Below are 576,716 nucleotides of genomic sequence, written 5' to 3' on the forward strand. Positions count from 1 at the left end.
TTTTGGTAAAAGCCACCTATCCTTGTTTCAAGTTATTTCATCATTCTAGTTAGGAAAAGCAATGGCTATTCTTTGTAGAGCCAAACTTTTTATCTCTGCTCATATTTTAGTAAGTAGCTCTATCAGAGATTTTAGGGATATTTGGATGGGAGAGCATAAGTGCCAGTGCCCATCGCTCCATAAAACGTAAATGCCTAAACCACCTTTCTCCTGTTTTAAGTGACTTACCCAGGGCCGATAGGCTGATTTTCCTCCAAGACACAGAGCCATGGTCTGGACTGAGAATTTTCTTTCAACTTTCAGAGTGACTCTCATTTCACTTCGATGACAGGGAAACATTGAAGCCATCAGAGACAGTGCATTTTACATTTATTTATTCACCTTGTGTTCATTGAGCACCAAATTGTGTCAGACCCTGGGGATATGGCAATGAAGGAAACAGACAAAGCCCTGCTCTCCAGGAGATTACATTTTAGAAGCGGGAGACTGAGAAAACAAATATACAAACACATGTATAATATAATGTCATGTATTGATGCATTTTATGCAGAGAAGACAAACAAGGTAAGGGAATAGATGGTGATAGCAGAATGGTGGGGACAGGGGTACCATTTTAGATAGGAGAATCAAGGATAATCCTTCTGATATGGTGAAATTTAAAGAGAGAATAGAGCCAAGTGAGGTGAATAAATATTTAGAGGAAAAACATCCCATTCAGAGGCACCAACAGGTACTAAGACACTGGACAAGAGCTTCTCAGCAGGTTCAAGACACAGCAGAGGCCAGCCTAAAGGAAATCAAGTGAGCTGTGGGGAAGTGGTGAGAAGTGAGGCCAAGAAAGGGAGGCCCAGCACTGAAGGGTCTAGTAGCCCATGATGAGGATAATAGTTTTTTATTTAAATATAATTCTCAGTGATCTTAGAAACCCTTGGATAGCTTTAAAGAGAGAAATATCATGATGTAACTTTTTAAAAAAGAATCAGTATGGACACTATAATAGTGAATAGACTGTAGGGTAAAGTGTAAAAACATTGTCTTTAATGAGCGTGTTGGTTATAAGAATTCCAGACTTTTCAAGGAGCTTTTAGGCCCACAGAGACCTTATCTCATTTACTTCCTCAAAAGAAATTTCAGGGCATATCAGGAAGGAGTCTGTTCACATACTTTCCTTTAATAAAGGGAGAATGGGAAGAAGGTATAAAGAAGTCCACTAGGCTTTGAAGCTTTGAAGTGGTGATGAGGAAAGATTGAAAAGGAAATTTGATGCTTCTATTTCCCAAAAGAGAATAAAAATCTAATTTCAAAAAGGTAATGAATGTGTGTAGAATCATTTCTACTGTAAAATTTGAAATGAGGCTTGGTTTTGATTAATGTTTTATTGGTGCTTTAAAGGCCCCAGAAAAACTACAATACCACTGGGCCTATGCAAGTTTAAAACTGGCAAAGGCAAAGAACAATCTGGAACACAAATATTTTTCTTCTTTTTCTATAAAAATATCATTGAAGCATGTAAATACTTTTATTCATATACCTACTCACTTAATTTTTGAAAAGAACTGTCCAACATCTACTTGGATAATAGCCTACCATACATCTTACTGAAATTATTATGGTTGCAAGTTGGGGTAAATAAACTGATGTTTTCACAAATGTTATTCATTACCTATTAAGATAAATAGTAAAAAGCAACCTGGAAAATAATTTACACAAGAAAGGTAAAAGATATAATTACATTCTTATAAAATTCTTAGGAAACAAACAGAATGGCAGTTGTATCATGGAGTAATTAGTATTTCATTCTGCAAGTTACAGACATACATTTAATTGTGTTTTACCCATATTTCAAATTAAACACATAGATAACAAAGTAACAATTCATCACTTTACTTAAAGAGAGAGAGAGAAAAAGACAAACCTAAGCAAAGTATTTCCTCATAATAAACAGACACTGGTTTAAAAAAGTGTAGTGATTTCAAAGTAATCCACACCTGGAAACTTTTACACCAAATGCCTGTCATATGCATATCCTCTCATTAACATTTGAGATAAAAGAAACACCTCCCTTTCCTTGATCTTATGATTTCATCTTATTTCTCTAACAGTGTAGTGTACCTATGCTCTAGTACAGTCAGGGCATGTGGTATAATTAATAGTATAATTACTCGCCTTCTTTTCCTCAAATAAAAAATACTTTGGTTAATATAAGGACAGTTGGTAGATTTTTTTTGAGGCTTCATACATAGGAAACCATGCTGAAAGAAATTCCCCTTTTTAGACCATCCAGTGAATAACTCCAAATGTAATTCCCTACTCTAGGTCTAACTATAGACAAATGAAAAGACATAAAGAGGTACATGAGGCAAGCCTTTGTATTTGAGGGATGGGAATGATTGTCCATATCAAATGGCTGATTTGAGATGCTGATTTGGTGTGTCCATTTGCACAACCTAGATCAGCACAGTTGTGCTTATTGCAACTGCACTGGACATTCACTTTACTATACATACATGCATCAAGGCATGTATGTACATGAATAGAGATGTAAACATATGAAGGTATTCATAAACTAAATTTATGCATCCACAAATTAAAATGTTCACAAGTGCCAGAAAACACAAATATATATAGAAACTACCATATTAATGCCTACAATGAGCAAATGCAGACAGGAGCATGCACAAATGCATACAGTGAACGTACATGTGTTCATGTACGCAACTGTTCACGTACGCAACTGTTAGGGTTCAGTTAATGATGAATAAAACAAATGCATCCTAGAAATATCTAAAATTTATTTGTGAACTCCAGTACCCCAAAACCTTAAATGTGTAACCCCCAAATACGATGATCATGAAAGGGGAAATAGAAAGTGAGATTAACATTGCAAAGGAGAAAAATCTGCCCTAAATTTTCATTCAAAAAACTAGTCTGTCTCCATTATGAGATGAATGAGGATATTTTTTCAAGGATTCATATTTCTCCACCTTTTTATCTCTTTAATTATGACCAGGAGGATAAAATGTGAGAAGGTGTTTTCTTTTTCAAAGATCATAGAGTTCATTTCATCAACTTGGTACTATCTAATTTACTTTTTCGAACATACCTACCTGGTCCACCATTCTCCTGATTCAGAGAAAGCTTGTTCTCTATCTCACACCTTTCCAAAGTTGCAAACATTAAGTGGGCTAATACACAATTAAGCATCTACATATTCACTGTGTAACAAATGACTGGAAACACATCTAGTAAATACAGTCAATTTTACTTATGCCGCATCTATGCAACTACTTCAGAGGGATTTATTTCACAGATTAAATGAGTGGACTTAAAACATGCTCTAAATTACCTGTTCCTCTTACCCACAATGTCCCTATCTCTTACCCATATTGTACTGCTCCTCTTTCACTATGTCAAAATCTCCTGGTGAAGTCATTGTCAGTGGATTTCATGAGCGAAGTGTCAGCCGCACATTTTACTCATGTTGGAAACTTGAGCATTTAAATATGTAGACTCTCTGCTCAGTGTACACTAAGATTTACATACTTAGTGTGTTATTCCAAAGAAAGGCATGAAGGGTAGTTTTGGGGATTTCCAGCCCAGATGATCTTTAAGTTTTGGGACCAAGATTGAAGAAACCTAAAGGGGTCAAACTGAAACTTGCAGGGGAAAAATAACCAATATGTCACCGTGAGTATGCTGCTACTTTAACAGGAACTTATCAGGGATGTTCATCTTCTGCTCCATTGTGCTGCATCCACCAAACTTGAGCTGGAAGCTTCTGCTCAGTATCTATCTCTTGATTTACTTTTACTGGGCACTTTATCATAAAAAAAAGTGGTAAAGATGAGCCATAGTCAGAGAGAGGACAAGACCCACCACAGGATGCTCTCTCTTTTTCTCACTCTTGGTAGAGATGCTGCCCAAAGAAGGATGCCTATTCAGCAGTTAATCAGGTGCAGAGGTCAACTGCTTCTTCCAGGAGCCTCAAATAGTGCCTGATTTTCTGGGAACAAATATATTGCATTATACGACCTTCCCAAGATGCCACTGTGTCTACATGATATGAGGTGAAATGGTGTTCTCAAAGGAATTAAAGAATTTAGGAGTGGGAGGTACCAAGAAGGGGGGAAAGGGGGACACACACAGCACATTTGCTTTATTTCTGATGCAAATGCTGTAATGGTACAAGCTAATCCTGGTCAATCATCATGACATTGAATGCATGGCTTTTCTGAGAGAAAGAGAGACAGAGAAATAAAATTTCTATTTTTATGAAAGAAACCTACATTTCGCTGTCATCTATACCTCATAGACTCATATATCCTAGCATTCAGGGAATAGAAAGCAATGGCACGTTTTCCATATGATGCTTTCTTTTTTTGAACAGCACTAATTCACAACCATTTATTTGAATTCAAGCATTCAGTTTCAAATATTGTTAGCTAATATCTGAAAGTACTACAAAATTTAGTTTTGAAGATTTGGACAGTCATGCAAAATATATTCATTAATATTAGTTTAATACCATTTTCTAAGTGAGAACTTCACACAGGTATGGTACATTCACACCCCCACCCCTGCCCCATGGTATGCTGTAAAGAGAACCCTGTGTAGCAGTCATACACTTTTCTTCCCTCATTAATGGTTGTCTCTTTCTCTAAACTGTAAGCTCCATGAAAGCAGGACTCTGGCATTCACAGGAGAGACAGTGTGGTGAAATGGTTAAGCACACAGATTCAAGAAACTCATTGCCAGATCTATATCCTACTTCTTCCTCTTACAGGCTGTATGATCTTGGGCAATTCAATTAACATTTTCTACCTCAATTGCCTCATCTGTGAAAGGAGGATAACTGTAATATCTATCTTAAATAATCCTCAGACTATTTAATAATAAAAAATTAAAACAGTGGCTGGTATATATTAAGCACAACATTAATATTCATAATTACTATTTTTGTTTACTATTGGATCTTCAAAAGAAGTGGAATGGCAGGCACATTGTAGGATCTCAAAGAATATTTATTGAATGACTGAATGACTGGCTGCCTGAATGAACAAAGGGAGAAAGGAGCTCATCAAGATTATGTTATTCAGTGATTTTCAAATCACTTTAGATTTGGACTTCCTTTCACCACTAAAAGTATATGCAGAATGTGTAAGCCCCACAAATAAATTATATAAAAGTATAGATCCTCTAGTAGTGAGCCCCATCCTCTAGATATTCATTTACCTTCTCAGCAGCCCTTGGCTTATGTCTGCTAAAGAACTAGGGCTCAACAGAATGGAGAGTAAAATCTTAGCCCAACCACTTAAGGTCTAAGAGCTTAGAAACTTATACTAAAAGAAATCGAGTGACTTGTACAGGTTCAGGCGAATGTCCAATCTGGGTTCCAATTAAAGTCACATACGTGCCATGTGAATTATGTCTATGACATTGAGCTGCATTCCAAAATCATCCAGGAGTGCCATATCTACTCTGTTTAGTCACAGACACAACCCCAACAGCAAAATGCAAAGGAAAAATAACCTAAAATCAAAACAAACAAGAACAAGATATTTACTTCCTTTTCCTAAAAGACTATGTCTTATGATTTCCTGTTATCATACCAGAATGTGTTACCTTGTTGCTTTCTTTACTTCTTCCATTGATGCTTCAGGTTCTGAATTCATTCGACACATATTTAAGCACCTACTATGGGGCAGCTGGTTTTAAGCACTTGAGACTCATTTGCAAACAAATAGACTGGAACTCTATTAAAAAAAAAAAAAACACTGAATAAAATAAGGGTTTTCTGGGACAGTGGCAAAGAGAGATTGAAGAAATTTCCAGGATGACATTTCAAAAAAGTTCTTAGATCATGAAACACAGAAGCAAGTACTATTTTAAAAGTTAATGTGTGTTTTTCAATTAGTTTAGGTAGATCATATACATAGTACTCTTGGAAACAAACCTTTATTGAGCAAAAATAGGCCATTTTTCAGTACCTTTTATTCTTCACCACTTGACCATCGATATTATATAATGTAACCAAGATGAACAAATAGTTTGGGGAAATTTAAGACTGTATACATGACTAAGAAAATGTCCCCTAAGTAAACAAGTGTATGTTGTCATTACTCTCTATGTCTGACCAGTTTACCCTACTCTCTGGTGTCACTGATAAATTTCAACCTCTACTTCAAGTAGCACTAATTACAGTACCTGAGCTGCAAAAATAAAAGATTCCATTATAGCGAAGTTCACAAATATTATTTTAATCCAGCTATCCACACTGTACATCTAAAGCAGTAAATGTCTCCTTCACATACAGCTGTCTCAGACTTCTAATCCAGTATACTGTATGAAACAGAAATGCCTCTCAAATAGCACTTCAATGCTAAATATACGACTAAAGAATGAAAAACAAATTAGTTAGCCATAGATATTCAGTATTCAGAGATTTGAGATCACACAGAAAAACACATCCAGCTGAGTTACTCAGTTTTTCACTTTTCATCTGAGAATGTTGGCATGGGATAGACACAGTCAGCTTTAAATTAATTTAGGTCTTACACATTTTAGGCACTAGTTTACATAGTTAATGCATATTAATGCATATAAAAGAAAACACAAAGTCCAAAACCAATTCCCAACTTAGAATGAATATATCAGTACTTCAAAATAATAGAGAGAAATCAATTGTTAGTTCTGGTAGTACTCATATTAAAATAAGTTATTCCACTGGAAAGTGTGTTTGTTTCTCAGTAGGAATCGTTCGTATTCTACAAAGCATAAGTAATTCTTCACTGCTTACTGTTACAAGTACATAATAGAACTGTACTATCTACATTCAACATTTTGCTTAATTTTTTTTTTCCACATGAGGATAGTTAGGCTATGAATGTTAACTCCTCAAAAACAACATCTATTTATATAGGAGCTAATTAAAAGAAATAATAAGAAATGGCACCTTTCTTACGGACAAAAGCCACACGTTTGTAAAGCATTTTAAACCTCAGCAATTAATGGATTGAGAGAAATAAAATGCATTCATTAAACTCAAGTCATAGTACATACTAAAAAGAATTCTGTGATTAACTGTTAAAAGGAACTCCCAGAATATTTCTTAAAAATATTTATAAAGCTCTTCTATTACAAATTATTTTTGTTTTTAAACAAATAATGCAGTGAATATACCATGGTAAACTCTGCAGGATGCATAATGCTATCTATTGTTAAAGAAAAATGTGTACATTATATTCATTCAAAGCCCACTTGATCATGCCAGTATTTAAGAGAAGAAAATTGATTATATTATCATGTAGTAGAATAGGAATTTAGAGCATAGAAAAAATAATTTACAGATGAAGCTGTTCAAATTTGATTAAGATTAAGCCAAATTCTCTTTCATCATTTCATCTAAAATTTTTGGAAAAATATCAGCCTGACTCTATTTTTATTATTTCAAAAGATTCCTCAAGACATACTTTGCTAAGGTGAAATGGTGATTAACTTTCCATAGGCTCCATATGGTCTGGGAGGGAAGTTGGAGCCATGGGTGGAGGTAGGAGAGTAAACCTAAATTAAACTAAATTATCTGCTTCCCTTTCATAAATCTTTAGAGTTGGTTAGGGTTTCTGGGTACAATATGGAAATTACAAGGAATAGGACCTGGGAAATTAGCAATATTCCATCTCATCGAATTAAATGAGTTTTAGAGATGAGGAGTCAGCAGGAGCTTCAGACCTTGATCTTTTCTTTTGTCCTGGTCATTTCACCCGAAAACCCTCTAAACCATCTATAAAACTAGTTCTCTTTCTTAGGTAGCCTGTAATCTGAAAAATACTGGTAAGTGACACAGAATTACTCAGCAAGTACAATTGCTACATGAATATATCACAGTATCACTTTTACTGTTAATGATAGTTTGGCATTTCTCCAGATCACTAAATTTCTTTGAATATGTCATTGTGGTCAAAGTTGTGCCACCATATCCCAGAATTTAAGTTCATCTATTAATTACAGATCATGCCAGGATACTGTGCTCCAAATTAATTGTGGCTTGGCAGATCTAGTCTATAAAAACAATGGTTTTATATGCTTTCTACAAAATGGGTCTAACCAGCAGAAGTGAATAGATTTGGTGCAGACAAACTAACTGCATCATTTAACCAATTAATTTTAGTCTATAAGTTTGATGCTATACCCATCGTGTCAATTACTCTTGCTTATGAGGTATGTTCAGAGTATCCAAGAGTGAATTTATTTGATCAGTGGTATTCCTATGTACAGTCCCAATGTCAAAGGTTCCCACAGCCACTGATTTGTTTTAATAATACATTTGTTTTCAAAATATACAAATTGGGGTTCATTAGTTCTACATGGCTATTTTACTTTCATCAAATCCTCATTTTAAAATGTATATTATCTGCTTGCATATTTGTATTTTGGACCTCTCTTCCCATCCCACATCCCATTACCCAATTTCATACCAAAAATCACACTGAGCATTTCAAACAGCTTGATTTATAGCTTGAAGTAATTCCAGCTGACAACCATAGGGGTGTGTCTATAGAATGCCAAAAATCTAATTGTGTCAGAAATTTAGTCATTCTTCCTTGATATTTTGTCTACATCATACTAAACATATTTAAAGAATTTTGTTAATTGACTAAACCCCTGACGGAATTGCCTTGATATTATTTAGACATGGTTCTAAATAGTAATGAGAATAGCAATGAACACACTCAAATAAATAATATATTCGGATCAGTACAGATTCCAACCTTGAGGAGAGTGGCTCCAATTAACCAGCATGGACCAAAATCTTTATGATATGGTTTCAATTTGGATTCTAAGAATGCTGAGGATCCACATTTAATCATTCTCCAGCTGATTTAAAAAACAAGATCATGGAAGTACTGGATACCCAAATGAACCAGAAGAATTAAATGTTATATTGCATTTGAGTTCAAAAAAGACCAATTTAGACTGGGCAATTTACTGATGACAATGATGATGTATGACTGTGGATATCCTTTTTTTTTTTTTTTGCGGTATGCGGGCCGCTCACTGTTGTGGCCTCTCCCGTTGCGGAGCACAGGCTCCGGACGTGCAGGCTCAGCGGCCATGGCTCACGGGCCTAGCCACTCCGCAGCATGTGGGATCTTCCCGGACCGGGGCACGAACCCGCGTCCCCTGCATCGGCAGGCAGACTCTCAACCACTGTGCCACCAGGGAAGCCTGGATATCCATTTTAATTAGGTTATTGCTTAAGGATCATAATTGGCCTGGAATCTTTTGGAAAATTTGTAGACTACTATATAAAGGTACATAAAATTGTGAAAAAGTTGCATGCTTTAAAAACTTAGTATTTCCATCAAGCTTGTGGTCTAAAAAGAGTATGAAGACAATAGCAAATGGATGTTTTTTTAACACAGTTTCTTGGTATTTACAGTCATTTTTTTTCTCTATTTGCCTTCCCTTCAGTGCTGGTCAATTGTTTTCCCGGGTTTTTTTCCTCTTCGCATTCAGTACAAGGAGGCACCATCACATTCTGTCAAACAATATGGAAAAGACAATCAGGAGAGTCAAAATAAAAATGTTGAATGTAAAAATTAACATCCTAACAGAATAACTCGTGTACCTCAACAAATATCTTACAGAAGACCATGCCAGGCAGAAAATAAGTGTAAATATGTTAACACTTCTACTTCTTGAAAGCACATAAAATATTTTCCACAAAAGGCAATATTTCAAAAACTATTTTGAGAAAACTTTGGTCAAACCATTCAACTCTGATGAATCTAACCCCCAAATTAAAAATGTGTTAAGTAAAATGAATCCTAATAATTGCTATGATGTAATACGTTTGGTCAAATATAGAACAGTCCAGATAGAAGTTCAGAATTAAGCTCCTGAGTTGTTTCTTTGTTACTTGTTTTTGTGGGGGATATGTACTTCTTTCTTCTCTGCTTTCTCAAGTCTTCTTTTTATCTTCTTTGTCCTATAAAGAATATATGTATAATTTTTGTTCTCTGTTTACTTTTGTTTTGCTTCTTGGTTGCTGGGGAGGGGTGAGAACCCTCCCTTGCCCTTGTTCTTCTAGGACCTCAGCAAATCAAACCAAAAGCTTAGTGGCAGGCACAGTGGTCATGGAAAGGTCCAGAGGCAATAGGTGAAAGATGTGTCTTGTATTAGGTAATACAGCATCCCTGCTTTAGCTAAAGCAAGAGAGAAAATCATGGAACTCAATAGCTTCAAAAAGTGCTTTCTGACAATCAAAACAAACAAACAAACCAAACCAAATACCTGTGGGACAGGTTCTGATTCTGCAGTGTCATTGCTTGCAGGATTTTCTTTGTGCTTCATTGAACAGGTCGTGCTCCCCTGTAAAAGCTGCGATTGAAAATAGGTCAATGAAGTTAAATTACATGAAGGGAGGGAATAGAAAATCTCCTTTGAAATCTTCCCATTGAAAACTTCCTTCACTTTGAGACAAACTGAAAGGTCAAGCTAGGGACAAATTTATCACAACATTAGTGGGATCCCAGGGAATGGGCAAGCATTCATAGTCCATTTGGGAATCTCAGTGATGCTTATGACAGTCGGCTGCTACAACAAAGGCTCAATTACAATGGAAAGTTCTTTCTTTGCAAAAATTTTTAAAAAGGAAAGAGTTACAAAACTACTATATTCTATATCCGTGATGTGTCTAGACTCTAGGATCTAAATATGTCCATGGTCTTTATGCCTGCCGGACATCAATATTGCAAGCCAGGAAACAACTTAAACAATATGATCGTTGTAAAAAATTAATAAACTGGAATCACAATTAAATAGAGTCAGGAGACCAGAAGGGGGCACTCTCACACCTTGCAGCAATAGCAGAGACCAACAAGACAAAGAAAGACCCCTCTTCTTTCCTGGCAACAACTCAGCCCATGCAAAGCCATGAACTCTTTGTTTACTGTAGCCCTTCCAACTTTCTTTTCCCCTCTAGGAAAGAATTCTTTTTCCTTTGCCTTGTGGGCACTTGTACCTTGCTCACCATGGTTGCAGACCCAAAATTGTTAATTCTCTGCTGATCCCAAAACAAACCCATCATTGCTGAAGAAATGTCTGCCAGTCTATTTGTTTTCGGTCAACATCATCAATCTATCTAGCAAAAAACTTCAACATCTTAAAAAAGATATTTCTGGGAAGAAGATCATATATTTTACTAACCAGAAAATCTCATCTTATTAGCCTCAATCGTCTTTAAGAAAATGAATTACTGGCAGCATATTCCAGTTGCCCTTCATTTTTCATTTTAACCAAGGTTAAAATATTGAATTTTCCTTCCCGCCATCCCTCCCTTTCTTTCTTCCTTCTTCCTTAGTCTGCCTTGCCTCCCTCCTCCTTGCCTTACTGCCTCTCATTCTCCCTTCATCTCTTCCTTTTATTTTCATCTTTTTTATTTTCAACACATTTTAAAGTAACTAAAAATTGTTTAATGTAAGAATATGTACTTTTTTTAGTGATTTTTCTGTAATCCTTTCCCTGTATAAAACGTATAAAATGGAGACTGGGAGTTTAAGAGTTCATGGCCACTGTGTAGCTCTAACCTTGAACAAGTCAGTTTCTTTCTTTGAGGTCAAACAAGGAGGATACCTAAGCTGGCTTTGAACTCTAACTTTCCATAAATTCTAGGAGTGGATGATAACTAAAGAAGTTGCATATGAGATTTAACCTACTCCAATTCAAATCTGAGAGCAAAGTCATTTGCACATGCTCCCGATTCTTGCTCTACATGGCTCTTAATTGAACACTCATGTTACTTTACCCTTCTGTGTCTGTGTAATATGCTCTTTCCCTCCACCTTCATAAAAGTCTCTCTTCACTGGGAGATCCTGAAGACCAGCTACTTGTTCCCTCCCTAGCACATTTTCACCACTAGGTAGGCTCATTACACTCTCCTGCTCTAAAGGTACAATGCATTAGAAACATTAGCACACTTAATGTTTTTATATATATATGCATGTCTGGCTCTTTGATATATTGTAAGTGACTCTTTGATATATTGTAAGTTCCTTGAAGATAGAGGCTACATGTATCAGACCTAGGTCCCAGCTAGATGCTTATTAGATAGCAAGTGGTCAATATCTAATCACTTAATAAATGAATAAAACAAACATTGGCTATGAAAATATTTCAGTCCTTTAGAATTTTCATAAATGCCTGAGTTTTTCATATGAGATTTATATTTGATAAAAGCTCCAAAATGGTTGCACATAGCCCCTTCTTCAAAATAAGCCTATAGTATAGTGGAAAAGTAAGATTATAACTATAATAATAGAAATCAGTAGTGAAAACCTTGAGTGCCTTAGTCCAGAGAATTTTAGGCATCTACACAGAGGAATCTTCTATACTACCTAAGAATTTTTTTTCTTTTTATGTTGTACGGGTTTGAGTTAGGCCTAGAAACTAAAATTTCCCTGGAATATTATAATTGTTTTGTTTTTACTGTAATAATACAACTGACCTTTGTTTTTGTTATACTTGCTTTTGGCCTTGGGGAAAAAAACCTAAAATAAATGTACTAAATCAAGCTCAGAATGCAGAAAGTAACCTGCAGAGTGTAAGGTTTCCCAATATATATTTTGGAATAATGGAGTTCATAAATCACATAAGTTTGGAGAAAAAGTTTATTTGAACATTAAACAGTGGTATTTAAGGTAGTTCTTCTCAGAGCCTTTAACACACAATTTCTTAAAGCTTTCCTCTTGAATGATCTGCTCGCATAATCATATAAGGTGCTTGTTAAAAAATAATACTCCTGGGTGATAATTCAGTCCTACGAATATAGGGCTTGCATTTTTAATCAGCAATCCAGCAATTCAAATGCACAGTGAAATTTGAAATCCACTTCTTTGTAGTGTACAAATGCATTATAAATCTCTTAGGAGATATGATATAACCATTTGCCAAATCTATTTGACCCCCAAACCGTTTTTTGTGTATGAATTATTACTTGAGGTCATTGTCATGAGAAAGATACCATGGGATTTATGGTGGAGTATGTTCTTTCATTAATGGAAGCACAGCTGACTATTTGAGACAAGTCTTTGATCATGTGAACAATGAATACTTATTAAATTTCAACAATAAAGAAAATATTACATGGCTGGAAGACAGCTCCAACCTTTTTTGATATTTTGATCTTATAATGAACACAACCTTTAAATTTATTTTTTGTGTGCCTCACAGGCATTGTGGAAACTTCATGAGATGGGGTTCATAAAATTCCTAGTGTTTCTCAGAAAGGCAACAGATATAAGCACTCCTGAAGGTACACGCCTTCAAAACACTCTCTCAATTAGATAAAATTCAACCTGATGAGTATAGTGCCTATTTCTAGAAACTCAAGTAATAAAATATGAAGAATGATCAGGAAAGTCTGCACAGATTCAGCTACTTCAGTATGCAGCTCACCTATTAATTATACAGGTGACCTACAGAGGACCACAGCTGGGTCTGTAAATTATGAAATGGGATGAGCCATGAACGTATCTTTATTAAAGTGATTACATGCTCTTTCTCACATATACATCTTCCCCAGCACCACCAGAATAACCAGTTTGTTTCTGTGCTTTGGGCAACAAACTACCATCTGACAAAATGTTATATTATGGCCACAAAGGTAGGCAAAGTAACAAAAATTTAGATGAGACAAGCCCTTTTAATTATTTACCCCTGTAGGAAAAAATACATAATCCTACCATGGTGGGGCAGACTCTAATACTGGGGTTTCCTTGATAATTATCAGGAGTCACGTGCAAATGAATTTGAGTCCCAACTCCATCTCCCACTATCTCTAATAATGAACATTGAGGTTCCAAACTTTGGTATTTTACAGAAGAATAAAATTAAACACCAGTGACAAACAAATTTCGACATTAGAACAAATAAACCAACAAGCAAAACACACTGCTATTTTTCAACAATATTTCAGAAAAGAAATAACATTTTAATACTAAAATTATATAAAGGATCCAATGTCAAAAGAAATTGTTTTTGAGAGGCAGAGAGAGAGAGAGAGAAAGAGAGATTGGTTCATGGAAAATCTGCTAATATTTTGTTATTTTAATATTAAATGTCTATTTTCTACATTCCTATACTGTTGAAAACTTCATGACAGGGCAGTACTTGCCCTGCTTGGAATGATGGTAGGAAATACCAATTTAACCTCAATTTTCCCTCATTTGTAAAATGGGGATAATTCAAAATTTTGACATCAAGTGACATGATACAATGTAGGTAACTCAGCTAGGTAAATGGAGGAAAGAGCCCATCTCAGGTTAGAATTGCTTTAGCCCTTATTTGCTGTATACACTTGGGAAAGTTACTTCATCTTAAGGAGGTTCTGACTCCTTATCTGTAGGGTAGGCAAAATGATCCCTACCTGACAGGATTTTTGGAAGATTTAGATTAAATAAAACTATAGAATGGTTCCTAAAGGACTATTTTGCACATATTAGGTGCTCCTCTTATGACCTTTCTCTAAAACTTTAAAACTCAAAATACTTAATGCATAACTGGGCAACCTGAACTTTTACCAAGAAAAAATATCTCTGACAGTTAAAAAGTCCAACTCATTCTTCATATTTAATTAATATCTGGGACAAGCTGGAGGCTAAAAACAAGCATGATTTTCAGAATACTGTAAAGGAGAAAAAATGGAATTAAGTACCAAGATTTTTTGAAACATAAACACATTTTGGCTAAATTTTTCTCTCATGTTAGTCTTGTGTATGAAATGAGTTTTTTAATATTTATTACAGAATGATACTTTAGTACTGTTTTTTTGTTGTTTGTTTGTTTTTTTTGCTGTATGTGGGCCTCTCACTGTTGTGGCCTCTCCTGTTTCGGAGCACAGGCTCCGGACACGCAGGCTCAGCGGCCATGGCTCACAGGCTCAGCCGCTCCACGGCACGTGGGATCCTCCCGGACCAGGGCAGGAACCCGTGTCCCCTGCGTCGTCAGGCGGACTCTCAACCACTGCGCCACCAGGGAAGCCCTTTAGTACTGTTTTAATATTAAAAAGGGCAGAAACTAGAAAAGAAGTTCAACGATTAAAAATCTAATGCTGAATCAAAGTGATGGCTCTGAATTCAGTTAACAGAGGAATAGAGGAGTGGGAGGGAGACAGGGTCTGACACTGATGCTCCCTAACCAGGCTCCTCTAGGCAAGTCACATTACCTCTGAACCATAATTCTTCATCCTTCACACAAAATAGTTAAAATTTTGAAACATGAAGCCCTGTCTAACTTCATAGTTTTATTCATTTATTTAGTTTTAATTAATTAATGTATTTATTTATTTATTTTTGGCTGCGTTGGGTCTTTGTTGCTGAGTGCAGGCTTTCTCTAGTCGCAGTGAGCTGGGGGCTACACATCGTTGCACTGCATGGGCTTCTCATAGCGGTTGCTTCTCTTGTTACGGAGCACTGGCTCTAGGTACGCAGGCTTCAGTAGCTGTGACACGTGGGCTCAGTAGTTGTGGCTCACAGGTTCTAGAGCAACAGGCTCAGTAGTTGTGGTGCACGGGCTTAGTTGCTCCGCGGCATGTGGGATCTTCCCAGACCAGGGCTTGAACCCGTGTCCCCTGCATTGGCAGGCAGATTCTTAACCACTGTGCCACTGTGGCACATAATTTTAGATATTCATAATTTCATAATTTTAGATATTTTGGAAAAAGTAACTTCATAATTTCATAACTTATGAAACTTCATAATTTTAGATATTTTGGAAAAATATTTACAAGCATCTGTTAAGATGAGTATTTTGTTTGGTGCTGAAGGAAATGTCAATACTTTCATAGTCTCTGTCCTCAAATTGCTTATCATCTAATGCAGAATGAGAACTTTATACAAATAATCAACATGCAAGATGGACTGTGATACAGGATAAAATATGTGTATAAACCAAGTACTATGGGGACCCAGAGGTGAAAATCATTATGTCTCAGGGAAGGTAGGAGGGGTCAAAGAGTTATTGACCAATTTAACCTTTGTATTTGCACATCACTGTTTGGCAAATTTCCTTATAATAATTATTAACATGCTTACTGGGTTATTTGTATTTTCCAAATTATAAGTTAATCATTATTCTTATGGTTTCTATATGATTCCTGATAAGAAATAATAATTAAGTTAACATTTTGCATGCTTTAAATTAAGATGTTATAGGGCTTCCCTGGTGGCACAGTGGTTGAGAGTCCGCCTGCCGATGCAGGGGACACGGGTTTGTGCCCCAGTCTGGGAAGATTCCACATGCCGCGGAGCGACTAGGCCCGTGAGCCATGGCCTCTGAGCCTGTGCGTCCGGAGCCTGTGCTCCGTAACGGAAGAGGCCACAACAGTGAGAGGCCCCGTGAACCGCAAAAAAAAAAAAAAAAAAAAAAAAGAAAATTAAGATGTTATAGGAGGGTAAACATGGAAATTTATTATCTAATGTAAAAAGCAGAAATTTATTCTAAAGCCCTTATGAAACTATCTATACTTCCCATGTAATCTGGAGGCATGCCTTTTCCTTCTTAAAAAAAAACAAAACCACAGTAGCACAATGAAGAATGCCTTGTATGAAGCCAACCTTTTCAGATGGTCTGATGGAATGTAGCCCAGAATGACAATGGTATATGGTCTCTCAGCCCAATTACAGCAGGGCATGACTTGCCTAGGAAATTTTGTTAAGCTAATGTCTTCCAATGGCTCATCAGGGCATCAAGTGCCACAGAGTGAATATTGGATATAATTGCAAACTAGGACTTTTTAAATCTCTGCCAAAATTGTTTTAGCATGAAAATGGTGGCATAATTTTCTACTCACAGCTCTAGATTTACTTCCTGCACATTTTCTCCTCTCATTTCCCTGGACAGTGCTTTGCTGTTGAATAAACTCCCTTTGGTCAGGGACTTGTAAGCAGGTGTGATGGCAAGAATCTGAGCGAGGAGTGCTTCCAATGCTAAACATAAGCCGTTGCTGCCTTTCGGTTCCTCAGCACATTAAGAAAAGTTAGGTGTGTGCTACCTAGAGGAGTCAGAAACGCTGTAAAGCACATCTACATTGAATAGTAAGTCTCAATCCCTATGTGGAAATTAAAATAAAATGTTCAATGTCTTTAATTCTTGATATGCTATTAAACAATATGAGGCACGTTTGCAAACTGCAGGAAAATGGGATGAAGCAGGTACATCCTTTGCTTTCTCCCTGTGACTCCAAAATTACCATTGACGCAAAGCTGCTTTCAAAGGTTTTTTGTTTTTTTGTTTTTTTTTTTTTGCGGTACACGGGCCTCTCACTGTTGTGGCCTATCCCATCGCGGAGCACAGGCTCCGGACGCGCAGGCTCAGGGGCTATGGTTCACGGGCCCAGCCACTCCGCAGCATGTGGGATCTTCCCGGACCGGGGCACGAACCCATGTCCCCTGCATCGGCAGGCGGACTCTCAACCACTGCGCCACCAAGGAAGCCCTCAAAGGAATTTAAACATTTCCAAAACCGATAGTCCAATACGCTGTTAAGCTTTTGGTAATCCATTTCAAGTTTTCTATGTCTACTAAGAAAAGGGTCAAGAAATCCAGTGGCGATTTTCCTAGGTGACCCTGCCTGGCTGCATAGGGCAGGAAGTGGAACAAACCCACAAAGCTATCTAAGAATATGCATGGTCTCTAATTCCAAGTTTAGGACCTTGTGCATACAAGATATTGAGACCTTGAGTATGAAAATTGCAGAGCAGCTTTTTTAGACTGAACTAATAAGGACATCCATGATAAAACTGAACACTGTATTTATTATCTATGATATACAATCATCATGATAAACCTGTAAGAAATCAACATTAAAGTTTCTCAAAATATTTAACAGGAAATATTGACGGAAGAAAATCTAGCTGGGTTTATTCAAATGATACACATTCTTGGGCTCTGTCCCAGATCTACTGACGAATAATTGGTGGGAGTGGAGCCTTACCACAAGCAGTTTTACAGGCTAACCTGATGAGTCATAGGCAGGCAAAAGTTTGAAAATCACTGACGTCTATTTTATAGAAAAGGGATCTGAATAACAAAAGCACTTGCCATACTGACGTGTTAGGAAACAGCAAAGTGGTAAATTCCAGGCTTTCTCTACCATGTTCTTTAGTCTAGGGTATGATCAACAGGAATGAAAATGAATCACCTTTGCTATTTATTTACTAAGCGATTGCATGTGTTCCCATCAGCACTCAGTGAGGTTGCTGATGATTATAGAATCCTGCAATACAATGGGATGATCCCATGATAGTTCTTTTCCTCTACTCTAATGCTTCATTTCCTGACTACGTTCCAGAATGGTTGTTTTTCATTATTCAGTCATATAATATACTATATTCTCTATTCTAGGCTAATTCTATTTTCAGATGCTTTTCACTGAGTTCACTTTTATTTTTGACTGAAATATTCTTCTCCTTATAGTTGTTTCCACCAGCTGCATCTGTTTCTGTCCTGGACAGTAAAAGTGAATAAGACTAGATTTTTTTAATGATGGCCGTTCTAACTGGTATGAGGTGATACCTCATTGTAGTTTTGATTTGCATTTCTCTAATAATTAGCTGTGTTGAGCATTTTTCATGTGTCCGTTGGCCATCTGTATGTCTTCTTTGGAGAAATGTCTACTTAGGTCTTCTGCCCATTTTTCAATTGGGATGTTCGTTTGTTTGTTTTTGTTATTGAGTTATATGACTTGTTGGTACACTTTGGAAAATAAGCCCCTGTTGATTGCATCATTTGCAAATGTTTTCTCCCAGTCAGGAGGTTGTCTTTTTGTTTTGTTTATGATTTCCTTTGCTGTACAAAAGCCTGTAAGTTTGATTAGGTCACATTTGTTTATTTTTACTTTTATTTCTATTGTCTTGGGAGACTGACCTAAGAAAATATTGGTACAATTTATGTCAGAGAATGTTTTGCCTATGTTCTCTTCTAAGAGTTTTATGGTGTCATGTTTTGTATGTAAGTCTTTAAGCCATTTTTGAGTTTATTTTTGCATGTGGTGTGAGGGTGTGTTCTAACTTCATTGATTTACATGCAGCTGTCCAGCTTTCCCAGCACCACTTGTTGAAGAGACTATCTTTTCTCCTGTATTTTCTTGCCTCCTTTGTAGAAGATTAATTGACTGTAGGTGTGTGGGTTTATTTCTGAGCTCTCTATTCTGTTCCATTGATCCAAATGTCTGTTTTTGTGCCAATGCCATGCTGTTTTGATTACAGTACCTTTGTAGCATTGTCTGAAGTCTGGGAGGGTTATACAGCCTTATTTATAATATCCAAGACATGGAAACAACCTAAGTTTCTAGGTGAATAAAGTATTATATATAGAGGAATATATATGTATATGAATATTATTCAGACATAAAAAAGGAAGGAAATCCTGCCATTTGTTACAACATGGATAAACACTGAGGGGATTATGCTAAGTGAAATAAATCAGGAAAAAAAGACAAATAACATTATCTCACTTACATATATGAAATCAAACAAAATAAAATAAACCCATAGAAACAGAGCAGATGGGTAGTTGTCGGGGGCATGTGGGGGGATTGGGAAAGTAGGTGAAGGTGGTCAAAGGGTATAAACTTCCAATTATAAGATGGATAAGTTCTGGGAATATAAGGTACACCTTAGTGACTATAGTTAACAATACTGTATTGTATATTTGAAAGTTGCTGAGAGAGTAGATTTTAAATGTTCTCACCACACACACACAAATTAACTGTGTAAGAAGATGGATGTGTTAACTAACCTTATTATGGTTATCATTTCACAATATATAGATATAGAATATCACTACTTTGTGTACCTTAACCTTACATAGTGTAATGTGTCAATTATATTTTAATAAACTGGGAAAGAATTAGAAGTATTATAAAAGCAAGAAAAATACACAGTCTGAGGAGATAAAAAAGCAATAAAGCCAGATTCAGAAATGGCAAATGTTTTGGAAGTATCAGACTGGGAGTTTAAAAATAACTGTGGCTGATATGCTAAGGGCTCTAAGGGGAAAAGTGGACAAAATGCATGAACAAATGGGTAATATAAGCAGAAGATGGAAAAAATCTAAGGATCAAATGGAAATGCTAAAAATAAAGCAAAAAAAACACTAACAGAAATGAAGACTGCCTTTGATGAGCTCATCAATATTCTGGACATTGCCCACTGAAAAAATTCAGTGAACTTGAAGACAGGTTGATAGAAAGGTACCAAACAGATGCAAAGATAAAAGGGTTTAAACAATGGACAGAATGTCCAGAATTGTAAAACAATTAGAAAACCTGCAATGTAGAGGTAATGGAAATACTAGAAGGATAAGAAAATAACAGAGGACATATTTGAAGTAAGAATGGTGAGAGTTCCCCAAAGGTAATGACAGAACTCAATCACAAATCCTGGAAGATTAGAAAAACAAAATTACATCTAGGCATGTCATCAAACTGCAGAAAACCACAGAGACATATTGAAAGAATCAAAAAGTGAAAACTTAACTACAGAGAAATAAGGATAGGAATTACTTCAGACTTCTACTTAAAAACAATTTAAGCAAGAAAAGATTGAAGTGAAATATTTAGTGTTAAAAAATTGAAATATTATCCAGTAAAATTATCCTTCAAAAGTGAAGAAAAAATAAAGATCTCAGAAAAACAAAAACTGAGGGAATTTGTCACCAGTATACCTGCCTTTCAAGAAAAGTTCTTCAGACAGGAGGAAATGATATAGTTCAGAAACCCTGATCTACAAAAAGAGAGGAAGAGTGTTCTAGAAGGAATAAGTGGACGTAAAATAATGTTTTTATTTATCTTGTTCTTAACTGATGAAATGAATAACAGTCTGTTCAAAATGACAATAGCAACAATGTATTTGGTAATTACAGCTTATGGTTAAGTGAAATGAATGACAGCAATGTTATAATAGAGGAACTGGAAATACTCTCTATATACTCTCTGTATAAGGTTCTTTCACAACCCATGAAAGATGTGATAAATCCAAAACAGTTACAAATTATGACAGACATCAATCCAACTATATAAATATTCACTTTAAATATGAAGGGTCTAAATATATCAATAAAAGACAGGGATTGTAAGAGGGGATAAGAGAAGAGCACACAACTAGATGTTGTATATAAGAAATCAACTTTAAATATAAGGACACAGATTGATTAAAAGTTAAGGGACTCAGAAAGATATTCCATGCTAATATTAATCAAAAGAAAGTTGGAGTAGCCATATTAATTTAGGCAAAGCCAACTTCAGACCAAGAAAAATATCAGGGATAAAGAGGGACATTTGTATAATAATACAGGGGCCAATTCTACAAAAAATATAACAATTCTTAACATGATTGCACCTAACAACAGAATGTCAAGATACATGAGTCAAAAACTGATAGAACGGCAAGGAGAAATAGACCAAACAACTATTACAGATTAAGGCTTCAACACTCTCTGTCAATAGTGGACATATCAAGCAGGGAGAAAACCTCTAAGAATATAGTTGATCTGAACAACACTGCAGATAAAGTGGATCTAATTGACATTTATGGAATACTTCATCAGACAAGAGGGGAATACACATTCTTCTCAAAGTCACATGGAACATTTACCAAGATAGACTGCATTCTGGGCCATAAAATACATTTGAAAAAATGTAGAGTATGCCATCAGACTGCAATGGAACTAAACTAGAAATAAATTACAGAAAGACGGCTGATTGCTATATGGAACTCTCTGAGCTATTGCTCAATTACTCTGTAAATCTAAAACTGTACTAAAAAAACTTAATTACTTTTTAAAAGACACCATTAAGAAAATGAAAAGATAAGAAACATATGGAGAGAAATGTTTTCAAATCATATATTTGGTAAAGGATTTATATCCAGAATATATAAGGAATCTTACTACTCAACACTGAGAAGACAAACAACCCAGCAGAGCATGGGGAAACTATTTGAATAGAAATTTCACCAAAGAAAATATGTGACTTGCTAATAAGTATATACAAATATGCTCAAATTATTAACCATTGGGGAATTAACAATTAAGCCTGCATGAACTCTCAATTATTAGTTATTGGCTTTATTCAGGTCCCTATTTTATCTTACTTTTATTATTTAAAAAATTTTCTCATTTAGTAGTTTCTACATTTTTGAATTTCATAGAGCAGAAAAAGACATTTAAAAAAAAAGAAATGGGAATAAATTTGCCAACTATTAATTTTGTCAAGTAAGGGCACTAAAGTAAAAATTTAACTCAACAACTACCGTCTACTTTCTCTCTGTAAAAAACTAAGTAACACTGATTGATCTCTGATTAAAGAAAAAAGTCTTTTATAAAAAACCTGATGTCAATATTTCAAAACACACAAAATATAAATATGGAAAAATGATTGTATTAGGTTATCCAGGGAAACAGAACTAATAGAATATATACATAGATATTTAAGAGGAGATTTTTTTATGGGAATTTGCTCATGTGATTATGGAAGATGAGACATGCCATGATATGCCCTCTGTAAGCTGGAGAACCAGGAAAGCTGGTGGCATAATTCAGTCCAAATCCAAAGGGCTGCGAATCAGGGGAGCTGATGGTGTAACTCCCAACCCGAGGCCAAAGGCCTGAGAACGGGGGTGGGTGGCCTGCTGGTGTTAAGTCCCGGAGTTGGAAGGCCCCAGAAGCAAGAGTTCTGATATCTGAGGGCAGAAGAAGGTATACATCCCAGCTCAAAGAGAGAGAGAATTTGTACTTCCTCAATCTTTTCATTCTATTTGGGCCTTCATGGGATTAGATGACGCCTGCCATATTTATGAGGGAAGATCTTTTCTTAGTCAACTGATTCAAATGCTAATCTCTTCTGGAAACACCCTGTCAGACATACTCAGAAAAAATGTTTTACCAGCTCTCTGGGCATCCCTTAGCTCAGTCATTTTGACACATGAAGTTAATCATCACAAATCTACCTCTTATCAACTTGGCACATTTATGCATCTTTTAACCATACTCAATCTCCAAATAAAGACGATAAGACTATACTTCTGCCTAACATGATAAAACTATCCTTCCTACAACAGAAAATGCACCAATCCCTTTATCAGAAGAGGAGGTAAATTTACTTTGGTTTTTCTTTATGAAATTATGTTTTGATATCTTATTTGGATACTCGATTAAAGCAACCCAAACTGGAGCTTGAGTCTCCAGTTCGTTAGAGTCAAGTTGAAGCTATTTTCACATTGCTGTATTGAAATGGAAGCAATGCATTTCATGCTATTTAACACAAATCAGAATATTTTGGGTGAATTTAGACAAGCTGAGTAACAGCAGTTCTCATAGATCCAAAGATCCTCCCACATTTTCCTGTAAGGTGGAGGAAGTCATCAGAATTATTCTCTTATTATTGGGGAATGCTAGAAAGGAACTATAGACCTCTCCATGCTTAAGGTTAATTACACTCTGAGAACTATAGCTTGGGGAGATAATGGTCCACTAGCTCTCTCAAGGGAAGGCCTAGTTATGGATAAAATCACACATCAGCTTCCTGATCAATTTCACAGTCCTACATCAGTGCTTCTCTTATATATGGGTGCACAATAAACAAAGGGTTCTGGGATGGACCCCCCTCTACCTACTAGCAAAAGTCACATCATACTACCATTACAGAGCCTTATTTAGGCATTGATGTCTTTAAATGCAAATATAACAGAGTCTGAGAAGCAGAAACTCTATTACTAAACAACACTCTAAAGGGATTATATCTTATCTAAACCAATGTTTTTCAAATTAAGAATCACCTGGGTTGGGAAGAGTGTTGTCAAATCCACGTTAAAAAATGTTTACCCTTAGTCCTATTTATTTAGAACTTACTGAAGAATTTCTCAAAATCTTAATTTTTAAAAACTCCTCACATGATTTTAATAAACGTGTACATATGAAACACATTTTTTAGTAAAACTGGCCTGCATATTAGAATCACCTGGAGAAGTTAAAAAAATAAATACAACTAATGTCTAGACTCCACATACCAAGATGCTGAGTCAATTTTTTTTTTTTAATTTATTTTTATTGGATTATAGTTGCTTTACAATGTTGTGTTAGTTTCTACTGTAGAGCAAAGTGAATCAGCTATACGTATACATATATCCTCTCTTTTTTGGATTTCCTTCCCATTCAGGTCAGCACAGAGCACTGAGTATAGAGTTCCCTGGGCTATATGGTAGGTTCTCAATAGTTCTCTATTTTATACATAGTATTAATAGTTTATATATGTCAACCCCAATCTCCCAATTCATCCCAACCCCCTTCCCCCCTTGGTAACCATACGTTTGTTCTCTACTTCTGTGTCTCTATTTCTGCTTTGCAAATAAGATCATCTTTATCATTTTTCTACATTCTACATATGTGTGTTAACATGCGATATTTGTTTTTCTCTTTCTGACTTAACTTCACTCTGTATGACATTGTCTAGGTCCATCCACGTCTCTACAAAGAACCTAATTTTGTTCCTTTTTATGGCTGAGTAATATTCCACTGTATATATGTACCACATTTTCCTTATCTGTTCCTCTCCTGATGGACATTTAAGTTGCTTCCATGTCCTGGCTATTGTAAACAGTGCTGCAATGAACACTGAGGTGCATGTGTCTTTTTGAATTATGGTTTTCTCTGGCTATATGCCCAGTAGTGGGATTGCTGGGTCATATGGTAGTTCTATTTTTAGTTTTTTTTTTAGAAGATGTTGTGGGTAGGAGATTATTAATTAATTAATTTATTTTTGCTGTGTTGCGTCTTCATTTCTGTGCGAGGGCTTTCTCTAGTTGTGGCAAGTGGGGGCCACTCTTCATCGCGGTGTGTGGGCCTCTCACTATCGCGGCCTCTCTTGTTGTGGAGCACAGGCTCCAGACACGCAGGCTCAGTAGTTGTGGCTCACGGGCCTAGTTGCTCCGCGGCATGTGGGATCTTCCCGGACCAGGGCTCAAACCCATGTACCCTGCATTAGCAGGCGGATTCTCAACCACTGCACCACCAGGGAAGCCCTATTTTTAGTTTTTTAAGGAACCTCTGTACTGTTCTCTATAGTGGCTGTATCAATTTACATTCCCACCAACAGTGCAAGAGGGTTCCTTTTTCTCCACACCCTCTCCAGCATTTACTGTTTGTAGATTTTTTGATGATGGCCATTCTAACCAGTGTGAGGTGATACCTCATTGTAGTTTCGATTTGCATTTCTCTAATTAGTGATGTTGGCATCCTTTCATGTGTTTGTTGGCAATCTGTATATCTTCTTTGGAGAAATGTCTATTTAGGTCTTCTGCCCATTTTTTGATTGGGTCATTTGTTTTTTTGATGTTGAGCTACATGAGCTGTTTGTATATTTTGGAGATTAATCCTTTGTCAGTTGCTTCGTTTGCAAATATTTTCTCCCATTCTGAGGGTTGTCTTTTCCTCTTGTTTATGGTTTCCTTTGCTGTGCAAAGGCTTTTAAGTTTAATTAGGTTCCATTTGTTTATTTTTGTTTTTATTTTCATTTCTCTAGGAGGAGGGTCAAAAAAGATCTTGCTGTGATTTATGTCAAGGAGTGTTCTATGTTTTCCTCTAAGAGTTTTATAGTGTCTGGTCTTACATTTAGGTCTTTAATCCATTTTTAGTTTATTTTTGTGTGTGGTGTTAGGGAGTGTTCTAATTTCTTTCTTTTTGAGTCAGTTTTTCTGAGATTGGTCCTGGTCATCAGTATTTTATAAAAACCCTCCATGTGATACTACAGTGAGGACAGGGATAACAACTACTGATGTAGAATTGGAAAACTGATGTTCACAGCAACCTCATTAATTCCTAATGCTTACACCTGGTTTATCTCATTCACTTATATTACTCTCTTGGCCTTTAAATGTAACTGAGTCTACAGGCTATAAATACTGAGCACTCTCTGCACTAGAAAGTGTAGCTGCTTGGAAGTAGAGATTTCAAAGACTAAAATCTAGGGAACTGAAATCAGGTTAGAGAGAGAGTGTTCATGCTGGTACAGGTGGAAGCTGCTTTTTGAAGGGACCCAGATTGGGGCCTCCACCAAGGTAGTAGATGCTTATGGGACTTACTGAAGGGAGAGGAGCAGCTAGTGACAAGGAAGGACAACAAAAGTCGAAAGAGAGTGGAACAAACAAACAACAAAAAAAGAATTTATGCCTCTCTCTTTTTTTGCGATACGCGGGCCTCTCACTGTTGTGGCCTCTCCCGTTGTGGAGCACAGGCTCCGGACGCGCAGGTTCAGCGGCCATGGCTCACGGGCCCAGCCGCTCCGCGGCATGTGGGATCTTCCCAGACCGGGGCACGAACCCGTGTCCCTTGCATCGGCAGGCATACTCTTAACCACTGTGCCACCAGGGAAGCCCTATGCCTCTCTCTTGACAAGAAAAGTAGACCAAAATATTGCTTTGGGAAATCTTAGCAAAACGTATAGAACTTTTCAGGTTTGCCTTCAGTGGGACTATTTTGTTTGTTTGTTAAGTTTGATGAAGTCCTGGTTCTTTGTCCTTTCGTATGTTTTGGCCACCTCATGGCGTGAATGATTTGCTCAAGGCACTGATACACCAGTAAGGGCAGGAAAAAAGCAACTGAATTCCTCCTAATCCAAGGGCTCAAAGCAGGACATTGAAGGATCAAGCCTGAGCATTACCCGTAAGGGTGCAGGCCAGAAGCTTCCAAAATTCTTCTTTATTTTTAATATTTTAAAATTGAGATATAATTGACATGTAACATTGTATTAGTTTTAGGTATACAACGTAATGATTTGATATACGTATATACTGCAAAATGATTTTTTGGTAGTTTTAGGAAAGTATATCAAGAAACAAGGGCACTCTCCTTAAAATTAACCCAATGGTCTTATCATTTAACTGGACATAAACATTTGAAAATCTTAACTATATCCCTAATTCAAACCAAACTCCTTAGCTTGGGAATCCAGTGCCCCTCCCACTTAAGTCCCAAATTATCTTCTTAGGCAACATCCCACCATTTTCTGTATGCTACTCTCTCCTCATATTATTCAGATTTTTTTTCTTTTTTTTTTTTTGCGGTACACGGGCCTCTCACTGTTGTGGTCTCTCCCGTTGAAGAGCACAGGCTCCGGACGCGCAGGCCCAGCGGCCATGGCTCATGGGCCCAGCCGCTCCGCGGCATGTGGGATCCTCCCGGACCAGGGCACGAACCTGCGTCCCAGGTGGACGCAGGTGGACTCTCAACCACTGAGCCACCAGGGAAGCCCCCTCTATTTAGATGTTTTCTTGTCTCTGCACATTCACTCACACTGTCAGAGACCTATCTGTTCTTCAAACTACAGCAAAAATGTTCCTTCCTGCCCCAAACCTTCTTGACTTCTTCCTTCCTTGGAAGTAAATTGCAGAATATTTTATTTCTACTTGTCACTAACCTTATATTCTAAATTGTATGGTTTTGGAACATGTTTCAATATACAAAGATGTGAAGGCCAAATTGTTGAGAAATTTATATTTCTAAATTTACTTTGGCAGTCAATAGAGGAAAAAGAGATAGACTTGTTTAACGTATGTTTCTATTCTGCCTTATTTCCTTTGCTGTCACCTGATATCTTTTCCATCATGAAGAGTTTCAGCAGATACTTTCCATTTTGTCAACTAGATTGAAGCCTAGCTTTGAATCTATTAAATACAGCTGTTGTCATTTGCTGTTCCTCAAGCCCAGACATGATAGATCTGTTATCACGTCAAAGTTCCAGAACTAAAATTTCATTTCACTTATTACAAGTGAAAGCACAGAGTACAAGTTCCATATTTCCTATTGTCATTTGAAGGGTAAAAATCTCCCTTCCTCTAATGTAATGTCTCTATAATGCAAGGTTGATTTGCTTTTTGGGAAGAATATTATTGAATCACATTCTTTGTTTGGAATTCTGTTTGTTTGTGTTTGTTTTTAATATTTTAATAGCTTTCTGTCATGTGATTGTGGGAATGACCCCCTTACCCCTCTAGCAATTCAAGTTCATAGTACCCCTAATTGTCTGATTACATTTCCTAGTGGAACACCTACATGATTCATATCTATCTGCATTTCAAATTTAAAAGTACACTGTTTAGATAGTAGATATTACATATAAATAGAAAGTTTCATGGTGGCATAAACTAGGGTTGTTAAAACGCTTATGTCCTTGTTTTCATGTTGAATGTTTTTAAAAACATTTTAAATAAATCTTACAATTTGAGTATCGCATTCAGGGGTACTCAGATATTCTTCCTTTGTAGTCTCAACTTGAGAGCTCTCATGGGCTTCAGAAGTGGTTTGTTGATCCTTGAGAGAGAAAGAGAGAGAACATTTAAAAAAGAGAGAAATAGATTCAACAGAGAGATCCTAGGACTATTGTAAAACATGATACAATGGCAACATCACACTCAAAGAAAAAGAATAAAATGAAAATTTATATATATCAGAGACCTTAAACACTGCACCTTAAATATTAACTGTGAAATTAAATAATTTCTATTCAATTTTATATTAGTGCTGTCCAATGGGATTATTTTCCCACTGGAAATATTTATTTCTTACATAATAAGCTTTTATTTTAAGGATCCTGGTTCCTCAAAAACACAGGAATCCTATCGTTTCTCTTTATTTTAAACCCCAGTATATCTGGGAAATAATAAGCACACATCTTGTTTTTTTAATAGGAAATAAGATGTTTTCTAACATCTCACTGTAATTTACAAAAGAGAATTATATTCACTCCAATGCTTCACTAACCAAGTACTGTTTTATATCTCCAGAAACCCTAAATATTATTATAAATTTCTCTGTGCTACTTTCTACACAGAAATGCCAATGCACACGATCCAAGTTAGGTCTTTGGAACCTTCATTCTTGAAATTAAATACTGACTAGATTAAAAAGAGGCCTTAAATAGGTACATTAGTTCCAGTAGGGTGACTTGTCCAAGTTGTTTCCACAATGAGACACTTCTTATGGTTCACATTCCCAGTCTTCTGAAGCACCCTCTGGTTCTGCCCATTCCCAGCATTGTTACTTCTGTCTTCTCCTGGATAGTATGAGCTCCTGATGTTCTATCATTAAAGCTCCTTCATTTAATTTGGTAAGGGTCAATGTTGATAGCTTGTAATCACAGAGACTTGAATGATACTAGGAGTCAATCAATAAAATAAAACTGACAGGGCTTCCTTGGTGGCACAGTGGTTGAAGGTCCACCTGCCAATGCAGGGGATGCGGGTTCGTGTCCTGGTCCGGGAGGATCCCGCATGCAGCGGAGTGGCTAGGCCAGTGAGCCATGGCCGCTGGGCCTGCACGTCTGGAGCCTGTGCTCCACAACGGGAGAGGCCACAACAGTGAGAGAGGCCCGCGTACCACAAAAAAATAAAAATAAAAAAATAAAACTGACAGTACAAAATAAGGGCTGAGATAGAGGTTTGCCATTGAAACCAACAGGAGGGAAACCTAACCCAGCTAGGTAAGCTGTAAAAAATAACACCAGGTTCACCAATGATGGAGATTACATTTTAGAGTAGGTATTCAATATTTTCCTTAAAATATAAATATGCCCATATTGATAAATGTTAATGTGTGCTTAATTATATTTTCTTATGCAAATATTGTGTATTTATGAAAATGCTCCCAGATTTTGGTGGTGAGACTTAGGTAAGAAATATGTGCAGAATAAAAGGTTTTATCTGTTTATCTATCATCTATCTGTCTATCTATCTATCTATCTATCTATCTATCTATCTATCATCTATCTACCTATCATCTATCTATTTTTGTAGGCCTTTGCTATTTTGGACAAAATATAAAAGGGACTTCATTTACAATTAAGTTCAGAAAGAGCAGGGGGAAAAGAATGACAGTGCAACTTTACTCCTCCATAAGTTTCCCAAAGGCTACCCTAGTGCTCATATATTAAAAAACTGGGGTGCCTGGTTTGTCAATTTCTACATCTATTTATGAAAGTTATCTCAACTCTGCTTCAGGAAAAAAAATTACATATATTAATTACTTTTAACAACTGGAGGAAATTATACATCACTTCACCAATGTGAGCAACAATGCATGAAAAGTTAAATTACTTTAAATACAAAACCTTAGTATTTAATTGCAGAACTGGTTGCATTAAGCGTAATACATGCAATCCTTAATGTAGGCATTTGCTATCAGTGAAATGGCTCCTTTTATTTTATTTTATTTTTAATTTATTTATTTTTGGCTGCGTTGGGTCTTCATTGCTGGGTGTGGGCTTTCGCTAGTTGTGGCGAGCGGGGGCTACTCTTCCTTGCAGTGTGCGGGCTTCGCCTTGCGGTGGCTTCTCTTGCTGCTGAGCACAGGCTCCAAGCACACGGGCTTCAGCAGTTGTGACTCTCGGGTTCTAGAGTAAAGGCTCAGTAGTTGTGGCACATGGGCTTAGCTGCTCTATGGCATGTGGGATCTTCTCAGATCAGGACTTGAACCCGTGTCCCCTGCATTGGCAGGTGGATTGTTAACCACTGGGCCACCAGGGAAGCCCCAATGGCTCCTTTTAGAAAGAAGCCTTATTGAGTCTGATGAATTAACAAAGAATGGGAACTGATTTTGGGAACGATAATATTTTGGAGTTAAAGAAATGTGAATTCTAGTTCTGGATTAGCACATAAATAAATAAGAGCCTTAGACAACGTATACAATTTTGAAGGGCCTCAGTTTTCTGCTGCCCTGCTAAATTAGGTCAAGAACACCTAAATTGCAGTATGTTTTTTGTTGTTTTTTTTTATTTGTTTGTTTGTTGTTTAGGTAAAGGTAAAACGGAGAGAGTTCTAAAACAAAATGTGGTTTGTGAGAATTAAAAATAGTACATGAACATGCTTCAAGGAGAAACTTTCAAAAGTGGAAAAATAAGTTATGTCAAGTAGTTGATGGATTTGACCTCCAGATTGAGGAGTTTAGACTCTATCCACTAAGGAACGGAGAATTTAGGTGGTATATAAACAATAATACTTAACACCTTGACAACCTTAGACAGAATTACTTATAGGGTTGGTGCTTGTTAACTTCAGTCATTGCCACACAATTCAGTTAACTTTGTGTACATACATACACACACATTTTTATGTACTATAAAATAACACCTATGGAGATTGAGAAGAAAAAGTTTTCATGGGTATTTCTAAACTTAATTTCTAAATAACACAGTTGGTAATGAATTATGAAGTAAATGTAATGTAAATAATAGCAAATATTGTTTATTCAAGAGAATTATTCTAAATTAATCATGAGAAATAGAATAGTGTTTCCAAAGTGTTTTGAATATGAATACTGCTCTACTAAACTGAATTACTGATTACTTGACAAGTAATAAATGTCTATTAATATTTCAAAATGACACAAATCTTTGTTTATATCAGAAAGAATCATTTAACAATAATTTATTTTCTGAATAATTTCCAAAGAATAATCAGTAAATATGTTGCTTATGCCCTGTGGTATTGCTGACAACTTTCAAATCCTAGAATAAGTCAGGAACCTGGTTATCACATATATGGATGTATGTGGCCCATATGCACAAGGAGGACAATTTGAAAATGGGTTGGAAGAGTGCATGGATATGGTATGATTAAAATTTGGAAAAAGGAAGTTAATTTAGGTGGGAGTAAATGAGTAAAGTGACCCTTCAAAAGGGTCTGGAGCCTTGATCACATGCTTGCTGCAGTTCACAGATGGCTGCTAACACAGGTGGAAGCTACAAATACCCTCAAACCTTATGAGGCTATAAATATTATTCTACAAAACCACATTCCAAGATGTGAAACTCTGAAGTCATTTTTAAGAAGGTAAAGTATGTGACACCAAAATATACCATTCTGCTCACATTTCTTCCTCTGACAGTAGCCTCAAGAAACCTCAGAAATCAGGCCTCCTTAATGTCAGCTTCAAAGGTACGCCTGATAAAACTTTAAGCTCAATAACTTGTTGGGTAATCATTTGCTCCACAGTCATTTATCACCTACTCTATCGGTTAGTGGAAGGCGTGAATGAGGAAGGAAGGAGGACATAAAAATGAACAAACAGGATCTCTGTCTTTACAGAATCTATTATTATGGTGGAGTATAAAACAGATTTTTATCTAAATGTCACTTGTATGTTGAAAAAAATGGAAAAATTCAGAAATAAGGAGATACATGGATCAACTGCAGTATATATCTACAAGGAAATAATGTATAAAATAATTCAAATGAATTTTGCAATGAATTTTAAAGAAATGCATTACATCACTCATAAAATGTTAACCAACTGTGTCACCTTCCCTGAACAACTTAATATCTCTGTTCTTCAGTTTATTCATATGAAAAATGAGGCTAATCCTGTATGATGGTGGATCCATGTCATGATACAACTTTCAGAACAAACAGAATTTATAATACCAAGACTAAACCCTAATGAACACTGTGGACTTTGGGTGATTAAGATGTATTAATGTAGGTTCATCAGCTGTAACAAATGCACCACTCTGGTGAGGGATGTTAATAATGGAGGAGGCTGTGGGTGTTAGGAGAGGGGATATGTGGGGACTTATACTTTCTGCTTAAATTTGCTGTGAACCTAAAACTGCTCTGAAAAACAAAGTCTATTTAAAATCAAAAAAAAAAAAATATAGTATTGAATTATAACCTAAAATCTAAAATAAATACCCACGAGTCCATGCTGATATAAATAAATGATTGAATCAATAAATAGAAGGACAAATAAATAGAAAGGACAAATATTTTATTACAGAAGAATTCTCAGTAACATATTAGACACTCTCCTCTTCAGTAGGTGGAGAATAGGCTTCCCTTGAGAATAGGCTGAAATTAGTGATTCACTTCCAAAGAATAAGGTATGGAAAAGGACAAATACTAGCATTGTGGAGAAATCTGGCAGGCACCATCTTAACCAAGTGATGAGGGTTAACATCACCAATAATGTCATATATCCCTGGTATGATGATAAGAACACCGTGCCTCTGTGGTATTATTCACAAAAATCCATAACCCCCGTCTAAGTACAAAAACACATCAGACAGACACACACTGGGGGACATTCTATAAAATATCTGACCACTAGTCCTCAAAAGTGTCAAGGACATGAAATACAAGGAATGAAAAGCTGTCAGACAAGAGGAGACTGAGACGTGATGACTGAATGCAATGTGTTGCCCTGAATTGGATCCTGAAACAGAACAAGACGTTAGTAGAAAAGCTGGTGAAACCCAAGTTAGGTCTGTAGTTTGGTAACAGTATTATACCATTGCCAGTTTCTTAGTTTTGATAAATACGTCACAGCTGTGTTTAGATGTTAACATTAAGGGATGTAAAGGATATACAGGAACTCTCTGTACTATTTTCTTAATGTTTTTCTAAGTTTATAGTTATTTCAAAAGAAAAAAAATATTTTAATGAGGATAATAAAAAGTCTTCCTTCTAGAGACCTGTGAGGATTAAATAAGTTCATATGGGTATAGCACAACTCAATAAAAATGCCAGCTACTATTAGTATTATTACTATTAACATTATTTGCTAAAATTGTCCATGACAAATATGCATTAATTTCATAATAAAATAATATATTATTATGAATGATTATTGTTGGGTGACCTTATGTCTATGAGCATATAAATACGCCAAAGTATTGATACCATACATATGTTCAAAATAGGAGTTTATCTCAAAGCACACGCAAATGGCTAAAAGTGAAAGAAAATAAAAACCTAGGAAATCAGGCATAGTCTTATTGAATGTTTTTTCACATATTTTAAAGTGGAAAATTAAAACATTTTATCTATTTTGTGCCAAAGAAATATTAAGCATGTGGAGAAGCTAGAGGAGGTCCGTTTTGAACATCGTGGCAGTAAAAACTTAATGAAACTAAGGTCATGTTTCTGATTGTCTCAGTAGTGACGTAATACAAGTTGGAATTTTACTGGGCCGTTGCTGGCCTTCAGCAGCATCAGCAGGAGGGATGAGGAAGAAGTGGGGGCTGACACTTCAGGGAGATACAGGGGCACCTTCTCAGTTGTGAAGAATGGCTCTAGGGCTTCCCTGGTGGCGCAGTGGTTGAGAGTCCGCCTGCCGATGAGGGGGACACGGGTTCGTGCCCCGGTCTGGGAAGATCCCACATGCCGCGGAGCGGCTGGGCCCGTGAGCCATGGCCGCTGAGCCTGCGCGTCCGGAGCCTGTGCTCCACAACGGGAGAGGCCGCAACAGTGAGAGGCCCGCGTATCACAAAAAAAAAAAAAAAAAAGAATGGCTCTAGATGGGGGTCCAATGTTTATAATGTCAGATTTGTGTGACAATTTTAGGCATCGCTGGGTAACTGTGTGGGGAGGTTGGTAGGAAGGGGTTTACATCAGTCAGATGAAACAGTATTACTGGGAGCAGGTAATAATGAAAGCACCATTATCATTACACAGTCTTATTCAGGTCAGGGACTCAAGGAGACGTAGGGAATAGGAGGATATTGTTTTTTGCCCAAGTGAGAGACCTGGGAAACGTCCATCAGGATTTCTTAAATGCTCAGCAAAGCAGGTTGGCATTCATGGAAGGATCCCGATTCTAGTATTAATGGGAAACTGAATTCCTAATCTATAAAAATAAGGTGAATACCGGTTTTAGAAATGGTCAATTTTGTAGAGAGGGAGTAGGGAATGTTGCCCCTTGTGTCTTTATAAAAGCAACCAGGGAACATCTCTGTTATCTACATCCATTGATAACATGGTGCCACAGGTGATATAGAGGATTCTCCTACATATGTTTTACCTGTATCAGGAATGATTCTGGAATAGATTAGAATCCAGTAGTAAATTTAGCCATGGAGAATGAGCAGTGGCAAAATTAAAGGTTCCCAGGGATTCAGTGGACTCACTAGCCACATTCTGTATTTTAATCAAGGTCTGGACAATAAGGTTATTTTTTTAAAAAAATTAAAAACTGTTTTATAAAAACAAAAACAAAAACTATTTGGTGTGTCTCAGATAACTTAAATATGGCAGTTGTATCACCATCCATGAAAAGGACATTCATAGGCATTCACAGCTTTTATGTTTTATTTAAAAATAAAATTAGAATATCTTACAAAGTCTATTGGAAACTAAATGACTGGAACCCCATGCTCACTTTTCAATTGATTCTAGTGTAACCTCAAATGGGATAACTAACAAAAGTAGGAGGATGAATTAAGGCAAAGCTGTTTTCTTCCATCATGGGTACTGAAATTCATGGCATACTCATGACTAATGATGAAATATGAAAAGCACATGTGTCTAACATGAAAATTCACAGCCGCTGCTGTCATTAAAATGAATATGTTTACTCTCCATGATAGAATTATTTTATGGATGTGAACAGCCTTAGAGACAGATATGGTTGCTCATGAACACATTGTAATTTGGCTAATGTGGGATCATTCTCTCTCCCAGATTCTTCATTTATTAATTTATTCATTTGTTTGTTCATTCATCTAACATTTGCTATTAGTCACAATGTATTATGATGAGCATTAGAGGAACTCTAATAATGAAGATATGCCCCAGCACCCCCTAGGAGTTTGCTGTTCTGAATTAAAACATCAACCATTATGTGACATTTAGTGGCATCATTAGTAAATTGCCAGAAGCATCGGTGATTTTAATTTTTTTTATATAATGGAAATATAGGCTCAGCTGATAATCTCTTACCTACCATAAGAAGCTAACACTAACTGAGCACTTGTGAGTGTGCTGTACATGCATTACCATATATCATATAAGAGGTTAGTATCCAAAATATATAAAGGCCTCAAACAACTCAGTAGCAAGAAAACCCAACAATTCAATACAAAAAAAAAAATGTTCAGAGGTTCAAAACAGACATTCCTCCAAAGAAGACATACTGATGGGCAACAGGCACACGAGAAGATGTTCAGCATAACTATAAGGGAAATGCAAATCAAAACCATGATAAGACATCACCTCACAAGTATTAGAAAGGCTATTAACAAAAAGCCAAGGAATGTTGGAGAGCACATGGGCAAAAGGGAACCCTCATACACTGTTGGTGGGAATATAAAGTGGTGCAACCATTATGAAAATGGTATGGAAATTCCTCAGAATATTAAGAATAGAACTATCATATGTTGCAGTGATTCCACTTTTGGCTATTAATCCAAAAAAATTTTAAAAACCCACTAATTTGAAAAGATATATAGATATATACACCCCTATATTTGTTAACAGCAGTATTTATTTACAATAGACAAGATATGGAAACTACCTAAGTGACCACTGACAGATGAATTGATAAAGAAAATGTGGTACATGTATAGTGGAATTTTATTTGGCCATAAAAAACAAATAAACTCTTGCCATTTGAAACAACATGGATGGACCTTGAGGACAATATACTAAGTGAAATAAGTCAGACAAAGAAAGACAAATACCACATGATCTCTCTTATATGTGGAGTCTAAAAACAAAGAAGCAAACAAAATAAAAACAAACACGCTTATAGATACAGAGAACAGACTGGTGGTTGCCAGTGGAAGGGGGTGGGATAGGAGAACTGGGTATAGGAAGTTAATTGCAAGGTAACAAATGGTAACTAGATTTATGGTACTGATCATTTTGTAGTATATACACTACATACACTATATACAAAGTATTATGTTTACACCTGAAACTAATATGTTATATACTAATTTTACCTCAATTAACTAAAAGCAAACCAAAAAACCTCTGTTGCCAATGACCTAGTTTTGAGACCTAAGATGGGTTACTAGCCTCCATGAGCCTTAGTTTTCTCACTTAAAACATCAGAATGCTGTACCACCTTACAATGTTCATCTTTACTTTAACTGAGAAAACTTACGCAAAGCCCTTAGCAGTAAATCAGTCACAGAATGAGTGCTCTATAAACTTTGTGTTGTGGTAACATAAGAAGCAGTGCATATTTAAATGTTCATCCACTTTTGTTGGCATATCTCTAAGATTCTAAGTAGTATGTTTTGAGAGAGCGGTTTGGTGCAGTAGACTTGGCATAAGAAACCTGGGTTCATGTTTAAGATCCTTTTTAAGTAAAATGGTTATAGTAAGATCTGCTCTACATATTGTGATGATCTAATAAAACATCTTATGGCAATAGCCATAAAAAACCTTGCAAATTATATTTCTCACTATCATCATTATTATTATTGAACAATTGGAAACATAAATTGAAATCTGTGCAATAGCCTACAAAAGGGAAAAGTTTGCTCTTAGAGTATAATTGATGTGAATAACTTCCTAGGTTAGGTAGCTGCAAACACTCAGGAAATAGTCTTGCTTTCATAAAGAGGAGACCAAAGAGGGCCATAGATGCCATGGGAAAGCCTAACATCAGCACTCCAGGGGACTCAAAAACACTGTCTATGATCTCGCGAAATCCTGAATATCAATATGTTTCATACAGTAATGAAAAGCAAGGCTCCTACTTCTAATTTTCTTTGAAACATGTAAATCTAATTCACAGTGCACTGAGGGTAGATCAAGATGAAAAATAATTCTCTGCTCTTTCATCAGTTCTGGCACAAAGAATATAATCACTTTTAGCAAAAATAAAGACAGTATGTTTCCTGTTGCTTTTGGAAATTCTTTTGTGGGAATTCTTTTGATGAATGCTCAAATTATTTTCTGATTGTCAAACTCCATGTGGAATTGTGTGATAGACACTTCTGCAGACATGGACAACAACAATATCTTTTTATACCAAATAAGTCTGAAAATAATAATATTTAGCTTATTCTTATAACAAGCTTTTGAAGAAAATGGTATAATTATTCCCATGTTACTGGTGACAAGTTGGTCTAAAAAGTTGCATCTGTTACACAGCTGATTAGTGGCAGAGTACAAATTCAAATCCAGGCAATTTGCCTTTAATGTCTTTGTTCTTAAACACTAGATATACTACTTGCTATAAATTCAGCATTTAAGTTTATTAGGCTCATTGCTTTATAATGTTAGCTCTGTTTCACAAAAGACTAATCATAGTCTTTGGTTCAATTTCTCAACATCTCACAAATAATTGGCAAAAGCCAGGATTTACAATTGGCCTGTTGAATTCCAAATTCTGTGCATTGGTCTATTGAATTCCAAATTCTGTGCTCTCACACACATGATTCTTGGCACTGGGTATCTGACATTTAGCCACAGATTGCAACACAGGTTTCCAGGACAGTGATGTTAAAGAGAGAAGCTAGCAAATTCAGGGTGCCCACCTAATAGAGCTTGTTAGTGCCTGAAAAGGACCATTGGAAAGAAGCATAAGCCTGCCTCTGAAAAAGCTTGCTTAGCTTCTCTCTACATGCACTATGATGCTATTTAGACAGAACAGATTAGAATGTAACCCTAGTTAGCTTTAGCACACTGGAAATTAGTAAATTCTAGGTGAGTTTAATCCTATAGTAAATTAAATTGACTTGAATACACATAAATTTACTACCCTTCTTTAGAGTTTATTTTTAATTTTACTCTATCATTTTCAGTATAATGATTACTTTTATTTTGCTATATTTTGTTTAAAGCAGCACTTTGTTTCATTGGCTCTCCTGTTTTCTAACTTCATCTCTCTTAAGGAAGTCCTCCTCTGCCCACCAAGACTGGAAAACATTGCAGGACACTCACAGGAGTGTTACAGAGGGAATTTAGAAATTGGAGCTAGCGTGCACGTGAGAGGAGGCGGATAAGGTTTTCCAAGGCATTTGGGACAAAAGCCTTCTCCAGAGTCAGTAAGGACCTAATTTTCACTGGTAAACTGCAGGCCATGGGGTATATCACCGTTTTTGAACTCCCCTCCATAAATCAAAATTTATCCACACCTTCATTCATCGTCACCAACTTATGTCCCCACTCAGAAGTTGGTATGTCCCTACTCCTCTCCATGTCCAACTCTTCACCTTGTGATCATATTTATACTCCTTGATGCTTCTTCTGGAATTTTAAATCCTTATTACATATCTCTAACTTTTGTCTTCATTACCTTTTTTCATTCTTCCCTTTCTCTCTTACTAAAAAAGTACACAATGCCTTGTCATCCTACTAAGGAGCCCCCCATCCATTTGTCCACTCTCCTCTTCTTCTCAGCTAAGTTCCTTAACAAAATCATCTAGTCTTCCCACCTTCACTTCTTCACAAATTCCTTCAAATTTCATGTCCTTCGCATTTCTCAAATCCACCCCTACCTGCTTTCCCACTGCTACTGTCTCATGGCTCTTACCAAGAATATTATTCTCCCAATAATTTTGTTTGCTTCTATTAGCTTGTCCTCCTAATCTTTCTCTCTGTTACTACTGGAATTATCTTCTTAAAATTGTAACCTCATCAGGTTTCCCTTGTTAAAAATCTTCTAGTAGATTCCCAGTTACTGAAAGATATATAATTAAATGAATGAATAACTTCCAGAGAGGAAAAAAGTATTGTCAACAAAATGATCATAGCAAGTTGATTAAATTCCATATAGATGTCCTTTTCTTCTGCAAGAGTTATAAGGAAATATCTCTTATAGATAGTTTTTCTTTTTTTTTTTTAGGATTAAGGTTTTAGTGCATCTAAGGAGACAAAAGAAAGGTTAGATGAGAATATCTAGTGTTAAAGAAAAACTGTCCCTTGGATTGATAATCAGTGGAGGGGATACTGGGATCTGTCTTACTTATGAACAGCCAACTGGTGATGAGTTGTTGGGTTGAAGGCACCACGAAAGTCATTACTATTTGATGAGCATTCAAGAAATTGTAATGAAAATATAGGAAAAGAAAATGGAACAAGTCATCCGTTGGTTCTTCTACCATTTCTGCCGTGGAACCCAGCCACTCAGGCAGCCAGAGGAGTGCCAGTGGTCCAGCCACCCAGCACACGAAGGCCCCCAGTGCATCCAGCAGGAGCCCTCTTCACCAGGAAGCCCAAGAGGAAGGTCTGGTCTGTCAAAGGGAGTGGTGATCAAGCATCGCAAGAGGAGAGTGTTGATGGTGTCATTTAACCTTCTAATGCAAAAGTGTAGATGCAGCCAAAAAAGGTGGCTGGAACGGATGAATCGTCACCAAAAAAAAAGTGCAAAAAAAAGGTAAAGAGGCTCAAGTGGCTAATCATGATAATAAAGAATATTTAGCTGCAGAAAACGGAGAAACTAAATAGGAGAGTCCATCTCCTCTGATGAAGCAGGGAGAAAGATGCCAAGTCTGATTAATAGCATGTATACCATATCATGCCAGTGGTTCCTGTCTCCCTTCTTGTACCAATCCAAGAGACTATTTTTATCAATTATTTTTTAAATGCAAGTTTTTTAGTAGCTCTAGAAACATTTTTAAGAAGGAGGGAATCTCACCTTATCACATTTTTTTAAGTGTAAATGCTTTGTTTTTAAGAGGTGAAATTATTTGCTGGTGATGGTGTTGTTGGTGGCGGTGGTGATGTTTTTATTTGTTTGTTTTGGTACAACCAGAAAAGAGCAGCATATCGAATACGGGAGGTTTTGATTGTCTTGAGTATTAGTTTAACATCCATAGGTGGGGCAGTAGTTTTTATATCCTATGATACTCAGCATACTAAATGACAATTTGGAGTCACAGTTGTGCATTGAATATGTTTTGAACATTTTAAATTACTTCTATTCTTATGTTTTTTAGTATAGTTGTTTCCTAAAGAAAACCGCTCTTTGATCTTGGCTCTTCCTGTCAGACTTACATGTACTCTGTAACATCTTTGGTAGTGGTAGTCCAATTTCCCTAGTAACTTTGTTAATGTGCTATGAAAGATTGAAAATTTGAGTCTGTAGTGTATATTATATTAAACTGTAAATTAGTGAGAGTTACGATATAACAGTGTATCAACATTTGAAGATATTGGTACTTGATATACTCTTTAAGAAAAATTTGCATACACATTTCAGGCCAGAAAGTCACTGGAATAACTGTTTAAAAAAGGATTACAACTACATGCCTTTTAAAATTTTGTTACAAACATTAAGAAATATGTATAACCGTTAAAATCTCAATTATAAAAGAAAAAAAGGAAAATGGAAACTGGTGGTCATTCTTAACATAAAAGATATTCAGTAGTGTTTTCTCTGAATATCAATATGTCTTCCTAGACTTATGTAAATTAACATTTCTACCAAAAATGTTTTATTCTCATTTTATTTTAATTTCAGAAGGATTAAATGAATTATATCATTTGCTAACATATGTCTTTAAAAGAAGTTCATAAAGGTATCCAACTAATCAATTTCTATAAGTAATATTCTTATTATACATGTACCAAGCATGAAGAATAAATGAAAATCTGGTTTCAGACCATTGCAGCGTGCAAATATGCACACCAATAATAGAAAGAAAGCATCAAAGGGCCCTTGTTGCTTCAATTTTTATATTTACTAGATTAACTATATATCATAATTTACAATGTTAGCTGAAAATATTTATATGCATATATAATATGTATGTTTATATAGTAACATGTGAAATATTATATAATTTTAACTTAGACTTAACTTCCTTGCCACATATATGCCATATCTGATGGGAAGTAATTAAGCAAGCAATTATGACCTCCTAGGACCAAAAATGAAACCCAAACAAAATTTCTTAGATGTAATGTTACATTTTATACAAATGTTTTAGACTCGTGTTTTCATCTTTATTCTCACAATAATCCTGGACATACAAAGATATAAAACATATTTTTAGTATGGAAAGAACACAAACTGGTTGGTGTTATAGATAACTAAATGGTTAGCTAAGGACAGAGAGCTGATAGAGAAACAGATCTGTCAAAAATTGAAAACCTTTAGGCTCGTTGGGAAATCTCTTCTAGAAGCAGGAAAGTGGAGGAAAAGGGCAGCCTTACTTCTTCGATTCCTTTCCTACTCCTAGAGTAAGGATTTTAATAGTTTCCAACTTTGGCTGTAAATATAAATAATCTGGGAGCTTTAAGTAATCCCCCAAACTAGCCTGTACTTCTGCTGAATTATATTAAAATGTAAGTATTGACATCAGATGTAAATGATGCTTCCAGTGATTAAAAAAAATGCAGCCTAGGTTGAGACCCTTTGGTCTATGATGATTTCAGGTGCACTGTTCTGAGAGTCCTTAGAAATTACTTTGCAACAGATTTTTGGCAGAAAAAGTGAAATACAAATCCACCTTGCTCTAAACCTCCGGGAACCAAGCAGAATGCAATTTTCACTTGGATGCCTTCAAGCTCCTGAATAGGGCCACTGTTGCCTGCTGCCCTAAAATGACTTTGGCATTTCTACCAAACTGGAAAAAAAAAAAATTAGCAAATCATCCTTGTCCAATTAAATTGATGCCATGGTCGTGACCTTTACCAATGTCAACTGCAGCTAAATCCAAGGCAGTGAGTTGCATGGAAAGAAAAACAAAGATAGAAGATGGTGACTGCCTGGGGTGGGAATGAAATAATGAGCTTTCGTAACACAATTTCATCATTTTTTAAATCTACAGTACTTTTCTGAATTGCTTCTCATTTCTGCTCTCTTTCAATTTTCTCCTTTCTTTACAGCATTTACAATTGTGATCACTGACATTAAATGTATTGTGAGGATTCATCCATACTTTTATGCTAAAAAAGCTGTAGTTGTACTTATTTGAATAAATGTGTTCTTACATCTGCACAATAGTTTTTGTTTTAATTAATATCCTACCAGAAACCTTCTTTAAATCTTCTCAAAGTGTTATCCTCATCTCCAGATACAGTACTTATGAATTCATATACTTATTGACTGTTTCTTAGTGTCAGACACTACTACATATGCTAAATGCTGTATGTTAATTTTCTTATTTAATCTTCCCAACAGTTCTGTAAGGTTGGTGCTGTTATTGTCTTCATTTTATACATATGGAAGCTTAGTCTCAGAGAAGTTGAGTTGATCAAGATTTCAAAATTAGAAAGTTGTAGAAAAAATATGTTTACTTAGTCTGACTAGTGAATCTTATCTCTCTAGTGAATCTTATCTCTCTCTCTAAATTATTTTTCCTTGTATTTATATTCATTATACACAATTTCTTGGATGTAAATGAAAAGCACAGCCTAATTACATAGGCAGAAGTCCCTCTGGGCCCTCAAGAGTCTTGGCTGGAACACTTGGGACAGAAACACAAGCCTTTTCTATTTTTATAGTTCCCTGCCCTGATGTGGTGACTGGTGAGTTTCAGCCCAGGAAGCAGATGACCCCGTGGTGGGAGGGGAGAACAACTCAGCCATCTCCCTAAGCCATAAGACCTGTGGGAGCCTGGTGCAGGCAGCAGCCACATCCTCTCTCCTGAGGCCCCTGTCCCAGTAGAGGGACCAAGGCAGGGAGGAGCAGAGACCCAGCCAGCTGAGCTTAGGTTCCTCTGCATCCTGTCCTGCAGAGATACCAGCCCTGAGGGGGAAGAGGAGAGAGGAAGGGAGGAGCCTGGCAACTGGCTTTGTCCAGCATTTTTCTCATCTTGTTTAATCCTCCCAGTAAATATGAGCAGTAAATATCATCACACTGGTGTATAGAGTGAATCCCAGCTCTTAAACCCTCTATCATGCAGCTGTAAACACCAACAACATTGCTGTATTAATAATTCATAGTTTTCACCTAAAAGGGTAGACCTCTCAGTAATACATTTCCTGTTCTTCCTCTTACATTTATATAATTTCTGAGTTATATAAAGTCACATTTAATATTTTATAATAAAGTGAATATAATTAAGTAAAACAGTACAATGGATATATAAAAATTATTAGTTTTCCAGAATGTGCCATTAATTGAACAAGATTTTTTAATTAGTTTCCCTTTTCTGGACACTTACTATGCATTTAGCTCTACTACACAAACAGTACAAGTCAAAGATAAATTAATATGTTGATCAAGTATTATTTGTATATTATCAATGATGCCCAGTAGGCCCATCTTAAAGGCTTAACACACACACACACACACACACACACACACACACACACACACACACACACAGGAGCATGTCATTCACTAACTCTGGGGGTTAGGAGGACCTTGATTTGTAGTGTTTGCCAATTTCTATAGTATAAATACTACCAACTTCAATCTACCAAGGTGATATCAATGAACATGAAGGTAGACAGAGATACCAGTAGAATACCATTATATGGTATTTCCACTACATGGATCCCAAAGACATAATATCTTCAAGACATAGAATCTTCAGAGATAATAGCATGATATAGTATATTTGATATTTACATTTGCTTTTAGTATGATTTCCTTAATTTTAAGTGTATATAATTAATATTTAATAGTAACTTTAAGAGCTGACTAGTAAATTCCGAAAATGTAACAGCTAGCTTTTATAAGTGTGTATGAGCCATCTCCAGCAGACCACTGGAGTATTCACCATTCTAAATATATACAATGACATGCATATTCTGCTTTTTCGTACTGGTAAAACAAGCAGGGAAAAGTCATGGTTCTCAGCTCAAATATACAATAAAGAGTAACTCAAAAAAAGATAACGGGAAGGGGTACACTTTTACCATAAGCATTTCATCTATTATACTATACATAAAACCATTTAAATTATTCCTCTTGTCTGGTGTCCTTTGTGATCCTCATATCTTTTTATTCTACATTGTCTCATCAGGAAATTTAATCTATTTCCAACATTTAGTTGCTGTCTATGGTGATGATGCCAAATCCTTTACCTCCACTCAGATATTGTCCCTCAGTTCCAGATTTAAATGTATAAACACCTATTGGATATGGACACTTGATTGTGTGAAAGGTGTCTAATACTTAGCGTGTTGTAAAACAAACCAGTTTGGGTTCTGCCTAAAAAAGCTCCTCTTGTCTTTTGTATTCACGGCGAACGAATGTAAACACTGAGAATTATTCTTGATTTTCTCTCTTCATGCATCTCACTTAATCACTAGGTCACTGCAGTTCTATGCCTCAATTACATTTGGAATCCCATTTCCACTTCTGCACCATAGATCAGGTCACTGTCATCTGCCTGGATCAGTGAAATTGTCAGTGGTTTGCTTGTTTCTACTCCAGTTAGAGTCATTTTATACAAAATAATTAAATCAGATCTCCTAGCTCATATCTTTGCTCTTTACCTCTCCGTTGGAACAGTATTTTATACATAATAAAATATATAATCTTATAACAAAGACATCATCTCATGTGCATTTGGATCCAGGTATCTCCTTAGTCTTTATCTTTAATCAAAGCTATTTGGAATATGGAAATCCGAATACAAACTATGTGACAGACAAGGGATTAGTCTTCAACATTTACAAACAGCTTTTGCAGCTTAATATCACTAAAACAAACAACCCAATCAAAAAAAAAGACCTAAATAGACATTTCTCCAAAGAAGACATACAGATGGCCAAGAGGCACATGAAAAGATGTTCAACATTGCTAATTATTAGAGAAATGCAAATGAAAACTATTGATACAATGAGATATCACCTTACACCAGTCAGAATGGCTATCGTCAAAAAATCCACACTGGAGAGGGTGTGGAGAGAAGGGAACCCTCCTACACTGTTGGTGGGAATGTAAATTGGTGCAGCCACCATGGAGAACAGTATGGAGGGTCCTTAAGAAACTAAAAATAGCACTACCATAAGATCCTACAATCCCACTCCTGGGCATATACCTGGAGAAAAACATGGTCTGAAACGATACACGCACCCCAATGTTCATTGCAGTGCTGTTACAATAGCAAAGACATGGAAGAAACCTAAATGTCCATCAATAGAAGAATGGATAAAGAAGATGTGGTACATATATATAATAGAATATTACTCAGCCATTAAAAAGAATGAAATAATGCCATTTGCAGCAACATGGATGGACCTAGAAATCGTCATACTGAGTGAAGTAAGTCAGACAGTGAAAGAGAAATAGCATATGATACTGCTAATATGCAGAATCTTTAAAAAATGATACAAATTAACTTATTTACAAAATAGAAACAGACTCACAGACTTAGAGAATGAACTTATGGTTACTGGGGGGAAGCATGGTGGGGGAGGGATAGTTATGGAGTTTGGGATTGAGATGTACACACTGCTATGTTTAAAATGGATAACCAACAAGGACCTACTGTATAGCACAGGGAACTCTGCTCAATATTAACATTGTTAATCAACCGTACACCATATAAAAATGAAAATTAAAATAAAAAGTTAAAAAAAAAAACAAATACAAAAAAATGTCCTGATCTACTACATACCCTTTGCATAGTTTCCTTGTTTTCTCTTTACAGAAAATTAGGCTACAATTTCCAAGAGGTCAGGGTTGTGTCCTTTCAAGTTTGTGTCTACAGTGATGAGCATAGTCCTTACATACAGATGGAAAACAATTTAGCTGAATACTTGGCACTTAATGAGCAATCTATATTTATTTTCTAACTTCTAAGGAAAATGTCCAATGAGAAGAGGGACACTGATGTGGATTGAATGTGTCCTCCAAAATCTTATGTTGAAGCCCTGACCTCCAGTGTAATGGTATTGGGAGATGGGGCCTTCTGGAGGTAATTAGATTAAGTCATGAAGGTAGGGCCCTCATGGTGGGATTAGTTCCCTTATAAAGAAGAGAGAGACAGAGATCCATCTTTCTTTCTGTGCAAACACTCCTAGAGAAGACCATATGAGCACACAGCTAGAAGGCAGCTGTTTACAATCCAGGAAGAGGGCCCTCATAAAGAAATGAACAAGGCAGCACCCTGATCTTGGGCTTCACAGCCTCCAAAACTGTAAGAAATGAAGGTATGTTGTTGAAGTCACCTAGTCCATCACATTTTGTTATAGCAACCTGAGCTGACTAAAACAGAAATGCAGCAAGTGACGTTTCAAATGAATTCTCTGGCAACGTTGCTTTGGATACTCAATAACGTAGAGCAAATCCATGAGCTAAGCACCGCCATCTCCCTTAAGGGGAGAGAAGTATGCAGCCATCACTGTATTCAAGGTATGACCAAGAGCCACGCAGAATAAACACTGTGCTCTTAGAACACTGAGAATAGAAAAAATAATTCTAACTCGGAGGGCAAGAAAAAATTCACTTGAATCATAGAGTAGGCATGACAGCAATGGAGAATGCAGTGAAGGAAAGGAGGCTGAAAAACCTGATTGAGTTTCCTCAGCAGAAACTTAAGCTGTAGGACTAAAAGATTATGTAGCAGACATGCTCTAGAATTTAAAAAAAATTACCAACATGTAAATTATTTTTTAAATTTTCATCAATAAATTCTCATAATATTGAACTGCCTACCTAATGAAATTTGTGACTTTTAAAATCCACAGTGAATATATATATAATTTATATGTATACATGTGTATGTACATATGTATTCATATACACACACATGCATGATGCAATAAAAAAATCTGTCTGCATTATCCAATCTTCTGGAAGAGAAAATCAAAATAAAATGACATTTTGGGGGCTATATTGCTTTTTTCCAAATGTAGGTTGAAAATTGCTTACTTGGATGTGTTTCACAGATTTCAGGAAAAACCATTCAAATACCCCTCTCCTTTCAAAGAAGAGGTGAAGATTTTAAAGAAATGTAGATGAGAATAGCCATATATCATGGAAAATAAGAAAAACTATGATTTGTAATGCTCATGTCACAATGCTCTGAAATAGGCATTGAGGAAACTGAGTCACAGAGAGGTTAAGTGATGTACTCACACACACTCCCAGTCAGCTCCCAGTTAGGTACATAATATCACTGTGGCTATAATTAGCCAACTCTGAAGACTTAGCAGTTAAATGTCCTCATTTAAAAGTTATGTTTTTGGTATTCAGAGAAAAATTGTTTCATGACTGAAAAGTTTGCTTCTTTTACATACACCCTTATCACATTTTATTATTCAGGATTTTTCAAATATTATCTGTGAGGTGCCTGCATAGAGATTCAAAACCCAAGTATACATAAAATATAATTTCCACCACTATCGAAAAGATAAAGACTATGAGCAAAACATAAATGCCAGAGAAGCTTTTAATGCTAATCTGTAAAATGAAATGCTCTGCAGTACATCAACTTAGATTTATTGAACTTTATCTTAAACATTTTGGATTTCTGTTATTATTTTTTGAAAAATGAGCAGTCTCTAAGACACGTGCATCTAAATGCTTCCTGTGTTTTCCTGTGATAAGCCAAGAGAAATAATAATATTTATTATTTATCTCAATGACAGGACATATGTTTATTAGTAGTAAATCAGTTAAAGTAACAATCAGTAATTTCCTCTACACATTCAGGGGCATAAAGAGCCCAGTTTTACTAATGGGCTTAAATAAATGTATTTTGAGCTGGAGACAAGTGTAATGTGCCCATAAAATGACAAAGCTGCTTTTCCCAAAGTCACTGGACTTAATAAGGGTGAATCTTTGCTCCTCCCTTAGACTAACATGAAGTGGAGGCAGTATGTGGCTTCCTGGCAGGTGGGGGAGATTGTGTGGGTAGCTGTGCATTCAACCAATGACCCGTTTCAATAAATTTACCCAGGATTTTTCCTAAACATAAATAAAATACATTATTAATGCAACTTTCTTCCCTGAGTTTTGTTGAATTAAAAAAATACTGTAGACCTAGAGTTTTCAAAGGAGGTTCAGAAAGATATAAAGGAGAAAATATTGGCCTAAAATTTTTTGAGATCCTTCAGGATGAAATAAAAACCATGAGAATAATATGAAATGGAAATACATATTTTAAAATGATTTTGACAGAAAAATGAGATTATACAGATTAATGTGTCATTGAGAAATCGACCAGTTACAGACAAAAACAGAGCATTAGAAAATGTATTTTGTTTTACTTAACTTTGACTCTTCATCCTGAAAATAGTATTTCCCTAATCTACAATTTGTCCATATCCCCTTTCATCCAAATGTAAGGAATCACAGAAACAAGCAGTAAGAAAGCCCCAGATGTAATGCATCATTAGGTACTTGTAACAGTGGTTCTCAGGGTTTTTTGCCCACCCTCCCCCAGTCCACTGGAGATTTGCTTTAGAAGTTGGACTGGTATCTATAACATTTATTTTAATAGCAAGTGATCCTGAGGCACGTAATAAGAGAACCATCACTTTCAAGTATACTGCCTGAAACTAACTCCTTTCTGCAATAACTATTTCAGTTTACCAAGATTTATTTAAATGTAGAGCCTGCAGATTGAAGGTTCTGATGATTGAAACAAAAGCAGAACTGAAGGCTTCCCTGGTGGCGCAGTGCTTGAGAGTCCGCCTGCCCATGCAGGGGACACGGGTTCGTGCCCCGGTCCAGGAAGATCCCACACGCAGCGGAGCGTGCTGGGCCCGTGAGCCATGGCCGCTGAGCCTGCGTGTCCGGAGCCTGTGCTCCACAACGGGAGAAGCCACAGCAGTGAGAGGCCCGCATACCGCAAACAAACAAACAAACAAAAAAACAAAAGCAGAACTGAAAGGCCTCCTTTGTCCTGTCTAAAGTAGGGTGGTGGTAGGGATTTGCAAGGAAGATTTGCTTAAGTCAGTTGATCTCAAAATCCCCTAAGGAGCTCTTAAAAACTAATGATGACTGGAACCAAACCAGAAAGAAGTTGTTTTAACAGGTCCAGGGTGAGTCCCAAGTATTAGGATTTTTTTTAAAGACACATCCCAAGTGATTCTAATGTACAGGCAATGTTGAGAACTACAGACTTAATTTCTGAAAAACGTATCCACTTTTGTAAGGATTGTGGTTATACCTTAGGAGAAAGTATTTTCCATATTAGACCTCTGGTGTATACTGTAATGTAATACAAGATATTTTCTTTTAACTATTGTAAAATAATAATAATAATAATCCTGCCTAAGAAACAGCTGGCTTTCTACTAAAGAAAAGTTGTTTTCCAACATTCTCCAAGTGACTATGAAGACTTTACAAACTGGGTTACTATCTCCCATTTACTTCCTGATTTTTCAATGAATCTGATATCTTACTTGGATTCACTTTGATGATAATACAGAATGAAGTAAAGTGAGTACCTTACTCGATTTTACTTTTCAAAGCACAAATAAAGTGTACCTTGCTTCTTGTCCTTGCATCTGCAATCTTAGTGTCATTTGGCATGGATGGAATTGATATCCGAGTTGGACTAGGCTTGAAGAGATTCAAAGGGGGAGGAGGTTGATCATGGAAAACAGCTGAGAGGCAGAGTTGTACCGTCTCTTTCATTGCTTTCAGCTGCGACGCCTATGAAAACAAGAGAGATCACAACACAATGTTTTCATGTGGTTCTGGTCATCATTTACCTGATTAGATTCTCCCTTTCTTCCTAGCCTACACTTGTTCCCTACACAAACACGTATTAATTTTCAAACGCAATTGCCTAACATAAATTCCATTATGATGTGCCGTTTAATACACACTCAGTCTGTTTTTTAGGAGCTAATGTGTTTCATGATATATTTTGAACACCGGAATTCAGAGACATATCTTACATTTTCCCCTTGAATTGACATGATTTCAATCATGATACTTTGCTGGCAAGGAAATATACTCTAGGGTCACTTTAAAGTGGAACATGTCCTTCTTAGAAACCTGCCATCTTTCTATTAGCAACAACCTTTTTTATTACAAATCACTCCTCTTGTGATGTAGGCTTCTGTGTTTCTCAGATAGGCCTGTACCTCCACTCAATTTCTGATACAACTCTTATTTCCTCTGGGCCCTGTTAAGTGGTAGGAGTTATTTGGATGTGATTGTAAGTGACAATATCAACATTTTCTGTTAACATAGTATATCATAATATTCTAAGCACTTTCACAAAATATAACTTTATGCTTTCAAACATCTGTGAAACTGGCATTATTATTTCTCTTTCACTATAAAGGAAACTTTTCTTAATTTTTTAAAAAATTTTATATTGGAGTATAGTTGACTTACAATGTTTTAGTTTCAGGTGTACAGCAAAGTGATTCAGTTATACATATACATATATCCATTCTTTTTTAGATTCTTTCCCCATATAGGTCATTACAGAGTATTGAGTAGTGTTCCCTGTGCTATACAGGAGATCCTTGCTGATTGTCTACTTTATATACAGTAGTGTATATATGTTAATTCCAACCTCCTAATTTATCCCTTCCCCCACCGTTCCCCTTTGGTAACCATAAGTTTGTTTTCTAAGTTTGTGAGTCTGTTTTTATTTTGTAAATAAGTTCATTTTATCATTTTTTTAGATTTCACATATAAGTAATATCATATGGTATTTGTCTTTCTCTCTCTGATTTACTTCACTTAGCATGATAATCTCTAGGTCCATCCACGTTGCTGCAAATGGCATCATTTCATTCTTTCTTTGGCCGAGTAACATTTCATTGTATATATGTACCACATCTCTTTATCCATTCCTCTGTCAATGGACTTTTAGGTTGCTTCCATGTCTTGGCTATTGTAAATAGTGCTGCAATGAACACTGGGGTGCATGCAACTTTTCGAATTATGGTTTTCTCCAGATATATGCCCAGGAGTGGGATTGCAGGATATGGTAGTTCTATGTTTAGTTTTTAAAGGAACCTCCATACTGTTCTCCATAGTGTTTGTACCAATTTACATTCCCACCAACAGTGTAGGGGGGTTCCCTTTTCTCCACACCCTCTCCAGCATTTATTGCAGACTATTTTTTCTTTAGGTTTACATCCCAAGGCAGACAACCATCTCTAACGTCCATCTAACCCCCAAATCCCACTGCTAAAAATATTTTTAATTGTTAACGAGGTTTAAAAATGATACAAAATTGAGTAAAAATGACAGAGACATCCCCAGATGCAAAAATGAAGAGAGACATACAACCTTGGGAAAATCTCATGGTAACTCAGTGGTAACTGGGGACATGCATAGACTCTAGTAAGACAATAACACATAAACATCCACTTGAAGATATGAAATATGGTCTTTGGGGTGAGAGAGATGAAGACAGAGATTAGGTGCTAAAGCCATATCCCTGGACAAACTGGCATATGTGGAGTTTACCCTTTCACTGTACCCATGGATCAATGAAGCAGCAAAGTCTGTTGTCTCTTCCTGTGAAAGTAATATACTCCCAACAAAACTACTGCCTTTTATATATGATATCAGGAATACACCTGCATATTGCATCCCATCCTATTTCTTGTCTCCTATAAAGCCCTTGTGGTCAATTTCTTGAGAGTAGTGACTATGACTTTGATCCTTACCAATGCCCACCTCTGTGTTTTCTACTCATGAGTGGTATAAAATTTATCCTTAAGATGAGATTGTCTATTGCTAGAATAGCAGTTAAAGAAATCTCTCTCTGGTCATATCAAGAGATTTTTTAAAAGGCAACAGTAAGAGCAGCACCTGGCAATATATAAGCAATAGGACAAACAAGTACCTCCTTCTCATTAATCTTGCCCTGTCAAGTTGTCCAAGACAAAATAAAAATCTGATAAGAACTATAATGGAGGGGCTTTGTTAAGTGGACGAGAAGGAGCTAAGCTGAATGGTAACCTTATATTCAAAATGGTCCCTTTTATTTGCTTGCCTGAGTCGCTAGATTCTTGCCCTTTCCCCACTTAATTACTTTCTATGATTGATCCTGTTTGTTTCCTTCATACAATTTATCATTAATTTTAATTTATATGTATACACATATGTATAAGTTGCCTATTTTGTTCAGAACTGTATAGCTAACACATAACACAATCCCTGACACATTAGAAGGAACACACACAAAAAAGTTTTTTGAATAAATGACTTAGGTGAAAATGTTGTTTCTCTTTTATCAGGGAAAGAAATTGACAGGCTATATCAGTAAAAAGAAATGAAGTAATGGCTCAGATTTCCCTTCCTATTGATTCTTTGTTATAATCTTGGGTGACCCTTCCCTTCTCTCACTACAGAATAAGAGATCATGGCATTGGGTACTGTGTCAGGAGTGAAATATTCCAGATGGCATTGAACAATTTAAATATATTTCGTTTTCTTATATTATCGTTAGACAATGGAAATAGAGCTAACGTGACGAGGTCAGGCAGGTCTTGGCCAGCACTCAAAGCTAATATGGCTTTGAAATGTAGCTTTTCAATGCTTAGATAATGCAGGAAGTAATGGTAGTTATTTTTCACTGCATTCTTATCATGGCTTCTCTTACAGTATATATGTAAAAGTTGGATCTATAACAGTCACAAAGTATATGTTGACATAATATACAAATTCCTGAGTAATGGCTGAACTTGGATGCCGAAAATAAATAATGAACAGCATCAAGCTAATAGTTCATTTTCAGTAAATATTGTTTAGGCAAGACAAATTTTCCAATGGAACAGTCAATGGGATAGGCATATATGCTACAATTTTAATCATCTGAACTTGGTGCAATCATCTCTTCTGCTCCTACAGGTCTCCTGACATTCTCAGGGTCACTGCAGTGTAGTAAGTTATCTTTGCTCTTATGTTTCAACCTATTATTAATCTCTTAGCTTTTGATTTCATTTCTTTTTTTTGGATCACAAGCCTATGACTTGGCCTCCTATATTAGATTCTGGCTCCTCTCCTTCATTATACTGTAGATTTTTCCTACTAGAGACCACAGGTTTCTGTGAGCAATGCTGTCCCAGTTTGGTCATCTTTCTACCAAAAAAAAAAAAAAAGTCCATGTCTTTCTAGTTAGTCTGTTCCTGACACTACTCAGGTTTGGCTTGACCCATCCCATGAGCAGGACCCAGATAACGATTTTTCCACCAAAATGGCCATTACATTTTAATTTGTATTGCTAGCTGTAGTCTGTTTTAAAATTGCAGGTAAGGTCACTGTTCACTTTGAAGTTCACCGGAACAAGATGTCACCTAATGAAATACAATGTAAACCATATAAAGTATACTTTGCTCTAGATCTTACAACCTATTCCCTCTTAAGATCAGCCTTACTTTTGCCCTTGATCTTCTCCCCACACCAAAACACTTTTCCCACTTCCTTTGCCGCATGTTAGTAAAATGCAAAGTCTTTATGAAGATCCTGCTTGTCACAATGTCCTTTATTTATAGCCCACTGAACATTCCAAGTTCATTCCCATCTTAGGGCCTTTACCCTTGCGGTTTCTTCTGCCTGCAGAACCCACTTTCCAAACATCTACATAGGAAATTTCCACTTGAAATATATGTTTCAGCTCACATATTATCTTCTTCAAAGTCTCTATCACATTTCTTAAATTATGTCCTATGAAGCCCTTGTCATAAATGCATATCATCTTATCGTTATATCTATTTCTGTTACCATGTAATTTCTTTGAGGGATGGTATTTTTAAAAAAAATTATTTTATATTGGAGTATAGTTGATTTACAATATTGTGTTAGTTTCATGTGTACTGCAAAGTGATTCAGTTAGATATATACATGTATCTATTCTTTATCAAATTCTTTTTCCATTTAGGTTATTACACAATATTGAGCAGCATTCCCTGTGCTACACAGTAGGGCCGGTATTTTTTTGGAGAATCACTGGTTTCTAACTCAACAGATATTTGTTAAATGAATAAATAAAGCAAACCCTCCAGAGGATATGTTTTATGTGAGAAAATAATGAAATATTTCTCATTTTATCCTGTATATTATATAACACAAAAAAGTATTATTTTAGACATTAAAATACTACTGCTTATCTGTATAATATGTAAAGCTTATAAGAAATTTTTGTTTATATGATCTTGAGATGGTGGGAGATTTAGAAGGCAATTTTGTGTGTGTGTCTGTATGTGAGTACTTTTCTCAGAAAAATGCATTTTTGGGGGAACAAGAAGATATATATTGCAAAGACAACAGTGTCCCTAATTTCTCACCTCCTGACAAATAAAAGTTCACAAGGTAATATTCACGTCTACCTTCATTTATTTACATGAAGATGTGACGTCCTCAGAGAGATCTGGGTGCATCAATGACAGCTGGCTTTGGAAAGATCGTGAAGGACTGTGAATCCAAAGCTTTTCCCCTTACCTTTATTTCACCATGAAATTAGCTCTATGAATCCTATAAAGTCATTCAGCAGTTTTATTTTTTCTGCTCTAGGTGATCTCTATGTCCCTTGTATGTAGGATGAATAAATAGCATGTGTGTTAACTTATGAAGTTATATTACCTTCATTTATCTATTCAATCAATAACTATTTATTATGCTCTTGCTGTGTGCCAGACACACTGTGGCAAGAACAGTTCTTGTTCTTTTACTACTTCGTCCTGGGAGTCTGTGCAGATCAGTGCAAGTCAGTCTGTGCAGACTAACTTGTGTCATCTGTAATACAATGTAATAATGCATGCTGTCCTGGGTGAAATTTTGTGAGGGTCATATGCAATAGAAACTTTTAACATAAGAATTTGAGAGATAGTTTCCAAACCATAAAGTTGTTTTTACATTCCAGTAGCTGAAGCTAACTATAATTCATAAGATATTGACAAATAAATAATTGATTGTTTGGAAAACCAAGATTGATTCTTAGATCTTGAGATTATTATTGCTTTTATTGGGAGAGTAAACTGAGACTTCTATCACGAGAAATATGAAATGAGAACCAAGTTAGAGTGTGAAGATATAGTTTTCATAATATTTATTAAGTACTTAAGGCTATTTGAAGCCCAGATATAACATTCTTTGGAGCTAGACACCTGAAAAGAATTAAAAAGTCTCATAAAAAAGTGATGGGGCGAGGTGAAGAGCAATTTCATTAGGCTGTAGTTTTTATCGATTTTGAAGTGAGCTAGCGTTTCTACCTGACTTTATGATTGTAGTTTACGAGCCTCAAACATACCTTACGTGAGATTTGTTGAAATCAACCTCCAGTCATATGCAATGCTTTTATAGTTCACTGTAGCAAAAGGAGTGACAAGATCCTGAAGGTTAAAGAGAAAAATTATCACAGAGAGGCAGTCTCTCTATGATCTCATTCACTAATAATAATAATTACTATGCTTCCTGAGTGTTTTTCATGTGCCAAGAATTCCCAGTACTTTACTTTTTTTGATGAATATCATTTTCTCATCACCCTTATGAAGTGAATTTTTATTATTGTTCCATTTTACAGTGAAGTATAAAGAGTTTGAGCAATTTGAATATGGTCATTCAGTGACAGAGTTATGATCTGAACAGACAGACTGACTGCGGGGACCTTTATTTAAACACTACAACATATAATCTCTCATCCTGAATCCAGTCTGGCATTGTGAGGGCTAAGCACATAGTGCTCTTGGTAGAAGTGGGGAGGAAGAAGGCATAGGATGGATAAGACAAAGGAGAAAAAACTATATTATCTTCAAGTTCTGTGACTCAGGACAAACTACAATTTGCCCATGAAACGTCATGTGACAAAACCGGTTTTTATAACTCGCATGTACTTAAAATACACGTATTCACTTTTTGTGTTTCTCTGAACTCCTGGTTCAATGTCTAATTATTTCCTAATTTTTGGTGCCCAACAAAATTGTGAGAGATGTGGGACCCAAGATTGTGTATCGTAAGTGTTTTCTGTTTCTCATAGCACCTGGCACACAGTGGTCACACAAACAGCATTTCAAACCCATATAGTCATTCACTGACTAAATGGATTATCTGAAGTTAAGTAAGGGAAAAAAATTAATGTAAGGAAGAACATTCCAACAGTCATAGTTGTCAAAAACTCAGAGTGGGAGGGCCTGCCTCAGAATCTTGGAAATTCAACGTCTTTCTAGAACTTAAAACAGGGATAGCAAAGAAAGGAAAAATAAAAACATGATCTAATTGAACTTCAGGATTATACGTACCTCTGATTGTCTGATTCTACCTGCCAATTCTATAAAGAGTCGTTTCCTTTTTAAAAACTAATTGGTATAAACTTCTTTTATAAATGAAAGAAATCTCATAAAGTGGAATCTTGGTAAGATGAATTATATTTGACCTAGTCTAGAAAAAAGCAGGCAGGTTTCCCTAAAATACTTAAATATTATATTAATTACTTGGATAAATATAAAATGAGACAATCACAAAGGAGTGAAGTTGTTAAGATATCTTATTCATTCAAAAGCCATATTTATCCCAAAGATGTAAACCTTAAGAAGGAAAATATTTATAATTCACAAAATGTGCTTACAGTTCCCCTACTGCAACACTTTCTAGACATCCTGCTTGAAATGTTAGTTATGCTAGCTATGAAGAGGTTTCAGCCGCATATAAATGAAGAAAATGCCTATGTGAGATCCAAGTCTTAAGGAAGTTGTGGTCTTTCACAACCACTGCACAGTGAGAAGGAGGCAACGAGACCTCCAAAATTAATCCACCTTAAATGTTCCATCTCTTCTATTCTGTAGGTTCTAACTGGTGATTAGAAGGCAACCTCCTTTCTTTACAAAGTTGCTAAATGTATACAGATATTATTGCAAAATAAGTTATGAATGTAATCATCTTACTTGCTTATTATTCCAAATAAAATGTTTGCTAAGTTTTGATCACAAAAATGGAAAGCCCTTGACAGCAGACAGAACCTTTCATTTTTTAAAACTGCTTATTTTGAAAAATATAGGAGCATACAGAGAAAGACATAACGAACATCAGGTGAACAGCAACCTGAATTAAATGTTAAAAAGCATCATTTTAATTATATAATATGTTATATATAATACTTACATAATTATATTAAATACATTTATATGATAATGTATGCATATGGATATTTTAATATGCATGTACACATTTATTACATGTAACTAATGTATATATACAAAACATATGCAATATAATGTATGTATATAATGCATGAAATATACATATGCATATGTGTAAATTAAAGACTGTGTCTATACAGCTTTAAAAGGATAGAACATTTGAGAAACAGTAGATGTATCTGTAAGCATCCTTAGTGTTATTTCACTCCATCTTTCCCCAAAGGCGATTGCGTCCATAAATTTGATATGAGTATCTTTCTACTCTATTTATGATATGTAATCAAAACAAAATATGTTTCATGTATTTGAACAATTGTTAAATACTGTACATAATAATTCTGACATTTTTCATTCCACAGTGTATGTTATAGATATATCAATATTGATACAGGTATCTTTATATTTATCAATATTAAATTTTGATTACCATTTGAAAATGAGTATAGTAAATATATGGATTATATATATTAATTTTAACAGCAAATATTTAAATTATTTCCTTTTATTATTAATACAAACACTGCTGTATTTAATGTCCTTATGCACGTTTCCAGGTACATATGGATAAGTGAAAATTCTAAGGTACACACTTTTAAAAACTGATTTTAATAATTACTCCCATTACTAATGTATCAGAATTTGGTATCACCAGACTTTAAAATTTTTATCAATTTGATAATGTTGAGATGCTATCTCATTGTTTTTATTCTCGTTTCCACTTTTCTGGTGAGGTTAAGTATTTTTTTTAAATAAACTATTGAAATATAGCAGATAATGAAAAAATATATGGGTCTTAAGTGTACTTTTAAAAATTTATGTACATTTTAAAGAAATATTGCTGTATGCATACCGATTTAGGATTGCAATGTTCTTCTCCTGGACTGATCCATATGAGACTCTCTTCTTATCACTAAAAAGCCTTTACTTCAAGTCTACTTTTAATGATGTTCATGTTGATACACAAGCTTTCTTTGTATTACTGTATACAGAGTTCATCTTTTTTTCCCTATTCTCCTACTTATAGATCTTTTGTTTCTTTATATTTAAAGGTGTCTTTTGTATAAATCATAAAGTTTTTGTTTAATGTAGCCTTATAATTTTAGCCTTGTACTTGGAATATGTTAACCATTTAAAAATTTAATTACTAACATACTTAAGTTGGTATCTACCATTTTACTATTCACTTTCTATTTTAGCTCATCTTTTTATATCCAACAATTTGACTATGAAGTGCGTTATCTTTGTGTTTAATCTGACCGTGCATTATTTATATTTTTGAATCTGTGGTTGATATCTTTCAAAGTTATTGAAAATATTTAGCCATTATGTCTGAATATTGCTCTGTTTGTCACTTCTTCTGGCACAACAATTATATAATTTAGAAATTTTGAAATTGTCTTATACATTTCTTATACTTTTTCTGCTTACTTTCCATTTATTTGTACTTTCTATACATTAGTATAGGTATTTGATATTAATTTTCCTTTCATTTCACTAGTTTTCAGTTCTACTATGTCCAATCATCCATTCTGCTATTAAATACATGAGTTAAATTCTTAATTACATGAATTATACTGTTCTAATTCTAGAATAGCTAGTTGATTTTTTTATAGATTCCAAGTCTAGTGAAAAGTTTTGTCTTTTTACCTGTTTTATATTTCTTCTATTGTAATATACGTAATGCTATATACATGCCCATAGAAATATTATGCATATATATGTATATATGTATATAATAGTTATTAAATTTTTGAGTACTTATTTTCTTATTCCAATATCTGAATCAGTTCCAGGTGTACATCTCTTGTCTTCTTTATTTATATTGGCCAGATTGTATTCTCTCTTTACATGTCTAGAATTTTTTTTTTTTTTCGGTACGCGGGCCTCTCACTGTTGTGGCCTCTCCCGTTGCGGAGCACAGGCTCCTGACGCGCAGGCTCAGCAGCCATGGCTCACGGGCCCAGCCACTCCGTGGCATGTGGGATCTTCCCGGACCGGGGCACGAACCCGTGTCCCCTGCATCGGCAGGTGGACTCTCAACCACTGCGCCACCAGGGAAGCCCTAGAAATATTTTTATTACATGCCAAATATTGTGTATAAATGAACCAAAAATTCTCCAGATGATATATAGAGAAGGTTTATTTTTCCATTGTTAGACCGAATGATGGCTAACTCCAATCTAATCAAGAATTAATCTCAGGCAGGGGATGCATTGAATGTTTGTTAAAATGCAGATTACTCTTGGATTGGCCCTGTTGCTACATCATAGACTTTTCATGTTTCTGACTGAGAGCAATGTGGGTGTTTTTTGTCTTCTTAAGTCTGAAATACTATGATTTCATTTTCAGATTTAGAGTTTTTTGTATTAATATTTTCTAGATATATGTTCTAGGAATTAGAGAAAACTACATTGGATTCAGTAAATGCGTTGCTGAGTGAACAAAGAAATAATTTTAAAATCATTTTACCCTTTTGTTCTGAGTGAACTAAAGAAAAAAGGAATATTTACTTCCCACAATTTTATATAGTTGATTTAAAAATGAAAGGAGGCATTAAGAAATTTTGCCAAATACTGTAACTATAAAGAAGCAGAACCATAATTCTAAATTTTAGGACTAATTCCTTCCTCCATATTATATTTCCCTTTCCAAATACCAACTCCTTATTCTCCATGCATGTCTCATATGAAGAGTATCGATAGGCAAAGGTAGGCATCAGATGGGAGTTGTGGTTTATTCTGAGCATGTACAACTGTAACACAATGAGGCATTAACAAAAATAAAATGAAGTAGATGAAATGAGGTAAAAAGAGGCAAAGAAAACCTTTTGGAATTAATGTTGATGATAGTACAACTTTGTGAACTTTAAAAGTGTGACTTTTATGGCATGTGAATTTTATTTCAATAAGGCTGTTATAAAGATGGAATGTCAGCCACTCTTGCATTATCTTTGTATAAACAGAGTTGCTTAAGAGAGCTACTTTCTTCTTTTAATGCCTCTTCCTCCAGGACTTTAAGATTTCCAAAATAAAAAGTGTCAATGACTACTTCCGTTTGCTTTACAACTCATTCATACAAAGTTAATACATGACATCTTTGTTGATGCTTTAAAGTATGTTTATTCACTGTATTACAGAGCAAGTGTACCAGTAAAGTGAAAAATAAAGCCATGCAATCACAGAGCCTCAACCTTGAGTAGATTTACTATAGCAGCAAAAACAAGAAAAGAATTGGGTTCCAAAGAAAGTATCAAACACTCATGAATTCTATCACCATATTACATGCACAGCATCTGGAATTGCATTGATAAATCAAGAGCAGCAATGAGTACACCTAGCTTCATCTTCTGCAACCAAAGTCTGATGGCTCATGGATGTCAACTTACCCGGTCAAGAGCTGCTTTCTCCAGTTCATTTTTCGCCACAGCTAATTTTCGTTCCAGATCAGTAAGCTGTTGCGCCTGTAAAATGAAAGAGAGGTACATCTTTTTAGTAAATTCTATAACCTTTCCCCTCCACTTTAAGTATCTGTCATTCATTGCCAAAGAATTAGAAAAACAAAGACACAAAAACCTTGTGAAATTCATTTAGAATGCAAGTTAAAAATACTCTATTACATGGTCATTTGGTTAAGCTGCAGAAAATGTTGTTCTGGATGAATATACACTAAATGTTTCACTGGGTCAAAATGTCTAGTTGCAAAGTTCCAGCTCATGTCCCAGAAAATATTTGTGGTATAAATCCATCAGTCATGTTTCTAGTTGCTATGGACTAAATTTTGTCCCCCCCTAAAACTCATATGTTGAAGCTCTACACTCCTCCCACACACCATGTAACTGTGTTTGGGGATAAGGCCTTTAGGGAGGTAATTAAGGTTAAATGAGGTCATAAAGGTGAGGCCCTGATCCCACAGAATTGGTGTCCTTATAAGAAGAGGAAGAGACACCTCTCTCCACCTTCACACAGAGGGAAGATAGTGAGAAGGCACCATCTGCAAGCCAGAAAGAGCTCTCATTAGAAAATGAATCTGCCAGCACCTTGATCCCAGAACGATGAGAAAACAGATTCTGTTTTTTAAGCCACCCATTCTGTTGTATTTTGTTAAGGCACCCTGAGAAGCCCAATACAATAGTATTCACTCTTTTTCTATTTTTATTTTTAAACCAGTATAACTCTATCCCACCGTATCTCTGTATCTTTGCAAATGTCACAACTGTACTGCTAAAAGAAAAGAGCCTCAGATTTGGAAGATGTGTTTTAAAGTCCTGCCTCCACCAATGCCTAGCTACTGTATATACTATAGTTATATACTGACAAAGAGATGCTCTGCAGGCTCACACAGGATCTGCAGAAGGGCCAGCCTCCCCTCATGCCTCAGAGCCTCGCTACACCTCTGGCTTTTGTCAGTCTCCTACATTTAGCCAACGAAAAGAATTTAAGTCTGGAAGGAACAGAGGGTCGTTCTGATGGTCTTATGAGGCAAGGGGATTGAGTTCGCCTTCGCCTGGGAGAAGTCAGCAGAGGGGCTCATCACTTCTGCAGTGACCAGGACGTCCCCATTCTGGATCTCCATCCTGGGTGTTACAATGCTGTGGGCTTGTAGCAAGGCTGTAGCCAACCACCAAAGTGCCTACTTGTCTTTTGCTCTTCCCTTCTCTCCCTCACGGTCTGGAAAATAGCGCCCTGCACCATTGTCCTTGAATAACCTTTTTTTTTCCTTTCCTTATGGTAAGCACCTAGGCAGGAGGAGAAGGTGAGGATATTTTTCTTGATTATGAAAACCTATATCCATTCTTTGTGTCCATGCATAGTTTCCATCCCCTAAATCGATCTGTGCTACTTTCCACACTTGACTCTTGTGGACAATAATTGTCCAGTAGGCAATTGTTGCCCTTAAACAGTAACCGAATCATGTACATGAAATATATATGTGCACTTCTAAATATACAATAATGTTTGAAAATAAAATCATTGTGAATGAGGGAGAGAGAGAGAGACGACTGATGAAGAGGGTTGTTTGCAATTTGAGGGCACCTCCAAGTGAGTGGACTCTCATAAGCTCTGAACCGTGGGCCCCCCTTGGCCTGTCTGTCTCTGTCTTTCTGGCCACCTGCCCGCACATCAGGAGGGCTTCAGGACCATAGGCCTCAGTCTTGCATTCCTGGCCCAGGCTTGGGCCACTCTGCTGGCCCTGCATTGCGGCTGCCCTGGGTCCAGCTGCATTCCTCAACCTCGGAGCACTCTACTTCCCCTGTGACAATCCCTGCTACCGCAGGCCCTGCCAGAGCCAGCTTCTGTCCACAGGACTGAGGCCCAAAAGAAGGAAGAAGAGTGGTCCTTCTGTCTGTCCCCAGCCTCTAGGCCTAGGACAGGAGTTAGGGAAGACAGGGAGGGGCAGCGCGTGGGCCTTAGTGGGATAGTGGCCATCCCCACAGCCCTGGTGGCTGTAGGCAAGTTCCTGGGAACTCCTGTGGGAAGAGGGCAAGAGTGTCAGCACGAGCCTCAGTGCCAATCAACATTCTCAGTCACCAGCTGGAAGGGCGTTAGTGCTGCCCCGAAATCGCCTATGTCTTGAACACCTTTCTACCCCCACAAAGCATGTCACGATATCTTCATCTTCAGGGTCCTTTAGGTGGGCAGCCTCTCTCCTCAAGATGCTGTCATTCATTATCTGCAGTCCAGAGCGGGGGGTCCACATAGTTACAAGTCCTCCTGCCTCCATCCCTCTCCCTCCTTGTGTGGGTTTCAGCCTAAATCCTGTCATCCACACCAAGGGACTCCCACAAAACGATGACTTCAGGGTGTGCAGCCATCCAGGAAGCCTGTATCAGGACAGGTAGAATGAATTCCAACAGAAATAGCGTATATGCCTTTGAAAGCTCATTGCCATTAGTTCCCAGGATTTCAAGTATTTACCGCTTCTAAGAACTCATTGAACTTGGTAAAATCTAGCCAAGAGATCTTGGGATACAAAAGGTTACAAAAACAGTAAGAAAAGTAACCACAGGAATTGCAGATTTGGACTCATATTATCATACTTCAGTCTTAGTTTTGAAAGGATCAGTTACTGGATTAAATCATATATCGGGGCTTCCCTGGTGGCTTAGTGGTTGAGAGTCCGCCTGCCGATGCAGGGGACACGGGTTTGTGCCCCGGTCCGAGAAGATCCCACATGCCGTGGAGCGGCTGGGCCCATGAGCCATGGCCGCTGAGCCTGCGCGTCCGGAGCCTGTGCTCCACAACGGGAGAGGCCACAACAGTGACAGGCCCGCATACCACAAAAAAAAAGAAATGTAAACATTCCAGTCCCATTCCAGAGCTAATAAGTCAGAAGCTACATTAAAAAAAAATCATATATCGTATTTATAAAATTATAGAAAATAAAAACAGGTCTGTGGGTTTTAAAGCATGAGAAAACCTATGAAAGACAGGAGGGTTTACTGGATTGTGAATTTTGTCTGTTTTAAGTCATTTATGTGCTTTGTCAATTTAATTCACATGAAAAAAAGGATAGGGTTATTTCAGGGGAGGTAGTCGTGAATCTAGAGTAGCTTTCACTTACATCCAATCTTTGAATAAGTATCTATAAAGTGATTAGTTTTGTTCAGACTAAGAAGGAAACATCATCTGTGTACATAGGTTGAAAATACACACAAGGCAGCAAGCACGTAAAGTGAAAATCTCAATATGAGACTCTAACTGCTAAGCTGAGAGTGTGTTAAGCTGCAATAGAGAACACAGGGGGCCTGAGAAGTCAGAGTATTCTTCCTAATAAGAATAACACCAAAAAACCCTAACATTTAATCTTTATGTAAGTATATTTTCTCATTTGAGATTGATAACATGAGAGGCTAGAGTCCATATGATAATTTTTAATTTACTCAAAAAATTGTGAAGCTCCACAGCTCCAAGTTTTTATAGACCACAAAACACTGGAGCCTAGCTCGGCTCTGCCGTCCGGTCTATCAATTCTGGAGCTGTTCCTTGCTGTTTTTCTCGAGGATCCACCTTAAATTGGGCTAGATTATGAAGGATGAAATCAATGCTGTATTTAATGCAAAAACTGTGTTTTTTTCCTAAGCAACCTAAATGTATAGTCGTAGCATGAAGCAAACAGAAAGGACATAATGTAGACAGTTAAATTTTATCTGAAATTTTAATGAACCATTTTACAAAATTTTGGCAAATGCATACATCTGCAAGGTTCTAATTCATTATTTATACATTAGGTGTGTAATTCAATATTTCTGAAAACTCACTGGGACAAGGATTATCTTAATCCTTTTCTACTTCCCCTCTAGGTGAGAATATCCAGGTATCTTCTTTCTAATTTTCTGGTGAATTTCCCTGAGATTTGTAGCATATGAAAACATTTATACCTAAAAAGGACCTGAAATGAGTTTAACACTAAATGTATTAGAATATCAAACATAAATTAAACACATGAGATCTACGGAAAGCATATATGTCTTGTGAATGGGATGTGAAAGTAGATTATGGGTAGCGACAGAAGAAGGAGGCACTGATGATGAGGCCATGAAGTTCTATCCATTTGTTTTGACTGTGCTGCAAATTTGTTCCAAGACTTCCGGCAGCCAGGTATTAAAAAAAAAAAAAGTTGGCTCCAAAACTATCATCACCAAAGAGAGTAAACACACCAGAGACACACATGCGGCAGGGTTTTTCCAAGCAACAGGTTCTAATATAAAATTATAACAAAAAGATTTTATAATTCAACTCGGAGAATCAATTTGTTTTTCAGGAGCCAAGAAAATGTGGCACAAAATCACAGTTCATTTTAAACTAAGTATAACACCTAGGCTACATTGATGTGTGTGCGTGTGTGTGTTTTTCCACCGAGACACAGAAAGCAGTAGGAGCAAGTCAAAATATTGGCTTTCCCAGAAAGAGAAAGACAAACGCCACATGATATCACTTATGTATGAGTCTAAAACATGACCCAGATGAACTTATCTACGAAACAGAAACAGACTCCATGACATAGAAAACAGATTTGTGGTTGCCAAGGGGGAAGGTGGGTGGGGGGAGGGATGGATTGGGAATTTAGGGTTAGCAGATGTAAATTATTACATAGAGAATAGATAAACAATAAGGTCCTACTGTATAGCACAGGGAACTATAGTCAGTATCCTGTGATAAACCATAATGGAAAAGAATATGAAAAATAACATATATATGTGTGTATTACTGAATCACTTTGCTGTACAGCAGAAATTAACAGGACATTATAAATGAACTATACTTGAATAAAATAAATTTAAAAAAAGAAAAAATATATTGACTTTCCTCTAAGGATATGCACAATAATTCTTCTCTTTCTCACATACTCTATAAGAGTGATTGAAATACAATTGGCTGATAAATAGCTTAGATGCCAAGATAAAGAAATTAAACTTTTTTTTTTTTTGTCACCATGGAGTCTTATCAGTTAGCAGTGCCGTAGACATAATGAGTCAACATTTAAAGAAATTAAATCCCTGACTATATTGGGTTAAATTGAGAAGAGATGAGGGACAGTACAGACTTCTGAATGCTAATTAAGGTCTCAGCTCTTTAATCTTCTGATAAAACATAGGAAGAAGCACCACAGGGGTATCAGCATAATGATGTCTAGCCACACTCGTCTCTGGCATGGGCTTCTTGCTTGGAAAGACTAACCTGGACATGGTCCCAGCTAGGGCCAGATCAGGGAAGCGTTTATACAGACTCTGAATACGGAATTCAGAACAGAGCCATCTCCTAGTGTTTTAGCCACTACAGAATTATAATAAGCAATCTTACAAGACTGCTGTGACTCATTTGTTGAGGATATAACTCAGTAGAGAACTAGATTGGGAGGGGGGGGTCACTGAGGGGCCTAGAAGTAACAGCCAACATTACAATAAGCTTTTAGGTGGCATCAGCAAAACAAGGTCAGAAATCTTTAAAGTTTTCTAACAATATGTTTGCTACTTTGTTATTAATAAGATGATACTTGCTGTACATTTTGGTACCAATAAGAACCCTCAATCAGGCTTGTTGAAGCAAGTTTTGCAGAAATAGGGATAGTGAGTACAAGTTCCATTGGAGTGTGGGAAGAAAACGTTAGAAATTCTAAATTTTAATTTAGATTTAAAAAATGTAAAATAGGTAGCATTATAAAATACTCTGTAGTCTACATTTTTATTCTAAAATATTCCGTGGTTGTTCTAATATAAAAATATTAGAACTTATTTTTACGTATTTTCTGTTTCACCACTGCTTTCCTTTCATTTTGTTTATGTTTATAATGTACATAATATAGAAGTAAAATAATAAGATGATAATAAAAGATAACAACAGCCTAAACTTGTGAGAGAGATATATATTCCTCATAACAACTCTATTTGGTACATAGTATGTCTTTCATCCTTTTTAAATGAGGAAGCTGAGACACAGATTTATTAAATATCTTGCTCAAGGTCACACAGCTGGGGAATGACGGATCTGGAACTCAAACCTAGGCAGTTTGGATCCAAAGCTGGTCCTCCTAACCACTAAAGATGTGAGTGTATATAATTTATAACCAATACATATGTCGGATTATATGTGTTTAAAGTTTATTAATATGCTTTATGGTTAGAAATGTTTGGAGACCACTTAGAAGACTGGTGGAATTTTGTGTGTTTAAGATTATTCATCCAACGAGGATAATAAATTCATAACAGAGATGTTTTCAAATACTCAGTAGGGTGTACTAGGTATTTGGTGAAAGGATAATAATAGGATTGCTTTTTTGAAATGCATGATTCAATGCATCTGTTAGTATTTATGAAGCACATGCTCCCTGATTGGCAGCACTAACCTAGAAGCTGTGGATAATATTCAAGAGATATAACACAGAACAAAACACCACCACCGTCATCTCTACGTTACACTTTACCACTCAGTAAAGGAGGCAGAAAGTCAAAAACTCCTGCCTGCTTCTACTCACTCCCATAAAAGTATAAAGTTTAGCACCAAGATTATATTAGGCCATCGGATTGTTTGATGCAGCACCTGTTCATTTCAACATTAATAACTTGGTTATAATTCTGAGAGACTTGGAATTGAATGACTAATATATGTAAAAGGAACAAAGATCTCAAATTGCACAGGAATAGTTTACATAACGTCTGGTTATAAGTGCTATTAAAAGTCAATGCTAGGGCTTCTCTGGTGGCGCAGTGGTTGAGAGTCCACCTGCTGATGCTGGGGACACGGGTTCGTGCCCCGGTCCAGGAAGATCCCACATGCCGTGGAGCGGCTGGGCCCATGAGCCATGGCCGCTGAGCCTGCGCGTTCGGAGCCTGTGCTCCGCAACAGGAGAGGCCACACAGTGAGAGGCCCGCGTACCGCAATAAAAAAAAAAAAAAAAAGTCAATGCTAATATGTAAAAATTATAAAGTTCAGCAAGGCTTTTCATTGGGAAATAAGAGCAGATATACATATTTTTTCTCAAAGTTAAATTCTTATAAATATCTTATTGCCATTATGTGTACATGCATTGTAGTGATTATGGTCACTAAAGAAAACTTATCGTGAATAAGTTTTTATTATGTTCTCGATATCGATTCCCTTTCTCCCCTCAAAAATGCCTAGACTTTGGAGGTGACTGCTTCACACTCTTTCTCAGCCATATTATTTTAGGAGAAAATATCTCAACACTCAGTTCCAGAGATGAGGATGCAATTTCTTAAAGCAATTACTCTATATCAACTTCCTAGTCAAACAATTGTATTGGGTTTGGACATCTAATTAATGTCAGGCCAGAGACAAGAAGATATTTACTGGTGGCTTCTGCAGTGAAAGATGCCTCTCTTCATCTGAGTGAATAAGAAGTATATTCTCTTTTTCTTGGTAGTACAGTATGAGGATGTTTAAGTCTAAGCTCTAATAGGCATTATTTATAAAATAAAAGAGGACAACATGAGGTTAAACTTGTCCTGTAGACGAAAGCAAAGCATATAAAATAGACAGGATAGGATCTGGTGACTTAGAAAACTTCACAGTCAAACCACATCTGAAGTCAAATGAATTTGTATTTTTGGTTATTTGTATTTTTGGTTATTGTGAGTAAATAAAATTCATTTTTATTAATTAAATTATTGTTAGATATTTATATTTTTGTTATTTAAGAATAAAAAGATTAAAGATTCTTGACATGACACAGTAACTGGTTTTGGACTAGTCCTCCTCTCATAAACAATTATGAGCTAATCATACCCAGCTGTGAACCTTGAAATAGTGGAACCTCACTAGGTAAGACTCATGACTACTCCAGCTTTCTACTTGAGGACAATTTCCTGACCTAAGTGCAAAGGGCTGTGGTCCAAGCAGATCACTGTAGTTGGACTGAACTGTGGAGGCAGAGATCAGAGTTTGGGGCAGATTAAATGGCTGGAGTATATGGGGCAGAGCAGCAGAGAAAAGTGAGGTGAGCAGGGCAGGGCCTCCAAAAGTCCGGTTGTTGGGAGATGTTCCTGCAAGTCCTTGGCTGAGAGTTGGACTGCACATACACAGAGCAATACATGACACAAGGCTAATCACAAAGAAACTGTTGTATGACTCACAGCAGAACAGAAACCCTAGAGGTTGAGCACTGCAAAAGGATGCCAGCATTCCACATTCATAAACGTTATCAACACCACAGGCATCAAAGCGACAGCCTTTAGGTTAACAGCCTTGCACAGGAGCAGTGGTTGGCAAACTACAGCCCAAATTCCAAATCTGGCTTACTGCCTTTTTTTTTTTTTTTTTTAACATGTGCATTTTTTTTTTTTAATTAATTAATTAATTTTTTTTTTTGGCTGGGTTGGGTCTTCGTTGCTGCACGAGGGCTTTCTCTAGTTGCAGCGAGCGGGGCTACTCTTTGTTGTGGTGCACGGGCTTCTCATTGAGGTGGCTTCTCTTGTTGCGGAGCACGGGCTCTAGGCATGCGGGCTTCAGTAGTTGTGGCATGCAGGCTCAGTAGTTGTGGCTTGCAGGCTCTAGAGCACAGGCTCAGTAGTTGTGGTGCACGGGCTTAGTTGCTCTGCAGCATGTGGGGTCTTCCCGGACCAGGACTTGAGCCTGTGTCCCCTGCATTGGCAGGCAGATTCTTAACCACTAGGCCACCAGGGAAGTCCCTGCCTGTTTTCATAAATAGAATTTTATTGGAACACAGCCCCCTTTATTTATTTATGTATTGTCTAGTTGTTTTTGTGCTACCATGGTGGAATTGAGTAGTTGAGATAGAGACCATATAAGTTTGCAAAGACTAAAATATTTACTGTGTGATAATTTACAGAAAAAGTTTGCTGCGTCTTGCCCTAGTATAAAGTCCACTTTTAGGCTTGCCTTAAGAAAGTCTAAATCAAAACCTAGATACGATTCTGGGAGGTGGGGCTGGGGGAAGATTTTTGGAGATTCAGCTCAGTTAAGTGAGAGAAGCTTAAGCTTTATCACGGACTTTTCACATATCTGCAATGACAAAATATAAAGTCAACTCTACATCGAGGTAAATATCAGTGTTTAACTGTATTATTGGACAAAAATTAATTATCTTCTTCTGAAGATAAAATCCAGAATCTCTGTGATATATAAGTGACAGTGTCTAGCACAAAATAAAATCTTACTGGTATGCAAAGAAATGAAATGTATGACCCGAAGTTAAAAGAGTAGACAATGGTAGCCAATATCTAGATGACTCATATGTTGGATATAATATTGTAAGGCAGCTATTAAAAATACTATCAAAAAATTAAAGGTAACATGTTCTTAATTAGTGATGAGATAGGTAATTTTAGCAGAAAAACTGTATTATAAAAAAGAACCAGGGCTTCCCTGGTGGCGCAGTGGTTAAGAATCTGCCTGCCGATGCAGGGAACATGGGTTCAAGCCCTGGTCCAGGAAGATCCCACATGCTGCGGAGCAAGTAAGCCCCTGCGTCACAACTACTGAGCCTCCACTCTAGAGCCTGTGAGCCACAACTACCGAAGCCTGTGAACCTAGAGCCCATGCTCCATAACAAGAGAAGCCACTGCAATGAGAAGCCCACACACCACAACGAAGAGCAGCCCCGCTCGCCGCAACTAGAGAAAGCCCGTGTGCGGCAACTAAGACCCAATACAGCCAAAAATAAAAAAAAAATAAAAAAAAAAAAAAATAACCAAATGGAAATTCTAGAAAGAAAAATTTCACTGGATAGACTTATCAAAAAACTGCGGATGAGAAGAAAGAGTTACTAAATATGAAATGATATCAAGAGAAATTATTCATTCTGAAAAGCTGTAAGGAAAAAAAAGCTTGAAAAAACATGAATGGTGGGGGTCTCAGAGATCTTTAGAACAATATTAAAAACACTAATATGTGTATTGGAATAATGGAAGAAGAGTGTGAAAAAAATGGAAAAAAATTTAAAATTATTAGAAAAAATTTAATGAAAGATGTGAAAAACCTGTATGTTGTAAATTATGCAACATTACTGACAGAAATGGCAGAAATTCTAAATTAGTGGAAAGATACCATGTCTATGAATTGAAACATTAAATCCTGTTGAACTGAAATATTCAATATTCTTATGATACCTGTTCTCCCCATATTAAACTATAGGTAAAATGCAAACCAGGTTAGCATTCCCATAGGATTTCTTTTTTTTTTTCTGTAAATTTACTAAACTGGTCCTAAAACTTGTATCTAAAATAATATTTTAAAGAACACTGGAGTGTAGGACTTAACGCTGTCTGATTTCAAGACTAATTCTGAAGCTACATTAATAAGAACAGTGTAGTATTAGCATAAGAATAGACATACACTGAAATAAATTAAAAGAGAATCCAGAAATCTACTCAAACAAATACAGTCAATTGAAAACATACATAGCCATTTGACTTTTGAAAAAGATAAAAATGTAAATAATTCAATGTGTAAAAAACAATAACTTCAATAAATGGTGATAAAGGAATTGAAGATTCTATATATGTGTGTGTGTAAAATCAAACTTGACCTTTTTTTTTTTTTTTTGCGATACGCGGGGCCTCTCACTGTTGCGGCCTCTCCCGTTGCGGAGCACAGGCTCCGGACGCGCAGGCTCAGCGGCCATGGCTCACGGGCCTAGCCGCTCCGCGGCATGTGGGATCTTCCCGGACCGGAGCACGAACCCGTGTCCCCTGCATCGGCAGGCGGACTCTCAACCACTGAGCCACCAGGGAAGCCTAATAATCTTTATACCCCTCTAAGTAGAGGACCTCTCACCCTTCCTCCTTTCCTCCCCACCTTCACTCCTTCCTTCCTTCCCTTTCTCACATTTTCATTTACCAGATATTATTTTCTGTGCTCTGATATGAGATCAGTTACAAACACAACACAAGGCAACATCTCTAACTTTATGAAGCTCATAGTCTAAAGGGCTTCTTAAACATTTCTGTATTCACCACTAAATCTATCAATGTGCCTTCCACATAGTGAGACAACAAAATTATACTGGCATTTATGCAGTGTCTCAGGAACTCCAACTTTACTAGTAGAATTGCATGCATTTTACTAGGCTGTCAGAAGAGAAGAGATACCTTGACCTAATGGACTATATAATGTCTCACTGGCCTTCTTTATAGTTCACTGAATGAAGCATATTCTTATACACCTCAGGGTCATCACGTGTACCTGTTCTTTTTGCCTGGAATCATGGAAAATTTCCCACTACTTTGTTTCCCCTGGTCAGTTATTACTCACCCCTTAGATTACAGTTGAAATGCTAATTCTCACCAAGATCCAGTTCTGAATTGCAAACATAATTTTAGCATCTTTTTTATATTCTCTTGTGAGATACTATATTTTCCTTTCTAGTACTTTCACCAGTTGTGATATTCAAAATATAAAATGATATGGTACAGATATGAACCAATAAATGTGACTCTACTCTCAATGCTGGAGCAGCGTCCTGGGAATTTTCTGCTTGACGGGTGTCAAGCAGTCACGTAGTCTCTAAGCAGCAGCACTGTGACAGCTCCTAAGAGACTTGCCACAGTCTCATAGATTCAGCCAGGAAAGAGACATGAGCCAAAATCAATTTGGACAGTTTATTACGCATACTTAAAGCATAAGGAAGATCAGCATGGCATTGGCAATCCACATCTGTAGTATCAGTGGATGACATCAAACATGGGTTGCCACATGACAGACAACACAGGTGGTCGTTCTCTCTGCCACTGTGATTCAACTCTAAACTACAGGACAGCAGTTTCATAGCTTACAGTTTTACCCAGAGAAGGGGGAGTGGTGTGATATGGAAAGTCCCATGCCTCACTGGCATTAGGAAGACAGGAAGTTGCTCCATCACAGCCTCCTGCAAGGTACAGAGGGAAATGAGAAGCAGTCTTTCAACAGCTTCTAACAAGACTACCTATACTTCTGTGTCCCACGGAGGATCACAGGGCATTCCACCAAGACTTGGGTTACACTTCACATTAGCCTTGCTTTTGTGACTTATGTGGAGATATGCAAGGCTATCAGGTGGTCATGGCAGAGCCATTTTGCTACAATAAGTGTTAGCCATTTATCGATGAATGACAGCTTAGTGTGTGTGGGGGGGGAGGTACAGGATTCCAGGAGAAGGACCAGGATGAAGGAGACAAAGGTTATTTTCCAGCTGGTACATAAGTGCTTTAATATTTAAACAATTTACACACCTATATTAATGTATACCAGTTAAATTTAATCCCTACTTATTATAGTTGTCACCCATCCATTTATCTGATTGTTAATGTCTCATACCCTCACTAGACAACAGTCTTGTTCACAACAGGGACTGCTTCCATTTTGCCAACCACTGAAGAGATAATTGTTAAAATCGTGCTAGGTACCTGGGGGATGTGTAATAAATATTGGATCGACACATGGGCAAATGAGTAAATTTGATGCTAACACCACATACTGTACTAAAATAACAGGTTTCTTATCTTTCTCCAAGCACTTTTATTTTTTTTTCCTGATGTGTGTCTGAAGAGCCTCCGTGTTTACAAAAACTCACTATCTAGTTGAACATTTTGAGGATTTCTAGTCCTCACTTTAACAGTCCAAAGAATGCTCCTCCAGGAGCCCATTCAGGCCATCACGTAAATCTCTTCTCTCTGGCAGTTAATGGACATGACAGACAATGGCTGCACTTCCTTCTAACAGGCACAGGAATTGATGGTTTATTAACATTACTGACAGGAGTGCTGAAGGGACAGTGGATTAAATCCAGCACAAAATTTTGTAGGTGTCAGGATTAAGTCCGAGGTAAATATTCTGAATAGTTTTTTTTTTTTTTTTCTACGTGAATCTGCCTGAATGTCATAGTCCCCTCTATTTGTGTAAATCTTCCTGCCATTTGAAAGCTGGATGAAGTCAGTTGTTTAATGTTGTCACTGCCGAAGTACAGCAGCTGCTCTGGATACATGTTCCAAACATCCTTTCAAAATTTTTATTCTACTAAGTGAATTTTGTTGAAAGCAGCAGGTATTGAAATGCCTACATACCAGCTTGTCAAATTCCCTGCTATTCTAGATGTGTACTTTTTTTTTCCCCTTTAAACTCATTTTAATGCATTTTAGTAGGGAGTTTTAATATATTTCCAAGGCCTCTTTCCCAACAGACCTATTTTGTTCTTTTCACTTGAATTTAAAAGTGGAACAAAAGACACAGGATTTGGCATTTACAGGGTAAGCTACACTCTAGGGAATACCCAAAGTCCTAGAAGTGTGGTATTCATCCAGAAAGGGAACAAAGAGCTTCGCAACCTATGGCAATATCTCAGCCCTCATGCAATTATATATAACATGATCCACATTTTTTAAGCACCTTCTGTTTTTAAAACATACATTAAATAGTGCTTATACATGCAGGTCAAGTTCTAAGCAATTTATACCTATATTTAATAGGTAAAAAGCTAAACAAAGTAAGTGTTCTTTACTGGTTTTACTAGATGTGCAAACAAGTTTGTGGAGGTCCAGCAAACTATATAGATAATATGTAGAAGAAATAAATTCAAACTCATATTTTGATGATTCCAAAGCCCACTCTTATCTCTCTCAAATTCTTCACCTCTTTTAATTCTTGGCTCAAGTGTCATCTGCTTAAAGAGTTTTTCTAGACTTTTAGCATTGCAAACTACCTTACTTCCTGCCTGAAATTGCCCATCCTCTATTTCTCTCTACTTTTCATTTTTCCTCTAGCACTTAACTTTCCAATATACTACATAAATTATTTTTCTATTTATTGAGTATTGCCTGTCACACCTACTTGAACATAAACTCTAACCAAGTAGGAAACTTCTGTTCACTGATGAATCTCATAAGCACCTGGAAAAGTGCCTGGTAATATTAACCTCTCAAAAAAAGTTGTTAATCGAATGCATTATCTTTATACTACAACATGACTTAGAAGGTCTTTGTAAGGATTGGAAACACTTTTAAATGTGATCAAGGCACATAGTTGGTGTCCAACAAAAGAGAAAGATAATGATGATAACAATAATAATTTATATTATGATTAAAGAGAGATATTATCATTTTTTAGTCAAGCTACTGCTGCATTATTTAATATTTAGTTTTCTTATTAGCAGATCTAAAATTCTCCCCAGTCTCAGTTGCCAGTACAAATGCCAAATTGTTAACAAAATGATGACTTTTATTCAAATCAATTCAATTTGATTCCACAAATATTTATCATTCATCCTGTAGTAGTCAATATGCAAATTATGAGGATTATGAAGATGCATAAGATACAGACTCTGCCCTCCAAGAATAGGTACTGTAGGGGGGATATCATGCATAAACTAGCAATTACTTCCCATGTGAATAGGGTATGCGCTACAGTGGAGGATGGCATAAGGTTCTGGCGGCGGTTTTCAATTTTGAATTACTTTTATTATGAATGGCAAGAAGGATGTAGAGTTTCTTTCCATGCTACAAAAAAACTGGCTTCCAAACTGTACTACTGGGTGAAAAAAGGAGACTGAAAATTTTCTGTAATCTAACAACACAAATTTTATTTTCCTAATGTTTAAATATATTTTACTGAGCTAATTAGGATAATGACTAAAATCACCAGTGAGGATCAAATACAGTTGGCTCCGAAGCACAAATCTACAGGAACAGTCACATAAACTCCTTTATCCAATCTTTACTATTAAATGTTTATAATTAAGGGTATTGATAAGCGTTCTGAAATATAATTTAAAATACTTGTGTTTCGTTTTTCCTTTTCTATTTACTAGCTCTAAGATTATCACCAATTCCCTTATTTTCTCAAATCTTCAGTTTTTTCATCTGTAAAACGGGAATAATAGTAACAGTGAAAATTTATGGAATATTTACCATGTGCTAAGAATTGTGCTGATACTCACATGTTATTTTGTTAAACTTTGCAAAGCTCTTTAAGTATTATTGTTACTACCACTCAGCAAAGGAGGCAAGAAAACCTTAAAAAGGCTTTACCTTTATGGCCCAAAGTTACCTTACTAGAATCTGGCAGTAGGTACTCATATGCCTGATTCCAAAACCTTCATCTAATTAAGACTATTGATCTGAGGTTATATAAGAAGATAATGCACAGCTTTTCCCCCATTAATTACGCTGTTCGGGGCTTCATTGTATCCCAAATGATAGTAAACTGTAATGGGACATTAAACTTGTTCCTTCCCTCTATATGACTAAGAACAAAAATGCTGAAATGCAAACTGGATTTTTCATGTGAGAAATGTTTCACGAAACCACAACATATAACACAGAAAGAAAACAAGAAACTTTCAAATCAATGTCTTGATTAATCAAATTTTCTTGTGAGGATAGCATAGTCTTAAAAATTTTGAGCTACAAAGAACCTGACAAAAATAATTAACTTAATCCCTCTGTGGGATTTCCTTTCTAGTAAAATAGTACTAGGATGTTTAACAACGTCAAAGTGTTCTTCTAAAGTTTACATGAGGTAATGAATGCAAAAAATTGATGCACAACTTTTTTGAGGGGTCTTTGGAATAATTATCTTGTAGAGCTGTCACTTTGGTTTCAGCAGAATTGGGCTTTGTAGCCCAATTCATTAGCTATACAGCTTCTCTAAACACAATAAAAAAAACCTCAAATTTTCTGTTGGCCTTCTTAATATGTCACTGGTCTATCCTTACAGTTAGAGAGGTTACATGACTTGTAATTGTAGCTGTCAAAATGGGGGTCAAAATGTGTATTTCACATGTCTTGAAGCTATCACTTAGCTTTATCTGCTTAGCCTCCAGAGGGCTTAGTGTATTCCTCTGTCAGTGATCACCATCTAATTCTGAGAAACTCATATCTGGATAATGAATGAATGAATAAATGTCTTCTAAATAACACGTTTTATGGAACATGGGAAAATTTTTTTTCTGGGCAATTTGGTAAATTAAACTTTGCAAGGAGTTGTTTTAAGGTTTACTGTTCCTCTTCCTCAGGTGTCCCCTTATGTGGCATTCATTCACTCATCTCATTCATCAATTCAGCTACTAGTCACCCCATCCACTCATCATTTATCCTTCCACTTGCATACCCCCTATCCTATTATCCATGCATTCCTCCATTTACCTACTCATCCATCCATCCACTTATCTATCTCCCAAATCATCCATGTCTCCGCTCATCTATCCACCCATTATGCATCCACCCATTCACTTACTCAATCCAGTAATCTATCCAAACGGCTCAGGGTGGCATTTGAGACACAAAGAAGAGTTACATTAAGCTCATCTCAGAGAAGGAAAGAAGAGAAACTTAACCTCTTTCAGTTAGAGAATTGAAAAGGATATTCAGATTATTTCCAAAGATCTAATCATTTCTTATTCCTACACATTTAAATCAGGAATCCTTAGAGTAATGTGACTGTGTATGAAAATAACTGCACTCCAGCCCCAATCATCTGAGGCAGAATCTCAAGTAGCTTAGCATGGGCTTCAGTGTTTTGAATATCTACACATAAATTTCAATTCAAATCCATCGTTAAGAAGCACTGCCTCTGAGGCGGTACAGTGAGGCTTTCACTGAGGATCATGATTCCCTTGGCACATGCCCCAGTAGGACACACACATTCTTACTCATGCTTAACAGTAGTATAAATCCCATACGTTCCCAAGACAGAGGTCATCTCAACATCAGTACACTCAAAATGTTTCATAAATGTAGCTGCTTAAATTAAACCAGTAAACAGCTGGTGTCAGTGAAGAGAAAAACAATATATTTTGGAACTGCCTCACTCTGTGTTCGTCAATTGAAAATAAACCAAATCTGCATGTGTGCGTGCATGTGGGTGTGGGTGTGGTTTCAGAAGGAAGCTTCCCCTTTAGTCTCCAAGAGTCAGGAACACAGAGGGAGTAGTTGCCTGGATTTTCTCTCCACTGCTTTTCATTCAAGGAGTGGGGGAGGTGTGGATTTTATGAGTGGTGAACTGCGAAACTTCTAAAAATTCACTTTTCTATACTCAGCAGGATTAAGATCTGCTTCCTGTTGTCCTGTTATAGCCTTTTATAAACCTTTCTACCCTGTGACTGCTATGCTTTAGGAAATGTAAGGCCCAGGGCCTGGTTTTCGTAACCAATTGTGGAGCCAACCCAGCCCTGCTCTTGAGATTTTATACATGAAGATGTGGTTTGCGTTGTAGCTAGCCTAATATCTGCCTCACACGCCAATTTCTCTTATGCAAGTGTAACTTTAGGGAGTGGCCTGGGGTGAGGACAGTATTAAAGGTCTCATATTTGGCTATTGGTAATCATAATCCCACCCTCCAATCCTGGAATAAGCATGCTATTAGATTTCCATTCTTCTGATAGCTGTGCTGTTTTTCAACTTGTTCAGAACATAAAAATGAAAAGTATTATTTTAATATTATCTTCAGGGAAACCTCCAAGTTATATTTGTATACATACACATAGGTATATGTGTGTATATATATATATATATGCATATCCAAACTAAATATATATTCATATACATATATAAAATTTCAGCACTTCTTGAAATGTGACATGACCAAATTGATCATGAGATACTTGCTCCATCATCTGTTTATTCTTCAGCTGGAATTACTATGGAACTGTAGAAGAGATCAGTTTACCAACATCTACTCATAAGCCAGATTCCTGCATAATCCTTGGTATCTTCTTACCCTTCACCTATCATATCCAGGTCATGGCTAAATCATCTATATGTTACCTTCTAGGTATCTTTCAACTCTGCCCATTCTCTCCATTTACACTTCAGAAACTCCGTCCAAGTTACTACCATCTATAGTAATGATGGTAGATGGTCCAAGTTACTACCATCTGTAATGATGAAAGGAAGACTAAAATGGAAGGCAAAAAATCACATAGGTGTTGCTTTATCTACAGAAAAGCCGCCTCAGATCCATTCGACAAGAGTAGTGCCAAGGTATGGGATTGCTGAAAGCAGGCTGTAATATCTGTTGCTCCTCAAAATGATATTTATCCTCCTGGTAACACATAGCCTATGAATGCAGTGGCTATAACTGCTAGAAAGGTGTAGGATCCATAATATAGGCCACGTCCTACGTGAATGTAAAGGCAGATAAAGAATATGGAAGCTCCATTTGCATGTATGTATCGAATGATTCATCCGTAGTTAACATCACGGCAGATGAGTGTTACTGATGAGAAGGCAGTTATTGTGCCTGGTGTGTAATGTATTGCTAGGAACAAGCCTGTTAGGATTTGTAGAATTAAACAAATACCTAATAGAGAACCAAAATTTCATCATGACGAGATATTTGATGGGGCTGGGAGGTCAATAAATGCATTGTTGATGATTTTTATTAGTGGGTGTGATTTTCTGATGTTGGTCATAGGTGTTCTTACAGTTGAATGACAACGATGATTTTTCATGCCATTAGTCATGGTTAGAATCCATGTGGGAATGATGATGACATGTATGTATTTTAAGTGTTATTTTTGTGATTAGTTTTGTGGGGTTTTCTTCAAAACCTTCACCTATTTATGGGGGCTTTGGGTTGACTGTGGGTAGTGGTGTTGGGTGCGGGACTGTTGAATTTTGGTGGCTCATTTTTAGTCTTGATGGTGTTTTTGATTTATTTAGGGGGGATACTGGTTGCATTTGATTGCACGACAGCTATGGCTACTGAGCAGTATACTGAAGTTTGGGTTTCTAATAAGACTGTTTTGGGGGCATTTCTTTCAGGATTGATAATAGAGAGTTTTTTGTTGTTGTTGTTGTTTGTTTGTTTGCCGTACGCGGGCCTCTCACTGTTGTGGCCTCTCTCGTTGCGGAGCACAGGCTCCGGATGCGCAGGCTCAGCGGCCATGGCTCACGGGCCCATCCACTCCGCGGCATGTGGGATCTTCCCGGACCAGGGCACGAACCCGTGTCCCCTGCATCAGCAGGCGGACTCTCAACCACTGCGCCAGCAGGGAAGCCCGATAACAGAGTTTTTAATGGTGCTGTATGTTTTAAAGGATGAAGAGGTGGAAGTCGTGTTTACGTTTAATGGGCTGGGGGACTGGGTTATTTATGACACCGGTCATCCTGTTTTTTTAAGGGAGGAAGCTATGGGGACTGCAGCATTATATAGTTATGGTACTTGGTTGGTAACTGTTACTGGCTGATCGCTGTTTATTGGTGCTGTGGTTATCATTGAGATTACTCATGGTAATTAAATAAAAGCATGCTAAGGATAAGGATAATAAGGAACGACAGGAAATATAGTTTGATAAGGCCTTTTTGGCCTGAGACTAGCGTAGAGAGCTTTAATTGAATAAGGGATGTGGTTTTTGGTAAAATATTTTCTAGCCAGATTAAGTCTAAGAGGGAGGATGCTGAGTTTTGGCTTATTGATAGATTTAAGTAGGGAGGTAAGCGGTGCATGATAGTGGGGAAATATCCTAAAAGACTAGAAAACTTGAGGGTATTTGAGGGGCAAATAAACTTTAAGTTTTCTGCGTTAAGAAATTTAACCTGCGTTAAGGTTAATTTCAAGTGCTGGTACAAAGGGCACTGTACCAGCACTTGAAATTAAGGGCAGTTAATTTTAGGTATGGGGGCACAGTTACTAGGGGGACTGTTGTCGGGCGGATGTTGTTGGAGATAATGAATCCGGCAAAAACACTTCCAATTAGTAGGCATTTGATGGAGTTAACTAAGAATGGGTTGTTTTCATTGATTGAGGTTAAGGGAGAGAAACGAGGCTGTCCTAGTAGTGGGAAGAAGATAACGCCAGCACCATAGACAGCTGTGAGGGTGGTGGCAGCTAGCGTTATTAGCAGGGCTCAGGTGTTGGTATAAGACGTGTTAGCAGCTGGTGAGGAAAGGCATTCCTGTCAGTGCTAAACTTCCAATAATAAGGGCTGTTGTGGTGAAAGGTATAGCTTTAAATTGGCCTCCTATTTTTTGAATATCTTGTTTGTCGTTCAGGCTGTGGATAATAGATCTGGAGTATATGAATAGTATGGCCTTTAAAAAAGCATGTGTGCAGATGTGCAAGAATGCTAGATAGGGTTGGTGGATGTCAACTGTTACTATTATTAGGTCTAACTGGCTTGAAGTGGAGAAAGCGACAATTTTTTTAATGTCATTTTGGGTGAGGGTACCTATTGCTGCGAATAGGGTGGTGAGGGCTCCTAAGCATAGTGCTATTGTTTGAATGTTTGTTGTTTCCTGTTAAGGGTAAAATCGAAAAAGCAAGAAGATTCCTGCCACGACTAATGTGCCTGAGTGGAGTAAGGCTGATACAGGAGTAGGGCCTTCTATTGCTGAGGGGAGTCAAGGGTGAAGTCCAAATTGAGCTATTTCCTGCCTACAGCTAGTACAAGCCCTATGAGGGGGAGATTTGAGTGATGTTAGTACAAGCCCTATGAGGGGGAGATTTGAGTGATGTAAGTCGAATGTAAAAATTTGTTGCAGGGGGCTTGTGGCGCAGGGGTTGAGAGTCTGCCTGCCAATGCAGGGGACACGGGTTCGAGCCCTGGTCTAGGAGGATCCCACATGCCGCGGAGCGACTAGGCCCGTGAGCCACAATTACTGAGCCTGCACATCTGGAGCCTGTGCTCCACAGCAAGAGAGGCTGCAATAGTGAGAGGCCCGCGCACTGCGATGAAGAGTGGCCCCCGCTTGCCACAGCTGGAGAAAGCCCTCGCACAGAAAAACGAAGACCCAACACAGCCATAAATAGATAAATAAATAAAAAATAAAAAGGGAGATGGGTCTAAGAAAAAAAAATTTTGTTGCAGGTCTCATGTGTTTAGGTTAAATAGGAATCATGCTATTGACATAACAAATCCAATATCCCTGATGAGGTTATATAGGATTGCCTGGAGAACGGCTGTGTTTGCGTCTGTTTGCCGGTATTACCACCACCCAAGGAGCAGGAAAGATATAATTCCGACCCCCACTCACCCAATAAAAAGTTGGAAGAGGTTGTTGGCGGTAACAAGAATTAACATGGTGATAAGGAAGAGGAGTAGATATTTGAAGAACCGATTAATATAGGGATCCGAGTGCATGTATCATAGTGAGAACTCCATAGCAGACCATGTGACAAACAATGCTACGGGTACAAATTTTATTGAGAAGTAATCTATTTTGAAGCTAAGTGTTAATTTAAGAGTTTGAACAGTGATCCAATGTCAGTTTGAAATAATTATTTCTTGGCCTGTGTGAACAAATATTGTGGTTGGAATTAGGCTGGTAATGAAAGCACAGGAAACAGTGTTTTCTTACATATGATGGATTTTTATCACTTTTGTAAAGATTGGTGTTAATTATTATAATTGGGATTGTTAATATAAGTAGTGTGACTAGAGCGAAAGAGGATAATAGGTTTATTACTTTTATTTGGAGTTGCACCAATTTTTTGGTTCCTAAGACCAACGGATAACTACTATCCTTTAAAAGCTTGAAAAAGCCACACTGTTAGGCATGGGAGCATGAATTAGCAGTTCTTGTATACTTTCTCGGTAAATAAGTTTCAACCTTCTGTTACTAGATTCACAATCTAGTGGGGTTTTTTTAAAACTATATTTACAATACAGGGGGCCTAGGATGATTTGGGGATTTAGTGACAATAGTAGGAGGGGTAAGATGTGAACGGTTATAAGGGCATTTTCTCGTGTGAAGGAGGGTGTAATGTTATTAATATGGTGTGTGTATTTACCGCGTTGTGTTGTAATTAGTATATGTAGAGAGTATAAGGCTGTAATTACAATGTTGGCTCCTATTAAGATAATGGTAATATTTGATTATGAGAAGGACGATGTAACTACAAACAACTCTCCAACCAGATTAATGGTTGGGGGTAAGGCCAAGTTTCTTAGGCTTGCTAGCAGTCATCAAGCGGCTATTAGTGGGAGGAAGGTCTGTAAGCCTCAGGCTAAGATTATTGTTAGGCTATGGACTCACTCATAATTTGAGTTTGCTAGGCAGAATAGTATGGATGATGTGAGGCCATGGGCAATTATTAAAGCGGAGGCTCCTATATAACGTCAAGGTGTTTGGATAAGAATAGCGACAATGACAAGTGCTATATGACTAATGCAAGAATATGCGATAGGTGATTTTAGGTCTGTTTGGCGCAGACAGATTGAACTGGTTATGATTATTCCTCATAGGAAAAGCATAAGAAAGGGGTATGCTATGAATTCTTTTAGTGGGTTAAGTATCGCTGTGATTCGTAGTATGCCGTAGCCTCCAAGTTTTAGTAATATGGCTGCAAGGACTATAGAGCCTGCGATGGGGGTTTCTACATGTGCTTTGGGTAATCAAAGGTGGAGATGAAACGTCATATGAAAACGTTGGATCAAGAATTGGGTAATGCTTTGGTTCAACACTGCAGTGTTAAGAAATGTAGAGAGCCCGTAGCGTTTTTTGGGGTTTTTTTTGCAGTATGCGGGCTTCTCACTGTTGTGGCCTCTCCCGTTGCGGAGCACAGGCTCCGGACACGCAGGCTCAGTGGCCATGGCTCACGGGCCCAGCCGCTCCGTGGCATGTGGGATCTTCCTGGACCGGGGCACGAACCCGTGTCCCCTGCATCGGCAGGTGGACTCTCAACCACTGCGCCACCAGGGAAGCCCCAACCCGTAGTGTTTTGAATATGTACTAGTGCTACTAGAAGTGGGTGACCCGACAGGTGTGTAGAATAAAAAATAGAGTCCTGCATTAAGGTGTTCTGTCTGGTTAACTCATCAAGTGATGATAATGAGTGTAGGAACTAGTGTGGCCTCGAATATAATGTAAAATAAAATTAGTTCTGTGACACTAAATGTTATAATTACAAATGTCTGTAATATGATTAGTATAGTGATGTATAGTTTTTTTCGGGTCAGTGACTCTTTGAGCAGGTGAGATTGGCTGGCCATTAATAGAGTCATATTGTTAAGATCAATAGCAGTGTAAATAAGGAGTCGGAAAAGAAAATTAATAAGAAATTAAGGCTATTATCATTAAACTGATTAAGAAGAAGCAGGCTTGTGAGGCTAATTAGCAGGCTATGGGCTGTAGCATTAATTCAAGCCATATTATTTTTTGATAAACAAGTCAGGGGTATTAATATAATCGCAGGGACAATAAATTTTAGCATTGGAGGAGGTTACGATTTTGTACGTAGTTGGTGCCATGTGTGTTCGATACTATCACTAGTAAGGATAATCCGAGTGCGGCCCCCCAGGCTACGAACACTAATAGGACGATTGGTATTATGCTGGCTAAAGTGAAGTGTGAATTTAGGATCATTAGGGTTGCCATTACGAATAGTGATAATGTTATCCCTTCTAGAAATAACAGTTAGGATATTAAGTGGGATCGACACATTAGCAGCCCTACAAGAGATACTGTAAAAGCTATAATAATATTTATATATACTAAAGGCACTTGGTAATTATGAATTTAGTCATAATCTAATGAGTTGAAATCATTTGTTTTGTTTTAAACTAAATACCATATTCAGTTCATTCTAGTCCTTTTTGGGTTCATTCATAGGCCAGGCTAATTGCCAATAATGAGAGTAAGAGCAGGGCTATGGTGAGTATTGTTTTTAGACTATTTGTTTGAGTTGCTCAGGGGAGGGGCAGTAGAAGGGCAATTTCTACTGCAATAGAAATTTCTACTTCAATTGCTGCAATAACCTCACGTGCAGAAAAATAGTTACAATGGCAGGACTGAAACTGCTACACTTACAAACGCTGGCTGGCTAGGTTGGCTCTTGACTTCCATCTGGGAACTTGGATTTTGGTAAGCTTCCCACCACTCCCTGATAAGAGTGGCTCAGAGTTACTAAACTCTTTGTGCAAACAATATGGATTATGCTGAAAACCCGCTTTCCTTCTGGGAGTTTGGAATTACTATATGAACTAGGCAGAGGTGCACATGCCTATGTGTCCAGCCCCCAATAAAAACCTAGGACTCCCAGGCTCAGGCAAGCATTTCTAATAGAAGACATTTCACATGTATTGTCACACCTGTTGATACAGGAATTAAAGCATGTCTATGTGACTTCACTGAAAGAGGACTCTTGGAATCCAGTGCTTTGTATCCTCTAGGTTTTGCCTCATGCCTTTTCCCCCTTTGCTTATTTTGCTCTGTATCTTTTGGCTGTAATAAAACCATAGTCATGAGTATGACTAGATGCTGAGTCTCATGAGTCTTCCTAGCAAATCATGCAACCCTGGGATGGTCCTGGGGACTCCTGACTCATCTTTGAACTGGTCTTCCTTCCTCTAAGTTGTCCTCCCTCCAAAAACAAAACATGGCTATGTGATTACATGCCCTTTAAATGTTTTGATACAAACATTTCAGTATATGCTACTACTATAGGGCCAGGGTTGACAAACTTATTTTTGTAAAGGGCCAGATTGTTTGGAGGGCCATATGGTCTCTATCATGACTACTTAACTCTGTCCTGGTAGCAAAAGCAGCCATAGGTAGTACATAAACAAATGAGTATAGCTGTATTCTAATACCAGGGTTTTTTTTGAACACTGGAATTGAATTTCATATAATTTTTACCCATCCTGAAATATTATGCATTTGATTTTTAAAAAGTCATTTAAAAACGTGAATTCCATTTCTAACACACAGGCTATACAAAAATATGTAATGGTTTAGAATTGGCTAGGGAATTCCCTGGCGGTCCAATGGTTAGAACTCCGCACTTCCACTACAGGGGACCTGGGTTCGATCCTTGGTCGGTGTACTAGAATCCCACAAGCTGCGAGTGCTGCAGCCAAAAATGAAAGAAAACAAAACAAAAAAATATTCTCGAATTTTTTCAATCAATACGTACTACAGAACTACAGGGTCTGCACTTGACTGAATCAGCGAATATAGAAATGCGGATGTGGAGGGCTGACTATAAAGCTACAGGTGGAGTTTTGACTGTGCAGGGTTGACACCCCCAAGGCCCATGCTGTTCAAGGGTCAACTGTACTACCTATCACTCTATCTCCCGCTCTATCCCTCCTTCACAATGCCTGTTCCAGCCACTGTAAACTCTCATATCCTAGAGTTCTGTGTTCACTCTACCACTGGGTGGTTGACTTGTGCAACTCTCTGCTTTGAACTCTTCCCCCATTCATCCTATTTCCCTAGTAAAATAGCATTTGCTTTTTTATTTCATGTCAGTCATCACTTCCTCATCACAACTCCAAGGACATCAGATGATATTATTAACTCTCCGAACATTGGGTGCAGGTTCACCTCAGTACTTCTCATTTTTAAAATTCATTTGTTTAACTGTTTACTCAATACCTGTTTCATCTGTTAGGTCATATGCTACATGAAGGTCGGTATAGCATCTGTTAGTGTATACCTTTGTCTTTCCAATACTTTGTACAGTATTTGGCACATAGTTTTCTCTTAAAAGGCATGTGTTGAATTAATTCATCAGTATTTACTATGTGTCTGGTGCTTGCCTAGATACTAGAGACACAAAGAAAATAAAATGTAATTGAAAAGCTTACAGACACTAGTGAGGTGAAAGAAATGTATAATTTCAATGTAATGTAGTAAGCACTGAAATATACATATGTGTATATATTTATATTTATATGGCTTATGGAAAATAGAGGATTATCTCCAGACTGGAGAGCCAAGAAAGAGGAGAGAGTGCTGATGAGTATGGAACTTGATTGCATTTGGAAGGCTAAGTAAGGGTTGGTGAGCTAGATGACTAGGAAAAATATTGAGGAACTTAGAACTTGAGAATAGAAACATTAAAAACAAACAAACAAACAAACAAAACGCATTCAGTATAACGTAGGAAGGGAGAATGGCCCCATACCTCAACCTAGGGAATAAAGAAAGGTTTCTGGGAAAAGATAACACCTGAGTTCTAGTTTTAACAATGAGTAAGAATTGAGCAAATTTTCCAGAATACTGGCATGATGAGTTCTGTGACATCTTCAATGAAGTAGTTATCTGACAGGTGAAAATTATTTTTAAAAGAGCCATTTAAAGTCACTGGAGGGCTTCCCTGGTGGCGCAGTGGTTGAGAGTCCGCCTGCCGATGCAGGGGACACAGGTTTGTGCCCCGGTCCGGGAAGATCCCACATGCCGCGGAGCAGCTGGGCCCGTGAGCCATGGCTACTGAGCCTGCGTGTCCGGAGCCTGTGCTCCGCAACGGGAGAGGCCACAGCAGTGAAAGGCCCGCGTACGCAAAAATAATATAAAAAAATAAAATAAAATAAAGTCACTGGAAGTCATCCTAAGGGCATATAGAAAATTAATAAACATATATATTTTAAAAATGACTAAATCTTGTTCAGAATAGCTAGGTCTGTGGCAGTTGAACCACCCTCTTCTAATCCTCCCCAGCTCTGTGTAATGGAAACTCTAAGTGTGCTAATTCAGAAGAGTAAAGCCAAGAAGACAGAGTTCCCTCTCCTCTAAGTTTCCAGTCTATGACAATGGTGTCACCCCATCAGGGGCAGGCAAGCAGTGTTTCTCATTACCCTGTAGGACTGTGTGGTAAAAGCTCTATTTTGAGTATGACAAAGCAAGAATGCTGGGGCTTGATCTTCCCCAGCCCCTCCACCTTAGCTCATTTGTAACACAGAGGTTCTATCCAGGGAGAGACAAGCCAAGAGGACCAAATGCTACTACTCTCAGTCACACCCACTTGTAGAGCTAGGATGTCACTCAGGGAGAAAAGGGCAGTTGTCTTCACCTCCAGCCCAGGTGTAGTGGTACACAGCTTCTGCCCAAGGGGAAAGGCAGGCCTTAAGGATCATGAGCTCTGCAAATATACCTGAAAGTGCTGATTTCAGAAGGGAGCTAAAATAATTTCATGCCCAAAGCCATTGTAGAAAATAATGAAGAGGTTTAAAAAGGAATTTGTAGCCTCCTGATACTCCTAAGAAAAAGGGAAACAGCAGAGCAGCCAGAGGTTTCACAAAGAAAACCAGGGAAAAGACAGTCTGAAAGAGTCCTTCCTGGGATTACAAACAAATCTGGATGTCAAGGCTATATATGCATGTATTAGGCTACACTGACTCAGGAACAATTAGCGTGGGATATAGAAGATTGGAAGCATTCCCTAAGCCACAAGCAGATTCCTCAGCCAAAAGCAGAATCCTCAACGGCACAAAGGACTTAGGTACAACTTCTGACCAAACACTAAAAAAAAATGACAAGCTACTCTGACCCGGGGACAACTCCTAGGAAGCAAGGTTTATGAATAAATCATAATCATCACTGATCATCTGGAACGATGGAAGACTGTCCATGCTAAAGGCTATACCCTCTCCAGATGAAGTAAAAAGGAAACTTCCAAGGTACTAGTTTTTGGATGAACATGAGACAAACTTTGAAATTCCTTGAATTATGAACACAGTTTACAAGTTACACATTTTACAGGTTCAACAGTAAAGGGTGAACATCTTTAACCAGCAAGTTCATTATGCTAAACCAGGAGTGGCCCCTGGGTAATCAATCTAAAAGAAAAATCTGAGCAGGAACATCCAAGGCTGCACAGTGAGGGAGGAAATAGGCTTCATAGATTTAGTTTAGCAAAATCACTAAACAAGGAAGTAAATGAACAAGTAAACAATAGCAGCAAGCCTCAGGAGAGGAAGGGAATCAATACTGAGCTTTGGTACAATATATTATCTAAAATGTCTAATTTTCAACAATAAAATTGTAAGACATTCAAAGAAACAGGAATGTATAACTCATACATAGGTTAAAAAAAAAGGCAATAGGAATTGCCTTTGAGGCAGCCCAGACAGTGGACATAGCAAACAAAGAATTCAGAAGAGGGATTATAAATATGTGAAAAGAACTAAAGGAAACAATGCTTAAATAATTAAATGAAAGTATGATGACAATGCCTTATCAAATAGAGAATAGCAATAATAAGATTGGAATTATTCAAAAGAACAAGATGAAAATTATGGAGTCAAAAGTACAATAACAAAATGGAAAAAAGAAAATCACTAACAGGCCCAATATTGTATTTGACCTGGAGGAAGAAAATAATCAGAAAAATTGATGGTAGATTGATAGCAGTTCTACAATTTAAGAACACAGAGAAAAAAATGAATAAAAATGAACAGAGCCTTAAAGAAATGTGGGAAATAATTAGGCACACTGGCATATATATAAATGAAATACTGTAAGGAGAGAAAGGAGAAGAAAAAATATTCAAAGAAATGGTAGTTGAAAATCCCCCAAATTGGAAGATAAAATTAATCAACACATCCATAAGCTCAACAAACTTCACATACAATAAACTCAAAGAGATCTAAGTTCAGACATATCACTGTCAAAATCTAGAGAGGCAAACATAACAAGAACTTATCAAAAGTACCAAGAGGAGAACAACTCATCAAGTACCAGAGACCACCCCAATAAGACTAACCACTGAGATGCAAGAGGGAGGAGATTGAGGATATATGTATATGTATAGCTGATTCACTTTGTTATAAAGAAGAAACTAACACACCATTGTAAAGCAATTATACTCCAATAAAGGTGTTAAAAAAAAAATAAAAGGAAATAATGAAGGCCAGAAGGTAGTGTGATGACATATCCAAAGGAGTGAAGGAGAAAAAGTCACCCAGAAATCTTATACACAGTAAACCTATCTTTCAAAAATGAAGGCAAAATATGCACATTCCTGGATAAAGGGAAAACAAAGAATTTGAAGAATTTGAGCTGGCACGTCTGCCTTATAAGAAACACTAACGGTAGAGTTTTAGACTGAAAGCAAGTGATGGAAGATTTAAATACACATGGGGAAAAAAAAGAGCACTGGTAAAGGTAATTAGTGATTATAAAAGAATATATTTGCATCTCTCTCTTTTCTTCTTTTAACTAATTATAAACAATTGCTTAAACTATACAGGTATCCCTCACTTTTCAAAAGTTCACTTTATGCTACTTCACTTTTACAAAAGACCTGCATTAGTACCTGCTTTTCCTAAATGAAAGAAATGTGAATGCTTTATCTCAATTAATTTTGTGCATCCACTGGCAAGATGTGTCCTAAGGTAATTGTTTCTTTGCTCAGAACAGGTTTCATAGGAATGCTCTACTTTCAAATAGCAGAGGAAACCTGTATACACACACACAAACATATATACATTATATATATATGTATATTTGTAAGATTTGTAAGATTTTCCATATATACATATTATATCTATAAATTGTATTGTTGCTCCTGTAACATATAGAAATATAATACATTTGACAATAATAGCATACAAGAAGAGTGGAAACAAAACTGAATTTTAGTAATAAAATGACAACTTTGGTAACTTGAATTCACAGGAAGAAATAATGAGAATAAAGAGAAGCAGAAATCTCATATAAGAAGGCTAATAAAATACATTCTAAAATTCTTTAATTGCTCTACTTTCTCCTCTCAACTTCTTTGAAAGACAAAAAGATAACATGTATAGTCATGATATGAATAAAAATAATAGAAAAGAAAAGAGTGTTTGTGGAGGGAGTGAAGCTGTGTAGGTATAAGATTTCTATCCCTCACTGGAAATAAGTTAATATAAATCTAAAGTAGATACTGATAATTTGATGTATATTGTAAGCCCTAGAAGAAGCTTTAGAAACATAGATCAAAATATAGTTAAATAATAAAAAGGAATTAAAATGTTACATTAGAAGACATTGCATTATATAAAAGAAGGCAATAAAATAGTATCAAAATAGTCAAAAGAGTAACAAAAGAGTAACAAAGTAGTCATGAGACATACAGAAAACAAAAAGAAAGGTGACACACACTTAAATTCAACCATATAAATAATAATACTAAATGTGAATGGATAAAACAATTCAATCAGAGTGCAGAGATTGTCAGACTGGATAAAAAGGAAGAACGAAATCTGTTGTGTCTCAGCATTATTCATAATATCAAAAAAGGGGAAGCAACATAATGTCTACAATTTGATGAATAGGTGTGCAGCTAATGCCTATTAACATGAATGAACCTTGAAAACATTATGCTAAGTCAAAGAAGCCAGGCACAAAATACCAAGCATTATATGATTCTATTTATATGAAGTGTTCAAAATGTGAAAATCAACAGAGACAAAAATTAGACTAGCAGTTGCCATGGGCTGGGGGGAAGGGGAATATACAGTGACTATTAATGAGCATAAGTATATTTTGTAGTGATGAAAATGTTTTAAAATTGGAGAGTTGCAGAAGTATGTGAATATATTATAAAAACCACTGAATTTTTCAATTCAAATAGATGAATTTTATGCTATATGAAGTATATCTCAATAAAACTTTTACAAATTGTTAAGAAAAACAGAGGTAAGAAATGGAAAACTACAAGAAATGCAAGACTTTCATGATTCAGGGTTTGATGTTGATGAGACTGAAGAGATAGATAGGTAGAGATGAGCCTTGCAAACCATCTAAGGAGGTTGGACTTAATCCTATAATGACTAGACAGACAATGATGGATTTAGAAGTGGAATAATAGGAAAATTTAAACTTTAAACAGACAACCCTTCTTTTGACAGTGTGGAAGATAGATTGAAAGAGTAAAATGTTGAAGTCAGGGAACTCTGCCAGTGATTCTAGAGAGGTGAAGAAAGTCTGAACCAACACAAAGAATGTGAAAATGAAGAAAAATATTTAGAAGGAAAATTTTACCGTTACTTTTCTGTGTGGTTATAAGTAAATGTGTAGTCATGCTGGAAACATCTCTCTGCCTATTCTTGTAGGATTCTGAGTTCCAGAATTAGGCAAGCAAGATCACCTGCTTCATTCCTTTTAGGTTTTCCTATTATAAAAACAGCAATGAGGAGTGGAGAAAGATGTGGAAAGGATGCATTTTGACATCCAATTATATTGTTAATCTCTGGAACTGGCAAATAGGAGTCTATTCAGGGAAATGTGTTTCTTGCCAGTGGCATCTGGCAATTAATGCTAAAATGTGCTTTCCAGCCTGCAAAGAACTTAGGATTTCACTGCAAGATTTAAAGAGAAGTATTGGTACTCACGCCTGTCTATAGCAATGTACTCAAAATCAAAACTGCATAAATGTAGATATGAGCATATGATGTGCATTAATGATGACCCTACCCATATTAATCTTCAATTAAATTCAGCAAAGCTAATAAATGGTAAAGTTTAAAGCCCTTAACCTGCAATACAAGACACTCCAATACCTGACTTAGGTACCTCTTTCAGCTCTGACTCCATGTCTCAGCTTTTCCCAGGTCATTTCTAGCTTCTTTTACTATTTGCCAATTTCAAACTTCCCATGCTCTCTCATACCTCAGGCCATTTAGCCAAGTCGCTCCATACGCCCTCAAAGGAACTTCTCTAATTTTATACCTGTATAACTACTTCTCTTTCCAAACTCAGATGAAACTTCAACTTTGTCTTCAAAATGCTTCTCAAATGCTCCAACCGCAACAGGACTAACCATCGCCGAAAGCGATATTAGGTTTTCCAATTTTCCTATTCTCCACTCTATATCAATTGTCATATACTTCTAATCTGTTTTTATATTTGCACATATACGTACTTTATAAGTATATTTCTGTGAATATATGATCTTACATATGCATAAATCATATGTATATATCTAGACTTTTTAACTAAATTGCAATTTATGTAATATAATGTTTGAGTGCATGGGGTCCTGGAGTCAGAATGCCTTAATCTCTTAGAGACACACAATTACCTCATCTAAAATCTGTGGTTGATAATAGCAGGACTAACCTTAAAGCAGTGGTTCCCAAACTTGTCTGCTCATTGAAGGTAACTGGGAAGCTTCAAAAAGTTCTTATGTCTCTGTTCCATCTCCAGACATTTTATTTAATTGGTATGGAGTGATGCCTGGACTTTAGAATTTTTTTTAAAATTTTCATCTGATTCTAATGGGCATATAAGTTTGGAAACTACTGCTTTAAAGGGAGGATTATATACAGTCATGTATGTGTGTTAGCAGCATATTGGTCAATATTCGACATTTAAAATAGTAATTGCTATTATTATTTGTGGAATTTTTGATTGAAAGCCATATCTTATTTTTTTGCCCATGGCACATAGGTGAAGTACTTAGTACAGGGATAGTGGCACTCAATTTCTTTACTAGGTAAGTTAGAATACATCAATATTAGATGAATTCCCCTCACAAAAACAAAGGAGCTTTCAGTTCTATAAAGAAAGGTGGCAGACACACAGGTAACTACAGTAAAACCCAGCATGGGACAACTGAGCTCAGAGCACTACATTGTAGTAGTGTAGAGGAAAATTGGGCAAATAAATTTTCCCTGATTTAAACAAGATGCTAATGAAAAAGATGAAGGAGGAAGACGAGGCGGAGAAGAGGAACTTACATTTATTCGGCATTGCACAAAACTATGAACTTTCCCAGTTTTACAGATGAAGAAATTAAGACCCAGAAGTTGAAATAATTTGACTAAAATCACTCTGGTCAGCGACTCCCTAGCTTCAGAGTACTTAAGCGTTGTGCTGCAGTGTAAGAGCAAGGAGTCACCACATACCTCTAATCAACAAGTTGTATATGGACTTCCTATGTAGGAACCCATGGATTAAGTGGTGTTAAGAGTTTGTGCACGACTCTGAGCATGCTTCTATACAATCAGTTGGTCAATTCTCAGCTCAGTCATTACTATGTTAAAAATAAATTAGGGTGGGGCTTCCCTGGTGGCGCAGTGGTTGAGAGTCCACCAGCCGATGCAGGGGACACGGGTTTGTGCCCTGGTCCGGGAAGATCCCACATGCTGCGGAGCGGCTGGGACCGTGAGCCATGGCCGCTGAGCCTGCGTGCCCGGAGCCTGTGCTCCGCAACGGGAGAGGCCACAACACTGAGAGGCCCGCGTACCGCAAAAAAATAAATAAATTAGGGTGAAACTGAAACGACTGAATATCAACAAAGAAAAAAAAATCTTCCCAATCCACTAATTCATACTTTATACAAAGCTTAATGAGGTGGACCATAGATATAATTATAAGGGCCAGAAAATATAAAACATCTAAAAGAAAACACAAACCTTGTCAAAAGAGGCAACACTTTAGGACCTTAGATCAGGCAAGTATTTCTTAGATAGACATAAAAAGTTCTAATATCAAGGAAACACTTATAACTCTGATTTAATTAAAAAAGAATATTTTTTCCTCTATGAAAGTCACAGCTAAGAAAATGAAAACCAAACCACATAGTGGGAGACATCATTTGCAAAATATACATCTAATAAAGAACTTATACCAAGAATATATAAATAACCATTATGATTCAATTATTAGATAACAATCCAATACAAAAATAAAATACTTTTTTAAAAAGAATAAAACATTTAAATAGACATTTCAACCACGAAGATATATAAATGTAAAGTAAGCGTATGAAAAGTATTCAGCATCATTAACCTTAGGGGAATGCAAACTATAAATACATGCTTGACCATTATACATGATTAGAAAAGGTAAAATTTAAAAGACTGACCCAGCCAAGTACTGGCAGGAAAGTAGAGTGCATTGATATCTTATACTTTGCTGGTGGGAATGCAACTGTACATTCAATTTAGAAACAATATGGCAGTTTCTTACAAAATTAAACATACCATGTGACCTAACTATTCTACCTCAAAATTTACCCATGAACAGTGAAAATATATGTGCACTCAAAGAGTTCCGTTTGAGTGTTCATAGCAGCATTATTCACAATAGTCCAAAACTGGAAACAACCAAAGTAATAATTAGCTGGTGATTTTTTTTAAAATGTGGTGTGTCCATCTAGGAAAAATAAATTAGATGAAATGAAACTAAAAAAGAACAAATGATTGACTGATGCAACAACATGGATAAATTCAAAAGCATTATACTATTTTTATTTCTATGACATGTTAGAAAAGGCACAAACAATAGTTTGGAGGTGAGGGAGAGGACTGACACTAAAGGGGCCTAAGGTAACTTTTATTTTTGAGATTATGGCAATGGAATATGTCTTGATTATGTTGACAGTTACACAGTATATATTTCAAAAGTCAATGAATTGTCCAATAAAAATGATGAATTTTGTTGAATGCAAGTTATACTTCAATAGACCTAATTATGAATACATAAATAAATAATAAGAAATTTTGTTTTTCGTGGGAATTCACGGTTAGAGGTGTGAGGTTCTATCACAAAAACAGAGTACAAATGATGTTGCTTTGGAATGCCAGCCATTACCCAAAGCCTCTACTTATCTGACATAAACCCCCTGTAGAAAGTATTATATTTGGATTGTTTCCTGCTACATAAACTGCATCTAATATAATGTCTGACACATAGATTTTATTTGAGAAACATCTGTTGAATTCTTTAATTTCTGCTTGGCTCTAGTCGATTAGCTCTAATTTAGAGACTGGTTTTTCTTTGTCATACCTGTGCAATTAGCAATTGAGATTAATATACTTTTTGCTCAACAGAGAGATTAAAGAGGTAAACTTCAAAATAAGAACTATTATAATTTACTGTATAAAATTTTGAATGAAAATCTTAGCGCTCTTTTGGAAAATCATAATTAGCAAAGTAAAACCCAAATGTGATATGAGAAAAAGCTTGGTAGAATTAGGAAGTATGATGCATTGATTGCTGACACCTCAGGGTGCCACAGCACTGTCATACATGAATACTGGGGGAAAAAAATTGACTTTCCACATTTCCCTTGAGGTAACGAGAGAATTCATGATGCTGTGCCCAGTGTGATACCCTGAGGATTCCATTTATGTCCCTCCCACCTAAACACAACGGTACCTCTCAATCTTCTCTCAGGCTTGCTTATGAGCAACATCAAAAACGGGGACAAAAAGTTTATCTTTATATTTCTGTCTGCATATATTAAAAGAAAATACTGGAAGGGAAGATGAAGGCAATCAGCACTTGCTGATTCACATACACTATCTATACAACCACCACTTCTATAGTGTAGTAATGATTACCATTTTGCAGCTGGGAAAATAGCTCAAAGAGTTTATTCAACTCAAGACTAGAAAGAGCCTGGATTCTATCCAAGTTAGTGTTAGAACTACAAACACTTGGTTATCAATATTATGCTCAAAAAGAATGATCCTTTTTTTTAAACAGTAATAGATAATACTTATTGTGAATTTAATATGTGCCAGACACTATTGTAAGTTGATAATTTACTTGTATCAGTTCACTAGGTTCTCAAAATAACTGTATTATACAGAAGCTATCTCATTAATCTCATTTTACAGGTGAGAAAAGAAGAGACATATGTTTCTTCTCTTGTCCAAATCCATACTGAAATTGACAGTATTAAACACAGAGGCCTGGATCCAGAGTCTCTGCTTTTAATTGATGCACAATCCTTCCTCTTATATGGGTTGGAAATGAAGATATAAGAACAGTTGTGAATAAAATACAGGCTTAATAAATGCCTAAAATAGGTAAGACCAATCCAAGTGCTCCCATTTTTTCCCATTACTCAGAATATTTGATTGTGCTTCTCTTTTCACAGCCTAGTAGATAATTTTAAATGAGAAAATGTTTATGCCCCATTAAGTAGCAATACAGTTTCCATTTTCATTAAATTGCTTATTAAAAAGAAATATGAAAATTTTAGATTGTAATGTGAGTTTTTTTTTTTTTGGTGTACTGTCTGAGAATAATGCTTCTATATCACCAGCCTCCTTTCCTCTCTCCTTTTGTCCTATATTCACTTTAAAGTCAAAAGACATTTAAGTTGGTAACTAGTAAAAGAAAAAAACAAAAATGAAAACAAAAACAGAACCAGAACCTGTGGGCCTGCTGATCAGTCAGAAGCACCTACATGGTGCCGAGTAGTTACTGACATATACCTTGCTGACTGGAAAGATAAGCCATGCCCAGGCCCCATGGAGGAAAAGAACGAATCAGAGTGGGAAGCTGATTTCCAAACACAAGTCAGCAGGAACTTGAACATATTTCCCACTAACAAAGAGAAGAAACTATTCATAAAATTATTGACACTTTTCTCTCAAAATTATTAACATCACCGTTAATGCCCCTCATGATTTGGCACCACTTTTTCTTTCCCCAGTATCTTCTGGCCTCTTTCCACATTTACCATACATTTCAGCAAGTTCCTCTGACAACTTATTAAACAGTAATGCATGTTAGACTGTTTTCTCAAGAAAGATAGCATTCCTCACTTACTCACTGACTCTTCCCTTCCTCCCTTCTTTCCTTCATTTCTACAAATATTTACTAACTACCAAGTGTAGACTTTGACGCAATGCCCTCAAGATCTAACCCAGTGTCACTCTTGCATGAAGCTGGTCCCAATGTAGTAATTATTCTATTGATCTTTGGCCCTCCTTCACGACCCCTCCCCCAAGAGTGGTAGATAAAGTGCTTATACAACACTTACCATAATGTATTAAAATTAATTGTAAACTATCCTATCACTGTTACTGACAGGGCATGGCAACTTACCATCCAATTTTTTTTCCCTGTGCCTGCTACAAAATATCAGCTGTGATGAGTGAAAAAGAGGGCGGGGTGGGGGGGGGCCGGAGATGTTAAATAACAGATGCAAATACCCTCTTTCAGAGGTCCATATACAAAAGAAACATTAGTAAGTTAAGTGAAAAGTCTGAAAGGGAACTCAAATCACCTTATTTCAAATGCTGCTTTTCACAACACCAATGTCTATAGAATTTTTAAATTGAGAAAAAGAAAAGTTTCACATCATTAATTAAATGCCCTAGGGCCTTGTAATTTAAAGTGTGGCGCATAGACCAATACAGTCAGCACTGCCTAGGGTCTTGTCTGAAATGCGGAATCTCAAGCCCCATCCCAGACTTACTGAATCAGAATATCCTTTTAACAAGACACACAGGTGATCCCTACACATGTTAAAATGTATGAAACACCAACAGACCATCCTCATTCAGTAAAGCTGGGTATTATTATTAAAACAGCCAAAATTGAATAGGCAGTCTATAAGACTGTTCTTGATTGCTACCAAACTCTTACACGTTAAGATAACATTAAAATCTAAGCAGTATGCAAATAAAAGGGCTCAAGTGAAAACATTAAATATAAGGTAGCTGTTATCCACAATGTATCTAAAGTAAAAACAAATTCAATACCTGAAGAAAGGGGGAGAATTGTAATATTAAGTTAACATAGGTTCTGCCCAGCTTGAAACAAAAAAATCCAGAGGGCTATTTTCAATATAATTATTTTAGAAGATTTTACAGATTTTAATGAATAAATTATCAGTATATCAGCATATCAAATTTGTCCAAGATAAACCCAAGCACGAAACCAAATTATTATAGCAAAGGCTTCTTACACAACTAATTAGATTAGATTAGAGACAATTTCCATTTATTATTCCTGCAAACAATATGTTAAAGGCAGTTGGAAAAGAGAATGTAATCTTTCATCTCTCTGACACCAGACAATGGTCAACTGCAATTATATTAAGAAATTGCATCTAGCTCTTGGCCTCTATATCCATCTTTAATAAAAAGACTCATGTAAAACTTTATTAGGAAAAAATATATATATACCCCAACAATTTCATTTCTGAAAAGCTGTTATGCCTTTAGTCCTTGATTGCTATATAAATACTAAAAAGCATGAGCTGTTTTCTCTGTAGAATGTTCTGAAGATCCTTTTGCCTTTGTTTATAAATAAAATTTTAAAATATATATTTGCCTAAAATGAAGGAGATGAACTGATCTGCGCCAGGCTTCCAAGTCAACTCTGTATCTTAAAGGAGAAATAAAAGGGCCTGGAATACAGTTTTATATATCTCAGAGACTGCAAAGTATGAAGGCCTGAGTTGAAAAGATGTGACACATTTCTTGAATGACACTAAGAAAAATATTTGTTTAGACTCTGAAAAAGTGACCTGGTATTATCCTAAGAAGCATACTTCCCTCTGGAAAAACAAAAACAAAAACAAAATAAATTCATTGATAATGGAATGTGTGTAAAATATTTCGCAGAATTCATTTGCATATATAATCTCATTTGATTCTGTTAAATAACTTTGAAGTGTGTGTACTGATATTATCCATAGTTTACTAAAAGAGGAATTGATAACCAACAAGGCTAAGTGACTACTTAACCTCAGTTTGCAGGTAAGAGAAAGATAATAAAGAACCCAATTCCCTGACTGCAACCACACATTCTTTTTCCCACATCAAGCTACTTTCACTAAGGAAGAAGAAATGGACAAAATATTCAGTAGATGATAGCTTAGGGTTGATATAAGTAAGACTTTTTACATATAGATTAGGCAAAGCTGTGAAATAGAAGTGCCTTTCCCTTTCTCTTGCAGCATGCAAAGCACTCTTAGGTCCCATAGTAGGTGCTTCGTAATTGTGCTATAAGTTTTATCTGACTTGCTGCAAGAAGCAATGATAACGCTAAAAGATTTTACCCGAAATATGATCATAGAGTTTCCGCACATCATATAATATATCCCATATGGATTTTCCCAGCCTTGGGGAATTTTCATACTTCTGCTTCTAGAGGAGTTGGAGTAGCAATGGTTGGAGCAGGGTGGGAGGATATGCTAGTTGTGACTTTCACAAAAGAAAAGATTATTGCTGGTTGCCCGAGGCAGTGGGTGGGAGGTGGATGAAATAGGTAAAGGGGGCCAAATGATACAAACTCCCAGTTATAAAATAAATAAGTCATGGGGATGTAATGTACATCATGGTGATTATACTTAGTAATACTGTATTGCACATTTGAAAGTTATTAAGAGAATAATCTTTCTTAAAAGATCTTATCACACACATCCAATTGTAAATATTTATGGTGATGGATATAACTAGACTTACTCTGGTGATCAATCTGCAACATATACAAATATCAAATCATTATGCTGTACACCTAAAACCAATGTAATGTTATTTGTCAATTACACCTTAATTTAAAAAAAAGAAGAGATTATGCGATTGGGAAGAAAACTGAAAAATGTGTGCTGGTGACTGTAAATTTTGGTATCTGGCTAAGTAGCATGAATTGCAAGCATTGAAATGATTTTCATTGCCTACTCAAATAATGCACCCCACTTTGCCTTCCCAGGTTATTTCATCATTAGGAGTAAACTGAGTTCTACTCTTGGCTAAGAAACCACAAATGTTCCTGGGACTGAAAAACAATTACATCATGTTAAATTCTCTTTCTGAAAGGGTCTCATTGGTGTGGGCATGAAGAATAGAAAGGGCAAAGAATACAGAGACAAAGAATAAAGAGGGAACCAAAAGAAGAGACTGTGGGGAAAAACACATTACTTTATAGAATGAGCTTGGAATCTCTATGGGAATCAGATAGATATACAAAAAATCAACTATAATTGAGCGTGAGAAGGGGATTCTTCATCAGAATTTTGTAAGAAGGAAAAAACCCTGCTTTAGAATATTGTGAATCTTAATCACTGAACATTTACAATCAGAGACAATGTGGTCAGGGAGATTAGCCAATATTGTGCAAGAGACTAGAGTTGGAGGTATTACAAGATCCTTCTAATGTGAAGGTTCTACATTGTTGAAAACTTATGTAACAAGTTGATCTGACTTGTTTCTCAAATGGGGTTTGTTAAATTCAAATTATAATGGTAGGGAAGAAGATAAAGAAGAAATCTTTAGAGACATATCAGGGTCAATGATTGAAGTGATAGTGTTGCCATGGTAAAACACTCCCAGTGTATACTACTTATGGATTCTGCTCTTGCCATCATAAGCTGTACATTCCTTTCTATAAACTATGAAATTTATGGAGAACTGTTCTATTTAAAATTCCTCTAAACTGTATCGGTTGCAGCAGCTTTCCATGCAATTACCTTCAGTGGTAATTGCTTTCTTCTCTTTTATTATGGGTAGGTCAACAAACACGCTTGTAACTGAGTAAAAGCAATGAAATGAAATGAAGAGTAAAGTAAATTCACAAATATGCTTCTCAAATGTCTCCTGCCAAGACAAAGGAGAACATCTAAATGTGTTACCAAAAGAAGAAGTACTCAAAGGAGAAAAATAACTTGCCCTTGTTTTCTGAAATTATGGTTGGCATCACCACTAAGATAAAGGATATAGAAAACAAAGCATTTAAAAAATGTATGAGTGAAATTGCTGTGTGTTTTCTTCACTGTTCTTTCTTTTAATTTTATATTCAAAATAAAGAATTATGCTTAGAATAGAGATCTTACTGTAATTGCTTTCTATTTTAATTAGAGATGAAAAGCTATCTGAGGATGTAATATGTCCCTGAGCAGTGCTTCTAGGTGCTCAAATTTGACTCTACAAAAGGTCATAATTTCTCATCTATAATTTCAGAACCGAAGACAATTTCTGCTCAGAAGCACATGTTGAACTTTTAGTGTGCCCAGAAGAAACATGTTTCTCACTGAAAAAAAAAAAAAAAATGTTTTAATGTACTAAAAAATAGAAGCATTTAGGACCTAAAGAAACCAGTGCATCAATTAGTGGCTGTTGTGCCTGGAACTGAAATAGCAGTATACCAGGCAAGTCCCACGAAAAGAGTGACTTTCCCCAAAGGTCTCACGATGGCACCACTGCTCTATATATGCTCCAAGCAAGGACCTGTGCAAAGTCAGCTGAACTTAGTAAAGGCTGAGGGCCCCTCAGAATGGGAGGACAGCTGGCTAAGCCAAGACATACATGCAACATGATGGACAGGAGAAGAATAGGTAGAAAAGGTCAGCAACACAAGGCTCATCCCAGCATCTCAGACACAAGGAGAAACATTCTAGGGCTCGTCTAAAGTTAATTGTCGAGCTGTTTGGAAGATGGCGGAGGAGTAAGACATGGAGATCACCTCCCTCCCAACAAGTACATTAGGAATACATCTACATGTGGAACAACTCCTACAGAACACCTACTGAATGCTGGCAGAAGACCTCAGACCTCCCAAAAGGCAAGAAACTCCCCAGGTACTTGGGTAGGGCAAAAGAAAAATGAAAAAAAAAAGACAGAGACAAAAGAATAGGGACAGGACCTGCAACTCTGGGAGGGAGCTGTGAAGAAGGAAAAGTTTCCACACACTAGGAAGCCCCTTCGCGGGCGGAGACTGCGGGTGGCAGAGGGCGGAAGCTTCGGAGCCAGAGGAGAGCGCAGCAACAGGGGTGCGGAGGGCAAAGCGGAGAGATTCCCGCACAGAGGATCGGTGCCGACCAGCACTTACCAGCCTGAGAAGCTTGTCAGCTCACGCACTGTGGTGGGAGGGGGCTGGGAGCTGAGGCTCGGGCTTTGGAGGTCAGATCCCAGGGAGAGGACTGGGGTTGGCTGCAGGAACACAGCCTGAAGGGGGCTAGTGCACCACAAGTAGCCGAAGGGAGTCAGGGAAAAAGTCTGGACCTGCCGAAGAGGCAAGAGGCCATTGTTTCGGGGTGCGTGAGGAGAGGGTATTCCTTCCCTGTGTGCCCACAGAAGGCAGAGCACCGCCTAAGTGAGCTTCAGAAACGGGCGTGAGCCGCAGAAATCAGCTTGGACCCCAGAGATGGGCATGAAACGATAACGCTGCTCCTGCAGCCACCAAGAATCCTGTGTGCAAGCACAGGTCACTATCCACACCCCCCAGGAGCCTGTGCGGCCCACCACTGCTAGGGTCTTGTGATCCAGGGACAACTTCCCTGGGAGAACACACGGCGTGCCTCAGGCTGTTGCAATGTCACGTTGGCCTCTGCTGCCGCAGGCTTGCCCCGCATTCCAATTGTGACTACCGTACCCCTCCCTCCCCCCAGCCTGAGAGAGCAAGAGAGCCCTAATCAGCCGCTGCTTTAACCCTCTCCTGTCTGGGCAGGAACAGGTGCCTGAGGGCAACCTACATGCAGAGGCAGGGCCAAAACCAAAGCTGAACCCCAGGAGCTGTGCAAACAAAGAAGAGAAAGGGAAATCTTTCCGTGCAGCCTCGGGAGCTGCAGATTAAATCCCCATAATCAACTTGATGTACCCTGCATCTGTGGAATACCTGAATAGAGACAACGAATGTTCCCAAAATTGAGGCAGTGGACTTTGGGAGCAAAAGTAGACTTGGGATTAGCTGTCTGAGACTGATTTGTTTCTGATTTTTATATTTATCCTAGTTTAGTTTTTAGTTCTTGTTATCATTGGTGGATTTGTTTATTGGTTTGGTTGCTCTCTTCTTTTATTTTTTTATCTTTAAAAAAATTATTATTTTTATTTTATTATTATTTTATTTTACTTTATTTTATTTTTTTTCTTCATTTTTTTCCTTCCTTTTATTCCTAGCTGTGTGGTTGGCAGGGTCTTGGTGCTCCAGCTGGGTGTCAGGCCTGAGCCTCCAAGGTGGGAGAGCCCAGTCCAGGGCTGGACCACCAGAGACCTCCCAGCCCCATGTAATATCAATTGCTGAGAGCTCTCCCAGAGATCTCCATCTCAACACTAACACCCAGCTCCACCCAACGGCCAGCAAGCTCCAGTGCTGGACTCCCTATGCCAAACAACTAGCAAGACAGGAACACAACCCAACGCATTATCAGAGAGACTGCCTAAAATCATTCTAAGTTCACAGACACCCCAAAACACACCACCAGACATGGTCCTGCCCACCAGAAAGAAAAGATCCATTCTCACCCCAGAACACAGGTGCAAGTCCCCTCCACCAGGAAGTCTACACAAGCCATGGAACCAACCTCACCAACTGGGGGTAGACACCAAAAACAACGGGAGCTATGAACATTCACACTGTGAAAACAAGACCCCGAACACAGTAAGTTAAACAAAAGAGAAATATGCAGCAGATGAAGGAGCAAGGTAAAAACCCACCAGACCAAACAAATGAAGAGGAAATAGGCAGTCTATCTGAAAAAGAATTCAAAGTAATGATAGTAAAGATGATCCAAAATCTTGGAAATAGAATGGAGAAAATACAAGAAACGTTTAACAAGGGGCTAGAAGAACTAAAGAGCAAACAAACAATGATGAACAACACAAATACATGAAATTAAAAATTCTCTAGAAGGAGTCATTAGCAGAATAACTGAGGCAGAAGAACGGAAAAGTGACCTGGAAGATAAAACAGTGGAAATAACTGCCGCAGAGCAGAATAAAGAAAAAAGAATGAAAAGAATTGAGGGCAGTCTCAGAGACCTCTGGGACAACATTAAACGCACCAACATTCGAATTATAGGGGTCCCAGAAGAAGAAGGGAGAAAGGAAGGGTCTAAGAAAATATTTGAAGAGATTATAGTTGAAAACTTCCCTAATATGGGAAAGGAAATAGTCAATCAAGTCTAGGAAGCACAGAGAATCCCATACAGGAAAAATCCAAGGAGAAACACGCCAAGACACATATTAATCAAACTATCAAAAATTAAATACAAAGAAAAACTATTACAAGCAGCAAGGGAAAAACAACAAATAGAGTCTGTCATACAGAGTGAAGTAAGTCAGAAAGAGAAAAACAAATACCATATGCTAACACATATATATGGAATCTAAAAAAAAAAAAAAAAGTGGTTCTGAAGAACCTAAGGTCAGGACAGGAATAAAGATGCAGAGGTAGAGAATGGACTTGAGGACACGGGGAGGGGGAAGGGCAAGCTGGGACAAAGTGAGAGAGTGGCATGGACATATATACACTACCAAATGTAAAATAGATAGCTAGTGGGAAGCAGCTGCATAGCACAGGGAGATCAGCTCGGTGCTTTATGACCACCTAGAGGGGTGGGACAGGGAGGGTGGGAGGGAGGCGCCAGAGGGAGGGGATATGGGGATATATGTATACGTATAGCTGATTCACTTTATTATACAGCAGAAACCAACACAATATTGTAAAGCAATTATGCTCCAATAAAGACATTAAAAAAAATAAAGTTAATTGTCTTCATTTTGATTCTCTGCAGAAAAATTCACACTTATGCCTTATTTCCTAACATTTCTTAGCCTTTAGACCATTTCTCTACAAAGACTTTGCAAATATATAACATTTATCATTTGCTACAATGGTAAGACGCTGGTGAGCAAATACTGCAGAGTGTCCTTCTAGAGACTGAAGGCTGGCTATAGGCAAAATATTTAGAGCTCATTCAGGGATGGCAGATAGGTACCAACCATGACTGACTTTTAGGAGCTGCTTGGAATGAGGATGATGTCAAGCCTAGACCCAAGCTCAGTGGAAAATAACCCCATGACCCTTTAGCAAGGTATTGGATAGGCAGGCACAGGGTATGGGGTAGGGACACACAAAGATATTCACTTTTTAAAATGTATTTACAATATCTGGCTTAAATCACTTAACATGTTTTATTTTCCTATGGGAAAAGTCATAACTTTTTTTTCAAATCTCAAATTAATGATAAAATTTCATTAAAATGGTAAAATTTAAAAACATATTTAAAGTTATAAACATTTTCTAAAAATAATTTCTAACATAATCATCAGCCTGGCAGTTATAGAATACACCTCAGTTTTCTAATAAGTGAACAGAGTAGGAAAGAAAAAGACAGAAACTTGAAACAAGCACAGTATTCTCAATAACAACCAGAGAAAACTCTGCTTACCATTGCCTAAAAGTGCTTAGCATGGTAGAAGGTGAGGGCCAATATGTAAAGCAATGATTCCTAAACTGTTAAACTTTGGATAGGTATAGACCATTTGATAATCTGATAAATTATATAAGCTCCTCTCCAAGAAAAATGCCATATGTAAACCTATAAAAATATGAAAATATTCTGAGGAGTCAATATCTTCCTGAAATTCATCCATTGACTTCAAATCCCTTGCTAAAGTGTGAAGAAATCCTGGTGAAATGGGAAAAAAAAAAAAAAAACAAAAACAAATAAAACAACACTTTGCTCAGTGCCTGACAGATAACACGTGCTCAATCAATAATTTTTGAGAAATGAACAAACATGAAGTCAGGAAGCTTAGACTGAAGTTGTGTTATCATAGATAAGTCACTTTAAAGCTCTAGGCTTGGTTTCTTAAGAAATCTTGTACTTTTAGTGATTTTCAGTATTTGGAATATTCTCAACATTTTCAGAGAAAAATTAATGTTTAATAAATTTATATTTGCTATGACTTCTGATAAGAAGCATGTCCTTTTAAAACGTGCATATATACTCCATTATCTGGTGAATAATAAGAAAATAAGTGAGGCTAGTTGGCTTTTGTGCTTTAAAACAAGGAAGGAGCAAGCCTGAAAAGTTGGGTTGATTTGGAGAAGGTCAGTTAAATTTCTCCTGTTTCTTACCACAGAACATACCTCTATACTATAGTTTTAAAAACGAGTAGGTTAGATAATAATAATAATATAGGGAGTCAGAAAAAAAAAAAACTGTTTCAAGCAGTTGCAAATTCTAAACTGAAAACAGCCTATTTTTGTACTGAAAATGCTTGTTTTTTAAGCAAATGCATTGAATATTAGTTACCAACAGATTATTTTTTACATCAACAAGTTATATTTCCAGCTAAGCATATTTGCCCTTTTAATCTTTGAATTAGTACAGTAGAAAATATTTCTGAAAAGTATAATCCATAGATTCCCCCTAAGAAGCAAAGTAGAAATATAACTGAAAAATGTGATATAGTGGAGTCACAGGACTTAGATTAGAATAAAACTCTGCCACTTACTAGTTCTATGATTTCAGATAAGTCTTTTACCTTCTCTAGGCCTTGTTTTTCTTATACACGCTAAGGTGACAGTATCAGCTGCCCTGACTGACTCATAAAATTATTTTGAGGCACAAATGAATGTGTTTTGAAAATTAAAGTTTGTTAAATCATGGAAGAAAATAAAATCAGTACCCCCTTTAACCTCTCCTGTAAGGTGTCTATATTTTTAAGGCCAAAACTCACTTAACTGGAGATAAATTGACACATACCAAATGAGTGGCACTGAAAATGCTTTTGCTCATTAAAAAAAATGGTTTAACACGTGGATGAGATAAATGTAAGTTAATGAAAGACAGATGCACAAAAATTATCTTAATTTATACAAGGGTTTAAAAATTAAGTGACAACTGCTTCACAAAATTCCTTTATAGAAGACTCAAATCATCAGAAAATAATCTGACACTTGTTGGATCCATACTTGGGAATTCATGTGGCAATATTCCTGTTTTCAGAAGCAGATACCAGTTGAACACATCTGGTTTCTAGAGAAAATACCAATGAGAACACATGCCATTTTGATGTCAGAGTTTCAAAATGAGTGTTATCTGGTCTATCACCAAACGCGGCAGAATAATTGTCAGAATTTTGATACAGTGGTATAACTATGCTATAGAAATAGTTATCAAAGGAATAACTATAAATTTCTGTCAAATATACTTGAGCCAAGAAACTCTAAGTCAGTTCAATTTTAAATAAATAACTAAATAAATATTAAAATAAATAAAATAGTGATGGTTTCAATCTGTTAATAAATTAGCTTCGCAAATAAATATTTTGGTGGCCTGGAGTAATTTCAAACTTCTCAAGGCCTCAATACCCTTATGGTAAAATGGATTCTACAACTTCTCCTCTCTGTCTCATGGAGATTGTAGTGAGGATCAAATGAAATAATGTACATCACAGCACTGGGTACAGTATAAAATGCTAAATACATATAAGGCTTTATTTTTATTGATAGGCTATAAACTTCATGTAGGCAGTAATTTAAATAATTCATTATTGTATTTGAAACACTGAATAACATATAGTTTTTATGAAGTTGGTTTTATTGAATAACTAATAGAAATAGTTGCAATATCGGTATCCCTCACTGGAAATCTAATATGTCATAGTTCTTTTCATAAAACAGCTAGATGCATCCAAATAGAATGTCTCAGAAGATTGGAACGCAGGGAAAAAGATGGATACTGGGACCAAAAACGTCTATGCATTTGAAGGTCAGGACATCGGCAAAGATTTTGCAAGTACCAGAGGACAAAGCAAGATGGATTATTCAATATGTGCTACAACTAGTAAGCAATAGAAAGATGGTCAGGAGTTTAGAGAGTGAAGAACAGACAAATAACAAAATGAAGAGCCAGTCACCAGGGAGACCACAGGAAGTAAGAGAAAGAAAGATAAAGAAAGAAAAAAAAAAAGGCAGGGGAGAGGATTAGACCCAGACTGTGAACATGAATGTATATGATAGATGTAAATCCTTTCTCAGTTATACACAATATCTACTCTATTGATGACCTTGGACCATTAACTTTTTGGCCTCACTTTACACACACACACGTCCCCCCCAATACACACATCATGTGTGTATATACATATACGCACACAAATACTCAATGCATCATACGTATATACCTAAGTTGTTTTGAGGAGTAAGAATGTTTAGTGCTCAATATATATCAGTTGTTATCATTACTAGAGATTTTTTAATTCTACAGATTCAAGGTTACATATCTAGAATGAAGCAATAAAAATTTTTTAAAGAAACACATTCTTTGGGCATATTTACCATCAACATATCATGTATCATTTTCTGTATATGTACTATAAACACAATATTAAATGAGGATTGACGTGATACTTATGATGCTCTTTAAAGAGACCAAATGTTAGCAACATGACATGTGGAACAGAACCTTCAGCAAAGGCATAAATATATTGGTCTCCACACAGGAAAAGTCAGTCCAGGAAGCTGTCATGGCCAAAATATACGTTCAAAAGGCTTCCCACCCAGAATGTATCTAATCTTTAGCCTATAGAACATGAAAGTGAGTCCAGAGATAATTTCCATTTAAACTCAGTAACGTCTCCTTCTGAAAATCTGGTATCAAAACTCAAACAGTCTCACATTCCCTACCTCAATAGGCAAGTTGATAAATTTAATTTTTGGTGACTAGGGAGCATTACGTAAATTGTTTTGAAGTGACCAAAACAACAACAAAAAAGTACGTAAGTGAAATTGAGTGACTTACAATTTAAAATAAATGTTTAAGCTGCCCAGTAATCATATTTAGGGCAAAATTAAAACAGTAATTTTCATTTTATGATTTCTCAAACAACAAAGTTTGTTACTGCTTTACTGCATGTATTATTTAGTTAATTACTGTGATGAACTGAATTGTGTCTCTCCCCAAACTCATATGTTGAAAGCCTACCCCCTAATGTGACTTTACTAGAAGATGGGGCCTATAAGGAGGTAATTAAGGTTAAATGAGGTCCTAAGGGTGGGACCCTGATATTGTAGGATTAGTGTCCTTATAAGGAGAGACATAAGTGAGCTCACTAGTTCTCCTCCGTGTGAGGACACAGTGGGAAGGTGGCTGCTGCTAACCAGGAAGAGGGCTCTCACTAGAAACCAAACCCTGCCAGACTTGATCTCAGACTTTCCAGCCTCCAGACTGTGAGAAAATAAATTTCTGTTGTTTAAGCCACTGGGTCCATGGTATTTTTTTATGTCAGCCTGAGCAGACTAACATATTTATTTACCTATTCATTTATTCTTGTTTCTTTAATGAGAATACCCAGTTCTCTGGGTATTCCTAAAGTCTTAATTAAACACAACATTTTTTTTTTCTTACTACACTGATGGGTAGTCAACTGTTATAATTTTCTTAAGAAAGTTTACCTCAGCAAGATGAAGGGCTAGGAGATCCCAACACTTTTCTCCTCCTCTCAAAAAACCCAGCAAAAATAGTAAAGGAACTATAAACTGATGAAAATATCTCAGGAAAAGCTCTAGACTACAATGAGGAAGTAGCAAAAACACTGTAGAGCTCAAAAACTGATGATGGTTGCATAGAAAAGCATAGGAAGCATTTTACCTTCAGCACTCCATCTCCCAGTCTAGAGCAGCTTAGTGCCAGGAGGGGTCCCCACAGAAGAACTTCACCGCATAGGTAAAAGGAGAGCAGGAGAACCCCTGCAAGCCTCACCACTGTGGATTCGTATCATTTTCACCAACACTGATCCTGATGATGGAGCATCTCAGAGTCTGCTGCTGAATCTCCTCCCCAGGGCTGGGGCTATTGTTGCATGAGACCTGCCCTCAAAGGCCCCCAGTAGCCATTCTCTGGGATTGCGATGCCCCAGCATGTTGCCTCATATGACACCAGAGCTTCTATACTGCTCTGAGATCTGCCTCGCTGGGTTCTCAGTTCCCAGCTCTGACTCATCATTTCTGGGGACCGGCTGACTGATGCTCTGAGTCCCACCCCAGGGTCCCAGGTCATAGCTCTGACCTGTTAGTGCCAGGGCTATGCTGCTGCTGGTCTGAGCCCCATCCTCTAGGTCCAACACAGATTTAATGGACCACCACCAGGGATATGTTACTGCTCTTCTGTGACTGCCCCCTGGGGCCAAAGTTGGGACTTTGTTCCATCATCCCAAGACTGTGCTGCTACTGTACCCTGACCCCAAGCCATTGCATACCCTACCACCCCAGGGTCCATGCTGCTGCTGTATCCTCCCTGCCTACCCCCAATCTGAGTCACTGTGGAGAGTCCCAGAGACTCAGACTACAGTTCCCCAGAGATCTGCAGATACTTACACAATGGACACCAAGGCCATTGCTGCACAAGTGTACCTGTGCCTCAGGATCCTGGTACTGTTGTAGTTCCACATACATCTGATCCTAGGACTCTGGCTCCACTACTTCTCTGAGTACCAGCACACCAGACCAGCCAATAAGAGGGATCAGCTTGGCTAGAACGTGTTCTCACAAGTGAAAAAGGAGAATAGGAGAATCTCAGCAGTCTTTGCCACTCAGGAAGTCAATAACCTTAGCCGCCACCACCAACCACAGGACCTCGGCCGTCTTGAGCACAGTGGACCCCTATGGTCTGTGCTAACATTGACCTCAGCTGATGGAGCTGCATGGAGACTATTCTGCTGTGCTCTTTCAGGAATAAAAGGTACCCTCACAACCACATTTGGGGAAAGTCTTTCCTTACCAAAGCCAGGCCATTTGTGACAACCTAAGTGAAATAAGCCAGACAGAGAAAGAAAATACTGTATGTTGTCACTTATATGTGGAATCTTCAAAAAAATAAAAGGCTGATTTTATACGAACAAAGAATTGAATGGTGGCTGCAAAGAGCAGAGAGGAGGGAAATGATGTGATGGATGTCAAAGTGTACAAATTTGCATTTATAAGAAGAATAAGTTCTGAGGATCAAATGTATAGCAGGTGACTGTGGTTAATAACGGGGTATTTATCATTCAAAATTGCTGAGAGTAGATCTAAATCTTTCTCACTACACACACAAATAGTTAACTACGTGAGGTGGGGGATGTGTTCATTATTTTGATCTTGGTAATCGTTCCACAATGTATTTGTACATCAAATCGTCATGCTGTACACTTTAAATATATATGATTATATTTGTCAGTTATTCCTCATTCAAGTTAAAAAATCCAAACTCCAAAAATAATGTCTATTAGGTTTCAATAACATTAAAATTTTTCAATAATTTTAGTGAATTACTTTATAGTTACATACACATTCAATAAAAAACTACACTTTGAGATAAAAATAAGAACACATTTTTCATCAGAGCGTTAATTAGAATCATCATACACACACTTTTTTAACTTTTTATTTTATATTGGAGTATAGTTGATTAAAAATGGTGTGCTAGTTTCAGGTGTACAGCAAAGCGATACAGTTATACATATACGTGGATCTATTCTTTTTCAAGTTCTTTTCCCATTTAGGTTGTTACATAATATTGAGCAGCATTCCCTGTGCTATACAGTAGGTCCTTGTTGGTTATGCATTTTTAAATACAGCAGTGTGTACATGTCAATCTCAAACTCCCTAACTATCTCTCCCCTGCCACCCTTGCCCCTGGTAATCATACGTTTGTCCTCTAAGTCTATGAGTCTTTTTCTGTTTTGTAAATAAGTTCATTTGTATCACTTTTTTTAGAGTCCACATATAAGCGATAACATACAATATTTGTCTTTCTCTATCTGACTTACTTCACTCAGTATGACAATCTCTAGGTCCATCCATGTTGCTGCAAATGGCATTATTTCATTCTTTTTAATGGCTGAGTAATATTCCATTGTATATATGTGCCACATCTTCTCTATCCACATATATTCATGAGGAAAAAATTCACTTTTGGCACACATATCATAAAATTACACTTTAAAATTTTTATGAAGAAATTATAACTAAAGGATACTTTTATGTTTTAAAAAAGCAGAATATGTATAATATATAATCTATATTAACATACATATGTTAATCACAAAGCAGATTATGCCTAATACAAAAGGAACTAAACAGAAATACAAAATATTTCAAAACATTGAGTGTGCTCCAAGTGATGGGATTTTAAGTGTTTTTTTTTTTTTTGGCCCTATACATTTAGACATGTTTTGAAATTGTTCTATACTGAAAAAATAATTCTTCTGAAATTAAAAAAATAAGTATATGTAAAAGTAAAATAGAGGAGCAAAATGGAGGGTAGGTATTTCACAGAATATCAACTCCAAATTGAATCAAGGAGGATAAAAAGTAACTCAAGTCCTGGGCAAATAACAATCTGCAGGGCCTCAATTCTTTCCTTAGTACAGAAAGTTTACTGCGGCTGGCAGCCTTCCCTAATCAAAAGCCAGCTCTCAAACATTAATAAGGACACTGAATTTATCAGTATGTCTTGCAATTGTCAGCACATGCCATTATTTTTAAGATAAATTCACGTGATTTAGCGGCAGGCATTGCTCCTTCAAAGATTATCTTCACTAAAAACCATCAAATCTATTCAAAACTGAATAGATTCTCAGGAAACTACTTTCAGGGAAATAAAATATTTTGCTACTTATCTCAGGATTCAGCAAGTTATTGCCAAAAATATTTGTGGACTCATTTTAATAGGTGCATGGATGGATTCCTGTGGTCACAGACATTAGCTTCTACTCTTTACTGCCCTGACCTATCTATTTATGTATCCATGTACATACGTATGTATGCATGTATGTATTCATTCATTTATTTAACATATGTTTATACAATACCTAAAATGGGCACTGTTGATATAAAACTAAGCAAATGAGATGATATAAATGTAAGTTGTCATCAAGATGAGTGGATGAGTACATTATAGCAGAAATTTTTGGTTGCCTCTCCATTAACAATTAGATTTCTTTACTTCTAAAAAGAAGCAACCTTTCACAGTAGAAGCTGAAAACACTAAAGTCTCACTTTTGCATAGGGTCATGCCCAAGTTTGGGGAGACTTCTCAAAAAATGTTCCTCCTTTACAAAAATTATGACACTCAAGGACAAGCGTCTCCCCCCGCACCCTTTTCTTTGACTTTGTACACAGGTATATAGCTCTTTAGACACTATCACTATATAATGAGGAATCAAAGCTTAGAACAAGTCAGTTATGTGAGGATCATGATATGAAAAAGTCTGAAACACAAACAAACAAAAAACTCTGGGTCCTTGTTGACATTGTTTAGCTACTGAATAAGTTAATTTAATTACTAAAATTGCCATGCTTCTAGATCTCATGTTATTGGAGTTAATAAAAATTAAACAGTGTTTTGGGGAGAGAATATGGGAAGACATCCTAATTTGTGCAACTTCATGGTCTATTCATACACAATTCACTTGATTTCATATAAAAGTGCTCTTCTCAAAGTGGCCTAAAATAACAAGGCTTACGAATAATGTCTCATTTTTTCAAATAATACAGATATGCAACAAATTTTAATTTTGGTAATTTCTGAAAGTTAATAAATTACTAATCTATATTTAACAACTGTCATATTACAAAGAAGTAAATCATGGAAAATTATTGGATCTCATTCTTTTCTCCCAACTTTTCTTTCTATAACTCTTCAATTTGAGAAATGAAATTCAAAAAATTTAAAAAGCCTCATATGATCTTCTATCTTTACATAAATCTCCCAGCCTAATACCTAAAAGTTATCAGCTCTAGGGAGCTTGGAATTCTCTTATTATATTCCTGATCTTATTAAGTTAACCAAATCAGAGAACTAGACATTTCTTTGCAAATATGAACACACACACACACACTAGGTTTTTGGGGTGTTTTTTTTGCCAATTTCAATTATTTGTTATTGATGACTGCAAAAAGCTAAGGCCAAGCTGAATGTAAAAGTTAAGATACCCTGAGCTTAAGAGTCTCAGTATGAAAGATTGAAGGTACACAGGCAAATATCTTGGATTTTATACTTTTATCTTATCTATTTATCACATGCAATGAGCAGTGCTGAGAGTCAGTAAGCATTAATGAGAATAAATTCAAAGTTTTCTTGGTGTGCTGGAGAATATCTTGTTATAGATGAGATTAAAGGAATGGTAGGAAGCATATTTATGAAAGAATAAATGGCAAAATGTGCCCAGATTCATGACTTGCATGGAATAAGGATTTAATAGATATTGGTTTACATAACAGGAACACCTTCCCATGATTCTAAGCCAAAAATAAATGTGTCAAAGAAGAGAAGTCATTTCTTACTGTTTTAATCAGAAAAATTAAAGGATTTTCCAACCATTAGATAACACGAAGAATTTTCTGTACTTTAAACCTGATATTCATAGATTGGGATGATCATTGTAGTGAACACATTTTTGAAAAATAGATATTATGCACAAAGTAATTTGCACTTATTTATTAAACAAATTATTATTCCTACTACTAAGAGCCTCATACTCTATCACTCTACTGCATTTGGGAACGCAGATGGCACAATTAAAGGCACCTGCTTCTATCTCCTTTGCTCAACGGAGATAAAAGGAAATATCTCTATTAGTTTCTTCTTGCTACTATAACAAACTACCATGAACTAAGTGGCTTAAACAACAATACAATTTATTCTCTTTTTGTTCTGAAAGTCAGAAGTTTGAAATGAATTTTATGGAGCAAAATCAAGGTGTTGAAAGGGCTGTTTTTTCTGGAGGCTATAGGGGAAAAATCCTTTACATTGTCTTTCCGCCCCCAGCTTCCGTGGTTACATAATCTTCTTTTTACTTAGGCAGTTCTGTCTTACTCCTATTAAAAACTTGTGTGATTATACTAGATAACTTGGGATAATCTCCCCATCTTAAGATCCTTAACTGAATCACCTCTGCAAATATAACATTCACAGGTTCCAGGGATTAGCAAGTGGATATATTTGGGAGGCCATTAGTCAGTCAACCATAACCATAGTCTGTGATAGATGTCTACCTATACATAGGCATTGATAGTCTTATAAAGTATCAATAACCAAAATCAATCAACCATGATTAAACATGAAGACTATAATAAGAAGATTTATATAGGCATCTCTGGAAGTCAAGAATGTAAGTCACCAGTGGACCTCATCTGTGGAAACTTGTTCAGTATATGCTCTCCTTAATGTAAATATTCTGAAAGACATGCCTCAATGTTGAATTAAAGTAATTGAAGCTTTTACAAAGGGACTTTAAACACTTTGGAATGAAGCCTGCCTTTGATTAAGAATATACCTAGGAAACCATAACTGTATTTATCTCCACTAATTAAGTAGGCAATAAAATGAACAAACCTTCAATTCAGTCAAATACAACTTTAATTCTTGCGAAAATCTGGAAATTAAATTTAAGCTAAATGATATTTTAGATAGTTTAGGTATTGAGCTAGCCAGTTGGAGGGGGTAGGGAGGAAGATGCTTACCTTAAATAATAAATCCTTCTTCCCATAACGAAGCTCCTTCAGCTGGGCTTGGATTTTTTTTGACTGTAAAAAAAAAAAAAAAAAGGATTAGTGACTTAATTTCATTTATATTTTCAAACTTGGAGATTAAAATTCTTTTAAACTGCATAAGAATGAATTTTGCAGCCAAAGTAAAAAGAGCTCAACTAGTTTGGAAATGGTTTAGTCAGTTTGGGAAACTGTTTGGCAGTTTCTTATAAATATAAATTATACAGAAATTCTTTCTAGGTATTTACCTAAGAGAAATTATAATATATACATAAATGTTTACAGTATATTTATTCATAATAGTCAAAAGCTGGAAATATCCCACATGTCCATTAACTGATGAATAGTAAACAAATTATGGTACATCCATGAAATGAAATACCAAAATACGGTTAGGCATTTCTCAAAATAAATTAAGTCTGAAACGTAACAATATAGATGTATTTCAAATGTATTAGAGTATGTGAAAGAATCCAGTCACAAAAAGCTATATTTTGTATAATACCATATATATGATATTCTAGAAAAGACAAAAGACTAGGGACATAAATCAGGTTGGTAGTTGACGTGGACTGGGGGTTGGTGGTAGAGATTATAAAATATCAAGTGGGAACTTTGTAGGTGATGAAAATATCCTCTATCCTGAATACTGATCAAACCCATTAAAGTATATATGATGAATTCTATGTAAATTACATCTCAATAAAATTCTATGTAAATTATATCTCAATAAAATTTAATTTTAAAAGTTGCTGGCCATAACAGTTACATGTAAAAAATGAAACTGAACATTCTCTAGCACCATATACAAAAGTAAACTCAAGATGGATTAAAGACATAAATGTAAGATTGGATACTATAAAACTCCTAGAGCAAAACATAGGCAGGACATAAATCATTGTAATAATTTTTTGGATCCGTCTCCTAAAGTAAAGGTAACAAAAGCAGAAATAAACAAATGAGACCTAATTAAACTTAAAAGCTTTTGCACAGCAAAGGAAACCAACCACAAAACGATAAGACAACCTATTGAATGGAAGAAGATATTTGCGAACGATATGACTGATAAGGGGTTAATATCCAACATATACAAATAGCTCATACAACTCAACATCAAACAACAAAAACAACAACCTTGTTAAAAAAATGGGCAGAAGACTAATGAGAACCTACTGTATAGCACAGGGAACTCTACTCAATGCTGTGTGGTGACCTAATGGGAAGGAAATCTAAAAAAGCAGGGGTATGTGTATAACTGATTCACTTTGCTGTAGAGCAGAAAATAACACAACATTGTAAAGCAACTATACTCCAATAAAAAGTTTTTAAATAAAGGGCAGAAGAATTGAATAGACTCTTTTCCAAAGAGGAAATGCAGATGGCCAACAGGCACGTGAAAAGATGCTCAACACTGCTAATCATCAAGGACATGCAAATCAAAACCAGAAAGAGATATCACCTCACACCTGTCTGAATGGCCATCATCAAAAAGTCTACAAATAACAAATGTTGGCAAGGATGTGGAGAAAAGAGAACCCTAGTACACTGTTGCTGGTATTTTAAGTTGGTGCAGCTACTATGGAAAACAATGTGGCGCTTACTCAAACAACTAAAAATAGAACTACCATATGACCCAGCAATCCCACTGTTGGGTATATATTTGAAGAAAATAAAAACACTAATTCAAAAAGATATATGCACTCCAATGTTCATAGCAGCATTACTTCAATAGCCAAGATATGGAAGCAACTTAAGTGTCCATCAACAGATGAATGGATAAAAAGAATGTGGTATAAATATATATAATGAAACATTATTCGGCCATAAAAAAGAATTAAATTTTGCCATTGGCAATATGGTGGATGGACCTAGAGGGTATTATGCTTAGTGAAATAAGTCAGACAGAGAAAGACAAATACTCTATGTTATCACGTATGTGGAATCTAAAAAACAAAACAAATCTAAATAAAAAACAGAAACAGACTCATAGATATAGAGAACAAACTAGCAGTTACCAATGGGGAGGAGGAGGTAGGGAAGGGCAAGACAGGTGTATGGGATTAAGAGTTACCAAATACCATGCATAAAATAAATAAGCAAAAAGGATACATTGTACAGAACAGGCAAATATAGCCATATTTTGTAATAATTTTAAATGAAGTATAATCTATAAAAATATTGAATCCCTATGTTGCACACCTGAAACTAATATAATATTGGAAATCAACTATACCTCAATAAAAAACAAAAGAGGAGACTAGGATAAATCAAGTACACCTTCAGTTTAGATGTAGGATTTAATACAGTATTAATTTCTTGGCTAATTTTTGAACTTAGCTTTAAAAACATGTATCCTGTAATAAAATGGTTGCCAGACTTTAATGTGCACAAGAATCACCTGGAGGGCTTCTTTTTTGGCTCAGCAGCCATGGCTCACCGGCCTAGCCGCTCTGCAGCATGTGGGATCTTCCCAGACCAGGGCACGAACCCGTGTCCCCTGCACTGGCAGGTGGACTCTCAACCACTGCACCACCAGGAAAGCCCCTGGAAGGCTTCCTAAAACACAGAATAAGTCAGTGAAACTATTCTATACGATACTGTAAGGGTGGTTATATATTATACGTTTGTCAAACTCTATAGAATGTAAACAACTAAGAATGAAACCTAAACTCAACTAGGGACTCTGGGTGATGATGATGTGTCAATGCAGTTTCATCGATTATAGCAGATTTACTGCTCTGGTGTAGGATGCTGCTAATGGGGGGCTGTGTGGAGACAGGGAGTACCTGGGAGCTCTCCGAACTTTCAGCTCAATTTTGCTGTGAACCTAAAGCTTCTCTAAAAACAGAAAATCTATTTAAAAAACAAAAAATAGAGGAGGAGCTTCAAGATGGCGGAAGAGTAAGACACGGAGATCACCTTCTTCCCCACAAATACATCAGAAATACGTCTACATATGGAACTGATCCTATAAAACACCTACTGGCAGAAGACCTCAGACCTCCCAAAAGGCAAGAAACTCCCCACGTACCTGAGGAGGGCAAAAGAAAAATGAAAAAACACAGACAAAAGAATAGGGACAGGACCTGCACCAGTGGGAGGGAGCTGTGAAGGAGGAAAGGTTTCCACACACTAGGAAGCCCCTTCGCGGGCGGAGACTGCGGGTGGCGGGGGGCGGGGGGAAGCTTCGGAGCCACGGAGGAGAGCACAGCGACAGGGGTGCGGAGGGCAAAGCGGGAAGATTCCCGCACAGAGGATCAGTGCTGACCAGCACTCACCAGCCCGAGAGGCTTGTCTGCACACCCACAGGGACATGCGGGGGCTGGGAGCTGAGGCTCGGGCTTCAGTCGGATCCCAGGGAGAGGACTGGGGTTGGCGGCGTGAACACAGCCTGAAGGGGTTAGTGCGCCACGGCTAGCCGGGAGTGTGCCCGAGAAAAGGTCTGGACCTGCCGAAGAGGCAAGAGACTTTTTCTTCCCTCTTTGTTTCCTGATGCGTGAGGAGAGGGGATTAAGACCGCTGCTTAAAGGAGCTCCAGAGACGGGCGTGAGCTGCAGCTAACAGCGCGGACCCCAGAGATGGGCATGAGATGCTAAGGCTGCTGCTGCCGCCACCAAGAAGCCTTGTGCGAGCACAGGTCACTATCCACACCTCCCCTCCCGGGAGCCTGTGCAGCTCGCCACTGCCAGGGTCACGTGATCCAGGGACAATGTCCCGGGAGAACGCACGGTGCGCCTCAGGCTGGTGCAACGTCACGCCGGCCTCTGCCGCCACAGGCTCGCCCCGCATCCGCACCCCTCCCTCCCCCCGGCCTGAGTGAGCCAGAGACCCCGAATCAGCTGCTCCTTTTTAACCCCGTCCTGTCTGAGCAAAGAACACACGCCCTCAGGTGACCTACATGCAGAGGCGGGTCCAAATCCAAAGCTGAACCCAGGGAGCTGTGTGAACAAAGAAGAGAAAGGGAAATTTCTCCCAGCAGCCTCAGGAGCAGCAGATTAAATCTCCCCAATCAACTTGAGGTAACCTGCATTTGTGGAATACCTGAATAGACAACAAATTATCCCAAATTGAGGAGGTGGACTTTGGGAGCAACTATATATATATATATTTTTTTGTTGTTTGTTTGTTTGTTTTTCCCTTTTTCTCTTTTTGGGAGTGTGTATGTGTAGGTTTCTGTTTCTGATTTTGTCTGTATAATTTCACTTTTACCATTTTTCCTAGGGTTCTGTCTGTCTGGTTTTATTTTCGTAGTTTTTTTTTTTTTTTTCTTTTTTTTTTTTGCGGTACACAGGCTTTTGCGGAACACAGGCTCCGGACGGGCAGGCTCAGCCGCCATGGCTCAAGGGCCTAGCCACTCCACAGCATGTGGGATCATCCCGGACTGGGACACAAACCTGTGTCCCCTGCATCAGCAGGTGGACTCTCAACCACTGTGCCACCAGGGAAGCCCCTTTCTTTTTTAGTATAGATTTTAGTACTTGTTATCATCGGTGGATTTATTTTTTGGTTTGGTTGCTCTCTTCTTTCTTTCATTCTTTTTTTTTTATTAGTTAAAAAACATTTTTTTAATAATTAGTTTTTATTTTACCTTCTTCTTTCTTTCTTTCTTTTTTTTCTCCCTTTTATTCTGAGCTATGTGGATGACAGGCTCTTGGTGCTCCAGCCAGGCATAAGGGCTGTGCCTCAGAGGTGGGAGAGCTAAGTTCAGGACACTGGTCCACAAGGGACCTCCCAGCTCCATGTAATATCAAACAGCGAAAATTTCCCCGAGATCTCCATCTCGATGCCAAGACCCAGCTCCAATCAATGACAAGCAAGCTACGGTGCTGGACACCCTATGCCAAACAACTAGCAAGACAGGAGTACAACCCCATCCACTAGCAGAGAGGCTGCCTAAAATCATAATAAGGCCACAGACACCCCAAAACACACGACCAAACGTGGACCTGCCCACCAGAAAGACAACATCTAGCCTCATCCACCAGGACACAGGCACTAGTCTCCTTCACCAGAAAGCCTACACAACCCACTGAACCAACCTTAGCCACTGGGGACAGACACCAAAAACAACAGGAACTACGAACGTGCACCCTGCGAAAAGGAGACCCCCAAAACAGTAAGTTAAGCAAAATGAGAAGACAGAGAAATACACAGCAGATGAAGGAGCAAGGTAAAAACCCACCAGACCAAACAAATGAAGAGGAAATAGGCAGTCTATCCGAAAAAGAATTCAGAATAATGATAGTAAAGATGATCCAAAATCTTGGAAATAGAATTGAGAAAATACAAGAAACGTTTAACAAGGATCTAGACGAACTAAAGACCAAACAAACAATGATGAACAACACAATAAATGAAATTTAAAATTCTCTAGAAGGGATTAAAAGAAGAATAACTGAGGCATAAGAAAGGATGAGTGGCCTTGAAGATAAAATAGTGGAAAAAACTATCACAGAGCAGAATAAAGAATAAAAGAATGAAAAGAATTGAGGACAGTCTCAGAGACACCTGGGAAAACATTATACACATGAACATTCAAATTATAGGGGTCCCAGAAGAAGAAGAGAAAGAGAAAGGGACTGAGAAAATATTGAAAAGATTATAGTGGAAAACTTCCGTAATATGGGAAAGGAAATAGCTAATCAATCCAGGAAGCACAGGGAGTCCCATTAAGGATAAATACAAGGAGAAACACACCAAGACACATATTAATCAAACTATCAAAAATTAAATACAGAGAAAAAGTATTAAAAACAGCAAGGAAAAAACAACAAACACACAAAGGAATCCCCATAAGGTTAACAGCTGATTTTTCAGCAGAAACTCTGGAAGGCAGAAGGGAGTGACAGGACATATTTAAAGGGATGAAGGAGAAAAATCTACAACCAAGATTACTCTAACCACCAAAGATCTCATTCAGACTTGATGGAGAAATTAAAAACTTACAGACAAGCAAAAGCTAAGAGAATTCAGCACCACCAAACCACCTTTACAACAAATGCTAAAGGAACTTCTCTAGGCAGGAAACACAAGACAAGGAAAAGACCTACAATAACAAACCCAGAAAAATTAAGAAAATGATAATAGGAACATACATATTGATAACTACATTAAATGTAAATGGATTAAATGCTCCAAACAAAAGACATAGACTGGCTGAATGGATACAAAAACAAGACCCATATATATGCTGTCTACAAGAGACCCACTTCAGACCTAAGGACACATACAGACTGAAAGTAAGGGGATGGAAAAAGATATTCCATGTAAATGGAAATCAAAAGAAAGCTGGAGTAGCAATTCTCATATCAGACAAATTAGACTTTAAAATAAAGACTACTACAAGAGACAAAGGAGGACACTACATAATGATCAAGAGGTCAATCCAAGAAGAAGATATAACAATTGTAAATATTTATGCACCCAACATAGGAGCACCTCAATACATAAGGCAAATACTAACAGCCATAAAAGCATAAATCGACAGTAACACATTCACAGTAGGGGACTTTAACACCCCACTTTCACCAATGGACAGATCATCCAAAATGAAAATAAATAAGGAAACACAAGCTTTAAATGATACATTAAACAAGATGGACTTAATTGATATTCGTAGGACATTCCATCCAAAAACAACAGAATACACATTTTTCTCAAGTGCTCATGCAACATTTTCCAGGATAGATCATATCTTGGGTCACAAATCAAGCCTTGGTAAATTTAAGAAAATTGAAATTGTATCAAGTATCTTTTCTGACCACAATGCTATGAGACTAGATATCAATTACAGGAAAACACCTGTAAAAAATATAAACACGTGGAGGCTGAACCATACATTACTAAATAACGAAGAGATCAGTGAAGAAATCAAAGATGCAATCAAAAAATACCTAGAAACCAATGACAATGAAAACACGACAACCCAAAACCTATGGGATGCAGCAAAAGCAGTTCTAAGAGGGAAGTTTATAGCAATACAATCCTACCTTAAGAAACAAGAAACATCTCAAATAAACACCCTAACCTTACACCTAAAGGAATTAGAGAAAGAGGAACAAGAAAACCCCAAAGTTTGCAGAAGGAAAGAAATCATAAAGATCAGATCAGAAATAAATGAAAAAGAAATGAAGGAAACAATAGCAAAGATGAATAAAACTAAAAGCTGGTTCTTTGAGAAGAGAAACAAAATTGATAAACCATTAGCCAGACTCATCAAGAAAAAAAGGGAGAAAATTCAAATCAATGGAATTAGAAATGAAAAAGGAGAAGGAACAACTGACTCTGCAGAAATACAAAGGATCATAAGAGATTACTACAAGCAACTATATACCAATAAAAAGGACAACCTGGAAGAATTGAACAAATTCTTTCAAATGCACAACCTTCCAAGACTGAACAAGGAAGTAATAGGAAATATGAACAGACAAATCACAGGAACTGAAATTGAAACTGTGATTAAAAATGTTCCAAAAAACAAAAGCCCAGGACCAGATGGCTTCACAGGCGAATTCTATCAAATATTTAGAGAAGAGCTAACACCTATCCTTCTCAAACTCTTCCAAAATATAGCAGAGGGTGGAACACTCCCAAACTCATTCTAGGAGGCCACCATCACCCTGATACCAAAACCAGACAAAGATGCCACAAAGAAAGAAAACTACAGGCCAATATCACTGATCAACATAGATGCAAAAATCCTCAACAAAATCCTAACAAACAGAATCCAACAGCAGATTAACAGGATCATACATCATGGTCAAGTGGGTTTTATTCCAGGAATGCAAGGATTCTTCAATATATGCAAATCAATCAATGTGACACACCATATTAAAAAACTGAAGTAGAAAAACCATATGATCATCTCAATAGATGCAGAGAAAGCTTTAACAGAATTCAACACCCATTTATGATAAAAACCCTCCAGAAAGTAGGCATAGAGGGAACTTTCCTCAACATAATAAAGGCAATAAATGACAAACCCACAGCCAACATCATACTCAATGGTGAAAAACTGAAACCATTTCCAGTAAGATCAGGAACAAGACAAGGTTGCCCACTCTCACCACTATTATTCAACATACTTTTGGAATTTTATACCACAGCAGTCAGAGAAGAAAAAGAAATAAAAGGAATCCAAAGCAGAAAAGAAGAAGTAATGCTGTCACTGTTTGCAGATGACATGATACTATACATAGAGAATCCTAAAGATGCTACCGGAAAACTACTAGAGCTAATCAATGAAATTGGTAAAGTAGCAGGATACAAAATTAATGCACAGAAATCTCTGGCATTCCTATACACTAATGATGAAAAATCTGAAAGTGAAATTAAGAAAACACTCCCATTTACCATTGCAACAAAAAGAATAAAATATCTAGGAATAAACCTACCTAAGGAGACAAAAGACCTGTATGCAGAAAATTATAAGACACTGATGAAATAAATTAAAGATGATGCAAATAGATGGAGAGACGTACCAATGTCTTGGATTGGAAGAATCAACATTGTGAAAATGACTATACTACCCAAGGCAATCTACTGATTCAATGCAATCCCTATCAAACTACCACTGGCATTTTTCACAGAACTAGAACAAAAAATTTTTAAATTTGTAAGGAAACACAAAAGGCCCGTAATAGCCAAAAGAATCTTGAGAACAAAAAACGGAGCTGGAGGAATCAGGCTCCCTGACTTCAGAGTTTACTACAAAGCTACAGTAATCAAGACAGTATGGTACTGGCATAAAACAGAAAGAAAGATCAATGGAACAGGAGAGAAAGCCCAGAGATAAATGCAGGCCCATATGGTCATCTTATCTTTGATAAAGGAGGCATGAATATGCAGTGGAGAAAAGACCTCCTCTTCAATAAATGGTGCTGGGAAAACTGGACAGCTAAATGTGAAGGAATGAAATTAGAACACTCCCTAACACCATACACAAAAATAAACTGAAAATGGATTAGAGAGCTAAATGTAAGGCCAGACACTATCAAACTCTTAGAGGAAAACATAGGCAGAACACTCTATGACATAAATCACAGCAAGATTCTTTTTGACCCACCTCCTATAGAAATGGAAATAAAAACAAAAAGAAACAAATGGGACCTAATGAAACTTCAAAGCTTTTGCACAGCAAAGGAAACCATAAACAAGACCAAAAGACAACCCTCAGAATGGGAGAAAATATTTGCAAATGAAGCAACTGACAAAGGTTTAATCTCCAAAATTTACAAGCGGCACAGGCGGCTCAATATCAAAATAGGAAACAACCCAAGCCAAAAATGAGCAGAAGACCTAAATAGACATTTCTCCAAAGAAGATATACAGACTGCCAACAAACACATGAAAGAATGCTCAAGATCATTAATCATTAGAGAAATGCAAATCAAAGCTACAATGCAATATCATCTCACACCAGTCAGAATGGCCATGATCAAAAAATCTAGAGACTATAAATGCTGGAGAGTGTGTGGAGAAAAGGGAACCCTCTTGCACTGTTGGTGGGAATGTAGATTGATAAAGCCACTATGGAGAACAGTATGGAGGTTCCTTAAAAAACTACAAATAGAAGTACCATATGACCCAGCAATCCCACTACTGGGCATATACCCTGAGAAAACCAAAATTCAAAGAGTCATGTACCAAAATGTTCATTGTAGCTCTGTTTACAATAGCCAGGACATGGAAGCAATCTATGTGTCCATTGGCAGATGAATGGATAAAGAAGAGGTGGCACATATATATGATGGAATATTACTCAGCCATAAAAGGAAACGAAATTGAGTTATTTGTAGTGAGGTGGATGGACCTAGAGTATGTCATACAGAGTGAAGTAAGTCAGAAAGAGAAAAACAAAAACCGTGTGCTAACACATACATATATAGAATCTAAAAAAAAAAAAAAAAAAGGTCATGAAGAACCTAGGGGCAGGACAGCAATAAAGACGCAGACATAGAGAATGGACTTGAGGACACAGGGAGGGGGAAGGGTAAGCTGGGACTGAGTGAGAGAGTGGCATGGACATATATACACTACCAAATGTAAAATAGATAGCTAGTGGGAAGCAGCTGCATAGCACAGGGAGACCAGCTCGGTGCTTTGTGACCACCTAGAGGGGTGGGATAGGGAGGGTAGGAGGGAGGGAGATGCAAGAGGGAAGAAGTATGGGGACATATGTATGTGTATAACTGATTCACTTTGTTATAAAGCAAAAACTAACACACCATTGTAAAGCAGTTATACTCCAATAAAGATGTTAAATAAATAAATAAATGAAGTAGCTGGCCATAGTATCTAATAAACTACAGGATCCTCATGGGATTATTATATCCTAGTAAACAGTACTGGTACAAAACTCCTCTTTGATATGTAAAGCCCTCTCATATGTTTAAAATATTGTACTTTTCCAAGACTACATGGAATGTTTATGAGTCTTCCAGTGAATAAACTGCAACTGTGATTCAGTTTCTTATTACATTCAAAATGTTTCCAACTATGCAACGTAGTGGATTTTGCAAAGTGGGGGACTGTGTTATGATGGTGTTATAATTACTAAATCATCATCTAATGCTGGAACCATCATCAATTAGAGTATACTCTTGTAAGTGTTGTAAATGATACACCCCTGAGAGGTTCAAACATTAGAAACACAGTTTTTCACAGATATTCCTGTCAGGAGCCAACTACATTGGCCTATTAAATCAAGAAGTTGAAATAAATAAATAAGGAAATAGAGCAAATGAATAAATTATAATGAACATATTTCAATTTATTTTAACGTTATACATTACTGATCTATGAAAAGTCTAGGAATTCATAAATAAGAATGCAGAAATAATATGTCCTCTGAGGAACTGAGATGAGAAATATGAATCTTTTTGAATTAAGGGGCTAAAAAATATAGGTAGCTCCAGGTTGTTGTTGCTGTTTGTTTTTTCATTCTTCTGTTTGTTTATAAACACCACAGACACCTTCTCCTAGGAGACACCTCTTTTTCCTGTACATGGGTGCTGTGGGGATCTGGGAACATGTCAACCATCTCAGAATACAGCTTCAATCCAGGTGGTTTCAAAACTCATAGCCACTTGCTTACGCTCTTACAAGTAACATTCAGAAACTGCATGCTACATACGCAGTATTTCTAGAAACCTAGCAAATAGCAACAATATAAAGAGTTTATTTATATCCAAATAGGAAAATACAATGGAAAAACAACACTGCATAGGCTCATATCTATATGCCATTCAGTTTGATTATTCATTTATGGGGCATCAACATTTAGTTTCCATGTATTAAAAAGTTCTATTCATTTCATGTATAATATTATTGTAAAGACATTATAAATGGATTATTATATTGCATGTTGACTCTAACTCCAGCACTCATAATAATTTTTTTTTTTTTTTTTTTTTTTTTTTTTGCGGTACGCGGGCCTCTCACCGCCGTGGCCTCTCCCGTTGCGGAACACAGGCTCCGGACGCGCAGGCTCAGCGGCCATGGCTCATGGGCCCAGCCGCTCCGCCGGCATGTGGGATCTTCCCGGACTGGGACACGAACCCATGTCCCCTACATCAGCAGGTGGACTCCCAACCACTGCGCCACCAGGGAAGCCCAATAATGACTTTTATATGTCCACCAAGCAAGTATCGTCACCTTCTTTAACAGAAACAAACAAATTCTGGATGAGCACATGGCCACCAACCTAAATGGCCTTTTCCTGCCTCCCTACAACTTAGCTAGGCATGTGACCTAGTTCTGGCAAATAGAATACAATGACACAGCTGCCATTACTTCCTAGATAAACTCCTAAAGAGCAATGCCTGTGAGTCACTGGGTAATCTTCCCTGTTCCTCCTGCTGGAAGGTGGTAATAACAGGAAAAGGCTGTTTTGTTTTGTTTTTTTTGCGGTACGCGGGCCTCTCACTGTTGTGGCCTCTCCCGTTGCGGAGCACAGGCTCCGGACGCGCAGGCTCAGCGGCCATGGCTCACGGGCCTAGCCACTCCGCGGCATGTGGGATCTTCCTGGACCGGGGCACAAACCCGTGTCCCCTGCATCGGCAGGTGGACTCTCAACCACTGAGCCACCAGGGAAGCCCAGGAAAAGGCTTTTTGAAAGAGAGGCGGCTCCATATTTAGGAGATGGTAGAAGTAGTTCACCAGCACTGTACCTTGCTTCTAGTCTGCTATGGGAAAAGGGGTAAACTTGTGTAAGACACTGTTCTTGTTCTAACTAAACCTCTTTCCTTTCCCCTTCCTTCACAGGCATCAGGTCTGCATTGAAGTCTGAAGGCTAACACGCCTGTTCCTTATCATTCACAGGCTTTTCTACTAAAAAAAATTTGCACGACTAATCTTTTCTTTGTGTATGCTTCTTTGAGGCTCCAGCTGATACATTGAATGCTGTCTCCTTTCCTTGAGGTATAAAGAATCACTTACTATGGCACTATTTCTACTATGTCTTTACTATTACTAAGAATTGTTGACTATGAGCTATATTTCTACAACATTAAATAAAGTACAGATTGATTTGGAAGATCAAGAGGACAAAAAATTGATTTTAATTAAACCTGGACTAAACAGAATGACTTTTTTTCCCCCTGAGAAATGTATGAGATGATATTCTTGTCCAGCAAATAGAACCAATGACTCTATTTGTTTCTTAAGTTTTATGGTCAGTCCTAGATCCTCATTTTGACACTTGATTGTCACTGCAAAACTGTGTAGACATCACATAGAAGGTACCAAAAGTGAAAATTTCATGGCCTTCCAGGTGTTTGCTAGTGAGGAAATCCTGATAATCCAGTTAAGGAAGGAATCCAGAATATCATTTAGGAAAGTGACACTTAACTGGCTTAAAATTTTTCTTTTTCGTTTTGGAGATGAACTGTCAAAACATCCAAAAATACCTAGAAGTTTAAAATGTGTTTTTATTTTCTTATTCCAATGTTTGCATTTATGTTTTAGGGGAAAACCGTCACCAGATGTCTGGGTTTAACAAAAAAAATTGGCACTAATATTGTTTCTATTCAGCTGAAACTATAAGAAGTGAAAACTTACCTCTTCTGCATGTATTCCACATAGCTTGTTTCCTGACAAGAGTTTGTGTTTCAAGCTTTTATTCTGAAGAAAGAAACATAGTTTTATTGCTAAGAAGTTATAAAATATTAAAAATTTCCTTAAATATGTCAGCAGTATTTCTCTATGTCTTGTTCACAGATAAGTCCTTCATGATATGAGATGTAGTGGATTTGCAATAAATTGAGTTGAATCTGTAATGTAAAAGAATGTTTCCTTTATTTAATAAAAAATCTGATGTATTAGCATTAACACATTTATTAGAAAATATGGAACTTTCTTTGGTCTTACATTTAACTCTGTTTTATTATATTCATGTATGTTGTCTTATAAAATAATTTTAGTTTCAAATGTGTAGTTGGTACTAGTTTCTTAAAGCACCCCTCTAAACAGCAAACATTTATTTCTACCATCATCTGGATGCTGGTCACCTTGGAATCTAGTCTAATATAGTCACAGACACTCTAGGGTCTGAATTTCCTTTAAATGTTATGGGTTTAGAGTCCACTTATATTCCTGACACCTGTGCATTGCACTCAAAGTGCTTCTTGATGCTCAGAAACTATTTCTTCTTCCAGGCCTCAAAAGTGTACTCTATTTGCTGGACTTTCATAGAAAGAATGTTACTTATTACTTTAGAAATGGAAGCAAAGTGTTAGCCATCTGAATCTAAACTCTTACAGTGAGTCAATTATATATCCCTCATTACACTCAGGCTTTTCTTTGTCCCATAACTGAGTACCTACTCTTCTTTTAGACAGGCAGGCTAAAGGAGAGCAGAAAACTTTGTAAAACCCACAGGATTTAGACTTTGTACTGTCTCTACAGGAGCAAACAATGTAATGGAAAGTACATCTCATATATAATGGCTCTAAAGAGAGTCAATTTGATGAGCATCATAAGCAAATTGAATTAAATTTATGCAGCGTGAATGAATAACTGAATGAATGAATACATCAAATTTAAGACTTCTTCTTCATCAGTACCTTTTTTTTTTTTTTTTTTTTTAGGTTCCGTATACATGCGTTAGCATACGGTATTTGTTGATCTCTTTCTGACTTACTGCACTGTTACTGATGAACCTATTGGCAGGACAGGAGTAAAGACATAGACATAGATAATGGACTTGAGGACACAGAGGGGAGGGAGAAGCTGGGGCGAAGTGAGAGTAGCATCGACATATATACACTACCAAATGTAAAATAGCTAATGGGAAGCAGCAGCATAGCACAGGGAGATCAGCTCAGTGCTTTGCAACGACTTAGAGGGGTGGGATAGGGAGGGTGGGAGGGAGGCTCAAGAGGGAGGGGTTATGGGATGTATGTATGCATATGGCTGATTCACTTTGTTGTGTGGCAGAGGCTAGTGTAGTATTGTGAAGCAGTTATACTTCAATAAAGATACATTAAAAATAAATACATAAAATGTACAAAAAAAAAAAAGACTTCTTCACACACAATTCTCACCTGATTATGCACACCATTTCCTATTTTATTTTCCTGTCATGCAGATAGTGGGTACAGCTGCCTCAGTTTGAAAGAATCCTTTGTCTAACTTTTCCTCCTTAGCTAAGAGTTGAAATTGTAAAAAACTTACTTAGAATTTTAATACCTTGAAATGTTTTACACAAATGAGGAGTTATCTTGATTCACTTAGTAATGTTTTTTTTGCAAATATTTGTACTCATTATACAACAAAACACAAGATTAAGGTTTTTAAAGAGTATTTAATGTACAGTATTCCTGTATTTAAAAGCTCATAAACTATAATAACGAGATACATATTGATGTTCTAACTCTGCAGTGTTGCTCAGTCTGTAGGTTAAAAAAAATACCCTAAGTTTCCTTCTGTACATTTCTATTTATGATATTTTTGACATGTGTAATCTTAATATTTTTTTATTAAAATTGTCTATTTTTCTTTTTTGATTTCTCTTATTGTTTTTGTACATAAGGGATATATCTTTACTATCTCTAGAGATTTGTTATTCACTTTGATTTTCATCATTTTTATGGCTATAGTTTTTTAGTGGAAAGATGGGTGAAATTCAAATAAGGTCTATAGTTTGTTTACTAATATTGTATTAATGTTAATTTTCTGGCTTAATAATTGTAGTATCATTGTATGATGTTACATTAGAGGTTTGGGGTAAAGGTACATGAGAACATTCTGTATTAATTTGCTACTCCAATGTTTGTAATGTCTTTTTGGATCTGACAGTTAAAGCACAAGCAAAAAAATAGCAAGTGGGACTGCATCAAACTAAATAACTTCTGCATAGCAAAAGAAACCATCAACAAGTAAAAAGAAAACCTACGAAATGGTGGGAAAAAAAAAGTTGCAAACCATATATTTGATGATAAGGGGTTAATATCTAAAACATGTAAAGAACTCATATAACTCAATAGCAAAAAAAAAAAATAATAATAATAACCTAATTAAAAAATGGACAAAGGACCTGAATAGACATTTCTCCAAAGAAGATATAGAAAAGGTCAACAGGTACATGAAAAAATCCTCAACATCACTAGTCATTAGGGAAAAGCAGATTGAAATGATAAAATATCACTTCATGCCTGTTAGAATGGCCATCACCAAAAAGACAAGAGATAAATGCTGGCATGAATGCAGAGAAAAGGGAATCTTTGTGCACTTCTGGTGGAATTGTAAATTGCTACAGCCACTATGAAAACAGTATGGAGGATAGTCAAAAAATTAAAAATAGAACTACCATAAGATCCAGCAATTCCACTTCTTGGAATATAACCAAAGAAAAAGAAAACATTAACTTGAAAAGATATCTGTACACACACACCCCCACCCCACCCCATGTTCATAGCAGCAATATTTACAGTAGCCAAGACATGGAAACAACCTAAGTGTCCACTGATGGATGAATGAACAGAGACGCTGTGATATATATGTATGTAAAACAGCCATTAAAATGAGGAAATACTACCATTAGTAACAACATGGATGAAATCTGAAGGAAGATAAGTCAGATAGAGAAACTAAATAAAAAGAACCAAACTCACAGATTTATGATTACCAAGGTGAAGGGTACAAGGAGGGGTAATTGGAGGAAGGTGGTCAAGAGGTACAAATTTCCAGTTATAAAATAAATATGTTCTAGGGACATAATGTCCAGCATGATAACTATAGCTAACACTGATGTATGATATATAGAAAAATTGTTAAGAGAGAAAATCCTAAGAGCTCTGATCACAAGGAAAATATTTTTCCTTCTTTCTTTCTTTGCTTTTTACTGTATCTATATGAGAAGATGGATGGGCTAAACCTACCATGGTCATCATTTCACAATATATGTAAATCAAACCATCATGATATACGCCTTAAATTATACAGTGATGTATGTCAATTATTTCGCAATAAAACTGGGAGCAGTTATCTCAAAATAGAAAGTTAAAATAGCTAAAAAATGAAATTAAGATAAATAAAATTGAGACAAGATTAGTGAAGTACATCTAATATGAGGCCTTATGTGTTAACACAAACCATCCATACATGAGTAAATTTATTAGAAATGATAATAAAGTTAATAACATATCTCAGAATTGATGTATGTAATCTATACTACTTAAAATTTGCATCTTCAGTTAAAAGTTTTTATTCCCTTTTTTCTTTTTTCCTTCTTTCTTCCTTCCTTTCTTTAATTTATTTTTCTTTCTTTCTTTTCCTTTTGTTCATTCTGTTCAATGCTGAAGTGATAGATAAAGCAGTGAATATTTCTCTTCAAATATGTGTGATAGACTTGGACCATGCAACTGGATTAGCACAAGGAAGATTGTCCTACATGGATATCCTGTGGCCACAACAAAAATGAGCAGTGATTATGTTGTGTGTCCACAGTCTGCTGTGGCAGTTGATAATTCTGGGCAACTGTGTAAACAATATGTTTCCATTAAGATAAATGTCATTTCCAGAGCTTAAGAATTAGACTATTTCACTATTTTGAAATAAATCCAGAAATGAGGATAATTAATTAACTATAATCACCCATAATGGGGCCAATTGTCGGATACAAGGAAGACTTATCAAGGCCCTTATTGAGATAGTTCTTAGCTGGCATGTTTTTCAGAAACATGGATGGCACAGAACATTGGAGAGGGAATGCTGATTCTCAGACAATTCACTGATTTAACCTTTCTACTCAACGTTAGTGATCACATTCTTCTTTAATCCCAGAAAGAATTGACTTGTTATCATTTAGGCATTAAGATCATAGTCTTGGGCTTCCCTGGTGGCGCAGTTGTTGGGAGTCCGCCTGCCGATGCAGGGGACGCGAGTTCGTGCCCCAGTCCGGGAAGATCCCACATGCCGCGGAGTGGCTGGGCCCGTGAGCCATGGCCGCTGAGCCTGCGCATCCGGAGCCTGTGCTCCGCAACGGGAGAGGCCACGGCAGTGAGAGGCCCACGTACCACAAAAAAAAAAAAAAAGAAAAAAAAAAGAACATAGCCTTTACAGTTTAATCAGACTTGTATCATTTTATCTACCTTCTAAACAATGGATCTCATCCCTATCAAACTTAATGGTACTTTTACAAGGTCTAAAATAACAATGTACACATGTAATTATGCCCCAAATGCTAGGATCCAATAATGATTATGCCTCGCTTGAGGGGACATAAGAAAAAGTAGATTAAAAGAATTATAAAATGTTTAGATGTCTGTTTTTCTTGCCTGTCATACTTCTACTATCCCTTCTTCTAATAACTGTACCTTGCTTTTTCTTGTGAAAAATATTTTTCCATGCTAATTCCGCGTGGCTTGTGTGACACTAACTTTACCCACTCTATCAAGGCAAAGGATGAAACTCAAGCTCAGCCAATCAGAGGCTTGATCCAGAGTTGGTAAAGTTAACATAAAAGTTGCTGGTGAGACTCAAATAAAAAACTCTCATTTTCAAGAATCATTGAGGAAAATGTGCCGAGGGTCATCACTATGTCAGAACTCACCTGAGACTGAATATAACATAGAAAAAGAACACACGAGTATAGAGAAATACTGAATTCTACTGATGTTCTTGGTCCTTCTCCCCTGTTCTACACTTGCCTGAAGCTAGTGTGTATACGCCTGGATTTTTCAGCTACATGCTTCTAGCACCAGCTGCTCTGTTCTCTTGACACCATACTTAAATCTTTTTTTCCACCTATCCCTACATAATCGTTAATTCTGTCACTGCCCTAAGATTCAGAGTAGCCACTCCCTCCAACAAAAAAGCAAACATCCAAGCTTATATCTAATGCTCATGCTTATCAGGATATGAGCAGAGAATATATCCACCTATTTTGGCTTCTCTAAATAAAAGGCAGGCTCTGCTTACTACCCACTAAAGGAATGTCTCTCAGTTGGATTCTGTACAAATTTGGGGTGGCTTAAAACAAATGTCCCTACAGCCTTCTTAGGAACCCAGCTTCTTGGGAATCTACCTAAAATGCCATTTAATATCTCCCCTTATCTCTATGATAAAACTCAAACTCAAATCTGATAGTAACAAAATATTTTTAATAGTTAGATCTGCTAATCTAGCTTTGATTTTTGCCTGGGAACTTAAAACATCACATTTTCAGTATAGCTTACTTGGTAGCTCAAACCCAACAGACATTCTGGGTTACAAAACAGAAAGAGATATAAATCTCTATAATCTTGCAATACGTAAATGTAAAAATTCCAAAATTACGAGGAGTTTCCATTTTACATTGTTCTTTCAAATGAAATTAGGTATTAATCAGGATTTTTGCTTGCAAATAATAGAAACCAATAATGGCTAAATCAAGCAAAGCATGAATTTATTGTGAAGATTTCATGTAGGATAAAGAGAAAACTTGGGGAATAAGGTTCAGAAAATAGGCAAGAACCAAGTAGGAGGAGGTATCCATAATTATAAGACAGGAATAGTTACTGTGACAGTTGAATGAGAGGCTGTAAATCAGTGTACTTAATTACAAGGTGGGTTGATGAGGTCTCAATGAATTTTCATGGTAAAAGTCAAAATCTGGGGATACTTAGGATTGTCAAATATAATAAATAATGTAAATGTGTTTGTCACATTATTTTCTGGACTTAAATAAAATATACGACTGCTGCCAGGCAGCTGAAAACATGTGTTAATGTCTCCAAAGTGCAATTAAGTATAAACCAAAAGTAAAAACACCTGCAAGTGGTATTCAAAATAAAACCAGAGATTTCTGCGTCTCACTGCAGGAAGCATCTCCTATTTTAAAACGTCCTAAAACTGTGCATAAACCACTATATATGAATGCTTCAGAGCCACATTTGTTTCAATTTAAATGTGTTTTTAAAATGCCTGAAAAATGGACATGTCCTTTCAAATACGGTTGCAACTGGAAAACTTATAACCCATATAAAGAAAAGCAATAGAGTTTAGGGGTAAGATGTGACTTAAATACTTTGCTTCTAAAATATTGGCAGATGTTATAATATTTTATAAATTCCCTAACAGTCTCCTTCTGAGAACAGCTCAGGAAATGGATGAGTTACTGGACTGAAATCTAAACAACGAATGCGTATTTCATCAATTCTTGGGATGCACAATTTTTTCTCTTTTTAATGTTTCTAAAATCAGGACGTGATCTACAACATTATGCACTTTTCATTTAGTATTTATGGTTCCCTCTACCCCAAGAAGTTGTTAAGTCACAATCCACTTTAACGATTGATGACTCCTTAAAATTTAAAGATTATTTCTGTTTTAAAATAAGGGGTGAAGAGATCAATAAAGGGGAGAAACACTCAGCTGCATAGGAACTAGGGAAAATAAGAAATTTGTATAAGGTCTTTTTATTTATTCTAAGCCACACAGAAGGAAAAAGTAGAATTTCAAAATGGATAAAGATAAAATTGTCTATAAAATAGTTTCAAGTCGATAATGGAGAAAAAGGCCAAAGGGAATCAGCCACCTATATATATTAAAATAAAAATACAGAGCTTTAGGCCTTTGGTCAAAAAAAAACCCTTAGATATTCTCTTTTAAATTATAGTAAAATATAATATAGGCAGCAAGAAAGATACTTCGTTGAAAACCAAATATTTACACTACTTTTTAAAAATCATTCCTTTGTTTAAATATAATGTTATGATTTAAAATCTATATGTGGACTCGTTTCTACTTTAATTAAGATTTACATTTTTACAGAAAGATTTAGAATTGAGTAGACATGAGTGATAGGATCATCCTATAAACACTTAAAACCACCCTACAGCCATGAAATTATCCAAGTGATGGCAGATACCCCAGATGAGTGTTGGCCTTGCCAACGTGAATTCTAAATTTGTTGCAGGTGTAACAAAAGTTTTACAAGTGCTCAAAGATTTCCTCATTGAGGTTATCTCAGGAACAGGTTGAGATACTGAACTTGGCTCTAATTCATTAGAAAATTTAAGAGTGATTCATGAGAGTTTTATTCTTAGCACAAAACTAGCTCTAATATCTAGTGTAAGTCCTTTAACCCCTAGACACTCAGTGTCAACATGTGTGAAATAATGAAGAATATCTCAGATTTCTTGCAGCTTCAGGACTATTGAGAGGGGACATGAGGGACGTGAGATGATGATTTTTTCTGATGTCAGTTAAAATATAGTTATAATACAGTCCAATTTACCAAGTATAGTAATTATTCTCTGTGCCAGTCAGCACAGAGAATATCCCATACCTACAAGAGCCCTTTTAAAATAGTATGGATATAATATGGCACAGTGGCTGGGCTCTTAGGACAGAACAACTGTATTTAAATCCCACTTTTTCACAAGCTCTGTGCTTTTTGATGCATCTCGTAACCTCTGGTGCCTCTGTTTTTCCACTCATAAAATGAGGTAACTATCATGACAAATGGGGTGGTTGTATTAAGTGAGACGATATAAACAAAACATTTATAACATGACTGTCACATGGTAAGTGCTCAATAAATATTATTATTTATATAGATATTATTATTATTATTTCAATAAAATTCAGTTAGCCTTGCAAAAATAGAGAATACTCTTTTTGATGATTATGACAGCATTCTAAGAAGATTCAGAGTTTTGGCATCTCAATTTTTATATATACTATTATTTTAGAAGATGACAGATAAGATTCTAGCTCTTGAGCCCTCTAATTTCTCATACAGATAAAAGTTTATTGTGGAAGTCACTGCTCTCAGTAGTATTTCTCTTTATGTCTGATTTGGTCTTCCTTTAAAATAGACAATTCTCTTGGAAATAGAACCTGCTTCTGCTGTCATTAAAACCCCCTTCCCTTATCAGAGAGCTCTCATTCTAACGGGTTAAAAATTTTTGCTCAATATATGAAATGCCATTCATTCCAGAAATAACTTCATGAAAGAAAGCATTAATATTCTTTTTTTGTTTTTAATAAATGTATTTATTTTTGGCTGCATTGGGTCTTCGTTGCTGCACACGGGCTTTCTCTAGTTGTGGCGAGCGGGGGCTACTCTTTGCTGTGGTGCACAGGCTTCTCATTGTGGTGGCTTCTCCTGCTGCGGAGCACAGGCTCTAGGCATGGGCTTCAGTAGCTGTGGCATGCGGGCTAAGTACTTGTGGCTCACGGGCTCTAGAGTGCAGGCTCAGTAGTTGTGGCGCACTGGCTCTGTGACACGTGGGATCTTCCCGGACCAGGGCTAGAACCCATGTCCCCTGCATTGGCAGGCGGATTCTTAACCACTGCACCACCAGGGAAGCCCAGCATTAATATTCTTGTCAAGTTATACAAACTTTTTATGTACTAGTAATGGAGCTAAAACAATCCCTCTCTTCAAGGAGTTCACAATCCATGAAGGAGTCTGGCAGTGGCACTCAAAGTCTCTGGAGAGGCACCTACTCAGGGAATGATATTGAACTATCTTTAGAAGTGTAAAGGAGCAGCCAAATAATAAGAAATGGCAAAAGAGAGAGAATAGTATGCGTGCTAGACCACAGGATGCTCAAAAGAGTTGAGAGATAAGATGGGAGAGGAGCTTTGGGGTTAGTCAAACAGGGCCCTGTATGCCATTGAAGCCATGGCACTGAATGTTTAGCATGAAAGTCACATGATCAGATTTACTCTTTAGAAAAATAAAGTAGGAAGAATTTGGGATTTCAAATTCAGTAACATCTAAAGATTGTCACCATATAGGTTTACTTAGCAGTTAAGTTTTAGGCAATATTTTGTACAGAGAATTAAAAACTCATACAACTCAGTAACAAAAGAAAAAATCTGATTAAAAATGAGTGAGTTCTGATATGGTTAACTAATCTATGACAAAGGAAGCAAGAACATACAATGGAGAAAAGACAGTCTCTTCAATAAGTGGTGCTGGGAAAACTGGACAGCTACAAGTAAAAGAATGAAATTAGAACACTCCCTAACACCATACACAAAAATAAACTCAAAATGGATTAAAGACCTAAATGTAAGGCTGGACACTATAAAACTCTTAGAGGAAAACATAGCCAGAACACTCTTTGACATAAATCACAGCAAGATCTTTTTTAACCCACCTCCTACAGTAATGAGAATAAAAACAAAAATAAACAAATGGGACTTAAAAGCTTTTGCACAGCAAAGGAAAGCATAAACCATAAACAAGACAAAAAGACAACCCTCAGAATGGCAAAACATATTCGCAAATGAAGCAACTGACAAAGGATTAATCTCCAAAACTTACAGGCAGCTCATGCAGCTCAATATTAAAAAAACAAACAACCCAATCCAAAAATGGGCAGAAGACCTAAATACACATTTCTCCAAAGAAGATATACAGATGGCCAACAAACACATGAAAGAATGCTCAACATCACTAATCATTAGAGAAATACAAATCAAAACTACAATGAGATATCATCTCACACCAGTCAGAATGGCCATCATCAAAAAATCTACAAACAATAAATGCTGGAGAGGGTGTGGAGAAAAGGAAACCCTCTTGCACTGCTAGTGTGAATGTGAATTGGTTCAGCTACTATGGAGAACAGTATGGAAGTTCCTTAAAAAACTAAAACTAGAACTACCATACTACCCAGCAATCCCATTACTGGGTATATACCCTGAGAAAACCATAATTCAAAAAGAGTCATGTACCAAAATGTTCATTGCAGCTCTATTTACAATATCCAGGACATGGAAGCAACCTAAATGTCCATCAATAGAGGAATGGATAAAGAAGATGTGGTACATATATACAATGGAATATTACTCAGCCATAAAAAGGAATGAAATTGGGTCATTTGTAGAGACATGGATGGACCTAGATAGTGTTATACAAAGTGAAGTAAGTCAGAAAGAGAAAAACAAATATTGTATATTAATGCATATATGTGGAATCTGAAAAAATTGGTATAGATGATCTTATTTATAAAGCAGAAATAGAGACACAGATGTAGAAAACAAATGTATGGATACCAAGGGGGAAAGGAGGGGGTAGAATGAATTAGGAGATTGGGATTGACATATATCCACTATTGATACTACGTATAAAATAGATAACTAGTGAGAACGTACTGTATAGCACAGGGAACTCTATTCAGTGCTCTGTGGTGACGTAAATGAGAAGCAAATCCCCAAAAGAGGGGATATATATATATATATATATATATATATATGTATAGCTGATTCACTTTGCTGTACAGTATAAACTAACACAATATTGTAAAGCAACTACATTCCAATAAAAATCTTAAAAAAAGAATTAAGAAAAAAAGACTTGGGGAACTGAATAGACATTTTTCCAAAGAAACATATAAATGGCCAACAGGTGCATGAAAAGGTGCTCAACATTACTAATTATCAGGGAAATGCAAAACAAAACCACAAACCACAATGAGATATCACTTCACACCTGTTAGAATGGCCATTATCAAAAAGATAAGAGATAGCAAGTGTTTTTGAGGATGTGGAGAAAAGGGAATACTAGTGCACTAAAGCTGGGAATGGAAATTAGTGCAGCCACTATGGAAAACAGTATGGAGTTTAAATAGAATTACCCTACGATCCAGCAATCCCATTTCTGGTATATATCCAAAGGAAATGAAAACAGGAGATAGAGAAGATATTCCCAGGTTTACTGCAGCATTATTTACAATAGCCAAGATATGGAAACAACCTAAGTGTCTGTCAATGGATGAATGGATAAAGAATGTATTATATTGAGTATAGATCTAGATGTTGGGTTGGCCAAAAGGTTCATTTGGGTTTTTTCCATTAGACCTTACAGAAAAAAACAAACAAACTTTCTGGCCAAACCATATATACACACATACATTTTGGAATATTATTCATTCATGAGAAAGAAGGAAATCCTGCCTTTTGCAACAACATAGATGGACCTTGAAGGCATTATGCTAAGTAAGGTAAGTTAGATAGAGTAAGACAAATACTGCATAATATCTCATATGTGGAATCTAAAAAAGCTAAACTTGTAGGAAAAGAGAGTAGAATAGTGATTACCAGGAACTGGACAGTTGGGAAAATGGAGATATTGGTCAAAAGATACAAACTTCTAGTTAGAAGATGAATAAGTTCTGGGGATCTAATGCACAATATTGTTGTCTATAGTTAATGATACTGTATTATATAATTGAAAGTTGCTAAGAGAGTAGATCTTAAATGTTCTCACGACAAAAAAAAGAAATGGTAATTATGTGAGGTGATGGGGGTGTTAGCTAATGCTATGGTAGTAATTATAATGCAATATATAAATGTATCAAGTCAACATGCTGTACACCTTAAACTTAGACAATGTTACAATTATTACTCAATAAAACTGGAAAAAATCACTGAGTGTTGAGTGTGTGTATTTAAACTAGCATTTGTTAAATGCTTATTTTGTGCCAGGTATTGTACAACATGCTTTACATATATTATTTCATTGAATCTTTGCAGCAGCCCTACAGGCAAAACATTCTTAATCATTTCCATGTTAGAAATGACCAACCTGAGGCTTAATGACGTTATTTAACCTGCCCATGTTCAAGCACCTACTAAGTGGTAGAGCTGGGATTTGTCCAGGTTTAACCTCTACCAGAACCCATGATCTTCTGGTAGAAGTTTTTACTAATTCTCTGCTTGTGGAAAAACAAACAAACAAGCAAAAAACAATAAAGACAAGTCCTGGATTTCTACTGAATAATGCATGGGCAATAACCAAAATGTACATAAACATGGAATTAGTCTTTGAGTTTTTAATTCCAGACACATGCACTTTCACCAGCCAGTAAAACCCCTCCAGGCAATAAAATAAATTATGGTTTATAAACTAGCTTTGCCCCTAGAGCAGTAACAAGGCAAGGTAAATTTGTTGTGAAATCATTAGGAAAGATCAGCTAATTCACTTGTAATTACTCCTGAGAATATTCTCTTCCTGATTTGCCCAGTTAAGACTTGAACACCTGCCACCCTCTCTTTGCAATTCTGGGAATTCCCAGCCCAAAAAAGCCAGTTTGTCCTAGGAATCCACCTGAGAGACTTATAGCAATTGAGTAAAACTCTGTTTTTGGAGTTTTACAAAAATTTATGTTACCATTTCCTCAGCCTCGGGATTTAAAAAAAAAAAGTGTTGGAACGTATTTCCACATTCAAATACAAGTGGTACAACTGCATAAGACATATCAACACTATGACATTTAAAGCTAATGTCATTAACTTTAAAAATTGTTTTGTTCCATCTTTGCTAATCAGTCACCATTGCATTTGTAATGACTAAAGGTCATCAAATCTTACTTACAAGAATAAATTTGGACCCAGTTTATTATTTATGATTTAATTGAAGCTTGCCAAATATTGACTGTTGTAAGCAATTCCTTTTAAAGTTAGTACTAACAAAGATCTGATATTATAGTTCAAGCCAGACAATAAAGTTTAACTGTTAAAATTTCAAAGGAAGATAATTTATTTAATACTTGGGGTTTCTGTTTTCCTCCCAGGATCACTGGAAAATTCCTGTGAGGTGTGGCAGGAAGAATAGGATTACCATTTGCTTTTATGCTCCAAGCAGACATAAATTAGTCCTGTTGATGGTTTTACACATTGAAGTGATAGGGGCATTGACAGAATAATTATTTTGTTTTAGTATTACCATAAATCTGACTCCACTAATAAGGGATGTGTCTTATTAAAGTGAAAAAGAGACCAAGTTTTTTTCATATATTTTAGCCTGAATTTGGTATACAATTCAATATGTATATATATCCATAAGCAATATTTGCACTTTTTAAAAATGTTTGATCTCACTGCTGCTAAATTCATGGGGCAATTCCTGGTTTTTGTCTTTTTTGTTTTATTATCAGGATCTAGAGAATGTCATACAGAGTGAGGTAAGTTAGAAAGAGTAAAACAAATATCATATATTAACATATACATGTGGAATCTAGAAAAATGGTACAAGCAGAAATTTCTGAGACACAGACATAGAGAACAAATGCATGAATACCAAGGGGGAAAGGGGTGGGGTGGGAGTAAATGGGAGATTGGGATTGACACATATACGCTATTGATACTATGTATAAAATAGACAACTGATGGGAACATACTGTATAGCACAGGGAACTCTACTTAATGCACTGTGGTATCCTAAATGGGAGGAAAATCCAAAAGGGAGGGGTTATACATATAGGTATGGCTGATTCATTTTGCTGTGCAGTAGAAGCTAACACAACATTGTAAAGCTACTAAACTCCAATAGAAAATAATTTTTTAAAAAAAGGATTTGACACGTTCCCCCTCCTTGAAATATTCTTTTTTCAACTTGTCTTATGGAATGCCTCATTCTTTGTTTTGTGTTCTTTCTTTCTTTTTAAGATTCTCAATGGTCTTTTGTCAATCTCCAACACTTCTCACACATCTCAACTCTGGAGTAACTCATGGCTGAGTACTAGGACATTTTCTTTCTTTATCCTCACTACCTCATTGATTTCATCCACGATCATGGTTTTAAATACAATCTCTTCTCAAATCAAATGGCTAACTCATCCATCATATGTAGTCATCTCAAATTTGAGGTATCCAAAATTAGTGTCATCTTTTCCCCAAGCCTTCTTCAACTAGTCTTCTCTCTCTCAGTTAAGGATGGTACCAACTTTCTGATTTTTCCTGCTAAAAATCTTGACTCTTCCCATTTTGTCACTACATAAGTTACTCAACACATATAATTGGCTTCATGATAAGATACACATACAGAATTAAATATTGCATCTGCATCATTCTCTCCAGTCTCTTTTTCAAGAACTCCTGTTAGAGACATATTACAGACTCTCAATCTTTTATCCATGTCACTTATACACAGACACACACACACACACGCGCGCGCGCACAAACATACCTTTTTATTTGTGTGAAATTCTAATTCCTCAAATTATGCTATGAGTTACTATTTCTCTTTTCAAACTTGTCCAGACAAGAGTATTTGTTTCTAAAATAGTTTTTTTTATTTAAAAGTATTCCAATGTTTATAAGCATAGTTTTTTCAAGGTTAATAACTTTTAAATTTTATATCCACCCCCTCCTTTATTTTCTCTTTTAACATTTTTACAAAGAATTGATATTTTTCATATTCTTGCATTTATCGTTTAGATTTACCTGAAACACTTATTTTAGCATTTTTATCTGCACAGCCAATTAAGGCAATTGTACTTTTTTCCCCTTAGAGACCTGGGTGCAAAGGCTACAAATAGTAGTGTATGTAGCCTGTTGCTTATACAGGTTGCCCTAAGGGACAATGGAAATAGCTCTTTCCAGTGGACATCCATATGTGACCTCATGCTGTTCCCAATCTAGGCTTTAGACAGGTATGCAGGATGCCTTTGGAAACCACCAGGGCACAGTGGCTAGGATTCACATTGACTAAGACATCATGTCCATCCACACCAACGTGCATAATGAGAACAATGTGACTGAGGCTCTATGCAGGGCTAACTTCAAGTCCCCTGGCTGCCATAAATTCCACATCATCAAGAAGCAGGGCTTTACCAGTTTAATGTGAATGCATTTGAAGAGATGGTGTCTGAAAAGTGGCTCTTCCAGGAAGGACCTCGAGTCACACATATCCCCAGTTGTGACCCCTTGGACAAATGGCAAGCTCTGCACTAGTAAGGGCTTTGACACTGCCCCCTCCTTACTCACAGCCACCAATAAATCCTCTTCATGTAAAATAAAATGAAATAAAATTTTTGTCAGATTCTTCTATAAAATTATCTACACTGAATTCTATTTGTTAATTTTTTTTACTGTCTTTCTTAGCACTAGGATTTTTATGTATTTTGGAATTTGGTATGCAGATTCATTTTGTGATGGAGTATTTATTTATTTATGTTTTAATTTTATTTCTGCTCATCAGTACTTGCCTAGTAGTTGTCCAGTTGGCTCTACCTGTTTTTCAGGTTCTCTAATATTTATAATACTAAAAGAAAGTATGCTTTGAACTCATGATCTTGTGGCTTAGATCAAACATGTTAAGGGTGTTCACAGAAGGACAGTTCACAGAGGGACAGCTCCCCTACTTATGATTATCAAAACTATTTAGAGTGCAGGTGAATAAGTATTCTGCTCTTGGAGGAAACGTCTGTGTTCAGAGTGCACTCTGAATGCTGTGGACAAGGCAGCTGCTCACATGATGCTGCTGAAGGATTTCATGTCAAATTTACTTCTCTCCGTCTCAGTTTTGGCCTCTAGTGGTGTCAGAAATTTCACCACTAAAGTCAGAACCTTGGTTTTGATTTTATTAATTTAATCATTCATCTATTTATTCTTTAAATATTAAATAAGTGCTCCTGTAACCCATGTATGGTAGGTAAAAAAAGGCATTAATATATGTATCGATGTTCTACGTCATATATCATTAGGGAATTGCAAATGAAAACAGCAGTGAAATTCCACCGCATATCTATTAGAATGGCAAAAATTCAAAACACTGAGAACACCAAATGCTGCCAAGGATTTGGAACAGCAGGAACTCTCATTCACTGTTGTCAGAATATAAAATGATACAATGACTTTGGAAGACAGTTGGCAGTTTCTTATAAAACTATATATATTCTCTAACATATGATCCAGCAATTGTGCTTCGCAATGTTACACAAAGGAGTTAAAAACTTAGGTCCACATAAAACCTTCGCAAGGATGTTTATAGCAGCTTTATTCATAATTTCCAAAATTAGAAGCAACCGAGATATTTTTCAGTAGATGAAAGAATAAATAAACTGTGGTATATCCAGACAATGGAATATTATTCAGCACTAAAAAGAAATGAGCTGTCAAACCATGAAAAGACATGGAGTAAACTTAAATGAACATTACATGTCAATCTGAAAAGTATACACTCTATAATATTCCAACAATATGACATTCTGAAAAGGTAAAATTATGGAGACAGTGAAAAGATTTTTATTTGCTAAGGGTTTGAGGGAGGGAGGGATGAATAGGCAGAACACAGAAAATTTTTAGGGGAGTGAAATTATTCTCTATGAGACTGCAGGGATAGATTATGTAATTATACATTTGTCAACACCCATAGAATATACAACTCCATGAGTAAACCCTAATGTAAGCTTTGAACTTCGGGCGACAATGAGGTTTCAACGTGGGTTCATTGATTATAACAAATGTGCCACTCTTGTGTGGGATGTTGATAGCGGAGGAGGCCTCAGGTGTATGGAGGTATAGGGTATATATGGGTATCTGTACTTTCCGCTCAATTTTGCTGTGAAACTGAAACTACTATAAAATATAAAATCTATGAAAATGAGGAAACAAATCTGTTCAACTTTATTAAAAACAAAACAATATCTAACCTCACAATCAACAAAGCAACAGACAAATAATCGGTATATTCACCACTTAAACCAAGTATATTGGATATTCCATATAAAATATATATTCCTTGAGGAATATCAGCATGATTGTGTAACTGGATGGTTATTAATAAAAATATTTTTAAAACTTTATAATAAAACTACCTTAATATTCATAAAGTGGTCTTATACCATAGAGAGCTCTTTGAAAGTTCCTAAAGTAGCAGATTAATCGTTAAGAACTTAAGAACTATTGAAATAATGGACAGTATAACAGAGATCACAAATTAAACTATAAATATCATTTTTGTTGTTTATTAAAAATAATGAATAAGCACACTAAAGAAAATATTAATAGTTTTTCAAATTGAGATATTTTTACAAATGTACAATTTTTTTTTTTTTTTTTTTTTTTTTGCGGTACGCGGGCCTCTCACTGTTGTGGCCTCTCCCGTTGCGGAGCACAGGCTCCGGGCACGCAGGCTCAGCGGCCATGGCTCAGGGGCCCAGCCGCTCCGCGGCATGTGGGATCTTCCCGGACCGGGGCACGAACCCGTGCCCCCTGCATTGGCAGGCGGACTCTCAACCACTGCGCCACCAGGGAAGGCCCCCAAATGTACAATTTTAAGCAAGTAAAATTTTACAATCGATTGTATTTATCTTCTCTGGTCGTTATGCACATACCAACAGCCCCCCTACACATTACTCACTCATCCTGCCCACCTTATAGACACAGAAAGATAGTCAGATCTAGCTTCATCTCTGTTCCATTGTACAAACATATCTTGATAAGACATAAGTTCCACCTCTATTTTTTTTTGCAAGTAGCCAGTCATTCCTTTTCATTATTGCTAAATATCTTTACCAAGAATAACTTTTATTTCCCTTAAACTAGAACTAAAAATCTTTCAGCTGAATGAAAATATAGTTGAACTTTAAATGCATTAAGTATTGATGTATCATTCATAAGGTAAGTTATGAATATTCCAAATAATAAAACCCATGTAACAGTGAAGTAAGGAGACATAGAATAAGTGAATCTCTTAACTCACAGGGCAAATAAAAAACAAAGCCAAGATTCAAACCCAGGTTTTGACCTCCATCAGATCCCCTGTCTCCATGGCCCAGGGTCATAAAAGCCTTACCCCTGCCTCTGACCCCAAAATGCAGCTATGAACATAGCGTGAGGAATTCTCTCCTGTGAAGCAATTACTGTCATGCTATACAGAGCACTTTCCACAATGCAGACATGTTTGAAAGAACGTACTGCTGCCTGGAGGGTTGCCACGGTAAAGGAGAAGAAAGAAGGCAAAAAAAGAAAAAAAAGAAAAAATCCCAAAGTAGCTAAGAAATGTCCAGTGCTAGGCAAAGGCTGAGTTACGATAACAAACAAGATGCAGTCTTCACCATCTAGGATTTTACAATCTAACCCCTACGTGGGTAGAGAATGAGGGGAACCTTACGACCTTGAAAGATATCATCACCTACTTGCTTACCTACCAAACCTTACTAGGGACTTCCTATAAGCCAGTGGGTCTCAAAATATGTTTTCACCGGCAGCAGCATCACCTGGATACTTACTGGGCCCAAACTGACCCAAACTCACAGAATCAGAAACAGAAACTCTGAGAGTGGGGCTTGGCTATCTGCATGTTAACAAGCACTTCAGGTGATTCTGCTGCTCACGCAAGTTTGAGAAGCACTGCTGAAAGCAAATGTAATAACTCACCCCCGATTTATACAGACACAATCTAGCGGGCATTCCATTTCTGGGTTTGTGCTCACAGCTAAATGTCTCTCGTTCACATCATGTAGAAATATTTTAAGTTGACTACTCCCATTCTTTCACCTTCACCACCCCACCTTGAATGATTTTAAATAATACAGATTATCTGAGTGACACGTGGCTACCTTCAAATGCTACCCTAGCATTGTTACTAAGCAGCCTGCTCAAATATGGTAAAAGCACACACGTAAATCTTTCTGGCTGCAGTACTGTGATGGGGTTATTTTTCACGATGACGGGAATATGATTCAAAAAGCCTTTAACATAAACCTTGCACTGTATACTCTCCATGAATAGTAAACCAGCCAGCCAAATAACCTTTCTAGTGTCCACTTTCACAGACATTCCCTTTGTATTTTGTAAGGGTCTTGAACCTCAACATGGCCCCTGCTTGACTTGCAGTTATGTTTTCCAGCAAACTCATCAGGGGTCTGATGTCAAATGTAGACTGGGCTAGTGTTTCCCACTCAAGGTGTTTTGGCTTGGAGTTCACTCAAGTCTCAAAGCTTAGAGTTGAAGGTAGTTTTTTTTCTATCTCAGTTACTCTACTAACCATAGTATAGTATCTTTATTATAGAGTCGATGACTTATAGTCATAAATAATGATTTATAAATTACTCGGTAGTAATAAAAATCAATATAAGACTGTTCATTTATAAAGTCATAGGCATTTTATTATGCAATTTGCACGCATATTTTTATCTTGTGGTTCTTCTAATAGCCTTAGGAGGTGCTAGAATATTCATTTTGCAACTTAGATAACTAAGACTGTGCATTTCACACTGTGATGTTGCATTGCCCTAATCCTGCGTGCTTATTTGATGCATTTATTAGAATAAACTGGGTTTAGCTCTGTGTGATAGAGACTCATAATAGCAGAATCTTAAACAAGATAGAAGTTTCTCTTCTCTGCCTTTCTGACGCATAAGTCAAAGCCATGTGATTCTATCCCTTGAAGGTGTTAAGGGCTAGACTCCTCTCACTTGATGTGTTGCCACTTCTCTGATGGTGCCCTTGACTGTTTGGTCCATGATGTCTTCACCTCTATATTTACATTTTACCATCAAAGGAGGGGGAAAAAAGAGAAGAGTAAACTCATTTCCTTTATGGATACAACCTGGAAGCTATCATATATCTCCTTTGTTTATAGAACAGTGGCCAGAACATGGGGCTGGGACATGGCCCAGACAGTTGAAAAGGAGGTTAGGAAATGTTTATTCTGGGTGTCAATTTGCTCAGATTAAAGTAGAGTATCTTTTAGACAGAGAGAACAGCTTTGGGGAAGAACTATCAATATTTGCCACATTTAATCACCCTCTCTCACCTTAATTTAGAACCTGGATCTTAACTCTTAAAATAGGAAGTGAAACTGGTAAATAACAAATCTTTAGTACTAAAGTTATTCAGCAGAACACATGAGAAGCACTTTTTTCAGCTGAAAACATTAGTCCACCTACTGCCTCATGCTCTATGAGTCTGCAAAAATCAATTAATTATGAATTTTTCTCCTAAGCCACTTATTATCCATCTGGTGAGAAAGCATCATAGGTGAAGGCTTTAGTCAATATTCCTCACATTAGGGTCCTCAAGTCACCTTCAGAACCACATAGGGTATTTAATGATAAATCAATCCTGGTTCCTGCCTAAACTGGGTGAATCAGAATCTCTGGTAATGTGGCCCAGGAACTTACATTTTAGCATTACTCCCAGGAGAGTCTTATGCACACTAAACTTTAAAACCACTGCAGAGTGAGAGGAAGAAATAGATAGATTTAAAAAATATTTTTATTGGTGTATAGTTGATTTACAATATTGTGTTAGTTTCAGATGTACAGCAAAGTGAATCTGTTATACATATTCATATATCCACTCTTTTTCAGATTCTTTTTCCATATAGGCCATTACAGAGTATTGAGTAGAGTTCCCTGTGCTAAACAGTAGGTCCTTGTTAGTAGAAATAGATAAATTTAAATTCTTTTCTGGCTCTGTCTTATGACCTCCTATTACTGTCCTTCTGCAGTATCTCCGGGTTGGTCTTCCTATGCTTATTAATTCCTGGCAGGTGTTAGAGCTCAAACATTATGGTAGGAAATTATATAGACTCACTAAAAACAGTCAGACCTTCACAGTTATTAACTTATACAAGCTTCTTAATGATGTGAGGTAGCTAGCAAAATGCAGTATTACTATTCACCAGACAAGTCAACTAAACTGACATTCAGAGAGGTCAAGAGATTTGTACAATGACACACAGAGGTGGATGGAGATCTTTATATGACTGTAGGTTCTTGCTATTCTGCACCTTCTTACAGCTGTCTCCCAAGTAATAAGAAGGTTGAGGGCATAGCCTCAAGCATAACCACCAGTTGGCTTCAGCTTTGACACGCTAGACCCATGAAGATGTTCATCTTGACACCTCTTTCCTCAGTGCCTGTACTTTATCCCAACCAGAAGTCCTACGTAGCAATTTTTTTTTCTACGTAGCAATTTTTAATGTTGAAAATAATATCTAAGGTCTAATGGTTTTCCTGAGGGAAGATGGAATAAAGTAATACTGAATGCCTGCCCCAGGCACTAATCTAGGCTCTTCACATAATATAGATATAACAGCTAGCACTCTAAAGACCAAGGCTTTTGTCATGCTACCATTCTGACTTATCTCATGCAGGGCTTATAGTAGAAAAATAATCAATGAGCCTGCATTTACCTTTATTTTTAAAAATTATATTCAACAATGTAAAAAATATTCACTACTTAAGGAAGTTATGAATAGATGTAGAATTTCAAAATCACTAAATGCCGCTTCACTTTCAAAATTTGGAAAGACCTACAGCTTGTACAAATCTTGTGCCCACATTTGATTCTTCTTGTAGTATGCCTGCTGTGCTCCGTGCTTTTAGACCAGCACTGGGGTTTTAAAGCATTAGAGTCTGTGAATAAACTGTCATCACATCTGTTTTAATTGCATTTCCATCTGCTCATGCAGTGTGCACCTGTGCTTGGCTGATTAGACTAGAACAAGGGAAAAAAGTCTTCTAATATGGTTTGCCTTAGAGTCGAAACCAAGATTTTTCACTTCTTATTTGATGGAGTGTCGGAGAGGAAAAAAGAACATGGAATGCAATTCACAAGGCATGTGTTTTAGTCCTGGGTCTCCCGTTTGTAAGCTGTCACTGTGGACATATCTGTACTGTGACATTTCTGAACCTCTGTTTCTCCATCTGCAATTATGTCTGCCTCGTCACTATGTTAGTGTGAGAATAAAAGGAAATAATAAAGGTACAAGTGCTTTGTAAATATAAAAAATGCAATTTTGCATATGCCATATAGTCATATGTCATTGAGACTGAAGCAGAAACTAAAACAAGGTGTAAGATTCTTCTCAAATACAGAGTTTGCTGGTTAATTAAAAAAATCCATATGTTCTTCTACTGCTTCCTAATGCTGAAATTACTTTCCATTTTCGTGAGTATAAAATGGGAGATCAGAGCAGGAAGAGAGGAGTGTTGAAGAATTGATATGTAATTAACATTTTAAATATGCCTTTTAATCCTCCAAAATGTTTTAATATCCTTAAATAGTTTAATAGGTGCGCTACTGAGCTGCTGCAGCCAGGGCAGGGAACAAAGTGCTTAGATTAGGGAATACAGCTGAGACTGAAGCAAATAGAGCAAGCAAATACAGTGTGAAATCATTCCAGATGGAAATAAGTACCTATAATTAGTACCAACATTGTGCAAGGCATGTTAGAGGGAACAAACCTCCTTCAGAATGCTACTGAATCAGACTAGCACTGGTATGTAAGGTGAATTTTCAGTAATTTTAAGTAAAGACTGAGAAAAGTCTGCAAACAATAATACTCAGAGATAAGAAATCAATAGCCCAGTTCAGAGTGATGTGGGGAAAAACAGTGTCTGGACACATGAAAGGGAATCAGAACATCTTTGATATTTATTATAACAAGGAGGAAGAAGGTAGAAGAGGGGGAAGAGGGGACAGGAAGGGGGGAGGAAGTGGAAGGGGAAGGTAAGCAGGAAGAGGAGGAAACCGTAGAACACCAGAATCAGATGTAACTAATGGAAGTCCAGGTTTCCATCACTTCCTTAGCAAAGTAGGATAAGGAATGAAGAGATAATTGTACAAGTACCCGTGTATCATTACAGTTTGGGAAAATTACTTCCTAAAGTAATTACACATTACAAAGTTCACTCAAAATGTGGGTCAGTCATTCTCAAACAAACGTTTACATTGACTTCATAAAGTTCTGAATTAGTCTTTCCAGACGCTATTAAACAATTCTTAATGTGGGTTCTATAGAATACTGGCCCTATGGAATAATAACTGTGATAATATCACTAACAATTCTATGATGAAATAAATTTGAGAAATATTTCTCTTTACTGAAGGACAGCCCAGAATCTGATTTAAAGAGAGTCTGGTGAGTCTTCAGGGGCAGTGTAGAGGTCATGATACTTCTAGTGGAACTCAGGCCTTTCTGGTAATTAAATTAAAGAATGATGTGTCCAGAGGGCACAAATTCAGGTTGACAGCGCAACTTAAAGAATGAGTGCTTCCTGGAACAAAGTATACATGACAACTGGTTGATGGTAGCAGACTGATGAGAGAGATGACTAAATTTCAAGAGACTAATTATAGCCGATAAAAAAGAACACTGTCTTAGTGGTTTAAGGTCATTAATCAACCATTTCCACAGAGGAGACTGTGGTGGTTGACAACCTCACTAATAATCAACGTAATTCAAATTCCCAGGATAGCACTTTTATGCATCAAATTTGTTTTATAAAAATTGAAGAGAATATGAAACACTTAGAAAAAGTGAAAGTATAATGAAAAGGTAGTTTTAAAAACTACTAAAGAGATAATAAATTTGTATAACCCTTTTGCAAAATAATTTGACAATATATTTAACTGTCTTACGATTCTTATTACACTGTAACTCAGTATTACCATGTTTTAAAGAATGAGCCTAAAAATAGTATAGGGAAAAAGAAGCAAAAGGCAAAAAGTTGTTCATTACCCAATATTTTATAACAATATAAAACCTAGAGGTAACAAAAATGTTTTCCAGAAGAGATGGTTAACTGAATAAACAGACATTCATCCCATGGCCAATTTATCTCCTTACTGTTTCCCTTACATTTAGATTGTAATCTGTGACACGAATGGAGAACAACAGCTATTGGATGTCTTACCAAGAAAATGATCAGGATAAAGACTCCGATCACATGAAGCTTTGTTTTCAATAAAATATATTATCTAACAGAAATCCCCTTAAGGCTTTTATATAAATGATAGTCTGTGACAGAGATTAACACAGACCAAATTTATTGGGTAATTTTTCAGCCAGCAGCATCAAAAACACAGAAAATTTAGAATAATTTTGGGACATTTATTGTAAGTTTCTTCACTCAAATCCTTACTCAAAAACCAGGAAATTCTACCTTTGATAGACAGGTTTCTGGGTTGCAAGTAACAGAAACAGATGCTTGCTACCCTACAAAAAATGTTTGTATGTGTGCATATATACGTATATTGATACATATATATAGGGAGAGCTATACTCAAAGATTTTGATAGGTACAGGATGGTTGCAGGATGAGGGTTAGAAATCAGGCACCAAGATTACATTACAGCTACTCTTAAGGGATCCTCCAAAATATTCTCTAAGTATTCAAAATTCTGGCAGAACAGGTATGATCAGGAGGTTTAGGTAATGTGATTGTTCAAGAGACAAATAGCAGAAGGGTATGGCCTACCTCAGCCCCTGTAAACAGAAGGCAGCAGAGGAGGCAGTAAGACTACAACCAAAGGAAAATTCCTCCAGATGGGAGAATAAAAGGCAAGTGAGATAATGAGAGACAGATTAAATGTTCTAAAGCCAAAAATTGACAAAGTTTACTACAATAATCTCCAGGGCTGCTTTGTACTCACCAAGGGCAATCATCAAAGCCATAAAATATGCTATTCACAGGATAATGTTCTTTGTAACAATAAAACAAGCTCTCCTCCCCTTTATTGGGTGTCCCTGGTCACTTCTACCCCAGATTCATATCCACTGGATCATGCTTACATGACTTGCGGGATAATTCTACTTAGGCTGCTTCTGTTTTACCAGGTTTTACCAGGTTTTACCAGCTTATACTTAATTATACTTAATTTATCATTCCACTCCCCATTTGGATTATTCTTTCTGGTTTCTGCTAAGCTGTCTCACTATGAATGACAGTCATTGAGTCCAGGGTGGTATTATCCTTTAAGAGGAGACACAATTCTCTCACTCTCCTTTTTCTAGTCAACTAGCAAATTCTCAATATTATTTTCTACTTATTTAAGATATCCAATGTCTCTTCTTATCACTGATGACTATTAATAATTCTGAAAATGTCTGTAAAGAAAATTTCCCTAAAGAGATGACATATCTGGAATACTAGATAGATGGACTGTGTCACAATCTGCCTTTAGTCCCCTCTAATTCCAATAACATTTACTGTGATTCTGCTATATACCTGATTGGAGCTACATTGTGAAGATGAATGAGGCCTGCCATCTGCCTTCAACATGCAATACACTGAGAAATACAGACATAGATTGAACATGCTATACTACTGACACGGTAAATGCTAGTTATTGATATCAGCTAGGTTTTGTGGAACCCAGGGGAGGGAAAATTGGCATTTCTGGGAGGCTGGGAAGGCTTCTCAGAAAAATTAATATTTATATTTTACTTTGAAAGTCACAGTAGGCCTCTCTCTCTCACATACACACACACACACACACACACACACACAGGGCCATAATCTAAGTATAACCTAACTGGTGTTTAGCCTCTCCTTCAGCCAGAAAAAGGTCTTGAACTTTAACTCAGGCTAGCGCTGAAGCTGAAATTAAGCATGGATTAGAGAGGACTAGAGAGAAATTTAGAAAAATTTGCAACCTGGGCAAAAGTGGCTCAGGGATTAAGAAATTATCTGATATGTAAGGCTTGATGAGGCAACAATAAGAGAAAACAACAGCTTTTGGTAATGACACACAGCCTTGTCCATGGGCAAGGAGGGAGATTTAAATATGCCAGGTTAGTTTGGGGAAAAAGTATGGGAGGGGCTGTACTTAGAGCATAAAATATTAAAACAGACAGGGTGGGAATGTTTTCTTAAACAAACAAACAAAAAAAGAAACTTCAGTTTCACATAACAGATCAATGAAATAAATACCCTTCTGTTTAAAAGACTCTAATGTAATATTTGCTCCCATCCAGAACTGATGCAATTTTACCCTCTGCAATCTCTGCTGTCCTCTCATTTGCTTTGCCAGTATGTGTGGGGCTGAGTGCTTTCAATTCTACATCTGCTCGCATTACCTGACCAGCTCTCAAAACTCCCAAAGGTAGACTTTGTCATAGGGTGGAAAATCTTCCATTTGTGGAGTAGGTACTCAAAGATGATTTGGGAAAGGTCCCAAAGATGCTTGGCAAATATGCAAAAAACACATGGCCAAATCAGTGGTATCTGTTATGTGGACAAGTTCTTGGATGGCTGTTGGCTCTTTTTTATAATTCCCTCTATTTTGCTGCTCTTCCATTCTCCCGATTACATCTGGGAGAAATCTTCAGTTAGGTAGCCATGATCTTTAATACCCACCGGACGCCTTTGACAAGGGTAGTGAGATGAGTCCATGGGAGCAAGAGTTGGAGGCAGAAAGGTTCAAAAGAGCTATAGCAACAGCTACAGATAACAAGTGGTACTAGAGCTTAAGAGCACGTTGGGGCAGGCTTTTAATTCACCCTAAAATTGCTACACTTAGGTCCAATCATGGCAAAATATTTGTAGCATTACATTTTAGATTTTGTTTAAATTATGATGGTGGTCCCACAGGTGTAGGAGGAGTACAACTAGAAACACTTTGTTTTTGAGATGGCTGGACAAGGTTTAATCAGAACTGTGAGGATCCTTGCCTTGCATCTGAACAGGAAGATTTAGATTATAAATACAATATATAATGTGATAAAATATATATATTTCTCAGAGGGTGGTATCATCTTTGAAGGAATGCCCTGAGGTTCTTGTTTACACTGATATTCAACTGAGTTCCCACATCAGAACTGGTTACTTGTAATGTTGGGGAATATGGAACCAAATTTACATTTTAAAGAGAATTCCCAGGTGGTTCATTGTGCCATGGTTTGAGAACCACTGATATAGATATGTAGAAGGTAAGATGTTGGCCTTCCTCTCTGTGTGTGTATATGTGGAAGGAAATTCTGAGGTAAGAAAACATCAGATCTCCTGGAAACTTTCAGTCCTGAGAATTTGCCCCAAGTCCCCTAACCAACAAGTATCACAAGGAGAGCAGTGAGACTATGTCTCACAGGGTACCTAAAGATAACAGGAGGCTTTCAAGTCTCCATGAGAGTAAAGCAGTCTTGTCAAAGGAAATCCGAGGAGCTTGCAGTCTATAGCCACACCTAAAGTAAGTTTAAACCTCAGTAGAAAGGGTAGGTGAACCCGTGAACTGTTACAGTTTCTGATTAATACCAGGGGCAGGTGAGAGAACACTAAAACTTGAATGGCACGGCTAAGAGAGAGAGAGAAAAAGAGAGAGAGAGAGAGAACAGCTTCAGATACATATATATATATATATAATCTATATAATATATTATATATTAATTATATAGATAATAATTATGTATATAACATATTATATGTATAATATATTTTATATATATATATATATATATATGTAAAACCCAGTGCTTCTTTGAAATGTTGCCAAAAGGAAGAATATAGCAAAACCTAAGAATAGCCAGTAACCCAGACAATCATGAAAGTTATACCTGAGACATTCCTGGGAACTTCAAATCTAAGTTCTCCCCCTGTCTGGAGCCTTGTTTTATCATAAGAGGAGAATGCAAGTGGTTTCTATTGGCTAATAAAAGGAATCCTTCCTCCTTTCTTTGGTGGAAATGTACTATTTTATTCATTTATCCTCTTAAAGGAAAAGAAGAAGTATGGTCCATAGTTTATACTCTCTTAACTGAGTTGCCTACTAACTCTTCAAAAGAATTTTTGAAGCCAAGAGATGTTACTCAGCTTCTGTTGGTGTGCTGCTTTCCTGGGAAATAGGTTTTAAGATGAATTAATACCATTAGCAGCAACTGTCCACCTCAGCATGACCTCAATCTAGCTCCAGGCTCATCTCTCCCCAAACTCCTGGGAGTTTTGAGAATCTCATCTTCTAATTAATCTGAGTATTTCTCAGGCATTGTGGTTGTATTTCTGCCATTTCCTCACGTTCTACACTTCTGCACTGATTGAAATCCTAGGAAGTCCCCCAAGCTTAGCAAAAATATCACCATTTCTATGAAGCCTTGCTAGATTTCCAAAGACCCCCAAACAACTTCTCCCTTTTTTCACCTTACACATCATGTTGACATATGCACCTAGCTTCCCAACTGCACAGCTATAAGTGGGATACTAGATTCCTTTTGCTCTATTCCTCGCTGCATGTAGCACAGTGCTTTGCACACAGTAGTGTTTGATAAACATTATCTACTACATCTCCTCTTTCCAATGGGTTTGTTACAGAAAAATGCGGTTGTATGTACGTTACTAAATGGATCATTAAATCTGGCAGATGTCACTTTGCTTCTAAAAGAAACTTTTGAACAGTTTCCCCTCAGAACATCTTGTTCCAGGCTGGTTGTCATGCCCAACAGAATAGTCACTGCAGGGTTCAGCAAGAAATATGTCTAATTCCCTTCCCTGATAGGGAGGTTATACAGAGAATTACCTTCATGGGATTATTTCAGTTCTTCTTGTGAGCCAGGAATTGAGAGGAGCTCTTTAGTTATAGCCTTATGAGAACACTAGGGGAGAAAAAAGAACTCAGGAAGGTTCATGACAATTTGTGAAGAATAATAAAAGGGACACTAAAAATAAATCAGTATCTGATTTGAGCACTGATAAGGATTAGACGAGAAAATGGATAACAAGGGTCTAGCCCACGGCCAAAAATAAATCTAAAAAATATGTCATTCCACAGGGCTAAAGGAATTACTAGAAATGTATGGTAAAGACATTTAGTGTGAATGAGGGGGAAATAAGAGAGTGCTGGTGGCAGCGAAGGGCGGGGTTGGCTTTGGATAATCCCAGAGCCTGAATGTCGAACTAGGCTACACTTGCTGTGCCCCACAGCCTGTGCTGGATGGGCAAGCCAGGGACATTCAAAGGGACTAGGAAAGAAGCAGCAAAATGTTTGGACCTTTAGATTATAATCTTTAAAAATTATTATTTACTCAATATTTGTCATGGGCAAACTGACCAGGCCAAGTGTTTACATGTACACTATTATCAAAACTTCTCAACAAATATTTTAAGGTAGATTAAATTATTCTACTTTGGAAATGAGAACAATGTTAAGCATTAACAAAAACAGTAGTTAACATTTAGTAAGAACTTTCTAAGTTCTTGAAATTCTGCTGAACATCAAACAGCGATTTTCAGGTGAGATTATCTTAGAGCACCTAACCCACAGTTTTTAGGTCACAGAAGTGGTATGTGCCAAAGCTATTGGTCAAACTCAACTTGTTCTTGTTCCTTTTACCCTCTTCAGTGTGTCCCATCTCTGACATGTTTGCTCCAATTTTGTGCTAGCATTTCTCTGCTGGACTCCTGGACTTTCACAAAGAATCTTTCATCCATGGGTGATTGTTTAAATTCACATTCTTCTGGGAGAAGATGATAGAAAACTTATTCCACAATAACAATATTATTCTCCTCCTCAGTGTGTGTGGTTTTTTAAAATTTGTTTTATTTACTTATGGATGCATCGGGTCTTCATTGCTGCACACAGGCTTTCTCTAGTTGCAGCGACTGGGGGCTACTCTTCGTTGCGGTGTGCGGGCTTCTCACTGCAGTGGCTTCTCCTGTTCTGGAGCATGGGCTCTAGGCACGAGGGCTTCAGTAGTTGTGACACACGGGCTTAGTTGCCCTGCAGCATGTGGGATCTTGCCAGACCAGGGCTTGAACCCGTGTCCCCTGTGTTGGCTGGTGGATTCTTAACCACTGTGCCACCAGGGAAGTCCCCTCAATGTGGTTTTTATTTATACTTCCTTAATGCAAATTTTTAATGTCCTTGTTTGTAATTTGCTTATTTTCTTTGAGGAAATGCCTATTCTTTGCCCATTTCAAATTGAGTTATTTGTATTTTTATTATTGAAGAAGATTTATTTATATATTCTGGATACAAATCCTTTATTTGATATGATTTAAAACAGTTTATCTCATTCTGTAGCTTGTCTTCTTACTCTATTGTGTTTTCTGAGGAAAAACATTTTCAATTTTGATGAAGTACAATTTATTTTTCTTTTTTTACTTATTCTTTGTACTATATCTAAGAAACTATTAGCTAAACCATGGTCACAGGTATCTACTCACAGGTTTTCTACTAATTTTTTTTAGTTTTAGCTCATATACACATCTACGATCCATTTTGACATAATTTGTGTATATGATATCTAGCCACAAGGAATGGGGTAGTTCTTTTCAGTGTGGGATGAATGCCAAATCAGAGTTTTAATGAATAATGATGTGCTACTATACTAAGTCAGAAGACATGCTTCCGATGGACCCACTGTGCGAAGTCCTCCAAGTTTCATTTAGATCCAGTGCAAACATGGTACACTTAACAAGTGTCTTCCTGTGACTGCACAAATCTTAGAACATGGAAAACCATTAAAATCCATACTAAAATTACTTTCTTTAAAATCATTTAGTTATGGAATATAATTAATACCTTTTAAAAATCACATTATTTAATCTCAAGTGACCCTTTCTCCCAATGTTTCCAATCAAAACCTGCCCTTTATTCACTTTCAAAAATGTCTTAGACACCTACTCTGTGGCAAAGCACTATGTTAGCTGAATGGGGTGAGAGGTAGGACACTGAGTGAGATAAGCAGGGGAGACAAGAGGTTCAGGAAAAGTAATATGTATAGTCAGATGTGGTAACCTCTAAAGTGAAGGTGCATACACATAGAAGGTGATCTGGAACAAAGAGTAATTCTTTCTGTTTAACTCCGTTTCCTCCTCTTCCAATATTATTTTAGGCCTCTATGAACTTTGTTTTATTTGAATTATAATTATGTAATTATAATCAATTATAATCTCTTAGAATAGATTTTGATCAACTCTGCACTATGTACTTATGAAGATTATTAGCTGGAAGTAAGGAAGCAATGCGATAACAGTAAGAGTTAAAGTAAGCCATGGTAGACGTGGGATGATAGGGCGCACAGACAGGTGTCTACGTGTAACAGGACCGCAACACATGGAGCTCATTTGTACTGACTGGGTTCCTGGCTAATTAGTGGGCTGAGAGTGGAGGTAGATACAATATATCTCAATAGACTATAACAAGCCACATAAATGTGATTGAGTTCAGTATTATGATTGATGAGTGATAAATGTGCTATATCTCCCAAGAACATTGCATTTCAAAATGGATGTGAGATAAGCCAAAGAGTAAAGCCCTGAATATGGACGTGCAGACATGGACTTGAGGCCATCATAGAAGATTTTGCTTCTTTTTTATATTTCTTGTTGCTGTTGCTGGTTGTCTCCTCCCCTCAAATAGTGCAAGCTCAGCAACACTCAAACTACACCTCATCCTACTTTGCATCGGAACATCCCTATGGATTATATTATTCACAGCCTTATTATCATTCAAAAGGAAAGGGTGCAGCAATATTTTCTCACTTTATATGGATCATTAAAGTTCTTCGCATTTCGCAACAGCTCTTTAGTTTTTCCAAATGCCCCTGGTGAGACAGTCAAGACAGGCAGAAATACAGAGCAATGAGACATTATCTTAAATTCCAATTTCTCTAGATGTGATAACAACAACTTCTTAGAAACTTTCTCCCCCAGTGAGAAATGAGAATAACTTTGTCCTAGTAAGTTACTTGAGTTGCCTTGGAAACCATTGAGCTGTCTGAAAAGAATAGTTTTATCTTTAAAGAGAGCATCTCTCAATATAGTGGTTATAATTTTTCAGGAAAAAAAGTAAGATAAAATGGAAAATTATATTTTCCATTCTGGGGAGGGAACAAGGCTTGGATGACAAAATTCAGTTTCAGAAGGACAGAGAAAGGCTGCTTCTCTAAGCATAGGCTCCTAAAAGTATACTCAACAACTGTCACTTAAAAATGGGTCCTCAGAGGATTTACTGAAGACAATTTAGATATAGGGTATGTGGAAGGTTGTGCTTCATTCAAGGCACGATTCTAGACATTGTATGCCAGAGACAACCTCCTAGATGGAATGAAAACTCTGGATCTTCTCTCTGAAAAAAAAAAGTGTATGCATACTTCTGGACAGACTACCTGAATCCCATGCATGAATCTTGGATTCAAAATACTTGAACTAGGCTATGCCCCAATGAAGACAAGCATAAGATTGCTGGGTCTAAACAAGGTTATATGAAGGTCCGATAAAGGTATTAAGGGTTTTAACTTTAAAATACAAGATATATATTGAAGGGGTGAGAAAGAGGAGGTGGTGGCTGGGAACATGCTAAATGACTTTAAACTAGAAGAGAACTATCTCATGGAATTTACATGAGTTCACCCCTGAACGCAGCTCAAGACAGCAAAATAATCATAGTTTACATTTATCAAGTGCTTATATTAATACTTTGCCAGGTACCATACTAAGTGTTCTACATATATTAACATTGTTTTACATTACAACAATTCTACAAGGTTCTGTGTCATAAGGCACAGAAAGAAAAATAACATTTTCAAGAATTTACATCCGTAAAGGTACAATGGCAGGATTCTACCAAGAAAATTTGGCTTAGAAAGACCGAGATTTCACCTCCTTCTGCTGTGTAGTCTCAATAGTAAAATGCATGGGAAACAAGATTTTGACTCAATATAGAGAAATGTTTGATTATAATTAAGCTGTCTCGCCGTAATTTTCTTTTCAAACACTGTCATGTTTTTCATACTAATATTATGCTAAAATTGTTGGGAAGAATTCACTCTTATCTATCTTCTGAATAATTGTACAAGATTAAGGAAACTTGTTCTAATAAGTTTTGTTAAAACTTATTTCTAAAACCAAATGGGCCTTTTTTTTTTTTTTTTTTTTTTTTGCTTCTTTTTGCTTTGGGAAGAATTCTAACAAGTCAGCTTCTTTAGTGGTTATGTCAATTCCCTGTATTTTTTGAGTTAGTTCTGATAATTATATACATCTGCACATGTTTGTGTAAGTGTTGAAATATACTGTCAATATACAATTTTTTTCAGAGCATTCTCTTGTTTTATATTTTTAATATCTTTTGGCATTTGTAGTTACATTATAAGGTAATTTATTGTAGTCCTCTTCTTGACCAAAGCTTTAGAAGCTATTTTATTAGATTTTTAAATTTATCATTGTTTATTTTCCACTAGTGTCTTCTTTTTGTCTTTTATTTATTTGCTTTGGTTTCATTTATTTTTTTCTTTTCTAACTTTTCAAGTTGGATGCTTGGCTCATTATTATTTTATCTAATCTTTTTAATATAAAAATCTATTTAAAATTTTTAAATTGAAGTATAGTGGGCTTACAATATTATATTAGTTTCAGGTGTACAACATAGTAATTTGATATTTTTATTGAATATACTTCATACAAAGTTATTATAAAATATTGACTATATTCCCTGTGCTGTACATTACATCATTGTAACTTATTTATTTTATGACTAGTAGTTTGTAACTCTTAACTCTTGCCCTTCACCTATTTTGCCCCTCTTCCACCCCGTTTTATACTCTGTATCTGTGAGTCTGTTTCTATTTTGTTATATTTGTTCATTTGTTTTATTTTTAGGTTCCACATATAAGTGAAAACATGTAGTATTTGCCTTTCTGTGTCTGACTTATTTTACTAGGCATAACATCCTCCAGAACCATCCATGTTGTTGCAAATGGCAAATTTTCATTCATTTTTATGGCTAATATTCCATTGTATATACATACCACATCTTTACCAATTCGTCTGCTGATGGAAATTTAGGTCATTTCCACATTTTGCCTATTGTAAATAATGCTGTTATGTCCAATAAGGGTTTAGTATTCAAAATATATAAAGAACTCATATAACTCAGTATCAAAAAATAAAAAAGCCAAACAACCCAGTTACAGAATGAGCAGAGGACCTAAATAGGCATTTTTCAAGGAAGACATACAGATGACTAACAGGCACAGGAAAAGATGCTCAACTTCACTAATCACCAGGGAAATGAAAATCAAAACCACAATGATATATCACCTCACATCTGTCAGAATGGCTATCATCAAAAAGACAAGAAATAACAAGTGAGGATGTGAAGAAAAGGGAACCCTCATGTACTGCGGGTGGGAAGTTAATTAATATAAAAATTTAAATGTACCTATCTCTTAGACTATTATTATAGCTAAATTATACCCATATTAATATTGTATTTTAATTATACTTCCGTTTAAATATTTTTAAAAATGTCACCATTGTTTCTTCTCTGACCAATGAGTGTTTTAAAAGTATTTATTTATCAACAAAAATATGTATTTTTGTTATTGATTTGTAGCATAAGGGTAGAGACTATAGTTGCCAGGTTACCAGTTTAAATTTATAGTTGAAAATAGTGTGTATTCTCTAACTGTTGGGTGAAGAAGTCAACGTTTGCTTATTGAATTAATCTTGTTGACTGTGTTTTTTATTTGTTTTTGTTTGTTTTTGTTTTTTTTTGTGTGGCACGCAGGCCTCTCACTGTTGTGGCCTCTCCCGTTGAGGAGCACAGGCTCCAGACGTGCAGGCTCAGTGGCCATGGCTCACGGGCCCAGCCGATCCGCGGCATGTGGGATCCTCCCGGATCAGGGCATGAACCCGTGTCCCCTGCATCGGCAGGCGGACTCTCAACCACTGCGCCACCAGGGAAGCCCTTCACTGTGTTTTTTAAATAGCATACATCTTTATTGACTCTTTTCTCTGATTGACCTATCAGATACTTAATTCATGAGTAGTATCTTAAACTCTAATAGCCATTCTGCTTTATAATTTATAAAGGTATTATTAGATTCATATATATCTGGAATTATTACATCATCCTTGGAATATATATTTCACATTAAATAAGGATTCTCTCTGTTAATAATGATCTCTGTCTTAAATATAATTTTGTCTGGTATTAATTTATTTGCCACAACCTTATTTTAGTTGGTGCTTTTCTGGTATATTTATATTTTTTTCTATCTTTTTACTTTAAATATTTTGAGTACTTACAGCATATATTAGTACTTTTAAATATAATTGACATTATTCTAGATGTTTTAGTCTATTTGCATTCATTGTATAATGTGTTTGGATTTACTTATACTATGCTAGTATTTACTTTATGGGCTTCGAAGTCTCAGGAGAGATATTATTGTTATTATCATCATTGTCATTACATTTTTGTAACCCAGAGACACTGCAGAGGCAGAAAGTTTTCCTTAGATGTCCCTTTTACTTACCCTCAGCCTACACACTGACTGTGGCTATAGCCCCTTTGAGTATCCCAGCTTTATTCAACAGCTTAAGTTTAGCTGCTGGGCTCAAGGCCTAGAACGTCTATGTGCCACTTAATTTTGTATGTGGCATTTGGCCCTAGGATACACTTGACTTCAGGTTCATTTAATAATTTTGTTTCAATTGTTTACCTGCACTTGGGAATTGATTTTTCTCTCTTGAGAGTTTGAAAAGCATCTACAATAATACATGTTTTAATTTTGGAAAAATTTAAATGTACTGAGCAGAAGAATTTTACTGAATATATAATTTGTCACATGGTCAGAAGCAGAATTCCTCCTGCTACTGCTTCACTTCTCTTTGAATTCTTCTTACCCCTCATATCTGCCCCATACAAAGGCCCTTCCCAACTCAAAGTCATTACCTTACTGCATGCTGCATTGTTCTCAAAGGAATTAAGGATACGCAATGGCATATTAAACCCAGTGACAAATTCTGCAATAAATAACTGGTATAACTGTATTTGTTATCAAGGTGCAGAAGCATTGAGACTAAATTCCTAAAACTGTAGTTACCCTTTTTGAATGTATACATTTTTTTCCAGGAGAGAGTCCAAATCTTTTCTTATTCATTAAGTGTTAGTGGTCCTAAATATTTTTTAAAAATCCCTGATGTACTGTATATCTCATGATGCTATATGAATGCAAAGTGGAAAATAAACATACATTTACGCTGCTTAACTTAATAACCTGGGGAGGAAACTACTTTGAAAAAAACTGAATGGTCATACAAAATCAAAATTATCAGCCACAAAAGTGGATTGAAATGCTCTTAGCTTGTTTCCGAGGGACAACAGCCAAATGCTTTTCTACTACTCCCACAAACTATACAATGAGGTCTTAGTAATAAAGACATTAATATGCAGAGAAAAGAATGCATGGGAAAGAGTCGGAAGGTCAGAGTCAGAAGACCTGAACTGTGTCTCCGCTAATCTACAATCTTGGACAAGTGAGTGATTCAATTTATCTGAGTCTCAATTCATCTCTAAAAAACAAAAAAATAGGATAAACTGAGCCACCTCTCCCTCGCAAGGTTGTAAGAATACAATAACTTAGAATATATATGAACATTTCATGAAATATTAAATATTGAAAATTAGGATTATTGCTATAAATAGTAGTGGCAACATATACCCATTTCTCACAATAAGGCAGTAGAGTATAGTAATTCCTTGAATTCTGGGCATCAGATAGATGTAGTTTTATCTTGCTCTACTACATATTAGCAATGTGATCTTGGGAAAATTACTTAAATTTTCTTCCAAGCCTTAGATCACATGTTAAATGACAAAAATAATAACATATAATAAAGACGGTTGTGGTATACAAGGTGATTACAGTAGTGCCTGATACATACATGCTCAATATATATGACCTGTTATTATCTTTATTGCCCTTTTACATAATTATCTTGCAACTGTATCTACAGTCTACTTTCTTCATCTGGAAGAGATTCAATTACTACTCACAGGGGTGTTATAAAGATCAAGTACCCTGATAAGGAGAAAGCACAGTAAGATACGGAGCAGTGCGAGGAATTGCCACACATTGAGCACATAGGAGTCAAAATTCCAAGCAGATCATTTCAATCTCCAAGTCATTTAGCTTCAAAACAACCCACAAGTTATATCCATTTCACAGATAAAGACACCAATGTAATGATAATTGAAACAATTTGGCAAATCTGGAGTTCAAAATGGTATCTCTGTCCTCAAGGCCTGAATCTACTCACGGCAAAATAAGCCACTGTGTTTTTCCAGGCACCTGGATTCCCCTGTTTGAGCCATTGTTTTCCCACAAGTCATTCTAAAAATGTAGAGCAGTTGTCATCCTGATACATTTTATCCACAGCCCAGATCATTATCTCATAACATTCCTACTTTTGTCCCCATTCCACATGTCTTTGGTTAATAATGGCCTCCTTTCAACAGCTTCTCAGGTCTCAGACAATCCGTAAATACCAATTTGAAGGTGTATGTTCTATGCTTCCTGTTCGGAAGCCTTAGCCACCACTCTGCATCCTGAGTAACACCTCTTGTCCAAAACCTACAAACCTCCTTTCCTGTATATTCAGACAAATATCTCTTATTTAATATAGTTTAATAAGTCAATTAACTAGAATTTTGTATATTTATGCCCATAAAGAAAAGCACAAAAACATAAATATGGTACATTTAAAGAGCTCTGCTGTATGTCAGAAATGGCAGGGGACAGGGAGAGAAGGGTAGGACACAGAGGCAAACTAGATGGAATGGACATTGAAGGATTTAAATTCTACCCACCATTCTTGATCAGTTGAAAGGCTGCCAATAGTTGGTGTTTTTGTTAATGTTGATGCTGTCATTATTTTTATTATTATTAATTTTATATTTTTAGACTCTGAAAGTAACACAAATTCCAAGCAGAGTTAAAGAAAAGTTGATTTTTCTTGAACAATTTGAGAGTCGGTTGCCAACATAATGCTCACAGATATATTTGTGTGCATTATCTACTAACAAGGATATCCTCATATAACATAAGCATCAAAAAAAAAAAAATCAGCACTCATACATTGCTACCATCTAACCTTAGATTCCATTCAACTTCTTCCATTTGTCCCAATAATGTCCTTTATTATAAAAACTTTCAGTCCAGAAGTACATTTCGCATTTGGTTGTCAGGTTCCTTTAGTGTCCTTCAATCATCCTAAGCCTTTTTTGTCAATTTCATGACCTCTATATGTTTGAAGATTATAAACTAGTTATTTTGTAGAATGTCCCTTATCTTGGGCTTGTTCGATATTTCCTCTTGATAAGATTAAAGCTATGTAATTTTGGGAGAAATATCACAGAGACAACGGTATTTTTCTCATTGCATCCTATCAAACGGCACATAAATTTGACATGCCCTTTTACTGGTGATGTTAGTTTTGATTTAGGTGGTATCTGCCAGACTTCACTGCTATAAAATTATTCTTTTTCCTTTTGTAATCAATAGGTATTCTGGGGAGAAGTATTTCAGGACTGTGTTAAGCATCCTAATTCTCAAACTTCCTATTGGGTTTTTCCTTCCTTCCTTCCTTCCCTCCTTCCTTCCTTCCTCCCTCCCTTCTTTCCTTCCTTCCCTCCTTCTATCCTTCTACACCAGTATGGTTTCATGGTGGTACGGTTTCTATACCAGTACGGTTTTGTACTATCTTAATGGTTTATAATCCATTACTATCACTCTTTATTTTGTTGCTAGATTTTCCCCAATTTTGGCCAGCTGACCTATTCACACTGGCTTCTGTGTCCTCTTCTACGCCCCAATTATTATTTGAGCAATTTCTTGTTTTCTAATACAATGAGATTTTCTAGGTTCTTCTTGTACTTCCCCTAACACCAGCACTGAAATTAGTTACTTCTCCAAGCAATGTTAGTTCTTTATAGTGGAAAATACTATTTGAAACTGAGATCTGGGTTCTAGATGGGCTCATAGAGGTGATCATCTATTAAGGATACCAACAGAGGGACTGAGGTGACCCCAGGCCCTTTTGATGGTAGAGCTAGGGGATATATGGATATGTACGCTTATTTATATACATTATATATAACATCTTTGAAAACACACATTTTATACATATGCATTTACACATGGTTATACTCCAATAATAATCTTACCTCACAAGTTTTCTCCTTTTCCATCTGTATAACCTCCTTCTCAGATAGTAAGAAACCTGCCTCCCTTTAACTTACATATTTAACTGTTTGAGTAACGCCCTGTATATAAGACATCTCCTGTTATTGCTATTGCCTGTCTACAGGTAAACCCTCTTCACCCCATGCAAGCTCCAACTCCCTACACTTTCTCCCCTCCTATGTTTTTACTCTTTTTTCTTGGCTCAGGCTCCAATCCCCTATGCTCCCTACTTTAGGATAACCCACTTCAACCTCCTTGGTCTCTACCAAGCTTGAAATAATTCCAACATCACTAGTTGGGAAATCAGTATTTTTAAATACTACATTTTCAATCTGTTTAATTCTCCTTTAAATACTATTTGGTATAAAAAACTTTAAGGTCTTGATAATTATTGATAATGCAAACAACAGTGACTACTTAATGAGTGCTTACTCTATGCTTGACAATGGACTAAACCTTCGTATACATTTTCTCATCTAATCCTCACCAGTCCTCAAATCAGATACTGCCATTGTTGTTGACATCATCATTGTTCATATGCTAATGAGAATATTCAGGCCACATAACTCATACATGATCACCTTTTTAGGAAAAGGTAGAAAATAAGTATCTAGAAGGTTGTTGTGAATGGCAGTGTGCTGACAAAAATGCTTGAAACCTCCGTATTCATTTTTATAAGAAGTAAAGTTCAAGTGCTTCAGCAAAGGTTTTCTAATAGCAGAAGCATGCAGTTTCAAAGTTAGGACCACAGTCCTAACTTTGAAAGTTGAACAGCCAGCATTTGAACCAACTCTGACTGCAAAGCCCATGTTATCAGCTACTGCAATACTGAGTGCCTCATGACATCTGCATACTTATCTGCAGGGTACTACGTCCTGATTAAGATTTCTTTTTTATCTTTCTTCAGAATTTCAAAGTGAAATTTTATGAATCGCTTCTTGATAATTCATGAAAGTGTTTGACAGACATAAAGTAGTAAAATTTATAATAGGTTAACATTCACTTAGGAGATTAATAAATGTCAATAAAATACACACTACTTTGGTATCAAATATGCAAAAACACATTCTGTATTAAGGAATTTAAAACACTGAGGCTGCTAATGTCAAACTTCCTAACAGTTACATTTCTCAGTTCTTTCTGTGGTAGGAAGATGAAATGCCAGGGGGCAACAGGGTTTAATGTGTAATGAAATGAGCATCTGGAAACTTGGACCCTGATCTAGCTCTGCAAATTTTTGGTTCTGTTACCGTGAGCAAGCCATTTTCACTCTCTAAGCCTTAATTTTCTTTTCTGCGAACTGCAAGGTTTGAAGTAGATTATGAAAGTATACGTAGCTTTAAAAATTCAACATTTAATAAAATGTAAAACTTTACTAAGTATAAAAGTGGTGGCACTTTTAAGAACTGTAAATGCATGTGATGAATGCAAATAATTTGCTTTCCTTTCTTATGGAATAGTAACTCAAGGAAAATGTTAAGGTAGAGCACAATAGCTGTCTCCACACTATTAGGGTTAGTGATAAGTATGAGCACGGTCAGTCTAAGCCTGAATTTAATCTTCTCCTCTGAATGAATTAAATGACTATATGAGGGGGACAGTGAGGTTTCAGTGGTTCTTCTATTTGCACAATGGAATCAAGTGGGGGGAACTTTAAAAAATATCAGTATCTGAGTCCCATCATCCACAAAATCTGACTTAGTTGGTCCAGAGTAGAGGCCAGAAATAAGTTTTTGTTTTGTTTTGTATGCTTGTTTGTTTCCATAGAAGAGTCCCAGTGATTCTGATTGATAGCCAAGTTTGAGTACCTCTGTGCGAGAAGGAAAGGATCTCTGCTTGGAAATACCTAAGTAGGAAACCAGATTATGAGACTCAAGCTTTGTAGAACTCTTAAGACTGAATAGCCTTAAGGGTGAAATGCAGAATATTTTTCTCAACAAACTAAATATCACTTACTGGAAACGAACTTTGTTCAGCAAAATTAGTAACAGTGATGTTTTGATTTTAGCAATTTTCATTGGCTGATAAATAATATCTTTCAGAATATATTAAATTCTCTCTCTTGTTATCCCATTAGTGTGGCTTTTTCCCCAGTTCTCTGATTTGCAAATATGATACCAAAGGGAGAGAGAGAGCAGTTTACAACAAAGTGTTCAGTTATTATCATTCCAAGACACCTTTATATTTTTTTTTTCCTGTTTTGTGTTTATCTATGCTATTGCATTCATTCTTTTCTTGCTAATAATGGTTGTACCCAGAAGATCACAGAATATTGCTACAGTATATCACTCAGGATTCCCCCGGCTCAACTGCTTCATTTTACAGTAAGGTCACTGAAGCCCAAGGAGGTGAATTTATTAGTCCAAAAATCACCCAAGGAGTTCGTCAGAACTAAAGATGAAATTGGAATCCAGATCTCTGGCCTCCAAGTTGAGTGTTCTTTCCATTAAGCCATGGTCATTACACAAAGTACGAAAGTACAACGGCTTCACACTATTTTATTTATTTATATTTAATAGAAATATATGGTAAGGCATACTTCCAATTAAACAGTGTCTTCTTTCTACTCCGACAATATCTTTGAAACTTCTTTTTTAGAATTTACTGTAAGGCACTTTATAAAATGCAAACATATTCTAACTTCATTACTTTTTTTTTTAATAGATCTTTACTGGAGTATAATTGTTTTACAATACTGTGTTAGTTTCTGTTGTACAACAAAGTGAATCAGCCATATGCATACATATATCCCCATATCCCCTCCCTCTTGAGTCTAACTCCCACCCTCCCTATCCCACCTCTCTAGGTCATCTCAAAGCACTGAGCTGATGTACCTGTGCTATGCTGCTGCTTCCCACTAGCTAACTATTTTACATTCGGTAGTGTATATATGTCAATGCTGCTCTCACTTCCCCCCATCCCACACACCCCGAGTCCTCAAGTCCTTTCTCTATGTTTACGTCTTTATTCCTGCCCTGCAGGAATAAAGCCCCATGTAGATTCCATGTATATGTGTTAGCATATGGTATTTGTTTTTCTCTTTCTGACTTACTTCACTCTGTATAACAGACTCTACGTCCATCCACCTCACTACATTACTTTCTAATTATATAATTTTGTTTAAACCAAAGTATTTCTCAACCCTCAGTTGCTATGGATACTAATGACTTTGCATCATATGCCACTTTTGCATATTTTCCAAGTTATGTTTCACTTTTTCTGAATGAAAATAGAATGGATCATTAACAATATATTATAGAAAACTAAGTTCTGGTATATAGTATTCTATTCTGCATTTCCAAAGCAAATTTTTTTGAAAGGGAAAACACCCACTTGGAAAAATAAGAGCTGTTTTATTTATCATTTATAAAGCCTGTTCCATTACCTTAATGACATGTTTCCCTGTGAATAGCAGGATAATGTTATTTATTATTTCATTTTACTTTCGGTTGAGGGTCAGGGCTATTACAGAGGATAATACGATCATTTAATAAATCTACACCAAGTCAAATGATAACAATAAAATTTTCTAGTGTGAAATTTCCTCTCATATTTTGTTCTATTCATTACTCAAGGTTCATTTTCTCAATAATGACTTTCATTACCCCATAGATAGATTTGATTTATCTTTTCTTCTATTACATATAGCAAGTGCTCTGCTGTATTGCATCCAATTCTATTAAAGCAAAGCTCCTAGGAAATGCATACATTCATATTTTACTCATACATTAATTTATTAATTCTACACATATTTATTTTGCATCTAATATATAACTTCTAATACTCTAGGCACTAGAGATGTATCGGTAAGTATAGTGCCATGTCCTCATTGAGACTACCTTCTACTGGACATCTATCTTTGTCTCTTCCCAGAATCCTAAGTGCCAGCACACACACAATACACACACTATTACACAGCAGAGATTTATGCATTACAAACACTTCTTCAGCAAACAGAAAAAAGAGAAAAGAAACTGGCTTTTACTTTGGCTTTTCCAGCAGTTTTAAAGACTTTCTCTTCTCACTACAACTGGTTTATTCCCTTAGTTTTAAAGATAATAGGTACAAGCAACAGAAATGCATTTATATATTATTAAATGGAATGCTACAGTACGCGGGCCTCTCACTGTTGTGGCCTCTCCCGTTGTGGAGCACAGGCTCTGGACGTGCAGGCTCAGTGGCCATGGCTCACGGGCCCAGCCGCTCCGCGGCATGTGGGATCTTCCCAGACCGGGGCACGAACCCGTGTCCCCTGCATTGGCAGGTGGACTCTCAACCACTGCACCACCAGGGAAGCCCTAAACTCTTCTTTATGTCTAATCTTATGAGATAGTCAATTGCAATCTGTACAAGTTTCTGGAATATTTAAGATCATCCACAATATATTTCCAAATTTTCTTTTGTTGTTTTTTTTTCAAGGATATGTACTATAGTGCCTGTCCTTTCTTTCAAAGTTCCCTGAAAATTATCTTGTTCCGATTTTACTAAAGCAAGCTTCTGACTTTTTCCAAACTTCCTTCTTCAGAGATGTTAGTCTCATTCAAGATCCTAATTATTATCAAGAACGATGCTTACAGAAGTGACTCCATAATGATCACATGAATTCACTGAACTTTTCTGCACCAAACCTCTACAAAGTTTACAGAATTGTTCTACCTTTTGAGTTCAAGAGCCAAACATTGTGCCACTTGATTAAGATATTGTTTTGCTCCTGAGTAGTTTCCACCACTAGAGATGATATATAAAGAAATATTGTCAATATGACATGGTAAGTGCTAGATAGTCAGCCCTTTGACTGACTATCAGTCTATTTGAAAGGAAGTACAACATAATGGCTAAGAGTCTGGGTCTGGAAATAGACCACTTGAGTCTGACTTGCAGCTTTCTTACGACAAGACTTTGAAGAGGTCACAAAATCCCAGTTTATTCATTTCTAAAATGAGGATAAATATAGTACTCAATTTTTAGAGTTCTACACATTTGAAGTATTTAAACCTCATAACAATATCTGGCATGTAATAAGCTTTCTATTAATATTAGCTATTGCCATTTATTAAGTATTTTCTGTGTCTGTTATATGTCATTCACTGTACCAAATCCTATAACCAGAGCAGATAGGTAAACTTGGCTTTGACCCTCAGTCAAACTGTTATTATAGCAAATAAATGGTCAATTACAATCCAGTGTTATTTTGTTTTTAATTAGGAAAGTTCGTTTTTATGTTAAATGACATGATGGATGAATCCATGTTTCCATGATAAAATTTTCTCTCCATGAGCTTCAGTGCTTGCCTTCAACATTGACACCAAATGCTCTGGGAATGGAAATCAATGAAATCCAAAGTACCATTCCCGGTAACAATAATAAACACAAGTAACAATGAGTAAGTGCTAACATTGCACTAGGCTTTGTGCTAAGAATTGCATAGGATGATCTCAGTTAATATCCACAGGAGAGAGGTCTTATGATGAATCTGTTATTACATAAACGAACAGGCAAAGAACTAAAATATACCCAAGATCACAAAGGGTTGGAGCCAAAATTTGGACCCAGTTTTTCTGATTCCATTGCCCAGAGTCTTAACTGTAGGAGTCTGTAGTCTCCCCGTGATTCAAATTCATGCAGGATTGGAGGAATGGACGTCTATGAGAATCGTTACAAGTTCAAAAGATGATCAGAACTTAGTGAAATGAAATGTAACATGGTTAACTTTTTAACGAAGATGCACTCATGTCCTAAAACTCCCTGTGCAAATACGGAAAGGGAAGATGGTGTTTACTATCCACAACCACAAAAAAGACCAGAGGTTCTAATTATTAGCATTTTTGAAGTGAGTCTACTGTGTTGATTTGGCTATAAATGCAAGATAGCATATGGGAAAATGTTTTTTAAACCACAAATCACTACACAATGTCTTGTGTACATACAAGTTGTGTTGTAGATATTGATTCTGCTATAAAAGCTGGAGACAACATATGGGAAAGTGTCTGTAAATCACAAATCTCTCTACTATATCAATTTGTACATATCTGTTCCATTGATAGATACTGACTTTTTTTTTATTGGAGTATAATTACTTTACAATGTTTTGTTAGTTCCTGCTGTACAGTGAAGTGAATCAGCTATATGTATACATATATCCCCTCCCTCGTGGACCTCCCTCCACCCCATCCTACCCATCTGGGGCTTCAGAGAGCACTGAGCTGAGCTACCTGTGCTATACAGCAGGTTCCCCCTAGCTACGGTAGGGTATTTATGTCAAACCTAATCTCCCAATTCATCTTACCCACCCCTTCCCCCCCAGTGTGCACACCTCCTTTCTCTATGTTTGCCTTTCTATTCCTGCCCTGCAAGTAGGTTTATCTGTACCATCTTTCTAGATTCCACATATATGCGTTAATATATGATATTTGTTTTTCTCTTTCTGACTTACTTCACTCTGTATGACAGACTCTAGGTCCATCCACATCTTTACAAATAACCCAGTTTCATTTCTGTTTATGGCTGAGTAAATTTTCATTTTTGCACGCAAATGTAAAACACTATAATTTATTTTGCTAATATTATAATTCATAATTGAAAAGGATTTATTGTTCAATATCATGGTACTGTGCATGAACACAAAATGAGATTTTTGAAAGCATATAACTCATATTGTAATATCATAGAATGCATTTTCTAAAATTTCTAAGAGTCAGATAATTATGTAAAATAAATATATTTAGAGCATTTGAAGGGGAAAGCTACTGGAGTTTGTAATTTATTTAATTTCATCATATTATAAGACTTTAGAGTTGGAAGTAAACTTTACAACCACCTAAATGAATTTACATGATTAAGATCAGTGTGATTTTGTGACTTATTTCTTAGTACACTATTTATTAAGAAAAAGTAACAACCGTAACTCAGGTCGTCCGAGCTGTCTTCCAGGGCTCTTTCTCAAATATTACATGTCTTTTCTAAGAAAAGTACCTCCAAGTTTTCCCTGTCACAGTAAATGATACCATTCATTTGCTCAGTCCCCAAACTTAGGAAAAAATCATTAATTTATATCTGTATGTAAACCTCTCCCCTGTGCCTTCACTGCATACTATAGATTCTTTCTCCAGAATATGGTCAATTCTCTTAATCTTCACTGTTGCTAGCATAGCCTAGGTTATTGACCTCCTCACCTGGAATACTGCAGAGGTCATTGAATTGGACCTATTGCTTCTGCTACTATCCCATGGTAAACTATACTTCACAAATAGGCATCATCATTTTGTTAATGCATATCTGGCTATAATAAATGCCTGCTTAAAATTATACTCAATACAAGTCAAAATGTTTAGTTTTCTATGTCCTCTAAGGTCCCGTATGATGCAAATCTTTCCCACCTCTCTGAACTCATCTTTCAATTATCTTTTTGTCAACTACTCTTCCATTATTAAGGTATTCCTAAAACACACCAAGACTTGCAATCTCAGTGCCTTTGAATTTGCTTTCAATTCTTCCTGACACTCATGCCCCACCCAAATTGTCATATGTCTGCCTCCTCTTCGTTGTTTAGGATTCAGTTAAAATCTTGTTGCTTGTTACAGAAACCTACTATGACAACTTGTCCCACTGATTATCCTGTATCCTGTAACCTGGCTGTATTAACTTCATAGCATTTATCTCTACTTGACTGTCTTGTTCCAACATAAGCCCCAGGAGAACAGAAATATTATCTGGCTAGTTCTTCACTGTATTACCAACTCTAGAAGAGTTCCTGACATGTATTGAAAAGGTATTAAAAAAAAAGTTTGCTGAATAAAAAATGATTGTGACCATATCTGTACAGCCAATAAAGAATATTTAATATTGACTTTTCTTCACTTAAAGGAAATAGGAGGAAACAAAAGGATTTTACAATACAAATTTTAAAGCTAACACACAAGCAAATAATAATTTTAGGATATATCAACAATCATTAAAACTACTGGAAACCCCATTCACCTAAATATAGGGATTTATGTTTTAAATCATGCTTATAGATTTATTTCTCAAAAGGGATAAGAAGTAATATGGAGAAGTACTGTCCTAGATTTAAATCAATCACTAGGTTATAATGAGCCAGAGAGGTGGACATGCTGAGACCCGTGACAAAAAGTGTCATCCATTGAATAACAGTCATTAGTGAAGAGAAGGCAACACTGCAGCATTAGCCACTTCCTGGGACTTAGGATCCTAAGAGAACAATAACCAACACAAAGCATGGGGAATGTGTAAAGAGCTACTTTGGTAATAATACTTAAAGCTAATACTCGAGTAAAATGATTTCCATTTAGAAAAACAAAAAACAAAAACCTTTCACTATGACATAGTCCCACTTGTCTATTTTACGATTTCACGTTGACATAGTCCAGCTTGTCCATTTTGCTTCAGTGACTTGTGCTTTTGATGTAATTTCCAAGAAATCATATTCAAGACCAATGTCAAGAAGCTTTTCCCCTATGATTTATTTAAGGAGTTTTATGGTTTCACATCTTATGTTTAAGTCTTTAATCTATTTCAAATTTATTGGTGTATGGTTCGGATATGGATCCACTTTCATTCTTTTGCCTGTGGACATCTAGTTTCTCCAACATCATTTGTTGAAGATACTATCTTTTCCCCATTGTGTATTCTTGTGTCCCTTGTCAAATATCAATTGATAGTATGTATGTGGCTTTAATTCTGGGCCCTCTATTCTATTCCCTTGGTTTATACTTCTGTCTTCATGCCAGTACCATACTGTTTTAATCACTGTAGCTTCTACACAGAAAATAAAATAATCAACAGAATGAGAAAGCAATGTAAGGAATAGAAAAAAGAAATTGCAAACCATGTCTGACAAGGGGTTAATATCCAAAATACATAAAGAATTCGTACAGCTCAACATCAGAAAGCAAATTATCCAATTTAAAAACTGACAAAGGACCTTAATAGACATTTTTTTCTAAACAAGACATTCAAATGGCCAATGGGTACATGAAAAGTTGCTCAGCATCATTAATCATTAGGGAAATGCAAATCAAAGCCACCATGAGATAACAAGGATAAAAAGATAAAAAGACAAAAAAAAGGATAACAAATGTTGGCAAGAATGTGGCAAATTTCGGGCTTCCCTGGTGGCGCAGTGGTTGGGAGTCCGCCTGCTGACGCAGGGGACGCGGGTTGGTGCCCCGGTGCGGGAAGATCCCACATGCCGTGGAGCGGCTGGGCCCGTGAGCCATGGCCTCTGAGCCTGCGCGTCTGGAGCCTGTGCTCCGCAACGGGAGAGGCCACAGCAGTGAGAGGCCAGCATACCGCAAAAAAAAAAAAAAAAAAAAAAAAAAGAATGTGGCAAATTTGGAACTCTTCAACACTGTTGGTGGGGATGACATAGCTGCTATGAAAAATAGTATGGATGTTGCTCAAATAATTAAAAGTAAAACTACCATATGATCCAACAACTCCACTTCTGGATACACATCCAGAAGAATTAAAATAAAGATCTCAAACAGATAATTGCATTCCCATATATCAATACATGCCAACATCATTCATGATTGCCAAGTTGTAGAAACAACACAAATTCCATGGATAGATGAATGGATAAAGAAAAAGTGTTATATACACATAATAGAATATTACTTAGACTTAAAAAAGAAGGTAATCCTGCCATTTTCAACAACATGGGTGAATCCTGAGAGCATTATGCTAACTGAAATAAGCTGGTCACAGAGGACAAATACTGGATGATTCCACTTATATGAGGAATCCAAAATACTCAAACTCATAGATGCAGAGACTAGAACAGTGGTTACCAGTTACCAGGCACTTGGGGAAGGGAGGGAGAAATAAGTTGTTGTTCAATGGGTGAATATAAAGTTTCAGTTAGGCAAGAAGAATTAGTTCTAGGAATCTGCTTTACAGTGTCATCTTATAATCAACAGTATTTTACAATGCACTTAAAAATTTTAGAGAGTGGACCTCATGTTAAATGTTTCTACCATAAAAAAAGGGGAAGCAGCACTTGGAAATTTTGGAAGGTGGTATAACCTTGACTGTGGAGATGGTTTCATGAGTGTATGTGTACGTTCAAACTCATCAAATTGTATTTAATACATATGTGCAGTTCTTTGTAGATCATTTATACCTCAATAAAGCTCTTTAAAAAGCAGAAAAAAAAGAAAGCCTTTCACCTAATATGCACACACGTACACACACACATGCTCCTATGATAAGATTGTGCCATAAAAGGATACGTACAAAAACATAAAAGAAAGGAAACCTAAGTAAGAATGGTACACAAATGTGTGCCATGTTTGTAGCTGAGAAGGCTAAAAACAGCAAAAAATGCCTCTTAGGCTCCATTCAGATTAGGACAGGAGGAAAATGGAGGCTAGTTTTAAATATTATGAGATCACAGAAATATTATATAAAAGAAAGAAAAAAAATCATAATTTGACTTCTGTAGTAGAGGAAGTCATTTTCAAGAGAGAAATAATATCCATTGAGGATTTGCTCTATTCCACATTGTGTGAGGCACTCCACACAATGTTTTTGTATTTAATCCTCATAACAATTCTATAAAGGGCACGCCTTATACTAATCATCCAAAGGAAAACAAAAAATACAAAACCCCCCAAAATCCTGGGAGATATTAAATGATCTGTCAATGGACACACAACAAAATTCACAGTAAAACCAAGATGTGAACAGCAGTGAGTGACTCAACAATTTATATTATATTTGCTATTAATACTGAATCAACAGAATCCAAATATCTTTACTGATATTGCTGTCATATAATGTCATTATTTTTAATATGTGCCATGCAGTGAAACACTTTTGGAAGGACTACAGTCTGCTACATTTCTCTGTGACTCACCTGTAGTTTCCATCATTTTTTTTTTAACATCTTTATTGGAGTATAATTGCTTTACAATGGTGTGTTAGTTTCTGCTTTATAACAAAGTGAATCAGCTGTACATATACATATATCCCCATATCTCCTCCCTCTTACATCTCCCTCCCACCCTCCCTATCCCAACCCTCCAGGTGGTCACAAAGCACTGAGCTGATCTCCCTGTGCTATGCAGCTGCTTCCCACTAGCTATCTATTTTACATTTGATCGTGTATATATGTCCATGCCACTCTCTCACTTCGTCCCAGTTTACCCTTCCCCTGACCGGTGTCCTCAAGTCCATTCTCTATGTCTGCATCTTTATTCCTGTACTGCCCCTAGGTTCTTCAGAACCTTGTTTTTTTTTTTTTTTTAGATTCCATATGTATGTGTTAGCATATGGTATTCGTTTTTCTCTTTCTGACTTACTTCACTGTGTATGACAGACTCTAGGTCCATCCACCTCACTACAAATAACTCAATTTTGTTTCTTTTTATGGCTGAGTAACATTACATTGTATATATGTGCCACATCTTCTTTATCCATTCATCTGTCAATGGACACTTAGGTTGCTTCCATGTCCTGCTTATTGTAAACAGAGATGCAATAAACATTGTGGTACATGACTCTTTTTGAATTATGGTTTTCTCAGGGTATATGTCCACTAGTGGGATTGCTGGGTCATATAGTAGTTCTATTTTTGTTTTCTAAGGAACTTCCATACTGTTCTCTATAGTAGCTGTATCAATTTACATTCCCACCAACAGTGCAAGAGGGTTCCCTTTTCTTCACATCGTCTCTGGCATTTATTGTTTGTAGATTTTTTGATGATGGCCATTCTGACTGATGTGACATGATACCTCACTGTAGTTTTGATTTGCATTTCTCTAATGATTAGTGATGTTGAGCATCCTTTCATGTGTTTGTTGGCATTCTGCATATCTTCTTTGGTGAAATGTGTATTAAGATCTTCTGCCCATTTTTGGATTGGGTTGTTTATTTTTTTGATATTGAGCTGCATGAGCTGCTTGAAAATTTTGGAGATTAATCCTTTGTCAGTTGCTTCATTTGCAAATATTTTCTCCCATTCTGAGGGTTGTCTTTTCGTCTTGTTTATGGTTTCCTTTGTTGTGAAAAAGCTTTTAAGTTTCATCAGGTCCCATTTATTTTTGTTTTTATTTCCATTTTTCTAGGAGGTGGGTCAAAAAGGATCTTGCCGTGATGTATATCATAGAATGTTCTGCCTATGCTTTCCTCTAAGAGTTTGATAGTTTATGGCCTTATATTTAGGTCTTTAATCCATTTTGAGTTTATTTTTGTGTATGGTGTTAGGGAGTGCTCTATTTCATTCTTTAACATGTAGTTGTCTAGTTTTCCCAGCACCACCTATTGAAACAACTGTCTTTTCTACATTGTAAATTCCTACCTACTTTGTCAAAGATAAGGGCACCATATGTGTGTGGGTTTATCTCTGGGCTTTCTATCCTGTTTCATTGATCTATATTTCTGTTTTTGTGCCAGTACCATACTGTCTTGATGACTGTAGCTTTGTAGTATACTCTGAAGTCAGGGGGCCTGATTCCTCCAGCTCCGTTTTTCTTTCTCAAGATTGCTTTGGCTATTCGGGGTCTTTTGTGTTTCCATACAAATTGTGAAATTTTTTGTTCTAGTCCTGTGAAAAATGCCATTGGTTATTTGATAGGGATTCCATTGAATCTGTAGATTGCTTTGGGTAGTATAGTCATTTTCACAGTGTTGATTCTTCCAATCCAAGAACATGGTATATCTCTCCATCTGTTTGTATCATCTTTAATTTCTTTCATCAGTCTTATAGTTTTCTGCATACAGGTCTTTTTTCTCCTTAGGTAGGTTTATTCCTAGGTACTTTATCCTTTTTTTTTGCAATGGTAAATGGGAGTGTTTCCTTAATTTCTCTTTCAGATTTTTCATCATTAGTATATAGGAATGCAACAGATTTCTGTGCATTAATTTTGTATCCTGCTACTTTACCAAATTCATTGATTAGCTCTAGTAGTTTTCTGGTAGCATCTTTGGGATTCTCTATGTATAGTATCATGTCATCTGCAAACAGTGACAGCGTTACTCCTTTTCCAATTTGGATTCCTTTTATTTCTTTTTCTTCTATGACTTTTGTGGCTAAAACTTACAAGACTATGTTGAATAATAGTGGTGAGAGTCAGCAACCTTGTCTTCTTCTTGATCTTAGTGGAAATGTTTTCACTTTTTCACCATGGAGAATGATATTGGCTGTCGGTTTCTCATATGTGGCCTTTATTATGTTGACGTAAGTTCCCTCTATGCCTACTTTCTGGAGGGTTTTTATCAAAATTGGGTGTTGAATTTTGTTGAAAGCTTTTTCTGCATCTATTCAGATGGTTTTTATCCTTCAATTTGTTAATATGGTGTAGCACATTGATTGATTTGTGTCTATTGAAGAATCCTTGCATTCCTGGGATAAATCCCATTTGATCATGGTGTGTGATCCTTTTAATGTGCTGTTGCTTTCTGTTTGCAAGTATTTTGTTGAGGATTTTTGCATCTATGTTAATCAGTGATATTTGTCTGTAGTTTTCTCTGTTTGTGACATCTTTGTCTGGTTTTTGGTATCAGGGTGATGGTGGCTTCATCGAATGAGTTTGGGAGTTTTCCTCCCTCTGCTATATTTTGAAAGAGATTGAGAAGGAAATATATTATCTCTTCTCTAAATATTTGATAGAATTCGCCTGTGAATCCATCTGGTCCTGGGCTTTGGTTTGTTGGAAGATTTTTAATCACAGTTTCAATTTCAGTGCTTGTGATTGGTCTGTTCATATTTTTTATTTCTTCTTGGTTCAGTCGCAGAAGGTTGGGCTTTTCTAAGAAGTTGTTCATTTCTTCCAGGTTGTCCATATCATTGGCATATAGTTGCTTGTAGTAATCTCTCATGATCCTTTGTATTTCTGCAGTGTCAGTTGTTACTTCTCCTTTTTCATTTCTAATTCAATTGATTTGAGTCTTCCCCCTTTTTGTCTTGATGAGTCTAGCTAATGGTTTATCAATTTTGTTTATCTTCTCAATGAACCAGCTTTTAGTTTTATTGATCTTAGCTATTGTTTCCTTCATTTCTTTTTCATTTATTTCTGATCTGATCTTTATGATTTCTTTCCTTCTACTAACTTTGATTTTTTGTTGTTGTTCTTCTTTCTCTAATTGCTTTAGGTGTAATGTCAGGTTGTTTATTTGAGATTTTCTTGTTTCTTGAGGTGGGATTGTATTACTATAAACTTCTCTCTTAGAACTACTTTTGCTGCATCTCATAGGTGGTGGGTTGTCGAGTTTTCATTGTCATTTGTTTGTAGGTATTTTTTTATTTCCCCTTTTATTTCTTCAGTGATCTTTTGGTTATTTAGTAGTGTATTTTTTAACCTCCATGTGGTTATATTTTTTACATATTTTTTCTGTAATTGATATCTAGCTCAGCATTGCAGACGGAAATAATACTTGGTACGATTTCAATTTTCTTAAATTTACCAAGGTTTGATTTGTGACCTGAGATACGATCCATCCTGGAGAATATTACATGAGCACTTGAAAAAAGTGTATTCTCTTATTTTGGGATGGGATGTCCTATAAAAATCAATTAAGTCTACTTTGTTTAATGTGTCATTTAAAGCTGTGTTTCTTTATTTATTTACATTTTGGATGATCTGTCCATTGGTGAAAGTGGGGTGTTAAAGTCCCGTACTATGATTGTGTTACTGTCGATTTCCCCTTTTATGGCTGTTAGCATCTGCCTTATGTGTTGAGGTGCTCCTATGTTTGGTGCATAAATATTTACAATTGTTCTATCTTCTTCTTGGATTTTGTGTTGTTCATCGTTTGTTTGCTCTTTAGTTCTTCTAGGTCCTTGTTGAACATTTCTTGTATTTTCTCCATTCTATTTCCAAGATTTTGGATCATCTTTACTATCATTACTCTGAATTCTTTTTCAGGTAGACTGCCTGTTTCCTCTTCATTTGTTTGGTCTGGTGTGTTTGTATCTTGCTCCTTCATCTGCTGCATATTTCTCTATCTTCTCATTTTGTTTAATGTACTGTTTTGGGGGTCTCATTTTCACAGTGTGCAGGTTCATAGTTCCCGTTGTTTTTGGTGTGTGCCCCCAGTGGCTAAGGTTGGTTCAGTGGCTTGTGTAGGCTTCCTGGTGGAGGGGACTGGTGCCTGTGTTCTGGTGGATGAGGCTGCATCTTGTCTTTCTGGTGGGCAGGACCGTGTCTGGTGGTGTGTTTTGGGGTGTCTGTGACCCTATTATGATTTTAGGTAGCCTCTCTGCTAATGGGCTGTGTTGTGTTCCTGTCTTGCTAGTTGTTTGGCATAGGGTGTCCAGCACTGTAGCTTTCTGGTCGTTGAGGTGAGCTGGGTCTTAGTGTTGAGATGGAGATCTCTGGGAGAGCTTTTGCTGTTTGATATTCCATGGGGCTGGGAGGTCTCTGTTGGAGTAATGTCCTGAACTCGGCTCCCCTACCTCAAGAGGCTCAGACCTGACACCCAGTTGGAGCACCAAGACAATGTCAGACAGCCACATGGCTCAGAAGAACGGGGAGAAAAAAAAAAAAGAAAGAAAGAAAGAAAAATAAATAAATAAATTGAAATAAAATAAAGTTATTAAAATAAAAAAAATAAAATTATTAAAAATAAAGTAATAAAAAATAGAAAAGAACATTAAAAATAAAAAGAAAGAAAGAAGAGAGTACGCAAACCAAAAAAACAATCCACCAGTGATAACAAGCACCAAAAACTATACTAAAAAATATAAATAAATAAAAATGGACAGACAGAACCCTAAAACAAATGGTAAAAGCAAAGCTATACAGACAAAATCACACAAAGAAGCATACCATACATGCTCACAAAAGGAGAAAAAGATATATATATATATATATATACACACACACACACATATATATTAAAAAAAAAAGGATGAGAGCAACTAAATCAATAAACAAACCTACCAATGATAATAAGCTCTAAATAATAAACTAAGGTAAACATAAAGCCAGAAACAAATTAGATGCAGAAAGAAAACCCCTAGTCTACATTTGCTCCCAACGTCCACTGCCTCAGTTTGGGATGATTCGTTGTCTATTCACGTATTCCAGAGATGCAGGGTACATCAGGTTGATTGTGGATATTTAATCTGCTGCTCCTGAGGCTGCTGGGAGAGATTTCCCTTTTCTTCTTTGTTCACACAGCTCCTGGAGTTCAGCTTTGGATTTGGCCCCGTCTCTGCGTGTAGCATGCCTGAAGGCGTCTGTTCTTTGCTCAGACAGGGCAGCATTAAAGTAGCAGCTGATTGGGGGCTCTGGCTCATTCAGGCAGGGGGGGAGGGAGGGGTATGGAATGTGGGGTTAGCCTGTGGTGGCAGAGGCCACCGGCATGACGTTGCACCAGCCTGAGGCACGCCGTGTGTTCTCCCAGGCAAGTTGTCCCTGGATCACGGGACCCTGGCAGTGGCGGGCTGCACAGGCTCCCGAGAGGGGAGGTGTGGACAGTGACCTGTGCTCGCACACAGGCTTTTTGGTGGCTGCAGCAGCAGCCTTAGCATCTCGTGCCCGTCTCTGGTGTCTGTGCTGATAGCCGTGGCTCTCGCCTGACTCTGGAGCTCGTGTAAGCAGTGTTCTGAATTCCCTCTCCTCGCGCACCCCACAACAATGGTCTCTTGCCTCTTTGGCAGTTCCAGACTTTTTCGCAGACTCCCTCCCAGCTAGCTGTGGCGCACTAGCCCCCTTCAGGCTGTGTTCATGCAGCCAACCCCAGTCTTCTCCCTGGGATCTGACCTCCGAAGCCTGAGCCTTAGCTCCCAGCCCCCACCCGCCCTGGCAGGTGAGCAGACAAGCCTCGTGGGCTGATGAGTGCTGGTCGGCACCGATCCTCTGTGCGGGACTCTGCCTGCTTTGCCCTCTGCACCCCTATTGCTCTGCTCTCCTGCGTGGCTCTGAAGCTTCCCCTCCCACTGCCAGTGAAGGGGCTCCCTATTGTATGGAAACTTTTCCTCCTTCACGGCTCCCTCCCAGAGGTGCAGGTCCTGTCCCTATTCTTTTGTCTCTGTTTTTTCTTTTGCCCTACCCAGGTACGCGGGGAGTTTCTTGCATTTGGGAAGTCTGAGGTCTTCTGCCAGCATTCAGTAGGTGCTCTGTAGGAGTTGTTCCACATGTAGATGTATTTTTGATGTATTTGTTGGGAGGAAGGTGATCTCCACATCGTACTCCTCCGCCATCTTGAAGGTCTCCCCTGGAAATGATTTTCAAATCCTGTTTTATGCTAATCTCACTGCCAATTCCCTAACTTTCATTTTTAGTCAAGTTTAACCCTAGTTCCCTTTCTGCCTAGTTCACTCCCCACATAAGTATGAAATTACCCTTCTGAGAACAAATCTAAATGCTGTACCTCCTTATGTTAAACTGTCTGGTGGCTTTACACTACTTCTGGCTCTAAAGTACCTTTTTATTTTCATCTCTTATTCCTTTCCTAAAACTTCTTAAACCTGTCCTCTTCTGCTAACACACATACACTCAAAGACACATTATGCTTTCTTGAACCTAACATATTTCCACTTATCCATAACATCAGACATGCCGTTTTCTGCACTTTCCTTTCAAGCTCTGCAAGGAAAGACCAAAAAGCACATGAAATGATACTTAACATCCTTAATTATTAGAGAAATGCAAATCAAAACTATAATGAGGTATCACCCCACACAGGCCAGAATGGCCATCATCAAAATGTCTACAAACAATAAATGCTGGATAGGGTGTGGAGAAAAGGGAGCCCTCCTACACTATTAGTGGGAATGTAAATTGGTACAGCCACTATGGAAAACAGTATGGAGGTTCCTTAAAAAATAGAGCTACCATATGATCCAGCAATCCCACTCCTGGGCATATAACTTGAGAAAACCATAATTTGAAAAGATACATGCACCCCAATGTTCATTGCAGCACTGTTTATAATAGCCTAGACATGGAAGCAACATAACGTCCATCGACAGATGAATGGATAAAGAAGATGTGGTACATATATACAATGGAGTATTACTCAGCCATAAAAAAGAATGAAATAATGCCATTTGCAGCAACATGGATGGACCTAGAGATTATTATACTAAGTGAAGTAGGTCAGAGAAAAACAAATATATGATATCACTTATATGCAGAACTTAAAAAAATGGTACAAGTGAACTTATTTACAAAACAGAAACAGACTCAGACACACAGAACACAAATTTATGGTTACCAAAGGGGAAAGGTTGGGGGAGGGATAAATTAGGAGTTTGGGATTAACATATACACACTATTATATATAAAATAGATAATCAACAAGGACCTACTGTATAGCACAGGGAACTCTACTCAATATTCTGTAATAACCTATATGGGAATATCACATATAGTTTATTATAACATGCTTGCCCAGGATGTAGCTCTGATGCCACCTCCCTGACGAAACTTTCTCTAAAGTACAAAGGCAAGTTCTCTTGCCATTGTTTGCTTTCACCTATGATAACAATTTCCACACTTTATTTCAAAGGTTTCTCCTCTTTGTCTCACTAGGCTGAAAGCTCCTTGAGGGCACAAACTGTTATTTTTCTTGTGCATAAAGTGAATTAGTTTCATTCCTCCTCACAGTTTCCATGACTCCTTCATGCAGTCTTCCTGTCCACTTAATAAAATATGAATAATTTTAATTTCACACCTAAATTAAGGTGGAATTGTCATTCTCATTTTTTATACTTAATGTATTTTGTTTGTATGTTACTGTTTCAGAGGAAGAAAAAGAGCCACTTTGTGGCGAAATTATTACTGTAGAAGCATCTCAGTGTTAAGCAACTGTATTACTTAACTTTCTGATGTATATTGTTGCTTACTAAAAAGTAACCATTCTCTCATAAGTCATTGTGAGAAAAAAAAAATTCTCTTATGACTGTGTGCAGGGAAAATCTATCTTCCAGGCAGGTGACATGAATTTGATTAACAGAGAGAATCACACTATATACGATAATTGTTTTATGGGCTGTAAAATATAAAATGTGAAAAGTAATTCAGGATGGTGAAATGACAAAGCACTCTAGATAAAGCACAAAAAAATCAGAAAAGTTTGAAACATCAGACATTAATATAAATGCATATTTCCATGACAGTTTCTGGGCACAGACGTCAACAGAGATATATAAGTGACCTAACGGTCTTTGTGTTCCAGGCAAATAGTGTTTGGATATTTGAGGTCAGAAGTAGTTATTCCACAGGAGTGTTTTTATTCACACAAAAATTGAATCCTACCATTTCCCCACTTACTTTTTCAAGGCGCTCTCTCTCTCTCTCTATATATATATATATAGTGTCTTTATATTTAGAAAACACTGGAAATCCCATAGGTGGTATCGAGAGCCCTTCAAAAGCTGGTTCCTACCACTTGCCTGGAATCTGGGATCATTTCCTGGCACTCTACCCCTTACTCTCTCTGCTCCAGTTGTAGTTTCCCAAACATGCTATGCTAGCAGACTTTCTTTTCTTTCACTTGCTGTTACATCTACCTCACCTTTTATTCCCAGAAACAAACAAATCTTATCTCAGAGTTACCTCCCCAATGATTTTTGACATTCTCAGACACTCAGGTTTTGCCTGCCCTGTATGCCCATTGTACTTCTTAACAAAATTTCACGTTTTCATTATTTGCATGTATGCCTTTTTAACATATTCAAAAAAATACTGAGCTCCTGCTATGAGCACTGGGGTTAAAGATAACAGATATAGCTCCTGATCTCTGCAAGATTGCAGACAATTGGGAAAGATGGACATTACGTAGCAATAACATTAAAATGTATGATTAACTATTAAGGGCTTATGAGAGTATATTGCAGTTGTCAGACCAAGTACAGGGGCCAAGGAAGGCTTTCTGTGAAAGTGATGTTTAAGTTGAAGAAGTAAGGATAAGTAGAACACATAGCATGATGTGTAGCCAGCTCACAGTAAATATTTGCTGAATGAACAAGTCAGTGATAAAGTAGAACTTCTCCTAAACTTTCCACATAATTTCTGCAAATTTCTCACCCTTTTTTCTTTTAAAGAAATTGAATGTTTAAAGGCTCAGGTTTTACCTCTTCAATATAAAAATATTTCTTAATACAAATAACTGAGAGAAGAATCCTGTAATAATTGTGCCTCCTCTTGTCCTCCACCTCCCACCTCTAGGATACTGGTTATTAAAGCCAGAAGAATATTTGATACATCGACTCCCAGCACTATGCCAATTTCTAAAATCCCATTTTTTAGCTATGGTATAGAAAGAAAAGGTGTCCAGCATTTTTCAACTTAGCTAATAAACTTAATCATTCTCACAAAGGCAAAGAAAATTGTTCTATCTGAATTGTCTTGAAGATGCAGTCACTTTTGTTGTCTGCCTTCTTGACACAAAAACCTGATCATCATCTACCTGCAAAACACATCATCCATCTTGTCATCTGTCTGCAAAGATTTTTGAATTTTTTTCCACTGATAGCTAAGTCTATTTTGACAATCTATTTAAAGGAATGGAGCTAAAGTTGTTTTAAGGAACTAAGTTGCTGCCATTCAAAGACCTTGGGGAATTTTCTAGCCTAGTGCCTTAATATCTTTGAGTATAATGTGGCCCATGCCTGGCATTTTTCTAAAGCACTAATTTAGGGCTTCCCTGGTGGCGCAGTGGTTGAGAGTCGGCCTGCCGATGCAGAGCACGTGGGTTCGTGCCCCGGTCCGGGAAGATCCCACATGCCGCGGAGCGGCTGGGCCCGTGAGCCATGGCTGCTGAGCCTGCGCGTCCGGAGCCTGTGCTCCGCAACAGGAGAGGCCACAACAGTGAGAGGCCTGCGTACCGCAAAAAAAATAAAATAAAATAAAATAAAGCACTAATTTAGTAAGCATATGTAATCTGCCAGGAGGGACCAGAAAAACATACTAATAAATCTTATTATCTAAACATTTGGAAAAATGACTTGGGAGATGTGTCCATAATACATAAAAAATACTTCTCAGTGTATGACAGGCCTCTACTTGGAAGAGGAAAATCAGAAATTGTGATACACTTGCTAATTCCATTTCCTGAACAAGGATTTTTTTTTTTTTTTTTTTTAACTGCCATTCACTCTGCAATTGGAGAAAACTGCCATGTATTATTTTTGCTGAGGACAGAGATCTGGACGCTGTGCTGCAGACTTGAAAAGGTACCCATCCCTCACTTCATTTTCTCCAGCAAGATGAAGTCTCACAAAATCCTCAGAGATTTTGGAGAATCCACTTTGCTCTTCAAAATTTTGTATGCCCAATCTTTGTAGTTTAATTGAAAAGTCTGGGGGCTTTGAGGACAGAAATATCGTTTGAAATTTGGATTTCAGATTTAAACTCTGTACTTATTCATCTATAATATTTATTGCCCTATTTAACCTGTCTGATTGTTTCTCATTTGTAAATTAGGGATATTATATGCCTTCACATATATCCCTAGTTACATAGGTATAAGTGGCAGAGTTAGAATCTGAAATCCAAGTTTTAAAGATATTTCTGTCTTCTTAGTTATTACACTTTGATGAATCTTAAATAAAGTTTAATATTAATGACAACATTAATCTATTGCTTATAATAAAATATGTGAAATTAAAATATAAGTCAGATAATGAAAATGATCATCAGGGGAGTATTATTACTTACCAAATTACCAAATGATCAAATCTGAATCCAGAGGTCTGACTTTATAGCACATAACCACCATGCTATATTGTTCTCAAGTGATTTGGTAAGAATTTATCTTTCTAAATGTAATCCCTGAGGGCATGGATTTGTCTTAAAGCATATGGTAGGATGATAAAAATCAGTTCTTTCTTAGTTTTAACTTAAATGTTAATATAATTGTTATAAAATACTAAAAAAAGTTTTAACTATACCACCATGGAAGAAAAGCAAACTTTTCTTTATCAGAAACTATATCAGTTACATGACCTGCATTGTCACCTATCACCCCGCAAAGTTAAAATAGTAAGAGTACTTACTACTGTGGTTGTCATGAGAAGTAAGGGAGATCATTAATGTTTGTAAAGCACTTAACACAGTGCTTACCAAATTGCTGAATGATGAAGTAAACTCTGAATCCAGATGTTTGATTTCATGGCATCAATTTGTTTTTAATTAATCTTTGATTGGGGCAAGATTTTTGCTATATTGTCATATTTTGTGGGAATATATTAACAGCATGTGTGTGTGTGTGTATATATTATTAGTATTATTAAATGAGATCAACATATTTTTCCAGTACAAAAAAATAAAAATACTTTAAGTGCCACTAAATTTTACAAGTTCTTGTCCTGATTTACCATGACTATATTGTTTCAAATCTTAATCATGCTCTAAGGAGCTTAAAAACACTCACTTCCACTTAATCCCACCATTCACTGCTGGAAACTAATTTTTTACCTCATTGATGTCACTAACAGAGGGATAAAAATGTTAGAGTTGAGAAGATAAAATATTTTAGAGCTGACACAGTCCAATCACTTTATTTGTAAATGGAAGTACTGGGCTCATAAAACTAATAACATTTTTATTAGAAATAAAAGGAGAAGAGGAGGGAGATGTACCAATACAAACCAACCTCACCCCTGAGTTAGAGACCTCTGCATTCCCACTTGGCACCTAATCCATTATACTGCATTTAGCTATTAAAAATTTAAGTACATCTGGACTTTACCCTGTGGTTCTAACTGTTCTATTTGGGATGGAAACTAAGCATCACTACACTACCATTTTTTTTTTTTTTCCTTTGCGGTACGCGAGCCTTTCACTGTTGTGGCCTCTCCCGTTGCGGAGCACAGGCTCCGGACACACAGGCTCCGGACGCGCAGGCCCAGTGGCCATAGCTCACGGGCCCAGCCGCTCCGCGGCATGTGGGATCTTCCTGGACCGGGGCATGAACCCGTGTCCCCTGCATCGGCAGGCGGACTCTCAACCACTGCGCCACCAGGGAAGCCCCTCATTACCATGTTTTTATGAAGGACATTTTGACAAGTTATTTTAATAATACACAAAGCTTTATGCATTTGAAAATTCACGATGAAGAGCTATGTCAGCCCTCCAGGAGGATGGTTCACTGAGCTAAGTGGAGGCTGAGGGGTCTGGCAGATGAAAACAAACTCTTCTGTCTTTACTTTGAGAAATGTTGCTATTTTAAGATGCTAAAGGGTGATCAGAAAGAAGCAAGAAACTTCTGGATACAGTCTACCCTCGACTCTTATTTATATGTTCCCAATGCTTGGAGAGTTACATTACTGGATCAGATAAAACTGGTTACTGATGGCTTTTTAAAACTCCTCACAGAAGGCAAGTATTAATGTCTTAGGAAGTCTAATTCACTATTCTTCAAAATGCCTAAAGCTAAACTCTTGATTAAAACTTCTGGTTGTAATCTGAGATATATTTTTTGCAATTTCTTTCGGCATGCATCAAAGTCAATAGAGAAAATATTTATAGAAACAGTAAAAATAATACTGAGTGTAAGAATTAAAAATAGATGAGTGATTTGAAATTCTTTTACTTAAAGTTGTAGTAACAGCATTTTGCAATTAATTTATAGAAATAATGTTATAGACCCATTGATGTGTCTTTTATTAAAAATATGGTGTGAGGGGTTTAATTGTAGAGAATCAAATACATTTTCCACTGTTTAAATAACAAAGATTCTGTCTCCTACTCTCATCTCAAGTTAAGAAATCAATATGGTTCAGGAAATGCAGCTTAAAATATAATCATTGATTTTGCTCTCATACTGATTCCTGAATAATGCTGAGAAATTCCCAACATACTAGAATCTAAATACTTCCTCTTGAGCAAACGTAAGCTAAAACTACCATAAGCTACATGGGACAATGTACTGAAGAAACTATTTTAGCTCTGTGGGTTAATGAAAAAATAAGTTGGAAGAAGGGGAGGAGTTTCTCCAGGGATAAACTGAAAGGAAAAGAGCTGCTCTCCACAGAAAATTAATTTCACAACACAAGAAAAGAGAATATCCACATGTGTCAGAAATAAGTCCATTTTTTCCATGATGCCTTTGAGGACCACATACACATTCTCCAGGAATGAAGAAGAGGATCCTCTCTTACCTCTCTAGGCTTTTATGATAGAAACCACTTGATCTCACTTGCCATTCAGCCCTTCAATACATATTTATGAATTACCTCTTATGTGTGAGGCTCTAGACCTAGAAACAAGGTTGGATAAATAAATGTTTTCACAGTCCAATGAACTAAACAGATACATAAACAAATAATTTTAATCATTAGTATTATCTGAAATGTAGAAGATTATGGCAAAAGAGGGAGTAATTAATTCTCCTCAAGTTAGGGGAATATAGATGTTTGAAAAGTTTCACAGAAAAGAAGCAAATTTTGATTCACACGATGTATAAATTGGAATTGGGCAAAATGTAATAATAATAGTGTTACCAATTGTTTGCTAGGTGCTGAACACTGTGTTAAATGCTTTACAAAGACTAATTATCTCAGTTAATCCTCATGACAGCCACTGGGGTGGGTGCTATTATTGTCTCAACTTTATAGGTGACAAACTGTAAAGCCATAGAAAAGTTCAGAACTTTGCCAAAGTCATGTAGTGGGAAGCTGGATTTGAACACAAGCCCAAACCTTTGCTCCTGTCTACTATACTTTGCTGTCCCACCTGTAGAAGGAAGAAGAGGTGTCTCAGATGATAACCATTCAAAAGCCAGACATGCAAAACAGCACTGAGTAATTCAGCATGTGTGGAGCAAAAGCTCTATTTCTGGAGTGACAGGCATAGGACTGGGATAAAGAAAACAGCGACCAGGCAAGGAGGACTGTGTATGCCATGCATACGGAGGATGGAGTAAAGAAATACAAGACTGTAGGCCAGGAGATCAGATGGGAGATGACAACATTAGCCAACATGAAAGACTAGTCAGTCTGAAATAAAACAGCATCAATGTGGCAATAGGTGATTAGCAAAATGCCGAGGAGAAAGAGTAGATAAGATTTGGAGAGGGACTGACTGTGGAGAGAAAAGAAGGAAAAGACTCCGAGGTAGCATGGTGTAATGTATACTACAAACCCAACAAAAAGGATGAAAGTTGTTTTCCAAAATCCAGATGTTTAGGTTTACTGCAATTCAGGATTTCACGTGCATCTTTAAGATATGCATATGCCTAGTGAAAGCACCATCTATTCACTAGATTTTTCTCTGAGAATGCATGCCCCATTCCTTAATCTTTTCGTTAGGCAAAAATATATCATTTTGTTCCCTTTTGCTACGTGAAAAAAAGTTACCTTCATCCCTAATCCATGCAAACCCACAGGAAGAATCTAATTTTACCTTTCCTTGTGTGACATTCAAATTGCTTTGCAGATGTTATCTCACCAATATCTACATTAGCCCTGTAGCTGTGCCATGGGAAAACATACCCCTATCTTTAAAGGGTAAAGAGAGATTAGTTGACTCATCTGGGGAGCTGGAAAATAATAGCTCACTCTCTGGAATCAGCTCATTATGTGTAAGAGCAACTGGCAAATTATTATTGATATTTCATGTGGCTTGAGTTGTTGGAGTCTTTAGTTACTAGTAAACGATGAACTCAGGAGCAGAAGAGAAATTGAAGATGGCTTTTTTAAGACAGGCAGGGTTTTTTTTCTTAATTATTTGTAAGCTTTTCCACTGACCTGTGGACTCAATACATAAGAATTTCAAGATGATATTCAACATCAATGAAATATCCATAGAAATGTGGAGAGAAATGTTCACTATATAATACACCATCACCTTTTTACATCAAACATCATCTTGCAATCCATCCCAATAAAATAACATGACAATATATTTCACAAATTTCTACCACTAAATGAAGTTATAAGGGCAGGTCTGTCATACTCTTTATTATAGGCTGGTAAGCAACTCTGATAAAACACTGTAGCCCACTTTCCCAGTGAAGTAATTAATAAGTCCTGGGGAAAAATGGCAAATGATAGCTTTCTTTTCCTTGAATCACCTTTTTCTTTGTTGTTTGGTTGGTTTTCTCTTGTTTTTCAGGTTCTCATGCTCGCTCGAACTTCTTCCCATGGCTCTAGCTCTTCCTTCTCGGTTTCCTTGGCAAGTCTCTGCATTGCCTGACCTTAAAAACTTGAAGTACCCTCTTGGATCCCTTCTCTCTTTTATCTACACTCACTCCCTATGGATGATCTTACCTAATTCTAGAAGGACATGATGGTGGCTTGGGCCACAGTGGCGTGCCATACAAGGGAAGAATAAAAGGCTGCATACTGAGTATATTGTAAAGGTAGACCCAACAAGATTTCCAGAATGACAGACTAGGGGGTACACATAAAAGAGAAACATCAAAGATGGCTCCATGATTTTTGGTTAAATAACAGAAAGGATTAAGTTGGCTAAGACTGTGAAGATGACAAGTCTGTCCTAAAAGGAATCAGGAAGTGAGTTGTGGATATGCTACAGTTGAGAGGTCTATTAGATATTAAAGGTTGATTAGTGTCTTAATTAGCACTCAATCAAAGAAGCAAAACTTATGGGGTTCGGACTTCATGAGAGCAAGTATATTGGCTATTCTGTTAAATAGTGTTTCGTAATTCAGGCACGTGATAGTCATGGAATAATATTTGTTGAACTAAATGAAGAAGCACCAGTTTTATAATTAAATGAAATGGCTTAAAATTTTTCAAATTATATTAACCAGGTTTTATGGAATTCCATACACAAAGAATGACCCATATCTTGATGTATATTCTTAAAACAACTGTGTCTATTTTATCTTTTTGGTTGAATCATATGAAATTTTAAGTTATTTTTAACCTACAAAAATGGCAATTTCATATGGCTTTACTAATATGCTAACTACCACTCAGGGAAAATGCACAGAAATTTAGATAAATCTATAAGTAAAATTTATCTGTGTCGTGTGTTGTGTGTGTATGTATGTATGTGTGCTAATTAATTTTCTCCTTTGACTTCCTGAGGTTTACAAATATAGGTCCCAATTCTGAAATCTACAACCAAATGGATACCAGTAACTTCATAATAAGCAAAAATAAATTAACAAAAAAATAGGACTGTCAATGACCCAGAACACAACCCCATGTAAACTAGCTGTCCCTCTGCAGTTATATGCAGTTTAAATGCTGGCTCTCAGTACTTTAGTGGGGAAAAACAATTTGTGTGGACTCCACTGTGCTTTTGCAGCATTTAATAGCTATTTTCCCCACTGTAAAGAACGTAAAAAGAAACACTTAATACTTAAAATAGTGAGTCAAGTTCTCATTTTCACTCTTGTATTATATTTTTATAATTCATTTTTATATAGTGGTCGCCTGAGAAAACCCAACTATTTCACAGTGACAAACACACACATACACACACACATATACAAAGACACACATGAGGAAAGTTTAAAATTTTCTATTTTGTCCCTTCTCCCAGAAGAAAATAAAGAAAAAAAAGTTATTTAAACCCCTCATTTTAAGAATGCTAATTCTCACATGTTCCTCCTCTATTATTCATTCCCTATCTACCTTAAGCATTGACTGTACTATTCTTATGCAGTCTATTTCTTCCACAAACTTAAATGTTCACAAATTAAGGGGAAATGATGAGGGAAGAAAATGTGTCCTTGGAATGTGAGGTGGCAGGTTCAGGTGAGATGCTGAAATGGGAACAGGAATGGGATGCTGAAAGAGTGAACAGCTGGAAAAGAAAACCAACTCACTGATCACCAGTCAACCAGTTGCTAGTTTGCTTCCTTAGCAATTCTGCAAGTTAAGATTATCCCCTTCTGACTCCACATTTGAATAGCTTGAGGTTTATAAAATTTTCCAAGGCAACATGCATTTTAAAAATTTATTCACTCATTTATTTGTTTGGTTTTATTTTGCATTTTGTCAAAAAATGATTTGAAACAGCTTTAGAATCATACATTTAATAAGTGATAGAGCTCACATGGAAACACAGCTCTCTTTGATATCAAACTTTTGTTCTGCCATCTAAACCATGCCATCCTTTCTTAATACGAAAACTTGCTAATGACCAGGTAATAGATTAAGGACGTGTATTTTCTCTTTCCGAAAGGACTGATTTCACCTGTTTGCCAAAATAAAATGAAATGACTATAAATCACTAAAACAATATCTCATCTCTACTTTAAGCCAGAGTAATTCTAAATTAAATAGTATCTCTAGGAAAACTTCATAAAGAAAATCATGAGTAAAGTCATCTTTTAGTTCTCTAGCCCATTGGCAGTTTGTTCAGTGGTCATTTCTATAACTCAGTACGTCAGGGTTCATTTTGTTTCTTTAATTTTATTGATGGAACTTTCTATACAGATCTGGTTCTGCACCCTTATATTTTTCAACTTATATGTATGTTTTCCAAATCTTGATTGTGGAGATGCTTTTCTTTTTTTTAATAAGAAGGAGGATTCCGTGTAAAACTATTTCTTTTTGTGTAGACCTTTCTCAGCATATTTTTCAAATAGAGGGACTCCTTAAATGTAGAACATGACACTGAATGCTAACTGAACAAGTATATGTTCTTATATGTACTTGGCTATATTATAGCTGTTATTTTATATAATTGATTACTCTATATTGAAATACACACATATGGAATTTAAACAGAAAATCTTTTTCTTAATTTTAGAATTGATACCCAAGATTTGTTACATATGGCTGTTAAATATATCACGGGTTAAGGATTGTAGATATTCAAATTCCTGTTGAGTGGTAGAGGACATCTTATATAGTAAACACAGTTAAATTTTACATTGCAGACAAGTTTATTCCTGCACTATAGAGTAATTCTATATAAGAACTTTAATTAAATCAATGTATTAGATTTTTTTTAGCTCCACATCCTAAGGCTTATCTACACTAGAGAATGTGACATTGGGCTTTTGGAGTCAGAAGTTGGGTTTGAAACCTGCTTCTTCCATTCTATAGATTGGCAGAGAAAGAATTAAATTTTCTAAGCCTTATTTTATCAGATAATATCTACAGGAAAGGTTATGTGAGTATTGGAATTTGCCAACCTTTAGAACTGAGTACACTGCAAATTAGTCAGAAGCTTAAATAAATACAAGATAACATGTTAGTGACCTTCACAAAGGCATGAACTAAACATTATTGGCATTTATAGTGTCTAAACCTTCCCCAAATTATTTGAACTAGTTGGGTTTGAGGACATGACAATAGTACCTGTATCACTTGTTTCCATGGTTAACTTTTTAATTTACAATTGGTGGTGATCACATAAGTGAAAGTGCTTTATAAAATCTAAGAGAATTCAAAAGATCCATTATTTTGATTTCTATTGCTTGTATGTGAAGTTCTGTTTCACAACTAACCTACAAAGTTGACAATGCAAAGTATAAGTTTCCTGCAAACTCACACTTCAAAATAATTAAGGAGTGACTTGGATTCTATTTAATGACAGTGCTTTTATTTCTCTTCTGACCTCAGCTCCATTTTTCAGGGTTAACCCTGTAACCACTGGGCTCCATCATCTCCTGTCAATGTCAACGACCTGGACATCTTAATGGGCTATAACCAAGGAGTGACTTGGTGTGAAGTATCCAGATCACCTCTCTCCTCTTTTTGGTCTATGCTCTTTGAAGGGTAGTAAGTCAGTCTGTTTACACTACAATATGTTTAATAAAATTATCAATGAAATGTCTGTTTAATTTTTATTGTTTTATTATTAAGCCAACCCCTAGCCTTCAAACAACTCATATGTGATTCCATAGAAGACTGTATAAGGAGCCTATCTTATCAGAAGACCCTTCTGAGGAGAGGACTAAGGCTTTTTAATAAAGTTTGTCTTGGGCAACTTCTTCTATATTCCAAAGTCTTGTTTCAGGAAACAAAGCTAAAGAAATAAAAACTACTAGGGTAATTTAAATTGATTAGAAAAAAGAAAAACCATAAGAACATTATCAACAGGGTTATAAATATCTTCTGACTACATAATTTGGATCCACATGTCTTTACCTCTTTTTATGTACAATGGAAATTTTGTTTTTAATGAACAAGTCACTATCAACATATTCCTCATTTGTAAAAAGCAGCAATTGGATTTGGTCAGTGAATTCCACACAGTACACTGATCCCGTACAATGTTCCAGTAATTTAAGTGTTGATTGTCTAAATAGTTTGAGATAATCTGCGTGATTTTGGTGATGTGCTGATAAACACATCTGGGTGTGATGAAGGCCGATTTCTGACATTTGCCAATTTCTGTGGTGTCAATATTTCCACAATACCCAATTTCAAGCTACCAACAGCTTAATAACTGACTCAAAAAATTCCTGAATATTTAACAATCAGCTCTCATCAACTGATAAGAGCCAGCTCCAGCATACCATTGAATGTTCCTATGTTGAAGCTACACAAACACAAATGATAGAAAAATAAAAGTCTTGGAGTGTAACCAGCTTTTTCTCAAAGATTTTTGACCATTAAATACTCTTTATAAATTAGTATCAATGTAACTCATGTTTACAGATCATAATGTCAGCCTATCTGTATCTTCTCATCCAGGTCTTTCCATGCAAATCAATCCACCATCTGAATCCTACTACCTGTATTTCTTTGTTGGGGGGCTTTCTGCCAAGGCACCCTTTTCTTGCTTATGTTGCAAGAGATGAATATCATGGAATTGAAATCTCTGGAATTAGTCTCAGCCAATATCCAAGAGAAGTTTTACAATGTCCTCCAAAACTTTCTCTAGGATGATTACATTCCATCACTTATAACTGTCTACCTTCCCTTCTTTGTCTTACTTCTCCATCCCCTGACACTGTTTCTTTCTAAAATACTTAGTTTTGGATTTTTGTCTCAGGGTCCATTTCAGGAAAAATCCAGACTAAGACACACAGTTTAGAAAATGGTGAGCTAGAAAATCTCCACGACCACTTTGGCTCTAATTTTCAAAGATTAAGATAACATCCAGAGATTTTTTCTGACATCTTCAGACTACAAGCCTCAAATCCCTTTTATCACTGTGCCTGGCCTATGTGGGTCACTTAATAAATATTTGCTGAGCTAATTCTTTCTGAGAACAAAACCAAGAGATGTTGACAAAGGAAAGAGTATGAAGTCAGGAGGTGCTTCCTAAAACCTTCCTATCTTTGGGGGACTAACTAGAAATTTAGGCTTTCTCTGAATAGCCTGTGTACCCACGACCTCCTCACTTTGCCAATACTTGCCCTGCTTCTTTGTCTCTTCTTTCGCACCTGCCTTGTGTTTGCTTCGATATCTCACTATTTTTCTCCAACCTCTTGATAGTTTCAAATATTCAGTGATTAAGAAATACTCGTTCCTCATAAATCCTTCCAATTCACCTTGAATACTTGTAGGAAAAGATTTTTATACATCCTATTATAATGTCACTTACTGAGACATTGCTAGACACTTGTATACATTATTTAATTTAGCACTTACAAATACAATTTGGAGTAAATATTATTAAATCCATTTTGTAAGTGAGTAAACAGGCTCAGAGAAGTTAAGTCATTTTCCAAACTTGGAACAGTTATTAAATGGCAGAACTAGGTATTCTTCCTAGGCTCTTTTCATTAGGTCACACCCTTTCTTACATTTAAAAAATAACAGAGTTAAGAAAATTTTGTGTATATCCCAGGATTCAGGTAATAATAGTCTAGCATGGGATATACAAACATCCAAAGTAGCATTTTTTCTTTCTCCTTTGTGAAACAATATAGACTCATCCCAGAACATCTCTTTCATTAGCTGTGTTACCCTGGACCACATGCTAAGCCTCATTTATTAAATAATAATAATAATCATCATTATAATAATAATGACATGTATTCCACAAAATTGTTGTAACAGTCAGTTAAATTAACATGTCAAGAATATTTAACACAGTTGAGAGAGACCTTCAAGATGGTGGAAGAGTAAGACGTGGAGATCACCTTCCTCCCCATATACATCAGAAATACATCTACATGTGGAACAACCCCTACAGAACACCTACTGAAGGCTGGCAGAAGACCTCAGACCTCCCAAAAGGCAAGAAACTCCCCATGTAACTGGGTAGGGCAAAAGAAAAAACAGAGACAAAAGAATAGGGACAGCCCCTCTGGGAGGGAGCTGTGAAGGATCATGGCAAAGTCAATTGGAAATCTTCTGGAAAGAATTCAGCATTCTAGATGCTATTAAGAACATTTGTGATTCACAGGAAAAGCTCAAAATATCAACATTAACAGGACTTTGGAAGAAGCTGATTCCAATCCTCATGAATGACTTTCAGCAGTTCAAGTCTTCAGTGGAAGAAGTAACTGCAGATGTGGTGGAATAGCTAGGAGACCTAGAATTAGAAGTGAAGCATGAAGGTATGATTGCACTGCTACAATCTCATGATAAACTTTAATGCATGAAGAGTTGCTTCTCATGGATGACAAAGAAAGTGGTTTCTTGAGATGGAATCTACTCCTGATGAATATGCTATGAAGATTATTGAAATGACAACAAAGGATTTAGAGTATTACATAAACATCATTGATAAATCAGCAGCAGGCTTTGAGGGGACTGACTCCAATTTTGAAAGAAGTTCTACTGTGGGTAAAATGCTATCAAACAGCATTGCATTTACAGAGAAGTTGTTCATGAAAGGAAGAGTCAATCAATGTGGCAAACATCATTGTGGTCTTATTTTAAGAAACTGCCACAGCCACTTCAGCCTTCAACAACCATCACCACGATCAGTCAGCAGCCATCAACATCGAGGCAAGACCCTCCACCAGCAAAAAAGATTATACCCCGCTGAAGGCTCAGATGATGTTTTTAGCACTTTTTAGCAATACAGCATTTTAAAATTAAGGTGTGTACATTGTTCTTTTTTAGCTGTAAGTCTATTGCACAGTTAATAGACATAACTTTTATATACACTGGGAAACCAAAAATTTCATGTGACTCTATTGTGAAATTCACTTTATTGCAGTGTTCTGGAACAGAACATGCAGTAACTCCAAGGTATGACTGTACAGGTTTTATTACCATTACATCATTTTATTGTGTTTTGAGAAATCTTTCCCATACAAGACTAAAATTTGGAAAAATCAAGGCTTGGAAAATCTTACTGATTTTATTTCCTCCCTGCTGAGTACAGTGCCCAGAACCAAAGTGTGTAATAAATAATGGTTTAAGATAAAACAGATGACTATTTAACCATCACCTATAAAATGGATTATGTGGGTGAATGGAATTCTTGCTAGAGCTTCAGTTCAGTTTCAAAATTAATAGGAGAAAATGGAATCTGCCATCATATGATACACTTAAGAAATTATTGCTAATAATAACCTGGAAACTTGCCTCATCCAATCCCTACCGTCTTAGCTTTCTGAGGCCACTGTAAGAAATTACCAGAAATTGGGTGACTTAAAACACGAGAAATTCATTGTCTATCAGTTCTGGGAGCCAGAAGTCACCAGGCTGAAATCCTGCTTTCAGCAGGGCTGAGCTCTCTCCAGAGGCCCTAGGAGAGAACTTGTTCCTTGTCCCTTCCAGTCAGCTCATGGCTGTAGGCAACCATTGGCTTGTGGCTGCATCTTTCCCATCTTCAAGGCCAGCATATTCAAATATCTCCCTGCTCTGTCTTTGTACTGCCTCCTCCTCTCGGTGTGTGTCAAATAAGGGCAACTGTGATTGCATTTAGGGTCCACGAGGATAATTCAGGATAATTTCAGTATCTCAAAATTCTTAATCACATATGCAAAGACACTTTTTCATTATAAAGTAAAATAGGTACAGGTTCCAGGAACTGGGACCTGCTATCTTTGGGTCATTTTTCAGCCTACTTTGTGTATTTTCCATGTAATAACTCATTAAAAAATATACCATGAGTAATGTTTAATTTGTGAGAGCCATATATTAAGAGATAACATTTATTAGGAAGAACAAGGAAGGACACAATTACAGCTGTTCTCATAACTATTATCTCTTTGGACCATCATAACAACTGTGGGAGTGGATGTGAGCGTTTCTACTTATATGATGATAACATCTAAGTATCACAGATAGTAAGTGTCAAAGATATGATTTGAAGCTGGTGTGTTTTAGTACCACTAACTTTTTTAGTACTGTGACACCTATTTTTGTCCTAAGCACTGGTCTTTTCTACACCTCTGAGGGGGAAAAATAGTTTATAATTGCCTAAGTAATTGTCTCAAAATATTTCCAACATTCTGTGAACTTGTACACTCACTAGAAATAAACCTTAAAATAATGATTTTCTAAACCAACTTTCTTTAAAGTTACATTTTACCACTAAAAATATAGGTTAAATGATGAAAACATTTTTTAAAAAATTCTTGCTTGATGGTCTGATAACTATGCATTTTACATTTATTTATGACATGTACTAGAGAACTGCTTACTTTGGTGGTCAATATTTTTAAACACTCCTAGAATAAAAAGCTCTAAGTAAATCCAAACACAATTTACAGCTATTTAGGGATTTGTTTGAAATACTAATGACCATCTTCTTGGAATTTATCCTGAGTATAGCACTTAGATATTAACTCACAGCTTATGAGTTACTGTTTCTACAGATTAAGAATTTATAAACTTTGGAGTTTAAGGAATCAAGGGGACCATTTCATGTAAAACCCTTATTTTACCAATGACACACATAGAAGTAGTGACTTCTCCAAGGTGACAAAATCACCAGATGCTGGTAAAAACTCCACTCTCTCAATAATCAGCCCAAGTCAAGTTACTTTTCTCATGCTTTCTTCCTCTCTCACTTCTTTCTTTCTTCCCTTTCTTTTTCTTTTTTTTTTTTTTTTTGTGGTTTTCTTCTTTCACGCTTTTATTCTTTCATTGCAGCATGTGAGGGAACCAAAAGTACAATACCCTGCCTTCCAGCTCCATATGAAAAAACTTGGGATAGCAAGCTTTAGCAGCTTCTAAACAATATGAAGTTTTCTGATTCTCTAGGACTTTCAAAGTCATTTCAAGTTGGTTTAAGGAATAACTCTCATAAGTTTGGGGACTCATTACTATGAATTATGGACAGTGGCCTATCCCATACAACTTACATAAATGTAACCTGTTGAAGCAATATTTATTATTCACTCAACAAATATTTATCAAGTTCTTACTATTTTCCAGAAAGGATACAATAATAAATAAATATAAATAAACAAAATAATTTAAAAAGTAAATATAACTTTTCTGTTCTTATATCTTTAAAAAACAAATACGTATATGGTAAATAATACTCTGTACACTTAAAATTTTGTTAATAGGGTGAACTACATGTTGTAGGTTTGTGTGTTATTTTTAATAGACTTCATTTTTAGAGCAGTTAAATAGCAAAGTTGAGAGGAAAGTACATAGATTTCCCATATTCCACCTACCCCAACTCAGCCATAGCTTCTACCATTATAAGTCCCCCACTAGAGTGGTACATTTGTTACAAGGTTCACTCTTGGTGTTGTACATTCTAATAGTTTGGACAAATGTATAATGACATGTATCACAATTATAGTAGCACACAGAGTAGTTTCATATGTGTAAAATTTTTCTTTGTTCTGTCTACTTATCTATCCCTCTCTTCTATCCTTTGACAACCACTTATCTTTTTTTTTTTTGGCCGTGCATGCAACATGCGGGATCTTAGTTCCCCAACCAGGGATCAAACTTGTGCCCCCTGCATTGTGGATGTGGAGTCTTAACTGCTGAACCGCCAGTGAAGTCCCCCAAAACCACTTGCCTTTTTATTGTCTCCATAGTTTTGTCTTTTCCAGAATGTCATACAGCTGGAGTCACACAGCATGTAGACATTTCAAATTGGTTTCTTTAATTTAGTGATACGCACTTAAGTTTCCTCTACGTCTTTTCGTGGCTTGATAGCTCATTTCCTTTTAGTGTTGAATAATATTCCATTGTCTGGATTATCACAGTTTATTTATCTGTTAACCTACTGAAAGAAGGTTGCTTCAGGGTTTTGGCAATTAATGTACAAAGCTATTACAAACAAAGAAGATCATTTACCTAATGCTATATGACTAAAGCTTCCCTAGGTCTTTTTTTTTTTTCTTCCGGTACGCAGGCCTCTCACTGTTGTGGCCTCTCCTGTTACGGAGCACAGGCTCTGGACGTGCAGGCTCAGGGCCATGGCTCACGGGCCCAGCCGCTCCGCGGCATGTGGGATCTTCCCGGACCGGGGCACGAACCCGTGTCCCCTGCATTGGCAGGCAGACTCTCAACTGCTGCGCCACCAGGGAAGCCCTCCCTAGGTCATTTTTACTAAGAATTTGAATGTAGCAATAAATATAAAATGAGAGAAGTAAAGATCCTTAATATGTTTGGAATGAGGGTGAAATTATATGCAAGGGAGCATTACTAACAAAGATATGGTGATGCAAATACATCATGCATGACTTGGGACTTGAAATGATTAAAGTATTACTTAGTGCTCTGATCTGAGGGTTAGAAAATGGGTGAGGCTAAGAGGGAGTAATAGAAGTGTTTGATGGTTTTCTTTGTACATTTTATGTTATTGGTCCAATATCTAGGCAATCTTTTGCAATGAACCTTTCTTTCCTGTAGCAAATTCATCCAAGTTTTGAGTCGGGTTGCTCCCATCTAACAAAAGGATAGAAATGTGACTCAGACTTGGCCAAAATGCTCTACTCCCCTGTCCATGATGATTAACTCAGGCATCCAAACAATATAGGCTCTTTCCTGGGATTTTTCTGCTCATGTAATCTGAAAAAATGGCCTCACTTGCCTATTATTTCTAAGCGGGTAGAATATTAATCAGACAGTTCTTGGACTTCTTGTCTGCCATGTGGAGAGAGACACTATGAGAGATGGAATGAGACTGTTCAGTAGTTAGAGAGAGTCCTGTCTTACGTTGGTGTTTATATTTAAATGAAATATGGAGTTTTAGTGTATTTGTTTGTTTGTTTAAGACCATTTTCTAAGCAAATAGTTTTCCATAGTATTGCTTATTGATGAACAAATTTTACCTCAGAACCCAATGACAATAATAACTATGATGATGATAATAGTTTCCATTTGTTACAAGCTAACTGTCTAAACATGGGCTAAATGTCTCTCACACATTGTTTTCTCATTTATTAAATTAACCATATTCTGAGGTGCTTAAAACTTATAAAATAATGTTTTTAGAAGACGCAAAATTAAGAAATCAAACTTTCCCCTTTACCTGTAGCATGACAGAGAATACTAGACATTCCTCTATCACAGAACAGAAATAGTGATCCAGATGCAGCCAGGGGCTAAAGACACAATTTCAACTGAAAACTTTTCCTAAAATTGTGTACAATGTCAGCATCTATCCAACATTCTCAATTAGGAAATTAGAACTTGGTGGAATTAATTGATTGTAACAGTAAATAAAATGAGATTTTTGGTAGACCATAATCTCCCATAAGACAGCAGTCCTGGTTTACTTCGGAAACACTGAGTAAAAATTCTATGTCCTTGCAAACTAGAAAGTTTACTGATGTAATTATATCTGATAGCGGTAATTTTCAGATTTAGTTTTCTGTTTATTACTTTTTGGCTGTGTCAATCTGTTTGGCTGTTCCAACCCATTTTTGTAACACATACTTACAGCATTACTTACTCTTTGCAAGTCAACTGGCCTGAAATTGGATTCAGCTATAAGCATCAAAATTAACTACTTTCTTCACAGCAATAAACATCTAACAATCTTTTTTCACCTACAAGGAAACTTTTGAAGTATTCACTTTTTTTAATGTTTGCTTTCTTGATTATGAATAAATAGCCATAAGTTCTAATCACTTCATTCCTTTCAAAACCCACCCCTTCAATGACACATTCAGTGGCCTGAGTAGGTTATTGCCTTCATCGGCCACTTTACAATATGTTATTGTAAAATGCTTATTTCAACCTGTTTTTATTGTAGATATTTTGCGAAAATTGTGTGATTATTATTGTATCATAACATATTATATGGCAAAATATGTAACTTGTTGTACAATATTAAATTCTGCTCCTTACACCCTTCATGATCAGAGATTGTTTTGTGTTCATTGAAATTTATAATATTTATATATCTCAGGAACTAGCAAAATGTTGAGATAATTTTGGGAATTAAGTTATATGTTTATTACAAATGAATACATAAACAAACCTTATATATGCATCTAAATAAGCAGTATTAAAGTACTTCCACAGACAGATTTATATCTAATAAAAGTCTTTCCTCTTTCCCCATTGAAACATTGGCTAAGACTTATACCTAATAAAATGTTCTCTCTTTGCCTGTTTAAAAAAAAAAAATTGCTTAAGCTGTTTACCTGGAATATACAAAATGGCATTTGAATAGTATCACCCTAAAATTCACATCTACCTGGAAACTTAAGTTGTGCCCCTATTAATAAAAAGTGTTTTTTGCACATGTAATTAAGCTAAAATCAGGTTATACTGGATTAGGGTGGGTCCTAAATCTCATAAGAGGTGTCCATAAAGAAGAGTAGGAAACAAAGAGATACATAGAGAAGGCCATAGGAAGACAAAGCAGAGAGTCTTGACGAGCCAAAGAATGTCAAGGATTGCCAGGAGGCACTAGAAAGTAGGAAGAGGCAAAGCAGGATTATTCTCTAGAACCTTCAGAGGGAGCATGGTCCTGTGACATTTCTTTGACTTTAGACTTCTGTCCTTCAGCATGGTGAGAGAGGACACTCTTACCGTTTTAAGCCCCCCAGCGTGTGTTACTTTATTACAGTAGCCCTAGGACCTAGTACAAATGGGTTATAATAAACTTTAGATGATGGATACACAATTAACCAAAATAACCAGTTGGCCAAAATTTCTCAGAAATCATCATTTTAAAAGGTAAACCAGAAGGAATAAAGTAAGAAAGTTGTGATGGAATTATCTGAAAACATCTCAAGCACGTCCTGGACTCAGTACATATTCAACTCAAACTCTCACAAAGGTTCATCTGCAGGCACCATTTCAGAATGATGGCCCTGGAGCACTCTGTCACATTATGAAATATCCCATCATCTTCACTTGAGTGTCCTTATTGAGGCAAGAAGATGGAATAATTTATTTTACAGAGACTTACAGCCACAAGAATTGAACGAAAATGGGTTTTCTTAAAATTTACTAGAATTTTGTCTAGATCAGAGGTTATTGACTTTATTATTTTTTTGTTTCAGTCATGGACTCTCCCTGAAAATCTACATCCTCACCTTTGAAAAATACACATATGCATCTATATTTTTTTTTCTGTCATCTTAATAATTTCCAGATGGTCAGAGATTCTCTGATATCTTGCTGGGTCTCTAACTATCCCTGTTGTAGAGAATAGCAAATTAGGGAAACCAGCTTCAATCTCCAAATTTGGACACGGTGTCCAATGTTTATTTAATTTATTGAAGTCACTGGTGCTAAGAACGGACTTAAATATGGTTTTCATTTATCTTCACTGTACACAGAGTCCCGGCCCTGTGGTTTTTTGTGTGTGTAAAAATATCTGAATTATAATATTTTAGTAAAGGTAGGATTCTAACTTTGAAGAGTCAGCACCGAGTTGAGGAAATAGTTCATACAAAAGCAAAGCTAAAATCACGTGTTAAAGGATAGGCAAGAGGCCATGTATACACACAAGATATTGTAATATACACACATGCACAACTGGATACTCTATCAGTGTTAGAGCATGTCTCTCAACCACTCAGAACCCTTCAGTGATGACATAACATATACTAAAGCTGGTTACCACACTCTAACCCTTTTTTTTTTTAAAGAAAAGTTGTTAATACACTAGCTACCAAATTTTGGAACATTGTTTCCACGATGTGAAAGTTTTTCATAGTGTTAAACCCGTATTCCCAAGGAAAAATGAAAGCAAACAAATTAGAAATAAAACAAATCCTCTCTGTTTCTAAAGTGCATTGAAGCTCTAGGGCAGACATGACTTAGACTTTGCTAATCAGATATGATCCCTTCAAAATGCAGATACAGCAATTACTTACATGGGAAAACAGGCTAGATGTTATCCATGGTCTGATGCACAAGGGATATGGCTATGTGATACCGGAGCTCCCTGTGATGGGAACATAAAGGTGGCTGGCAGCTTCCTGATCTTGGCAGAGGTAGCCCTGCCTTGAGACAAACAGCTCTGGGGTTTGTTTGTGGAGTTGTTCCTAAGCTCCGCCTACAAAATGCATATGCACCTCTCCTAACATTTTGTTGAGTCCTCTAAATGGCTTAATAAGTCATTTTCTTCTTATCAGAGGTTGCTTTTTGTCACAACTGGCACATTGCCCCTAAAAACCCATGTTTTATTCCTCATACACGTGGATATGTGTCAATGATTATTTGGAACCCTTTGGAAACCCACAGATTGGCCAGGGACTTGACCTGTAGCAAGACTTTCCCCCCAGGCACTTATAACAACAGCAATAAAACAAAACATTAAAGAAGATTAAATTGCTTATTAGTAGGAGATAGAGAAGGCAGATTAGTATTTCAAAGTTGGGTTAAACTATACGAGCCATGCGAAAAATAGATGAGCTAAGTAACTGAGAGACTAGAAAGAAAGGAAAATGGAGCCGTGAAATAGTGAGAGGGAAAACCTGCTCTGGAGAGTAGTTTCGACAAATTTCTGATTTCTATCACGGGCAAAGTAAGGCACACTTTTATGGTTCCTGACTTTATTATTACCATTTTAGAAATGTGATTTCTTATTTTTTCCTTACCTCGAACCATCTTGAATAAGTCTCGGGAAAATAACCAATCATAAGAATCTATACTAAAACAAACCATCACAGAAGAGATTTGGGGTGGGGGTACTTCCCCAACTTGCCTGTCTTCCTCCTTCCCTCCCTTCCTTCCTTTATTTCCTTCTTTCTTTCCTTCCTTCCCTTCTTCCTTTTCTTCCTTCCTTCCTTCCTTTCTTCCTTTCTTTTTCCCTCTCTCTCTTCCTTTCACTTTTCTCCCCTTCCCTTTGTTATCTCTATGTACTCACTAATTTAATATAGACTATGTTTTAATACTAATCTAATTCAAAAATTTGTAGCTATGTACTCCTTTGAAAAGTCCTGAACATTATCAAACTCTCACATTTCATTAAGGAGTTTCAAACTAATCAGAGATGCTTGTCTCAATGCCTAATTTATCTAATATTTCAATACCTATGTATTACCCTACTTATCTCTTTCTTATATCTGGAAACACTATAGAGAAACTTATTTTATCCTAGGGGAAACGGTGGATAAAATTAAAGAAAATTAGAAATGACAATACAGAGAGGGTGTTTTAAAAGTGCAAAGTCAAAGAGAATTCTAAGCTTTGGAGTCAATAGAATTGTCTATATCACATCTTGATGCAGTTATGGAAGTTAGAGAAGAAAGGCTAAGTGTTTTTGTTTCTTTGTTTTGCTTTCTGGTACAACTTTTTACATTTGTTGAAACCATACAATATCCAAATACAAAATGCAAAATAAGTAATTGAATGCATAAAACGGATTACATAAGAGACATCAGAATTAGAGACAGATTAAGAAGTTACTAAAAAAAATGGTGAGATAGCTACTATAAATCAATTTTTGCACTGTGAGAAATCTCATATTCTGCAAATGTGTACACTAAAAATACAGGATGTATGAGAAAATTGTGACTGAGGAAGACCACTTACTGTGTAATTTTGTGATCATAATATTAACAAAATAATGACAATAGTAATAAAAATACAACCAAAGTTTAATATTTTCTAGCATTTATCCCCCAAATCATACTCAATCCTTTGCACAGTCTTACACTTAGAATTTACTGTTTTCTCTTTTGAGATGTAGACCCTACAGGGAATTGACTTCTAATAAAGTAGATTATCAGAATTAATTTCTGATACATATTTTTCACTAATCTCTTATTTTAATACTGGGGAATGCCTTAGAGTCTTCTATATTCACAGTTTAGTCAGATATCTTGGTGCAGTAAGAAACATTTTTTAAAATGTTTTGAAGGCACTAAAACACAACTACATGTACTAAAGGGAGGTCCTTTTGCATATTTTCTTTTGTCTTTGTATGATAAAAAGTTTCTCTAAAATTTGACAAGGCTTTCCCCTGATTGCTTCAAACCTCAACATGTTGGGAAAAATTACATATAAACCAACACAATTTTTCAAACTTTACTGACATCATTCCATCATTTATTAATTGCTAATAAGGTGATTTGGTACAAAGAAATACACACTGTGGCAGAATAGATTTGGCTTGCTGAAAGAGAATATAAGCAGAAAAGAGAATATAAGCAGAAAAGCAGAAGGCCTAGACCTGAAATTTGGAGACCCCCTAAATCTCAATAAAGCTTCTGTGAGTAAAAGCAATCCCAGACACATGTTAAATGTGATGTCCATGTGAAGACATAGATACCCATAGAGACAGATAAAATAAAGGAGCTTGAAATACTGTGATTAACACATAGCTATACTCTTTTCAGTCTCACTCTTAACTTTCTTGGTTTAAAAAAAAAAAAATTCCTATTTCTTTTTCTCTTGCATTCTCACTTTGCTATCCATATTCTCCAAATATTCTCCAATGTTCTTTCCCAGTTATGAACACAGTCTTTGAATCACGGGGTCCCATGTATTCCATTCCAGATATGACTGCCTGGATGGAAAAATCAAAATGCTTTCTGCCCTACACAGCATTTGCCTAAAAATAAAATCTAAATATTTTCCCCCTCCAAGGGATGAGGTAAATCTTAAAAACTAAATGCCTAGCTTCTAACATAAAAGTGCCTTTTAAGATATTTACCTTCACATATGAAAAAAATACCGATCATTCTTTAATAACTTTTCCAAAGTCCCTTCTTAATTTGGGACTTCCCCAATATCCTCACTCAGAAGTCATTCAGGAGATTTTGATCTTCTCCCAGAAATCTCTTTATACCTGTATGATCTCCCTCACCTCTCTGTATTTTGTTTAGTCAATTTGCCTTTTTATTTTATTACTCCTGAACAAAAATCTTTCAGGTAGTGTCCATATAATCTTACTGTGCAGAGTATGGGCCAAGTATTTTGTTTAACCTCTACATACTGATTATTTGTCAAAATAACAAATCTAAAATTTCAATGAATTAATAAAAAGGAGTCAAATTAAAAGCATTCAGTTGATAATATATGTTCACCATTAGGTTTTGTTAGAGAAGTCAAAGACTTTTCTGGTTATCAAGTATCATCTTGCAGATTTTCAATATGATGAAAGTAAATAGTAGCAAATTTAATTACAAAGCTTACATCTGGCAGCCATTCTGAAGAGTTGTATTGCTTTTTTAATTATTCTAGCCTATACACTTAGAAAATTAATATTAAACTTAAAAAATGATCCCATGGAAGGAAATAAAATATTTTATTAATCCTCATAGGTACCTGATAGGAATAATTTATAGTTTGGTTTTAAAAGAGCTTCCTCCTTAAATTCTAGATTTTTTAAAAATTATGTAAGATGAAAAGTTAACTGATAATACATACACAGAGATATAAATTAGCCCATAATCCTCTCATTCTTATACAACGGGGTTCATGCTGTTGTTGTTGTGTGCGTGTGTGTGTGTGTGTACACATCTAAATGTACTTTCTTTCTTATTTTAATACTGGCTTTACCATTGTTTTAAACATTCCCTTTGTCTTAAATGATCCATGGAAAGTTTTAGACTTGAGTAATCGGGCCCTCTCTGAGCCCCAGAGAACAAGAAATTATCTAGTACAACCAGTATTTCAGTACCTCTAGTTTACTGACATTTTCCACCATAAACAGTAAATCCAAGATTTAGGCCTCAGGGAAAACATTATCAAGTCCATCTCATTAGACTTTCTTAAGAAGACTCAGAAGAAAAAATCATTAGAAAGAAATGAAAATACAATAGAATCATAAGGAAGACACTTAAAACTTTTCTTGTTTTCCTTTTTTCTATACATCATTTTACACATTTGATAAACCATTTTAATGTCATGATCAGAGTACAAATGCTGAATCTTGATACCAAGGCCTTTGTATAGTCTATTTTTTAACCTGGGCATCAAAGTGGAAATGATATAGGAATAATGAGCTCATCTGTGTTTGAAATGTCTCAAAAAACTGGAGGAAAGAAGGGAGGGAGGGAGGAAGGGAGGAAGGAAGGGGAATAAAGGAGACTAGAAATGGCTAAAGCAGTTGATTTGGGATTTAAAATCCACCTTAGTGGGATTGATAAAAGAAGATGTACCTTTCATTAATCATGGTTTAAAAGTTCTAAATAACTAATTTCATTCAAGGAAAAAAAAGAAATAAAAAGGTGGAAATACAAATGTGATGGAGAAATTTTAGAAAATAAAGTAGTTATGTAACAGGGTAGACAAAATGTCAAAAGGAGGAAAAATCATACAGCATTTTATAGGATCCTTACATTTTAAAGGCTGTAAGGAAAGCGGTTACAGCTTATTTATTTCAAATCTACATCACTCTAAGATTACCTCACATAAATTTTTCATTCTAGATTGACTTTTCCTAACATAAGGTCCATTTCTAACTAGCTCTCTTCTTCAGTGCCTGTGATGTCATTTGGTAGACAAATACATTTATAAAATAAAAATAAATTTTTAACATTGCCCAAGCAAAATATAATTAGAAGGGAAAATGACCTGGAGATGTATGAACTAATAACGTTATCAAATAGATGTTAAAGTAGGGATTATATACTCAAGTTTTAACCTTATAGTTCCTCTCCATTAGTACTTAACTAAAGGACATATTTGCATGTGATCATACCCCAGAGCTTATGGCAAATCAATATGTTTGTTTCTGTATATTCTTTGACTTGTATGAAATTTTCCTGAAATATGTCTTACCTCATTTTGGAGATCTCGGATCATTTTGTTCTTTCTCTCCATTTCAGTCTTTAAAAAAGCAATCTGAAAATAAATAGAATATCATGTAGACATATTTCAAATTCATTTCTATAGCTTTTATAAATTTATTTTCACAATTTTTGAAGTATAATAAAATTATCTCTTTGTCAACAAATACTGAAAAAGAACAAAGGGTTAAAATTTTCATTATCCACATTTTTATTGCCAAATTCATAAATATATCAACTAGTTATATCACATAACTTTTTCATATGTAATAAAAGATTATTATTTTTTTTAAATTTAGTCTGTTTCTGTTTTGTAAATAAGTTCATCTGGGGGGGCAGGGATAGTTAGGGAGTTTGGGATTGACTGTGCACACTGCTATATGTAAAATAAATAACCAACAAGGACCCACTGTATAAAAAAAAAAATGAAGAGGGGACAAGAGAATGATATGCTTGAGATGAGATTGGTCATGTGTTGTTAATTCTTGAATCTAATTGATGGATTCATGGGGATGTATTACACTACTCCTTCCACTTTTGTGTAAGTTTGAAATTCTCCATAATTAAAAGGTTTAAAAAAATTTTTTTTAATTGAGAAATGCATGTTATGACTGTGATTCGCTTACTTGTCTAAACTTCAATGTTTAAAAATGTGGTTCTTAAACAAAGCTGAATTCTAGGGTTGGGCCTAGGAATCTCTTTTCTAAAAACATGCTCCACATAATTTTTATATAAGGCCAGGTTTGAGAGCAATTGCATAGTGATGCTCCTGACCTCAAAAGCATGGAACGTTATAACTGTACCAGAGAAACCATGATGTTTCCTGCTGAATATGATATTGTCAGAATCTGTACCCTTAGGCCAGTTATTCAAACTGTATCTGTATAAACATTGCATCTTTATCTGCCTGACTCCTTTGAAAAAGGTCAGTATAGCACAGTAGCTAAAATATGAGACACTATGGTCACTGAGGGTTCACTATTTATGTGAATGTATGACAGATGAAACATTTAATTTCTCCAATTTTCAATTTTCTGCCGGTCACATTTTTTTAAAAAGTAAAAGGAACAGGTAAAATTAATTTTACTGATATATTTTATTTAATTCAATATATTCAAAATAGTATCATTTGACATGTAATGGATTAATAATGATAAATTGACTTTTTTTTGCAATATATCTTTAGAATCCACTGTGTGTTTTACACGTACAGCATATCTCAGTTTGGACTAGCCATTTTATAATGCTCAAAAGCCTCATGTATCTTGTGGTTATATATTGAATTACATAGTCTTAGAGGATTCCTGGAATGATGCAAAAGAGACTGGCAATGTGGGTTATCTCTAGAGATAGATTAAGTCAGTAGAAATCAAATTTAGGAGTAAAGTTAATTTTTACCATATATATACACATTAAAAAAATAGTTCTGAAACCTTTCAAACATAAACAGAAGAACAAGAGTAATACTATGTAAAATGCTTCTGGGCCCACCCTAAGGATAAATATATATAAATGCTTTGTCCAATTTTCTTCAGACCTTGTAAACAAAATGTTATAGTACTATTAAAGCCCCACCTAATTTTTCTCCCTCCCCTCCCCCCAGAGGTAACCACTATCCTGGATTTGACATGTAATAGTCTTGTTCACTTTCTGTACATTATACTTGTTGTGCGCCTGTAAAGCTTTACAATACATATTAACACCTTGTCTTTTCTGGCTTGTGTAGGTGTCCTTGTATTACCATTTCCTCAAAAGGTAACAAAACCTAAACCTAACAATTTTTGATGGTCCAACTACATGTTGAAGCAGAAGCAGAAGCAGAAGCCTGAGAACCACTATGTCCATCATTTTGGTCATAACAATTTTCAAGCTTACATTTGAATTATGAATATCCTCGGAGCAACCTGAAAATTTGAGTCACACTCATTGTCCCATTAAGGAGATAGTTCAATTTAGTAATTAGATATATAATCAAGGGCAGCACATAAGAGTATCTGCTCTTAAATCTAAAATAGCACAATATTTACAGAATCAAATCTAAATGTTTTCCCTCTGTTTGAGAGTGAGCAATTACAATTATTTCATTCTCCCCTTCTTATCCAACTTTCAACTACATCAACTATAGTCTTCCTAGCAGAAAGAGTAATTGTTGAATGATTTGCAACAATTAAAATATATACTTATTTAATCCTTAGTTAACCTAGAATCCTCAAATAGGGAAAAAAAGGCACAAACAGTTTGAGTCTTTACCAAAGTTTGGAAGTGATGAGTCCCAGTACTATGAAATCTATCTTTTCCTAGATTCCACCAGATGCACATTAAAAAAAAATCATGCTTTTACTAAATATATGTTATTCCCATATTTGTTAAGCTTTCTGTCATCTCTTTCTGGACTTTGACTTAGAAAATATCAGTCATTCAACTCAAAACATAAACACGTTCCCTCCAAAAGATAAGTATTATTTATTTCCGCAGGTATTTGCATTTATTGATCATGATGATATATTTTGTTAATATAGTCTTGAATTTGTTCTTATAGACCTTTTACATGTACATTCGTTAGCAGAAAAATAGCTATTAGTTTACACATACAGCCATTAGTTGATTTTGGAATCATAACTGATGAAGTTTGCAAAATGAGATGAAAGTTTTCAATTTTTTTCTATTTTCCAGAAAATATTTGCCTATATTTGAAGTCAACTGATCTTTAAAAATTAGTAGAAGTCACCATGAAAACCTTCTGGCTTTGAAATACTTGGGAAAGGAGGTCTTTTAGCATAATAAAATTCCAACTGTGTTCAGCTATTCAATTGCTGAATTTCTTCTCGCAGAAGTTTTAGAATTTTATATTTATTTATCTAGAAATTTACATATACATTTTTAAATGTATCAGGGAACTGTTGCTCATAATACGTTATCTGTTTGAATTCCTATTACAATTATGACTCTTAGCTCTTTTTTTTTTTTTTTTTTTTTTTTTTTTTGCGGTAAGCGGGCCTCTCACTGTTGTGGCCTCTCCCGTTGTGGAGCACAGGCTCCTGACGCGCAGGCTCAGCGGCCATGGCTCACGGGCCTAGCCGCTCCGCGGCATGTGGGATCTTCCCGGACCAGGGCACGAACCCGTGTCCCCTGCATCGGCAGGCGGACTCCCAACCACTGTGCCACCAGGGAAGCCCTTAGCTCCTTTTTTGATTCAACATTTTAAAATTTGAGTCTGTCTTTCTATTCTTAATCTTTCTCATATCTTAAAGTCTTTTATCATAGTCTTTTCAAATAACTTAAATTTACCTTTTTTTGTTTTCTATTTTATTGTCTTCACTAGTCTTTAAAATACGCTCTTTATTGCACTGATGTTTTGCTTTTTAAATAACTTCTTGAATTTATGTTGCTAATCTTTTATTTTCTGAAAAAATGCATTTAAAGCTATCAATTCACCTCAATTATTATATTGGCATATAGTGTCTTCACTATTATTAAGTATTTCTTTATTTCTTTTATTATTTCTTATTAACCGAAGGGTTATTAGAAAATGTATTATATATTTTCCAAACATAAAGAATTGTTTAACCATTTATAAAAAGTTATTTTAAATTTTATAACAAAAGGATTGAATAACATAGTATATATGCTAGTCATATTTTTGAACGTATATAACTTTTTGTATTATACATATTATATTTCTATAAAATTTCTATAGATATTTTGCATGTACTTAAAAAGAATATAGTCACTTTTTTAGAGATTTCTATATATATCTAATATTTATTACTACAAGTTGTATTTTTAAGATCTTTGTATTTGCCTATTTCTCCCTTCACTTATAGATTGATGGATATGGAAGCTGATTTGTTAAGTACATTTATGTTTATGATGGTTATAACTATAACCACCTCATTTTATTTATTTATTTTTCTTTGCTAGCATATAATGCTCTCTCTTACATTATATCTGTGCTTTAAATTCTATTTGCCAGCATTAATATTGCTGTCAATCATTTACTTCCTTTATGTTGTTTTGCATATATTTTCCTGTATTGCTTACTTTAAGTATGTGGTCTTCTCAGTTGTTAAAATTAGCACATTTGCATATATTGTCCTAATTTCTTAATTGCAGTTATTCTGTGTCTTTTAAAAATTATTATTAAAATTAACCCATTTAAATTATCATTATTTCTAATACATTGAAACTTCTGCCAACAGTAATTCTTTTGCCTACATTTTTCTTTCAATTGGATAATTTATTTATTTTATTTTTTTCTTTCTATTGAGTAGATCAAATTTAGTTTAGATTCTACTATCTACTATATGCCAGATATAATTTTAGGGAAATTATGTATGTTATTTTAATTTTAATTATTCCCCAAATTCTTCAAATAAGGAAACCTGCAGAAGTTAAAGAGCTTACTCAAATTTACAGATAGTAGATTGTCCACTAGGAATTTAAAACCAGAATATTCTTATTCTGTAGCACATGTTAGGTTATGAATACATATAGGGTGTTCCTGGTTTAGTAGAGTATTTGGGGGTGCGAGAGGAAAATCCTCCCTCAAGATTCAATGCTGAACTTTAAGAAAAGCACTGCAAGGATTCTGAGGTGAGGATAAAGCTGACTCGGCCAGTCCTGTCTCCTCCTTCTTCCCAACTATGCATCCTTTGTCCCCACTTTTGCCATACTTGACTCTTCTAACTTTTGTTGAGCTCTTTCAAATGTTAGAGCTTTCTTCTTTTGGGATGTTAGACACACTGTGCATAACATATTGGAATAAACACAGGTTCATGCCTTGGCTTCTCCAAATGCTAGATGTGTAAATACAAGCAAGACTTATTCATTTTCAGAAAAAAAAAACAAACAAAAAAAACAACAACAGTAGTGTGCAGTTTTATTGTGAGAATCTGAGAAAACAGTATTGTGAATATTTCTATTCTGTTCTAACTGTCATTATTTGTGACTGGGCTATGAAGAAGTTGAGATTAAATGTGATAGGTCAAGAAAGAAATGGGATTGCAATTAGGGTTGCTTCTTATGCTGGGTCAGATTCTGAGGGGAGGAATCAACATGATAGTGCTAAAAATATGTCTGTTCTTTTATGTAACACCTGCTGTCCAAAGAGCCAGACACTAGAACACCTTGTACGTTAGCAGTGAGTGTTGCCATGGCATAACAGAGAAGAACAAAGATGCTCATCCTTACAGGTGGGCTGGACAGATAACAGTGAATTTATTAACAAGAAATAATCCTGCACCCAGAAGAATCAACAGCCATTATTAAAAAGACTGTCTCCAAGAAGCAGGTACCCCAGATGACAGACAGGGCTAAGTTTCAGAAGCGAAACTTTATACCCTAATCCAGATTATTCAAGGAAGACTTGCAAAAGAAAGACAGGATGACAATTCTTAAAGGAGCTTAAGGGATCCCAGGTAATCAACCTGGATGAAGACCTTGTATTAGTCCAGTTTCTAGCTTCTGTAAACTTGATGCTTTAACATCTACCTTACACATATACGCAGACTAGCCTTGTTATGGACAACCCAGTAATATGCTTGCATCATCCTATCTTGACCTCCTGCCTTCCTCATCGCTGCTCCTTCCCCACCCACTCCTCCTGGTGGTAAGCTTTTCAAATACACACTAACCAATACAGAGCCTAGAACTCCAGCCACCCCTTGTACTGAGTTCTCACACTTAAGGCGACTGTCCACCTGCCTTAATCACCCCAGGGCCGGATACCAGAAAAATAGTCCCTGTGCCCCAGAGCCTGCTGAAATAATTCAAATGGGCCAATCCTAGGCCTGCTTACCCTGCCTAGCCCATTCCTTCCCACAGAAACCACAGTAAAGGCTCTTGTGCACAGTTTCCCCACCTTCCTTTGCCTTGTGCCTGACCTGGTGCTTGCCTGCGTGGTCCCCGGTCATGTGGCATGCCCCCCTCTTGGGAACTGTGAGAAATAAACTATCTTTCCAAAGGTAATTGTTTCCTGATCTATTGGTCTTACTATACCTCAAATTTTCTATTAATATACTATATTTTGAAATAGATTCAGGTCCTCGAACAAGATAAAAGGTTCAATCTCCATAAATGGTACATAAGTGCATGTGGGGAATGAGGTAGAAATCTAGTTTTTAGCACTACTATCCAGAACACTATCTGTCCTGCCCGTGGTGAGTATCAGTTATAAGAACTGAAACGTGAGGGTCAATAGAACATCATTTTGAGAGAGAAATTCTGGAGAGAAGTTTGATTCTTAAACTTTGGGGTGTCTCAGAATCACCTGTGTAGTTGATTAAGTAGGCAGATGGTGTGGCTCCACCCTTGGGAGATGTCTATTCAGTGGATGCAGGGTATGGCTTAGGGATCTGTATAGTTTAACTTAGTTCAAGGTCACACCCCAAAATTCAAGAGCCACTGATAGGGGGCCCGACACCAACACTCTTGCCCTGAGTTTTTCATCCATAAATAAGGGTTAGGAATCAGAAGACCCCTAAAAATCAAATACAACGAAAATATTTTTTTGAAATGATTGCTGCTAAGTATTTTTGTAATCTTGTTGATTGTGTTGTTTTCATTATACTTTCATTTATATTTGTCACAGGCGTATTTGTTCCATAATGATTTTAGGGAAAAAAGTTAACAATTTTCCAGGCCCAAAGCAAAGGACACAGAAGAGAAACACTTACAGTAGCCTGCTGTTTTTCTGCTTTCTCAGTTGTCTCTTTAAGCTGATTTTCCAGGGCCTCCTGGAGAGACTTCATTTGTTCTCTGTTTAGTAGAAAATAGAGAGCAAAAGAGAGACATCATATAAATCTCTTATTTCCTATTTACACGATGAAAGGAGGTTTTGCTGTATATATACATTTAGGAAACATAACTAGAATATATAGAGCCACGGTTAAACATACAAGATGTATCTCAGGACTCTGGTAATAAAGAGTCTTCTCTCCCATGCAAGCACTAAAAGCAAGCTGTATTTAAGGGAAATTGCCTTACTATTGTGTCTTATAAGAATCCTACTGTGTGAATCATCTGTGAGCTGCATAATGTGTTAAATCAAATCGATATAATAATTAGAGTTAGAAAGCTAATTTTAGTGACAGCATGCCAGGGTGTGAACATGCTGTTTAGAAAAAAAGTTAACATAGACTTGCTGATGGGATAAAATTATCATTCCCTTGGATGCTCCACATTAACTAATTCTAAAGCACTGTGTTTTAGACATCCTGTATAAGGTCTGAGACTTTTTGTAAAAACAAAGAGAAAAAAGACGTATATTTAATGCAAAAGCTGCCTCATTTATTGGAGATAATAAAAAATACACCTGCACATATATACATATTGTGTCTCAAGTTCAGTAGGACATAAGGACCCTGTCTCACATTAAAAATATAAATATTTTCATAAATATGAATTCCTCTCAAGGGTTTAGGATTTTCTCAATTATGACAAATTTTATTATATTACTGTGCCTTCATTTTATCACCTAAGCTATCACTTCAAAAAGTTCAGATAGGAGAGAGGGGGAAGATGGCGGAAGAGTAAGACGTGGAGATCACCTTCCTCCCCACAGATACACCAGAAATACATCTACACGTGGAACAACTCCTACAGAACACCTACTGAATGCTGGCATAAGACCTCAGACCTCCCAAAAGGCAAGAAACTCCCCACGTACCTGGGTAGAGCAAAAGAAAAAAGGAAAAACAGAGACAAAAGGATAGGGACGGGACCTGCATCAGTGGAAGGGAGCTGTGAAGGAGGAAACGTTTCCACACACTAGGAAGCCCCTTTGAGGGCGGAGACTGTGGGTGGTGGAGTGGGGGAGCTTCGGGGCCGTGGAGGAGAGCGCAGCAACAGGGTTGCGGCCGGCAAAGTGGAGTGATTCCCGCACAGAGGATCGGTGCCGACCAGCACTCACCAGCCTGAGAGGCTTGTCTGCTCACCCGCCGGAGCAGGCGGGTCTGGGAGCTGAGGCTTGGGCTTCAGTCGGAGCGCAGGGATAGGACTGGGGTTGGCGGCGTGAACACAGTCTGTGGAGGTTAGTGCACCACGGCTAGCCGGGAGGGAGACTGGGAAAAAGTCTGGACCCGCCGAAGAGGCAAGAGACTTAGCACTTCCCTCTTTGTTTCCTGGTGCGCGAGGAGAGGGGATTAAGAGCGCTGCTTAAAGGAGCTCCAGAGACAGGCTCGAGCTGCCGCTAACAGCGCGGACGCCAGAGACGGGCATGAGACGATAAGGCTGCTGCTGCCGCCACCAAGAAGCCTGTGTGCGAGCACAGGTCACTCTCCACACCGGCCCTCCTGGGAGCCTGTGCAGCCCGCCACTGCCAGGGTCCCGGGATCCAGGGACAACTTCCCCAGGAGAACGCATGGAGCACCTCAGGCTCGTGCAACGTCATGCAGGTCTCTGCCGCCGCAGGCCCGCCCCGCACTCCGTGCCCCTCCCTCTCCCCAGCCTGAGTGAGCCAGAGACCCAGAATCAGCGGCTACTTTAACCCCGTCCTGTCTGAGCGAAGAAGAGGCGACCTACACGCAGAGGCGGGGCCAAATCCAAAGCTGAACACCGGGAGCTGTGCGATCAAAGAAGAGAAAGGGAAATCTCTCCCAGCAGCCTCAGGAGCAGCGGATTGAATCTACACAATCAACTTGATGTACCCTGCATCTGTGGAATACCTGAATAGACAACGAATCATCCCAAATTGAGGAGGTGGACTTTGAGAGCAAGATTTATTATTTTTTCCCCTTCTTCTCTTTTTGTGAGTGCGTATGTGTATGCTTCTGTGTGAGTTTTGTCTGTATAGCTTTGCTTTCACCATTTGTCCTAGGGTTCTATCCATCCATTTTTTGTTATAACGATTTAAAAAATTTTTTCTTAATAATTATTTTTATTTTATTTTAATAACTTTATTTTATTTTATCTTTATTTATTTTATTTTATCCTCTTTCTTCCTTTCTTTTTACTTTTTCTCCCTTTCATTCTGAGCCCTGTGGATGAAAGACTCTTGGTGCTACAGCCAGGAGTCAGTGCTGTGCCTCTGAGGTTGGAGAGTCAACTTCAGGACACTGGTGCACAAGGGACCTCCCAGCTCCATGTAATATCAAACGGGGAAAATCTCCCAAAGATCTCCATCTCAACACCAACACCCAGCTTCACTCAATGACCAGCAAGCTACAGTGCTGGACACCATATGCCAAACAACTAGCAAGACAGGAACACAACCCCACCCATCAGCAGAGAGGCTCCCTAAAATCATAATAAGTCCACAGACACCCCAAAACACACCACCAGACGTTGACCTGCCCACCAGAAAGACAAGATCCAGCCTCATCCACCAGAACACAGGCACCAGTCCCCTCCACCAGGAAGACTACACAACACACTGAACCAACCTTAGCCACTGGGGACAAACACCAAAAACAACAGGAACTACGAACCTGCAGCCTGCAAAAAGGAGACCCCAAACACAGTAAGATAAGCAAAATGAGAAGACAGAAAAACACACAGCATATGAAGGAGCAAGATAAAAACCCACCAGATGTAACAAATGAAGAGGAAATAGGCAGTCTACCTGAAAAAGAATTCAGAATAATGATAGTAAAGATGATCCAAAATCTTGGAAATAGAATAGACAAAATGCAAGAAACATTTAACAAGGACCTAGAAGAACTAAAGATGAAACAAGCGACGATGAACAACACAATAAATGAAATTAAAAATACTCTAGAAGGGATCAATAGCAGAATAATTGAGGCAGAAGAACGGATGAGTGACCTGGAAGATAAAATAGTGGAAATAACTACTGCAGAGCAGAACAAAGAAAAAACAATGAAAAGAATTGAGGACAGTCTCAGAGACACCTGGGACAACATTAAACGTACCAACATTCGAATTATACGGGTTCCAGAAGAAGAAGAGAAAAAGAAAGGGACTGAGAAAATATATGAAGAGATTATAGTTGAAAACTTCCCTAATATGGGAAAGGAAATAGTTAATCAAGCCCAAGAAGCACAGAGAGTCCCATACAGGATAAATCCAAGGAGAAATACGCCAAGACACGTATTAATCAAACTGTCAAAAATTAAATACAAAGAGGGCACATTAAAAGCAGCAAGGGAAAAACAACAAATAACAAACAAGGGAATTCCCATAAGGTTAACAGCTGATCTTTCAGCAGAAACTCTGAAAACCAGAAGGGAGTGGCAGGACATATGTAAAGTGATGAAGGAGAAAAACCTACAACCAAGATTACTCTACCCAGCAAGGATCTCATTCAGATATGATGGAGAAATTAAAACCTTTACAGACAAGCAAAAGCTGAGAGAGTTCAGCATCACCAAACCAGCTTTACAACAAATGCTAAAGGAACTTCTCTAGACAAGAAACACAAGAGAAGGAAAAGACCTATAATAACAAACCCAAAACAATTAAGAAAATGGGAATAGGAACATACATATCGATAATTACCTTAAATGTAAATGGATTAAATGCTTCCAACAAAAGACACAGACTGGCTGAATGGATAAAAAAACAAGACCCATATATATGCTGTCTACAAGAGACCCATTTCAGACCTAGAGACACATACACACTGAAAGTAAGGGAATGGAAAAAGATATTCCATGAAAATGGACACCAAAAGAAAGCTGGAGTAGCAATTCTCATATCAGACAAGATAGACTTTAAAATAAAGACTATTAGAAGAGACAAAGAGGGACACTACATAATGATCAAGAGATCAATCCAAGAAGAAGATATAACAATTGTAAATATTTATGCACCTAACATAGGAGCACCTCAGTACATAAGGCAAATACTAACAGCCATAAAAGGGGAAATCGACAGTAACCCATTCATAGTAGGGGACTTAACACCCCACTTTCACCCATGGACAGATCATCCAAAATGAAAATTAATAAGGAAATACAAGCTTTAAATGATACATTAAACAAGATGGACTTAATGATACTTATAGAACATTCCATCCAAAAACAACAGAATACACATTTTTCTCAAGTGCTCATGGAACATTCTCCATGATAGATCATATCTTGGGTCACAAATCAAGCCTTGGTAAATTTAAGAAAACTGAAACTGTATCAAGGATGTTTTCCGACCACAACACTATGAGAATAGATATCAATTGCAGGAAAAGACCTGTAAAAAATACAAACACATGGAAGCTAAACAGTACACTACTTAATAATGAAGTGATCACTGAAGATATCAAAGAGGAAATCAAAAAATACCTGGAAACAAATGACAATGGAGACACGACGACCCAAAACCTATGGGATGCAGCAAAAGCAGTTCTAAGAGGGAAGTTTATAGCAATACAATCCTACCTTAAGAAACAGGAAACATCTCGAATAAAAAACCTAACCTTGCACCTAAAGCAATTAGAGAAAGAAGAACAAAAAAACCCCAAAGTTAGCAGAAGGAAAGAAATCATAAAAATCAGATCAGAAATAAATGAAAAAGAAATGAAGGAAATGATAGCAAAGATCAATAATACTAAAAGCTGGTTCTTTAAGACGATAAACAAAATTGACAAACCATTAGCCAGACTCTCAAGAAAAATAGGGAGAAGACTCAAATCAATAGAATTAGAAATGATACAGAGAAGTAACAACTGACACTGCAGAAATACAAAAGATCATGAGAGACTACTACAAGCAACTCTATGCCAATAAAAAGGACAATCTGGAAGAAATGGACAAATTCTTAGAAATGCACAACCTGCCAAGACTGAATCAGGAAGAAATAGAAAATATGAACAGACCAATCAAAAGCACTGAAATTGAAACTGTGATTAAAAATCTTCCAACAAACAAAAGCCCAGGACCAGATGGCTTCACAGGCGAATTCTATCAAACATTTAGAGAAGAGCTAATACCTATGCTTCTCAAACTCTTCCAAAATATAGCAGAGGGAGGAACACTCCCAAACTCATTCTACGAGGCCACCATCACCCTGATACCAAAACCAGACAAGGATGTCACAAAGAAAGTAAACTACAGGCCAATATCACTGATGAACATAGATGCAAAAATCCTCAACAAAATACTAGCAAACAGAATCCAACAGCACATTAAAAGGATCACACACCATGATCAAGTGGGGTTTATTCCAGGAATGCAAGGATTCTTCAATATATGTAAATCAATCAACGTGATACACCATATTAACAAATTGAAGGAGAAAAACCATATGGCCATCTCAATAGATGCAGAGAAAGCTTTTGACAAAATTCAACACCCATTTATGATAAAAACCCTCCAGAAAGTAGGCATAGAGGGAACTTTCCTCAACATAATAAAGGCCATATATGACAAACCCACAGCCAACATCATCCTCTATGGTGAAAAACTGAAACCATTTCCACTAAGATCAGGAACAAGACAAGGTTGCCCACTCTAACCATTCTTATTCAACATAGTTTTGGAAGTTTTAGCCACAGCAATCAGAGAAGAAAAGGAAATAAAAGGAATCCAAATTGGAAAAGAAGAAGTAAAGCTGTCACTGTTTGTAGATGACATGATACTATACATAGAGAATCCTAAAGATGCTACCAGAAAACTACTAGAGCTAATCAATGAATTTGGTAAAGTAGCAGGATACAAAATTAATGCACAGAAATCTCTGGTATTCCTGTACACTAATGATGAAAAATCTGCAAGTGAAATCAAGAAAACACTCCCATTTACCATTGCAACAAAAAGAATAAAATACCTAGGAATAAACCTACCTAAGGAGACAAAAGACCTGTATGCAGAAAATTATAAGACACTGATGAAAGAAATTAAAGATGATACAAATAGATGGAGAGATATACCATGTTCTTGGATTGGAAGGATCAACATTGTGAAAATGACTCTACTACCCAAAGCAATCTACAGATTCAATGCAATCCCTATCAAACTACCACTGGCATTTTTCACAGAACGAGAACAAAAAAATTCACTATTTGTATGGAAACACAAAAGACCCCGAATAGCCAAAGCAATCTTGAGAACAAAAAACGAAGCTGGAGGAATCAGGCTCCCTGACTTCAGAGTTTACTACAAAGCTACAGTAATCAAGACACTATGGTACTGGCACAAAAACAGAAATATAGATCAATGGAACAGGATAGAAATCCCAGAGATCAACCCACGCACATATGGTCACCTTATCTTTAATAAAGGAGGCAGGAATGTCCAGTGTAGAAAGGACAGCGTCTTCAATAAGTGGTGCTGGGAAAACTGGACAGGTACATGTAAATGTATGAGATTAGATCACTCCCTAACACCATACACAAAAATAAGCTAAAAATGGATTAAAGACCTAAATGTAAGGCCAGAAACTATCAAACTCTTAGAGGAAAACATAGGCAGAACACTCTATGACAGAAATCACAGCAAGATCTTTTTTGACCCACCTCAGAGAGAAATGGAAATAAAAACAAAAATAAACAGATGGGACCTAATGAAACTTAAAAGCTTTTGCACAGCAAAGGAAACCATTAACAAGACAAAAAGACAACCCTCAGAATGGGAGAAAATATTTGCAAATGAAGCAACTGACAAAGGATTAATCTCCAGAATTTACAAGCAGGTCATGCAGCTTAATACCAAAAAAACAAACAACGCAATCCAAAAATGGGGAGAAGACCTAAATAGACATTTCTCCAAAGAAGATATACAGACTGCTAACAAACACATGAAAGAATGCTCAACATCATTAATCATTAGAGAAATGCAAATCAAAACTACAATGAGATACCATCTCACACCAGTCAGAATGGCCAACATAAAAAAATCTAGAAACAATAAATGCTGGAGAGGGTGTGGAGAAAAGGGAACACTCTTGCACTGCGGGTGGGAATGTGAATTGGTACAGCCACTATGGAGAACAGTATGGAGGTTCCTTAAAAAACTACAAATAGAACTACCATATGACCCAGCAATCCCACTACTGGGCATATACCCTGAGAAAACCATAATTCAAAGAGTCATGTACCAAAATGTTCATTGCAGCTCTATTTACAATAGCCAGGAGGTGGTAACAACCTAAGTGTCCGTCATCAGATGAATGGATAAAGAAGATGTGGCATATATATACAATGGAATATTACTCAGCCATAAAAAGAAACAAAATTGAGCTATTTGTAATGAGGTGGATGGACCTAGAGTCTGTCATACAGAGTGAAGTAAGTCAGAAAGAGAAAGACAAATACCGTATGCTAACACATATATATAGAATCTAAAAAAAATAAGTCATAAAGAATCTTGGGGTAAGAAAGGAATAAAGACATAGACCTACTAGAGAATGGGCTTGAGGATATGGGGAGGGGGAAGGGTAAGCTGGGACAAAGTGAGAGAGTGGCATGGACATATATACACTACCAAACCTAAAATAGATAGCTAGTGGGAAGCAGCCGCATAGCACAGGGAGATCAGCTCGGTGCTTTGTGACCACCTAGAGGGATGGGATAGGGAGGGTGGGAAGGAGGGAGATGCAAGAGGGAAGAGATATGGAAACATATGTATATGTATAACTGATTCACTTTGTTATAAAGGAGAAACTAACACACCATTGTAAAGCAATTATACTCCAATAAAGATGTAAAAAAAAAAAAAAGTTCAGATAGCAGATTACAGTATATGAGTGAGTGTGTGTGTAGGTGTGTGTTAAGTATGGCTAAAGGAATAAACTCCTTCAACGCAACAGCAACAACCAAACAGAAACCTCTTCTAGTCTTACCAGCAGACAAACTAAATTTCCCAGTCTAGAGCGAAAAGACAACTTCTGGAACAAAAATATTTTCTTGGTGTGTAACCACAATAAAGAGACTATGGGATAGGAAAGCATGTTCTTAGACTCTTTTTTTTGTTTGTTTTTCACCTATAAATGGGCACAATAATAGAACTACCTCATAGGTTTATAGTGAGGTTTAGAAGATGTAATATAGGCAAAATGCTTAGCAAATGCCTGGAAAATAATCACGTAATACACGAAACCATTATCACAACCACTGGCACCACTTGAGGTCCCTGTGTTCATTCTTTGACCACCACATCCTGCACAACCACAAGCTGCTCTTTCATCCAGAAGGATTTAATGATTACTCTAGAAACTATTAGGTCCCAGTTTCAATTTTAGGAATATCCATGAGAGTCTATACGATCGCTGGAATCAATCTGGATTTTGTTTATCAAGGCAACGTATAACAGGAACAAGTTATAAAATAATTACAGTCACTTTGGTTTTTAGATGATTTATGCTTGTTTGGGTAAAGCTTTAACATGCTTTTGCTTAAAGTGGATTTTAATTCTCAGCTTCCATTACGGCCTCAAACCGGTTTTATTTATCAGAATTGTTTCACATGTAGACTTCCATTATTTCTCCTGATATTTTCCACAAAGAGCATGCGTGGCATAATATAATACAAAATAATAGTAATATTTACATATATTGTAGGCTTACAGTATACCAGGCAGTCCATAAAATGGAAAACTGATACATAAAGAGGTGGTGGAATTGTGTTCTGCAGACTATGTGCTCAAATTCTAGAGAGTCATTATACTACCCCTATTGAGGGAGACAGACAGAGAGAAAGAAAGAAGGAAGGATCTACATTCTATTCCTAACACTCAAATCTTCAACAAGTACTGAATAAAAATGCAATAGGACTATTATATTTCCAACTAGAAAAAAGTTATAATAAAATCTTGTAATACTTATTTGTTATTTCTGGGTTTTAAAATTCTCATTTTTATTTTAAAGTGATACATATATTTTAAAATTAAATGATAAAATTCATATATTTTATAAAAATTAAAATAAGTGTTTATATATGTATATATATTCAAAAATGCCCACATACTGACATCTATAGGCAATAGGGAGTAAGAAAAAAATAAGTTGCAAAAACTGTTAAAAGCTGGAGAAGGTACAGAATTCTCATTTTCATGTCGAGGAAAGCTATCAGACAGAATGGCAAAGCGGGACTTTTGAAACTTCTGAACCTCTCCATCTCCTTTTTCAGACTTATTTCTGCACATTCTCACTGCTCCCATGCTTTAGGTGGCCCCAAACTCCTGTCCCACAACTTGCTCAGTTCTACTCCGACCACCCCCTCTCCACCAAATGGGATTTGCACAAACTATGTAGAGCTACTCTTGGGCTCTATTTAGCACTAAACTGAAGCTTGAATCTAAAGAACTGTTGGCTCCAGCGACACTGTGATAGGGTTTCTCAGATGTTGAGTACATTTTACCATAGAAGTTCATGGTTACAAGGGATTTTAAAAGGCAGCTGTTTCACACATCTTCCATCCCCAATTATAAATATAAAAATACCTCACCCTACAGGAAGGTATTCTTTTCATGTCGTTACCAGATTGTATTGTCATAACATCACAGATAGAAACCTTGCCACTATCTCAGGCATTCTTTTCCTTTACAGAGAACTCGATATACTAAAATCCATTAGTACACAGAGTCCAAAACTGCCTTCTCAAAATCTCTACCCACCATCCACCGGAGAGAGCAAAATGTTTTATTCCTTTTTATTTTCAAGACAGCTTTTCAGAAACTTCAGGGTACTCCTTTATCTCCCAGGGTCTCTATTTTTTGGTTACTTATTCTCACTCTTCACATAGTATGGCTTAAAAGTCTCTCCATCAACCGGAGGACACTTCTATGAATATTACCTAAGCTGTCTAAATATTTCTGAAATGTAACAAGAGTCAATGCAACTTTCTCCTTCTCATGTAAAAGTATGCGTGCATGTGCACACGCACACACGTACACTACACACACAAACACACATATACACATTCCTTTCTCTGTACCTCTTTGGCAGAAAGACATGCTGCTCTCACTACCTGGTTGTTTACGACCATGCCATATCCTCTGCGTTTACTTACTTACAATCTAGTACAGCTACACAGAGGGACTTTATTAGTTGCCTGTTGGTTACAATTCCAAGAAGGAAATTCTAACTGATTCAGTTTTGTTTTGGTAGAGACACCTATGAGGTAATTAACTGTAGCCCGTGATGTCAGAGACACATAAAAGCAGCATGACTTTTAGGGACTACTTCGCCAGGTAAGGGCCAGGTGACAAGGATCCCAGAGGACATGTAGTTACCGAGAACTGGGTGTATATGGCATCTGCAATACATTTTAGTCTTTCAGGCTATGATAATACTTCTAAATTTGCCATCAGTTAATACTTTTTTATAGTCTGAGATAACTTTTTTCTCTTTTACTGTTATTAATCTCTTTTATTTTGGAAATGAGATATATAGCCTCCTTCACATTCAGATAACCATGATTTTTATAACTCTAACTAAACAGCAAAAACTAATATATCAAATATATTATACTTTTGAGAAATCACCTATTGTTAGGATTTATTGAATTTTCCATGCTGACTTTGTGTACATTATACAAGTTATGCATTTTAACAAATTTTATAATTTTGGATAAAACTTTGAAATCACAATAGCAAAATATATGCTCCATTTAACACATTCATTGAAAAACTTGGTCCATCATCTGGCTATCTGTATACCATGCCAAATGTAGAGATGATGGCCTGAAATTCTTAATAACTCCAACCATGTTTTTCCTCTTTTGCCTGGATATTTTGTGTGTCATGTAGAAACAACCATATTAAGAAAATATCAGTAAGCTAAAGGAACAGGTTTTTCCTTATTCACATCATGCATAAGGCTGTCTCTTCATCTGTGTCTCTCCTGCAATAAAGAAAGGCTGATTTTGTTGCTCTTTCACTCCATGGTCCTCACTGATGAGATCTCTCTGTCTCTTCTCTAGGGGACCTTTCCTCAACCTGGTCTATGTCTCTTTCTTTCTGCCTTGAACAATGTTGTCAGAATAATTCCCCTAATATAATTCTTTAATCATATCATTCCTTTACAGAGCTACATGAATGGGTTTTCTGTTGCTTATGCTGAAGTCCACACTGAGCTAACCTTTGAGTGGTCCCAGTCTATGCACAACAGCTTTATTTTCTGATCTTTCCTGACTCAATCTGTCTTCTTCAGTCACTGCAACCCTCTCACTGGTATTGCACATGCATTATGCCGAAGTCATTTCTATTTTTATGTTTTTGTTTATTATCTTTTCCCAACATGGAAGACTCTACAAAAAGTGATAATTTTCAATGACTCTTGGTCTGTTTTTGTAATAGGGAAGAACATTTTGTATTCTATTACAAGTTGATCACTAAAGGGATGTTGCCTATAAGCTTAAATTATACATAATGGTCCATCTCTGGGAACCCTGCATCCCAGGTAATGAGCATTAAGCTAAAATCCCTTTGTTTAGCTCACAGGAAACATCCTGACCAGGTCTACCTGTGAGTGACTGCAGGGAAGAAAAAATTAACACATGCCCTCCGGAGGCTGCCGTTTTAGTATATAAAAGGAGCCTGAATTCTAACTCAGGCAAGATGGTTCTTTGGGACACAAGCCCACGATCTTCTCGGTTTTTATGGCTTTCTGAATAAAGTCACTATTTCTTGCCTCAAGAACTCGTCTCTTGATTACTGGCCTGTTGTGCAGGGAGCAGTACAAGCTTAGGCTTGGTAACATTTTGACTAGCTATTTCTATTGAAAATATTGTTTATAATTCTCCACTAACTCAGTGAATCACATATACTTGTGTGATATTGAGCACAGGTGTTTTAAAAAGTGGATTATTTCAAACCAATAAAATAATTTAAAATCATGTAATTTTGGAAACATGCTCAGACCCACATTTTATATGACATCTTTTTAATACTGGACTTTGGAGAGAATTTCATGTTCAATAAATAATGATTCCATTTAAATAATAACAAGAGTCAATATAAGATGCTTGATTTGATTTTTAACATGTCATCGCTTCAATGCCATGAGGTTTCTGGGTCAAGAGGCAAGGACAGTGGAGAAGATAGAAGATGGTGAGAAGGGACTACATAGTGTAGCATCTGTCAACTTTTTCAACAGCTTTTTGCTTTGAATCAGTAAACTATCTTGAAAGGGTATGGCTATGGGTAAGACACAGCAGAGCAAATTCCAATTAACACAACTCTCATCAATTCACTTAAGCATTTTGAGCAACAATTTCCCATTTACTGAATGGGGACAATAATATTTAATCTATACTTGTGGCGTTGAAACAAGAAAAAAAAATATAAAGCATCTAGTAGAGCCTCTAGCAAACGTATAACAAATAACAAATGCTGGCTTGTTTCTACCTTAAAATACCTTGGCTTTTTTTTTTCCTTGAGAAGCAATTTCAAGTCATATAGTTTTTTTAATACTGCATAGAAATCTAGCTCATCATTCACTTCCTTCCAAAATAAACACAGCAACAATAATAAAACTGTTCCAATTCTACTGCGTTAAGTTTACCCCATTTCTTACTACCCCCCACCACTATCGCCACGATCAAGTTTTGATACTATTAGAAAAGGTCAAAGTCCTCTACAAGTTATAAACTTCAGATCACAGAATCTGAAAAAAAAAAAAACAACGGCCCACTGATGTCATTGTTATTGGATCTATTGATGGGCAGACTTATGTGGGCCCATCTTAGTGGGACGATAAAGGAAAGGACTCCAGATCCTTAACGGTTGAATTGAGATCTGCAGACAAGCAGCATCAGTATCGGGATCACCCATCACCAGGGAACGTGTTAGAAATGCAGAATCTCAAGAGTCACCCTACACTTATTTTATAAGGATCTACATTTGAACAAGATTCTTATACATTAAAGTGTAAGTAAGAATATAAAGAAATGAATGCATTTAGAATAAACTTATTCTTGTGAAATCTCTGAATGGAGTTTGGCTATGGAGGAAAAGAACTAAGAAAATAAAAGGAAAACACAGCCTTACCTTTGTTTCTGACCTATTTCCAGAAGCTTCTGAACATCAGTTTTGGCAGATTTCTCATCGTTTTTCAAATTCTGATAAGAAAAGTGGGAAAAGGAAGTCTTATTCATGTGATAAATTGAAGCTTACTTTACTTTTGTGTTTATGGCACAAGGGGTGGCTGCACTTACGCCCTGAAATAAGAATGTACAAGCGAGGCCATGATGGTCCCCATGGCTCTCAGGATGCACATAGGCTCTCAGGATGCACAATTTATGACATCAAGTGGTGCAAGTGCTACACAGTGAGTGACAGGGAATGAACTGAGATTCAGCCTTTAGAGGTTCAGTGGAGGAGAAAGTACTCTCCAAATACCTAGGTCTCTTTATAAGTGAATATAAAACAGATCTTCTGCTCTTCATCTGAAGTTTTACTATGTTCTCTGCAGGCATGTTAAACTGATTCTGGCATAGTTTCTACAAACACAAGGGGACATAAAAGGCCTCCCTAAATAAGCTAAGTAATAATACATCAGGATGAAAGCAGTCAAATGGCATGCACCTGTTTGGTCTTGCGTATTTATTATTTATGAGTAACGCATTACAATGCATAGAAAAACTAGGGCCATTTAAAATTGTAACTGTTCTGTATAGATAGTATATTAAAGAAAAAAAACAGTCATTACTGTTTATTTACTCTGGCAAATTCAGCATTGACAGACCCTGAATTAATTAAAAGAGAAAAGCCCACTGAGCTTTTCTCATTAGAGAATCTGACCTGTTAATCCTTCCCTGAAAATTTTCTTATTTATACTTAGTATATTATTTAACAGGGTGACCTATCCTTTTTTATATTAAAAGTTAAAACAGACACAATAATATTGTTTGTAAAAAGAGCAGCTATGACAGGTAAGGAACTGACAATAACAAGAATGGCAAACATGTTGCTTACCTAATATTTAATTAACAACAAAGCCATAGTGTCTGCCTTCACCACTTTTTCAGCCTAATGCTAGAAACAATTTTCATGTAGTAAGTTAAGCATTCTGATATGGATGTGGTGGGGTGAGCATCACAAGAGAACCCTTTTCCCTAAAATGACTGATTGATATCATTATTAGGAAGCAGCCAATAAAAGGTGCTCTGTTTATTTGAAAAGAGTAGCTTGACGTAAAACACAAAAAAGCAGGTTTGGGGGAAAATCACCAATCATGGGATTTACAGTTCAAAGTGCATCATGGCCACATGACCTGGGACAGGTCACAAAATCTGCACTTTGACTTCCTTATCTGATAAACAGGGATGAGAATTGTGAAGAGCCTACATTAGACAGTTACTGGAAAACTCAAAGGGGATAATAGATGTGTGAAAGCACTTGGTGAAAAGTATAATAAAAATATGCTTATTCATTTTACCATCTGCTACACTCCAGGCATTGTGAAGGAAACAAAGATTAAAAGGGCATGGCAAAAAAAAAAAAAAAAAGGGCATGGCACTATCCTCAAGAAATTAAAAACAAAACAAAACATGAAATGAAGAAATGAAAATATGAAAAGGGTAGGTATGCAGATGAGGGTCTGAAAAATGTATCCAATTAGAAGAAATCATTAGTATTTGATTATTATTTCCCCAGCAATGTCCAGAGAAGTGGGGTATACGTCTTGGAAAATAATTTTGATGACTTTAAGGATAGCAAAGATTGATATACCTACTACTTAATTAATACAATGTTTATATATGGATCTATATTGTGATGCCATCCAGGTGCTATGGTTACAGAGGTGAACAAGGCTTTCAAAGTTCATGTCTTTATGAAGCCCCACCGGAAAAAAATATGAAAAAAATGTGTACAATGGGCAATATATTTATTTATTTACTATGAGTTTGAAACCTGGAATCAACATTTATTAGATGTATGACTTTGGGAGATTCCTGTGGCCTCTTTGAATTTCATTTCCTCACTGTACAATGAGTAAAATATTATCTTATTTTGTGAAAAGCTTGTTGAGGGGATTTAATAAGATAAAAATTAAATAAAAAACACCTTGCACAATGGCTGTCACAAAATTTAAAAAAGGCATTTTAAAAGATTGCAATTACATTTAGTGATAGATGTATTACCCTTTCAAAAAGTAACTCCACAAAATTGTACATTTATTTCAAGTAATTTCCTAGACTGTAATTCGATGTCTTTTTTTTTGGATTCTATATATATGTTAGCATACGGTATTTACGGTACTTGTTTTTCTCTTTCTGACTTACTTCACTCTGTATGACAGTCTCTAGGTCCATCCACTTCACTACAAATAACTCAATTTCGTTTCTTGCTATGGCTGAGTAATATTCCATTGTATATATGTGCCACATCTTCTTTATCCATTCATCTGTCGATGGACACTTAGGTTGACTTAACTTAGGCTGCTAGTATAGAGATACTGAGTGTCCTGGCTGGAAGTACTGACCACTCATGGGCATTTATTTCACCATAAGCTTGAAAAATTCTCAACGTGCCAGGTGTTTCATGCCTCTAAGAAGGTGCAAGTGTCTTAAATATTCTTTGAAGTCTCATAAAACTTGTGAATTTCTACTTAATGAAAAGGTAGCATTCCGGCCTCAACTTCCTATATGGAAATCAATATGCACCCATTTTCATCCTAGTCAGTGCGTCCCTAATGCTCTGTGCAAACTTCTACCATAGAACTGTTATTCCTGCACTGTTACCATCTTGCTACCTGTCACTGTATCCTACTGGAGTGTGAGTAAATTTTCTGCTATTTTCATGTTCTCAAGATGTAATACAACTTCTGGAACAAGAGCTTGGGTGTTGGGTTCAAAATACCAGATCCACCGCCTAACTTTCTCTGTGCTCTCAGATTCCAAGCCCTTTTCTAACTCTGTTTTCTCACTTGTAAAATGAGGCTAATAATAATCATAGCATAATCATCATGTGAAAATTAATTAAAAATTGGAGAAAGAGGACCTAACACAAGAGACCACATTCAATAAACTGTAGTGCTTACTGACACCATAATCATCATCATGGGACTAAAAAGCTAAGAACAATGGTGATTACACAAGGTTCAGAAACTTGGTTCAGTGCGATAACTAACAGACCGGCTGTGGAGTCAGACTGCCTGCATTTAAACTCTGGTTTCCTTTGTGACATTCAAGCATGATTCCTCATGTGTAACAAGAAAACTCACATTTATAGTGCCTACCCTCATTGATATATTAGGAGAATTAAATCCTATAATAAATACATACAAAGCTTTTAGTATCAGTATGTATTCAAAAATACAATGTTAAAGGAAAATATTAAAATATATTCTCAGATGTTTCAGAAACTTTTCTTATCAGATATAGATCTTGTCTTTGGTTTTTGATTTAGATTTCTCTGAGTACTAATACATTTTCACAGATGACACTTTCCTTTGCAAGGCATTTACCCATTTTAGTAATGAGGTTTATTAAAGAATTTTCAGAACTATCCTTTGTGGAATTTAAAGTTCTCTTCAGGAGATCATTTCTATATTCATTTATGACTCTTAGCCATAACTGCTTTTCATCATTTTGTAATATAAAAAACACAGGGGTCAAACTGATCTTAGAAACTGTGAGAAATTGATGGCTTTGCCAAGCACACAGTTTTCTCATTCCTGAATTTGCAAACCACAGATTCCCAGACTGCATTTCAAATGACATTTCTTTTCAAAGCTCATATAATAATAAATAATAACTCCCATGTTCAAGCCCAGAAATATATTCAAAACTGGTAAACGAAAATGCAGAAGTCTTTACATGTTAACCCACTGAGACAAACCAGGTGACTCCTTACCCTTTGCTGCTGAGAAAATTAGTTTTCATCTCACCTGAAGGTTGACTTTAATTCCATCAAGTTCTCTTGATGTTTTTGTCAGCTGGCGGAGGATGGTGCTCCGCTCCTTCAAGACTTGCTTCAGCTGCTTTTCTAGCTCTCCAGAGTCCTGTCTAACACAGAAAGAAAAGGCATGAGGGCCCCCCAAATTCCTTCATTTGGCTCTAGCCACTTTGGCCATAATCACAGACCCTTGCATTTTAAGCAAAATCTAGATAAACTGAAACCAATTATTACTAGGATTTTTTTTTTTTTTGCGGTACGTGGGCCTCTCACGCTGTGGCCTCTACCGTTGCGGAGCACAGGCTCCGGACACACAGGGTCAGCGGCCATGGCTCACGAGCCCAGCCGCTCCGCGGCATGTGGGATCTTCCCAGACCGGGGCACAAACCCGTGTCCCCTACATCGGCAGGCGGACTCTCAACCACTGCGCCACCAGGGAGGCCCAGATGTTTGGTTTTTATTAGTTCATCTAAAAAGGGAAAATTGAAATACCAGTTTTTTAAAGAAATGTTTCATTTTGCATTGAGGACTATCCAGGCTACAGTTTCCAGAACAACACTGCACATCTTTTGCATGTATAACAGTTTATCAGATACCTCTTGGAAAACAGATATTTTCCATGACATTACACACTTTTTTCTAAGGTCATTGAAGTTTTACAGCAAGAGATTTGATTTGAACCAAGGTAGATCAGAGATATAGACAGGTTCTGACACTGGGGGGACAAACTTGGGGGTGGAACCAGAGCAGAATGGAGGGGCTTTGCTTCGCCCTTGGTTTGTAGGGAATGAAGTGCACTGAAAAGGCATCCCTTTCAAAATCTCTATTGCTATTAAAGAAAATACCTCTAAAAATCAGTCAATAACTATAGTAATTACAGTGAAATTTGAACAGACTTGTTCTCTATTACAAGGAAGGAAAGACTTATTATCATACATATATATGTACATTTTTTCCCATTTTTCTCATATGGACTTTGCAAGATAATAAGACAGGTATTGTAATTCTAATTTTGCCGATATAAAAGACTGGGCTCAGAAAAATTAAGTTACTACCCTAAGATCCTACTTAAGGAATGAATGAACAAGTAGTGTGTATATTTGTGTGTGTGTGTATTTATATATATTATAGCAAGTGTGCACGTGTGGGGGAAGAATGTAGACAAGGAAACAGTTGTCAGTCCAGCACAGAACTATACCTGATAGGGAAAGGTTAAAAATGAGCTATTGGGAGTTGCGTGTCCTGCGAGGAGCTTCAGCGCACGTCCCGAGCTGAGGTGTCGGCTCAGCCGTTTCACGGGGAGCTCTCGTTTGAAGAGCAGGTGGCAAGGCCTCTACATGCGCCCCGCTATGAGCGAGTGAAACAGACTAAACGCGAAAGGAAGAAAGGTGATGGGCTAAGCCTGAAGTGAGATTGCCAGATTTATGTCCTTTCTAGATGAAATGTGGATCCTTTAGCAACAGGAGTATTTATACTTCAAAGTGGAAGTTAGGGGGACCTTGAAGATGGCGGAAGAGTAAGACGCGGAGATCACCTTCCTCCCCACAGATACACCAGAAATACATCTACACGTGGAACAACTCCTACAGAACACCTACTGAACGCTGGCAGAAGACCTCAGACCTCCCAAAAGGCAAGAAATTCCCCACGTACCTGGGTAGGGCAAAAGAAAAAAAGAAAAAACAGAGACAAAAGAATAGGGACGGCACCTGCACCAGTGGGAGGGAGCTGTGAAGGAGGAAAAGTTTCCACACACTAGGAAGCCCCTTCGCGGGCGGAGACTGCGGGAGGCCGAGGGGGAAAGCTTCGGCGCCGCGGAGGAGTGCACAGCAACGGGTGCGGAAGGCAAAGCGGGGAGATTCCCGCACAGAGGATCGGTGCCGACCGGCAATCACCAGCCCGAGAGGCTTGTCTGCTCACCCGCCGGGACGGGCGGGGCTGCGAGCTGAGGCTCGGGTTTCAGTTTCGGTCGGAGCACAGGGAGAGGACTGGGGTTGGCGGCTTGAACGTAGCCTGAAGGGGTTAGTGCACCACGGCTAGCCGAGAGGGAGTCCGGGGAAAAGTCTGGACCTGCCGAAGAGGCAAGAGACTTTTTCTTACCTCTCTGTTTCCTGGTGCGCGAGGAGAGGGGTTTAAGAGCTCTGCTTAAAGGAACTCCAGAGATGGGCGCGAGCCGTGGCTAAAAGCGCGAACCCCAGAGAGGGACGGGAGACGCTAAGGCTGCTGCTGCCGCCACCAAGGGGCCTGTGTGCGAGCACAGGTCACTCTCCGCACCCCTCTTCCGCGGAGCCTGTGCAGCCCGCCACTGCCAGGTTCCCGGGATCCAGAGACAACTTCCCCGGGAGAACGCACCGCAGGCCTCAGGTTGGTGCAACGTCACGCCGGCCTCTGCCGCCGCAGGCCCGCCCCGCACGCAGTGCCCCTCCCTCCCCCCCGGCCTGAGTGCGCCAGAGCCCCCGAATCAGCGGCTCCTTTAACCCCGTCCTGTCTGAGCAAAAAACAGACGCCCTCCAGCGACCTACACGCAGAGGCAGGGCCAAATCCAAAGCTGAGCCCTGGGAGCTGTGAGAACAAAGAAGAGAAAGGGAAATCTCTCCCAGCAGCCTCAGAAGCAGCGGATTAAAGCTCCACAAACAACTTGATGTACCCTGCATCTGTGGAATACATGAATAGACGAGTCATCCCAAATTGAGGAGGGAGGTGGGCTTCGAGAGCAAGATCTATGATTTTTTTCCCCTTTTCCTCTTTTTGTGAATGTTTATGTGTATGCTTCTGTGTGAGATCTTGTCTGTATAGTTTTGCTTCCACCATTTACCCTAGGGTTCTATCCGGCCATGGTTTTTTTTAAATTTTTTTTCTTAATAATTAATTTTAATAACTTTATTATTCTTTCTTCCTTTCTTCCTTTCTTCCTTTCTTTCTTTCTCTCTTTCTTTCTTTCTTTCCATCCTTTAGACAACGAATCATCCCAAAATGAGGAGGTGGTCTCTGAGAGCAAGATTTATGAGTTTTTTTCCCCTTTACCTCTTTTTGTGAGGGTGTATGTGTATGCTTCTGTGTAAGACTTTGTCTGTATAGCTTTGCTTCCAACATTTGTCCTAAGGTTCTATCCGTCTCTTTTATTTTTTTCTAAATAAGTATTTTTTAATTCAATAACTTTATTATACTTTACTGTATCTTCTTTGTTTCTTTTTTCCTTCTTTCCCTCCTTCCTTCCTTCCTCCCTCCCTCCCACCCTCCTTTGCTTCTTGCCTTCTTTCCTTCTTTGCTTCTTTCTTTCTTTCTTTCTTTCTTTCTTTCTTCCTTCCTTCCTTCCTTTCTTTCTTTCCTCATAGTTCTACTAATTCTCTCTACTTTTTCTTCCTTTTATTCTGAGCTGTGTGGATGAAAGGCTCTTGGTGCTCCAGCCAGGAGTCAGGGCTCTGCCTCTGAGGTAGGAGAGCCAACTACAGGACACTGGTCAACAAGAGACCTCCCAGCTCCACATAATATCAAACGGCGAAAATCTCCCAGATACCTCCATCTTAACACAAGCACCCAGCTTCACTCAACGACCAGCAAGCTACAGTACTGGATAACCTATGCCAAACAACTAGCAAAACAGGAACACAACCCCACCCATTAGCAGAGAGGCTGCCTAAAATAATAATAAGGCCACAGACTCCCCAAAACACACCACCAGACGTGAACCTGCCCACTAGAGAGACAAGATCCAGCCTCATCCACCACAACACAGGCACTAGTCCCCTCCACCAGGAAGCCTACACAACCCACTGAACCAACCTTAGCCACTGGAGACAGACATCAAAAACAGCGGGAACTACGAACCTGCAGCCTGCAAAAAGGAGACCCCAAACACAGTAAGATAAGCAAAATGAGAAGACAGAAAAACACACAGCAGATAAAGGAGCAAGATCAAAATGCACCAGACCTAACAAATGAAGAGGAAATAGGCAGTCTACCTGAAAAAGAATTCAGAATAATGATAGTAAGGATGATCCGAAATCTTGGAAGTAGAATGGACAAAATGCAAGAAACAGTTAACAAGGACCTAGAAGAACTAAAGATGAAACAAGCAACGATGAACAACACAATAAATGAAATTAAAAGTACTCTAGATGGGATCAATAGCAGAATAACTGAGGCAGAAGAACAGATAAGTGACCTGGAAGATAAAATAGTGGAAACAACTACTGAAGAGCAGAATAAAGAAAAAAGAATGAAAAGAACTGAGGACAGTCTCAGAGACCTCTGGGACAACATTAAACACACCAACATTCGAATTATAGGGGTTTCAGAAGAAGAAGAGAAAAAGAAAGGGACTGAGAAAATATTTGAAGAGATTATAGTTGAAAACTTCCCTAATATGGGAAAGGAAATAGTTAATCAAGTCCAGGAAGCACAGAGAGTCCCATACAGGATAAATCCAAGGAGAAATACGCCAAGACACATATTAATCAAAATGTCAAAAATTAAATACAAAGAGGGCACATTAAAAGCAGCAAGGGAAAAACAACAAATAAAACACAAGGGAATCCCCGTAAGGTTAACAGCTGATCTCTCAGCAGAAACCCTACAAGCCAGAAGGGAGTGGCAGGACATACTGAAAGTGATGAAGGAGAAAAACCTGCAACCAAGACTACTCTACCCAGCAAGGATCTCATTCAGATATGATGGAGAAATTAAAACCTTTACAGACAAGCAAAAGCTGAGAGAGTTCAGCATCACCAAACCAGCTTTACAACAAATGCTATAGGAACTTCTCTAGACAAGAAACACAAGAGAAGGAAAAGACCTATAATAACAAACCCAAAACAATTAAGAAAATGGGAATAGGAACATACATATCGATAATTACCTTAAATGTAAATGGACTAAATGCTCCCACCAAAAGACACAGATTGGCTGAATGGATACAAAAACAAGACCCTTTTATATGCTGTCTACAAGAGACCCACTTCAGACCTAGACACACATACAGACTGAAAGTAAGTGGATGGAAAAAGATATTCCATGAAAATGGAAACCAAAAGAAAGCTGGAGTAGCAATTCTCATATCAGACAATATAGACTTTAAAATAAGGACTATTAGAAGAAACAAGAAGGACACTACATAATGATCAAGGGATCAATCCAAGAAGAAGATATAACAATTGTAAATATTTATGCACCCAACATAGGAGCACCTCAATACATAAGGCAAATACTAACAGCCATAAAAGGGGAAATCGACAGTAACACATTCATAGTAGGGGACTTTAACACCCCACTTTCACCCATGGACAGATCATCCAAAATGAAAATCAATAAGGAAACACAAGCTTTAAATGATACATTAAACAAGATGGACTTAATTGATATTTATAGGACACTCCATCCAAAAACAACACAATACACATTTTTCTCAAGTGCTCATGGAACATTCTCCATGATAGATCATATCTTGGGTCACAAATCAAGCCTTGGTAAATTTTAGAAAATTGTAATTGTATCAAGTATCCTTTCCAACCACAACGCCATGAGAATAGATGTCAATTACAGGAAAAGATCTGTAAAAACTACAAACACATGGAGGCTAAACAATACACTACTAAATAATGAAGTGATCACTGAAGAAATCAAAGAGGAAATAAAAAAATACCTAGAAACAAATGACAATGGAGACACGACGACCGAAAACCTATGGGATGCAGCAAAAGCAGTTCTAAGGGGGAAGTTTATAGCAATACAAGCCCACGTTAAGAAGCAGGAAACATCTCGAATAAACAACGTATCCTTGCACCTAAAGCAATTAGAGAAAGAAGAACAAAAAAACCCCAAAGCTAGCAGAAGGAAAGAAATCATAAAAATCAGATCAGAAATAAATGAAAAAGAAATGAAGGAAACAATAGCAAAGATCAATAAAACTAAATGCTGGTTCTTTGAGAAGATAAACAAAATAGATAAACCACTAGCCAGACTCATCAAGAAAAAAAGGGAGAAGACTCAAATCAATAGAATTAGAAATGAAAAAGGAGAAGTAACAACTGACACTGCAGAAATACAAAAGATCATGAGAGATTACTACAAGCAACTCTATGCCAATAAAATGGATAATCTGGAAGAAATGGACAAATTCTTAGAAATGCACAACCTGCCAAGACTGAATCAAAAAGAAATAGAAAATATGAACAGACCAATCACAAGCACTGAAATTGAAACTGTGATTAAAAATCTTCCAACAAACAAAAGCCCAGGACCAGATGGCTTCACAGGCGAATTCTATCAAACATTTAGGGAAGCGCTAACACCTATCCTTCTCAAACTGTCCCAAAATATAGCAGAGGGAGGAACACTCCCAAATTCCTTCTACGAGGCCACCATCACCTTGATACCAAAACCAGACAAGGATGTCACAAAGAAAGTAAACTACAGGCCAATATCACTGATGAACATAGATGCAAAAATCCTCAACAAAATACTAGCAAACAGAATCCAACAGCACATTAAAAGGATCACACACCATGATCAAGTGGGGTTTATTCCAGGAATGTAAGGATTCTTCAATATACGCAAATCTATCAATGTGATACACCATATTAACAAATTGAAGGAGAAAAACCATATGATCATCTCAATAGATGCAGAGAAAGCTTTTGACAAAATTGAACACCCATTTATGATAAAAACCCTCCAGAAAGTAGGCATAGAGGGAACTTTCCTCAACATAATAAAGGCCATATATGACAAGCCCACAGCCAACATCATCCTCAATGGTGAAAAACTGAAAGCATTTCCACTAAGATCAGGAACAAGACAAGGTTGCCCACTCTCACCACTCTTATTCAACATAGTTTTGGAAGTTTTAGCCACAGCAATCAGAGAAGAAAAGGAAATAAAAGGAATCCAAATCGGAAAAGAAGACGTAAAGCTGTCACTGTTTGCAGATGACATGATCCTATACATAGAGAATCCTGAAGATGCTACCAGAAAACTACTAGAGCTAATCAATGAATTTGGTAACGTAGCAGGATACAAAATTAATGCACAGAAATCTCTGGCATTCCTATATACTAATGATGAAAAATCTGAAAGAGAAATTAAGAAAACAGTCCCATTTACCATTGCAACAAAAAGAATAAAATATCTAGGAATAAACCTACCTAAGGAGACAAAAGACCTGTATGCAGAAAATTATAAGACACTGATGAAAGAAATTAAAGATGATACAAACAGATGGAGAGATATACCATGTTCTTGGATTGGAAGAATCAACATTGTGAAAATGACTCTACTACCCAAAGCAATCTATAGATTCAATGCAATCCCTATCAAACTACCACTGGCATTTTTCACAAAACTAGAACAAAAAATTTCACAATTTGTATGGAAACACAAAAGACCCCGAAGCCAAAGCAATCTTGAGAATGGAAAAAGGAGCTGGAGGAATCAGGCTCCCTGACTTCAGACTATACTACAAAGCTACAGTTATCAAGACACTATGGTACTGGCACAAAAACAGAAAGATAGATCAATGGAACAGGATAGAAAGCCCAGAGATAAACCCACACACATATGGACACCTTGTCTTTGATAAAGGTGGCAGGAATGTATAGTGGAGAAAGGACAGCCTATTCAATAAGTGGTGCTGGGAAAACTGGACAGCTACATGTAAAAGTATGAGATTAGATCACTCCCTAACACCATACACAAAAATAAGCTCAAAATGGATTAAAGACCTAAATGTAAGGCCAGAAACTATCAAACTCTTAGAGGAAAACATAGGCAGAACACTCTATGACATAAATCACAGCACGATTCTTTCTGACCCACCTCCTAGAGTAATGGAAAGAAAAACAAAAATGAACAAATGGGACCTAATGAAACTTCAAAGCTTTTGCACAGCAAAGGAAACCATAAACAAGACCAAAAGACAACCCTCAGAATGGGAGAACATATTTGCAAATGAAGCAACTGACAAAGGATTAATCTCCAAAATTTACAAGCAGCTCATGCAGCTTAATAACAAAAAAAACAAACAACGCAATCCAAAAATGGGCAGAAGACCTAAATAGACATTTCTCCAAAGAAGATATACAGACTGCCAACAAACACATGAAAGAATGCTCAACATCATTAGAGAAATGCAAATCAAAACTACAATGAGATATCATCTCACAGCAGTCAGAATGGCCATCATCAAAAAATCTAGAAACAATAAATGCTGGAGAGGGTGTGGAGAAAAGGGAACACTCTTGCACTGCTGGTGGGAATGTGAATTGGTTCAGCCCCTATGGAGAACAGTATGGAGGTTCCTTAAAAAACTACAAATAGAACTATCATATGACTCAGCAATCCCACTACTGGGCATATGCCCTGAGAAAACCAAAATTCATAAAGAGTCATGTATCAAAATGTTCATTGCAGCTCTATTTACAATAGCCCAGAGATGGAAACAACCTAAGTGCCCATCATCAGATGAATGGATAAAGAAGATGTGGCACATATATACAATGGAATATTACTCAGCCATAAAAAGAAACAAAATTGAGCTATTTGTAATGAGGTGGATAGACCTAGAGTCTGTCATACAGAGTGAAGTAAGTCAGAAAGAAAAAGACAAATACCGTATGCTAACACATATATCTGGAATTTAAGAAGAAAAAAAAATGTCATGAAGAACCTAGGGGTAAGACAGGAATAAAGACACAGACCTACTGGAGAATGGACTTGAGGATATGGGGAGGGGGAAGGGTGAGCTGTGACAGGGCGAGAGAGACTCATGGACATATACACACTAACAAACGTAAGGTAGATAGCTAGTGGGAAGCAGCCGCATGGCACAGGGATATCGGCTCGGTGCTTTGTGACCGCCTGGAGGGGTGGGATAGGGAGGGTGGTAGGGAGGGAGATGCCAGAGGGAAGATATATGGGAACATATGTATATGTATAACCGATTCACTTTGTTATAAAGCAGAAACTAACACACCATTGTAAAGCAATTATACCCCAATAAAGATGTTAAAAAAAAAAAGTGGAAGTTAGAATAAATCATTCATTTAGAAATCACTTGAAAAAAAAAAATGAGCTATTGTAATGAGGTGGATGGACCTAGAGTCTGTCATACAGAATGAAGTAAGTCAGAAAGAGAAAGACAAATACCGTATGCTAACACATATATATGGAATTTAAGGGGAAAAAAATGTCATGAAAAACCTAGGGGTAAGACAGGAATAAAGACACAGACCTACTAGAGAATGGACTTGAGGATATGGGGAGGGGGAAGGGTAAACTGTGACAAGGTGAGAGAGTGGCATGGACATATATACAGTACCAAAAGTAAAATAGATAGCTAGTGGGAAGCAGCCACATAGCACAGGGAGATCAGCTCGGTGCTTTGTGACCACCTAGAGGGGTGGGATGGGGGGTGGTGGGAGGGAGGGAGACTCAAGAGGGAAGAGATATGGGAACATATGTATATGTATAACTGATTCACTTTGTTATAAAGCAATTATACTCCAATAAAGATGTAAAAAAAAATGATTAATTGGTACACACAGGTGATTAGAGATTAGAATCAGAAATCCAGAGAAGAATTCCTGGTAAAAGTAATATAAAATATACGCATTTTGAAAGATAAATAGAATTTAGCTATATGAAAGGGGGAAAGCACATGTAAATACTAATGAAAATGAGCTTATTGAATTAAAAAATAAGTGCATAAATGTCAGAAGGTTTGGAGTAGAAAATGGGGATAGAGAGATTTGCTGCTGAAATGAGGATATGGAGAGCATGAGCAAAAGTATGCAAAACTCTTAAATGATGATTAGGAGTATGGGCATTGCTTGGAAAACTAGGGGAGGACATGGAAGCAATCTAAATGTCCATCAACAGAGGACTGGATAAAGAAGATGTGGTACATATATACAATGGAACATTACTCAGCCATTTAAAAGAATGAAATAATGCCATTTGCAGCAACTTGGATTGACCTAGAGATTATCATACTTAATGAAGTAAGTCAGACAGAGAAAGAGAGGTATCGTATGATATCCCTTATATACGGAATCTAAAAAGAAATGATACAAACGAACTTATTTACAAAATAGAAACAAACTCACAGACTTAGAGAACGAACTTATGGTTCCCGGGGGAAAGGGTGTGGGGAAGGGATAGTTAGGGAGTTTGGAATCGACATGCACACACTGCTGTATTTAAAATGGATAACCAACAAGGGCCTACCGTATAGCACAGGGAACTCTGCTCAGTGTTATGTGGTAGCCTGGATGGGAGGGGAGTTTGGGGGAGAATGGATACATGTATATGTATGGCTGAGTTGCTTTGCTGTGCGCCTGAAACTATCACAACATTGTTAATTGGCTATACTCCAATATAAAATAAAAAGTTAAAAAAAATATGACACACATAAACTTATCTATAAAAAAAAAGAAAAAAAAAAAAGGCATCAAGGGGAAGCAATTGAAAGGTTTTAAGCAGGGAGTGACATGGTCAGTTTTATGTTTTTCAAAGATTTCCCTGGCTAAAGACTGGGAAATGCACTGGAGGATGGAAAAATCTAGAAAAAAGGAGACTGTTAAGGCAGTTACCATTGAAATAAGCCACGGAAAAGACTGTGGTGGCCTAAATTAGTTTAGAAGCAGTAGAGACAGGGAAGCTTGGCTCGATTTCAGCAAAACATACAAAACGGAATCAATAATGTATAATTAATTTTTTTTATTTTGTATGTGTGTGTGTGTTATAGGGAAAGAGTGGGAAGGAGTTAGTTATTAATGTTGCCATGTCTCTGGTTTAGGCAACAGTTAAACACAGCCCTTCACTGACAGAGAATCCATTGTATGAACAGCTTTTTAGTCAAAGTTGGGTTGACAAGTTCAACACTAAACTTGTAGGAAAATAGCTCAAATTCTCTCATCTTTAGTTTCTTTGTCTGTAAAATGCAATGCTACACGACCTCACACAGATTGTCATGTGTTGGTTGCAGCAACTTATGTAAGTCTTTGAACCCACAGTAGATAATTCATTTTTAAAAGTATAAAATATTTATGACTGAGAAATTTGATGAATTTACAGTCTTTCTGCAGAATTACAAAGTAACTGGGTCTACCAATGGCCTTAGTCATGATTAATAAATGCACGTCATCTGCAATAGGTTTCAATTACAATTCTTTGCCTTTTCTCATTTTTTAAATGCAGGTTTCTAACACTCTTCATATTCCTCTTGTTTGAAGGAAATTGGAATGCTCCACTGCAAGAACCTCAATATTTCTCCCTGGCCTTGAGATTTTCACTGATGAACAGTAATCAGCCAGTAATAAGATAGTTATTAATGCCCCAGGTTTCCTTTCAGACTTATTAGCGAAGTCAAATAATGAACAGCAAGGCACATCGTCATCTACTTCTAATTATACAACCTTACTTCATGACATGATTTTTTTCCTGAATATTTGTGACAATAAACACATCTCTAAAATTATCTTAAGTGACCATAATAAATCACAGTGCTAGATAACAAGCACTGACAATGTATTATATGCAAGATGGTCTTACATATATTCATTCACTCATCTAATCTTCAGAAAAACTCTATGAGATAAACACTAGTATTAATAAACACTAGTATTGGGGCTTCTCTGGTGGCGCAGTGGTTGAGAGTCCGCCTGCCGATGCAGGGGACACGGGTTCGTGCCCCGGTCCGGGAAGATCCCACATGCCGTGGAGCACCTGGGCCCGTGAGCCATGGCCGCTGAGCCTGCGCGTCCGGAAGGGGCCACAACAGTGAGAGGTCCGTGTAAAAAATAAATAAATAAATAAAAAATAAACACTAGTATTAATTCCACTTTACCGCTGAAGAAATTGAGTCATAGGAATAATAATTTCCAAGAACATATCAAGGAAGTGTATCAGTCAGTCTCCAGCGTCCACTGTCCTTGCCCTTATACTGTTAAGAACATACTGATTGGCTAGGACTTCTTTATAGATAAAAGTTCACTGTGCCCATCACAGAACTTAATCTGTGTGATTTCTTCCATCACTGTTGCATATATAAGTTTTCAGCATTTGGATTTATTTGCCATTTATTATTTGCCATTAAATAAAATTATGAATAGCATTTCCTTTATAATTATTTATAATTATCTTTTAATTTCATTCTCATATCTGGCATTCAAATAACATCATGAGGAAAGGAAAAACAATTTTAATTCCTTTATTTTCTGGCAAATACACTAAGAACCATGAAGAAATCATTTATCAGAAAAATATAGCCGAAAGTGTTAATAGCACCACTCTAGATTCAATCATTCAAAGACCTTATGAAAGGGGAAATCAGTTACTCTGTAGAAGTAAACTACCTTGACAGAAGCAAGCATTGGTTAGCTCTTATCAGATCTTCTTACACTTACAAATGAGTGCATGTTTATCTTCCAATACATGTTTTTTCCCCGTAACATAAAACAAAAAATATGACCCTCATGCAGTCATGTTTTGCAGCTGTCTTGGAGCTCTTTCCATGTCTATCCATATTAAAATCCATTATGCCCATACTGTAGTATATTTCACCACTGGACATTTAAGGTGTTTTCAATTTTTCTTTCTTTCTTGAAAAGTAATGAAGTCCATATAAATGGGTAAAAATATTTTTCCTAAAATTTTCTATGACGTATGTTCCCAGAAGTGGAAATATTTCACTCTAAAGTTGACACGTTAATTTTGATAGGCGACAGTAAATTGTCTTCCTGTAAACTAGGCTAGTCTGTACTTCTCTTATCAGTACAGTGTATTCTGATATTCTTCTCAACACTTTCACCTGAACTGGAAATTGTCCTCCCTCTCTTTATATAATATTTCTTGATGGCATGGGTGAACAATGATATCTTCTTTCTGATATAATTTCCAATCACTTCCATAGAAAGACTGATTATATTTTCATTACTTTAATCAGCACTTGTATTTGTTCCTCTATAAGTTATCTGTCTAGGCCATTTACCTATTTAAATTTTGGATTAGTTATTGTATTAATTTTCTGGGGCTGCTATAATAAGATACCACAGGATGGGTGACTCAAGCAACAGAATTTTTTTCTCACAATTCTAGAGTCTAGAAATCCAAAATCAAGTTGTTGGTAGAGTTAGCTTCTTATGAGGGCTGTGAAGGAAGGATCTGTTCTAGGGCTGTCCCCTTGGCTTGCAGATGGCTGTCTTCCCTCTATGTCTCTTCACATTGTCTTCTATGTGCGACTCCATGTCCAAATTTTCCTTTTTTATAAGGACACCAGTCATGTTGATTTAGAGCACACTCCAGTGACCTCATGTTAACTTGATAAATTCTGCAAACACCCATCTCCAAATGATGTCACATATGATGGGTTAGGACTTCAATATATGAATTTTGGGGGGGACACAATTCAATCCATAACAGTTATCTAACATATTGATTTATAGACTGTCTGGGTCCAGTACGGTTTTTAGTTGTTATTACTGATATATGGAAAACATTTTCCAAATCTGTTATTGGTATTTCAATTTATCATCCCCTACAATTTTTGAAATATATTTCTAGATAAATATTTTCCTTTATGGCATCTGAATTGTTCTTGCACAGGTGGATCTTCTCCATCCCAATATTATCCTTTAAAAGTTTGTGTATGCTTATGAAAATGCATTAATTGTTATTGGTGCTAAACTACCAAATTAATTTTGGAATATGTTTTATACATATGGTAAAAGGTAGGAATATAACTTAGATGTGGATAGCCAATTGTTTTAGCATAATTGGGACAATCCTTTCATCACTGATTTTGAAATGACATTTTTCTTATGTATCAAATTCCTTTTTACTGTATGTTTTGAATTCTCTATTCTGATCTATAGATGAATTTGTCTCAGGGCCATATCATGGCTTAGTTACTGAAACTGTGCACTATATTTGATATTTCCTAGATTTTACCCTACTGTTTTTATTCATAGTTTTACTGAAATTTTTTTCTGTATTTGTTTCTTCTCAGTGAATTTTAGAATCAGCTTGTCAATTTCTCAAAAAACTCCAACAGGGAATTTAATTAAAATCTCATTCATATTATAGTTATATTTAGGGAACTAGATAACAATAAGGCATCTTCTGGTCCAGAAACATACAGTGTCTCATATATTGTTCTAGTTATTTTATACAATTCAGTAATGTTTTACAGTTATTTCATAGAGTTCTTATTCATTTCTTGTTAGACCTATTGCTGTTACTGTGGATGGATTTTTCCATTCAATTGTCGAAACGAATATTGCCAGCTTCTTTTAAAGCTATTGACTTTATATGTTGATCTTGATTCTGGATATCTTATTAAACAAACTTAGTTCTACCATTACTCAGTTGACTCGTTTGGCTTTTTTAAGTAGACAACACTTTTTTCTAACAGTTATAACATTTATTTTTTTTCTTTGCTAATTGTACTGGCTAAGACCTCCAAAACAAGGTTGAATAGAGAAAATGATGATATGTCTTTTATCTTGTGCTTGACTTTAAAATAGATGTATTAATTATGTTCCACCACTGAGCAAAATGTATGCAACTGTTTACTGTAATTTTCAGGTGATACCATTTTTCTCAGCCCATTTTTTAAAATAAAATTTCTATTGAGTTATAACATTCATGCAGAAAAAAATGCACAATCCCATGACAAAAAATTTTACAAACAGAAAATACACTTTTGAAAATACCCAAAGTGTATTTTCAAAAGCTCTCCCCAAATAGAGCTAACATTCTGACTTCTATTATTTTATAATCATTTGCCTATGTTTCAAATTTATACAATTATACTGAATGTCTTTTGTGTTTGACTTGTTTTATATAACATGAAATTTCTGTAGAGAAATAGTTTGTTATTTTTTATTTCTACTTGGTACAGTAGTAAATAATTATGCTGTAATGTAGTCTAGTGTTGACAGACACTTGTGCTTTGTTTTTTCCAGTTTTTGACTGTTGCGAATAATGCTGCTATTAATATTTTATATGCCTTGTATTTAACATATAAATACATGTATGCTGGGTATATATCTAAGAATGGAATTGCTCTATTATAGAGTATACCTTTGTACAACTTTAGTAAATACTGCCAAAGAACTCTCCAAACTGCTATAGAGTAGAAGTGGAGAAGTCCATTTCACACTCTTATTAACACTAGTATTGTCAGTATTTTTTTTTACTTCAGTCACTCTAGTAGTTGTGTAATAGTATCTCAATTTAGCTATAATTTACATTTTACTGTTGATTCATAAAGTGAGCACTTTACTAAAGATAATATTTGCATATTTTTCTTTTATAAAATGCTTGTTCATGCCTTTTGCCTTTTTCCCATTAGTTTGTCCATTGCTTAATACTGATTCATAGGAGGTATTTATATATTCCAAATAGATGTTTGTTGGTTAAATGTATTGAAAAAATTCCCTACTTTGCTGCTTGAAATCTCAATTTCTTAATGGTGTCTTTTGATGAGTACAAATATATTTGTATTGATAATACAAATATAGACCAAATTATTAACCTTTTATATTAGGAGTTGTCTCTTTTATACCCAAATTAAGAAATGTAGCCTTACTTACTATGTTATTTCTAGAAGCTTAATTATTGAATAATTAGTTAAATTATTCATTTAACTCTTCACATTTTAGGTCTGCAATCCACCTGAAATTTTTTGTATTGAATGACTTAAGGGTCAAAATACATTTATTTTCATATGTATATACAAATAACTCAGCACCATTTATTAGACATATAATTACTTCCCTGTATTTTGCAATGCCATTTTTTCATAAATTCATTTTCTAAATTAAAAAGTGCCTGTTCCTACATTATTTAATCCATCAAAATTTTCTATCCGTCTATCCTTTTGTTAATGTCATCGTCTCAAATAATACAGTTTATAAAATTGTGAAATGTAGATATCCCGTAATCTGAAAACTTGAATTTTATCTTTTTCTTCAAGATTCTCTTGCCCCTTATGGCCCCTGGCATTACCATATACCTTTTGGTTTGTCAATTTCAACAACAACAAAATAACTGTCAGTACTAATAAGATGTTTGTGTATTGACATTTTAAAAATACTAAATTTTCCGCTTTACCCACATTTCATTTATTTATTTAAAGATTTTTAAATATTTTATAGTGTTTTTATAGTGTTTTTATATAAACACTATAGTGTTATATTATAGTGTTCTGTGTACAAGTTATAGTGTTTTATAGTGTTCTGTGTACAAGTCTTGTACACATTTTATAGTGTTCTGTGTTCTGTGTTTTTATATAAACACTATAGTGTTATATTATAGTGTTCTGTGTACAAGTTATAGTGTTTTATAGTGTTCTGTGTACAAGTCTTGTACCACTTGGATTAATAGCTAGATATTTGAATTTTTTATCTGATTATAAATGCGTTCCCTTTTAGACATTCATTTCCAATTTTATCTTGTTGGAAATGATTTTTCTCAGGCCATTTTGGATGGATTTAAAAATGGATTTTTGTATATGATTTTGCTTTCAGCAAACTCAATCTAAAAAAATTATTTGTAGAATCTTTTGTATTTTCTACACAAATAATCATATTGTCTGTAAAAAATGATAGTTTCTCTTTATTTTTTTTCAATTCTTAAATCATTTACTAAGTTCTTTATCTTACTTTGTTATCAGAACCAAGAACCTTTTCTACGATGTTCAGTAGAATTGGCAATATAAATATCCTTTTCTTATACCAGATTGCAGGTATACAGACATCCTTTTCTTATTTCAGATGGCAGGGGAAAGCATTCCAATATCACAAATATGGTATTTCCTATAGGCCTTTTTATTCACTTTTTAAAAGCAGTTTTTTTTTTTACTGATTGTTACTGATTTTGACTTTTTACTGAACAGTAAAAAGTTCCCTTTTATTTTTGGTTTCTTAATCTGTTCTGTTTTAGTTGTAAATTGAATTTGAATGCTGTCAAATGAGTGGGTTTTTTTTTTCATTACTGTACATGTTATTATTTACTCATAATTCTTTCATTCCTCCCTACCTTTGCCGTTTTGCAAATGTAGGCAGAATAAACATTCCAACACCACTCGGTTGGTCATGTAACACTCCCATGGAATGTTAGTGGACATGACACATCAAAGACTTTAAATATTGTTTGATTTTGTTTAGCCTCTTGTTTTCCTACTAATGGCTACAAGAAGAAATTCCCCCAGATAACTACTGCCATTTCAGGATTCTTCAGAAAAAAAAAAAAAAAAAAGTAGAAAAAACATGAATTTGATTCATATTCTGAAGCAGAAATCACCTCAGTCACTCTTCAACCCGAGTTTGAAAAATTAGTATTATTGTAAGCCATTAAGCTTTTGGAGTAATTTGTAATGTAGCAGTATCACATCAAAAACTTGTCTCATGAATGCATTTGTTGAGATGATCATACACATTTTTTCTTTTATACTATTAATATGCTGAATTATATACATCTTATGTGTATAATTAATGATTGCATTAAGTCAATTTCTCATTATTGAAATTAATTCTTTATTATATATAATTCTGTGAGATTGCTAATATCTTGTTTAGGATTTTTTCCATTTATTCTCATGGGAGAAATTCACTTGTAAATTTCCTTTCTCATTATATCCTTACAAAGCTTGGGATACAGGTTATGTTTAGTTCATGAAACAAATTGGGAAGTATTCCCTATTTTCCTATTATCTGAAAGAATTTTTGTATGATTGGTAATATTTCTACCCTAAATTAGTAGAATCGATATGTATAATCATGGTCTGCAGTATCCTTTGTAGGAAGGTATTCACAGATTCAGTGATTTAACATATTCTTAACTATTCAGATATCCTAACTGTCCCTGTGTCAATATTAGGAAGACACATTAGTTTTAGGAATTTGTCCATTGTCATTCATTTTGTTCATGATTTTAGGTGTCAGCAATTTGGTCTGAGCGCAACTGGGCAGTCTTCATCTTGGCTGGGCTTACTCTTGTTTCTGTGATTCTCTGGTCAACTAAATGGCTCTGCACTGCTATTGACATGATGTCAGTTTGTCAGTGAAGACAGCTGGCCCATATGTCTTCTTCCTCCAGCAAGCTAGCCAGCCTTGCTCATACTGCAGTTCACCAGGGTTCTAAAAGAATCAGCAGAGGTAAAGGAATATGTTTTCAGGTTTAATCTTGGAAGCACAAGATATCATATCTGCCATGTTATACTGGTCACAAAGCAAGTAACAAGTTCAGTCCAGATTCAAGAGGTAAAGAAATACACTTTACTTCTTGATGGGAGAAGCTTAAAAGTCATATTGTAAATGAGCATGTATGTAAGGCGAAGAATGATTATGGTCATATTTGCAAATGATCTGTTATGTAACCACAATTGCTGAGTTAATTCCTGTACTTCATTTCTCAGGGATTGGTCCTTTGAATACTTGCCACCTTGTGCATTGGTGGTTCTCCAATGCCTTCAAAGGGATTTTTTTGACTTTTTTTTTCAGTTTTTCCACTGGCTCCAAAATTGTTTGACAACAAACTTGTCTAATTTCACTAAAGATGAAACTTTTAGTGAATATTTGAACACTTTTATTTGCAACTACCCAATCTTACTGTCAGTTCAATTCTTCATTATCTAAATATTTATAGCACTATATTAATTGACTTCTTATTTGCTTCTCCAATCCATTTAATACACTGATTTCAAATCAGACTTTCTAAACTTAAAGTTCTATTTGGATCCACTTATAGTTCAAAACAGGTGGTTCCTTGGGCTATGTCAAGGTCAAGGCTGCTTGCCTTCTGGCTTGAAACTATCTTCATATACCTTCAGTTTCCTTTGCTGATCCCTTTCATCTTATGTGTCCTGTGTTTGGTTAATTAGCAACTGAAGAGAATTTCTTGAAAATATTAAAAAAAAATTTTCTCTCTCTAGTTACGGGGCATGGGCTCCAGAGCGTGTTGGCTCTGTAGTTGTGGCGCGAGGGCTCTAGAGTGTGTGGGCTCTGTAGTTTACGGAACCCAGGCTCTCTAGTTGAGGTGTGAGGGTTCAGTAGTTGTGGCATGCAGGCTTAGCTGCCCTGCGGCATGTAGGATCTTAGTTCCCCAACCAGGGATCAAACCTGCGTCCCCCGCATTGGTAGGCAGATCCTTTACCACTGGACCACCAGGGAAGTCCCTAAATGTGTTTTTGTCCATTTTCATTTGTATGAATAAACTGAAACTGAAATTAAAATAAATCCCCCTAATAATCATATATTAAATTCTTCCTAATAGCCAAAACCCTCAGAAAACGTCATACTCTAGTCTTAACACTTGATTTCACAACATGAAACCTCTACATACATCAAGCCAGTCTCTTCTCTTTCTCTAATCTCCATCTCCCTTCAGAGTCTTATATTAACAGTGTAATTTATTATAATATTTATTTATATGTAATATTCATTTATATTAATAGTATATTATTTATGTATGTATCTTCATGTATATTATTTATGTATGTACGATTTATGTATATTTATGTATATTATTTACGTTACGTAGATGTCTCACCACAAAATTGCAATTTTTGATTGCATGAATGTTGTCTAGTACTACTATTGCCTAGCACAGCATTTTCTACTGACAATGTTAAATTGTACCTGAGCCCTGTGCTCCTCGAAATTATCAGTGGTTAAGAAATTGACCCCAACCTTTGTGTTCTAGGAAATGTCTTACTGCCAAAAACGATCCTTCCCATATGACTTAGATCAGCACAGATGATCCCCTTGTCAACCTTTGACAAAGTCAAACATAGATCCTCCAAAGCCCATTATTTGTCTCATAAGTGATTATTAAGCGAAATATTTGCCTCCACTGACCAATGTGGACAAAATGCCTGCTACTTCATCTGATCAAATTATCACTAGGTTTCTTTCCTGCCCCAAGGCCCTTTGAAGGTTGTCCCATTTTAAGCTTAAGCAAGTATTGGGAACTTAAGCAAGCATTGGAACAAGGAACACCACAACACCTCTCCCCAGCTTAACAATCCCTTCTGAGAATCAGCCAACGGTGAAGAAACATTTCCTGTTCACTTGTCTGATCACACCACCTGCTCACCCCACTGCCCCATACCCACTTCTTTCTAGCCTTGTGTTACTTCTGTCTATAAAAGAAAGCCTTTTCTGTCTTCACTCTAAGGTGAAGATTTAATGGTTAAAGCATTCTTATTGCAATAGTTTTTTGAATAAATGATTTCCTTAAGTCCAGATTGTTTTTATTTGCTAGCACATTGTGAAGTACTTAATAAATGTAGTTTGGCTGAATGAATTCTCACTTCTAGCTTTGGATGGAATTCTTACATCAGCCTGGGGTACATTTACCTACTCTTTGTTTGCCAATCTAGATAGAAAAAAATGCCATATTTTACTTCCTCCATGAAATCTCCTCCTAGAACTATATAGTTCCTTCCTTTTCTGAATTTGCAGATCATTTATTCTGTCCATTTCTTCATTTTATAATTAATTGTTAGAGTTAGTATTTTTTAATGAGTTATTGTACAACTTTTATAGAATAAAATGTGCTTGGAACCATGTATCTCTTCCCTTCTTTTTCTAAAAATTATTATTTAATTTCATGTTTAAACTGTCCTGGATTGGGCCAGGGAAAACCTCTACAAACTAGCTCTCATATCCTGTGACTTGTCTCCATCATTTGGAACTTTTCCTTATGCTTTTCGTTCCTTTGATGACCTGCTATAACCAATATTTCTGGATGTTTATTCCAAATGCAAATACAATGAAATCAATGACACTTATCATGGAGTAGTCTTAATGTTTCAACACCATTTTAAGTGTTTTTTAGTTTTTGTTTTAAATGAAAAAATCCTACAAGAGTTTTTTGAATACCTCCAGATTTAAAACCTCATAAAATTCAAAGCTCTGGATTAGTGTTATGAGATCTCAAGAAACTTTGCTTTTCCCCCAAAAAAGAACAACAACAACAGTAATTGCAGAAATATAAACCTCCATTCAGACTGTCTGCAGCATTTCTGCCTATATATAAAGAATCATTTATTATGGCAGCCCAAACTGTAGTTTCATGTTATTTATTCTTAAAAAAATAATATCTAATATTATGCACAAGTATATGTCAGACATGTGGCAGATATTTCACACATATCATTAATTCTCATAATCATCCTGAAATGTAAGTGACATTATACGTCCATTTTACAAGCAAGAAAGAAGAGATGCAGAGTAATTTCTCCAAGGTCACACAGATAGTATATCATGTAGGTAGTCTTCAACTCTAGATATATTTGATGACAAAATATTGCATTATATAGTCTCATTATAATAAATGAACCCAGTAATATTTTCTTGGTTCCTTCTACATGTAGGAATCTTTGAAAAAATTATCAACATTAGCAATACATCATCGCTAATCCAGTGGCTTGCAATATATAGCTAAAATAGAACACATATGGAAATGAGGATAACATATGGCAAAATGTGATATGACTAAGTAATTAGGAGAGATCAACTTCAGGTTAAACAACCATGGAAAATTTAATGGAAGAAAAGATATTTGTGTTGGGGTTTGAATGATGCATAGGATTATTAAATGCAGTAAATGGAAAAGATATTCTGAGCAGAGGGAACAATATGAGTGATGACAATGCAAATGAGAAAGTGCTGAGTGCATATAAATTGTAAATCAGCAAGTAATATAGTCTAACTTGCATATAGGGTACTTACTGGGCTATTGGGTAAAACCTGAAAAAGTTGGTAACATTCAAATTATCAAAACCCTTGAATGCCATGTTCAGGAGTTTTGAATGCTTTCTATAGGAAATTTACTGCTTTGTGAAACACTAAGGAAGATATATTTAGGAATATATATAGTCAGGTTTCCAACTCAAATATATATCAAGAAGAAGAAATATTTAAATTATCCTCCCCCCAGAACAGCTGTCAAAGCTATTCCAAAGTGTAGATTCTTATTTATTCATAGTCAAAAAGACTGAATAAGAGTGATTTTACTTGGCTTGGTCAGGATATTAAATTGGCGACCACAGGGAATTATATCCTTGGAAACATTTGCAATGCTTTCCTTCAAGAAATTCAAGAGAGCTGTAGAATTCCTCTGAATCTTGGCTCAAAGGCCACAGATTATTTTGCTAAGAGGCATCTGTGTTATCTGAAGTCATTCTTTTCCTTTTCTTTGTATCAGACCCAACATTCAACCAGCCTATTTGCATAATCTTTTTCTTTCAAGGTCTGCCAATGCAAACTAAGAGAATAACCCAAGCCCACTGCGGATGTGTGGCAGAATTCATTCTGTGTCCCTATGTACAGAAGTCTAGAAATCTATCTTTTAGGAAAGGAGGGTCTCTCATACAAATATAGTCAAAGATGGAAGTAACACAAGCCTTTTGGCAAGATTACTTGAAACTAAAAATATTCAACTCTTCTCCCACTAATCCTACAGCTGGGAATCTATTTATCCAGTCCTTAAGAGCATAAATTTAAAGCAGCATTAATCATAGATAAATATTTGGAAATAAAATGAGACCTGAATAAACTGTTACATACACTGGCAAAGATGCTCTCCTGACCAAACTTCACTCAGATTCCTCTGAGCCCTCTTCTCAGCTAAGCAAGTTTGGCATCCATCCTTGTCAGGCCTACATCAGCCAGTTGTAGCAAGAACCTTGCTAAATCAGTTTAGCCAGAACCCACCCCACTCAATATCTCATCATCTTTGATATCAGATCAAGTTCCTTGTCCTCCGCTATTGCCCAGGTGATATCTGACAACTTTGACTTGCTTTCAGCAAGAATCCTGTCGCCTTCAGTTAGCCAGAATCCTCCCTTACCCCTGATGTTTCCTCTTAGTAATTTACCATCTATTTACTCCCATCCTGCTCTATAGCTATAAATCCCTACTTGTCGAAGCTGTATTCAGGATTGAGCGCTGTTCTATACTGAGATCTCTTTTTCCCCAATTATAATAATCCCTGAAAAAAATCTGTTTTTCTCTCTTAACTAGTGTCCAGTCTGGGTTTTCTCTGACAACATGACATTATTTTAAGATTCAATTATACAACAATTAGAGCTATGCCAGATGACTTGGAAGGGTTTCCATGAAGCATTTTTGAGTACTAAAAGAAAGAATGTAGAGTATGATGCATTTATATATTTGTATATAACACTAGCCATGATAATGCCCTGTGAATGTATTTGTGCCTGTGTATGGCTACATAAAATTATAGTTTAAGGTCAGAAATTTGAAATGGAATGGGTTAACAGAGGCAGAGGAGGGTTGCAGATAGAGGGAATTTAGGAAATGAAAGGCAAGCAAAAAGGAAAAAGGAAAAAATAGACTGTGCTGCCTTTATATAAAATTATGTGTATATGCATATGTGTATAACAAAATCAAGTTAAAGGTTTTAATTAAGAAATTTTTTAAATCACTGAATTTTTACAAATAAACACACCAAAGAAGACATATGACTTCTTTGGTGTGGATGGATGATATCTCCATCCTCACAACCATCGCTCACAGCTAAGTAGGCATTGTATGAATATTTTGATATCTATTCTTACAAAAGAAAATCCTTACTAGAGCAATACTTTCCAGATGGAAGATACAAAAAAGATATAAAGAGTAGAAAAATGTCACTGTCATGATGCATGTTTTAGCATATTCATTAGTTATGAAATTTGAAAATCAAAATTTGAGTTCCAGATTTTGTCACTAACATCAAGAAAATCACTGTAACTCTCTAGGTCTCAGTTTCCACATCTGTGACATAAATAGATTAATTTAAATTTCACAAATTAATAAAAATTTATGAAAATACCATTAATTTTATAGTGTAAGGGCAAATGGAAATTTAAAGTAAGAGGCTTAATTTTTCCTGTTGAAATAAGAAAAAGACATTTTTCTTCCCACTCAGAGCATTTACTTTAGAAAACTCAAGTTCTTTCTCTGTCTGTTTGAAATATATGTAAATCTTCATTAAAGTTATAATAATCCACTAGCCATCTTTAAGACCCCAAAATGTCCTTCTTAATTGACCTGGGAACTATTTCTTTGAAATATAATCATCAAGAAAGATAGCATTCCTATCTTCCAGTTTCTGTGAGAGAGTAGGAACCAAACTTTAGTAGGCACCTCCCTTTAAGTTACAAACTACTTCCTGTCATAGAGTTGTGATAAGTTTATTTTTCCTTTGGATGAAGCCAATTAGGTAATGCAGATGAATATCCCAACTACCAAGTGAATTTAGGATGAGCAATGTGTGACCAATAGTACTATTGAATCCTCTTATTTGAGAACTAATTATTGTTTATATTGAGAAAATGTAATAGGTTTTATCTGCTCAGCTATATAAAAAGATGAGAGTTCTTGCTCTCTTTGCAAACTTTTAGCAGATTGCCTGTGATGCACATCACATGCTTATTCAATAATAAAACAGTTTTCTTTCTCTTCTATCTTTGTGGAGATGTTTTACGGCTTGGGAAGATATTTTAATTGTATTTTCCCCAAAATACTCAATTAACTTCTCTAAAATAGGAGAGAGATAGAGAGAGAGAGAAATCTATAGTGCTAATAATTATGCCTGTCATTTAATTAGTATATGCCTTGAAAGAAGCGTGAGATGAGATGCATTGTCTCTCATGATGTACGCGATGCTGGATGTGATTTTTTCAAAGAATCAACCTCTCCCCTTCCCAATGACAACACAGTCCTAATTATAAGACATTCGGTGCATCAGAGGTTCCAGCAAAGAAACAGCAATCTTTTTCAATGCTGAGAAAAAGGAAAAAATATATATTTCTATTGGACTAACTGAGAAAAGTATATTATCTATATGGAATATTCAGGAAAATTTAAGAGTAACTTTGCCTTACATCCTGACTTTAGAATTTGAATGCTTATCTCCACTGTGATAGCTCACAAGCAGTGTTTCTTAAACTTCTGTGGGTTTGTCAGCCTCTTTGATATTCCTACAAAAATATGAAAACTGTCCCTAGAAAAATTTCCACACACTTATAAACTGACAAAATTTTATGTAAAATTTCAAAAGGCACATGAACTCCTTGTAGGAAAAGAACACTCTGATGCCACTGCAGACTTCTGTTCATAAGCCATAGTCTCCTTATAAAGAACCCCTGATCTAAAAGTAGAGAGTCATTTGGGATCCTTAGTTACTTTGTTTTTCAAAATCACCTCCAGATATAAAGTGATTCTTGGAGTCAGTGGTGACTTAAGCTGAAGAGGGGCAAAACGTTTACAAAATATTTTACCAGTGGTAGGTTCAGAAAGAAACACTCATCTCTGCAGAGAGTTTAGAAGTTTGTGATGTGCAGGGAGCTTATCCAAGGAGAAAAGATATTGGTCCCATTTTGCCCTAGATTGTTTATTTATTTATTTTATTTTATATTTTTTTAATTTATTTTATTTTTGGCTGAGTTGGGTCTTCATTGCTGTGTGCGGGGTTTCTGTAGTTGCGGCAAGTGGGGTCTACCCTTCGTTGCAGTGTATGGGCTTCTCATTGTGGTGGCTTCTCTTATTGTGGAGCACGGGCTCTAGGTGCGTGGCCTTCAGTAGTTGTGGCATATGGGCTCAGTAGTTGTGGCTCGAGGGCTCTAGAGCGCAGGCTCAGTAGTTGTGGCACACGGGATTAGCTGCTCCGCGGCATGTGGGATCTTCCCAGACCAGGGCTTGAACCCATGTCCCCTGCATTGGCAGGCAGATTCTTAATCACTGCGTCATCAGGGAAGTCCCCCAGATTGTTTAAATGGTCACACAGAGGAAAGGTTTCCCTTACTGCTGCTCCCACTTGAACGTAATGGACGCTGCTTAATGACCATGGTGACAGAAGTTAACTATCTAACTAGCCAGTTAGAAAAATATCTATCACTAGATTTTTAAGTATAGTTGGAATTCTAGCTTGTTCTTTAAAGGTATGGAGCCATTTTAGTTGACCCTGCCGCCCCTCAATAAATATCAACATTACTTCTTCATTCAAGCTAATTAAAACACACTTACTGTGTTTTCTCGGTTTTGGGTTTTTTTTTAAAATAAGTTTTTGAGCTATGTCTGAAAATCAGAAATGTCTAAAGCATAGTTATTGCCTTAATGGAGTTCTTAGTCTAAAACACATAATCGCAATAACATGTGATAAATTTATGCTAGAGAGATTTATTAAGTTCAGTGGTAGTGAGAGGTCAGGTTGTATTCTTAATGGATAATTCAAGTAGTAGAAATCCTTTGTGATTAAGACAATCCATACCAGAGAAAGGATGGCTACTTTAGAAGTAGTAGAAGTTTTCAGAAGGGCTTTCTATAGCATTGGCATGGAATGTGAGACTATTAATCACAGAGAAAAAATCCCTGTCAATACACGATCAATGTGTTAGGTTTTTATTAACTTCTTGTATCTATACAGAAACTTCACTAGAAGTAGAGGAATCCATGGCTTTGCATTCTGTTTGATGCAGGAAATGAATCTTCTGCTTGGTGTCTGTGACTGATAGGAATTATATTGATTTTGCAAGCCTCATATGCTAAGTGGTTTCAGATCCTGCTATCGTGCAAGTTGTATCTGGTCAAAGAGAGACTCTAAAGCAAGAGGGAAAAGAAAGCTTACATAGTATCTCTGATTGTGCAGAGGGAAAACTCCAAAGGCATCTCTAGAATAATAAAATCACCACCATTCATTTATATCAGTTTTTTTTTCCTTTCAAGACTTCAGAGTGATTCATAAATCCCACCCTGCTGATTTTCTCTTTCACTTAGAAGACAGTGGTAGAGGCCTATTAAAATGTTAAATGGATTAATCCCAGTGAATGATAATCATAGTTAACTTGGGGCAAAAGAAAACCCTCTCGCCAGAGGAGTGAATTTCTGTTACTACTTCCAGAGGTAGGACTGAATCCTGGCTCATGTTTACTTAAACTTTTCATGTTCTAAGGATCTGATAAACCAGTGGCTGAGAGAGGCAAACACTACAGCAGGTATTTAATCCATGAGCTTCTCTCCATATAATCACTGCTGGTGAACAAGGAAAGACCACCCAACTAAATTCTCCCAATAATACCTAGTTCCTCCCTTCTGACTGCTTTTGAGAACCACAGATATAAGTATGGCTACACTTGCAGAAAGAATGAAGGTGCAAAGGAATGCAGTGTGCAAGCTTATTTGTCAGTAATCAGCTGTACCCAATATTTACTATTTTTTTAAGATTTTTTTGATGTGGACCATTTTTAAAGTCTTTATTGAATTTGTTACAGTATTGCTTCTGTTTTATGTTTATTTTGTGTTTTGGCCACAAGGTATGTGGGATCCCAGGCTCCCAACCAGGGATCGAACCCACACCCCCTGCATTGGAAGGCGAAGTCCCAACCACTGGACTGCCAGGGAAGCCCCCCCAATATCTACTATTTAGTGGGACCCCATCAGCAAAGGAGGATTCTACCTAGAAAGAGTATTCTTAAGGATTACTAGGAAATTTGAAATAGAATCCTTTATTCATCACCTAAGGCATAATTTTGTACTAAATATGAACAGGCATATGATAAAAATGTAGACACATTTGACAAAAGTATGTTTACCTCTCTCTTCAGCTTCATCTCCCCAACAGTTTCCTTCCTGATGCTCTATATTTCAGTCAAAATATGTTTTGTTCCATTTCTTGAATACTCTGTACTCTTTTATAACACTGTGTCTCTGTATATGGTATTTTCTTCTCCCAGAATATTATTTAGATTAATTCTAACCAGACAAACTCCTTTTTTTATCCTTCTAGAATGTGCTAGACATAGTTGTTTGCCTCGACATTAATTCCTTCTTCCTTCTCATACTGGCAGAGCCCGCCCACATTAGAGGTGGCAAACACCACATATATACTTTCTCAGTCTCCACTGCAACAGGGACAGCTATGTCATGTGACAGATCTAGACAATGAGAGCTAGGAAGAAGTCTCTGGGGTCTTCAGAAATTTTTTTCTTATCTATCACAAATAGAGATAAAAATGATATATTTTACAGTCTTGGCAATCTTTTGCTTTGCCTTCCCTTTTCCTACTTCTAGAGATGTGACAATAATTTTGGGAACATGACACATCATTCCTAAAGATAGATGAGAGGGTGGCTTGCTGGAGATGGGTAATTGACATGTAAAAATAGCATTGGTACTTAATGACATACTTGGGCTGCAGGACCAGTTGTAGAAGCTCCAACATGCAGGTTTCTTGGTTTGGGGCTGCATGACTCTAATCTCTGTTCTATCTTCACTTGATTTTCTTCCTTTTGTGTCTGAGTCTCAAATCTTCCTCTATCTTTCTTTTACAGGGACCAAATCCAGGATGAACTCATATCAAGATCCTTAACCTAATTAAATCTGTAAAGAGTCTTCTTCTAAATAAATTCATATGCACAAGTTCTGGAGCTTAGGACACTGATATATCTTTTTAGTGCCAAGATTCAATGTACTACAGAGAGAGAGAGAGAGAGAAGATAGATTTAAGAATTGCAAGTGATTCACAAAGAAACAGCGTATCGTCTTTAATCTGGACTCCTGGTTACTCACGTAGTTGAGATTTCTCATGTGCTATTGGCCATATGGGTGTGTGTGTGTGTGTTTTCAATAAATCAACGATTCAGGAATTTTGACTACTTCTTCTATTGCTGATTCAGTGTTTTATAATTATTTGTTATGAGAAAAAAGTCAATTTGTCTGATGCCTTAACTAAACTTTAAATCACATCTTCTTTATACTCCCCTTCCTGTTCTCTCTTATTCAAGTATGTACAATGTTTCTGTACATTCTGTTAAAAATGGGCTAGAAGCTGGAAATAAAAAAATAAATAAGAAACATGTGAATAAATATACTCTATTACAGTCCCTTCTGGTATATTTAACACATTCATATGATAAAAGGTCTGTGGAAGACCAAGGAAAGGCTGTTACTTAGGTGAGTCTGTAAGAGTGTGTTTTCCCTTTGCACTGCACTCTCTATGCCTAGTAGAGTCCTCCACCAATAAACAATCTACCAACAGAAGATGGATTAGGCAAAAACTAAACGACCTACTTTTCAAGGCCATGTTTGCAATGGTGACATCCAAAAAGAATGTATGAGAAGTGTTGCGGGGTGGGGGGAAGATAGGAGATGTAATATGTAACAGAATTTAATCCATTTTGAAAATAGATATGTCATGATAACACTCAGAAAAGTTTTAATTGTTCATCTAACAACATTTGACAGCCGATACGCTCTTCTGTATTTTCCATTTGGTATTTTTTCATTGGGGTAATTGACGTAAGATTATATTAAGTTCAGGTGTTTAACATAATGTTTCGATATTTGTACGTATTGGGAGAAAAGGAGAGGATAGGAGAGGAGAGGAGATAAAAGAAGAGAAGAGAAAAGAAGAGAGGGGAAGGGAAGGGAAGGGAAGAGAAGAGAAGAGAAGAGAAGAGAAGAGAAGAGAAGAGAAGAGAAGAGATAATTAGTGAAGAGATCTAAGAGAGAGAATTTATTCAGCAAATGGTGGGAAACCAGGAACTAAGGAAAATAACTTGGTATATGGCAAATACCTAGTATCAGGCTGAAAGAGAGACTTTCAAAAATAAGACTGGCTTATACATTGTTAACAGTTGCATTGACTTCTGAGCTGTGCCTAGTGCCTCACCCCATCATTGTCCACAGTTTTCAGGATCCATTTAATGTAAGTTGTACTCTGTGAGGCATTGCCTAGAGGTGGGGTTGCCCTCTACACAATGGTCACTACACACAAGAGATTAGAGAACTGAGAGAAAGCAACATATGGAGAGAACAGAGAAAAGGGCAGTTTGCAGTGTTTAGTGGAAACAAGGAATCTCAGCAAACAATTCTCAGAAAAGGGAAAGACCTCAGAGAGTTCTGGTGTTACTAAAGGGAGAGACACGTTGGATTTCCCTCTTCCTGTGGGATGGAATGGAGACTCAAAAATTTTTAAATACATATGAAAGAGAAGATCAGCCATCTTGGCAACTTCCACATAGCTGACATTTGTTATAATAAAATAAATAATATGCTCCCAACATTTAATAAATGTTATATATATATATTATTCCTCACCTCACCTGGTCAAAATATTAGAAAAAGTGGTAATGATCATCTTCATCATCATCTTTTTCATGTGAGCAGATTATAAAACAGGACATACACTTCCAGGCAATTTTCTGTGCCTTAGAATATGACTATTGCTTCCTTCATCTGGGGAAGAAGTGTCAAGTATCAGTCACTGCACAGCTCACAGTAAAAGATTTTCCACTGCCCTAGGAGGTAGTCTCACCCTGGAGGTTACAAACCTTAGTTTAAGCTCTCACTCAGCACTTTCTAAAAAGGCAATCAGCAGTTTCAGGACACTTTTTCTTTTTCAGCATTATGAGCACACATTTCACATTTTTCATTGCTGGAATCTTGAGTGGCCAATTTGTCATATTTCCATAGTTGCATATGCCACTTTTATTTGAAATTATGGGCATGTCCATCAGAAATTATGAATCTATGTTTACATAGATTAAATTGACAGCCAAGCTTGAAAATGTAAAATGTCACTTTCTGATGGTCCAGGAGCTGTAGGAGATGCTTATCAATCAAGGTGAGCAGCAGTGTCAGTGGACAACATCCCAATTGGTGGAGGCCATTTACAACATTGTTATTGCAAGTGTTCAGCTTCTTTCCCCAACTTTCTATTCTAAAGACTGGGCAATTTATATGTCATCTTGTTGTCACCAAGGTGCTACTGCAAATAGTTTTCACCTGGAACAGCTGTTTGTTTGTTTTTTATCAATGTGTCTCAACAAATGTACAGAGGAAAGTCTAATTTCAGTAGATATTGAAACCAAATCTTTAAATCCCCCAGCCTAAGATCTTAGAATACAATACTAGTTCTGTGATTTTGTAAACTTATAAATCGTCTGTTAGTCTTCACATCCAGATCAGTTTTATTTTCCATAACATGATGAACAGGGTTGGAAAAAAATTAAAGGAAAGGGAAACAGGACTTTGAAATGCCCTGCCACATGCCCTCTTTCATATTTCTTTCTCTTTTGTTTCTGTCCACATCTCCTTCTCCTTTATGGTTTTTTAAAGAGGCAAGAACAACCTAAAATACAAAACTCTAAACTAGAACAAAACTTGTTGTAGAAAGGTAAGGTAAGGTTTTTGATCTTCACTTTTCTTAGTATTAGGGATCAGCTGCATGGTTTTATTTTATAGTTTAGTTTAATATCAAGAAAACAGAAATGTCCTGCATATACAGTGAGAGCTTTCAGTTTATAGATCAAGTAAACGTAAGTATATGAGTGTGTGTGCACGTATATATGTAGACAGACAGACGTGATTGCTCATTCTAAAAATATGTGAGTCAAAGGCTCAAAGTTTGATAATCAAATTTTGAGGATAATATATCTTCTGCTTGAAGGTTTCTTTTCAGGTTAAAATATCTGTAGAGGTTCTGTGATTACAGATAAGTCACTTTAGTACTATGTGTATTCCTTCATTGTCACTTTTAATATGATCTTTTTTTTCAGGAAATTTAGAGAATTACATAATCCTTTTTGTCCTTCATTCATTTCAACATAAAAATAAATAGACTAAAATTTTGCATAATTGTGTTCCTTTAGAAATGTAGTTGTTTGAAATATTAGGGCATGTATGAATTTGAATATATGATTATGAAACAATACTTATAATAATATCACAGGGCACTTATTTTAAACTCCCTCATATATACTCATTCAACTCACTGACGGATATTCCTGACTCTAACAAGGTAATATAAGTTCAAAGTACTTAATGCCATGACAAAAAAAAGTTAAAATAGGGTATTCATTCACAGTCTGTTTTTTTTTCCTTTTACATAGTATGTGTAAGAAATTTTTCAAAATATATGTGGAAATAATAACTTGAATTATTTTTCTAACACATGAAAGAAAAACTAGAATCTAGGATAGAAATACTGTTAATTTGTAGAAAAGAGAAAATTGATCGATAATGCATTGACCTTGCTCAGTATTCATGGCAAGCAGGGGATAGTAAAAATACTTTAAAGGTCATTTGTGACAAGCTCCAAAGTGCTCCTAGATGTAAGGACCTTCCCTCCATTCATGAAAAGCAAATTACTTGCGGCGTCAGAGACCTATTCTGAGCAACCTTCACTAAGCAATATATTCAAGGAGAGGAAAAAAAAAGAATGACTCTTCAATTGAAATCACACCAGAAACTGCTCGGTGGACTGAATTAGTAGCTAGGCTACTGCTATTCTCCACCCATCCTGAGGGAGAGAAAAGCTATTCCACTTCTGCTAATTTACTTTACAATTTAGTATGGACCCTAACTGTCTGGACCACGTAACATGCCGTGATTTGGCAGCAACCAGGGCTCATGGGAGCAATTTGAGGTTCTAAGAGGCAAACTGCCGCAGGATAATTTTAATTCTGGAAAGACAAATCTTGCTCACAGTCATGAGAGGACTGGTTAAAAACAAACAGCCAAACAAAAGAAAGTTATTAGATCCATGGGGATCTTCCTAAGGATGAGAACATAACATTAAAGAAAAAATAAATATCATTGATTGTTATTATGCTTTTTCTTAGCAAAGCATAGTTAAATATAAGTTCAACTCTTTGTAGCTTTTCCTAAAATAACTATATCATGTTTGGTTCATATATTCTCCCTTTCCCCTCTGAAGACTCTAAAGCATAGGGATAGCCTGACAACCTAGTGCCCACATGCTTCTATATTAGAACACGTGCGAACACGTATGCACGTGTGTGTGTTTTGCGGGTGGGTTAGAAAAACATTTATCTAAGATCAATGTTTATTTTTATCCTGATTAAATTTTATATTTATATCAGTTCTAAAATGTCAATTAGCTTAGAAAATCGTATCATTCTCTTCTTTTCTACAACTCAAGTTACTAAAGCATACCTTACATCTACATGACTGAGCCCAAGATTATAAGTTTTACAGTTAGAGACATTAAAATATATAGTGAATGAGTCTTTACTCATGCATGATGATGTGTGAAAACTCACCTACTGTGTCTATTTTAGTGTCCTTTTTTATCATTGTTATGAATAAAGCCTTCTAAAATCAGGCTATTCATACTTGAAGTTCACCCCAACCCCGCCAAAAAAAAAAAAAGTGTCACTTTCTTTCTGACTTTTGTATTAAATTGCTAATCTCTGAGTATAATCTTTAGGAATGAGCCCACCAGACCACCTATAATACATATTGATACATGTATTTTTAAGATGTACTTAGTAACTGTTGGTGGCCTTGCCTGGTTACTCTGAGGTATATAGGAATAACTGCCTCTATGAACTGATACAGAAACCAACAGGAGAAATCTTCCCAGGAATCTGACAGAGATGATGGACAGTTAGATCAGGGGCTAAGGGAATTGTTTAAAAAAATAAATATCTTCAGCATGTTTACTGGAAAATCGTACGTTCTATCACTCTCACTGCTACAATTATCTGACCTTATAGTAATGATGTATAATTCTTGACGTTCATCACTTTTTAAGTATCTTTTAGGCTCCTGTTTTCATTTGCTTGTCCAGCATAGATTTCATGTTTTGTCATTATAATAATGTATACCATACATTATTAATAATATATTTATTAATTATGTAATAAATTATATATATTTTTTCATCCCTTTCTGTGTGCTCCAATTAACTAGCAAAACCTATCTGGCTGAACACAGACCTCACCTTCTCTTCTCACCTAAGCAGAATAAAGAATTTGGTGATGATGACATAATCAAATTAGATCTTCTCACCTGAAATCAGAAATGACAAAATGCACATAAAAATCCACACCACTTGGCCATCCTACCACTTTTCCCTTTTAAATCTCATCTTCTGGAATTACTAGTAAATTCCATTTCTTTATTCTTTTTCCCCACAAATCTTACTCTTGCTTCACTGGCACCAGGTTAAGGAGTTCATTGAAGAAACTGAAGACTTGGAGAAACTGCCTCATCTTCCTCAATTCTAATCTCTACCCTTGAATTCATCCACATATATCTTCTCTCCTTTTAGAGTGGAGATAGTTCCTTATTCCCAGTAAGGCTTATGCCTCCACTTGTTTTAATAACAAAATTACCCAAAACAGCTGGTTATATACAGTCTCCTTTTCCTCAACTCCCATTCATTCTTAAAAGTATTTCAATCTTGCATCAGTATCCACTAAACCAGTAGAACTTTTTCCATTCAATTCCACAAATTATTAAACATCAATCATTATTATTTCTATTTAATTCTAGAGTTAATTCCATATAATTCCTCAAATTATTGAACATCCCAATATGTTCAGCACTGTTTTAAGTTCTAAGGTTATAACAGTTCTTAAAATTAAAAAAAAACAAAATCCCTGCTTTCTTGGGTCATATATCCTAAGGAGGAGAGACATTTTATAGACAAGTTAGTAAACTACATAATATGTTAGATTTTGGTAAGTGCTAGAAGGAAAATTAGAGTAGGAAAAAAAAGTATAGGGAGTAAGAGTATACTGGGTGGGGTTGATTTGAAATTAGGTGACCTGGGAAACATCACTAAGATGGTGATTTTTAAGAAAAGACTTGAAAGGGTGAGGCAAATGGTCATACAGCAACCTAGAGAAGAGCTTTTTAGGAAGAGGGACAGGCAATTACAAATTGGGGAAGTAGAATTGTGCCTGACACATTCCTTCTTACTCACTGACAGTTTCTACCATCATTTTGTTGTTAGCTTTTAACCCAAAGAAACTCTATGCTGTGGTTCCTCAGTGATCAAAATTCTGACTCTCTCTTCTTTTCATCTATACTCTTTAGTAGTGTACTCTAGTAGTATCATCCATTCCACAGTGTTATGTATCATCTCTCCTCTGGTAACTACCAAATACATATTTCTAGCCAAGACTACTCTTCCAAGCTCTGTATCTATACATCCTTTTGCCCTCACATTTTCATCTAGGTCTCAGACTTTTCATGTCCTGAATAAAACTTTTGTATTTTTCCTTTGTTTTACCCATCATAGTGAATAGTATAACAACCCTCCCAATTCTCAACCCAAACACAATTAGTCATATTTGATATCTCCATTTTTCTACCTTTAATATTTAATCCCTCAGTAATCTCTGTAGGTTTTAATTCCAAGATACATTTCAAATATGCATACATCTCTTAGCTTGTCTGCTCATACTCTAACCCACCTAAGATCAGCCATGACCTCCTAACTAGTTTCTCTGCTTACACAGAAGACTACTCCTTCAATCAACTTTTCACAAATATTTTTCTCAGGATAATTTTTTTCAAAACGTAACTCTGGTAATTTTTTCCCCCAATTAACGTTCTTAGTTGGCATCATAATGCATTTAGAATAAAATCCAAAGTCCTTTCTGTGATCCAAACAGACTTTTATCATCTCATATTTCATTCACACACTTCTCCTAGCTCCAAAATTCTGGCCAAACTGATCTTCAAAAAAACTTAAGGGAACTCAACCCTCTCTGTATCATAAAGCCTTTGTACTGCTGTTTGTACAGTTAGAGGTCTTTCCCTCCATCTGTGCATGGCTAGTTTGCTTACATATTTAGATAACAGTTTACATGTTGTCTGTTTTTATTAAACTATAGCTGACTTACAATATTATATAAATTTCAGATGTACAACATACTGATTTGATATTTTTATAGATTATACTCCATATAAAGTTATAATTAAATATTGGCTATATTCCCTGTGCTGTACATTATATCTTTGTAACTTATTTTATACCTAGTAGTTTTTACCTCTTCATCTCCTTCACCTATCTTGCCCCTCCCTTTATCCCTCTCCCCAGTGGTAACCACTATTTTGTCCTCTGTACCTGAGTCTGTTTCTATTTTGTTATATTTGTTTGTTTGCTTTATATATTTAGATTCCACATATAAGTGTAAACATACAGTATTTGTCTATCTCTGTCTGACTTACTTCACTAAGTGAAATACTTTCCAGGTCCATTGTCTCAGACGGCAAAATTTATTCTTTGTTATGGCTGACTAATATTCCATATATATATATGTATATACACACACATATATATCACTTCTCCATTGTCTTATCAAAGAGGTCATATTTATAAATTATCCACTCATATATTTTTCCATCATAAAATTCTGTTAATGTTGTTTATAGAAATTCTTACAATCTGCATTTATTTTTTCCTTAATTTTTGGTCTTCACATCCTTCAAAAATGGATTTTTTTTTCATTTATTGTCATACGTGTATCTTTCCTACTGGATTCCAGTTCCACCTTTTTTTAGTTTTTTAGGTTATTTTTATTTTCCATCATTTTATTTCAAGTACCTACCAGAGTCAATGCCTCATGGAAGGTATACAGTAATTTTTAATACACAATTGAAGAAATGAATGGAATATGTTATTACAAACTGAAGAGAAATAAAATCCAATTTGTCAAGAATGGAATATATAATATTTTGAAGTATCAGAGTTTGCTTACATAAGTGACTGCAGTGACCCCTAATATTATGCTTGGTAAATTCTATTCTAAGGAGACTATAATGTTAATATTGTATGATAAGATATAAAGGGGAAAAGCCCCACAAATGAACAGAAATATTTGTCTACTGGTTTTAAAGTAAAAGGTCATGTCTGTCTGTGCTGTGACTCATTGTTCTCAGAAGCCCTCATCCCTGTCAGGAGATCTGTTAGCATATTCTAACCATATCCAGTTGGGATGGGGAAAAATGAGTTCTTCTTACTGCCTTGCTCTGCCCAACAGGGTCGATCTATTTTTCTTTAAGCATTATTTTTAACAACATAATTTCCTATTCAAATATAGCTCCCCCACCCTCCCATGGCTACCCAATCCTTAGCCTGGTATGCAAAGTCTTTTACAACTGGGCCTCAACCATTCTTTCCCACGTCTGAGCAATTCATGGTCACACTAGAAGCTTCCACTCATGTTTAAGTTGTATATCTGTCATTCCCTTAGTTACCTCTACCACTGAAAGTATACACACCAGTGTAAACTTCTATCTCAAATGCCCTATTCTTCCCTTCTTTCTCCATCTCACAGGCTTTGTTTTTAAAGTGCATGCATATTTCAAGTTTCCACTCAAATGCTATCTCATCCCAAAAAGGTTTGGCCTTCTTCTGAACTTATCAAATCACTCATTTTATTTTTATTTTAGCATTAACACACACACTCACACACACCATTATATTCTATTGAAAATAACTCAGTGGTGCCTACTTTACATGTACTTTCCCTTCCTGCCACACTTCCCTTCCCAAAGGTAATGACTGTTGTCAGTTTGAAGTACATCTTTAGAAAGCTTTTCTTAGGTATTACACAGAATTTAAAGGCAGATGCTCCCCTCCTCCATACAACTAGGTCATGTCTTACTAATTCTAAAACTCACTGTAGTCACTTAACTATGCATTTCTGATATCATTCCACGCGTGAATGTATGAATTGCCCACATTAATTTAAATATCGTGTAATATTTCTTAGAATGCATATAACCATGGTTTATACTGATGGACATTTTGGGTATCTCTAGATTTTTCTTATCACTAAGCAATGCTAAAATAAAAAACACTCTTTGTGCATACTTCTTGGTATACATTTTTGCTTTTATTAAATCAATAAGTGTATACTAAGGTAGGTTTAGACACTTGGGATAAATCATTGTGAAAAAAAAAAAAAGACTGACACTGTGGAGAGGAAAAGGATAGGAGGGGACATGTAGTGTTGAGTGGGATAGCTAAGGTAAGCCTCTCTGAGACTGTGAGATTTGAGAAAAGGCCAAAGCAGGTAAATAAATTAGCTGATATATATGGGGGAAGAACATTCTAGACAGAAAAATCAGAACAAATCCTTAAGCTGGAATCACACCTAACATGTAGCTTGATCAGTGAGGAATGGGCATTGAGGAGGAGAAAAGGTCCAAGAGTCCAAAGAACATAGGGCTTTTAGAACATTATAAAGCCCTTGCCTTTATAATTGAAATCTGAAACCATTAGGAAGTTTTGAGCAGAAACAAAAATATGTGAAATTTCTCTATCATACTGTATGACCACTGAGTTTTTCATCACTATACATATCTACAAATAATGTATATGAAAATTTCTCTTCTACCTCATCCTAAGTATATTCTGGCTATTATCAACCCTCTATTTATTTTTTTTCTAATATGATTGCTTTATACTGCGTTTTTGTTTAACTAGGGAGAGTAGATGTAATTTTTTATATTTATTGACCATTGTTATATCTTCTGTATCTGAATAACTTATTTTGTATTGATAATACTCCGCTTTTAAAATCTATTCATATATAACCCTTAAGCACACTTTCAAAAACATGAAGTACAGTGAATTTGCCCTTTATCTTTGCTTTTCTCTGATAAATTCTAGACTCCACAAAAGCCCAACTAGCTTATACACAATAACAAAAAGAAATCTTTTTTCAAAGGAATAATACATGAAATATGTTGGGTTTTTTAATGAAAAGCAAAGACAGTTTCCATTGAAAAAAATGCTCTATTATGCATGAATATAAAATGCTCTGTTTGTTCCATTTTAATCAACATATAATTTAATTTCCTTCCAAGCCCATCAATAATCATCTATCTTATTTAAGATAAAATATATGTGGAGGAGTAACTCAAGCTCATGTACCATATATTGGTTGTCCTCAAGTTTCCATCTTTAAAACACTCTATCCTATCTATTTTGAAGATTTATTGTTTAGACTCTCCTGGGGCGGGGGAACTGTCTTTATGATCTATTATCATAAAATTCACAAAAAGTATTGTCATTCTAGTAGTGTAACAGTGCAATAAATCACCCAGTGCTGTAGAAGACCATGAAAGACCATGATGCTTTTTTTTTTTTTTAAACAAAAGACATTGATCAAGCATAAAGAGTGCAGGGATACAGGAGAATGAATGAAATTAGAAAGTAAAATAAAACTGTAAAAATCAAACAATATACTAAATAGAAGAAAGTTATTAATCAATTATTTCAATGGTACCCAGTATACTAAAAAAAAAAAAAAAAAAAACTTTTACTCACTTTTATTAAAGAATGAACAATTTAGCCTCTTTTTGTAAAGTCCAGGAGAAACATAAAAAGTAACTGTCTCTCAAAAGTGAGTTACTGTCAATGAAATAAATAGAATAGCAGTTGTGAAAATCAAATAGACTCCCATGTAGCTATTTGCAGGGGAAATGCCAAATGATTTTAACCCAAGAGTATTTTCCTTGTTTCATGGATTAGAGAGTAGCAGTTTAATATTCTCCTAAATGAGAATTTAAAGGTATTACTTAGCATCATTTGTGTTGACTTCATGTGTATACTCTATTAGGGTAAGAAAAAAAATCACACAGCTTTAAATTTTTTTGGCAATATGCAGCCAAATGTCATGGTGTGTGCTTGGTAAAAATTGTTGATTTTTTTTAGCTAGGTACTTTTACAAAGAGGAAATTGTGCTAAACATGAAATAATGGCATTAAATGTGTTGTAGAGACTAGATATCAAGTTGTTTTCAACATTTTTGGTATATATATACATATATATATATAAATACTTACAAAGAACATAAAAACAATATTTTGTCTATATTTCTTGCTCCTTTATATAGATAATGAAAGCTTGGATTTGAAAATGTTAATTTAATGCTAGAATGAACCTCATATTCCTGCCAGGGCATTTACTACTTTTCTTGTTCGTAGTTTTACTGTCTACTTGCAATTTTTTCTTTTGCCAGCATTTAGTATCTTGGTGTAGTTGGGACACGAAAATCCTCTGGGGCCATCTTTCAGCACTTTATACTTCTGTTTGATCCCAAGTCACAAAAAATTTTGATTAAAATAGTTCCATTTGGCTGCTCACAGGGTGCCACTCATGTGGTTAGCACCAACCAACATTCTAGGCCATGCATAATACAGAGAGATTACATGGCATTAAGTACATAATGCATGAGGACAGAATTTGATCCTTTGTAAACAATCAGTAAATGTTTGCTTTTATTGTTGCCATTGTTATTATCATTATACATTTAATTTTGGCCAAAAGGTAGGGTCTGTACGTGACAGGTGGATAGTCCCAGAGAAAAATGACATTGGCAAAAGAAAAAGATTTAGATTTTAGCAGAATCAAGATCTAAGCAGAAATCAGTCTCCAGACAGCAAGATAAGTGGGTGCTGTGTGCAGAGTGAGAGCTTAGATAAGAAAGTGGACACATTCATATGAATGTCCCAAAGGACCAACTGTTGCAGAGAGCAGGAACTAGAATGTTCATGTATGCTGGTGGGAGTGTTCATTTGTTCAACCACTTGAAATATAGTTTATCTACATCTACAGACACTAAATATGTAGCTGTCCAATACATCAGTAATTCTTCTCTCAGAAGAAAGGTATATATATGTCCACAAGATAGCATAAACAAGATTCGCTTAAGTAACTTCATTTATAATAGGGAAAAAAAAACTGGAAACAACCAAAGTGTCCATCAATAGGAACATGGATAACTAAATTGTAGTATATTCATATAATGGAAAACTATACAACAATAAAAAGAGAATAAACTATTGCCACAGCCAGCAACATGGAGAAAATTCACAGACATTACACTGAACTAAAGAAGCCAGATGAAAGAAGTCCATGCTGAGTGATTCTACTTATGCTCATGATTGGCAAAAATAACCTCTGGTGGTAGAATGAGAGCAGCAGTTATCCCTTGAAAAGTATGAGTGGGTGTTGACTGGGAAAGGACATCGGGGAGCTTTCTAGGATGCTGGAAATATTCCATATCTTGATCTTGGTTGTGGTTACTTGAGTATAAAGACTCTTCTATATGTTTAATACATGTATCCTTTATGGTATAATAGTTAAATCTCAATTAAAAAATATAAAGTCTACATAAAAAGAAAGTGAGGCTTGGGTAAGTCCTCCCTTTGAAAAAGGATGATAATGCCTATCAGTAATGTAGTGATTTCTCTACGTTATGTGGATTAATTCAAATACATTTAACCCTTCAGACCAGCTCTGGGGCAAAGCCATTCAGATTGCACTGAGTTTCAGAGAGGATTGTGACTTACATGTACATGAACAATTAAGCCTGACCATAAGTAGTGGAGGGTCTATGAATTCAGGAAGTAGAGAGGGATAAATGAAAAGATTAAGCTGGCATAATCACCCCAGCTAGGGCTACAAGGTATGCAAATAAGTTCTGCTTTTTGAAGCAATTTAACCAAACAGTTAAAGATACCATAGCCACAACCAAACTCTTCCAGGCTAAAGCCCATCTCTGTTTCTTAGCAGTTCTGTACCCTAGGGCAAACTATACAGTCTCTCTAAGCCTTGGTGTGTTCATTGTAAAGTGAACTAATAAAGTTACCTACCTCACAGGTTTATTGTGAGGATTAAATGGGTTAATATAGATAAAGATTTAAGACAGGCTTTGGCAAATAGTAAATTCTGTGTAATGTTAACTTGTACATTGTTTCTCAAGAGTGACTACTAGCTATGACAATAATTTTTCTACTTTTTAAATTCAGAGACTGACAAAATGCCCTCAAAACATGTTTTGGTGACCAGTATAGGTTTGATAAATGTTTAATCTGCCAAACAATGACATTTAAAAATGAATTATAAAATTATATCAATATAACTTTATATAATAAGGATATTTTAATTCCAAACTGTTAGGACCACAAAACCATAGTAAGAATAGACATTATCTCTATGTAAACATTATCCTTTAAACAAACCAAATTTAACTTCATGGATAATTCTATAGTGCAGTGTTTTTATTTATTTTTCCTAATTTTATCTCAGACACAAGAAAACTTCATCATAGTCCAGTTAATTAAGCACAACCCAGCTGGTCCCCTTGGCATTGCAGGTGATAGCTAACACTATGCTGGGAAGTCACAAACCTGAATTTTCATGTTAACAGGCAACTCTGGGGAGGGCAAAGGAAAGAGCGTGAGCAGAGTCAGTTCTTCAGCATAAAATGTGGAAGGGCTCCAGTTATGGAGTGAGGAGGTTGAGACAGTTAAGGCAATGAGAAGCATAAAGCATTCACCTAAAGTGACTGAGTTCTGGAAGTCACTGCGTTCATGAGCACTGGGAAATCCCTATTGCCAGCAGAGCTGGACACATGTGGGAAGCCGAACTCCTGAGAAGTAGTAGATATTCTATTACAAATGACAGATGGGAGACTAATTAGGTGGATGGCATAGAACAGTTTCAATGGTCAGGCAGATGCAGACGTATATTGGATAGATGTACGTACATTTAGAATAAGAACATTGTGGGAGAGTGATTTTGAAAAATACAATTAACTGTTTCACTGGGAGGCAAGCTCTTCAAAGGACATATGGAAGGTGCCTCCTATTATATCTTGTAACTGGCATGAAAGTAAGCCAAAATATCTTTGAATTGTTTATGTTGGGACACTGTCTTGTGAGCAACTGCTCCAAACACTAAATGTCATAACAGTTAAACAGAATATGATTTAGGGAAGAGAAGGTTAGAAGTTGCAACAGTAAGCTTCAAATGATAAACAATTCAGCCAAAATTTTGTTTTCCAGAGTTCACTTTTTTCTTTTCAAATTCTACTGAAAACATGACTACAGATGTTTTACAAGGTATCTTTTCACACTACTTTCCTGCATACTGAAAATAAAAGCTTAGGATGAATTTCCCCAATCTCAATAATTACTAACATGTTTGATTTTACGTAGACCTTCAACAATGATGTGCAAAATAATTTCTTAAATTTGGGAGGAAAGACTACAACGATATATGAGAGTGTCGATCAAACATGATACTTCTCATTTCTAGTTCTACTAAATATGGAGTCGTCTAATATTTGCTTTAATTCTCCTTCAGAAATATTTGGGAGTAGGTCAAAGAGGGACATAAGGTAACCTAGACTTACAGTTCATTTATTCATTCAACAATTTATTCATTCCCTCAACAAGCATTTATTATTATCTACCATACATTCCATAAACCATCATTGTGGTAGAGCTGATGACATATCAGCAAACTAACCATAATCCCTGCCCTGAAGAAAGATCTCTTAGCCTATGATATCTCAGGGGGAAAATGAGGTATGACCAGAGTGCTATAGGAGTAGAGTGGGGAAATACTCAAAATAGAATATGTTAGGTGGGCAATTACAGAGTGTTCTAAAAGGAAACTCATGTTTGATATCAGTAGCAGTACGGGAGAAGAGGAAATGGATACCTTGTTACAGCTAGAAGTTAATAGCACATGCAAAGACGCTTGGGAAGAGAGAAGAACATATGGTACCTCAGAGACCTGCTAACATTTCAGACAGGAAGGCATGTAGGGGCAGGGAGGAGGTAAGAGATGAGAGATGACGGTTAGGTGGGTGCTAGATCATGAAGAGCTATGGACTTTGACTTTTGTTCCTAGAGTGACATTGACATATATTTGTCTGTCAGCCCCCTAGGATTCATCTGAGCATTGGTGGGTATGTGCAAAAAACTTTTCAAAATAAAGTGAAAGAAATTTCTTAATGGAAGCTTAGGTAAGAAAGTTGTTTTCAGGATAAAGATAAGTAGGTTAAAGCAAGGATGGGTTTTAGAAATGTCAAGAGGGCAGGACTCCAAGGGAAAATCCAGCTAATAATGCATTCCTTGTATCCAATTTGGGGAATTATATGGAAAGAAATATCTAATATACATCGTGAATAGTGTTATGATGCTATCTATCTATCATGTTCTAATAACTTAAAAATCCTCAGTAAAACCTCAGGGACATATAATCCTTTGTTGAAGTGGTATTTTCAGGGAGTAAAATTAATAAAGCAAAATGAAGAGCTACAGTGTGAGAATGGAAATTCAGCAAAAGAAGAAATTCAGAGCAAGGTATTATAACAAAAACGTAAGACTTGAAGACTCCTAGAAATATTAATGACAGTAAGGTGGTACCGAGTTCTCTCCATTTGTGAGATGGGAGTGTGAGTCAATTTTTAAGGTATCTAAGATATCTTAAACAATATCCAAGTATCCAAATAATCAAGGACCAAGGACAGCAGTATCTGACATTTGATCTACACCACAATAACTGCATCACCAGAGGGAGGTTAACTAGGCCTCTAATCCACTGAACTAGAAAAAGATTTAATGTTCCAGGGGCATGTGCAGAATTGTGTGTGGGGAGAAGTAAAAAATATAGCAGAAGGATATTAAATGACAGAGCTATATAAAATCTAAAAGGGTAGTTGAAACAGGAGCCTCAACAAGTCAATGACCAAGATTCTAAAGAAACTAAAAAAGATGATCCTGCTTTACATCTCAAATGAAAATTTAACTTGTATAAAACTTAACAAGTGACCTCTTCCAAGAAAATAAGCACTGGGACATCTCTCTGCAACTGGAGGATGAGAGAATATGGAGGCATCAGTTAACTGCACTTGCATAGGGACCCTAGTGATGTTTGACAAGTGTCTCTACTTCTCACTGTATCCTTAGAGTCTCCCCCAAAAAATTTTTTGTCAGTGAACATTTTGATTTTGAATCTCCTGAAATATTTCCCCTAAGCAATGACCCAGGTGATCAAACAGCCCTCTCACATAGAAAACACTTGGATAAGTAGGGCAAACATATACACAAACACACACACATACACACAGAGAAACAGAATTCACTAAATATGTCACATACTTGACAAAGGAATGTGAGAAATATGAAGTTGAAAGTGGTGTACTTCTTGCTTAGTAGGAAATCTAACAATATCAGGAAAGACAAAATGAAAACCCATATGTAATATAAAGGAAGTGATGACTCTTTAAGAGAGTCACATAAGGGTTCAAAATGGTAGAAAACATTCCCAAGCTGCAGAAATCAAGGAAGGCTGCATGGAAGTGACTTTTTAAGAACGACTATTGCCTTTGGTTAACCCTGAAACTAGGATCTGTGTGTAAACAGTTTGTGTGATCTTATGAAGCCTGAGCTGAGGAGCTAGAAAGTGAGATGGGTAGGGGGAAGAAACTAGTAGAGTTGACTTAAGGGACAGAATGGCACTGTGAGGAACTAGAGATCAAAACAGACCTTAGAAATAAAGAAAACACTTCACAGTTGTCTTCCCATAAGGGAAGGAAACCAGGTGTGATGGTTAATTTTATGTGTCAACTTGACTGGGTCAGAAGGTGTCTAGATATTTGGTTAAACATTATTCTGGAAAAGCTCCTTGACGTTGGTCTTGTCAATGATTTATTTGATATGACACCAAAAGCACACGAAGCAAAGGCAAAAATAGACAAATGTGAGTGGTTACATCAAACTAAAATGTTTCTGGTTCGGCAAAAACAACAATCAGCAAAATGAAAATGCAATCTAAAAAATGGGAGAAAATATCTGCAAACCATATGTCTGATGAGGTTTAATATCCAAAATATATAAGGAACTCCTACAACTCAATAGCAGAACAAAACACAAATAATGCAATTAAAAAATGTACAAAGGACCTGAAAAGCTTTTTCTCCAAAGAAGACATACAAGTGGCCAACAGGTATATGAAAACATACTTGACATCACAAATCATCAGAGAAATGCAAACCAAAACCATAATAGGGCTTTCCTGGTGGCGCAGTGGTTGAGAGTCCGCCTGCTGATTCAGGGGACACAGGTTCGTGCCCTGGTCCGGGAATATCCCACATACCATGGAACGGCTAGGCCCGTGAGCCATGGCCGCTGGGCCTGCGCGTCCGGAGCCTGTGCCCCGCAACGGGAGAGGCCACAACAGTGAGAGGCCCGCATACCACAAAAAAAAAAAAAAAAAAAAAAAAAAAAAAAAAAAAAAAAATCACCTCACACCTGTTAAATGGCTATCATCAAAAGACAATAAGTGTTAGTGAGGATTTAGAGAAAAGGGAACGTTTGAACATTGTTAGTGGGAATGTAAATTGCTACAGCCACTATAAAAAGAGTATGGAGTGTCCTCAAAATATTAAAAATACAATTACTATATGATATAGCAATTCTATTTCTGGGTATTTATTCAAAGGTATAAAGCAGTACCCTGAACAGATATCTGCATGCTCATTGCAGCATTATTCACAATAGCCAAGATATGGAAACAACCTAAGTATCCATCAACAGATGAAGGCATAAAGAAAATGTTGCATAGATATACAATGGAATATTATTCAGCCGTAAAAAGAAAATCCTGCCACGTGTGACAACTTGGATGAACCTGGAAGTTATTATGCTAAGGGAAATAAACCAGACACAGAAAGACAAATACTGCATGATCTCACTTGTATGTGGAATCTAAAATAGCCAAACTCATAGAATCAGAGATTAGAATGGTGACTATCAGGAAATGGGGAGATGTTGGTCAAAGTGTACAAACTTTCTGTTATAAGATAAATAAGTTCAAGAGATCTAATGTCCAGCATGGTGATTATAGTTAATAATTCTCTAATGAGCACTTAAAGTTTGCTAAGACAGTAAATCTTAAGTGTTCTCACAACGTATACAAAAAATGGTAGCTATGGGACATGATGTATGTATTGATTGACTTGACTGTGGCAATCATTTCACAATATGTACGTATATCAAATTATCATGTTACACAATCTAAATAAATACAAATTTTATGTCAACCATACCTCAGTAAAACTGGAAAACAATTTTTAAATGAAAAATAATTAAAGCAAAACAAAATATTTTTTCTGGGTGGGTGTGTGAAGTTGTTTTTGGATGAGATTAACATTTGAGTCCCTAGACTGTGTAAAAGCAAACTGCCATATCCAACGTGGGGGGGCTTTAACCAACCCATTGAAGGCCTGGACAGAACAAAAAGGTGCAGTAAGAGAGAATTCTCTCTCTCTCTCTCTCTCTCTCTCTGTCTTTGAGCTGAGACACTGGTCTTCTACTTTTGAACTCAAATTAAGACTGAAATTTACACCATCAGATAGCCTAGTTCTCAGGCCTTTGGACTTGGATTGGAACCTATACCACTGGCTTTCCTGGGTCTCCAGCTTGCTGATTATAGATCTTGGTACTTGTCAGCCTCCATAATCATGTGAGTAAATTCCTTACAATAAATCTCTTTACACATATATATATTACAGTGCATATACATCGATTGGTTCTGCTTCTCTGGAGAACCCAGACTAATATACCAGGGTACTTTTCTTCCAGCGCCTATCTATCTTTGGCTGAGGGCAGCTGCTCCTGTGTTTTGTGGTCTCAACTCCCTTAGGATTCAGACATGCCATCAGTGTGAATCAGAATCACAAAGTGTCCAGGGCACAGACACATAATTTGCAACAACCATGAAGATCAGACTAGGCCTAAGGAAACTGGAGAGAAAAATCTGTAGGACAGAGGGAACAGTATATGCAAACGGACGTAGATGTGAAAGTTCAGGGGAAATCACGGACAATGTGCAAAGCAGTTCTGAAGTCTAAAGGCAGTGAAGTCTTGACGAAATAGTACCGGAAAAAGATAATCTAGAGGTCTAGTTTAAGAAGTTTATTATTTTCCCCTGTAGAAAATTAGGAGCAAATAACAGCTTTGAGCAGTAAGGTGATATAAACAAAAGCACCCTTCAGAAAGGTCAGGTGGGTAATCAGACAGAAAATGTAATAAAAGGGAAATGAAGATTGATTAGGAAGCCAGTTAGGTTACTGAAAACATCGTGAAGAGAAGTTATGAGGATTTGATTTGGGAAAGATGGAGAAAAACTGAGACAAGTAAAGAAAGGAGGGATATTATAGAGGCAGACTTTTCAAGAATCGGCTAGTGTTTTGTTGTAGACAATAAGGCAAAGAAAAAAAAAAAAGGTTGCTAGTTGGGGCTTTCCCCTGAGATCAAGAATTCAGGACAGGGTTCTGCAATCTGAATGGAGATAACAATAAAGGGAGAGTGAGTTCTACTTTGGATCTTCTGTGTTTACAAAGATGGTTAGACCTCCAGACAGTGAAAAGACATGAACTGAGGTTAATCATGTTAGATCTTTAATGGGAAGTGAGCTGAGTTAGCTTACAGACAGTGACAAATACAAGAGGCACTGCTGGCAGGTAGGCAAGATGTGGGTGCCATTGAGGAGAAATAAATAAGATGTAGAAGAGAACAGATAAACCGAATGTCCCTAGTTAAAGGCAAGGGACCACGTTAGGCAGTGCTGAGAGATGAGGTAATATTCCCTAGAAATACACTGCCTTCTATAAGGAAATGCTGACAGGATCTAACAAGGGCAGTTAATATTTCCATTCTTTGTATACCTTGGCATCACTGAGACTTAAAAATAGTAGACGATCCACTCATGTTACCTGACTGGTAGTGGGGGAGATAGAAGAGTAGGAAAAAAAGCTAAAAAGAAAAAAAAAAAGAAAACAAAACAAAAGAGAGAGAGAAAAGAAAAGAAAAGAAGAATAGTATCAACAGTAAATTCTCCCCTCCAGGCATGCAAAATAGAGGGCACAGAGTTGCTAACACCCTTCGGGTATTTTTCCTCTTTCTAAAGTTGCTCCCAGCTTCTCTGTGCTGCTTCTGTAGCAGCACTAGACTTGCTTAGATGGCAAACCTGTCAGAAGGTTTTTAAATCTTTTTAAAAGATCACTCCAGGGCCTCTCCTTCACAGAGCAGGATTAGCACTGCCCTGAACTTGCTTCCTTAGTAGAAATGAAGCTCTGGTCTAACCTAGACTTTCCAGTGTGTCGGTCCTTCTTTAACCATTTCATTTCCTACAAGGGAAAAGTGATGATCAGTGGGCTGAAAGAAAGTAAATGCCTTACAGTCAGACAGGGAGCGAGATGGTAGAGAGAAGGGTCTTCATCTCCTCTATATTCTGTCTGTAGCATTGCTGGACTAGATTTCTTAATTGTGCTGTGAGATCTTTAACTGGAAAGGTTTTATTGGGGGATCAGTGATCACAGACCTCTCCACTCAACACAGCCATAATGACTGACCAGGAACTTTACACACCTGGTCTTGAATAATATTCACAAAATCCATACAAAAGACATGTTAGTGTCCATATTTTTCAGATAAGGGAATTAAGGCTTAGACTCTAAATGCAGTTGACTTGCCCAAGGTCACAAGACTAATAATAATTCAACGTGGGTTTGGACCCAGGTTTTCTGACTCCAAAGTCCATACTCTTTCCAACACTCAGAACTGCCTCTCAAACTTTGGACTACTGTAACATCAAGTGTCGTGCAAAAATAAGGGAGTGGAATTTGACAAATACTCTGTGATTTCATTAATTGCTCTAAAAGACCATGTTTCTTAGAATCTATGATCTTGAGAATCTTCTCAAAAATTTCTGCATAGAGAGGGTCTAAGGCATTTTACTTGCTGAGAAAGTAGCAAGACTTAGGAGGTTAATAATTATGGGAGTTAAGAACTGAGAGAAGAGGCATTTCTTTTGAGCTTCCCAAATCTTAAGAGAAATCTCACTCTCTTATGGCCCATCTAGCTTCTATTTATAATGTCCCTATCTTACTACTTCATGTGTAGTAGATGGCAGTAGGAAAGCAATAGATATTAGATTCTCAGTATATCTTGTTGATGAATTATCTAGCCTATCTGGTCTAATTGTATATGTTTTGGATTCATCCATATCTTTTCATTATCAGATAGAGGTGAGCTACATAGAAAAATTAGCTTTATTTTCAACACAGCTCGAATTAATAGACTGAATATGTGCAATGTTTATATTAATATGAAATTGTTTAAACTTCACTTTACTTTCCCCAGAATTCATAATCTATTTCAATTTATTTGTACTGCACACTATTTGCATTAGTTCATCAGGTATCACAAAATTAATCTGATGTGATTTGACAGCATTTTTCCAAGAATAAATTGCATTCTTGAAATAAGAAAACATCACCCTAAGCTAATGGTTACATTGAATAAAATCCGAAACATCTAAATGCATGTAGAAACATTTGTAGTTTTTCTTTAGGCAGAAAGAAAAATTTCTGTCCCACAACAAATGATTTCCATTGGTTTTCCTTATCTACATGACATTTTAAGAGATCCACCTCAGAATCAGCAAAGACAAGTAGAATTAATGACAATAGGAAATTTTCCAAGATGTTCCATATTCATCATCTTTTACTGTGAATGTAGTGAAGACTGTATGAATAATACATTATCTGTTACATGCAAATTCATGTAACAAAAATTCAACTTCACTAGGGTTCAGTCTATATTTATATCTTTGTATCCAAATTAAGGAAGGTACTTTACGACTATGAATAGCAGTAATTATGGGAAAGTCAAGCATATGCTCTCATTTAACATCATACCAGCTCTTAACTAATCAAGAGATGATACATTAAAGGAGATTTATCTACATTTTCAGTTTTCTTCTTTTGGTTCTGTAACCAATATTTACACAATTGTTTTTACTTATTAGAAGGCAGGCCAGCAGGCTAGACAAAGAAACATGTTGAAACTCTTGCTGTTTCTTTCATGTCATCACTATTTTTTGACAGATTTCTAAATTTCTTGAGCAAAGACTAAATTAAAGATGGTGAGTACTTAAAGGATTATTTCAGAGCTGAATTAGTCACTTTATCCCTGTCACACATCAGTAGGTAATACAGAGGGTCAGCTTTACTGATTTAGGGGGCTTGTTTATTTGAGAATCTTGATTTCCTAAATGTTCCTTGAAAATCTGACAATTTATTGAAAATATGTTAGACTAATTGCACTTTACTTTCCAACACATATCACTTTTCATTTTTAGTGGGAGTAATTTTAAAATGTCATCAATGTAGATCCTTGAATTTGCATACTTATTTTTTTTATTTTCTTGTTTACATCAGTGTTTCAGAATGAGGTAGTTAACTTCCAGCATGTGTAATCATACATATCTCACACAGCATGTGTTATCATGGGAAATACTCATCTATCCATCAATGTACTCACTCAATATTATCTAGTTAGTGCATATTATATGTACATCATAGTAAGTAAGGCAGGCACAATTTCTATAGCTAAGAGTATATATTCTGGTAAAGGAGATAATTAAACTAATGATTGTAATCTTAGCATGTAAGTCTTATAGTAATCACAAATCACCACATAAACACACTGGAGAAGCACCTATGCATTACCACCATATCCCAAGATTCTCCCAAAGGTTGAGGGCAAATTCCAAAAGTTGTAACACTTTTAAAAGAACAAAAATAATACAACTGGGAAAATGCAACATTAATATCACCAAAACTTTTAAAAATAAAACCTTTTCCTAAACTAGATTTTTAAAAAAAAATCCCTTAAAATTGAAATAATAAAAAGTAAAGTATAACTCCATGAGAAAAGACACTACTGTGTTTTTATTCAACAATTCATACCTAGTCAGTGCCTCTCACCTAGTAAGGGCTAATTAATATTTTTTTTAAATAAACAATGAATGGGTAAAATAGCTGATGATATGTGTTGAAATATCTCTATTTCCACATCTCAGTTCTATAGTGTTTTAAGAAATGTAACTTGTCTGCATTACTATCATTGCTTCAAGTTACCATGTGTTAAATACCTAATATATCATTAAAATTTTTAGTACCTTTGTGAGGAAGTTATGATATAACATTTAAGTAAACAAGGTTTATAGAAGTTAAATAACTTGCCAAAGGTCACCTATACTATAAAGGTCAGAGCTGACATACATTCTCTCATCTGTCTGACCCATCTCATCTGATGTGACCCACTATCTTTCCATAACATAAAGTTCTTTCAACCAAAGCAATAACTATATTCTTTCCACCCATATGTTATTTTATGACTCAGAGAAAATAAACCTGCTTAGCAGCAGCTGTCTCCATATAAGCTTGCTGAAAATGTTACTACGATCAAAAGTTAGAAATGAAAAATACCTCTCACAACACATTTCCTAGCTAGAGGACATAATAGTCTAAATGCCTAGGGTTGTTCTCTTGCACAGCAGGCTGGATGCCTGGATGCAGCACTATATATTATTTTGTAGAAAATAACCTTTCAGGGAAGAATAACTGCTTCTTAATGATGATATGAACTCTCTTACAAATAAACTCACCCCTCATTTGTCAAGCTTAAATTAACATTGGGAGATGTACTGTGCTTCCCAGAGGGACTGAAAGTCCTGCCTTTGAGACAACCTTGATCTCTTCTGATACATTTCAAAGTTAATAAGCATATATTAAAATAAGAATCTACCTAAGAACCTGTACTATGAATGTTTAATACTTTGGATGTTTTTTTTCTTAAAAGGAAATAATGTCTAAGGACTTAGAGCTTACTTATTGAGTAACTTAGAAGTAACTGGGAATATAAAAACATAACATATAATTAGAGTGCTTAATAAACACTTGATTTTAGGACAATTACAACAAACACATTTGGAATACAGTGAAAAGGAGAAACTAAGGAAAAGCTATACATCAGAGGTAGACATTCTGCTGTGACTCGGGGTCCAAAGTTGCATAGTAGAAAGTTTTGGACTGAAATTCCTAAAACCTGGTTAACAATCATCTAGCTGTTTGACCTTAGATGTTCATTCATTCATTCATTCTTTTTATTCATTAATAAAAATTCATTGAATACTTATTATGGGCCATGCATCATTCTAGGCATTGGATATATTTTAGTGAATAAAATATGTATGGTCTTTCCCTTTAGGGAGTTAGCAATGGTCAAATAAACAAGTCAAAAGCAACAATCTACCTATTGATCTACCAATCCCCGCAATCTCTTCCTCCCTCCTTCCTTCCTTCTCTAGATAGATCAACAGATACAGATGCATCCACAGGTGTATGAACGTGTACGTGTGTACAAAATGTACATGTGTAGGGGAATGAAATTCACGACCCAAAACTGTCTCTTTGGCATGCAGATTATTTCCAGCTAAAAACAATCAAGGCCCAGAAGACTCAGGAAAAAACTTTGACCTTCCCCCTAACTGCCTGAAAGTTTTAGATAGAGGGTCTATTACAGGGATATCTGCAGTGAATATGTGCTAGGTGTGGTGGGGAAACTCTTCAAGATCAGAATCCACTCTGTGTCTTATTGTCTCTGCACGGCCCAGCAAACATTTGCTAACCAAAAACTTGCTTTTCCATCTCCATGCCTTCCTCCTTTTTGAAGTCACAAACCACTGCTCCCAACAGCCTCTCTTGTCTTTAGCTGAAGATGGTATTTAAGGTAAGGGTTTCAGCTATTTTACTCAGTAACTCAGTTTTCCTGGTTCTCTCTCATATATGCATGTTATTAAACTTTAATGTTCTCCTATTAATCTGTCTCTTGTAATTCTTAGACCAGCCAGAAGAACCCAGAAAGGTGGAAGAATGTTACTTCCTTCTCAACACATGTTTTATATTCACAATTTACAAATTGTGGTAGATGACCTACAGAAAACAAACAAGGAACAATAAGAAAAAGAATTAGAGCTACCTAGTTAGAGTGGGCAGGGAAGATGTTGCTGAAAAAGTGACATGAGGAGTCTTGAAAAATGTGAGAATGTCTGCCGTGCAAAGAGCAAGGGCTTTAGAATTCCAGAAAGAAGGAAGAGCAGGTGAGAAGGCTCTGAGGCTAGAGCAATCTTAGGACATTTAAGGGGTCTACTGTGCCTGGAAAAGGGGAGAAGGTAGCACAACACGAGTTAAATGCAAGGTCAGACAAGGACAGGATCAGATATGAATTTATGAGACTTGGAATAGTATTGGTACATTATTCTAAGAGCAAAAAGAAGTGATTTTAGAGAGTAATTTATGATTTCAAAGATTTTGATGGCTTGTAAGTGCAGAATAGATTGGAGGGAGTTTGGAGTGGAAGCAATAGGAAGTCTCCTACTCAGTGACAGGTAGCTGAGGATGGAGGCATAAATTAAAATGGTGACTGGAAATAGACAAGAATGAATAGAGTTAATATATATTTGGAAGTAGCAAAATAGAACATCCTTACTCAGTCTGTTGATTGTATTCTCCATAAAAAATTTCAATTATGTTATTTAGAATATTATCTTAGAGTTATGTTTTTATAAAAGTTTTGAGAGATTTTACTAATGAATATTAGAAAATCAGGTATTCCTAAGAAATTTTAGTGCTACTTCTGCATCAAATGAAATTTGTCTAATCCTAACTAGGTCAACCAGCTTCATTCATTTTCTTTACCTGTTAACTAGAGTTAATGTGTCCTATTGAATTTATTTTATTCCAATCCCTTGAATTGCTATTTTAATGATAGTGTAAACAGCTTTTATTTAAGGTGTTTGAGGTATTTTCTAACTAATGCTTTGGGATTTGGGAAAAAAAAATTATTAAACACCCACTTAAGAAGGATGTCTTCAAAAGATCATCTATAAATTATTTATATGACTTTTCAGAAATTACATCATGGAGTCATTTGAGCTTCACAAGAAAAATTTCAGCCATAAAAGCTACTCTCTGAAAGCTCTTTCATAATCCAATATTATTTCACTGATTTCTAATCTTCTCTTCAATTCTTCCACATAAGATAAAGAATAAAATCTGCCATTGGCATTTTGTTGGGTTTTGTATGCTTTCAGAAATATGAAAAACATATTGGGAATTTTATAGAACAGAGATATTAATAATAATAATTTTTAAACGCTCATCAGGTATCTCAAAGAATTAAAAGTTTTTTTTTTTATTTCAGCAATTGAGGCACCACATATTAAAAAATAATTAGTACAGTAATTTTTATTTAAAAGCTGATATAGAAGATGTTGGGTAAAGGAAAAATATTCCATTCTCAACCATGATGTTTCTATTTTGAAAATCCTCTACAGTGAACTAATTTTCTGTTGAATGATTCAGCATTTATGGCCTTCTATGCATAATGTTAAAATTCTACACAAATGGTCAAAAATCTGACCTTATGGAAATTACTTTATAATTTATAACAATAATCCAAAATCACCTACAGTCCCTAAAACTGCCATAAAAATTGTCAGAAAAATGGAGTCATTTTCTATTCCTTTAATAGAAAGCATATTTTGAAAGCTTCGCAGTACAAAGTTCAGAAATGCCAAACATGTTTCCTTTCACAAGTCTGTTGGAGAAAAGAGTCTATTTTTCACCTAGGCATTGGTCCTTGGTATAAAATTATTGTTCAGATAACCCAATCCTATTTTATAGTGTTTATGATTTACTTTGTCCTTGAACTACAGCTTAATTTTCTTAAAGTGATTACAGAATAAAAGCAAACATCAAGTTCATGTCTACTGTGAAGATGGGACTATATCATGGATTCTACCCTTAAGGAGGCAGGTTTCAAAAGCTTGGCTCACTTCCTAGAAACTGGCTAAAAATTCGGGTCAGGCCATAATATACATGATATGTGAACAATATTTCTAGGTGAAAATTGAGCTTACATTTTTAAGTTAAAATTGCAACATCATATTTTCCTTGATATATGGGGAAAAGGGAAGACTCTAACTAAAATACCTGAAATGCCTCTTAACCAATTCCATCTGTGGGGCAATGGCACTAGGGGAAACCTCTTGGATATTGCTTGAGGAAGTGCTGAATTGTACAGGGAGGAAGCAGAAGAGGAAAGACAGGAAAGGACGGAGAAACAGAGATGGACACAGGAAATCCAACTCTGATCATCATTATTATTTTTTATTTTTAACATGTCCAAGGCAGTGGCATTTGTTGTTTAGGAATATGGGGAAATCAAATTTGTGACGGGGTTTGCAAGAACATGTTCACTCATTTAAATATGAATTAAATAAAACAATAAAAGGGATGTAAATGCCATTTTGTATATGTTAAACTAGAAAAAAAAATTCTTGGTAATTACTTCTCATTCACTTTGTATTTTACAATTGAAATAAGGAACAGAAACACAAAAATAAGGAATAGTATTTTCAGCATCATTATTTTGAGCAAGAAAGAAAACTGTTCAGATTGTTTTTCCTTGTGGATGGGAGAGACTCAAGGAGACCAAATCTTTTGAGAAACACTTTGTGAGACCACATGGCAGCTGCCACCTGCAATCCATTCTTCAACAACAGCCAGAGAAAAGTAAAATAGACTTTTATTTATTGTATCTGAGGGAATTATAAATTGCAGAGCACACTCCACAGCGTTTAGAACTCTCAAAACTGAGTTCCTTCACTACATTTTTGTTTGTTTTGTTTTTGTGTTGTTGTTGTTATCCTCCTAGTGATTCCCAGTGAAACTGACAAAATGAAGTGGTCTGGGGCACCTGTCCGTGGGAGCATCAGCCAAAGAGCAGATGAAGTAACTGTTTCATCCTTCAACCAAAGTATAGGGAGAGAAGTATTCAAAAGAGGAATGAGAAGTTTGAGGGTAGCAAGAGAAAAAGGTCACCAGTTGACTCTCCTGGGCACATGGCAAAAGGAAATAAAAGAAGAATCAGAGTCTGGTTCCATGACAGGTCCTTGGGATTGAGAGAAAACCAAGTAGGGTTCAAGAGGACCATGCTCAACGGTGCCAAATCTGTCTAATAATCCACACTCTACAGTTATTGTGCTAATTAAAAAACATGTAGAACAAAGGTCCAGCACAGCGACTAATGTATACTGAGTTAATAATAAGTGGTAATTTTCACCCCTTAACATTCATTTTTAAGTTGTTTCATTAGAGGAAAGGTATTGGCAATGTTGAATATTTCAGAATTCAAAAGAGAGACAGAAATATTCAAAGGATTTAGCAACTGGAAGTTTAATGGTCATGTTAATGAGGAATTTCAGTACCCAGATGGTGGTAGAAACCAAATTGTGGTAGATTGAGCAGTAAATGTGTAGAAAGGAAACTAGAGCAGTAAAGGAATCCTGAAACTGTAAAACTCCTAGAAGAAAACGTAGGGAAAAAGCATACTGACATTGGCCTTGCAAAAATTTTCTTGGAAATGACACCAGAAGCACAGGCAACAGAAACAAAAATAGACAAATGGGACTACATCAAACAAAAAGCTTCTGCATAACAAAGGAAACAATCAGCAAAGTGAAGAGAAAACCTATGTAAACGGAAGAAAATATTTTCAAATCATAGATGTCATAAAAGGTTAGTATCCAAATTATATAAGAAACTCCTACACCTCATACCAAAAAAAAAAAAAAAAAAAAAAACACAACCACCTCACTTTAAAATGGGCAAAAGATCTGAATAAATATTCCTTCAAAGAAGACATACAAATGTCCAACAGGTATATTAAAATGTGTTCAATATAGTGGAAATGCAAGTCAAAACCACAATGATATATCACCTTATACCTGTTGGGATGGCTAGTATCAAAATGACAAGAGATAACAAATGTTGGCAGGGGTGTGGAGAAAACAGAACTCTTGTACATTGTTAGTAGGGATGTAAATTGGTACAGCCACTATTGAAAACGGCATGGAGTTTCCTCAAAAAACTTAAAAATGGAACTACTATATGATCCAGCAATTCCATCTCAGAGTATATACCCAAAAGAATTGAAATCAAGATCTCGAAGATATATCTGCACTCTCATATTCATTGAAAATAGAATTTTTTACAATATTTATAATATTTACAATAGCAAAGACATGAAATAATCTAAATGTCCATAGACAGATGAATGGATAAAGAAAAGGTGGTATATGCATAAAATGGAATTTTTTTTTTTTTTTTAAAAGGGAATCATTCCATTTACTACCACATGGAGGAACTTGGAGGATATTATGCAAAGAGAAAAAAGCCAGACTCAGAAGAACAAATATCATAGGATCCCATTTATATTATATATAGTGAATCTAAAATAGTCAAATTCATAGAAGCAGAGAGCACAGTGGTGGTTACAAGGGGCTGAGGGAAGGGTAAACTGGGGAGATGTTGGTCAAAGGATGAAGTGCAAAGTTTCAGTTATGCAAGATGAATTAAGTCCTAGAGATTTACTGTCCAGCATTGTTCTTATAGTTAACAATAGTGTATTACATACTTAAAAAAAAATTAAGATGGTAAAGCTAATGTAAAATGTTCTTATAACAGAAAAAGAGAAAGGGAGAAACATTTACAGATGATGGTTATGTTTATGGAATTGTTTAAGGTGCCACATTTCACAGGCATCAAATCATCAACACATATACATTAAATACGTACAGATATTGCAGGTCAATAACATCTCAAACAAAGAAAAAAAAAAAGAAAATGAACCCTACATTCCCAGAACATTGTTTGAAAAGAAGGTGCTAATGCAGTGCTACTCAAAGGGGGTTAATTTTGCCGTTCCTGGGATATTTAGCAATGTCTAGAACCATTTTAGCTGTTACAACTGAAGGTATATGTGTCCCATCTGCTAAACACTGGACAGGACCCCACAACAAAGAATTACCTGGCCCCAAATTTCAAAGTTGGGCTGACTGCACAGTTCAGAACATATGTGTAAGTGGGTTCAATATTTGTATAAAAGTACATTCCACAATATTTAATAAATCACATTCTGAGAGACATCTCTCAATCAAAAATGCAACTGGTCCAGAATACATTTTGCTGAAAAGCCCATTCCCTCACAACATTTGCTGTCAGTCTGTTAATAAGCTCTTGGCATGCCAAACAGAGTGTGTTTTTTTATCTGTTAAGAGCAAGGAAAAAGGAAAAGTTAAATACATAAATAAATGCCCCTTACTCTTGCTTTGAGAGCTAAATTAAAATACTCCTCCCTCACTTATGTAGCCTATTGATTACATCAATTACCTTTGTATCTTACAGTTGTTAGGAAGGCCTAATGTTCTGGAAGATTTAGCATACAATTTCAACTAGTTTAGTGTGATATTCAGGGAATGGGAGTCTTCTTAAATTCTCCTGCATAAAAAATACCATCTGTCCAGTGCGTCCATTAGTTATCCCACATTGAAAATGACATTCAGGAAGGAATGTTAGTCTTTGTGTAGGCAGTACTAAGTATCTTAAATTTGCTTTGAAAGTCCGTGTGTGTGTGTGTGTGTGTGTGTGTGTGTGTGTGTGTGTGTGTGTGTGTGTATGATGAAAGATACTTTGGTGAAGAAAGAAAGGAAAATCTATAGGACTTTAATATGTAGTATCTTGTTATATCTGTCAGAATATCAATGATTTCAAAATCAAATGTTTATATGCATGTATGTTCACAGCAGTTTTTTTATAAGAACAGATATTAGAAGTAAGCGAATCCATCAATAAAATGACACTAGGGGAATTAACAGAGTTGTTCAAGGGGAATGTTTGCAATCCAAGAAGAAAAATTTTATGTAAAATTTATAAATAAAACATAGTAAAACCCCTAGGAATACATTAAACAAAAAAAGAAACACGATCTACAGGAAGAAAACATTAAAAATCTACACAGATACAAAAGAGGACTTGAATAATTTAAAAGGCATATTCCTGTTTTGTTGGAATGGAAGATTCACAGTGGTAAATATGTAAATTATTTCAGTTACCTTAAATTGATAATATGAATTGAATCAATGTTAACTACCATCTGGGTAGGATTTGGAAAAATCATTTTTTAATTATTCTAAAAATTTTTAAGATAAAAATATACAAAATGGTCTGGGCATCTTTGAGAAGAAAGAATTAAGAGGGGTAGCTGGATTTAGCTGAAAATGGAAATTTGTTATGCAAATACATCAGTTCAGATTGGCAATGACAATTACAGACAGACAGATACACAAAAACAAGCATACTCAAAATCAATAGGCAAAGTGGGGTTATTCAGTTAGAAGTTCTAGGTGACAAATGCTTAGCCCTTTTGAGAAAAACATAACGATAAATACTGATCTTACATAAACCAAAATGAATACTTAATTTGTTAATTTGTAAAATGAAATGAAATACAAATCTAAACCTGTTGGAAGCATGTTTTTTAAATAATTTTTAGTAAAGGGAGTTTTCTACAAATTTATTTAAAACTCTAGAAATCAAAACAGGTTTACAAATGTATTAATATAAATATAAAATATCTTACCTAAAATAAATGGGTGTGTGCGTCTGTGCATGCGTTCAAATGACAGCAAACTAGGAAGAATTCCAAGGCAGCAATTTGGTAGGTGGTCTATACTGGACTGAGAGGGTAGGCATTTGATGTGACAAATGATACAGATTCAGGGCTCACACATTGAAGTCAATTAGGCCTGGGTTCATATGCTGATATGACTGATCTCAAATATTTAACTATTTGAAGCTTCAGCTCATCCATAAAATGGGGATGATAACATCATAATTTATAGTGTCTATAAAGGTTATTGAGACCACAATAATCATCACATAAGAAAAGATAATAAAATAATTGCTAGATAATAAAATAATTGCTATTTTTAAAATTTATTTAAGGTTAATAGCAGTGAAGCTCTGTGACTTCTATGGTCACAGAGCTCTTAGTACCAGAGTTGCAACCTCAGTCCAGTGTTTTTGACTCCAAGCCTAGTGTTGTTTATATGAACACTGTATTTTAATTACAAAAATGAAAATTTAAGATTCTACCAAGAAGCTTCTCTAAAGAATGTTAACTAGACTACATTTTACCCTTTTAATTTAAACTTATAGCATTGCTTTTGACTACAATTATTTATTGGAACAAGGAACTACTGTATAGCACAGGGAACTCTACTCAATGTTGTGCAATAACCTATACAGGAAAAGAATCTGAAAAAGAAGGGATATATGTGTGTGTATATATATATATATATATATATATATATATATATATATATATAACTGAATCACTTTGCTGTACACCTGAAACTAATAACAAAACGTTGTAAATCAACTATACTCCAACATAAAATAAAAATTAAATTAAATCTTTTTGAAAAATTTTAAAAAATGAATTGCTCTAATGAAATACTTTTCAGTTTTTTTTAAATTATCATTATGTCAGAATACAGCCAGATATACAATTGATTCTGTCTCTATATGCTTAGTATTCTACCATTATACTTTTAAAGTAAAAAAGTCATAGCCAAGGATGGTTAAAGATGACCTGATTGGTAAATAAGGTCTTCAAATGAAATTATTCTTCTCATCTTTCCTTTATGACAAGGTTTTTCAAGATTCATGACCTAAGCTAAAAGAATCTGCCTTTTTAAAGTCTAGGAAGAGTCCAGGTGCCTATTCGGTATAGCACTAGCAAAACACAATTCCTCAAACACTGAACATGAACATTGTACTAATAAAACCAATAAGGTGTAGCTATTGGCAGTTACTACAAAATATGCCCACTTAAAATGAACCAAAACATCCCATCCTCCCACCCACAAACCTAAACACATTTATATATCTGAGGATGGCCATTTTCATAACACAGAAATTTAGGGTGGAAAAAAAAAGAAAAGATTCACTGGTAGTTTCCTCTAGTGGTTTACAACAATCATAGCGTTAATTGTAAACCCTAAAGTTCAGTTCTATGAAAATGCACAGATCATTTAAAAGAAAATCATTAACACTAATCAGGAAAGCAGTTAGAGAGTCTAGACCGAATTATTTTTTATTCCAGGGATAGGATTGTAAAGTACTGGGTGATAAAGTATACTTGAGTAAAACTGAAAACAACTGGGAACAAGAATAATAAATAATTTGGAAGAGAGGAATGTTTGATGTGTGGGGGGAACAAACTGCTTATTTTGCTTCTGGGTGAGCCTGGGCACAAGCATTGCTTGCCCTAACTCTCCCATTCTACTAATGAAAAAGCTGAAGTCAAAAAGAACGTTTTTTCCAAGATCACAAGGCAGCTACTACCAGAGTCAGATCTTGAACTCAGTTCTGATTTCCCATTCTAGTGTTGCACCTTGCTGCCTGCCAGCGGCGGGGTAATGAGATTCTATTTCACTAGGTACTGAACCCAGCCTTTCTGTTTAAAGGGAAAATAATTTAATGAAAAACTCAAGTTTGACTACATATTCTGAACATCCTTTTGAAACCTATGGCTGGAAAATTGGACATTATTAACATTTAACTATCCAGGAAAATACGATGTATACTTAAGTTTTAATTGTGCAAAGTCATATTTAACCCTTGCCTCCCCTTTCTTCTCATCTACTTTTTGTACATTTCATATCTCATGAGAAAAGTTGAGTTAATAGAGAGCAGGGGATCTGCAATATAATTGACATTTGTGGTTTTGCTGCTCCACATCTATTTTCCCTCCTAGAAAAAGCACACTATTTATTTAGGGGATTCACTCTTGTATGACTTTCTGTCATATGGAAAGCTGATCAACCAGAGAATTCCATACCTTTGACTACAGCAATTAATTCTCAGTGTTTTTCAAGAAAGGACATTCTCTTTCTGCAGGTGTTGCCAGTTTGTGTAGATATATTTCTGGAGCTTCCATGTCATTTTTCTCCACATGGAGAGAGACAACTTGAGGATAAAACTACATGGCGAAAGGCAAGAGATAAACACCCACTGAATCCTGAGGGCATTCTTGGAGTTCCTGAAACCAGCCATGACTGAAGCCCAGTAGACTTATTCTAGACTCTCCAATGAGACCAATTAATTCCCTTTTCATGCTTAAGCATTGGAGTTGAGTTTCTATTACTTATGAGCAAAAAATTTCAGATAAGTACCAGCAATAGAGATTAAAAAGGCAAGAAAACCACAGTGGTTTTCCTATAATAATTACATCAGACTTGCACTACGAACTCTTTGAAGGCAAAATGTACTGTCCCTTACAGTACTTAATACTATGCTTGCCATCCTGACACTGATACTAGTTGTTGTCAGTTTTGCTGCTTTATAATTCTCATTTCTGTAAAGTTTAATTTATAAACTCTTAGGGAAAAAAGTATCTATCCTATGAACTCTCTTCATTCTTTGAGTTTTTGCATTGGAGAATTTACTGTCCTGAAAGGAGTCAGAAAACTTGAGTTTTAGGGTACAAGGATTGCTAAGAGGCCAATTTTGTTCAGCCAACACAAATAGCAGCCTTCTCAAGATCACTGCTGAATTCTAAGAGCCTATCTGTCTGCTTAGATGGTATATTTTATATTTCTGACTAAGCCTATTTATAACTTGCTATGTCTGCTCCGGTCCTTGAGTTGCTGGGAGTTAAATGTTCTTAGAAATCTGGACTGCCAGTCAGAAATCCTGGGAATGAAAACTAGCTCTTTGAATATATAAACTCTGTGTCCTCCCCACCATGAACTTCACTCTACAGAGTGAATACTCTTCATTCCTTTAACATAGCATGCATGCATATTGAATGTTTAAATTTATATACAGGCATACCTTGGAGATATTGTGGGTTCAGTTCCAGAGCACAGCAATAAAGCAAACAACAAAATAAATTGAGTTACGTAAAGTTTTTGTTTTCCCAATTGTATAAAAATTATGTTTACACTATACTGGAGTTTATCAAGTGTGCAAAAGCATTCTGTCTAAAAATACCAATATACATACCTTGATTTAAAAATACTTCATGCTAAAAAAAAACAAAGCTAAACATAATGGAAGCCTTCAGCAAGTCATGATCTTTTTGCTGGTAGATGGTCTTACCTCAATGCTGGTGGCTGCTGAATGGTCAGGGCGGCGTTTGTAAACCTTGCCACTGTATTGTCAACTAAGTTTACGTAATATTTTAAATCCTTCATTGTCATTTCAGCAATCTGAACAGCATCTTCACGAGAAGTAGTTTCCACCTCAAGAAACCACCTTCTTTACACCTCCATAAAAATGAACTTCTCATCCGTTGCAGCAATTCATTCACACCTTCAGGCTCCACTTCTAATTCCAGTTCTCTTGCTAGTTCTACAACATCTGCAGTCTTGAACTCCTCCAAGTCATCCGTGAGAGGTGGAACCAGCGTCTTCCAAACTCCTGTTAATGTTGATATTTTGACCTTTTCCCCTGAATCAGGAGTGCTCTTAATGGCATCTAGAATGATGAATCCTTTCCAGAAAGTCTTCAATTGACTTTTCCAAGATCCATTAGAGGAATCATTCTCTATGGAAGGTATAGCCTTAGGAAATATATTTGTTAAAAAATAAGACTTGAAATTTGAAATGACTCCTTGATCCATGAGCTGCAGAATGGATCAGGCTGTGTTAGTAGGCATGAAAACAACATTAATCTCCTCGTACCATCAGAGATCTCGGATGACCACGTGCATTGTCAATGAGCAGTGATATTTTGAAAGAAATCATTTTTTCTGAGCAGTATTTCTCAACAGTGGGCTTAAAATATTCAGTAAACCATGTTGTCAACAAATGTTGACAGAGTCCATCTGTCTGTTGTCATCCAGGCTTTGTTGTTCCATTTATAGAGCACAGGCAGAGTAGATTTAGCATAATTCTTTTTTTTTCATTTTTATTGGAGTGTATTTGATTTACAATGTTGTGTTAGTTTCTGCTGTACAGCAAAGTGAATCATTTATACATATACATATATCCATTCTTTTTCAGATTCTTTTCCCATATAGGTTATTACAGAGTACTGAGTAGAGTTCCCTGTGCTATACAGTAGATCCTTATTAGTTATCTATTGTATATATAGTAGTGTGTATATGTCAATCCCAATCTCCCAATTTGCCGCTCTCCCCACCTTTCCCTCCAGTACCCATAAGTTTGTTTTTTACATCTGTGACTCTATTTCTGTTTTGCAAGTAAGTTCATTGTACCATTTTTTTAGATTCCACATATAAGCGATATCATGTGATATCTGTCTTTGTCTGACTTACTTCACTCTCTTAAGAACCCTAGAGAGTCCTTTTAAATGAAGCTCATTTACCTTTTAAATGGTAAATGAGCTTCAACTTAAAGTCATCAGCTGCTTTAGCCCCTATTAAGTTTGTCATCTTATATAGATACGTTTCCTGGTGCCCCAAAACAATTACAACAATAACATCAAAGATCACTCATTACAGATCACCATATCAAATACAATGATAATGAAAAGGTTTGAAATATTGAGAGAATTACCGAAATATGACACAGAGACATGAAGTCACCAAATGCTGTTGGAAAAATGGTAGCCGATAGACTTGTTCAACACAAGGTAGTCACAAACTTTCAATTTGTAAAAAAACACAATATCTGTGAAGTGTAATAAAGTTAAGTGCAATGAAGAGAGGGTGCCTGTGTTCAAGAGTATGTAATTTGGGTGAGTTAAGTAAGATACCGTGCATTTTGAATATACAGATGAATAGTTAGGAGATTTCATGGACAATATTAATGTCATTTAACAAATATATAGCTGTTATTTAAGGATTTTCCTCTATGTTTTCTCATTGTGTACTCACAAAAAAATTTGGCAGGAAAACTGGGGCTGAAAAGGTTAAATGGCTTGTAGAAAGCCATAGAGTAAGTGAATAATGGGGTAAAGACTAGAAAAAAACACAAGTATAGGTCAGTTTATGTATTCTTCCATCATGCTTTCCTTCTTCTCCAAATTTTTCAATAGAATGCTGGTTTTAGCTTTGTGTTTTAGCTGATACAATTCTTTATCACCTATATAATAGCAATAACGCTAAAAAAGTCTTGATTTCCAAACTTTTGAGGACAAATTTTTTTTTTTTAATGAGTCATTCTGTGGGTACCGCCCTCCCCATGATTCAAATCTGAATCTATTTGAGTGAAACCTCTCTTCCAAGTCAAGGGAAAAGATCCAATTACATAATTTTCTTTTAATTTCACAGCTTTTATATATAGTGGAAGAAAATTAAATCATCTCAGAATATCCCATGCATTCATTTTATTTCATGTTTGAATATTAACATAGGGACTATTCATCTCTTTCCCTCTTTTCCAATGCTGAAGAGACCTCTTTGGAAACTTTCATCTCTCTGATATAAAGATTCTGGTATCATTTTTTTTCTGGAGATTTTCCCTACATTTTCAGATATTTTTCATGACATTTTTCCCTATAAAATAAATGACTAGAGGACTGGGGGGTTGGGAGCTACTTACAGGCACCCAGGCATTGTTTCTCTGTGCTACCACTACTTAGAAGATTTGGATCTTTTATCATAATTGGAAAATGTTTTAATAATATTATTTCTTTGAATATTTTATTTCCTCAATTATCTCAGTTTTTCTCTAGAAATTTATAAAGCTATGCTGAGATTTCATTTTCCTTTTATGCTGACTGCTGGTAGAAATTTTAGTCTGATATTCTATTTTATAAATCTATATTCTAGCTTAATTTTTTCTGCTGTTTAGGAATTTTTAAACAGTACCTATTTATATTAAAATCTAGATATTCAACCATAGGTCTTTTAAATATCTCTTTAGGTACTTTTCGGAAAAGAATTATATAAGTAAGTTCTATGATCTACAAATGACGATTTTTTTCATAGTAAACTTTTTTGTTTTATGGATGTGATGTCTTCCCATGTCTGTGAAGCTAAGAACTGTGCTAATTTTAAAATCTCATATTCTCCTTATTAATTCCTTGTGGGTTTTTTTGGTTTAGTTTTTTGATTAATTTTGGTTTTTGTTTAGTGCTTATATATTGATCTTTTTCATTATTTTTTTCCAGAAATTTTTGGTGATCATTGATATGATGATTACTATAGTCTTTTAAATTACCTGTTTGGGTGTCTGTGGGCATTGGTTCAGTTTACTAAAAATTGCATCTGCTGATTGTGAGAAAAGTGCCAAAATTACTGTGGAGAGTGAAAAAAGAGTATGCCATGGATTGGGGTTTTCTCTTAGGAAGAGGCTGTCTCCTCTTTTCTTTCTGGTACATGCCTAATTTAGGCATGTTTCTCTTTTCAAGCATTATTATTATTATTTAGTTTCTCAACCCACATCAAAGAAAATTTAAAAAAAACAATATAATGAATCAGTAAATATCTTTTACTAGGTTCACAAATGGTTAAATTTCACCATATTTGTAAAAGTATTAGTTAAAATGCAACAGCTAAATAATGAATCTTAGGGAAATGTAAACCTATGTTTACATCAGCCTAAGAAATAGAGGCTAATGGACATTTGTAATAAGATGGGCTTTCAACACAAAGGAAAACTGAGCTCCGTGGTTCTAGCAACACTCAAATCCAATGTACCGGAAAGTACAGCTGTGCTGACAAGGAGACAAGAGTGGAGCACATAGGTATCTGCTGACTCAGCAGCCCCAGCTGTGCAAGGTGACATCTGATCCAAGCATCTTTCTGAAGCCCATTGAGCAGACCCCACAGAGTCTAACATGGATGATAATTGTTTCAAAAATGCACCAGATGTTGAGTGTGTTTCTAAATTGGCACAGTCTTCATGAAGTTTTATTCAACTTCCTATGCCAACGTTGGATTTATCTTCCAATTAGTAATCACGTGGCAGTGAAGCAAAGGAACGCAAGCTGCAAATCTCCTGTGAGTTAATATTTTATTATTGCCTGCAGATCATGGAAAGTACAGAAACAAGGTAAAAAGATATATTGTGTTTCTAGATTATTAGTGCATTAAATTTCAGAAAAAGTGAAAAGAATGATGTCAAATATTTCTGTATTTCTGTGTTTTAAAACACAGCTATACATATAACTTGGTGGCTAAGAACAATGTTGTCTTAAAGTTAATTATCTCCTCTTATTAAAGGTATGGTTTCAATTTTTTTTTCGTAAATGTTAATACCCTTTATTTGTTGTTGTTGTTACTGTTTTGTTTGTTTTGGGTTTTTTTAACTTTTTATTTTATATTGGAGTATAGTTGATTAACAATGTTGTGTTAGTTTCAGGTGCACAACAAAATGATTCAGTTATATATATACATGTATATATTCTTTTTCAAATTCTTTTGCCAATTAGGTTTTTACAGAATATTGAGCAGAGTTCCCTGTGCTACACAGTTAGGTCCTTTTTGGTTATCCATTTAAAATATAGCAGTGTGTATCTGTCAATCCCAAACTCCCTAACTATCCCTCCCTCCACTCTCCCCTGGGTAACCATAACAGACTTAGAGAACAAACTTATGGTTTCAATGTTTTTAATAGAGTAAAATTACTGAGAAGTGTGTAACGGTCATCCATGCAGATAATGCACTTCTTTACTTTAACATACAAGAATAAAGATTTTAAGTGTCTAGATTTTTTATAAAATTATCTCTCCCATCTACCAAACATACGAATCAATTTGTAATTCAGGTCTTTATTTAAGTAGAATTATTTTATGTCTTTTATCATAAGATGCCCAAATGTTTTTTGAAAGTAGTCTAATTAAAAAGAATAGTTTAGGGCTTCCCTGGTGGCACAGTGGTTGAGAGTCCGCCTGCCGATGCAGGGGACACGGGTTCGTGCCCCGGTCCAGGAAGATCGCACATGCCGCGGAGCGGCTGGGCCCGTGAGCCGTGGCCGCTAAGCCTGTGCGTCTGGAGCCTGTGCTCCGCAACGGGAGAGGCCACAGCAGTGAGAGGCCCGTGTACCACAGAAAGAAAAAAAAAAAAAAAAAAAAGAATAGTTTAAAAATATTACCAAACTGCTGCTCTATTTGCACCCAATAATATAATAAAACACATATTAACTGAAAGGACACCTTGCTTAAATTAACGTTTCTGGGAAACTGAGGATTACAGTGACTGCATTTTCTGTTTCAGTATAGATAGTCTGTATAAAGTCTTTCTAAAAAGACCCAGTGCACATCTTAGTGACAAAGAAACTTTATGAGCCGGATCATCTATGTCCATACCCTCTCCCCAAGCAATCCAGAAAGAATTGAGAGTATCTGTGAACCTGGCTGAGGAAAAACTACACCTTTATTTTTAGCAACCTATAGCTAAAATTTAGTATTTCCTTCCATTATGAATATCAGCAACTAATCATAGTAGAATTAGCATTTCCTGTGACTTTGTCACTAGTGGAAAAACAGATATCTTCACATCACATTATGGTGGTGGCAGATAATCTAAGTATGTAATTCATGCTCATTAGTACTTTGAAATCACAAAAGTTAGCAGACCCATTGCTAGATCCTTTTATGTGTACCTGTTTTCTACTGCTGCATACTTTAAACCACAAACTTAGCGGTTTAAAATCACCTGGGCCAGGTGTCCAGGCAGAGCTGAACTGGGTCCCATGCTCAGGTCTTGCTGCAGCTCACAAGGCTGCAAACAAACCAGATTTGTACCAGATTTGCATCGGAGGTGCACGGTCTTGTTCCAAGCTTACTTGGTGGTTTGCAGAATTCATTTTCTTGCGGTTGTAGAATGCACAGCAGCTTGCTTCTTCAAAATCAGCAGGAGAGAAGGTTTCTGCTGCTTCCAGCCTCTGACCTTAGACCACCTTTCAAAGGGTCCATGATTAGGTCAAGCTCACCCAAGTTAATCCTTCTTTTGGTTTCTCAAAATGAACTGATTACTGACTTAATTACACCTACAAAAATCTCTTCACCTTTGCCATATAATGTAACCTAATCACTGAAATGACCTTCATCGTATTCATATTCTGCTCATACTGAAGGAGAAGTGGGTTATACAATAGGGGACAGGAATCTTGGGATCATCCTAGAATCTCTCCTACCATATTACAAAATACAGTAATGAAGAAGCACATATATTAAAATATCATAAATATTTTAATAATATTTTGATACATATATTTCAATACATTGATTCTTTTTTTCCTGGGCATCTTATTTTATGTATTCAAAAACATTATTCTCAGAAAAGCTCTATAGGTTTCACTGCTGACAAAATGATTTATGGAACAAAAAAAGATTAAAAATCCTTGTTCTAAAAGTGCACCATTCCCTAAATCGCTCAGTCCAAAATTTAGAACTCATCTTGCTTCTACTTTTGCTAATAATCTAATTTATCCTGTCAGTGTTCCCTTAAAAATATATCCAAAATTTAACCACTTCAATCACTTCCATCATCCCCGAAAATTTTGTCTTCATTATCTCTCAACTGACTATTGTGAGAGCATGCTAAATAGCCTTCTCTCTCTTGTATTTGTGTTTGCTTTTTCCTCCATATATCATTATCTTTTTCAAGAGTATAGATCAACTCAGGTCTTACATCTGCATAGATGACTCCACTGGTTTACAATTACATTAAGAAAAAATATCCAGTACCATTCATCATGTCTGTGGAACACTTCGCAGGATCATTTCCCACACTCTGCCCCTAACACTGGCAAAGATTCCATGCCCTAACGCCCAGTATCTGTGGGTAACTACATGGCAATATCGACTTTGCAGTTGTAAGTCAGGTTACAGACATTAAAGATAGAGATGTTGGGGGACTTTCAACATGGCGGAGGAGTAAGACAGGGAGATCACCTTCCTCCCCACAAATACATCAAAAATACATCTACATGTGGAACAACTCCTACACAATACCAACTGAATGCTGGCAGAAGACCTCAGACTTCCCAAAAGGCAAGAAAATACCTATGTACCTGGCTGTGTGGCTGACAGGGTCTTGCTGCTCTGGCCTGGTGTCAGGCCTGAGCCCCTGAGGTGGGAGAGCCGAGTTCAGGACACTGGACTACCAAAGACCTCCCAGCCCCATGTAATATAAATCAGTGAGAGCTCTCGCAGAGATCTCCATCTCAACGCTAAGACTCAGCTCCACCCAATGGTCAGCAAACTCCAGTGCTGGAAGCCCCATGCCAAACAACTAGCAAGATAGGAACACAGCCCCACCCAGTAGGAGAGAGGCTGCCTAAAATCATAATAAGGTCACAGACACTAAAAAACACACCACCGGGCGTGGCCCTGTCCACCAGAAAGACAAGATCCAGTCCCACTCCCCAGAACAAAGATACCAGTCCCCTCCACCAGGGAGCCTACACAAGCCACTGAACCAACTTCAACCACTGCAGGCAGACACCAAAAAAAATGAGAACTACAAACCTGCAGCCTGCAAAAAGTAGACCCCCCCAAAAACAGTAAGTTAAACAAAATGAGAAGACAGAGAAATATGCAACAGATGAAGGAGAAAGGTAAAAACCCACCAGACCAAACAGATGAAGAGGAAATAGGCAGTCTACCTGAAAAAGAATTCAGAGTAATGATAGTAAAGATGATCTGAAATCTAGGAAATAGAATGGAGAAATAACAAGGACCTAGAAGAACTAAAGAGCAAACAAAAAATGATGAACAACACAATAAATGAAATGAAAAATTCTCTAGAAGGAATCAATAGCAGAATGACTGAGGCAGAAGAATGGATAAGTGACCTGGAAGATAAAATACTGGAAATAACAGCTGCAGAGCAGAATAAAGAGAAAAGAATGAAAAGAATTGAGGACAGTCTCAGAGAACTCTGGGACAACATTAAATGCACCAACATTCAAATTATAGGGGCCCCAGGAGAAGAGGAGAAATAGAAAGGGTCTGAAAAAATATTTGAAGAGATTATAGTTGAAAACTTCCCTAACTTGGGAAAGGAAATAGTCAATCAAGTCCAGGAAGTGTAGAGAATCTCATACAGGATAAATCCAAGGAGAAGCACACCAAGACACATATTAATCAAACTATCAAAAATTAAATAAAAAGAAAAAATATTAAAAGTAGCAAGGGAAAAGCAACAAATAACATACAAGGAAATCCCCATAAGGTTAACAGCTGATCTTTCAGCAGAAACTCTGCAAGCAAGAAGTGAGCGGCAGGACATATTTAAAGTGATGAAAGGGAAAAACCTACAACCAAGATTACTCTACCCAGCTAGGATCTCATTCAGAGTCGATGGAGAAATTAAAATCTTTACAGACAAGCAAAAGTTAAGAGAATTTAGCACCACAAAACCAGCTTTACAACAAATGCTAAAGGAACTTCTCTAGGCAGGAAACACAAGAGAAGGAAAAGACCTACAATAACAAACCCCAAACAATTAAGAAAATGGTAATAGGAACACACATATCGATAATTACCTTAAATGTATATGTGTTAAATGCTCCAACCAAAAGACACAGATTGGCTGAATGGATACAAAAACAAGACCCATATACATGCTGTCTACAAGAGACACACTTCAGACTTACGGACACATACAGACTGAATGTGAGGGGATGGAAAAAGATATTCCATACAAATGGAAATCAAAAGAAAGCTGGAGTAGCAATTCTCATATCAGAGAAAATAAACTTTAAAATAAAGACTCTTACAGGAGACAAAGAAGGACACTACATAATGATCAAGGGATCAAACCAAGAAGAAGATATAACAATTGTAAATATTTATGCAGCCAACATAGGAGCACCACAATACATAAGGCAAATACTAACAGCCATAAAAGGGGAAATCAATAGTAACACAATCATAGTAGGGGACTTTAGCACCCCACTTTCACCAATGAACAGATCATCCAAAATGAATATAAATCAGGAAACACGTTTTAAATGATACATTAAACAAGATGGACTTAATTGATATTTATAGGACATTCCATCCAAAAACAACAGAAAACACTTTCTTCTTAAGTGCTCATGGAGCATTCTCCAGAATAGATCATATCTTGGGTCACAAATCAAGCTTTGGTAAATTTAAGAAAATTGAAATTGTATCAAGTATCTTTTCTGACCAAAATGCTATGAGACTAGATATCAATTACAGGAAAAAAACTGTAGAAAACACAAACACACAGAGGTTAAACAATACACTACTAAATAACCAAGATATCACTGAAGAAATCAAAGAGGAATTCAAAAATTACCTAGAAACAAATGGCAATGAAAACAGGATGACCCAAATTCTATGGGATGCAGCAAAAGCAGTTCTAAGTGAGAAGTTTATAGCAATACAATCCTACCTCAAGAAACAGGAAAAATCTCAAATAAAAACTTAACTTTACACCTAAACCAATTAGAGAAAGAACAAAAATAACCCCAAAGTCAGCAGAAGGAAAGAAATCATAAAGATCAGAGCAGAAATAAATGAAAAAGAAATGAAGGAAACAATTTCTAAGATCATAAAACTAAAAGCTAGTTCTTTGAGAAGATAAACAAAATTGATAAACCATTAGCCAGACTCATCAAGAAAAAAAGGGAGAAGTCCCAGATCAACAGAATTAGAAATGAAAAAGGAGAAGTAACAACTGGCACTGTAGAAACACAAAGGATCATGATAGATTACTACAAGAAACTGTAAGCCAATAAATGGACAACATGGAAGAAATGGACAAATTCTTAGAAAAGCACAACCTTCCGAGACTGAACCAGGAATGAATAGAATGTATAAATAGACCAATCACAAGCAATGAAATTGAGACTGTGATTAAAAATCTTCCAACAAACAAAAGCCCAGGACCAGATGGCTTCACAGGCGAATTCTATCAAACATTTAGAGAAGAGCTAACACCTATCCGTCTCAAAGTCTTCCAAAATATAGCAGAGGAAGGAACACTCCCAATCTCATTCTACGAGGCCACCATCACCCTGATACCAAAACCAGACAAAGATGTCACAAAGAAAGAACACCATAGGCCAATATCACTGATTAACTTAGATGCAAAAATCCTCAACAAAATCTAGCAAACAGAATCCAACAGCACATTAAAAGGATCATACACCATGATCAAGTGGGGTTTATCTCAGCAATACAAGTATTCTTCAATAAATGCAAATCAATCAATGTGATACACTGTATTAACAAACTGAAGGATAAAAACCATATGATCATCTCAATAGATGCAGAAAAAGCTTTCAAAAAAATTCAACACCCATTTATGAGAAAACCTCTCCAGAAAGCAGGCAGAGAGGGAACTTACGTCAACATAATAAAGGCCATATATGACAAACCCACAGCCAGCATCATTCTCAATGGTGAACAATGAAATGCATTTCCTCTAAGATCAGGAACAAGACAAGGTTGCCTACTCTCACCATTATTAGTCAACATAGTTTTGGAAGTTTTAGCCACAGCAATCAGAGAAGAAAAAGCAATAAAGGGAATCAAAATTGGAAAAGAAGAAGTAAAAATGTCACTGGTGGCAGATGACATGGTACTATACATAGAGAATCCTAAAGAGGCTAGCAGAAAACTACTAGAGCTAATCAATAAATTTGGTAGAGTAGCAGGATACAAAATTAATGCACAGAAATCTCTTGCATTCCTACACACCATTGATGAAAAATCTGAAAGATAAATTAAGGAAACACTCCCATTTACCATTGCAACAAGAAGAAAAATTTACCTAGGAATAAACCTACCTAAGGAGACAAAAGACCTTTATGCAGAAAACTATAAGACACTGAAGAAAGAAATTAAAGACAATACAAACAGATGGAGAGATATACCATGTTCTTGGATAGGAAGAATCAACATTGTGAAAATGACTATACTACTGAAAGCAATCTACAGATTCAGTGGAATCCCTATCAAACTACCAATGGCATTTTTCACAGAATTAGAACAAAAAATGTCAAAATTTGCATGGAAACATGAAAGACCCTGAATAGCCAAAGTTATCTTGAGAAGGAAAAACGGGGCTGGAGGAATCAGGCTCCTTGCCTTCAGACTATACTACAAAGCTACAGTAATCAAGACACTATGGTACTGGCACAAAAACAAAAATATAGATCAATGGACAGGATGGAGAGCCCAGAGATAAACCGATGCACATATGGTCACCTTATCTTTGACAAAGGAGGTAATAATATACAATGAAGAAAAGACAGCCTCCTCAATAAGTGGTGCTGGGAAAACTGGACAGCTACATTTAAAAGAATGAAATTAGAACACTTCCTAACACCATACACAAAAACAAACTCAAAATGGATTAAAGTCCTAAATGTAAGGCCAGACACTATATAACTTTTAGAGGAAAACAAAGGCAGAACATTCTATGACATAAATTACAGCAAGATCCTTTTTGATCCACCTCCTAGAGAAATGGAAATAAAAACAAAAATAAACAAATGGGACCCAATGAAACTTAAAAGCTTTTGCACAGCAAAGGAAACCATAAACAAATGAAAATACAGCCCTCAGAGTGGGAGAAAATATTTGCAAATGAAGCAACTGACAAAGGATTAATCTCCAAAATATACAAGTGGCTCATGCAGCTCAATATCAAAAAAACAAACAACGCAATCCAAAAATGGGCAGAAGATCTAAATAGACATTTCTTCATAGAAGATATACAGATAGCAACAAACTCATGAAAGGATGCTCAACATCGCTAATCATTAGATAAATGCAAGTCAAAACTACAATGAGGTATCACCTCACACCAGGCAGAATGGCCATCATCAAAAATTCTACAAACTATAAATCCTGGTGAGGGTGTGGAGAAAAGGGAACCCTCTTGCACTGTTGGTGGGAATGTAAATTGATACAGCCACTATGGAGAACAGTATGGAGGTTCCTTAAAATACTAAAAATAGAACTACCACATGACCCAGGAATCCCACTAATGGGCATATACCTTGAGAAAACCATAATTCAAAAAGAGTCATGTACCACAATGTTCATTGCAGCACTATTTACAATAGCCAGGGCATGGAAGCAACCTAAGTGTCGATCAACAAATGAATGGATAAAGAAGATGCGGCACATATATATAATGCAATATTACTCACCCATAAAAAGAAATGAAATTGAGTTATTTATAGTGAGGTGAATGGACCTAGAGTCTGTCATACAGAGTGAAGTAAGTCAGAAAGAGAAAAACAAATACCATATACTAACACATATATATGGAATCTAAAGAAAAAAAATGTTTCTAATGAACCTAGCGCCAGGACAGGATAAAGACGCAGATGTCGAGAATGGACTTAAGGACACAGGGAGGGGGAAGGGTAAGCTGGGATGAAATGAGAGAGTAGCATGGACATAAATACACTACCAAATATAAAATAGATAGCTAGTGGGAAGCAGCTGCATAGCACAGGGAGATCAGCTCGGTGTTTTTTGACCACCTAGAGGGGTGGGATAGGGAGGGTGAGAGGGAGACACAAGAGGGAGGGGACATGGTGATATATGTATACATATAGCTGATAGACTTTGTTATATAGCAGAAACTAATACAACATTATAAAGCAATTATACTCCAATAAAGATGTTAAAAAAATTAAAAAAAAAGATTGGTTATCCTGGATTAACTAGGCGGGCTCAGTCTGATCACAGGAGTCCTTGAAAGCAGAAAACTTCCTCTGACTGTTAGCAGAGGAATGATGAAGCAAGAAAAACAAAGATCAGAGGTTCAGTGTGTGAGGCGCACTGGGCCTTCTGTTGGTGGCTTTTAAGTTGGAGAAAGGGAGACACAAGCATAAGAATGAGGGCATCATCTGGAATGACAGCTAGCCAATATCCACAAGAAAAAAAGGAACCATTCCTACAACAGCATGAAACTCAGTTATCCCAAAAGCTGGAATAAGCTTGGAAGGAGATTCTTTCTCAGAGCCTCCAGGAAGGAACAAAACACTGCCGACACCTTGATTTTGGCCAGTAACACACGTGTCAGACTTCTGATCTACAGAACGGTCAGATAATAAATATGTATTGTTTTAAGCCACTAAATTTTTGGTAATTTTTTACAGAAGCAATAGAGAACCAATACAATGTCCCATTTAGCCCTAGGTACATCTCTAAATTGATTACCAACTTGTTCATTCCTTATTTACTCTAATTAGCCACGTGAGTTCTTTTTCGTGGTTAAGCCTCTACGTTTGTGGTAATTTATTGCAAAGCAATTGAAAATTAATATAATACAATGGAGATATTTGCTTGCACACTATTTAGTAGCCAATCAATAGTTAAATGCTTTTTTCCTAGAAAGTTAGGACACTCCTGATCAATATTAAAATATTAGGAACCTGGTATCAATAGAGGAACCTTCCTCATTTTGAATTTTACCTGTTTACCTTTAAAGAATAATAAAAACTTTTAAACAATTACAGCAAGCCAGTTCTTAAATATGTGCCTTCATTTCTTAAAGAAATAAATAAGGACTTTGAGGCCCAACAGAACCTTTTACAAATCTCGTTAATTTTGCACAGTGGGCAAATCCTCATTTGTAAAACTAGGATAATCTTTAATTAGTAGAGTAGTTAGGAAAATTCCTCACAGAGCAGTGTCCAACACCTAGGAAGCACTAAAAAAGGGTTAGTTTTCTAAATGTGTCCCAGGGATTGGTAAGAAACATAGCAATACATTTTGAACAAGTCACAGGGGAAAATACCACTTAGATACAGCAAACTCCAGTGGACAGATGGGTTTGTCACTGCATTCTAAACACTGACACTCTATTCTGGCATTTCAGACCACACATTTGTTTTCTCTTGAGGTTTCCTATGTAGCACAGAAACTCAGCAATGTTATCTCTTAACTCTGCACACATTTCTCTATAATCTCAAAGTACAATAGTCAACAACCTAATATTTTAACAATTTCCATGCTATTACTTTTTTTTAACACCCTCTTAAGTACCTGTAATCTAAAGAGATTATGATCTCTAGACCCTGAATGTTTAACATCACCTGGCAATCTCTCACTTGCAGTTCATTTCCCACCTCATAATCCACAATATCCCCTGAACCTCTGTGCACAACATAGTTATGCAAAACACTTTAAAACAGAAAAGCTGCAATATTGATATCATTGTGTCAGAACATGCACAGACAGCTGTTTCCCAAGTTCTTCATCAGTTCTTTTAAGGTGCTTGAAGTAATGAAATCGTGCATAATTATAATTCTAACTACATGCATATATTTAACAAAAGACCGATTTTTGTCTTAACCTCTGACAAAAGTCCCTGTTGGCACAACTGAGCCCAAGGTCTTAATTATACCAGTGTGAAATTGAAACGAAGAGGTCAAAATGAAAACTTCTTTTCCATGGTTTATTGCCACTTCACAATAAAACAGCTTTGCATTCAAATGAATCATGAGTCTTTCTTTTATATTTTTTCTGTAGCACACTAATCTTTCAATACAGTGAAATTATATATTTTGACACAATGAAATTATATAGGAGTTTGTTTTTGTCTATTTATGGCTCATTTCATGTTAATTATAGATGACTCAGAATAAATATTCACCCCAAATGTGAAAAAAGGTAGATTAAAAACCAAGGTACTTCTTTTATTTTCCTAAGAAGAACTTTATCTATTTCTCAATACATTCAAAAAGTTAAGAAAAAAATGAATGTATTTGTTTATAAAAGTAAAATCATTAATCTTTTACTTCTAAGAAATTTTTAATGATGAGGAAAATATTTCAGCTACAAGGACATTCAACAGAGCATTTTCTAATAGTACACTATGTGAAATTAGTTACGTAAAATATTAAGCATATATTACTGAATATTAATTAAATGAATCTCCATATGGTCTTACTAATTGGTTTCTGTACCTAGATATCATCGTCCTTTCAGTTGCTTCCTATCTTGGGCCCACCTCTTTACATGTGTACCTCTTCTCCTCCACATTTTGCTCAATGACTTAGTAGTAGAGCTAAGATTATATCCAGAGAATCGCTAAAATTGTTTAAATGGTTTTACTCAAACTCAAGTTAAAATAGTTAAATTTCAAAATGAAGTCAGTAAATACATTAGTACCTGATACTCCATCCTCCCTGTGTGGACATTACTTCACAGGGAGAGTAAATTATCCACTCTCTCTTCTATATAATATTTTTTCTTAAAACACAGACTTGCCACAAATTATATGCCATTAAAAAACTATCTTAGGAAAACAAACACACAAGCAAATAAACTCTCTTAGCCTCAAAGTATCATCTGGTTATTGTCCAATATCTCTAGTTCATTTTGTAACAAAATTTCTTGAAAGAATTATCTATAATCCAATATCTTGTTTTCCTACTCTGTCCCAGACTCACATCATTTGTGCTTTCATCCCAGGGCTCTTTTCTAATACATTTTTAGAAAATTCCTACTGATCTCTAGATTACTGAAATGAATGGTCAGTTCTCAATTCACATCTTACTTTGAGCCATGGGCAACATACATTTTTTTCCCAGCTTTATTAAGGAATAACTGACAAAGAGAATTGTATATATTTAAAGTGTACAGTGTGATGATTTGATACACATACTCATTGTGAAATGATACCATGATCGAGATAATTAACACATCCATCGCCTCACATAGTTAGCTCTGTGTGTGTGTGTGTGTGTGTGTGTTGAGAACGCTTAAGAGCTACTCTTAGCAAATTTCTAGTATACAATACCATATTATCTTCTTCTCAAAACTTTCTTCACTTGGCTTTCACAATCTGATCACTTTTGTTTTTCTTCCTGTCTCAATGTGCATTACTTTTTACTCTCTGCTGTATTTCCTTCTCATGTGCCCAACTTTACGGATAAAGGGCACTAGGAATGCCCCATATCAGTTAGAGGACTTCTCTCTTCTGTTTACTCTCACTCTTTATATAATCTCAGCTAATCTCATGGCTGTAAATGCCACAGCTATGCTAAAGACTCAAATTAGTACATGTAGGACCTCTTCCCTGAATTCAACTTATGTAGGGAAGTGACTATTGACATCTTCACTTGGATGCATAATGGGTATGTAAAACATGGAAAGTCTCCCAAACCTAGTGGCTTTTCTCTCAATATTCCTCTTCTGAGTATAATACCAACAAATTTTAGTTACTCAGGCCAAAAAGAGAAAAACTTTATAGTTTCCCTTGACTCATCCCTCTCATTTTTAATATTCAATTAGACCACAACTATCACGAAAGTCATTTAAAAATATATTTAGCATCTAATAACGTATATCCATTGCTACCATTATGATCCAAACTACCATCATCTTTTCTTGCCTATTTTATTGCTTTAGACTCCTAGCTGGCCCCCATGCTCCTTCCCTGCTCCACCTAGAGGCTATTCTCAGAACAGCAGTTAGAGTGATTTCTGAAGCAGTGTCACACCCCATCTCTCCTCTGATCAGAACTCCTATTTGTCTCCGAGGGCCCAGATAATCTCCTCCCCACCACTACTCCTTTTCTGACCTAGTTCATTAATTCCAACCTTTGATACAATTATAAATTTTCCACAATAAACATATACTACTATTATAGTAAAAAATAGTAATCAATAATCAAGTTATTTAAAGTATTAATACTTTAGCTTTTTTACAATCAAGTGGCTTGACCTCTGCTATGCATCTAAGATGATATCATCTGCAAGTGTAAAAAGTGTCAACATTCAAAGCATAATAAATATGTATTATATAGAAACAAATTTGAAGACTTTTTAATATGTGAATCACTGTCCTGAAAGATCAACTTCTTCAACTCCTCCTTATGAAATCATTATGCATCTCTCAGTTTAGGCTTCAATCACTGTTCACCTAGAATACTGAATATGACTCTAGCCTTACCTCCTACTAACACAAACTCTTTTCATTTATCTTTCACTTTGTCATGAGGACATATGCACAGTTTCTTAAATATTGTCTACAGATTTTCACATTTGATCTTTTCTCATTATTTTCCTACAAGTGGAATATTATTTTCCTTCCTTCTACATGTACATAAACACAAAATATTCTTCACAGTCTACCTAAGATGATAGCTCCTCTATTAATTTTCTCATTTTGAATTACCTGTCTTCTGAGGATCCCCTTGTTAAATTTTAAGTCTTTTAACATATTCTTCCTGGAATTATTCATATCTTCTTAACTTAATAATAAGATGCTTTAAAGGAATCTCTGTGGCAGAAGATATAATGCAATGAACTTGGACATTGGTTTCATATTAGTCAAAGGGTACAAAGTTTCACTTATGAAAGATGAATAAGTCCTAGAGAGCTACTGGTCAGTATAGTGCCTATACTTATCAATACTGTACTGTAGACTTAAAGGCTCGATAAGAGGGTAAATCTTATGTTAAAATTTTTATCAAATAAACAAATAAATTAAAAGTCCAGTAGGAAACTTTTGTGGTGATGGATATGTTATAGCAGAGATTGTGGTGATGCTTTCACTGATGTATCTTATCTCCACACTCAACAAGTTGCATACATTAAGTATGTACTGTTTTTTATATGTCAGTCAATTATAGTTCAATAATGAGGTTTAAAAGACTTTGGTTAAAATTCCTCTTTGAAGATAAAATACTGTAGTAGAACCAACAAGATGTGTGTATGTGTTTGTTTGTAGATAGATAGATAGATAGATAGATAGATAGATAGATAGATAGATGATAGAGAGAGAGAGAGAGATTTGAAACAAAATGGCTCATGCTACTATGGAGGCTTGGCAAGTCCAAAATCAATAGGGTAGGCGAGCAGGCTAGAAACCAAAGAACAGTTGCAGTTCAAGTCCAAAGGCAGTCTGCTAACAGCATTTCTTCCTGCTTGGGGAAGTCAGTCTTTCTCTAGTAAGGTCTTCAACTGATTGAATGCAGTTCATTCACAGTATGGAAGGTAAATTGCTTTACTCAAAATCTACTGCTTTAAATATTAATCTCATTTTAAAAATACCTTCACAGAAATATCTAGAATAATGTTTTAGCAAACCTCTAGTTACCATGGCCTACTCAAGCTAACACACAAAATTAACCAGTATAGGGAATTCCCTGGTGACCCAGTGTTTAGGACTCTGTGTTTTCACAGAACCCGGGCTGTGGACCCGGGTTCAGTCCCTGGTTGGGGAACTATGATCCCACAAGCTGCACAGCACAACCAAAAATTTAAAAAAAAAAAATTAATCTTTATAAATTCTATGTTTGAAAAATTTTAATTTTCAGTTTCTCCATTTTTAGAATGAAGATGGCTAAATTTATTTTACCTGGTTATTGTGAAGCCTTAAATACACAGCATATGCAAATTGCCTGGCCCAGTAATAAAGCAGGTATTGAGCAAAAATCACCCCTCCACCTCAGCCTTTCGTAAAAGCCCATTAAATTCAATACACCTAACAGGTCCTATTTTAGTTTCTGTGTGTGTGTGTATTTGTCTGTTTGTGTCCACATGTTTATGTACTTGTCAGCTAAATGGTCGTCCCTGATCTAGGCACTTTAGCAAGTAGAACAAAAAACATAATTCCTACTCTCAATGAGCTAATGAGCTCCTACAGAGTGAACTAATATGCTGCTAATAGAAAACAGAGAAAAAACAATCTATCAAAAGATGCCATGTTGAAAATAATTGCCTATTATTTCAGAGTATAATTCATAGTCCAGTCAGTTAATGTGAGCTGCGTAGTGCTACTAAAATATAGTTTACAAAGTAAATGAAGCGAAACAGGCATGTACTTATAATCACTGAACTGTTGGAAAGCATAAAGTGATATGAAAAGGAAGGAGAAAAGACAAGAACAAAGACTTGGAGAAGGAAGTGGCCTTGGTGTTTGAGAACAAGAAGGGAGAGAAGGAACTAAAGAGTTTTTAAGTTGCTATAGAACCTGTACTGGGCACTTCACAAGTTATTTATTCTTTTATAAGAAATGAGGAATTGAGTCTTACAGAAGTTAAGAAATTTGCCCAAGGTAACAAAGAAGACAGTTTATGATGCACTGTAATCCAAAAGTATTCAGATTTCCAGTTTAAGAAGTCACAAGCTCTCATCTTAACGTTTAAACACAAATTTTGCTGGATCTAAATCCTACGTGCTTATGCAAGAATCCAGAGCTGTGCAAAGAAACTTCAAGTATTTCTTAAGTCCCTAAGGGATAACTTGGTGAGTGTTCATTAATCATTTTGGGCTTCATTGCTTCTGGCCTCAGGAATCTGACTTCTTCCACTACTGGCTTTTGCCTCTTCAATTTTACACCACAGAAGATCTCCCTCCTATTAATTCTATGATGGCCCGTCAGAATGTTTTAAAATGTACTGAATGAAACAGTTACAGTTGCCCTCTTTATCTTGTTCATTTGGGGTGTGTGTGTGTGTGTGTGTGTGTGTGTCTTGGGGTGGTGCTTAACTCCACCCCGAATATCAGAGAAATGTGTTTTGATGATTTGAAAAGTAAGAGGAATTTTGCTAGTTTTTTGTGGAAAGTACTAAGTACCTGGATAGTGGATTTAAGGTGATTTAAATAAGAGTAATGTTATTTTAGCTCACCTGATATTTTTGACTCACACTTCTGTTTCATGAGGAGACTGAATGACAGGACTAACACTCCATGCTGACTAAGATATGTGTACAACACTAACCTTCACGTGGAGGCATTGCCACATCTAGACAATTCATTTTGAGCAAAAGGCCATGACACTGATGAAAATTTGGTTGCAGAAGTGAGACCAGTACAATTTGGGAAATAACAAAGGGTTGTGAATAGAGGAATTTGACTTTGTTTTCCAGAAAGCCTTAACAGTCGTGAACAGATATAGGCTGGTCAGAAGAAGTTAAGAAAGCAGCAAAATGCAATTTCAGTATTTGCTACAGAGATTAATTTATCGCTGGTCCTCAAGAAGATATAAGCACAGAAAGGGCAGAGAGGTGCTTTTTAAAAATCAGTTTAACTCTATAAATTCCTGAAAATGAAGTGAATTTATTTCTGAAGAGGAGGACATATGGTCACTCAAATTTCCAGCAATTTAGGAAATAATAATAATAAATATTATCCCAAGTTTGGAAATACAATGTGTGACTTGAGATTATAAGTTAAAACAGACTGAGAGGAAGACTTTTTGCCTCTGATAGAAATAACCTTTTATCAGAACTGTAGCCCTACCACCGAGACCCCAGGAATGAAACTCCTGACTTAGGAGATGACACCCATGACTATTACTGAAGGCACAGGAGCAAAACAGAACAGAGATGTAAATTACCTAAAGCCAAAACATGACAGTGACTCTTTGAACACTTGAAAAGCCCAGACTTCAAGTTCATTAACACTTATAAATAGTACTTCAGTGATGAGAAATTTATGAAAAAGAGAATATGACTGAAGATTCAGATTGAGGATCCTTCACATTAAGACCATCTGAAATTGGAAATTTAATACTCACACAGACTGCATTAAGCCAAAGTCTTCCTCACTCCCCAAGCATTTAGAAGGCTTAACCAGACTCAGGATACGCTCCAAGTGAGGCCAGATTGAGCCAACACTTATAGAAATTAGCCTCTTCAAGAGAAGTTGCCCTTAAAGAGAATAAGTAAGAAAGATGGCCATGATCCAGACTACCCCAAATGGGCTCTTTGGGCTCCTTGGGGAAATAAGACCTATTTAGCCAGGGACTTTAGAGTGTGTGGGACAGATTATACTGGGAGGACTCAGTCTGGCCATCCACCAGTCACTATTTCTTGGTGCGGAGGGTAAGGTCCAAAGAATGGAAATTCATTTTCTTTATTCAGAAAAGCTTTATACAGGAGAAAAATACGTCAAAGTACACGTATCCTGCTTTTTGCAAGTTTGCTTTATGCCACTTTGTTTTTACACAAGACCTAGATTAGTACTTGTTTTCACTAACTGAAAGATATTTGAAGAGGATTTTTGCTTTTAGAAAAGGTACAAAGCAAAGTAAATAGCATACAGATACCCCCAGCACTGACAGTGGCATCGCCAATCTCCTTCCCAGTAACTATACTCAGCATGTCGGTATCATGCCACCATAGCCTTCATCTGTGTCTCTGAGCATCTGTGCTTAATCTCGATTTATTTTGTGCATCTTTTATCAAAATGTGTCCTAAGCTAATTGCTTCTGTGCTTTAAACCATTTCAGCTTACAAAAGGTTTCATAGAGACACTCTACCTTCAGATAGTGGGGGAAATCCGTATTAAGTTAAGTATGTCCTTCCCATATTTTGCCTTTCCTCAACTTTTAAGTAGCTGTTCAGGCTTTATTCTTGGTTATATTACAAGAGATTAGTAACAGGAAGAGAAACACATTCTCTAGAATCCCTTTATTGGAAAGAGGAAACTCCAATAATGACTGAAAACCAATTCCTCATTGGTTTGTTGGAAAATATTTGGAGGGATCCATTAACAAAAGCAAATTGAGGGATATTTCTTGCTCGTCTGACTTTGTAGATAGGACAATTTAATAACAGTCATTTTAATTTATTCATAGAGCCCTTATAGTTTCAATTTCTAGTATTTACATTGTTCTCAGGATCATTACCCAATTCTGAGCCATAGCCTCCACTATGGACTCTCACTCTTATACCTGACTCCTTCACCATGGCACATTCACTCTCAGAGGCTTGCAGTTCTACTTGTGCCTTAGCTTCTGGAAGTAACTTCCCATCTCAGGCTGACCATATATGGCCATATAAATTAGAATTTATATGTAATCTACCTCATGTATTAGTTTCACAGGATGCTAAAGATTGTTCATGTAAATTATTGGATGGGTAGTAGGAAGGGAGATCACTGGCTACACACACCAGATCAAGCTGAATTATTTTAGAACTAGTCCTCTGAATGTGGATTAGTTCTAAAATAATTCTAAAAGAGAGAGAGGGGGGAAGAAGAGTGGGAGGAGGAGGAGAAGAAGAGGAAGAAGCAGAAGAGGAAGAAGCAGAAGAAGAAGAAGGAGGAGAAGGAGAAGGAGAAGAAAGATAAGGAGAAGGAGAAGAATAAGGATAAGGAGGAGAAGGAGAAGGAGGAGAAGGAGAAGAAGAAGGAGAAGGAGAAGGAGGAGAAGGAGAAGAAGAAGGAAGAGGAGGAGGAGGAGGGACGGAGGGGAAGGGGAAGGGAGGAAAGAAAAGGAGGAAGAAGGGGAGGGGAAGAAGAAAGGGATCAGGGAGAGACTGAGACCTGGGAGGCTGAAAAATAGATTTTTAATCTAGGGAAAACAACCCTGTGTTTATTAGTGCTAATTAGATGATATTGAAGGCTAATGTTAATAAAAAACAATTTGCCACCACGGTGAAACAAAGGGATGAAGTAGTCCCAACTAGCAGGTTGCATAATGGATAAGCACATGAATACATGTGCAGTCAACAGAAATTTTAAAAGTGCGGAAGCTCTAGGCTTATAAAGATAAGGGAAGACCAGCTTTGGGAATGTTGAATTGAAGATGACGTATACAATTAAACAGCAAATTGTTTTTGCATCAGTGGTGAACATTAATCTGGCACTAAGATCAGAATTAGGTTACAGAATTAAAAGTCATACTAGAGAAGATAAGTGAAGCCATAGGATTTGTGCAGAAGGAGGTTGGCATAGCCAAGAATAGATTCTCAGAGGTAAAAAGGAACTGACACAGCAGGTGGAGAAAGGAGGTTCGAAAGATAAGACACCAGTGAAAATGATGGAAATGAAGACAGATGGTTTGGTAAGACTGTTTCCCTCCAACCACCTTGCCTCCTTAAAATGATTGGTGGTAAGGATGGGGGGTACTATATAGCTCTTGAATAGCAGAGTACTCAGGGGGAAAACACGAGATTAAAATATATATATAATATATATATATATATAATATACATATAGTTGTTTGATATTTTGGCTAAAATATAAAGGGCAAAATGATTGAAGCAATTAAATTACAAAACAACAATAGTATCTCAGAAATAATGAGACAGTCATATGGAGAGCTATCATCCTCCAGATAAAATAAACAAAACAAAAAAGGTCAATAATTTAATTAGAGAAACTTAGATAATAGCATTAAGCCACATACCCAAAGTGGTGTTGACTTTTGTTTCTCTGTGTGAGTGATTTGCAATTAGTAAAGTGTTTAGCACATAATTACATTTTACCTTATTTCATCAAGTTGAAAACAATCTACTTTTTCATGAGAGAAAATAATTTCCAGAACTTCCCTGGGATTGTCATGTATTGATTAAGCACTTATTCTTTGGAAAAACAATGCTATTAGTTTTTCATGAGTTTTTATTCAGTAGGAATTTTATTTTCTTTTTCATTCATTTAATCACTGGCTACATACTAAGTCCTCATAATTTTATTTCTCTATAAATTTGTTTAATCTATTTTATCAATTAAAAAAAAAAACTCAGTGAGTAAAGGCAGAAAGATAAAGCAACGTGCTTGAATTAACTAGGTGCTAAATGAATTGAATAATGTAGGAGAATGGAGGAGAAACGTCTCAGACTGAAGAAACAACTGCAAAGGCCCTTGAGTGAGGATGGGTGTAGCATATTCAAGAAACAGAAAGTCACATGAGCATGGGGAAGAGTGGAATGAAATGAGATGGGAAAAAAATTCCTCACGTGGCAATCGGCCCACCTATTTTTTTTTTCTTTTTTGAGGCAAAAGAGAAACACACACAACTCATAAAAATCCCGACTGCAGAATACATAACCCCTCTACTAGAACTGAATTAGAACTTTGAAGGTGCTAAGTAATAAAAAGTTAATGGTGCTACTTCTTCATATGCAATTTAATTTAAAACAATAAATGCTAAACTATAGAATGAGTGTATGGAAGTCTAACAAAATACTGTTGTTTCTCATGATGACTACTACAGCATCTACTAAAGGAATTCATCTGATGCCCATTCCTTCACTTCTTTCCTGCTAACATAACGATAATAACATTGTGGGGACCATGATCCCCCACTAAATACTTGCTTTCTCAGCTACCTTGAACCTTAGAGGAATCATCAGACACAAATGTGGCCAATGAGACATCAGCAAAAGTCTTTTGAAGGGTTGTGGGAAAGCATTTGCTTTCCTGATGAAAGAGGACGAGAAGTGATTGTTACCATGCACAGTCAATCCCTCTTTCTTCCTTGAGCATGGATGTGGTGATTTCAGTAGAAGACGTAATTTTGCAACCATCAGATCATAAAATAGAAGAGCAGAGGTTCAAATCCTAATATGGTAAAACATAAAGATAGAAAATCCTGATGCTATCATCCACCTGCTGAACCAATGACAGTAACAACACACCTGACTTCTTGTTTAGATGAGGAAATTTAACCCAATGTGTTAGGACCTTGTTGGGCTTTCTGTCATGTAAAATTTTAAAAAATATATACACTAATATATATTTTAAACACGAATACAATGAAGTGTTATAAGTATTTGACATTGTTTTGTTGTTTTGGAAATCAAATATCCAGTTATGCTTTATCATTTTCTTTTCTTTCTTTTTTTTTTTTTTTTTTTTTTTGTGGTACGCGGGCCTCTCACTGCTGTGGCCTCTCCCGTTGCGGAGCACAGGCTCCGGACGCGCAGGCTCAGCGGCCATGGCTCACGGGCCTAGCTGCTCCGCGGCATGTGGGATCTTCCCGGACCAGGGCACGAACCTGTGTCCCCTGTATCGGCAGGCGGACTCTCAACGACTGCGCCACCAGGAAAGCCCTGCTTTATCATTTTTAAATGTGCACAGTGCTTGTGCTCAGAGCTCAATGAACATAAACACAGAAAACTGCATTCCTTGAGCTCTTACAGAAGCCAAACTAGTCCTTAAAGCTATAATAGATTGATACAATCACCTCAGCAACACTATGAGGATGGTGCTATTACAATTCATATTTTACAGATGAAGAACCAGAGGTTCAGAGTGTAACCAGCCCAAGGCCACACAAGTGTAATGAGTTGGGTCTGAACCCAGGTTTGTCTTCCTCCAGGGAGCCTGCTTCTAATCATTGTTTAGTACAGCCTCTGCCTCCTAAAATGAATGAGCCATTTAATTATATAAGGTTTAATGGACCAAATTAATGAGAGTTTACGTACACTTTTTTTATGGAAAAAGAGGAAAACAGAATGACCCTCTCTAAGGATACACGCACACACACAATTTATATATTCAAGTTAAGTGTTCTTGCTTTCTTTTTGAAGTTGTCTACATAATTATTACTTAATACTGTCTCAGGGAATAACTATAACAGCATAACAAAGTGCCAAATTCTAGCACCATTGAAATTGGAAACAGCCAAGTAACATATTATGTTTTAATTTTTGTGAAAGCTATTTTAAGGAATAAAAGTACTGACAGACTGTTAATAGACCAAACAGGTATTCTGCTAATTAGATAAACTGGACACAGTATGCTTCTCTTTGTTTTGGATCCTAAAATTTCCGGAAATGTTTGAGCACAAGGATGGCAGCTGTCAAATGCTCTTCTTGATTTAAAGGTTCTCCCGTTGTTACAGCCTAATTCCAGAGCCCTGTGTACCCAAGAAACCCCTGACAAATTACATTTTAAAGGAACGTGAGTGGCTATAGGCCTGCATCTTATAATTGTGCAAAGAACTAATTTGATATGAAGGGGATCTTTAAACAAAATGAGATAATTGTGCTGCAATATGTTAAAAACAAGTATCCTGTAATTTTTTGTTTACCAATGGAAAGGGTAAAAAAGGTGAAGATTGTTGAATATCTGACTGTACCATTGTCTATGGCCTTCCTCTTTGAAAATATATTTTCTTTCTCAAATTTGCAACAGGCATAACTAGTTTGATAGTAAGCTGAGAATGCAGATTATTACTGGACACAATGCCATCAGGCTACACAGTAACAAATACTATATATAAACATGTTTGGAATTTAGAAGAAAAATTTTAAATTAGAGTTAGAAAAATAAAAAGACACAAGCTAGGAAAGATAACAAAATGGGCATTGAAATCACCGGTCTATGAAGTGATTTCCATTCAATAGTCACTATCCCTGAGTCTTCAGCCCAATAAAAATGTAGGTACGTAAGCTGTACCTTTCTCAATTGTTTTGTTTTTTATCTTAAATGTTAGTACGTGTTTCACTTTTGCTGTTTTGCTTGTACTTGGTTCTAGCAAGATTTCACTGAGGTGACAAAACAGAAATAAGACAGAGACCCAAACCGAACTAAAAAAAAAAAAGAAAGAATCAAGAAATTTATATATTGACATAATCAAGACCTGTCTTCCTTTCTGATTTAGTTTCCTGTGATCTAATACTTATTGATCTGGCTACTCGAATGCTAGTGTCAATGTTCATGCATGTCTATCCCCTGTTTGAGCCCTCCATTTGATTGTTCTTTCATGTGCCTTGTGATCTGCTTGTAGGATAAAAAAAAAAAAAAAAAAAAAAAGGTGCATTAAAAAAAAATGATTCACTGCAAATCAACTTATCATTTTAGCCACTCATTCTAACTGCATCCATATGGTTTGGATAGCTGAGCAAAAAAAAACAGAATTGGAAAAGGGGAGAGTATGATGCAGCATGAACAGGAGGAGGGTAACAGATGAGGATTTACCCTTCATCGCACAGTTGTAAAGAGCATCTGAGTGGGCTGTACTGAAAATCCCAGGAAAAGCAGACTGTGAAGGACTCACCCTCTTGCTGTTCTTACAGCCCTTATCTGATAGTTGCACTTGTTAGTGTTTAAGCAGGCTCAGCTGCCAGGAATTGACATTGTAGAAACACAAGAAAGAGCCAAAAATTTATTTCATCCAAAAAAGAGACAATAGGAGTGTTGGCTGAAAAGTATGTAAGTCTAGGGTTTCGCATACTTTCAAAGGAAAGCAGGAGGGAGTGGAATTATTTTCCCTGAATACTCAGTCCTGGGATGCGCATTATTGAATCTACACAAGTGATGACTAGTTAGGAGGACAAATGTAAAAATTGCCTGTGTATTTGGGAATAGTGTCATGTGGAAGAGGAAATATAATTTGTCTTATGCGGCCCTGGGGTTTAGGCTGATCTAGTACCAAATGTATAGGTGGAAGACAATTACAGTGTTGAATGTAGTAAGAATACTCTATTAATTACAATTATCCCCGAGTGAAATGTACAACCATGGGGAACATAGAGTTTCCTAACACTGGAGGTATTCAACAAGAAACTCCAACAAAGATATTGTACAGAATATTCCATCTTAGATGTCTCTTCCAACAATTAGTGACTACTTTGTGTATTAAATATGAAATAAGGATAACACGACAAATCTACTTTCACCTACTTGCCCTACAAAGCAAGTGCCCAGGAGTTGTTCAGTATCATTTGACCAACCTTTTTATTGATTATTCACTGGCTCTCAAGGTCAATGAGTAGGGCCCGTGTAGTTGGCATGAGGCAGGAAGAAGTTTTAAGGGATACCAAAATATGCATTGTGCATTGGAAGAACATGAACACTTCCCTAGTAGTATTTACATGGGGCATGTATCTTTGTTTTGTAATCTAATGGAAATAACTGGTTCCCAGTTCTGGCTTTACCAATAATTCTTATACCTATGGAGCTATTTTCCTTTCTCTAGTGCAAGTCAGCCATCAAATTGTCCTGCTTTTGACCTACTAGAGAATGGACTTGAGGACACAGGGAGGGGGAAGGGTAAGCTGGGACAAAGTGAGAGAGTGGCATGGACATATATACACTACCAAATGTAAAACTGATAGCTAGTGGGAAGCAGCCGCATAGCACAGGGAGATCAGCTCGGTGCTTTGTGACCACCTAGAGGGGTGGGATAGGGAGGGTGGGAGCGAGGGAGACGCAAGAGGGAAGAGATATGGGGATATATGTATATGTATAGCTGATTCACTTTGTTATAAAGCAGAGACTAACACACCATTGTAAAGCAATTATACTCCAATAAAGATGTTAAAATTTTTTTTTAATTAAAAAAATTGTCCTTTTAATTTTAAAGTATTTCTGAATTCCTGTGCATCCTTAATCCCCTTTCAATCTGTATTTTCAATTCTAATAATTTCGGCATCATCATATTTTGTCTAGACTTTAGCCATTCAGAATTCTCTTGACCGCCCCACTGTGAAAGTGTGATATTTAAATTCAACTATGAGCATATTACCCTCTCATATAAAATCATTTAATGGTTCCCGACTTTCCACTGCAGGGGAACAAAACTTGCCACCCCTATATATGTCTCTTTGGCTTGAAGATTATTTTGGGCTGATTGTTTTTAAAGAAAAAAAAAAAAAAAAGACTCAGGGAGAGGTTTTACCTCTTCACCTTAACTATCTAAAAGAATTTAGATAAAGGGCCTGTTTCAGGAAGAACTATCACCATAAACAACTGAAGTATAAAATAAATTAGCTGTGCTAGACTGGGGAAAACTTAGCAAGGCCTTTCTGATCAAAAGTCCTCTTTGTGTCCCAGAGAGGGACTTGTCTCTGCATGGCCCAGCAAACATTTGTTTACCAAACATTTGCTTTTTTGCATCTTCGTGTAAATTACCCTCCTTCCCTTTGAAGTCCCATACCCTTCTCCTTCTCTCAAATGGCATATAAATTTCAAATGCCTAACTTGTCCTTGAGTCCCATATTCTTACGAAATCACCAAACATACATAATTAAATTTGATTTTTTCCTGTCAATCTGTCTCATATCAATTTAATTCTTAGATCAGCCAGAAGAACCTACAAGGGTAAAGGAACGTTTATTTCCTCCCCCACACCACAAAAGAGGTTTCCAAACAGTTCTAGATGTGGAACTATGTATTCAAATAAAATTGGATATGAGACGTTTCAGTGTATTGAAGGAAGATTTGAATAGGGGAAGCACAGGGAATTTTTTTAGGGTGGTGAAACTTTTTTGTATGATAATGATACTATACTTGCAGATACATGATACTAAAAATTTGTCAAAACCCATAGAATCTACTGTTCAAAGAGTTAACATTAATGTGTATAACTTTAAAAAAAGAATCAGGGGATCTCAGGATGAAAGGCAGAATGCGAAAAAACAATCTAACTGTACTACAATTATACCAGATAAAGGCATATGTTTACTAACAAAAATCATACATCTTAAAATGTTTAAAGTTTTACCTGTTTATAAAGCTAATGAGTAATTTATTTTAGAACCATTTCATTTTAACAATATTCTGCAATTGGTTATTCTAAATAATAATTTCAACCTTATAAACATTTATTTCTGTACTTTAATTTGTATATTCAGTGTCAAGAGAATCTCCAATATTTGAAGATAAATCATTGTGAATGATAAAACATTTAGTATCTGTAAACTAAAAGTAGCAAGATTGCCTTCAATTAGACTGATCTGGAAGTTTTTAAGAAACTAAAATGTCTTTTTATGTGTTAGTGTTGAAACACTAAGTATGTCCTACTCACTTTCTTTATTCTAATTAAACTTTTTAAGGGAGATGATGAATGGTTCTTCAACGAACTTTTTTTTTTTTTTTTTCAGGATGAGCATGTCCATTGCAAATGCAATGATAACATTTTGAGATGTCCAACGATGCCATTTATTTATTTATTTATTATTATTATTTTTTTTTTTTTTTTTGCGGTACGCGGGCCTCTCACTGTTGTGGCCTCTCCCGTTGTGGAGCACAGGCTCCGGACGCGCAGTCTCAGCGGCCATGGCTCACGGGCCTAGCCGCTCCGCGGCATGTGGGATCTTCCCGGACCGGGGCACGAACCCGTGTTCCCTGCATCGGCAGGCTGACTCTCAACCACTGCGCCACCAGGGAAGCCCTCAACAATGCCATTTAAAAAAATCTCACAAACTGTATTTCTGATGTTTTTCATATATTTACCCAAAATTATAAAAGTAAAATTCTTGTTGAGACCATATGTTCTTTCAACTTCCTAAATGAATTGTATACTAAGCAAGGTGGTAACTCTGCAAGTGTGAATCTTCAAATTGAGCTCATTTAGACTGTTAAAAATATCAGCATCTCCTGAAAGTTGAGAAATCATGCTATATTAGAGAACCACTTAAGTAATGAATTTTTTTTCCTCTGGAAAAAATAGTGATTTTTTTTTTTTTTTGTCTCATTAGACAAATATGCACCACTACCTTTTCTCAGAAGAGGCAATGCACTTCAATATAAAAAAGAAATTCTGTAAATCATGTTGCCCTTCATTAGAAATAAGTTTAGAAAATCAGCAATTTAGAAACAATAAAATTCATTATTTATGTCATTAACATTTTGTTAGTGACATCTTCATAACTACTAATGTTTATGCATACACCATCCCATGTCTGCTTAAGCATATTTCAATAACAACTTTAATAAGACCTGGAACTCCTACAAATTTCTAACATTGCTTTTATATCATTGTTACAAATGACACTGTATTTTTCACACCTTAATTGATATGCTAAAACTGTATCTAAATAAACACAAATTTTCTATCTTTTGGATATATCCCATGCTTTTATGGACAGTTGTAAATCATCTAAACTTTTATTCAGATATATCTCATACAATCTCAGTGTTCATATAAAATCATCAGATATGTTACATACACAACCAGATGATAATGGAGTGAGGAAGGAAAAGAGGTTTCAGGGTAAATGGAACTGCAGTGATTGAGAACTTATACAAGCGAGGTAATAGAATGCTCAAATGTTTCTTTTCTCTTTCTTATTTAATGCTATGAAATATAATCTAAGCCCTGCTTTAGCCATTTATTAAATTCTATAAATTTTGAATTTTCATTTTTTTTTGCTGGTTTGCAATCTAGCTTGAGTAATTCTGTCAACCAACTTTCTCCCTAGTAATTTTTTTAAAATTTTATTTATTTATGGCTGTGTTGGGTCTTCGTTTCTGTGCGAGGGCCTTCTCTAGTTGCGGCAAGTGGGGGCCACTCTTCATCGCGGTGCGCGTGCTTCTCACTATCGCGGCCCCTCTTATTGCGGAGCACAGGCTCCAGACGCGCAGACTCAGTAATTGTGGCTCACGGGCCTAGATGCTCCGCGGCATGTGGGATCTTCCCAGACCAGGGCTCGAACCCTTATCCCCTGCATTGGCAGGCAGATTCTCAACCACTGCACCACCAGGGAAGCCCCCTCCCTAGTAAATTTTTAGAAAATGTTCTTCTTTAAAATATCTTAGAATTTAGATTTTTCTGTTTTTTAAAATTTTTTTTTTTTTTTTTTTTTCGGTACGCGGGCCTCACTGTTGTGGCCTCTCCTGTTGCGGAGCACAGGCTCCGGACGCGCAGGCTCAGCGGCCGTGGCTCACGGGCCTAGCCGCTCCGCAGTATGTGAGATCTTCCTGGACCAGGGCACGAACCCGTGTCCCCTGCATCGGCAGGCGGACTCTCAACCACTGCGCCACCAGGGAAGGCCCTATATACCCCCATTTTATTCATGGGAAAAGGTACAGAGAAGTGACTCAAATCAAAAGACATAGATCTAGCATTTGAGCCCAGGCAGTGTAGGTTCAGAATACACACTCTTAACCCCTATACTACAAGTATATTGTGCTATCTATGCCCTATCTATGCCGGGATTCCATGCTAGTTCTTTCCAGTTATTACTTACTATTTTTGAATAGAGGATGTTCTTACCAGACCAGATATTCCCTGAAATGTATTGTATTAATGACATAGAACTGAGGAGTAAGCTGTGGCTGAAAGCATCTGCAATTTGAGATGCTGATGCTTACTCGGAACAACAGCATGCGTCATCAGTTAGGCAGATGATACACAGTGTTCTCTTGCAGCCTGCAGTCCCATTAGACAAATAAGAAAATCTTCCTGGTTCCCAGAGTCATCTCACTTATCCCAGCTTATTTATTTATTTTGGGAGTAGTAATTCACAGTCAATTTACTTCTTTTCAGCTGACAGTAATTAGCAGCTCCAGAGTAGACTGCCACCCAGTGTGTGTCTCCTTAGTCCTGTCTACTAGCGATATGTTCTTGGTAAGGATGGTGTACCTCTCTGTAGTTCATTTTTTTCCAGCCCCACTTTTCTTATCATTCTGCAATGTCACTAAGTGTTTGGATAGGCTTTCAAAGCCTGCCTGCACCCCAGGCCTCGTATTTCAAGTAAAGTATTGCTGTGGGGTCTCTCAGGGTATTGAGATCCACTTTTAGTCAATGCTGTTGTGTGCCTCCAATGTCCTCCCTAGCACCCTGTGGTGATTTGTTCCAAGTTTCAAAGCATCTGACAGCCTCTCTTCTCTCCCAGTTTCATAAGAGATAAATTTCCTTCTTTTTTTTCTTTTAGTTTCCTTTCAATTGTGTTATAGAAGTCATTGAGCTAGAAATGCCAGTATTCTGACATCTTTAACCAAATTAGCATTAATTTAAATTGATAATTTAGGGGAAAAAATAGCAAACCCTGTAAACAAATACATTAAATATGACATACTTGACTCTGTCTAGTTTGGTGAAAAAATATGTTTTACTGTAGACTGAAATTTATTTGTATGTTATGGCTTTTAAATACATACACACCATTTTCCGATCTGATGTTTGACATCTTATATATTATATATGAAATACATATGCAAAACAAAAGTTTTTTGTGTCATGCTATGCAATGGGAAGATGAAAGCAAGTGTTTGCATTTGGGTTTTGGTGGTAATTTTTAACGAAGTATACATAGTATCATTCCTTGTATTCACAGAAATAAAAAGTCAAATTGGTAGAACTATTATTTCACTTTCATCTTGATAATAATTTTTGAAGTAACAAGGATACTTTATATTATGTTTAAAGATACTATGGTGACTAACAGGCCAAAGGAGAGACTGATTTCTTGAGAGACTGAGTTACAAGTGCATACATCTAGTCTCTAGTACTTATCCTTCATCTTTGCTAGACTCAAAATAGACTCATCTTTGCTTGGCTGTTCAACAACAAAGAAACAAATAGTAAAGCAAATGTTCCATTTGATGTTTTATTTTAAGAAAATAAAAGAAGTGGGAGAAAAGGTCAGTGATGTCTTTAATTTTGTGAACACAGTCCCCTACTACTTCTCACTTGCAATCTCAGTTGCCTACAGGGACCAAGCAGGCAGGTAATACAAATAAATGAACAGAATCTCTGCACCATATTTTGAAAATTACCTTGTTTTTCTTACTATGTTACTTTATTCAATTTTTGGCTTTATTTTCTTAGACTTTGTTCTAAGTCTTTATCAACATATAATTCTCAAAAAACTCACTTACATATAAGATAACTTGAAGCACAGAGAATTAATTTGCTCAAGATCACACTTCTAGTAAGTTTTGATCCTTGCTGTATAAAACCCAAGTATCCTATCTTCTGAGTCTATGTTCTCAACTTCTTCCATCTAATAGTTAAACTAGTTTAGACTTTTTTTGTCTTTTAATAGACAGACAAAAGTATTTCACCATTTAAAATTTAAAATACATGTTTATGCTTTTTCTCAAAATTTGAAAGATGTCAAAAGTATGGTTTTAAAGTGAATGATGATAATTATTGTATATGTAGTTTACAAAAAAGTTAATGGTTCATTTTATGAGAGAAAATAAAATCCATATTGTTGTAACATAATTACATAAATACCAGAGGGCACATTTGGGGAGATTTATTCATTCATTTTGAGATAGAAAATATGTGATGATTGAATATACAAAATAGGTCAAAATTTACAATATAAATTTTTCTACATAAAATTTTTGACAAAGTTAAATTAAGATTTTTTTAAAATATATTTTGATCTGAATTGTATCTCTTGCATGAATATTTTAATTTATATCCATAAAGACTTCTTTGTAATGATAAGATATACTAAAATACAACTGAGAAAAATGTATAAATACATAGATTTTTTCCACTATTTTTCCTCTCAGTTATCTTATACTTTTAAGATTCTGATTGATTGTTGTTTTTAATGGGGTGACTATGTAATTGAAATAGAAACTTGACTTTTCAGAAAGTTAGTTTTAGATTTTTGAATGGAATAACTTGTGTATCTTTTGCTAAGAATAAAGTGACACCTAATGTCAACCTTAATATATTTGGGTATGGTTTGAGGTGACCTATATATCTAGTTTTATTTAAAAATGTTTGAAAGCACTGTGGAAGCTCTATTTCATTGTTTTTGGATGGAATGGTTTTTTTGTGGTACGCGGGCCTCTCCCGTTGCGGAGCACAGGCTCCGGACGCGCAGGTTCAGCAGCCATGGCTCACGGGCCTAGCCGCTCCGCGGCATGTGGCATCTTTCCGGAGCGGGGCACGAACCCGCGTCCCCTGCATCGGCAGACGGACTCTCAACCACTGCGCCACCAGGGAAGCCCTGGATGGAATGTTTTTATGGGTCCTCTACTCCTGAATGACTTTGAATGTGAGCACAAGTATAGATAAATTTGCAAAAATGCCACATACACATAATGGTAATTTTACATGTCGCTAGTGTCAAGGAGACAAGACAGTCATCAGGGCTTAGAAAGGCAGTTCATATCAAAACCCCATACTGGTTTACTCCTGTTCGCTCAGATTTCCTTTCTGTACCGTATCATTCTTTAAGGTTCCAGCTTTCCTTCCCAAGCAACAGCTCAGCAATCTTTTACTGCCTTAATATCCACTCGTTGTAGTCTATGTCATTTTTAAATATACCACTTTGTTGAAGGAATTTAAAGTTGTCTCCTCTCAAACCAGGTTAAATGAGTCCTAATACACCCACAATTTCTGAAAGGGAAATGTGTCTGAGTATTTCATCAGCTTGATTTATATTCTGCATGATATTTTGCATTTCCTTACATGTTGAAAAGTCTTGTCTCTTTTTGATTAAGATTAGTGCACTGTAATTGTTTACCTCCTCCACATATGTTAAGTAGGATTTGTTAGATATTGGAGCACAACCTTTTTAAAAAAAAATTTATTTTATATTGGAGTATAGTTCATTAACAATGTTGTGTTAGTTTCAGGTGTAGAGCTAAGTGATTCAGGAGTAAAACTTTTTTTGATGTATGGACTTGCTTGTTGGAGATGGTATCAGGATCACCCTGATGAGCAGACAGGGATTTTCAGGCTTTAATTGGTCGAGAACAAGGACGAGTTTATGATTCTTAGATGAGATTCCTGCAGACAGACATCAAAAGGGCATATTTGTCCTACCTATACTGAAAATAGAACAGCAGTTGTAATGGTATGGGGGAAGCTAGTTGAACATTAATTATCTTTTATTTTATATGCAAATTCCACAACATTAATTTTTTTTTTTTTCTAGAAGACACCTTGTCCAGATTTATTTTAAATTATTGGTGTAAAAAATACTTATTGGATCAGAAAACTGTAAGCTCTTTCACAACACTGCCAAATGCCTAATATTTCCTATTTGCATCAAAATACCTGAATATATGGATAATTATTCTATCTTGGTTTTATATGAATAGCCTCTTGAAACCTGCATAAGATATTCTAAATTTGTCTGACATTTCAAAAGTGAAATATCTTATAGGCTTTTAGTAAATTTGTAGGGATTGACATAGCCTCACTTATTCTGAAAAGTAATATAAAATACCAATACCTATAAATGCCTCACCTCCATAACAACCAACAAAATCCTAGCTGTATCACATTCCCATTTCAGATCACGTCCAGTGTCAGAAATAGGCAGCAGCAGTAGGCTATGTGCTAGTAGGGTCAGGTTTAGAGATTGGTACATTATATTCACGTGTCCTCTTTCCTATACTAATTTTTATTCTCAGCTGAGAAGATAAATTTGTCACAGAAAGCTTTTCATTCCCTACAGAATTCAGCAGATTGCTTTGTTTATATGTAATATACAATGGTATTATATATTAATCATAGTATATATAATCTGTTAACTCCTTTATTTAGCATATTGCTTTGTATATGCATGTATACGTACATTATATGAATACGTATATAGGTGTACATACATGTATGTACAATCACACACATATTCTCTTCTTTTTATTTTCTACATACAAGACCAAACCAGCATGAGTTAATTACTTAAAAAACACTTTTACAATAAGTATTGTATGAAATTATATATAATTATATTTTAAAATAATTCATGTAAGTATATTTATAATTAATAAATCAGACTTATACAAAATTATAACCTTGTAATAAATACTATTGTTTATAATAAATAAATCAGGACCTGTTGCACGTAACTTGAGAAAGAAAAGAAGCACCTCAAGGACCATGATTCCAGTCAAAGTCTTAAATGTGTTAGTTAATGGGTCTACATGAAATAACAGGGAAGAAACCAATTCTCATTCCCATTTCCATGGAAATCCATGATACATTACTGAAAAAGTTCCTGCAGTGCTTTGAACAAGACAGAAAAGCATAAATGGCCAAAGACCATCATGTTTCCTAAGGATAAACATAAGCTACAAACACAGGGTGGGGGGGTGGGGTGGGGGGGTGGGGGGTGGGGTGGGGGTGGGGGGGATGGGGGGTGGGGGTGGGGGTGGGGGGGGTGGGGTGGGGGGGATGGGGGGTGGGGGTGGGGGTGGGGGGGTGGGGGTGGGGGGTGGGGGGGTGTGGGGGGGTGGGGTGGGGGGTGGGGTGGGGGGTGGGGGGGTGGGGGGTGGGGTGGGGGGTGGGGGGGTGGGGTGGGGGGGATGGGGGGTGGGGGTGGGGGTGGGGGGGTGGGGTGGGGGGGATGGGGGGTGGGGGTGGGGGTGGGGGGTGGTGGCGGTGGCGGTGGCGGTGGCGGCGGCGGCGGTGGTGGTGTGTGTGTGTGTGTGTGATAATTTTACAAGAATCATCTTGGCTCCAAAATTTAAAAGCATGAAAATATAAAGTATGCCAACCACCCCTGCTTCTTATTTCAGAGTATAATTTACTTTATAATTTCTTCAGCATGGATAACCTATTACCAGCTCAATTAGTGCCAAAACCTGAAAATCCCCCAGATGGTAAATATATCATAGCCTAATTTGTTTTACCAGCTTTGATCGTGATTAGCCTATTTAGAATAATTAACGCAATTCAGTTAAATACACACGCACACACATATTGAGGGAAGGGGCTCAAGTCTCCTGCGTTACACTTAGAGAAGAATGAGCCATACTGTATGCTCCATAGACTGACAAGAAACACCTACTGTCTGTCATCCAAGAGGCATGATGTGTGGCATTACATTGTAAGTCTATCTCAGCCCAGGCTCTAGTTTCACCGCTGTAGGCTCAAACACCTGAATCTCCAGTACTTCAAAGCGTTCTATTTTTCATGGAAGACCCAAGTTAAGCTAACTCCTGCTTGTATGCCAATGTTTTAAAGCCTTCTGATCACTGGAACATGCTGCAATGATGGTTTCTGAATTTTTTTGTAGATGATAGGATGGCACAATTTAGAGAATACAAACTCTTCTATTATCTTCCTTGTCTTAGCTGAAATGGGATTCTCCTCCAGGACCACTCCCATGCCCAGCTTTTCTCAGTGGAGGAGGGTAATGGAGATAGCTATCATTTATTGAGGAATCACCAGTAGCCACTCCTTTATGCAGCACTTCACAGACCTAGCTTGAATTATAAAGACAATAACCATATGAGGTTGACATTTTATAATAGAAGTTGAGATTCTAAAGCCCCTAAGTAAATGATTCAAGGTTGAAAAGCTAGATAATGCAGCAACCTTTGAATCCCCAAACTCTGGCTCTTAACTACCCATATTCCCACTCCCAATATACCCTAAGGCCAGGGGCTTGGAAACACTGGCATTCTCCAAGATATTTTCACTACTTGCTGCTCACTACATCGCCATCCACATGTACAAATATATCCTTTAATTCTCATGCCACCCAGCTCATCTTCTCTCATACCTTTTCGAAAGTAGTATTTGTGGGTTTCATTATTCTCCTCCTTCAATTGAGGGTTCTGGTCCTGAGTTAGAAAATTTTAATTTCTATGTGGATAACTATGAGTTATTTATTTCTCAACATTTTATATATATATATATATGTACTATATATACTATATATATGTGTATATATACACATTACACCCACCCACCCACCCACACACACACACACACACACACACACACACAAACACAGAGTTTTCTCTCCAAGGAATTTCCCCTTCACTCCAGCAAACGGAGGATGAATCTGGACTTTGTCATTTCTCTCAAATGTTCCACTTAGGCAATCTTAATCTCCAACATCTCATGTTCACCATGAGTATTCATTGCTCCTTCTCTCTCACTCCCTTCTCGCATTAGTCTTGCTCTTCTTCTACTATTCCTTGATATCTTCCTTTTACCACAATCTATTAGCCTATTTATCTATTTCACTTCACACATTAAGACTTAACTGATTTTTGCCTTAACTTACTTTGTAGCAATTTAATATCCCCACTCCCCTTGTGAGTTTGTTACATGTGACAATGTGTGTGTATGCGTATGTGTGTGTGTGTGTGTGTGTGTCTCCCATAGAACTTATTTGTAACTATCCACAGATGGTTCAAGTGTTCAAACAATGTATGTTATATGATGGAATTAACTGTTCAAGAGTTTGGAGATTCTGTTACCTTATTCTGGCATCATGTCTGCCACCATGTCCTTAATCTAAAATGGATCACCCTTCAGAGACAATAACATACTGTTATTTTGAAATTTTGCAAGCACTTTCACCTTATTCAATTCACACAACTGCAGGGAGAGATAGGCAGTGTAGAATTCAATAATTTATAAATTATTTTCAAGTGAGTTCCTTCAGTCACAATATTGCCATTGTGCCAAAAGGAGCAGGTATTATCATTATCTTCACTTTAAATAGGAGAAAATCGAGAACCAGGGAGATACACTATCTTGTTGAAACTCAAATGATATTCAATACTTCTGTACTGAAAAATGCTTCTCAACTTATTTGAACATAGAATTTTAAGATTAAAGAGCTTTCACACATTGAATTAAAAAGGGGTAAGAATTCTCATTTCAATTTTTAATGTAAAGGTCTGGAAATTACTATTTCCTGATGTTGGTAAAATACACAAGTGACAGAATCAAATACTCATCCTAAAAGCTTTTTATTTAAGTTGACTATTTTCTATGGAATTATAGATAATTTTCTATAGGAATTACAGGTAATTATATTTTGTCTTTAGACTCTCTAACTAAAATGTGTCTAATTAAACCTGAAAACTAGAATCCACAAAGTACTTCTGGCATTAGAGAAAATAAGGTCAAGCCTTCCAAATGAGAAACAGAGAAGAATAGAAATAAAAACAATGCTATTTTAGCAAATATAGCTCCAAAATATTCATACTATTTATAAAAATTACTAATGATTTTGGAAATATTTAACTACATTTTTTTTTTGCGGTACGCGGGCCTCTCAGTGTTGTGGCCTCTCCCGTTGCAGAGCACAGGCTCCGGACGCGCAGGCTCAGCGGCCATGGCTCACGGGCCCAGCCACTCCACGGCATGCAGGATCCTCCCGGACCGGGGCACGAACCCGTGTCCCCTGCATCGGCAGGCGGACTCTCAACCACTGCGCCACCAGGGAAGCCCCTTAACTACAATTTTTATAACTCCTGTTTATTTTTTATAAATATGATATAAAAATTCCACCATTTTACACATTCTAATAAAATGTTGGCAAGTACAAATAACTCATTTTTCAGAAAAACATGCAAGTGCCTTTCATGTGTAAGGCACTAGACCAGGTGCTCTGAGGATAAGCAAAACCTAGTTTTGTTCTTCAAGGAGCTGTCAGTCTAGTACAGAAGATGCTTCACATGCATACAAAATAAACTTTATGCAAAGTTCTGAGCGATTTACAGTTGTAAAAAAAATCCTATGAAAGGCAAAGATAAGATATTTTTGAGAGTGTAATGGTTCCTTCTAGCTGAAGCATGATGTCTAGTTTCATGGAGAAATTTTCATTTTATAAAATGAAATTCTGAATAAATTATCCAGGGTTATTCAGTAAGCAGTTGTACAAAATTACAAGTACTTCTACTTCTAAAAAGATGGAGTAGATGTACTTTTTCCTATTTCTCCCAGTAAGTGCAACTTAAAGTTTCTGGTAGTTATATACAAAACAAACATACAAAGACTGTGAAGATGGAGAGAAGAAAGTAGATGGGTTAGTGAAAGTGGGACTCAAGAAAGTAAATGCTAGTAAGTTCCTTGGTTTTCTTTTGTCCTTATATATCTCAGACTTGGAACTATGAAAGCCACAATTCAGAAACTCCAAAGGAGCAAAGGAAATAAAAGTTTCAACAAAATTTTACTGTCTCTAGCCAAAGGATGTGAAAAGGGACAGCTTATCAAACACACACAAAGAAACTATAGGCAATACCTCTCAACTACAGTCAAGCAGGGCAGAAAAAAACTGTGGTCCCATCTTAACTCAAGCCAGGGAAAAACTTGTGAGTAGCCTAACCTCCATACTTGCCAGGCTGTACAAAGTAGTCTAAACCCTGCAACACGTTAATGTCAGAGAAGGACTTTCATCCTCAGTGGGTCGTGGCAACCTCTCCCCAACGTGTCAATGGAAACTTGTGGGGAGCCTGTGCTTAAACCCCACTGAACAGTAATGAAGTTCTTCTCCCACTCCCACCTGAGGTATTGTCACATGTGGCCTAGTAGAGAGTCAAGAGTCTCACTGCTGTCCAGAGGTAAAAATGCCACACATACCCCACCCCTCAAGTGATGTCAGTGCAGGCTGCATAGATAGTGAAAACTCCCACACCTGTCCAGCAGTAATAAGTCCCCTTCTCCCCTAGGTTGTCAAAGGAGGTTTAGCGAGGAATTGCTATTTCTTCCACTACATGACAGTAACAAGGCATTGTCCTCATGTTACCAGGGTGGTGTCAGAGGAAGCCCACTAAAACAGATGATTTAAATAAGACTCAGAATCTCATAACATAATACCCAAAATGTCCAGGTTTGAAAAAAAATCACTTATAGTAAAAATCATGAAAATCTCAACTTGAATGAAAAAGACAAAAACCAACATTGAGATAAGAGAGATGTTAAAATCATCTGACAGTGATTTTCAAGAAGCCATCATTACAATGCTTTGATGAGTAATTGTAAACACACTTGAAGCAAATGAAAAGAAACTCTCAGCAAAGAAATAAAAAATAAAAAAGATTGATATAGAAGAACCAAATAGAGTTTTATAATTTAAAAATACAGTAATCAAAATAAAAAGTGCAATGGATGAGCTCAAATGCAGAGTAAAGAGGACAAAGGAAACAAATCAGCAAACATGAAGATAGAATGGTAGTAATTACCCTGTCTAAATAACAGAGAGAAAAGAGACTGAAAAAATGTTGTCAAATCTTCAGGAGCCTTTGAAACCATGACAAGACACCTAGCATTTCTGTCTCAACAATTGGTAGAATTACTGCACAGAAAATCTGTAGGAACATAGAAGAACTCAGCATCATCAACCAGTAGGATCTAATCAACATTTACGAAACACTCTACCCAACAACAGCAGAATAAATATTCTTTTCAAGTACCCATGGAACCTATACCAATACATACCATATTGTTTTCCATAAAATAAACCCCAATCATTTTAAAAGAATAGAAATCATACACAGTGTGTTTCTCTTACCAGAAGGTAATCAAACTAGAGATAAATAACAGAAAGATAATAGGTAAATCTCTAAACACTTAGAAACTAAACAACATACTTGTAAATAACAAGAGGAAAAACACAAGCAATATTATAAAATGCAATGATCTGAATGAAAATATTGCATATCAAAATTACTACATATCACAGCTAAGGCAGTGCCAAGAGGAAATTTCATAAGACTAAATACTTACATGAGAAAGGAGGAAAAAGGTCAAGTTAATAATATAAGCTTCTACCAAAAGGATCAAAAAAATAGGTACAAAATAAACCTAAATCAAGTAGAAGGAAGGAAATAATAAATGTAAGAGTATATATCAATTAAATTAACAACAAAAGATAAGACAGAATATTAATGAACTCAAAATCTGGCTCTCTAAAATGATCTAAACAATTGACAAACTTCCAGCAAGACTACATAAAAGAAGAGGACACAAATTACTGATATCAGAAATGAAACAAAGGATATCAGTGGAAACCATACAGATATCAAAATAGAATACTATAAATAACTCTACAAACATAATTTGACAATTTCAATGAACTCTACCTAGTACTTAAAAAGTACAGACTACCACAAACTCACCTTGTATGAAACATATCATTTGAAGAGTCTTATGACTATTAAAGGCAAGAGATATTATTTGTAACTTAATAATTCCAAAAATAAATTGCCACCCCCAGAAGATGTCACTGAAGAATTCTACTAAATGTTTAAAGAAGTAATGAGCACCAATTCTATACAATATCTTACAGAAGAGAAGGGGACACTTCCCAATTTATTTTATGAAGCTAGTATCACCCTGATAATCAAAACAAGACAAATATAGTAGTTAAAATATCAAAGGAAAAAAAACCAAAAACAAAAACCAAAAACTACTGATCAATATCCCTCATGAATATAGACAAAAAATCTTTAAGAAAATATTAAACAATAGAATTTGGCAACATATAAGAGGAATTATATACCATGATCAAGTGGTATTTAGCCCTCAGATGAAAGGCTGGTTAACTACTGAGGAATTTTACTCAATGCAATGCAGACTAAAATAGAAACATCACACAATCATATCAATTTATGCAAAAATTTTCTTTGACAAAATTCAATTCCCATTCATATGAAAACTCTTAGAGAACTTGGGATAAAGGAGAGTCTCCTTAATCTGATAATGAATATCTATTTTAAAAAACCCTACAACTATCTTTACAATTAATGGTGAGACTTAATCCTTTCTCCCTAAGATTGGAAGTAATGCACAGATATCCACTCTCACCGCTCTTATTTAACATAGTGCTGGATGTTCTAACCAGTGCAATAAGGTAAGAAAAGAAAATTTTTAAAAAACATATAGATAAGAAAGGAAGAAATAAAATTGTCCTCATTTGCTGATAACACGATTATCAACATAGAAAATCCCAGGAAATAAAAAAAATAAAGTCCTAGCATTAATATGTAAATTCAAAAGGTTGCAGTATACAAGTATACAAAAATTAATTTTATTTCTATGTGCCAGCAGTGAAATGTTGACACTAAAATTAAAAATACCATACCATTTACAAATAGGAAGAAAAGAAATAATTAGGTGGAAATCTAGTAAAGGATGTAAGGACTTTTATGCTCAAAATTTTTAAATGCTGATGAAAAATAATGCTATCTAAATAAATGGAAAGACTTACCTTTTTCATGGATTGGAATACAACATAATAAAGATGGCAATTCTCTCCAAATTGATTTAAGAGTTTAACACAATTCTTATTAAAACCCTATCAATTTTTCATAGACGTAGATGTGCATATGGCAAGGTAAAATATGTAGAACAGATAAAACACTTTTGAAAAGAAGAATAAAGTGAGAGGAATCAGTCTACCCAGTTTCAAGACATTATATAACTACTGTAACCAGGAATGTGTGGTATTGATGGAGGAGGGATAGAGATACAGATCAGTGGAACAGTATAGAGAACTCAGAAATACATCCAAACAAATATGCCCAGTTGGATTTTGACATAGGTGCAAAGTGATTTCAATGGTGGAAAGACAGCCTTTCCAACAAATGGTGCTGGAGCAACTGGACATCTATGGGCAAAACAAAAACAAAAACAAAACTCAACCTTAAATTCCATACTTTATTCAAAATTTAAGTCATAATGAATCATGGAATTAACTGTAAAATGTATATGAGAAGAACAAAAAGCATAGAGGAAAAACATAGAGGAAAATCTTCTGGATCTAGAGCTAGACAAAGTCTTGATACCAAAACTATTACTCATACAAGGAAAAATTTATGTTTTGTTTCATAAATCTTCAAAATTTACCTTTATGTAAGGCAGCACCATTAAGAGAGAAAAAGATAAGCTATAGACTGGGAGAAAATATTTGCAAACCATTTATACAACAAGGACTAGAATCTAGAATATATAAAGAATTCTTAAAACAAACTCTAACTTAAAAAATTAATCTAACTAGAAAATGTGCAGATGACCTAAAGAGAGTTTTTACCAGTGAGAATATACAGGTAGCAAATAAACACATGAAAAAATGTTCAACATAATTAGCCATTAAAGAAATGCAAATTGAAAGCATAATGAGCTATAACCACATACCTATCAGAATGGCCAAAATATAATTTTAAAAAGTTGTTGCAACAAAAGGAAAGTATTGTTGGTGGCAAGGTAAAATGATACAGCTGCTCTGCAAAACTGTTTGGCGGTTCCATGGAAAACTAAACATACTACTACCATATGACCGAGCAATTACACTTCCAGGCGTTTATCCCAAAGAAATAAAAACTTATGTTCACATAAAAACCTGTTCACATGTGTTCATAGCATCTGTATTGGTAACAGCCCCCAAAGTGGAAAAAACACAGACATCCTTCAACAGATGAATGGTTAAACAAACTGTGGCACATCCAAATTCTCAGCAACAAAAAGAATAAACTATGAATTCAAGCAATAATTTGGATGAATCGCTGAAGAATTATGCTGAGTGAATTAAAAAAAAAAAGCCAACTCAAAAGTTTACATACTGTGTCATTTCACTTATACATCATTCTTCAAATAGCAATAATTTATAAATGGAGAAGAGATTAGAAGTTTACCAGGAACTGAGGTCAGAGGTGTGTGGGTGAGGTTAGTGAGTATGACTATAAAAAAGCAACACAAGGCATCATTGTGATGATGGAACTGTTCTGTCTCTTAATATTCTCTATGTCAATATCCTGGTCATAGTATTGTATAACAGTTTTGTGAGAAGTTATCATTGGAGAAACTGGATAAAGGTAAGTAGGATTCCTTTTTATTGCCTCTGCATACAGATATACAATTATCTCAAAGTAAAAATAAATAAATAAATAAATAAATAAATCCATAAAATATATTTTGAAAGTAGTAATAAAATTAACTGTGATTCCAAAATTAAAGTTTCATGATCTCTTAATAAGTTTTAAACTTTGACTATTGAACCTTAAAGAGGACTTGAGGGTACATTCATCAATTCAGTTATACATTCAACATGTAATTCTTGAGTGTTATTATTATATGCTAGGTACTGTTCTATATTCTTATGAGACAACCATGCACAAGGAAGATAAAATCTGTGATACCAAGAAATTACACTGAAATTGTAGATATAAATTTTAAAGAAGTAATCAAACCAACAAGGTGGTTTTAAATGATAATGAGTACAAGAATAAAGAAAGTAAAATAAGGTGATGGTGTTATAGTAATGGGTAAGGGACAGTTAAGAAAGGCTACTTTTAGGTGAGTCATCAGGTAATGTTTTCGATGGAAAACACAAATGACTGAGTCATATGAAGTTCTGGGGAAAGTTTTTCCAGGAAAGAGAAAATGTAGCACAAAGATCTTAATCAGGAACTATTTCCATGTATTTGAGGAACACAAAGATCATTGTGGCTAGAGTGAATAAAGAAGAAATAAGCAGAAGATGACATCAGAGAGATTGGCCAGGGCTAACTTATGGAAGGTTCTATTTTCCAGAATGGAAGTAAGATCAGTTAAAATATATTACAGAAGTCTAAGAAAAATATGATGATTCGAATTATGGTGTAAGAGACAGTGGAGATGAGAAAAAGTTGATTACAGCTATGTTTTCTAGAATAGAGAGGACTTACAGAAGATTGAATGGACTGGATGGAGTGGGAGGAGAAAGGAATCAAGTAAAATTTCTTGGTTTTTGCTTAGACAGATATATAATGTACTTACTTTAAAATTAGATTTAAAAGAATTGATTTATATGTTTATTCAACAAACATTTGTTATGGTCTATTAGGCCATCATACAACAAGTGCTATGTTTCTGGACAATAAAGAAGTTGAAGGTAGCAAGGGAAACAGGCTGATAGCAACATGTACCATAGAGGTAAATAGAACATACGCAGAGGAGGCAACTATCTGTGCCTGGGAGATTAGGAATGACCTCTAAATTTACTAAGAAAATATTTTTATTGTGTGTTTAAGATGCACAGAGGTTTCACATATGGTGGGGGGGGGGTTGGAAGTTTCTCAAAACAGTGAGAAAACAAAGGAAAAAGCAAAGATTTGCTAAATAGCTAGTGATGGAGTCAGAATTAGAAATACCTTTTGAATGATAGTCTTGTGATCTTTTAACATTGTTCTCTTTGTAATTTCTTTCCTTCCCTGTTTTTTTTTTAATTTTTTCTTTTAACCACTTTATTGTTTTCTCCCTTTCTCTAGTCCTTAAGTCAGAAATACTCATTGTTCACATTTATTTGAATTTGTTTTTTCTAAGTAATGTAGATCCAGCTAATTCTTGACTTTTGCTGCTTCCTCTCTCACATGCATTTCAAATTCAACATGCACAGGTCTTATTTCTTCCAGAAGAATTGAAATGGAACTTGTTAATGACAAAATTCTCCTCATTCCAAGCTTGAATTATGAAAAAAGTAAATGTGGTAAGTTTTTAAACTGAACGACATATATTCAATCTTTTATTCTGCCATGTTCGTTTGTTTTTTTGCTTTTATGATTTTAAAATTACCCTTTTAGTAGTATTAAATAGATTAGAGAAAGAAAGGGAAAAAGAATGTGTGTGTGTACAAGTGTGTGGGTTTTAATGTCCTTTCCTGATCAAATACGAAATCATCCCCTGTGTCATAATGAAGTCACCCTTTTATTGTACATGTATCTGAAATTTCATTAGTTCTTGGAATCCGAAGATCAGAGAAACACTATTGACAATGACAACAGAATTGATATCCAAGTAGCTGTTACAGTCTTGAAAGACAGAGATCTGTAGGTAACTGGAGAGACAGAGATGGCTGCTGAAGGAGCTCTATTCTGCTAACATTCAGAGTGTGCTCCTAGAGTAGAAATGGCAGGAACCCTTGTTCCTGTGGATTCTTCAGAAAGATGCTTCAGATGCTTGTTGGCTAAATATTAAATTTAACAAATGCTAGTATCACTAGGTTTCCCTAACTAGTAAGAAGCAAAGGTGAAGTTAAAGAATTTAAAAAGTGGGTAGATTTCTATGGGAGAAAGGGACAGATGTACCTCACTAAAGAAAATTAAAGAAATAGGCCCAACATACAGGCTTTCTAGCCTTAAAAGAGTACACCATGGAATGGGCATGAAAATCTGTTTGCACAGAGGACATTAAATATAACTAATTATGTAAAGAAACATGGATTAGATGATGAAGAATATTCTTATCCAATTGGAAAGTTTCTATCCAGAAGAAAAGATATGAATTAAGTATTATTCACCTACTTATAGCTATATTGGTAACCATCAGTTCTATTTGAAAGGAAACCATTCACAAAATTGCTGCAGTGTTCAAGCAAAGTTGAGATCTAAACCAAACTGTATTTCTGAAAGGAGACACTAGTAGTAATAGATTACCTTCAATGTAAACATGATTACAATAGAAACTGAAAGTAGATCGCATTTAATGGAAATATATCACGGCAAAATAATCCTTTACTTACAGAGAGTATTGATTTGTAAAGTCATTTTTTAAATAAAATAAGCTTCTGGCAGCTCTAGAATTTCACTCTTCCTATACCACAGACATTTTAAATACAATCTGTTCAAAACTAAAATAATTAACTTCAATCAAATTTGTTTCTCTCCTGAATTTCCTCTGATAACGACCCCATCCCTCCACCAGTTTGTCCAAGTGTGAAACGGTGTAATCAACATTTTTCTCTTTCTTTCTTCTAACTCATTGCCATCCAAATGATCACATTTGTCAATTCTATGTGAAATTTAATCGGTTTTGAATTCATTTTTTCCTATCCTCAAAACTATTCCCTGTTTCAACTTTCATCCTTCTTGACTTAGAATTTTATAATTTTCTCCAAATCAACCTCTCTTGCTCACATTTTATACCACATGGTCTTTGGAAACACATGAATCTTAACATTATATTTCATGAAACTACAATGACAGATTTCTTGGCATCATATACATGGTCTGACTCAGGGCTAATTTTATATACCTTATCCCCTATGATTATCTTAATATTCCAATCACCCAAAATTGTATGCCATTTCCTAGACATGCCATGCTGCTATGAAAGCCAGAACATATAAATAACAGTCATGTCTCTATGCATTCACTTTATCATTTATAAAATGATGATGAATTTGGCAGCCACATCTTGGCTAACTGTGAGGATTCAAAGGGTTAATTCTTATATAACATTATGGATAAGCATGACATATGGTGAGTGCTCAATAAATACTAGACATATGATGACAACAGCTAATCGTAATGAAGAAAAACAATATTCATAGTTCTGTAAATGCCATTTTTATTTTCCAATAACATCCTCCATTTTTACCATAGTTCTCTACTTGGCAAACTCTGACTCAGTATTTTTTGGACACAATATAATAAATCTTGCCTGAGCACACCCACATCTATTACAGCACATGTCACACTGCAAACATTAATGTTTATATTTCCATTAGTGTACAAAATATTTATACATTATATGTCTGTGTGTTTGTATAAGTAATGGGGGTAAAATGGTATTTATCTCACTGGATTTTATGAAGACTAAATGGGTTAACTATGTAAATTCCTCTGAATAGTGGACTACAAAGTGCTAGTTTTGGTTATTACTTTCTCCTTTAAACTTTGAGCTCCTTAAGGGTGAAAACTGACATTATTATATCCTCAGTAGCTAATGCAACTTTGGCACGGAGGATTGAACATTTTTGAAAAAATTATCCAAATGTTTTAATTTTACAAGACAAGTGAAAATCATATACATTTTAGCTTATATAGCCAAAAAAGTTACATCAATAAGGGATATTTTTAAAATTCAAGACATAAAACCTATCACAAAGGTATAATACTAATGTATCCCTAGTAGAAAAATAAGCACCATTAGTCCTAAATTCCAATAATATTATCAAAAGATTCTTTTTTATTATGCTCTTTTTCAGCTACCTTAATATCTTCAGTTCCTCAAAGCTATGAACACAGAAGAGAGGTTTAGCACCTAAGTGAACCAATTCACACAATATAATTAGAATCAGTGCATTCTGTGGGCACTTATGTCCTTGATGCCCTTTTTGAGCCACCATAAACAAATGTCTCCTCGCAGGGTAAGGATGCCTGAATAGATTGATTCATTGATTTATGCATTAACTCATTCAGCAAATGTTTACTTATTCATCAACGTTACCTAATCACAGTTCCCTCACATATAGCAAAGTATGACCGTGTTTTTACCTTTTGGGGAGATTTGACATTTCACTTATTTTGGATTATCATCAAAGACATTGTTTCCTAAAGTTGACATTCTTAAATATAAGAAATTAAAAAATTACTTATCTGGTAACACACTCATTAGTATAATGTGTTTTTATTAGACACTTATAAATTATAAATATACATAATCCTTCCCCACAGGAATTTTAAGGTTACTGGGGAAACACATAATAAATAAAAAATCACAAGAAACATATAATTACAAATTGTGGTAGTGATATGAGAAAATACAAAAGTATGAATTAATTTGTATCTGTGCCTTTAGAAAGGCCCGTTCAGGAAATTATACTTAAACTGCAATCCCCAGGTCAAGTACTAGTTAAATAATAAAGACTGAACCAGAGAGATGAGCTCCAGGTGGAGGAGAAAACAGAGAGATTGAGAAAGATCAGTATGGCTGGAACTGAACAAGTACAGAGAAGGTGAAAGGAGGTAAAGATCCAGAAGGATTTAGTGACCAGACCATGAAGGAACTTAGAGGCTATGATGGGGGACTTTGGCACTTCCTCTTATGAGCACTTGGAAGCCAGGGAGAAGATTAAACAGGAATGTGATTTGTTTATATGTCTCACTCTCCCACTCCGTAGTGAGTCCTTGAGATCAAAGAGATGTGTCTTCTTCACTGAATGGGAATACATGATTTTGGTTTAAAGGTAATTTTGGAGTCAGGCAGAATTGACACCAAGCCCAGGCTCCATCATTTATGAGCTGTGTGATTTTAAACAAGGTTCCTAGAATCCTTATATGTAAAATGGGGATGCAAGTATGCCTACCTCACTGTGCTTTCGTAAGGATCAAGTAAGACAATACAATAGTAGGCACTCTTTAAATATTCACTATTATTGTTAATATCATTATATCCCAATCACCTAGGACATCGATTGGCCCATGGCTACACTTATGTAAATGATTACAGAGTTGGACTGAATTCTATACATAATAAACTGCAGCTACAGAATTTTTAATGAAAGTGGGTTATTGTAACTCAGAGTAGCATTTACATCCAACAAGTTTTTTAAAGAGAGCTACTGACAAAAGATTTGTTTTAAAAAGCACAAATGAGAATGTGTCTGTATCATATGGACTCCTTCCCCAGCCCACAATTACTTACATGCCTCTGTCTGCCCTTTATCACATTTCAGTTGTTTCCCTGTTTTGTAAATCATTCCAACTCTATTTATCAAAGTTCAGAATCTTCACCAGAAAGCCACAGAGTCAGCCTTCTAAAATTATCTAAAGTTCCTGCAAATGGATTGTTAAACACCTTAAGTTGCTGCTGGTATAGCAAATTCTTGATGACTTTTCACTGGCCTTAGAGCAACAGACCAGGACTAGAAATGGAGTCTGAGCTCTCCCAGCACTAGAAGCTAACCAATACCTCTGTGGGCAACGTGTCACTTCATGCAAAGACACAACATTCAATCAGCTCAAGTCACACTTTGCTGTCTTGTAATGACTCAATCTAAATTTCCCATGTATCATCTTCCTAGTAATGGATAGCAAGGTGGCAGGGAGAGGGTTTTTGCATCTACTGTTGGCCCCTACCCAGTGAAAAGTCCCATCACTCATGTTGGCCAAGCTGAGTTCTCAGTGCTAAGAAAGATAGTATGTCCCTCTTAAGAATGCAAAGACACGAGGCTGGATATGTGATGGCCAGTTGCAGCATCTTGAATAATCTCTGTGGTTCTGTTTTTCTTTAATGTAATACACAGAGGACTTTGTGGTTACTGTCTTCATGAGAAGGAGGTAAGACTTCCTTAACATACATTTGATGCTCACCAGAAGTGACCATAGCACAAAAACCAGCTCTGAGTACAGAAAATGAAATGGCTGTCAATCCCCATGATCTTGGGGTCTCCCCCAAATCTCTACTTCCTAAATGCATTTTTTCTGTCTTCATCACACTATTAAAATTTCCTCCCATTTGGATCTACAGAAAGTAATTGTTAGAGTGCTACAACACAGAATTATCTATGAGATTAATGAGAATAGAGTTCTTTGAAGTTCTAAAACAGTATGGCTGACCAGTAATAAACAAAGCTACCTATTTTGTGGTTGTCATAGGGTAAATGGTCTTAACTTCTGTGTGTTGCTTTTACACCTACTCCTAAATCCTGCATATTTTCAGCATTTGGTGTCCTCCAACATTTTTGCCTTTGATTCCTGTTTCCAGTCGTCTTGATTTGAGAAAGATGTTTATCACTGTGTATTTAACCCTCTAGGGTATGAGTTATATTTACTCTGTCTCATCTCACTCTAGACAGTTCCTCCCAGACTCAGCTTGAACTTCCTGGTGCTCTGTGCTAGCATCGCTATCTGGACTTTCCTCTAGGAGTGGGCGATGAACCATGGAAAGTGAGAGATGAAGGGATGGCGAGTTCTGGGACAGCCACTCATGCCAACCAATGAATAGAATTAGGATAGAAAGCCATCTGTACCTCTTAAAGTTGTCACATGTGTGGTTCTATAGAATCCTCCCGATAACTCGAAGATATTTTTATAGGCTCATTTTACAGAGAAGGAAACACCTTAAAAGAGCTTAAGTGACTTGTTATATTTTACAAAATAGTAAATAACTAAGATTATATTCAAACTCAGACCTCATTTCATATGTTGATGTTAATCTGGATTACTGAAGTACAATGCATCATAAATTAATCTTCATCACAACAAATACATAATTTTCCAGATTCCAAAGTACATATTTCATAATTAAACAATTAAATGTTTAGATAAAATTTTATATTTCTATTTAAGTATGTGTGTGTGTGTGTGTGTGTATGTGTGATTAAATATTTATCTTAAATTTGAGTCATAACCAGAGCAATTACTGGAGATTAAGTTCAATCTCTTTTCATAAGAGGGAAATGAGTCTCAGAGAAGTTCAGTAATTTTCTAAGTTTGTTCAACTAATTAGAAATCATAACTGACTTTAAGCCAGCAATTTGTAAGTCAATCTCTCTTTCTATTCTAGCGGGAACACCATACTTTACTTGAGTCTTAGGATAATTTTACTGAATGGTTCCAGCAAGGTAATAGCAATATTTTGCACACAGGAAAATAGGCCAAGGCTGGAAATATATAATCTAATCTTTGCCACTGACTATAGGATCACAGGGCTAGGTAGGGTCAAGGATAAGACCAAAACCTAGATCTCTTGTCTCTTTAGCAGCATTTTTCTCCACTGTACCACCCTGGTACGTGACACAGTCCTTATGTGAGGAAAAATATTGCTTTAAATTTTTAGAACAGAAAAAAATAATAAATGAATAGTTAAAAATAGAGTGTTGCACCCTACAAGAACTGAATTCAACTCATCAGATTAAGGAAAAAAAAGAGCCCTGATACTGGGCACCCTGATTTAAAAGATAACATTAGTCTTATGACATTAACTTAATTGTTTAGGTTTTGTTTTCATGGTTTATTTTAAATTCAAATTTCTGGAAAATAAGAAAGTCAATTTCTGATTCCCCACATAGCAGCCACTTTACTTAAATAAGAGAACTGTGGGTCTACACACTTGTTGATGTATGACCTTACAAGCATTTTTGTTATGCAATATATTTATGTTATATAGTTTATGTCCACTGACATATAAAGCAAGGTGTCATTTAAAGAGAGTGGGAATTATCACTTATGATTGAACTAGCAATCTCTCTAAAGCATAGCCTCTACTCTCAAGGCCCTGACCACATCAGTGAAGATAACAGAGATGATCAATCTTTATTGATGTCATGGTACATTTGCTGTGACACACAGGAGGCATGATTCTGACCTTGTAATGAAGAATCCATGTAAGAAATTTGCTCTGAGTAGCAAGACTGTTTCATGGAAAGGGAAAATGTCATTTTCTAGTGATATTTTTAGGAATATATCAATGTGTGCATAAAATACGACTCTAATCAAGGTTGTCAATGGTGTGGAAAGGGAAGGAAAGTAGGATCAATAGAACATATACAAGATTTCAGGCTTTCTGCAGGGCACCAAATGGATTATTTTATTTAAAACTCCCTGTATCAGCAGGAGGAAAGTGTTATTATGTACATTTTGCAGAGGTAGCTAATAAAGGTTAAATTAATTACCTGAGTATCTATAGCCAGTTTGAGCTGCAGGTGGAATTCAAGTTCTACTTGACTACAAATTCCATAAATTACATCTTCTAAAAATCAGTTATATGGGTCCCTGAAGCTTCTGAAAATGTAAGTTCAGGTTTAAAAAAATGCCATAGTCTTTTATATTCTCTCTAACATCATCTTTAGTGTTTTCTTTCTTTTGGGTTCTTGACTGAGTCAGAGACAGAAATTAGGAAATAATGCCTTAGAGTAGGGAACACATTAGAGCCTTTTGCACCTTATAAAGAAAGTGACAAACACAGAACCCAAGGTATATTGATAAGGCTGGTTAGATAAATGGAATTACAAGGGAGACCAGATAACCATTCCCGCCTCCTAAAACCATTCACATGCAGACATACACGTACAAGCACAAAGCAAACACCCCAAACCATGTCTGAATTTCTACTTAAAGCTAATTTTTCCAGTAGATTAGGACACTGCTAGTTATTGTGTATTTGCCAATACCTCTATACACAAATCACATGATTCTCGTTCAAGCATTAGATTTTTTGCTTAAACAGCTACACATTTGCTTCTGTATTCCAAGAGGATCAACATCCAGGAGATTAAAAGAACAATCTGCCAGAAGCACAGAATGGATCAAGTGAAAGGTTTTTCTAATGCTTCAGCATGGTACCTACATGAACCCAGAGGAGAAGAGATGGGTTTTAATAAAACCTATATCATCTTTGTATCTTATCAAGATTTGTACGTTGCTGATCTAGAAACCAAGACGCTACTATGCCTTGACGGTGAAGAAACAAGTGACCCCTTAAGATCTTAGACTTTTAACCATTTATAGACTACTATGTTGCTGAACTCTGGCCCTTGCCTATAGTTATCTGAGGGGTAAAAGTGCATTAATAAACCAGAAGACAGATAAGAGACTATGGATTTTATTTTATTTTATTTTATTTATTTTTGGCTGCGCTGGGTTTCCATTGCTACGTGCGGGCTTTCTCTAGTTGCGGCGAGCTACTCTTCATTGCAGTGAGTGGGCTTCTCATTGCGGTGGCTCCTCTTGTTGCGGAGCACGGTCTCTAGGTGCACTGGCTCAGTAGTTGTGGTGTGTGGGCTTAGTTGCCCCATTGCACGTGGGATCTTCCCGGACCAGGGCTCAAACCCGTGTCCCCTGCATTGGCATGCAGATTCTTAACCACTGCGCCACCAGGGAAGCCCAAGACTATGCATTTTAGAATGGAAAAGTAAATGGAAAAGGAATAACATCTTATTTCTCTTACTTACTGGATAAATGTGAGACAGTTCGTTAGCTTCTTTTGAGCCTATTTCCTTTCCTGTAAAATTGGGAATAGGAATGTCTCTTTCACTGTCTCTGGATGGAGGAAAAGAGCCCTAGATTTTTTTTCAAATGCTATTGCCTGGGTTAGAGCCTCTGCAATATGAAGCTAGCAGCCTTCCCCTCCAGATTACAGTTATAGACCTTGACTATGATCTGGGAGGAGAGGAGGTCTATGTTCCTGTCTGCACCCACCCAAAGTAGTGCTTCTACCACACTGAGCTAGAAGGGCTAAGATGAAGCAGATCAGAGCTCGAATACAAAAAACTCTGGCTCTTCTCAATAAGTTTTAGTAGATATCCCTAAATAAATGATTCTTTTCTGTACACTATTATAACAATTTCCTGAAATTCATAAAAAATTTTATCATTTTCACCAGTTACATCTGCTTCATTGGGGCATGGGTCTACAGGGTTCCTCACACAACCATTCCAGAAGTCATCTCTATCTTGTGTTTCTAAAATGATCTCCTCCATCACCTATGGAAGGCTTCCCACTACTGCAGCAAACACTGTCTTAAATCAAAGCGTTTGGCTGGAGGACTCCTGTATATGTATGTAGGAAAAATGTAATTCTGAAAAAGGTTTTAGCACTTTCTTTAAAACAAAAATTAGTATTTCCTACTTAATTACTTATAAAATAACTGTATCTTACTGAAAGGCTTATTTGGGTTTAAGTCTACAGTGTTTAGTTTTATCATTGTATTTGTTAAGTGTAAATTTCACGAAAGCATACAGAAAAATCCCCAAAAGGGGCATGTGTGTGTTTGTGTTTGTGTGTGTGTGTGTGTGTGTGTATCAGCATTCTCATTTTAGGTACTTTTCCCCTGATTAAATATACAATCCTGACTCCTGAAATTACTCCTTAGGAAATCTATTCAGGTCATAATGAGTAAAAATTTGAATCACTTCTTCTTGCTCTTCTTATGTCTTTCTGAATGTATTCACAAAATTTCACTAAATGTAATGCTACTGTGTTGTTGTTTTTGTTGCCTTTTGATTTTATGATTAGAAATGATAGTCAACCCAACATAGCTTGCTGAACTATTTCTTTCAGTAGAACAGAAATTTTGAGCTTTATTAAAAACCACTAAGTTTCTACACCATATAATTCTACAGTGCTTAATGATACTATGTTTTCACATTGTGGAACTGTATTTACATTATGCTAAGTTGGCCATTAATGCTGTGAATTCAGCAGGGGGTGTTGAGGAGATAGAGACTGTCAATCTTTAGATTTGTTGTTTTGTACCCTCACAAGTTGATGACTCTAGAAATTAAAATAGAGATAAAAAATAGATAGGTGGACAGATAGATACAAATTGATAGATAGATAAATATATAGATATACCCCAAGGAATTAGGCAAATATATGTTCATTAAAACTCTATGAGAAATCTAATATCTTTTCAATAGGATAACTGTATCTACTTTATACTCCAATTTTTAAAAGATATTTCAAAACTGAAGGAGAGAGGATATCGGGACACTATATTGCTTTATACAAATTCATTGACAAATTTAAAAAAAAAAGAGGTGAAACTTTAGTGTTTTTTAAAGCTCATTCAAGGCATTATAATGCCCAAAATAATAAGTTCTCAAAAGTCTGGTATAGTAAAGTTAATATTCTCGGAAGTAATTATGATTATTTGTTTTATTTAATCTCGAGTCAAATTAGAAATGGTGTTTGCTTATAAAAAAGGATTTCTACTATAAAATGGTTCAGATTAATATCTACATCATAAACCTCTAACTCAGCATGGTCCTGTCATGTTGATGTCACTCTATATGAGACATAATTTCAAAATCGGTTATTAGTCAGAACTCAGTGGGGAGCCCTCAGAGAGGAGAAACCTCATTTCTGCTTTGTACCAATGTTAAATGTACAGGCTGGTCTTTGGGATGATTAATAATATATATTCCTTGTCCTTTTCTGGCAGATCTCTCCAGCTCAATCAGGATGAAATTTCAATTAACACCCCTCCAAAGGATAAAACCCAAAGACAACTTTGGATTTTAAAAACTATTTAATAAAATATCTCCCTTAAATATTAGACATATTACAATCAAACTGGGGACTGTCTCCACCAAATCACTGTGGGCATTTGGAGAAGACATATCTGAAGTTTAGAGCCTGGGCTTCTTAAAGAAAAAAGCCAAATAAGTGAACATTCTCAAGACGGATAATCTGAGAAGTATGTAAAGTTATTACTTGTAACTTCTTTACTTTGGGAAAGCTAAAAGACTGCAAATTTAATATGTGGCCAAGGTCAAACAAATAGTACATGGCTGAGCTAAAACTGGAACTCAGTTGGTCAGTGTCACCGACATGTTGGTACCCTCTGTGTTGACTCTCTATGCCACCACTTTATTTCCACTGTCTTCACTTTCTCCATAGAACATCATGTAATTGCATACTAGAAGAAGAGAAAGCCAAATGGTATTTTAATGTCATTGTTCGTTTAAACTGAACTGTTAGATCACTTTATTTTTGTTTAGTCATAGTTTGAAACTCCCCATTTAGGAATAATAGGTTCCACTTCTACGTTGCTTAACATTGTATTTTTAGCACACATCACAACCTGGATAATGTTATATCTTCAATAATCAGCTTTTGAATGAATTAATTTATCTATCTGATACTAATGTAAATACTACATGTAAGATATATATGCAGTGGGAAATGAAGAATAAAAGTACCACGGGATACAGTAGGCTGGTGAAGATCAGAGATTAACGTAACGCTCTTGATTTTATATAATACTGAGCTAGAAGGAAAGCTGAACTAACGTTTGTTTATTTCATCGTAATTTACACAGAAAAATCTCAAAATTCATCCCCACAATTAAACATGTTGTAGTTAATATCCTTTAAATCTCACCTTACAAATGATAAAACTCAGGCTTAGAGGGATTATCTAATATAGCAATATGCCTAATACCCAAAGTTAAAAGAAATGGTCAGAACAGAACATGAAACCAAGTTCTCTGACTGATTACAAACCCTGTATTCCTGTATTTTTCTTCCCTCATTGCCTCACAGAAAAGTTTTATAGAAAACATGTTAGCTGGACCTGAACATAAGTTCACCCCTTGGATAACTGAAGCAATAAATATCCACATCTACTAATAAAATAGTATTTTGTAAATAAGTTCACATCTTCATTTACTAGACTAATGAAGACTCAGAAAAAAATCATAATTACATGTGGGGTTATATGTTTATACAGTACACATCTATACTCTAGATATTTAAATGTTTCCTGTTTCTTTCACAATACATTTTACAAAGTATTTCTTTGGAAGAATAGCATGGTCATGAGAAGAATCACGTCCTATATTTCCAGATACACACCGTTTCTCCTGAATTCACAATGTACTGTGACGTATTTCTGGCTGTCACTTGGACGATATTCAAAAAGCCCAAAAGAACATTAACATCTGGAAGGCTTAGATAAAGATTCCTCTGACATGTAAGTTAATGAGCTAGATCTTCTAGAAAACTGTCTTCCCTTCCAAAAAGCTGAGACTTTTTGAGTCATTCAGAAATAACTTTTGGAATCATACAATGGGGGCCAGATGCAAGACTGAATGGGAAGACTGCATCTCATGAAAGCTTGCCAACCTTTCTACTCTGGCTTGGGATTTCAAGTTAGAAAGCTCAGATCCTATATTTTCTTAAAAGAACCTTCCTCTCACACCACTGGAACCAAATATACAGCTTTTTATTGAATATTTGGAAGGAAATGTGCCATAACCATATAGAAGTGAAACAAAAAGAGGTAATAGATAAATTTGACTTTAGAAATTTGGACAGTAATTTGTAATTATCATAACACTTGGATATTCTGTCCATGCAGTGAATGAATACCTTTATGTTGTTCTACCCTTGATAGTTATCCTACCATAACATAGTAATTTTTATTCTTTGTGAAATAAGAAGATGAAACTGCCACCTTCTCCTCTTATCACTCTACTTCTCCCTCCAAGGAAGGAAAAATGATAGCACAGGGAACTATATTCAATATCCTGTGATAAACCATAATGGAAAAGAATATGGAAAAATATATATATATGTATAACTGAATCACTTCGCTGTACAGCAGAAACTAACACAACATTGTAAATCAACTACACTTCAAAAAAAAAAAAAAATAAAGATTTAATCTATTAAGGAAGTTGATAGAGAGAACCAACACAGTTGTTAAATTATTAAACAGGGAGGCAGTTAGAACTGAGGTGTCTCATGTCCTGGTGGCTTATGAAAGCAAAATGAAATCTAAGACTGTAAATGCCTTAAAGTTATGAAATGAAAACACTAAGGACAGCCAATTACAACAGCCAACTGATTGGCAATTACAAATAGCCAATAGAGTATTTTCCTTTCTTTGCTTCTGTACTTTTTCTACATAAGTCTTTCTCCTTGTTCCTGTTGGTCCAGTGCTCCTAGCCACTTCCAGTTTGGTATTGCCCAACTGGAATCAAATTTTGCTCAAATAAACTCTTAAAAACTTTTAAGATGCTTCAGTTTATCTTTTAACTCAGGGAATCAGGGTTATTATTTTTATTCTAACTTGACAGAGCTATATACATTCACTTGCTTATTGCTACTTAGCAAATTATCACCAATTTAGTGGTTTAAAACACTACTCATTTGTTATCTCATACTTCTATAGGTCAGAAATTCAGCACCACATAGCTAGAATTTCTGTCTAGGGTCTCACATGACAAAAATAAGAGTATTAGTAAGGTTTTGTTCCTTTCTGGAGTAGCTGGGGAAGAATCTGTTTCCAAGCTAATTCCGCTTGTTCCCAGAATTCAGTTTCTTGAGTTCGTAGGATTAAGGTCTCCATTTCTTTGATATATGCACCTCTGCATCTCCAATTTAGGAATGATGTTTTGAATTCTCACATTTCAAACCTCTCTTATTTTCATTTCTGCCTTCAGCTGGAAGGAATCTCTGCTTTTAAAAGCTCAGATGAGTAAATTGAGCCCAGCCAAAATAATCCAAGATAATCTCTGTATTTTCAGGTCAATATATTAGTAAACTTAATTACATTTGTGAAAGCCCTTTTGCCATATGAAATAACACATTCATAAGAGTAACAGCAGGTGTTGAAGGTCATGGAGGTGAAAATCCTGCCAACAACATTATGTAAACTTAGGAGGAAAGATATTTCACCTCTCTGGACCTTAATTTTCTCATTGAGCCTAGAAAATTGACCATCTTTTATAACAAGTAATGTAAATGCACAGCTAGCACACATCATGCCCCCCATGTTTACTTTGTCTTCTTGCTTACTTTTATAAAGAATTTCCTCAGCACTAGCCAAGGTACTAGGCCTTTTACACACATGATTTCACTTAATTTTAAAAGTGCCATTAAATGGCCATTATCTTCATGTAGCAAATTTGAGCACTGTTATTAAGAGAAGTTGATAGGGACTTCCCTGGCAGTCCAGTGGTTAAGACCTCGCCTTCCATTGCAGGGGGTGCAGGTTCGATCCCTGGTTGGGGAGCTAAGATCCCACATACCTCGAGGCCAAACAAACCAAACCGTAAAACAGAAGCAACATCTTAACAAATTCAATAAAGATTTTAAAAATGGTCCACATCAAAAAAAATCTTTAAAAAAAAATAGAGAGAAGTTGATAATTTCCTGAAAAGTACATATCTTCCCAGTGAAACAACTGGGATATATAGACACACACACACACACACACACACACACACAGTTTCCTAGTGCTTTCATAACAGTGGTACCACAGTTCTCGAAGCTAGAAATTCAAAATCAAGATGTTGGCAGGGCCATGCTCTCTCTCCTTGCTTCTTGTGGTTGCCAGTAATCGTTGGTGTTTCTTGGTTTGTAGTAGCATAACTCTAATCTCTGTTCTACTGTCATATAACTGTCTTCCCTCTGTGTATGTGTGTCTTCATATGACATATTCCCATCTGTATGTGTCTTTAACTGTGTCTCCTATCCCCTTTTTATATATAAGGACACTGCTCACTGGATTATGGACCCACCTTACTCCTCTATGATCTTAATTTACATTAAGATCCTACTTTCAAATAAAGTCACATTCACAAATATCAGGGGTTAGAACATCAATATATCCTCTGTGGGTAGGGGGACCACACAGCTGGTATCTTTATAAGTTTACTTGAAAACAAAGAACAGTACTGACATTTGGGTTTCTCTCCGCCAAAAAAATGTCATCCATACTTAAGCATGAAAATGAATGGAGGATTTTTTTTTAATTAGGGTATAGTTGCTTTTCAATGTTGTGTTAGTTTCCGCTGTATAACAAAGTAAATCAGCTATATGTATACATATATCCCCTCCCTTTTGGACCTCCCTCCCACCCATCTAGGTCACCATAGAGCACCAAGCTGAGCTCCCTGTGCTATACAGCAGGTTCCCATTAGCTATCTGTTTTATACATGGTAGTGTATATATGTCAATCCCAATCTCCCAATTCATCCTAATTCAAAAAGACACATGCACCCCAATGTTTACTGCAGCACTATTTACAATCGCCAGGACATGGAAGCAACCTAAATGTCCATCGACAGATGAATGGATAAAGAAGATGTGTACATATCTACAATGGAATATTACTCAGCCATAACAAGGAATGAAACTGGGTCATTTGTAGAGATGTGGATGGACCTAGAGTCTGTCGTACAGAGTGAAGTAAGTCAGAAAGAGAAAAACAAATATTGTATATTAACACATGTATGTGAAACCTAGAAAAATGGCAAAGGATTTTGACTTATGGAAAACTAACTTTACACAAGCAATATAAACAACGGGTTTTTTTTCTTAACGTACTTCTCAAATTTAGCAATGTCACCAAAATACTAAGAATATTATTGATAAATAGGCCAATATAACACAGCTTTAACGACTCTCAGATGATTCTACCTTTTAAGAGGAGCACAGAAAAAACTGTAGAACAAGGCAACTGAGAAGGAAGAAAAGACAACAAACAAAGAGACAACAGATGAGAATAAGGTCAAAGATTCAGTAGTTGTTTAGCCTGGAGAGAGGAAGGTCAATGGCTCATGCTTGCTACATTTGAATCTGAATATCAGAAGAACCCAAAGCAGAAATGTTATTAGACAGTGTCTAGAAGTGTAGAACGTAAGCTCAAGAGATGACCTGCAGGCAAAATAAGGATATTCTGACAAAGTGGCTCAAAGATGATAGGATTCTACACAAATGGGGAGTAAACTCTCAAGAGAAGTGAGATGACCTCTAGGAAGTAATGGTTTGATGGGGATTCACTCCTAAACTGAGAACTGGGGTGATGATACACTCCATACCTGAGAATCTATAGCATGGTAGGTCATCTTCCTGGTTCTAATCTAGAAATGCAGTTTTACTTTGGAATCTATGTGTTAGTAACTTTTTGCCTAAATCTAAATGTCTCAAGACTCAAAGACTGACTATCTTCATATCCTCATTGTTTTGTTGATGGAGAAAACATTTCTAGATAAAAAGGAAGCTCAGCATTTGACAGCTATGTACATAGTGGATAATCCAATTAGTATAACACCGAACTTTGCAATCATTACCTACACAGATTACTGACTTAAAAAAGATTTCAAAGTGTATCGAATGGTTTGGAAAATGAAAAACCACCATGTGGCCTTTGAACAGACCCAAAGAATTCACTGTAATTACTACACCAACCCCTCATTGGCACTGACTTTCTGGTGTCAGCAGGCTTGCAGTGCTGGCAACAAGCCCATCTTTGGAATTAATTCTCTGGAGGCAAAGACATTCCACTGTGCTGTCAGCAGCTACAGCCTTCCATTACCATAAGGATATGCTTTAGATAAGACACAAAACCAGACTGATTTCAGACTGCAAGACTCTATCTTTGGAGATGGCATGATAATCTTCCTTGGCATCATATTTCTCAATAATATCCTTTCTCTGTAAACGATCAGCATATTTTCAGGGACAATATGAAAGCATAATTTTTGTTTTCTCTGAACACAGTGAGATATATATATATTTGCATGTTAGTTTCCTCCCATGCTTACTTCCATCCAGCTTGCCAATATAGTTACATTTTTCATCCATCTGATGCCAAATTTTGCTTAAAGTTTTAAATCATACAGCCACTTCTATAAGAAGCCACTTATTTTACCATCTTCCTGTTTCATCCCAGTTTTAGGAAACTCTCCTATTTCAGTTTCAACAGATGAAAGTTTCAGGCAAAATTAGGCTGTTGTTTTTATTTTTTGCTTAGTGTACAGAACCTTGTGCAAAGATGTTTCTATGGCTTATATTTTACTATGGCACTCATTTGTTTACTTGTTTCTCACACGACTCCTTTTGGAAGGAAGAAATTCCAGTTTTCTTTTCTGCATTTCCAGGGCCTGGTCTAACAATTCTCTATCTACAAAGCACAAAGCAAGTACTTGATAAATGTTTGTTACTTGACTAAAGAATGAATTAATACCACTCCTTTTAGTCTAAACATCTCTAATGTGATTCTATATAAGGTGGGCAGCATGGAAGATGACAGGAGTTTAACCAAAAGGACATTACAAGAAAATAGCAATTTTATTGCTTTACTTATCATTAAACTTCCGGCTATGAGACAAAAGGGCAGTCTTAACATTCATCTAGAGTCTAGTGCTTTGCTAATTTTTGGAACAACAAGTAATTACTCTCTTTTGGAGAGTAATTGTCCCATTCTCCCTCTTAATCTGATTACATTTGGACACTTAAATTTAACTCTCAAAGATCTTTAAGACCAATGGCACCTAACGTTGTATGGGAAGAACTGAATATAGGATCAGAAAGTCTGATACTTCTGAATATATAAAACTACCTGGTGACCAAGGATTTAGATTAAAGAAAATTAAACTGTGATTTATCCCATATGGAGAAACTGTGAAGGAAAGTTTACTGTGTAGCAAACATGTATATTAATATGCAAAAGATTTCCCTGTGGATTGAGTAACAACTCAAGTTAAATGCATAATATGAAGGAGTGTGTGTGTATACATAAAAACTTGAGGAAAATGCTGATAATTAAAACATAAAATATCGATCTTTGTATATCTATTTATACACATGCACAGATATATAGCATACATATTCAATATTTTAACTTCATTTAATGTCTGAATATATATAGTTTTCGACCTGACATATTTCCTCCTTTTACTAGCACTCCCAATGGCAATCCTTTATTGCAATTATCACTTCATTATTGAAACAGATTATAAATATTGGTCCCATTTCCCCCAATTATGAAGCAGTATGATGACATAGAACAACTGGATATATCCTCCTGATATTTTGACATTTTAGCTGAAAACAGAGATTAAAATTGTTCATTTCTATATTTTTTGAACAGGGATATCTTGAATGTTGATAGCAGATCATAACAATAATAGATCATTCCCGACGTTATTGTTCTTGCAGTTTGAGTCTACATTCTCATCTCTGGAGATCACTTGGTTCTTAATGATTTCCAAGCCAAGATTTTTAGTTTTTTATAGAATCTCTGAGGAACAGAGATTATTTAATTATTTTTTTCATTTTGAATAACACAGAATTGGAGTCTATTACTAATTGCCACTACCTATGGATTCCTGACTAAACATTTTTTATGTCATTTTAGGTGCTCTATAATAAGGCAGCAGTCTCCTTCTGCCAATAATTAACTAACTTGTTAATAAACTCCTTGTTCCTAATAATAAATATTATATCTGCCTAGATATATTCACTACATTCTATCATCGATGATGGTGCTACTGTTTCCAAAACTGGAATTACCTTCCCTAGATCCTATTACTGGTACAAAAATCCTACCTATCTCTCATAGGTCAGCTCAAATACAACATGCTCCACAAATCTTAGCTAATCTCACAGCAGACTTAATCTTTTCTTCTCTTAAGATACCCATAAAATTTGAAATCTGAATTTAGAACTTATTCTGATTGATTTATATATGGTTATTTGTAGGAACATGCAAAATAGTTTTAGGATATATTGTAATATATTGTTTGATACCTAGAGGAAAAGTAAAGTGCAGGCTATAAATGAGGTTATTGAATTGATACCTCAAGAAAAATAAAGCTGCTGCCTTGGGATTATATTCCTGTCTGTTGTGCCTTATGGAACTGAAGTGGACAAACATGGAGATGTTTCCAGGTATCTTGTAAGGTACTCTTGCCATAGCTTGTAAACTCTCCAGGACACAGATAAAGCTAAGCTACTTTGGCCTACAGAAGAGGTGTATGAGTAACACCTCAATATGCACGTGTAGTCTCCTCTCTTAGGAAGACTGAGGTAAGATCTGCTAAAAATTTCTCAACGTTATAACAAAATTATTAAATTTGTTCCATGTCTCTGGAGCCAAAATTATCCCAGGAGCAGGGCACTGTCGTGAAGCTTTGTCCTATGCTGACTGTAAGCTGCTTGAAAACAAAGGCAATAAATATTAGCTCTTTTCTATTCCATTACCAGAATCACTTGCCATCTCTTCACTGAAGTAAACAAAGTGATAATCTACTGTATTTTACAGTCTCACATTCTCTCTGCAGAGGTCTCTAGAGAGTCTTGGTGCTGCCCTCAACTATATATAAATAGCCACAGTCTTGCCTTCCTTACTTGCTTTTGTGAACCATGGACTCATTTCCTAAAATGCAATATTTTAATATTAAAGTCAAATATCTCAAAGATGAGTAACCCCTAATACCAACAATGCTGACAGTTGTGCTTTGGTTTTGAGGTCTACGTGCCATCCAGCAGAAACTGGATTGAATCCAGGCCTGATTTCCCATAAAGTACTTTGCCACTGAGGAGAATGAATCTGAGTTACTACTGACCTGAGCCTAATGTAAATCAAAGACCTAGAAAAGCTTCATGTCCCAATACCAATTAGTTCTCCACTGCCTGTGCGTTTTTGCTCCTGCTTGGAGTACCTGACATTTTGAAACAATTAGAGGGCATCTGGACTCATCAGAGCTGAACTTCTGAGCTTCATCCCATGGAATAAAAGCCATCAGAGCTGCCCACAAACTGTGACTGCCTCCTTTTTAAGAATCTAATAGAATTGGCCCTATATATTGACAAAGATTAAACTGCATCTTTGCTAGAATTTGAGAGGCACAACATTCCCCATCCCCAGAGCTAATTTTTTTTAAGGATCTTTAAAGTGTTCAAAGCCTCTACAGTCAATGCCAAATTTCTATGTTAACTTATCAAGGCTAATGGATAGGGACAAATCCATTACTTAGGAGAGTTTAATATATAATTGATAATCGTTGACAAGAATATAGTGTTGTTTACCTAAATGATCCTGAGATTTATCACATTTCATTTGATGTATCACATTTCATAGGATCTAATATCAGACAAGTAAGAGAGAGTATGGCTGTTCATCTACAGGGATGACCTGTCTTACTGGGACACTAAAGTTTGTGTCCCTGTATAACTTGAGTATGTTTTTTCTCCGGCCACCAAAACTGTGAATCTAAATGCTAAAGCAGAAAACAGATAATCAACAAGGACCTAGTATATAGCACAGGGAACTCTACTCAATATTCTGTAATAACCTATATGGGAAAAGAATCTGAAAAAGAATGGATACATATATATATATATATATATATATATATATATATATATATATGTATATTTTGAAACTAAGAAAATTAGCTTCTAACGGCAAAGTTTCATATTCAAAACTGTTCAAATCTCACAGGAAAAAAAGTGCAAGTCCATTAGAGACAGCGGGAAACCAAAGAATGGGTATTGTTTGACTTGTGTGCATCACTGATAGATGTCTGTAATGGATTCTATTCTTAAAGGTACAAAGCATTGTATTGAAAGACTGGCCTCATTCTGTGTAATTTTAGTTCTCTTTGCCTATCCCTGTTATTATATAGCTCTGACTTTTAAAAGGAATATTTTACTACCTCTCTTCACACTAGGTAAAACCTTCCCTGGCAGTATATTTAGATGGTTATTTCTACTGTGCTCTCTTCCAAGCCAGAGAGTGCCACCCAGACAAGGGTTCTCTACAAGCACACACCCATTGCTTTGGTTGGATTACACAGTCTGTGCTGCAAAGGTCTTTCCTGTTAAGGTTTAGCATTCAGAAGACCATGTCACGGGTACTAAGTAAGGCTGGGAAACTCTTCCAGATATATATCAGGTCATTTATAATGCTGACAACCATACGGAGACAATGAGAACTGAGAAAAATATAAAGCTAGAAAAAATATCAGAAAACACACAGCTTCTCTTAACCAATGTCACATGCTTTTGCTCATGTTGTTTTGGTTCTTTCTCTTAAATAAACAATTGCATTTAAAAACATTGTAATTTTAGCAACACTCTTGCTAGAACGTTGTTGGAAACTCAAAATCCCAAATCAAATGTGAAATGTTCCACAAATTCTAATTACCAAGATTGGTGAAAAGAGTATATGTGATAGAATGAAAGGCCGAGAAGCTTATGACGTGACATATTAAGAGTGCTTACTGTCAGGAAGTGTGAATCTAAAGATCCTGGCACAATATCCCAATTAAAGGTTAACAGTAAAAAATGCTGATAGCCAAATGGTAATCATACACAGAATGTGCCCTGGTGGATTTTTCCATTTTCGGTCAACACTCTCACTGCACAGTTCATTTTCTCCAACAGCTCTTTGTTAATCTGCAGGAGATGTAATTGGTATACTGCAGAACAGTAACCATTGGCTGAAAAGGACTGTAATAAAAACTGGTAGGCATTTGTTTTTAATTAAAAGGCAATAAGTCCTGGGCGATAATTGTTCAAATATTCTTAGTGAATATCCTAGAAATAAATATCTTAAAAAGTCATTGTTGTTTTATATTTCACTGAAAGCCACAGCCACAACTGTCTTCCCAAAGTGTAGTCTGCTTTGTGAATATGACCTCATTCAACTTCACAGAATAGTATTCAGATGTCGTCTATTATTATCACAATTTTTCAGATGGCAAAAGAGAACTGCTGGGAAGTTACATGACTTGGCTCAAGGTCATACAATTGATGTGAAGGTGCAGCCATGCTATGGATTTTAGAGATTCCACATCCTATCTGACTTCATGTAGCCAACTGAAAGGCAAGGTCAGAATTTGGACAAAGTCAGGTCTGAGGTCCATGCTTACTGCAATTTCTCACTACCACAGTTTATTCTTATTGACCTCTCCAAAGGAACACAGGAGTTATGACTAAAATACCTGGACTCCAGAAACTAGAGGAGTAGAAGGTAACTGAATCAACTAATAATCAAAACTATCGCTATTTTAAAACCAGAAGGGCAGCAATTGAAAATATGCAAAGACATGAGCTTTGTACTTGGAATGACCTGGATCTGAAGCATGATTCTGCCCTTCACTTGGTGTGTGATCTTTGTCAAGTACTCATCTTTTCTCCATTTTTGTTTCCCCACATGAAAATAGGACAGTGGTTCCTATTTTAAAGAATTAAAGATGTTGTAAATCTATTTGCTAAGGTAACATAATTTTTAATAACACTGTGGATATCTTTTGAATGATACTTTATAAGAAGGAAGAGGATCAATATTTATAAATTATTAATCACTATATTTTATCTCTATTACAAGGTAAAGGTGATGACAAAGTCATTAATATAAAGTTAATTAAAATTATTGATAAAAATTAACTATGCCTTTAATAATTGATGGTATGCAATAAAATATTACCACCTGGTGAGGAAACATATATGGCTGTACACACAGTAGCTCTATCACCATGTTAAGGATGACAAGGCACAGTTTACACAGAGTCTCATATTCTGCTACAGTTATACACCTTTAGTTACTTATTTTGAGAAGTGAGTAGATGATTTTACTGAATAATATTCTATAAAACATTCACACTTCTTGATGGAAAGCTGAATGTCAAGTACACATACAAGAAGATAAGTTTTAATTTTGGTGAATCAAAGGAGAAAACAGATAATTTTAAATGCACATAAACCAAACTAAAATATTCCAAGTATTAAAACCCTAACTAGAATATTAAACTCAAGGAGACCTCATTCAACTTTTTTTTTTCCCCAAACCCCAATTACTTTAGTTGTGAACATAGTTGCTGTCATATCATGCCTTAGATTCAGTGTTTGAATTAAGAATGTTCAGTTTGGGATCAGATGAGATGAAAAGGCCCTCATTCAACATTCAATTGTAAGCCAAATTGAAAATAAATGAGAGAAAGCTTCAAGATGGTGGAGGAGTAAGACGTAGACATCACCTTCCTCCCCACCAATACAACAAAAATACATTTACATGTGGAACGACTCCTATAGAACACCTACTGAACGCTGGCAGAAGATCTCAGACTTCCCAAAAGGCAAGAAACTCCCCACATACCTGGGTAGGGCAAAAGAAAAAAGAAAAAACAGAGAAAGAAGAAGAGGGATGGGACCTGCACCAGTGGAAGGGAGCTGTGAAGGAGGAAAAGCTTCCATACACTAGGAAGCCCCTTCATTGGCAGAGATGGGCGACAGGGGTGGTGAAGCGTCAGAGCCATGGAGGACAGCACAGCAACAGCAATGCAGAGGGCAAATCGGAGAGGTTCCCGCACAGAGGATCAGTGCCGACCAGCACTCACGAGCCTGGGACGCTTGTCTGCTCACCCACCGGGGCGGGTGAGGGCTGGGAGCTGAAGCTCGGGCAAGGATCTCATTCATATTTGACGGAGAAATTGAAATCTTTACAGACAATCAAAAGCAAAGAGAATTCAGAACCATCAAACCAGCTTTACAACAAATGCTAAAGGAACTTCTCTAGGCAGGAAACACAAGAGTAGGAAAAGACCTACAATAACAAACCCAAAACAGTTAAGAAAATGGTGATAGGAAAACACATGTCGGTAAATGCCTTCAATGTGAATGGATTAAATGCTCCAACCAAAAGACACAGATTGGCTGAATGGATACAAAAAAAAGATCCATATATATGCTGTCTACAACAGACCCACTTCAGACCTAGGGACACATAGAGACTGAAAGTGAGGGGAAAAAAAGATATTCCATTTAATTTGAAATCAAAAGAAAGCTGGAGTAGAAACTCTTAAATCAGACAAAATAGACGTTAAAATAAACACTATTAGAAGAGGCAAAGAAGGACACATACATAATGATCAAGGGATCAATCCAAGAAGAAGATATAACAACTGTAAATATTTATGCACCCAACAAAGGAGCACCTCAATACTTAAGGCAAATGCTAACAGCCATAAACAGGGAAATCGACAGTAACACTATCATAGTAGGGGACTTCAACACCCCAATTTCACCAATGGACAGATCATCCAAAATGAATGTAAATAAGGAAACACAAGCTTTATATGATACACTAAACAAGGTGGAGTTAATTGATATTTATAGGACATGCCATCCAAAAACAACAGAATAAAATTTCTTATCAAGTGCTCATGGAACATTCTCCAAGATAGATCATATCTTGGGTCACAAATCAAGACTTGGTAAATTTAAGAAAATGGAAATCATATCAAGTATCTTTTCTGACCACAATGCTATGAGACTAGATATCAATTACAGGAAAAAAATCTGTAAAAAATACAAACACATGGAGACTAAACAATACACTACTAAACAACCAAGAGATCACTGAAGAAATCAAAAAAATACCTAGAAACAAATGACAATGAAAACGCGACGACCCAAAACCTATGGGATGCAGCAAAATCAGTTCTAAGAGGGAAGTTTATAGCAATGCAATCCTACTTCAAGAAACAAGAAACATCTCAAATAAACAACCTAACCTTACACCTAAAGCAATTAGAGAAAGAACAAAAAAAACCCAAAGTTGGCAGAAGGAAAAATATCATAAAGATCAGGTCAGAAATAAATGAAAAAGAAATGAAGAAAACAATTGCTAAGATGGGTAAAATTAAACGCTAGTTCTTTGAGAAGATAAACAAAATTGATAAACCACTAGCCAGACTCATCAAGAAAAAAAGGGGGAAGACTAAAATCAATATAATGAATGAAATGAAAAACATAATGAAATGAAAAAGGAGACGTAACAACTGACACTTCAGAAAAACAAAGAATCATGAGAGATTACTACAAGCAACTATATGCCAATAAAAGGGACAACCTGGAAGAAATGGACAAATTCTTAGAAAAGCACAACCTCCCGAACTGAACCAGGAAGAAATAGAAAATATAAACAAACCAATCACAAGCACTGAAATTGAAACTGTGATTAAAAATCTTCCAACAAACAAAAGCCCAGGACCAGATGGATTCACAGGCAATTCTATCAAACATTTAGAGAAGAGCTAACACCTATCCTTCATAAATCTTCCAAAATATAGCAGAGGGAGGAACACTCCCAAAACTCATTCTATGAGGCCACCATCACCCTGATATCAAAACCAGACAAAGATGTCACAAAAAAAGAAAACTACAGACCAATTTCACTGATGCACATAGATGCAACAATCCTCAACAAAATACTCGCAAACAGAATCCAACAGCACATTAAAAGGATCACACACCATGATCAAGTGGGGTTTATCCCAGGAATGCAAGGATTCTTCAATATACGCAAATCAATCAATGTGTTAAAGCAATATTAACAAATTAAAGGAGAAAAACCATATGATCATCTCAACAGAGGCAGAAAACACTTTCAACAAAATTCAAAACCCATTTATGACAAAAACTCTCCAGAGAGTAGGCATAGAGGGAACTTACCTCAACATAATAAAGGCCATATATGACAAATCCACAGCCAACATCGTTCTCAATGGTGAAAAACTGAAACCATTTCCACTAAGATCAGGAACAAGAGAAGGTGGCCCACTCTCACCACTATTATTCAACATAGTTTTGGAAATTTTAGCTACAGCAATCAGAGAAGAAAAAGAGATGAAAGAAATCCTAAAAGAAGTAAAATTGTCACTGTTTGCAGATGACATGATACTATACGTAGAGAATCCCAAAGATGCTATGAGAAAACTACTAGAGCTAATCAATGGATCAGGTAAAGTAGCAGGATATAATATTAATGCACAGAAATCTCTTGCATTCCTATACACTAATGAAAAAAAATCTGAAAGAGAAATTAAGGAAACACTCCCATTTACCCTTGCAACAAAAGAATAAAATACCTAGGAATAAACCTACCCAAGGAGACAAAAGATGTGTATGCAGAAAACTATAAGACACTGATGAAAGAAATTAAGACGATACAAACAGATGGAGAGATATACCATGTTCTTGGATTGGAAGAATCAACACTGTGAAAATGACTATACTACACAAAACAATCTACAGATTCAATGCAATCCCTATCAAACTACCATTGGCATTTTTCACAGAACTAGAACAAAACATCACACAATTTGTATGGAAACACAAAAGACCCTGAATAGCCAAAGCAATCTTGAGAAAGAATAACGGAGCTGGAGGAATCAGGCCCCCTGACTTCAGAGTATACTACAGTCATCAAGACAGTATTGTACTGGCACCAAAACAGAAATATAGATCAATGAAACAGAATAGAAAGCCCAGAGGTAAACCCACACACATATGGTGCCCTTATCTTTGACCAAGTAGGCAGGAATACACAATGGAGAAAAGACAGTCGTTTCAATAAGTGGTGCTGGGAAAACTGGACAGCTACATGTTAAAGAATGAAATTAGAACACTCCCTAACACCATACACAAAAATAAACTCAAAGTGGATTAAAGACCTTAATGTAAGGCCAGACACTATAAAACTCTTAGAAGGAAACACAGGCAGAATACTCTATGACATAAATCACAGCAAGATCCTATTTGACCCACCTCCTAGAGAAATGGAAATAAATACAAAAATAAACAAATGGGACCTAATGAAACTCCAAAGCTGTTGTACAGCAAAGGAAACCATAAACAAGACGAAAAGACAACCCTCAGAATGGGAGAAAATATTTGCAAATGAAGCAACTGACAAAGGATTAATCTCCAAGATATACAGGCAGCTCATGCAGCTCAATATCAAGAAAACAAACAACCCAATCCAAAAATGGGCAGAAGACCTAAATAGACATTTCTCCAAAGAAGATATACAGATTGCCAAGAAACACATGAAAGAATGCTCAACATCACTAATCATTAGAGAAATGCAAATCAAATCTACAATGAGATATCACCTCACGCTGGTCAGAATAGCCATCATCTAAAAATCTACAACAATAAATGCTGGAGAGGGTGTGGAGAAAAGGGAACCCTCTTGCACTGTTGGTGGGAATATAAATTGATACAGCCACTAAGAAGAATAGTATGGAGGTTCCTTAAAAAACTAAAAATAGAACTACCATACGACCCAGCAATCCCTCTACTGGGCATATACCTTGAGAAAACCATAATTCAAAAAGAGTCATGTACCACAATGTTCATTGCAGCACTATTCACAATAGCCAGGGCATGAAAGCAACCTAAGTGTCCATCAAGAGATGAATGGATAAAGAAGATGTGGCACATATATACAATGGAATATTACTCAGCCATAAAAAGAAATGAAATTGAGTTATTTGCAGTGAGGTGGATGGATCTAGAGTCTGTCATACAGAGTGAAGTAAGTCAGAAACAGAAAAACAAATACTGTATGCTAACACATATATGTGGAATGTAAAAAAAAAAAAAAAGGTTCTGAAGAACCTAGGGGCAGGACAGGAATAAAGATGCAGACTTAGAGAATGGACTTGAGGACACGGGGAGGGGGAAGGGTAAGTTGGGACGAAGTGAGAGAGTGGTACAGTCACAAATATACTACCCAGTGTAAAATAGATAGCTAGTGGGAAACAGCCGTATAGCACACAGAGATCAGCACAGTGCTTTTCGTCCACCTAGAGGGGTGGGATAGGGAGGGTGGGAGGGAGACGCAAGAGGGAGGAGACATGGGGATATATGTTTATGTATAGCTGATTCACTTTGTTATACAGCAGAAACTAACACAGCATTGTAAAGCAATTATACTCCAATAAAGATGTTAAAAATAAATTAATTAATTAAAATAATTTAAAAAAGAAAATAAATGAGGCAACAGGTCAAAGTCAGACTAAGGAAAAAGAATTTCTCTCTCATATATATAATTTCAAGCAGTGGTCTTTTCTAAGGATATCCTACAATGATGTGTGTACTTCACATGATTTGAAGAATTTTGAAGATCTTTTTATAGAAATCATAATGTAAGCACTAGTTGAGAATAATTTACTGTAAGGAGTCTTCTGAATTCTTTTCAGTGTATTCAATTGTCCTTTCAGTATATACAAAGTCTATTAGAGCCTGCCTAAATAAACTAAGATATTTGGGGTCTAATGTCAGAATACCTTGCACTTGAGTAGCAAGTTAATAAATCACAGAGAATGGAATCAGTGAGCCTCAGAAGCCTTAGAGCATATCTAGTTCAAACCTCTTCATTTCAGCGAGGAGGAAATTAGGGAATTTTAAAGCACTTTCACATACATCATCTCTCTATTCTTACAGTAGCTTTGTGAAGTAGGGACAAGGTAACTAGGGAAACAACACAGATGGAGTATCTGGCAGGACACTGGAGGCAACAGTAGACCTGGGAAACACCAGGATCTTAGAGTCAGAGAAAATTCAGAGGTGTCCATAGTGGTGATGAATTAGATATCTAGGAATAACTAGAAACCTACAGTACATTTACAGAAGACAATCAGACGGCATGTCCAATTGCTACAACATTATAAGTTCTGGGATTTATGGGGGACAGAAGTTTATCTGAAGTGGGAGAGAAGAATGAGATGGGCAAATGGCCAAGTTACTAACTGAAGTCCGAGTTGGTCCAGAAATACAACCCATCAGCAATAAAGTAAGCAGGGATATTTACTACTTCAACTGCAGCTGAAGCCCGACGTGACTAGGAAACAAGTTGTTTTTTTTGTGTTTTTTTGTGTGTGTATGTGTGGTACACGGGCCTCTCACTGTTGTGGCCTCTCCCGTTGCGGAGCACAGGCTCCGGACGCGCAGGCCCAGCGGCCATGGCTCACGGGCCTAGCCGCTCCACGGCATGTGGGATCTTCCGGGACCGGGGCACGAACCCATGACCCCTGCATTGGCAGGCGGAGTCTCAACCACTGTGCCACCAGGGAAGCCCTGTTATTTTAAATATAATCTTTTGTTTTGAAAAATATTTATTTGTTGTTTGTTTTTAAGTGAGCCTGAACCTGGGATTTGGAGAGGGATAACAGGCTGGGATAGTTCCTGGATGACTAAGTGTCTATCCAAGGTCACTAGGGACAGAGTAGAAAGCGAGGTTTCTTCCTCCAAAGCTGTATTTTTTCCTTTTGCTATTCACATTTCCTTCAACCATTTTTTTTAATGAAAAGAAAAAAAAAATCCAATTCTCTTGGCCTCCTCAAAGGACCAGTTAAATGAAATTACAGGTTACCACAGGTCATGCATTACTGTCAGTCTCCGTTTCAGGGAAACCCTGCCTTTGCTCACAGTGAGGTTTCTAATTCACTGGCACTTAGTCCTTTAAAACCTCACCTTCTGGTGTCTGTAAACTGCATGATCTGTGACTCAACAATGGCTCAGCAAATTAAGGAATAGATGTTGATTCACCTAATAAGGGGATTGTTTCCTCTTCAGTATAAATATTTGACACAAAACACACATTATGATTGAAGAAAAGGAAGAAAGATCAAAGTTGTAAATAGATCTATGAAAATCAAGCAAAAAAAAAGGTTAAAAGATTATCCTAGCACACTGAAGTTTTCTGTATTTCTCTACATATTGGATGTTGGACTCATTTGGCTGGACATCTATACTAAATGACCTCTCCTCCATTCCTAAAAAGAAAATCCAGGTGAACATATAATGTCTAGCATCCATGGGACAACTTGGAAATCCTTCTCTGATACTTCTATACAATATGCACTGCTTACTCCCCTCTGCTCCCATAGCTTTTTTGCATTGGTCGCATACATTCCATTTACTTAAACAACAACAACAGTAACCACAATAGAAAAGCTGTCTAGGTTGAGAATGTCTTGAAGGCAGAGGCGGTGTCATTTATTTCTGTCTCCACTATTACGTTCAGAACCTACTAGGTACTCAAGAAAATAGTTATGTATATTTATTTATCACAAGATGCTTTTAGTTTTGAAAAACATTCTAAATATTTTCTTATAACCTTTATACTGTTGTATTTCACAACTGGTTTCACGAAATTGAGAGAGACTCTAACTACCCGTGCTGGTAATTATAAATGGGAATACCCTAGGAATAGGATGACCACAAAGTTTTTTAAAGTCTAGGAAGAAAGCCTCCACCCAGATCTCTCTTTCTTTCTGTCTCTCTCTCTCTCTCTTTCTTTTACCCTGAAAGGTTGGTAAAACTAATTCAAAGCAGGAAAGCCTGAAATGAGATATGTGGCTAAAAGCATCACCTGGTTCTCTCCTGTAAATCCCAAACCAACGCCCTCCCCCACCCACATCCCACTCCAAGGCTCTCTGGTTCTTTCCCGGGGAAACGTTTTACGTACACTATCAAGGATAGGCTTATGAAGAAATACATTTGAATATAAGCAGAGAACACAGGTTCACATTTACAATAATTGAATTATAACATGAAAATTTAAAAATTAAAAACTCCATTTAGCCAACCCTCTTCAAGGGAAAGTCATAATACAAATTGCTTTGATGTATGACATAGGGAAATTCCCCTGACTTATTTTTTAACAGATAATTTGGGATAGTCAATAAAGCTATATGCTTATTTTTAACTTGCACTACCTAAGAGTAGAAGCTTTGATAGCTCAAACTCAGCAAATATAATTAGGCTTTAAATTAATACAGTGAGTTAAAACTAGTTAGAAAGAATCTTCTATAGTGTTAATAACATTCAAGAAGAGAAATACAATAATCATGTCTTCTTCAAAGGATATTTGTAATTTAATCCTCCTACATAAGCAATACAGAATGTGTTCCCAAGTGAGGATTAATTATTAATTATTTCCCATGACATTCACACATTTGAATTCTAACACTGTCATCACCCTTAGTCCATTCATAGTTTTCTAATTTAAAATGGAGTACTGAGTCATAATAATTACAAACAAGGTCACTTATCTTTTATTAAGCATGAAAACAGATCAAGATTTATTCATAAAAATGTATGACTTTTAATGGTTATTGCCACTTTGAAATTCAGGTCACTAAAACTAAGATAATAAGCTCATGGTGGGAGGGTGGTCTGAATCCATCTTAAGAAGATTTTGCTGCTATGCCTGAGAAGAAGATATATTTTTCATACAATTTGTTTATAAAATGAAGCTCCTCACATGTCTTAGGAGTAAAGTAAATATCTATGTGAATTTCATAAATAAGACCACTCTAAAAAACAAAATAAAACCAAAAAGAAGCATAATGGCTTCCAGAGCAGAGAGCTGAAGCGAGAGAGTAATATGACATGAAATTATTGAGTTTGTGGTTGGAAAGATGAGGCTAAGGTTCATTGCTTTTACAGACTATGATTGAACACATAGATTCTGCTGACTTACCTTTCTATTTCTAAAGAAAGTATGGAGACCCACCATTGAAAACATTGCTTCCTTTCTGATAGTAATTCTGTGGGTTTCTGTCACTTCTTTGACTCTCCACAAAAAGGTATTTGACAAAGAAAGAGGGATGATAACAGTTAATTTTGTTGGACTAATAGGCATATTCAAAGATTTGGAAAAGAAAGTTTAGAATGAATGGTAAATGTTATGAGTCAATGAAAAGAAAATGTACTTTGAAGTTTCCTGTGATTCATTTCTTTCCCACTGAACATGATTAATCATAAATTGACCAATTTTTGTCTTCATTAACCATCTAATATTTAATATTAGAAACAGCATTCTGAAATCATATTACAATGATTCAGTCTTTTGTGAGAGTAAAACAAAACCTAGAACAAAATAGGTCTGTGTGAGAGCAGCTCTTTAAGAAAAATCCAATTCAAAAAGGAGGTAAGGGAGTCACATTTATCATTTTGTTCACCCCTTATCTGCATGTCACTTCTATGTTTAAGTGCCTAGAAAAGATTCCCAAGGACCCACAAAGAAAGAATTATTTTCAGCAGAAGATTAAGGAACACACAAAAAAGAAGTATGTGAATATTCTCCATTTTAAAAGATTATATGCCACTTATTTAAAAAGGAGTACGATAAATAAAACAGCTTATGAAGTGCAGAGATGAGTGAAAAAAAAAAAACAAGAAAAGCTAAGTTGGAAAAATCCTTTCTGTTGGTTTAAACAATGTAGTGAGACATAAATGATGACTCAAGAAACTAACAGCAATAAAATTCAATTTGGACCTGACACTGACTTGATTCTCAAGCAATCCTCAGTCCTGAATTCTGGCTGATGGCAGCTGGACAAGTCTAATCAAATACAGTTTTACTGAATGTATGGAGCAGGACTTTCTCTTTAGAAACAGCAATATTGAGGTCTTCTTATTGTGTTTTAAGGTTTGCAAGTCAACTAAACACTGAATACAATCTGAAGGAGTGAAAGAGTCTGTTTACTTGTTTTCTCTATTTTTCACTATATTTACTCATGTTTATACTGTCCTTGTAATTTTTCAGCATTCACGCCACTCAAAGAGAACATCTAAGTGTTCCATGTAGGTGCTGACCAAAAAAGGCAGGCTCTGCCACTTATTAGATATGATCGTTAGAAAATAAGCCCTTAATGATAAAATAGGTATAGTAGCATCTAATTTAAAGAGTTGTCAGGAGAATGAAATTAGATCTTATAGGTGACATGCATACAAGTACTTAGCTCCTTTTAGTTTTCTTTGAACAGCAGCTGTTTTTTCGCTACAAACTCTAAATGTGGTTGTGAGGTTACTGGCCAGTTAGGATCAATTGTGTCTTTTCTTTGTCTTCTCAATTGTAGTTTCAAGTCCCTTAAGCTTTCTTCAGAAGTTTTATTTATTTATTTTTAAGCCATCTCCACTTTTCAGGTTTCCCTCTTAGAATAAGCTATAACCATGTATGATTATGAAATACAGAAGGAGAAAGGTCCCTGACTAACAGCTTAATTGGTATCAAATTCAAGGGCAAGACCCAGACTACTCAAAAACCTAAATGCCTACTCTAAAAATTGTATGGTGTATATAAACATAAAAAGAAGGTGTAAAATCTGTTGTATTTATCAAACTGATAACCTAACCGTGATTATGTATAACTTAAATGGTAAATTGTCATTTTTTTCTGAAATATAAACATTGGAAGTTAAGAAGCCAGAATCCTCTGGAATATTCACCACTATACTTTTGAGGAAAATAATAAATGGCAAATTAAAGAGCTGATATAGGACATTTGGCTAAAATAACAATTTAGTAACATAAATTGCCAAAACTATGCTACTATCGATACAGGTTCAGCTTAAGATAATTTAAGATGATCTTCAGAACCTGTGTTGTTCAAGCTATAAACAGAAGAGAGGAAATAAAGAAAGTGCATAATAAAGAAGGTTTAAGAAATATTTGGTTAATTGAAGTTAAGTTTGATTCTGTTACTTTCAGTATGCTCCCATTTACTGACTTTTCAAGATGGGAACATAAAGTATAGAATTTCCAAAAGTTAATTGACCATAGAATCTGTTTTCAAAGGATACCTAATAGAAATAGGATTCTGAATAATACACTTCAGAAATAAGTCTGGCCTAATTTCAATTCTGCCAATGACCACAAAGGTGATACCGAACTACTGCAGAACACAGAGGTTCCTCTTTTCCGAGAGGAAAGCAGCATCTTTCCAAAAGAAAATGCTTTGATGAATTCTTATTCCATGAAGATTTAGCTAGGAGGAAAAAAAACAAAACAAAACAAAACTTTTGTTTAACTAGAAGTAACCAGAAAAACTCAATAATTAAGGAGAGAAGTGTATTTAGTAGAGTATTCATAAGAATCTGGCCTTGACTCTTAGTTAAGCATCAGAGGTAGTAAGTTACTCAGTAGAGGCATTTTATTCATGTTCCTTAAATAAACATTGTGCAAAATCACAGGTAGCATGCGACATACTCGTGCCATGCAATTTTATCTCATATGGCTGTCGTGTTTGATTTCGTTGTTGGGGTGGAATGTGTGTGTGTGTTTTCATATCCCCTCTCTAAAATAAATTAGGAATTTCACAAGAGAAAGGACTACCTGTCATCACCTATGCATTTCCAGACTTACAACTGTACCTTTAACAAAAGCAGAGGCTTAAACAAGTGATTACTAAATGGATTCTTCTAGCCCCTTTTCAAATCAGCACCTAATTTTCACTTTTGCAGTTTGCCTATGACATATCATATAAATTGGCAAAAATATATTAAGCAACAACATTTGCAGGCAGTAGGGTCAGTGCTGCAGATACTACTATCTCTACAGACCCTGTGGCAAAGAAGGTCACACATAACACACACACACACACACACACACACCAGAGCGCACGTAAATTACTAATACATACGAAGATAATTTGAATTTAGTGACTTCTCTTAGGAGATCAAAACAACTGTGAAAAAGCCATAACTGCAACAAAACATCATTGAGGACTCTGTTTGATCGTGAGATAGTAAATCATTTATCTATACTTAACCACTTAGTAAGCAGTAGATCAGATGTATAATTACAGAATGGAAAGTGTCCAGCTATTTTCTACCCTGGTGAACAGAAATAAATGGTTGTCAATTTTCAGCACAGGAGTTGGTAGCTAAATATAAAGAACAACTTTCTAATATCTCAAATACTAAAAGTTTATTGGATATCATACCAGAATTTTGGACACAAAGTGATCACCCTTCAAAGAGGGGTTATGAGGTTTATAGGTGGCGTGGGACAGATTTTTTAAAAGCCAGCAAGTTTCATTTGATCTCTTCAGACAAGCCCAGGGTTTGGTATCCAGATGGTGGACTTTATTTCACTCACTGACAGTCTTTAGAGAGTCTAGTTCATTGTAGGTACTCAATATGTATGCATGTATTTTAATTAATGAAAGAACAAAATAACACAATTAGCAGTAATTTAAAAGCTTGGCACATCTTGACTTTTCCTGGTCGCTCTACCTAAAGTTATTATCTGCTTTATTTTCTTTCTAAATAAGTCTGAACAAGAGAAAAATGAAGAATGTTTTTTCTCTATCAGGGAAATAAAATCTAGAATTTAGAGTCTGGGTGTGTTGGGCATAGGGTGCCAAATAAACTTTTTTTTTGGTTAATTAGAATATTAAAGACTGAAATAAGAGATTTCATAGCAGCAAGTGGTCGTGTATACCCAGATAGGTTCCTTACACAGCCCAGCTACATCTCAGCGTCCCTGCTCTTAACTAATAATGCTATACTGTCTCTCTTAGAACAGACCTTCTATTTGGAGTCCAGACCTTTTACAAAAAAACGGGACATACTGGCAGAGTAGAGAATGAGAAGGAATGTATTCCAGTTCCTGGTAAATGGCTAAGAGATCATGTTTGCTTGTTTGCTTGTTATTAACCCTGATATGAGTTAAAATAGCTCTAGGCTACTGTATGTATCTGGGAATTGCAGTGAGCCAAATTTTTTTCATGTGAAAAAATACACATATTCTAGAATGATTATTTATAACATGTATCATTACTATATGCAATATAAAAATGATTTTATATATATATACACATATATATAATTCTAGAATGATTATATATAAATTACTAGAAAAACTCTGAGGAAGACATGATACAAGGCCAGAGGATAACTAAAAGTTGGCTGCAGAAACATCCATGAGAGTTTATTGATACTCTCTTTCATGCTTTTATGGCCCATCGCCAACCTTAGTCAAATCTGAGAAATGGCTGCATGTGGTTGCTCTTATCAGATGTCTGCTCTTCTAGACCCCTGTTCCAAATGTAAATATGCTTGGAGTATCTGGCCTTCTTTTATATGCTCCTTTTTATTCTCTTAGGATTGACTAGAAAAGTAGCCTCATTTATGACTCTTCATACAAGGTAAAACAAATACATGAAAAGGTTAAAACAAAAAATCACATACCTAGACAAAGACAAACAAACAAAAACTGTTGGAGTCAAACACACATTTTTCCAGACCTATGAAATTACTAATAGTTGCATATTTAATAGAAAACCACAGTTCTAATTACATTCACTGCCACTGGACATTGTTTATGAAGTTTCAAGCAAGGCAGGAAGAAACCAACGTTTATTGAGCTCTTGGTATGTGCAAGGACTTGAACTATATTCTTAAGAATTAATTAATTTTTATTTTACATAAAAAGTCAAATAATAAAAGTGAAAGAAGAAATTTGGGTTAGTATAACTTATTTTAGAAAATCCTAAATCTAAATTTTACAGTGAAATGTGAGACACACATCGCTCTAAGTCCTGTGGTTTTAGTAACTTTCTATTTCCATCCATTTCTAAAATCAGCCCTTTGCCAGAAAAACATCTAGGAATTGTCATAAGCCAAAATATTTCTTTGAAAATTGTCTGCCTAAGTCACACTTGGAAAAAATTCATGAAAAAAAAAAATTTATTACACACAAATGTGCTATAATTAGATGATCTGTTAAATGACCAGCATTGTTCCTGTTAGAAGACTTCAGAATTTGCTTAATCCTTTTATGAACCATTTTATTAACATTATTTGGTAGAAGTGCACAAAGCTTATATTCCCCAAAATAAAATCATTTGAAATAGAATAATGGCTGTGGCTCAGTAGGAAGCATGTCTAGTATGGTTTAAGAGGGTGGTCTGTAGTGCTTAGGAGTTATTAGCCTGGGCTATGCAGTCCTCCTGGATAGGCTTTGAACGCCTGCTCCACCAGTGACCTGCTGACTTTCAGGGAAAGTGACTCAACTGTCTGAGCTTCAACACATCATAATGACAGTACAACAACATCCATCTCCCAACCTTGTGTGTTGTGAGAATCAAATGAGAAATGTGTGAAAGCACTTAAGATAGAGCCAGGTACACAGCAAATGCTCAACACAGGTTAGCAAATATTTGTAGACTCCTGTTATTTTTAGATTAATGGTGCATCTGTGGCATTTTAAATGTAATACAGTGTTTTTAAAATGCACAACCAGGATCATATTTTTTTTTTAATGAGAACACTTTCTTCATCATTAAACAGTTATTTTGCCAGTGAAACAGTGTACATCCAAGAATTGAGAAATGCTTTTTCCCTTTTGTAGAAATATTATGATACTAAGCTTTGTACATACAGGGTCCTAGCTAGCTAGAACTTTGAACCATGCCACTCAAGACTGAGGTGAGCCAAAACAGCCTCAGGGCTTAGAGAAACAGATTTATAATTGGGTTCTATGTGATTGTTCAACATGTGACATCTAGGAAAAACCCAAAATTATAAAAAATGAGTAGATTTCCCCTTATATTTTGCTCATAATGTATATGGCACTAAAATAACAGCAAAAAAATATTTTTATCAGTTGAAGTAATTCTGCTTGTAATACTAGAACAAAATTCCCAGCCAAATTTAAAAACATTATATATATCTTTCCTTATTAACAATATATAGTACATTGATGAATGTATTTTGCTAATGAACACTTTTCAATTCATAAGCATGGAATAAAATTTATAATTTGGTAAGGAAGTCAAATTAGAGAGGCTCATTAAGTCTGCAGAACCAATACCAAGTGTTGAATAATTCAACAGCCGTTTAACACATTTGCTAAAAAAAGCAAATTATTTTTTATTACTGAGCTCATTCTAAATTTTTGTTTGTTTGTTTTGTGAAAGGATTATATTTTTTCAATGTGAGACTCAAAAAGTTTAGTTGTAAAGTGATTAACAGGAGCTTTTGCTAATTAAGTCAGCAAAAGGAGATTTAGGCTGACACCATGCTAGGTGCTCAAATTAAGGGACAGTCCCACTGTATTAAAGAGAGTGCATTTATCACAGATAAACTCTCAGTCTCTTTATTTGATACAGCCTCTTTATTTGATATGACAGGCAATAGAGAAAGAAAATGAATCTTCCTAGTATTGCAGGCAACAGATACACAGCTGTTTTACTCCTAATTGTCTGATCTACAATTTTTGAAAAAATTAGAAAGAACTTAAACAGTGCTGTCCTTAAGTTGAAGCAGAATGTAATAAAATATAAAGTAAGTTTCTTCTTAGTAAGTTAACTGGTCTCCCAGAACTGAATAAATAAGGGTTTGCAGATGTATGTATAAAGACCTGTGGGTTACATTTGAACATCATTATACATCAGGAAACTAGGGAAATCTTAAGTCTTACCAAACAGAAGATAACAGCTAAGCTATCCAGTACTTCTTTTAAGAATCATAAAAAAAAAAAAAAAACTGGGTATTTAAATAGTCTTTAACCAATTAATTTTAATAAATTTCATTTACTAATTTATCTATATTGTGCACCTATTTCATATTGGCCACTAAACTGATGCTATAAACATAGGTATAATGAGCAGATTAACATTTTTGCCCTTGCAGCTCATTTTGTAGGCTATTTTGGGATAGACAGTCTTCATCAGGTTAAAAGACTACTGCCTAGTGTAAAATATGTACTTAAATAGTATTTGTGATATGGATGAATTAACAAAATATATGGCAATTTCTGTGATTTCTTACTTTTTAACATAAAGAAATTTGGGGATTTTTTTTTTTTTTTCTAAAGGGATAAAACCACTTACATTGATATTTCTACACTGTAATGTTCCCAAGTGATTTTCTTTTTAATGAATTTATCTTTGTATTTTGTGGAATTTATTAACTCACTCCCAAGTGACCTCTAACTGCTGCTCAGTCTACTAATAAATGTCATCTGAACTACTTGGCTTCTAAACAAGGTCTAAGAACAAAAATCTATACGATCACACAATTATTTCATTTCTATCGTTATTTGGTAGTTGAATAATTGGGTTTGTATGTATAAGTATGGAAAACAAAGAATTAAAAGTTAAAACTAGAAGCATTTTGAGCAGTTGCAATAACTTTGCGCTCTGCAATTCTGCAGAAATAGGCTTCTATGCTCCACAAAAATAGGAGAATAGATTATAACCAATCAAAATTGCTATGCTAGTCTTCAACATTATTCAACACCTGAAGGCAATTGTGTCCTTATTGACAGGGTGTATTTCTTCCATTCTTGAAGTTTCAAAATGGTCATTTGATATTTCAAGGGTAATTGACTCAAGAAAGTTTAATCTGTCAAATTGCAAAAAAAAAATTAGAAGTTCTAGTTATAAAACAATATAAAAATAAAGTTAAAATATTCACATATGTAGTATGTGCCAACGCATTTATACAGCTTTCCAAGATCCCTCTAATTCCTAATGATTTAATAAATATGTCATACTTTTCAAATTCACATAATGAAGCTTTCAATATAGCATTAATATAACACTCCACTATACTTTATATATGTTTTAAAATATCGATATATGCCAGGGAAATGAAAGAATATTCTATAAAATAAAGATCAGGAGCCATGGGTTTGGAATTAGACAAATCTAGCTTCAAATCCTAGCTCCACTTCTTGATCACTAGGAATGAGGTTTTTAGTTACCCAAAAAACATAGTCTCACTTTTTTCTTCATTATATCCTGATATCTTTGATGATAGCAAGGTGTGAATACAAAAAAGTATACTATGCCCCTTATCACATGTTTCTGAACAATGAGATGTAAGTTGAAGGTGCTGTTTCCTAAGGTTTCTGAGAAAGCCACTTAAAATGAAAGGGGAAAATAACAGCATTTATGTTTTGAATTTTTTTCCTTTTCTTTCTAAAATATAAAATTTGATAGATTTTATATGATAGATTTCACTATGAGGAAAAAAGCCCATGCTGAGGATGGCTGAGCTATTAGAAAAAAGAAGTCCAGAATCCTGATGGAATCATGGAGCCATCACACAAGGACTGGAATGACTTCCTTCAGACTTATCATGATATGAGCAAACTAAGCTATCATTAAAGCCACCATTTTATAAGTTTCATTCTTGGAACTGAGTGTAATTTTTAACTTATATACTAACTGCATCACTACAGGCGTAATCATGAATCACAATACCTCTGAATTTCAGTTTCTTTCACTTACAAAGAAGGTGTAATAGCAATAATTAGTTAACAAATTTTGGAGGGGGGGTAAATTAAATTAAAAAAACACATATAAGTAAACTGCTTAGTACAATGCCTGCCACAAAATTTTCATTTATTATTTATTTTTATGTCATACTTAAAAGCAAGTCCTTTTTAAATTTCTTATTTTTAAATCTTTTTATTTTACATTTGATGGATCAAGGTAGACATTCAGATACTTGATTACTTAATTATGAGATAGGGTCAATCTTGTATTGTTACATCTCTATTTTTATTTTTAACTCTAACAATATATTTAATCATGAAACAGAATTTAGAAGACATGCTATGCCTCTGGTATATTGGAAGAAATGCATAATGCATTTTCTTTAAAGGGTTGTTTTTTTTCCTAAAAGATCTGCTCTAATTTTACAACCTCGCGAAGTCCTCTGAGTGAAAATTTCTATTCACCTCAAAGTATAGAAAAGAATGTCTGTGTCAAAAGCAGATGCACAAAAGTTTTCATAAAGACATAATTTAAAAATATTATTTAAGTTCAATATAAGAATTTATACATTGTAAGTGAATAACGTCATAATATTTTGATTTTAAAAGGATATTTATTACTCAGCCATAAAAGGAAATGAAACTGAGTCATTTGCAGTGAGGTGGATGGACCTAGAGTCTGTCATACAGAGTGAAGTAAGTCAGAAAGAGAAAAACAATACCATATGCTAACACATATATATGGAATCTTAAAAAAAACAAAAAACAAAAAACTAAGTGGTTCTGAAGAACCTAGGGGCAGGACAGGAATAAAGACACAGATGTAGAGAATGGACTTGAGGACACGGGGAGGAGGAAGGGTAAGCTGGGACGAAGTGAGAGAGCGGCATGGACTTATATATATTACCAAATGTAAAACAGATAGCTAAAGGGAAGCAGCGGCATAGCACAGGGAGATCAGCTCGGTGCTTTGTGTCCACCTAGAGGGGTGGGATAGGGAGGGTGGGAGGAAGACGCAAGAGGGAGGGGATATGGAGATATATGTATATGTATAACTGATTCACTTTGTTATAAAGCAGAAACTAACACACCATTGTAAAGCAATTACACTCCAATAAAGATGTTTAAAAAAAAAAGGATATTAAAAGGTGTTATTTTGGGCAGCAGCTGATTTTTTTCAAATACAGAATTAAGATATTCACCATAGCAAAGTTGTTAAGTATTTTGAGGCAATTTTAAGTAAAATCTATCAGATTGAACAAATAAATGTCAAAAGCATGAACTCTTAAATGTGCTGTGAAGAGATGTATGGTTTATTATTGGTTTTTAAAAATTTATTTATTTTTATTTATTTTATTTTTGGCTGCGTTGGGTCTTTGTTGCTGCGTGCGGGCTTTTCTCTGGTTGTGGCGAGTGGGGGTTACTCTTCCTTGTGGTGCGTGGGCTTCTCATTTTGGTGGCTTTTCTTGTTGCAGAGCCCAGGCTCTAGGCGCGCAGGCTTCAGTAGTTGTGGCACGCGGGCTCAGTTGTTGTGGCACATGGGCTTAGTTGCTCCGAGGCATGTGGGATCTTCCCGGACCAGGGCTAGGACCCGTGTCCCCTGCATTGGCAGGCAGATTCTTAACCACTGTGCCACCAGGGAAGCCCCCATTTATCACTGTTTGTAGGATGTTTTTCTTTAAACAGAGTCATCAATTTCTTCTGATTTAATAAGTGATTGTCTTTAAGATTAATTATATTCATTATAATTATATTTCTAATAATCATAGAGGTTAACAATAGGTTTATTATAATATGTATATCTAATATGTCAAGCAATCTATCTTTATAAATAACTAAATTAACTTGCTGGTTAAGTACATTTATAAGTTTCCTCTTTTTTCAACTATTTCTATCTACCTATCTATCTATCTATCTATCTATCTATCTATCTATCTATCTTTTTATAGGTATACTCTAAAAGTCAATTCTCTATGATTCATTGGAAAATAATATATATATTTAAATTTATTTATTTATTTACTTTTAGTTGCGTTGGGTCTTCGTTGCTGTGCACAGGCTTTCCCTAGTTGTGGCGAGCAGGGGCTACTCTTCGTTGCAGTGTGCGGGCTTTTCTTTGCAGTGGCTTCTCTTGTTGCGAAGCACAGGCTCTAGGCGCATGGGCTTCAGTAATTGTGGCACGTGGGCTCAGTAGTTGTGGCACACAGGCTCAGTTGCTCCGCGGCATGTGGGATCTTCCCAGACCAGGGCTCAAACCCGTGTCCCCTGCGTTGGCAGGCGGATTCTTAACCACTGTGCCACCAGGGAAGTCCAAGAATATATTATTATTCTTAGTTTATTTGGATGACTATTTTCCATTTGCAATTTAGGTACTTTTTGATTTTCACTTTGTCAGTTACTTCTAAAGCAGCAATTTTTGACGTTGACAATTAGGCATAGTCTATCCATGTAAGTTTTCTCTTTAACAAGTCTTTATGAAAGCCTCAAATCTTGATGATTATCCATTCCCCATCTCACTGAATAGATAACTAAAACATTTGTAATATAAACTAAATATATCAGTTTACCAAAAAAAAAAAAAAAAAAAAAACCCTGAGTTAAAACTGAATTGAGAGGCTAGACATTATTTTCAGTATATGTTTAACCAGAAAAATGTGGTAGAGAAACTGAACTCTCTTTAGGTTAAGTAAAGTTTCATTTAATTTATTCATTGATTTATTTAGAATTATTGACTGGTTATCAAAATCCATATATGGTATGTGATATGTGATAAAAATGGAGATTGTGAATGTCTTGAGTGTAGGGTCCCTGCTCAACTGAATTTTGAATCTCCTGTCCTTAGCATATTATAGGGAAAGAGAAAAAGATGCCAGAGAAAAGGATGAAAGAAAATGAGAGGGAATAAACAAAGAAAGGGAGTTATCCCTGCAAGGAAGAGAGAAAGGTAAAAAGGATGAAAAAAATGAGGCGGTGTCCTGTGGTGATTAGAAGTTTGTTATGTGGTTGAAGATAAATCTGATCATGACTATAGGCTCTTATACTAACAAACCATGTAATCTTTTTCTCTCAGTATCTCATTTTTTCCTCTGTATGTCTTGACACTCATTCTATCCTAAATCTGTGTTATTATATAAATGAGGAAATCAAGACCAAGCCAATTAAATATGACAATAATGTCAAATTAAATGAGCTTATTATTTTAAATACTAAGCAATTTCACCCAAAATACATCACTCAAATAAGGAACTCCAAAATACAGCAATCTGCTATGCAAATACAGAAAAAGTGAGAACTGACCAGAGAAATTTATTAGAAGAAAATAGGATGGACAATAATAAAAGTGTAGTTAGGGAGGGGGCCAGGATAAGCACACTGAAAGCTGACTCTCCTTCTTTCTTTCCTTCCCTTTTTTTTTTTTTTTTCTTTTTTTTTAATTGGCCCACCCTTCAATAGAGCCCTGGTTCAGGTTTGGTTACCTGAATTTAAAAATACGAAGTTAAATCAAAAATAGTCAAAGTTTCAAAAGGTGAGAGATAATGATAGAACGAAGTGTTCATGAGGAAATGACAGAAATGCTTTAACTTAGCAAAGAATAATCTATAAAGTAATGATTAAGACAAACTCAACTTTCTCCTCAACTTGACTAAACTTTAGACGGGTTTCTTCCTGCCTATGTGGTCCCAACTCTCCTTTGCTTATGCATTTACAAACTTGAAACTGTAAATTCTTTCTCTGCCCCTTTAAGTTGTAAATCTTCTCCAAGGAAGTTCTTTCTCAAAGACCTGGAAGCCATCTCTGTGAAATTTAATCATCAAGAATGATAGCATCCCTATTTCCCAGGCTCTGTGGGAGAGTAGTAGCCTAACTTTGGTAACTGCCCATTGGCAAACATAAATGGCCTAATCACTGGCCAAACTCCTTTCTAACACTCTCCAGTACTTTTCCACAAGTTCACCCCAGTGCTTAAAAACTCTCTTACCTTTTACTTCAATGGAGTTCCTTTTAATCACTCTCTCCTAATTGCAATAGTCTAATGAAGTCTTCCTGGCCTGTTTAAGTTTTCCAGTGCAGTTTTTCTTCGACAGTAATTTCATTAGTTCCCCAAAATATTAACTCATCTGCTTTCCTGAATAGCAAAAACTGCATGCTTATTTTTTAAGTCAAACACACACACACACACACAGAGCTAAGAAAAATGGAAAGCAAGCAAGAAAGAAAGCAAGCTCAAGCACAAATTAAAATAGAAAAGAATGCATTTAGATTTAATAAAGATTCCCTTATGTAATAAAATGTTGAAACAAATGATCTGAGGGAGTTCTAGTTTCTACTCCTGGTGCATATATTCTTGGGAATATTCATAAAGAAACAAAGTATTTTGTCCTAGATGATTTATACCATAAAAGGTGAGGAGATGGGGCTTCCCTGGTGGCGCAGTGGTTGAGGGTCCGCCTGCCGATGCAGGGAACGCGGGTTCGTGCCCTGGTCCGGGAGGATCCCGCATGCCGCGGAGCGGCTGGGCCCGTGAGCCATGGCCACTGAACCTGCGCGTCCGGAGCCTGTGCTCCGCAACGGGAGAGGCCACAGCAGTGAGAGGTCCACATACCGCAAAAAAAAAAAAAAAAAAAAAAGATGAGGAGATGAACCATTCTTTGCTGAATAATTTAATGAAAACTTCCAACACTTTTAAATACCTAATCTTAACTAACTATGGTGCATTGAATATATAAAGTAATGAAATAGAACTAAGTGTAAAGTCAAAATTGAATTCCTAATTAGCGTGATAATATACAATTGCAAGATATTACACATCCATCTTAAGAAGAATTACTCCTCACAAAAACTTTGAGAAGCCCTGATTATAACTGCCATTTTACAAGTTTTAAACAGAAGTTTAGAGAAGACATAGAGTTAGTAATTTGCAAAGTTGGAACGTAAATCCAAATGAGTATGATGTCCCAGTTCTGAGTTAGGACACCAGCTTTGCAATCTCTATGATAACCGTGAAGAAGACTCTCATGCACTAGAGGAGTAGGTAAAAATGAGCATTTGCAATATATAAGGTATTTCTTTGCAAGAATATTTTTATCCTTAAGTGCCAATGCTTATTACTTGGGCAACTTTCTGCTTTAAAATAGTACATTTGAAAAAATAACTATTTTTTTTTATTTTTAATTATTTATATACCTATTTATTTATTACCCACTTACTGTTGGTTAATGATGCTTTTTGTTTACATATTAGCTGAAAGCCAACTAAAGACCAGTATATTCTTTGTCATGGGATTAAGTACTTATAAAATTGTATCTGCAGAAAGACAAATATGGTATGATCTTACGTGTATGTGGAGTCTAAAAACTCATAGAGACAGAAAGTAGAATAGTGGTTGCCAGTGGTTGAGGGGAGGAGGGAATGGGGAGGTGGTGATCAAAGGGCAGAAGTTTCAGTTATACATGACAAATAAATTCTGGAGATCTACTATATATCATAGTGCCTCTAGGTAACAATACTGAATTGAAGATGTAAAATTTGATAAGGAGATGTAAAATTTGATAAGGGGTAGATCTTTTTTTTCCCGTTGCGGAGCACAGGCTCCAGACGCGCAGGCTCAGCAGCCATGGCTCACGGGCCCAGCCGCTCCGCGGCATGTGAGATCTTCCCAGACCGGGGCACGAACCCGTGTCCCCTACATCGGCAGGATTCTCAACCACTGCGCCACCAGGGAAGCCCAGGGGTCGACCTTATATTAAGTGTTCTTATCACACACACACACACACACACACACACAAACACACTAGTAAAAGAGGTGGGAAGAAACTTTGCGAGGTGATGGATATGGTTATGTCCGTGATGGTGATTTTGGATTCATGGGTATACACTTATCCCCAAACATCTGTTTACATAAAATATGTACAGCTTTTTACATGTCTATCATACTTCAATAAAGAGGTTAAAAAATTGTGTCTGATATCTAAGGATAAATCTTCTCAAGTTCAGTTGTACCCCTGTGCTTAAAAAGAAAGAAACTTTTTCCTGCACAAGTTTTTGGAAAGCACAAAATATCTTATGCTTTTAGATAATGGAAAAATATTTTACAACTGAGCAATTAGACCTTTTAGAGAACCTTCCAGTCTAAATTGTGAATGATTAGGCACTGAGGATATTTTTTATCTGCCATCCCTGATGCAGAACAGATATCAGTTGCCTCACAGATAAAAGCTTCACCCTTCAATTTTGTTTTCAGCTTTTGTCTGCCACCACCCTTGCACACAGAGAAGTCACATATGAGATGATGAACTGTGAACAGAAAATTGTCTGTCCACGGTTTGCGAACTGTCAGATTTAGAAATAAAGTTCTCCCTTTCCTTTCTGCATTGAGCACTTTTGTGTTTACATAAAGAAGAATAAACCCCATATTTATACACGGCAAAGCAGGACTGTAATCAATCTTTGGAGTAAAATCTCTACTGTTTTCCAGAAAAAAAGTATGTATACAAAACTGTTTGTAATCGTAATTAATATTATAGTTTATTTATTATGATAAAAAATGACAAGAAAACTATTAGGTCTGAATCAGCAAATCTAATCAATAGAGATTATACTTTTAGAGTAATTTGCACGAATAAAATAAGATTTTTACAATGTTCTGAAAATTGAAATAATTCAGCTCATTTAGGATTGTTAAGTTTGACAGTGAAACTTGCTATATGCTTGTTCTAAGGGGAGTAGCATGATGGCCTGACATCATCACAATATTACTTATTGTGTTCCCATCCCCATACATCCACCATCGGCTATTGTTCTTATGGGTTACATTCAATGGCTATTTCATGTGCATATGTACATCAATCTCCAGGATTTAAAGACTGAAAATTCACATAACTGTCTTCACTTACTAACATGGAATTAAAAGACAACTTTGCACAGTTTAACACAAAGAGCAGTATAGAGTGTAGCACAAATGGACACCCAGTTCACTCCTCTAAAAGAGATAATGAAATTTATACATAGGAGTTTCTATACTGATATCATATTCCTGGAAATGCCTTCTTAGAGATGGTTTAAAGTAATAAGAAGCATATCATTCTGACGGAAAAGTTTGGGGCTATGTAATAGTCTAACAATCACACCCTATGGTTTCCTTATCTCAGTAGATGGATAAAGCTTTCAAAAGCCTAGTAAAATCAGCAGGAGAGTCAAAGAGACTTAATAGTTTCCTTCTAAAGAAATTAAAAAGGTAATTTTTAAACTTCAAAAATTATGACTAAAGAGTAAAAACAAATACATGCCTAAGGCAACTATATTTATTTTCTAACCTATTAAATCATTCTAACCTATTAAATCATATCACATCATTTTTTTCTAACCTATTAAATCATACATGCCTAAGGCAACTATATTTATTTTTTCTAACCTATTAAATCATGTTGCTTTTTTCACACACCAACTTAACTACTAATTTGCTCACTGATTTACAGCAGGGATACCTAATACCTGCTTTAAGGAATTGGACTACCAACTTTGAACCCAAACTACACTTAGAATTATTTATAAAACAAACCAAGAGACAGCTACTAACTCTGATTTGGAACTAGCACTTGAGTTAAATGTATTTGCTAAGATAAACACAAAATGTGAGCAGGGAAACATATTTTTATGATATGTAAATGCCTTTCCTAGGGTATGGTGAGAGGTATAAGAGGTATTCACTGGAGGAAAACCCTGAAAGGCTGTCTGGACAAGCAGCACAGGACAATTTCAAATTTGTTTTTTAGCAAACCTTCCATTGCTTGCAAAGCACTAAAGGAGATCACTTTCTTATACATAATAAATCACAAACTCTTAAGAGACACTTCATGCAACCTTTGATCAGAAGCATCCATTTTTCATACAATTCCACCAAGAGTGGAATTCCATGTTCTTTCTCAATATCTTTGTAGTTGGGGAAATCAATGCTCCTTGTGGCAGCCCATCTGATCTTTAAGAAGCATAAGTGTTGGATTTTTTTCTTCTTTGAATAGAGGTCTTTTTGTCTAAAACTTTCATCTTTCATCCATTGACACTATTGCTAACCCATGGGAATCCAGAGAATGGCTTTTATTCCTTTCACATGTTAGCTTTTTCAATATTTGAAGATAGGTTTTTACCTTCCATATTACCCTTCATGTCTCCTCTAACTGTATAATTTCAGATAAAGCCTTTCTTATCTGACCTTAAGTTTCCTAATCTATAAAAGGTTTAAAAAACAATTTAATAGTAAAACATTTTATGTATGAAAAGTTAGTGGAAAGTTTGGTGCCCCATGGCTTCCCCACTGGCTGTTTTAGAAACCTGTCGGGGAATACATCTGTAGTAGTCGAAAGCTATATAGAAGAGAGACTGAGAAAAATCAAGACATGTGTATAGATGCAAATTTCTGTACTATTTCTAAAAGTGAATTATCTGTTTATTTCAGCCATTGATGAAGATACCTTTAATTCATCTCACTCTCTTCTGGACATGCCCCAGTTTGTCAAAATGGAGGATGAGCGTTCAATAAATTTCCCATTTTAAGAATTAGTCAACTTCAAAATTGGATTAAAGATGTGCAAACTATTTTACTATAAAGGGTTTTTCCCTGCCTTTGTAACAGAAAAAAAAGAATCTATCCTAAATGATTAACCCTTTAATAATACAGTTAAATGCTACATGTTTGATGGCCTGAACCGCGATTGATAAAAAAGTCAGGTGTTGAATTCATCCAGTAATCTTTTCAATCTCTTCAATCATTTTAAGAAAGGCAATAATTCTCAATAAAATACTGGCAAACCAAATTCAGCATCACATTCAAATGACCATTCACCATGATCAAGTGGGATTTATCCCTGGGATGCAAGGACAATTCAACATATGCAAATCAATCAATGTGATATATCACATTAATAGAATGAAAGGAAATAATGATCTGATCATATCACCAGTTGCAGAAAAAAACATTTGACAAAAGGCAACATTGATTCATATAAAAACTCAACAAATTATATATAGAAGGAACATATTTCAACATAATAAAGGTCATATATGACAAGTTCACAGCTAACATTATATTCAATGATGAAAAGCTGAAAGCTCTTCCACAAAGATCAGGAACGGGACAAGGGTGCCCACTCTTACCACTACTATGTAACATAGTACTGGAAGTCCTAGCTAAGGAAATCAGTCAAGAAAAAGAAATAAAAGGTATCAGAACTGGAAATGAAGTTATCTCTATTTGCAGATGACATGATTTTATATATAGGAAGCCATAAAGACTCAAAAAAATTTTAGCTCTAATCAATGAATTCAGTAAAATTAACATGCAAAAATCAGTATCATTTCTATAAACAACACATTCTCTGAAAAAGAAAGAAATAGATCTTACTTACAATAGCAACAAAAACCATAGAATACTTAGGAATAAATTTAACTAAGGAGGAGGAGTTTTTCTTCTCTATTAACTACAGATGAAAGAAATTGAAAGTGACACAAATAAATGGATAAGTATCCCATGTCCATATATTGGAAGAATATTATTGAAGTAGTACCAAAAACCATCTACACATTCAATGCAATTCCTATCAAGATTCCAAAGGCATTTTTTAAAGAAGGAGAAAAAACAATCTCATAATTTGTATGGAACCACAAAAGACCCCAAACAGGCAAAGAAATCCTGAGAAAGAAGAACAAAGCTGGGGGCATCATGCTTTTTTATTTCAAGTTATACTATAAAGCTACAGTCACAGAAAGAGTATGGTACTGGCACAAAAACAGACGAATACACTGATGGAACAGAATCAGGAGTCCAGAAATAAACCCAAGCATATACAGTCAACTAATATTTGACAAGGGAGACAAGAATACTCAATGGAGAAAAAAGGGTCTCTTCAAATAAATGGTGGTGACATAATTAGATATTCACATGTAAAAGATTGAAACTGGATCCCTATCTTACACCACTCACAAAAATCAACTCAAAATGGACTGAAGACGTAAATGTAAGATTTGAACCTGTAAAACTCCTAGAAGAAAAAATAGGAATATAGCTCCTTGACATAGATCTTGGGCATAGTTTTTTGGATAGGACACCTAAAGCACAAGCAACAAAATACAAAAATAAAAAAGTTGGACTACATCAAACTAAAAAGCTTCTGTACAGAAGAAGACACTATCAACAAAGTGAAAAGGCAACTTACTTATAGAATGGGAAAACATATTTGTAAACCATATATCTGATGTATCTGACAAACGGTTAATATCCAAACTATATAAAGAACTCATACAACTCAACAGCAAAAAATGCAAGTAGCCCAATTAAAAAAAAAAAAAAAATGGGCAAAGGACTCAAGTACATATTTCTCCAAAGAAGATATACAAAAGGCCAACAGATATGTGAAAAGATGCTCAACATCACTAGTCATTAGGGAAATGCAAATTAAAATCGCAATAAGATATCACCTCACACCTATTAGAATGATCATTACCAAAAAGACAAGAGATAAGAAATGTTGGCATTGGATATGGGAAACTTTGTGCACTATTGCTGGGATTGCAAATTGATACAGGCACTATGGAACAGTATGGAGGATCCTCAAAAAATTATAATAGAACTACCATATCATCCAGCAATTTCACAACTGGAAATATACCCAAAGGAAACAAAAGCATTAACTCAAAAATATATCTGGAGGAGCTCCAAGATGTCAGAAGAGTAAGACGTGGAGATCACTTTCCTCCCCGCAAATACATCAGAAATACATCTACATGTGGAACAACTCCTACAGAACACCTACTGAATGCTGGCAGAAGACCTCAGACCTCCCAAAAGGCAAGAAACTCCCCACGTACCTGGGTAGGGCAAAACAAAAAAGAAAAAACAGAGACAAAAGAATAGGGATGGGACCTGCACCAGTGGGAGGGAGCTGTGAAAGAGGAAAGGTTTCCACACACTAGAAGCTCCTTTGCGGGCGGAGACTGCGCGTGGCAGAGGGGGGAGCTTCGGTGCCACAGAGGAGAGCGCAGCAACAGGGGTACGGAGGGCAAAGCGGAGAGATTCCCGCACAGAGGATCAGTGCCAACTGGCACTCACCAGCCTGAGAGGCTTGTCTGCTCACCCGATGGGGCAGGCGGGGGCTGGGAGATGAGGCTCGGGCTTCGGAGCTCGGATGCCAGGGAGAGGACTGGGGTTGGCCGCATGAACACAACCTGAAGGGGTTAGTGCACCACAGCTAGCCGGGAGGGAGTCCGGGAAAAAGTCTGGAGCTGCCAAAGAGGCAAGAGACTTTTTCTTCCCTCTTTGTTTTCCTGGTCCACGAGGAGAGGGGATTAAGAGTGCTGCTTAAAGGAGCTCCAGAGACGGGCGTGAGCCACGGCTATCAGCGCGGACCCCAGAGACGGGTATGAGACGCTAAGGCCGCTGCCGCCGCCACCAAGAAGCCTGTGTGCGAGCACAGGTCACTATTCACACTGGCCCTCCTGGGAGCCTGTGCAGCCCGCCACTGCCAGGGTCCCGTGACCCAGGGACAACTTACCCAGAAGAACGCACGGCGCGCCTAAGCCTGCTGCAACGTCACGCCGGCCTCTGCCGCCACAGGCTCGCCCTGCATTCCGTGCCCCTCCCTCCCCCCGGCCTGAGTGAGCCAGAGCCCCCGAATCAGCAGCTCTTTTAATCCCGTCCTGTCTGAGCGAAGAACAGACACTCTCCGGTGATCTGCAGAGGCGGGGCCAAATCCAAAGCTGAACCCCGGGAGCTGTGCGAACAAAGAAGAGAAAGGGAAATCTCTCCCAGCAGCCTCGGGAGCAGTGGATTAAATCTCCACAATCAACTTGATGTACCTGCATCTGTGGAACACCTGAATAGACAACGAATCATCCCAAATTGAGGAGGTGGACTTTGGGAACAACAATATGTATATATTTTTTCCCTTTTTCTCTTTTTGTGAGTGTGTATTTGTATGCTTCTGTGTGTGAGTTTGTCTGCATAGCTTTGCGTTTACCATTTGTCCTACAGTTCTGTCTATCCATTATTTTTTGTTTTGTTTTGTTTTTTAGGAAAGTTTTCAGCGCTTGTTATCATTGCTGGATTTGTTTTTTGGTTTGCTTGCTCCCTTCTTCCTTTCTTTCCTTTTTTTTTAAATTACTATAAAAATTTTTTAGTGATTATTTTTTATTTTATAACTTTTTTTATTTTATTTTATCTTCTTCTTTCTTTTTTTTTCTCCCTTTGATTCTGAACCATGTGGATGAAAGGCTCTTGGTGCTCCAGCCAAGCATCAGGACTGTGCCTCTGAGGTGGGAGAACCAAGTTCAGGATACTGGTCCACAAGACACCTCCAACCTCCATGTAATATCAAAGCAAAAATCTCCCGGAGATCTCCATCTCAACACCAAGAACCAGCTCCACCAAACCATCAGCAAGCTACAGTGCTGGACACCCTATGCCAAACAACTAGCAACACAGGAACACAACACAACCCATTAGCAGAGAGGCTGCCTAAAATCATAATAAGGCCACAGACACCCCAAAACACACCACTAGACGTGGACCTGCCTACCAGAAAGACAAGATCCAGCCTCATCCACCAGAACACAGGCACTAGCCCCTATACCAAGAAGCCTACAAAAACCCACTGAACCAACCTTAGCCACTGGGGGCAGACACCAAAAAAAATGGGAACTACGAACCTGAAACCTGCGAAAAGGAGACCCCCAACACAGTAAGTTAAGCAAAATGAGAAGACAGAGAAACACACAGCAGACGAAGGAGCAAGATAAAAACCCACCAGACCTAACAAATGAAGAGGAAACAGGCAGTCTACCTGAAAAAGAATTCAGAATAATGATAGTAAAGATGATCCAAAATCTTGGAAATAGAATTGAGAAAACACAAGAAACGTTTAACAAGGACCTAGAAGAACTAAAGAGCAAACAAACGTGATAAACAACACAATAAATGAAATTAAAAATTCTCTAGAAGGAATCAATAGCAGAACAACTAAGGCAGAAGAACAGATAAATGACCTGGAAGAAAAAGTAGTGGAAATAACTACTGCAGAACAGAATAAAGAAAAAAATATTGAAAAGAATTTAGGACAGTCTCAGAGACCTCTGAGACAACACTAAAGGCACCAACATGTGAATTACAGGGGTCCCAGAAGAAGAAGAGAAAAAGAAAGGGACAAAATATTTGAGGAGATTATAGTTGAACACTTCCCTAATATTGGAAAGGAAATAGTTAATCAAGTCAAGGAAGCACAGAGAGTCCCATACAGGAAAAATCTAAGGCCAAGACACATATTAATCTATCAAAATTAAATAAAAAGAAAAAATATTAAAAGCACCAAGGGAAAAACAACAAATAACATAGAAGGGAATCCCCATAAGGTTAACAGCTGAACTTTCAGCAGAAACTCTGAAAGCCAGAAGGGAATGGCAGGACATATTTAAAGTGATGAAGGAGAAACACCTACAACCAAGATTACTCTACGCAGCAAGGATCTCATTCAGATTTGATGAAGAAATTAAAACCTTTACAGACAAGCAAAAGCTAAGAGAATTCAGCACCACCAAACCAGCATTACAAAAAATGCTAAAGGAACTTCTCTAGGCATGAAACACAAGAGAAGGAAAAGACCTACAATAACAAACCCAAAACAATTAAGAAAATGGTACAGGAGCATACATGTCGATAATTACCTTAAATGTAAATGGATTAAATGCTCCCACCAAAAGACACAGAATGGCTGAATGGATACAAAAACAAGACCCATATATATGCTGTCTACAAGAGACCCACTTCAGACCTAGGGACACATACAGACTGAAAGTGAGGGGATGGAAAAAGATATTCCATGCAAATGGAAATCAAAAGAAAGCTGGAGTAGCAATTCTCATATCAGACAAAATAGACTTTAAAACAGAGACTATTACAAGAGACAAAGAAGGACACTACAGAATGATCAAGGGATCAATCCAAGAAGAAGATATAACAATTGTAAATATTTATGCACCCAACATAGGAGCACCTCAATACATAAGGCAAATACTGACAGCCATAAAAGGGGAAATCAACAGTAACACATTCATAGTAGGGGACTTTAACACCCCACATTCACCAATGGACAGATCATCCAAAATGAAAATAAATAAGGAAACACAAGTTTTAAATGATACATTAAACAAGATGGACTTAATTGATATTTATAAGACATTCAATCCAAAAACAACAGAATACACTTTCTCCTCAAGTGCTGATGGAATACTCCCCAGGATAGATCAAATCCTAGGTCACAAATCAGCCTTAGTAAATTTAAGAAAATTGAAATCGTATCAAGTACCTTTTCCAACCACAACGCTATGAGACTAGATATCAATTACAGGAAAAAAATCTGTACAAAATACAAACACATGGAGGCTAAACAATACACTACTTAATAACTAAGAGATAACTGAAGAAATTAAAGAGAAAATCAAAATATTTCTAGAAACAAATGACAATGGAGACACGACGACCCAAAACCTATGGGATGCAGCAAAAGCAGTTCTAAGGGGGAAGTTTATAGCAATATGATCCTACCTTACGAAACGAGAAACATGTCAAATAAACAACCTACCATTACACCTAATGCCATTAGAGAAAGAAGAATAAAAAAAAAACGTCACAGTTAGGAGAAGGAAAGATATCATAAAGGTCACAACAGAAATAAATGATAAAGAAATGAAGGAAACAATAGCAAAGATCAATAAAATGAAACGCTGGTTCTTTGAGAAGATAAACAAAATTGATAAACCATTAGCCAGACTCATCAAGAAAAAAAGGGAGTTGGGGCTTCCCTGGTGGTGCAGTGGTTGAGAATATGCCTGCCAATGCAGGGGACACGGGTTCAAGCCCTGGTCTGGGAAGATCCCACATGCCGTGGAGCAACTAAGCCCGTGAGCCACAACTACTGAGCCTGCGCATCTGGAGCCTGTGCTCTGCAACAAGAGTGGCCATGACAGTGAGAGGCCTGCACACCATGATGAAGAGTGACCCCCACTTGCCACAACTAGAGAAAGCCCTCTCACAGAAACGAAGACCCAACACAACCAAAAATAAATAAATAAATTAATAAAAAGATCTGAAACAGATCTTCATGAAGTGAAGGTCCGTATTAAGGACAACACGACTTTCTCAAAAAAAAAAAAAAAAAAAAGAAAAAAAGGGAGAAGACTCAAATCAATAGAATTAGAAATGAAAAAGAAGAAGTAACAACTGACACTGCAGAAATACAAAGAATCATGAGAGATTACTACAAGTAACTCTATGCCAATAAAATGGACAACCTGGAAGAAATGGACAAATTCTTAGAAATGTACTACCTTCCAAGACTGAACCAGGAAGAAATAGAAAATATGAACAGACCAATCACAAGCACTGAAAGTGAAAGTGTGATTAAAAATCTTCCAACAAACCAAAACCCAGGACCAGATGGATTCACAGGCGAATTCTATCAAACATTTAGAGAAGAGCTAACACCTATCCTTATCAAGATCTTCCAAAATATAGCAGAGGGAGGAACACTCCCAATCTCATTCTACGAGGTGACCATCACCCTGGTACCAAAACCAGACAAAGATGTCACAAAGAAAGAAAACTACAGGCCAATATCACTGATGAACAGAGGCAAAAATCCTTAACCAAATACTAGCAAAGAGAATCCAATAGCACATTAAAAGGATCAAACACCATGATCAAGTGGGGTTTATCCCAGGAATGCAAGGATTATTCAATATATGTAAATCAATCAATGTGATACACCATATTAACAAACTGAAGGAGAAAAAACATATGATCATCTCAATACATGCAGAGAAAGCTTTCGACAATATTCAACACCATTTATGATAAAAACCCTCCAGAAAGTAGGCATAGAGGGAAATTTCCTCAACATAATAAAGGCCATATATGACAAGCCCACAGCCAACATCATCCTCAATGGTGAAAAACTGAAAGCATCTCCACTAAGATCAGGAACAAGACAAGGTTGCTCACTCTCACCACTATTATTCAACATAGTTTTGGAAATTTTAGCCACAGCAATCAGAGAAGAAAAATAAATAAAAGGAATCCAATTCAGAAAAGAAGAAGTAATGCTGTCACTGTTTGTAGATGACATGATACTATACATAGAGAATCCGAAAGATGCTACCAGAAAACTACTAGAGCTAGTCAATGAATTTGGTAAAGTAGCAGGATACAAAATTAATGCACAGAAATCTCTTGCATTCTTATACACTAATAATGAAAAATCTGAAATTGAAATTAAGAAAACACTCCCATTTACCATTGCAACAAAAGAATAAAATATCTAGGAATAAACCTAACAAAGGAGACAAAAGACCTGTATGCAGAAAATTATAAGACACTGATGAAAGAAATTAAAGATGATACAATTAGATGGAGAGATATACCATATTCTTGGATTGGAAGAATCAATGTTGTGAAAATGACTCTACTACACAAAGCAATCTACAGATTCAATGCAATCCCTATCAAACTACCACTGGCATTTTTCACAGAACTAGAACAAAATATTTCACAATTTGAATGGAAACGCAAAAGACCCTGAAGAGCCAAAGCAATCTTGAGAAAGAAAAACAGAGCTGGAGGAATCAGGCTCTCTGATTTCAGAGTTTACTACAAAGCTACAGTAAACAAGACAGTATGGTACTGACACAAAAACAGAAATATAGATCAATGGAACAGGATAGAAAGCCCAGAGATAAATCCACACACATATGTTCACCTTATCTTTGATAAAGGAGGCAAGAATATACAGTGGAGAAAAGACAGCCTCTTCAATAATTGGTGCTGGGAAAAATGGACAGCTGCATGTAAAAGAATGAAATGAGAACACTCCCTAACACCATACACAAAAATAAACTCAAAATGGATTAACGACCTAAATGTATGACCATATACTGTCAAACTCTTAGAGGAAAACATAGGCAGAACACTCTATGACATAAATCACAACAAGATCCTTTTTGACCCACCTCCTAGAGAAATGGAAATAAAAACAAAAATAAACAAATGGGACCTAATGAAACTTAAAACTTTTGCACAGCAAAGGAAACCATAAACAAGACAAAAAGACAACCCTCAAAATGTGAGAAAATTTTTCCAAGTGAAGCAACTGACAAAGGATTAATCTCCAAAATTTACAAGCAGCTCATGCAGCTCAATATCAAAAAAACAAACAACGCAATCCAAAAATGGGCAGAAGACCTAAATATACATTTCTCCAAAGAAGATATACAGATTGCCAACAAACACATGAAAGGATGCTCAACATCACTAATCATTAGAGAAATGCAAATCAAATCTACAATGAGATATCATCTCACACTGGTCAGGATGGCCATCATCAAAAAATCTACAAACAATAAATGCTGGAGAGGGTGTGGAGAAAAGGGAACCCTCTTGCACTGTTGGTGGGAATGTAAATTGATACAGTCACTATGGAGAACAGTATGGAGGTTCCTTAAAAAACTAAAAATAGAACTACCATATGACCCAGCAATCCCACTACTGGGCATATACCCTGAGAAAATCATAATTTAAAAACAGTCATGTACCACATTGTTCATTGCAGCATTATTTACAATAGGCAGGACATGGAAGCAATGTAAGTATCCATTAACAGATGAATGGATATAGAAGTGGCACATATATACAATGGAATATTACTCAGCCACAAAAAGAAATGAAATTGAGTTATTTGTAGTGAGGTGGATGGATCTAGAGTCTGTCATACAGAGTGAAGTAAGTCAGAAAGAGAAAAACAAATACCGTATTCTAACACATATATACGGAATCTTAAAAAAAAAAAAAAGGTCATGAAGAATCTATGGGCAAGATGGGAATAAAGACGCAGAGCTACTAGAGAATGGACTTGAGGATATGGGGAGGGGGAAGGGTAAGCTGTGACAAAGTGAGAGACTGGCATGGACACATATACACTACCAAGTGTAAAATACATAGCTAGTGGGAAGCAGCCGCATAGAACAGGGAGATCAGCTCGGTGCTTTGTGACCACCTAGAGAGGTAGGATAGGGAGGTTGGGAGGGAGGGTGATGCAAGAGGGAAGAGATATGGCAATATATGTATATGTATAACTGATTCACTTTGTTATAAAGCAGAAACTAACACACCATTGTACAGCAATTAAACTCCAATAAAGGTGTTTAAAAAAAAAAAAAGATATCTGTACTCCCATGTTCATAGCAGCATTATTTACAATAGCTAAGACATGGAAACAATCCAAGTGTCCACTCATGGATAAATGGAATAAATGGATAAAAGAAGTTGTTGTATATATTTACAAAAGGATATTATTCAGCCATAATAAACAAGGACATCCTGCCATTTGCAACAACATGGTTGAAACTTGAAGGAAAATAATTCAGAGAAAGACAAATACTGTATGATCTTACTTATACGTGGAATCTAAAACAAAACAAAACAAAACAAAAAACAAATAAAAACCAACCAACTAAACAAAAACACATTAAAAAAAAGAGCTCAGACTTGTGGTTACCAGAGGTGGAGGGCTGGGGGAGAGAAGAAATTGGCAGAAGGTGGTCCAAAGATACAAATTCCATATTTTTTTCCATATTCATGTATTAAATCTTTCTTTTTAATAGTTAAAAAAACATTTTGAGTAACTGAGAACAAACCCTAACTAGAAATGTTTGATTACCATTTATAGTCTTCTTAAGCTTGTTTTAATATACCTTATAACATTATATAAAATGTTATGATTATATATTATATATATATAATAAAACATTATAAAATTTTATAACATTATAATATTCCATTCCTGAGAATTTTATGTTTATTTTGTCTGTTGGAGTATATTGTTAAACTGTATACTTCTCCCTTCAGTTCTGTCAGGTTTTGCTTCATAGATTTTAGGATTCTGCTCTTAGGTGCATACATGTTTTTAATTGATACATCTTCCTAATGGATTGATCCTTTTATCATTAGTAAATGTCCCTCTTCACCTCATGTGACAGTTATTACCTTAAAGTCTATTTTGTCTCATACTATTTCTTTTTTAACAATTTTTATTATTGATAACACTATACAAGGTTCCTATTTACGATATCATAGTTCAACTTTTGTATACACTACACCATGCTTATCACCAAAGTTTAGTTTCCATCCATCACCATACTGTTGACCCCCTTTACACATTTTGCCCTCTTCCCACTCCTTCTTTCCCTTTGGTAACCAACACTTTGTTCTCTATATCAATGTGTTTGTTTTTTATGTTTTATTTTTTTATATTCCAAACATGAATGGAATTATATGGTATTTGTCTTTCTCCATTTGACTTCAGTTAGCTTAATACCCTCAAGGTCCATCCATGCTGTCACAAATGGCAAGATTTCATCTTTTTTATGGCTGAGTAGTATTCCATTGAATACATACACAACTTCTTCTTTATCCATTCATTCATCAATGGACACTTAGTTTGTTTCTATATCTTGAGTACTGTAAATAATGCTGTGATGATCACAGGGGTACATATATCAAATTAGTATTTTTGTATTATTCAGATAAATAAGAAGTGGAAGAGATGGATCATGTGATAGCTCTATTTTTAATTTTTTGAGGAATCTCGATACTGTTTTCCATAGTTACTGAACCAATTTTCATTCCCACCAACAGGCTATAAGGGTTCTATTTTCTCCACATCCTCTCCAACACTTATTTCTTGCTTTTTTGCATTCCAATGGGCATGAGGTGATACTTCACTGTGGTTTTGATTTGTATTCCCCTAATAATTAGTGATGTTGAACATTTTTTCATGTGCTTGTTGACCATCTGTATGCCTTCTTTGGAAAAATGTCTATTCAACTCCTCTGCCAATTTTTCTTCTATGATCAACATCTAGGTCCACTCAAAGTTATTTTCTATTCTCTGCCTTATTTCCTGTGTATGGGTTATATTTTGACTATATGCCCATGCTTCATAATTTTTTATTGTTGTGGAAACTGGACATTTTGCATAATTTATGTAGCAATTATTTTGCATTATATTGATAGATTCTATATCTCTTGATAAACTGAATTATCCTTACTTTTCTTCAAAATGATTGACTAATTTCACTAGCTAAAGATCTATTATGAACCCGTGTCCCCTGCATTGGCAGGAGGACTCTCAACCACTGCGCCACCAGGGAAGCCCTAAAGAACTATTTTTTAAATAAACTTTTAACCTTGAAAACCATAATTTATGAATCTTGTAGGTTTTAATACTGTGGAGAGGAAGTTTAAAATTTGATATTTCTTCACTTATAGTTAAAGTGTTTTACTTTGTTTTTGTTTAGTGATGAAGTATTTATTTCGCTGTTGGTATTTTTTTCTGCCTTATTTGTAATAATGTTTATTATTGTAATTAAAACTTTTTTCCACTTAGATTATTAGTTTTGTCCTTTAAAAATATTGATTTGGTAACCAGTGAGAACCTTAGAAGTACAGCGTCAGTAAAGTTATCTGCTACTGCATATGTGATAATATTTTCCCTTCCATTTATTTTAGTATGCTATTCAAGAATATGTGATCCTAACAAATGCTTTATTGTTCTGTACCATTATAAATTTTCTTAGACTAGAATTTGTTATCTACCCTCCAAATATTTACTTTTGTGCTCATATACGTTCACAAGGATAGTGAGTAGAATTTCCTCAGGCCCCTTCACTATCCAAATGGTTTATTTTGAATCTCTTTTGGATCTTAAGCATCAAGGACAGTTTTAAAATAGTTCATGTCTTCAGGCCTTTTCTTCTTTTGATGAATCTGCTACTCTGGGGCTAGCATATTCATTAAGCTTTCTTGTTAGCCAGGCCTGTACACAAAGTCAGAGGGTGATTATATTTAGTCTCCTCAATGATCATCTGCCTTGCATATCAGTGACAATCCATTTATGTGACAGGGGATGCCTTTAGTTGTTACCTAAAATATCTTCATATCCTACTTTTTAAGTGTAGTGCATACTGCAATAAAAATAATATTCTGTGGATTCAATGGTTTCACCATTTTCTTCGTGCCTATCCTTATATTCGGATCTTGGATCACTAAATTAGGTGGTCTGAGTAGAACTTTTCCCAGGGTTCTTTGAGAAATCCATTTGTTTACGGAGCACTAGACCTAATTTATCTTAAATATATACATTTACAAAGTCATAAGAATCAACTAACAAAGTTTGTCTTTGGTAACCAAAATGAGAAAATGCCCCTTGATTACTCATCGTAAGATATTATTAGCCGAAAAGATCAAATATCACTTAAAAAAAAAACTGTGAGAAACTTTCTTTCTACTGGTTACAGATATAATTATTGATTTACACGTTACCTAAAAGCAAAGCCCTGATTGCCCCTCAGGTGCTATACCAGCTGCAGCTTCTAGATAAATGAGACTGACCAGCTATGAATAACTGTCCCATTTTGCTCTGATTTCTGGCTTGGGGCATGCAAATATGCTGCTCTTTCTGAAGGCTTACCTAAGACCAGAATGAAATATGCAACATAAAAAAGTGCCTGAGAATGTCACCTTTAAAAGGAATTATTATCATGGCCTGTCCAAATTATTTTGTATTCTTTTAACAGTCCAAACAGAATGTTATACTTTTATGATAGTAAAATGATGTTTTTGATGTCTTCTTATTATAAGCCTAAATCCTAATTTCACTGCTATTAAATCCAAACTTTCCTTTTTAGTGATGCACTTTGTGCTAACATTCTAAAATCAGGTGGCTAGATGCCACATAATACTGGTTTTACTCTTCGAGTGAGGAAAGAGAAAAACTTTCAGAATTTCACAACTTGTGTATTTGCATATTAAAGTCTGCAAAGTGCTTTGAAAGAGTTCACACCTAGAGTGCAAAGCTTGTTTTTTATTTGAATATATGCCTTTGAGAGGAAGAATTATATATTCAAACCTCAAGCTCTCCACACTTCCAAATCTTGAAGTAGCACCTTAGGAGAGGCAATCAAGTGAACAGGATAGTTCAGTGGATTAAAAGCCAAGCTAACTGAACTGTTCTTGGGTTTAATTTGAACTCTGAACGTCAACAACTAATTTAATTTCCCTAGGTTTTCACTTCCTCTTTTAAGGAAAAAATGGAGGAGTTAATTTTAGAGACTAAGATATATTCTATTTAATCGTCATTCTGCTTCACAAATAACTCTAATTATAGTTATAAATGCATAATTCTAAAATTATGTGAAATAAACAAAATAGAGTAAAATCATAGAGCAGGAGCTGTCCGCCTTTATAATTATACTAGATTTTAAAAATTCTTCTATGTTCACACACCATTTTTTCCCTAATCTTCTTCCATTTTCCTGTGCAAATAAAGAAGAGTTGGCTTCCTTGAAATTGAGGTTAATGTTAAATAATTACTAGAATAATGCATATCACCGTATGACTGTGCTGACAATCAGAGGGAACTATGAAATAAGGGAGGCATGAAGTGGCTGAAATTATGTGAAATTTGACACAGTTCTACATAGTCTTTTCAACAACGTAGAAAATTATCCCTAACTTAAAACAGAAAAAAATGAGGCATACTAACATGTGAGATCCATGTGACCCGGGTCTCTTTAAGTTCACTTTTGTGTCTGTAAAATTAAAAGAGCACCTTTGTAGAGTAGATACTCCACAAATATGCGTTTAATGAATTATTTTTTCATAAATTTTTTCAATGTCACAGAAGTGTTCATTTTTTCCTATTCCATAAGAGTAAATTGGTTGTACCTTAATGTGAAACATATTTTATGAATTGTGCTTTGATATTCCTTTCACATTCTTAACTTGCTACACTGATTTCCCTATGATTCTTTCCAATTTCAAATAGGATAAGGAAACTGTCAGACCCATCCTTGTTCTTAGCTTCCACATGCTTGTCCTCTGCATGGGTGAACCTTTTCAGTTTTCATAAGTTGTTTCATCCCATTTCACTTTTCCAAAGACAAGTCGTTTTATCAAAAGATGATTAATCAGCTCCAATCCATATACAGGGCATATGTTCAAGCCATCTTTTCAACTAGTGTGCATGAATGCAGTACCTTAGTTTTAATTACTTGATTCTTATCTTCTTCCTAAGCCCCATAAATCACACCTTTTCATCATTCCTTATCTCATGACCCAGTTTCCAATTGTAGCCTTTCTGATAATGGTTACTGATGATAGATTCTTGCCCTAGTAGGCTTACTGCTGTCTCAAAGCCCTCCTGTAGTTGTGTTTCTTATTACCTTTTGCCAGGACTCATTTTTGAGACTAAAGTTCTGCCCTTGAAATAAAAATTAGACTGTAATGTATCCTCTGGCCCCATGTCTTATTATATAGAGGATACTCCTTTCAGAAACTATCACTGAGTTACAACCAAGACTCTTTACCCCTCAAAGAGGTGTCGTTTCAATTCTGATTTCTTTATCACCTTCCATTTTATGCTATAAAGCATGCCCTACCAATTTAAGTGTAGAACCACAATGTCTCTCAGTGTTTCAAAGCTTTCCTACAAAACACTTACTTTCCATATTTTTAATTCTTTATCTAACTCACTCTGTTAACCTTTGTGTTTTAAAATCTGCTCTATCCCATTTTTCAATGCAATAAACAAATCTACACACCCCACATAAAGCCCTCATTCTGTAACCCTCAACCACATCTTCACTCTTATTTTTAACTTTTCTCCCTCTCATATTACTTTCCAGCCATGCTCTTCCCTATTTCTGGACTACTCTTCCTATCTTTCTTCATTTGGCAAACTTTACACAGTCTTCGTATTTTTTAGGAATCTCATCTGTGTCAAGTGGTTCCCTTAGCATAATTCTTTTTTTAAATTTTTATTTTATATTGGAGTATAGTTAACAATATCGTGTTAGTTTCAGGTGTACAGCAAAGGGATTCCGTTATGCATATACATGTATCTATTCTTTTTTCAAATTATTTTCCCATTTAGGTTATTACACAATATTGAGCAGAGTTCCTTGTGTTATACAGTAGGTCCTTATTAGTTATCTATTTTATACATAGTAGTGTGTATATGTCAATCCCATTTTCCCAATTTATCCTTCCCCCCCCTTCCCCTGTGGTAACTATAAGTTTGTTTTCTACATCTGTGACTCTATTTCTGTTTTGTAACACGTCAGACTCAACTCTAGGTGCACTTAAGAATCACCTTATTTACAAAACATAGATAATTCTTAAGTGCACCTAGAGTTGAATCTGACCTGTTGCCCTGCCTGTCTTTCTTGTCTCTGATGTTTTCTTTACACATTCATAGTAAGGTTTCTACAATGGAAATCTGACTTTGTCATTGTCTCCTTTTTTCAATCAGGTCCCTTTGCTCTCAGAATGAATCATGGCATGTAACATATTTAGTTATTTGGCCTCTGCTTAACTCTCCATATCAAGTACATTTTTATCTGCTTTATAAAATTATTTATATTATATTCATATATATTTTTATATACTTAAATATATTTATATTTAAATTATATTTTTTCAAAGAAGGTCTGATTATCACAAGTTGTTTTAATACAGTATAGTTCCATACATTCTGACTTGAATTGTGGTCAATTATAACCTACAAAATTTGCCTGATACTGTAACATTTATTCTCAGCCAGTTGTTTAGAATGTTATGGTTGCATTGCTTTCTCTGAAGCCTATGTCCATGTTCCTTCAAAATAATATTATCCAGATATGTGACTAATTTTCTCATTTGCCAGGTTGTTATTTTGCTTGTATTCCAGGATATTAGGAAACATGTCTAATTTCGTACCATCTACAAATGTAATAAGCAGAGTTGCTTTCACAAATGTTTAAAAACTATTTAAATGTTCAATAGAAAACATCTTAGTAAGAACAACACATTTATTTAAAATTTCACTTATCAATACTGAACATTATTCGTTACTCAATTTGATATATGCCTTAATGAAATAAAATAGTTACAATCTTCATTTTTTTCCTGCAGGTTTTGATTTTGATATTTCTTTTTTGGCCAAGATTTGGATTTTTTATGCCTTTGTTTGATATTTAATGCAAAATAACTCTTTTCCTTCCATTTACATCACTTCTTAATAATTTTTCACATACTTATGCTTTCTATTTGCTTCAGTTTGACTGAAATGCAAGAGAGATTTCTGTTCAGCCATTATATTCTAATGACAGTCATAGGCAAGGAAGTGCTTCAGGTACATGTCACTTTGCTCAGAACCATAATCATGCAGACCTTAAGGAATTAGGCTCGAACAGGATACACTGACATTCTATTAACTCACAATTGGGCAAGATGCTGATATTTCTACTATGTATTCACTCACTCATTCACTGATTCAAAAACATTGTTTATCTATTACTAGCCAACAACAAGGCTGAGTTCTGGAGGCAAAAGAAATGATTCTTGCCATGATACACCTACGTTATGATGGACAATAAAGATGAGTAAACAATTACAACACAGTGGGATAAATCCTCCAGGGGGGAAATTCAGGATAGTAAAGGAGCACAGAGAAGTTTCACTAGATGGGACATCAGGAAAGGGTTTTTGAGTGAAATGGTAGACGTGAACAGATAAGAGAAAATTAGCCAGGGAAAATTAAAGTGCAGGGGCTGGGTGAAAATACAGAACATTCCAGGGAGAGATATTAGCAAATTAAAAAGCTAGAAAGATCTTGGAAGATTTGGGGGAAGACTTGGGGAAGCGACATTAGTACCAAACGGCCAGGGAGTATATACGTGCAAGAATGGAAGGTAGTGACAAAAGATAGGGTTGGAATAAAATCCTTGAAGGCCTTGTAAACCTTGATTAGGATAGAGATAAATATGATCTAAATCAGTATTGAAATATGGTAATTGCCACTATACTATGCCATTATTTTCCAGGCAAATGTCCTATACTGCAGTCAAGATACTTTTAAAAAAACTATTTCTTTGTTTACAATTCTGAAAAAAGGAATATTATTTATTTAGAGCTGTGACCATATCTTCTAAAATTATGTTAAACAGTGGTCATAATGGTAAGCATGTGTATTTGCTTATGTACTGTTTTATTTAGTGTTTTGACAAAACTCTACCAGGTTAGGGAAGTGTTCCTCTATTCTTAATTGGCTAAGAATTTGTATCATTAAAAGGTATTGAAATGTATCAATTATTTTTCCTCATGTAACTTTCATACTTAGAAGTTGACACAGCTTAGACTTTCTATGTTAAATGCTATTTGATTATAAAACATTAATTACACATTTTGTGTAAATTTAGCAGATTCTGTTAAGATGCTACATCTACATTTAGAAGAAAAATGGGCCTTCAGTTTTTCTTTCTTTAGTTCTCTTAATTAAGTTTCTCTTAATTAAGTCCACCACATTAAACTAGCTTCATAATGTAAACTGATTAACTTCTGGCCTTTTTCTATTTTCTAGAGGGGCTTATATAAAAATTAACCACTCTTGGAAAGTATGGTAGAATTCATGTGTAGTGTGTAAAGACTGAGTTATTTGTGTGTAAAGACATCTGAGCTGTACTTCATGTTTGTGTTGTTGTTTGATGTGTTTGTTTATGATTTCTCTTAATATATGTTAAAAAATCATTTAACATATTTTGTAGTACCCAAATAGAGGATTAAAAAATATCTACCCTCTTGTCAATAAATTTATTTATACCCTTTCACAATATATATATGAATATTATGAATTGTTATTCTCCTAAATTATGCAAATTAGGATTCTAAGGCAATTTTCTAATCTTAGATAACAACAAAGTTGATTTTGAAATAATCTCATGAAAAACTGCAGTCAAATTCTCAAAAATAAAGTGATAGCCATCCTCAATTTATTTACTGTTTCATTTAAATGTACATAAAACAGTTTCTATGTAGGTTTAAAGCACTAAAAATAGTGGTATTTATATTGTTCCTCAACGTAAAAGTAGAACTACTGAGGAAAGACATTTAGAGGGAGGAATCTGTTTTAGTACACTAAAAATACTCAATTTACTAGCATTTAAAAATTTTCAGTAGTGGAATATATTCCTTGCCTCTAGAAGTGGTTAGGCTACATTGGCATCTGATATACACTGAGACACCTCAAGTCTAGGTAGATGCCTCAGGTCTGGACTGCAAGAAAACCAAATACTCTTTCAATGTTAGAATGTAATACCCCATTAAGCATCTCTAACAACCTATTCAGCTAATAAAATCAGTCCCTCTCTTATAATTGTGTTAGTCAAACTTGAAATAATGTAAGCATAGATTTCTTACCTAAACCAGGGTACCGTTTGGAGTTTTTGTTTGTTTTTTGCTATTCCTAGATCTTTTTTTTTTTTCTTTTTCTTCCAGTTTTATTCAGATATAATTGACACACTGTGCTGTATAAGTTTAAGGTGCAGAGCATAATAATTTGACTTACATACCTGATGAAACGATTACCAAAATAAGTTTAGTGAACATCCATCATCTCATATAGATACAAAAAAGAAGAAAAAAATATTTTTCCTTGTGATGAGAACTCTCTTAATAACTTTCCTATAAAACATACAGCAGTGTTATATTATTCATGTTGTACATTACATCTCAGTGTACAGATTTAAAAATAAGACAAAATGAAACTAAAAAATTACTCTTTAAATTATGCTTTAGACTTGTGTTTTAAATACATAAAAATAAGCAGATTCTATTTTTAAAAAATTCTAGTACACTGTCACATCTAGCAATTAGTATTAGAAGAGTTAGCACATCTGAGTCATTGTAATGAGATTGACGTGTTACTCTACACAACAGGGAATTAGATTCATAAATGTTCTCAAAACCTCAGCCATTTAGATTTTATATAATTTTGTGAATATTTAAAAAAAACATCTCACAGGATATACATTTAGAAGTCAGACATTACATGAGATGGTGAGTTTTCTCCTTTCTATATTTACCCATAGTTTTTTTCTAGTCCATAGCATGGGGACCACTTCTTATTTCTACATTCTAAATAGCAGTAATTTTGTTTATATGTATTATATGGAATCTTCCAAAAAATGTACCAAAAACTATCATAAACAGCAACATGAACATTTAGGTGTCTTTAGCTAAAACTGTGAGCATTTAGAGTCATATCATTTGTCTCATTCAAAGTTATCTACTTCAGCAATATTTGAATTTGACTACCCAGAAATATTGCAGTTCACGTTGGCTGCATCTGGGCTCATGGCCATTTTCAAATGAAATGTTAAGAAGCCCTCCATTTTCTTTGGAAGATTCCAAATAGCACTGGGATGGTGCACAAAGTCTGGGACATCTCCTACCAAAGCATGGTCACATAGATGTAGTCATGCTAATTTGAGAATAAAACAAAGGTGCATTTAGATTTTTAGGACCCATGATCTATCTACAGTGGTTCTCCTATATAAATACCAGTTGGCTTGTTAAAGTAGCTAGAATAAGTCAATGTATCCCTTTCATTAATTCATTCCTCATATTTTAAATAAATCAAATTTTCTGATTCTTCCTAAAGTATCAATTTTCTTGTATACAAATTTAAATGATCTACATGATCATCTTGCTTTGTCATTAAAATTATGTACATTCAAAAATAAACAAGCCAACTCTCCCCTTAATACTTTTTGACATAATTTTTCCAAAAGTCATGATTGTCCACTTTTATAATATTTACTGTAATGTCCTATCTTTCTGGAACAGGGACAGACAGGTAATAAAGATTCCCTCTTTCAGTCCAAACAAAGAAATACCAACATATTGGGCAACCCTAACTGAGGATATATCTCCTTAAGTTTCACTGCTAAGTAGTCTTTTGCATTGATCTTCACCACAAATATGTGAGTAACAGCTAAATTGTTAAATGACACAGCCATTCAAAAGAATGATGGACCATGTATTTTTATGACTGGAAGTGATAATCATTCAAACTAGCAAAATAGCATATTACCAATAACTGTTTTGTATAATCATAGGTAACAGCCAAATGAGGGCTCTGTTCCAGCGTTTATCCATATTATTTTGTTTCATTGACTAAGGAAAGTGAGGGACTATCTCCACCGCCTCTCCCCATATACACTTTTAATAATAGCTTTTGCACAAAGAAATATTCTCCAAATTGATATTTAACATTAGTAAAAACATAGTTATCAGTTTGGTAAGTATCATATGAAAACCAAATGTTAATTCCCCTGGGCATACTTCTCCCCTTTCTTACATCTAAAGGGGTGATCTTGTCTAAAGCACTGGTTGTGGTTATCACTTCATGACCTTCAAAATAAAACAGATTGCCTTATATGGTCTGTTATCTGCTATATGCTAGAATCCCCCACAATTCTGGCATTCAACTTGGATCCTTTCTCTTCTAGTAAGGAACAATACTCATTGTTCATACAATGAGTATTGTGGTAAGGAGGGGTGAGGAGGTAGAAATGGTAATATTGTAGTTATTTTGTTATGTATCATCCTTAATTTTCTCTGTCCTCACTCTTTTTCTATTACTTTTAAACCTGATCATGTTATCATGTTATCCCTGGCTTCCTGGGAGCCTCTCTCTCTTTCCAGTATGCATTACTGGGAAAGGCACACCGTTGACATATTTATTTGGCATGTTTACATGATTAAACTCAATTAATTAACCATTGATGCACCATCTATTCTCTGAAATATAGACCTACTCTATTTCTCAAAAATGTGTATGATTACAAATAACAGAAACTCCTATTATGGTGATTTAAATAAGCATTTTTTAACATAAATAGAAGCCTAAATATAGTTATGCCATAGATGGCGAAGTTGCTTAATGATGATTTTAGAATTTCAGGCTATATTTATCTTTATGCTCATCTTTGATTAAACTACAGGTTTTCATTGTTACGCCTTTCACTTGATAATCAGAGGTCACAAGATATGTGTAAGATCATATGACATAGGCAGGATATGAACACAGATTTGCTTTGCTCTTAATCTTATGGTCTTATAAGTGTGATTATGTATATGTTCATAGGTTTAATTTCAGTTTTATATTTTCATCTATGTATTGCCTATTCATGTTTTTGGGGTGTGTGTGTGTGTGTGTATAGTTTTTGAGTGCATGAAGGAAATATACCAGTCCATTTTCTTTTAAAGAAGTGACCTTAAAGCAAACTAAGTGAGAAATACAACCACACAAATAGAGAAATATTATATTTCTTCTAACACAGGTTGCTTATTTAAAATTTTTAAGTTAAAGCAAGGTAGTAAATATGGTATTCATAATTAAAAGGTAGACTTTATTTATTTAAGGATAAAGCTCCATTTCTGGTAGTTCTTGTCACATGAAATGTTGACTCTTTTGCATTAAACTATCGTGGTAAGTGGTATTTGCAAAAAGTATTTGTAATCCTTTGTAATAAAAGTTTTTTTTTTTTCATTTTAATGTCACAGACTAGAGTGAAACTAACTTCTAGAATATACCTTAATGAAATCTAACAAATTTTCCTTCACAAGTGATGCCAAGATATTTTTTAAAAAGGTCTCTTTATTAGTAGTACCCACTCTGTACTACTAAATATGGAAAGAATCTGTGATTTGAATACATACGTATTTTACTTAAATAGAGCACATGCATTTTAATACAAAAATCTTGGGTTCAGTTCATTATATAATTTCACTATTGTCTTAGAAACATACTTCGAGAAATGGACTTAGAATATCAGAACTAAATAACTATTACATAAAATTTTACACATGTAGGACAAGTGTCTTTTAATGACCACTGGTTGAATTTTAGAATGTAGATCTGTGCTTAATTACTCAACTGTATGCATTTATTCAGTACATTATTATGCCATTCAAGTGTTTGATTGGATTTAGATTTGTAGTATTATGTAAGTCAATATATTGTTTTAAGAATCTTTGTACAAACAGATTTTAAAGAGGAAAGTTTCATCCTCACATATTTTTGTAGTGTGAAATCTCTAAAGGGGGTTTTAGAAATTCAATTTGTAAGACTTTCAATAATTTGCATTGCCAAGGGCCATCAAAAGAAATAGTAACATCTTTATTGTAAATATTTTCTAGATGACATTGTCCATCACATTGTCCAGACTATTAAAGAAGGTGCTATATGAGAATTGTTTTTATAATTCAATGCCATTAAAAAACTATCTTCTTCTTGAAAGACCTCCTTGTAATCATTATACTAAGAGATTTATAGGTGCTTTCCTTATCTTTCCTAGATGTAGGAAGTTCAAAAACATTTAGTATTCAATTACCTCCTGTCAAGACTATTTATCTCTTCCTTTTTAAGTCCTCATGTGGTATTGCTAGATCAAAATATGTGTGTACATATATATATATATATATAAATAATATTACTATAGTATTTGTAAAACATACATATGTTAAATTTGTATTTCACCTCAAAAGTGTTTAAGGAAAAGGTGGAATATAAAAGAAAACTATTTATTCTAAAAATCAACTTGATGGGGCTTCCCTGGTGGCGCAGTGGTTGAGAGTTCGCCTGCCGATGCAGGGGACACGGGTTCGTGCCCCGGTCCGGGAAGATCCCACATGCCGCGGAGCGGCTAGGCCCGTGAGCCATGGCAGCTGAGCCTGCGCGTCCAGAGCCTGTGCATCAACTTGATGAAAACACCTTAAAAATACTAGCCTGTCATTAAGATATTATAAAGATTTAGAGACGTGTTCAACAAACAGAAGATGATAAGGTGAGGCAATTTTCTTTTCATTCCCACAGAGTTGATTTGGATTTGGAGTTTTAGTCCCTGTACTTTAACTAAATAGGTGCACATTTTTAAAAGGAGCCTAAGGAGTCATATACGTCCTTATGGAGTTTTTTTTTTAATGCTTGTGTTTTTTAAATAATGTTTTAAAATATTTTTAATATTTATAAATACTATTTAAGATAAAACAGCAGAAAGATAAAGAGTAAAAACTGGGGAGGTAGGGAGGAGAGATGTAAATATATTGAATGCCTATGTGCTATGCATCGATTATTTCATGTAATCCTAATACTCGGCAAGATGGATATTATTATGCTGTATGTTATATATGTGCACACTAAGAATGAAACAGATAATTTAAAGAAACTGCTACAAAGAGCTATTAAGTGGAAGCTCCAAAACTCTTACAAAAACAAATGATGATTGTTTTAAAAAACGTTAAAAGATGCTCCTGACAAAGGCCCTGGGAGAATAACGGAGGGAAGAGTTAAATGGAATAGGTAACAGAAGTCAGCAAAAACAAATTTTAGGTTCATATTTTTTATATCAGGAGACTAAAATATTTTAAATTCCAGGTATATCCTTTTGAAAGTATATCAGAGAAACAGAGAAGACAGTTTGAAAGGTAAGTAAAGTGATTTAGGACCTTGGAGGTTTTAAGTGAAACTAAGAATAAAACAACTAAGCATTGTTTTGGCAAAAATGTAAACAAACAGATATGAAAATATCAATTCCAAAGCAATATAAAGAGATCTGAATGATGGGGAGATAACTATTTTTCACAAAAATATGAAAGATCAAACACTTTGGAATGCCTGACCAATGCTGGAGAAGATAAGTAAAAAATAGATGGAATCTTCCACGTGCAGAATTTCATGAAACTTCTTAAAACACAATAAGCAACCTGGTGAAGACATAGAGGAAGAGCCTGCTTTTGGTGAGTGTGGGGGAGGAAGCAGCCGATGGATTGCCATATGCAAGAGAAAAATCACTGGGCACACATTTTCTCTAAACACACACATATAATATGAACTCTGGGACTTTAAACTGAAAAGTCTTGTATGTACACTAACTTTTCAGGATGTTATGATTTATGTTTTTCAGGTTAAATATATAGAACAAATTGTAAAAGATCTTGCCTTTAGGGTACCTAATTTTATTAAACAAGTCGAAGTTTAACATAACTAAGACTATATTATTTATATTTATACAATTTTAGTTTGATATTATTTCTAAACAGAAATTTATTATATAATCTTATCTGAAAATTTAATATAATCAGTGAAAAATGCAAAGCATTTTAAAATTTTAAATTATATCCCAAAATGTGTCCCAAAGTTATGCTGGTAAAAACATGAATTGATGTACCCACAAGGATGTTCAGTGAAGTGAAAGAGAATAAACAGCTCAGATGTTCATCAATTGGAGCACTAGTTGACTAGGCTACGGTACCTGGTACAGAATTAAAAAAAAAATCAAATACAGATTTTTTCTAGAAGTATTTTCTTAAGAGTTATATAATGGGAGCAATAGGTAGATAAGAATATGAAACTAAAAAAGAGTATTTATTTTTACTATAGAAGATACTACATATTTATATTTCATGTATGTATATATGTTGTTGTATATATATATGCATATGATGAGTGCTCTGATGCTTAGCACATGAGTGATAGTTTAATCTAAAATCAAATTTCAGACCTAACAACTGTTACAGATGTCAAGCAGAAAAACATGTCAAATATGCTAATGCTGAAGTTATTCATTTAACTTGCCCTGAATCCCCAAAGTGATGATAATAATGCAAATCTTCTCAGTGAATTCATAATTGTGTGTATTACATTTGAATTTTTAGATGCTTTAGTATTAGAATACTTTTGATAAATTAAACAAAGAGAGGTACTAGTATTAAAATTTGCAGCAAGGATATGGAGGGAAGAAAAAGAACAAGAATTAAAGTATGTTAATGGCCAAGATTTGTAGGCATTTCAATCAAAACTTCCACAAGAATAAAAGGCTAAAGTAAAAACAAAATTTTAATGCATTTTTATTTTCAGGAATAAAAAGAAGAAAACTCAGATGGCTTCTCTTCGCAAAATAGTTTGGAGATCCATGAATATTTTGCAGATAAAATGAAGATATTTCTAGTAGTCTATAATAACCTATTAGAAGTATGCAAAAATAATATTACTTTTCAAAAAGATAATAAAACTGAAAATTTAAAAATATTTCATAGATGGATTTCTATAACTTGACAGATCATCTGTAGTTAACCTTTGACACCGAATTTTGTATTACAGCTTAAGTTTATCAAACAATCATACTCATTTGCCCTATTAAATGAGGTAAATGTCACCACTTGTGGAGAACTGCTAGAGTACTACCAGTGATCTCAAGCGAAACAATATTTTTATTTATCTATAATTTAGAATTTGGCAGTTAAAAGCCTTCAACCCATTGATTCCTGGACAAGCATACATTAACCTTGTTTGAAAAGGGCAATTTATTGGCAGAAATAGTGTCTCTTCCTAATGATGAATATTAATTATATGTGTTTATACAAGCATACATTAACCTTGTTTGAAAAGGGCAATTTATTGGCAGAAATAGTGTCTCTTCCTAATGATGAATATTAATTATATGTGTTTATACTATAATGTGCTTCTCAAAAAGCACTACTTAAGATTCTTTTTCTGGTGTCAGAACGTATAGCAGACACTTTCAGGAGGACTATGATTAGCACTCATGTATTAGTATTTATGTGTTTCCCCCTTGGAAAACTAATGTATAAAGAGTTTTTTGCTACATGATTGAATCAGTAATTTGATCTCATAAACTGAACACACAGATAAAGACAAAGCATGACTACATTTATACATTCATTCATATTTTCATTCACTCATTGTAATTATTGAATAGTCATTCATTCTAATTATTGAATGGTTACAATATACCTGTTTCTTGGCTAGATCTTATGTATAAAGACATAATGACCAAAACAGATATAGTCTGTTTTGTGGAACTTACTGTCCTGTAGAGGGGGAAAAAAACCCACAAAATTATAGCAACAATTAGATGATTAGAAACTGAAATGAGTTCTATGACGTGGAGGATGAATATAGGATGATGGAAGAAAATAACAGTTTTGACTGATTAGAATTGGAAGGTGGGAACAGATATAACTGAATATGTTAAGCCGTCAGACAGAAGCCAAGTTATGTACAAAATTGAAGAAGAATATTTAGAACGTTTTGAAGTTTAATTTAGATTTAACCCCTCATGCTACTGACCGATGACCTACTATGTATAAAACACTGAAATCGTATAGGAAATACAATGTGACATCGGATAGAACCTCTGTCTTTCAGGACCTTATATTGACGGCAATTAGGAATTAATGTTTTCTAGCGGCAGAGAAATATGACTAGAAAAGCCATGTAAGGTAATTTATTTGGCAGGATTCCGGAGTTTGAATGGGTGGATATTGTTTTCAATACATTTTAGCTCATCTTTACAGAAAGCAGACTCTCCAAGCTGCTTTGTTATGGTCACTCCATAGAAAAGGATCAAGAGGTAGGAGCAAATGAAATGATGATTTTCTTGAGTATTAATAAGGAACTTGGCTTGACCTCAGATAGGTCACTACCTCGCTCCAGAAAAAAAAAAAAAAAAAGCTCCTCCAGGTTATAATCATCCTTAAGATATTATTTATGCTATCAGCATTTGTAACAGCATTTCCTAAAATATGCTTCAAAGAACCTGTGCTTCCATGAGATGTTCTTTTGTGGCTAAATTAATTTAGTAATTTCTGCATATTTATCCACTGCTTAGAGGTTCATTTGCATTACTATATCAAAGATTATAAAAACTCCTGCAATAAAGAAATCTGTTTAACTTTCCTAAACCCAGCATTTCCTCCAAGAGGATTATCTTGCTCATTTAATGCCTGTTAATGTCTACTGAAACTAGTGGTGTACCTTGAAATATGCTGAGAAAGATGATTTTGACTCTAAAGAATCATTTACTTCCTTTTGCATTTTCAATTAGCCCTCAGATTTTCATGAAAGAAAACTTTTTACCTCCTCCACCAAAGCAAAATGCCCCCACCTACTGCGAACAGAGGATTGAGCCATATTTTCAATAACAGTCACTTTGAGAGACCTCTGCAAAGACATCTAACAGGGAACGGAAATCCAGACCTGGGAATTTGCAATTTCCTGCTTCTTAGAATGCTGCTGTCTATGGTCACAAACCCAAATCCTCCAGCACTACCAATTATAAACTGTGCCCCATTCAGCTCTATTTGTATTCTGACCTTTGCGTTTGAAAGATTTTTAAGGCTCTTCTCTGAGAAATTTTTAAAGCTCTAAGGAAGAGTGAGGCATTTGCAAAGAAAATGAGGCACTGACCCAGAAGCAGACTGTTGAGCGACCCACTTTGTAAGAAAAAAAGAGCATGCTCCCTGTGAAGACTGATTTTCTCAAGGCTGGATTAAGTGGGGTTTGCGTGGGAGGCAAGGGTGGGAAATAAAGGCACTTAAGGAACAGAAAGAAATTTGCAGAAGATGTCAACAAATTACAAATTGTGTGTGTATGTGAGACAGAACACTCAGACAAATATATATATAGCGAGAGAGAGAGAGAGAGAGAGAGATTCTTATTTAACCAAAGTAAAGAGAGACTGTCATATCCTAGTCAGCATTAAACTAGTATAGCCTGAAATATTCAAAAACATAAACAGACACACAGCTACTTGTCAGGGAGAGAATGTGGTTATAACTCTTTACCTTTAAAGTCTGGAAAAACTATAATACTTTAATAAATAAAAGTGCTTTTGAACTAATACATAATTAATTAAAATCACTTTTAAAAAAACTTCCATTTAGCAATTATCACCATCTATATTCTTATGGAGACATTCAGAGAAGCCCTAACTATTGTCTTCTCTTTTCTGCAATGTATACCAAGACACGTTTATCTCTTTTCCAAAAGATAAACCATACTGAGGAAAAACAAAAGTAGTATCTTCAGAATATATTGCTTAGATCCTCTATGACTGGTAATAATGCTAGGTTTTTTTTTTTTTTAATGTTTCCATTAAAGAAAAGAAACTTGGCTTCCAGAATCCCGTATGTGATAAGACAGTTATGATTGGAGGTCACCACTGACTCATTGCTTGTATTCCAATAAAGATAACGAAAAGCATCAGAATCACATTCCCCACAGAGTTTAGCTATGGGTAAAATCTTTGGGATTTCGATCCCCACGTTTAAGTGAACTAGTCCAGTCCATGTCTAAGACCATCTACAGAAGTGTAGAATCCCACCTCCAAGACACACAGTGGGGTCTCTTAAAGTACCATCTGAATACTGCTGCATTGTAATGGGGAGCAAGGGGACAAAGGAACACTTTAATGGATTGGTCCATTTCCACTGAAGAACTGAAACTTCTGCCCCAGTGTGACTAAAAACATCAAAGTAAGGCCTGGTACAGAAAGATAAGTCCTTAAATAGAAATAAAACCCTGGTTAATCATTAGCTTCTAATACATCATAGGAACTGTCAAGCACTAGCAAGTATTAAAATAATCTGACTGAATGGTCTTTAAGCATGAGAACACCAATTTAACAAAATCAAGTGAAACATAGTCAAATGAAAAATATATATATATAGTTTTGCAATCAAAGATCATGATGACCAAAATAAGCAGTGAAAGGTTATAACTGATAACTCTTAAACTGCCTTTTGGCATTATATTTTATGAAAAAAACGGTGAAGAAGGGGGTAAAAACTGCATCCTCAAAGTAAAGTTAGAGCTCTTTAATCATTAACTATACTAAAACCATAGCTTTTGAGTCAATAAGTCACACCTGAATGAAACCTGGATGAATCAAGTTTCAGTTAGAAATGCTTTGTCAGTAACAGAGTGGTAATACGCAATTTTCCCCTGGGTGTCATACAACTGATTAATTGTTGCTAATTGATTTATTATTTTCGGAGCCCTGTAGGAAGTTAAGCACTTCATAGTAGAATGATTGCTTTAGGAACCACTAAGAGATACAGATCAATCCATGAATAGCGATGGATATCTCCCTTAAAACAATGTTCATCCTCTATAGAAAAAAACGTGACAGAAAGATAGAAAGAGGAAGGAAGGGAGGAATGGAGGGAGGAAGGAAGGAAGGGAGGGAGGGAGAGAGGGAGGAAGGAAGGAAGGAAGGAAGGGAGGGAGGGAGGGAGGGAGGGAGGAAATACACTTTTAAGGGAAACATTAAATTGGCCCCTTTGGCATTTGGAAATATGTATGCTATTTTGGTTTAGATGTTTCATTAAAGTGATGGATAAAAAGAAAAAAGAGCCTCTGTAGATGCATCGTAATATAAAATCTAATGAATAAATAAGGTCAGCACTGTTAGTTTCTAAGCATCTCCGCATACATGCCTGGATCCCACCCACTTACTTCATATTTAAATCCAAGTTTTTACTTTATATTCAAGTAATATATGATGTAAAAACATATACAGATTTCCTAGAGGCCCTTTCTTAAATACACATTTGTTGCCTAGGAAGGTTATTTGTATATGAGTATGTGTGACTACTCATATCAGAGAATATATCAATAACATATCAGAGAATTTTCAGAGAAGAAAGTCTTTTAATAGAGTGAAAATTAGAAAAAATAACATAGTAGTACCTTAAAATATCTATTATTATTATCTTTCCCTGGTTTCATTAGCATCAACCTAAGTCCCAATTTCTCAGCATCTCATTAAAGGAACCCCAATCTGATCCCACCTGTGACAGCATGTTCCTAATGCTATAGTCATATGAACTTAATTTTGCTACCAGAAATGAGAAGTGATATTTTGCACAAGTTATTTTCTCTGCCTGAAAGCCAGATCTGGGTTAGAGTCATGTCTGCATAAAGACATAATAATATCAAAACTAATATAAAATTAGAAATTTCAGGTAATCCCACTCTATTGTCTCTAGGATTGTGTGAGGGGGATAATTTCTTTATTTTTGGGAAAAGAAATGCAACATAATTTCCAGAAATGCCTCTTTTCCCCATGAGCACTATTTAAATAAATAAATAACAAGGAAAAATACATATGTGGAGAATGAGTGTTTGGGGCAGAGCAGGAAAGAAAAAAGAAGAATGCTAAGTATTCGTTGAGACAGGCATTACTCAACAGGCAGAACTGTCTTGGACAGAGAAAAAGGCCTGAACAATAGATGGAGAATCATAGTCCTGGATATTGACTGCATCCATTAGTGAACAACAACAACAAAAAATGTGCCCACTTTCCTTAATTTTTCCCTAGACCTTTTCCCAATCCTCACCCTGAGCTTTCCCCTTCTAGCCTTTATTAGGTAATGAGTGTGAAGAAGGGCTGACCAAATCCCATTCTGTGTCATTTCATCTTTTAGTTCTGTGTCATCTCCCTTAGGCCTCAGTCATGACTTAGGGAGAGGAAGTGGAAGTAGTAGTGACTGGGAAGACTAATTAAAAGACTACCAATCTCGGTCATCAAATAACTTCTGTATCTACTTCACAGCCTAGAAGCTAAAATATTGGGGTTTGTAGTTGGATCTGTTCTTGCCGTGAATTTGTGACATTTGCTTAAATTCCCTCTCACTTTCAGGTTCTTCATTTGTCAAGTTGTAGTACCTATATTTGATTTTTTGTAAGGATTAAATGTGCTAATTAGTGGAAAGTAGTGCAATATTTGGTAAGTCAAATGATCAAATGTACTATTAATGTTACTATGACAATCACTATCATTATTTTTATTGTTGTTATTATTAGTTAGGTCTTCCTATAAGGAAGTAGAGTGCTCACCAGGATTGGAAATCTGGAGGTATATAGTAGGAGAACTTTTAATCATAATCCTCCTTTTCTGAAGACTTAGCATACAACTTAGCTCTGGTCAAGTGTTAACACCTTAACCCTGTCAAGTGTGTGACAGTGTTCGTAATGTCCATTACGTTTGGAGAAGCTCACAACTACATGAAGATGGCTTGGCACATCATCTTTATTAGCGTCCTCAGAGCGTCAGCTACACCCACTTCTGGTCAGACTATTAAAACCCATGATTCCATGGTGATGAACAACATTAATACTCATACAGGAGTCTAATATTAAAATGAAATTAGAAAGAAACTCCAATCTGTCCCTTTGGAATACTCTCTGCCGGAATTTGTAAGACAGAATGGTTCTGAATGGCCTCATCCTTGCTTGGATTTCCTTTGTTCTTTTCATACTTAGCTAATTAAGTTAGATTGCTTAAAAAAATAAATAAATAAATGCCTCTAAAATCTGCACCTTTACAAAGCTTTTATGTTGAAAGGCAAATCATGTTTTTCTTTACTTTGATACATAAAAATTTAAATTTTGTGATATTTGAGACTTGGTGTGACCTACTGGGAATATGAAAGAACTCACATAGTATTTATTAAGGTGATGGCCAGTGGTGACAGACCTAGATCATCATCTTTCCTGGTAATTTTTTTTTTTTCTACTTCTTTTGTCCCTTGCCCTAGTCTCAAGTGTTAGATAAAATGTAGAAATTAGGGTAGAAAAGTTGGGATAGTATAGATATTTTTACGCTTACAAAATACTCTCTCTCTTTTTTTTTTTTTTTTTTTTGCAGTACGCGGGCCTCTCACTGTCGTGGCCTCTCCCGTTGCGGAGCACAGGCTCCGGATGCGCAGGCTCAGCGACCATGGCTTACGGGCCTAGCCACTCCAAGGCATGTGTGATCTTCCCGGACCGGGGCACAAACCCGTGTCCCCTGCATCGGCAGGAGGACTCTCAACCACTGCACCACCAGGGAAGCCCAAATACTCTCTCTCTGAATTAGGTTTGAAGTGGAAAATTATTTGACTTCAAAGCATGTACCTCATTTAGTCAATGGTATCTTTTCTTTGAGTTTGACACCCTTTCTAGTTCTCAAACTTTTGCACTCCATGAATTGAAGAAACATGGCTATAGAATATGATAGAATGCTCCAGTTAACCATAACACGCAGTATTTAATCACCATCAATGAAAAAAGTGAATGCCATAAAAGAAAGTGATTCATTTTTTCTTAAAAATGCTGATTCCTCCCTACCTAAAAGAGAGCCTGACACATAGTAAGCACTGTTAAATATTTGGTGAACAAATGAATTGACATTTCTGGTACCTATGAGTATAACTGTAACCATTGCTAACAGTATTCTCAAAATTAGTAGGGATAGGGAAATTTATATCTAAATGCTGTACTTTCCATACTTTCTTATGTATCAGTGTTTATAATCATTTCTGAGTCATGAAATACTTTCCATACCCCCAAAAAATGAACATGTAGAAAATATTTGTAATATAACTCTAGAAATTAAGAATTTTTCAAAGAATTTAATATTCTCATGCAGTGTTTCTTAAAATACAGTGTACACACTTAACACTTGTGAAGATTTTAAGTACTATGAGGATAAATTTTAAAAACATGGAATAGTTATATATTCATTTTTATAGCTTCTTTTGTAATGGTAAGTTAAATTTGTTTTGCTTTAAAAGCAAAAATATTAAAGTTTCTTTCAAAATAAGTGTGCTTAAGTTAAAAAATAAGTTGGGTTAAAGAAAACTATTCAGGGAAGAATATTTCTCTATTTGCTGTTACAAGTTGATAAACTACAAGGAAGGAAGGATAACATCGAGAAAATCTTACAGGAAAACAATACTGAAATATATTCTTCAGTTAGGCTAGATAGACCAAGAGAACCTAATTTATAACCTCCACCATGCAACATTCTCCCACTAAGGTTTGGTTTTTTTTTAGTTAAAATTTTTATTTTGAAAAAAATATATAGATTCACAAGCAGTTGTTAGAAAAAAATGAGATCTCGTGTTCTTTTTCTCTGGTTTCCGCCAACAGTAATATTATGCAACACTATAGTACAATATCAAAATCAGATTATTGACACTGATGTTACCCAGATACAAAATATTTCCATCACCACAAAAATCCCTTGCTACCATTAACCTACCTACCTAGCCACTTCCATCCCATACCTGAGTATAGAGTATACTGCTTGGTATACTCTATCTCAGGGAAGTCAGGAAACCAAGTTTTCTTGGTCTCAGCAAAAGGCACAAGTGTGCCTTCCTAAAAAAATGAATAAGCTTTAGTTATGTATTAACTGTAAATTATATAATTTCAGCAATTTCTCTGTGTGTATGTGTGTGTGTTTTCCTCCTTCCAAACATTTAGCACTAGTTTTATAGTCAACTTCTAGCAAGCTTTCTAGTTTAATCTTGTATTTTTTCCATATTTTTGTATCTTTTTGTCCATATTTTTTCTGTTATCCTCAATAGGTCATCAATTTAATTTTAAAATGTTTACAATTTATTTTTTGTTGTTTGTCTTACTAACTTTTAGCCCTACATACATATCGTTTTCTGCACGCACATACACACAATCTATATCTATCTAATTTGAGCCACCTTAAAACATAAATAAAAGTAAAACAAAACTAAAAGTAGCTGTTGAGTTATTGGAAAGAGAATGAGAATGTGACTAAGGACTAAAGAGGTTCACTTATCATTACAGTTCCTTCAAATTCTGAAAATGATATCACCACCACAGCATGTCAAATTGAAGGGAATTTGAAATGGTAAGACTTGTATCAATTTCTCTACAGCAGAAGTTATTATTCAGTGAAGGCCCCATATCAAAATGTTGAACACTAACAGAAGGGACGTTTAGCATAGACAGAGAGAAGCCTGGGGTCTTTTCAAGGACACTTCATTGTACCTGCTTCATGACCCTGGGCTTATTCAATAAGCCTTGTAAACTGTAGACTATTCAGAGTCGAATGCTCGTGATTCAATGACTTTGAGATCATGATATGAAAATATCAGAAAAGGATGAAATATAACTTTGCTTGATCCTCTAAACTGATATAAAATTGATTTAAATGACATGATTCTGAAGGCCAGAACTTTCATATTCTCCTCACTGACCCAGCAATAGTGTCTCCATTCATTTTAATTTTTTAAAAACTACTGCACAATGTCTCATAATTAAATGAATCAATTTACTTTGTGGTAAGTGTATTATTAATTTCTTTCTACACAAATGTGCCAAAGAATCCGAAAGAGTTTACTGTCTACAGTATAAAAACACTGCTCTTGCTCAGTAAAAATAGCTTTGCTATGGTGTACAGTGGATTTCAGGGAAGGGTGGATTATCATTACCTAAACTCTATCTAAAGAATTTAAACTCTGAATTAGAAAGAAAAAAAAAAATAACTTTTCCAACTAGATGCCTCAGAAGTCAATAGAATGGAATCTTTCTAAAGAAGAGCTCTTGGCTATAAAGTCCTTGTTGCCTGCATGTTTCGTCAAAGCTTAAATTCTCATGAGGATACATCATCCTTATAATCGGGCCATGCATGTTTAACATTAGTCATGTTATATTACCTTGGATGACCAGCACAAGAGACCAGGGGTTGTGACTTGAATGGCAATGTACAGATTATAAAACAATATTTTAATTTTAAAATATTTAATATATTAGTTTTTGTAATGAAATGTAACATTTAGCACCTTCATCACTTGGCAGAAGATGATGGAACTGGCCAGCTCAATTTCTGAAACACTTCCAGTAACCAAGAAAATTAATTTGAAAACTAGACTCTTATCCCATTTCAGCATCTGTCCAACATTTTTGTTTAGGGTAAATTAAATTCTGACTCATTCATGAGTTAAATGAGTGGCGGTATCAATTCAACTTTTCACTGCCTTTATGCCTCACCTGACCTCTGTTTTTTAAGAAGCCTTACCACAAAAAGAATGCATTAAGAAATCTTCATTTTGCATTGTATAAAAAATATGAGTAACATTTTCACTCTTATCTAATGCTTTATGCAGCATTGCCTCTAAAACCCTTGATAAAAGATTTCATTGGGGTCAGAGTTAATATCTTACAAAGCAATGATGCAGGTTTCTAATAAAAGCCAAGTCCATTGAATCTTTACCTACTCAGAGAGATTAGGTAGGACCTCAATTAAAGTAATATTGTTATCTCTTATGGTTCATTTGCCTGTGAATACTGGTTACCAGGATCTTGATTTAGAGCTAAGTAGGCAATCTAAATACTCTAACCTGACGAAATGAAAACCATTACCAATGTCTGCAGTGTAATATTCTTATTTGTAAATTAACATTACAAATTAACTGTTTGTTTTTTAAATACACCAGCGCTCAAAATTTTAAGTTAATTAATATGTATTAATTTATTTGCTAACCACCATTAAACTCACTGTACATGATCCCTGGTATACGAAGGACTTATACAAAATGTTAAAGATATTATTGAATAGAGTTTTTTCACTTGTGCTTTTCCATATTTTCTACATTGTCTACAATGCTATAAAAATAAAAATATTTTTCTTTTGAAAATTAAATGTTACTTCAAATAAAAAAGAGTTACCTCCTTAAGCCCCAAATCCGATGAGAGATTGTCATCTTAAGTATAATCTATAGAGACCTCGATCTGGAGAACACTTAGATTTCTTATACTAAAAAGCAACTATAAAGAAAAACATAATAAAAATCCACACCAGAGGGATTCTCACTGTATAGCCAGATGCTGACTGAAAGCAAAGCAGGGAAGGTTTATTACAGAATAACTTTTAAGTACAATTTTTCAGACACAATAAGATAAGATAATTGCTAAAACATTAAGTATGGATTGGTGGAGAGAAATTTGTGGGGAAACTTTCAGTTTGAAATTAGTGGGGAAACTTTCAGTTTGAAATTATTATGTGTGTGTAGGAAAAAAGGTACAACACAACCATGTGTTGTTTGTGTGTGCGTGTGTGTGTGTGTGTGTGTGTGTGTGTGTGTGTGAGAGAGAGAGAGAGAGAGAGAGAGAGAAAAGTGAGCGTAGAAATTGGGAACAGAAAGATTATATGTTGAGTCTTTACTGACTCCTCCAAATCATACATATAGAATATTTTTACTAAGTAAATCTTGTTTTATACGATCATAGTCATTCTGAGTTGTATCAAAGCCAAAAATCCAGCGAAGAAGCCCAAACAACTTCTTGTCAAAAGGATGACTGCACAGCCCTATTTGCTCTCACATCATTCCGTACTTGATTACAGAAAAGCCAACATAAAATTCTTTAGGATTGTGAAAAATATTTAAATGTCACCTTGAATGAAAACAACCTGACAATTTATCAAACTATATATTTATTCAGCTCATGGGTCAAGATTTGACAATGAGTTAAGTTGGACACAAAGAAGCCTAAGACTGAGATCCTGCCCTCAAAGGACTTTCAGACTACCTGAGGAGCCTCCACCCTGCTCACACATCCAGGACTCGCTTACTGATGCACTTAACAGGTTCCATGGCTGTGTTCATATCTTTGTATTGTATAATTAGATGAATGGAACAGACTTTGCTTCTTTCAGGAAAATACAAAAAAAAAGACATAGCAATATGAAAGAAAGACTTGATAAAATTCAATTTTTAGAATTAGGTTAATAAAATCATGTGGATATTTATGCCAATTACTATTCACTGTCTACTGATGTAAAGTGTCTTAAGTACTGTTATGAATTTAAAGGCATGTTTATTAAGGGTATGTGCTCTATTGTGAAAGCCTCATGAGCAAGTAGGTTCTATAGCTTTCTTTCAAACCACTCTCTTTAATGCTCTCCTCATAGGTAAATACCTTCCTAATAAAATCAGCTATTTGTACTTATTAGAAAAATTTTGGGCCAGTTATTGCCAAATATTAAACTATTCAAAAAAGATTCTTCTGCACTTTCTGATTTCTTCCATTTTTGAAAAAGAAAATCATTTCCAGTATTTGGTGATGTTTACAAATCAGTGGTCAAGGGAAACATGCATGCAAACTATAAGACATTGCTAACATCATTCCTCCAGAAAGTGTTTCATGACAAAGAAGTCTTGAAATCATAGCTTTACTGATATTCGATGGACATATCATTTCCCAAAGGGAAGTCTGAATAGAAAAAGAAAGGCACCATCTGTTTTTGAATTGCAAAGCAGCTGCTCCCTCATTGTGATCTGCTTCACTGGAACTAGAGCTATTAAACTTGTAATTCCAAATATATTTCCTTTTAATTAAACTAAATTTCTATGAAAGTTTTCTCATTACTTTTTGAAAAGCAAGGTGGGCAATGACAAATTGATTCATAAAGAAGGTATACTATACATCTACGAAGTACATCACCAAGTTTTCCTTCTTTAACATTGAAATGCTATGCTTCTTTTTCCCCCCTGAAAAAATTGCCATAGAGACAGTCTAGCTGCTTTTTGTTCTCCCTTTGTCTTCAAGTATAAGCATATTGTTGTATAACAGTCTCTTAACAGGTTACAGCAGCTTCTTAACCGTTTCTTAAAAGATTACAGCGAATAGCAGTGCCCATTCACAGAGATATTTAATTGTAGAAACACATATCTAGGGAATTAAAAACATACTGTCTACTTTCAACACGGTCCTTCTTCATTCTAGAACTGACTGTTGTGGCTGGCTGTGGTGTATATAGAGCCAGAATCTTCACCTCTTGACTTGACTGCAATCCTGGAAAACCCTTGGTACAGTGTTTGCCGTAAAATCCAACTTACATGTCAGTTTAAGAACCAAAAACTTCACCAGTCTTTGAGGATAATATACTCAATGATCTAATGCTACTTTAGAAACAAAAGTTCACATGTGCAGCTCAAAAGATGATTTTTGATTAAAACATTCTTGATTCATCTCTTCTCCTTACCACAGTAGGACACAAGCTCTACATTCTTGAGGCTTCTATAACATCCTAAATGCATATTTGTATAGGATTTTATAACTTTTACTATTTAATAAGGATCTTTACAAGAGAAAAAAAAATCTCTCCTTTGGACTGTATGTTCTTAAAATGCAGGATATCTACCTAATTCACCTATGAACCTACAGTACTAACCAGCAAATTGATTCTCTTTCCTTTAACCAAAAATTATTTTTTTTTAGTTACTTCTGTGTGCCAGGTTTTTCTAGTAGTTGAAAACTAGTGTGTCCCCTAAGCTCTTAAAAGAAAACCAGGGGTTAAAAAAAAGGCAACTTATAAAATTCTACTTATTAAATCACTGCTTTTGTCATGAAGCTTTAAAATCCACAATAGGAATAAAGAAGCTTCTTTCCTATTGTTAACTCAAGGGTTTCCAAATTTGTTTCACAACAGATTCCATTTCTTCATACTTTGTAGGCACATAAGGTTTACTTCAATGTAAACCTTCTATAAATTCTTATCTTAATATGTTTCACTTTTTCACATATGTCATTAAGACTCAAAAATGTCTTGATGTGGTCTGAGGGAGAGAGTTGTGTTCTGGAGGTGGGCTTGCACACGTGATCTGCTACCATGTCTAAGATTTAGAATACCGCCACTATGACAAATGCTTATCTCTTCAGAGGACTGCTAGTAAAATGTAACTCTATTACTCGGTAAAGGTTAGAATATTAATCCATTATTCCTACTGGTACTCAAGCACAAGTAGATTTTTAATTTTTTTTAAGAAACAAGACCAGTTCAATTTATTAGGAGTTGGGTGGTGGGGGGTCAGACTGGCAGGAAGGCTTTGGCCAGCAGAGGCCTAAGAGGGTCCCCTATTCCTGGTCCTTGGCATCACCATGTGTCAGATGTATTGACTGTCGACATGTGAAAGAAGAGGTCACTGTCTTGGGCTATAGCCCAAACTATTGTTTTGGTGAGGTCCAGGTTGACAAAAAAATATTCTGAGAGATCTAAAAACAAATTTTCAATTTCTCAAATTAGACTAGGTCAAACTCTCTCTCTAAGAACAACTGCTTAAACATATGCAGTCTAGATTATCCATTTTAAACAAGACCTCCAAGGTTACCTGGGCAAATCCCTCTTATTAAGGTTTTGAGTCCAATAGATGATATTATGGTTCTGATGATGAGAGCCACCCTGAATCAACTATGGAATAGATGACAAAGCTTTGCCCTGAGGATGACATAAATAGGATTACCTCAGAGATAGCTGGGTGAAACCCAGTCATGATGAAATAGGTATTTTAGATGATTATGTGAATGTATGAATAAGAGGGTGAGATATGCATGTCTCCTTCAAAGTGATCTAAATATAATATCACAAAGGCTAGATATACTTAAGACTATAAGTTAAAAAATTGGAATTATTCAGTCCATAGGCTAGGAAAAAGAATAAAAAAGGAATATTTTTCACTAGCTAAAGGAAACATGTAATGTGACTAATAAGCCACTATTTAGATGTCCTTCACATAAATGGAAGATGAGCTATTAAGTTATAGTGTGTCTTGGATGACTCATTTCTCAGGACTGCTCATCTTCTACTTCCAATTAAAACTCACATGGATTGTGGTAAAAAGGCCTGTTCTTAACCTGCCCACTAAAAGACATGTCTCTAATTCCTACCTGTGGCACTGACCATCTGTGAGGTTTGTGCAAATTCTTAACTTCCCCAAGTTTTAGTTTCCTCAACTGTAAAACGACAGTGATAAAAGAACCTATGCTGTGAAGTTGTAAGAGAATAAAATATATGAAGAGTTATAGCACTTAGCACAATGCTAAGACCCAAGACAATTTTTTTCAAAAGGAAAAGATAATAGCTGCTACTATTGTCATTATCTTTATGACTTGATCATAACTTGGGTAACTATGAATATTTGTCTGCAGAGGGGTAAGGTGATGATTGGAAAACATTAGTATCTATCAATCACCTTTGAATTTTTATTTTTCCTCAGTGACAGTAATAGAACTATACATTTCGACCTCTTGTAGGTTTAACTAATGATTTATCTTCTCTGCTGACTTGATTTATTTTGGGGTATGCTCACAAAAAATAAGTATCTGACATTTCAGTGGTATTACTATTGACTATCTAACTGAAACTTTCAGGTTTCCTAAATCTAGTTTGGCCTAGGTTTCAGTCCTTGTATAAGTGGGATTTATGTTGGTCCATGCTTCATTGTACTCCATCTCCCCCACCTCCAAAAGGATAACTGAACACAGGAAAATGTGTGTGAGAGATAAGACCACCTTTTCCAATCTCCTTTCCATTGTTAAAAGTTCCATTAACTATTATTCAGCAACTTACTGAATTTTAAATTTATACACAAAGATTCTCTTGTGCAATCTCAATGCTATTACATTCTTTCATTATATATATGGTTCCCCTGGACGGGAAAACATAAAAATCACACCTGATTTCTATGGCCGAGTGTGCTTCAAAGTGATATTTGAATGCGATCACACACACAAATATTCATTTCAATCATTTTTCAATTCTGCCTTCTCTTCGTGTTGATAACAATTCCATTTTCAAACATTCCTTTAGGTCATACACTAGTGAGTTTTGGAGTAGATAGTAACTTTTTGTAAAGTGTGATTAATTTAGTTCTGTTGGTAGTAATTTTATTGCATCTTGACAGTTGCCTTTCCACCAGATTTCCCCTTCTGAGAGTAAAATCCTTAAAATCCTACCATTCAAATTCTGCAAAATTAAAGATCTTAGATATTAGATATTTTATACATTGTAGGGCTACTTTACAGTAGCACAACTATGAAACTTCTTAAATCAGATAATAAACTAAGAAAACTAGTATAACTAAAGAAATCAGATATTAAAAGTAAAGCATTTATAGCTGCCTGACACCAACAGGTGCTGTTGCTATTGTTGCTTTTGCTGCTATTGCTGTTGTTATACTGAGCTAGCAGAGAGGAGCAAAGATATATTCCAGGCCTGTGCTGGCAATGTCTTCATGTCTAAACCTTGGCTAAAATGAAAATCTCCCTGTTATTATGCTCACTCACAAATTTAAAAAGATCAAAATATTTTCTTGAAAAAATTCAGTTGTTTATATTCTTTGTTAGAAAGCACCTATTGTTACTATCAATTAACTATAATGAGGCAGTAATACTTTATTAAAGTATGAAGTATAACTTCTCATATAACAAACAATAAATAAATGAAATCCAAAGAAAACCAAGACATGGGAAAACAACACATTCCAGTACACATGCAGACCTGCTTCACTGAAACTATATCCTGGAAAGATGCAAAACCTCTTTGCCAACAACTTTTTGCAGAGATAGTTTTAGAGGGAGAAGTATTAGGTCTGTTCTTCCAATATGTTCACAATCCATTCCTGATTCTGGAAATCTCATGCTTCCTTTCTTCAAGTTTGTTCTTAGTAGACTTAAGCTCAAAGTGTTGTAAATATATAAAAACAATAAAACCTTGAAAGAAAGAATCTTTAATTCAAACCTTTGTCTTTTCCCCTAAACCTACATCCAATTTGCTAGATTCTCTCAGATGACAGACTGCATTATTCAACGACATGCAAGACTCTCCAAAATTCAAGACTCATTCAGAATAAAATATTAGAGTATTTGAGTAGTGATGTTAATAGTCCTTAAATACAATTGTCTGAAGAACAGCTGTAGTCAGAGTATGAAGCAAGACCTCAGAAAAGAAGATGATGATGACTGTGAGAGCAAACCAGTTTATGAACTATTCTCCATTTGCTGACTAGCTTTGATCTGTGAACAAATAAAAAGTGGAAAGACCAAAAAAAGAACAACTCAATAGTTTGCATGATGATACACTATCATCTTCTGATGCTTCAATTATCAACTTAATATTCTCACAACTATATTAGGGACAATCAATAAACATATCCGTTAATAATTTTTAGCAGTTTCTTTTAGATTTGTTTAAGGAGGAGGAAGGGTCTGCACACTTCTCTTTCTCAGGCTATGGTACTTCCTTATGCTTTCTTGAGGTAAATTATTTCTTGCTTCTGAAACCATAATCTTCTGTCCCTAGAATATACCCTGAATTATCCCAAACTCCTAAATTTAAGAATCTATGGACCCACTGAAATTCTCACTCAATTAAAAACAATTAAGTTAGTGGGGGAGAGGTGGCTCCCTTTGCCAGAGCTGGCAGCCAGGAGAGAAAAAGGGAGGGAGAGGAAGAATTGGAAAGAGAAATAGAGACAGAGATAGAGAGACAAAGACAGAGACAGGCATTTGAAGCCCACACTAAAATCAAGTGAATTAAGATTTCTCCCTGATGATTTATAGAAAGGATAACATACCTTCAGGTAGCTATTTATTTTGTGCTAGGCCAACCTGTAAGTATAGAGTGTTACAAAGGAAAAATAGCTACATCAGATTTTTCCTCAAAATATTCAAAGGACTTTAACAGCCATGACTAAAGTGTCAAAGAACCTAGACTTTAGCTTCAGACATCCCTGGGCTCCACCGTTCTGGCTCCATCATTGACCAGCTGGCCAGCTGAAGCCTCTTGCCTTAGCTAAGCTGTAATATACTCATTTATACATTGTATATAATAATTTAATTAAGCAACATAGATTAAATGAGGTAATGTCTAACTCGTAAGTGCTGTCTAATTATTCTCTATTAGTATTTGTTATTATTTTATTCACTAATAAAGTATGATGAATTAAAGCCCTTTTAATCCCTTCTTCTCAAAGAATCATTTCCCCTTCATCATTTCCATTTTATTTTCCAAGTCAGTAGAACCTTAATCACTACAAAGTGTTAAGTACCCCACATTTCAGAAACAATTCCTGGAATATGTCATCTTAGAAACCCAAAGATAAAGTAAATTGTTTTGTTTTTTTTTTTAATGGGAGGGAAATTACTTGCTCAGTGATAAAAAGGCAGGACTTTGATGTAATTAAAAACAGCCTCTCATATACCATAAGTGTTAAACACAACATAAAAATAACTTTGAGCAGCAACATAACTACCTTATACCATCTGATAAATTCAACCTCCTTAAGTGGATTTTTAAGAAAAAAATTATAGAAATTGGCTCAAATAATTAAACTTACGCAAGTGATGTGATCGATGCCCTCACTGAGGTGGTTGATATTTTTGGAGTCAATAGATATGTAAGAAAAAATAAAAATGAGATTGAATAAATAGGATAAACTTTTTACATAAAAGATGTATAGAATTCTTAAACTGTAGCAGTAATTCTTTGGACAGGCAGTTGTCTTTTTCAAATAAGATTTCATTTATATGGTTCAACTTAGAACACAGATGATTTTTTAAAAATTATGTATTTTGTGTTAGGGAGGATTACAAGAGAAATCTAATACATATGGTAACAAGAAATTATCAAACCCTGAAAAAGAAGCCATACAAAGAGTTTTGAGGCACAGATTGCATCGTAGAGATTATTCCACCTCGAGTGGTCACAGAATTTCACATTCACATAAAACCTATTCACATTTCACAAAAATAGGTTTTGCATTAATTTCCATAATTAAATGGTAAAGAAAAGTATCATATATTAAATATGTATAAGTGACAGGTGTTTTAAATCTGTTATCTGTTAATCTTCACAACAAGACTTCCAGATTGGTTATTTTTCCAATTCAAATGAAACAAATTATCATAAAGAATTTTCAACAGCTCATTCAAGGTCACATAGCTAGTAATGTGGAAGACTAGGATTCAACCGAGGTAGATCAGCCTCTATCTTACGTCTGTTTTCCCAAAAGTAAAGACTAAGAGGGGCCTCCTTTGGAAACTGATTTTATCTCAATGAGTGAGTACTTTCAAAAGAAGTTGAGACGGAACATGATAGAACAAAAACGTTCAGCAAAGAAGTGGTCCCAGCAGAAGACTAGCTTCCCTTGGTCCCTAGGGAAGCTTGGAGCATGCATTGCACCACAGAGGTAGACCCACATGGTTGTTGACTGTAGAGACTGGGGATAGGGCACGAGGAGGTTGGGGGACAATGGAGGGAGAGGGTGTATCACACCCAGGGTGGGAGAGGAAGCCTAATTAGGCAGCGGGTTGGGGGTGAGATGGGGGAGAAAGTACACAGTATGCAGGGGTAGAGAAAGGGATCCCATTAAGGGAGGCTAGGGATAGGACAAGGTGTTGCTGAAATAGAGGATGAATAAAACCCAGGATTAGGCAAAAAATCTCATTAAGGTCATTTTTCTGTAATTTTTTAGGTGATTCATTAGCATTTGGTGCCACCAAAAGCAACTGGTACCAGAAAAAGCAACAGGCAAATGGGGCACTCCTAGTGAACATGGACCAGGCACCAAAAAGATCTACTGCAGTCTCTGAAATCTGTTACAACATGTTATCTTCTCATATGAATATTCCATATGCTGGGATGTTGGATACTGGACCAAACTGATATCCTGTCAACTCCCTGGAACATGAGACTATGTTATTTTCCTTGCATTCTAATTTTCTCCTTCTCTTATGGGGGTTGGAACTTAACCTTGAAAAATTTCTGGCCAACCTGATTCCCCACCTCAACACAGGCAAGACTGTACAGTTATTACACAATTTTATACAAGGCTGAAGATGTAGCACACAGGTGTGTATGAGTGTGTGTCTGTGTGCATGCATGTGTGTATTGCCTGCTCAAAGGCAGATCTGCCTCACTTATTTGTGAACCCAATAAAGTATTCTACTCTATTTGAAAATTATATAAATGTATTTGTAGATAGTGATAATACCTTAGTTACAATACATTATGTATATATAAATTCTTTTTTTAAAATTTTTATAAAGATTTGACTGATGTACTTTTTCTTTAAATGACACATTCTTATGAAAAAAAAAGATCAATTTTACTCTTACAGGCTTCTTTTCACATTGGATAAACATCCACAGAAACTTAAGCTATTTTTTTTATAATTAATTTTTATTGGAGTATAGTTGCTTTACAATGTTGTGTTAGTTTCTACCGTACAGCAAAATGAATCAGCTATACATATACATATATCCCCTCTTTTTTGGATTTCCTTCCCATTTACGTCACCATAGAGCACTAAGTAGAGTTCCCTGTGCAATACAGTAGGTTCTCATTAGTTATCTATTTTATACATAGTAGTGTATGTATGTCAATCCCAAACTCCCAATTCATCCCACTCCTCCCTTCCCCCCTTGGTGTCCATACGTTAGGTCTCTGCGTCTGTGTCTCTATTTCTGCCTTGCAAATAAGATCATCTATACCATTTTTCTAGATTCCACATATATGTGTTAATACACGATATTTGTTTTTCTCTTTTTGACTTACTTCACTCTGTATGACAGTCTCTCGGTCCATCCATGTGTCTAAAAATGACCCAATTTCATTCTTTTTTATGGCTGAGTAATATTCCATTGTATACATGTACCACATCTTCCTTACCCATTAGTCTGTCAACAGATATTTAGGTTGCTTCCATGACCTTGCTATTGTAAATAGTGTTGTAATGAACATTGGGGTGCATGTGTCTTTTTGAATTATTGTTTTCTCAGGGTATATGCCCAGTAGTGGGATTGCTGGGTCATATGGTAGTTCTGTTTTTCGTTTTTTAAGGAAACTCCATACTGTTCTCCACCATGGTTGTATCAATTTACATTCCCACCAACTGTGCAAGAGGGTTCCATTTTCTCCACACCCTCTCCAGCATTTATTGCTTGTAGATTTTTTGATGATGGCCATTCTGACAGGTGTGAGGTGATACCTCATTGTAGTTTTGAATCGCATTTCTCTTATAATTAGAGACGTTGAGCATGTTTTCATGTGTTTGTTGGCCATCTGTATGTCTTCTTTGGAGAAATGTTTATTTAGGCCTTCTGCCCCTTTTTGGATTGGGTTGTTTGTTTTTTTGATATATAAATTCTTAATATAAAATTTGCTTGACGTCCTCAAGTCACATAAAATTCATTTATGTGACAATTTTCATTCAAATTTATATAAACATAAGAAGGGTTTTTTCTTTCTTTTTCTTTTTTTTTTTTAGTATGGAAATGGCAAATGGATGACCTATTTTCCACTAACTTTTTACAATTCTGCTTAGAAGCTATAACTTTGAATTTTTTATCATTATGATTATTACTATTCATCTTAGTGCCTTTATACATAGCTGTCTTCTTCCTGAGATGTACTTTCCTAAACAATTTTTTCCTGAATACTTTTAAGTGTTGAAAATCATGTAGTTCTGTGACACCTTCTACAACTCTCTCCTCTCTATTCCCAGAGGTGGGAAACTTTACTCTCTGACATTTGGTCTCCCTCACATTCCTCATTTCGCTACCCCCTCCTCAGTTCTCCTGAGATGTAGAGACTGTTTTATTTGCTTAGGGTTGCTCAGCTATAAGGCAAACTCACTTATTCTGAATCCATTCTTCTCATGTTACTACACTCACTCTCAGTTTCACTATGAATGAGGAATAAGGGACTCATCCCCACGAAATATTTATCTCCCTCTTTCTGACAGTTTGTCTTTTACGTCCTTTTTATAGCCAGAACAAAACTAACCCCCTAAACAACAGAAAACAGTCACTGCCTGCATTCAGCGGAGGCTTTTTCTCCCAACAATCCAGTCTCCTCCTCCACAAACTCTAATTCAATGCCAGTGACGCACTGTGAGCATCTGTTTATGGTCACGGCGCTCACCACTCATCTTTAAAACATTCTATTTTCCAAAGGTCTGGGTTTTTTGTTTTTTGTTTTGCTTTCCCCAGATGCACTTCTTATTACAAAAAGTCACCAGGGAATCCTGACTGTATGTGCAGAATGTACCATACTTGCATCAAAACACTAAATCGGTTCCATTGTCACTTTGCCCTCCACTTAGCATTCTGTCTGGCAAGTCTTATTTTCCCAGCCTATCACTCTTTCAGCACTTCTTTGGGATAAACACTCTCTACATTCAGTGTTTGAAAGGTTGCAGTAGACAAAAGCTGGTGATTTCCTGAAAGAACAATTCACACATTTCTACCAGAATTTAGCCTTTGCTTAGGACTGATGGGATTCATCTACTGATCTTTCATCGTACAATCTAGGCTGTGGAATCAGAGTCTAGGGTCCAAATCTTGGCCCTGAAACTTACTATAGCTGTAAGGAATGATGGATAGAAAGGAGTCACAGACAAAATGTTATTTGTTTTGTGTTACACAGGTCTTGAGCATATGAAAAAAATAATCTTTACACTTTCAATTCTTTAAACAGATAGTCAAAACAGCAACAATTTTAAAATGGCCATTGATAAATTTATGTTTTCCAAATATCTGAAAGTGCTTTAAAACATAGTTGTTGGCCTGGGACAAATCTCATCCATTTCTTTCTCTTGCTACATTGACTATAAAAATAAAATAAAACATTACCAATGATTACTACAGGATCATGACTAATCATCTTATGACTCTGTGTAGACTTTCTTTCATGTATAGATGTTTCCAGTTCAGACATGATCAAACATGAATTCAAAAGCAGGCAAAAGTGATTTCATTTTTGGTTAACTGGCATGTCAGCAAATACAATTTTCATTTATTTATCTTTAAGAGGAACTTGTGATGTTAGCTGGTCTCTACCAATTGACATAAAAATCACACTAATATCTCAGGTGGCAAAAAAATCACCATCTATTTTGTTAAAATAATAATAATAAAGAAAAACAGAGACTTAAACTATGCCAGACAGGAGAATCAACCAACCCTGCATTTCCTCTTCTATGTATATCTTAGGTGAGAGAGAGATGAACTTCTGTTTTGCTTAAGGCACTATTATTTGGCATTTTCTGATACATACCAAGAAATTGCATCTTAGCTGATTAAAGACGTAAGGGCTATAGGCAGGTACTCACATCGACTTATGAAAGGTACACTAACAAACGTAGGACCAAAATCACGCATGACAAAACATCAAATATTGCATATGTACCACCTCCTTTAAACCCTTCCAGGATGATAGCCTTTGCTTCATCTTTTAACAGGCATGTTATGGATGCATGTTTGTGTCCGTTTGAAATTCATATGTTGAAACCCTAACCCTCACTGGGATGGAATTAGGAGGTGGGGCCTTTGAGAGGTAATTAGGTCATGAGGGTAGAACCCTCATGATGACACTAGTGCTCTTAGAAGAAGATACACAAGACTGTGCTTTCTGTCTCTCTGATCCATCAGGTAAGGATACAACAAGAAGACCACTGTCTGCAGACCAGGAGGAGTGCTCTCATTAGACAGTGGATCTGCCAGCACCTTAAGCTTGGACTTCCCAGCCTCCAGAACTGTGAGAAGTAAGTGTCTGTGACTTAAGCCACCCAGTCTATGCTATTTTGTTATAGGAGCCAAAGCAGACTAAGACAAGGCAACTCTGCCTCCTTTACAGTCTAACTTTCCAGGTCCCAAGGTAACTTGGGTGTTGCGAAAGCCAAACTCAGCCCTGGCTCTGGGCCACCTACCTGTCATTACTAACAGTCTCCTCATCTATAAAAAGGAGTTATTACTAACTGCTACACAGGATGAAGTGAAAAGATATGAGTATGTATAAAAATTAAAATTTAAATTCTATATGTCAGATATCCTTGTCTCCCTCACATAATGCCTACTTCCCTTAAAGTCTGTCCTGGAAAATTCTTTTAATTAAGAGTACATTGGGGAAATGGGTCCATTATTAAACTTTCAGGTCCAATTCCACTTAGGAGGAAACTAGACTTGTAGGAATCAACGTAGTGATGAATGGGACCAAGCTAACAGCACTGTGTTTCCAAACAAAGCCTATTTTCAAGGATAAATTCTCAAAAAACTGTAAAATAACTATGTGTAATGTATAGATAATTTATTATAATTGCATATATTATAAAATACATGTATACTATATAGTATATATCATATATACATGCATATATACATGTACATGAATATACATACATTTATCTTTGGTAATTATTTTGATGTGAAATGAAGCCAGATTATTTTAGACATCAATTTTGAGATGAATGTGTCAGTCAATGAACAGGTTAAATCTAGAACGGAGATGACTGTACTATACTTCATACTTCACAGTGCCATCTTCTGACTACAAATGGAAGTGCAGTTCCAGTAAAACAACGACACAAACTTTCTAAGGAAAATCTGGGGGCCATAATACTAATAATGATAATAATAATTATTATTAGGTTAGGTTTCAGGATAGGCTGAGTTCAAATAATGAGTCTGTTAACTTTCACATCTGTAAAACAAAAGGTGACACTATTCATGACATGGGGATATTTTGAGGAGTTGCGTACACCAGACCCCTTAGCTCACTCATCCACGTGCGTGTATGGCACAAGTCTGGTTTTTACACTAGTCTGCATGTAGCTCTCAACAGCTCCTTTGTTTCTGAGTTACCTCCCAAATGCCTGATACCACGAATTTCAGTGTTAACTTTACTGTATGAGGATCCTGACCTTGAGGCTATGTCTATTAAATTGTGGGTTCAAATTTCACCTCTAGGGCTTCCGTGGTGGCGCAGTGTTTGAGAGTCCGCCTGATGATGCAGGGGGCACGGGTTCGTGCCCTGGTCCTGGAAGATCCCACATGCCACGGAGCGGCTGGGCCCGTGAGCCATGGCTGCTGAGCCTGTGCATCCGGAGCCTGTGCTCCGCAACGGGAGAGGCCACAACAGTGAGAGGCCCGCGTACAGGAAAAAAAAAAAAAAAAAAAAAAAAAAAAAATTTTCACCTCTACCTTTAGTAATGTTGTGACTTTAGGTATATTAACTTCTCTAATCTTCAGTGTTCTAATCTATAAAGCACATTCATGAAGTACAAAAAAGCATTAAAGTAATCCTAAAGAAATGTGTAGTACAATTCTTGCACACAAAGAAACAAACAATAACCTTTACCTACTATTAGGTAGGATCACACAGGTAGCAAGTGCTGAGCTGCAGTTAGAACGCAGGTCAGTCTGATTCCCACCACATGTTTCTAAGCTCCACAGTTGAAACATGGAAGCTTTCTGGAGCCAGATGGTAGGACACTACAGGTCCCTGGTGTGACTTGGAAAAACAACATCCACAAATAAAGACCATATTATACAAATTCATGATTATTTTTCTTTCACAATAAAAACAAAATAAAATGAACATTATTTTAGCTGGAACTTTAAAGAAAGGACCTTCTGTTATATTTAGTTGTGAACTTAGAGGAAACCTGAGAGGAAGTTACATTTTTCTGTCCTCTCGTGGTGTAAATCGGAACCCACATGTGAGGCTGACGCAGATTTAGGGTCATGCCAGTGTTTTACTTCACACACTAGGAGGCGCTGTAGCACAGTGATTAAGAACATGGGCTAGAAAACTATTTGGAGTTTGACTTTAGACTCCACTACCTACCACTTTATAACTGAGGGTTAGTAATCTAACCCTTGTGTGCCTTAGTCTCCACAGATATAAAATGCAGGCAACAACAACCACCACCTCACAAGAAGTCTGTGAGGATTAACCTGGTTTAAGATATTACATAAGTGTTAGCTCTTATTTATTATCATATCATCTTTTGATTCTTTTCTTTATTATTTCAGGAGAACTAACTGATACTGCAGAGAGGAAGAGAAGCAGGCAATATGGCTGACATAGTTGCACATTCTGTTTATCACATAAAGTTAACTGAAACAAAATCTGTTTTTCCACATCAGTCAAAACCAACTGCTACTAATGAAGGAGGTGGGGATCAAAATTTTCATTTTTACCAGGCTAAAATGTGAAGGAGAAAGTGGAGTTTTCATTCTTTTCAGTGCTATCAGTAAGATTTCACCTTTCTATCAAGTACTTTCTAAATAAAGTATGCCCCCTGATAAATCCATGTCATATAGTTTTATACCATTTAGTTTATTTTAGTTTTAGTTTCTTAGCCCTCTGCAGAAAAGCGCAGGAGGCAGAGAATTATTTTCATGCAACTTGATTGATAAATGCAGCCTTGGTATGTGACAAGATTCTCACCTATTAAATTCATTTATATACATGTGAAAATGGGTGTTATTTTTGGCCAAAACATCACCATCTTTCCATCCTCTTGACTTCAGCTGCAATGTCATGTTAAGCAAGTGCTCAAGAGATCAAAGGGTTCCAGACTCTACAGTTTCAAATAGTTTCCAAATTTTCAGATAGAAAGCATCTGATTTCCACATTAAAATGAAAATTCTTTGGCCCCTTCCTCAGAGAATCTAATCTAATCTGTCTACGGCAGGGACAAGGAAGTAGCCTTTTTAATAAGCATCCCAGGGGATTCTGATTTAGGTACACTGAGGAGTGTACTTTGAGAAATACTGATCTGAGGAAACATATATTTTCTACATAGGAATATTGAAATTAGCTTGCAAAATTTTGTACTTATAATAAAGGCTTCAATTTATCTGGTTTAAAAATAATGAATTTCTTTGGCTGCTTTATTTAAGAATGTTTTTAATGTAGCCTGTCCCACCTCATGCAAACATGCAGCTATTTGCCAACACAGTCTAGTTTCAGCATTCTTGTTTATAAGTTTTTTTCTTCAGTGTGTATTTATGCAGAGATTACATTTTATAGACATCGGTATAGTTTCATTCACAAAACGATTCTCAGAAAAATGAGCTAGGATCTGACCACTTTCTAGCTGGGAAAATACGGGCTAATTATTTAATATATCCAAAATTCCTTCTCCCTAGTGATAAAACATGTATAAGTATAATGTGTTGCAAGGAAGTAAGGGTTGAGTGACAGAGACTAAGCATCTAGCACACTGCCAGGGCAATAATTAGTCCTCAACATTAGTGGCTGAATCTGTAACTTACATGTTATATAAAATACCAATTGAAATAAAGACATACAAACAAAAAATCCATACATAAAAAAATCCCTTTTACACAAAAGGGATTCAGTATCTTTCAATATTTTTCTAAATTGTAGTGTCAGAAAAAAAAAACAGTTTTCCTCCATTCTTATGTGAACTTTTTTTGTAGAATGAGCTCACATTTCATTTTGTGGTATCTGAAGGAAAAAGCTACATGTTCTCAACAATATAAAGCTTACTCAACCATATCTGCTTCTTGCCAACATGTCACTTAACTTCTTCATGCATTTTCTTGTTTCTTTTATAATTTAAAGCAGCCCCCTCCCCCGCCTTTTCTGCTCAATGCTAAGAACTTAGCTTACTGCAAAGACCAGAAATGAATGACTGCCAGCATTAGAAAAGATAAAATTAAAATAACAAAAAAAAACAAGAAAAAGAGGAAGGCTAGTGATTGAGGACTTTCCTTTCTACTCCTACCGTCTCTGTTCATGCACATAGCATTCAAAGTTCCCTAGGGTGCTAGGCTTTTTATTTCCCTCGGCCACTCCAGCCCCTTCTCCACCATTCTATGGAGATCATGACCAACCTTACCCATTGTGAGACTACTTAATTTTAAAATCCAGAATCCTCTACTTGTCCAAAGGATTGTTGGTGTTTATGCTGTCCTACTTCAAGATACATCTTTTTGGTCCTGCCATCTTTAGGTCAACTCAAAAAATGAACCTTCTTTAAAGGAATTAGTGTGATATGGTAATATAATTTCAATAACTATATTTAATGTTTAACTGGATTAGCAAAATTATTAGCAACATAATTTGGAGCTTTCAGACTCAGAATAGAAGCTAGGTCATGTCATACTAGTTTTCCATACTATTTTCCTTGAGGTATTGCATGTATTTAAATCAGTGTTCCTAACTGGAATTGGTTACCGTGATTTGGAATTGACTTTCACATTGGTCTCAAATCATCCACATGAGCTTGGAGGAAAATACATTCTCCATTCAGGGGTTTTTTGTTGTTGTTGTTGTTTTTCATCTGTAATAAGGGAGGATAAGGCTGAGTTCCAAAATCTGTTCACCAACACTTTTGTCTTGCCTATACCAAGTAAAAGTTTTTATTAAGGACTGCTCTTTCTGAAATGCAATACACTCTGGTAGGGTAAAATCTCTCTAATCCTTTCAGCCAGGTAATGTAAATTGGCAATATACTGAGTTGTATTTCTCTGTGCTAGAAACTATTCTTTTTGTACATTAGCTTATTTGATCCTCTTGACAAATCTATATGAGAGAGGCAATGTTATTGCCTTTTCATCGATGAGAAAAATGTGGCTAAGAGATGTTAATTGACATTTCTAAAATCATTTAGCTAGTAAAGCTGACTCAAAGTCTGTTTGATTCCATATTCTTTGGATTTAACACATATGACACCACAAACATTTCCTGTAACCCCTACCCCATTCAACTCAAGCTACTCACTGAGTAAGTGCTTCTAGATGCTCAGAGTTGTGTGTTGAACAGAGTTAAAAGATGGGGAATTAATTAGAAACCCTTTTGAGGATAAACAGGAGGAAGTCACAGAAAGTCACATCCTCCATAGGGATATGAGATAAAGGCTAACCCAGAATCTACATTAGCCTTTGCCGATACCTTAGCTCAGCTGAAAGGACTGCTTTGGAAGGCAGCAAGTCATCGCATGCTTTTTGTTCCATTTTTCCTAAGGAGCATTCACTGAGCTCAATTCCCTCCTGACCCTACCCCTAGAAGAATCATATCAAGAATAAACTACAATTTTATTATTTTGGCTGTGTCAGTCAAGAACTTTGAAATTCATTTAAGGAATTAATTTACTTTGATTTTTAATAAAATAATTAAATGTTGATTGCCTGAGGTATCCAATATAAAATCAACACACTGAATCATAATAATTTCTACATATAGTAATAGCTAACATGTCTTAGGATTTCCTGAAGGATGAAGAGTACAGCTATATGCAGGTACTGAGAGAGAACTTAATATACTTTCTTCAATCTTAATGGCCCTAAATATTGGACATTATTATTTTCCATTTTATAGATGAGAAATTTAAATGTCAGAATGGTTAAGAAACCTATCCAAAGGCAGGGAGTTTATGATATGTATGTGTAGAACAAAATCTATTACCACTTTGCCCTAAAAAATGTTATATAACTAAAAATTGTATAGGCTATTATGAAAGTATAGAGACATGTAAACCAAATGAAATGTAATATCACCATAAATTAAAGCTAGATATGAACATATTTAGGAACTCATCTTTGTAAGATAGTTCAGTATGCTACCCATTGAACAATACTACACAGTTGCAGTATAGATTTAATAGGTGAGGAATATATATAAGCAAATATCTCCCAGGAACTACACTTATAGGAAAAAGTTTCAATGAAAAGATCCCAAAGGTACCAAAAATATCACCTTACAATAGAACTGAAAAGCCAACAGTAACCACTATAGGTGTATCTCTTGCAAGGTGAATTGTGCAAAGTTGAGAACTCATTAGTGACTTTGCTTTGGGTTTTGAAAATGACCTGGAAATCTTTTTTAGGCCAACTCACTCTTCAAAAAACAACTGAATACAGGTGAACAAATGGTGTTCAGCTCATTATTGTAATTCCCTTTGACTATAGCACGTTGTTCTATCATGATTCTACGTGGCTGGAGAATTTTTTAAATTACCTTATACTCTACAATAACTAGAATAGTTCTGGATATAAGGTAGGTACCAACTATACCAATGCGTCTTAATTACAGAAGAGATGACATGGAGAGTAATCATATGATAGAAGAGAGAGAGCACTAGGGAAAGTTCTGGGTTCTTGTTTTGCTTTTCCTCTGTGGTCTTAGGGAAGTCTCAGTCACTCTGGACCTCAGTTTTCTCACCTCTAATATGAAGGGCTTTGGATGAGAACACAACCTTGTATTCACAGCATGTTTCCCAATAACAGACTCTTTAAAGTACACTCAAAGAGATTAAAAAACTCGAAAGCGGCACCAAGCAAGTCAGACGTAATTTGCAATGCAATCACTACCTATGGTATAACGATGTCTCCTAGTATTCATGAAAGCATTTTCAGAGCACAGTGTTTATTTGGTTGAATTTTAGATTGTGTCTGAATGGAATGGTTTACTTTCGATATATATATTTTTTGCATCTTATGATCATGAAGCAACATTTCTAAATGTCTCAGTAAACATGTGCCCCTTTCTGATGCAGACTTAACATGATCTATGTCTTTTCTTTTCCCTTAGCAGCAAATTATACCCCGTTCTATGATCCACTCAATTGACATATAATGACACATATGCATACACACACAGTAATCTATGGCAAAAATATACACACTTTTTCATTTAATAGTCAGAATTTCATAGCACAACTATGAAGAGTTTATGATAAACTATGTGCAAACTAGTTGAGAGTACATGATCTCCAAAGCTCTTTTCAAAATTGGTTTACTATAAAGTCCCTTTTATGTGATGATTCTTAAGACATATAGCAGTTGAGCTTTTTCTATATCAGCAGTTCTCAAATTGTTTTCAATAGTAGAAAAAAAATCTACATTTTCTTCCCTTAATTTTTCTAAATGTTTCTACCTTTTATAGCTTGCTGATGGATGATGAAATTGATTAACAAGTAGAAAATAAAGTTGTAGAAACTTTTATATCAATCTTGCCTATGTAGCTTGAAAGCATCCTTTTTTATTCATTGATGCTTATGCTCACGGCTTTGATTTGATGGTACAATTTATGCAATTTAATTAAATTCACTTGTAGCTATATAAATTAAATATTGCTAATCATACACTTTTGTGCTAAATCATATTCTATATGGTAAAATTAAATATCACAATTTTTCATGGTGTTCACCAAAGTGCACAGTACCATCCAGGAACCAAAACACTTTTCAAAGACCCACCTGATTTACCAGGTAATCCTCATTATTTCTCCTGCTTCCCCTCTTCTTTGGCGATCTTTTCTTTCTTTTGCATGACGACTGTCACTCTTGTTAATTTTGTGCCGTCCAATTTATTTGCATCCAAGTTTTCATTTATTCTGCTATGTCCAGATCAATCACAGATACAAAAATTTCATGAAAATAATAACTATATAGTAATAGCTGCACAGGCTAACCTCTGTTAAGTACTTACTATGTTCCACGGAATATGGTAAACTCTGTTTTTAGATGAACTCATTCAGTCTTTACCACAGTCCCCCTCAGGTAGTTCCTATGAGTAGTCCTATTTTCTACATGAGAAAACTGGATAAAAAGGCTAAGCAGGGCTTCCCTGGTGGCGCAGTGGTTGAGAGTCCGCCTGCTGATGCAGGGGACACGGGTTCATGCCCCTGTCCGGGAGGATCCCACAGGCTGTGGAGCAGCTGGGCCCGTGAGCCATGGCCGCTGGGCCTGTGCGTCCGGAGCCTGTGCTCCGCAACGGGGGAGGCCACAACAGTGAGAGGCCCGCGTACCGCAAAAAAAAAAAAAAAAGGCTAAGCAATTCACCTAACATCATACAACTAGCAAATGTTGCATGATACTAATGTCAATTACAAAATATCATTTCTCTCATTGTCCTCGGTAAAAGTTATTTTTGATATTGCTTAATTGACTTTATTTGCTCTTTCTTCTATTCACACTTCAAACTTTAAAACCTTGTTGTTAATATTTATCCAACTTTACCTTATATATAAATATTTCTGAATGTGACTAGATTATAGGTACATGTATTTGTAACTAATATATTATTTTATTGCCTTATGTAACAACTGATTTATTGCCAAGTACACTTTTGATGTGTAATAATGAAAACATCAAAAACATTTCTGAATGTTATGAAGATAAGTTCAAATGGAATTTTTTGGATTTTCTAGAGAAGAAAATTTAATATTAAACATTATCTGTTTAATCAGGTTACTTAAATGATTTTGTCCCATTTATTAAAAAAGATTTTCCTCTAGAAGTCAGTTAAAAATAGCACACATGCACCCACAACAACACAAGCGCTCTCATAACACACATGAGAAAGCATAATTTCATTACACCCATATACCGCCAGTGGTTTCAGTGATTTTTCCTTCCTGGTTGGTAGGTCAAGTTCTCCCTTTCAATTACATAGAGTTTGGTCTGGGACAATTGTACAGTCAATTCATAAATGTTTGCGGTGTCTCTTTCATTAATTATAAAGAAAATTTAGTGCACAAAGATATTCCACAAATAAGTCATTAAAAAAACTGCTATTGTAATTAGGCAACTAAGGCCCTGAAAAGGGATTTAAAAAGTCAACACATTGGGTTTCCCTGGTGGCGCAGTGGTTGGGAGTCCGCCTGCCAATGCATGGGACACGGGTTCATGTCCTGGTCTGGAAGATCCCACGTGCTGCGGAGTGGCTGGGCCCATGAGCCATGGCTGCTGGGCCTGCGCGTCTGGAGCCTGTGCTCCGCAACGGGAGAGGCCACAGCAGTGGGAGGCCCGTGTACCGCAGAAAAGTCAAAACATTTTTGCCAATATCTTGGCCTGGAAGAGACATTTCTCTAACTCAATTACACAGAATGGAGAAATTCTTACAAAGAAATGTATGCAGGGTCATGTAAAGGTGTGTACGGGGTAAGACTCCTTGTGTACTTGGCTTGGGACAAAAAAAATATAATACCTCAGATCAATTTGGGGGAATTAAAGTAAGACTCCTTTGGATATCAAATTTATTTGCTTAAAAATGAAAATTTTTTGGTGCTTATTGTGTTTTTATTATGACTCTTGTCTTTCCTTTATCCTATCCATCAACTTGATTCTGAGGAGAGATTGAGGCACAGAGCAAAGAGGAGCCTGGGGCATCTTCAATATATAGTACCATCTAAAAATACATTCCCAAGTAAACATGTGGTGTGACTGCTGATCAGAGGGCCCAGGACAGACCTGTAAGGTGACTCCTGTTGGGAGGACTATAACCGACCATCTGCTTAAAGTTCTTGCTTGATGGAGAACCACCAGAAGTCAGTAGACCTTCACTCCTCCCCTACCATATTCTCTCCCCATTAAGTCATTTAAAGCCAAAAGTATCAAGAGTAGAATCACAGCATAAAGGAACAGAGGTTCAGCAGACTAAAGTACAAGCCTTCTCCAGCACTCCATGGGTCCCTTTTCACCAAGAACTTCTGAAGATTTTTTCACCCTACTATTCCTTTCAATACCTGTACTACTTCTTTCTGAAGTGAATTGCTGGCTGCCTTGGAACAGCAATTTAATGCTTCTACAGAATAAGGCTATTTAAAAAGTACAGTTATTCTATTCTGAAGATATGTTCGCTTTCTTTGACCACATTTATTTGTGTACAGGTTAAATGGATTTCTGCACTAGCTACATCATTCATTAAATTAACTCTATTTTTTTTTGAATTTATATATACTTTCTAAATAGGAGAGACAATATGCCAGGAAATTACAGCTCTTTCTACCTCTAGGGGTTCAGCAGTAAAACAGAGAACAGTTCTTGGCTATTGTTGAAGGTGAACATTTAGCTTTCTTTCAGGACAAATGAAGTAACTCTGACTGGGGGGGCATAGATGTTGTTCGCTTTGGTGAAAATTACGGAATTTTTGTGCTTCGGCATATAAAGTTGCTACAGAAAATGCAGGGATAAGGAAAAAATAAAAACAGAAAGCTATTCAAAAATTCGTATTTAAAAGACAGAATTGTTTTAGAGTTTTCATCCCTGTGGGTAGAATACTATTTTATGGTAACTATCTTTCTCTAATTGCAGCATTTACTTTAGTGAACACATTCATTAACCTTAAAACAGAACTGAACTTAGACCTATTGGAAAGATAATAGCAAGGTATTAAAGAGCTATGCCCAGAAAGAGATGTTGAAGCAAATAATTTTTTTTTTTTTGCACCCGGAGTCTCAGATCTGTGTTCTCCACACTTTGAAAAGAACTTAATAATAAAAGACAAGTGATAACACCCGAAGGCAATAGGAAAATTTAGCAACTGCCACCCTCTGCTAGTGCATTCAACACAATTGAAGCATGTGAAATGCCTTTTCCTTCACAAACAGGACCACTGACTACGAAATTAAGTTAGCATAAGTCTTTGGCTAGAAAGCCTACTGTCACAGGTGGTCATGGTTCAGCTACACAGTTTTTCTCAGCCGGGCAATAAGCGCACCTCTACTAATGCAACGGTTCTCACAAACCTGTTCAGTTTAGGTTCTAATGTGCACATTAACCAAATGCGTACAAGAACTCTTAAATACTACAAAGAGAATGGCCTTTTGTTAGAGTCCATTGAAACATGAGCTCTTCTTTGCAAAATGACATATTGATAGTACCCAATTCATTGTCAAGTTCTCTTACTGTCACAAGGTAATCTGGGTATCCAGTACAGTAAATTGTTACCGAGTAATCACAATAATAAGACATGCCACCGATTAGGAAAAGTTTCGCTTTTTTAAGCCCAGCATGCTCTTTTGGTTGAGTTGGCAAGAGGGAAAATTTAAAGAAGACTTGTCACAGTTTTCACATACAACCAACACTGCAGAAGTTTCATATCTAAAGTAAACTAGGAACGACTAATTCGATTTTTGTTGTGAAAAGTGCATTGACTATTTTTTTTAATTTATCCTTATAAAAATTAACACTTTTATAAGGTGATGGCTCTTTGTTTTTGTAGTATATAACCAACATTAAAACTTCGATTTCTGAGCCACTTAAATTATAGTATCCTTAAAAAGCAAGTGTACTTTTGGAACACTAGAGATTCACTGTACTTAAAAATCATTGTGGGCAGGGCTTCCATTGTTTAAATATTTATTATTCTCTGCATATATTGACAGGCATATACTTAAATGTCCCAAACTTTGAGAATTTCCTTTCTCTAGAAGAATTCACAATTATTAACCACAACACAAGAGTTCAGAGTAAATAGCAAGACACTTCAAAAAATAACAATTATGCATGATTAGCACTGAGTGTAGAGCTAGAAACAAATATTAAAATGGGCTGTTATTGGAGCAAGTTATTATAGTACCGGGAAGCAAACTGATTTTAAAACCATCTGCCGTTTGTGAACTCAAGTGACAAGCAACCTTAAAATAAAGAATACAGCTCATATTCCATTTTAGTCTGGGAAAGTCACCTGGGCTTTGTTTGCAAGCAGAGACTAAGTTCATCAACTACTGGGGCTAAACCAAACAGTCCTCACACTAGAAGGAAAGTTTGGTTACAAGAGCCTGAAAGAGGGTGTGTCAGTTAGGAATGGAATCAAGAATTTTGCTGCCCTGACTTTTCATACATAATGAGTTTCCTTCATACTTCCCAATTTCAGAATTAGATGTAATCCTATTTCCCCTCTTCATTTTCCAGCAGAAACATAATCACATAATGTTTCCATTCACATAGATTTGAAAAGCTCCTTATCCTGTGTGGGTCATTTTATTTTATAGTAGCCAAGGCAGAGAGGTTGCTGCCAGTATGTTCAGGCCATGCAGAATAAAGGCTCAGTCCTGGGCAATGAAACAGTCCACCTTTGTGCTGCTCTTGTGGAAGAAGAATGAAAACCCATCACCAACTTTGGGACTTGATCAACAGTGGGGAATCACAAAACTCTTTTCAATCAACGCATTTTAAACCTCCACTAAAAATAGCTCCTCTGTGCTTGGGCTTAAAGTCCCATCTATGGCCAGGGATGGAATACAGTACTTAATTGTTTCTGACTACAGTCCTTGCATCAGCACTCTGAGAGTGTCTTCTAACTTTTAATCGTCTTGTGTGCTCTTTAATTAGACCTGTTCACAAGACAGCCAAAGGAAAGTGCCTACCACTAAGCCTACTCAAGACATGAAAACAGTCTGATTCACAAGTCCAGGAACTTTGTGCAAGGCTAACCATCTCCCAAGATTTGTCATTTTTCTCTGGTTCCCTGTGCCTTAAAATGAGACACACTTGGGGGAGGAGGTAAGCGCTGTGGCTATTAAGACAGCTCCGTTGTATACAGAGACTGTCTGGTGACATTACTCTCCTTGTCTAATTTCCTTTCTTTATTTCGTCTCTTACCGCGTGCTATCTGTTTGCTACTACTAGCGCTGGAGGGAAACATGGCTTTGGAAGGAACACTTGGTCCCTTCACTGGGAGGAATACTGAGGATTTCTTTAAGGGCTAGGATAACTAGGAAAGGGCTCTACTCCCTCAGAAGGATTTCAGAGCCCGAATTATAGAGAGACCCCCCCTAACTTAGACAGGAGATGCAAACAGCTGAACTGTCTGTCCTTGGCCTCCACAGGTGACCTGCGGTTGGACCAACCTACCGGCAACTCCTCTCAGCTCAGGTCACTCACGCTCCTGGACTCACCTGGTGCTGAGGACCAGCGCCGGCAGGAGAGGCAGCAGGTAGTGCGCTGGGCTGAATTTCATGCTTGTCACCTGCCGGGATCCTCCTTTCCTCGCTGCCTGCGCTCTCCCTCCTCGTCCTCCGGGTCCTGTCGCTCCTCAGTGCCCGGCTCTGTCCCTGGCCAGCAATGAGCCCTCTCCAGCAGCGGACGGAAGGAAACCGACAAGCAAACGGACGGACTCCTTGCGAAGGCAGGCGCTGAGAGTGGGGAGTATCTTCGGGAGTGATGTCACCGGCGAGGCGAGCCCTGCCCGGGATTGTTCGCCGCCGCAGCTCCCGAGACCCGAGGGCGCGTTGTCACTCGCGCTGGAGGCGGCGCGGGGAGAGGGAGGGGGTGCCCAGCGATGGACCCGCGCGCTCCGGTCAACGGGCTGCACTTACCCAGCTGCACGCCCGCCTGGGGCTGATCTTTTTATTCCCGCTTCTCCATAGGATGGGGAAGGGCGAGGCGGGGGCCAGGAGAGAAATCTAATCTGCCAGTAACTGAACCGGCGTTCGCGGCAGGAGGTGAAACAGAATTCACTGGGAAAGACTATCGGAGGCTAGAGTCATAGGCAGGCGCCCCTCACTTGATTAAACAGTGTTTGTAAAAACGTTGCTCTGGAGAGAATGTTTAAAATATTATTCTAATTAAAAATGCATAATGACTCGTTTGATGTGAATGGAAGGGCAGTAGGAGCGAGCAGCGTCCAGAAATGCACCCTGAGACCGTATTGCCATTGCAAGCTTCTTAGTCCGCAAGCGTGGACTCTAAAGAGGTTTTCAGACAGTTGAGACGTCTGCTGTTTCTGTGATCTGAAAATTTCTGACCTTCCTATAATTTCAATGTGACTCTGTTTGTACCACCAACGGGTAGTGGGGTTGGAGTTGGTGTCACAGGTTCACTCACCTAAAGGGTGGCTTTTCTTCAGGTGAGGAAACATAACTGAGACAATCATCAGAATGTTAGTAATTAACTCGGAGTGGTGGTATTGGAAGGCAGAAGATTTTATCTGTCATTTTTTTCTACAGTTTCCAAATTTTCGTTAATGAACATCTGATATTTAGTAAGCTTTATTTTCAAAAATTAATTAGAAAAATGAAATAATAGAACTCTATTTTGCAAAAGTAATCCTAGAAAATAGTGCCAACTTCATCTACTAAGATGTTCGATTCTAGGATCTTTACAACAAGGGTATTCTGGCAGGATAACCTTGTTAAATAAATGTTTGTAAAGCACTACTTCATACATTGTTTCATTTGATTGTTTCAAGAGCCAACCTAGAGAAATATAAATAGCCCCTATCATAGAGATGAGGAAAGATCTCATCAAGATCTGAGCTGTATTTTTTTTTTTTTTTTCAACAAAGAACTGTGTTCTTCTAAATCTTAAGCAAACCGTACTGTTGCCTGGAACATCATATTTAGCATAACAAACTCGGTGATTAACACAAAGTTGATGTTCAATAGAGGTTGACATGCAACAGAGACCCTAGAGGGCAAAGGTCAGATGTTCTCCAGGAATTCCTATCCAGATGGCTCAGCTCATATCCCAGTTTTTTCAGGGGCTAGCCATTTACAGTAAAATTTAGATGAAACTTCCCCTTTAGTCTATTTTTTGAAGACATTACCTGTAGGAAAAATACATTTGTTATAAAGCTTTATTTTGTCTAATTTACCGATCTGTTTTTGCTTTTGCTTCTAATGGGATTGGAGTTAAAACACTCATACAGAACAGATATTACTTTAAAAAGCCCAAGCCAACAAAATAGATGAGTAATAACTTTTGTAAACTGGATACCACCCTCTTGGGCCATAGTAAAATCCACAACAGATATAACTAGGAATACACAAATCAACTCACTTGTGAATTGCATGTCATTTACAAAGAAAAATTGCACTACACTTTCCTAAAACAGAATTCTGACTCTGAAGAAAAATATGCATTTCAGTTTGCTTTTGCTAGAATTATCTAACAATAGATTCTCTGCTCAGTTTAGAAGGTGATCATTTGAGTTGTACACTAAACAAAGCCATATGACTGCTTACTCTCTGGGGAATAACACTCATATTTGTACAACACATTTTTTGTTTAGCTAACAACTTTGAATTTATTGTGTGCTAATCATAGGAATCAAGTGTGGTAGTCATTCCTATTATTCTCTTTTGCGGTTGAAGTGTGAGCGGTTTCAGTAACTCCTACAGTGGACATGGCATTCAAATTCAGTCTGCATTACTTCAAAACATTTGTTTTCTTGAGAAAGAGTTTTTTAAAATATGCTTACATAAGAAAAGCTTTTCCCCACCCTAAATTGTATTACTTTAAATTAGATGTGCAACATGAACAACAGACTGCTGTAGACTGTGAACCAAGAAAGGGAATCACCAAAATGAACTTTGTTTTGACGGTGTCTCACAGTTATGTTGTACCACTGCACTGGATATCAATAACAAGCCATAAAGTTTGTTGACCTTTATGCATTTTCTGTAAGCAGAAAAAAAGACATCCGGGCTTCCCTGGTGGCACAGTGGTTGAGAATCTGCCTGCCAATGCAGGGGACACGGGTTCGAGCCCTGGTCTGGGAAGATGCCACATGCCGCGGAGCAACTAGGCCCGTGAGCCACAATTACTGAGCCTGCGCGTCCAGAACCTGTGCTCTGCAACAAGAGAGGTCGCGATAGTGAGAGGCCCGTGCACCGCGATTAAGAGTGGCCCCCACTAGCCACAACTAGAGAAAGCCCTCGCACAGAAACAAAGACCCCACACACCCAAAATTAAATAAATAAATAAATTTATTAAAAAAAAAAAAAAGACATCCAACTTAGGAGGGCATAGGAACAACAGGCAAGCACATCTTGGACAGTGAACCTAAGTGGGATTGTGGAAATTCCTGCAGATTTAGAGGACTGAAGTATTATATTATGAATTCCAGTATAGATCTGCCTCCCAGCAGAAGACATTTCTTAGGGAACTACAAGAACATGTCTCCATCACCCATGACATTCTTTCCAGACTGTCACAGGAAAACTCAAATCCAGACTTGATTTTATGGCTTCAGAGAGTTTGTATATGAATGTTAAAAATGTAGCAGTGCAGACAGGAGACTCAGCTGAAACTACTTGTCCTATACTGAGTCGCAACACTGAACTCAGCAAAAGTTTTTTGTAGTAACTATACCCAAGTCTGGATAAAGAACATGAAGAAAGCCCATGCAGTTTCACTGAGAGGGTAGTCTCCATAAAATGCTGGAAATGGGAGACACAGAGGTTATTTTTTTTAAACAGCTTTATTGTGTACCTTAATTCAGGTACCCAAAACACCATTTCAAGTATATAATTAAGTGATTTTTAATATATTGCCAAGGTTTTGAAAGCATCAGTATTATCTAATTCCAGAACATTTTCATCACCCCCAAAATTAACTCTATATCCACTAGCAGTCACCCACCACTCCCTTCTTTCTCTCTTCTCTCATCCTTGGCAACCACTAATCTAATTACTGTCACTAATGGATGTGCCTAATTCTTGACATTTTATATAAATTAAATCATACTACATATGGCCTTATGTAACTAATTTCCTTAGTATCGTTTCAAGGTTCATCTATGTTGTAGCATGTATCAGTACTTCATTCTTTTTTATTGCGGAATAATGCTCCACTGTAGAGATATACCACGTTGTATTGATCCATTCAACAATTGATAGATATTAGGGTCATTTCCATGTTTTGCCTATATGCTATGAACATCTATATAAAGTTTCCTTTGTGAACATCTGTTTCCAATTCTCTTGGAATATAACTAGGAGAGGAATTCCTGAGTCATATAATCACACTACGTTTAATTTTTTGAGAAACTGCCAAACTGCTTTCCAAAATAACTGTATCATTGTACATTCTCACCATTAGTACAGGAAGATGTCAATTTTTCTACATCCTTGCCAAAACTTGGTATTTTTAATTTATTATTATCATTATTATAGACATTCTAGTGGGTACGAGTAGTATCTCATTGTGGTTTTGATTTGTGTTTACCTGATGGTTAATCTTACTGAGCATCTTTTCATGTGCTTGTTGCCCATTCATATACAGTTTTTGGAGATATGTTTCTTCAAATTCCTTGCCCATTTTGTCATTTATGATTTATTTCTGAATTATAAGAGTTCTTTATACATCCTGGATACAATTTATTTGCTAGATACACAACTTGAAAATGTTTTCTCCCAATCCATGGGTTATCTTTTCATTTTCTTGATGGTGCCATTTTCAGCAAAAAAGTTTTTAATTTTCATGAAGTCCAATTAACATGTCTTTTTCTTTTGTTACTGTGCTCTTGGTATCTGAGAAGGTTTTACTTCACCCAAGATCATAAAGATTTACGTCTATATTTTCTTCTAAGAGTTTTATTGTTTTATCTTTGATCCACTTGGAGTTTGTTTTTGTGTACGATAAGAGATAGGGGTCCAACTTAATTCTTTGCATGTGTGTATCTAGTTGTCCTATCATCATTTGTTGAAAAGGTTATTATTTCCCCCATTTAATTGTTCTGCTATTTCTTCTCTCTCAGAGTAATATGAATGCTGCATTCCCTTTTCTACTTTTATGTTCTAAACTCCAACATCTCCTAGAGTTTCATCCTTGATCCTCCTCTTTTAAAATTCTGTATTTTTCTTTCCATGGTGAACTTACAGTTTTTTGGGTTTTACTATCTATAATATGGTTAATCTCCAGCCTAGATTTCTTCACTGAGCTCTTACATAGATTTCTCTTGGATACCTCAAAGTCAAACTCAATCACAATGAAACTTTGTTCTTCTCACCATCTGATGATCTTTCTTTTTGTTCCTTTATATGCCCATCAAGTCAGTCACCCAAACCTGAGAATCATCATGACTTTTAGCTCTCACTTCTCCCACATTTGGTCAATCAACAAGTCCTACGGATTTTACTAAGTATTGCTTTGTAATAATCACCTACTCGTATGTTAAACCTGTCACCAGGGCTTTATTTAGGGTTCACTGTCTTTTGTTTCTGAAGTGTGTTCCTTACTCAGAGGTATATTTTCCTCAAATCCATTCCCCCAGTATAATAAACATAAGCTGTAAATATTTTTATTGCCTCAAAGATCCTAGAGAATTACTCTCAATAATATTTTCAATACACATCTCTTCCCTGTTCTTTCTTTAACTTCCATGTTCTACTCCTAAGAAAGCAACAGAAGTTTTCCTTGATGTGACTTTAAATTTTTCACATTATTCCTTCTTCCGGAAGTGTTCTATTACTCACCTTACCTGTATAGTCAGCCCTCCATATCTGTGAGTTCTGAATCTGAAGATTCAACCAACCATGGATGAGAAATAATTGAAAAAGAAAATTCCAGAAAGTTCCAAAAGCAAAACTTGAATTTTCTGTGCACTGGCAACTATTTACATAGCATTTATATTGTATTTACAACTATTTAGATACCATTTACACTGTATTAGGTATTATAACTAATCTAGAGATGATGATTTAAAGTATACTGGGGAACTTGCATAGGTTATATGCAAATACTATGCCTTTTTATGTAAGAGATTTGAGCACGCCAGAATTTTGGTATCCATGGGTGTCCAGAAACCAATTCCCCTCAGAGTTACGGAGGGATGACTATAACTTACTTTAATTATTTAAGCCTTACCAAGGCCATCACCTCTTTCTAGAATATTGTCCTTAACCCATCTGCCACCACAAACTTAGTAAGTCTTCCCTTTCAAATCTGTTATGGCATGTGACAGATTGCCTTGATATTGAACTTATAATATTACTTAGTAATAATATATTTCTGTTCCTCACTATGCTATAAATCTATTAAGAATAGGAGAGGGGCATTTCTCATTTTTCTCAGTGCTAAAGAAGGTGAAGATGTTGTAAAATTATATTTTAATTTATGTATTTTCTCAATCACTAATTTTATTCAGATATTTGTCAACCCAGGGGTTAAAGGCTTAAAAAAAAAAAAAAAAGATGTTTTAAATGGTTCATTGGAAACACAATATGTTTACAGCTTTCATACTCATTGTTTTATTGTTGCTCATGAAAACTATCCAAAGGAAATTTACTCTACGAAGGCCAATTATACCTTTTTTTAACCAAATACATCATAAGAAACAAAAGAGAAATATAAGGCTAATCCAAGTGTTTGTATTCCATTCAAAAATAAAACAAAATGAAAACAACAAACAAAAGCAAAAGCAAAAAAGACCAAGCCCTATACCCTCTCGTTCTTTTGAGCCAGTCATGTATATTGAATGGCCTTAACCCACTGAATTCCCCACCTTCTTGATAAATTATCCTGCCTGTTCTCACAAATGGTGAGAAGTCTATGCAAGAGCCTTGGAGCAGGACTTCACCAGGAGGGTAAAGGGACTCAGGGATCTTATCTGTCTTATTTGTTGCCCTGGAAACAATATTGTGTCTGCTTCTTTGCCAGTACACCATGTGTGCGAGAGTTACTCTGGGACTAGGTCTATTCACTTGGAGAAAGAGATAAACACAATAATAAAGACAACAGTTGCTCTTTTATCCAAATGCAGGAGATAAATTATAATTCTGCTTTTGGCAATTATATTGGGAATTCACCAGAGTACTGAAACCTCAATGAATCCTTTTGTAAACCAAGTATTTCATAATGAGCACAGCAATGCTTTAATGTATAAATTTAAGCTCTTTTTTAAAAAAAAGTATTTTCATATTTTGCAGTATATTTACAAAGGAATCTGGCCTGCTGAACTGATTCATTCACTGGATCAGTTAAATTCCACCTAACCTTTAACAATCAATGGCAATCTCTTATTTCCTGGTTTCCTTTTGCTGCCCACATTTGGCTGTCTCAGTGAATTTCTCAACACAGATAAATTTAAGACCCAATTCAGTCCCTCTTCTATGACTATCTCTCATTATAGAACCACTGTTAAACCAAGATTTCTAAGGTATGGTTTTTCCATGCTCACTCTATGTAACTTTGGACATATGGTTTTCAAAGCATCCTCTCATCCAACATTATATTTAACTCAAAATATAATTAATGATGAGAATTCTGCTTCCAGACATGAAGGAATAATTGGTATAAGACTTATCCTCCTACTATAAACAAATATAACATTTGAAAAAAATGAAATGACTATTTCAAGCATCGGGAAATAGGAAGAGCAGGATCATAGAAAACAAGCCCATGCTCACACCAGCTTTCTCAAGATGAGGATTTTAACTACTATGCCACAGGAAGGTGAAGAACAAGGGAAACAATAGTCCTACTGAGCCTAGTAAGCAGAGTTTTGATCTGCTAAAGTGTTTAGGATTTGTGGGAAATCAAACCAGAGAAGAAGCAGCTTTGCAAAAACCTCCAACATACTGCATGGGGATTTACTATGGATCCTTGGCCAAGGACTGGGCTTCATGAATGCAGTCCAGACTCTGAAAGGTCAAGTTCTGCTATTCTGCATTTGCAGTGGGTCTGGAATAGAGATATCCAAGTTCTTGAACTACTGTGATATTAGAATTCTTATCCAGCCGGACTGGAAAGCCCTAACAGCACTTTACAAACACACCAAACATTTAACTGAAATTCCAGAAAGTCCAGACTTTTGGAGTAAGAGCCATGCCTTGGTATAAAAGATGTATTTAGAACTAATGTCAAAACTGATAGAGATTCACTGTAAAAAGACTTTTAAAAACCTGACAGTAGTGTAAAGAGCCACCAGTAATTTAACTGTTTAGAGAGGAAAATTCAGCTTCCATTAAAGGAAGATGACACAATCTAGAATCTCTACAGTGTGTTCAGCACAATGCCAAGCGTAGGCCTGAATTACTCGATACATGAAGAAACATGAAAAGGTACTCATATTCAAAAATAACAGTAATCAGTGGAAACAGAACCCAAAGCAACACAGATTTTGAAATTAGTAGACAAGGACTATACAGATTTTAAGTATAAAAAATAAACAACTGAAAATTCTAGAACTGAAAACATGATATATGATATAAAAATGCACAGTTTCAATACTGAAAAATGAAAGGTTAGTAAACTTGAAAACACATAAATAGAAATAATACTATCTGAAGGAGAAAATAATTAAAGAAATGTAAGAACATGGATTTAGGGAACTGTGATATCATATCAAGCTGTCTAATAAACATGTTTGGAATTCCAGAGAGATAAGAGAAAAAAAATTAGAGCACATAAATTATATTTTTAAAATGACCAAAATGCCAAGTATGTTTAAAAAACATACCTTTACATCTTCAAGAAGTTCCACCAAATTTAAGCAGGATAAATCCAAAGAGAACCACACTTAGATATATCATACTCAAATTGCTGAAAAGAAAAAGAGAAAATCTTAAACAGGAGCATAATATACAAAGTAATCTCAATACTCATGAGAGATTCTCAACAGAAACAATAGGGTGGAGAAGACAGTGGAACAGTATCTATAAAATGCTGTAAAACTGTCAATCTAGAATTTTATATTCAGCAAAAATACCCTTAAAAATTGAGGGCAAAACAAAGACATTTTCGACTAAATAAACCTTGAAGAATTCTTAAAAGAAAATCTGCTCTATCACAGATCACAAAAGACATTGTTCAGGCTGAAGAAAAACGATACAATATGAAAATGCAAATTTATAGAAAAGAATGAAGAGTTCCAAAAATAGTACATATTTAGATGAATACAAAAGGCTGTGGTTTCTCTTATTTTTTTAATGAAAAAATAAAAACCAGTAACATTACATTCTGTTCCTTGAATATATAAAACTAATATATGGCAAAAATAACATAAAGGATAGATATGGTAAAAGAATTATACTAATGGAAGGATCTTTGTCCTGTTATAGGAAGTTGTAAAACATTAACTTTAGATAGAATATGAAAAATATGAATGCATAATATTTACTAAAGTAACCACAAAACAAAGTACAAATTCATAGAGCAAATATTCCACAGTATAGAAAAAGAACAATGATAAAGAGAAAGATTAATACAAAAGGAGCAAGAAAGAAACAGAGGTACAATAGCTTAGATATGAGAAATAGAAAGCAAATAGTAAAATACGAGACAAAAAACTGTATTAATAATTAATTTAATTAAATTAAAAATAAGAGATTGTTATATTGGATAAATATACAATTAAAAGCTATCTACAAAAATTTTATTTTAAATATAAAGATAAAAAATAAATAAAAGCTGTATAAGAAAGCATGAGTGGTTAATAGTAGAAAAAAATGTTTATGATGTAGAATTTTACTAAAGAGGTATATTTCATGTTGATAAAAAAAGTTAAATCATCAGAAAGATAAAATAATTTTAACTGTGTATGTAGTTAAAAACAAATTTTTCAAATAAAATATAAGAAGAAAAGGGATTCAAGGGAGAAAAAAAAGCTTCAATTACAGATATTTCAAGAAACCATTCCAATAATCTATAAACTATACAAAATATCAGTTAGGATATACAATATTTGATAAATATTATTAACTAAACTTACCTAGTTAACATTTATAGAATGCCTCACCCAAAAAGCAGAAAACACATTTTTGTAAGTGTACATGGCACATTAACCATGGCAGACAATATGCCAGGCTACAATATAATTCTTAATGCATTTCAAAAAAATTGAAACTTCCAGAACATATACTCAGATCAAACAGAATTAAATTAAAAAAATAATGTCAAAATTTCCAGATATTTTAGGTAACCAATGAATAAAAGAAGAAATAACAGAAAAACTGGAAAAGATTTTGATTCAGATGAAAATGAAAAATACAATATATCAACAGCTGTGGAAAACAATGAAAGCAATGTTCAAAAGATAAATGCTTGTATTAGAAAGATGAAATATTAAAAAGGAGTGATCCAGTTTTCACCATAAGAAGCTATAAAAAGAAGAGCAAATTAAATTCAAATAAATTGCATGGAAGAAAATAATAAAAATTAGAGCAGAAATTAATGATAGAGAAAATAGTTACAATGCATAGTACCAACATCATGAATAAAAGAGATAAGTATTACAGATATTACAGATATTAAGTGAATGATAACAGTATATACTTCAATATATTTCACAATTTAGATGAAATGAACAAATTTATGAAAAAACTTACAAAAATGACCCAAGAAGAACTAGCAAATGTAAAGAGCCCTACTAAAGTAACTTAATTTATTTAAAGCTTTCCCAAAAGGGATATTCCAGATGGTTTATTATTTCTATCAAATGTTGAAATGTGAAATAATACTAATCTTAAATTATTTCAGAAGTTAGAGGAGGATAGGTCTGCTCTGCCTATACTCTATGATAATTTTATGATTATTATTTCTCTGGTAACAAAGCCAAAAAAACTTGTAAGATGTAAATAGAGTTATAGGCAATTTCTCTTATGAACATGTAATGCAAAATTTTGTAGAAAATATTATAAAACCTAATCCAGCAATATATAAAAAGGACAAAACATTATCATCAGGTGGAGGATTGTGTAGAAATTCAATGTTAGTTTTACATTCAAATTAAAATATTTTTATCACTTTAATGGAAGATAGGAGAAAAATTACATGATCATCTCAATCAATGTAGGAAAATTATTACAATTTAACACCCATTCATGAAAATAAATTTCATCAAGCTGGAAATAGATGGGAAACCCTCAACATGATAAAGGATAGTTATAAAAGACTTTATTATATTCAGGGCTGGAAAGATTGAGTGCTTTCCTGTAAAAGTGAGAATTAAGCGAGGATAACCTTACACTACCTTAAAGGAGGAAAACATAACTGAATTATTTTATGACTTAGGTTAGTCAAATATTTCTTAGATAGGGTACAAAAGTGAAAACCAGAAGAGAAAATACATTGATAAATTCTACTTCAAAAAATGAAATACATTTGATCTTTAAAGAAACCATTAAGAAAATAAATAGGCAAGGCAGAGATTGGGAGAAGAAATGTGCAATATAGTTTTGACAAAGAAATTGTACAAAACTATGTAATGACACTTAAAATGAACAATCAAAAGGCAAACAACACAATAAAGAGCTTGGAAAAAAACCTGAACATGTACTTCACAAAAGAAGACATTAAGGTATGAAGGCCAAGCACACACACATCAGAAAGTGTCCTCGACATCTTTACTCATCAAAGGAATGAAAAATAAAGCAATGAGAAACCACCCCTAGAAATGAGAAATTCACTGCTGGAATGTCTAAAGCAAAATCTAGCAAAATGAAATATTGGCAAGGATATGGTACAACTTGAACTCATATATTTAGACTATACAAAGTGACATAATCACTTCAGATTGGCCACTTCTTAAAACATATGCATACACTATGACCCAGCAATTTCAATCCTAGTCATTTATCCAATACATATGATAGCATGCATCTGCAAAATGGCTTGTATAACATGTATAGCATCTCTATTAATAACTAGACAAAATTTGTAAACAATTAAAAAAATTATCAGTACAAGAATGGGTGCAAATTTGAGGTCTATTCATACAGTTTTAAAAATAAATAAATCACTGTTATAACCAAAGAAGCCATAATAAGTTCATAGTACTTTATTTCATATGAACTTCAACAATAGGGAAAACTAATCTATGGTCATAAAAATCAGAACAGTGGTTGCCAATGAAGGATGTTTATTGAATGGAATTAAGTACAAGGACATTTTCTTGGTCAATCAAAATGTTTTATATCATGATTAGGGTGTTGGTTACAAAGGTGTTAAATTTTGAAAAGCTCATCAAATTTTTAAAATTTAACAGTTTTATCAGCTTTTTGTGTCATAATCATAAAATTTAACACTTAATACCTATGTATTTCACTTTACCTAAAATTTAGTTATAAAATAGGATTATGATAGTCATTTTTACTTGTAATAAAACACTCGTGAAGACATCATCCACCCATCTATCCATCAATCCAGCCACCCATATATCCATCCATTCAACCAATATTTATTAAGAGCATCCTAGTCAATTACAGATGATATGAATATTTCAGTGGTGCTGCAATTAATGTAAATATGGAATTACTAAGCAATTGTGTACTTTCTCTGAAACAGCAAGCAAAATTTACTATTCAAGGGTTCTAATTCAGCTTTTGAAGTCAAGGAACCTTCTTAAAGAAGGTAATTAGTTCTCTCCCACATAATACTGGTGTAGATCTCAGGCCACTGAAACGTGGAATAGTAATGGGAAGTCATTTGTGTTTATCCTGTAGCTCCATGAACCCTTGAGATGATGCACCCTGGCTGAAAACTTGAATGCAAACTCAAGAGAAACCATAAGCAGAATTTAGCGGAACCAGTCAGTTAAGGTGCTCTCAGATTCCGTAACAACAGAAACTGAGATTGTTTTATGGTGCTACACTTTGTAGTAATTTCTTATGATCCAAGAGATTATCCAATAGATAATATCAATCTGTGATATGATCAGAGGTGCGTTTAAAACTTTTATATTATAATTTATTTTGGGTACAGAATTTAACCTATTACTTGCTAGATTCTACTGAATTTTTAGCATTTTAGAACTGCAAAACACTTTGAGGATCTATTTGTTAATTTTTTTCAAGGATACAATATATGCTTTAACAGAAAGTGCTAACTTCCATGGCCTGTGTTAATATTTATGAAGTGCTTTTGAAGAATAGGAATTCATGTAATCCTCACTACATTTCTGTGGAGTAGAAATTCTTATCTCCAGTGTATAGACATAAAAGCTGAGCTCAGGAAGTTATACAGCTTGTCCACAATCATACAGTTAATAAGAATCAGCACTTGGATCTGAACTCCATTTATCTATTTTAGAGATAGGAAAACTGTGAACTTGTAAATAGGCCAAAGTCACTAATGGCCATGGAGAATATGAACTCAAGTTTTCTCATTTCCAATCTGGTTTTCTGTTTTTACTCAAAAATAACTTTTCTCTATATCACACTTCCTTCATAAGCAATTAGGTTTTTTGTTTTTTTAACCTCATCTGCACTACTGATTAAAAATATAGCATTGTGTAAACCAAGTACACATTTTGGGATCTACGCTCATATTTTGATCTTATTAATTAGATTAATGCTATTCAAACACATTAAGTGCCAAATAATACAGCTATAGTACCTGTTATAAACAACCAATATACAAGTTCTCTAAGTTACTTAAGCTCTCCCATATTTAAATTTTTGCAGTTAAAGATGTTCATACGGTATTCCCCCCACTCTCTCTTTGGTAAAAACTTCCTGTTTCGCAGTTTTATAAAAATGCACTATTTTGGTTTTATTTAAATGCAGCCTCTTTAGGGGAAAATATGATAATTAAAAATCTACATTATAATACTACTGAAGAAACTATCGATACATGTTACTTTATTTTCCCATTTCTAAAAAAGTTAAACATTTGCCTTAGTCATTCCTGTTTCTTTTCTAACTCCCCAAATTAAACCATACACTTTGCTAGTGATTATAGCATTTATTCCAAAGAGGCACACCAAGAAATATAATCATTCTCAGTCATATTGGCAAAGTCTTGCATTTTACTAAATCAGATATCAAACATGTCTCTGTACATCTGCTGAAATCAAAGCTGAAAACTTCATGTTAAAACACAACTGGGGAGAGGGGGAAGATGGCGGAAGAGTAAGACACGGAGATCACCTTCCTCCCCACAGATACATCAGAAATACATCTACATGTGGAACAACTCCTACAGAACACCCACTGAATGCTAGCAGAAAACCTCAGACCACCCAAAAGGCAAGAAACTCCCCATGTACCTGGGTAGGGCAAAAGAAAAAAGAAAAAACAGAGACAAAAGAATACGGACAGGACCTGCATCAGTGGAAGGGAGCTGTGAAGGAGGAAAGGTTTCCACACACTAGGAAGCCCCTTCGAGGGCGGAGACTGTGGGTGGCGGAGTTGGGGTGCTTCGGAGCCGTGGAGGAGAGCGCAGCAACAGGGGTGCGGCGGGTAAAGCGGAGTGATTCCCGCACAGAGGATCGGTGCCGACCAGCACTCAGCAGCCCAAGAGTTTTGTCTGCTCACCCACTGGAGCAGGCGGGGCCTGGGAGCTGAGGCTCGGGCTTTGGTCGGATCCCAGGGAAAGGACTGGGGTTGGCGGCGTGAACACAGCCTGAAGGGGTTAGTGCACCACGGCTAGCCAGGAGGGAGTCCGGGAAAAAGTCTGGACCTGCCGAAGAGGCAAGAAACTTTTTCTTCCCTTTTTGTTTCACGGTGCGCGAGCAGAGGGGATTAAGAGCACTGCTTAAAGGAGCTCCAGAGACAGACGCGAGCCGCGGCTATCAGCGTGGACTCCAGAGACAGGCATGAGACGCTAAGGCTGCAGCTGCTGCCACCAAGAAGCCTGTGTGCGAGCACAGGTCACTATCCACACCCTCCTTACGGGAAGCCTGTGCAGCCCGCCACTGCCAGGGTCCCGTGATCCAGGGACAACTTCCCCGGGAGATCCCATGGACACCTCAGGCTGGTGCAACGTCCTGCCGGCCTCTGCCACCGCAGGCTCGCCCCGCACTCCATGCCCCTCCTTCCCCCCCGGCCTGAGTGAGCCAGAGCCCCCGAATCAGCGGCTCCTTTAACCCCATCCTGTCTGAGTGAAGAACAGACTCCCTCTGGTGACCTACATGCAAAGGCGGGGCCCAATCCAAAGCTGCACCCCGGGAGCCATGCGAACAAAGAAGAGAAAGGGAAATCTCTGCCAGGAGCCTCAGGAGCAGCGGATTAAATCTCCACAATTAACTTGATGTACCCTGAATCGGTGGAATACCTGAATAGACAATGAATCATCCCAAATTGAGGAGGTGGACTTTGAGAGTAAGATATATTATTTTTTCCCCTCTTCCTCTTTTAGTTAGTGTGTATGTGTATGCTTCTGTGTTGAGATTCTGTCTGTATAGCTTTGTTTTCACCATTTGTCCTAGGGTTCTGTCTGTCCGTTTTTTTTTTGTTTTTTTTTTTACTTAAAATTTATTTTCTTAATAATTATTTTTTATTTTAAAAACTTTATTTTATTTTATCCCTTTCCTCCATTCCTTCCCTCCCTCCCGCCCTTCTTTTCTTTTCTTTCTCTCTTTCTCTTTCTCTCTTTCTTTTCTTTCTTTTCTTTCTTCTTTTTCTCCCTTTTATTCTGACCCGTGTGGATGAAAGGGTCTTGGTGCTGCAGCCAAGAGTCAGTGCTGTGCTTCTGAGGTGGGACAGCCAACTTCAGGACACTGGTCCACAAGAGACCTCCCAGCTCCACGTAATATCAAACGGGGAATATCTCCCAGAGATCTCCATCTCAATACCAACACCTAGCTTCACTCAACGACCAGCAAGCTACAGTGCTGGACATCCTATGCCAAACAACTAGCAAGACAGGAACACAGCTCTACCCATTAGCAAAGAGGCTGCCTAAAATCATAATAAGGCCACAGACACCCCAGAACACACCACCAGATGTGGACCTGCTCACCAGAAAGACAAGATCCAGCCTCATCCACCAGAATACACGCACTAGTCCCCTCCACCAGGAAGCCTTTACAACCCACTGAACCAACTATAACCACTAGGGACAGACACGGAAAACAACGGGAACTACGAACCTGCAGGCTGCAAAAAGGAGACCCCAAACACAGTAAGATAAGCAAAATAAGAAGACAGAAAAACGCACAGCAGATGAAGGAACAAGATAAAAACCCAACAGACCTAACAAATGAAGAGGAAATAGGCAGTCTACCTGAAAAAGTATTCAGAATAATGAGAGTAAAGACGATCCAAAATTTTGGAAACAGAATAGAGAAAATGCAAGAAACATTTAACAAGGACCTAGAAGAACTAAAGAGGAAATGAACAACACAATAAATGAAATTAAAATAGTCTAGAAGGGATCAATAACTGAGGCAGAAGAACGGATAAGTGACCTGCAAGATAAAATAGTGGAAATAACTACTGCAGAGGAGAATAAAGAAAAAAGAAGGAAAAGAACTGAGGACATTCTCAGAGAAGTCTGAGACAATATTAAACGCATCAACATTCGAATTCTAGGGGTCCCAGAAGAAGAGAAAAAGAAGGGGACTGAGAAAATATTTGAAGAGATTATAGTTGAAAACTTCCCTAATATGGGAAAGGAAATAGTTAATCAAGTCCAGGAAGAACAGAGAGTCCCATACAGGATAAATCCAAGGAGAAACACGCCAAGACACATATTAATCAAACTTTCAAAGATTAAATACAAAGAAAACATATTGAAAGCAGCAAGGGAAAAACAACAAATAGCACACAAGGGAATCCCCATAAGGTTAAGAGCTGATCTTTCAGCAGAAACTCTGAAAACCAGAAGGGAGTGGCAGGACATATGTAAAGTGATGAAGGAGAAAAACCTACAACCAAGATTACTCTACGCAGCAAGGATCTCATTCAGATTTGATGGAGAAATTAAAACCTTTACAGACAAGCAAAAGCTGAGAGTTCAGCACCACCAAACCAGCTTTACAACAAATACTAAAGGAACTTCTCTAGGCAAGAAACAAAACAGAAGGAAAAGACCTACAATAACAAACCCAAAACAATAAGAAAATGGGAATAGGAACATACATATCAATAACTATCTTAAATGTAAATGGATTAAATGCGCCCAACAAAAGACACAGACTGGCTGAATGGATACAAAATCAAGACCCATATATATGCTGTCTACACGAGACCCACTTCAAACCTAGGGACAAATGCAGACTGAAAGTGAGGGGATGGAAAAAGATATTTCATGCAAATGGAAATCAAAAGAAAGCTGGAATAGCAATTCTCATATCAGACAAAATAGACTTTAAAATAAAGACTATTACAAGAGACAAAGAAGGACACAGCATAATGATCAAGGGATCGATCCAAGAAGATATAACAATTGTAAATATTTATGCACCCAACATAGAAGCACCTCAATACATAAGGCAAATACTAACAGCCATAAAAGGGGATATCGACAGTAACACATTCATAGTAGGAGACTTTAACACCCCACTTTCACCCATGGACAGATCATCCAAAATGAAAGTAAATAAGGAGACACAAGCTTTAAATGATACATTAAACAAGATGGACTTAATTGATATTTATAGGACACTCCATCCAAAAACAACAGAATACACATTTTTCTCAAGTGCTCACAGAACATTCTCCAGGATAGACCATATATTGGGTCACAAATCTAGCCTTGGTAAATTTAAGAAAATTGAAATTGTATCAAGTATCTTTTCCAACCACAACATTATGAGACTAGATATCAATTACAGGAAAAGATCTGTAAAAAATACAAACACATGGAGGCTAAACAATACACTACTTAATAACGAAGTGATCACTGAGGAAATCAAAGAGGAAATTTAAAAATACCTAGAAACAAATGACAATGGAGACATGACGACGCAAAACCTATGGGACACAGCAAAAGCAGTTCTAAGAGGGAAGTTTATAGCAATACAATCCTACCTTAAGAAACAGGAAACACCTCAAATAAACAACCTAACCTTGCACCTAAAGCTATCAGAGAAAGAAGAACAAAAAAACCCCAAAGTTAGCAGGAGCAAAGAAATCATAAAGATCAGATCAGAAATAAATGAAAAAGAAATGAAGGAAACGATAGCAAAGATCAATAAAACTAAAAGCTGGTTCTTTGAGAAGATAAACAAAATTGATAACCCATTAGCCAGACTCATCAAGTAAAAAAGGGAGAAGGCTCAAATCAATAGAATTAGAAATGAAAAAGGAGAGGTAACAACTGACACTGCAGAAATACAAAAGATCATGAGAGATTACTAAAAGCAACTGTATGCCAATAAAATGGACAACCTGGAAGAAATGGACAAATTCTTAGAAATGCACAACCTGCCAAGACTGAACCAGGAAGAAATAGAAAATATGAAGAGACCAATCACAAGCACTGCAATTGAGACTGTGATTAAAAATCTTCCAACAAACAAAAGCCCAGGACCAGATGGCTTCACAGGCGAATTCTATCAAACATTTAGAGAAGAGCTAACACCTATCCTTCTCAAATTCTTCCAAAATATAGCAGAGGAAGGAACACTCCCAATCTCATTCTACGAGGCCACCATCACCCTGATACCAAAACCAGACAAAGATGTCACAAAAAAAGAAAACTATAGGCCAATATCACTGGTGAACATAGATGCAAAAATCCTCAACAAAATAATAGCAAACAGAATCCAACAGCACATTAAAAGGATCATACACCATGATCAAGTGGGGTTTATTCCAGGAATGCAAGGATTCTTCAATAGACGCAAATCAATCAACGTGATACACCATATTAACAAATTGAAGGAGAAAAACCATATGATCATCTCAATAGATGCAGAGAAAGCTTTCGACAAAATTTACCACCCATTTATGACAAAAACCCTGCAGAAAGTAGGCATAGAGGGAACTTTCCTCAACATAATAAAGGCCATATATGACAAACCCACAGCCAACATCATCCTCAATGGTGAAAAACTGAAACCATTTCCACTAAGATCAGGAACAAGAGAAGGTTGCCCACTCTCACCACTATTATTCAACATAGTTTTGGAAATTTTAGCCACAGCAATCAGAGAAGAAAAATAAATAAAAGGAATCCAATTCAGAAAAGAAGAAGTAATGCTGTCACTGTTTGCAGATGACATGATACTATACATAGAGAATCCTAAAGATGGTACCAGAAAACTACTAGAGCTAGTCAATGAATTTGGTAAAGTAGCAGGATACAAAATTAATGCACAGAAATCTCTGGCATTCCTATACACTAATGATAAAAAATCTGAAAATGAAATTAAGAAAACATTCCCATTAACCACTGCAACAAAAAGAATAAAATATCTAGGAATAAACCTACCCAAGGAGACAAAAGACCTGTATGCAGAAAATTATAAGACACTGATGAAAGAAATTAAAGATGATACAAATAGATGGAGAGATATACCATGTTCTTGGATTGGAAGAATCAACATTGTGAAAATGACTCTGCTACCCAAAGCAATCTACAGGTTCAATGCAATCCCTATCAAACTACCACTGGCATTTTTCACAGAACTAGAACAAAAAATTTCACAATTTGTATGGAAACACAAAAGACCCCGAATAGCCAAAGCAACCTTGAGAACGAAAAATGGAGCTGGAGGAATCAGGCTCCCTGACTTCAGACTATACTACAAAGCTACAGTAATCAAGACAGTATGGTACTGGCACAAAAACAGAAATATAGATCCGTGGAACAGGATAGAAAGCCCAGAGATAAACTTACGCCCATATGGTCACCTTATCTTTGATAAAGGAGGAAAGAATATACAGTGGAGAAAAGACAGCCTCTTCAATAAGTGGTGCTGGGTAAACTGGACAGGTACATGTAAAAGTATGAGATTAGAACACTCCCTAGCACCATACACAAAAATAAGCTCAAAATGGATTAAAGATCTAAATGTAAGTCCAGAAACTATCAAACTCTTAGAGGAAAACATAGGCAGAACACTCTATGACGTAAATCACAGCAAGATCCTTTTTGACCCACCTCCTAGAGAAATGGAAATAAAAACAAAAATAAAGAAACGGGACCTAATAAAACTTAAAAGCTTTTGCACAGCAAAGGAAACAATAAACAAGACAAAAAGACAACCCTCAGAATGGGAGAAGATATTTGCAAATTAAGCAACTGACAAAGGATTAATCTCCAAAATTTATAAGCAGCTCATGCAGCTCAATAACAAAAAAACAAACAACCCAATCCAAAAATGGGCAGAAGACGTAAATAGACATTTCTCCAAGGAAGATATACAGATTTCCAACAAACACATGAAAGAATGCTCAACATCCTTAACCATTAGAGAAATGCAAATCAAAACTACAATGAGATATCATCTCACACCAGTCAGAGTGGTCATCATCAAAAAATCTACAAACAATAAATGCTGGAGAGGGTGTGGAGAAAAGGGAACACTCTTGCTCTGCTGGTGGGAATGTAAATTGATACAGCCACTATGGAGAACAGTATGGAGTTTCCTTAAAAAACTACAAATAGAACTACCATATGACCCAGCAATCCCACTACTGGGCATATACCCTGAGAAAACCATAATTCAAAAAGAGTCATGTACCAAAATATTCATTGTAGCTCTATTTACAATAGCCAGGACATGGAAGCAACCTAAGTGTCCATCACCGGAAGAATGGATAAAGATGATGTGGCACATATATACAATGGAATATTACTCAGCCATAAAAAGAAACGAAATTGAGTTATTTTTAGTGAGGTGGATGGATCCAGAGTCTGTCATACAGAGTGAAGTAAGTCAGAAAGAGAAAAACAAATACCATATGCTAACACATATATATGGAATGTAAAAAAAAGAAATGGTTCTGAAGAACCTAGGGGCAGGAGAGGAATAAAGATGCAGACATAGAGAATGGACTTGACGACATTGGGAGGGGGAAGGGTAAGCTGTGACAAAGTGAGACAGTTGCATGGACTTTTATACACTACCAAATGTAAAATAGATAGCTAGTGGGAAGCAGCCGCATGACACAGGGAGATCAGCTTGGTGCTTTGTGACCACCTAGAGGGGTGGGATAGGGAGGTTGGGAGGAAGGGAGACGCAAGAGGGAAGAGATATGGGAACATATGTATATGTATAACTGATTCACTTTGTTATAAAGCAGAAACTAACACACCATTGTAAAGCAATTATACTCCAATAAAGATGTTAAAAAAAAGAAAGAAAGAGAACCAGAAATCGTAAATAGATTAACCCAACAAACTCAAAAAAAAAAAAAAAAAAACAAAAAAACACAACTGAAGGTGACCTGAAGTTGTATAGATTATGACCATCAAGTATTTGTTGCTTCACTACTTTCTCTGAGTAGGAAATAAGTAAAATTGTATATGATACTTATATTATACACATAATATATATGGTATACATACATATATACTGTATATTTTCTATACACATACATAATTATTTTTATACACATACATAATTATTTCTATACACATACATAATTATTTCTATACACATACATATAAATAATTGGGATCATGTTCAGTCTTAGTGGATATTTGCTGGTTTTCCTCCTTGCTCTGCTGCCCTTTATCGTGCTTTATAAGTAAATATTAATTTTCCTTTGGCAAAACACCTCTGTCTTCTCTCAGTTGTGATTTGAATGGGGCTGACACCATGTCTTGGTTTCAGAAGTAGATGTTCACCTCCAGCTATACCTAATCAGCATATTCTACACTCTGGTCACAATATTAGCTTAGGATGGGCTATTGTGCGTACAAAGCCACCATGTATAAAAATCCGTAACACATCAGTTTGCCTCAAACATCACATCAGCCTGTTATGCCTTTCCAGACCACTTTTGAACTTCCATTTTACTTGAGTTTTGTGGCTTCTATGATATTCAAAAGGGATATCTACTGCAAATCGCCTTCTGTTTTCCCTACTCTGTTAGTAGCTGGCTATGACAACTTTTTTTATGGCAGATATTCATTACATTCACTTTAAACTGCTCTCCAGATTTATTTCCAGTACTGTTCCCCTAAACTTCCAGTTGTGTTTCCTTTCTGTTTTCTAGCTAGAAATATTGAGATTTCTATTATTTTCACACAATGCTTCACTGGAATTATCTCAGGTACATTTCCTTCAATATATTTTAGCACTTCAGCATCTGAATGTGAAAGTAACTGTAAAGCCCACATAATACTTAAGTCTGCATTTTCATGATGTCTATGGAAATCCAGCTGTCCACTAAACAACTACATGGATTTATGCTGAGACCTCAGCCATTCACTGCAAAATCAATCAGATTCAAATAGAAAATGTACCTGTTTGAAAGAAACTGCACAAATTTTTGGTTGTGATGGCATAAAAATGTAATTGGATAATAAAACTTGGCCTTTACAATACTCTGAAACTCTCAAAGTATGTAGGAAATAAAAACAAGTAGGACTATTATAGTAAATAGAAAAATGAAACACAAAGAAGTAAGTGACATCTAAGGTCACACTGGATGCTGATAAGGTATCTGGGATTTTGATATAGAAAAAAAGAATATCAGTTTACTGTCCTAATTACCACTATTGCTCTATAATTATTTTTAGTTAAGTACCAGATGTGTTAGGCATTTTGTTAAGGAATATGAAGAATGTGGCATCTAATATCAGAGATGGAACTTAAAACCTTCTTGTTAGTTTTCTTCCTTTCCTGATTTTAATGTGTACTGAGTACCATATAAAAACTTAGAAACAAAGTTGCCTAATTAGTCTAGAGGTCTCTCCTCACCTTCTATTTCTATTTAGGAAATTCTATATTTCTTTCAGCTATGGATTTCAGATTCTTCTAATCATGACATAGGAATTTCTTTTCTCAAGGTGACAATGAAAGCTCTTGGTGCACAACAGAGAGCGCCTAAAGAATCAAGTTAAGGTTCACTGCACAGACAGGCTGCAATAATTTCAGTGTTGTACTGCATGGAGAGGGTTGTGGTGGAGAGATGACTTTCTGCTCTTAGATCCTCTTCCTGAATTATATCTCAGGTGTGAAAGGTGATCTGGTCGCTTCAGGCAACAAGAAATACAGATTAAGTCATTTATTTGTTAGAGTATAATTGCTTTTATCTAAGTTGATTTGGAGATCTTCATATTATATAGCTCAGAGGGGAAGTGCTGTGTCCTAAGTAGGCATAATTAAAACCAATCTCTCTGAGACAGATGAATACATAAATGAACTACCATTTGTTGAATACATTCTATGTGCCAGACAGTATGTAACATTCCCTATATTTGTTGTCTCACTTAATTTCATTTAACCTGCCCTCAAATCAACTTTGAATTGCCGCTATATCAGTGAAATTTCCAAGAAATTAAGACACTTGTAAAACTTGGAAATAGGAATTTGAACATAGGTAAGCAGTAAACAATGGTGGCTAAGTGCAAAAAGTGACACTTGTATAGTCTTGGGCAAATATTTTTAACTTCATCAACTGTAAAATGAGATCAATAATACCAATCACCTCTTAAAGTTGTAAAGATTGGATGAGATCATGCATTTAAGATCTTAGTACAGTACCTGACATAGGTACATGCCTAATGAATATTACTGATTGCAATGAACACTGTGGAGCTTTGCTCAGAACCCTTCTTTAAGGCCCACATATCCAATCTCTCAGCTGGAAATGTCTGTTATAATGGCTCACAACAGTTCCTTTCAGAGGAAACTGCTCTCTACCACCAAAAACTGCCTTGTCCAAAGTTTTCTTATTCCATGAGCTGCTTTTGGCCAATTACAGGTTCATGTCTGGATATCAAGGCTCAACTTCCTTGCTCAACGTGGGAAAATTCTGAAGGGCCATCTCTCAACAACAAAGCTCCTCAAAGTATCCACTGAAGCTTTAGTGGTATTTCAGGCCACCTTCTTCACTTGTCCAATCTGCTTTCTTCACTTCCTTTCAGGTAAATCTCCTGAGAGTGCTTTCCAGTAGACCTGCACGCAACAGTTTGTCTCAGTCTGTTTCCAGGGAACCAAATCTAAGACACTGATAATGATGATGATAGGGAAGGGTGTATGTGTGATGCAGTGATGATATTTACCCCTAAAGTTAACTCTACTGATGACTACCTGGGACCTCATGTCCTGCAGCATGGGGGTTAAATAAACAGTATTGGGAAATGCAGCCTGTTACAATCACAGCAAATTATTTAACTTACTTGAGTCACAGTTTCTAGTTTCTTCACCTGATTTTTTTTTAGACTTAAAAGAGATACAACTTATAAAACATTCTGCATATAGTAAAAACTCAATAAAACTTGTAATCATTATTCTAAGTCTCAATGCTTTCACTTGAAAGGTGAGGATCATTACACTTACCCTATCTACCTCCTAGGATATCTGGAATATCAAATGATGCAATAAAAGTGACCAAATTGTTACCAGCTATCACACAAACATAAAACATTTTCCCTATTATTACTGTACCAAAGAGAGAGATGCCAACATAAGATCTAACTTTTTATCTTAGGATGTATCAAATAAGGGTGCAACTCTGCTTCAAGACTATAATTGAGGAAAGGCCTTGGATGATTATGCAGCAAAAGGCACTGAATATAAATTAACCTACACATTTTTTCTTTGTTGTTTATGATGGGTTGGGTCTGTGACCTTGGATAAGTCAAGTAATACATCTGAGTTTCAATTTCAATTTCAGGGACAGATTGTACGATAAAGAGATGATGAGATGGTTAATGAGATAGCATTTGTTGAGCCCTTTGAGATTCTTAGATGAAAGATGCCACATGAAGAAAATATACAACCTCCTGTTACGAAGTTGGGGAAAAATACCATAAAGTGGCTTCTCAGCCAAAACACATGTTGATGACAAATAAAATCAAGGTGTTGTGTTAATCCCCCAGACCTTTCTTCATAGTCAGGGAACACAATTCCTGAACTTTTCTAGAAGTTTCAAGGGCAATCTTGACTAAGTCCCTATATAAGCTACAAGTACTTAAAGACAAATTGTAATGATAATAGAGTTTGTAGACTATCTTACAGTTTAAATATAAGTATAAAGTTGGAGTTAAAATCCCGGAATCTGATGCCAATTATGAAACCCTAGCCCTAAAAGATATTAGCTGTGTAACCTTGAGTAAATTACTCACCCTCTTCTCTTGCCTTATTTATTTTGTAAGTAACATGGGAATAATAATAGTACATAATTTATAGAGTTGTGAGGATTAAATGAGTAAAGTAATTAAAACAGTATCTCACATATAAGCTTGTTAGCTTGTTATATGTAGTCTAATGGGATCTCAAATTTAACAAAGGTCAAGGAGCACCTTGGGATAAATAGTGCAATATTTTCAAGAGACATGAGGTGTGAATAATATTGCAACAGTGTCACAATACAGTATTGTGAAACCCAGTATTGGCTTCTCTCAGAAAGAGCCTGCCTAAGTGAGTTCTGAAAGTTATAGTGAAAAGAGGGACCCATAATTTGAACCCAAATAATGCAATCAGGTGGTTGGAACAGGGTCAAGGCTTAGAACAGAGACGGTCCTGTCACCTGGAGCTATCATTTTTCCTGACATCTGGACCTGTATTTAAGGCCTTCATGTGTTTATGGGGATTTCTGCCTGAAGGTAACTTAAAAATACCACTTAGTTTCTCACAAAACTAGATCTTCTCATTCTAGGCAACATCAGGACTCTTTCTGATATATGCTAGCTATCTCTTTCAAAGGAAATACCTAAATTCCACACAGGAAATTGTCTTAGAAATTGTGATGATGCCATAAGTAAATGGGAACTATTCCCTAACTCCTTCAGCAAATTAAGTTTTGTTTCTAGAAAAAGCAATACCAGGGAGCCATTATCTTAAGCCTTAGTATTACCCTAATTTATCTTAAATCACTCAGTCACATATATCAAAATGATATTAACACTGGAATACACTAACAAAAGGAAAGAAATTAAGAAAACAGTAGGAGTTTATTTATAAACATTTCTTCTAAGAGCAAAGTATAAAGACACTAAATTAGTTCAGTTCTCCTTAGTATAAGAGAGAACATCAGACCACATTATATAGACATCCATTAGATGCCTCTGATGATGGGAATATTTAAAATAATTCATGGGGTTTTCATTGGGGTATGAGGGCTGGGGTGTTAGGATAGACCCTGATCTCATTTTAGATCCTTGGTGACGGTTTTCAATAAACTCTCTATTTCTGACCTTTCTTTAGCAGTCACTTGAATAATGATTCATTATTCTCTAGGATTTAAACTTCTGAAACTCAAAGATTGCTACTTACATGAGATACATGCTAAGCTACCATAATAAAATGACCACCAAATACAGTGCATTAATATAATAACGTTTTATTTTTCTCTCACAATTTACAGAGTGAATAATTCAGGGCTGGTGGGCATCTATTCTCAACACATGGATTTCAAGGTTGCTCCAGTAATTATGACTTCCAAAACAGCAGGAAAGATGAAGAAAAGAATCTCTAAGAACCTGACCTTGAAATAGAAACACATCACTTACATTAAATCCCATGGGCTGTACATAGTCACAAAGCAAGAGAAGTTGGAAAATGCAGTCTTTAGCTGAGTAATCATGCAGCCATTTAAAATTTGACTTTGTGATCATTTGCAAGGAAAAGATTGCATCTAACTTGTTGTTAACTTGGATATAGGGAAAGCACAAATTATAGTTAAAGAAAATAATAATGTGCATAGCAAAAGGATACAATGGTCAATTTTTAATCCTTCTCTTACTTCCCTATCTGCCATGTTTGACCAAAATGACCATTTTTCCTTAATAACTTTTTACATGGTTTCTGTAATACCAGTGTTTCTTTGGTTCTCATCTGACCTCATTGACCAACCTGTCTCAAATTCTTTGTTGATTTCTCCTCATATACCCAACCTGTAAATATTATCATGTCCCTGAGCTTACTCTCCAAACTTTCCTTTTGTAAATTTACACTTGATCCCTAGGCGATATTAATGTCATAGATTACATAATGTCTCTAAGTCCATAAGCCAAGGACTTTAAATAGATTCTAGGTTGGACCACTCTTCTGCACACAATATATCCTAGAGCCTATTTGACATCCCATTTGGATGTCCAACAGGCATAACGCAACTAAAATATCTAAAACTGAACTCCTGATGTTTCTATACTCCAAAACTGGAACTCTTACTGGCTTCCTCGTCACAGTTCTATGGCATCCCTTCAGCAGGTCAAGAAAAAAATGTTGTCATCATTCTTTATTTCTCTCTTCCTCTCACATAATTCCCCTACATATTCATCATTGTACTCTGCCAACTTTTCCTTCCATCCTCTATTCAACAGCTTCTTATGACCTCCACAATTACCACTTCAAACCAAGCCATCTTCATTTCTCACACTTGGTTATTTTATTTTCTAGTTCTCTTCATAACCACCCATAATCATTTCTCGACACAGAAGCTAAAGTGATCCTTTTAAAATAAATTAAGATTACATCATTCTGCTGATCAGAACCCTCTGGTGCTCAATTCTCACCTCACTCAAAGCCAAGAGTCTGTCCTGTCCACGATCTGTTCCCTTGCTGTCTTTATGAACTCATCTGTGTCCCTTCCAGCAATGCTGACTTCCTTGCTCTTCATCAAACCTATCAAATGTGATCTAACTTCTGGTTCTTTGAAATTGTTCTTTCCTCTGCCTGCAATCTTTTTTCTCCAGTGAAACCTATAGCTGGATTCCTTACTTCATGCAGACCTTTGCTGAAATCCCACATTAACAGAGAGTCATGCTACTTATTAATTTATTGCCTCTTAACCCCACACCCATCCTTTTATGACCTACTTTTTTGCTACAGAAGTTGGTTGCTAAAAACTACATTTTTCTTTTGCCAGCTGGCTCTCTGTCAAGTTCTGACAATAGGAGGCCCTGGAATAGAAGGCAAGAATAGAGGAAGAAAGGACTACTGTTTCTTTCTTCATGTTTCTGTTTTTTTCTACAGTGACAATTTCAGAATAGACTTTTTAGCATTTCCCGTGGTGGTGGGCTCTTCTTCCCGTTCCTGGATGACCTCAGAAAGTTTCCTCTTTACTGTGGCAGTAGGAAATGTATTTGAGCAGCAGGTAGACCACCTCTTTAGTGGTCTTAATATCAGTCTTGTGGGGTGCTTCCTCAAAGTTTCAATTTTTCCTCAGCCCCAGTGGTAGCAGGTGCTTTTTATAGCAACTCTTGCTACACTTTAGAATCTTCTTTTATCTCTTTCAGTAATTAAGAATATTTATCTAGTTATTCTTTATATTATTTCCTTTTTTACATAAAGGATGTCATTTGTTTCACTTGACTAGGTCTTGTCTGATACATTTACTCTGATCTATTTTCTGCCATTATTTATCCACATCTCAGCTACTATGTTTTAGGTTTTGAGTTTCTTGATTATATCCCTAAATTAATATATTAACTTTGTAATAGCAGGATCATTGCTTTTTTTGATCAGGATTTTATCTCCACTATCTAGAATAATATCTGGTATGGCAATATTTGTTGCTCAATGAAAATTTGTTGAAATAATGAATTTGTAGAAGGAGAAGCAAAGTATCTTCTATGGTATACAGATGGTTTAGGATGATAGGAGTTCTGTGAAGACAGTTTAAATGTATAGTACTTGTACTATTCACAAGAGTATTTGTGTTTTCCTAATATATACAAATTGCTTCAGTTGTCAGTATAGTTTAGATCTCAATATCTGAAAATTAGTTCAAGCAGTTGATGCTTCTTTGTAACATTTACTGTAGATGAATGTTAAGAGGTCAATTCTGCTCACTAAATACCATCTCTATTTTTATGTTTTTTATTAGTTCCTTGGAATTAAAATATATTTCAATACATTTATAAAAAATAATGTAAATCCCTCTCTAGGAAGACATAACTTATTCCACAAGTATTTATTAACTAAAAAAGTAAAAGTTATATACCAGGTGCTGCACTAATTTTGGGAAACAGGAGTAAGAAAGGAGGGGGGGAAAAAAGAGACAGAGGAGGTGAGACAGTAGAGAGACCATGGAACTTAAAATCTCTCAGAAAAGACAGACATCACATAGGCAATAACAAGTTTATCTGGAAACTGTGGCTGGATGGAGATGGAAGTGGGGCTTGTTCCAGGAAGAAGGACATCCACATGCAGCAGAAGTAAGAGAGAGCATGTTTTGTTGAAGAAATCAAGTAAGTTCAGCTTGGCTAAATCGGAGAGAATCAGAAAAGATAATGGAGAATAATGAGCTATGTGACTTAAGAATAAAACAAAAGCCAGATTGCAGAGAACTGCAAAAGTCACTGTGCAAGAGACTGATTAAAGGAAATGTTACATTTGTTAAAGGAAGGGGAGTAAGCCATGTTCAGCAGAGGGAGAATTGGAGCTTGATGTGGTTCACTGGGACCTTACGAGTTCTTTTTTTTTTTTTTTTTAACTTTTTGTTTTACGTTGGAGTATAGCCGATTAACAATGTTGTGACAGTTTCAGGCACACAGCAAAGGGACTCAGCAATACATATGCAAGTATCCATTCTCCCCCAAACTCCCCTCCCATCCAGGCTGCCACATAACATTGAGCAGAGTTCCCTGTGTAGTTCCCTACTGTAGTAGGTCCTTGTTGGTTATGAATTTTAAATACAGCAGTGTGTACATGTCAATCTCAAACTCCCTATGGGGAGTTCTGAAGCTGGTGTGACCCTTCAAAGCTTTTCAGAGCTTTTTCAGTATTGGGTTAAGAGGGTTCGACTTTTATACTCCAAATTCATTCAGTCTGTGGATGTAGACCTATGGTAACAAGCTCAATGGGCAACGAAACTCACTTCAACCCTAAAGGCAATCCCCAAAGAAGCTGACAACTGAGATATGTCAGCTAGCAGCTGGGATATGACACCTTCATTCTGGAAGGTGGATCTTGGCAATGTATCCTATCACCCACCACGTTTCATATTCTACTTCCAAGATACAGTCTTTAACATTTGTATACTTAATTCCAAATGTTACTTTGTCTGTGGTTTTAGTTTTTGAATCACCTGCTTTTTCTTTTAGAAGTCTAGGTCAGTAACATACTTCCATTTTCTCCATTCCATCCTCCATATTGCTTTATCACATTACCGTGCTACCTGGCTTCAGAGCCTGAAATATAATATAAAGCAGGAACTTTGCCTGACACGCTAGATGATTCAGCTAGTTAACCCTGCCTACTTCTCCAGCCTTATGACCTATGACTTATCAGAATTCCCTACCTCTTATGCTTATAGAACCCCTTGTGGATCACCAAACACATGCCAAGTCTCACCTTTCTATCTTTATTTACCATTGAGGTTTTTCTGACTGATCACCCTTTCCCCTTTGTGTATCTAATTAAATCTTACATGCATTTCAAGATTATGCTCATGTATTACACAATCCACTATGCTGTTGCTAGTCACCACACCTTGTTCTCCTGCCTCCCTATTATTATTTATTTGTTATTGCTTATATTAGACTATGTAATGATTTTTGGTTTATGTGTTTGACCCCTTCTCCAGACAATAAACTTTTGTATAAAGGGACAGTTTATTTTATCTCTTTGTCTCAAACATATAGCAAGATGTCTGGCTCCAAACAGACTTGTAGACACACAATAAATGCATGTGTGTGTGATAACAGTGCAAACCTTATCCGTGTCTTTTATAGTGCAAACCTTAAAAGGACAAAGAGAAAGAGACAGGCTTTCTCTGACTACCTTTTTTCCACTAGACATAAGTGCTCAATCAATATGTGAATGGTTAAGAGTACTGATGAAAACGATAATGGCTTGAGGATTTCATGGTCCCTGCCAGCTCTAAAATTCAGTAATTGAATACTTTTATATAACCGTAGGGTTATAGAAAAAAACAGTGGAAAGCTAGAAAATATTGCCTCCCCCTTTTCATTTAGTTTGATTCTTCTCCACATAGCAACTCTGAAACTGGCTTAAAATAATGCCAGTTAGTATGAAACACTGAGAACACAAGAGCTGACAGTACCTTTTTGTTCCTCATTAATTTTTGTTTTACATGTAAGTCAGCATAGATTCTAACTTTTAATACTTTTTATGGTAATCTTGATAATAACCATAACCACAATACAAATATAGATCACCTTTTATTTAACAAATGAACATTTAAAATCTACTTTGTTCTATACACTGTCAGAGAGGCTGGAACTATATCAATGAACAAGACATATCCATGTTCCTGGAAACTTAGTGGAAGAAACAGACAATACGCAAGTCAATAAATATGTGTTTGATATATACTTAGCTTTCTGCTTCACAGGTGATAATAATAAAAAGTGAAAAACATGGCAAGGAGATTGAGAATGCTGAGGGATGGGGAGCAACTTTATACCTACTGATCATCTACAACATACGAAGTGATCTGTTAAGTACTTACTACTTTTTCCTAACACCCCAAAAAACAAAAAAGTTAGGATTTTAATTTTTTTAGTAAGATATTTGAGACTCAGAAGTGTTAAAAAACTGTCTAAGCACATGAGAATCTAGTGGTAGAGGCTGCAGCAAAAAACAGATGTTCTTAGCACAAGACCTAAAAACACTTCAACAGAACTTTCAATAGTTGCAATTCAATGTTCAATGAATTTTCAGCCCATATCATTATTCCCCGCAAAGTCAGCTCAGAACCTCCAATAGCACTAATCAATTGACACCAAGAGTATAGGCGTAAAGGGAGAAAGATGCAAATTTTTCAGGGGCAAAAGATAAAGTCAGCCACTGGACAGTAAAAAAAGTCACTTGTAACAAAGTGAAAAGGATGTCTTATTTCACCACAAGACTTCAGTAACCCAGCAAGAAAAGGAAGAGAAAAAATATAAGAAATGAATTAAAAAAAAACCAAAAGCAGGGGCCTTCCCTGGTGGCGCAGTGGTTGAGAGTCTGCCTGCCGGTGCAGGGGACACGAGTTTGTGCCCTGGTCTGGGAAGATCCCACATGCCGTGGAGCGGCTAGGCCCGTGAGCCATGGCCACTGAGCCTGCGCGTCCGGAGCCTGTGCGTCCAGAGCCTGTGCGCTGCAATGGGAGAGGCCACAACAGAGAGAGGCTAGCGTACCGCAAAAAAAAAAAAAAAAAAAAAAAAAAAAAGCAAAACCAAACAAAAACTTAGCAGTAGGCTTTAACTTCCATTTTTCAATCTTTTTTTTCCAGGAAAAACGAACAAATGCTCTGGACCAGTTCTAGGAAGTATATGTTTATTAACCAGGTTCTTTTTTATTTTTTCCTAGTATATAAATATACAGCAAGAAATATAACAGATGCTCAAATGTTGTAGTGGTTTTATGAAAGCTAACAGCAAAGCATTAAACATATCTAAACCCGCCCACAACTGCTTTGCATTTATATAGCACTCAATATATATGAAAAACATATTTTTTACCATCACTGAAGTAAGCCACCCTTGCAACTCTTCTCATTTTGCAAATGAATAATAAAATGTCACACAAAGGAACTAGTATCACTGTATTTTAGATGAGAAGACTCGGGTTTTATCCAGCTCAACATCTTATTTTATGGATGAGACAAGTGGGTCCCTGAGTCGACAGTTGATTTGTTCAAGGTCAATGGCAGAATTTAACTTAAAAGCAGTGCCTTTTTATTGCTAGTCCAGAGCTTTTGTAGCCATCACTACTCTTATACACATGTAGTACTGATGTTATGCATCTATTGAATTACAGATGCTCAAAAGCCTGGCAAATAGGATGCACTTTCAAAAAATTGTTGAATGAATACATTTCACTTTTTTCTTTCATGTCTCTACACATCCTTCCTAAGTCTGCCTATGGCTTGAGAAGGGTTGATGGGCTTCTCTATCTTTAAATCCTTTCCTTCATAGTTGATTGCAATGAGTCTTCATACTGGTTGTTCAGAGTTTTAAAACACAGAGAAGACATGTTTTTGTTGTTGTTGTTAGTCATGGCTAACTGAGAACGAATGACAATTCAGGCCAGGTCAGATCCATTTGGCTCTTAGCAGGTGGAATAAAGGAGGTAACTTTAAGGAAGGTTAAAAATGAAATAGAGATAATATTTAACTAGGGGCTTCTATTTCTGGCTAAATTAGCATTGGCAGCTGCATCTTTCCCTTAAATTCAATTCTCATGCCACACAACAGAGAAGGAAACAGTTGATGAATCTAATAAGTCTCTGGAGACAAAGAGGACAGTTGAGTTTTTATGAATGGTAAGTGGAAGATGGCCAGGTACCTCAGATAAGGGAAAGGTTAGAGGACACCTTTTAAGTTATGTCTTTTTCTTTACTCATGTTGCCCTAGGGAGATAATTGTCCAAGTTTCCAGGAAATGGAGTCTAAGATAAAAGCTTATGCGCTATTTATTATTGTTGTTGGGAAGTGTGGGAGAGGTGAGGGAGAGACAGTTGGGGCAGGGACCACTGCTTCTTCAGCTCATGGGGCTATATTAAGAGTAGCCACACAAACTACAGACTTTCCTCACTCTACAGCATTTTTTCCATAAGTGCTTTTGAAAATTTATACCACCTTTCAGGTGATTCTTTATTTTAAATGTAATAAAATCTTCACCGCAAAACACAGTAAATAGATACACTATAAGAACTATTCGACATAGTTGCAAATAGTAACACACTCATCTGTCTACCTGACCCAGCAGTTCCTAGTCACAGAACATCATATGGAACAAATCTGAATTACAACATGGTTGGATGAACCCAAACTTATTTTCTCTGTGCATAAACAAAAGCTAAGAGGATGAAGAGTCTAAAAAATAAACACAAATAAAAATGTAAAAAACTAAAAACAATATCCACCATAACAAAAAGTGAACTTGTACTAGACACTATTTCCAATGTATAGTCAAAAATGCTTGCTACAGAGTGACTAGGAGCAAAATAAGTTATACTAAGATTACAGTGAGAGACATGACAATACCAAGAAGAAATAAATGTGGCACCAGGTCAAATTCAACAAGATGGGGAAGTCGAGCTTTGAACATAAGAGGTAGGGTGGTATTTGGATTAACTCACAATTAGGATAAGGATGTGTGTGTGTATGTGGTATGTGTGTGCAAGTATGTGTGTAAAACATAAAAATAGTTTAAAATTTGGAGCCTAAAAGATAGGCTCTAAACAAAAATCCTCAAAGGTAAATCTTCCAAGATATCTTGAAGTTTCTTCCAATGGCTTCTGTGTGTTTCTGGGTGCAGCCTCCTATGTGACTCACTGGTTGGGGATAATTTTTCCAAATTTTAATGTGGGAGGGGCAGGTACCTCCTCACTTCAGGCTGTCTTGACTATTTGGCCTCTCTGACAAGAGCCCTTGCTAAGGAAAAAATAAAAGAAATTGCCTCTGGACTCAGGAAACTCACTGTCCGTTTTAGCTCATTTGAGGGCACAAATGAGCCATGGTCCTGACCCCTGTCATATTATTTGTGAAGCAGAAGTGTGCATTGGGAAGTAATAAGACTGAAACCTTCATACAAAATACCATTTACCATTTGCAAGTAAATGTAGAGTTCTTCTTAAATGTGATTTCAGAGGTGAAAGTGCAGGAAAAGCCCATGGCTAGAATGAAAGGGAAAGCAATTCTGTGGCTACACATATTATAAGAGGCCATCTGTCCCCTTTGTGTACTAGACTATGATTGCAAAGACTCCAAGTTACTGTTATAATAGTTATTACAGTTTAGTTTGCAATAATTTTATTTGGCCTGCAGAAACAGAGTAATGGACAGTTGTGCCCCGCCATCAGTAAAAACTTAATGAGGACAAAATTGATCTCATCAATTTCCCTGTTGTACCCTGTAAGCTTGCTATACCCCAGACCTGCTCCTTACCTGACTTCCTTGTCCTGGGCAGGCCAATCATAATGCTGGGGTTTTCTTTGCTCACGGTCTTTGTCTAAGGGAACCTGAAAGTCCCTTAGTGAGAGAGCAGCATAGGCAGGTCTGTAGCTGGTTTTACTCTGGTTTGACTCAACTACAACAGCTTGAACCAGTGGTGGGCATTTAACCCATCAGCCAATCTATTATGAAACTAAGTCAGAGACTACTATTTGCCTCCCAATATCAATTATCTTTCTCCCTTCTTAGATGAATGAACAAGAGATGCACGAAATTCCTTCTAGTTATGAAGCTTCCCCTTTCCTTCTTCCTCGTGATGCATAGAACGTAAACATAATGGCCAAAGCATCACAGCTTTGAAGTTATCCCAGTTATAGAAGCCACATTAAGAAGGATACTGCTTCCTTGACACATCTTCCAGGAGGTTTTACCACCAAACTTCTTTAACATGAAGGAAATAAACTTTTGCTTTGTTTAAATCATTAGTTTTTGAGACTTTACAATTCCTCGTCAAAAATGATTCTGACAGTTCTCACTGGTTGGTGGCCTGTGAGACAGAAGTGACAGTACGCATGAAGGAGTACAAAATAGACCCATTATATTTCATTCCTTTAGAATTCAAAATGTAGATTCGGAGAGAGAATCATTATTTTGTAGTGGGAACTGAAAAAAAAGCTAAACTAAGACATGTAGTATCAAAGTGCCTGTGTGATGATAATGCAGAGTCCTAAATTAAGTATCAACAAACTCCTGGCCTCCAGCACAGCCTTGGATCATGAATTATCCTGTCTTTATGAAGTTTGGCATTATAACAATTCCTGGAGTCCTATTAGATTCCAACTCCATTACTTCCATGTATTTCATTGTAATAAATCCTAATTTTAGGAGCAATTCTAAGAATAGAGAGAGCTTCACACATGTGTTTTCTTTTTAGTGTTTTGTTAGAGTGCTTATAAATGCATGTGTTTTCCCTGTCCCTTCTGTATAATCATTTGCCAAGACCCAAGGCTCTAACTTTATCCTATCTCCAGAACAGATCTTTCATTTTCCATTTCTGTTAAATCTTTAGGTAGACTCATATTTTCTGCTTCCTAGACAACTGGCATTGGCTCTTCCCCCTGATTTACTATTCCCCATAAATCAATGTCAAGTAATATGCTTTATGGCCAGGCTAGAGAATGCTTCATCACCTCAGCTTGGGTTAACTATCCTATGCAAGTGACCATTCACTCCTGTAAGGTTGGACTACCCCATCTCCAAACAAAACAAAAAGAACTAATGCCCAAAATTTCCTCAACACTTCCCATAAAATGATATGCAAAAGCTTCAGTCTGACATTCAACATGACTTGATTTTACATTAGTCACCTTGGTAATCTGCTCTAGATTTACTGTACCTGATGCCTTATTCCATGGCCTTTCCTATATCTATACCTTTCCTCATGATTATCGCTCTTCCAAGAACATCTTATTTTCTCTTATGAACCTTCTCACTATGGCTGAAATCACACTCATCCTTCAAGTCCCATCTCAAGTATCTCCTCTATGGAGACTTCCTGCTTGTTCTCTCTCAATCTTTCTGTCAGATGTGATCCTATTCACATTTGAAACATAGTAGTTTTTGTATTTGTAACACTTGAAATAATAGTTTGTCATCCCAATAGACTACTGGGACATTTTTTCTTTGGGGGAACAGGGCCTGTATCTTGCTGTTTGCTGGGCTACATGGATATTATTTGCAAATTTAGTATGTATTCAACTGAACTGAGTGTGTTCTTGCTGTCTTTATTAAATTTTTCCTCTAAAACAAAGTGGTGAAATCTATACCGTTAAGATTCCAAGCATGCAAAATACAAGGATCGTAAAGAATGCGTCTTTTATTTTATCTTATTTTATTTTGCAATAAGCGGGCCTCTCACCGTTGTGGCCTCTCCCGTTGTGGAACACAGGCTCCGGACGCGCAGGCTCAGCAGCCATGGCTCACGGGCCCAGCCGCTCCATGGCATGTGGGATCTTCCCGGACCGGGGCACGAACCCGTGTCCCTTGCATCGGCAGGTGGACTCCCAACCACTGCGCCACCAGGGAAGCCCCAAGAATGTGTCTTTTAAAGCTTAGCATGTATGAATGAAAATTATAGATTGGATGAAGGAGTCGATTTTTTAAATTGCATGGTGGCTTATGGAGGAAATTCAGGAAATTGCATGGAGGAAATTCAGTTCCTTATCCTTGATGAATGCCTGAGATAAACTAGTCATATTCTTATCATTCATAAATCCTTTAATTTATTTTTCTAAAATGAAAACAGAGAATTCCAGAAGGATACTGTGAATTAAAGAGAAACACTAGGACTTCCCTGGTGGCACAGTGGTTAAGAATCTGACTGTCAATGCAGGGGACACAGGTTCGAGCCCTGGTCCGGGAAGATCCCACATGTCACGGAGCAACTAAGCCCGTGCGCCACAACTACCAAGCCTGCGCTCTAGAGCCCGCGAGCCACAACTACTGAGCCCATGTGCCACAACTACTGAAGCCTGTGTGCCTAGAGCCCGTGCTCCGCAACAAGAGAAGCCACCGCAGTGAGAAACCCATTCACCTCAACAAAGAGTAGACCCCGCTCACCGCAACTAGAAAAAGCCCACGTGCAGCAACAAAGACCCAATGCAGGGAAAAATAAATAAATAAATAAATAAATAAATTAAAAAAAAAGAGAAACACTAGAAATTTGAACCACCAATTAACTCCTGGGAAAGCTCTCTTTGTTGAGAATGGAAACAGTCTAAGGGGTGGGGGAAGAAAAAAATTTTGTGGCACTCACAAAGAGACAATATAGCAATCTGATTAACACAACAAATTTTGTAGTGGGATCTGAGTTCAGAACTTGGCTCTGCTGTTTCCTGTCCCTGACTGTGGACAAGGTGGCTTAACCGCTTTAAAACAGTTGGATTCTTCATATGTGAAATGGACAGTACTCCTTTCTTCACTGGTGTTTGTGAGAATTAGGGGAGGCAGTGAATACAGAGAATTAATTTTACCATGCTGGGCACATATTTCCTGCTCCATAAATTATTGTTGTTTGGTTAGTTGTACCTGTGTATCCTTTGTCTTGTGAACTAAATTAGATTAAAGTAAAGGAGATGCATGCCATGTTATCATGATTAGAATTAAAATTGCAAGTGACCCTCATCTCCATTTCTAGATAATGACATTTTCCTAGCCCTTTTCGAAACCTAAAATATAAATAATTTCCAGAAGGAAACACTATCACAGTAACTAATATATTGAAGATCCAATGAGGTTATGTTGCTGATATGTGATTCTCTTAAACAATAAAAAGAGACAGAGAGAATTTTCTAAATAGGTTTTAAAAGTACCTTTGTGCAATGTATTTTCCTATTTAAGAAAACATCTTAGGTTTACATTAATAAAGATCCTAGATCTTACCTATGACTTTTATGAGCTTATTATTGATAATTCCACCAAATCTTGTGTCAGAAGAAGAGCAATTCCCCCACCAATTCACAAACCACCACATTTACAGGAAGAGGAACCCTTTCTCGTAACTTTTGATAAATATCTTTAACATCCCTCCTCCAAATGAAGTAAATAATGATAAATTCCAAATGTCATAAGGTGCTCAAAACATACTTGGTGCATCTATTTAAAATTACGAATAGGCTTTTCTATATAAATATTTCATAGCTCTGAAGTGTCTATAATGTTACTGCACTCATAATAAGTGGGCAATTTGATATGTATTGTAAAACTGAATGAATATCAGTCTGACACTGCTTCCAAGTAATGGATGGATTTTAATGTACTGTTACCTGCTAGTCACTCCAGATATGGACAGGATTTTATAAGTATTATGTACTTTGTGAGTCTTCAGGGTGAAAGACTCACAAAGGTGGGAAAAAGAAACTAAAATATTCTCCTACTAGTTCTCTACCTGTAATGCTGCTACCTTTCTATTGTCAACATAAACTAAGAAAGAGCCAGGATAAAAGGAAAAGATATCAAAGTGAAAGTAGGAGAAGCTATGGAATACCTGTCTACAGAGTTTAAAAATGTGCATCCAATGTGTATAAGATATTGAATTATTTATGATTATCCCTATTCTTTTTTTTTTTTTTTTTTGCGGTACGCAGGCCTCTCACTGTTGTGGCCTCTCCCGCTGCGGAGCACAGGCTCCGGACGCGCAGGCTCAGTGTCCATGGCTCACGGGCCTAGCCGCTCCGCGGCATGTGGGATCTTCCCAGACCGGGGCACGAACCCGTGTTCCCTGCATTGGCAGGCGGACTCTCAACCACTGCGCCACCAGGGAAACCCGAATTATTTATTATTATTTAAGCACAAATAGAAGAAACCAGATGTAGTTATAGTGGGAAAAGGATGGAACAAGGAACATGAAAAATGAGGTAGAAAAGTTGCCTGCTGTGGGAAGGATCTGGAACAAGTATCTAATCACATCATGCAACCTAAGCAGTGAGCTTTCTGTGTCTCTCTTGCCCTGGTTTTCCTGTGCATTGGTTTCATTTTCTTTCTTTCTAGAGACCACCCTCTTCACCCACATGGAAGAATACAGCTACCCTCAGTTCTAAAGTTCTTTTTACATGAAGAAATGGAAACAATCTTGTTATCTTTCTTAATCTCTCTATGTAGATCTCTGCACTCATCCTCCTCCCATATACCTCTGCATTTTATTTAAATCTCTTAGGACTTCAAATGGCCCAAATTGAGTCAAATGTCTATTCATGGCCTTAAGAACAGTGTCTGGTAGCAAAGATGTGACTACAGAGGACCACCTTTCTGACAGTTGCCAAGTAGCAAGGCTAAATGGTCGAACCAATAGCATCCATCACAACCATAAACTCAGGTGCTATGCTACAACTGCCAAGCCGTAAAACAATACATCAGGTCTCAAAGACCTAAGTAATACCTGGGAGATAGAGCACACACACACACAATACACACACACACACACACACACACACACACACACATATATAAAGTTTAAAATACCATTGGAAGATCCTGGAAAAACAGAAAAGATATACATTTTTCTTTTCCTCCCACCAAGTACATTATATGTAAAACAATACAAGAAGACTACAAAAAGTGGAGAGAAGACAGGCTGGGATGTTGTGAGCCAAGGAACGAAAGATTGGAGAGTGCACTGAGTATTCTTTTTGCCTCAGATATCCTAACTTGGAGCTGAAGAAGCTGGCAACACAGAAATGCCAAGAGTCACACACACAAAAAGCCCAACAAAAGTATGTTCTTTCTAGCCAAGACCAGGAAAGAGGCAGCCTAGCAAGAGAGAAAATGTTTGGACAATAACTATTCTAGTCTAGTCAAATACCACAGAAGAAATGGTGGCTCCCCTCCAGCCCCTGCTAGGCAAGACTGAGTAGACAGCCTAGACTTTCATTCTAACCAGCTTAGAGGAGGTGTCCAAAACATCTGCCAGTGTGGTGTCAGAGAAGATAAAATAGGAAGCCAGGAGATTTATTCCCACTAGGAGGTATAGAATGCCCCCCACTTATATATAAACCATAATATATAAAACTTTGGGGGAAAAATCGGATAAAATCTTCAGGATTTAGGGATAGGCAAAGAGTTCTCAGCCTTGACATCAATAGTATGATACTTATAAAAGAAAGAAATTGATAAGTAGAACTTTACTCAAAATCTTAAAAATAACTATTTCTCTGTAAAACTCCCTGCAAAGATCATGAAAAGACAAGCTACAGACTGCAGGAAAATATTTGCAAACCATGCATACCACAAAGGACAGTATCTAGAATATTGAAAGAACTCTCAAAACTCAAAAGTAAAAGAAATCCAATCAGAAAATGGACAAAATAACAGGAAGAGACATTTCACCCACAAAGATAAACAGTAAATAAACACATGAAAAAATGTCCCATATCACTAGCCACTAGAGAAAGTCAAATGAAAACATAATTAGGTATCACTACATACCTACCAGAATGGTTACATTTTTTTTTATTAATTGACAAAAATCAAATGCTAGCAGGATGAAGAGAAACTGAATCACTTATACATTGCTGGCAGGAATGTACAATGGTACTGTCATTTTGGAAAACGGTTTGGCAGTTGTTAAAAGAAAACAAAAACTAAACCTGCAACTAACATATGACCCAGAAATTGTACATCTGGGCATTTATTCCAGACAAATAAAGACTTGTGCTTACATGAAAACCTGTGCACAAATGTTTAAAGAAACTTTATTCTAATAGCCCCAAACTGGCAACAATCCAGATGTTCTTCAATAGATAGATGAAGGATTAAACAAACTATGGTAGACCTACATCATGAAATATTATTACTCAGTAATAAAAGGAAACAAATTATCCATACACAACAACAACTTGGATGAATCCAAAAAATTATTCTGAGTGAAAAAGATCAAATCCCAAAAGATTACGTATGGTATGATTCCACTTATGTAACATTCCTGAAATGAACAAATTATAGAAATGGAGAACAGATTAGTGGTTCCTGGTGGCTAAGCAGGGGATTGCGGTGGGAGGAAGGTGGGCATGACTAACAAGGGACAATATGAGGGATTTCTGTGGTGATAGAATTCTCAGGCTTGACTGTATCAATGTCAATATTTTGGTTTTGATATTATGCTACAGTTTTTCGGAATGTTACCTTTGGAAAACACTAGGTAAATGGTCACAGGATCTCTCTGTATTATTTTAACCGAATGTGAATCTACAATCGTCTCAAAATAAAAACCTTAATTAAAAAAAATAAACATTAAAAGTATCATGAAGCACATAAGGACTAAAAATTTGTCAAATAAATGGAATAGAAATGCAAAGAATGAATCTGTGACTTTTGTAGACATTTTCTGTCCTTTGATGACTCATAGAAAGTGGAAAACCTGCATAAAGTCTTGAAGGATAAGTCACTTAAAAAAAAAGAGAAGCAGAGATGGAATGGATTCTAGGTAGTAACACAACTAACAAAACATGGAAAGAGGGAGGCACGTGGCATGTGGGGTGGGGTAGTGGATCAGTGAGCATGGATGACTGACTGGCAGAATACTTCCCCAAATCAAATCATTCAGAATATTCAGAGTAGACAGCTTATTTTTTGGCCTAGATTCACCAATTTAGGCCATAAAATTCTAGTATCACATACCACTTCCTTTCCAAAGCCTCATTGCTCATCAAATGAGTCCGTCAACAGCTCATTCACCTTCCAGAAAATTCTTAAAATCCCAGATCTTCTCTGACAGTCCCATTTAATAACACTTCATCATGATATATGGTCTTGATCATTTTACCTTAAGAATTTTATAGACCTTGGAAGTATTAGTTCCTGTGGGTATAACTGGAAACGTCCTTCTGAAAAAATAATCTTATTTTGTCATCTACCCCCGCTACTGTTTAATTAATTCACCTCTAGAGACTCCCCATTGTGGCAGCTAGGTTTTTTTCATGCTACAGGAGATTATTTTTTAGCATAATGTGTAAAGACTAAAGTTTTTCAAAGACGCATATGTAAGATTTTAAAAAGAAAGATGTTAAGAACCTATCATGTAAATAGACTTCAAAATAGATGAAGAGCTTGGTTGAACTTGAAAGTCTGCTAACACTCCTCATTTTCAGAAGAGATTTCCTTGAGGCCAGCAGAAGTAGCATTTCTAGGCTTTCTCTAATGTATACTTATTTCTTGTCATTTTTATTTCTCACCAAATAGCTTTAATCATGATAACCATTCACTTATGCAATATCAATAATTTATATAATAATATTGAAATCTGTTGTTTATCTCAGTTATAACTAGATAGTATCAAGTTATATATTACAATGTGTTTTTTAGCCTATTTTTTCTAGTCAGTGTCTGAGTTATTGTTAGCTTTTTAAAAGTGAGATGGTGAAACATTATTTTTTATCTATTATAATCATCCTTTTGTCCAAATATTAAATGTAACTTCTCAAAGTGTTATCATTTATGCTGTTTCATTTCACCTTCAAACAATAATTTTATTTGGAAGGAATCAGTCATCAAGTTTGATAGTGAGTTTAGTGAGTTTCTGAGGGCTCACAGATGTCAGACTTGGCATGAAAACCAGAATCTTATAGAGAGAACAGAGGAGTGAACTGGCATTTATGCACAATCTACCATGGGCCAGGCACTGTGGTAGAGACCAGAACAAAATTTTATCTTATTTTATCAAGGCAAAAGCCCAGTGAACTAGTGTTGTCATCTATACTATACTTGAAGAATGTGATGGTCAGAGAGACACATCAATTTACCAGAAGTTACCTTTCTAACATGAGAGCTGGGATTAAAATTGACATTTTCTGACTGCCAGTTTCAAATTGTAAACAATAGTAATATTATCCAACATGTATTAAACATTTAATATGTGTAAAGCATTGTTTTAAGTGATTTTTAATGGCTATTGTTTTGTTTTCTGCAAAAAATGTTTGCCCTCCCTAAGATAATAGGAATGCACCTCCCCAGCCCAACTAGAACAATTCCCCAGAATTTAAAAAAATTGGAGCTGGGAGAAAAATACTTTTTCCTCTCTGATCATGCAGCTTTAAGCATATGAGCCTGGAATTAGGCAGCCGACTATCTTACTTCATGGAGAATTTTGTCTGATAGAACAGACAACATTCAGGGAAAACAAATTTAGAAGAAGCATACTTGTTTTAAAAGTCCTGTTTCTAAAGATCCCTACACTTCTATAACCAGATTTACTGCTATCTAGGCTATAGGTTTTTTGTTTTTGTTTTTTTCTGGTACGCGGGCCTCTCACTGTTGTGGCCTCTCCCCTTGTGGAGCGCAGGCTCAGCGGCCACGGCTTGCGGGCCCAGCCGCTCCGCGGCATGTGGGATCCTCCCAGACCGGGGCACGAACCCGTGTCCCCTGCATCCGCAGGCGGACTCTCAACCACTACGCCACCAGGGAAGCCCTAGGCTTCCCTAGGTTTTGATATGTTATCCAATTATAATGGTTCTCATTTTTTGTTTTGCTTTGCATTTGCAATTTGTAGGGTTTTTTCTTTTACTTGAACAAACTTTACCGATAGAAGATACCTTTAAACACATTGTTTCATTTGAACCTAAAACCAGACCTAATATAGTTCGTTTATTCATTCAATATTATTGAAGTCTTATGCATCAGATAACTATTCCAGGTGCTGAAGATACAACAGTGAAAAAAATCAGGCCAAGTGTTTTGCCCTTGTTTTTATTATAAGGTGAAGAATTTATAAGGCACAGAGAATTTATACGTCTTGCTGAAAGTTTCAGTATTAGCAAGTGGCAAAGAAGCTGAAACAAGGTGGATATGAGGTTCAGAGTTCAAGTTCTCCTTGTTTGAGAACGATCCTAATGAGAACCTGTTTCTCCTTTCTATTTGGTTTCTAGAGCAACCAAAAGTTTAATTTAGGTATTATATTCAACTCATGGTTGCTTAAAAGATGAGTATGACATGGCTTGGGGAAAAGTATGGAGTCATAAAACTACCTCTTATAAACTGAATGTTTTCTTCTTTGCTTAGTCAATTTAGACTTTGCTGAGTCTAAGATGGATAGAGTTACAAGGGAAACTGATGCTCAGAGGAAATTTTCCATACTCAATTTTACATCTTATAGGGATTCATTATCTCACAGAGTGACATATGTTTAAGGTGTCATATTTGATACTTTACCTTGAGTTTGGAAAACTCCCGAAACCTAGTAAGTGGTTCATAACCTTGCTGAGAGAGATCTAAGTGTGCTCAGGTTTGCAGTCAAACTTCCAGATTTTCCAAGAATTAATTTAATAGAAAATAACATTTTTATGAATTGAATTTCAAGAAATGCAAGTAAATACTTAGCAACTAGAACTCAGGGTGATGGGAAACAAAACAGCTTTGGACACCTTTTTTTTTTTTTTTTTGTACATCTTCCTAGAGAGACTTATTTGTGAGTGTCTCAACTCACAATTCTCTTTCTCAATGTCTTTTAGTTTATATCCTCTAAAGAGAAAAATCTTACTGACAAAGCTAAAGTCAGAGTCCTTGCTTGATCTAATGAACAAAGGCCAGGGAAACAAGCTTACAAAATGATAAACATGACTGCAATACAAGCCCATAAATTGTATTTGGCTGAAGTTCCTACAGGTGTTTACTAAAATCACCTTGATTTATATGACTCAGTGTCAATTTTAGTTGATAGAACCATTTCTTCTCTGAAATATGTGGATCCAGCCTAAAATAACTTCTATAATGAGCCACATTCTTATAAACTATCTTAAGCATGGCAGGGGTGGTAGCAATCACAGAGACCCATGGTGTTAAGAAGAAAAAAAAAAAAAAAGATTTATTTTTGGGCCAAATTTGTGAGAGTTTAAGTAAACCACTCATCAAATGTTTACTTTGTAATAAGGGCTGGTTTAAAATTATGCAGTGCCAACTTTGTTCTTTCACATTATGTCATCTTAGATTTACAACAGCCATATCAGGTAGGTATAATTGCTATCCCTCCTCTTCTGTTTTTTATTTTTGCTTTTCGTTTTTTTTTAAATGACACATTAGGAAACAGAATCAAAGAAGTTAAATATCAACACTCTGTGCACCCAAAAAGCAGTCAGGTGTATCAAGAACAACAGTCGACAACAAGTCACAAAAATAAATAAAAGAAGGAACATTTGTTCTGAAGCAAATCTAACTGGTCAAAATGTGACAAGTCTGGGAAGGCCAATCCCTAATATGCATTAATTTAACAAAGGTCCTGAATATTTTATCATTTTAAGGCTCCACCATGTGAATTCTGAGACCTCTTACTACCTTTTTATACTCAACTCCCTATGGGATAAAGTGTTAAATTCACACCATGTTATTCAAAGCCCTATAAAATTTCAACCTTCTCTACCATTCTGTGTTATTCCCCAATTCCACCACTGTGCACCCTACGTTTCAGACATTTAAACACATGCTGTTGCCTGAATGTTCCTTGAACTCTCATGTCTCCATGGCCTTGCTCTTATTTATCTTCCAGAGACTCTCCCTCTGTTTTTCTCATTGTCTTTTCCTTTGCACCCCTTCTCACACTACCCTCTTCCCATCACCAGCTCACAGTTTCAACTAAAGAATTTCTTTACATCATCCAAGGCTTAATTCAAATTCTGTTTCTATGAAGCATTCTCTTTTAATTCTCTCTCTGCTACTACAACATATATAAAAATGATCCTTCTCATCCTTATTCCCTAAAGCACTCAATTTGCGTATGTGCATTGTGTCACTAATAGTGGTTTTCTTTTAATGCTTATGATTTTAGCTCTGTGAAAACAGAACTAGATTTCTTTCCATCTTTTTTCTTCTCCAGTGCCTAACTTAGTGTTTTGTGAATATTGAGAATCTAATAAATATTGACAAGTTAAAATTATTTTGCTAAATGGTGACAAAAATAGTTAATATTTTATCACGAGAAAGATTGATAGATAGCTAAAAGTCAAACTTATATAAAGATAAATATTACGTTAATAGCTTTAGCCAGAATTTCTCTTAGGAGGGAATAAGATTTGGTAGAAACAATAACGTGAAATGCTTTGGGAATACAAAGTGGGATAACAAGGGCTTGATTCTCAGCCACCTTCAGAAAGTGTGAAGCTACCAAAGAGTTAGATGCATCATCAAAGGTAGAAGCATTAATAGAAGGAGAAAAAGATAATTTTGAAAAGATGTACAGATAGAATTGGTCAGTGAAAATTACAACAAAAGGGTAGCCAGAAGTTTATCGTGGATTTGTGGTACTTAGTACTTCAACTGAGGTTTACTGAATGCACTATAAATCTCTTTTCAGAGACTTCCATTTCTAGAAGTGAAGTAGAATGGTTATCCTGTAACACCTCTTGCAACCAAAACCCTAAGCATTCAGGATAATATATAGTAAACATATTTCTAAGTTTATGGTTGTGTTTTCAAGAAAGCAAGGGAAATCAGAGGCTATATCACAGAGCAAGAGTGCATTGGGTGGCATAAAGCCATGTGGCAATTTTACTGACCAAATGGCTTCATTGTAAGGGTTATGAGGAGATAAGGAGTCACTGCCTTGGGCTTTGAAACTAACATCCCCTAATATAGCCTCACCCTTGAAGTCTCAATGAAAAGAGTAAACTAACAAAATACAACTCTAAAGAGGGAGAAAAAGATAAATTGTCTGAGCCTTGAAGCTGAGTAAGAAAAAAGTCTTTTCCCAAAGACAGATTAAACAACACTTGCCCTAATTAGTCATCAGTGTTGAATTTACATTTCATGCAAATTCTATAAAAACTGCTGCAGTGGTTTTAAAATACATACACAAATTATTGGTACTTCTTCCTTTAGAAGGTGGAATTAATTTTCTTCTCTTGCATGTGGGCTGGACTTAATGACTCATTCATAACAGAATATGGCAGAACTACAATGCGTGACTTTTGAAACTGTCATAAAAAGGCATTGCAGCTGCCTCCTTGTTCTCTCTTTTGAGTCACTCACTATGGGGGAATCTCCTGCCATGTTGTGTGGACACTTAAAACAGTCTTAAGGAAAGGTTCATGTGGAAACAAAGTAAAACATAGAATAACAAGCAAGGATTTAAGGCCTTCTGCCAATAGCCATATAAGTGAGCAACCTCGAAAGTGGATCCTTCGGCCCCACTAAAGTCTTCAGATGACTAAACTTTGACCAACGCTTTGACTGTAACCTCATGAGAGATCCTGAGCCAGAACCATAGCTAAGCCACTCTTGAATTCCTGACCCACAACAGAGACCAGGTATCTCAAAATTTATAAATGTTATGATGATACATTATAATAAATATTTGTTGTTTAAAGCTTCTAAGATTGAAGGTAATTTGTTATAAAGAGAAAATGAAATATCACACAACGAATTTAACTGAAAATCTGAGTCCAGGTCACCCCTTTGAGTTTTGGCAAAAGCCAGTCCAAAGCCTGTGTGAAGAGACAAATCTTACATTTACAAAATTCCCTCAGTTAAAGAACATAAACTCACAAACCAAATTTTAAAAAGAAGATATCTGAGAGAGGAAAATCAATCAATAGTCAGGAGTAACAAAGTAAAGAAGATTTAAATAGCAATTATTTGCAAAGTTAATCTGGATATATACAGAAATTTGAATTCCAAATTTAGACTATTTATTCTTTTAAGTACACAAGGGATATTTTCAACAATGGACAAATATTAGATCATAACCAATTTCATAAATTTCAAAGTTTGTATTATTTATGTCATTTTTTAACCATGATTTAATTACATTTGAATTCAAGATTAATATTATACCTAAAATACTCATATGTTTTTAAAATTATAAACACTCTTCTAAATAGCTTACGAGTCAAAAAGAAAGAATTGTTTACAATAGATATTGAAATATGTACTAAAAATATTTAACACTGCAGATAGTTAAAATTCTCTATTTTAATATTTTGAGGTATGCCTAAAACGGTGATTATAGTTAAATTTATAAGTATGAATATTTACGTTTTAAACAAAGAAAGGCTAAAAACTGGCAAACTAAACTTTTGAGTTAAAAAGTAAGTAAAAGAGGACTTCCCTGGTGGAGCAGTGGTTGAGGGTCTGCCTGCCCATGCAGGGGACACGGGTTTGTGCCCCGGTCGGGGAAGATCCCGCATGCCGCGGAGCGGCTGGCCCCGTGAGCCATGACCGCTGAGCCTGCGCGTCTGGAGCCTGTGCTCCGCAACAGGAGAGGCCACAACAACGAGAGGCCCGCGTACCGCAAAACAAAACAAAACAAAAACAAACAAAACAGTAAGTAAAAGAATTAACCATTAAATATAAAAGATAAAATAATAAAGATAAATGCTATTAAAAATAATCAAAATGGGTTTATAAAGGTAATAAAATATATTTTAATACTAGAAACTCTAAGGAAGAAAAATTATGTAATCTTTTTAATACATTTACATAATAATTTGATAAAATCCAACATGCAATATCCCTCTCAGATCAGATGGAGATCAGCCCAGAAAAAAAAAAAAAAAAAGAGAAGTCAGATAAAATACAAGGCTCTTCTGTTTCAAAGCATCAGAGAGCTGCTAAAATACTAAGTTAAAATACTAAGGGCTCAGATTCCAGAGAGGGACATACAACAGAGAGGTCAGCTGACCTTCTGCTGGCCAATTTTCCCCTGGGAGTATTTGTTGATTCTGGTCTTGGACCGGAGGCTGAGAATACAAGCTTTACTTGGGTAGAGGGAAGCTGGTGAGATGCAGACTACATAGCAGAGCTTTTGGTGAAAATATTAGAGAATCAATTATCCTCTCAGGTGTCCAGTTATAACACTTGCTTAATTCTCATGCTTCCTGGTCTAAAACGCCTACAAAGTTAAGCTAAAAACTTCTTAAGATCAGAGTAGGGTGTTTGGCTGTCATAGAGAAGTTATTCAAAATAATATATGAATATATATATATTCAGATCACTGAATAAAAAGTCAATATAGATACATTTACTGCAATTCATATATCAGCAACAAACAGAAAATGAAATTTGAAAAACAAAGATACAATTTAAAAATAACATCCTAAAGCATCAAACAGCAATGAATAAATCTCACTTAGAAGACTAACTTAGAAGACTGCACTGAAAAATACAAAATTTTATTGAAGAAATGTAAAGAAGATCTAAATACATCAATATTACAAAGAAGTCAGTTTTCCCCAAAATTTAATTCAATACATGTAAAAATCCTAGAAATTTTTGGAAATTGACAATGTCAATCTAAAATATTTTTAATCATTCAAAAGACCAAGATAAGCCAAGACAATCTTGAAGTAAAATAACTTAGCTGCAGAGCTACCAGATACAAAGAGTTATTTTAAAAAACAGAAATAATTAAGATGACATGATGTCAACACAAGAATAGACAGGTGGAACAGAAAAGAAGGTTAAGAAGAAGAACCAAACACCTAATTTTCCATATAGCCATGCAGTGCATCTTTAATAAAGTGATATTGGGTCAATTCAGTACTAATATGGGAAAAACATGGAACTTAAACTCTAATTTGTACCTATGAGAGGCAGAAAATGGTCAGCCAAAGATGTGCATGTCCTAACCCTGGAAAATGTGAATATGTTGCCTGACTTAGCCAAAGGGAATTAAGGTTGTGGATGAAGTTAAGGTGGCTAGTCAGCTGATTAAAAATTACCCTATAGTATCTGAATGGAGGTACTGTAATCACAAAGATCTTTAAAAGTGGAAGGAGAGAGACAAGAGGTCAAAGTGATGTAATATGTGGAGGACTCAACTTGCCTTTGCTGGCTTTGAAGATGGAAGGGGGTCATGAGCAAATAAATGAGATTAGACTTTAGAAGCTGGAAAGGAAAAGAAAACAGACTCTCCCCTGCAGTCTCCAGAAAGGAATGCAGCTCTGCTGGTACATTGTTTATAGTCCAGTGAGACCAGAGCTAGATTTCTGACCTATGGAACTATAAGATAATAAATTTGTATACCTTAAGGCATTAAATTTGTGGTAGTCTGTTACATCAGTCACAGAAAACTAGTGCAATACCATAGGCAAAAATCAATAGTAGAGGAATTGTAAACCTAAACCTGAATGTCAAAGGTAGATTAATAAAAAACAAACAAACCAAAACTTTTAGAATACAGTATAGAATATCTTCAAAATTTGGATGTAGACAAGAGTTTCTTAAACAATATTAGAAAAGTATTAACTAATATAGAGAAAAACATAAAATATTGGATTATGTAAACATTAAGTTCATTTTTTTAAATGTCATTAAAAAATAAAAAACAAGCCATAGATTGCATGAAGATACTTTGTAGTATATATAGTCATCAAAGAGCTTGACAGAGGATATATAATGATTTTCTATATCAACTAAAAAGATGCAGACAACTCAATAGAAAAAATATTTAAAATATATATGAGCTATGATTGACATACAAAAAAGCTGTACATATTTAATATATACATTTTGATGAGTTAAATGCCCAAAACTTATCATCACCTCTAGAAGTTTCTTCCCTTCTTTTTTTAATAAGAATATTTAGCATAAGATTTATCCTTTTAAAAAAATTTTAAGTATATAATACAGTATTATTAATTATATGCACTATGTTGTATAGTAGATCTCTAGGACCAATTCATCATGCATAAGTGAAACTATGTACCCTTTGATTAATACCTCCTCCCCGATTTTCACAATAAAGGAGTCTTAGCTCTTAATAGCTTTCTTTAGTGTCTTCTCTTAACATTGTTGGTTGTTTACCCAATAATCATTTCTATGTTCTTTCTTATAAAAAACAAAAATTTTCCTTAATCCACTCTTCCTCAAGGAATTCAGGAGTAAATCTTTATAATGCTAAAAGAATTGAGAGATTATGATTCATCCTTCTAGGTTCAGATTAGGAAGGAAAATGTGATCAAATTCTAGCCAATGAGACCTAAGAGGATCTTTCCTAGAAGGTGATTAAGAGACTTTTTTTATCTGGAATATGTTGTTGCCATTGTAAGAAGTGCCTGAAAATTCAGTTCTAATTTTGTGACCATGAGAAGGAGTTAGCCAGCATGGGGGTCTTACCAGAGTAGGATATTAGAAATAAACAGTCTTTACTGACATCCTTAGGCTACTCTGTTAACCAATCCTGGACCCCCACTGCCTTGGAACTTCTGCTTATATGAAGGGATAAAATGGCTTTATTAACTAAGCCATTTTGACATGATTTTTCTATTACTTGCATCAAAAATGATTACAGTATCACAGTTAATATAACACACTTGAGGGTGACCACTGGCCTTAACTTCTCTTCAGCTTAACTAACCTTTAGACACGTTTCTCCCTGACTGGAGGCCACAGACCTTCCTTTTTTTTAGAACATTTACTTTAGAAAACTTGCAACTCTAAATTCTTTCTCTTCTCCCTGGCAGTGTAAAACTTCTCCCAGCCTCTTGACAGTTTTAAAACACAGCAAAGTCTTTCTCAAGGAGCTGGGAGCCATCCTTTGAAATATAAATACCAAAAAAAAAAAAAAGCACTCCTCTCTCCCAGTTTCTGTAGAAGTGTGGAAACCCAAGTTAGATAAGAGCTACTTAGCAAATAGATAACCTAAACACATTCACCAAAATCCTAATACCTTACTTTTCCACTAGGTCTTCCTAGTGCTTAAAAACTATCCTGCCTTTTGTTTCAAGGGAGGAATTGAGTTAGTCTCTCTCCTCTACTGCAATAGTCATAAACCCTGTTTGACTTGTCTGGTGGTGTTTCCTACTATATGGTCGGAATAGTAGGAAAAAAAGCTACATTGCTTCGAGAGTCAGAAGTCAGGGTCCTGACTTAAAATATAGCAGCAAAAACCAAACAACCAAACAAACAATAACAACAACAATAAAAAACCCCAAACTCCAGATGTATTTATTTATTGTTTTAAATGTCGGGTGTTATATTAGATGTAATCGAGAACATCAAAGGTAAATAAAGTAATAGCCTTCAAAGAACTTATAGCCTAAGGAGGGTGAAAAAAAGAATTAAGGTAAGTAAACAAACAACAATACTAAAAGTGAGTGGATCTTAGATCCTGAAAGTTAAATAACAAAGAGTTATGGGGAATAAAGGAAAGAGAAATCACATCCTACTAGAATTAGAAGTGGGGTAAGAAAATCTTTTATTAAAAAGGACATTTAAAATGGCCTACATTACAGTGTTGGGGGAAGAGGTAGAGTGGGCTCTAGGTATGTATATGCAACTGGGCAGCAGAGCTACAGAGGGAATTAAACCACATATATGGTCAGGGAATAGAAAGCAGTACATAATTAGCAGGATTGTAGGTTCCAGCTATTTGAACTTCGGAAGTCACTTTTTATTGCTAAGCCTCAGTTTCTGTTTCTGTAAAGCATGGGATTTTGGCTGGATGATTTTGAAGATATCTTTCTGTCTGAAAAAAACTCACAATTTTATGATACATATATAGTTCAATTAGGCAAGAAATTATACATCATTGTTAATACTTGCTTTAACTTATTTAAACTATTAAATAATTTGCAAACATGTAGAACAACTTTTGAAAGAAACTAAAAAGAAGGGAGAGAGATTTTGTCATCTAATAGCAAAGTGGCACCCCATTTGGGTTCATGGCTCATTGGGTCTGAATAGCCTAAGATGTTTTCACTCATTCTAGTCTAGCCAGTCCTTCTTTGTTAAAAGTCACTGGAGTGGTATCCCTTGGTACTGGAGCCAAGCAGTTCCTCTTTGTCATGAATTTTGCAAAAGAAGAAAACTTATGCTGCTGGAAATGGGGAAGAAGAAAAGATTATTTAATTTCTACTTATTAAAATAACAATAATGTCATTTCCAGTGTAGGAAGTCTTAGGAGAAAGTGATGAGGACACATTTTCAGCTTTCTCGTTTGTATAATATAATTTAATTATATTTGCAGATTATTAATGGGTGCAATTAACCAATTTGGGCATTAAGTACTTGTCCCCTAAATGGAGCCTGCAAACAGCCCTTGAAATTTGGCATCTTAAAACAATGGTAGGCAGAAAAATGTCCTTATAAAGGCAGTATTTGGCTGCCAAACTGTTCTGAATCTCAGCTCTAAAAATTAAACCAAGTCAGTGGATTTGACTGTCACTGGTGTAACTCTTTTTTTTTTTAATTCCTGTGCTACAAATGCATTGATTAATATGATCTCTGGCATCCTTACATAATTAACTCACTGTTTAGCCACACATTAATCCATTGAAATTCCAAAGGAAGGACAGCTTTTGCTTTTTATATCTTACTAAATTCTCACTAAGGAAAATAATTTCAGCATCAAAAAATAAATAAACTGTGACACGTCACATTAAATATGAATTTGTATCTATTAATTTTCCACAAATATAGTGTCATACTCTAGAATGAGACTTGAGAAGTGAAGGTATTCAAATATACAGCTTAATCATATCTGATGTATCCTCATTATTCTTTCAGCTTCTCTTGTTGTACAGAGGTAATATTCATGATAGAACTGTCAGAAAGGGGAAGATTTTTCTCAGCTGATGTTTGATTATAAATGTAGCTAAGCACTCTGCTTTCTTACATTTGGGAAAAAACAAAAACAAAAACAATAATAACAATGCAAGTGTGATGAACTCAGAGGAATGCCCAGCTAGAGGGTCAAAAAAATGCAGTCTTGGACTTCCCTGGTGGCTCAGTGGTTAAAAATCCGCCTGCCAATGCAAGGGACACAGGTTTGAGCCCTGGTCTGGGAAGATCCCACATGCCGCAGAGCAACTAAGCCCATGTGCCACAACTACTGAGCCTGCATTCTAGAGCCCGCAAGCCACAACTACTGAAGCCCGCATGCCATAATTACTGAAGCCTGCATGCCTAGAGCTCGTGCTCCTCAACAAGAGAAGCCACTGCAATGAGAAGCCCACGCACCGCAACAAAGAGTAGCCCTGCTTGTGGCAACTAGAGAAAGCCCGTGTGCAGCAACGAAGACCCAACGCAGCCAAAAATAAATAAATTAATTAATAAAAAATAAAAGGTAATTCACAGGTCAGGGCTTCCTAAGTGTGCTGATGTCATTGTCCTGGCTGAACTTGGATTGCCTTCTCTTAAAAAAAAAAAAAAAAGCAGTCTTTCACTAAATGGCACCTCTGTAAACCTGTAAACCTCTAGGAGTCTCACTTCTTTCTTTGTAAAAAAAAGAGAAAAAAAAATCAAAATAATAATAATTTACATCCTTTTAGAACTGTACTATTTCTAACGGGTATCAAGAATACAAATGCACGTAATTTATTATTATTATTCTTAAAAAGTTGTTTTGTTTATTTGTGAAACTTTGTTACTGGGAAAACTTTATTTTATATTTTGCAAAATATTTTGTAAGCTCTGTGGCAGTTTTGTTGGGTTAAGCTATTATAATGTCAATGGACCTGTAATGAAGTGAAGGCCCACTTACTTAGGAAGGGGAGTGTTAAAGGATAACATCCCTCATTCCTGCTGTCAGTCATCTGTAGCAGAGGCTTTATTTCCTCACTTAAAAACAAAATGAAGAACTCAGTATTGAGAACAAAATGGGGTGATGGTGACTAATACATCCCATGGGGAAGGGTGTTCCTCCTCTTGAGTCCCTGGGGAATGGGATAAGGTCAGAGAGCAAAGCTAGCTAGGGTAGGGTCATAAACTTAATTTTAATGTGTTAATAAGAATATGCTTACTTGTGACATGTTGCATTCTGTGGTATCTTGTAAAATATTTCTGATAGAACCAAACTATTCCAGTTGCATAATCTATCTCCCAGAAACCAACAAATTAACAAAAAGAAAAATACATGAAAGAGGACTCCAAAGAAAATATGCTTAGTGATTTAAACAGTGCCACTAAGAGATTTTTAGTAACATTGTTTGTGTGTATATGTGTGTGTGTGCGTGAACAACTGAGGGATTGTGAGTTTCCTTATTAAGAAAATTATAATCTATTTATTCTTGGGCAAGGCATTTCTCTAATTTGGGCACCATTTTTTTTAATTTGTGAATAAAATAAATGGACAACTCATGGAATTCCAAACTTTGACTTACAGCATTATTAAAATGTCTTGAACTTAAACCACGTGCAAAATTCCAAAACAGAAAACAGATAAAAGTCATGGGTGAGAGTCATAAATCCTGACTCACATGGATTCATATAAGCCACATGTTGTAACTTAAGAAACAAGCCACAAAAATTTTAAGGCAGTTTCTAATATACATTCAAGAAAGAGATAATCCCTATTATATATTCAAAAAATTTAAAAAGAGGGAAGATTCCTAAAAGTATTTTATGAAACCAGTAGGGCATTGAAATCAAAACCATAAAGGGAGAATATGAGAAAGGGAATATAGTAGGCAAATATATTTATCAAAACTATAAAAACCCTAAATACAATGTTATTAAATATATAACTATATTAATAATTATATATATATATGTGTTATATATATGCTTATATAGGTACACAGATATAGGAAATATGGTTTATCTCAAGATAAAAACTTTGATAAGTACTTTGCTAGTGTGACACTGAGAGTGAGGGAAACAGGCTTTTTCAAATGTTGGTGAGTGTGCAAATTGGTATGATCTCTATGGGGAAAATGTGTCTATATATCATAATTCTAAATGCATGCCCCTTTAATCTAGCACTTGTTATCCTTTCCAATAAATAGTCATACATTGTTAATTACAAATGAATAAACGTATTTCTTATATTGTTATTTGTGATAATACAAGATTAAAGCAGACTAAGTGTCCTTCTTTAAAAGAATGATCAAATAAATCATAATGTATCAATCTAATGATATTCTGCAAAACTAACTTGTAAAACAAATCAAAGAAGCACAGAGTCTAGCAGACTCTTAGACTCTGAGCCACTATTCTCCTGTTCTAATAACCTCAGGGCAAGGTACCAGGCAACTAGGGATAACCCCTTTGTCCCAGAGACCCCAGACATTATTCAAACTAGCCAATCCTAAATCTATTTATCCTACCTCTCCTATTTCTTCCTACTGAAACCACATTAAAGGCTCTTGCCCATCTTTAACTCTCACTCCCTTTGCCTCCTGGCCACCCCTGGTGCCTCCCCACATGGCCATGTGTGCAGTGGCATGGCATCCCCTCTGAGACATGTGAGTAACAATCATTTTAATGTCAGTATTCTCCTGATCTGTTGGCCTCATCAGACTTGAATAATAATAAAATCTACATTGTAAAGCAACAGAGAAGGGAATCATTTTATTACCTGTCTTTCATAATTTTTACCATTATTTTACAATCTGTAGATATTACCTATTTAAAATACTTCATAAAAGAAGCTAAATGTCATGATTTAATCTCAACAATTTCTTACACATATTAATATTAGGCAAAATCTCAAAACAAATATGTTATTGTTGCTGAAAATTATAATGTGAAAAGTGAAAAATATAATTTCTGGCAAAATCCAGAATAAAATGTTGAACTATGTGCTGTTACTTATTGTCCAAGAAACAAATGTATCCTTGTCAATAAAAATTTTAAAAGGACTTTACTGGGGGAAAGTACAAAATAGGAATAAAGGACATAAAAGAAAATATGAAAAACAGATATATAATGTTCAGATGTGTGCTGATTCAATGTGGCTAATAGCCAATTTTCCCCAAATTAATTCAGAATTTAATGCAATTCCAATTAGAATTCCTACCCAGTTGCTCATAGCATTCATAGGAGTGTAGAAGCCCAAGAATAAACAAGTTAATTTTAAAGAAGATAACAAAAGGACTTATCTAATGGTATTAGGGATTATAATAAAGCTAGAATAGTTTAAATGGCATGGTTAGGCACAAGAATAGACAAATTAAGTGATAAAACTGAAGAAGGAGTCCAGTAAAAGACCTATCAGTGTAAGGAAACTTATATATGAAAGCCGTATTACAAATAGGCAGGAAAGTATGCATTCTAGTGAACAGCACTATTAAAATTACTTATCAATATGGAAGAAAAGTAAAATTAGATCTCTAACTCAAATCATGCATAGATACACTCCAAGATTTATATGAGCCAAATACAATTTAAAAAGCTTTTTAAACTTTTGGAAGAAATTATTGGTGAAACTCTTGATTACATTGGGAGGAGACATCATAAACAAAAAGGAAAAAAAACACCTGGCTTACTGGGCCACTCTCCACCTAATCCTCAGGATAATCTTTTGTAGATCTATTAGGGTTCAAAAGAGCACTGGACTAGAAAACCTTAGTCTGACATTAGGTCAATGCAAAGACTCATCTGATTTTTATAAAATTTTGATGAGGAAAACAGGTAAGTATTTTCCCCATTTTACAGATGAGTAACTGAGGCACAGAATGAAGACTGATATTTGGGGGAAGTAAATGATTCAATAATCACAAATTTTATAAATATACCTTATGTTAAAATGTAGAAAAAATGTCAACCCTTATACATTCTGGTACTATATGGCACTACAATTATTATCTAATTTTTCAAGAGTTGTTTCATTTCATTTTAAAATATGGACTCTTTTTTTTTTTTTTTTTGCGGTACGCGGGCCTCTCACTGTTGTGGCCTCTTCCATTGCGGAGCACAGGCTCCGGACGCGCAGGCTCAGCGGCCATGGCTCACAGGCCCAGCCGCTCCGTGGCATATAGGATCTTCCCGGACCGGGGCACGAACCCGTGTCCCCTGCATCGGCAGGCGGACTCTCAACCACTGAGCCACCAGGGAAGCCCTGGACTCATTTTTAAATTCATAATATTTTGCTTCTGAAAATCTAACATCATATAGATTTGGAAGGAGCATTGTAACTTCAGTGAACAACATACAACAATTTCAAATGTGTGTTAGCACCAGCATAAGATGCCTCATAACAACATAATTAAGAGCTACATCTCCACATGAGAAATCTTCAGAGCAAAATTAGCTCTAAGGATTTATTATAATATAAATGAGACTTGGATTGTGCCAAGATTCACCAGTTACAAACCATCTTCTGTGTGTTAGCATTCTTTCCCCCTTTGAATAGAAAAATGCAGTCAAAGATACCACAAATAACCCTCATTAAGAATAAGATGAATAAAGCTTTTATAGCTGTGTAGAAGAACACACTGGATCTCCTATATTGATTACTCTGTCAATAAAACAAACAATCTTCAGTACAGGAGTGGTTCAATCGCAAATATCCATCAACTGGCTGGGTAAGTGCTGTGAAAATGTTTTATACCAAATAGTCCAGTCAAAAATTCTGGTGTATAGATTAGCCTGTGAGCTCCCTGAGGAAAGAGGTTTGTTTTCTTAACTCTTTTCAAATATCCCATAACCACATAGAGCCCTGATGCATAAAAAAGTTCAAAAAATATAAAATTGGTTTTCCGCACACTAAAGAACAGTACTCTGTGATGTATCTATCCCAAGGTCTTTTTCTTTTGTCTTTTTCTTTAAAACAAAATTTTGACTTTTAGCAAAATGTTACTGTTACTTATAGTTTTTAAATCTAACATAATAAAACTTTACTATTTATGTAAGCACCTATGATATTCCAAGGCCCAAATTGGGAGATTATTCATACATGTTATATCATGTAATTTTCATGACAACCTATGAGGTAGGTCTTATTATTTTTCATTTTCAGGTGAGAAAACAGAAATGCAAACAGGTTAAGCAGTAAGTTGCCCAAATTCACATGGCTAGTGTGAGTTAGCGGGGAATTCAGTCCTTTTCTTAATGATTTAATCATTATGCCTAATAGATGGAGTCTCAGTAATACAGTCATGTTTCCTTTATTTTATATTTGATATTTAAATCACTTTTAATTTTTAAAAGGCAAAAGTACTGACTTCCCATACTATGAGCTTCTGTACATTTGCCATGCATTGCTGTTTCCTGGCCTCTTAAAGCATGTTTTTCTTGTTATGCTCAGTGTCTTCAAGTATCTCAGATATCATCATAGGCCAAAGGAATAAAACCTTCCACCATTCTGTTTAATCAAGCTCTCTAATTGTTCCAAGAACTGCCTGTTCTCATCAAGTTTATTCTTAAAGTTACTGGTAATCAGTGTTGCTGTGAAATTAGAGATAGAAATCAAATTATGAGAAACTGAAGTGAGCATATTTTTAATTATTTATATTTAATATATTTGATTGTTTGTATTTGTCTATGAAAATCTCCCTGAATAAGCAAGCTAATAAATTGCCTTTATTCTAAAATATCATGATTCATATCCAGTGAAAATTTATTCCTATTTTTGAAATTAATTCTATGAGTGAAGATGAATTAAAATGCATAATTCTTAAAACATAAGATTAAAGGACTATTTACTTGTTAAGGGTTAGACTGATTATTTGACTCTATATACGTGTATGTAGATGTATACACACACTCATATGCAGTGTATGTAGAGATAAATCTCATGTGTTTTTGCTGATATGACTCTTCAGTTAAGGATTATTTAAACTGGTTAAAATAAAGGACAATTATGATGATGATTTGCCTATTCTCTGAGATAAATTTTTCATTTTAGGAGTTGGGCTTTGTCTGTTTTGGTTTCTTTGCATTTTCCAATTTTTAGTTTAGATCTGGAATTTAGAAACTAAAGAAAAATTGCTCCCCCCACAAAAGAAAGCAAGGAAATATGCAATGAGATGCTTAAAGAAATAAGTATACTCATTTCACACAAGTTTCTATTAATATGTTTTTCTAAAGCAATTCTCTATTTGATCGTCCTTCACAATTATTTATTTCTAACAAAAATAAAAGTGCAGTTCTTGCCACAAAGATACAAATTTCTTGAATTTTTATTTCACTCTGTACTTAAGGAGAAAATTTCTTCTCCAAACTAATTTGGATATTTTTTTCTATTTTATTGTACTGGCTTTAAAGTGCTTCAGTTTGAAAGTTCTGTCATTAAAAAATAAGCTTTTTGTATTTGGGAATGTTTCAATTTTAACAAAATTTGAAGCTGTGCTATATTGCAAATGATTTTACAAAATAGTGTCTGGATACTTTTAAAAAATTATTTCAAAAATTGCATATTTCGATTGGTGAAGGACTTTTACATGTATTATCTTTTTCAGTTTTCATAACAACTCTGTAAGGAAGTTACTAAGTTCATTTCTAAAATGAGAAAATAAAAGTTGAGTAATGAAGGGTTTTGCCCATATTGTTACTAACTGGCAAAACTACAATGATCATTAATTTAATTAATTTATTAAACCAATAAAAAGTTTTGTCTACAACCTACTGAAAGTCCTTTTGGATGTGGTAAACAATCTGTCTACTCAGCTACCCTTCATCATTTTAGTATAGCAAACATAATGATTGGTGGGACTAAACGTACTGTTAGCTACAAGGATTGGAACACTATGGGCCTTTCCAGTCAATGAAGTCCCATCTCCCTTGCTATTGCTAGTGCTAGTTTCCGTTAGGGGTTTATAACCCTGGTTCATGTCAGTCAATAGCCACAATGACTGTCTCAGAAGTAGGCACCTAGGATTTTTGGTTGTGGTTGAAACCTTGGATTTTCATTTGATATTTGATGACGAGATTCTTGCAGTCTTTCTGAACCTAAGCAGAGAAGAATATTGTTTCTGGAGTGGACGTTAGCCATCAGCAGAAACAAGAGAGCAAGGTGACACTTGAACAAGGTAGAGCAGAGCAAAACAACAAACTTTGGTCCTTGGATATCACCAGTTGAAGGTACTGGATCAAACAGATGTTGATTGTTACCACACTTCTAAATTTGCAAGTCACTTGGGTTAACTACCTCCATTGTTTAAGCCATTTTCTGTTAGCTTTTCATTTACATATAACTTAAAGACAAAGACAAATTCTAATATTATGTTACCTCCTCGGCTTTAAAAAAAGTTGCTTTTTCTTATATACAAAAGCAAGTAAAAACATTATCTAATTTATAGTCATAAGATTTTTAATTTATTAAGATAAAATGTTTTATGTTGTTTTATTGATCTTAACCATGTATCTTGCTATCAATTCTTTTCTTCTGACTCTTTGCAGTCCAAGACATGTTAAGCAACAGTTTTTGCTCAAATAAGATTGCTGTAGATGGTAATGAAATTCCCAAATGGCCTTTCTGCTGTGATTAAGAAGCAGAGATAGGCAGGACTTCAGTTTCTGCCAATCACTCTTCACTGATCACAGCTGAAAGTATCTTTGTCTTAAGACAGTTACCAGCCTGAAAATTACCACCCAAAGCTAAGGACACTTATTTGGATTAATGACAAAATGACTAATGAAGACTGGTCAAATATATACATGTTCACATTTAGAAGAAAATCCATAAAGGAGCTTTGCTGAGCTGGATAAAATGAATGAATGAAGTATTCAGCTGAGGCCATAACCCACCTAAGCAACAGGTTAAAAACAGCCAAATAAAGGCAGAAGTGACTTGTGCCTGTAATGGAGCCCCTACACCCTATCAACATAAGCTTGGAACCTAGAAATCCCAGAATGTCAGATTACAGGGTAGAAATTTGAATCTTTAAATTAAAATGTAATAGGTCTTCAAGAATCAAGTAAACAGATGCCAAATCTAAGCAGTGATGCATATAAAACTCAGCATGCAATCTGAATAAAAGGGAGAAATGATAAGAGGAAAAGGTAAGGATTGAGATACCTTAAAAGATATATATGTAAGCTCAGACAACAATGTCATTTAAGAACTTCAGCTCCATCCTTCCCTCTAAATTTCTTATGGCCAATTTTAATATGTAGAACTATATTTTGTATATCTGATACTCAGCTCCTTTCATTCTACTCCTCCATCATTCTTTAACTAGCATCTGTTATCTGAAGCATGCCATTCACCTGATGCATTAAGTTTTAGGTTGTGGTTGCTTTGGATCAGATAAGGGTAGAAGTTATGGAGTGAATGTGGGTTGAGGGTACTGTTATCAATATCTCCAGAGGTGCTTATATAGTATTTTTTTCCACTTAGTTTTTTTCATACACCACAATTCACTCTTTTAAATGTACAAGTTTTTTGAATTTAGATAATTGTATGCAGTTGTGTAACCACGACAAACAAGGTACAGAATATTCCATCACCCCCCAAAACTCCCTAATCCTTCCCCTTCTTAGTCAGCTCCTCATCCCCATACCAAAGCAGGAAGCCTGGCATATATATACCAGGGAATATTACTCATCCATAAAAGGAAATGAAATTGAGTTATTTGTAGCGAGGTGGATGAATCTAGAGTCTGTCATACAGAGTGAAGTAAGTCAGAAAACGAAAAAGAAATACTGTATGCTAACACATATATCTGGAATCTAAAAAAAAAAAAAAGGTTCTGACGAACCTAGGGGCAGGACAGGAATAAAGACACAGACGTAGAGAATGGACTTGAGGACATGGGGAGGGGGAAGGGTAAGCTGGGACGAAGTGAGAGAGTGGCATGGACATATATACACTACAAATGTAAAATAGATAGCTAGTGAGAAGCAGCTGCATAGCACAGGGAGATCAGCTCGGTGCTTTGTGACCACCTAAAGGGGTGGGATAAGGAGGGTGGGAGGGAGACACAAGAGGGAGGGGATATGGGGATACATGTATACATATAGCTGATTCACTTTGTTATACAGCAGAAACTAACACAACATTGTAAAGCAATTAAACTCCAATAAAGGTGTTAACAAAGAAAAAAAGAATTACCGAAATCCACAAAGCAAGTACATTAATATACAGTTGTTCCTCAGTATCCACAAGGGATTGGTTTCAGGCCCACGGCAGATACCAAAATCCTCTGATGCTTAAGTTGCTTATGTAAAATTACATAGTACAGTTCTCCCTCCATATCTCGGGTTCTACATCCACGTATTCAACAAACTGCATACAGAATGCAGAACCCATGGATATGGAACACCAGCTGTAGACTGATGACAAATTTATTTCCAGATTAGACAGAAAATTAAATAATATTTGTTTGGACAGTTTGATTAATCTATTATATGAATTAATTAACATTACCTCTGACATTTGGCATTTGCAACCACACACTGTCCCCAGTGTTGTAAAAAGTACATAGTAGGTGCTCAATAAATATTTATGAAAGGACTAAACATATGATCGAATGAACGTATTTGCCCAGATGGTTTCTGCAAACTGTAATAAATTCAAAACGTTGGTTTAGAAAGAGTATTTTTTAATGCAACCTGCACTTATCTGTTTTTATAATTATTTGACCATTTCAGTTGATATTAATGGTATAGTTAACTAAAGCCCCATGTTATACTTTCCGGTAGCTGAACTCAGCTCCAACCCTGGAGTTCTCAAGAATTATTGTGACTGAAGTGCTGATGGGGAGACTAACATATCCTCTGTGAGTCTAGCATTGTCTAATCTTGGTTACAATCTAGTGGATCTCAAAGAGGGCATACATTTTCAAGAATCAAACCCACCCAGATGATGTGACTGTGTGATAGACATGAAAATTTGTGGCATTTCTCTCATACCTGAAGGGCTGGGTTTGTTTGAAACAGACAAAATTCCTCAACTATTGGGGAATTTGATGTCACAATATATATAACCTGATAACCCTAAGAGGTTGTAAAATGTGAAATGTAGTATTAATAGAAACAAAATAAAAGGAAATATAAGCTTTGGCCACTCAAGGAAATCTGAGTTTGCTCGTATCCTGGCTTGTCACTTACCAGATTATTATTCAAGATATTCTTTTGTTCATTCATTCAACAAATATTTCCCGAGTGCCAACTATGTGCCCAGCGCAGCTCTAGTCTCTGAGCATGCAGCAACCAAACATATTCTCTCCCTTCAAGGACATTACATTCTTGTGGGAGAAATAGCCAACAGTTTAAAAATAATTTCATAAAATACCTATTGCCATGAATAAAAAATAATATGATAGACATCGATGCATGCGGTAGAGAAAAACGGTATATAGGAAATTAGACATGGAGTATTTGAGGCAATACCATTGTGACTGCATAAGCATGTGTTTTCTTCAAGCCTAAGCAGTTACCATGTGAGATAAAATCAGAATGATGTGAAGTCAATTAAATGAAGTAAACAATTAATGAACTAATCAAGTTTATTTCCCTATAAAGTTGGGATTATAATATATACTTTGTGAACTAGTTCTGTAGATTATGAAAAAATATGGGATGTGAGTCTTGTGGTGATTGGCATATACTAGGACCTTAAAAAGTAACATCATCTTAAGATGATGTTTACAATAGTGGATGATGATGGCAGTAAAATTAGTAGTCAGTATTTAAAAATAGTAGATCTTAAAAAGGGGTATTATTACTTGGAGAGGTAGTTCAGAGCAGAAGTTTTTATTTGGAATCTGTTCCCAGAACTGTGGTCCTCTTTTTCAGTTTCTCTACTTGTCTGGAAACTTATAAAACTTGCAGGTCTCAGAGTGGAATCCACCTTCCTTATCATGTTCTCATACCCTGAGCTGACCTGATTGGCTATAGATGTGTTAATTTTGTCCTGCCAAACCCTGGATTGGCCTGGCTCTGTTGAATGGGATTTATGTTATAGAATTATCCTTATTATTGAAGCCTAGGTCATTAGTGTCCTCACCCACTTACTGGCTGCTTAGTGGTAAACCTTGAATACAGAGTGTCTTCTTTTTATCTGCAGTTCATTCATTTTGCTGCCTGTAATATGTTTTTAAGTGCTAAGGGCAGCCTTCAGTGGTGAGAGAGCACATGTTTGAGATTACTTGAGTGTCCAATAAGATGGAAAGAGCTAAGAAAATTATGAGAACTCTGGATGGGACAGTGTAAGGTAAAGCACAGTCCACTAATTGAAAACTGCATGACTTTGCCCTACGCAGTACACAATCATAATGAAATTATATTTAAACCAGATGTATAAAGAGCTTTAATATAGTTAGGAAAGTCAAAGGAGGATCATCTTGGTTAATTGTAACATTTTTCTTTTTTAATAAATTGTTGGTATTCAATTTCGGAGTCTGCCCTTAATTATTCAGGACAAAAGTGTCTAATTTCTGCCAGGAGCCAGCGTCCATTGTAGAACGTGTCCCTCTGTACCCAACAGAGTGCACTCTTTTCTTATAAACCAGGCACATATTTTCAAGAATATAACTCTAAGGATTGGCAGATTAGTAGTTTACCTGCCATGTTGATGTTTCAGGGCTGAGGCTCTAACTCTAGAGTATTCTCTTGATTTTTAGGTAAACTAAGTGTAAAAATGTCTTGTCCCAGTGAAACCCACACAAGGCAGTGTCTGCTTAGTTTTTTGCAAAGGCAATTAATGACTACTTCTATCTTCATTATTTCTTATTTCTTGCTGCAAGAACACCCCCCAGTGCCTGGCATCTAAAAGGAAATCAGAATATGAATGCATTCTTGTGGAGTAGTTAGAATGTTAGAACAGAAAGTAAATAGTAATGGAATTCATTCAATGTGGTGTCATCCAAAAAGAGAGAATTTTAGTGACTAATAATGCACAACAGACTTTTTTTCTATTATCTATTCTTTCAGAAAAAAACTCCTTTTAATCAATTCATTTAGAAATTGTCCCAATTATCGTCGTCACATTCTATGTATGTGCAATATGTGATAAAATAAAATTATTCTAAAATTTGGAAGAAATAAAATTACTGACCTAAGTTACACAAAGCTAAGTATAAAATTTTCAAATTTGGATAGCATCTTTAAAATTGTCTACCTGGAGCCCAGCCCTCCCACAGATATTTATGCCCCTTCATTTTAATTTCAAATTCCCTAGTATTGTTATTCTTGCTGATAAATCTTGGTCAGAATTATTCTTCAAAATACCTGGGAGGTATATAATGATGTTATTTTACAATTGGGCCTGAGAAGGAGGAGATGCTATCTTTAGGATCAAAATTAACATTTACTGTTGTGAATTTCAGGCTACAAAGTTGATCATGAACAAAGTGACAATAAAGAAGTAAATATTTTGATATGACTTATTTGGCTTAGGTAGAAAAATATTGTTCATAAAATACTTTTTCTGGATGGCAAATATAGTATGAGAGTGGCTGTGGCCAACTTACATTTGCGTGTTATATAACACATACACGCGGAGGAATCTTTCAAACAGAGTGTTGGGTAATGTTAAATAAAGCAAGACAGAAAAATATATACACTATAGAACCATTTCTATGGAGATTTTAAGACATGCCAAATTCAACGATATTGTTTTTATGGACATATATGTGTGATAAATCTATTTCAAATAGGCAAAGGAAGGATAAAACATAAAAAAACAAATTCAAGATAACGGCTACTTCTTGAATGGGGGAGAGAAGACGATGAGATTGAACTGGGGAGCATACTGGAAGACTATTTCTTAAGGTAGACAAGTTCAGGTTCAAGATGGTGATGGAAGAGGTCCTGAACCCACCTCCTCCCAAGAACACTCCAAATCTACAGTTACATAAGGAACAAAACTTTCTCTGAAAAAAAAAAAAAGCTAAAAACTGGCTCAGCAAGACCTATGCAAGAGTAGGCCCACATGGAAGCAGGTGAGAGAGGTTGGGACACAATCCTGCCAGAAACCCCACTCCTGGCACAGCTACCCACTGGCCCCATAGTCGGGAGGGGACTCAAAACCGGAGCTTCTCCCTGAGGAGCGAAGGGTTTGAACCCCACTTCCGGCACAGCCAACTTCTAAGACCCACACCGGAGAAACAGGCCCCCAAAACATTTAGCTTTGAAAACCACGCACACTTGTGCCCACGAGACCCACATACCTGTAGCATTCTGAGAAGATTCTGACAGGGCTCCCTCGCAGGGACTCACCCGGCCCGGCCCGGTGTAGAAGCGGCAGATCAAGGTGCACAGAGACTTTGTGTGGGAGAAGCTCCTTCACTTGCCGAGGAGTGTGGGCCTGAAGGCAGGCGTCTGATTTGACATCCACTTGGGGGCCCGCTGGGATGCTCTCAGCGGACAGAGAATGGAGGGCGCTATCTTTGTGTGCTCCAGGGCGCCAGGATCTCCTCAGGGAAGATTTTACGCAAGTATGCTGCCCAGTTTTACGTCTGGTGCCCCGTTTTTCTGTGACTGCCACCAGGAGACAACTCTACATCGCCTGGCACAGGCCGCAGTCCTGCAGGACTGTATATATTGGCATACTCTAAAGGCTGGTGCCTGGGACTTCCCTGTGGTCCAGTGGTTAAGACTCCCGGCTTCCAACGCAGGCGGCGGCGCAGGTTCGTTCCGCGGGGGGAACTAAGATCCCACGAGCTGCGCTGCGTGACCGGAAAAAAAAAAAAAAAACCTGCTTCCTGAGGGTCTGGCTTCCAATTGGCCTGAAACAAGTTGCTGACTGAAATCTTCCCCTTTGCGACACTGCTAGGTCTTCGTACGCCCTCAGCTACTGGGAGGCACTAAAAATTAAATAGGCTGGGCTTCCCTGGTGGCGCAGTGGTTTAGAGTCCGCCTGCCTGCTGATGCAGAGGACACGGGTTTGTGCCCGATCCAGGGAAGATCCCACATGCCGCGGAGTGGCTGGGCCCGTGAGCCATGGCCGCTGAGCCTGCGCGTCCGGAGCCTGTGCTCCGCAACGGGAGAGGCCACGGCAGTGAGAGGCCCGCGTACCGCAAAAAAAAAAAAAAAAAATTAAATAGGCTGCTTGGACAATCACAAAGTTATGACGGACAACCATGAGGCAAGGTTGAAGGATAAGATTTATCTCCTATACGAGGCCACTCCAAGACTGGGAGAGGTGGCAGTCTTACCAAATGCATCGAAACCAACACAGAGAGTCAAGCAAAATGAAGAAACAAAGGAATGTGTTCCAAACGAAAAAACAACGTAAGGCCTCAGAAAAAATCCTTAAAGTTAGTGTACTCACAAGTGTTTATATTACTATTATATACACCAATTATGTGTAACTTATTTTATATATTTAAGTTACTTTACATATCTAAGTGATATATGTGTAATTAACTTTATATATTTACCATATTTATATAATTCAAATATTGCTTAATTAAATGTAACAAGCTAATACATAAAATTAAAACAGGTTAGAAGATAATTTAATGATATACACTTTTGTTTAGGAAGTTTCCAACCTTGGGACTTAAAAATATAAATCTGATTTAGTGCTTTTCTTTAACAATATTACCAACACTTTTTTGTCATAAGATTAAAGAGAAGTTTAATTCCTAAATGTAGGAGACTTTTTTCTGTGTAATGACCTAAGACTATATGAGAACGCACAATAATGTACCTTATTTAAGAAAACATATGCTTTATTTTTACAGTCCTCAAAACAATTATTTTCACAATTTTTCTAAATCGGATCTATGATTTCATGGTTAAAATTAATGAAGAGAAAGTAAGTCCCCTCTCTGACAATAGTTTAACCTAAAGTTCTCTGAATAATTCAGTCACTACATCTCTAAACAGAGAAGCTTGGTCTAATAGATGTCAGCCATCTCTAAAGTTCTGTGGGCTAAGCTGAAAGCCCTCAAGTTTGATATTTAGCCTCTCATTGTCTCTCCTTTCTTATATGGTGTTCTAAGAACCATTTATCAAAATTTGTTTTGCTTTCCAGAATGAAGCCAAAGGTATGGAGAGCACATTCGTCACTGGATAGCTTCAGAGGACACAGTGTTCTCCAACTACATCTCATATGGAGGCAGATGTCTTCTTTAAGCTGGAGAAATGAGATAGTCAGAGAACGACAAGAACAAAGGTCAGACTCACAATTCATGTCTGTGTTTGCTTTCTTCACCTTTCTAGTCTGGTATTTTCAACAGCTTCTAAGCCTGTTATTCCTGTACAAACCAGTGTATTTCAAGTGTACTTTACTTTTGGATAACATGAGACACCTTTAAGTGAGAGCAAGAATCTGTAGGAATCTCTAACAATGATAATTTCATAATGTAGAATTGTATGCTCTATTGCACGTGGAGGGTATGTGTGTCTGTGTCTGTGTGTATCTGTGTATGTGTATGTCACCAGCAATGATGGCGGTGGGGAATAGAAACAATTCTATTTCACATCACATTAGCAATTTATATACCAAAGAAAGGATATAAATGATGCAAAATATAATGGGCAGTCTCATTAGCTAATCTCCTGTGAGCTGTTCTCCTGTGTTATCCTAAGTTTCAAATCTAATACAAGTAAGGAAACAGTCTTTACTAAGAGCATTCTATTCTCAGGTGCTGCTTGGCACTTTCACATGTGTGATCACATTTAATCTTTACAACAACTCCAACAACCAGTTGATTATATTACCAGGAAAAATAGATTAGGACTCTGCAGCTTAAGTAACTTTCTCAAGGTCACAACTGATGGTGACAAAGCAGACTCCTGAACTCAGGTCTAAGTCAAAAGTACCTGCTTTCCCACTGACTCTGGGAACATCCAATAACTTTAATCCTCTGAGTAAGATTCTTTCCACATTTTTATTTAGTACCTATGTGGCATTTGAATGTTTAAAACTTTAATGTAAATCCATAATTAGTAGAATAACTTCCATTGAAGCTATAAAATCATCGCAGTTTATATTTCTTTTATCCTTAATGTGCATGCATTGTGTTCCCAACGAGTTGTTATTACTGATTTGAAAACGTTTGTTAGTATTTCTATTTGGGCTGGAAAATTATCCGTGACAAGAAGACATATTCTTGGAGGTATAGAGCTCACTTTCATCAACCTGTCAGACAGGAATTAATTCATCCAGCTTTAATACATGTAATAACCCTGACCTTGACAATGAAGTTAGTAGTGTAAAGAAGATCTAATTGTTTTTTATACAGGCATTCTGTTTCCTTGTTTCCTTCTTCAGACTGTTAGCCCCTTGAGAACAGAGACTATGTCTTTTTTCCTTTTGTCTCCTTTTGTGTTGGCATATCTCATGGCATGTATTAGATATTTAAAATTTAAATTATTCAATTAATACTGCTTGAGATGTTTCTGTGCATTAATTTGATTGAAGGAAAGTGATATTACTGTATATAATGATAAAAATTGATGTTATAAACTTTAATATTATATATAGTATATATCAATATATAATTAATATATTAAGATTTACTAGCAAAAGAAAGTATTAGGTGATAATTTAATTTGTCTCAGTTTATGTTTTCTCAGTGTTCTGTGTAGCATTTTTCAACTGTCACTTCCCTGATTTGATGAGTAATTTGGATAGACCGTAGTACCCCAGGTACCCAGTTTTTGGTAGAGCGCCAATCTAGATGTCATGGTAGAGATATTTGTTTAGATATGGTTAACACTTAAATCAATAGACTCTGAGTACTTTTGAGGAAAGTAGATTACTCTCCATAATGTGGGCCTCATCCAGTCAGTTAAAATTTTTTAGAATAAAAGATGAATATCTCTGAGGAAGAAGAAATTCTGCCTTTAGACTCAAGTTAAAACATCAACTCTTCCTGGGTCTCTAGCCTGCGAGCCTGCCCTGCAGATTTCAGATTTGCCAGCCACTACAATCCTGTGAGCCAACGCCTTAAATAAATACATCTGTATCTGTATCTGTGTCTATATCTATCCTATATCTATATATTTAGACACACAGACACACACATCCTATTTATTCTGTTTTTTTTTCTCTAGTTAATCCTGACTTCTATACCTGCTATGGAGACAGTATTTTATCACCCTTAATCCTAGTCCTTTCTTTGACCTTCATTTAGGACAGAAGCAGTAACTTTCTTTGTAGTCCTCTCCCTTTCTCCTTTCTTATGCCTAGCATCCTGAGAAGAAAACATCTATCTGTTATTGTTCCAAAGTCTAACAGGTATTATGGGACATGCTGGTTTCTCTAAAGCAACCTACTAGAAATAAGGTAGACCTAGAATTTAAAGACCAGCTCGATCCCTCACTAGCTGCATAGCCCTGAGTAAATTAAGCCGGTTCAGTTATTTTTGAGACAGGGTTTCTATAACCATTAAAAATAATACACAAGAGGTAAGGTCCTTAGCATGAGGTTAAAAAGAAATGATTGATATTAGCTATTTCCTCCAGTCAGTAAAATAAAATGTTAGTGAAAGATTTTCGGATATTTTATTACTACTGCTATAGTTATACTGCCTACAATTGATTGTGACTGACATTGCTGGGTCATTTTACATTGACGGTTTTTAAATCCCCTTATTAAAGATAAAATAAGGTTGATGAGTTGAGTTCAAGATATTTTTCTGGAGCAGATTATATGATGAAAGAGTAAAAAGATCATGAAGAAGATTCTAGTGTGTAGGAATTGTTTTGTAATGGAAACCTACTCCTTTAACACAGATACTTAGTTACAAACTATGTTATACAGTCAAGGATATTGATTGAAGACTTTTTGTGCTGTAACAAATTCTGTTTTAAATGTCTCTTCTAAAGCCTTCTATCTTAGCACATATCCCAGCAAGTAGGCAGCACTTTCTGTGGTGCAGTCAGAATAGTTTTCAGCTGAACCTCTCTTTTTTCTTTAACATTTATCGCCGCGGGCCATGTCTCCACAGTCTCTTCAGAGCAGAGTGACTCAGACAAAGCAATGTTTACATCTACCTTTGGCTCATCTGTCTTTACATGCAGTTTTAACTCCTTCACCTGTCGTAATCCAAAATCCTGCAGACAAATTCACCAGTGTGATTCATCTCCTTCATGTGGATGTCTCAGCTCCACTGCTACTGCAGTCATCCCTGCCTTACATCATGCTCAAATATGATGAAAGGAAACAGAAGCAAAGACATTTATCACAGATACTAAAGGGTTCCACCTTCATGACTGAATGGTACAGTTTATGCATTAGTCACAATAAATATAACCTGTTTACTGAAATCTGAATTATGGTCCTAAACTTCTGATTTTAAAGCTGAGACTTTTGCGAGAAGTTGCTTCTCTATACCTTGCTAAAAGGCATGGTATCACACCCACCATTGACTACATATCCAAAAGATATTTAACACTTTCTTTCTTGCTAAATAAATACAGATTTTGTTTGGCTGCTAATGTTTCTTTCACAGGGTGTTTACCATTCATTATATGGAGGCGATGGTTTCCACAGTGAGATGAAGGGGGATCTTTTTAGAATATTCTGAGAAAAATATCCCTTCTTGGTAAAAATGGAAAGCCACACAGAGAGAAACCCATTTAATCCCTGCTCCCTTCTTTCCTGTTTGGGATGCTGTCCTGTGAGAATGTAATACCTGGAGATACAGCTGAAATATTGGGACCATGAAGAAATATATTGACAATCTTCTTTACACATTGTGGAAAAAGGTGATGCCTCTGAGTTATTCACATTATTGCTAAGTGATTGTACCAAGACTAAATCTTTCTAATGTAGATTTCTCATTGAGTGACACAGAATCTATTTTGTTAGATCTGTTTTAGTTGGAGATGGTGTTTCTTGCAGATGAAAATTTTCCATTGATAAGTATGGGATTTGGTTCCATCCTTGCACCTTGGAGAGGTGTGAGACCTTGGCTGATGGATTGATGCCAGGAAGTAGCTTAGGGAGGCAGAGCCAGGTCAGGAGGAAGAAGAAATCTGAGGTCCAAAGAAAAAAAAAAATGCCTGTGGCTAAGTGTTATTCTATTTTTTTATTTCTTTTTTAACTAATTAATTTATTACTTTTGGCTGTGTTGGGTCTTCGTTGCTGCGCGCAGGCTTTCTCTAGTTGCAGCGAGCAGGGGCTACTTTTCTTATTGCCATGGCTTCTCTTGTTGCGGAGCATGGGCTCTAGGCACGCAAGCTTCAGTAGTTGTAGCGCACAGGCTCTGTAGTTGTGGCTCGTGGACTCTAGAGCGCAGGCTCAATAGTTGTGGCGCACAGGCTTAGTTGCTCCACGGCATGTGAGATCTTCCTGGGCCAGGGCTTGAACCTGTGTCCCCTGCATTGGCAGGCGGATTCCTAACCACTGCGCCACCAGGGAAGCCCTAAGTGTTATTTCAAATCACAGAAATCTCATAGTTTTAAGCAAAGGGAAAACAATGTTTTACATATAGTCCAGTAGGTACATTTGAGTCTTGGTATAAGAGGCAAACCAAACCATCCAGAAAGAGGAACAGATACCAGAGCAAGATCAAGTAAGGATGTTAAATAAATCCAATGAAAAAGCTAGGATGACCAAGACTGGTAGTAATTGGATTTCTTTCTACCAACAAAGGAGTTAGTGACTCTACCTTGATTAAGAGAGATGTGTGTATTCTTGTTTCTAAAATCCCAGTACCCTTTCAATTCCTCTTTGACTCATTACGCACATGCTGTTGAGTAAAGGAGAGGGCTCGTAGGCATCAGAGAGTTTCAAATATATAATTCCCTGGTGTGTTTTTAAAGATCATCAGAAATGTCAGCCTTCTTGTTCAGCAAATGAGATGCCAAGAATATACGTAGGACATTTCCTTATACTGTGCTTTATAGAGTCAAGTCAAAAAGCCTTTCCTGAGAGTCTTCTATGAACTTGGCCCTGGGACTGTTACATCTTTCAGAAGAGTAACAATACCATATTGTATAAGGATTTTTATATAATCCACACAAACTTAAAGTAAAGGACACTCTTTCCCTTAAGCTAGCTTATTCCTTTAAAAGTGATCTTGCACATTCAGAGTCTGTAGTTATTTCTCTAACGTAAGAGTAAATAAACATCCATTGCTTTTCCTCCAGAGTGTAGTCATCAATAAGATTTGACTGGGCTTTCTAAAGTATAGAAATCTTCACTTAGAAATGAAGTATTATTTATCTCTGTGTCATTTGTCAAGGCCTCTTGGAATATATGCTGCTACATCAATTTGGGTTATTAGTTCAAGCAACAGAAAACAACTGTAGCTAATATAAACAGAAAATTTATTCACAGGTTATCAGGCAGCTCTTAGACTCTCTAGGAGATACATAGAACCAAAGTAGGGATATATATATATATATATATATATATATATATATATATATATATATATATATATACAGCAGAGGAACAATGCTATAAATTATGGTGCAGTGCTGCCCTGGCACAGGCATTATTACTATTGTTGCCCCTGGGAAAGGACACCAGAGCTTGCTCCATGGATATTGGACAATGGCACTGCCTTTGGAATGATCACCCCCGATGGTTCTGCAACCTGGTTTACCTGAGGCTGCTAATGCCAGCCTCAGCAGAAGAGATCCTGAACAATCCTCAATCCTTTGTGTCAATAGCATATTACTCAAATTTTGGGGTGAATGCCTGTTATTGGTAGACACAGTGTTGTGACAGTTAGCCTTACTGCTGGAGTGGTCAGGAGAGTAAATATCTAATATTTTGTATTTTGATAGAGGGCTTTGTTTCATAATGAGAGTTCCTAAATGTTGCAAAGGAATTCAAATTCTCAATTGCCAAAAGAAGGGCAACTATCCACATAGCAGCTAATTATCTTTTCCCTTTTACTACTGATTGTTTGCTTCAGTTATAATTTTCTGTCTTTTGTGAGAAAAATAACATATGGATACAATACAACTGACACATTATTAATGAGGAAGTATATTCAGAGGGTGCTTAACTTGTCAGGTAAGTGGTTCAATCTTGATTCCAAACTATGGAAGACTTCAAAACTCAAGCTATTTCCCTGATTGCCTTCTGTGGCCAAGGACACACATTTAAGAGTTTTGGTTGTGATTATTAGTAAAGTTTAAATAGAGTATACAGTAAACAGGCAATGAATCTATGTCCTGATTTTGTTGACCTCACCCTGGACCTAGATGAGACAAGTGGGTATTGATCTTATGTCTATTCTCTGGGTGATTTCACAGCACCTTCCAGCAGAACTCAAGTCAGAACTTCACATGAAACTGACAGTAATGGTTTGAGTCAAATGAATAGACTATTATTATAGGATAACTTGTGTCTTTCCAGACCTGGGACTAAAGCAGCACTGACATTCATAAAGAGTACCCTGGTAGTAAGATATGGAAATCTGTGAGGCTAATGAATGTCAGTGAGAGGTAGAGAAGGTTATGTGGCACATAGGAGGACCATATTTGGCAGCCTGTGTGTAAGAACATCCAGAGATTTACTAAACCAGCCAAGTTATAAGAGAGGCTTCCTTACAAGTGTTTCTGGTTACAGCATAGCACTCCTCTCTTTCTGCTGATATAAGAAAAATATGCTCTCCTCTTCCCTTTAGATTTTATATTAACTCTATACGGACTTGGCTACATAAGTTGCAGGGCTTAGTGCAAAATAAAAATGTAAGGCTCATTGTTCACAAAGCAGCAAAAAAATGTTGTTAATGATACTAAAATATGAAATGTCTTCCTTTCTTCAATGCACGCTCTCTTTCTCTACCTGTCATAGTGGTTTTTAATTATTATTTAATAATATTCTAAGTAAAGAAAAACCAAAACTTTAAATTATTAGCATGAATTTTACCATTAACCTTTATTTTGTATAATGTTAGTTTTAAATGCTTTATATTTGTTCAAATTTTTAAATGCTTTAGATATAATTTTACATGTTTTAATGTTAAACTATTAAGGGTTTTAAATAAGAACCCTTTTTTAATGTTTTAAAAATTATTTTTAAAAGTTCTAAATAATACTTCACTCTTGTGCAGAATCACTGAAATTACACAACTTATGTTTCAGAGCTCCCGCATGCATGTGTGTTTTATTCTTACTATAGCAGTGGAAATGCACAAACTTTACTCGGTTCTTATTTCACCTCTTGATGCATGTCCTGCTGATAGTCTCTACCTTCAGCTTACTGAGGAGTAAAGGACTGAAAAGAAAATGAACTACAGGTTGCCCTATTTTCCCCTTTTGTTTCTTTCTGTTATCTTTTCCAGATCACTGATTGACTAGTACAGGAAAACTAGATGAATAAGAAAGAATGTGACCAGGTTACTTGGTTATTCATGTTTCTTAGAACACCATTGCCTTCTTTCTGGATCTGAAGCAAGTCTCCCCACCCCTGACTTAGGTAGTAGACATAACATGCTGACCTTGTGCTAACTTTGATTATCTCCAAACTCATGGATCTCCCATAATCCTGTGCTCATAGAGCATCATGAGTGATATACACAAAAGGTGGAAGCAAGGAAGCAAGACCAGGGTCACACATATTGTGCCTATCTTCTCTGTCCTCATGCATGTTCCATTGTTCCATCAGACTATAGACAGAAAAAGACAAGTTCAAAGATAAATGTATTAAGAATTTAAAGGTGGCCTGTAAAGCTACCCTGACTCCTCTGTAAGAGACTCCCAAGGCAGCTTACTTTGTGTTTATGTTGTTGTACTGAAATATTAGTCATTGTTCTCCCTCTCTCTCTCCCTTACCCCTCCCTCGTTCTCTCCTTCCTAACCCTTTCATTCTTTTCCTGGTACATCACCATACCGGCCTAACTTCTTAGGTGGAGAAAATGGGGAAAGTGAAAGTAGGAAGAACCAGAAGATAATTAGAAGTCTTGAGTACTCTGAAATCACACTCTTCCCTCACATCAATTCCAGTTTTGGCCAAATCTTGTATGCATACACAACTAAAATCATTTTTTATTTGTGAATATCTCTGTAGTGTCCCTTAATAAGAAACCCTCAGAGAACTCCACCAGCTGGAATTCCATATATGCTCTGACATGCTGCACATCTGTAAAAGACAAGGAATTCTGTTCACTCTGGTCTGCCTCCTCCGTCCCCCTCCCCCAGACCCCCAGCCACAGTAACAATTGTATGTGTGCCGCATGTGTACAGTTTACATAGCTGGATGTTGTCAAATTTCATCCGTCTGACAGATACTTACTGTAAAATTTCCATTCCTGTAAATGAAAAGTTCTTCTGAAAACATAGCCGTATTCAGACGAGAAGATAACTTTGAATTTACAGATCTATAAAGCATATGAACTTTGGCATTTTGAAAAGACAGAAATACCATGCTTCATATGATGTGTGTTCCTGCAAAGTTCTATACAAATCAAAGTGTTATAAATCAGATTTTAAGTGAGTTCAAGGAATATAATATTTAAATAAATCTTCTAGTGAATTCATTTGTAAAAGGGTAATCATCCTCTAATATGTTTTCTTTGGGCATTTATAATTTTTATTTATGGAGATTTTCCTGTACATATTTTTAGATAAGCAAATCATTTAATTCATACCATGTATATATTTTACTCTATTTTGAGTATCTATAATAAAGCTATGAAGGTGCAATTTGTTGAGCTCTTAACAGGTGCCAGACAAAACATTTTGCATAGATTTTTTATTAAATACTTATAACAACCTATGTGGTGGATATTGTTATCCCATTTTAGATATGAAAGAAACAAGACTTAGATGGTTTAAATGATCTACCCAAAGGCAGGAAAATTTTAATGCCAAGCCTAAAGTCTCATGCTGTATTATATAGATTTATTATTGTAGTTCTGTAAATAGGTCTAATGCATTTTGCCTCTGCTTATGTATAGTGAATGAGTTATCCCAATAGAGAACTGAGCACCATTCATAAGCATTTTCAACAACGCACAGTGGGATTGTGATATTACTAAATGAGACAGAAATAAAATGTACATTGTAAAGGAAAATGCTTTTACAGTACTTACAAACTTTTCTCCTGGTTGATATCACAGATTTTAAAAATGTGCAGATAAACTCTGGGCATCTATTTCAGAGAACCATTGTGCATTTCTAAAACTGTGTATGTGTTTGGAAGTGGATATTTAAAACCACACAGAAGGCTTCAGTTTGACTGCAGAGCTTAGAGCTGCCTGATTATAAGCAGGTCCAGATGCCACCCTTTGCTCATGAATGACATTGTTTCTCAGACAACATCGTTCATTTTTTGCTATCATTTCCTAGGCAAATGTAAGCTTCTAAGTAAAGCTGTGATTTTTGTTTTTTGTTTTTTTAAATTTCCAATCTAACCAAATATACAGATATTTTTTCATCCTCAGTCCTGCAATTAAAATTTCAAGATTCAATTTTGAAACTTTACACATCACATTTATTTATTTGTATCAAGAAAGAGACATTCCTTTTAAAAAAAATAATACAGAAGCAGATTCTGTATTTTATTAACATGCTATAATACTTTAAGTTGGGATTTATGGATATTTTGCTGAGATTCATTTTTATATTACCATTTATAAATACTTGAATACTATTCTATGCTTATTAATATTGTTTTGAGGTTTGTTGGTTCCTAGAAGTGAGGAATAGACACCTTTCACATCAAAACACTGTAAGATTTATAATTGTGAATTGTGATGGTTATGGTAGCAATAATATTGGTGGTGGTATTAGGGCACATTGTGTGTGTGTGTGTGTGTGTGTGTGTGTGTGTGTGTGTGTAGAAGTCAGTGTCAACATTTTTCATTCTCAAGATTTCTGTTACTCAAAATTGACTCCCATTAGCTGTATAATAACCTAAAAATATCTGGCCAGACATTTACACACATCTTTTATCGTATTATAGTTTCTAACTTTCCTGGTTTTGATTTTGAAATGCCACAGATTATAAGTATGGCACTGATTTATTAATGTTTTACTTTCAGAGAAAAATGAACATTACTACATTTAAAATGTCACTAGATCTTAGAAAAATTTGAATGTGGGAAAAATTCTTTAGATCAAAGAAATTCAATATGTGTTTATCTCCTCAATTATACAGTGAGCTTCTTTAGGGCAGGAATTGATTGTTTTAATTTCCTTTCATTATTTTCAGATAATGAAAAAATAGGCAAATATTACTAATCAAAGAGATATGCCCTAGTATTTTTTTAAAAAAGAAAAAAGTTTTGTTTTGGTGTTTGATGACTTTTAGTTTTGTTTTTAAAGGATGAATATTTTTAGTTTATGTGATTGTGGTGCATGAAAATTATTGGGTGCATCTAAAGAGCTAACAATTATGTATAAACTAAGCTACAAGGATATATTGTATAACAGAGAATATGGCCAATATTTGTAGCCAATATTTTTTAATAACTATAAATGGAGTATAACCTTTAGAAATTATGAATCACTATATTGTGTACCCATAACTTATATAATATTGTATATCAACTCTACCTCAATGAAAGAAAAAAACAAGATCTATGCACAGGAGGCTCAGGCCCAACGCACTGTTGTACATCTGTGACTAATCACAGCACTGAGAGGAAGGTTGTCCTAATTGTACACCTCAAATAACCACTGGAGCCTGGGGTGGACACCTGCATTGGTGGCACTGGCAGGTTCCAAGGCATGGGACTCAGTTCTAACCACATAAATGAGACATGTTTGCAGCAATATAAGATGATCCCTTGGGATGACTTGGCATCAGCTGTGTCAATCAGCCTTTGGCTTTGACATCAGCCAGGATTTGTGTAGCACAATGGCTTGTTCTGAAGCAACAAACTTCAGGCGGCAGGAGGAGTTTTAGAATCCTGCAGAGACAAGGGGTATATTGGAGTTCTGAATTCACACTCGTTCTTTGGCATGAATAGCACTTCTTTCTGGATGTATCTAGGGAAAGATGCATTAGGTGGAAGGCTTGACAATGGAGATGTGAGTTTGAGTGGGCTCAAATTTTGCACTTCAGAATGTTAAATAGAGGACAGTTATTCACACCTTAAACTATAAATCAGGATACCCCAGTCTTTATATATTAATGCACTGAATTCTCACAATAATATTAATAGATGTAAAGTGCTATCATTATGCTACTTTATATATGAGAAGTCTTTGAATTGGAAAAGTTAAATAGCTTGCCCAACATTATATACTAAAGTGTTAGATTTGAACCCAGGTTCACCTGAATAAATTCTGGACTTTTGAGCGCTATGTTTTACTGTTTACAATAGTCATTGTTCTCCTTCCTGAGGGAGATGGAGGGGATGTTTTAAGCAGTTATTTCTACTGCTTTCATCACTGCTATTTTGGATGTGTTGTCTTCCAAATTTTTACCTTGGCTTGCCACAAGGGGGCATGCTTAGAATTCTGAGGACAGATGGAATAAGATCAACACTCAGCGGGAGGAAATCCTTGATTTCCCCCTAGACCAGTGACCCTCAAAGTGTATCCCCCAAACCAGCAGCATTAGCATTACCTGAGAACTTATTTAGAATGCAGATTATTGCATTGCTTAGCAATCTACTGTATCAAATTTCCAGGGATGGAGCCCAGTAATCTGTGAATGTGTAAACAAGTCTTCCAGGTGATTCTGATGCATGGCAAAATTTTAGAAACAGTGCACTGTTGGTTTTCTTATAGTAAATATGTATTTTTATTCATGAATGTTAGTTTTTCTTTAATTTTTCTACTTTGAGAGCCACTACTTCAGAATAGATTATCATTTTCAAACTGAGGATCATGACATCTTAGTGTACACATAATCAATTTAATGAACTTGTAGAAAGAATATATAAGAGAATATCAAAGTATAATACACTTTGTAAGAGAAAAGTTCCTTTGTGAAATTCTGTTTTTACGTGGATCATTATGTAAAATGTGTGTCTTCCTGTGGGTCGTGGTTAAAAAGCTACTGAATGCTTTGAAAGCAAAATGAGATACACTCTCTCTTTTTAAAATTTATTTTATTGAAGTATAGTTGATTTACAATGTTGTGTTAATTTCTACTGTGATGATTCAGTTATACATACATATATATATATATATATATACACATCCTTTTCCATATTCATTTCCATTATGGTTTATCAGCGGTGATTCAGTTATACATACATATATATATATACATATATATATATATATATATATACACACATCCTTTTCCATATTCATTTCCATTATGGTTTATCACAGGATACTGAATATAGTTCCTTGTGCTATACAGTAGGACCTTGTTGTTTATCCCTTCTATATATAATAGTTTGCATCTGCTAATCACAAACTCCTAATCCATCCCCTTCCCCCCTCCTCCTTGGCAATCACAAGTCTATTCTCTATGTCTGTGAGTCTGTTTCTGTTTCGTAGATAAGTTTGTTTGTGTCATATTTTAGATTCCACATATAAGTGATATCATATGGTATTTGTCTTTCTCTTTCTGACTTAGTTCACTTAGTATGATCATCTCTAGGTCCATCCATGTTGCTGCAGATGGCACTATCTCATTCTTTTTTATGGCTGAGTAATATTCCTTTATATATATGAACCACGTCTTTATCCATTCACCTGTTTATGGACATTTACGTTGCTTCCATGTCTTGGCTATTGTAAATAGTGCTACTATGAACATAGGGGTGTATGTATCCTTTCAAATTAGAGTTTTCTCTGGATATATGCCCAGGAATGGTACTGCTGGATCATATGGCAACTCTATTTTTAGTTTTTTGAAGAACCTCCATACTGTTTTCCATAGTGGCTGCATCAATTTACATTCCCACCAACAGTGTAGGAGGGTTCCTTTTTTTCCACACTCTCTCCAACATTTGATATTTGTAGACTTTTAATGATGGCCATTCTGACCAGTGTGAGGTGGTAAAAATGAGATACCTTCTTGATCGTGTATCGCCATGGCAGTGCCTGAGCTGAGAAGGGTGAGGTGAACGTAGGAGGAGTGCTCATTTTAGAAGGGTAGAACACAGAGAAGGAACTTTGTTATGGAATTCAGTACTGTAGTGAGGAGGTATGCTGCTTGAAAAACAAAACAAAACAAATAAACAGGGCTTCCCTGGTGGTGCAGTGGTTGCGAGTCTGCCTGCCAATGCAGGGGACACGGGTTTGTGCCCCGGTCCGGGAGGATCCCACGTGCCGCGGAGCGGCTGGGCCCGTGAGCCACGGCCACTGAGCCTGCGCGTCCGGAGCCTGTGCTCCGCAGCAGGGGAGGCCACAACAGTGAGAGGCCCGCATACCGCAAAAAACAAAAACAAAAAAACCCAAATAAACATACAAACATATAAACATTCCTGAGAATTTTGTAGCCTAGAGAGAAATTCACTGTGTAATCTAGTGGGAGATGACTAATTCACTTTGACCTTAAGGGCAATATTATTCCCAAACTATTATAATACAGGATTACTACATACACCCCTGATGAAAAATCTGCCTACCTAAATATCTTCCGGCTAGAAAACTGCTTCCTGCATCAGGAATTCGGATATCCCCATCATTAAGAAGGAATATTTTCGATTACATGTAGCAACATGTGGAATCCTGGCTTATTTGTCTCTCTAAGCTGAGTTTAGTTTGGGGAAGTTTGCTACCAGAGGTAACTGCATCTAGATAATAAAAACATTATAGTCTCTGGAGAGGAGAAGCCCATTCAAATCCTATTTCACAGTAATCAGGAGTGATTCTGCTTCTAAAACTGTTTTTTTCTTTCTCAGCCTTGACCACTGATCACTTAGCTGTAACGTCCCTGAGCTAAATGCAATAAGACAGGCTATATGACAAAAGTTTAGGCTTGTTTTGCACAAAGAGGCTAATAGGATCAGGAGAAAAATGTTTTCATACAGACATATATTTCAATAAAAATCACAGAAAAACAAGTCAGAGCCATAAAGACATCATGTAAACCAAATTTCAGTCATCTAACAGTTAGCAATTCCCTACCTGGGTGGAAAAAAAAAATTATCTGATCCTGACATATGTTCTCAGATCAATATACACAGATGATGTTGTCATGACACAAACAAATAAGGTCCACAATAAAGCCCCCAGAAACAAGCTTTGTTTCTTATGTGTGAAGTCTCTGACATTCAGATAAGTATCATATTATTGAATACTGACTCCAATATGTGCTAGTGGGGGGAGTTCAGGGAAAAAATTCACTTGTCCTTTTAGCCCTCAATGTCTGTTTCAACAAAATACAGATAGGGAGGAGCTGAGAATAATAACTGATGAATGTAAAAAAAAATGTATAGGGATTAAAAGAGATATATAGAAAATACTTAAGTCCATGCTGGTAATATATAATAGTAAGCCCTCCATAAAAGATGCCTACCATTATTATTTCAATCAGTAGTTATTGCAATAAAAATTTAACCACAGCCTGAAACTCCACTGTCCCTAAACTGTTTCATTCATTTTTTTTTTAACATCTACTATGTACCAACCCTAGGTACTGGGGTGCTGAGATGAATAAAACATGCTTCCTACTTTTCAGAAGCTCACTTTCTACCAAAGGACAAAAACATGCAAATTAATAGCTATAAGCAATATGATAGAAACTCTCATATGCCACATAAAAATACTATGGAAACACAGATGGAAAGCTTGAAGTAAAGCTCCAGAGAGGAGCAGCATCTTGGCCCAGGTCCAGGGTCACACATGGGAGAGAAGACACATGATTGAAGCCCTGAGCAAACAACATGGAACACCAGAACATAAGGTCCCTGTTTCCACCTTTCTTCTCTTCAGCTAGTGATTTCTTGTCTTTTGTCAGCAACAACCTGGGGTTTCTGAGAAAGATATTAATAGAAGCAGCTTGAAGACCTTAATTCAGTGTTTACAGCAACAGTTATAAAAATGTGGTCCATGGAGTCCTAGGGGTCCCTGGAAATCTTTTAACGGGTCTGTCGGCAAAAACTATTTTCTTAGTAATACTGAGATTTTATTTGTCTTTTATTTCTGTGCTGATATCTGCACTATGATGCAAAAACAATAAAAGATAAACTGTTGGGTGCTACAGCCTGAATCTAGATAGTGGCACCAGATTCTATTAATAGCCATAATATTCTTCACTTAAATTGCTCTGAAGAAGAAGTGAAATTATTAATTGCATTAAATCTTAGCTCCTTTTTATATTTTGGGCAATTAAACAGGAAGTATGCATAAAACACTTCTGCAAACAAGAGCACAACGGTTGCCTCAAGGAAAAACACATACTTGCTTGTTTAATTTACGAGCCAAATCAACCACTTTTTTAAAAAATAAAATACCATTTTCACTTGAAAAGAACTAAAAACCGTTAATTGTGGTTATTTAGACTTTGATGCTCAGACATTTTTTCAAATTGGTATGAAGAGAATGTATCACTTCTAACTTGGGTACAGCAGATTCCTAAAGGAATGTATGATAGCGTTGTAAAGGAAGTTTATGGTCAGATTGCAAAAAGCCCTGCTTGTCATATTAAGGAGATTAGGCAGTATTCAGTAGGCAAATGTGAAAAAAAAACTAAACTAAAACTAAAACTTATAAGCAGGGAAGAGCAAACTGACATTTTAGACTAGCAATAGTTTGCTGAATGGATTGGTGTAGAAATACTGGAGATTGGGTCATGAGCTAGGAAGCTACTGCTGCCGTCCAGGTGCAGGATGGCGAGGGTCCGGAGGAGACATATGGCAAGCATATGTAGGGTGAAGACACAATCTGACATGACAGTACTAGGTTTGCCGCAAGGAGACGTTCATAATTTGTGTTTGATTTTAGTTTCTACCTTGAGAACAATTGTCAATTCATACATATTAATAGAGCAAAGATAATTGAGACTTATGTTTTACAAGTCATAGAACTAATTTCATCCACTATTATCTTTCATGTTCTGTTGTGTTTGAACTGCTTGTGTGTTTATTTTTTCTCCTTGGTGTTACTTTTTGTGCGATGTTAGGTAGGCATGACATAAAGGAGCAGCTATGTACTAGATAAACACAGAGACACAAAAGACTCAAAACCAGAATGAGGTCTGTGGCAGAAAACAGTCGATATGCTCAAATTAATATAATTCAAGACTTTTTATTTACACAAGAATTATGCCAGAAGTTTGGAGGCAGGGTAAGAAAAATATATGGAATAGGTCTGTGACCCTGAGCTTATGACAGTAGAGATGTTAACACGCCTATCTCTAAAATGGGAGAAGAGGGAAGGTTTATGGGCCCCAGGAAGGAGACAATGATGTGGAGAAGGTTAGTGACTTTTGAAAGAAAGAAACAGATTACTTGACACAGAAGGGGTTAAGGGGGGAAATATATAACCTTTCTCTCTACTTTCAGTCTTCACTTGAGGATCCCAATGACCAAACACAGAGAACCTGAACCCCCCTGATATAAATCAGCACTCCAGGGCAGAGAGCAAGGTAGAAAAGGATTGACACAGATCTAATTGTATAAGCAGAAGACCAAGCTAATTTACTTTTAGAATGTTTGGCTTTGCAAAAGATAGCATCAGATGAGATGGCAGAATAAAACCTTTACATATACATATGTGTGTGTATATATATAATGTATATTTCACTTTCTGTAATAACTTGCTTAAAGCCAGAAGTCACAGGGACTAAGATTCTGAATCTAATTACCAGAAACACAATATCCTTCTAGAGCAGGGTTTTTCGACCTTCACACTGTCCACATTTTGGGCAGGATAATTCTTGGTTGTGGAGGCTATTCTGTACATTATAAGATGTTTTAGCAACAGCCCTGGCCTCTACCCACCAGATGCCTCTGGCTCCTGACCCCTGCCCAGTTGTGACAACCAAAAATGTCTCCAGATATGGTCAGATATCTCCTGTGGGGTTCTGGGGGGAGAGACACACTTGGATCATCCTTCCCTCACTGAGAACCACTGAACTAAACCTTCAGTCTAGGCTTCCAAAGGACACCGGGATTTTTTTTATTATTTAAAAAAAGAAAAGAAAAAAAGTGCAGTCCATTTCAACATACTAACCTGGGTAATCTATTAGTAGTGATTATACTAAACCTTATTCAAGAAGATTAGTCTGGTTAATTTAAATATGCTTCCAGGTATATTCAACTACATAATCCCTGTGTCTAGAAAAAGCAAATATATTTAATTTTGAAAATCACAGAGGTATGTATAAATGTATATACAGTATGTATGAGAGAGAGAGAGAGAGAGAGAGATTCAAGGTTTTTTTGTTTGTTTGTTTGTTTGTTTGTTTTGTGTGTGTGTGTTACGCGGGCCTCTCATTGTTGTGGCCTCTCCCGTTGCGGAACACAGGCTCTGGACGCGCAGGCTCAGCTGCCATGGCTCACGGGCCCAGCCGCTCCGCGGCATGTGGGATCTTCCCGGACCGGGGCACGAACCCGCGTCCCCTGCATCGGCAGGCGGACTCTCAACCACTACGCCACCAGGGAAGCCCAGATTCAAGGTTTTAATAAAAGGAGCCACTGTGTCAAAAGTCATATCATTAACAATCAATTCCATTTCATTATCACGGAAATTTTTGACATTGTCAAGTGGATTATGAAAAAGTGAAATATCTGGTACTGCACCTGTATTTGAGACTGTCAGTGACAACTTGGCAGCTTCTTTGAGGTGGCTGTAACATAGGGTAGCAGCATCCTTGAAACCATGTCTTGGAAGGAGTTTGCACTGAGGAGAAAAAGGAATTTCATCTCTGCCTCCCAGCCCAGACTTCCAGCTCTTAGGTAATATGGACATCTCTCCTGACTTCAGTCCCAGAATAACATGACACTGCTTGTTAAAACCAAAAGCACCATGTCTGATTAAAGACAGGGAAGGAATCATTTGACCACAGGGGGCCTGATCTATCAAGGAAAGTAAACAGGAAGAAGCAGAGAATTTTACGCACAAATACTACTTAATCTCTCCCCTGACTCCCATGAGCAGTTTAGCAGCTTTATATCCTCTTTGCTGATGTATTCTATGGCTTTTCAGGACACTTCCTTCAATTCCACATCTCTCTGATAACCTTCTGTAGACCCTGTTATGGACCTGAATGATCTGGTCTTTCTAAGTTAGTGATGGCTTTGGTGCTTCTATGTTTTCACCTGGGTAACTCACAGAGAAAAATCTAGAATGGCCTGATCTGATGTTTCCCAGATTTTAACCATTCTATGTTATCATTATAGTTGTCACTTTATCAGACTACCACCAGAATTATTATTTACTTAATATTTCTCTTTAAATTGATGGTATTATATTGCTTAGGCTTAAGCATTCCTATCCATACAAATCATTCTTTTGATGTGTAAGCTTTTTTTTTTCCTAAAAGGTACTACCACCTTAATGACTTAGAGAACTGGAAATTAGTTATCAAAATCACCTGGCCTCCTATTTTAGTAAAAGATCATTATTATTTACTTTTCACTAATTAATATTTTGTACCGGCATCATAAATCCATTTTTTTTTTCTGGAAGTCGTGTGAAAGTAACTGCTTTCTTGGTTCCAATTGTGATCATTTGCTTTGGAGTTTAGGGCAAACAGAAGAAAGAACCTCCGCATGTAGAAATAAATATATTTATAATAATCGATTTGAAAATAGTGTGTATTTCTGCAACATAAAATTTCCATCTCTGTCAGCTCAGCCACAAAGTGTTTACTCACTTTGGGTGTTGTGTGTCTGTGCTTATGCGTGAGGGGATATGTGTCAATGTGTATCTGGGTTGACATCTCCATCAGAGAGACATAAACTTGGCTTTGATATACCTCATCCTCCACAACTCTCTTTTTCATCTCTTACAGAGGCTGAAAAGAACAGTACTCATCCTTCAAGCCCATCTAGAGATGATATTGTACTTAGGTCTAAACAAAGAGATACAATTGAAAGTTGCTAGGTGGGGCTTACAAGAATGCTGTATTAAAAGGATTAAATTAGCTGACATATCTCTTTTATCTTTTGCTCTCTTCTCTCTCTGGGTAATCTGTGGCTCTGGAAGTAGAGCAGCCATTTTGTAACCATAAAGTAAAAATCTTGAGAACAAATTACCTGCATGAAAAAATAGAAGCAGGGTTTGCTTTCCTTGGTTTCCCTGTGGTATCACTGTGCTTCTTTACCAGCCGGGACTCACTACCCTTGATTTTATAAGGTGATTAAATTAAACCTTTTTTTCTTATGTTAAGACATTATTTGTTGGGTTTTATGTTATTTGCAGGTGAACAAATGATATAGAGAATAAGACTATCCTTAAATTAATTGAGAAGCAGCTAAATGTTCAGACCAGTGGTAATTCAGAGAATATGAATTCATAGAAATTTACAGAATTCTTCAGAAGTCACTGGACTTTCCATGGATCAAGAAATAGAAGATAATGTAATCATATCAATGCCTTAAGGTATAGAGTAACTTCACATCTTATTCATATTGCGTGCATATTTTGTCTGTCTCAAATTTATTGTATATGATATATAAATACAAATATATTTATTTCACTGGAATATAGGAGAGGAACAGAAAAAGAAAGAAAATAGCAAACATTTTTCTACGTGCCAGAAATTGTAAGAGACACTTTAAAAGCGCAACATCATTTAATCTTTACAAGAACTTTATAACATATGAGTAATTATCTCATATTTTGGAGGAGGAAACTGACATTTCTAGAGGTTAAGAAATGTGTCCATGGTTTCCAAATTAGCAAGTAAAACCACTCAAATTCCTCTAGTCAGATTCCTTCCCCTAACACTTTACTGAAAGTGCTGTTGTCAAGGCCCCAAATAACCTACACATTTTTGCTAAAATCAAGTCCTTTTCTCGGTTCTCATGTTGACTTCTCATCAACATTTGCTACATGAATTTCTCACTTGTCCCTGAGTTCTGTCCTTCACCAGGTTTCTCATCATATTCACCTGTTTCATTTCTCCCACTTTATTTATTGTTACTTCTTAGTCTTCGTAGTTTCCTATGGTATTTCCTTGTTAGTTTTACCATTGAAAAGTTGAAATGACCCAGAGCTCAAGTTTTGGATCTCTTTTCTATCTTGCTCACTCTATTTGAAGATCTGCCTCACTGGCCTGTCTTTAAATGTTATTTAAATGTGGTTACTCACAAATTTATCTTTCAGACTCAGTCTTCACCCTGGAAATTAGACTTGAGTAGCCAGAGGCTGTTTGACAAACTCACTTGGATATCTTATAGGCCTTCTTCCTCTTCCTCTTCCCACATTTTCTCCATCTCAATAAACGGCAACAACTTCTTTTGAGTATCTCAGGCCAAAAGCCAGGGCTTCATTCTTGACCTCAATCTTTCTCTTACATCTAACACTTAATCTATTTGTAAATCATTACAACTCTCCTTCAAAATACTATGTAGCATCTATAGTGCAGTCATTTGGTACCATCTCTTCTATTATCATTAGTCTAAGTCACCATTCTTTCTTGGGTCAGTTGCTGCAGTGACCTCCCAAATTATCTCCATGGTTATATCTTTACTCCATATGTTATTTTCCTTTGGCTGCTTTAGCAAATCACCACAAATGAGGTGGCTTAAACCAATACAACTTTTATTATCTTATATGTCTGGAGGTTATATGTCAAAATGGGTCTCACTGCGTAAAATCATGATGTCAGCAGGAACACAATCCCTCCTGAAACTCTAGATGAGAATCTTTTCTCTTGCCTTTTCCAACTTCTAGGGAAAGTTGGAAAACTTTCTCCTGCATTTCTTAGCTGTGGCTTTCTCCTCCATCTTCAAAGCCATCAGCATAGCATCTTCAGATATCTCTGACTCTGACCCCACCACCTTCATCTCTCACTTTTAAGGACCCTTGTGATTACATTGAACCACCAGGATAATCCAGGCTAATCTCCTCATTTTAAGATCCTTAACCTAATCACACCTTCAAAGTCCCTTTTAAGGTGATGCAATTTAAGGTGATGTGTAGGCGGTGCGGGGGAGGACATTATTCTGCCTACCACAGTCCCTCACAGTTTATTCTTCACACAGCAGTCAGCATGATCCTCTGCCTCTGCACTGCCTCTTTATTCTTTTATTCTTTGAATGTGCCAGACTTTGAACTTGGCATTAGTTGTTTTCTTTTCCTGGAACTTGTCCGTCCAAGATATTTCCATGATGTTTTTCCTCCTCACCTTCTTCAAACTTTTACTATAATGCCATCTCAGTAAGACCTTTCCTTCCCTCACCTCACCCCCAACTCCCTGTTGCATTTCCCTGCCTTATTTTTCTGCAGGGCATTCATCACACTAATATTCCATGTATTTTACTTCTTATTTTAAATCTGCTTATACTAATGTACACGTATGTGCCCTGAGGACACAATTTTTTTTTTTTTTTCTGTTTTGTTCACTACCGAATCCCCCAACACTTAATAGGTGTTCAATGGGCTCAAAGTATTTGTGGGTTTAATCAGTAAACCAGTCTTGAAATTCAAATCTGACTGACTTTTAAATTTATATTCTTTCCACTCTGCATGTTTTTCTCGAAGTGTAGTTTATAATCCACCTGCATCAGAATTACCTGAAGATGCTTGACATGCAGAGTCCTGTGCCCTACCCAATATATAATGAATTTGACATTTCTTGGGATGGAATTTAGGAATCCACATTCTAATAAGAATTCCAGGTGATTCCTATGCATTCAGAAGTATTGCAAAGCATAGCATGGGAAACATGTTCTTTGTAGTATTTTATTGAGTATTTAGGGCCATATCGAATGTGTTTTTCTTGAGGGGAGTAATATTGAAAACTATTTATTTCTTCAGTACTCATAGTAAATATCATTAGGAGTTGGGGATGCAGATAATATTCTCCTATTAGCTCCTGTGAGTATACATATAAACATATATCTTCCTTCTTGTGGTAGAAGAGATTTTCACAGAGACCTGAGTCATAGAAACAGGCATTGGCAAACTTTTTTTGTAAAAGACCTGATAGTAAATATTTTAGGCTTTGAAGCCTACATATAGTGGTTTCATATATTCTACTTTGATTTTCTTCTTTTATGACCTTTTAGAATGTAAAAGTTATTCTTATCACATGGACCAGATAAAAAGCAAACCAGGTCATGGGCTGAGTTTGCTGAACTCTGACATAAAGCATTAAACGCCACTTTTGGTGACCACGGACATGTGATCTATGTAGATATTTCTCTTTGATCTCTCTTTTTACACCCAGTGTCTGATTCTCCATTGTTACAATACGAAACAGATGTTTCATGGGAGAATGCCTCACAAAATGCTGGGGAATCATCTATGTGGGTTTGCTCTTTGTTTACTTTTTGGAGACTTGGCATAGAATCCTCAGGAAGAGCTAATGAAGTGTAAGACAGTCTGATGAGATGTCCGATCCCCTGTTTTGACAGTCAGTCACTGTCAGGGGAGGGTGGTGTCAAATTTATGCTTGCTCCAATTCTCATCCTTGTGTTTGGTTTCTTCATGCCACGTTTAGCACTCATCTTCTACATACTCCCAAATTTAATATCACTAAGTTGGTGTCTCAGTGATTATGTTGGTGTTTTACTTATTGTCCCACTTTATTTGCCACAGTTTCATGTCCAACAAGGCTATATTAAAAGCAAAAAGCAAGGCTGTGTGTGTGTGTGTGTGTGTGTGTGTGTGTGTAATATGAACAAGGTTGGGGGAGAGAGGGGAAGAGAGAGAAATAGAGAAACAGAGATACCAAAAGACTTTTATTCTTGTAGGAGAAATTGTATTGTCACACCCATATAGCCTGTGCTAAAATTTCCAATATATTTCTTACTGGCTGGCATACACATTCCTCAGTTGCTGTCAGCTTCTAATGACCCACATTTGCTTGGCTTCTCCAGAAAAGTGCCCTCCACTGACTAGAGCTCTTTCTAACGCTGAAATTTATACTGATTCCCCTTCCCTGGATAACCCAGATCCGATGATTGATGCTACATGGAAATAAAAGGGAATCCCATGCTTCTAAAGAAGCTACACTGCTACATCAAGTGACTGTGTAGCCTGTACAGGTTATTATGTGCTATGATGTCAGACCACCAAGTCATAAAGTCTAGTGAGACCAGCTGCAATAGATGCTAAGATAAAAGTGACACATGTGGAATTGGGCTTGAACAGATCCAGAAGACACAAGGCAGTTACATGAAGAACTTGCTCTGTCCCTTATGCTCTATCACTCCTGTCAGTACTTCTCTGGCAGCTCACACCTAGGCTCTAATGGGGTATTTCTTGTAACAACCTTTTAGAAAAAGTAAACCTGAAGATTGGTTCAGAGATGGATTATCTACCATGTGTGGGTGCCACAGATAAACTGCTGCACCACTAAAGCCCTGCTCTGGATGGTGCTAAAGGAAACATGATAAAGGAAAATTCCCCAATGGATAACTTGGTTTTTGTACTTAGTTATATACTTCGTGTAGAGAAAAAGTTAGCCAAAGTTGATAACATATACGGACCCATGGATGATGAAGAATGGCTTTGATGGTTGCTCATGAGGCTGTGAGGAGCACAATGAGAAAATTAGAAACAAAGAAATTTGAGAAAGAGGCATATAGGTGGATCTTATGAGACTGGGCACAAAGAATTTGTATCTTTGGGTCTTAGCTATGTGCCTAACAGAGAACATTTACTATGGAATATGTACTCTATAAAAAATGAATATGATCACTAATCCAGTTGACATCAGCAAATCTCTGTCCTTGGATACCATTTGTGCAATGGGCTAATGAATGAATTAGTCATGGTAGCAAAGATGGAGGCTATGCATGGACCCAATAGCATGGAATCTCTCTCATTAAGACTGACCTCCATATTGCCACTGTTGAATGTCCAACTTGTCAGTAACAGAAGGTAACTATGGCTTCCCTAACTGCCCATCCCCATCCCACAATGAAGCTTTTATTCCATAGTGAACATAGAAAAAATGTGTCCTGGTAGATTTTTGTCCCTCCCATATAGTGGTTGCTTTTCCCTCTCTCAGGAAGGAGTCTTTCTCAGGATTATTACCACTCTTTTTGTGGGCACATGGTGGGGAAGAGAAGGTGCAATCCTCCCTATATCTGCAGCCCCCAGGGGCTCCACACTCAACAATCCACATCTCATCTTCTACTAATTTATTAACCATTATTGCTGAATTCTTCCACTGGTGTCTGGCTACATCTGCCCCAGTTAAACAATTGCTCGCACCCTGTCTCTCCCTGTATGTACCTGTCTCTTCTTACATTTTGGGTTAGATGTTTGCTCTATGACAGATTAAGCTCTCTAATTGATTGGAGAAAAGTCATGAGCTTGCAGTTTGTCTGGCATGTTTTATTGCTGTAAAAATGAGTGTAATCTTTCTACCTCTCTACATCCTAAGCAGAAACCAAAACTCTACATGTTTTTATTTTGCTTTAAACCTTAAATATGAATATGTCTCACAGTTGGAATGTGCTCTTTCAACAAAAAGCATATTACAGCATATTTCCTATGGCTCCCACTGTTTCAATCCTATAGTTGTCTATTTGGCTTTACCCAAAATAATCTTAGATACAGCAAATAACTTGCTTATTGCCTTTCTGCTCATATTTGTCTTACAACAACTGAATGTTTAATTGGTAATTGTACTCTATTAATTTGAATGGTTTTATGTATTTACATCCTCCATTGTTTGTTTTTAATGAAAAGGAAGAAGAGAGAAAGAAACAGAGAGAGAAAGGGGGTGGGGGGAGAGAGAGAGAGAAAGATCCAGTTTATTTTCTCAGTGATAACCAACTAACCAGCCTTGGGTAAATTAAGCAACTGAGCACCAACTGCTGCATCTGTGAAATAATAAAGGTAATACCTATCATATCTTATAAGGTAGTTTGTGGAATAAGTGTGACCTTCTGTATTAAATTCAGGGTCCACAGTGAGTGCTCATTTTCTCTCCTCTCCTTTGTGAGGGGCCTAAATTTAATAGAAATGGAACAGCTAGAGAACAGTACTTAACTGCCTTTGATTTTAGCATCCTCATCTAAAGGGGACTTCATCTAAAGGTGATCTAAACTGATATGGGTCAAGGATATCTCACCTGGTAGTATAATTAACTATGAGACTGTGACTTGCTTTTATCTGTGGTCTAATTTCTTTTAAAGCCCTAGAATTTTTTGGTTGTACAGTATGACTGGTATAAAACCTAGGAATACAAATTATTAAAACATAATGATAGAGCCATAATGTGAACTGTTTTTGCTTTTTGTTTTTTCTGTACTGCAGTAATATAGAAGGAGAAAACATTCAGTATGATAAGACATCCAGATAGGATTTTGAATTTTCACTGAGTTCTTAGAGTATTACTTCATGAGTTCGTACCAATATTTAAATACTTTTTGCCTTCTAGGAATTTCTTTCTTTGTTTTCTTTTTTCACACAGATCTTGGCTAATTTCTGAGCATATTTTCTACTTTTGCATACCTAATTGTTGCTTCAAAATCTTGTGTAACAGGATTATTGTTAATCTCTTGCTTGGTTTGTAGAATGCTGGAACAGAATTTAGATAAAAGTAGCTAAAACAGTACATTGCTTTTTATTTCTTGGCTACATAAGATTTCATGTATTATTTTGTTTTGTTGTGAAATATACCATTTACTGCGTATTGTTACGAGCTTCTCACAAGTATTATAATTCTGGTTATTTTTATTTTATTAAAAAGGATTAGATTTTGCAATTTGAGCCTCCTATTAAATCTTTATAATGAAGATTTGTTGTATAACAAAGTAATACCATGATAATAGTTCCTCCAATGCAGAAATAGTCTTGTGTGTGTCAGTTCATAAATCATACATATGCGTTGAACTGAAGAGTCAAAACTTATTATGAGTTAAATGATGAATTTCCTCTCATTATTGATAATATAGTAGAGCAAATTAAAGAATATTTTAAGGAGAAGTGAAAAGTTCTTTTGCTATCCTAATATTATTATTCTCACTTTATATTTGAACTTTTGTCCACTATCCATATTTTTAAAGGTAGAATAATGTTTCCCTAAACATGCCCACACTCTATACTCATGTGTGCATATAGTATTATTTTGTATGGCAAAAGGGACTTTGCACATATAATTAAGGTTACTGACTTTAAAATACGTAGATTAGGGCTTCCCTGGTGGCGCAGTGGTTGAGAGTCCGCCTGCCGATGCAGGGGACATGGGTTCGTGCCCTGGTCCGGGACGATCCCACATGCCACGGAGCGGCTAGGCCCGTGAGCCATGGCCGCTGAGCCTGTGCTCTGCAACGGGAGAGGCCACAACAGTGAGAGGCCCACGTACCGCAAAAAAAAAAAAAAAAAAAAAAAAAAAGATTATTCTGGATTATGTGAGTAGGTACAGTCTAATCTAATATAAACTCTTAAAAGCAAAGAATCTTTTCCAACTAGAATTAGAGAGAAGTAGGTGAAAGCAGAGGAGATAAAGCTGTAAGGGAAATTTATGGTTGCTGACTTTGAAGATAAAGGAAGAGGGTCAGGAACCAAGGGATGTGGACAGCTTCTAGATACTGAGAATGGCCCCAGATGACAGCCAGTGAGGAAATGAACTGAATTCTGTTAATAACCTATAAAGCTGATTCTCTTCAGATATTCCATAAGAAATGCAGTCTTGCAGTTACCTTGCTTTTAGAATAATGATATTTGTATGGAAATTCTGATCTTCAAAACTGTGAAGTTAAAAATCTGTGTATTTTTTTAAAGTGATATCATTATATTTCATTCTATTTTTATTAAAATATAATTGACTTACAATGTTATATTAGTTTCAGGTGTACAACATAGTGATTCAGTATTTTTCTAGAGTATACTCCATTTAAAGTTATTATAAAATATTGGCTATATTCCCTGTGCTGTCCAATGTATTCTTATGGCTTATTTCTTTTATACATAGTTGTTTCTACCTCTTAATCCCCTACCTATTCTTGCCCCTCCTCCATCCCTCTCCCCACTGTGAACCACTAGTTTGTTCTCTATATCCGTGAGTCTGTTTCTGTTTTGTTATATTCATTTATTTGTTTTATTTTTTAGATTCCACATATAAGTGGTAATGTACAGTATTCATCTCTCTCTGTCTGACTTATTTCACTAAGCATAATTCCATCCAGGTCCACCTATATTGTTGAAAATGGCAAAATTTCATTCTTTTGAATGGCTGAGTAATATATATATCTATATCTATATCTGTATTTATAGATAGGTAGATAGGTAGATATCACATTTTATTGATCCATTCATCTGTTGATGGACACTTAGGTTACTTCCATATCCTGGCTATTGTCAATAATGCTGCTGTGAACATTGGGATACATGTATCTTTTCCAATTAGTGTTTTTGTTTTCTTCAGATATATACTGAGGAGTAGAAATGCTGGATCAAATGATTGTTCTACTTTTAGCTTTTTGAGGAACCTTCATACTATTTTCCACAGAGACTGCACCAATTTACATTCCCACCAACAATGTACTAGGGTTCCATTTTCTCCACATCCTTGCCAACATTTATTTGTGGTCTTTTTGATGACAGCCATTCTGACAGGTGTGAGGTAATATCCCATTGTGGTTTTGATTTGCATTTCCCCGACAACTAGCAATGCTGAGCATTGTTTCACATGCCTCTTGACCATTGTTTCACGTGCCTGTTGACGATCTATATGTCTTCTTTGGAAGATTTCTGTCTTCTTCTTTTATCCAGGTCTTCTGCCCATTTTTAAATCTGGTGTTTGTTTTTTGATATTGAGTTGTCTGAGCAGTTTATATATTTTGGATATTAACCCCTTATTGGTCATATAATTTGCAAATATTTTCTCCCATTCAGTAGGTTGACTTTTCATTTTGTCAGTGGTTTCCTTTGCTGTTCAAAAGCTTTTAAGTTTAACTAGTTTCCAGTTGTTTATTTTTGCATTCATTTTGTTTGCCTTAGAGACAGAACCAAAAAAATATCGCTATGATTTATGTCAATGAGTGCTCTGTCTGTGTTTTTTTCTAGGAGTTTTATGGTTTCCAGGATTTCATTTAGGTCTTTAATTCATTTTAAATTTATTTTTGTGTATTGTGTGAGAAAATTCTCTAATTTTATTCTTTTATATGTGACTGTTCAGTTTTTCCAGCACCACTTATTGAAGAGACTATCTTTTCCCATTCTATATTCTTGCCACCTTTGTTGTGGTTTAGTTGACTATAAGTATATGGATTTATTTCTCAGCTCTCTATTCTGTTCCACTGATCTATATGTCTGTTTTTGTTTCAGTACCATACTGTGTTGATTACTATAGCTTTGTAATATAATCTGAAGTCAGGGAGTGTGATACCTCCAGCTTTGTTCTTTTTTCTCAAGATTGCTTGGGCTATTTGGGGTGATTTTTTTTTGTTTCCATATGAATTTTAAGATTATTTTAGTTCTGTGGAAAATGTCATGGGTATTTTGATAGGGATTGCATTAAATCTATAGATTGACTTGGGTAGTATGGACATTTTAACAATATTCTTCCAATCCATGGACATGGGATATCTTTCCATTTATTTGTATCATCTTCAATTTCCTTCAACAAATTTTTATAGTTTTCAGAGTATAGGCCCTTCACCTCCTTGTTTATGTTTATTCCTAGATATATTATTCTTTGTGATGTGATTTTAATCAGGATTGTTTTCTTGCTTTCTCTTTCTGATAGCTCATTCTTGGTCTATAGAAAAGCAATAGATTTTTATGTACTAATCTTGTGTCCTGCAACTTTACTGAATTCATTTATTCTAGTAGATTTTTGGTGGCAACTTTAGGGTTTTCTATATATAGTATCATGTCATACACAAGTAGTGACAGTTTTACTCCTTCCCTCTAATTTGGATGTCTTTTATTTTTTTCCCTTGTCTGACTGCTGTGACTAGGACTTCCAATACTATGTTAAATAGAAGTGGCAAGAGTGGACATTCTTGTCTTATTCTTGATTTTAGAGGAAAACCTTTCAGCTTTTTACTATTGAATATGATGTTAGCTGTGGGTTTGTCATAAAAGACATTTATTATGTTGAGATATGTTCCCTGTATACCAGCTTTGATGAGAGATTTTATCATGAGTCAATGTTGAATTTTGTCAGATGCCTTTTCTTCATCTATTGAGATGATCATGTGATTTTTATCCTTTCTTTTATTAATGTGGTTTATCTCACTGATTGATTTGTGGATTGTTAACCATCCTTGCATTCCTGGAAAAAAACCCACTTGATCATGGTGCGTGATCCTTTTATATATTGTTCAACTCAATTTGTTAATATTTTGTTGAGAATTTTTGCATCTAAATTCATCAGAGATTGTGGCCTGTATTTTCTTTTTTTGTTGTGTCTTTGTCTGGTTTTGGTATCAGGGTAAATGTGGTTTCATATAATGAATTTGGGATTGTTCCATCCTCTTCAATTTTTGGAATAATTTGAGAAGGATAGGTATAAGCTCTTGATTATATGTTTGGTAGATTTCCCCTGTGAAGCCATCTGGTCCTGGACTTTTGTTTGCTGGGAGTTTTTTGATTACTGATTCAATATCACTACTAGTAGTCTGTTCAGATGATCTGTTTCTTCCTGATTCAGTTTTTGAAGATTATATAGTTCTAAGAATTTATCTATTTCTTCTACATTGTCCAATTTGTTGGCATATAACAGTTTGTAATATATTCTCTTATGATTGTTCGTATCTCTGTGATATCAGTTCTATTTTCTCCTCTTTCATTTCTTATTTAGTTTATTTTGGTCCTCTCTTTCTGCTTCATGAACCTGGCTAAAAGCTTATCAATTTTTTTTTATCTTTTCAAAACATCAGCTTTTTGTTTCAATGATCTTTTCTATTAATTTTTTAGGTCTCTATTCTCTGATCTTTATTATTTCCTTTCTTCTGCTGACTTTGGGATTTGCTTTTTCCTCTTTTTCTAATCCTTTTTAGATGGTAAATTATGTTGTGTATTTGCAGTGTTTCTTATTTCTTGAGGAAGGCCTGCATCACTATAAAATTCCTTATTAGAATTGTTTTTGCTGAGTCCCATAGATTTTGGAAAATTGTGTTTTTATTTTCATTTGTCTTGAGGTGTTTTCTGATTTTCTCTTTGATTTCTCAATTGACCCAATGGTTTTTTAAAGCATGTTGTGTGTTCTTCATGTGTTTGTGTTTTTTTTCATTTTTCTTCCTGTAATTGATTTCTAGCATCAATATTATATCCTTGTGGTTAGAAAAGGTGCTTGATATAATTTCTGCCCTCTTAAATTTGTTCACATTTGTTTTGTGCCTTACCGTGTGATCTATCCTGGATAATGTTCCATATGCACTTGAGAAGAATGTGTATTCAGCTGTTTTCTGATGGAATGTCCTGTAAATATCTTTTAAGTTCAACAGGTCTAATGTATCACTTAATGCCACTGTCTTCTTATAAATTTTCTGTCTGCATGATCTTTCCATTGATGTAAGTTGGGTGTTAAAGTCTCCTATTATTGCTGTATTATTGTCAGTTTCTCCCTTAATGTCTGTCAATATTTGCTTCATATATTTAGTTGGTCCTATATTAGGTATATATATATGTTAGTGAATATTATATCTTCTTCTCTTATTGATCCCTTTATCATTGTATAATGCTCTTCTATGCCTTTTGTTATAGACTTTGTTATAAAATCTACTTTGTCTAATATGAGTATTGCTACCCCAGCTTTCTTTTCCTTTCCATTTGCATGAAATATCTTTTTGCATCCCCTAACTTTCAGTGTGTATGTGTGTCTTTAGCTCTGGGGTGAGTCTCGTGTCAGCAGCATATAGATGGGTCTTTTTTTAATCCAATCAGCCACCCTTATCTTTTGATTGGAGCATCTAATCCATTAACATTTAAAGTGATTATTGATAGGTGTATGCTTATTGCCATTTTAGTATTTGTTTTCTGGTTATCTTTGTAATTATTCTCTGTTCTTTACTTCTTCTTTTAGTCTCTTCCTTTGTAGTTTGTTGATTTTCTTTAGTGTTAAGCTTGTGTTTATTTCTCTCTAGCTTTTGTGTATCTATTGCAGTATTTTGCTTTGTGGTTACCATGGGGTTCATATACGTTTACTTATAACTATATATACTTGTTTTAAACTGATAGTCATTTAAGGTCAAAACACTCTAAAAGATCTACATTTTTTTTCTCTCCTCCCCCATGCATTGTGTTTTTGATGTCATATTTTACATTGCCATATCTACCCCTTTACTGTTTATTGTAGTTATAGTTGATTTTACAATTTTTGTCTGTTAATCTTCATACTAGTTTATAAAAATTGGTTGATTCACAGCCTTTACTATATATTTCCCTTTAATAGTGGGATTTTTCCTTTCCTATAGATTCTTACTTCTTGTTGTAGCCTTTTCTTTTCCCCTTAGATAAGACCCTTTAACATTTATTTTAAGGTAAGTTTAGTAGATGGAGTGTTTTAATTTTTACTTGTTTGAGAAATTCTTTAGCTCCTTCAATTCAGGAGATAAAGATAAAATTCTTTATCTCCTCAATTGCTGAGTAGAGTATCCCAGGTTGCAGTTTTTCCCTTCCAGCACTATAAATATACCATGCTTACTCCCTTCTGGCCTGCAAACTTCCTGCAGAAAAGTCAGCTGATAACCTTATGGGGGTTCCCTTTTATATGACTCTTTGTTTTTCTCTTGTTGCCTTTAGAATTCTGTCTTTAAATTTGGCCATTTTAATTATGTCATGTCTTAGTGTGGGTGTCTTTGTATTCATCTTGTTTGGTACTTTTTATGCTTCCTATAACTGGGTATCTGTTTCCTTCTTCGGGTTCAGGATGTTTTCAGCCATAATCTCATCAAGTGCAATTTTCAACAATTTCACCCTCTCTTCTGGGACTCCTATAATGTGAATGTTAGGACACTTAATGTTGTTCTACAGGTCTATTAAACTGTTCTAATTTTTTAAAATTTGTTTTCTTTTTGTTGTTCTGATTTGGTGATTTCCATTATTTTATCTTCCAGATTATTTGTGTGTTGTTCTGTATCACCTAGTCTTATTTTAATTTTTAATTTTTCTTATTTTAATTTCTATTATTTTTCATTTAAGTTGTATTCTTCAGCTATACCAGGTTCTTATTTTTCTTTTATTTATATTTATTTTTTTATTTTTTATTTTATTTTATCTTATATTGGAGCATAGTTGATTTACAATGTTGTGTTAGTTTCAGGTATACAGCAAAATGATTCAGTTATACATATATCTATTCTTTGGTTCTTTTTTATATATATATATTTTAGTTTCTTATTAAAATTCTTACTGTGTTCATCTGTTCTTTTCCCAAGTTCTCTTACCATTTGTATAACTAATGCTTTGAATTCTTTATCTGGTAAATTATTTATCTCTTGTTTCATTAACAATGTTTTCAGGATTTTTTCCTTGTTTTTCACTTGATACATATTCCTCTGTCTTCTCATTTTGTTTAACTTTCTCTGTCTTTCTTTATGAAGTTAGGTGAAATAGTTACCCGTCCCAGTCTTGAAGGGGCGTACTTGTGTGAGAGTGTCCCTATGCAGTCTGCATGTGTCCAGTGGCTTTAGTGGGACAGCTGGACCTGAAGTGAGCATGGGTCACTTGTTCCCCTTTGGTGTGCTGGCATCTACCACCTTGGTCAAAGGTAGACCTGGAGATGGAGGGACAAGAGCCAGAGCCAAGTATGAGCCAGGGCTTCTCCTGTGCTCAGTGGCATTAACTGCCCTATCAGGGCTAGGGTCCAAGGTACTGGAGCAAAAATCCTGTGGATATGGTCCAAGCTGGTTCTATTTCTCCTAAGTATGCACACTCTCTTTGGCAATGTCACCTCAGCCCTAGTGGAGAGAGTGCCAGAGCAAGAGGTTCTGGAGCGGGCACCAGTTGCAGGGTGGCATGCATGCTGAGAGGGTCCCCAATAAACTGTTCAGAGCCCACAGGTACTTTTCAATCAACTTCCTCCTCGCTGTTCCAGGGGTTGTAAGCAGGCATATGCCTGCATTCTTCAAAAGCAGAGTCTCGGTTTCTTACAGCCATCTGGTAATTCCCACTGTTTTCAAACCAGCTAAGGGGACTCATCTTCCCTGTGTCAGAGCCCAGGGCTGTGGTGCCTAATATGTGGCTTGAACTCCTCACTCCCCAGGGAGGATCTTCTCACGCATGATATCTCCCTCCTCTTCTGTCCCCTGGTAAGGGCATGGGTCCTGGTCTAATCGCTTCTCCTCCCTTTCTACCCTGTTCCCTGTGGATTTTTCTTTATAGCCTTCATTGTAGAAGCGCCTTTCTGCCAGTCTCCAGGTTGTTTTCAGCAAGAGTTGCTCCACATGGAGATGTATTTTGATGTGTTACTGGGGCAAGGTGAGCAGATACATACATGTATATGCAGTTTACATAGTTGCAATCATCATGTGCATGGAACTTCTGCTTTTAAAATCAATAAAACTTTCCTGTGTTCGTGGGACTTTGTAAGTGACTATGATGAATTACTCTCTGTTGATAGTCTATAATTCACTTTGCCATTACTTTGTATTATGTCTTTGTGTTGTTTCCTAATTATATGGAAAATTGTCTGCTTATCTATTCATCTCTTTATAGTTTGTTTTATTGGATATAGATAAGCTTATAATAAATTTTGAACACACACATTACAGGAACAATAATAATATATATTTTTATGGCTTTTGCTTGGTGTCTTAATATCTTTTTTTTGCTGAACTTACTGTATCAATTTAAACAGTACCTTAAAAAACTGATATGATGCAGAAGTATCAAGAGTTTACAAAGATTGTCTTGTTTACTGAGTAATCTGGCATTTGGCTCACTCTCAGTGTATGAAGTAGCCACAAAAGCATTTATTCGAATTTCACTCTTAATTCATTTCTCTCTTTAGGATTTGCTAAATGTGAGTCTACCATGGGTTCAAAGCTTTGATTTCTTTAGTTTGTAAATTATATGTAAAACCTATATTATAAGAGAACTACTGAAGGAAATTTTAAAGTTCAAATCAGAGTTGGATTTGATTTCAAACTCTTATATAATATGCTAGAATGGCACTCTTCTTGCCACCATTTAAAATGTTTTAATAACATAAAAATGAAAGTAAAACAAAATGCATTCCCTGACCCCGTACATATTTTATAAAGAGAATGAAGAAGAACCTGCTTCATAACACTTGAACTCTCATCCATTTCTAGAATATGAATGAATCAAGAGAGTAGAAAAGCATGCTGGTAGAAAGATGTATTTGGAGAGCTCTTTTTGTGCTCTAAGTCCCTGTGTATAGAGAGAAATAAGGTGGCTGCCTTCTGTCCCCTTGTTTAGCTTCCAGTTTAAACATGATTAAGTTTGAAATGTGTTTCCTGTAGTGATAATCACAAAGAACTGATGACTGACACAAACCTAAAAAATTAAAAATGGTCATTAACTCATTCAGCCTCCAGTTCTGAGGAATCTAAATGGCAAGACATTGGTGATAGTTCCTACCAGGTAAGGCTGTGTTGGGATTACCTGCACTGCCAGCCTTAGGGAAGGCTAAGTCTGCCTGATTAAAGAGTTATGCTCTAAATGCTATGCTGTCTTGCTTACTTGAAATACTTATTGTGGGACAATTTTGGATCACAGAGTGATTAAAATATAGAAACAAGTAAATATAAATTGCTATTCAAAATAATATGTTCTGTCTTTTAAACTGCAGCAGCATATTTGTAACAATTTTAGTAGCAAGAAGCATTTAGGGGGAAATCACATACAGTTACACAGAGCTAGATTGAACTACAGAGTCAACAGTTTGAAGAACATCCAAGATGTTTTGCAAGACCTTTATGCTTGTGAAAAAAATTTTTTTTCCAGTTTCCAGTTTTCTTTAGGCTCTCACCCACCCCTCTATCAAATATCCTAATCATATGCTCACATCAAAGTTTAATCATAATCTTAACTTTTACATATTTTTAATAAGCAGACATAGATTTCATCACATCATGAGATTTGATGTGAATTAAGCAGGGCGCAGAATCCTTTGAATTTGGCTGTTGGGCATTTAGCTAGGGTTTCTCACGGGTTAAAGACCCACTTCTCCAATCATTCTTGCAGAGCATATGATTAACAAAAGTACAAATGGCTACATACAAAGAGGGCTATTTACAAATAATCAGCGTTATGTTGATGGATATTGTTCCTCTTGCCTGGAATAATCTTTACTCCCCTCACAAACTTTTCCCTATACAATTGCTACTTTATTAAGGGTCCGTATATGAGGAAATGTTTCAAGACCTTTACTGATGTTTTTAGATGGCCTTCTTTTGTGACTTAAGGCACTTTCTTACTTACATTCATTAGAAATTATTATATTACAGCTGTTGATTAATTTGACTGCCCTACCTTTAGATTATAAACTCTGTGAAGGAAGAGAATGGGTTTTTCAGAAGTTGTGCCTTCATGCCTATTTTAATGCCTGGGACAGGGTAGGTATCAAATAAATCATTGTTGGATTAATTAATTAATTAATTGGTTGATTGATGGAGTATTGATTATTCCAAAAACAAATACCTCATTTGTAAAAAGAGAATAATTATATTACCTACCTTATATGGTTACTATAAGGATTTAAGGATTAATATATGTAAAATGCTGAGAGTAGTGTATGATACAGTACAAACATTGTGTAAATGTTATTTTTGGCAGTTATTGTTAAAATTAATAATATGAGACATTAAGAACCTTTTAGATTCAGGAACCATGGGACTAGAGGTGAAGATGCCAGAGGATGTTAGATGATGAATTAGAAACATAAGAGAAATGAACAAAACTTGGCTTTCCACTTCTGCAATCTTTACAAAAATATATTTTTTTATTGAAGTATAGTTGCTTTACAATATTGTGTTACTTTCAGGTATACAACATAGTGATTCAGTATTTTTGCAGATTATATTCCAATATAGGTTATTACAAGATAATGGATATAATTCCCTGTGCTGTACAGTATATCCTTGTTGCTGATCTATTTTATACATAGTGGTTTATATCTGTTAATCCAACACCCCTAATTTGTCCTTCCTCCCTTCCCTAGCCCCTTTGGTAACCACAGATTTGTTTTATATGTCTGTGAGTCTGTTTCTGTTTTGTATATACATTCATTTGTATATTTTGTAGATTCCACATATAAGTAATATCATATAGTTTTTGTCTTTCTCTGTCTAACTTATTCACTAAACATAGTATTTTCGAGGTCCATCCATATTGCTACAAATGGCAGTATTTCATTCTTTTTTATGGCTGAGTAATTTTCCATTGTATATGTATACTAATTCTTCTTAATCCAATTGTCTGTTGATGGACACTTAACTTGGGTTGCTTCCATGTCTTGGCTATTGTAAATAGTGCTGCTATGAACATTGGGGTGCACCTTTTTGAATCAGTGTTTTCATTTTTTCTGGATCTATACCCAGGAGTGGAACTACTGGATGTATGGTAGTTTGATTTTTAGTATTTTAAGGAAACTTCATACTGTTTTCCACAGTGGTTACACCAATTTACATTCCCAACAGTATACTTTTCTCCATATCCTATCTAACATTTGTTATTTCTAGACTTTTTGATGATAAGTTACTTCTGCAGCCTTGATGTTGGTATCAAACTAACCCCAGGGCAGCTATTGATCCCCTCAGTTGGAACATTAATATGAGAACCTATGGTAAAGTTGTTAACTTTATTGAACATTATTATATAAAATTCTTGAAATCAGTGGGCCAGTCCAGGGATAGACTCTCTAACCTATAACCTGAACATTTTTTATATAACACAACCCTTATGATTTAGTGGAAATATTCTATGTCCCATATTTATTTATCAAAATAAGGCCATTGCAAAAGAATAAATTGTCGGCTCCTCAAAGGGAAGGAGTTACGTTCTACTTATTGTTTTATCTCCAGTATCCAGCAACATAGATTCTCAGGCCCATTTGCACTCCACATCTGTACTCAAATATGCCCCAATAGAATCTGTACTCACATATGCACCAATAGAATATTTACTCTCATATCATTTGTTAAATGTCTCATGTATGTATAAGACCTTAATATTCATCAATATACTATCTTCAGCATGAATTAGCCGAATGCCAAGGACATCTTAAGTAGCCACAACAAAGACAAAAGATTTGCAAACTCTTGAAATGCATTGCTTTGCATATCTATTTCCTTTTTTTAAAAAATTTCATTTCTGTTTTTAATAAATAGCTCTTTCAAGCATGATTGAATTTCACTCTTATTTCATTTACCTCTTTAGAATTAGATTTAGCAAATCCCAACATGGACTCAAAGCTTTTTTAGAAGCTAAAAACCTTAAATGATCTTTGACAAAAGTGATGGAAAAAATATCATGACACTGTTAACTCTTCTTTCTACCCAAAGATATTCATAGGCCTTTTAAATGTTGCCATCAATGTGTGTTTATGCTACTACAAAGTGTAAGATCTCACAGTGCAAAAAAAAACTATTTTAACCACAGAACATAAACTTTTCTAAAATAGTCCTTTGATTAGCGTTTAGCCACATCCAACAGATTGCTGTGATGAGACTCTCAAGTTCCAAAATTCCTTGATTCAGTGTGTGTGAGGGGTGGAGGGAGAAAGTTAGTCAAACCATTTTATCCAATGAATAGAACATTTGTTGAACTATTTCACTTTTCAAATATTTCTGACATTGTATAATCACAGCTTACACCACAATACAATATAAATAAGAATGCTTTCCGAAATCTAAGCTAAAATTCTAAAGCCATCTGTTTTCCTAAATGTTTCATTGAGTAACAATGCTGTTTTCTAGTGGACCACATGTGTGGTTCTGTTTTGTCTTTTGCCAATATTTACATGATATGCCACTGAAAAATCCATATAATTCATCTAATCATCCTAATTCTGGGGATTGCATGGGCAAGCCATGAAATGATAGACTACTTTTCTCCTTTCCCCTACAGATTGTTGTGGTGTAGGCAGTTTGCTGATTATCTTCTTTTTCGTTGTTGCTTTCTGTTTTTTATTTTCAGTGCCAAATGGTAATGCATATTCATCACCTGTTATTGTTAAAAAATCAGAGTTGTTTTGAGACACTATACCATGAATTAAATATCTCCTGACTCACCACAAAGGATGAGTTGTAAAGGCTGAGATTTAGGAAGACAGGTGCCCTTCCATAGTAGTGCAGTGGTCTCTACCTAAACAGTTTAACTGAATTACATAATAGTGGCATGGTGAATAAGCAGAATTTGGCTCAGAAAAAGTTGAAATCTGAAAAAGAGGCCAGTTTGGTCTCTTCCTATAGAATTGGGGATGTTTTAAAGAGAGCTAGGTACATATGGCAAATACTTCCATTTCACCTTCATAAAATAATAATCTTCTAATAAAAAAGCTATTCAAAATGATCACACAGAAAAGCTTTTTAATGGAATATAAAATGTTTCTGTGCTTTTTCTGTATTAGTTCTTTTTGTTTTGCTGAAGCATGTAGCATCCATCTACTGGTTGGCTCTGTATAGTACAGCACATTGTTTATACTCATGCATGACTAAAAGACTTTCAGAGCTGAATTTTCAAAATGAAAGTATTTTAACTTTTAATTAAAAATAATGATTTGGGGAATTGGAAGTTCTACTTTTGGTAAGAAATTTTGACCTTTTATAATTGTCTTTTCATTCTTTTTGGCTAGTCTTAGTACACTAGTTTTCAATTCTTCTTATATTCCAACTAATGTCCAAATATTGAGTTTTTAACAGTTGTGTTGGAAGCATTTTTTGAAGTGCAGTTGATTTACAATATTATATTACTTATAGATGTGTAAAACATAGTGATTCAATATTTTATATATTATACCCCATTTAAAGGTATTACAAAATAATACCTATCTTTCTCTGTGCTGTACAATATAGCCTTGTTGCTTATTTATTTTTTACATTGTAGTTTGTACCTCTTAATCCCATACCCTGTCTCGTCTCTTCCCCCTTAAGCATTTTTGGAACAAATAAAACACGATTTCTTCACTGTGAGACACTGTATGAAATCAATAGCTAATCTGATAGAATAACAAAGAAAAAAAAACTTTAGCTTCCTTTTAAAAATTATAATGAAACAAAAAAATATATATGGGGAGTATTTCAACAGCAAAAAATGTACAATCAATACTTAAAAACCTACAAAGAAACCTGAAATCAATGTGTTTCCTTTCATTTGATGAAGGGTTTGAGAAAATGGTGGTAGCTGATGGAAGGATGGGAAACCTGAAGTTGACTACATTTTAGTGTACCATTTTTTAGATGCACTACCAGGTCAATGACTTATGAATTACTTCGTTATTTTTTATATTATGATTTTACATCTCCATTCTCAGCTTTCGGACTTGCCAGTATATCAGTAATTTATAAGAAACCTGTCAAACAAAATATTAATGAAATACAGTTGAGGGGAGAAGGGGAAACACTTTTTTCCTTTACCATGTTAATAATAAGGTTGTGTGCTCTACCATTTTCATCCATACATTTTATACCAGATTTAAAGAAGTAGAACTTCCCTGGTGGTGCGGTGGTTAAGAATCTGCCTACTAATGCAGGGGACACAGGTTCGAGCCCTGGTCTGGGAAGATCCCACATGCCGCGGAGCAACTAAGCCCATGCGCCACAACTACTGAGCCTGCGCTCTAGAGCTCACAAGCCACAACTACTGAGCCCACATAACACAACTACTGAAGCCCGTGTGCCTAGAGCCCATGCTCTGCAACAAGAGAAGCCACTGCAATGAGAAGCCCGCACACTGCAATGAAGAGTAGCCCCCACTTGACACAACTAGAGAAAGCCCGTGTGCAGCAACAAAAACCCAATGCAGCCACAAATAAATAAATAAATAAAATTTTAAAAATAAATAAAGAAGTAAACTATCATAAAGAATAGGAATGTGTTTTTTCTGGAAAGACCAATCCCCAATATTTTTATGGTATAGGACAAGAGTTGAAAATAAATAAAATACTTTCTTTCCCTTCTTAAGGTGTATACCTTCTTAATGACCTGGTGTCCAGGTTTTGTTTTAAAATTCTTGGAAACCAGGGACATCGTGGTACAGAAAGAGCTGACTGCAAGTCCCTAGACAATGGCCCACCCATTTCTTCTTAATTCCCTACTTCACCCTGTACCAAGGATGGCCTCAGGAGCATACTGCATACTCTTCAGCCTGCACTTCTAATATCAATTTGAATTTCCTCAAAAGCCACCTTGGCAATTCCTTTGGCTAACTGCACACACTGGAAGTGTGATCAACTTCAGGAGAATGGATTTGGAGAAGAGCCTTGAACAGGCTATGGAAGCAGACATGAATCTTATCTGCAGGACATTGCAGGCTCAAGTACCGGTATGGGGGCCTGGAGAGAGTTGGAAAGAGCTCCTGTCTACCCTGTGTCTCCTTTCTCCGTGAAAAGGGCACAGCAGAAGCGGGGACAGAAGAGGGCCCCCTAAAGTTTAGGAGTCAGGGAAGAGGACTCTCTTGCCTGGGTCTAAGGGCAGTTTTACAGATAGACCTCAGGTTAATAAATCCTTCCTATTAAATATTAGCTATTAAATCGTAGATAAATGTCTTAACCACTCTAATCTATAGTTTAAAGCCAGAGTGACTAGATTTGCCTATCTGCTCCACTATGTAATTGCTGCACAAGTTTGGGCAAATTACTTAATCTCTTTTTGCTTCAGTTTGCATCTGCAAGATGTGAGTAACAATGGTATCTACTTGGAAGGTTGTAATGAAGACTGAGTTCATATTTATAAAGTGTTTAAATATAGCCCAGCATATAATAAGCATTTTAAGTATCTATTTTAAAAAATAAAAAGTTTTACTCGGAGTGTATTATTATTATTTTTTTAACATCTTTATTGCAGTGTAATTGCTTTAAAATGGTGTGTTAGTTTCTGCTGTATAACAAAGTGAATCAGCTATACCTATACATATATCCCCATATCTCCCCCCTCGCTTCTCCCTCACACCCTCCCTATCACAGCCCTCTAGGTGGTCAGAAAGCACGAAGCTGATCTCCCTGTGCTCTGCGGCTGCTTCCCACTAGCTATCTATTTTACATTTGGTAGTGTATCTATGTCCATACCACTCTCTCACTTCGTCCCAGCTTACCCTACTCCATCCCTGGATCCTCAAGTCCATTCTCTACGTCTGAGTGTTTACTCCTGTCCTGCCCCTAGGTTCTTCAGAACCACTTTTTTTTTTTTTAAAGATTCCATATATATGTGTTAGCATATGGTATTTGGTTTTCGCTTTCTGACTTACTTCACTCTGTATGACGGTCTCTAGGTCCATCCACCTCACTACAAATAACTCAATTTTGTTTCTTTTTATGGCTGAGTAATACTCCATTGTGTATATGTGCCACATATTCTTTATCCATTCATCTGTCGATGGACTCTTAGGTAGCTTCCATGTCCTGGCTATTGTAAATAGACCTGCAATGAATATTTTGGTGCATGACTCATTTTGAATTATGGTTTTCTCAGGGTATATGCCCAGTAGTGGGATTGCTGGGTCACATGGTAGTTTTATTTTTAGTTTTTTAAGGAACCTCCATACTCTTCTCCATAGTGGCTATATCAATTTACATTCCCACCAGCACTGCACAAGGGTTCCCTTTTCTCCACAACCTCTCCAGCCTTTATTGTTTGTAGATTTTTTTGATGATGGCCATTCTGACCAGTGTGAGGTGATACCTCATTGTAGTTTTGATTTGCATTTCTCTAATGATTAGTGATGTTGAGCATCCTTTCATGTGTTTGTTGGCAATATGTATATCATCTTTGGAGAAATGTCTATTTAGGTCTTCTGCCCATATTTGGATTGGGTTGTTTGTTTTTTTGATATTGAGCCGCATGAGCTGCTTGTATATTTTGGAGATTAATCCTTTGTCAGTTGCTTCATTTGCAAATATTTTCTCCCATTCTGAAGGTTGTCTTTTCATCTTTTCTATGGTGTCCTTTGCTGTGCAAAAGCTTTTACCTTTCATTAGTTCCCGTTTGTTTATTTCTGTTCTTATTCCTGTAACTCTAGGAGGTGGGTCAAAAAGGATCTTGCTGTGATTTAGGTCATAGAGTGTTCTGCCTGTTTTTTACTAAGAGTTTTATAGTGTCTGGCCTTACATTTAGGTCTTTAATCCATTTTGAGTTTATTTTTGTGTATGGTGTTAGGGACTGCTCTAATTTCATTCTTTTATATGTAGCTGTCCAGTTTTTCCAGCACTACTTATCAAAGAGGCTGGCTTTTCTCCATTGTATATTCTTGCCTCTTTTATCAAATATAAGGTGACCATATGTGCTTAGGTTTATCTCTGGGCTTTCTATCCTGTTCCGTTTATCTATATTTCTGTTTTTGTGCCAGTACCATACTCTCTTGATTACTGTAGCTTTGTAGTATAGTCTGAAGACCAGGAGCCTGATTCCTTCAGCTCCATTTTTCTTTCTTAAGATTGCTTTGGCTATTTGGGGTCTTTTGTGTTTCCATACAAATTGTGAAATTTTTTGTTCTAGTCCTGTGAAAAATGCCATTGGTAGTTTGATAGGGATTGCATTGAATCTGTAGATTGCTTTGGGTAGTAGAGTCATTTTCACAATGTTGATTCTTCCAATCCAAGAACTTGGTATATCTCTCCATCTCTTTGTATCGTCTTTAATTTCTGTCATCAGTGTCTTATAGTTTTCTGCCTTCATGTCTTTTGTCTCGTTAGGTAGGTTTATTCTTAGGTATTTTATTCTTTTTGTTTTAATGGTAAATGGGAGTGTTTCTTTAATTTCTCTTTCAGTTTTTTCATTGTTAGTGTATAGGAATGCAAGAGATTTCTGTGCATTAATTTTGTATCCTGCTACTTTACCAAATTCATTGGTTAGCTCTAGTAGTTTTCTGGTAGCATCTTTAGGATTCTCTAAGTATAGTATCATGTCATCTCAGAGTGACAGTTTTACTTCTTTTCTGATTTGGATTCCTTTTGTTTCTTTTTCTTCTCTGATTGCTGTGGCTGAAACTTCCAAAACTATGTTGAATAATAGTGGTGAGAGTGGGCAACCTTGTCTTCTTCCTGATCTTAGTGGAAATGGTTTCAGTTTTTCACCACTGAAAATGATCTTGGCTGTGGGTTTGTCATATATGACCTTTATTATGTTAAGTTCCCTCTATGCCTACTTTCTGGAGGGTTTTTATCATAAAGGGGGTGTTAAATATTGTCAAAAACTTTTTCTGCATCTATTGAGATGATCATATGGTTTTTATCCTTCAATTTCTTAATATGGTGTATCACATTGATTGATTTGCCTATATTGAAGCATCCTTGCATTCCTGGGATAAACCCCACTTGATCATAGTGTGTGATCCTTTTAATGTGCAGCTGGATTCTGTTTGCTAGTATTTTGTTGAGGATTTTTGCATCTATGTTCATCAGTGATATTGGCCTGTAGTTTTCTTTTTTTGTGACATCTTTGTCTGGTTTTGGTATCAGGTGATGGTGGCCTTGTAGAATGAGTTTGGGAGTGTTCCTCCCTCTGCTATATTTTGGAAGAGTTTGAGAAGGATAGGTTTTAGCTCTTCTCTAAATGTGATAGAATTCATGTGTGAAGCCTTCTGGTCCTGGGCTTTTGTTTGTTGGAAGATTTTTAATCACAGTTTCAATTTCAGTGCTTGTGATTGGTCTGTTTATATTTTCTATTTCTTCCTGGTTCAGTCTCAAAAGGTTGTGCTTTTCTGAGAATTGGTCTATTTCTCCCAGTTGTCCATTTTATTGGCATATAGTTGCTTGTAGTAATGTCTCATGATCCTTTGTATATCTGTGGTGTCTAATAATGTCAAATCTATTGATTTGAGTCTTCTACCATTTTTTCTTGATGAGTTGGCTAACGGTTTATCAATTTTGTTTATCTTCTCAATGAACCAGCTTTTATTTTATTTATTTTTGCTATTGTTTCCTTCATTTCTTTTTCATTTACTTCTGACCTGATCTTTATGATTTCTTTCCTTCTGCTAACTTTGGGGGGGTTTTGTTCTTCTTTCTCTAATTGCTCTAGGTGTAAATTTAGGTTGTTTATTTGAGCTGTTTCTTGTTCCTTGAAGTAGGAATGTATTGCTATAAACTACCCTCTTAGAACTGCTTTTGCTGCATCCCATAGGTTTTGGGTCATTGTGTTTTCACTGTCATTTGTTTCTATATATTTTTAGATTTCCTCTTTAATTTCTTCAGTGATCTCTTGATTATTTAGTAGCATATTGGTTAGCCTCCATGTATTTGTAGTTTTTACAGTTTTTTTCCTGTAATTGATATCTAGTCTCATAGCTTGTGGTCGGAAAAAGATACTTGATATGATTTCAATTTTCTTAAATTTACCAAGCCTTGATTTGTGACCCAAGATATGATCTATCCTGGAGAAAGTTCTATGAGCACTTGAGAAAAATGTGTATTCTGTTGTTTTTGGATGGAGTGTCCTATAAATATCAATTAAATCCATCTTGTTTAATGTATCATTTAAAGCTTGTGTTTCCTTATTGATTTTCATTTTGGATGATCTGTCCATTGGTGAAAGTGGGGCATTAAAGTCCCCTACTATGATTGTGTTAGTGTCAATTTCCCCTTTATGGCTGTTAGCATTTGCATGTATTGAGGTGCCTCTGTGTTGGGTGCATAAATATTTAAAATGGTTATATCATCTTCTTGGATTGATCCATTGATCATTATGTAGTGTCCTTCCTTTCTTCTCTTGTAATAGTTTTTATCTTACAGTGTATCTTGTCTAATTTGAGTATTGTACTTCAGCTTTGTTTTTATTCCCATATGCGTGGAATAACTTTTTCCATCCCCTGACTTTCAGTCTGTATGTGTCCCTAGGTCTGAAGTGGTTCTCTTGTAGATAGCACATATACGGGTCTTGCTTTTGCATCCATTCAGCCAGTCTGTGTCTTTTGGTTGGAGCATTTAATCCATTTACATTTAAGGTAGTTATTGATATGTTTGTTCCTCTTACCATTTTGTTCATTGTTCTGGGTTTGTTATTGTAGATCTTTTCCTTCTCTTGTGTCTCCTGCCTAGAGAAGTTCCTTTAGCAGTTGTTGTAAAGCTGGTTTGGTGGTGATGAATTCTCTTAGCTTTTGCTTGTCTATAAAGGTTTTAATTTCTCCATTAAATCTGAATGAGATCCTTGCTGGGTAGAGTAATGTTGGTTGTAGTTTTTTCCCTTTCATCACCTTACGTATTTCCTGCCAGTCCCTTCTGGCTTGCAGAGTTTCTGCTTAAAGATCAGCTGTTTAACCTTATGGGGATTCCCTTGTACATTATTTCTTGCTTTTCCCTGGCTGATTTTAATATTTTTCTTTGTATTTAATTTTTGATAGTTTGATTAATACGTGTCTTGGCATGTTTCTCCTTGGATTTATCCTGTATGGGACTCTCTGTGCTTCTTGGACTTGATTGACTATTTCCTTTCCCATATTAGGGAAGTTTTCAACTATAATCTCTTCAAATATTTTCTCAGTCCCTTTCTTTTTCTCTTCTTCTTCTGGGACCCCTATAATTCGAATGTTGGTGCATTTAATGTTGTCCCAGAGGTCTCTGAGACTGTCCTCAATTCTTTTTCTTTTTTCTGCTCTGCAGTAGTTATTTCCACTCTTTTATCTTCCAGGTCACTTATCCATTCTTCTGCCTCAGTTATTCTGCTATTGATTCCTTCTAGCGAATTTTTAATTTCATTTATTGTGGTGTTCATCATTATTTGTTTGCTCTTTAGTTTTTCTAGGTCCTTGTTAAACATTTCTTGTATTTTTTCCATTCTATTTCCAAGATTTTGGATCATCTTTACTATCATTATTGTGAATTTTTTTCAGGTAGACTGCCTATTTCCTCTTCACTTGTTTGGTCTGGTGGGTTTTTACCTTGCTTCTTCATCTGTTGTGTATTTCTGTCTCTCATTTTGCTTAACTTACTGTGTCTGCAGTCTCCTTTTTGCTGTCTGCAAGCTCGTAGTTCCTGTTGTTTTTGATGTCTGCCCCAGTGGGTAAGGTTGGTTCAGTAGGTTTTGTAGGCTTCCTCGTTGAGGGGACTGGTGCCTGTGTTCTGTTGGATGAGGCTGGATCTTGTCTTTCTGGTGGGCAGGACCACGTCTGGAAGTGTGATTTGGGGTGTCTGTGAACTTACTATGATTTTAGGTAGCCTCTCTGCTAATGGGTGGGGTTGTGTTCCTGTGTTGCTAGTTGTTTGACATAGGGTGTCCAACACTATAGCTTCCTGGTCGTTGATTGGAGCTGAGTCTTAGCATTGAGAAGGAGATCTCTGGGAGATCTTTTGCCATGTGATATTATTTGGGGCCAGGAGGTGTCTGGTGGGCCAGTGTCTTGAACTTGGCTCTCCCACCTCAGAGGCTCATGCCTGACACCCGGCCAGACACCAAGACCCTGTTAGCCACACGGCCTTAGCTTCTTCCTGAAGCAGACGCATTTTCGTAAATATTTCAAGGTATCCAGAAGAAAGTGCTAGTCTTGTATGGACTAAGCCCATGGATCTCAGCAACCTCAGCAGACACCTTTTTTCTTTTCTGATTAAGTCCAGAACTTCCACCTTTTAACTCAAAGGAAGCACTTTATGTGGCGTGTCCCAATTGCCAGCTTCACTCCTCTTGCTTTGGGGTCATTATTAAGTAAAATAAGGGTCACTTGAGCACAAGCCCTGTGACACCCCAGTCAGTCTGATAACCCAGACGGCCACCAAGTGACTCACAGGTGGGCGGGACGCCTTACAACTGAGTATATTCTTAAATCCCTCATGTAATGGTTGCAAAGATTATAGAAGATAATGCATGCAATTCTTAGCCAAGTGGTTGGCTCATAGTAAGTGTGCCAAATTGTAACTTATAATGTATGTAACATAAAAATAAAGAAAATATTGTGCCCAAAATACACATTGTAAAATTAAAAATCATAGGTTTTTCATATATTTACCATTGTCTAGCATAAGTATACATTGAGTTTTCACTGTGAAAGCCAGTGGGTGCTGTTTTACCCTGGTTTTGCTTGTATGTTCTAAGATATATTTACCTTATATTTCATTTCCATTGTTTTTTTTATGAACATTAATATGAGTAAATGGAAAGTCTATGTTATTCTTGTTTTTGGGAACCAACCCATTGACTTAGAGCGTGAACACTTGGTATGACCAAATTGATGCAAAGCTCTAAAGAGTGTAAGAAAACATCTGTCCCTGTTTTTCCTCTGAAGCAATATCCTACCCAGAATGACAAATAATGAACCAATTTTATCTTCACAAAATAGGTGTAAGTGTTGTTAAAATGATATGTTAAAGTACATGTCCACTGTATTCTTCTGAAAGTTACTTTAGATTTTAACTTGAGAACTAATAAGTTTCTTGTCTTTAGTATTCATTTCTCATATTCAAAATAAAGAGAAGTGATTCCTGATTTAATACAACAGAAGATGGCCATTTGTCACCTTAAAGTTTCAGTATTTTCCATTTGCTTTAAATGAATGTCCATAAGATAATTTACAAAGATGCATGTAATTTTGGAAATATACTCATATTACTGAAAATATTAGATTAAAATATCATTCGTAATTCATGTGATAGAGATAGAGATGTTATACCCTCATTTAAAAGTTATTTTTTGAGAAAGATATAACCATGGAAATGAATTACTCATATGTGTTGTGTTTGGTGATTGTGTTTAAATGATTCAACACTGTAAATTGAATTAAATTGTAAGATTGTCTTAAATTATTTATAGGACATTTATTTAGATATGAAGAAGCTTTTAACTTAAAATGTTTTCTAAATATTCACAGTGTAATAGTCTTGCTGCCAACTGCTTTCTTAAGGACATTACTTCTCTGTCTCTAATTTAGAAAATGTATATAGATATCCTAGTAAATTCCAACTTTCTTTGAAAGTCATTAATCAAAGGGCACATGGACAGCACTTGTTAATATAATAGTCTCTAAAGTGGCAAAGATGAATTGAGACAAAAGATCTATTTCTGACAACTACAGACTAACTTGAATCTCAATCTAGTACTTTAAGAAAAGTTCATCTTTCAGAGTTTCATAAGAATATTAAACATTTTTTTAGTTTAATCTTTTAGCCACCTTGAGACAGAAACAGCTGTCCAATTTCAGACTTTATAGACTTCCTGAATATAATTTAATTAATAAGATGTGACATCACCGTAGTAAGAAAATATGTTAAACACCACATTTCTTACTTGCAAAATTTATATACATTATTTCCACAAAAGTTTTGTTAGAATTAAATGTAATAGTTTAAAACATCCAAACCTAATATAAAGTCTGATAAAAAAAATTCCATCACTCCTGTCCTTTACCCTTCCATGTCTAATATAACCATCTTTTCTCAATGTTTGAACGCTTGTCAGCTGTTTTCTCTCTCTTTGTTGTTTTTACTGAAACATTTTATTAAATTACATATATATGATGAAGAAAAAATATATATGATACAAAATATATATGATAGATATGATATTGACTGTGTTCACACATAAACACATATGTATTTATATTTATATATAAAACAGAAATATTCATCCAGATAAAACCTTTATAAATACATAATTTGGAACCTATCATCATTTAAGAAGTTTCTGCTTGTTTTCAAGTAAAGATACTTGCTTTATTTTCTAATTTAAAGTAATTGTCAAGTATTAGTTAAGATAATGCCTGCAAAAAATGATCCCCAAATATATACTGGCTCAAATATAGTTGACAGCTTTTTTTTTTTTCCTCACACAATAGAGAGGTTGTTCTTCAGTTAGTTGGCAATTTCCAATTCTAATGTTATCACTTTAAGTGGCCTGTACTTCTGCAGTGCTAATCTGTATTACATAAGTGAATGGGGAAAGAATATTACAATTTGGGAAGTTTTGGCCAGCCAGGGCTGGAAGTGAGTAGATCAGTTTCCTCATATCTGTTGGCTAGGACTCAATCACATGGCCACACTCTACTGCAAAGGGGCTGGGAGATGGAATATAGCTATGTGCTCTGGAATAAGAAAAACTAAGTTGAGTCTTATTTGCAGTGAAAAGGATATAAGAAATTTCATGATATTTTAAAGTAGCAAACTACTATTAAACAAAATAGGTAGCTAGTGGGAAGCAGCCGCATAGCACAGGGAGATCGGCTCAGTGCTTACTGACCACATAGAGGAGTGAGATAGGGAGGGTGGGAGGGAGACACAAGAGGGAGGAGGCATGGGGATATATGTTTATGTATAGCTGATTCACTTTGTTATAAAGCAGAAACTAACACACCATTGTAAAGCAATTATACTCCAATAAAAATGTTAAAAAAAACACCAATAACGAAAGAAAACAAAAATGCTTCTTTACTTAGTAAGGTATTTATATATGGCGTAATAGTTTTCCTAAGTTTAAGTAGGTATCTTTATAAAGATAAAGCATAAAAAAATAAAATTATATAAATGATTTAGAGGCAGCCACTTGAAAATTAATTAAATGTTGTTAAATTAGAAAGAATAGCATAAGAAGATTACCACAGTAAATAAAAAAGGTAAATTATAAGATAATAATGTAAGGGACAAGAATTGCTCTAAGGGAAAAACTACCATTGCTAGAAATACAAGCAGATAACTGGGTTGGTTATACGAAAGCGTTCTGAAAACAAACAAGTTTACATGAAGCGTGGTTCCAAAAAGGGGCAGGGCAACCCCAGATAGTTGTGCTTCTTGCACACCATACAAAGACATCTGGTTGAGGTGCAAATGGGGTCCGAAATCCTAACTAGTCTATGCTGACTAACGCTGTATTCAGGGAAAAACTAAGTCAGCTGGGAGGAAGGGGAGGGAGCATTTTCTTCACAAAATTATCCCTTCTCTCCTGAACTACTGGAAGGGTAGATGTGGTGGAAACTTTTCTGATTTATCTGCCTATAGCAGGCATCTCTTTTAAATTTGCTGAAAGGTCCATATAGGCTAGTGGAGACCTTAAGTAGGGTAGGGAAGAAGGATGAAGAAAGGGTCTGTAAAGTTTCCAGGTGGATGTGGTATCCCAGGGGAAGTTCAGGATTTGCATATTTTGTTCTCTGAGCTTGCATTTCTTCTCATGTAAAATGAGAGTTGGACTAGAGTTTTATTTTCCTTTTTTAGTGCTAAGCAATTATGATTTTTAAAAATATATGTGTAAAATATAGAGAAATATATAATATGTATATATATATATGTACCCCATTATGTCTTTCTACAACTTAGAGTCAAGTATTTTGCTGTATGTTAATGGTCAAAGATAAAATATTCATTTAATTGTAGAATCTTTTATTTTCAAACTTTTGAATCTTACATTTTAACATTGATGGTCCAAGTCTGAGGAAAATTTAATTGTTTTGACATAGAGATATATTTTTATCTTATAACTTTTTTGCAAGGTCACAGGATAAAAGTTAGTTATTTAAGATTACTTGGTTCAAAATTTACTTGGAGGAGTCAAAACTTTATTTTCTCATTTGATAAATGAAAACAGTGTGTTAATGTATGAGTTAACCCTGCAACAACCAGAGACATTTTTAAGTTTTGATCAAGCAACCATTAGTAAAGTCTCCTCAGACTTGTTAAAAATCTAATTTATTTATACCCAGTGACTCAGGGAAGAAGAAACCAGTGCTAGGACCAATGTCCCAGGATGTTGAAGAGCTGGTTTTACAAGCCTTCAAAGTTTATTTAACACTGTTGTTTGTTGTATAGAAGGAAATTTTATTTTAATGTCACTTTAGCTGCAGAATAATACGGATGAAAGCTTGGTCCTGAAATAAAGGATAATCATTTATGATAAACTCATAGATTTGAAAACTATGCAAACAAATTAAATAAATGATTCAGTGTTTTATTATACTTATGTTTTCTTTACTTTCCATTTCCCAATAAAGAGTTAAAGGAAAAAAACAAAGCAAAACCTATATTCAAGTTGAGCATTCTTTGTAAGATTATTTGTTTGGTATAAAAGACAAATGGGGGCTCCCTGGTGGCACAGTGGTTAAGACTCCTCCTGCCAATGCAGGGGACACACGTTCGAGCCCTGGTCCGGGAAGATCCCACATGCCGCGGAGCAACGAAGCCCGTGCGCCACAACTACTGAGCCTGCGCTCTAGAGCCCGCGAGCCACAACTACTGAAGCCTGTGGGCCTGGAGCCCGTGCTCCGCAGCCAGAGAAGCCACCGTGGTGAGAAGCCCGCACACCTGAAGGAAGTACGGCCCCGGCTCGCCACAACTAGAGAAAGCCTGCACGCAGCAACAAAGACCCAACGCAGCCAAAATTAATTAAAAAAGAAAAAGACAAATGGTGTGGGTCTGTACAACATATGCAGTATAAAAACTGAACATTAGTTATATTCTCAAGAATAGCAAAACATAGAACATATTTCTGAAAAGTTACAAATACTGTCTTTTCCCCCACAACTTTAGTTTAAATGCACATATTCTCCCCACTCCCATGACCAAAACACAAAAAATTTAAATAGCATATCAACTTTTCAAGCTAGTTCCAAGGTCTCTAATTCCATTAAACTCCCTCCTAGGAGAGGAGTTGTGAGTTTTATGCTTGTGTGTGGGTTAATCCATTTTTGACATTTTCATGTAACTTCCCTGTGATGGTTAATTTTATGTGTCAGTTTGACTGAGCTTAATGATGCTCAGATAGCTTGTAAAACATTATATCCAAGTGTGTCTGAGAGGGTACTTCCAGAAGCGATTAACCTTTGAATGTATAGAATGAGTGAAAAATGTCACCCTTACCAATGTGGGTAGGCATCATCCAATCCATTGAGGGCCCAGAGAGAACAAGAAGACAGAGAAAGGGTGAATTTGCTCTTTCTGCCTAAGCTGGGACATACACATTCTGCTGTCCTCAGGCATTCATGCTCTTGGTTTGGGGACCTTTGGACTCAAGCTGGGATTTATACCATCAATTCCCCTGGTTCTCAGGCCTTTAGACTAAGACAGAATTATACTCCCAGATTTCCAGGTTCTCCAGCTTGCAGACAGCAGACTATGGGACTTCTCAGCCTCTATAATAGTGTGAAACGATTACTATTATACATATTATATATTTTATATATATTTAACATTATATATATTTTATTTAATATCTTACATAAATGCATATATTTTATTATATATATGTGTCTAATATATCCTGTTTCCAAAATATAAAATTTGTGTATATGTTTGTATATATTCAATATTCTACTGAGTCTGTTTTCTCTGGAGAACCCTAACTAATACACAGTGTTTCTCTGACTCGTGAAAAGAAACTAAAATCAAAATGTGAATGTGTCCTATGTTTATTAGATAACTCTATGCATCAACGTATTCTAAGGGTGTGGTTGTCTTTCTCCAATAAGGATATTTTTATATAGATTCCAGGAATATGATTTTCATTTATAATCATACAAGCATTTATTTTAGTTGCTTCATTTATTGAGTAAACAATAACTGAATGCCTATTAAATGAAAAGATGATATAACCAAGCGGTTAGGTATGCTGACTTTGGAGTCAGATTCTTTGGCTGCCACATCCACAATTTACTATTTCTGTGATTATGGACAAATATATTTTCTTCTTTAAGTTACAATTTTCACATCTGCAACATGGAGATAATATAATATCTACCTCATTGGATTGTAAGGATTAAACAAAATAATGATTTGCAGTTTTTAGGCCAATGGCACGCTATTAATACTAGATGGTCTTGTTCTTCTCATTTTAAGTTCTTATTATATGTTGGGTATCATACTAAGTCCTGGATATATACAGGGATAAGGCACAGTTCTTACCCTTAGAGGTACCCACCTAGTGGATAAGA

At 36.0% G+C, this 576,716-nt stretch overlaps 1 protein-coding gene and 2 pseudogenes across 4 annotated transcripts; 1 reads left to right on the forward strand and 2 right to left on the reverse strand.

Moving 5' to 3' along the window:
• Positions 1–6,230: 6,230 nt before the first annotated feature.
• LUZP2 (leucine zipper protein 2) lies at positions 6,231–455,497 on the reverse strand. Of its 4 annotated transcripts, XM_067749584.1 has the most exons (13): positions 455,365–455,491; positions 437,264–437,288; positions 236,365–236,478; positions 232,521–232,591; positions 219,315–219,396; positions 212,633–212,695; positions 128,907–128,969; positions 115,821–115,883; positions 61,125–61,199; positions 50,118–50,285; positions 28,269–28,361; positions 10,294–10,380; positions 6,231–9,538 (listed from the first exon to the last, which is right to left on the reverse strand). In XM_067749584.1, the coding sequence occupies exons 1-13, from the start codon at positions 455,424–455,426 to the stop codon at positions 9,440–9,442; spliced, it is 1,065 nt and encodes a 354-aa protein (XP_067605685.1). In that variant the 5' UTR covers positions 455,427–455,491; the 3' UTR covers positions 6,231–9,439. The 4 variants fall into 4 exon arrangements, with proteins under 4 accessions (XP_067605685.1, XP_067605686.1, XP_067605688.1 ...); XM_067749585.1 differs by lacking the exon at positions 437,264–437,288 and having other exon boundaries at positions 236,365–236,482; positions 455,365–455,497; XM_067749587.1 differs by lacking the exon at positions 50,118–50,285.
• LOC137230453 (NADH-ubiquinone oxidoreductase chain 5-like) lies at positions 80,409–92,658 on the reverse strand (annotated as a pseudogene).
• On the forward strand, positions 143,541–143,664 carry LOC137231420 (small nucleolar RNA SNORA70; annotated as a pseudogene).
• Positions 455,498–576,716: the final 121,219 nt, after the last annotated feature.

Source organism: Pseudorca crassidens, chromosome 9 (genome assembly GCF_039906515.1).
Source record: "Pseudorca crassidens isolate mPseCra1 chromosome 9, mPseCra1.hap1, whole genome shotgun sequence".
NCBI classification, from domain to species: domain Eukaryota; kingdom Metazoa; phylum Chordata; class Mammalia; order Artiodactyla; family Delphinidae; genus Pseudorca; species Pseudorca crassidens.

Bases quoted from the DNA above. Each gene is read 5' to 3' on its own strand.
- LUZP2 (XM_067749584.1), bottom strand. From the start codon at position 455,426: ATGAAATTCAGCCCAGCGCACTACCTGCTGCCTCTCCTGCCGGCGCTG. The intron at 128,970-212,632 runs GTAAGACATATT...TTCTTTCTTCAG, and splicing joins TCCGAGATCTCCAAAATGAG to AATAAAAGCTTGAAACACAA. The intron at 61,200-115,820 runs GTAAGCATCTTC...TTCATTTTACAG, and splicing joins AGAAGGATTTATTATTTAAG to GCGCAACAGCTTACTGATCT.